This window comes from Alligator mississippiensis, chromosome 5, assembly GCF_030867095.1.
Source record: "Alligator mississippiensis isolate rAllMis1 chromosome 5, rAllMis1, whole genome shotgun sequence".
In the NCBI taxonomy this organism is placed as follows: Eukaryota; Metazoa; Chordata; order Crocodylia; family Alligatoridae; genus Alligator; species Alligator mississippiensis.
Genome location: NC_081828.1, coordinates 130,626,350 through 131,151,258, shown reverse-complemented (window position 1 = coordinate 131,151,258; position 524,909 = coordinate 130,626,350). Strand labels below are relative to the sequence as shown.

The 524,909-nt window shown below is 42.2% G+C and overlaps 2 protein-coding genes and 1 long non-coding RNA gene across 9 annotated transcripts; 2 read left to right on the top strand and 1 right to left on the bottom strand.

Annotated features, from left to right (window-relative positions):
- Positions 1-18,744: 18,744 nt before the first annotated feature.
- Positions 18,745-26,548, bottom strand: LOC109282207 (uncharacterized). 3 transcript variants are annotated; one of them, XR_009462543.1, is made up of 4 exons: positions 26,436-26,548; positions 25,096-25,224; positions 19,745-19,936; positions 18,745-19,208 (listed from the first exon to the last, which is right to left on the bottom strand). It is a non-coding gene; the product is annotated as an uncharacterized LOC109282207 (long non-coding RNA). The 3 variants fall into 3 exon arrangements; XR_002089124.2 differs by having other exon boundaries at positions 26,301-26,547; XR_009462544.1 differs by lacking the exon at positions 26,436-26,548 and adding an exon at positions 25,795-26,283.
- Positions 26,549-26,675: 127 nt separating this feature from the next.
- Positions 26,676-120,978, top strand: GOLGA4 (golgin A4). 5 transcript variants are annotated; one of them, XM_019483450.2, is made up of 26 exons: positions 26,676-26,864; positions 31,944-32,036; positions 44,783-44,881; positions 54,765-54,830; positions 56,110-56,424; positions 58,075-58,122; positions 60,164-60,220; positions 61,839-61,937; positions 62,501-62,633; positions 68,611-68,798; positions 72,642-72,725; positions 73,710-73,857; positions 81,118-81,296; positions 82,050-82,181; positions 82,966-83,121; positions 84,032-88,326; positions 89,726-89,847; positions 93,436-93,566; positions 97,714-97,827; positions 100,709-100,729; positions 100,903-100,971; positions 104,319-104,394; positions 109,635-109,738; positions 115,649-115,735; positions 118,688-118,751; positions 120,235-120,978. In XM_019483450.2, exons 1-25 carry the CDS (start codon positions 26,784-26,786, stop codon positions 118,715-118,717), a joined length of 6,927 nt encoding a protein of 2,308 aa, XP_019338995.1. In that variant the 5' UTR covers positions 26,676-26,783; the 3' UTR covers positions 118,718-118,751; positions 120,235-120,978. The 5 variants fall into 5 exon arrangements, with proteins under 5 accessions (XP_019338995.1, XP_019338993.1, XP_019338996.1 ...); XM_019483448.2 differs by having other exon boundaries at positions 62,501-62,639; XM_019483451.2 differs by lacking the exon at positions 118,688-118,751 and having other exon boundaries at positions 62,501-62,639.
- Positions 120,979-138,686: 17,708 nt separating this feature from the next.
- Positions 138,687-520,067, top strand: ITGA9 (integrin subunit alpha 9). The gene is made up of 28 exons (XM_019483333.2): positions 138,687-138,938; positions 150,434-150,561; positions 151,614-151,720; positions 162,132-162,255; positions 181,073-181,140; positions 186,916-187,045; positions 189,475-189,560; positions 198,527-198,595; positions 203,308-203,445; positions 205,976-206,081; positions 207,314-207,408; positions 211,324-211,414; positions 211,964-212,009; positions 218,346-218,500; positions 233,743-233,903; positions 334,225-334,374; positions 344,984-345,060; positions 375,288-375,438; positions 419,993-420,079; positions 421,774-421,853; positions 432,616-432,705; positions 437,075-437,183; positions 439,976-440,083; positions 461,693-461,818; positions 463,379-463,498; positions 467,633-467,734; positions 481,747-481,866; positions 513,485-520,067. The coding sequence occupies exons 1-28, from the start codon at positions 138,760-138,762 to the stop codon at positions 513,581-513,583; spliced, it is 3,102 nt and encodes a 1,033-aa protein (XP_019338878.1). The 5' UTR covers positions 138,687-138,759; the 3' UTR covers positions 513,584-520,067.
- The last annotated feature ends 4,842 nt before the right edge of the window (positions 520,068-524,909 follow it).

Here is a 524,909-nt window from a genome sequence, read left to right as displayed (position 1 = left end):
TTCCCCCCTGCTTCTTTCCTCCTCCCTTCCCTGCTTTACCTTTTGTCATTCTAATTTCTATCTAGTTACATTCTCACTGATACCCTGACACACTTTTAGCTTCTCTCATTCCTTTGAGTCTCATAACAGCAGAGACTCCCTATGCCTGAAGAAAGGTGATTGTGCCTGAAAGCTTGCTAAGAACTTTTTTCCAACTACTCAGTTGGTCTAATAAAAGATATCACATCTGTTCAAAGAACCTTGCCTGCCTGTGTCCTTAGACCATGGGCGGGCAAAATGCGGCCCCCTGGCCAGATGCGGCCTGCTAGGCCATTCTATCCAGCCCGCGGGGCCCCTAAAAATTTAGAAAATTAATGTTTATCTGCCCCTGGCTGCCTGTCATGTGGCCCTGGATGGCTTGCCAAAACTCAGTAAGCAGCCCTCCGCCCGAAATAATTGCCTGCCCCTGCCTTAGACCAACATGGCTATGACCAAAAACCTTTTCATTTTGACACAATTACACTGAAAATCAGTCAATGCATCTCGTTTTCAAGTCACTGTGTAGACAGAGCCTAGTCATTAACACCTGTGCACTGTGAATGTAAAGTACTATTGTCTTTGTCCTGCTATAGTGAAACTGCAAATGACCATATAAGGAAGACTGGCGAACCAGACCCAACATTAATTTGTTGGATCCCCTGTATTGCACACAATACTTTAAGGGCTATTTTTTTCTTCTTACATTCACACTTATGATTTCCATTGAGTTTAATAGAAACTGAATGCATCTGGGGTCACTACTTGGCACTCTTTGTGTTATCTCAAGCACTTCGTATAAAGCAATTCCCCTTGATTTTTCAAATATATTCTTTTCTTCTGTCCTAAGGATAGTTGCCCATTTTACTGATGCTGAACACATTCTAAGCAGACTATATAGTTATCTACAAAACTATTTAAAATTAATGAATGTGTAAAGGACCACATTTTGCTTAGTGAGATAATGAAACACTTTCAATACAGACAGCTAAGCAGCTTTTTAAATCAAGAATGAGTTCTTGAGTAGCAGAATGACAGTAGACAGTTTGCCTATTTATCTAACATTTAGCAAAACATTATTTCTGTATTATGGTCTGTGAGCTGAGACAAAAGGAAGCTGTATGTTCCTTGTAAGGGATAAAGGGCATATTTATAGTCCCATGATTATGAAATTTGACTGGTTGCATCATTTTTATCTGGACTTGGTTTTTTCCCCCTTCTTCCCTCAGTGTGATAATAACTAAGGAAGTTAAAACTGCACTACGGAGAGAAGTGGAAGACTAACTTGGTCCTTTTTATTGTTCCCATTTATAATAAAGGATTATTTGAACTGATGCACCATAAATTCCCACTGTGTACTAGGTAAAGCATTTACATCAGTTCTAATGGTTATAGGGGTTTACTGAAAAAAAAACCCTAAGTCATGTTTTTGTCCTACATGGCAACTTGCATTTTGAGGCTGAAGATAAAAAGAGTATGTCCCTGTTATAGCAGCTAACTCAGACTAGCAGGATGCCTTCTGTAGTTCTCAGATGTCCAATATGAATTCTAGTTGATGCAATGTGCTCCATTTTACACTCTCTCATGGGATGCAGCTTGCTGTCTCTGACACAAAGCTAGCTAACTCAGGTGGGCAGTGTCTAAAGCAGTAATTCACAACCAGGGTGCACACAGAGCTCTGGAGTGCTGCAAGATTCTTTGAAGGCTGCTGCAGGATTAGCACTGTTAAATGTAAAAAGTCCTTCATGATTCATAAAATAAATCCAGAGATTTCAAATAAGAATCTAGAGTGTCACAAACATCCTGGGTGCATCCCCACGAGCAGGAACATGTGTTTCCCTGGGGACAAACAGTAGCAGCACATGTGCTGCTGCTGCTTGTCCCCAGGAAACACCCATGCACACATGCTCTGGCACAAGGCACATTGCCCCAGGTAGGATAGGGGAGGCTGGGGCCAGCACCTGGGCTAACCCCTGCAGCCTTACCTGGAGTCCTGAGGGCCCAAGGGCTGCAGCCACAGCAATCTGGCAGCATGGAGCCTGACTAGCAGCTAGAGTGTGACACTGGCCAGCTAGGCTCTTGTTTCCAGCTGCTCACTCTGACAACTTGTGCCACCCCACTTTCTTCAGGCACAGGTTTTTTGACACCAGGATTTTCTGGTGTCAAAACCCTGTCCTGCCACAGTGGTATATGGAATGTACCTTTAAGAGGCCAGGAGTGAGATGACCCAGTCTCTCCCCCTGATGCCCTGTAGGTATGCTTTGTGGTCAGGGGTAGCTGTAGTTGTCCCTGCAAGCGCTGAGCATGTGAGTTGGTGAATCCTGTTCCTAATAAACATAAAGCTGTTTACCACCCCACCGGTCACTGCTGAATGGTGACTTGAGGACAGAACCCCAGGGGCATGGAGGTCGGAGTGAGTACCCCATCCCAGGAACCCAAAGGCATGGAGTAAACAATATAGCTACACTGCAAATTAAAAGTGACAAGAATGTCTGCATATGCAATGTGTGCAGTGTGTGGCACCACATACTGCACATCTGTGCTTGTCTGAATGCACCCTCTGAGTTTTTTGCAACGAAAGACTTGCTCTAGTTAATAGCTGGAATTTTCTGAGGGGTGCCTTGAATCTAAAAAAAGGTTGAGAACCATTGGTCTAAAGCAGTGTTTGTCAACTTTTTAAGTAGCAAGGACCCCCTAACTTCTGAAAATTCTAATAAGTACCCCAACACTCAATTTTCCAGGGGATTTTATATTTACAGACTAATGTGTGCCATATGTTGGAAGAAGGCCAGGTATATAAGGCCATGATATGACAGATGTCTGATCTGGTGTGGGTAGGGTTGCCACCTTTTACACCAGGGGTGCACAACTCAATTATGTACTTGGGTTAGAGGTGATGTTGCCCAAAGGTAGGAGGGCTGAACGCCAAATTATTACTGGGGAATTTAAAGTGCCGTGCAATGCGTGGCACACCAAATCTTTTGCCATAGTTTTGAGAGGAGGAAGGGGTGAGAGAGAGAAAAAGAGGGTGAGAGAGAGAGTATTAGGGTACCTGTGTACCCCCTGCCTGTGTCTCCATACCACAGGTTGAGAAACTATGGTCTAGAGGAGCAGAGACTCATTGCTCTGCTTCCTCCCTGCTCCTTTTGTGGGAGTAATAGGGATACAGGTTTTACCCTTAAAAATTACCCTAAACATCTCTTAAAAGCACACAAAAAAACCCAAAGGTTTTCTCCTGAGTTTGTTGAAGGAAGATAGGGAAAATCTAGCCCTCCAAAATGAGGATAAAGTTGAGAAGTTAAAGATAAAACCCCAGCTACTTAAAAGGGCAACTCACCACTAACAAAACCAGTTTCTGAGTCTGTCCATGGGTATGTATGGTACTCTTTCCCTACTCATCACCAATGAGCAACTGGAATAAACAAAGATTAACTATGCAAACCATCCATAGTAAGTTAAAAGATACAGAAATAGTAGTCTGAGAGGGTTTAGATATGATCTCCCTGTTTACTTGACACTCTTGAACCCATATCATCTCCCTTCCTCTAAGTCCATCCAAAAATAGCTGCCAAGGTCATATGGAAAACTGAGCATCCATGAATATAACGCTTGTTTATGCTTTTTTTACTTCAGTAGTACAACAACGGGTGGACAAGGAAGGCACGGGCTCTGGGCTCTGCTGGGGTGTGTGTGCTGGAATAGAGCAAGAGGGACATGTGACCCTCCTATCCCCTGCCCTTCCCCTACACCTTTCTAATGGCAGCTTCAGCATCAGCTCTGACTCCAGCCATGTGAAGGGCAGAGAAGTGGTGGTGGTAAGCCAGTGGTTTGCTGCTGCTGTGGGGAGATGTCACCTCCTTTTCTTGGCTGCTGAAAACTGGTGTTCTTGACAATTATATTGGCAGCAAAAAAAAAGGTAACATCTCCCGCAGCAGCAATGAATCTCCCCTAATAGCCATCTACACCTCTGTGTTACTACCTGTCTAATACACTCTAAAGCACACTAAGGGCCTGTGTGAGTGCAGTAATTCTCTTGTTTACAGTTCAATGTAGGATTGAAATTTTAATCCTTGTAATACCCTTGTGAATTAAAAATTCTACAGGGGTAAACTGAGAGATGCACAGAGTTAATACTGTAAATCCTCTAGTGAGCAATGTCCTGCATCATTATTTCCATTTCAAGGATGCTATTTCCATGAATAAGTTTCATAGGAAGATCATGGTAATATTTGGAATAAAGAAATAAAAACATCAGCCCTGCATTTGAAATGCAGTTAGTAGAAATAAGATGGCATTTGCTTTTTTACTAAGTTTACTTATAATAAAATAAAAGGGCAGCTGCCCCTGCTGCACTCTGCATGGGACTTAGTCCTGCCCACCCCTGAGTGGGGCCCACGTTAGGCTCCCAGCCTACCCTACCAAAGGGCCCTGGCCTCAGCCCCAGCCAGTGGGCACAGCTTCCCAGCAGGGCCACTGCTGCAGCTGCCCAGGGAACTGCTGGGCTCCCCCAGCCTCCAGTGATGACTCCTCCTGTCCCTGCTACAGTGCTCTAAAAATTAGTCTAGTTTTTCTTGATGATAACAGCCTGATTCCATGCTGTATTCCATCTTGTGCAATCTTGCACATCTCTCTAAAGTGCAATCTTGTGCCATCTTGTACACCTCTCTAAAGTGGCTGTGAAATGTTGCAAAATCAAAGATGGCAGGCAATGGAGAACTGAGTGGAGGTGTTTTTACTCATGTTGTTAGTACAATGGATTTGTGAAATATACTAGTGCTAATTAAAGAGAGTTAAATTATGATGTTTTAGGCCTCTTTTTCCCTACAATTTTTTTTCTATCTAATATCAGAGCCTGAACATATAAAGGTTATTCAAGCTACTTAGAATGTGAATTGTAGTCTATTCATCCATAAACTTTAGCAGATTGCAATTTTATTTGGGCCCATAGGTGTCATTGCCTGCTTCATTCAAGTGTTTAAGACGAGAAGAAAATCTGATGCAACAAGCTTTTCTTATTATAATTTATATGCAATCATACAAGTTGACCTGATAATATCTTTGGTGAACTGTTACATATTCAGGAAGGTATGGGCCAACTACTTCTGACATTAGTGAGGCAGTATATCTTGTATTGCTGAAATTAGACAATAGCAGTGTCTAGGAACTGCCATTTCTTACCATCATTAGTTTTGATAAAGCATTTATATGCAAGTAGAAGCTCGCAGATATAGATATTCCAAACCTGAGAAAGCCAGATCTTTGCTTATGGAACTTAGCTCACAAATACATTGAAACAAAACCTCAGGTGCAAACATCACCAAGCTATGAGTGGGAGCCATCTTTAGTATTCATAACTGTGCAAAAACTTTCCTCAGATGGGGGAGGAGTGGAGCCGGCGGGACGCCACGCCAGAAGTGGAGCACAGCAAAAATGAAACTATGGCGGGTGGAGACACCGCGGCAGAAAAAGAAGAAAGAGAAAAAAAATGGACAGGCTAGAAGAGCTGGGACTAGCTCCTACATGGGCATGGGCAAGCTTTGTGGCAGCATGCTGGGGCTGATTGGGTGCCCGGACCCCTGAGACTGGGATAAAAAGCCCGGCAGAAGACCCATCGGGGGAACTGGAAGTGAGGTCCGCATCTGGCCTGGAGAGGCCAGATCTGGAACCTAGTCCCCGTGCAGGGACCTGGTGGCTGCCTCAGGAAGCGGTTCTTGGTAAGACCCAGGGCCAGTAAAGGTCCAGGGACTTACCGGCAGAAGCTTCGTGGACATCAGACATCTATGGCATGGATTGGTATCCAGCAAGACCAAGCGAAGGAAGGATTAATGACCGGCCGGCCCACAGCAAGTGTAGAGCCCATGTAGGGAGCCAAACGCCTGGGCACAGGACAGCACCACATCAGGAAGACACATCAGTAAGGCAAGATGGTGGTAGGGAACGCTCGGGCCAAAACAACGTCCTGATCCCCTCTGTCACACATTTAATGGGCCCAAGCAGCAAAGTGCTCAGTACATCAATTCTGACGGCTCAAACGACAACATCTTTGGTTGGCGTTAGGCAGGGTGTGGGGGAGGAGGAGCCCCAAGAAGGAAGGACAGTTGGGATGCTCAAAGGAAGGCACCAGGGGGAATGGGACCAACCATCTTCCTCTCAATAACAAATCATTTAACAGCAAAGGCATGGCAGGTGAGACCCACTGGTAGTCTGACTAGAGTCTACCCACTAACAAGCCTGTTTCTTCCTTAAAGCAACAGCGAAGTCAGAGAAAGCCACATGTACCTGATGCATGGGGGCCTACAATAACCTAGACTAGTTTAATTGCAAGATAAGGAAAAAAATTTGCAGCTTTCTAGAGACTTTACCTGCTAAAAGTTCAAGAATTTTTGCTTCCTCCCTTTCACTGGGACTCTGACTTCGGACCTTGCACCCATGAAGTGTCCTAGCTGAATATGCTTTCACAAAGGCTCTCTCTGAATGTGCAAGATTAATTATTGAGAACTTTAATAAATTTTTACAAATAGTCTATTCATGTAAATACTACTAAATGCTTAACAAATGTTAATAATTTGGCAGAAAAATTTGTTTGGGAGCCACTCACCCACAACTGCTTGACATACAGCATAAAGACTATGTGATCTGTTGATAAAGGAACAGTAATTACATGGAACAGAGAGTCTGGGGTTTAGGAGGAAGCAGTTCTATGTTGCTCCTGGTATGTTTACTGCTGTCATAATCTAAATGTACAATTGCAGTTGATAAGAAAGAGAAACCAGCTGGCTGCAGGTATGTGATATAAAATGAGCTTTACGGCTTATTTTAGAGCACGTTGTCATTAACCTTTTCCCACAGAAATGTGTGCATGATTTGAAGTGAGCCTCCAGATGAGATGCTTATGATCATTTTCTGATGACAGTTCTTTTCAAATAGAGTTTCTTTGCATCAGTTTAACATTGCAGTGTTGTAGTCATATACTGCATTTATTTTGGAAATGGGATTGTTTGAAAGCCTTTGTGTTACGTTTCAGATTCAGCATTAATACAGTGACCTATTTTAGTATTTGCATCCATTCATAAATAACATTTTGTATTAGTGCTGCAGTGTAACTGTGCTTCTAGCCATGCCTAATATTTAGTGAATCAAATCTGATATTTGTGGCCCCTCCTGGAGGTAGTCAGCAGATGCTGCAGGTATCAAATAAGAACCTAAGCTTGACTTGGTATTGTGTAAACAAGGTTATGGTAGGAGGGGCCTGGCCCTGACTAGTGTTTGCATTTCATTTCAAATTACTGAGATAAATGGAACTATAAAGTTCCACTTAGGATGCACTCTGAAGAGTTTAGCTGCCTGAGGTGGCTGTATGCAAGGTATACTGCTAACTCATATCACAAAATGCTGCTCTGCCACATTTCTTTGCTAATAGGGAGAGCAATAGAAAGGTTACGTGCCAATGCTTGGCTTCTTTGTTTCTGAATTGCAGGAGACTATGGAATAATAGGAGAGAAAGAAACTTCTGAGGCAAGAAGTTTTCTGCTTCAAGTTGCTGAGTGGGAATAATCTTTGGAATAGGAGGCAGGGAGCATGGCGACTTATAAAATCAGGAAAAAGTTCAAGGCTCGCACATTCTACTCTCAAATATGCCACTGGATTAGCGGTGTAATCCTGAGTAAATCACTTAGATTTCTGTGACTCAGTTTATCCATCTATAAAATGGTTTCATGGTTTACTCATAGGAATGTTGAGCCCTAATTAGCTTTTTATTATAAATCACTTCAAGATTATGTGATAATAGGCATAATATTTATTTAAATTATTGTTATTAGTAACTGCACTGCTTCTATACTACAGCATAACAGAAGTTGTATGACATAAACTATCTTTAGTTACACCAGACATGAGCCTGCTGTCTACAGAAATGTCCTATGGACATGTCAACCAGAGGCAGGTCAAACATGGAAGGAATTTCAACCTTAAAGCTCTAGTCATTCCAACAAGATATTTAACCCTACTCATGGAGATGGGAATGATAGTGGATGAGCTTGTAGTAAATCCCCAAAGCCAACAACAGGAATTAAAAAGGATAAAATGGTAGTAAGAGCATCAACTCAAAAACACATTTTTTAAATTAGAAGAGTAGCAGGGACTTTGCACTAGGGTAATTCAGACAGCAGTATTAACAGTCAGGATATCAAATTGAATACCAACAATTTCCTAATGTGAAACTCTCCACAGAATGAGCCTGGCATCTTTGGTGCTTAGCTACAGCTGCAGGAATAAACCATGGTGCTGCATTCTTGCCTGCAATGTTGCTGGGGCTCCAGCGCTGCTGTTTTGCTCAGGTGCTTGTCAGCCAAGTGGGTGAATGCTGCAGCACTGGAGCCCAAGCAGCACCATGGCTTGTCCCAGGGGACAAGCTCTGGTGCTGGAGTTTCAGAAGCTGTGGGGAGGAAACCCAGCACTGGGATTTATTCTTGCAGTAGCAGACAATCACCTGGACAAGAGCAGACACAATGGAGCCCTGGCAGTACTGCAGGAAGAAGTCCAGCATCATAGGCACTTGGCAGTGTTGGGCTTGCTCCAGCAGGGCTCCAGCGCTACAGCTCTTGCCCAAGTGCTTGGCTGCCACTACAGGAAGACCCCCTGTTACAACCAGGCTTGTGGCAAAGTCTGTGGACCAGATGACCCAGCTCTGTAAGTCAGATCTGGCCCGTGGGCTGTATGTGTGACACCCCTGCCTTAAGTGCTCTAAACTTTCCTTCACACTAACTTAACATTAATTAAGACCCGTAACATATTCTTTTCTCCTGTTAGATTTGACTACAATACATACCTCTTCAGTCACCAACATCCAAAAGTTGTGTAGGTCTGCAGTTGCACAGTGAGTCTCTGCTCCTAGTTAAGGTGCTCACTAACTGATCGTCAACTCAACAGCTGATCGTCAACTCAACAGCTGAGATAAAGCAGCAGAAATAAACAACATGGGTATTATGGCATCATGCACACTGTTCCTTATGGTGGTGAACAGACGTTAAAGAAAGTGCAGTGGATAAAGTAGATTAGCAATAGGAGAGTGAGTCTTCACTGCACAAGTTGAGGAGGCGGAGTGAGGGGGTAGATTGTGGCTTATCCAAGCCAGAGACATGTGGGGAGCTATTTTATTTTTAGCTCTAGAAACTAGAAGCGTCCTCAAGGCCTGTCCTGTGCTATCGCATAAAACCACATCATACTAAACTCCAACCTAAAACCAGGTAAGGTTTTCTGCCTACAGTTGATGGATGTTCCCAAACTTCATCTCTCTGATGGTTAGAAACTTTCTCCTAATTTTCAGACTAATTTTCTTCATGGACAAATTATATTCCTATTTGGTCTTGTTCTAGTATTGTCTTTTAGCTTGAGTAGCTCATCTCCCTCCTTGGTGTTTCTTTCTCCCTTCCTCTGTTGTCTTTATAGACAGCAATTATGTCCCCTCTCAGTTTTTGTTTGGCTGTGCTAAACAAACCAAACTCTTTTAGTCTCCCCACATAAAGTTGAATTGATCATCCTCATAGCCAGCATTGTAGGGGTGCAGCCAGGCATCCAGGGCAAAATGGAAGCAGTGCCTTCTGGTTCTCAATCATGAACACAAATACAACAGCTGCCAAGTGAGTGTAGCTGCTTTTTTTCTGTCTCCTGGCCCCCAAGTCAGGACCTGGAGTGGTTGCCCCTGAAGCCCCCCTCTTCTGCCCCAGTTATGCCACTGCTTATAGCTCTTCTGCTCCAGAATATTATAGTATTCCAGATGAGGTCTTACCAGTGCTTTGTACAATAGCACTAATATTTCACCCAGTAAGATTCCATTTACTTTTCTCACAGCCACATTGCAATGATGGCTCCTAAGACCTATGTCTCTACCGGTCCTGTGGCACTTCTGAGAGGCACCAAGAAACACAGCCCTCCCACCCTCTCCCACTCTGTTCTCATCACACCCAGAAATGAAACAGTGAAGCTGCCCTGAGGGTACATCCCATCACCACTCCTGAGATCTACTGGTTTCCAGTATGATAGAGAATAGCAGTGGGAAGGGCCCTTCAGGTAGTTTTACTGCCCCACCATCAGTTTTGGTGCATGCAGAGGGAGCTGGGTGAGGGAGTGGGACTGCACTTCTCAGCAGCTTTCTTAGCAGTGCTGCAACTGAAGTACAGACGTGCCCATAGTCATCCTATCTAATACGCTCAAATACTCCTCCTCATCCTACTTAACTGAGTCTCCAGTTTACAGAAGTACTAAGTACATGACCTTGAACTTTGAATGATTAAATTTTACCCTCTAATCTTTAAACAGCCACCCTTCCAGAGCTAGAAGGCAGAGAGGAATGCCAAGTCCTCTCCCCCAGTTTAAGGGAGCAATGCTTCCGGACAGCTTTCCCACCTTGAGTGTTGTAATTTTTTCTCCTTCCATCTCAATGCGCTTCTCTCAGTGACAGGACTTCTGGCTCACCTCCATTTCAATTAGACACTTGCACTATTCTTCTTAGGTCTTACACTTTGAACATCTTCACAGTTTCAGTCTCTTCTTTTTTTCTTCCAAGTTCCTTGCTATACTTGATAATAAATAGCCATTAATTAAGCCTTTTTGTATTTTCTTTCTTTTTTTAGAGACAAGGAAAGTATCTGCAAACAAAACCAAAGCTATAGTAATGCAGCACTACAAGTGAGACTTTAAATACACATAAGAGTAGAAAAGATGTGGTTTCCACAACAACCATTATCAGCAACATTATACAGGCATGGAGGCTTTCATATCCAACAACCTACACATAGCAGTGCACACTATCTGTGCAGAAGGATACCAAATTATAGCTGGTGAAGGAACTGTATTTTTACAGTTTCAAGACATCAGCATATTTACATTCCCACTTCATAATGGTGTAATTGGCATAGATTGTATTTACAATGTTAACTAGTTGCTTGATAAAATGTGATTATAATCTTCTAAAACACTGTCCTCTGGTGGTAGTTTATAGTTACAGCACCTTGATGCAATGCTAAAAAATGGAAACTAAACCAAACAAAGCAGAAATGCCGTCATCCTTAAAAGACCCCTGAAAGTAAAAGTAGTGTTTTGTTTTGTTTTTTTAACCTCAGTATCACCATTAAAGGGGAAACAGCCATCAAAACCCCAGCTCTCCTGCCACACTGTTATTCTTTTGGTGGGCTTTATATATAAGAGTTACCGTAACTGTTTTTATTTCACTGTCAGATTGCATCTTGCCATTCATAGCTCTTGTGCCTATGTTAAAATCAAAGTCCTTTCCAGCTGATTGGAACTCACAGTCTTAATTCCATTGCTTCATATTTCTTGCTTCCATAAACTTGTCTGCATAACAAGCATAAAATGCTACCAAATCCGAACTGGTGTCTTTAAGTTCACTACTTACACATTTTACAAAGTTGTAAATGAGCATATGGATTGCAAGGGGAAGAATCAGGGTTCACATATCAACAATACACCCAGCAAGAAAGCTTCTATTTTTTCCCTTAAATACCAGTGGTTCAAAAGCTTAAGTCATCCTCATTGTCAAATGAATCAGTTTTCACTTACATTTGTTATCGAAGTCACTATTGTAAATAGAGCCTTACCATTACATACACCAATAATGTCTAATAAAAAGATGCATTTTACAGGTTTACCTTGATGTTGTGTAGAAATTCAGTAGTATAGTGGCATTAAGACACTCTAGGCAGTTGCTTCTCACATCTACCACCATATCTAGGTCTAATATTATTATGCAGGAAGTGCCCCTTAAATATAGCAGAAGGCAGCTGTCTGGCTGTACATGTAGTATTGTAAGCCAATTTGAATAGATATATTAATCCTCTTACTTGATACAGCAAGAGTTAAAACTGTAAATCATTATGTAGACTAAATAAATATGACTTTCCATAAGCAGCAATGGTCAAACTGCAAAACTACACAATATGTGATATGATTTGTAAATTAGTGAGAAGAACTCCTCTTATCTGGTCAATGTTCCTTTTCACTTAGATTACTGAACTATGATGTCCAAGATTACTTGGCTCTCCAACTGCATCACTTATCCACAGGAAGAACAGAGATATTTTATAATATGCCAAATTATTTTGACAATTCTCATAAGAAGATACATAGGAAAATTCAAATACTGTTGACTGCAAACTTTCTCTGGAAACAAAATATGGACCTTTCAAAACATTAAAAAATCGTCAAAAATGCTGGTTATGCTGTGTTGCCATCTCATATTGTCATCTCATACTGTGTTGCCATGTCATATTTTCATATTTGCAAAAGACGATTGGTTCAAAAGAATGAGCCTTTAGCAAAGTCATACATTTTTCATAAAGGAATAGGAGTTGTGTGGGTTTAGAAAGCAGTGCTGAAAGCCATATTAACAATCCATGTGACTTTCTCAATGAGTGGCTTCCTTGTAACTTGCAGAAAGCTGTTATAGTTCAGGGTTGGTACTAATTAAAATCCGATTACACTATCTAGAGGCCACCTGTGTGAATGTTTCATCTACATTGGTGGCTAGGATAGTATTGAAGTAGTCATTCTTTAAGTGTTCAGCTAAAGAATGTCTCAAGGTATAAGCTCTGATTCAGCAAAGTACTTAAACGTATGCCCAATTTTAAGTGGAGGACCATTCCATTATAGGATTCTGTTTAAAATTAAGCACCTGTTTATGTTGCTGAACCAACATCATACTTTCCAGTACAGTTGAAAGAAAGTCACTCTTACATTAGTGTTCCAGTCCTGCACCTATGCAAAATGATTGATTTATGTGGATCAAGGTTTTTTGCTTAAATCAGCTAAGATGAACAGTACTGTTGCAGAGGATTTTTATCCTTTACAGAACAAACAAGAATGTAAAATAATCATTTGGCTTTATTACAGCCATGTCAAAGTTAATATAAATGCTGCAGCAGTTGCCTGTATTAACAACTGGGGATGAGGGAGATACAAAACAAGGACCAAACCCTGGCTCACACTATAGAATATTGCTGTATAAGTAGCTTGTTGAAATCAATTGGACTCTTTGTGAAGTAAAGTATCATGCATTTAGGTAGGCAACTCACAAACTGACCCCTACCAAAAGCCAGAAATCACTGATTTTAGCCTAGACCAACTCATCCATGACTTCAGTAGGAACAGGTCCTATGTGAGTACATAGTGCAGTATCCTTTAATTGTTTTGCCTAGGCCAGGGTTGTTTAACTAGCAGTCTGTGGGCTTCATACAGCCTGCAAAGAGGTTAGTGTGCAGCCCCTAGGCTCCTATCCAGCTGCCATTCCTTGTACTGCTCCAGCTCCAGCTGCAACTGCAGCTGCAAGTGGGGTTTCTAGGTTCCCCCTCCTTGCTTCAGCTTTCACTTCCTGCTCTTCTTGCAGAGGACAGGGCAGCACAGCCTGAGACCAAGGGAGTATATGGTGGAGTACAGTGAGGTAACTGAGTGGGGGATGGTGGTGGAGGGGGATGCCGCACATGCAGTGAGCAGTGTTGGTGGTGGGGAGGGAGTGCCTGTGGGGACTGGGGGGGTGGCCCTTGTGGTGTGCCTCTAGCAATACATTAGATAGGTACTATGCGCAAACTGTAAAACATTGTTATCTTGTATTACCCTTAATGTACAATAATAAATATTAATGGTATTTACTAACAGTGCACCAATATATTGGTCCATATCATATCAGCTCCAATAAAAGGGAAATTGACATGATGTGCAATCATCTTTTTTGGCCGATGCTGCCAATAATGTTACTGATAAATGCTGTGTGCATAGATGCAGCTGCAGCATGCATGTGGTGAGGAATGCAGCACGCAGCTTGGAGAGCAGCCTCCAGCAGGGAAGCCTGTGGGGCAGAAACGAGTGTGTGTGTGTGTGGGGGGGGGGGGGAAATCGAGGCCCCTATGGTGAGGGAGGGAGTCGGGGCTGGGGCAGGGTGCGAGACGGAGCTGCGAGCAGCTTGTCCAGGTCAGCGTGGGGGCAGCTCCCACTGCTGTGTGCACCCTCTCCCGGATTTGTCTGGGGTGAGGGTGGGCTGCCTGCTGTCAGCTCAGGGGCTGTGTCAGCCTCTTCCTGGCAGGAGTGGGGGTGGGCCAGGGCTGTGCTCAGGGCGGGCAGGCAGCGGCGCTGGGAGGGGGGAAACTATGGCGGGGCTATAGCAAATTTTGGGGTGGTTGCAGCCCCCCCTTGTAGTCCCCCCTCCCAGCATTGTTGCTGCCTGCTTTGCCCCACCTGCCCCAAACGCAGCCCTGTCCCAGCCCCTCCGCTGAGCAGAAGCCAGCGCAGCCTCCAGCCCAAAGCCTGCAGTGGGCAGCCTACCCTCGCTCCATGCACAGATCTCAAGGGGCACATACACCCCATGCTTCCCCCGGGGGTGTGCGCAGTGGCCGGAAACCGCCCCTCCCCCACACCCTTGGATGAGCAGCCCACAGCTTTGCCCCACACCCTGCCCTGTCCTGGCTGGGCAGTGCCTGCACCTATTCCAGCCCCACTCCCTCCTTCTCCACGGGGGAACCTTGATCTGCCCCTTCCCCCCCACACAGACTTACCAGCTGGATGCTGCTCTCCAAGCAGGGAGAGAGACCTCAGACCCCCATCTCCCATGGCCTCCGTGTCTGGGCAGCGCTCCCGGCCAGTCTGTGGGGGATTGAGCTGCGAGGGAAAAGGGTCTGGGCTCTGTGTTCCCGAAGCGCCCCCAGTCAGGCAGTGGTGTGCCACAGGGCCAAGGCTGCTGTGGGGAGAGAGACCCTAGACCCCTTCCCTATGAGCCCCTTGGCAAGGCTGCAGCACACTGTGTGGCTGGGGTAGCTTCAGGGAGAGTGATCCCAGACTCCTTCCCCCACAGCTCCGCTGGTTGGGTTGTGGTGCACCACGGGGTTGGGATGGCTGCAGGGAGAGAGATTCCCATTTCTTCCCAACCCCAGCCAGGCTGTGGCTCTCAACTGGCCAGAGGGAGGAGGCAAAGCTGGAATCAGAGGCTGTCACTGACTCAGGTCAGTGACAGTTGAGGGGATGGGGATGGTTCAGTGCTTGGGCAAAGGAAACAAGCTCTGCCTGAGGCTAGAGTGCAGCCCTGCACAGTGCTGCTTGGGGTGATGGTGATCATACTGTAAGTTAACCCTCAATGGGATCTGACACAAACTTTCAATAAAGCGCTATAACAGAAGCAGCTCTAGTCTAATACCTCATTCATCGAGGGTTAACTTCGAGTGCAATCTGCCATTGTGAAAGTGCTCTAGGAGTCGTGACTGTCTGTTCAGTTACAGCTTTAGAGCACTTTCTGTGATAGGTGTAACATCTGTACTTAGCCAATATGTACAGGGGTACTTTTGATCAAATACAACCAGTCCTGTAATGGAACATGGCAATTCTTCATCAATGTTTAAGAAAACCAAAATCAAGGAGAGAAATCTATGGTTGCCCTAGCCCAGTGATTCTCAGCCAGGATGTCATGGCACCATGGGGTACCTTGAGATCCTTTCAAGAGTGCCACAGTGTGCCACACAATGTTAGAGCTGTTAGGTGTCCAAATGTACTTACAAGGGCACAAACCCAGGGCACAAACAGAAGTGCAGCTCCCCACTGTAACAGAGAACACTTTGCTGGAAGCACCCTGAGTTGCAATGATCCCCCACAGCAAGCAGAAATTCATTGCTGGTTCCAGCCTGCAGCCAGTTTCCCCTACCAATGGCCCCTCATCCTTCCCAGACTGTCCCTGTTTTCAGAATGGGAGTGGGGGAATGGAACAGAGGGATCTCATTGTAGGGGTTCCTCAGAAAACACTGGAGGGTGGGGTGGGTGAATTGGAGCCCCTCCACCTAGGGGGTTGGTCCCTATATATCCATCCCACCCTCCAGCGGAGGCTGAAAAAACACCAGGCTGAACTCCCTCCGCTACCTTCCCCCCCTCCCATTCTGAAAACAGCTCGGAGACTGAGAGGCAGCACAGACACAAGTTACAGAAGACGCTATGTTTTGAAACATCTTCATCGGAACCCTCATGCAAGGTGGGTTGAGATTTTCACCCTGTTGACCATTTTTTGAAGCTGTCTGCAGCCATGCACTTGTGTTTGGTCATGGTTATAGACCAGTTTCTGTAGGCAGATTGGGCAAAACTGTCACTTCTGTCAACACCCCCAAAGATTTCAAATAAAAATCCATAGCATTAAAAACGTTCTGACTTGATGTGGTCTTTCTGAGTTCTTTGCAACAGACAAATTACTCTATTATTATTTTCCTGCAGTCAAAAAAATGAGGGAGAACTAAAAGCTGGCATTTTCTGAGGGGTACCTTGAGTCTAAAAACACTGAGAATCACTGTAGACAATTGCAAAAACAGGAAGTAGTTATCCAAATTGAGAACTAGCTATGACTCTGTTCTGCTGTTATGAAAAGGGGCTGCCACCTACCACCCCACACTGCCACCACCTCCCAGAGCAAGAAGTAGAGGGGAAGTTTGCATGCAGTGGTGATTGCCACCACCACCCACCTCCTGACGCTGCCGCCGCTCAACATCTGGCCATGTGCAAGCTGCCCCTACCCCACCTGCTCCTGAGAGACAGTGGCAGTGCGGAGTGGGGTTGGGTGGGGTGTGGCATGCAGCCAGGCACGGAACAGCGGCAGTGCTGTGTGGTGGGTGGTGGTGCTCCATCCCCAGCCATCCCCCCTCCATCATTCTTGACAGGCATTCGCTTGTGTGTGTGTGTATACACACACACTATATATACTTCTTATAACTGATACTCTGTTCCCTGCTTTCCCATTCTATATGCCACTCTGGAAAGAAAATGCCAATCAAAGGGAGCCAACCCAATGGCAGTGAAGGAGAATATATATATATAGTTGCTTTGTCAGCATGCAAACTACTGGTACAACACTGACTCAGAGGGAAAAGTTCCACTTAAATGAATCACCATTCCACTTCTTTCAGCAACTAGATTCTGAAAAGCAGGAAGAAGTAACTTCTTGTTCCCTGTTAAATGCTCATTCGTGTTTCATTCTTTTAGTTCTCTGCTGCATATTCAATCCTCCACCTTTTCCTTTGCACTCTTAGAACAATTCAATACCTTAAACATTTAGGGGATCATTTATGGCAGACCACAAGTAACTCATGATCCTGACAACAGTGCTAGGAATATGCATCATGCTTCTCTAAAGGCACTTGATCAGCTTTTAATCTACTTCTTGTAACTGATACTCTGTTTCCTGCTTTCCCATTCTATATGGCACTCTGGAAAGAAAAATGCCAATCAAAGGGACCCAGCCCAATGGCAGTGAAGAAGAATGAAGAACACTTCCTCCACAGAGGAATCCCTGAAGTACTATTTTCCATGGACCTGGTAACGCAAAACACAAATGTATATATCACACCCTTACTCTCGGTTGCTCCTGACAGACTCCTGTTAAAACATAAGTTGTAACATAAGCTCCACTAGACATAGGCTATACTTAAAATAGACTTCATGTAGACTAGCAGTGTAATTTACATCTAAAATATATAAGCTGCAGTGTTTACATTGAATAGAACAAATTAATAGCAGTGTGTTAACTTTAATTTTGCATTTCTTTAATTTATCATATATAAATATAAATTATATCTTAATGTTACTTAAATAGCATTTTTATACTAAAGGTAAATTGCAAAGCCTTGTCAAGCAAAGAAGAAAAACTGTCTAACTTCCCTGATCTCTCCTTTTCAAACCCCTAAGTACCCACAAGCCCTCTATTCACTTCACACAGCTACAGCCCCACCTGCATGCTCTGTAGCAGGGGACTATGGTCCTAGTTACATAGGTGTTTATACACTTCCTTAATTGTACTCACTGAGAAGCTGCACTGAGATCAATGGGAGGCCTCACATAATTTAAAATGAATTCTGGGAAAAAGTGTTAGCCATATTTGCCATAAAACATGTTAGCCATGTTTTATGAATTAAGTGGTGTGGGAGAAACCACCTTATATTACTGACATTTTCACTTTAGTTGTTTAGTGTCATTTCTGTCTAGGTGTACAGAAACCACATGTGGTGGAGATATTGACTGTCAATTAAAACAAATATCCTTGGGAAAAATATAGATGGATTTGACTTATTTGCTTAATATTTTGTAGTACATACTTGAAACAGGCAGCTTTAAATACTCTATGTGCAATTAGCAAACAATGGAAATAATTAAAAAGTGTTGTACAAAGAGGAAACTGAGACCTTGTCTGGAGTAGAACATAGAATATGATGTAATCGCTAGAGAAAGAGAAAAAAAGTACTTTTCCTTATTTTAGCTAGATTCAACACTTCCTTTTTTGTGCTAATAGAAGAAATGTAATGCTGATTAGAACTGAAATTATATTCTGTTGATTCTGTTCAGGGGGTCATAGGGAAGCTACTAGTATAAAAAGGTGGTAATGCAATATGTATCATTGGGCTATGTAGCATTACTATACAAAAACTTGAGAGGTAATTTATCAAGGGAAATATTTAAGTGGAGAACTATGCTCAAAGGACTTAAAAGAACTGGCTATGGAAACTACATAGTTATTAAGGGTAGTGTGTGGGTTAAACACTCTTTTCCATCGAGCTTCATTGCAAATTGAATAATTGAGGAATGTTTGAGGAGTTTCTATATGTTGCAAAGCATCTAACAAAAACAGGACTAACACCTGGGTCCATCTGAAATAGCCCATGTGCAATAATGATAGCAATGACCATATACAATAATCAAGTATAGTGTTTTAACAATGCAATTTAATGTATTTATAAACAACATCAAAGAGAACACACACACACGCATATTAGAATTACAATTTTCCACAAAATTGTTTATAAATTGAAAGCTGGGTTTTTTGTGAAAAATATCTGCTTTACTAAGAATTTTTTATTTTATTTTGTCAAATAATGAACAAACAGTGGGGACTGTTAGCTGGATAGGCATCTGGCAGGGGTCATCTAACCCCAGCACTCTTTTCTGCCTAGGCAGGGAGTTGGAGTTGATGATCTGTTGAGGTCTCTTCCAACCCTAGCATCTATGAATCTATATGACTTTGGACCCAGTACTTCCCCAAGTGAGAGCTGGCAGCAGGTTTGATAGAAGAGAATGTGCTGAAAGCAAGAGCCAGGGAGGGACATCATTGCTTTAAATACAGTTTCTCCTCCGGGTTTTCTGCAGGTGGAATCCAGTGTACAGTTTTGCTGTTGATATGACAAATTCTGTTCAAGTAACAAATTGTGTTGCGTCCAATCTCTCTCCTCTCTGTGGGAGACAGACTGGGAGAAAATACCTTGAATCTGTTACCAGTTTCAGTTGCAGTGAGTTATCTGATCTACTTAAACCTCCAAAATCAGCTATCACTCCATGAAAGGGTGCAGTCTTTCCACCCTGTTTAGTTTTCACAAGGTTTGACAAATACCATTTCTGACCTGGCCAAAGACCTAGGTAGGCTGGTAGGTACCCATTTTCTGTAGAGGAAAAATTCCTAGCTACAACCTTTTAGGTTTTATGAGAGGCTGATATGGAAACATTGTCTTTTGTCAGGACCAGTCTGAACATAGATTACTTAATGCTGAACATTTTTCTAAGAAATAAATGATTTCTCTCTTTTGTTGGACATATACAATAATGAGCAAAATTCTAAACTTGAGATAAGAGGAAAAAGGAAAAAAATAGACCATTGAGGAGGAGGCAGGAGACAGAAAAACAAATATAGTAAAGAAAAGGCTTTACTCACCCCTTGGGCCACATGAGCCACCAGTGCAATGCTATAGCTGGCAAAGTGAACAATCCTTTGACGTGCATGAACTGATGCATCACAAGCAAGACTAAGGATGTCATCGTCCTACTCTACTCAGCATTGGTGAGGCCACAGCTGGACTACTGCATCCAGTCCTTGGTGCCACACTTCAAGAGGGATGTAGAGAAGCTGAAAAGAGTCCAAAAGAGGGCCACACGAATGATTAGAGGTCTGGAGAACAGATCATAGGAGGAGAGGCTGAAGGACATGGGACTGTTCAGCCTGGAAAAGAGAAGACTCAGTGGGGACTGAGTGGCAATCTTTAAGTATATAGAGGGTGAAGATCAGGGTTAGGAGAACATCTGTTCACCAAGGCACCCCAGGGGAAGACTAGGAATAATGGTCATAAACTGATAGATCGCTTCAGATTAGACATAAGGAAAAACTTCTTTATGGTTTGTGTGTCCAGAGTCTGGAACAGACTCCCCAACAAGAAGTGGTACAGTCACCCTCCCTGAAGGTCTTCAAAGGATAACTGGACGCACACCTCACTGGGGTCATCTGACCTTAGCAGTTTTTCCTGCCTTAGAGCAGGGGGGCTGGACCTGATGATCTTGTGGGGTCCCTTCCAGCCCCTAACTTCTATGAATCTATGGATATCTTGACAGAAAATCCACCAGGACAATGCTCTTCAGGTGAAGAGCTGCAAACTCAACTCTCATTGGATACCTTTGGAATCTATGTTCCTTTCAGTTTACATCTAAGCAACCGCCCATATTGTTTTAATACTTAGATTTTAAATTAAAATGTATGCAGATACAGAAAGCAACAGGGTAATTTGAGCTTGTTGTAGATGTTGTGCACATATGAGAGAGAGCTACCAAGTCTTGGTGAGTCAGGGGTATGGTTAATTGACCTGAACATTCTTTGGGCAATCAGAAGACTAATCTGGTTCATCAATGTTGCATTGAATTCAACTTAATCTTGTGTATAATGTTTTTAGGGAGAAGATGCCAACTGAGGTAATTATGGTATGCTTGCTATTGACTGCTGTAGGCAACACTGGGCATTGTAAATCAGCTTCCCCACCTTCTCTCGTTTCCTTGTATATTTACTTTCCCCAGTTCCAGAGACTCCTTCTGCTCTCTTCCTCCTGTTCCCCTCCAGCTAATTCCTTACATTCACCCTTCCCAACCCCATCTCCTTTACCATGCACATCCATAAACAAGAGCATGGGTATCTTAATTTTAACATCTTACCTGTTCTTACTGCTCGTGGGCTGAAGATAACTTGTCTAAGAATGCTTAAAAGTAAACATGATAAAATTTTCCTTAGAAGTTATTGAGAGACCATGCATCAGAGACTGAGCAACCCAGTGTCTTCACCGTTGCACTCATGGGAATATAAAGAATACAACAAAAATGCAGTGATAGCAGTGAAAAAAGCCTTGCTTATGCCTAAAGTGCCCATGTAGGACCCTTGTTTTTATAGATATAGCAAGAAATTAAAGAAAAGACTCTTGTTTGGTACAGACTTCTCTTGTTTAGCTTGTCATGAATGCACAGACAACAATATTAGTTTTCCATCTGTTTTTTCCTAGGATTATTTACACATGATATCAGCATATTTCAGTGAAGACATTTTTGGAAGTCTGTGGTTAAGGCACAAGATGTGTCACACGTTCTCCATATTTTCCTTATGCAGGAAAACTTATGGTTCGTTATTTCTGGCAATGTATCCATAGGCTTCACGTGATAGCACTGGCAGCACAAACAAGTTACAAAATAATCCCACTGTGGAAGCACGAGTGCCAAACACTTTTAATAGTACTCAGTATCTATACTGAGAAAACAACACTAATGCAAAGAAGACAAAACCCCTCTAACAAGAAACCTAAAATGTCCTGGATGAAGCAGTCTATCTTAGACTGTAAAAGGAGAGAAAGGTGTCTCCAGGGGTACACTAGAGAGCATAGTGATAAACAAGGTCTTTCCACCTTTATGTGGACAAATAGAATGGCCAACAAGGCTAGAAATAGAATCGTAATCACTGTTTTCATGTTGGGGAAATGTTCATAATAGACCTACCATTTGAGTCTTAAAAGTATACCTTGTCATAACACCCTCCAACAACAACATATCTGACCCACAAACTTTCACAAGCCAGAATTGGGCACCTTGTGATAGGGTATAAAACTGCCATTAAGCCACCACAGTTTAACTACATTTATAACTCACAATTACAAAAGTTCTGGTGAGTCAGGCTTTCACATCTGCTTTACCATATGTGGTCCATACTGCTTAAAAAGATTTCCTTTGAACCTGGATTATCCATCCAACTACAGCTGAATCATTATTTCCCACCCTCTCAGGAAGCATGCAAATCTTAGTATAGGTAGGTCTACAGCCTACACAGAAAGTTTCTCATAGTAGAGAGAAGGGAAGTGGTTTATAATATAAGCAAATAGATCTTTATAAAAAAAGTTGTTGAACAAATACCTGTTCTTTCTGTTCATTACCAACTGTAGTCTAATACTACTACTAGTAAACTGTCATTGGCCCTCTCAGCTAAAGAACTATTTTGGAAATTCCTACTATTCTTAATACTAATTCACCTTCAGTGTTGTTAATAATATTGAGGAACCTACTAGAGATGTCTCTAGTTCAGGGGTGGGCAATAGTGTGAGCTGGAGGATCACTTAGGGAGTTTTGGTGAGTTGTCGCAGGCCAGATCAGCACCCGCCCCCAACCACAGCAAGCCAGGTAAGCACCCCCACACCCTCCCTGGCCAGCAACAGCTCACCAAAACTCCCTGTGATTGGCTGGGTGGATGGGATAGGGCTACGGGAGGGCAGGATGAGTGGGCGGGGCTGAGATAGCTGCAGTGACAGCATGGGGCTGGGGCCCAGGGCTGAGCTGTGATCTACTCCTTGCATGCCTCTGCAATGGGTGCTGGTTCCATGGGCAGCAGTATGTGGGGAATGGATCACGGCTCTGCCCTGGGCCCTGGCCCCACTCTGTGACCACTCAGCAATCCCAGAGTCTCCATGAAGACCAGCCCTGTGCAGGCAGGACACACTCAGCTGGGCAATGGGATGGGGCTGCAAGTGGGTGGAGAGCGACATCTGGGAGGTTAGTAGGGCCAGGATCGGGATCATGGGGCTGTGACAGCATGGGGTGGGGCCCAGGGCAGAGCAGTGATTTGCAGTCTGTTCCCTGTATATGTGGCAGTGGATCGTAGCTCTTTCCCTGCGCACACTGGCACTGCCCTATGATCCCAATCCCAGCCCTGGCCCCAGCCCTGCCTGCCCATCCCACCCCCAGATGCTGCTCGCCACCCAGTCAGTCACATCATATTTGCTCAGCCAAATGCACCCTGCCTGTGCGGGTCCTGGGCTAGTTTCCATGGATATCCCACTCACCTGCTTTATCCAGCACCCCCGGTGATGGGTGCAGGACAGATAGGCCAGGGTGCTCTGACAGTGGAGCTGGCAGCAATGCTGGAAATTGGCAGCAGCAGCTGGAAGGAGCTGCTGCTTTGGGGGCTACCAGGAAGTGAATCTGGCTGCCTTACCACCCCAGCCCTACTGCATGCCTGGGGTCAGCAGGACTGGACACACATGCCATGGCCTCGGCTGCCCTGCAGCTGGGCTGAGCAAAGCCAAAGGACCCACTGTAGGCCTTATAAAATCTCTTGGCGAGCTGGATCCTGCCCATGAGCTGTATTATGCTCACCCCTGCTCTAGCTGCTGCCTCTGCTTTAAGTACTGTGTTGATTAAGTCTGTTCTGAACAGACTAAGATTACATGTTACCTAAAATGGCTGCAGCAAGCAAAGCTGTCTGTGCTGTAGCTCACAAGGGTGCTAACAGTGACTGAACTGGGAACATTTTGAATAGCATATTAGAGACAGGGTTATTTATATGGGTGCTAATTTTGCTTTCTAAAGGAAAGAAGTAGGTAGCTCTGCTAATGAGAGAAAAGGAGGAAAAAATCAAGTCTAACAATCAGATAACAAGTGAGAATAAACGGAAAACCGTAAAGATTCACTATAATCCAGTGCCTACAAAAAGGTATTTATTCAGTCAAATGAAAACTCACAGAAAGCAAAAGAGAAGATACTCAGAAATTCTAATCCTAGGTCCCTGTACTTGAGAAAAGAACCAAATAGAACTTTTCTTCTTCTTGCTGCATCAAGCACCGCCCTATATTCATACTTGTCAACTGCTTCTGTTCTGTTAATACAAACTTTGTAAGGAAAAGGAAAATATTACTGAGAACTAGGGGTGCGCTGATAGAGATTTTTGGGGCAGATACTGATGGCCAATTTATAACGAGTCATATCAGCCAATACCGATCTGATTGTCGATATGCAGGTCCAGCTGGTAAGTCTGTTGTGGGGGAAGGGGCGAGGGGGGAGGAAAGGGGTGAGGAGGGGGGCAGATCGAGGCCCCAGTGGGGAAGGAGGGAGTGGGGCTGCGGTTGGGGCAGGGGCAGGCACTGCACACCCAGGGCGGGGTGAAGGATGGAGCTGTGAACAGCTCGTTCGAGGGGCACAGGGAGGGGGGGTGGGTGGCTCCCACTGCTGCATGTGCTCCAGGAGGGTATGGAGGCATATGCCTCTGGATCTGCACGTGGGGCAAGGTTGGGCAGCTGCTGTAGGCTGGGGCCGAGGCTGTGCCGGGCTCTAACTGGTGGGGGACTGGGCTGGGCTGCACTTGGGTGGGCAGCGGCGGTACAGGGAAAGGCGCTATGGAGGGGGCTCCAGCCCCCACAACATTCACTGTAGCCCCTCTAACCTCCCCTCTCAGCACTGCTGTCGCCTGCCCCAAGTGCAGCCCAGCCCAGCCCCACATTAGCCAAAAGAACCTGATGGCCGATACTGTCAGTTTTCCTTATATCGGTGCCAATCTGATATGGGACCAATATATCAGTGCATCTCTACTGAGAACTAATCATAGAAAATTAGGGTTGGAGGTCATCTAGTCCAAGCCACTGCTCAGAGCAGGACCATCCCCAACTAGATCATCCCAGCCAAAGCTTAGTCTAGTCTAGTCCAGTCTTAAAAACCTCCAAGGAAGGAGCTTCTACCACCTCTCTGGGTAACCTGTTCCAGTGTTCCAGGATATTAGGAAGAATTTTCCTGGTGAGAAAATTCTTCCTAATATCTAACCTAAACTTCCCTTGCAGCAACTTGAGACCATTGCTCCTTGTTCTGTCATCTGCCACCACTGAGAACAGTTTAGCTCCATCCTCTTTCGAACTCCCCTTCAGGTAGTTGAAGGCTGCTATTAAATCCCCTCAGTCTTCTCTTCTTTAGACCAAATAAGCCCAGTTCCCTCAGTCTTACCTTGTAAATCATGTCCCTCAGCCCCCTCGCCATTTCTGTTGCCCTCTGCTGGACTCTCTCCAATTTGTCCACATCCTTTCTGTACTGGGGGCCCCAAACCTGAACACAGTACTCCAGATGTGACCTCACCTGTGCAGAATAGAGAGGAATAATCACTTCCCTTAACCTGCTTGTAACACACCTACCAATGCAGCCCAGTATGCCATTAGCCTTCTTGGCAACAAGGGCACACTGCTGGTTCATCTTCAGCTTATTGTCCACTGTAACCCCCAGGTCCTTTTCTGCAGAGCTGTTGCCCAGCCAGTCAGCCCCAGCCTGTACTGGTGCATGGGTTTGTTCTGTCCTATGTGCAGGACTTTGTACTCATCTTTGTTGACCCTCATGAGATTTCTTTTGGCCCAATCCTCCAAGTTGTCTAGGTCACACTGAATCCTAGTCCTACTCTCCAGGGTATTTACTATTCCCCCCAGCTTGGTGTCATCTGCAAACTTCTGAGGGTGTACTCTATGCCATTTTCCAGGTCATTGATAAAGATATTGAATAAAACCAGTCCCTGAACTGACCCCTGGGACACTCCACTTGGTACTAGCTGCCAGCTAGACATCAAGCCATTGATTACTACTTTCTGAGCCTGATGCTCCAGCCAGTTTTCCATCCACGGTACAGTCCATTCATCCAGCCCATACTTCCGTAGCTTACCTGTGAGAGTTGTGGGAGACTGTATCAAAAGCCTTGATAAAATCAAGGTACACCACATCCACTAGTCTCCCCACGTCCACAGAGCCAGTCACCTTATCACCCCTCTGCTTTGTATGAGAATGGAAGAGGAAGGTTTTTCGCCCCCTTGCTGGTTTGGGATGGGTAGTGGGGGAGAATATCATGAGTAAACCTGGTGTTTGTGTGTATACATACAGATATATATAGCTATATAGATCTATAGTTAAACACGTGTATATCTAATGCTATATATGTATTCATAAAGCGCTGTGTATATACACGGGTATATGTAGGGCTACATGCCACTACACATACAGCATTTTCAGTTTATAGAGCGCACGGGCGCGAGCGCCGACGCACTAAGCCACAGCGCAGGCTCAGCCCCCGGGAGCCCCTGTCAGTCTCTTCCCTCGAGGCCGGCCATTGGCTGCTGGCAGCGAGGGGCGGGGCTGTTCCGGCTCACTGAGGAGTGAGGGAGGCAATGTTACCTGATAACCCCTCAGTGCCGGGAACCGGGGCTCTGACGAAAGACTTGGCCGTCGCGGCACAGTGACCCCCCCCACGGCTGCTGTTGCCTGATGTGACGTGCCCCTACGCGCGTGTCCTGTCTACCAGGAACGTACCGGGCCGTCTCGGCCCCGGGAGGGGGTAGAGCGCAGGCTAGAACGTTGCTTCCCCCTCGTCCCCCCAGCCTGGAGAGCAGAGGGCGGGGCACGGCCACTAGTATGTCCCTCGCCGCTCGCCGTAGCGGGCCACGCGCGCTGCTCCACGCTGGCCGCGCAGGCGCACTAGCGGCGCCGCTCACCTGCTCGGAGAGGAGGGGGCGCAGGAAGCGGCGGCCGCGGAGGATTGGGGGGCGGGGGAGGAGCCCGTGCGCCGGCAGCGCCTGACGCCCGCCCGTAGCGGGGCAGCGCCAGCGGCCGGGGCCGGGGCGGCGGCCGGGAGCGCCCCCGAGCCCCCGTCCCGCCGCCATGTTCAAGAAGCTGAAGCAGAAGATCAGTGAGGAGCAGACGCCACCGCGGAGTCCCGGGGACCGCTCGGCCCAGCCCCAGGTACCGGTCCGCGGCGGCCACAGGCCCGAGCTGAGGGCGGGGGCGCGAGCGGCGCAGGGCCCGGCTGCGGGGCGGGGGCGCCTCGGCCAGCGTCAGCTTCCCGGCCGGGGCCACTTCTGTGTGTGAGGGTCAGAGCTGTGTTCCGCGGGCGGGTTTCCCCGCCTTCCTCCCCGTTAGAAATAAATGCATTTATAACACATCTATATCAGCTATCTCTATACGTGCGCTTGTTTTGGTCACTGAACCTAAGACGTTTTTACCACTTAAATGCTCCTTCTCTTTTTTTTTTTTTTTTTCTTTTGAAGCTTATTCTTATGTTTCTAAGCATCTAAATTCAGGATCTTATGGACGTTTTTCACCTCTTTGGTTTTTTTTTCTTTACTTTGCACCTCGGCTTTTACAGTTTTGCATCCCAGGCTTAACTCCCTAAAGCAGAGGCAGCGGAGCAGCCTGTGGCTGCAGTTGTTAATTCAGTTGTTAGTTGTTGGGACTGGCTGATTGATGGAGAAATGTGAAGAGTGAAACAATGAGGTGGGGGAATCTGCAGAGTGAGCACCTTGTCCTAAACTTTTTGTTAAGCATGCACACTGCTGTTTAGTCAGTAAATATTTTTTAAGTTGCTTTATTGAGCATTTTAAAAGCAGTCTCTTTAAACTTGTACTTGTTACACTTTAATGTTAAAATTCACTCATGCTAGTACAACTAGGGTGACTTGATAACTCATTTCTATCAGCGGTAAAACTGAGACACTTTATCATGTGCGTGTTTGCAGAAAACTCGCACTATGATGTTGAAAGATTTAGCTACAGGCCTTCAACTTAGTGTTAATGAGATGTTGCAGCTCCCTACTGTACATCCCACTGGTAATTTTACTCTGTTTAGTTCAGGACAGTTGGTATGTATGTTGAGAGGATCAGTACTTATTGTGAATCGGCCATGTGGATAAATTTGTCTGAGTACTGTGCTTTGGTGGGGGGAAGAAACAGTATGGCTTTACTTGTCTGCTAAAATTGCCATTGATAAAACTTGTGAAGTACAGAGAAACCATTTAAATTAAATAATACTGTAATTTGTGTCACTATATAAGTCTGTCAACAGAGAGGTAATAGATTGAATTAACTCAAGAACTTGTGAATTAACCTCCCCCCAACGCCACAATGAAAGCAGGTTTTTGTTTAGGTTTAACTTTTGTGCTACCTGCTTTATTAAAATCACAACTTGATGTTAGTACATGAACATCAGAGTGAAGTTTGATCCCAAACAGAAGAGAGTGACTGATTTCCTGTCTCTTAAATTTCACTCATATTGGACAAGAAGAGCACAAGCGATGCTTCCAAGACAGGGTGATAAATGCTGTTTTCCTTCATGGTCTTTTCAGTTTAAACAAAATAGTTTCATGCAGTATCTTAGGTACTCTGTTTCATATGTTCAGAGAGAAATCGTTAGCCGTATTAGTTTGATTAAGTGATCTTTGGCCTACGGAAGCTTGTGCTATATGTGTATATCTACTTTGGTCAGCCTAAAAGGTACAGATCTACCCTGCTGTCATAATGTGTTGTCAATCAAGTTTCTGTTCAAGCTGTTTAAAACAAATCTGAAACATATGTCCTTTGCTTTATTAGACTTTCTCTCCCTCCATAGCTTCCCTGAATGTCATTCTTTTCTTCCTGCATCCTGTCCTGGCACAACTTTTCCTTGGGCTGTTTTCACTGTCTGTTCTTTTAGATCTATTTGTCTGTATCCATTCTCTTATGTTTTCTCTCACAGCCTCAGTTTACTCTTGCCCCTCACTTTGCACACAAGGCTTGATAATTGTACTAGATGCTAGGAGCCAGAGACCAAAATCTGCTTGCCTAAGTGTGATAGATGGAGCAGTGCCCATTACAGGTAAGAGCCCGTTGCAGTTCCTGGGACTTGCTTCAGTGCTTCATGTTCTGTATGAACTGCTAAGAAGCAAGTGCCACGCCTCTGAATTTAGAGACCTCAGCTCTTCCATAATATGTGTTATCCAGAGTTCAATGACTCCTGTCCCCTGACCTACCTATCCACAGTCTCTGAATCCTTCTATCCAGTGCTTTCCTCTGCTGCCCCTCCTCTAGCATCCTTAAATAGAAGTAAAGTGAAACTGAATGTTATTCAGAATGAATCAAGAAAAACTGACCAGTTTCTGGTTAGTCTTGTTTAGCTGAAACTTTGGAAAGCTATTGGAAACAGAAGGAACCCACAATTATTTTGTGCAGAGAGTAGGAAAATGGACTGTGCCCTTGCACTTACTATACTTAAAGTTTGAAAGTTTTTCTTTTGTTTTGTTTTAATTGTAAGTCTAGAAATTGTTTTTAAGTTCACCTCAGCTTAGGGGAAAAATAACTTTTCAATAGGTGAATAGATTTTTTGTGCTGTATAAAAAATGGAGGTGTTCATGCATGTGCTTGGGGAGGGGGCGGCTTTAATTAGAGTGGCTCCAAGAGCATCTCATGTATCAACATCCCTGTGCTTAAAAATGACAGCAGGGCTACTTTAACTAAAGCTCAATGAATGCTTGGGGACGCTGATACATGAGATGCTGGGTAATTATCATGTTCCAGCAGACATGGTTAATCAAGTCTGCTCTGATGCGCTGTGATTACAGCACATTGGAGCAGCCTTGCTGCTCATGTATAGGTGTCCAAATCTAACATTTTTTATCTCAATTTCTCTGCAGTATATTCTACCTTCATGGTGAATGGTCATTTGGTACTAAGTGAAGTAAGTGTTTGACTTTCTAAGAGTCTTATCCTGAGAAAGGAACATTCTGTCCATTTGGTCAGATGTTGTAATTCCAATATCATTCTGAGTTACCCAGTGAGTTCTGTATATTTCAGGTATCCACCCTGTCTAGGTAAGTTCTTCCTAGCCAATGCTAGGTATTGCTTTCTTTCTGCTCATGTTAAAGGTATATGTATTCACTGTAAGGTGAATACATATACCTGTAAGAACATAAATGGCTGAATCATTTTCCTGCCTGAGTAATTAATGGCTCTGTCCAGTTGAGATGAGGTATTGAGTGGGGTTCCCCAGGGGTCTGTCCTGGGTCTGGTACTGTTTAACATTTTCATTAATGATTTGATTGATGGGATTGAATACAAGTTTAGCAAATTTGCAGATGACACAAGTTGGATGTAGTTGCAGGCATTCTGGCGGGAAGGGCTAGGGTCCCAAAATGACCTGGATAGATTGGATAAATGGTGTGCAGTCAATCAGATGAAATGCATAAAGGATGAGTGCAAAGGTCTGCATTTAAGACAGGATAATTGCATGCATAAGGACAAACTGGGGAATGACAGGCTGGTCTGCAATATTGCAGAACAGGATCTGCGAGTTGCAAGAGATCATAAGCTGAATATGAGCCAACATCTTGTTGCCAAAAAAAAAAATACAACCCAGTATGCTGCTTGCTTCTTAACAGGAGCGTTGCTTGCAAATCAAGGGAAGTGATCCTTCCATTTTTTATCGTTGGTGAGGCCTGACCTTGAGTGCAGGCAGTCCTCGCACTTACTACACAATTGGTTCCTGAAAACCGCATCTTAAGTTGAAACGTTGTAATTTGGAACTGATTTTCCTATAGGAAATAATGTTATAAATGGTACCAAGGCCCAATACCCTATATTCACCAAAAATACCCCAGAATTTTGTATTTGATCAATTATAGATGAGTAATATAGCTACATTAATGTATTTATATTGTAAATAGTAATCATACTGATTTGGAAGGATTTGTTTGAGGTGACTTTGCTGGACTTTTTGAGGGGCTCTTGGTTGTACTTTTTGAAGGGCTCTTGGCTGGAGTTTTCTCAGGAGTCTTGGCTGCGGGTTTTTCTGGAGTCTTGTCACTATCTTAAAGTGTCAAAGGAAGTTTGGACAAATGTTCTCCAGGGAGATGGACAATGCAGCGAACTTGCTCGCTGGCATGGCGTGGTGTTGGATCAAGCGTTGTAAAGTCGAAAATGACATCAGAAAGTTGAAACACGTTGTCAGTTAGAAACCTTGTAATTGCAAAACATTGTAACTTGAAACGTTGTAAGTTGAGGGCTGCCTGTACTGTATAGTTTTGTGCTCATGCTTCAAGAAAGATGAGGACAGATTGGAAAGAGTGGGCAGTGATCAACATTATTAGAGGCCCAGGAAGCATGATGTAGTAAGAAAATCTAAAAGAAGTAGGGTAAGTTAGTCTGAAGAAGAGAGTACTGAAGGGAGATATGAGAATAGTCTTCAAATGAAGGGTGATTATAGAGAGGAAGGTGATGACCTTTTCTCTGTGGCTATATGGGACAGGAGTAGGAGCAGTGGCCTCAAAACTGTTGCAGAGGAAATTGAGGTTGGAGATTAAGATGACTATGAGGATGGTTAGGCATTGGAACAGGCTCCCTAGATAGGGTGAAATGTCTGCATCTCTGGAAATTTTCAAAAGCAGTCTGGGATAATTCTGATCTGAGCCAAGGGGCTGTATTAGATGACTTCATGAAGTCAATACCAGCTGTACTTCCCTTTGATCTTGTGAACTCTGACAGATTTTAGAATATGCATGTGAGATATCTTCTGGCTCTTAAAAGACTTTTATAGAACTATAACTTCTTAATAGGTATATCATCTCTTATCCACATTCTAGAACACCTAACTCTGTGTCTTATTCTTCTGATCTAAGCATTTGGGAAGCATATAGAGAAACTAAAACCAAGAGGATGATGTAGAAATACTGTCTGAATTCTGGATATACAACTGTTGTTGTATATTGCCAACAGTATTAAGAGAATGCACACAAGAGATTTTGATCTTATGTTTTATCTGTAGTAACAAGCTGCTGCTTTTTAATTTTTTTCTTTGTTCACATTGCTTTTTGGCCATCATTAATGACTCTAGTAAGTTATATGTGGGTTGTGTTAGTTGTTTCAACCTAACATTCAGCAAACATTGTGGAATTCCTTTTTAATAGATGTTCAGTGCCAAGAGGATCAACAAGTTTGCTTTGACATTGTAAAAGCGCATCATGGTACTGGAGAATTAGTTGTGGCTACTTGCTGACTTGTGCTTTTTTCTGTGCAGGCCCCCTCCAAATCTTCACCAACAGGGGACAGGAGCAGAACATCTTCATTTACAGAGCAGCATGATGAAGGCACTTTAACACCAGACAGAGAGGTTAGTTTGGATCCCTGCTTTTCTTATCCTACAGTTTTCATATGTAAATATCAAAATGCAGTAATACATTTTCCTCTCAGAACTTATGGCCTGTTTTCTCAACACTTTTTCTGCACATACATGGTTTGAATAGTCTAATAGTTAGATTCAATCTTAGCGTTTTTAATGTTGGCAAAGCAGGGCTTCCAGCTCTTTGGAACTTAGAAATATTTTGTTTAACTTCATTGATTTTTAATCTTAACCATAAGCAGGTGAGGTTTTGTAACAGCAACCATATTAGTCGTAACTAATTTCAGAAAGTGAACTCGAGCTATTAAGAGGATACAAAATTCTAAATACTTAAGTCTGTTGGATGAACTTGCCTTACTGATGAGGTTGAACTGGAGAAATAGGTTTGCAGATCAGCAGTGCTTGATTTCACCAAATCTCTTGACAAGAAAACTGATCTACAGTGACACATATCTGAAGCAGGATGAAGAATATAGCATCATACTTCAGAAGAAAAAACATAGCCTTTTAAGTTCTTGGTTGGAGAAATCTGGTTAATTGATTTAGTCACATAAGAGGCCTATCAGTTGGTCTTGAAGTGACCCAGCACTGTCAAAGGATCTTAGTTTGGTGGGGCTGCTGCTTTCTTAATTTTTTCAATAGGTCGTCAGGATAATAGTTGCATAGCCACTCTCAGATGCTGACGTGCATGCTCTTGATGATTTTTGTCTGACTCTAGTTGCCTTGCTGGAGTACTGGAAGAAACTGCTGCAAATTTCCTCATTTTGCTTTCCAGTGAATGCTTCTATCTTATTGCATTTAGACAGAAATCCCCCACCTGCACTTCTCTTAATGCAAAGTATTTAGGTTGTACATATTACCATTTGAGATTTTCTTCAGTTTGTGAAAGAAGAGTTAGCTTGTTGCTGAAATCCATATTGTCCATGAGCAGCATAAAAAATAGAGATTCCATTGACTGACTTTTGAATGAATGTTATTACTTTAACAACTTTAAATGATTTAGCTTAGGTTTTTGAGAGTTTTCCTAGCAGAAGAAGCCTGGCAGCTATGAATCAGCAAAGCTTAGAGGTGTCAGGCTTGGTGTTTATCTGTGTGATCAGTTCATTGTTTTTATGTGGCACTGCCTGTCCAAAGGCCAATATGCTTTCCACTGAATGTGGAAACCTTTTCTTCCTGAAATGTTTCTTGTTTTAGTCCTGGCACAACATTTGTAAAAGACTAAGTTATCTTCACTAGAACCATCAAACACTTATCACTGATAAGATTTACTAAAGTAGATCTGTTAAGGATAATTTCTTAACTGCATCACAGAGGCTATCAAAAACTTAAAGCTAAAAGTGCCTAGTGGCAGCTTGTGACCAATAATATTCCTATATCTGATGTTATTTTCCTTGTCTTCTCCTGTAGCACTGCTTCATCACTTAGGCTCTCTCCAATTGTCCTTGAATAATAGAAAGAGAAAAGTTGAATGCAAGTTGAATAGCTTTCCAAAGAAATAACGTCTTTCTGGCTTTATTGAAATTAAATATTTTAAATCCAAAAGAACTCGGCAAAAATGGGTCTCAACAAACTATTCAAATGAATCCCTCACTGGCTTCTGCTCTTGCTGTCTCAAGTCTGAGATTTTCATTTATTACTCCTTAGGTCTCCTCAGCTTTTTTTTGTCTGCTTAAATCTCTTTCTCACTATCTTTCTTCTCCAGCATTCCACCTATGCTTCTTAGTTGACTGCTTTCTTGTCTGTCTTGTCTGCTTCTGATTTTGTGTTTTCTCTTGTGTTGTCCCTTATATTTAGAGCTGCCTCCAGCTAGCATTTGCCAGTCCTCCTTACTTTACTTAAAAAATACTCCAGTTATCAAGCTTCATTTTTTCCTTGAAACATGCTAGCATACAAAGACCTATATTCCACAATGGATCTAATCTATTCAGTGTCCTGTGGTGTTACAGACCTGTACCTTTTATCAGAGTTAATGTTCAGATACCTTAACTTTGTATCTTGATCCCATCTCCTAACAAGAATGAAAGAGCCACTCCTCCACCACAGCTGCGATTATTTAAAGAAGTATACACTTGCTGTCTGTCTGATTAGGTGCCTGATTAGATTTCAGTACTACATTCACCATTCTTCATTGTCATAGATTTGATATTGTGGTGCTTCCTTCAATCTGTGTTACTTTTGATCTGACTTTCTTCCATCTGCCTATTAAGTTGGACAATCAGCAGAGAAGAATCAAAGACCAACACCACAGGACGTGCCAAGTTGCTTTGGAAAAGCATTATCCATGCCCTAAATACAGTGGTTAGCACTGGAAAAGGCAGAGAATCATGCTGTCAGACAAATTGTGCTTTATTATCATGTTAATGAAGGTAGGAGTGGAGAGAAGGGAAAATGAGACGGGGACTGCAAACAAAAAGGACCATAAAGGAGCTTAGGTTTACAATGGTCTGTGGGCTTAGAAATATTCACAACAATTCTGATGAGAAACATACTCTGTTATTAAAAATGCAGAACAAGTACAGCTGCACAGGGATACAGCATCTCCCAGATTTATTAAGAATTATTGTGTTTAACATTAAATGAAAAACGTAACAGAAATAAGAAAGAAACATTAGTGAAATTCTTGATCAAAGCATTAAAATTACTGTCTCAAAATATTCTTTGTAAGTATTGACATTAGTGATTAACAGCAAAGCGAGCTTTTTAAATTAGTTTTGATTTCAAGGCTTAATTGGACCATATTTCACAAGAGGCATTTTAATTGCAGTAGTTATCTATCTTAATCACACTGCTTAACAAACAAGCAGTTTTACAGTTCATATTTGAAAATACGTACCTTACTTGCCATGTTTTTTATTATTTTTTTTAGTCAGTGTTTTTGTTTAGTCAAATTAGGTTTTATTTTCACAGAAGAATTGTAACTGGAAATTATACAGTACCTAAGTAAAATCGGTCAGTATCATTTTGCGTGGTGGGACTAATTTTAAGGTATGGTGGGCATGTCTACACATTTATTAATGCGCTTTAGGTAATTTGCTTTAAATTTAGTACCTCTAGGCATTTTTAGATGCATGTACGACGCAGTGCCAGGCACTTTTGAAAGCACCTGGCTCTTGTGTTGCTTGCAGCTTTATAAACAATGAAATGCACATCAGTGCTGAGACAGTGGTGGCGACATGCTTTTGAACTAAAATGCATTGAAGATGTTTTAGTTCAAAAGTGCATTGCCACCATTTTCTGTGCGCTGACATACATTTTGCCATTTATACAAATGAAAGTGCTGGGCATGTCAGTTTGCGTTCGGAGCAAACTCGATTAATTGAGTCTGCTCCAACGTGTTGGATCTCCAGCGTCACAGCACGAAAAGGCATGTGAACAAATGCCCTCCGTTGTCAGGTACTAGAAAAAGGCACATTAGTCTGTTTTAATGCACATTAGCTAAAGAGCATGATTTTCTGTGTCACTTCAGTGCTCATTAAAATAGGCTAATGTGTATTAAAGTGTACGTGTAGATGCTCACCATTATCTAAAATTGTCTTCACGATAACAAATACTAAACATATTATTACTACTTTATATATTGAAGTTTGGACCATTCCAAATATACTTTTTACTATCCTTGCTGTCGTTCTCTTTTTCTTTCAGGTTAAAAAATGGAAATCAGTTAAGTTTATATCTAGCCAGTTCTATTTTTAGGTTTTTAGTGCAGTAATGTAGTTGCAAGTACCACAGACAGAGCTTTTGTTTAAAAACACACAAACACCCACCCACACACACGGTTATATTTATATATGGATATTCCTGGAAATATTTCTGCTGTTCACAGATTTTTGTCACAATTAGTGTAAGAGAATCTGAAGGTTGGGGCCAAACTTGCTTTTTCTATCCTTTTATTTACAATTAATTTACAATCAGTTATGGAGCAGATCATGATGCTTCCTTTTCCTCTGAGAATAGAGTTTTCTGTCTTTTTATTACCCCTGCTCTTTGGAAATTAAGATTATGCCTAGATCTCAAACCCTCATCAAAACTAAATACTGTTGTCATACATCATGATTCTAAAGAGAGAAATTAAGCTGTTTTTAAAAGTTCAGATACTTACTTTTAAATAGAAAAACAATTTCGCTTGCTTAAACCTTGTTCCACTGCAGAAGGCAAGGAGTATAGCTCTTGTTTACCATCTGAAAGAGGATGGTTGATTTGGGATCAGCTTTACAAATGGTCTGAAGGTCTCAAATAAACCATCAGGCCACTTTAGCCCTTCTCTATGTAGAATTCAGGTAATAAATTTCAATTTCTTAATAGTAGAGAGCAAAAAAAGATAGTTGCTCTCTAAGACTCTTAAAGTTCCAGCAAGATCTAGAGAGAAAAATCAAACCACCGTTCCTGTTCTTTTGAATTTTATTTTAGTGGTACATGATGCTTTTTGGTATATACAGTTTATTATAATAGCTCCTTATTTTTTTTTCATAGTGATCTAATAAGAAAACAAGGCAAATTAAACTAGATTTCCTAAACTAAGAAAGAAGCTTCATTCCCAGTCTCTGTGCTACTGTAGCTAATTTAATTCCTTCATGCTCTGCTTCCCTGTAATAGGCATTATCATGCATGGATGCCAGTTGCTCATATATAACTGCATTTTTCTCTTCTAATGGGCATTATAACTGAATGTTGAAGGCTATATAATTTAGTAGTTGTCTGAGCTGTTGATCTTGTACATCTTAGCAAACATGTCTGCGTACAGAGGCATGTTTAAGTTGTACATCGCGGCAGAAAAACAAACCAGAAAAAGTTGTTATTGACACCAGTATTTCCCATATTTGAAATAGAATGCATATTGTGTGTATATATAATTTCACATTTTATTTCAAATGGGAAATATTGATATCATGAACAGCCTTTTTCTGGTTTTGGATATATAAAATATCCCACCATTTATTGTAGGAGAAACCTCTGCTCTTCAGCCCATTTATTCTGAGTACCAACTATGGTAAGAATCTAGTAGAAATAAAAGTACATAACCATGTAATTAAAGTCTTTGCACAACATGAACAAATTGTTGTTTGCCTTTTAACCTTTTCAATTTGACATTCTGTAGCTTTTGAATGCTAACTGGAAGGGCAAACCCTCCTTCCCCCTTCACCCCCCCCAAAACAAACCACATTATCATGTGGAATCAATTGACCTTCTTTGCAGATTGGAGCCCAAAACTTTTAGATCCAGAGCTGATAGCAAATGTTAGCTGTAGACCAGCTATTGGAGGGAAATGTCGTAGATTAAGGTTGTTTGTCATTTTCCTATTTTTGTCCAATACGATGCGAACCTGATCAATGTTCGGGGCCCCACATTACCACCACTGTGGTCTACACGTTCATTAATGCTCTGTAGTTACTGTGCATTAAATCTAGTACTTGGTGAACCAAGTACTAATTAAATGCGTAGTAGCACTGGCACACTTTTTTTTAGTGATGCTTACTGTGCAGTAGCCTAATAACACTGCGCAATAGCATATTAGCGTGGGTTTTGGCACACCACTGCACGTTATTGGGCTACTGTGCAGTAAGCATCTCCTGTAGACCTCCCCAGCACAAATAATAACGTGACACACTGTTTGCTGGTGGCTTATGCAATACTGTTATAATTTGCAAGGCAGCAAAAGGAATACTAGGAATCGGAGTCTAACTTCTGCCATGTTCTATTTATGTTGCTGATGCAGTATATGAAGGCATAGCGCCTCAGGGAATTTCTTAAGTGTAGTGATAGCATACTTTTTGTGAATGTGAAAAGAGCATCCCTTGCTCATTGCCCTGCCATAGGGAATGTTTCAGGAATAGCAAGTAAGAGGTAGGATGGAGCATAGGCAGAACATTGCACTCGAGCAGTTCTGGCTGTCCAGAAACCCAGAGAGAACAGGTGAGGTGCTAGAACAAAGTCCAGTGGATTGCAGTTGCCCAAGGAGCAATCTAGAATCTGGGATTTGCAAAGATGGCTTAAAAGTACCATTGCATAGCACCCTTTGACAACACTGTATTTGGTGCCTTTTTTTGGTGTATTTGGTGTATTTTTGCTTGGTCAAAGTGGAACAAAGTCACCTTTAAACTACCTTCTCTGTAACTAACCCTTCTGGCTCTTGTTTGCAGGGTAGAGAGGCATGCACAAAGTTATTAGGAATAGAAGAACAGAGACTGTAATTTCCTGGTTTTCAACACTTCCTTGTCCTTGACTAAGGGGCAGTGCACCTTGATTCTAGGGACCTACCTAATTCACAGGGGCTACTCCCTCATTTCATGGGCAGAATACAGGCCCAGGCAGCCATTTCACAGGCAGAGCACAGCGACTCCCCCCCAACACCTCTGAATGCCTGAGGGTCTGTGGTGGCCCCGCCTGTTACTGCTAATTGGCTTTGAGGGCTGCCTGTCATGCAGGAGGGTGGGGCCACATGACAGACAGCTCTGGCAGCCAATTGGTGGTGAGGGGCAGGAGCCATCTTGCTGGCAGCCCCCCTTGCCACTGTTGTGGTGAGCTGCCGCAGTGCTTGGTAAAAAAAATGTTCCTGCGGATTTCATGGGCACTGCCTAGATTTCACGGAGTGAGTGAAATTGCAAATTAAGTAGGTCCCTAGTCATAGCTTTTGCTTTGTGCCTGGGAGCATGCTTAGCACGAGTGGCCATTTAGGGTGTTCAGCTGGACTGGCACTTGCTTTCTGTAGAAGAAATGTTCAAAGATTTGCTAGGAAACCACTGACTAGCTCCAAGCCTGTAATTGGCGGTAGCCATTTGTATCTGAATGGATTTTTATTGAAATAGATGAATTTTCTTTATGCTCTCAGAGAATTCCCTTTGCCAAATCTCAGGTTTTGGTGCTGGAACCTTAGCAAAGTGTTCTGTTTCTTCAACCTTTTCTCAGAAATGGGTGAATCATTTTTGCTGACATTTACACAAAAAACATCTTGAAATGGATCATTCCAGCCTCAGTGATGAATCTGGAAAAATTTATAAGCGATTGAAAACTGGCTCTTATCATGGAAAGACTTAGGCAACTCTAAATATGTGTTATTACTAGTTCTACTTATAATATGGGCATGAACATTTTACTAGAAAATGACGTGCCAGAGGACTGAATCTAATATGCAGAGGAGGCTTAACTTTTTTATAGGCTGCCTACTAGTGATATTCATAGTAAACTGGCTGCTAATATCATCAGCTGTCATGGTGCAGTTTCTGGACCTTTCGTGTGTGTCTTTTGTTTTGCCCCATGTTTATTAGGTGTCTGAAAAGCCAAACTCCTGACTGACAGGGTAGAAGAATTTTTCTCTTAGCCTAGATACAAAGGCTCTAGATCTCCTACAGATCTCCCCCGGTTAAAGCTGTTGATTTCATTAGGATTAGTAGGAGATAAATAAAGCACATTTACCTTTTGTATATTAAAGAAATATATTTGTCAAAAAACACTTCATAATGTTTATCAAATTTAAAACTTTTACTGAAATAAAACAAAACACTGTCAATAACTTTCAATGAGAAGGAGGAGTTTGCTTGGTAGTGCTTAGTTTTTCAAATCTGGGCTTTATTTTCAACACTGCCAGTCTCATTTCACACTCCACTTTTATTTTTGATCAGTATTTGCTCTTTGTAGCGGCAACTGCTGAAAAAACTCATGTTCAGTCACACACAGTCAATTGAACTGTTGACAGATGTACTGAGTTTTGCTAACCCTTACATGCTGAGATTAGAAAACAAAAGAGACGCTTCCAATGTGGGCGAGTCCAAGAACATGTGCGTTGCCACTGAGGGAGGGAAGAAGGCTAAATGTTTGTGTGTTGGGAAGGGAAGCATGTGACCCCCTTTTAAGTTGCTTGTGGTCCCCATTTGAGAACCCCTGCTCTACTGGTTTATAAAGAATATTAGCAGTGAAAGGGGCCTGTGAGTTATTTATCTGCAGATTTGAACAACACTGTATCGACTGATATTGACAAATTGCTTTTTAAGACCACATTGGTGAGACATGTTTACACCTATTATTTTATTCAATTTAACTTTAGATCCTGCAGAAATGTATAGCTTGTTGCATTCCATTTATCAGGAAAACTTACTTTTTGGTAGGCAGTACATAAGATATAGCCTTTGTATGGATTTTGGGAATTAACTTTTCTATTTGTTTTAATCTCTGTCTTGGCCTTCACTAAAGTATTACTTATATGCCTTTCATTTAAAGCTTTTACTGTGAAACACAGGCCCTTGCTCATCATTGCTGAATAGCAGCCAGAACCTGGTTGTTCTTTACAGAGTCCAGAGGTACATGGGTCAGAGCATGTTTAGCATTTGAGTGACTTTGCAAAGTTTTTTGTAGTACTGAATGGTTGATGATAGCCAGGGCATAAATTCATATTCTTTAGCGCAGTTTGTTTTGTTTGGTGATTTTAATAGCGGTTTTAGTGGTTTAAAGGAGGAGTGTTTTGTGTAACATTTGGTTATACAAACAGCATTTTATTTGAATGCTAATGTGTTTTTATGAGAAACAGCATATTACTACTATGAAGCGATTCTGTAGAGCAGTGGCTGTCAACCTTTTTCATTTGTGAACCCTTAAAAAATTCCTAATGGAGGTGGAGGACCCCTTTGAATTGTAAGTGTGGGTATTCACATACTTCTGATTCATGGTAGTCGTCTTTCTCAGACCTCATAGAACATTGTCTGCTGACCCTTGGGGGGTTTGCAGACCACAGGTTTAAAATCACTGATGTAGAGCTATCTGTGATTCTTGACAAGACAAAGTTAAACTAGTTACAGCTTAAAATGTACTGAATCAACCAAACTGCGGGTAATAATCCTATTTTAAAAGTTTTTATAACACTGTAGTTAGTGGTAGTTATTGCATTCCACTTACAACTTTACTGATCTTGTATAAATACAAAATATAACCAATATAAAAGTGATTTTTCTCTTGTAGTTTTAACTCAGATTTATTTATGCACACAATTAAATAGAAAAAAATGTTGATGAAATATTTATGGTTATGACTTTATATGCCTGAAAATCATGAAACTTTTTATGGTTCCCACAGCCATTGTAAGTTGGCTGATTGATCATATGCAGTGTTTGCAATTTGTTCTCTCTGCCTATTTAGATTATTCCAGAAGAATTATTACCACTGTGGCCAAGTTATGGTTCCCATAACCACCCTAACTTAGTACTTTATGATTTTTATGTGTTTAAAACTTTTTGCATTAGCAACCTTTTCATTTAATTTTATTTTTTCCTCTTTAAATTGGAAACTACAAGAAAAGAGAAGCTACCTTGGCTCTTGTTCACTTGGATAATATTAATTTAAAGGTGTGCTCTAGAAACACTTAAAAATGTAAAAATGTATTTTCCTCAGTCTCATACCTGTACATGCAAGTCTTTGTGTACTCTTTACCTTGCCACTCCGAACATTGGTTATTCTGAAGCTTTTTATTCCATAATGAGCTCTCTTTTTTTTGAACATGTCAATTGTGCATTGAGGGGTGTCCTAGGCCCAGGACAGCCTCTGACAAATCAACGTTTAGATTAATGAACCACATTCTGTGCAGCATTGGTGACTGATTGATTGATTTACGTGTCAGCCTTGGGAAGACCAAGGCAGGTGAAAATTTTGGACTTCCCTAGTAGTATTTCTAAGAAGTAAAACTAAATAGAAGGTAGGATAGACTTGCACTTTGTAGACTAGCCAAAATTTGTGTGTGTGTAATATCACAAGCTTTCATGAGTTGAGCAGATCCTGTGAAAGGACATACACAAAGGTATGTTTAAGAAGGAGAGAGACATTTTGAATACATAAGCAGAAGAAAGGAGCAGATCGGGGGAAGGAGGGAGAGAGTAGTGTTGGGAGAGGTAAAATATACCCATAGGAACAAAGAAATCACAAAAGCTAATCCAGGTAATAGGATAAGAATCCATAGTCCCTGTATAAACCATATTTAACACTATCCAGTTTGCATGATTTCTTGTTCTGCACTTCCTTTTCAGATCTTTTTTTTTTTTTTTCTTCCAAAGATTTGTGGCCTGAGAGCAGTCTCCCTTGGCCAGCAAAATTTTAACCTATGCTTGCACCCTCCAGATAAGCTGCGGCTCTATCCTGTGCCCTGCTCCCCGGCTGTGCAGCCTTTGCCCCTAGCCCCACTTCCTCCCTCCCTCCCTCCCTACAGGGGCTTCAGTCTGTCCCCCCTCACACCCCTTTCCCCCCTCCCCTCCCCTTCCTGCCCAGTGGACTTACCAGCTGGATGCTGCTGTTCTAGCTGCTGAGCTGCATATCGGCAATTGGATCGGTATTGGCTGATATGGTTGGTTAATCATCAGCCATCGTATCGGCCCAGAAAATCTTTATCGGTGCACCCCTGATGTCGTTAGCTGGAAGCTTGTTAATGGAGCCCAGTTTCTTTAAGAAATCTGTGGTGACTATCAAATAGCTGGCAGCTCTAGTGGTGTATGGGAGTAGGATAGAGTCAATATGACCAGAAAGTTCCTCTGATGATGCCAATGCCAATGGGGCATCCTAGGTAATGAGTAAAAATTGCCCAGCTTGGGCTCTTGGGAGGTAGAAGTATCCTTTCTGGTGTTTTCTGAGGTAGAGCCTGTATGAGGTTTTTTTCTAGTTCCTTCTGATAGTGTGCTACGGGGGTCTTTGGTCAGGAGTTTGTCAAACTAAGACACAGATGAGTTTTGGAATAACACCCTTATAAGGCAGTTCAGAAAAATAGTTCTCAGTTATTTTAACAATAAAAATTATTCCCTCTTTCCTGGCTGTGGAAGGCCATTTTTGAGGTAGAACCAATGCAGGTCTTCTCACTCCTGCTTTTCTCCTCCTTGTGTCACCCACCCCTTCCACCTTTCTTCTTATTGGCTGAAATAGAGATGGTAAGGGATGTACTATTACCAAAAGGCAGGAATCTTTTTTCTTTAATGGTGGAGACACAGGTGGAGAAGGGGAAAAGAAAAGAGGAGGCAGGTATGTGTGGCTTTTTTGAGGACCAGTATTCCAGCTTCATTTATTTCAGGGGTTGTGGTGGGGTGTCAGATACTATAGGAGGAAGTGTTTGGTGGTTAGGCACCTCCCTCAGAGTCATCTTCTCCAGGGTTCTCCAAGAGCTGCAGTGCAGTAGACATTTAGTAGTGGGCCTAATGGATTTGCTGTTACACAGATTTTTTGACTGCTTTCTTTTGATGTATGGGGGCCACAAGCATCATGGATAGTACTTCAGCCAGGAGATTGATATAGCAGCTGTACAGATGAAGAATGGCTTCAAGGGAGGGATAAGGATTCTTCTTTCCTGTCCTATACTGTCCCAGTTTCTGAGGAGCATCCTAACACAGTTGTTATTACGTTGTAATTGATGTGAGCTCTGCTTAGACATGCACTAAAGCTATTTATTTCTGTTGCAATGGTATTTTCTAAAAAGGAGCCACAGGTTGATAGGAAACAAGAACTAAGTAAGGGTAGATGAGCAGATTTTCATTCATGTGTTCTGGAAATCATTCTTTTATCTGGTTTTGACTTATAATATCTTTTGCTATTCTCCATGTGTTCCTTCTTAATTTTAAGGGGTATTAGCAACCAGTCAATATTTGGGAAGTTATGAATGTAATTTATAAAACAGTCAGTTTGTAAATATCTAAAGGATTGGCAGGCCATCAATAGCATCAATCATGCCTGAAGAACAGATCATGTCCAACCAACTTAATTTCCTTTTTTGACAGGATACCCAATTTGGTAGATAAACGGAATAAGGTAGATGCAATATACCTAGGCTTTACTAAGGTTTTTGGGTGCCTACACATGTGCAGTGAGGCTGCTCTGACATGCTGTAATGATCGGGCCCGAGGGTAGGGAGAGGCTGAGCCGCTGCAGCCGCGCTGTGTGGGGGAGCAGTGGACCTGGGCAGTGTGGGGGAATGGGAGGAGGGGGCTTGGCGCCAACGGGGGGGGAGTGGGACCAGGGCTGAGGGGGAAGAATTAATATCCCACTTAAATTCTAGTTCTTGTCCACTGATTCCTTTAAATTTTTTTGTGTTTAAAACTCATGTTCTGAGCTGATACAAGATATTTATTAATTCATCTATCATTGTTTTATATTTGAAATGTTTGTTTTAGTCAATAATATCTAGTAATTCGAGTCACTTTATATGGATTGAATAGATAAACTTCATTTCCATGCTCAACCTTCCATGCTCAACCTATTGGAATTCCAATGTTTGAGCTTTTTGCAATATGATAACTGCTTAAAGGAAAATCTGAGCAGAACCATGTACTTGTATTACATTAGACATCAAAGCACTGATGTTACTTTGCACCTAGTTTGTCATATGCAAATGATAAGACATAAGGAAACATTGATATCTCAGCATGAGAACTGTTCAGAAATGCTTATGAATAATACTATGACTATACAAAGCAGTATTTTGTTAGTCAAAGATAAATTATGGTGCCTGTGTGCAACCTGTTTACTTCACCTCCAGTAATCAGTTTTTTTGTGGGTATTCTGAAAATGAATGATCTGGTGATATATTTTAATGTTTTCTATTCTTGCTTTGTCTTCATCAGTGTCAATGACTACATAAACCATATTATATCTTTATAGACCTTTTTAACTTTGTGCAGAAATTGAGATGCTGAGATAATGTGCAACATGCTTTAATTTCTTTCTTCCCATACCTTTATTACTTGTGTTTATTTTCACTTCCCTTTTTGTGTTGAATGACACAGCTGCTAGCTGGGATGATAGCAGAGCCTGCTTTTCTCTCTGAGTATACTATCTTTGCTTTGGATCCCACCAAACAACCTAAATCACAGAGTGACAATGTGGTGAGTCCTCTCAGTCCATACAGTGCTGCCTTTAACAGGGGGAGGAGAATCCCTGTAATTCTAGAAGGCAAAACTAGTGCTGCTTGTGGCTTATATTCTTATGAAGACCTCTTAACTATCCTCTTGCTAACCCTGCACTAAAATTCATGGGGGTAATACTTGGTAGCTCCTGGCTGGTGTGCTGTGTGGTGAACTTTAGTTTAACATTTAAAAAAAAATTAACGTTGTTTATGTTAATAGAAGAAGCAGCACTCTTCCACAAGAAAGCAATTGCCACATAGGTTGATATAGATTCCTTATCTGGAATTGGTTAACATTTATCAGCTTTGTTTTTTTGATGTTTGCCCTTTCAAGAAATGTAATAGTTTCCAACCTGAACCAAGATTTTTTTTTTCCTTTGAGTAAATATCACTCGTCGTCTTTCCAAGTATTTTACTTGCGTTCTATTCTTTATAGTCACAAGAATAGATGCCTCCTGTGCTCCGATAGGAGAACATTTCTGGAGGTACAGCCTCTCTGCCTGGCTCTGAGGGGCTGTAGTTTGCTGGTCTGCAGCCACTTCTGGTCCAGCGGCCGACATGCTGCGGCCCGGGGATTGAGAACCCCTGGTTTTAGGGTATAAGGGCCTGTATATGGTTTAATTTGACTCTTGATCTTTATAGGGTGAGACACCCCTAATTTACAGTAATGAAGAGTACTGGTATTTCACCAGTGGCATGGGGACCTCCTACTTATTTTATTCTTCACTTCTCATGTCTCTTCACAGTTCCAGACTAGAGTCAAGCTCAGCAGGGTCGTTTTCCCCCTGCTTATTCTCACAGCCGTTGTGCTGACTGCCTGGTTATTTTAATCCTTGCAAGATTGTCCAACTGTAGAGAAAAGTAGTGCCACAGGAGGAGGCAGGTTGGATACAAAATGGCAAGATAGAGGAGAAACAGCACAGCAGGGGATAGTAGAACTCGGATGTGAAATCCTGGCACCAAGTAAATTAGGCAGGGTGCTTAACATTTTGTGGTCCATCATGCTAGTCAGCACCACTTCTAGCTTGGTTCCAGGTAGGTAGAGGAGAAGAGAGTCCTCTGTGTGCAGATCCAAGCCCCGCACCTGTGAGCCCAGAGTTAAAACCTGCAGGACCAGAATCAGAGAGGTGGGAAGTGTTGGCAAAGACCTGACAATCATCACACATGCCGGAGATGTTGCTAAGGGAAGTTGCAGGCAGCTTCACCAAAGAATGCAGGTAGTTACATTTACATTATAAAGCAGAATGTGTAAAAGGTGGCAATACCTAAACAAAGCCTTTCTGAATGCCTGGCTGTAAGGAGACACTCTGCCCTCAGGATTAGTAAGGATTGTCTTCCTAGTTTATGTTTTAAGTTAAACTAATTTGTGTATGGTGTGTTTTACTGGGCTGTATCTTAGCTTAGGCAAAGATTTTTGGTAGTTTCCTGTCGTATGCTTTGCAAATTACTGTGTTCAATACATGGTTGCTTCTGATAGAGGATGTTTTCCCCATCCCCATTCCTCAGTCTGGCAGCAGCTGCCCCCTCCACCCCCAGGCTGGTGGCTGGCATCCCATGTGTTGTGTTAGCCCTGACTGGTACCTGGTCATGCTCCCTCTGCTCTAGCAGGGAAGAGTGAAAACCTTGGAGGGAGTCTCTCTTCCTTCCCTTTTGGCAGTGGCTGGCAGGCATGCTCTAGTGCCCCCCTGGCTTCTGGCTTGAGCCAGTGCAGGCATGTGGCTGCATTTCTTGGTTTAACAGAGAGTGTCTATCAATTTAATCAGTTTAAGCTGCAAAGCTTAGACTAACCTGCAAAGAGTGAATCAGTTTGTTGAGCCCCAGCTCAAGTCTGGGATCGTGCCCGGTATGCAAAGACCAATAAAGATACCAGGGGTGAAAGTATAAATAAGGTGTTGCTATTGCTAGCAATAAAAGGTGCGAGCGGAATAATTTCACGTAACAAGCACACAGATCGCTATTTCTAAGCATCTTTTATACAGGAGTCTTGAACCTTCATAAGCATCCTTGTTTGCTAATTGGTTATAAAGGAGTGACGCAAGGAGTTCTTTACTGAGCATGTCTCTATACCTGTGTTTTAGCCATGTATCTCATTTACATACATGTATGTTTCATTAGCATACTTTTTCCCCACCTAGAGGCGTGATTTTTAGTATTTTAATGAGCTCTTTGACCCAGTACTCTGATTCTACTTTTGTTTTCAAGCCTCCTTTATCTAAGACTGTCTCCTCCTTATCATTGCAGATGGACATTCGTCACATAACATTCCCTTTTGCTTGGTCTTTGCATAGTAGTTTCTAGGTCACTCCTTACAAGTTCAGGCTTGCGCTTTTTGTTCGTTTGTCCCTAGCCTAGGAAAGAGACCTGGACCCCCTCAAATGAACGTTGTGCTGATGCCCAAAATGAGCCAGATAACACCATCTTTGGCTCAGGCACCCATCAGATCCATTTCAGATTGAAGGCTTAAGGGAGAGTGGCGAAGACCATTTACCACCCTAAATGACCATCAATATTTAACTCCATGAAGAACTAGACAATACCATCCTCCAGGTCAGGCTTCCCAGTGGACTTAAGGAAAAACCACAGAGGCTCAGTGACCTCAATGCACAGCCATCAGTGCTTGACACGCTGCTGGGCCAGGCAACACCACTTCCAATCAAGGTGGAATTTAACAGACAGTTCCTGCCAGCCAGTCCCAGCTCTGGCTAGGGTTTCCTATGTGGCCGATGGTCATTACATTACTCACCCAGGGCAGAAGAGGGTACACAGTGGCACCCTTATTCAGAACCAAAAGACCCATACCATTTGCCCTGATCATATGCCATTTTAATACTATGTGGTGTTGCTTGTGACTGGCAACCAAGGCTGGTCCAAAAACAGGGTCTGTGCTGTATTTTTAGATGTTAGTGAAGTGTTGAGGGGCTGGGGAACCACTCCCCAGCTGGCCTTGTTGAGCACCAGATTTGGAGGCAGTTCCTTGTGTTGGGCTTCAACAGGAACCACGGGAATATACTGTGCTCAGTCCTGCTGCAACCTGTAACTAGATCATCACCTCTTCAGAAGCTGCCTCTGTCATGAAAGTTATAGTTACTTCTGCCATTTATCCATGCTTCATTAAATTTCTTCACTTAACCATTCAGAGCACTGGGCAGAAATCACATTGCTTCAACATCCATTGTGGGCCTTCATAATGCTTTACTGTAATTAAACATAAGTCTGCTCACTTGGCTACGGACTAACTGCCCACCTATCTCGCCTGCCATGCCTTGATGTAATGATTGCTAGATGCTAATCAGGCAGGAGGCTGCCCATTTATCTGTGCTAGTGACAAGGGTCCAGGTACATGACTCTGACCTTCCCTTATTGTGTCCCACGCCTTGCAAATGTCCTTTGGCCTAATACCTGGCCTTATCACATCCTAATACATACTCAGGGCCCCAGGCCCCACATAGGGCTCTACGTCCCATCCTCAGGCTCTGAGCCCCATGCTTGGGCTCCAAGCCTCTCTCATTGGCTCCAAGCCCTGTCCCCGGGCCCCTCACGTTGGACTCCAAGCTCTGTCCCACTACACTCATCAAATTAACTGGTATCCCCTCACCCGGGAGCTTCCCTGACTGTGCGCCAAGGCTCAGGCCCCCCGGAGCCTTACACCTGACTCCCTTGTGACCTCAGGCTGATCTGTGAGCCTGGGCGCTACAATAGGTTCCTCCACCTGGCCTGGGCCCTGTATCAGTGCTCGCAGTGAGCTTGGGCTTCCCCTGTCCAGATCTTACCCACCAGGGTGTGGGGGCTGGGGTTAGAAGGCGCCCCATACTTGCCTTTCACTGCGGTGGTAACTGGCCTGGCACTTCTGGGGGACTGTCCTGCCCCAAACAGTCCTACCAGGCCACTTGTCCCTGGCAGAGTGCAGCTTCCAGTCATGCCCAGGGCCAAGGGGAGGCCTGCTTCTTTCCCATAGCCCCAGCCCTTACCTCTAAGATGTTCAGCTTGGTGGTGTTCGCTGGCTGGCTGGCAGCAGACTGCTGCCCTGTTGGTTAAGGGCCCAGTCCTTGTATATAACAGCTGCGCCCTGTTCACCAATTAGGCAGTATTGCCTGATTGGGATAACAGCCAGCTGCAAGCTGCCTGATTGCTGCCCATGTTTGCTTGGTGGGCAGGCCAGGCCCTACGGGGATAGACTAAAGGGCCTGGATTTATTTAGCCTCCACAAGAGAAGACTGAGAGGGGATCTGATAGCCATCTATAAACTCACCGGGGGGACCGGCGAAAAATAGGTGAGGCTCTGTTCCCCCGGGTGCCACCTGGGATAACAAGGAGTAATGGCTGCAAATTGATTGAGAGCAGGTTCAGGCTTGATATCAGGGGGCATTACTTTATGGTTAGGGCTGCCAGGCTATGGAATGGGCTCCCAAGGGAGGTGGTGCTCTCTTCTACCTTGGGGGTCTTCAAGAGAAGGTTGGATAGATAGATATCTGTCTGGAGTATTATGATCTCAGCACTTGTTCCTGCCCAAATCAGGGGGTCGGACTTGATGCTCTATTCAGGTCCCTTCCGATCCTAGAAACTGAAACTATAAGGTCGGATTCCCTGGGATTCACAGGAAGGACCTGGCTTGTGTTCAGTCACCTTCATTAAACTCTTAGGGTTTTTTTGAAGGGATTTTTGTGGGTTAATGAGATATGCAGTTGTGGCTGGGTTTGGCAGTGTCATGTTTGCTCTGGGTAAGAGGGTGGAGAGTCCTGGTGTTGAGCAGCAGGAAAAGCCTGCTTCACCTGAGTTGGGTTCAATGCTTGCAAAATGCTAGTTTCAGTAAACACAAAACATTGACATTTGCCTTGGCACCCTCCATCTGTGGATCCCAGATTACTTTGCTGCTAGGAATGAGCTTGACCTTGGAATATATTAAAATTGCTGTAAACTGGAACTGTGTAATGGTCCAGTTTTTAATACCCAAGTAGTATGTAAAATTAGACATTAATCCTTTCTGCACCTGTCACTAATGCAAAACAACACTTCAGTTCAAAACAACATTATTGAGATGAACTTTTAGTTGATAACTGCAGTAAAGAGCTGCAAGTTGTAGTAGATATCTTGGGTTGCAAATAGACATTGTGTTTATATATGTGCTTTTGCTGACTGCCTAGTGGCAAAGGAGCAGCAATGCAGCTTGGGAGGTGTGTAAATGATTGTGCTGCCTTGTTCTGATCCAGGTCAAACTCCAAGACAACCAGGGTGGCCTCAGTGAGTAGTCTATTTACAGTCTTGGTTTGAACTTTGAAGCAACATTTCATAGCCATCTGTATGGAGACTATTCTTTTGTCAGATCTTTTTTATAAATATAGAGATATTAATTTGAATTGATAGAATCAATTTAAGCTTCCTTGCTAAAAAAGTGTGCTTAAATTTTTCTTTTTCCAGAACATCTACTGAACCTGTAGGGCTTTGTGTTGCATCCATTGGATGGTCACTGGGCATGTCTTATGTTGGATTTCTGTTGCCTTAAGGTGGTCTTCCAGTGTGGCACTGAATATAGCATTTGTGCAGTAAGAATAATATAATATAGGGTTTATTTTTATTGAGATCTACTTAGCTACCAGCTTTATGGATAGAAAATGAAGATTAATAGCCAAGGCAGTTATGGCTGCTTTGTAGTTTTAAAAAGGCAGAGTGAAGCATGCTGGAAATTTGAAGTTAGGAGGGTAAGTGTTGTAGGGATAGTTCAGTAATGGTTCAAGAGAATTTTTAAATGCCTATTTAAAGTACAGTCCTGTCAAAGAGAACACAATATTTTGGGATAGTTTGGATAAGCCACAGAAGGGCTGTTCAGCTGCATTGCAGGCTGTACCTTTGGGGTAATGCCGCAAGGACAACGTGTGCCCCCTCCACCCCCACCAACACCACTGCAAAGACCATATATGGATTCTCTTCCTACCACTTCTGCAGATGGTGGGAGTCTCTGGCTGCTATTGCAGCCAGAGTGATAGGAGAAGTTATGGCTGGGTGGGACCCTGGGACCAACCAATTGGACAGTCCTGACCTACAGGGGCCAAAAATAAGTGAATCGTCTATATGGTTCATGAATGTTTTTTTTCTATTCCATCTTGGTTGGATGGGTAACGTTCTGTCTGGGTTCTTTGAGTGTTCTGGATTCCCTCCAGGACTGCCTGTATTTTATTCAGACAAGGTACTTTGGTTAAATATGATACCTTTTATTAGAGCAATTAAATAGTTGGAAAAATTGTTCTTTGCCAGCTTTCAGGCACAAACACCCTTCTTCAGGCACAGGGAGAGTCTGATGGTGTTTTGTGTTCTCCTGGATGAAATAGAAGCCATTATGCAAAATATTTCATTTTTTGAAATATCCCATTCATGCACTCCTGCAGAAGCCTCTTCTACTTGATGGATCTCTTGCTTTTCTCATGTACTCCTCCTTTACCCAGTAGAATTAAGTTTTATGTAAAATTCATGAGCCAGTAAGCTATTGTGATGATATCTGAATACCTTTATTTTGCATTTTGTGTCAAATTCAGCATGAAGATGTATGGGAAGGACTTCTTACTAAGAACAAAACCAAACAAAAAAACCCTCCTCTTTAAATTTTAATGTTCTATTTTAAACAAATGTTTCATTTTTGATCCTTTTGGATACATTGTAATTTCTTTCCCTGAACATCCCTCACATCCTTAAGTTTTTAGTATTTTTACTACTTCAGTCTGAATAGCATAAAATGTTTTGATTTATACAGCTGATCTTGCAGAGAAAGGAGGGGAAGGGACATTTAAACTATTAAAATTAAGATAAAACTTTTTTTATTGCTTTCTGTTGCTTTCTCATCTGGAGTTAAGGAAGATTTTTATATTTTGCATGCCGTATGTTTTCTGAAAGCATCACTTCTTCTGTGAACTTTGAGTCTACAAACACTTGGGTTGCAATGTCAAACCAAGGTTCATTTTTATATAGTTTTTCTCCCCTCTGAATGTGTGGATATTAAAGAAAATAATTTCTTAGCTGAAGTGTTTTGTAAGGGAAATACTGGTCACTGATGAGCAGGGATCCTGGTTTTCTCTGATTAAAAATTGCAGATTCTCTGGTTAAAAACCCAAAATCCGTGATAAAAATTAAAGGCCCCCCCAAAGCCCCTCCCAGTGCTGCTGGTGCCCTCCACCCCCCCCCCCCCCGTCTCAACAGCCCTCCTGATGTCCCTCTCAATAGCCCCCCAGACCAGACCCACTGACACCCACCCCAGCAGGTGAAGTGTGTGTGGGGGGGGTAGGGATGGGGCAGGGCGGGGGAAAGGAAAGGTGCTGGGAGGGTAGATCAAGAAGTGGGGGAGTGTGCCCCTATGCCCACTCCTAGGAGCAGGGCCAGGGGGTGAGGGCAGGGGTGCCACTCTGTGGGCCACACGCATGCCGGCCAGCCTGACAGGAGGTTCACACATGGAAGCCGCCACCACAACTCTGCCACTGCGTCCTGTGCTACCATCCCATGGCCACCTGAATGGCTTTGTGGGCAAGTGTCGCAGGGCGCGGCAGCAGCAGTGTGGTGGCAACCACAGTGTGCGGGCCACATGTGCTGCCTGGCCAGGGGGTGAAACGGGGGGCTTACATGCAGCAGCATGCCCCACAACCGGCTGCACAGCTCTGCGGCGGTGTGGGGTAGTGGCAGCTGCATGCAGGGTGGGGGGGTTTTGTGGGCAGGCACTGCCGCTGCGGAGCCATGCCTTTGCCCCTGCATCCTAGAGGTAAGTAGGCCTTGGGGGCTGTGGGGCAGGGCTGGGGAAGTTGGTTGGGGCAGAGGGAGCAGGGGGTGCTGCCGGCCCCAGGCAGCACATCGCAGCTGGGAGCAGGGCCAGGGGGTGAAGGCAGGGGTGCCCCTATGCAGGGGGCTTTGTGGGCAAGTTATGGGGGGGGGGGAGGAGGGCAGTGTGGTGGTGCCCACCGTGTCCAGGCCACATACATGCTGTCTGGCCGGCTGCCCGAGGGAGGGGGAGAGGGAGGCTGGCATATGGCCAGAGCATAGCTCTGTGGCCGACACTGCAGCCACGGCGAGGGATGGGGGCGCGGGGGGGTGCTGGGGCTGGGGCTTGGGCTTGATGCAGCGGTTGTTGCCACTTACTTGGAGGGCTGTGATGGTGGTGACGGCTACTGCCTCCAAAACCTCCTGCTGCTGCTGTGGAGCCATGGAGCCGTGCCTGGAGCTGTGTGGCTGGTGGCAGCAGCGTGGGGTGGTGGTGGCCAGGTGGCACGCAGCCATTCTCAGTCCCAACACTGTGCCGCTGCTGCCGGCCGCACAGCTCCGAACATGGCTCCATGGCAGCAGCAGGAGGTTGCGGAGGCAGCGGCTGTCACAGCTGACACTAGAAGCTGCCGTTGCTGCTGCTGCTGCTTGCCTGCGGGGCTGTCAGCTCCAGTGGTGATGGCTGCTGCATACAAAACCTCCTGCTGCCACCGCGGAGCTGTGCAGCCGGCTGCCAGGCAGCAGCGGCAGCATGGTGGTGGCTGGGCGGTACGCAGCCATTCCCAGCCCCACCACTGTGCTGCGCCACTGCCTCTGACTGCACAGCTCCAAGCACATCCCTGCAGCAGCAGCAGCAGGTGGTTTTGTACATAGTGGCCATCACTGCTGGCACGGGCAACCCCACAGGCAAGTGGCAGTGGCCGCCCGTGCCAGCAGTGACTGCTGCCGCCTCCACAACCTCCTGCTGCCGCCGCGGAGCTGTGCTCAGAGCTGTGTGGCCGGCGACAGCAGTGTAGTGTGGGGTGGGGGTGGCTGCATGCCACCTGGTCACCACCATGCTGCCTCTGCCGCCCAGTGGCCGGTTGCACAGCTCCGCAGTGGCAGTGGGAGGTTTTGGAGGCAGCAGCCGTCACCGCCATCATGGCCCTCAACTAAGTGGCAGCAGCCTCTGCATGTAAGCCCAAGCCCCCCACCCCATGCCTCCATTCCTTGCTGTGGCTGCAGCGTCAGCCACAGAGCTGTGCTCCGGCTGCATGCCAGCCTCCCTCTCCCCTCCCCCAGGCAGCTGGCTGGGTGGCATGTATGTGGCCCACACATGGTGGGCACTACCACACTGCACCCCACATTGCTTTCCCACAAAGCCCCCCTGCAGAGGGGCACCCCTGCCCTCACCCTATGGCCCTGCTCCCAGCTGTTGTGTGCCACCTGGGGCTGGCAGCACCCCCCCAACCATCTTCCCCACCCCTGCCCCACAGCCCCACTTACTTCCATGCTCCAGGGGTGAAGGGCGAGCCTGAGCCTGAGCCCGGCCTTGGCTGCCTCAGAGGCTCAGGCTCTGCCCTCCCCACTCTCCCTCCACCTCCGGCCAGGGCTGGGGGTTTCCTGCCCTTTCTGCAGTTGGCTCTTGCAGGCTGGAGTTGTGCTAGCCTGCAAGAATTCTTTGCAAAAGCGGAGAATCTGTGGATTTCTCTGCTAAAAAGAGAAATCTGCATTTTCTCCGATTAAAAACGGAGAACCCATGATTTTCTCCATTTTTTCCCATGGGAAATGGAAAACCCGGATCCCTGCTGATGAGACTTCCTGCTATCGGTTCCAGTTGTGTTTTGGTAATTTTTTTCATGAAGAGTTATAAGTTCTGATAAGAATTTAGGAAGAGATGTCGCTGTCTCACTAATCTGTGCACACAAAGCTGCTTTGTAGTTTTGTATATTTCAGTAATTTTTTTTTTTTTTTTTTTTGAAACTTAACATACTAGCTACAGTCTGCATGATGGCACCTTAATAAAGAATAAAAAAAAAAGTACTAATTTTGTTTACTAAAACATTTATAAGGACATAACTTGACTGCTGTCTGTAATAAATGCAGAAGGCATTGTTCCTTTTCTTAATATATATTTTTTTTCACCATAGAATGTATCTAAGCAAACAGCCCCCAGGTCTGCAGACAACAGTGACAGTGAACCATCTTCCCCCCAGGTATGTTTTTCTGTACCAATTCCGTTGTGTTAAAGTTACAGACTGACATAACTTATGTTTGCATGTTACATCTTTATACCAAATGTAAACATTTTAAGCTGCACAATTCAGTGATGATGGGTGGCAAGATTTTTTTAAGGCACCTGTGGAAGGGCTATGAAAGATAATTTTGGAAAAAAGGAGATGAGTTGAACTACTTAAGTTTGCTTCTCTTCCACTAACACATTTTAATAAAATTAGGTACCTCTGGAGACAAGCCAGTGGCCTTACCCCAGATAACTAGGCTATTATTTGTGGATTTGGCTAGCATGAGAATTCATATGTGCTGTCTTCCATCTTCTTTTCAAAAGCCTGAAAGCACATTGAATGAATTCAGAGGGATTTTTGTATCAGAAGAAAGTTTGGTTATTTAAAGAAGAAAATGGGTGCTGAATGAAAGTGCAAGACTGGTTTGTTTTATATAAGTTTAGAAGATATTGAACACTGCTAAATAACTCCGCTCAGGTGATGAAAAATTCTGTATTAGAAGTATTTGAAATTATTGTAGAGAAGTCAGTTTCACAAAGACTGAACCAGCAATTTTCATTTGGTGTGCCATGGTACCCTGGGGTGCCTTGCGATCCTTTTAAGCATGCTGTAGGATGCAAGGAGATAAGCATTCACTGGTCTCTGCCCCTGTGCAAGGGGATAAGCATGTGCTCCTCCCCACACCAGTTCCTGGCCCTTCTCTGAGGAGATGGTCACTGTAGTAAATACATTTAGTTTCTGAAGTGGGGTGCCACTAAATTCCGATAAGTTAGAGGGGTGCCTTGCATTTGAAAAGATTGAAAACCACTGGATTGAACATTAGTTTACAAATACTTCTAAAAATAAACTTGCTATCTGGGTTGCTTGAAACATAAATGTATAATGCCTTGTAACGCTGGAATAAACTATTGTTTTAATACTTCCTCTTTTTGGCTTTATTTTATTCTACTTTTTACATCAAATACTACATGCAAATATTAGAGGCTTTTGTTTATAAACAAAGTCGTTGGCTTCCTTGTAATGAGGAATGAAGTATTAAAAATTATTGCATAATCACAGTTTTTTTTATAAATATTTAAGTGTTTGGTTTGGAAGTTTAATTCAGAGTAATAGGGCAATGCTCAGTTTAGATTCTTTCTGTGAAATCATTCGTGAAGATGTTATGTTTTCGGTGTTTTTATACTTTGTTTTTATTTCATCCACTTTCTTGAAAAGTAGTGCCAAAGTAATCCATTTCTTTTTATTTTTTCAGTTGTGTGATACTCAGTCTTTTGCACAGAAGCTTCAACTCCGGGTTCCTTCAATGGAATCTTTGTTTCGAAGTCCAGTAAAAGAGTCCATATTTCGCTCTTCTTCTAAAGAGTCCCTGGTACGAACTTCTTCAAGAGATTCACTGAATCGACTTGACATTGACACCACTAGTCCCACATTTGATCCACCCTCTGATGTTGAAAGTGAGGCAGAAGAGTTGCTGGGAAACATGGACAGCCTCAGCAAGGAACAGTTATTACAACGGTTGCGAAGGATGGAACGTAGCTTAGGCAACTACAGAGGAAAATACACAGAGGTCAGAAAATGTTTCTTGACTTCCCTGAAGAGGGGAATGAAGAGGGTGATGGCAATGAAGGCTGAAAGGGTGGAAAAAATCTTATGAGTTTAGTTTCAGTAATTGGGTTTTAGAAAGAAGTGTACTGAATATTGATTGGTTACTACTGAAAAGAGTAAGATGCATGTATATACAATTTATTTAAAAAAAAAAATAGGCATCAGTAACAATGATGACTTTCCGTTCAGGAATATGATGAAGCAATGGAAATTTTTTTCACCTGTTTCCTACAAAGTAGCTATAATCCAATAAGCTAAGACTTTAACGGGAACACATAATGAGCTTTTAACTGTAGCAGCAATTTTTTTTTAAAGTTAGGGTTTATTTGATGCATGCAGCTTTGAATATGGTCTGTTCATTAGCACCTAAATTCTCTCTGTAAAAAAAAAAAAAAAAAATGAATCTTAGTTTTCTTTTCAACTGGTTTTCATTATTTATTTATTTATTTATTTAAGCTGGTCTGTTTTGTGGTACAGAATAGCATGGGACGTATGTTTGCATTTCTAGACAGTCATAGTCTCTATTTTGTGCTTCTATTAAGATATAATTTTAAAGGACAGGAAAGCCTTAAAGGGAATGGTGGTAGTATTAAAATTTGTGAACCAGTGGGAAGCTTGCAAGGCCATATGACACAGCTCTTTCAGCTGGATCTGGCCTGTGGCCCAGAGGTTGAGTACCACTGTTTTAGAACCATGCATATAATGTTTTTCCCCCCTGTTCCCAAGGTCATGGGGATGCTTAAATTCTGTCTTAATGTTTCTCTGATGCGGTGTATATGGATTAAGTAGAATACTTGCTTAGGATACCATTCTCAGGCAGGTTGAAAAGTCTATCTCAGACTTTTTACTTTGAGCTGACGGTCAAGGAAGATTTGTTCTTTTTTAGATCACGTTAGATAACATTAAAAGATTAAAATTTTGAAATGGGAAGGTAGTTCTGAAACAAAAGCTATTTCAAGAGATTCATTGAATCAACTTGACATTGCAATTATCTTGAACTTTTTTTTGGTCAAACCTTTTGAATTTGTTGAAATGGAACCAAATTACTCCCACCCCTCCTTGGGAAAATTCTCAGCCAGTCAATTTGAAAAGTTCACAATCTATTACTGAGTCCCATTACTACATTGTTGGCCAGCTAACTTTGAAATCCTTGGGTGAACATCACCAAATTTTAATTAAACTGAATCATGCAATTATTCATGAAGTCTTTGTGGACTTACAATGGGAAACTTGATCCGTTTACAGTCTCTCTTTGTCTAGCACTTTTGCTGGGTATATGTGAGGTGGATGGCAAGTTGTTCAGTGCTGTAGGAGCTCCTTTTTGCAGTGTGTATAAACTTTGTGTGCATATATATAGTTTTGTACAGTAAAATGTTTATTGTATCGTAAAATTTTAATTAATCTGTTAGGGATTTATCCAGATACTTTTCCTGATACGCAACTTTCCAGGCATACTCTTTCTTTTTCTCTAAAGAATTTTAAAGTCTAGTCAAAATTCTATGAACAAGTTCACTTGAAGTTAATATAGGTTCATAAAGTGATTTAAATTTACTTTAAGTTGATAAGAAGAGCTGTTTTTAGTCATCACTATGCTTGCTTTCTGTATTTTCAGCTAGTAACTGCCTATCAGGCTATCCAGAGAGAAAGAAAGAAACTTCAGGTAAGAGTTATTGTTCATCCTCTTGCCTGAATATTGTTCTGAATTTTTTTAATGTTCCTTGTGTAGTAAAATATATGTGCGTTATACTGGCAGTCTTAAAAATGTGAGGTAGAATAATCCAGTTTTAAAGGCAATATTTAATTTAATTTATTGTGGCTACATCGTGAAGAAAAAAAAGACGTGTGTTAAATTAACTGAATGGTCTTTAATAAATGCCTTCCTCAGAGGTGGTAAGTAAAGTGCGTGTATTATATTCAGTATGGATTACAAGACCACCTAGTCTTCTGATTTTTTTTTTTCCATACTACTTTACAAGAATATCCTGATTCTTACCATTTTTTATTGTGTGTACTAGTGTGTCTGGTCTGCTGTATTGTGCTCTCCTTGCCATTTTTTTAATAATAGAAATCTTTCCTAGTGTTTATACATCACAACATGTAGAAGGATTTTAATTATCATATTTATCTGAATCCAAGATGACTTCAAGTTTAAGATTTCCCCCCCCCCCCATTAGATTCTATACATGGAAAAAGGTATAAATGTGTTATAAATGTCCATGTATAGAATCAAATAATTGTCTCAAATCCATGCCCCCCCCCCATACTGCTACTGCAGGAAAAGCTGCTGGAGGAGGTGCAGACAGCCTGATCCCTGCCCGTTGTCCCCCCAGCCTCTGCCTCCCCTTTCCTTCTACTTTTATTCAAGACGGGGGACTTTTTTCCACATGTTGAATGGTGGGAGGGAACCCATTTTGGATTCAGGCAAATATGGTAAATAAATCTAAAACATGTACCTACCGGTCTAGTAGGCAAGTTTTGCACTCTCTCAAATTTGCTGTGGGAAGGGACATCGCAGTTATTTCATATACTGCACCAGTAGGGGCCAACCTTTTTGGTAAGCATACCACAGATTGGCTCTGTGCACTCCAAGTGCCACTCCAGTTCCTTTCTTCTGCCTGATCTGCTGCTCTGTTTTCTGCTCCCTGTCTGCTGCCTATGCCCTCTTTGATCTACTGTGTCCCACACACGGAGGTAGCCTGTGCCACTTGTGGGATTCATGCTGCACTTGTTGTCCACCCTTGCACTGCACTACTTGTACTTAATGCTTCAGAGGAGTCTTAGGGGGTTGGTTTGGGTTCCAGAGGGTGCTTTTGTTTCTGTTTGAACAGCAATGACCGCTTTTTGAAGGCTGCCTAGCAGGCGCATAGCAAAAGTAGGAAAAAAATAGAAAACCATTGCGTATCCCAGGGATGGCTAACCTGCAGGAAGCACGTCTCATTTAGAGTATCACGGGCAGCCGGTGTGTGGCACATAACAGACTGGGGAGGGGAAAAGTAACACAGCAGAGGTATTGTAGGAAGCAGAACAGCAGATTGGGCAAAGGAAAGGGATCAGTGGCACTGAGGGAGGAAACAGGGAAAAATTGGCACACCTGCCAAAAAGGGTTGGCCCCCACTTTTTATCCTACAGAGGAAAAAAATAGTAGTAGTTGGTGGGGGGGCAGGGGTGCTAAGCATATAGAACTGTAATTAAAAATAAAACAAAAACATCCTCCTTGTGAAATTGAAATAAACTTAGAGGAACCCTTAGGCTGAAAGGGAAAATGAAACATACATTAAAAAAAATCTCCAGTGCCTCAAGGAGAAAAAAAAAATCATTAAGAGAGCATCTAGAAAAGCCAGGCAATCTAGTGGAAAAGAATACATGGTATAAAATCAAAAGTTCAAGTAAAAATGTACCACAGGAAACCCATTTTGTACAATAAATCTAAATAATTAAGCACAAAAGAGACAACTGTTTATTTTAGGCTGGTGGCTCTTTGGAATGCTGGCTGCTTTCCTGCTTTCTTTTGTTGATGCAGGAATTAGTGACTTTATAAGAATGCTTAGAGTTTCAAAGTAACCACTTCTGTACTAATACTTGGGCAAACTAAAGTAGGCAGGTGATTCAGTTTGCAAGATAGAGAGAGAATATAAATCCTTAGGCTATGCTTAAGTATTTTCAAAATTACTTAAAAAAAAATTCTACTTTTCCTTTTTAAGGGTATACTGAGCCAGAGTCAGGATAAAGCACTTCGACGAATTGGAGAACTACGAGAGGTAACTTCTGTCATTGGCTAAATATTTGATGTGTACAATATGCACAGAGGAGTTTTCTTTAAATATGCATCTTGTTTTTCCATTTGCGGTATTTAATTATTAAAATATCACTGATGTAAGTTTTTCTTTACTACACTGGATTTTTCTTTATTATTTCTGTCTACTTTTGCCCTTACCTTTCATTTATTTTCAGCGCAGCCATTGCTGTATTGCTCTAAAACAAAGTATTGTTCAGCAGTGATTAACTCTGTTTTCCTGTTAAGTGTCAAAGGAAAAAAGGGCATAGATAAACCTCAATTTAGAAGAGAACTGTTGCTAGCATGTGGTAGGTTGTGGGGGTTTTTTTTGCAGTATTGATGTGGCATAACAGCAGTTGAAAACAAAAACTTTTGTCTTACACATAGAAAATGGGATTGAGTATTATCTTAATGGGCATTTCCCAGAGGTAACTTGAAAATCTGTTTTGAATAGCTGAGGCATAGCGAGCAAATTGAGCACCTGGGATGGGGTGGTGGCACAGGGGTATGCCTCTGACCACTGTATCATATGGATGGATGTGGCTGACAGGAAGGGATGATTTAACTTTCTGAGAACCCCTGAATTAGAGCAACTCTTAGAGCCACTCTAATTCACGTCCCCCCTCCCCTCCCCTCCCCCACTCCCAGAGCATGTATATAAACACCCCAAGACTACAGATTCTTATCCCATTACTTGAATTAGCTTTTATAACCCCTGTGTCTGTCTCTGAGTTAACAGCTTTGTTTTCTCTCTCCTACCCACCCCTCCCAGTACTTCCTCCTCTTTATTTCCTCCTTCTTCCCTATCCTTTATATTCTGATCAGTGCTTTCTGTTTAAAAGCTCTGCTTCCTGTGGTCCCTTCATAGTATCTGAAGAAGATGCTGGTTATGAAAGCTTAAACTATGCTTCTCTTGATTAAGTTAGGGTATAGAGTGGAAATCCACTCTGCTTTCTGGTTGACCTCAGTAATTATTTTACATAAAATTATGAGTGCTCTGTTGACCTTTTCATTTGAGAGACTTGGGAATGAATGGAAGTTGAGATTGGCCACTATTGTTGTTAAAGGGATATCAGGTTAGAATATAAGTATTGTGGTTGTTCTAAGGCAGTACTTGCAGCCTGCTGCAACTGCTTGTGTTGACCTAATCTGTTAATAAATTTGAGTTTGGTCTCTTGTCCACTCCTCAATTCCCAAGGATGGCTGAATTTGGAGGAACAGCTTTCAGTAGTAGGCCTGAAAGAATCCCATTGCAAGTTTGATCAAATTTGATCAATTCATAAAGGAAGGAAAAGGCCTGATTTCTTTTTTCTTTTTTTTTTTTTTGTCTTAAAAAAATAAAATAAAAATTGATTGTTATTTTTGACCGGAGATATAATTGTAAAAAATGGCACGTTTTATGTGTATGCTGTGTTACAAAATCAACATTCACTTTTGAATAATATTCTAGATGCACTGAAATTGTAACCACATTTAAATAATATTTCAATCAACCTTTTAAATACTTGCTTTAAGATTTTCATATTTTTAATTTATGATATTGTTGTTCTATTTCTAACCAACCTTTTCATTTTATATTTGAAATGCATCTTTGTCCTTAGGAACTCCAAATGGATCAACAAGCCAAAAAACATCTCCAGGAGGAATTTGATGCTTCATTAGAAGAAAAGGATCAGGTTATTAGTGTCCTGCAGACTCAGGTAACATCCAAGAAATGCTCTTGAATTATTTGCTGTGATTAAAAGCTGTGATTATCATGAGAAATGTTTGCTTCTTTACTTGTTGTAAGACGGACATTTTCAGCTAGGTATTACAACTCTTTGGTCTATAAAGCTGCTTGAACTTTGTGTAGTGATCCAGAAGTAGTAAAAAGGTATAGTACTAGCAATTGTAGTTTTACGAAGTCATATTCATTCAAGTAATACACTTGTCTTGTGATGAGCAAATCAGATACCCCTTTTCATTATGGCCATGAGGTGAGCAGATGTTCAGTTATGTAAGCTTTCATGAGGCTTCTGCAAAACTGATATAGTGGAAGTGTCCCATTTCTTTCCACATATAAGAATGATGGTGTTTTTAGGATAATTGGAACAGTAACAATGTTTAAAAATGTGTTGTGAACATTGCATCAAAAAGAATTTGCCTTTGTGTCTGATGAGCTACCAGTTTTACTAAAACATCTTGCTATTTTGAAAGGAAAACAATAAAGAAGTATTTGTATTTAGTATTGCTTCATTTTTCACCAAAAGGATATTTTGTTTAGGTATCCTTGCTGAAACAGCGGTTACAAAATGGCCAAATAAGCACGGAGCTACCTGAGCCAACTGTTCAGTCAGAACCAAATGCTCAAAGTCCAACAACAGAAATCAATGCACAAAATGTTTGGGAATCGGGAGGTACTGGTAGGCATTTTATTTTTTATTTTTTTGAAGAGGCTTTGGAATTGATGTGGGTAGAAAAGATCTGGGCAGCTTGGAACCCAGGCTTCTGCATTAAAGAGTTTTCCCAGAAGGAGATGGTCTGTTCCAAGATAATATAGCATCTCTGAAGTTACATGGGAGTATGAGGGAGAGGTTCAGAGATGTTCTTTGACTTGATTACGTGATCATTTCTTGATTTCTAGAGAGGTCAGTTACCATCTCATTTTAATCCTTGCCTTGTGGAAGATGAAAAAGCAGTGCTCACTTATCATGGTGTCTGGACTATTAAATAGTCTCCTGATTTGCAGGACTTATAGAATCACAGAAGATTAGGGTTGGAAGAGACCTCATTAGGTCAGCTAGTTCAACCTTGTATTCAGAGCAGGACCTTTCTCAACTAGATCATCCCAGCCAAGGCTTTGTCTAGCTGGGTCTTAAAAACCTGCAAGGATGGAGATTCCACCACCTCTCTGGGTAACCTGTTGCCTTGCTTTACTACCCTCCTGGCTAAAAAGTTTTCCTGTTAACTAACCTAAACTTCCCTTGCTGCAACTTGAGACCGTTGCTCCTTGTCCTGTCATCCGCCACCACTGAGAACAGTCTAACTTCATCCTTTTTGGAACCACCCTTCACGTGTAGTTGGAGGCTGCTGTTAAATGCCCCCTCAGTCTTTTCTTCTCTAGACTAAATAAACCCTCAGTTCCCTCAGCCTCTCTTTAGAAGTTATATGCCCCAGCCCCCCAACCATTTTTGTTGTCCTCTGCTCTCTCCACATCCTTTCTGTAGTGGTGGTCCTAAAACTGGACACAGTATTCCAGATGTGGCCTCACCTGTGCCGAAAAGAGGTGAATAATCACTTCCCTTGAATGCTGGCAATGTTCCCACTAATGCAGCCCAGTATGCTGTTAGCTTTCTTGGCAACAATGGCACACTGTTGGCTTATATTCATCTTATTGTTCACTGTAATCCCCAGCTCCTTTTCTTCAGAGCTGCTAGTTAGGCACTCTGTTCCCAGCTTGTACTGGTGCATGGGATTGTTCTATCCTATAAACCTCATGAAGTTTCTTTTAATCCGATCTTCCAAGTTGTATAGGTCTCTCTGAATCCTAGCCCTACCCTGTAGTGTATCTATTGCTCCCCTCAACTTGATGTCATCTGTAAACTTGGTGAGGGTGCCCCCATCCCATTTTCCAGATCATTGATGAAAGTATTGGACAAAACCAGCCCCAGAACTGACTCCTAGGGAACTCCACTTGATACCAGCTGTCAACTAGACATTGAGCCATTGATTTCCTTTGAGCCCAATGATCTAACCAGTTTTGTATTCACCTTATTGTCCTTTCGTTCAGCCTGTACTTCCTTAGCTTTTTTGCAAGAATGTTGTGGGAGTCCATATCAAAAGCTTTGCTAAAGTCCAGGCATATTACATCCACTTCTCTCCCTACATCCACAAAGCCAGTTATCTCATCATCATAGAAAGCAAATAGGTTGGTCAGGTATGACCTTGCCCTTGGTGATTCCATGTCACCAGGTGCTTAGAAATGGATTCCTTGAGGACCTGCTCCATGATTTTTCTAGGGACTGAGGTGAGCTTTATCTGTCTGTAGGTCTGCAGATCCTCCTTCCCTTTCCATAAGATAAGCTCTTTATTTGCCCTTTTCCAGTTGTCTGGGACCTTTTCTGACCACCACAATTTTTCAAAAATAATGGCCAGTGGCTCTGGAATCACACTGCCAACTACCTCAGCACTCCATGTTGTTTAGCTTTTCTAAATAGTCTTAAACCTGTTCTTTTGCCACTGTCGGCTGCTCACCTTTTCCTCAAATTGTGCTGTCAGGTGCAGTAGTCTGGGAGTTGACCTTGCCTGTGAAGACTGAAAAACATTCTCAAGCCCATCAGGACTGTGCTTTCAGGCTGAAACTCAGAGGCCTATAGCCAGTGTTGAAGTCTCAGTCTACTCATTACTAACTTAGCAAGCAAGCTGCTGAGCAACAGAAATGCTTTTAATACGATTTTGCTTGGGCTGTAACTTTTGTAACCAAGAGATGTTATTGATATACTAGTGAATTGCCCGTAAAGAATGACCGAGGGTGGTGGGGACGGAGCGCTGACACCCACCACCCTGTGCTGCCGCTGCCACTGCCTCCCAGGAGTGGGGGGGCAGAAGGGAAGCTTGCACACGGCTGCTGCAACCCACTGCCCCATGCTGCTGCCGCTCCGCATCCGACTGCACCCACCCTACCCTGCGTCTGGCCCTTGCCACCCCCCCCTTTCCCTGCTCCACTGGAGCCCCGCCCCGCCCCACCCATCATTCTTGACACTGGCTGGATCCATGCCCTGCCAGGAGCCACGCCCCCCAAGAGTGTTATAGGCAGATGCACACACAGACAAATGGACTCTAAGCACTTATATATAGAGAGAGAGAATATGAAAGCATCACCTACCAATTTATAAATTGTAACATGAGATTCTTTTCTTCAGATGGTACAATCTTCTCCTTGTGGCTCAACTTGTAATATTACTCTTACATATGCTTCTTAGTAATATCTGGACTCGGGATATCCATCTCTTTGTCATATGCAAACAGAAATAGTTCTGTGCAATAATAAACTTGGCCTCTGCCCTGCAGTGAATGATATTGCTGACTGTATACTTTTAAACTCCATCACACACAGCCCTGGAAAAACAGGAATCTCATGCTTTGAATTTGTTAGACACACTTGCAATCACATGGGTTTTTTGACCCCGGTTTTCAAGGGTATTATATGAGAGAAGGCAGGCCAAATTAAAAATTGCGGTGTCTTTCAGTCACATCTTTGGAATGGAAGTTCTTGTGGGATGTGATGTTTATGGCTTTTTAAGTAGTGAAACTTGAGCGAGTTCTGTACTCTTATACCATGACTTTTGTTGTCTTAGACATTGTTCCGTTCCCTCCATTTTTGGTTAATCAGATCCCTCAAATTAGTTGCAGATTTTTAAAATAGGTTGTTAAACTTGATTATGTTTCAGTTTAGGTTAATGTTATTTGAGGCTTTATATTCTACAAGGTCCCAAAGATCTTTTTGAAGGGTTGCTCTTGAAGAGATGATTTGTAATAAATCTGGTGCGCTTTTATTTTTCTTACCAAGTATGCATTCAGCTTGACAACATGCATTATTTTACTGTAATGATTGAACATTTCATACATTTTTTGATGTTCCTAAATGGTTGTCAGGAATCAGAGAAGTAGGGCTAGAAGGGACCTCTGGAGGTCATTTAGTGCAACCCCTGCCTGAGGCAGGCTCATTCCTGTCCAAACCATCCTATACAAATCCATAATATAACCTCTTAGTAAAACTACAGTTGACCCTGGCACAACATAAGACGCAACACCGAAACCTTCCATAAGTGAAGCAGTGAGACCACAGCATCCAATGTCCTGCTTCTGTAAAATGTTGTTAATGTTGTAAAATCCCTTTATGGCCCAAATATGGCAGTCGGTCTGACCCTAAGCAGAGGGGCAGGACCTTTGACTTTAAGTCCTAGCAGGAGCATTGGCACATCTCATTCAAACTCCTCAATGCCTCTGAGGAAGGCTTAAAAACAAAACAACAAAAAAACCTAACATGCTTGCATAAACCACCACCACCACATGGAGCAGGGAAAGGTGGGGGGGTGAAGTTCCCTCTGAGCCCTGTGTGACAACCAACAAAACCCAGAAGCATAGGAAATATCCATAGTAGAACCTAGGCATTGTATCATCACTGACCAGTGGTTGCCCAGTCTCTTTTTGGACATTTTCAATAATGGAGAGTCCACCGCTTCCCTTGGCAGTCTATACCACTGGCTCTCTGTTCTAACAATGAGTTCTTCCTGATATGTAGTTTAAATCTTCTTTGCTGCAATTTCAGGTCATTGTTCTGTCCTCCACTCTGCAGCAGGAGAAGAAAGGTGTTTTCCCTCTTCCTGATGGCAGTCCTTCAAGTATTTGAAAATTGTTTTCACGTCCCTTCGTAAGCACTTCTTCCTTCCACAAGCTAAACATGCCTAGCTCCTTCAGCCTCTTCTTGTCTGACTTGCCTTTCAAGCCCTTTATCATCTTTGTTGCCTGCCTCTGGATACTTTCTGACTTCTCCATGTCCTTTAAAAAATGCAGAGCCTGAAACTGCACACAGTACTGTAGATGAGGCCTAACCAGTGCTTAGTAGAGAGGCACTATCACCTCCCGTGTCTTTCACCTAGTGTTTCAATTGATGCATCCCAAAACTTCATTCTCCTTTTGTGCAGCTGCATCACACTGCAGACTCATACTGAGCCTGTAATCTACCAAGTGTCCCAGGTCCTTATCCACAGTGCTGCTATCCATGCAAGTATCACCCATTTTATATTTGCATTTTTGATTATTCTTCCTGACAGGTAGCACCTTGCATTTGTCAACTTTGAACTTCATCTTGTTAGCTTCAGTCCAGCTTTCCAGTCTGTTGATATCTTTCCAAATTGTGCTCCCATCCTCCACTGTGTTTACAATCCTTCCCAGTTTTGTGTCATCTGCAGACTTGCTCAAGACTTTTTCTATGCCAATATCCAAACCATCAGTAAACACGTTGAACAGCACTGGGGCCCAGGACAGACCCCGGTGGAACTCTGTTTGAAGCCTTCTGCCAGTCTGATATGGATCCTTTTTATAATTACCTTTTTGTTTGCAGCTATTAAACTAGTTGTTTATCCTCTGTATGGTAGTTTTGTGCAGCCTAAATTTGTCCAATTTTTTTATGAGAAGGTCATGTGGGACCTTATTGGGAGCCCTGCTGAAGCCCAGATACACTAACTACATCCACAGCATTCCCTTCATCCACCCAAGTAGTTATTTTGTCAAAGAAGGTGGTCAGGTTTGTTTGATGCAATTTGTTTTTCATAAATCTATGCTGACTGCTTGTAATCGGCCTTCCCTCCTCCTGATGCTTGCAAATGGTCTTCCTTAGGATATGCTCCGGTAACTTCCTGGGTATCTAGGTGAGGCTAAGTGGTCTGTAGTTCCCAATGTCCTCCTCTTGCCTTTTATAATAGGTGTGGATGAGCACCACGTTGGCCTGCTTCCAGTCCTCTGGTATCTTGTCCATCTCCCATGACTTTTTATGAAGGTCATTGCTAAGGGCTACAAGATCTCCTCTGCCAGTTCCTTCAGTGTCTTGGGACAAGTTCATCAGGCCCTGCTGACTTGAATTCATATAGACCTATCAAAAGCTCTCTGACTCTCTATTGTTATTTCATCCCTCAACTTGTCCTTTTCCTTATCTGGATAATTCTTATTAGGTGCCTGACTGCAGCTTACTTTATCTGTGAAGACAGGTAAAGTAGCTGTTAAGTAGCTCTGCTTTCTTTGCATCTTTTGTTAAGAGTTCCCCCTGGCTATTTAATAATGGACCCACAGCTTTGGTCTTTCCTTTCTGGCTGACATACTTATATAACCTGTCTGTGGTGTCTTTTAACCTTCCTCTCTAGGTGCAACTCATTCTTTATCTTTGCCTTTCTGATTTTGTCCTTGTAGGTTCTAGCTATTTCCTGGTAAGCTTCCTTGATGATCTGCCTCTTTTGCTGTGGCCTATATGTTTTACTTTAGCAATTGAGGAATTCTAGAAGCTCTGTGTGCAGCTACATTGGTCTCTTGCTGTTCTTCTTGTGCTTTCATCATGTCAGAACAGTGTCTTGTTGGGTTTTCAATACTGTACCCTTTTTGAAGCTCCCAGTCCTTTATGGAAGAAAACTAAAATTGAATTTGGAGGGAAATGACTGTTTTGTCAATTTATGATTGGATCTTGAAAGCCTTTGTAATAGGTACTGTTAATTTGGAAAATTGCTGTTTAGAGTAGTTAATCATTTTTGTAATACTAAAATGACTGGATTGAAATGTCTAATAAAGTTTTCATGTTTTGAAAAAGAAGAGCTTGTAGTAATGGTGCTATGTTGTCTGTAGGTGGCAATGAAGATTCTGCAAAAACACTAGAAGCTCTTAATCTGAGAGTAAAACGTCAAGAAAACCTGCTACAGCGATGTAAAGAGATGATTCGATCACATAGGGATCGCTCTGCACAGCTATCTAATGAGAAAGAGGCTCTGCAGGAGCAACTAGAAGAGAGACTTCAGGAACTAGAGAAGATGAAGGTACGGAGAAGATTCTAACTTTTGATAGATGTTACCTAATGTAGTGCAAAAGTCCTGGTGTCATTTACGTGAGTTTACACAGCTGAATTGATGACATTGGTCATTACAGTGAGTTGGACAAAATATGTAGGCAGCTGTGCCAAAATGTCATAGGAAACAGTGACATAATTTTTAAATCAGATGCACAGAAACTAATAGGAATATTCAGCCTGAGCAAGGAGAAAACCTTAAGGGGAAGGTCTTCAGATCTAGCCTGATGATAAACTAATTCCTAACTAGATATGATTTCTATGATTAGGAGTAAACAAAGAGCTGACAGAAAATGCAAAAAAGGGGTTGATCAGTGCAGAAAGCTGCATTTTAGAAGTAGACATAAAAATGTGAGAAATGCTAAAAGTCATGCTGTGTTAAATCTTGTAAATGCTATTAATAAATTGCAGTCAGCCATATGAATAAACAGAGAACAAGGAAAGTAGTAGGGTGCTTATTCAGTAAAGATTAAGGATAATCTAAGTATAGCCCAAAACATAAATAAACCCAATAGGTTAATCTCACAACAAATTTAGACTGGCCACATGTGCAAAGTAATTGTCATACCATAAAAATGACTCTCTAGCTATAAGAAGAACCAGCTAGCCCCAAAGTTAGTGTGCTTAAAGACGTATAACAACTATAGCTTGTTTCTGTCCAGCTTTAAATTGAACATGTAGCAGGGCCTTTAGAGCATGGAAATGGAAGTTAGCACATTAGGTTAGAATCTGGACTCGGAGCTCATTATGCTCAAATTGAGGATGCTAGATAATCTCCATGGCAAAAACTGGCACACACAATTGCAGGTCTGGTAATAACTGCTTTTCACATATGATTAGAGAATGTAGTACTTACAGTTTAAAGTGTTGGGAAGCAATGTAGGCAACTGCTGATCTGATAGTCTCACCTCAGGAGTATGCAAAAGCTTCAGAACAGATTTTGAAAGAAATAGACAGGGAGGTAAATAGAAAATTGGTAAGACGTCACACGAGACATCTGGAGACTAATCTTATTTAACATTTTCATTATTGTTGTTCCTCAAAAAATAGCAATAGACTAATGACACTTGCTGGTGGCCTGAAGTTGGGAGACATTGTCAATACATAAAAAGATTGGAGTATTATCATGGTGTTATCAAGAATTGGATAATCTTGAATGATAGGAATAAGATGCAGTTTAAAAGTATAGAGTGCAAGATAATATATACAAGAATGTGCTTAAGATAGGAGGATATCCATTAGAAACAGCAGGTGCAGAAAGACCTGGCTGTTTTAAGTAATTGCAGAATAAGTATAAGCCCCCAAGGTCACATGGCTGTGACAAGCAAATGTCACTTAAGTATATAGTTCTTTCAATAGACAGGGTAACGTAGTAATGCCATTGTACAAGGTAGAAGTGTGAGACCTCATCTGCTATGTTTTATACAATTCTGGTCAGTCATGTTCAAGGGGGGTGCATTTAAACTAGAGCAAGGGTAGAGGGAAGCTGCTAGGCCCTGTATTCCACTGATCATTCTGTCCTGAGAGGAGACTAAAAGGACTTGGCTACTTTAGTCTAACAAAATGAAAGCTGAGAAAAATATTACTGCTTTTTCTAAATACACCAGGGAGGGTAAAAAACTATTGAAGCTAAAAGGACAGTGTTGGCGCAGAAAAAAAGTGAGTATAAGATGGCCATGAATAAATTTGGATGTAAATTAGAGGCAGTTAGAAAAGTGAGTTTTCTGGAACAGTTTTCCAATAGGCTTAGTTTTTCTGTGAAACTTAATCACTTTGAGGGAGATTATAAAACATGGTGCTTGTGTTAGCAGGGGATTGGACTTGATGGTCGAAGAAGTGCCTTCCCATCATACGCAACTGCACATTATTGCTTGCAACTCTACAATTGTTTTGCATCAGTGACACTTCTACATTGTTCATCTAAGCTACTCAAGCACTTCAGATAATTAACCTGCAACTTCCCTTCTAATGCTTGCAGGTTCACAGCCAGGATTTAAAGGACTCTTCAGCTGTAGCCCAATCTCCTATAGAGAGTTCCCTATTCCTTTCTTTGTGGCTGCTTCTCGCATCATCCACTGCATTTATTTCCCTAGCCCCTAGCTCAGGGGCGGGCAATTACTTTGAGCAGAGGGCTGCTTACTGAGTTTTGGCAAGCCATCGAGGGCCGTATGATAGGCAGCCCAGGGCAGTTTAATATTAATTTTATACATTTTTAGGAGCCCCGTGGGCCAGATAGAGTGGCCTGGCCGCATTTTGCCCACCCCTGCCCTAGCTGGTGGGCCAGATCTGGCCTGCAGGATTCTTCACAGGACCGAAAATTTGGCGGTGGGGGATTGACACTACTCCCCTTCTGCCAAATTTTCAGACCCATGGGGAGCCCTGGGCCCTACATGCTGCAATGGGGGTACAGGGCTGGGCAGGGTCAGCTCAGTCTGTGTAGGATGACAGGAGGGAGTGGCGCTGGGCTCCCAGGGCCCAATCCTGGGGGGGGCAGTGCCAAAAAGCTGAGCACCGCTGCTTTAGAGGGTTTGTGTTCTTTTAAACATCATTCCTTTTATAATAGGTGTGGATGAGGTGGCAGGGCGCCATATTGGGCTTGAGCGATGGTGTTAGACTACTTCTGCTATAAAAATAAGCTATTGTGCAAAACTCAAATATCCAGCTTTTTTCAAAACTTACCTTTCATTTCTGAGGAAGACTTCATTGTATATAAAGCAAAGTTTATAGTAGTAGTTGACTGAGAGCAAGAGGGCAGGCAGTGAAATACCAAGCAATATTTTGAGGTGTCAGAACAATGAAGTGAAATCCTAATAGTCTGAGAGAAAAGGATATATGTACAATTAAATATATTAAGATAAATGCAGGGTGTTTTTAGGTTAGCAGGCTGTCTTCATTTGGTTTGGCGTATTTTATTTCTGAATTGTGAGCGATTTTAATTTTGTCTCCATTTCTTGGGTTAGAATCTCCCTATTCCTTGTCTCCTTTATACCAGATTAAAGGACTCTAAGGCTGCTTGCAGATGTGGACCCGCCCTCCATCCCCAAATCATATTTTGCCTGAAGAAGCAGTGTATTACTTTGACCTAGCTCTGCAGCCATCTATAAATTAGGGCTTCAGCAGGGCTTTGTGGCGCTTTTATCTAACAGCTGATTCAAGCCAAAAAAGTCCCACTAAAGTACCCAATCTGTACAGATGTTGCAGAACTAGGTTGCAGTAACATGCTGCCTCTTCTGGGCGTGTACTGGGGTTGCCACGGGAGTGCGCCAAATTTAACATTAAGCGCATTTTATTACCCCCCCCCCCCCCCATGTATTCAAGCAGCCTGAAAGCCCCTAGGTAGGCCTGGAAGAGATTTTTTTGTTTGTTTGTTTGTTTTTTTAATGGAAGAACTGTAGAAGACTTGTAAAGGCCTGAGGAAAGCAGCATTACAAGCCTTGGGATAGGGCACAGGGGTTGTGTTGTTGTGTCTGCAGAGATATTGAGCATCACTTACACGCACAGCTTTGGGAGATGACTATATTTTAAACTGCCCCTCATGGACATCTGAGTTATGATGGGGACAGGGAAGGAGACTTTGATTGGGGAATGCACAGATGTCCTAAAACTGCCACAGTCCTTCATATTCCTGGTCCCTGAATTCTGTGTTGCACCTTTGAGAAGCTCAGTGCAGAATCTCATCCTGGTCAGTCCCACATTTGAAATACACTGATCAGAACAATGTTCAGAGTCTGTTGTTTATATTCTCCATCCTGGGAATCTGTCAGAAGACTAAAATGACAGTGCTTTTAATTCCTCCTGTTGGCTTGCATTTCAGGAGCTTCAAATGAGTGAGAAGACTAAACTGATTACTCAGTTGCGTGATGCAAAGAACTTGATTGAACAGCTAGAACAAGATAAGGTAAACTTGGCACCAGTTGTTTTGTTTTGTTTCCGTTTAAACTATGTGGCTAGCAAATAATTTCTCTGCATTTAAATCGGTAAAGCTAGATGTATTTGCCCTCTGATACTTAGAGCTATTCTTAACGGTCGTTTGGTTTTGTGTTCCACTCCAAATTGTCTCTTGCTTGTTAAAACATAAATTTGTTGTGTAGCTATATTGTGTAGATGGCTTGGGAGTATTGACTAATAGTTCAGTATGAAGGTTGTAAGAATATTTAATATTGTTTATAACACGATTTTAGAAGGGCATACTAATTTAGTAGTTGGGTTAATTGCCAATCTTGTAATAATCGTAACATCAGGTTTTTAGAAAACGAAACAGTGTTGAAGATTTAATGTTAAAATGTGATTAGTGATGTAAAAATACCCACTGCATGCCTGGGATATGAAGTGTTTCAGTAGTTTTATTTGCCATTCAGTAGTGTATTAAGCAACATGACTAACATCTGTTGTGTGTTTTTATTCTTCCATCCTCTTCCCAGGGGTAGATGTGTGCATAATGGAATGTGGGTGTTTGGGGATTTTTTCTTTTTTTAAAATTTATACACATGTTGCTGTGTATTTAACTTAAGGATAACAAGGTCAAAGATAAGCAACCTTGTCCTTAGAGGAAAAGTTTGTGAGTTTTGTGATGGTCCTTATTACTCGGAGGAGTTCATCGTACCTGGAGAATAAACCAGATAAGTCTGGGTTATTCTCCTTGTTCTTGCTGCATCCCACAGGTAGAACGCATGTTATACTTTCAGAAGTGGTGTACATTTTTGTCTTGTAGGTGATGCTTTTTTCTTTTTTTCCTCCTTTGTAGGAGAAGTACATTTTCCATTATCCTAGTAATGTGAAGTGATTTCAATTAATCCTGATTATATCCTGGCTTGGGGTTGTTCATGACACACGTACTTGTGTTTCTGGAGTCATCTTTTTACCATTAAAATCTCTTCTATAGGGGATGGTAATTGCAGAGACAAAAAGACAGATGCATGAAACATTGGAAATGAAGGAGGAGGAGATAGCTCAGTTGCGTGCTCGGATCAAGCAGATAACTACGCATGGTGAAGAATTGCGAGAGCAGAAAGAAAAGTCCGAAAAAGCTGGTAAGAAATTCTGTAGATTACTGGCTTTCACATTTGAATAGAAAAAGCTTCAGCATGGTGTGTCTGCACTCTCATCAGTCATCTCATTTGGGCAGTAAAACAATTCCCTTTTTCCTACTCCCCTTCTATCCAGTCCTACTAACATGGCTCCTAACATCCTGTCCAGGTCAACATAGGCTGGGAACATTTCTTACTGCTTTCTTATAACTGCTACAGTCACTAATCCAAATGTTTGGAAGGCAGCTATACCTCTATCTTCATAGGAGGACAGATTGACATGTTTTGGTCTGTTTTTATAGTTTTCAGAGGAGCAACCTTTTTTTGTGTAAAGGGTAAAACCCTTGCTTTCTGCAGCCTCAGTTGAGAGCGAGAGCAAGAGTGAGTGAGTGTATGTGTGTGCTTGTAGAAATGGGATTGTAGTGGGAGAGCTCTTGAAAAAGTCAATCTGTAATAAACATTTTCTTTCTACACTTGTGCACCTCAAAGTTTTAGTATCAAAGACATCTGCTAATTTATTTTTAGCGTAACATAAGCAAACAAACCATGAATTATTTGTTTCAAGCTTGACCAAAGTTATATAAAATCAAATTTTTTTTAAAACAAAGGTAGATGACATACTAAGTGTACATGCTAAAGTTCTCTTGCTGTATGAAACTAACAGGCCAAATAGTCTTTTAAAACAGAATGAAAACCACTGAACAGCACAGCCATGGACATCCTAAGAGAAACTGCATTTCTAGCTGCATTCAGTTTACATTCATAATCTTTTTGAGACACCTTACCTGAAAGTTGCATTTTTAATGCAGCTGCTAAGAAAATAATAGCTTAGTTGGCATAAAATACACATTACAAATGTATTATATTTCTAAACTAACAAGAAGTTCAGATTCAGACATTTTATTGCAGTTCACTTCATATCTAGGTAAAATTATTCATCTAGAAAGATGGATTTACATGAGTAAATCATGTATGTGCTAAGTGATGCAAAGAAACTGAGCATCCACAGCCAGCAAAGGATAAACAGATAGGATTCCACAAATGATCTGCTACAAACATTTGGAAAACTTGTGGAAATATCAGACATCTGGCTTAGAGACCCCATTTTTAGGTTTTATTTTAGCTTGAGGAACCCAAATTTTAGGACTAAGTTTTTATTCATGTTTTTTTGAAAGTTAGCTCTTTGGATTTTTCAGAGATTGATTAATTCATTGGATTTTTTAAAAAGTTTATTTTTCCTCAAAAATAAGTGTGTGAAGATTAGGTGTTAGAAAAAAATATATTTTTTTTTCCCTAAAAGAAGAAATTATTTAAATATAGATGTCTGAAATATAGCATTGTTGAAGCAGTTGAAACTTACTGTGTTTTGTAGCATAGTAGCGCATAGATATTTCTCTCTTTTGGCTTTGTTTTAAAAAGTTTTCCAACAGGCTCAAGATGATACAGCTGTTGCCTTGGAATTTATGATTGTGTATACAGTTTGATTTCCAGGGTGATGAGCAGCAAACTGGGTGAAAATAAAATTTCTACCCCAATATGTTTTTACAAAAAGCACTTCTAGTATATCAGCCCTGTCAGCATTTAGCATAAGCATCCTAATCATGCTGACTTCTTGTGGTTTTTGAAGGCATATGCAGTGTTATGCTTAGTCAACTATACCATTAAAAATAGTACTGACTTCAAGACAGTTTGTTGTTACATTGGAACATTTATGGTACCATTGTCCTATGAAATGTCACCCTGCCTTTTTTCTTCTATTCTGTTTTCGTGACTACTGACTTGCCTTATGCATTCTAGAAAATCAGGATTAAAAAGTGAAATCATGTCTTGGTCCAGCTTCAGCTTAAGATGGAAAGTATAGTTTACTATTTAAAACACTTGTTACAATTGGCTTCAATTTACTGTACTTGGCAGTTGCAAAAAGTGCCATCTTAATACAACAGTTGACATAGCTTTTATGTCACAGTGTTGTGCTGTGCACCAGTACTAGGAATTTGACTAGTACATGCATTTATTAGTGGTCTTTATATTTGTGCAAGTTGATATATTTTTATTAGTCTTTGTGCCACTCTTTGCCATCGTGTTACTAGTTTTAAATGTCAGTAATCCCTGACTGGTTTGTTTGTTTTTTTGCATATTAAGTATCATTATTCAGCCAAAAGAAGTTCAGATTATTTTCCTTGTGGAAATATTGAAGTAAATTGTGGATAAGATAGGCAAGCTGAATTTCTTTACACTTTAGCATTCATAGTGCCATTTTTATAAGTTAAAATACAGCATGTCAGGTGCTGTTTTTCATCTTTCCTAGAGTCATAAACTTGTTGGCTTTCTTTCCTTTTGTAGCTTGTATAGTTAACAGCTACAATTGTAATCATACAGTTAAACAATCATTTTAATTAATTGACCATGATGAAGTGGGCCAATATTTGACTTGACATCAATTATTTGTGATAATTAAACAATAAACGTGAATGTATTATTGTATAGCAGTATATAGTGAAATGATATAAAGCTTGTTATGTGTATAGCATAAACTTATAACTAAGTGTCCCAATTTAATAATATTACAATTCAAGTGTTTGTAGTTAAGGGTGCATTATACTGAAATCTCACAAAGCATCTTGTTTTTGTGCATCCACACATGCCAATAAGTGAATCATGGTGCCTTTCCCAAGCCTTGTATGAACAGGACTGGGGTAAGGGCTCTCTTTTTCTTACATCACACATTGGGTGCTTGGGCCAGGCTCTACAAAGTAAATTCTATGCTTCTCAGGCAATGTCAAACTTCAGTCCTTTTACCTGGAGTTACAACACTTTAATTCTTTGTGATATATCTATTGGCTTATAATTTATCTGCTCAAAAGTCAGACTTGCACTTAAAATTTAGTATCTTATTCTTTACTGAATAGTTAGTATAAATCCTTACTGTTTGAGATTTTAAACAATACCAATATTATTTTGGCAATCTGTTCTACTGTGTAGAAAAGAAAACTTTTTAACTGCATTTTTTTTTCTTGGTAGATCATGTTGGATTTCTTTTTCCACCTTAAATAATTCTCCTTTAACCTATATTTATATAAATTTCTCCAGTCAACAAGGCAATGTTTATTACGAAGTCTTGAATGTGCATTTATTAATACTTGCCTAGATGTGCAAAAATATTAGCACTGAATCCAAACTGAATGCGTCATAATGCTATTACTTTAAGTAAGAAGCCATTTTTGGTGGTGTTGTTGTTGATTTGGACTTGCATTTAATTGGAAAGAAATTCTCTTTTTTTTTTAATTGTTTTCCTATTTTGTCTGCTTAGTCAGTACTGTATTCTGTAGTTTATACCCACTGGATGGCATTGTAGCTTGAAGCTACCAGTTTTTTAATTGTTTAGATAGGGGCGAATCAGAAAGCCTTTACAATGCAGACAGATATTAACTGTAAAAATTTTGGCTTGCGTATGCCTGTAGCCAGACCCCAAAATGTATTTTGGTGTTTAACTAGGAGTTAGGCTCCTAACTGCTTGTTTAGATCTGGCTTAAAGTTCTTGAACGGTGTCTAAAATAGTCAAAAGAGCTTCCTAACCTAGTTAAAAAAATCAGCTTGTCTACTTTATGCTTTCCCTTCTGTTTACATTTTTAGAGCAAAAGCTAAGATGCTGTAGAGTTGATGGTGTTGTTCATGACACAGAAAAATTCCTTCTTGCCCAGGGTGATCAGATGAATGGGTTAGTTATTCTGAGGTCAGAAATAGATGTTGCCAAATGAAGCAATTGTGTCAGGATGTGTCCCAGCACAGCTGATCTGCTTCATTGGGTGAGCCAAGGGCCTCATATTGATGCTGTGGGACACCAGGTGTAGCGTTCTCTCAGGTCTCGAGGGGTCTGGTCCTGCACACCCTGGAAATTTCTCTTAGAGACACACCTCCTAGGATATCCTGGGAGCATGTCCCTCTTAAGTAGGAAAACCCCCGTCTTTCCCACTTGAAGAGGTGCACCTACAGATTCCTTGGGGTGCATGTTTGTAAGAGGCCAAAGCCAGCTACGCACTCCCAAGACTTGGGCTGACCCTGTTCAGGAATTCCCAGGGTATGCAGAATTTAGCCCCTCAAGCCCTCTGAACACCTGCTCAGGGCGGCTGGAGAATGTGGGTGGCTTCAGGCTGCCCAGGTTCTCTTGCCACAAAGCAAATGGACATCTGCTGCTAAATAGCAGCATAAATGAATACAACCTTCATTGTGGCCACAGATTTTGGGCATTTGTGGTGTGACAAGAGGCTTGGGCATTGTGCGGGCCGCGCCCCGATCCCACCTTTGTCACCATGTGTGGCGGCGATTCCGATCTCATTCCCGTCGCCATGTGCGAGCCGGGCCCGTCTTCGTTGCACACAGGCTGTGGCCAGCAGCCGGGGCACACGGGGCTGGAGAGAACCGCTGGGCGGTTTAGCGCACGCGAGTTAGAATTAGTTACGGAGGCGTAAAGGTTGATTGAAAAGATTGTTTACTTACACCCAAAGATGGTATTGGTGTAGGCTGGACAGGTTTCCAGGCACAGCTCCCGCTTGGATCCTCACTAGAGGAACATGACAAATCGATTGCTCCCATGGAGTTGTTCGGGCTCCGCGAGTCCGGTTCGGTTAGACTCGAAAAGTTTCCCCGGAGTTACTTAGGCTCCGCGGGCCCAAAGTTACAGGAAAGGGATACATTTAGGATTGCGCTCGGCGACGGGGAGAGGCTAGAAGCGAAAGCTCCATAGGCTCGGTTCTATTGCCTCTATTGCCTGCTTAGGGGAGGCGCGTTGGGTCCGCAAGGGTCCGCAGCGCTTGGAGATTTTCACACAGAATCTCTCTTGTCCTCCCTCCTCTGACTTGGGCGGAAACTACCCAAGCCTTTTGTACAGCTAGCAAGCCAATCGCAAGCCGCCACGTGTGCCTACATTAGGAATGGGCCAATAATGTGGCGCAAATCCTAATACAAATGGCGGGAACTTCTTTACAGCGTGTATCACTACGATGCAAAAGAGATGCACCCTGCAAAGAAGCTGTAATCTGGCGGGAAATCCCCCTTTGCACCAGAGTTCTCTCTTGCAGCAGAGAACTCTACCGTGCAAAGAAAGCGACAAATTGGCGGGAAATAATTTAGCGGTGCTGAAGCGCGCGCACAAACAAAAAATCACACCTTTGGGTTGTGACAGGCATCTGGGTTTTTTTGGCCGTTGTGTTACCATAAAAATCTTTATGGTAGGCACAGATGAGATGAAAGTGATGTCTGTTTCCACCCTTAGAGTATTGGTTGATGTGCTCATTGGAGCTTCATTTTGCCAAGGTGCCTTAGAAAGGCATTTACTTCGCTGGTGTTTTTAAATAATGTATTTCTTTCAACATGTCTGTTTTAGGAGAGAGAGAGCAGTCAGCAGCAACTTTTGAATTCTTGCTCAGTATAGATATGTTTGAATAATAATAATAAAAAAAGACTTTTATTTCAGTTTTATAGCTGCAGTATAATCAAGAGCCCTGATGGGTGCAAAATTAGCCAGTGTTCTGTTTAATTGGAAGGATGTTAGTTTAACCACCTGCTGATTTGATTTGAAGCCACTGCTTATGTCACATTACACTAGAATTAATTACTTTGAGTAAAATGCTATGTGTTCTTGCTTAAATGCTGAAAGTGCCTGAGATGCATATGATGTTACTTTGAGAGAACAGAGTGTGTTTTTGTGAAGTGTTGCTTCTTTGTGCTACCATACCCTCTCAACCTTTTATCTACCAGCTTGTCTATTTTGTCCTTCAGCATTCTGCTTGCAATTTATGGTGGTGCAGCTGTCCTTCTGCATGTTGCTAAACTGTTATGTATGAGTAGTTGAATCCTAATGTGGACTTGAAATCTTTTATTTGGTGGATCTGCAGGCCAGGGCAAATGCACTTTTTCTCCTTTCTCCTTCCCTGAAATTCACAAATTGCTTTAAATGAAATCCCCATGCATACAACTCAGTCCAAGGATTAATAAGTTCAAAACATAGTTACTGAGAACTAGAAGCGAAATACAACAAATTTTAGCCAGCATATGCAGGGGAATGTATAGGAAGTTCACCTCCATTCTCCCAATGCACCTGTGTAAGCTTTATCCATAGCTGAGTATCCATAGGAGGGAATGTGAAGAAGATATATGAAATATTACTAACCAAGATGGCACACCCATAAATGGAATATTGGGTCTGTGGAGATTTGTCCTGGGTAGGACGTGAGTCCTAGTATTACTTTTAAAAACTTCACTTCTTCTGATGGAGGTTTTTAAAGGGGAAAAAAAAAAGATTCTGGGCTTCACTACTCTTAGTACCAATAAAAAGTAGCTCAAGCTAGAGGAGCCTGGGAGCCAAGCTTCTACAGAATGTAGACAGCCTATGTGCTTACCCCAATATAATGAGACTTTCACCCTCGTATCTGGTGTAACATTATTCCATTATTATTACACCTATATTTGAGATACGGTGCTCCCTATTCAGACGCAGAGGTAACTGTAGCACTTCTGATGCCCAATGTATCTCCTATTAGGTGGCAAATATGTGGTTTTATGTTTTGTTTTGTCTCTTTTTAAATGACCAATTATACATTCGTTGGACCTTATAACTAATTCATAAATTGCCTCTGAGACGTTTTAAAGCGCATGTACAGATCTTAAATTAAATAACTGTTATATTTTAATATGTTTTACTTCGTATCCTTTTTAGTATATCCTTAACATTGAGTTTTTGAAGTAGAACAGTAACCAGAAGTAATGGTTTGGTTTTTTTTAATTTGCAAAGTGTAGAAATACTAAAATAACAGGTCTGGTAAATTGAAGATTCCAGCATTGTATTGCCTTAGTCTAATGCAGCAGAGCTCTTTCATGGTTCAATAAAAGTTGACTTACATTCCAGTCATTCCTGACTTTCTGCTTATGCCTGATAATTTTAGTAGAGGATTTCTTTTAAGCATTTGCTGGAGAATTACCTTTTCATGCAGCTTATCTCCATCCTTTAAGATTAGTCAGGATAGGAAGCTAGAAGAATAGTTACGATTTTGGTTATGGTTTGTACATCTTGTTCAGATTATATACTAACCTTTGTCTGAGAAGTAGAAACTAGTTGTCAGTTCATGAGCTCCTGTGAACTTGCAACAGATTCCTAGGGCCGTTCTGCCCTTTGTGTTGTCGATAGTTACTGGCAGCCCTCTCTTACATATCAGGAAAAATAATTATTTCTTGACTTATCAAATGGCTGTCTGTTTTTCCTTGCAGCATTTGAAGAGCTTGAGAAGGCTCTGAGTGTAGCCCAGAAGGCAGAGGAAGCTCGGAAAAAATTGCAAGCAGAGATGGATGAAAAAATCAAAATGATAGAAAAAACAAGTGAGGAAGAGCGGGTAAACCTTCAACAGGAGTTGACCAGGGTGAAACAGGAGGTGGTTGAGATTATGAAGGTAACTTGACAGTGTTTTACTTGTTTGAAGATAAAGCTTATATTTAACATGTTCCATTATTATGTTTGGGCTGTATTTTAATATTCTTACTATCTACTGTTAAAAAAAAAAAAAAAAAAAAAAAGAAATCATTAACTTCAAACAGTCTATAGATTAGTTTTTGTTGCATGTTGTTGTTCAATAGTCGTTCTCTATTTCTCAAGCGTGAATGAGCTTTCTAGTTTGGGGGAAGATTTATAAACTTGCATACATCACTTATATAGAAGTGATTTTCCTAGAGATCAGTAATGTAGGTCTATAAATTTGGTTAACTACAGTATTGTTCAACATGAATTCACCAGTGGAGCTTTGTCCTAAATATTGAATCCAAAAATTGATTTGTTTTGAGTATAGAGGGAGTTGCAAACAGAAGCTCCTGTCCTAAACATAAAAATTACTTCTGACATGGATTTGGGAGCATTACCTTCAGAACTGTTGGAGACATTGCACAATGCCCAGATTTTTCAACTATGACAACCAAAAAAAAATTTAAAAGACGGGGAAACGTTTAGCAAGATTTTAAATAGCTTCTTAATTGAGTTTATCCTTACGTGTCTGATCGTTATGCCCATCAAGTAACATTTTCCTTGTTAAAAGGAAGCAGTTAATTGGTTCCTTTTGTTGCATTTATTTGTCTTGTTTTTCATCTCTCTGAGTTGTAATACAAGGCATGTTTCAGTTTTTTAGAATTTTTTTTATGACTTTGATTTATAGAAGTCTTCAGAAGAACGTGTTGCTGAGCTAGAGAAATTGCATGAAAGAGAACTGGCTATCAAAGAGCAGGAGCTGAATGAGAAGTTACAGACCCAAGAAAAGGAGTTCCAGGGACGGATGAAGGCAGCTCTTGTAAGCATCCCTGAAACACCCAAGGGACACTTCTGGCAGAGCCGGGTGGGAGTGGATGTCTGTCTAATGTAGCAAATCCAGGTTTCATTCATTTGGCTCTTCTGCCTTTCAACAAGAAAGGGTCTATGGGCCTAGGAAGAGGTATCCTAGACAAGCCAAGAGTCTTTAGCAGTTGCTTTTTCATAACTTTGCTATTGAAGAGAGGTTGAGAGAATCATTTATACTGTCCAGCAACTGCAATAGTCAGTTCACATTTTTAAAATTCTTTCCTTTATCATAACGACTAGAAAGATTTATTCTGAAGCATGTATTCTGCTGAAGCTGGTGGCAATGTAGATATACAAATTGATGACACTAGCTGGAAAGCTTGCTGTTCAATCCTTGAATGTAGCGGTTTGTAAAAAGGTGGGGGTAGTAAAGGACATACAAGTTGACACTAGTGTCTTTGACAACATTAGTAATACATGTATAGTTGAGGAACTAAATCAAAATGTAGTGGAGCTCATTGTCTTCCTCTTTATATGAAGGGGAAAACAAGTCTATAGTTGCCAAAGAGAGAGACAATACAGATTTTTCAGTACTGTTATTATGAATAACAAATTGTAGTGTATGCAAGAAGAAAATGTATTTATTGTGCTTACACATGTACCATACTGCTGGTGTCTTTCACTTTTCTCTTGCTAGTTGCTTTGTCTTAATGTCTTGATTTTTGTGATGCTGTAGATAATGTATCTTGGAGGTGATCTTTTATACTGTACTGTTTTGTTTATGATTGTTGGCACAGGAGAATAATCAAAGTGAGTGCTTAAAGACAATACAAGAAAAAGAGCAGCAGGAATCCTTAGCCTTAGAAGAATTAGAGCTGCAGAAAAAAGCAATACAGTTAGAGTGTGAAAAGAAACTTCAGGACATGCAGCAAGAAGTAGAGACATTTAGAACTGTGAGTAAAATATCTAAGTCTGACTAAACACTTAAAAAATTTTAATGGTGGTGAGCCTCCAGATTTGGTGTTGATTTATACTGGTATGGAAAATTCACTTATAACACTGAGATGTAGTGGCAGTAAATTATTTTGTTACCATAATGCACTGCAGTTCATAATCCTGTGGAGTATTAGATGGCAGAACATGGTTTCATACTCAGGTTTAGAGTGTAGAACTTATATTTCCATGCATAGTTCTTGAGATGTTGCCTAGCATAATGATGCTCCAGTCTGCTTGATTTCTACATGTCAATGGTAATATAAATACTAATACATAAATAAGTGAATAAAAATGTGTTTGATAGAGCTTATTAGTATTAATTCTTTTTTAGGCCACAGGCTGAAATATATTCTTTGTCTTATTTCTTAATAAAAATGTGCATTACTAGCCCACTACATAATTTTGTTAAATTGGAAACTTTGCTTAAGAAGGGGTTAAGATTGTAGTCGTAGCATTATAAGCCAGAATTCTGATATGAGAGCCAATACATGGAAATCCACTACCTGTGGTAGCCAGTGCAGATTCTTTCTCATAACAAACACATGCACTTTTCAAATTACTGTGCATTCAGAGTAGTTATTATGAATTGTTTTGAGAATTTGTTGAATTAGATGTTACTGCATCTACATCTTGCAATCTACAAAATAGAAGGAATCTAATTAATTATTAGTTTAATTTCTACTATTAAACTGCAGATACTAAAAGTTAATTTTGTTTTATGTGTTACAAATAATACAGTATTTTATTTAAATGGTCTAAAGAATTGCATAATTTGTCCCTGGTAAATCTTAAAGTAGACACTGACAGTTCCTTTATGTTTAAAATTTGCTTGTTCATTCTATTCTATTAAAAATCCTCTTTTTATAGAGAATTCTTGAGTTGGAAAGTTCCCCCGCGAAGCATTCGCAAGATGACAAAAGACAAATGGAGGAATTAACCACTCTTATAGAGTCTGAAAGAAACAAGCACAATAAAGAAATCACTGGTATGGTAGAAAAACACAGGGAAGAGCTAGAAAACATGAAACAGCAGCAGGAAAAACTTTGGACAGAAAAACTTCAACTCTTAGAGCAACAGCAGCAGTCCCAGATAGAGAAACTGAGAGAGAGACATGAACAAGAAATAGATGCAATGTTAAAAGAAAAAGAGGCAGTTTTCCATGCACACATAGAAGAGATGAATGAAAAAACATTAGAAAAGCTTGATGTGAAACAAACAGAGCTAGAAACGTTGTCTTCTGAGTTATCAGAAGCACTAAAAATACGTTGTGAGCTAGAACAAGAGCTCTCTCTATTAAAAAGTGATTCCACCAGAGAGAACTTGGAGCTTGAGGCAAAGCTGGAAGAACAGAAAAGCTTGCACAAGGAAACAGTTGACACAATGCTAAAAAAGGATGAAGTGTCTATTCAAGGTATTGAGAAGGTACTCAAAGAGGAAATGAATCAACTTAAACTATTATTGGAGGAAAAAGAAAAACATGTGGAGGAATTAAGACTACAAGAACAGAAGTTAAAGGAAGTAGCAGAAAGAGCTGAAGCTGAAGTTGGACAAGTGTCTGCTAAACTAGAAGATCTCAGTCAGTCGCACCAAAATAACTTCAGGGAGCAGGCAAAAATGTACGAAGGGCAGTTAATGGACCTGCAACAAAAACTGGCCAGTATGGAAGATGAAAGATCACATCTTAAAGAACAGATTGTAAGAACTGAATCCCAGCTGAATGAAGTTAAGAGTGAATTAAACTCTTACATCTCCCAGGTACATGACCTGAGGCAACAACTGCAAGAGCAAAGCAATGAAAACTTGCAGAAAATAACCTCTCTAACACAACATTATGAATCTCAAATGAAAGATCTGAGTAGAGAGATTGATCGAGCAAAAACAAATTTGGTTGAAAAGGAAAATGAAATTGAACAAATGAAAAAACTACAGAATGAGCAAATGGAAGAGCTCAAACAGAAAATAGTAGTCAAAGAGGAGAGAATTAGTGCTATACAAGGTGAATATGAAAATAAATTAAAACAGCAGGAGAGTAAGATGGACAAAATGAAACAAAAAGCAAAGGAGATGCAAGAAACATTAAAAAAGCAGCTCTCTGAGCAGGAAGCTAAACTGAAAAAAGAACTTGAAAACAAGCAGTTGGAATTCAGTCACAAAGAGAGCGAGTTCAATGCAAAAATTTTGGAAATGGCACATGCCAGCTCAGCTGGAATCAGCGATGCTGTGTCAAAACTGGAAATGAATCAGAAAGAGCAACTAGAAAATCTTGCAGTGGCTCATCGGCAGGAACTGGAAAAAGTCGCACAAACTTGGGAAAAGAAACTGAGTCAGCAGGCTGAGGAGCTCCAGGAAAAGCATGAGATAGAACTACAGGAAAAAGAACGGGAAATTGGAGACCTGAAGCAGAATCTTGCCATATTCAGTGCTGAGAAGGAAAGGACTAGCACAGAGATGGTTCAGCTGCAGGAAAAACAGGTGGAGAAAGAGAAAACTTTGAATGAACTGCGGGAGCAACTGAAGTTGTCACTGGCTCAGGTTAGCACTTTGTCACACAGTGAAACTGACCTGAAGGCACAGCTTGAAAAACTAAAAGATGACCTTAATTGCTCCCTGAAGGAAAGGGCTGAACTTCAGGAACAGCTCAGTGAGCTGAAAAAAGTGGAAGAAGAAAGCCGGGCTAAGATTACAGAACTTACAGATACGCTACAAACAGTTGATGAAAAACTCCAAACTCTGCAATCCTTACACTGTAAAGAACGTGAAGATTGCGAGAGAGAACTAGAGGGGAAACATATGGAGATTCAGCAAAAAGAAGTGGAATTCCAGAAGTTGTCCAAAGAGCTTACAGATACTTACTGGAAGACAACTGAAGCCTTATTGCAAACTAAAACTGATGAGCTAATTGAAAAATGTAATGATAAAATAAAGGTAGTAATTTCCAAAATTGCAGATTGTCAGCATCAAATTACAAAAATCAAAAAAGCAATATTAATTAAAAAGTGTAAACTTCCTGAATTAGAAGCACAACTTAGACAAACAACAGAAAACCATACTGCTTTAAGCAGCTCTTTGCAGGAGTCAAGACAACAGTTACAAGAGAAGGATAATTTAATTATGTCCTTGAAAGCCGACATCGAGGGCCTTATAACTGAAAAAGAGAGACTGCAGAAAGAAGGAGGGCATCAACAGCAGGCAGCAACTGAGAAGGAAACTTGCATCACACAGTTAAGAAAAGAATTATCTGAAAATATTAATGTTGTCACCTCAGTGAGAGAGGAGCTTCAGACTAAGGAATCTGAAATCTTGGCTCTGAACAAGATGGTGTGTGAACTAAATGCCAAACTTGAGAACAGCATAAGCTTAACAGAAAAAGAAGAAGCCATATCTTTATTAAGTAAGCATCACCAAGAAGATAAGCTACAGTTTTTAAATCAAATTCAGGAATTATCTTCCAGAGTTGTGACACTGAATCAAGAAAAAGCATCAGCTCTTGAGCAAGTAGACCATTGGATGAACAAGCTGTCAGAATGGAAAAAGAAGGCACAGGTAAGGCTTACACAAAATAATAATATTATTAAAGAGTTACAAAGCAAACTTGAGCTAAATGATACCCAAGCTAGCGAAAAGAAAGAAGAGTTAAATCGTCTGAAGGATGAGCTAGATAAGCAAAGCAAAGATCTAGATAGTTTGAAAAGCATAATGGAAGAAAAGCAGAGCAGCAGGGAGAAGCGAGAGTCTGAATTGACTGCAGAATTAAAAATCAAAACTTCGAGAATTGCTGAGCTAGAGGAACACATTGCTCAAAAAATGACAGAAAATGATTTGTTAATGGAAGAACTAAAGAGGCATAATGAGCAAAAAGACACTGAGCGAGAAGCGCTGGTTCAACAACTTCAGCAGACTGAGGCAGCAATTGTTGAAAAGGACAACAGGCTTAAGGATGCTGAAGAAAAAGTGCTGAGTCTTGAAAAGAAAATGCAATCAATGAAAGCTGAACTTGAGGCAAAACAGAGGGAATTTGATCAAATGAAAACTGAAATGATGAAAAGCAAGGAGGAGGAGTTGAAGGTGTTAGAAGATAGGTTGAATATGGAAAACAGCGCCAAATTAACAGAATTGAAAAAAAAGGCAGAACAAAAAATTGCTTCTATTAAAAAGCAGTTAACCTCTCAAATGGAAGAAAAAGACCAGCAGCTTAAGCAAGATATGGAAAGTCAGTTAAAGGATTTAGAACAAAAAATGCAGGAAAGAGAAGCCAAAATTATGGCCTTAAAAGAAAAAATTAGATCAACCAAAGATTCAACAGACTTGGAGAGAGAGATGCTGCAAAAAGTAGAAAATGTCAAAATTTCTATAGAGCAAGAAAAAAACAACATACTGGAGACACTGCGACAGACATACGAAGAGAAAATATGTGCATTACAAAAAGACTTGTCAGCAAAGGATAAATTGTTGGAGAAATATGAAAAACAGCAACAAGAAAGTAATAATTCAAAAGTAGAAATGCAAAACCAAGAAGAACTCTTAAAAAAAGTAGAAAGTTCTGAGAGAAAACTAAAAGAGGAAGAAGCTGTGATCAAAAGGCTCCAGCAGGAACTTGAGGAACAAAATAAGAAATGTTCTTTGCTATTAGACCATTGCATACAACATGAGAGTGATTTAGCAAGATTTAGAGAAGAATTAAAGACTAGTGAACAAAATTGTCTTGATACTGAGAATGTGATTGGAGACTTCCAGAAAAAACTGGAAGAAAAAGAGAGAGTCTGTCAGTCTTTGGAAAATAAGCTGAGAGAGTTGGAGGATAATTTAACAAAGGAGAAGGAAGCGCACAAAGTTGAGATAAAAGATGTGTCATTAAAATATGAAGAAAAAATACAAAGTCTTCAGCAACAGTTGGATGAAAGAAATGGTCTCGTAAAAGTGTTTGAAGAAAATGCAGAAGAGAAGACTAAATCTGATTTGGAACTGCAAAAATTACTGGGAGATATGCAGACCCAGCAGAAGGACTTGCAGGTTAAACTGGAGGAGGCTGAAAGGGAGAAGCAGAAACTGCGCAAAGATGTAAATAAGCTGCAGAAAGATTTGCGTACCTTACGAAAGGAGCATCAACAGGAACTTGATATAACGAAGAAGGAATCTTTACAAGAGATGGAACAGAAAATCAGGTAGATTTCTATGTTCCTTTGTGTTTTAAATTCTTTTTCCAATGCTAATATTACTGCTTAAAGGTAATATTTATATTTTAAGGCTTTTTTTAAATACCCATTAAATACTGACTAACCTTTGTCTGTATTTGTGAATGGGTTTGTGGGTTTTTTTGTTTTTGTTTTTTTTAAAGTCCCTGACAGTAATATTTCATAAAAAAATTGTGCATCAATATTTAATAGGATCATAGGAAAATAGGGCTGGAAGAGACCTCATGAGGTCATCTAATCTGGCCACCTGCTCAAGGCAGGATCATACCTGACTAAATCATCCCAGCCAAGTGTCCATCTAACCTGCTCTTGAAAGTTTTTAAGGATAGAGATTTCTTCTTTAGGAATCCAAGCCTGTTCCCCAATGCCTGACAACTGTTATAGTCAGAAAGTTAATTTTAAAAAGTATGGAAAAGTGTGCTATTTTGACAAAATACAGATTGGTTTTTCTTTTGGTTCAGCGGTAGTTGTTTTTATAGCCTTACTATGCAAGCTTTCTATAATATTTAGCTTAATACATAAATATAATTTTATATTCCTCAAAACAGTGAATGAGAAAAGAATCTTAAGATTTAGCTGGAGTAGAAATAGGGTCTTGCATGTCTAAAAGTGGTGAATTTTTGCATGCTTTACTTGCCCGCCGTTAACGTATTAGGCCTGCAATGTTCAGCTGAAACATCAGACCATAGGCTTCCAAGAGAAGAGGTATGGGATGATCAGAGAGAACCCTTCTCTGTATATCATAAAAGCCTGGTATACTTTTAAGGTCTGTTTGAGTTTTTCATCTAAGGAGGTTTTTTTGATGACTCTGTGCTATTCTTTGTTCCAGGAAGATCAAGTACTCAAAAGTCCTGTGACTTAGTTTAACCAGGTCAGTTTCTATTGTGGGAAGATGTGGGGGCTTTCAGGAGTAGGGAGGAACAAACAGACCCTAGAACAGTGATTCTCAACCAGGATGCCACAAGATCCTTTGAAGGGTTCTGCAGGAAGTGCAAGGAGGTGAGCAGAGGCTCAGGTCATCCCTGCCTAGCTGCTCCTCTGCCTTACTATCTGCCTCTGCAAGGAGGTAAGCTCTGTAATAAATAAATTAGTTTTTGAAATCAGGTGTCACTCAGTTCATAAAGTTGAGGAACGGCGCCTCAAGTCTGAGGGGTACCTTGAGTCTAAAAGGTTCCAAATCACCTTGAGTCTAAAAAAGGTTCTAAATACTTTGAGTCTAAATCACTGCCCTAGAGAATCAATCAGTGCAGCTCCATCTTCAGAGCAACTGGACTTTGAGAAACGACCTAATCTCCTGGACTGGTAGGCAACTTTCAGACTTTCTTTCATATCTACAGTGAATTTCTCAACTTTTTACTCTCTTGTACAGATATGAACGGGAAGACGTTGAACTAAAGCATAACTCCACTTTAAAGCAGTTAATGAGGGAGTTTAATACTCAGCTGGCTCAAAAGGAGAAAGAACTGGAAACAGCTGTACAAGAAACTATCAGTAAGTGAAATTTTTTCATATATTCATAATTATATAGCTTTATGCTATTTATATTCCCATTTATAAACAGGTGGCAAAAACATAAGGTCTTCATAAGGGAATTGCATTAGGTATGGAGGAACTGAGTGTGGTTGTGTGAAATTAGCCCTTCCCTAAAGAGCGCAGGTAAAGAGAATTGCTGCTGTATTGTGGAGAACCAATCCTGCCTAGGGAGGAGCAAAAAACCCTACGGCGTGCCATACTTATGTCCAAAAGACCAACAGTTATCCCAAGCACACCAAAAAAAAGCAGTAAATTTACAGTCAGGCTCTTGGATCCCACTGCATTGGCTTAGAGGAGAGCACCTGTTATGTCCACTTGGCCAGTCTAAAATCTGCTTTCAGATTTCCAGTAGAGAAATAGACCATATCTTTGAAAGAGCCTCCCAAATACTCTGCAGTAACTTGCTACAATATGAAAAGAAACTCCTCTTTGACTGTACACCTTTGGTCACCTATTCCTTCTTGGCTTCTTGAAGGCACAGGACAAGCATAGTGGCTTCTAATCTGGCAGGGGAAATACCATGTAGCTGTGTCCAAGAAGGCAGTTTTCCTGAACCTCATCACAGGAAACTGCTCTTCTGGCATGGTTCAGTACCCACTGAGGTGCAGCGGCTTTAAGCCCAGTTAATGGTAATGGGATTCTCCTCCCTTGCATTGTCTGAGGGCCTTATGGCTAAGGGCAAGCAAAATTCAGGGGCATCTGAACCCCAAGACTCCGGGCTTGGGCCTGCAAGTAGGATGCTTGTCAAAGGTTTTGGAAACATCTGAAGCCCAGGTGTGGGTGGAGGATGTGTCCTGGTAGTTGGGCCACTTATGGCTCTGGACTCTTGGATTTGGAATTAGTTTGGCTAATTTGGCATTGGATACGAATTAAAAAAAAAAGATTACCCCATGCTGAAACCAATCCAAACAATAATCAATTACAGCCTATACTTAACAGAGATCAGACCTTGAGAGCAATATTCGCAGCTCCTTCGCTCTGGCTGTGGAAGAACACCCTAATCTTGCCCAGCTCATCAGAAGCAAGCTCCCTACTGCTTAACAGACATCAAATGGGACATGTACATTAACAATAGGTGCTTAGTCTGTCAACACGTCTCCATTGCTACTACAGTCAAAACTCCTTCGATGGACCCATCAGAATCCAGGGAATCCTACATATATATGCCTTTCCCAAAATGAAATTTATCTGATCCAGTGGACCAAATGCCCTCATGGTAACTATGAGGGTAAAATAAACCGTAACTATGCACCAGAATAAACTCGTGCAGAAAAAATGTAAAGGACAGAGACATGCATGTCAGTAAAAGCACATTTTTTCTCAGAACAGCCACTCTCTTTCTGATCTCACTGTCCTCATGCTTCAGGGAAATCTACCAAGCACCTTTTAAAAGGCACGTAAAAGGGAACAAAAAGTCATAAGCTGGCTGGACACGAGGAACCAAGGACTGAACATAAATACTGACATAACGCATGATCTGATTCCTGAAATTCTTTTTGCACAGTACAGGTCATAATGACTCTCCTCCCTTTAGATACATCTTCAGTAATCAACTTTTTTTCCTGTTAATTGTTTGTCTGCTACCTGTAGGCGTTTCTCTTCCCCCCCCCCCAGTGCTGCAGCTCTATTCATTGTTCTTAATAACTAGTATGCTTCCTTCCCTTCCTAGACCAGATGAAGAATGCATTGTATTTGAAAGTTTGTATAAATTTATCTCAACTGTGCAGTTTGTCCAATAAAAGATATTAGTCTTAAGATATTAGTCTTACCTCGGTCCTGGGGAAGATCTTCGAGAAAATTATCCAGGAGCACATCTGCAAGGGATCAGCAGGGGAGTGTATACTTAGGGTCAGCCAACATGGGTTCATCAGTGGCAGGTCCTGTCAGACCAACCTGGTGGCCTTCTATGATCAGGTCACTAAATCCTTACATGCAGGCATTGCGGTGGATGTAGTCTTTCTGGACTTTAGAAAAGCCATTGACACTGTCTCTCACCCCATTCTCATTAAAAAATTAGGCCACTGTGGTGTCGATCCCTACACGGTCAGATGGGTCGCCAATTGGCTGGAGGGCTGCACCCAGAGAGTGGTGGTGGACGGGTCTTTTTCGACCTGGAAAGATGTGGGCAGTGGGGTTCCCCAGGGCTCGGTCCTTGGGCCTGCGCCATTCAACATCTTCATCAGCGACTTGGACGAGGGGGTGAATAGCACCTTGTTCAGATTCGCAGATGGCACTAAGATGTGTGGGGAGGTGGGCACGCTAGAGGGGAGGGACAAGCTGCAATCAGATCTGGACAAGTTGCAGAGGTGGGTGGATGAGAATAGGATGGGTTTCAACACTGACAAGTGCAAGGTACTGCTCCTGGGGAGGAAGAACCAGCAGCAGACCTACAGGCTGGGGAACTCCCTTCTCGCCAGTGCAGAGGCAGAAAAGGATCTTGGAGTCATTATAGACTCCAAGATGAACATGGGCTGCCAGTGTGGTGATGCAGTCAGAAAGGCTAACCGCACCTTGTCACGCATCCATAGATGCATCACAAGCAGATCCAAGGAGGTGATCCTCCCCTTCTACGCAACACTGGTCAGGCCCCAGTTGGAGTACTGCATCCAGTTCTGGGAGCTGCACTTCAGGAGGGATGTGGACAACATTGAGAAGGTCCAGAGGAGGGCCACACTCGCATGATCAGGGGGCAGCAGAGCAGGTCCTATGAGGAGAGGCTAAGGGACCTGAACCTATTCAGCCTCCACAATAGGAGTCTGCGAGGGGATCTGGTGGCTGTCTATAAACTGGCCAAGGGAAACTAGCAGGCAATGGGAGAGTCCCTGTTCCTCTGAACAGTACTGGGAGTAACAAGGAACAAAGGCCATAAGCTGACAAAGAGCCAGATTCAGGCTGGATATCAGGAGGCACTATTTCACAGTCAGGGCGGCTAGGATCTGGAACCAACTTCCAAGGGAAGTGGTCCTCGCTCCTACCCTGGGGGTCTTTAAGAGGAGGCTAGATAGACACCTTGCCCGGGTCGTCTGACCCCAGCATTGTTTCCTGCCCATGGCAGGTGGTCGGACTTGATCTGCTCAAGTCCCTTCCGACCCTGCTAACTATGAAACTTATTATGCAAAAAATCCTTGTCTGGACTATCGTGGCTACAGTATCACTGTAACACTGCCAGATAATTGCAAGTAGTTTCTGTCTATTATGGGCATAGAATTTGCCAAGTATCAACTGTGACCTTCTGTCTTCCAGAAATATTTTCAGGCCTCAGGCTGGAAAAGGTTGATGCCAATATCACACTACATACAAAAGATTCCTCATGTGTCTGTGTCAGGATCAAGAAGTTACTTAAAAATAACGTACTTCTAAGGTGTCTGTGAAGAGGACAGTAAAATACTGGATTGTTTGACTTTCCATAATTTTGCCTCATCCAAGATTCTTCTTTCAGTTTAATAATAATCTTTAAATCCTTTAAATTATGTTTGTTATGTGATGTTATCTTTTATTTCTATCTTCTCATTTATGATGGCACTTGTCATTTTATTTTTTTAACAGGTAAAGCCCAAGAGGTGGAAGCAGAGTTGATGGAATCTTATCATACAGAGACAACACAGTTGCATAAAAAAATTGCAGAAAAAGATGATGATTTAAAAAGAACAGTTAAAAAGTATGAAGAAATCCTTGAGGTAACCACTTCTGGAAAGTGATCTGATTCAGTCTATTTAAATAAAGTATTTTCTTTTTTAGGACTCTTGGGCGGGGGGGGGGGGAGGGGGGAGGAATTCAGGCAAAATGTTATGTTTATAAGAGGTTTTTGAAAATATAGTAGTCTGTAGTTGCACTAGTTATGTATTGATTTATAACATTGCTTGTTTATATCTAAGCGATCTTTGTAATTAAAATGTTCCTGCATCTTACTACTGCATAAGACCACACAAATGGCGCTCTGATCCTGCATTTGGATATATTGGATGGAGCTGTGCATCTGAACTAAGCACTTCTTAATTTCATTAGAATGCTACATGTTTATATAAACCCGCCCACACAGGCCTGGATGGAAAAACAGGTTTCAAACTGAAATGTAGAAAATAAGCAACATGAATGATTAAGTTGCATTGCATCTTTAAAAGGTTTCAAGTGCAATGATCAAAGGTGGTGTTAGCTGTACAACAACAAATAAATTGAATGGTTTTATTTTCTCAGTATTCTTCCTATGAATAATCTGAAGAACTGCATGCCAAACAGACTGAAGACTTTTCTGTTTTAAAAACTGAGTGTAGTAAAGGTAGAATATAGCCCTCTTCCCTACTTTTGCACATTAGCAGCTTGAGTGGAGATGTCAGATATGTAAAACAAGGTACAATTTGCAACCATTTCCTTCCCTACATTTTACTTCTTGATTAATAACACAGCAAAGTCCTTTTGTGATGATTCTAACCTGACTTTCTGGATTATTTCTGATTTTGTTTTTTTCTCTTCCTCCATATTGTCTGAGCACGTAGGGGTTTTTTTTTGGCAATTGGGCACATAGCCCTTATTCAGACCTTGAAAGACAATGTCACACGTTACACTAAGCATGTGTTAAATGTACTTAAAACATGAGCAACCACATGTTCAAGCAGTAAAGCGCATAAGTGCTCTTATATTGTGGCAAAGTTAGGACCTTTCATGCAAGGAATATCTCCAGATTTGCATTAAGTAGCTGTTTGCTGGACAGCTCCACAAAGATAATACAAGCAGTTAGCAGTCCCAACCCAGCCATGATGTCAACCAGGGACCCCTCTGGGCAGGATGAGAGCTTCACATCAGGAAGAAGGATTCTGCATTTTTTTACTTGTCAGGTTCCTCCTGGATCAAGTTGAAAGCTGGGTGCCTGCAGCCCCAAAGGGTCCCAGCACTGGCACTGTACTGGAACCTTAGTGTTGGGGCTGGGATGGACAGTCAGCTATCTGTGCATGTTAGAGATCATAATAAACATTACTATGCATCTGCTCAGAACTTGCAACTTTTACTACCTCACAGATTTAACACTTTCATGTAAACTATACATTTCAAATCAAAGGGCTTATAAAAATAGTTTTCAGTATTCTTTAACTGCTGTGTATGTTATAAAAAATTTAAATGCATTATTTACTGCTTATGATCCATTTGCCATGAAGTATGCTTCTGCTTATGTAGAGTTGATAATTGCATTTCAAAAAGAAGAACAGGATTATATCAGTAAAGATGACTGTCTTAACATCTCAGCATTATATGATACCGTCAAAGTCCCACTAATTAGAGATCTTCCAAGTTAATGCAACCTATCATTTATGTGGCCTGTGATCTTCTCTATTCAAACTAAAATATACCATTAAAGGAAAATTAAATGTTGCACCTAGGTTAGCTTAATTTGGGTTTGTGTGCAAGCTGAAAATGAAGGCTCTCATTTCAAGTGTGTAACCTTGCATTTGTCATATTGTCTTCCATATGCATATGGTACAGGCTTTGTGGCTAAAATCTGGGAAATTGCAATTTTTATTGATGTTTGAATCGATCCTTGCAATGAAGTCAGAATAGAATTTGGTTTATATGTTGTCAGAGTATACCAGATGCTTTTAAGAGCAATAAGTTTTCGGGTAGCATAGGGTGTATAGCATGCTGACTAGTAAGTGCTGTGTAATAACCTAAAACTTTAAATTACAGTCTTTAGTAATGATCTTATATTAAGGATTTTTCAAGCCAGGGGTAACATTTTGGTTAAAGTATAGTAACCGACTTGAATTATGGCTTCTATAGCCACCTTCTGTGACTGAGAATGATGTACTTGCAAATTTACTAGACTTGTTAGATTTTATCGGAGATGGTGTGCGAGTGAAAATGGATCAAAAAATCACTAATGCCAGTAATAAGAAAACACAAAGAAGCAGATTCATCAAATGAGTTTTAATTTAGTTTAGTACTCTAGTGCTTAAGTAGTCTATAAAAATGTTATACTACATGCATATTTATGAAATGTTCATGATGCCTAGAACTTCTGTAGAAGAGCAAAGCAATAAAATAATCTAATCTTGGGGGAGCAGAAACATATCAGAATAAGCAGAATTTGGCCTAGAAGATTTTTTTTTTTTTTAAACTTGCTATGCCAAAACAGAGCTTTAGGAAAAGCTTACAGAATATTAAAATAGTTATTGCAAACAAATGATGAATCCCCAGTCATTGATAGTAATGAATGAAATGCCTGTTCAGTGCAGAAAGTTAGGCTGAATCAGTGGCACCTTGCAGACATTACACTTAAGACATACTTAACTAGTTAATTGCATCTTAAAGTGTAACCTGGCCCCACATACAGGCAGTTGGTGGTGCAGTAAAACAGGAAATAAACCATAAAATTATTACACAAAAATTATGTACTAATTTTGTATCTAGTATTCAATGTGATATAATTTAAATGTGTGGCAGGGTGGACCGCATAGGGGTCTCCAACTGACCATGGTCCCCACCAGTCAACATAATCCTCTGGCTTTGGGGACTTGCCAAGGCCAGTTTGAACTCTTGTGCTATTGTGATCTAGCTAAGAATCAGCCAAATGTCAGCTCTGGGGATTTTAGTAGGGTTCAAACCTGGGTTTCAACTTGCTGGGAAGCCCAGAATCATAATCCCAGGTTCCCCCTGCAAGTGAGGCACAATTGGGATCAGATGCCCCATCCCAAAATTGTGCATCTCATCATGTGATTTGTGTACTGTTTACCTACCAAAATACTGAACAACAAGGCTGTGTGAAATTTCACCGAGTTCAATGAAACTGCAGCCCCATGGAGCTCAGCCTGGTGGCGGGAGGAGCTGCACAGCCTTGGCTCTCCCTGATCCTGCCACTGGGCTGTGCTCCATGGAGCTCCACAGCCCCATGGAGTGCAGCCCGGTGGCGGGAGGTGGACAGAGCCAGGGCTGCGTTCTGCCGCCAGGCTGAGCTCCATAGGGCTGCAGAGCCACTTGGAGTGCAGCCCTGACTCTCCCCTGTCTCCTACCACCAGGCTAGATGACAGGAGGCTGCTGCTGGTGCCTGGGGCCAGCGGCAGCATCAGTCTTCCGTGGCAGCAGCAGCCGCCTCCAGTCATCTGGTACAGCCCTCCAGGGGGTGTGGGCCCCTGGATCTGTGCTGCTGGACAGGAGGCTGTCGACAAGTGTTGCAAGTCTTTCGCTTTTTGAAGTTTTGAGATATAGTGTCCGAGAAACCTCTGCACCTATCTCCTTGAAACTTGGCAGGCGTCATGCCCTCAAAAGGGGCTACCATCCCTGCAATTGTCATCCAAATCGGGCAAGAAATGACATGGGTATTTTCATGATTCCCCATTATAGCCTATGGGCGATGCGTTGAAGCAGCGAAACAGTTTTGACGAAATGAAACGGAACAGTGCTTCAAAATAAAACTATGAAACGAAACACTGTCCCTTCGAAATGGCGAAACGGATGTCAAAACGAAACAGCAGTGTTTCACATAGCCCTACTAAACAACACTCAAATGCTATTTTCAAAGCCAGTTAAAAATTTATAGTAAGAACTAAATCTTGCATGGTCTCTGGTTTTCCCAGATTGATAAATGAAGCTTTGCTAATATTATCTGATAAGCCCTCTTGAATATTTGTTCCTCCTTTCATGTTCATATTTTCATGGTCATATAGCATAAGTAGTCCTACACTTTTAGTACATGCTTCATATATAGACTTGAATAACTTTCTTTGAAGTACCACTATATTTTGCCAGATGCTTCTTGTCTAGTATAGTTAAAGTTTTATGGATTTAGAAATGTAACTGTGTATCAAATAAATTAATACTTTTTTTTTAATTCTGAAGGCTCGAGAAGAAGAAATGACAGCAAAAGTAAATGATTTGCAAACACAGCTGGAAGAATTGCAGATGGAATACAAACAAAGATTAGCAGATGAAGAGCATCGGAACAGTGAAGAAGTGAGCTGATGCAATTGTTGTTTAATTGACGTGGGGTTTAGTTATAAGCCACGCCCTAGTGTTCAGGTGCAATTCTGAATTCTTTGGAAGATGGGAGCTGTTTTGTTGTAGGATCTGCAAGATTTACTTTGATCCTTTTTTATTAGTTTGCCAACTAATTGTTTTTCTTTCTTTCTGTCTTTCTTTTTTCATCAATGTTGACTTCCTTCTGGAGACATTGCAGAGATGCTAAATAACTCATTTTGGAATTCCAGTAGTCAAGGGGCGTTAAAATATCTTTGTATTTTGCACAAAAAGGGATTCATATTATCTAAGGAAGGGTGTCTACATGCTGTAGTAGACCCATGAATACATTTTGGTGCTGTTAAAAATACTAAAATAAGTAGTACACTTAATAGGAAAACATAGGAAAGCCATAGATAGGGCAATTTTAATTTTTCATCTTGCAAAACTGTTTATATTCCCTATGAACTAATGGAAGGCGTTACAAGTATTTGATATTTCAGACAGACAGTATGAGTTACATCAGGCTTTCTGAACTTGACTGGAAGATACTAGATATCATGAGATATTAAAGATTTGTTTTGAATATAAGGAATGCATAAGGAAAGTCTTGACTTGGACAGCCCTAAATTAGGCCTCAACATAAAGTACTGTAATACTTTTCTCGTATGCTCTTCAGGGCTCCCCAAAACAGAGGTGTGCAACAAAAGAATTCAAAGACAGCTACACTTTTCTCTAGCTCATGTAAACCAGTAGTTTTAGGGTAGGGACATGAAAGTCATTTACTGTGGATTAAACTTGTGCTGGGGCTTTACTGTACATCATCTGCTCCGTGGTAACTGTCTGTCTGCAAACACGCTATCATAATAAGCTATAGTAATGTACCATTTTTTCCTGGAGGACTAAGCTTCCATGGTTTAGCTCCCACTTACCACAGGGTAAGAGCACATATGCATGGACAGTGACCATTTGTAGGTACTCGCTTTCTCCTGGGAGAATTGCTGCTCTTCCAGGAGAAAGCACAAGTGTAGCAATGTTTAGATTTTTCTCCCAAAACAAAAGTAGCTGCTGTAGTAGAAGAATAACCCAGGAGCAGCCAGGGCTAAATTGCTCCCTAGAGAGTTTCTCCTGAGAGAGTGAATGTCTCTACATCTCTTCTGAGAGAAGCCGCACCATAGTCCTCCAGCATCTGGGGGTGCTTTGCTCCTACTTACATCTCCACCTGCAGAAGACAGTGTGTTGCTTGCAGGGCATGCCCCCTTCACAATCTCACATTGTGCTCCAGGTGGACGGAGGCTGACTCTTAACAGTCTGGGTTAGCCAGTCAGACTTGTCCTATGTCCTGCTGCCATTTTGTTTCATGGCATATTGAGGGAGTGTGCAGATCATGGTGAGATGTTTGCACAGGGGTGCCCTCTCTGCGCTGCCTCAGCACTGCAAGCTTTCTGCTCTTGAGAGGCACAGTGTTCAAATGTCTATGCAGGTGTGTCTCAAGTTTTTTTTTTTTTCTACCAAGAAAATAAACCTGGGAAAATTCTCTGGGATGACTTGGATGTGTATGCAGCCAGTAACTGCAAAACAACTGATGACCCACACAGTTTTACATCCTTTTTTATCCCACATTGTTCATGTGCTTTTAAGGTTAGGTGAACTTTCTACAAATAGATATGGTGATTTAAATCTTGCTCAGTGGGTGGTGTTTGTGTTTACTGGGAGAACATAAATCTAATACCTGGTAAAATTGGGGGATTTTTTTTTTTTGTTCCAAGGCCTGGCAGATCATCTTTATCAAATATCAATGTGTCAAGCTTAAGGCTGTGGTATTAGCAAAATTTAGAAATGATAGTTTCAGTGGGTGAAAGAGGGGAGAAGGTGCCTGATGAAATGAGCTCTTCCGAAGTAGAGCTCCTGTTCAAAAGTTTAGGAGCCTCACAAGGGAGTGTACTATCTACCTGAAGATTTTAAAAGGTTGAGGCCCACAGTAGAGGGCAGCAGTTTCCCTCTTTGGCATAAACTTATAGAGCAGTGCAAAAATGTTAATATATTTCAGCATAAGGCTTGCAATGCTGTTCTGCTTTCAGCTTCTGGAACCTATTGCACTTTTCAAAATAAGTCTACTTAAATTAATAAAACCCGTATCCAAAGTTTTTAAGTTCCATGGCATTATTTTTTTAAAGTTTGCACAAAGAGGTTCTGTAATGACCAACGGAATATTGTTATCTTCACAATCCACACAGTTGGTTAATAAAATTATTGCCATGCTGGGGGGAAATGTTGATGTTTCCAACATGTCTCCATTGATACATGAGACATCATTTAATTTGCATAGTTCAGGATCTGTGCAATCAAGTGTGTGTTTGTGTGTATGTGTGTGTGTATATGTAAAGAAATGAATGATGTTCCCAGGAAAGACAGCAGCAGTTAAATTTTTTGGTGTGTCTGTGTGCTCTTAATTACTGTTATAACACAGTTGTAGTTTTTTTTGTAGAGATTGAGCATAATAGCCTCTTCACTGTACTTTAAAATTGAGTTAAATATTTGCCAAAGCCATATGATAGCTTACTTGAATCCTTGCATATTGTACTCTTTCTTATGTATTGCGCACACATTAACTATGTTAAAGGAATGTGGGAGTTAATTTATGCAATCTTAATCCTTATTTTCATCTACTGCAAAAAAACTATTTCCCTTGTAGATAGCTGATATCTTCTACTACTCTCTTGAAATGCCTTTGTATTCCTGTCCTTTGCATGACCACTAATTCCTCACATTTCCTGTCAGGAAATCTCCTAAATATTTTTATGCCTTACCTTATTTCCTGTTGCTATAAATATGCAGATACCAAGCATTTCATATGTCCTTTTTTCCCCCTTCCTAGGTAACAGTAATAGAGCTTCAGGTAAGACTTGAATTTTACTGGGTTTATTTGGACTGTGCCAGTGGTTTGTGATTAGAAGTATTTATAAGATTATATTTAAAGAGACAATTTAGCAAAAAATACTTGAAATGCAAAAAAACATGGTGAATACACAACTGTTCATCAGATAATTCTGTATGTGATCTCCCTTTCAGGCACAACTAGCACAGAAGACGACTCTAGTCAATGATTCAAAGTTGAAAGAGCAGGAGTTCAAAGAACAAGTAAGATCTTTTAAATAGGAAGATACAGAAGAATCAAGAAGCAATAATTGAGTTTTCATTGTAGGCTTTGCCTGTGTTAAAGGAATTTTGGTCTGCTTAACATGATTAGAACCTCTTGCATCCCTACAAGTCCTACAGATTGAATTTCATTAGTAGATGTTTAGGATTGTGAATCCAAAAAGATGACAAAGCCGATAGGGAAATACAAATCGCCTGAGCAAAGGACTAACGTTAGAGGGATGGGGGTGAGTAGGGGAACAAAACTAGGTTACAGAGAATACAATGTTAGCCAACTAAGCCTGTGGGTGGGAGGAGGTCTGGTGGGGGAAAGGGAGGGAAGGGGTTTGCAATGCTGAGAGAGAAAGAAGATAGATACTATCAAATCCCATTTGGGTTATATTTACTTTCAGCACATCTAAACATGTTTTCAATAAATCCATTGTTCTCCCTAAAAGTTTACAGGTAAACAAACAGTTGTGATGCACAGTTGGAAAAACTTGTTTGAAAGGAAATGTCAAGGATAAGTCATTTAATGAATTCATAGGGTTTTTTCTCCCACAGTCAAACCAAATACTGAATTTATTCAAATAAAAGACAACCCTCCAATAGTTAGATTATATATATATATATATATATATATATATATATATATATATATATATATATATATATATATATATATGGAAAAATATATAAATTTGTTATGATTTTTAAGGTATAGAATCTAACTATTGGAGGTTTGCCTCAAAATTGTTCCCTTCCCACTGCTACAGCAGGGAAAATAAATTGTGGGGGGAGGTGGCCCCTTTGTCCTCTGTCCCCCTAACTTCATCTCCCTGCAGCCCCTCTTACTTTCCCCCAGTTCCTACTGTCAGATCCTGTTCTCACTGAGCACATGGAAGTGAGGGGCAAATGAGAAAACACTGACTTTGAAATAAACATATCTGTAGTAATTTGCATATAAACAAATTACTGTGAGTACCCATAGACTTGGACTTCGTTCATTCAGGATTGATACATTTTACTTTTTTTGAAATTATTGCAAGTTTTGGCACAGATATTCTCCATGAGCACACTTTTAAGCAGCACTTTTGTACCTGCTTAGATATAGTACAAACTACAGGCAAGCCCCGCTTAACGCTGTTTCACTTAGCCCTATTTCGCTATTAAGCTCATTTGAAATTGATACCTGATTTCACTTAGCGCTCAGCGAGTTTTGTTATAACACTCATGGTCGCCATCTTGGGTTGTCAAATACTTTCTGTTTCACTTAATGCTTGTTTCACTTAATACTCAGTTTTTCAGGAACAAATTAAGAACGCTAAGTGGGGGTTGCCTGTATGCATGGTACTAGTTCAGAGCTAAAAGGCTCATGATCTTAGCATATAGTTCAGGGGTTTTCAACCTTTTTGAATAAATGTACCCCTGTGGGGCGCGGGGAAAGTGTCAAGCAGCTGGACGTGGAGGGGGTGGGGGTGGCGGAGTGGCGGCAGCGCAGTGTCTATGCAGCCCTGCTCTCACCCCGCACTGGCCCTGCTCCAGTGAGGCAGAGGTGCGGGGTGGTGGCTTTCCATCCCCACCCATCCCTGCATACCCCCTGGGACCTTTCAGAGTGTGCCTGGTTAACAACCCCTGATATAATTCATTGGTGGGCCCCAGCAGTCAACAGTGTTTCAAATTATGAAGGTGCCTGATGAAGTGTGCTCTACCGAAGTAGAGCTTCTGTTCTAAAGTTTAGGAGCCTCAGGGGAATGTACTGTCTACCTGGAGTTCTGCTCAACCAGTATGATTTGGAACTGATTTGGCTAATTTGATCTGGAACACAAAATATATTATAAAAAAAAAATTAAAAAAAATTAGTAATGTAGCATTCTTGGCCACCTTGGTGTAGGGTCAGCCTCTTATTACAGTACCTCTAGGCCTGGTGCCTATTCCTTGCTGGGGAAATACTTGTCCCTTCTTTTCTTTTCTTTTCTTTTCTTTTCTTTTCTTTTCTTTTCTTTTCTTTTCTTTTAAATGGCCACCAAGGTGGATTTGATTTAAATCATGATTTAAATCATTGGTCAGAAAGCCTCGGTTTAATCGCTATTTTCTACAAAAAGTGCATTCTTGTTGTTTGATATCCGCTATTCATTTAACTTCTTGAAGGGTTGCACTTTTAGAGAGAGTTAAGGGCTTGACTCTGTACACAAATTTGCAGAGAGACAAGAGGGCTGATGGGTAGGTAATCAGCTCTGTTATCTCTCCTCTCCATATGCTGCTGTTAACAAGGATGTTACCTTCTGAGGACACAAATCCACAGTTTGAGAACTAAAAATAAGCATCACAGATACTTAATACAATATTTTAGACCGAGCACTACCATTGGGTAGAGTGGTTTTCTTTAATTTTTACTAATTGATAGAGGAGCCTCTGGGAGCCTTGTAAGATTGGGCCCCTAATATAGTCCATGACCTGTTGTGACCTATATATAAAACTTTTCTAAAAAGGTTAGTATATAATTAGAAGTTATAATCCCTATTCTATGATGATATCTTTGAGCTTTAACATATCTTCAGTTAAAACTATCTTTATATAGGCTTATTTTTTAAAAAAAAGCTTATTAACAATTAAATAAAAAAAATCTAATTTAAATTTAAAAAATGCAATTTTTTTTAATGTTTAAAAAAAAGTTGTTTTTTTTAGCTCCCCCCCCCCCCCAAAAAAAAAAAAAAAAGTTCCCATCAACATTTTTGGCACCAGGAGAGGGTATTAGATCTTGCTCTGGCCTTTCCACATCCTGGCCTGGTATTACAGTACCATTACTTGTCTTATATTAGAGTAAATACAATATTGTTTAACAGCTAATCTAAAAAGTGCATGTTTTGCACACTTGTACTTGCCTTAAGAGCTTAGTACCAGACACAACGGTTAGCATTCCTTTACAGACAGTAAGTGCATCCTGCTTACATATAAGAAAGGAATATTTTCCATAGGTCAAATTGGCAAGGACTGTGGGAATTTTGGCCTTTGTCCACAGTGTGTAGTGCAGTCCACTGCATTAGCAGTGCCCTTGTCTCCCTTGCTCTTCTCTGTGACATGTTGTAAGGTTTTCCTGGCATTTGTAGTTTTGTGCCTTGTAGTTATATGAGAGAGATGAAGTGGCAGTTTCAGGGAATCCTTCAGTAAATGACTGCCTGTGAATGCAGGTGATGGAATTCCATGATTCAGGATCCCCCTTCCAGTCCTTTTGTTCTTATGCAAAGTTGAAATGTTTGTGTTGGTAATAAAACCTATTCTGTTAAACTTTTAAGCTTAAATTTGTTGTTTATAAGCACTGTTTTTTTTTTTGACTGTTGGCTGTTTAGATTCATATCCTGGAAGATCGATTGAAAAACTATGAGAAGAATACGTATGTTACAACAGTTGGAACACCTTACAGAGGTAAGGAGAAGTTGTTTCAGATTAAAGAAAGGAAAATAGTTCTCTTAAACAAAAAAAACCCCCAAAAAACCCATATTAGATTGCTTGAAAGCTTTTATGCCCGTTATCCGATAGAACATGCAGGATTGTGTGAGTTTTATCATTGAACGTTGTCCATATTTTTTCCAATTTAGTACAACAGAGTTCTCAAGTAGGGCTGTGCGAAGCTTCGGTCATTGATTCAATTCGGAGGAGATTCAGCCTGATTCGGCAGCCAGTTTCATGGATTTCATAGACATTAGGGCTGGAAGGGACCTTGGAAGATCATCGAGTCCAGCCCCCTGCCTGAAGGGCAGGAAGTCAGCTGGGGTCATAGGATCCCAGCAAGATAAGCATCCAATTTACTCTTGAAGGCGTTCAGTGTAGGTGCTTGAACCACCTCCAATGGCAGGCTATTCGAGACCTTGGAGGCCTGGACAGTAAAGAAATTCTTCCTTATGTCCAGCCTGAAACAGTCTTGCAGTAGTTTATAACTGTTTGACCTCATCATCCCTGGGGGCGCTCTGGTGAACAATTGTTCCCCCAGATACTGATGGTCACCCCTTATAAACTTATAGGTGGCCATCAGATCACCCCTGAGCCTGCGCTTTTCCAGGCTGAAGAGTCCCATAGCTCTCAGCCTGTTGTCGTAAGGTCTGTTTTCCTGACCTCTGATGATGCGCGTGGCTCTTTGCTGGACTTTCTCAAGCTTCTCCACATCCTTTTTGAATTGTGGGGCCCAAAACTGGACGCCATACTTCAGCTGCGGCCTCACCAAGGCCGAGTACAACGGGAGAGTGACGGCCTGGGATCTGCTTGAGAAGCATCTATGGATGCAAGCCAGCGTTTTGGTCGCTTTACTAGCCGCAGCATCGCATTGCAGGCTCATGTTCATCTTGTGGTCAATGATGACCCCCAAGTCTCTTTGGATGCTGCTGGTTTTTCCTCCCAAGGTGGAGAACCTTGCATTTTTCGGTGTTAAACACTAATTCTCTGAATCCAAATTGAATCAGGAAACCCATTAATTTCTCTGAACTGAATCAGAACCCTCCGATGAGATTTGGAGAGATTTGATGATTCAGCCATAGACACAGCTGTATTTTTTTTTTTACATACCTTAAGGGACCAGGCATGGGTGGTGCAGATGGAGCATCTCATGGGAGCACAGGGGGGGGAGGGGTCCCCCACACTTTCGGTGGCAGACCCGTAAGTGGACCAGAAGTATTTCCGGTTCACTTCTGGGTCCACTGCCGAGCATGCTGGGACCCATCCCCTACTCTCCCTCCCCCCCCCCCCCCCCGGTCGGTGCCTCCTGGGTCTAGGGGGGGAACCCAGGTTCCCCTCCACAGCTGATTGCCGAGCCAGTGGGTGCGGTAGGAGGTCCTTCACGCTCTCAGTGGTGGACCTGGAAGTGGACCAGAAATATTTCTGGTCCACTTCCTGGTCTGCTGCCAAGCACACAGGGAGTCCACCCTACACCCCCCCCCTCCCTCCCCACTCCTGTGGGATGCTCCATCCACCCGATCATCACGAGCCGCACCTGGTACCTTGAGGTATGTAGAAAAAACATATACAGCTGAGTTTAGCTGTGGCCAAATTGCCGATTCTCCAAATTGAAACTGAATCTTCAGATTCAAATTCGGCCGAATTGAAGTGGGACAGTGATCCAAATCAGCGAATCGAATCATTGCCCCCCAAATCAGGCCAAATCCAAATCAAATACTGCCTGCTTCACGCACCTCTACTGTCAAGCAGTTCCTGAATGAATCAGAATTTTACAATACAGGTTTATTATTAACTTTACAATGTTATTACGTCAGTACTTCGGGAGCCTTGTGACCTTTTTGCTAGGGCTCCCAGAACGTTTGTATCTTATCTGCAGTTGGATATTGAAAACAAAAAAAAGTGCAGCAATTGCCTAAACACAATGTGAAAAATATTGATTGTGAAACTGTGATCTTATGAGGCTGTTTTATGGCAATCCTGTGTGCCCTTGTGTGGTGTGGAACAATTGGGATACAATGGTCCCTGTCTCAAGAATTTAAGTTTACCTGGGACAGGTATAATATTTATTTCTCAATTTGCCACAGTATAATTCTTTTTTAAGAAAGTGGTACATTCCTCTGTGTGCATGTGTTGGTTTAACTACTTCCAAGGTGAATTAAAATGAGTTAATGCAGCAAGCAGAAAAGGCAAAACAATGGCCAATTTAAATAGCATCCTAACAGGTACTCAGATGTAGTAGCCAGATTTATAGCTTTGATGAGTTGACTTCTGGGACCAAATCTTGACACAGCTGTTTTGCCAAAGCTAAGAAGCGCAAGATCAAAGGGAACACTAAAGCATGGACCATGAGCCAAGAAATACTAGGGCTTGAGTGAGTGGCCAGAAACTGGTCAGGAAGTCTTAGAGAGAGCTGGCAGGTGCACACAGACGAAGGAGATTCACCAAGTCAGCTAGCCTCTCAAGTCAAAGGTTTGATAAATTGGGGCCGCCTTCAGTGTGCACAGAAAAGTTAAGTTCAGGAAACAAGATATAGGCATGTTGCATTAGCCTATTTTCCTAAATGTGTTGTTGCCTTTGGTAATTGAACACGACTTAGTTTTGAAGAGGTTGCTTTAGAAGCCCTTTAATCAGTTGTTTTCAGAGGTCCCTAAAGCAAAAAGTATTTCATGTGTTAAACACCTTGGGGCCAGTTTGTTTAACACAGCAGATAAACAAGGGGAGGGAGAGGGTGAGGCTGTACATAAGAATGCAGTCTAAGAGCAGTTGATTTGTATGGTTGCATCCAGCACAGCTGCAGGAAGCCAGGCCTGTCATCTAAGGGATGCACTTGAGGGACTAAGGCACAGTTTTGCTTGGTGTCTGAGTCAAATACAAACAAAGGAAAGGTCACAGGAACAGAGGCAGCCAAACGAGACAACAGCAACTGAAGGCTAGGCAAAACTAGGCAGGATTGGACTTTTTTCAAAAGAAGTTTCTGGAAGCTTCTAGAATAAAAGCTAATGAACAGTAACTCTAATAGTCTAGAAAATGGTATAGTTAAAATGTTCCAAGGTCCTGAGGTGGACCAATAATTTATTCTTGTGGTTTTTATTGGTATATTTCAGCTGTAGACTAGTGTCTCTCTCTCTCTCTCTAGGTAGGTAGGTAGATAGATAGATCTCTATATCTCTATATATAGATAGCTATATCTAGATATCTGTATATATCTGTGTGTGTGTGTGTGTATATAAATAAAATAAGAAAAAGATAAAACCAACATCATATGTATGCTGGGTGCATATATATATATATATATATATATATATATATATATATATATATATAAACATTGATTTTCTTTTTCTTATTTTTCATCTGTCACTAATTTTTTGATTAAAATGATTCAAGGGAGCAGAATACTCCTAGAGATTGATTTAATGATTTGTTCATTAATAAGTGGCATTTATAATGCAGAATATGCACCTAAATGCAAGATGTTAAAAAATTAGTAGTTTTGGTACTATCTTTGTTCCTGTAATTGAATGGGTTCTGCTGTTTGTAAATTTGGATTCGCTCCCTTGTGAAGTAATACTTTAAAAAAGCTGGCTAACATTAATCCAGAGAATGATACTTGGAATGGATTAGAGGCACTATCTAGACAATCTGGTGCACATCCTTTTTCTAATGATGAGCAATTACAGAGTAAGCTCTATAAAGCCAGGAAGCATTTATTTTGGAAAAGAAAGGTCTCTAAATAGTAAATTTCAGGCAGAGGAGGAAGATGGAAATATTTCCAGCACATTTAACACTGAGATTGTGATTTTTCTACCGTTTATCCATACACTTGAAGCTGATAGGTGACATTTGAAAGCCCATGCTCAGATACAGACATTTAATAGCAAGACCGAGTTGTTGCCTACGTGCGAATTCAGCAGTTATTGGTTGATACAGATCATTAGGATGCAAGTAAAAGGATCTCATAGATGTTATAAAAACTAAGTATACACTCTTAAATAAGATCTGAACAACTGTTCAAAAACTTCCTAACCAGAAAATTTTGACTTTCTCCAGGGAAGGGAGCTCCTCATAGCCTATCCAACATTTGTCATTCTTCATTTAATACTTAAATGTTGACTTCTGCCTCTGGCCAATGATCTTGCCTCTTATCAAAGCAGACACTTTTGTGGGGTTTTTTCCACGCTGTCCTGCATAGGGTTGGGAGGCTTCCGGTAAACATCTGCAAAGCTATCTTATCTTAAGCACCGTAAAGCCCTCCACTGCTGCAAATACAAAGCCCAGAACCCAACAACTTGTGAAGTTAGGTGTGCTGAAATAATTCATCGTCTCATGTCTTCTTGTGCTCCTCTCCATATCCATTTTTTTTCTCTTCTCTTGTGCTGGGTTTGTAAACTAGTTGGGGGTAGAGTACATCTGTTTACTCCATGTTTGTGCAGCGCCTAGTGCAAAAAGGCTCTGAAGTATGTGTGCCTGGGGCTTCTAGGTTCTAGTGTAGTGCAGATACTATTATGAGCACTTTACTGGAAACAATATGAAGTTGCTGGAGGTATGTTTTATATGCCTCATTTCCCCCTCCCCACTGCCAGTCCCGATCCTGTCTTTTGCTTGTCATTTTTTCTCCCCAGTCCTTTAAAATAGTTGATTTAACTTTATCATCTGTTTGAAATGAAACCTTTTCACTGGAAAGTCTGATCCTCTGAGGAATTTACTGACATTAAGATCAGTAGAAAACACTTTAGTAGCATTTGCAGACAGTCAGTATTACACAGACTTGTTTGAGACCCTTTATATTTGGAATTCCTTTAGGCCAATGTCTTGTATATTTACTCTTAAGTGTAAACAAATGGTTAGTGAAATGTCTTGATTCAGGTTGTACTAGCACAAGCTTTGGAAGTAAAGTAGCAGCAGCATCTAAATTGACTTGCTTGTGTTATAAGATGATCAAAAATAAAAGGGGAAAATTAAGAAAGTATCTAATACTTGTACGTAGACGTGCTGACAATTACTTGCGTTTTCAGATGCATTGAATTGACTGCTACATTTTAGATGTGTATTGTATTTGTGGTGTTCACTAAATTTTAGACATGACATGTTTGTGCTGTTCATTACAGTGGATCCTTTCTAGATAACGTTTCATTCCAGTTACTTGCTAGATGAGAGTAATTATCTAAGAAGATGAGTTACTTTCACTATACTTCTTTTTTTTTATGTTTACACAGATGGGAATCTTTGCCATGCTGATGTCTCTCTCTTTGGAGAGCCTACTGAGTTTGAATACTTACGAAAGGTCCTGTTTGAATATATGATGGGCCGTGAGACAAAGGTATGGAATCTTATATGTTTGGAGTTAGACTAGAATGTTTCCCTCTTGCTGTATAAGTTTTAAGCACTATTGTAGATGGTCTATAAGTGGCTTTCAATGCTTGTTCTGAGGTCTAGCGTGCAAGTAAAAGTTTTGCTAGCATAATTATGTAGGTTTATGAATATGGAAAAAATTACAAACCTAAGCAAATAGCCATGCAGACAAAAGCCTTAGTGTAGGTACTTTTAAACCAGCAAAGAATACATTCTTGCCTGTATAGCTTACTCTGGAGTAGTTTACGCCATACCACAAATGTTTTGCTAGCGTAATGTGTCTTGACTAGTGGAGTGGGGGTTGCTGGTTCTCATTTTACCAGTAGGGCCAGAAATTGAACAATAGGGGGTTTTGTCTTTGTGTTTTGGCCATTAATATTGCGATGTTGTTTTGATACCATAGCCAGCAATAATAAATGTATTGGATTATGTCTCGTGTCATTCTGAATTTACAGCATATCTTCTCTAAAACCTATGCACATCACATCTCATAGGCGTGTAACTTTTCTGAGAGGTTACAGTTTGAGTAGTCCTTGCTGTTTGCAGAAGTAAAAGATTGAATACTAAATTTGCCAGCCAGTGAATTCCTTATGAAGTTGGGCTTCTAGTATCTAGTAACAACCCCTATGCTTAGAAATTGGCTAGGTTTGAAAAAAGATGTTTAAATGTTGATCGTCCAAGCAAAATGTTTCTGTTATGTAGATAGATATCTTCCTTTTTTAAGACAAAATACCTTTCCTCTCTGTAGTTCTTCCGGTTTTTGTTATGTTTCTAGCTGGGACTAATGTTTAAGCTTTACAGTAGTAAGAATTTATTAGAATACTAAAGTAATCAACTTTGTTCCTTTTAAGTGCCCCATATAAAATATCGTACTTTTCTAAACAAAATGATATTCAAATTATAATTTTTAAATTCTTCTGTGCCTTTTACTTTTATTCCTTTCTTTTTTGTTTCTTACTATCAACTACTTTTAATAAAAACAAACGAACAAAACAACACCACCAAAAAATAAATCTCTTGTCGGAATAAAAACTTCCCTACCCGATTCTTTCAGAAGTTAGATTTACCGCTAAACCATTGTACTATTCTCCTACTTGAATGTTTGAAATTATTAAATGCTAGAGGTGTATGCAACTTACTGCCTGCACATATTATTTTAAAGTCTGTTGTTAGGGGGTTTAGGGGTTTATTGTTGCAAACAAGAAGGTATGCCTTTTAGAAAACAGTCTAGCATCTAGTGACTAGTAAGCAGTTTAGTTTACTCCAAACCAGTTTTATACCAGTTGTTCTCAACCTTTTTTCTACCAGGACCAATTTGTAAAGATCAGTGGCCAGTCCTGACCCAGTGCCCCTCACTCCCAACCCACTGCTCCCCAGCCCCCTCCTGTGTGTGGGGTAGGATGTGGGTGTGTCTCGTGGGGGGCCCCTAAGCAGCCCCAGCTTAGGCTGGAACTCTGCCAGCCTGTAAAGGAAAATCCATGGTTTCCCTGTTCTTTTCCTTTAAAGGAGAATCCATTTTTAAAGTTTGTTCACAACCTTTTCATATATTCTTGCAATTCACTTTTGGGTTGCAGCCCACAGTTTGGGAAACACTGTATTAGATAGCAGCAGACAACTCCTATAGTATGATTAACAAATCTGCTTTTAAAGTTTAATATGAAATGTCTTTAGATTAATTTTAACTCTTGAACTGTATTTAGCATGGCTCCAGTAATGTGTGTTACTGATTAAAATAGTTTCTTGTTGGTGCCCAAGATACTACAATGCTTATTTTGGGACTTTTAAATTGAAAATGTGAGCTAGCTTTGTGGTAGTAGCACACTAAAACTAGGCTTAATTTTATGGTTTTTCTGGCAAGGAGTGAAGCTGCAGAATTTGTCAGTAAAAACTAATAGCTATATATTTTATCTGTGATTTGAGATAAGCACAAAATTCCTATCTGGCATACAATATACAATACTGTGTAACATGGTAGATTGATTTGAGGGATCTGGCTTCTGTCCTCAGTTCAAACAGATTAATTCTGGGGTGGGGGAGTGGGGGGAGAACCTCTCTTAACCAAAGGAGGCCTGCCTTCAAGAATGGATCCTAAGATCATATGCATATCCAAAATGAAAATAAATTATACTCAAGTGGAGACAGATGTATAATTCTTACAACTGCTGAGGAAGGTATTATTTTAAAATTAATATAATTGAGAAAGGGAATTCATTCAATTCAAATAAATGGCTAGAGAGAGAATTTTTAAAGCAACAAATTTCTTAGCTTTGGGGGCTACATTTACATTCAGTAGTAGGTTGCCCAACAAGAAATCAAGAGTTTCATTGCTAAGTTGTACGAGAATGTAGATGATGTGTCTAGAGCTCTAGTCAGTTACATCTTAGGATAGCATGTTATTCCGTGCGAACATTCTCTTACTGGTTAATTTGCTACCTGGTGGTAAGTTGCAATAGCAGCATTTTTTTTTTTTGCAGGAAACTACTGCTTGAAATCTAGTTGTTGGATTGTATGTAACTTTCATTTGTATGGAAACCAATGTAAGTGAGACTAGTGTTGTATGTCCATACCCTAGCTTTTATCACATTTCAACTTCGTTACTTCTAAGCCTAAGTCTCAGTTTGCCTAAAATAATTAGTGTACCTTTTTGACACTGTTAGGCTATGTACACACACTCAAATAATCTGGGAGAATGACCTCAGGTTTATTCTCTTGGTAAAGAAACTTCACCCAGAGTTGTGGGGTACAGATAGTCAAATGCTGAGGCCCTGAAAAGTGAAGAGCTTGCAGTGCTGATGGTGGGATCTGTGCACACATCTCAGCATGCTCTGCAGGCTCTCTTAGTCTACTTGGCAACAGGTGGCAGCAGTGCATACCCTGATGGGCTGCCCCAAACTGCCCATCATCACCCTGTGCTTCCTTGCAACAATGTGAGGATTGTGAAGGGAGCATATTCTGCTTCCTGCTGCAGCACCAGAGTCCGATGAATGAATACTGTCCTCCAGAATCCCCCGTCCTGCCACAGGGATATGGTGTTCTATTCTGAGAGAAGCCACAGCATATATAGATGCTTGATCTCTCAGGAGAAACTCTCCTGGGAGTGATTTAACCATGGTTGTTTTCAGGTTAGTTTTTTTGTGGAGTGGCCATTTTTACTGTTGGGGGGAAAAAAAGCCAGAACATCCGTGCAGTCATAGTTTCTCCTGGGAGAACAGCTCTCCCATGAGAAACTGACCGTACAAGCTTAGTCAAGCCAATAGCCAAATCTGTCTTTAACATCTGTTTCCACATACACTATATACTATATATGTGCACATTTTATCCTAAACTGAAAATGTTCCGTCATACTTAGCATACACCTTTGCTGGGGAGTCATGTAATTTTACTCTTTCCTTTCTCACACCTAACCTTGTTTTATTCTGATGCCTTTTTATTACATGTGCGAAAAATACCTTCTAAGCTTTTCCAGACATGAACCTCGTTCAGTTTATCTGGACTGTAAGATTCGTAAGAAACACTCTTGGGGGTATTAAAATAACATTCTCTACATTTATATAGACACCTGAGCTAACCAAATATACTGAATTGCTTTACATTTTTGTTTATTAGGTATGCTAAGAGCTTGGTTCTCATAGAAATCTACAGGATTGCCCTTGCAGATGCTCCGCCTTGCAATTCTGTTATGTAGTTTGCAGTCTGTTCCTTGGGGTGTGAGTCGCTTTGACCTCATGTGTTTTCTGTGTCTTATGTGGACATCTATGGTGTGAGACACAAGCAGCTTTGCAGGTGCTACCATTGAAGGTGTTATGTCACAGTTATCCCAAGTTTTTCTTGTTTTCCAGCTTGCACTTCTGAAATAGCTAAATACATGCAGATGTTCCTTTGAGAATCTGGATATGCTTTTTCTGCTGTTACTGGCTTCTACATTTAAACGTTGTCTGGGACTTTGAAATCCTATTGGAATTGTTGCTAATGGAAGTGAATCATTTAAAAGCTTCAGAGAACTTCATCAGTGATCAGCAGTTCTGTTCCAGTCGTAGCAGGCTGGAAATATGGAAACTAATGGCACACTGATATTTTTAGGAAACTTAGAAAATTGTTGAGGACATCTGTAAATATTCTCTGCTTCTTAAAAGAGTTGATAGTCAGTTGGAATGTAAAATATATGCTGTTTCAGTAAGACTGCCATTACTATGGGTATGTGAAAGCAAGGGATTATTGTCTGCTTTACCTGTTTTTTCTAGTAAAGTACACTCAGGATGCTAAATAAGGTAAACATTTTGCTGTTTTAAAGAATGCAGTCTTAAATTCTGAAATCCCTGCAAGCTTGTATTCTACATGCGTAACTTCATGGTTTTGAAACTCTTTTATTTCTAAATCTCCCTTGTGACCACAAGAACTTGGAGAATTTCAAGGCCTTGCTAGTGATAGATTACAAAATGGACATTTTCAGGAAAGAGTGTCTTAAGAATGTCTGTTTGAGTTGGCGCACATGTATATGTTCTTTCCTGTATTATTTGCAATGGATGTATATTTTCTTTAACTTTTGCATACCATTGTGTCCTGTTGTAAGCTTGAAAGTGAGGGGTTCAGAGGTAGTTGTCCTATGAGAGTGTGGGCAGATCCTGAGTTCATTCTGTGAGAGATTTCAGATATAAGTAGTTGTGATGAGGAGTTTGGCAAGAAAAGTTAGAGGAGAGTGATGCTGTTTTATGGCATTGGAGACATTCCCCCAGTATATCTGCAAACTCCATTAGATGAACTCAAAAAACATCATTAGGGCTGAAAAAAGTTTAAACAAAATTTTAAGCTGATTAAATAGAAATGTTAACAAGGGGAATTCTTTTACTTCGTCACCAGATAAAAGTTACCTGTGATGTGCACTTCCTACATGTGTGGCCTACTCTTTCACCTGTTCTCTAGCTATCTCTTCTGTTTCTGTAGTTCCTTCATCACTTCACTTGTTGGACTGATGGGGAAACCACAGAAGTTGATGGACAGCAATCTTATCTCCTTTGCAAGCTTGTTCAATTAGAGCTACACCATGGGTCAAGTGGAAAAGTCCTTGACCTTTTCTGTAAAATCGCCTGCCCATCCACATTCATTACTATTGTTCAGAATAAAAGGAAAAAGCAAGTGCTTCTCCCTTCTTGCCTTGGGAATATGTCAATTATTTAAATTCTCAAATGAGAGTTGTCATCCTGGCTCTGTCATGTACTGTGTAACTACTGACAAGGCCTTTTGTGTTTCCTCTATCAAATGGAAGGAATTATTTGTCCACCCTGTACAGAGGGTATATACATATTTATGTTTTCTATTTACATAACATCTTTTCTGAGAAGATAAAGTACTTGCTATTTAAATGCAGCATGCTGCACCTGCGGAGTATATTTCCACTGAGCTGAAGCTCTGTACCTAACATGTTAGTACAGTAGCATAGATTTCTGAGTTTCTTTTACAGTATATAGGTATGATAAAATGTAGTTAGCTCCTAAAAGCAATATTTTTGGTGATGAGTTATTTTTAGAGTTGGCATACAGATGAGAGGTTTCTTAGGGAAAAACCTGTGTTAAGAGTTGAGTATTTAGTGACATAGTTGTGTTTTATTAAAGGGGTTAATGTGTCTTCTAGAGTTATATGGGTAGCAGCAGTTGGTTCTTGGATCCCATAGAATTAACATAATATGCTATCTGTCATGTAAATGAAATGTGAAACTAATATTTTTAGTAAAGCCAGTGCAAGGCATAGCAAAAATATTAAGACATGTATGTTATTCCGTACTTTTATTAATGCTTTTTAAACTGTTATATAGAAGTTTAATGTCCTCTTTTAATGCTTGTGAAGTTAGTTAGTTATAAATCATAATTTTTTTTTTCTTTAGACAATGGCAAAGGTTATAACTACAGTGTTGAAGTTCCCAGCTGACCAAACCCAGAAGATCTTGGAACGAGAAGATGCTCGACCATTGGTATGTCTTACAAGCAGGATGAATATATGAGCAAAGATTAGATTGCTAGAACGTATTGCTTTATAAGACTTTCATATGGTAGCAATCAGTTTAAGATTATGACGAGAAGAATTATAGAGATATTGATATACATAACTATTATGTATATTAATATACATAACACTTCTCACTATTAGATTGAAGCATCTCCATTGTTGGTGATGGTCATCTTAACACACTTATTTAGATTGGGTCAGAGATTGTCTGATGAAATGGCATTTCGTCATAAAATGCTAATTTGTCAGAACAAAATGTTTTGGCTGGAACTTATAGGAAATGAAAGTTTTGTCGGGGTCTTTCAGCTTTGCAGTAGAATTTTTAGTCAAAGCACCCTGACTAGTCGAAACAAGTGGCTGTGGCACTGACCTGGCATGTGGGGGGAGGCCTAGGTTGAAGTCCTTGCTCTGATTTGGGTCCTCCATAAGTCAGTGCCATAAACACTTAGCTGTTTTTGAGGTATCCCTCCTCCCTCCCCCCAGGAAAAAAAAATTAAAAATCTTAGCTATCAATCCTCACCACCCTTATCCTCTTCCCCTTCCCCCTCCCCTCTCTCTCCCCCCCCCCAAAAAAAAAAAAAAAAAAAAAGGGAATGTGAGAACTGTACTAGAGCTGAAATGTCAGTGAGGAATACTGCTGAAACTAGCCTATACAAATGTATCCCTTTTCATGAAATCCCTGGCTTGATGCATAAACAGCAAGTCTGGTGTTTTTAAAAACTGACACTGAAAGTCCATCCCACTCTCTCAGTATGGACTATATCACCTAAACATAGGGAGGTTTAGGTTTTGGGAGGGTGTAATAAAAGCCATATTGTATTAGCATCTTTAATAGTGTTTTGGGGCCAGTTTTTCAGCTTATTAAGGAATTATATGACAAGTGTTTCGATTTGCAATAACATTTCTGGTAGTTGAATTATAAAATGCTTGCAAAGAAGCAAGATGGTATTGCATAAGAGCACAAGCACTCCTTGTATTATCATTACTATTTTACAAGTAGTGTAATGGCTTTTATTAAGGCTGTGAAAATAGTTTCATTACACCTTGTCTGAACTCTTATTTTCATTCCTGTTTTAGTAGGCCAGATTAATAAAATATTTGAGAGTTTAAATGCAACTCCTGTTTTTGTCTGGTCTGAGCTCTTCCCCTCCCCCCCCTTTGGCTTTGAATGTAGCTGATACTTTCACAGAGACTAGAAGAAGGTTTAAAAGTTTTGTTTCAGTGCAAGTAATTAGTTAAATTACATTGATAAACTACATTGTTCCATGAGAAACATACTTTAAAAAAAACCCTACTATTTTTCCTGCTTGGATGCTCAACTATTGTTGAAACAAGCTGAACACAAGCAGCTAGATTTTTTTTGTTTTGTTTTGTTTTTTGGAGTAGTGCCTTGTAATCTTGAATACTTTAGCATACTTTAAAACCAGCTTTGACATTGACTGTTCTGCTCCAGTAAATTTCTTGGGCAATACATTTCAAATTCCAAATGTGTGCTTAAACTAGTAAAACAAAAAAGAATGACACAACCCAGCTAACCTTTCCTTGCAGTGAAAGTGCTTCCATTACACCACCTGAAATAATTACCATTGCACTTGTTTTCATTTTTTTAAAAGGAAAGGATTAACTAAAGCCTCCTCTCATGCTCTTAGTTAGAAAAACTGCATTTTTGCCAATAAGGAGTCCCTCTATGGATAGGGTCACATTTTGAATTCTGCCTATGCAAGTAGAGACCGACTTACTTTCACTGAAAATTTAAATCCCCCCAGGTGTTTGATCTCTCATACTGCACATTCTGTACTGTTGATGCTAAAGACATTTGTTACCTTCTGTAAGGTGACCATAATCAACCAAAATTTGCTCTTGGGCATTATCTCCTTGTGGCATCTGGCAAAATGTTTCACATGCTGAGGCCTTTTCATTTATTTTCTGAAATGACAAAAAAGCCTAACCATTTGGGATCAGCAATGCCTTTTCCAGTTCACTTCAGGTTTTGTGCAACAAAGCTGTTTTGATTTCAGATCTAGTACATAATTTTTTGAGGTAAATATAACCACATTTGTGCATTTTAGGGAGGCAAAATTGGGTTTATAGTGGAAGCCTGTGCGCAACATTAACTGTGGATTTCTATACACAAACTTCTTTGACCATCTTCAGAATTCTTCAGTCTGTTTTACTGAAGCAAAAAGGTGGATCTGTATCGTGAACCGTTTCAGATTTATTTTAGGACAGTGACTTGTACAGTCAAATACCAAGCAGTTCATTATCCTTAACTGCTCATTACTGTACTATGCCTGGTGTACTACTTATTTGATGTTTACTAACCTAGCTGATGTACTTGTATGTAAGAGAGGAATATTTTTAGGCTAATTGGATTGCACAAAATACTCACACATGTTACTTTCCTCATCTGAAATACAGGGCTTTTAACTGATAGAATCATGTACGTATTTGAAAAGATCAAATACTTAACATTTTCTCTAAAAGGGGAATAAAGTTGTTAGAGCGTGAATGTACATTTTTAACATAAATCTCAACTACTTTGAATATGTGTGTCTCTCCTTCTATTTCAGACAAAATGTGATGGAAGTGTTTACACATTTTAAAAGTATAATTTGTCGTTGTATTTTGCTACTAAAAGAATTTAGATTTAACAGCATTAAATTGAGGATACTTGGGTGTAATTATTTGCCAGTTTAGTGTCTCTCCTTTCCTTACCAATATTATAGGCATCAGCAGTGGGTCAGGCAAGTTTTATAAAGAGTCCAAGTTTGTTTAATCTCCTTCAGTGTGCTTAAAGTATTTACTGCGGTGTTTTGTCTAATCCTGTCAGCCTCATATGCAAGTAGTAGATGACCACTGAGCTCATCTTTGCAGTGTTAAAGTAGTCCAACAAGCTGTTTTCTTCCTGGCTTTGTAGTTTACTTCACCTCGCAGTGGTATCTTCTGAATATTTCATCAGTCTGTCCTTAGTTAGCATGTGGGTGAGTGAAGTCTAATACTTTGGTGTTTCAGTTGAAGGTCACATCTGTGGCATAATATTAATTGTTCTTCTGTTATTTTTCCCCTTTTTTTGCCTGCTTTTTGTTCATAAAGAATTGCTAAATGTTCTTTGCACTAAAAGCATGTAATGTATCTTAAACAAAACCTGTTACTTATTTTCCTTACAAAGCTAAGTTTGTCAGATGGAAGCCTTAAATGATTAAATTGTGTAATCTGTACACAATTTGAGTCTTGAGAGAGTGATTCAGATCCACACCCTCTCAGAGGCATGAAAAGATTAACCAGAAATTTTGAATCAAATCCTCTGTAGTAATAAAATATATTGAACTTAGCTTTGTTTTGCTGGTGCTTTTGCTTTTTTCGTTTTCTGGGTTCTTTGAATAAATGGGTAAGTTGGATTCCTGTAGTATGTTCAAAACTGTGATGCTCCAAATGGAATTTTATACCATATAAATATGAAGTAGTTCTCATTTTAAATAATGAAATTCTAAGTGTGGGTCTTGATCCAGCAAAGCCCTTAAACATGCTGAATTTCAAATTGAACTTCTTGCATACTTTCTAGACAGTGTGTGGTTTGTGCTTAACCAGTTCAGGACTATGGATCTGGTGGCATTAAAGTATGAGAAGGTTTGGAAGAAAGTCAGTATTGGGAACTTCATATTATTTGTTTTGTACAGTTTTTAGGAATCATGTAGCATTCAAAGCAGTCATTTTTAAATTAGAGAAAAAAATGTGTTCAAATCTAAAAAACAAAAACAAAAAACTTCCTTACTGTAAAAATATTAGGACAGTAGGAACATACTGTCCAGCAAAATGGAGAAATGTATTTCATTGGAGGTCTTCAAGAAGAGGCTAGATAAGCACGAGTCTGAGATGGTTTAGGAGTAACAAATCTGCAAAGGATTGGACCAAATCTTGAGGTTCCTTCAGATTCTAAGTACTCCAAAACTGAGTTGATTTCAGCATGTAGCTGGACTTGCGTTCCTTGGGGTGTGTACATGCTTCAGTGCTTTGCTGGTTCGTGACTGTGGGTTGGTGATAACAAAAGATGGCAGTGCAAAAGAGCAAGATTGTGATTTAGGAAGGAGGTTTTTAGGTCCATGATTGGGTAAGGAAAGAATTGTTTTGAATTTGGCCTAAGTGAGAGAGAAGGGGAATACAGTTTAGTTGCTTTCTAAATATTTTAATTTCTATTTAACCAGGCATCATACTCAAGTGTATTTTCTGGTTTCAAGTGGGTAAGCTAATTTTTTATCTGAGTTGATTGACCTACACTGAAAAGGTCTTACTTGCTTATAAATCACAGAGGTTATTTGGCCTGATGTCAAACCTAAGATCCTTCCATCTCCTGTTCCATTTCTGTAGCCAGTAGACAAATTGATCCCCTGATTTATTTTAATATTAAATATTTGCAGTTTCCTCTCATTGAAATTCATTTACTCGTTTTTATTTTTTCTTTTCCAGTCATGGCTACGACCATCTTGAAGAAATTGTCATAGTAAAATCTTTCATGACGACGCTGCTTAGAAATACGGTCATATCTCTGTTCTCCTTTGAGAATGAACAAAAGGAAAAACTATTATTCAGGGTCCCAAATGGAGCAGCAAGACAACTTTGGACCATGGATATAGTTTAAAACTGCCTTGGGAAGAGATGCTAATCAGGGGTTATCTGGTGATGAGTCTTTTCTCTCCTACTGAATACTGTCTTCTATTTTGTGTTTAAAAGTTATTTTTTTAAAGGGGGGAAAAAGACTTTTGTCTAGAAAGGTTTTGCCTACTGCTATATTTGAATGCAGGTTTCACTGGGTGTTTTTTAAGAGTTGAACTTCATGGTTTGTCTCTTCTATTTATTTATTTTTTTTTATTTCTGTCTGAATGAACTGTGCAATACATTTTTGGGTGGGTAGCAGTTAGTGGGCGACTTCCAGATGAATTAGGCCATTTGACTAGTCCCTCCCTAATATGATCTTTTGATTGTTTGCTAAGGACTATTTCTTTAAGCTTTTGCTTACAATAAATCCAAATTGCAGTACCTCATTTGTTTACTCTTAGCTTTTGTACTTATATTTTCTGGAGAAGAAATACACTACTGTAAATTGTAAATAATACATAACTGTATCATATGCTCAACTGTGACTGTTGGCAATGCTAATCTGGCAGGAGCTGAGATTAAATAAAATTCTATTTACTGTATAATTTTTTTTAACTTTTATCTGTTCTGAAAGATTTTTTTCTCTGAGCACTAATTTTGTACTTATTCACATAGAAGATGGCATCTTATCTGAAACACTTGCAGTCTTAAAAAATTACATGCATCCTTTAGACATCCTTTTTTGAAGGTTTGAGGTCTAAATAACAGGCGTAGAGATCTCGGTAAACTGGAAAATTGGAATACTGTAATTTTATTACCCATAATGGCTGTTGGAACACAGACATGGAGTTTGATTCTTTGTGCCCTTATTTTTACTTTATCTGAATAAATTATTCCCCACTGCACAGGCTTATAGTGATATAAGACATGGTGCTATACATTCTGGTAATGGTAAAGCTTGGATAATAAATTTTTCACATGATGTTTATGGTCATTTGGATAATATTCATTTGCATTCTACCTATTAGTTTTACTGCCAGGCTTAGTTGTTGCATCTAAGCAATTTCACACACTGAAACTGTTTTCCCCCACTACTGACAATTGTTTTAAGAGGTGATATTGCATGACGCACCAAGGCTACCGAGCCATAAAGGATGACCATCCATGTAGAAAGCCGGCAGTACAGGATGCTCATTTCTAGCCATGTATGATTTTTATACTATTAGACCTTAAAACTGTGCTGCTAAACATGAAAAAGTTATTTAAGGTCACTTTTTATTTTCTAAAATGTTATTTACATTCCCTGTGAGACTTATTTGGCTGGACACATGGTAACTAAAGAAGTCTGGTTTTACGTGTAAAAGGATATGAAGAGTGGAATCAATAATCTTTTAATACTACCATATGTTTCTAAAATATTTCTGTAAGCCATGTCATACAGTACATAGTGCAGTAGGTTCCTGACTAGGACTCCTAATCTCTGGTAATACAAATAATGTACAGAACGCTTAATGGCAAGAGAGGAAGAATTAACAGCATCCAATTGGTTGCTCTCATTGCTGATGAGCATTGTAAAATGTGTGCTCCTCACACTTTCTGGGATGTGACAGAATACATTGTTCCCAATGTGAGCAACAACTGTATGTAACAGCAGTATACAGCAGAGCATTAAGGTTACTTTTTCCCCCTTTGAAGCTATAAGGGGAAGTTTTGGTGGGGGAGAATGTAATTAGAATTTAAGCCACAATCCATTGACTATTTTGTGGCATATACAAACCTCTGTCTAAAATACCAAACCAAAAATCATGCTGATGCCTTAACTAAACAGAGCCCTCTATGGCTTAAGTTAACAGTCTTACTGAGATGGTGTACTGTCCCCTTAAGATGAGCCACCTGCTGGGGGAAGGCCAACTCCTCCCCTTTGAGTAATTGATTTTTCTGCTGGGTTGCTCATCGCCTGGCTCTCTCGCACTGCACCACTCTAGGGGGAGCACTGCACCACTCCAGGGGGAGACGGCTCTTGCCTGGGATCCCTGAGATTCAGCCTCTCCTTCCTGGAGAGGCTATTTTTTCTCCCGGGGTCCCTTCAGTGACTGTCAGATGCTGTTTTTTCCTCCCCCTCTTCCCCACCCTGGAGTGTGCCTTCGTCTGGCTGTTTTGCTATCACCTGCACCTAGTGAGTATATCACCGCCCACAGGTGCCAGCCTTTTGGCTTGTAAGTCCTTTGCTGCCCTTGAGTTCCCAGTCCTGATTTGGGCTGCTAGTTTCCTCATGCACGTGCCCTTCTGCTCAGCCTGCTTCTGCAGCGTGGCAGGAGCCCCCAGCTCCCTGCTATTGTGTGATGCTTTCTGGAGCTTGGAACAGAGCAATCCCTGAAAGTTATTAATGAAGATTTTGGGGCAATTGAAGACATTTAAGGTTAAAAAACAAACAAACCTGTCTGTGTGTGACTTTGTTGTGACCTTAACTTCAAAAGCGCTTCATTCAATCAACAAAATATGTATCCTGGGGAAATCAGGTAAAATAGCAGGGATCATTTATTAAAGCATGTTCTCTTGACAAATGCTTCAGGATAAATGAGACCTTGAATCACCAAATATGAGATACGAATGAAAGTGTTTTCGAACTGCTTGCTGGACACCTGAAATGGTCTCTATTTTCAGCTTTTCTGGCTGATGCAGCCTCTGACGCATCATATTGCTCTGTTTTGTAGCATGAACTGTGTGAACTTTCTCCCTGCTGTCCCCTTGTTACTTAAGACTCACTGTCTTACACAAAGCACAATATTTCTGTAATAGTTTCCATTTTAGAATAATTTTTGGCTTTGTTCATCTAATATTTGTTCTGTCTAGGAAGCTCAGTCTGCAGAATATTGGCCCATGTACATCTGCAGCCTTGAATAGACTTCTCATCTCAATTGTACATGTGGATTTGTAGAATTAACATTTGTGTTTTGGGGTCTATCTGCACCCCCCACAGCCCCGCTGCTGGCCTTTAAGGGTTTGTACAGTTTTCTTATCAGCATCATTGCAAAAAGCTAAAATACACATTTCAAGTTTTAAGTTTCCATATAAGGTATGTACCATCTTATTCCACGGGAAATTAAATGTGCCAGCAATCTGTTACCCTGACATTGAAGTTTATAAGCACTTGTATTTTCCAGTGTCTTGTCTCATGCTTCACAAACTGGACCTTTTTTTTCATTAGACTCGATAGTTTTTGTTACTCTTTCCCCCACAAGATACACTAGTTATGGTCTGTGTTTTGTCAAGCATGACTTGAGTGCAGTGAACTGAGCCGAAATTTAGTCAATCTGCTATTTAGACAGTATTGCTTCAGTGTGAATTGAGTTAAATTATTCCTTTTTTTTTCTCAGCCCTCTTATCATTGCATTCAAGCGACCTTCTTTAAAATAAATAAATAAAAGGTCATAGAGTTATATTTTTTGCAACTGAAAGCATGACAAAATTCACTGTTTTGGGGGAAAAAATTGTATTCCATCAGCAAGTCCATACTAATGATACCCATTTTTGTAACATGCCTTTATGTTAAGCTTCAGTCACAAAAAGTAATGTTGTTATGTCAGTGTTTTAGTAGGAACTTAGTTGGGATGGAATAGGATTTTTTCTGCTGTAGGCACTTTCTAGGCAGAATGCAGTCTTACACAGGAGTGTAATTTATTTCTGTTCTTACACAGGAGTAAATCAGGTTTAATTCCTTTGAAGTTCTACTAGTGTCAAATGATTTAGGATAGTATCTGGTCTCTTCTTCACATACTTGGTATCGCTCTCAATTTATTAGAAGCTAAGGGCTGTTCTCAAATAGTGATCTTCAAGCAGCCATTATTACTGCCTCGTTAAAATTGAGAGGGGAAAATTATTTGAATAGAAAAGAGATAGCAGTAGATACCTATATTAATGGTTCCTGAAAGCAGATTTATAAAGGTACTATGCCTTAAAACATCCTCCTGTGTAGAAACACTGAAATTGGATTAGACAAGAGGTCTATCCATTCTGGTGGCATGGTGCTGTTAATGGCCATTGCCAGTTGTATTTGCAGAAGGTACCAGATATCTCATAGTGGTCCTTTATAAAATAAGCTGTCCAAGGGAAACCATCCTCTTTTTAACACCCGCCATTCTGGTTTATGTCCTGAAGTTATAAGAGCTTTTAAACACTTTGTCCTGTTTAATGGGACAATCTTGATCCTCGTTTTTGGAATTCTACTAAATTTTGGCCCCAGACATGTCTCATAGTAAATTATCCACCATTTAATTAAATATACAGTCTCTCCCTCAGTCCTGGCTGTAAATTCTTTTCCCCTCAAATGGAACTGTACCTATGTTTGCATAATTTTGTTAAATTAGACCCATTAATTAGGTGCAGATTTTGTTTGTAATAGGTTACTCATAGGAAGAGATAGTACTCCTAGCAGCTCTGTATTAGTATATGCCAGGAGTGGCCAAACTAAGCTTTTGAGCTGTATGCAGCCCCTGAGCAGTTTTAGTGTGAATTTTGAAAAAAAGAGTAGCAGTGGATGCTGTATACAGGTCCTCAACTCTGGAGCTTACTTATTGGAAAGTTTGTTTTGTAACCCTTAGCTATGTCAAGATTTTGGATTTTGTCTAGAAGGGTTAGGAAGTTTGGTCTTTCCTGGTATATACTTAGTATGTATGGTACTATGCCTTTCAAAGTGTAATGGAACGTACCTTTTCTTTTGTATAGCATAAAATGGGATTAGAGAGTGACTGGCTCTATAAAAAGAGGGAAGAGAAGGAGGGCATTTAAGTTGAGGTGTAGAAGAAGGCCTCTTTTCATGCTGTAGAGCAATAGACTCTTTCAAGGAGTAAACTTGTTCCTTTTCCTTGGGCAAGATCCCAGCATGGATCCCTGGAGAAAACCTGCCTTTCTACAAGGAGTTCAACTGGACCTAAAAGCAATTCAAGAAAAAAAAAAAGAGTTTTGTCTGTTGGAAGGGAGGGGAATCAATTGTGTAGAGACAGTATTTAAAGGTTGCACCTTCAAAGACCATTTTAGTATGAAGGTTTCTAAAGCTCTTAGCAAGTTATACATTGAACTCCTATGAAATGACATGCAGCGCTGAGGTAGCCAGTATTGCTGCACCACTGTGTATTAGGAAAGTGTGTGGCCAAAGACAGTAGCATAAATAGGAATGGGTGGTGAGCAGGGCACAAATCCCGGGTGCCAACTTAGAGAGGAATCAAGATTGATGGGAGCTGCTGCCACCCAGTCTGCAAAAACTGTTTTTTCTACCTGTGGCCAAAGAAATAAAGTTCTTATGGACTGGGGCCTTTGCTCCTCCAACCATTGTCCTTAAGCATTCCTCTGTTGCACTATCACCTGTGCAAGCAACAAAGGAATTTCTAGTGTACAGCAGGAGCCAGTGGTCTTTAATGATATACCACTGTATTGTTTAGGCTTTTTAGTCAGAGTTGGAGAGCAGGGTGATAAAAATGCTAGCATCCTGTTTGTCATTGTTTTCCCTGCCATTCCTACTGCTGAATGAGCTGCAATAGTGGTGAAACTCACTGGTGGAAACAGTCTTCCTTCTTGAAGAACTGGAACTGAACTTACACCGCCTGTGTGATAGTACATATTTTCATAGATTTCATAGACATTAGGGCTGGAAGGGACCTCGGAAGATCATTGAGTCCAGCCCCCTGCCCAAAGGGCAGGAAGTCAGCTGGGATCGTAGGATCCGAGCAAGGTAAACATCCAAATTTCTTGAAGGCATTCAATGTAGGTGCATGAACCACCTCCGATGGCAGGCTATTCCAGACCTTGGGGGCTTGGACAGTGAAGAAATTCTTCCCTATGTCCAGCCCGAAACAGTTTTGCTGGAGTTTATAACTTTGATCTTGTCATCCCTTGGGGCGCTCTGGTGAACAATTGTTCCCCCAGATCCTGGTGAACACCCCTGACAAACTTACAGGTGGCCATCAGATCACCCTTGAGCCTGCGCTTTTCCAGGCTGAAGAGTCCTATAGCTCTCAGCCTGTTGTCGTAAGGTCTGTTTTTCTGACCTCTGACCATGCGCGTGGCTCCTCTCTGGACTCTCTCAAGCTTCTCCACATCCTTTTTGAATTGTGGAGCCCAAAACTGGACGCAGTATTCCAGCTGCGGCCTCACCAAGGCTGAGTACAAGGGGAGAATGATGTCCTGGGATTTGCTCGAGAAGCATCTATGGATGCAAGCCAGCGTTTTGCTTGCTTTACTGGCCGAAGCATCACATTGAAGGCTCATGTTCATCTTGTGATCAATCCTGACCCCCAAGTCCCTTTCATCCATAGTGCTACAGATAGCCAGCAGATCAGCCTAGGCTTCTCCTCTAGGAAAATCCTCACATCTAATTGTAGATCCCATGTGTCTGGGACAGCAGGTGTAACGATGGGTTTTTGTCTTCTGTATGCATTTATGGATAACTTGGTCTCTTTGCTATTTTAAACAACATTTGAAATTATATAGCTATCTTGCTATATTAAATTGCTATACATAATATTTTGTGCTATTTCTCCCTTTTGACCCCTTTCAGGGTTTATCACAGAACAAACAGCTGCCTCTAGGAGACAATGACAACCAAACAAACCACTGGGTACTTTTATGTAGTTTGGAGAGAGGGGAGAAAAAACAAAAACCCAGGAGAAATGCATTAAGAAGTTATTGACTTATTTTTAGGTTTAGCTTAAAGGTTTGAGAAAGATGCTGACTAGAGGGAAGCTGGTACTTACTTTCAATAAATTTTAATATCGACTAAAAATAGAAGTTAATCTATGTATTGTTATATACATCCTTCTGCAGGAACCTGATGGTTTTCAGAAAGCCCTTTGTGGCTGCACTAATGGAATACTCTACTTAAGGAATTGAATAAACTTGGTGGACAAAGGGATGTAAGAATAATTCCAGTTCATGCCCTTCTGACAAGGTGAAAATTAAAACTTATTCACTTATAATTAACTGATAACAGCAGTAACATGACTAGTGCAACAAAGCTTGTTTAATGTACCACATTGGGATGCCTACATCAATTTTTCATTTCTCTAGTAAAATAATTAAACACTTGAAAATAAATCGCAGGAGTGACTTTCACCAAGACCACTGATCCTACAAGCTGTTATGCAGACATGGCCCCTCCCAGTGAAGTCACAGGAGGTGAAATATGGGTACTTCAGTCCAGGGCATGCAACTTGCTTAACCAAGCACAAAGGTGAAGAAGGGCCACAGAAACTTTAGACAAATGACCTGCTTGGATTCCTATAGTCAGAGATTGGGCTGGAATTTAAGCCATTTCCTGTCCAGAAATTCCCAATCACTTTGCTTTGGGGTTGCTTTGGGCAGTAGCCAGTGACTCCGTTTTTGAAGAGATCCTTGTGCCTTTGCTTTAACAATTCTGGTAGCATAACTCCAGTGACTTTAATGAAATTATGCTAGTAGGTAATTTTCCCCTGGATGTTTAATTTTGCTGCTAACATCAGCACTGGTTTCACTGAGACTCTCAAATTCAGCGTCCTTAACATTTCTTTAATAATTCAGGACTGAAGAAATGTCCTCTTCTGGCAACACCTCTCCCACTTGCTGGTAATAAATTCAGTAGCCTTAGAGTTTACCTTGCTGAGAACTACAGTGTATGTGTAGCACATACGAAATTAAGGTGTCATATAATAGGCAATGTAAGAATAACAGAGACCCAGCAGGATTCTGTATGTCTCCAATTTTTTCGTTTAAGGAGTCAAGCTATAGCATACGCATACAGACAACTGCAAAGAAGTGTCAGTTTGGTGGAGAACAGGTTTGGATCTTTCAAACATGATAAATAGGTTATTGTTCATCTGAACTTTTCACACAAGTATTGTATGATAGTTAACATGTGGAATAATAAACATTGAATGGCTAGCTAATGAAAAGCAGATGTGTTACAAATTCCCTGCTAAATGTTTGAAAGCTGTGTTGTAAATTGGACATTTCGACAAGTGGCCCATATTTGTTGTGTGACCACCAGGGTCTCTGGGTAATCAAGTTAGACTTGGAGGTTAGCTGGGAAAATAAAGGCTACCGTGGAATTTAAAGATCAGTGCAGTTAATACCCTCGGGAAATTGCAAAATGGTAGGATCACAGGATCCACCATATGATCAGTATTTCACAGTGTTTCTGTGTTCTGTCTGTGCATCTCTGTGGTGAATGACCTTTGCTTGTTATCCTTTTGCTCTGATATACTGGACTAACATAAGCAAATTAGAATCAAGCAGTGACAGTTCCTGAGCAATTCAGCTTTCATTGAAACCCCTGGAAAACTCTCTATGAGCTTTAGTGAAGTTAGTTCAGGCCTTTAGACAGAAGGAATGCTGTTCAGCTTTCATGATTTAAAACTGGAATGAAGTATTTTTAAATGCTAAAATCATGTAGTTCTGTCTTAAACTGTATCCCTTGCCCACCACCATAGAAAGCTCTGATGTATAAACTTAAAGGTGGTGTCAGAAGACATTTTAAATGTCCACCTACTTCCAGAATACAGCTCCTAACTTCATTGTCCAAACAGGATAGGATTTTTTAAATGATATTAGACAGCATTTTTCACTGTCACATGCTGCACTTTAGATGAAATAATGAATTTAGATGAAATAATAATTTGCTCTGATAGCAAAAAGAATTACCTTTATGTAATGTAGTGGTTTTTTACTCTTATGATAGCGTGTCGGATACTGACAGGGATATGGCTTACTCTATCTTCGTGGTACAGGATAGAAGTTTTTAACAAATAGTGGGTGAAATCAGTGACTTCAATGGCAAAGCTTCCATTGAGCAAAAAGCAGTAGTTAGCTGTCTTAGTCTGAAGTCAGGCAAAAGGCAGGGTAGATTTGTACCTTTAACTAAATTAGAGATGTATAGCATAAGCTTTCATAAGCAGCGAGCTTACTTCATCAGATGCTATCACTGCGCGTAGGGTTTTATCTGTCTCTCCTTACTGTGAGGTGTTATATCATGTTTCTTTTTCCTTTCAGAGTTGCCTGTCATTTCAAGGATTGAGTGGGGAGGGAGGAGCTGACTTCAGAGAGCGAAGCAGGCACTAGCTAGGGACATGGAAATACTATTTGGGTTAATCTTTAAAGAAGTTTTGAGAACTTCTGGTATCTAGATGTCTCAGATAATCTCATCCTTATCAGGTTGGGGGTAGCATGGAAACTGTACTTCTAGTGGGGCTGGCTGATCTCTTCATGGCAAGGGATAAAGAGCAGCCACCCAGAGATTTATTAGATTTATTATGCTTCTTAATCCTCTTGATCATGCGTGTTCAATTGTGATATATGTTCATGTCTTTGCTTTCAGGGTTTTTTTTCTTTTTATTTCTTTAAGACAGGAGTGGGCAATTATTTGGGCTGGAGGCTCACTTAATGAGTTTTGGTGATCTGTTGAGGGCCAGGGAGACAGGGGTTTGGGGTGGCTGCCCCAGGCTGAGCTCATCACCTGTGATCAGCACAGACTCAACTTCTAGTGGTGCTGCGGTGGCAGTGGCTGATCACAACAGGTGGGTGGGTAGGATAGCTACTCAGCATGCTGCATCATGCCCCCTCCTTCACGGGCCCAGCTGTTGGTGGCTGCAGTGCAGGACTGCGCGGCCACAGCACCAACAGGAAGCCAGGCAGGCAGGAGAGGGTTGTGGGGTGGGAGGCTGAAGGAGTCTGAATGCTGCCCAGCCCGGCTGCAGCAAGAGTGGAGTGGTGTGAGGTGCGGCCCTTCCTTCTCAGTTCCCGATGGGCCAGATAGGATTAATTAGCAGGCCAGATACAGCCTGCAGACTTTATTTGCCCACCCCTGCTCTAAGAGGTCCCAGACGGTAGCATTGGACAGTAATTCCTTGATCCAGGGCTGTCTTGGAGAGGGCTACAAGGCTTTCCCGTGTCACCCCTTAATTCAGAAGGTACATAACATTGTTGAGGGGTAGGGAGGACATGAGTTACAAAAGTGAGCACTTTCATAAACTTGTAACAGCTAATTCTGTCTCCATCTCAACTAAACTGGGTGATATATTCATTCAAGTATCTTGTCCAGTGTCTATTTAAAGCAGGAAGGTGGATGAGAGTTAGCACTATTCCAGATCACCTAGCTAGACTCAGGTAATGATGGCAAGTGAAACTAGTTAAGATTTATATTAGCATTTTTGATTGAGGGGACATGTCTGATTATGTGAGTTCACATCTTGAGGATGTGGTCAATTATTCCTAGTTGCTTTTACCTGATCATAGAGTGGCTATGATTGGGATGACCATTTTTTTTCCCCCTGACACATCTAATAAGATCTAGATTTTCTTTTTGGATGCAGATTTTGCTATTGTGAGCTATACTTTAGTCACTTCAAGACTGCTACAAGATCCTCTCCCTTAAGTCATTTTGGATGCAGAAGTTGTGACAATTTGCTTATTGAGCAATGTGCTCCTCCTAGTCCACATGACAGCATTGTATTTTAAATCTGTCCTGGATATGTGTTGATTTCCAGGCAGAGTTTTAAAGTCTTGGTTTTGATTTATGAAGCCCAGAATAGTTTCACACCTACCTATTTTGAATTGACGCTGGAACATGATCACACGAGGTATTTAAAACAACAGTCCTCCCCCCCTTCTTCCTTTTTAAAACAGAAAGGTCTGTTGGAAAGCAGTGATTTGTGAATTGATTCCCTTTCCCTTTGGTTTAAAATGACCCAGAGCTGTTGACCTTCAGGGTATGCTGTGAAACATCTTCTTTTACATGCTTTTGGAAAGGGCTGAATTTTATTGGAGACTGGGGTCATTGAGGATGTAATTCTGTGAAGGCTAGCTAACTTCTGTTGCATGTGCTTTCTGGAATCCATTGCTAGGTGGTTTATCTTTTTATGGATTTTATTTATCAGGCTTGTAATAACCACTTTAAAGTACTTAAATCAAAAGAAATAAAAAATTAAGTAAAGGATTTGATTACACTATATTACCAAATAAAAGTATGTCTACTCAGATTATCATGATAAAAGCTTTTTGATCCATTGATCCATATGCTGTGGTAATAAGCTTCAGTCAACTTTGAGTGACTGAGTATCTGATACTACTGATGTCAATATGAAATCAAAATGTGCTGTGACTGCAAATTTTCCCAGTGAAACCACTGCAAGCAACTGTGAAAGCAATTCAGGATTCACTCATGTATGTGTGCCTGTAGGATAACATATATGGAAATATATATAGGGGTTTGCTTAACTTGTGGCGAGACAAAGCGATTTTCTTGGCTTGGTCACGGCAAGAAGAGCTGATTTTGCGGGCATTTCTTGGCAGCCCCGCCCCTCACCGCTGATTGGCAGCGAGGCATATATTGTCTAAATCTAATAGCAAATTCCATGGAAAATAAAGTATATTATAAATCTATTAAATTTAAATCTAAATTTAGATATAATTACACATTTATATTCATATGAATTGTAACTTGTATTATCATAACTTACCATACATAGCCTTCTAAAAACTGTTTAGAAATACTAATTAGTGCTAACCATAATAGAAACATTTTCACTTCACTGACTGGCACCTTCACTTAATCTACATCACTAGCATACAGTAACTCTCAGTCATGTGATCTGTGGCTACAACGATTGTCGTGTTGTCTTTGTATTGCAGTAAGTATTGGGAGATTCGAAAACAGCATTTTATATGAATTATTATTTTAGGGGGGTTTTAGGTTGATTTTGTGGGAAATCATGGCCAATGAAATATTTCCTGGCAATTGCAGACACTACCCTGTTTCGTTGTTTCTATGAAAACTGCAAATTAAGTAGACCACTAATTATATGGGCATAATATTTATAACCATAAACTTGCATAACTACAATATGTATACTGTAAAAGAATAACCTGTAAGTGTGCAACATGTTGGTGATAGGGAGTATAGCAGTGAGTTTTAGGAGCTATTTACCAACTCAAGAGCAGAATGCACATAGATTAGTATGGTTCCCAGTTTCGGCAAAGCATTTTAAGCACAAGTACATTCTTTGGGCATGTCCTTAAGTTTCACCAGCTTCAGTGGAATTTAATGATGAGTTAAGCATATGTTTAATTGCTGAATAAGGGTGGGAAATGGCTGTCATAGTCTACTAACTTAGTGAGTGCTGATGTAAAGAGAACTGAAGAAAAGAAAAAGCTGTGTTGAAAGTGGGCGGGAAGTCCTTTTCTCCTTTTGTTCAATTGGATTGTCTGCTTTATGTGCATGATGAACATTTTAGAAATGTAATACTGGACATTATAAGGTTAGGCTTAGGTACAAAGGGGCCATACATTTGTATTTGAAATGCACCCCTAGATACTGAAGGCCAGTGCAAACTTGGTGGAGTACTTTAGTACTTAAATGGAGAATTTTCAAGAGGCATTGAAGAATATTGCATCTGGCTTATCAAACAGAGCAGGGCTACCAAAACAGCACAGTTTAGGGGTAAAAATGTTTGGATGCATAAAATGAACGATATATGAAAATGCTCCCAAAATACCAGGCATTTTTTATTGAAGGACTTGGAGGAGAAGCAGTTTACTTAAGTCACTGGCTCCTTTGCTTGCAAAAGATTTGTCTTGACCCTCTACTGACCCCAGAAAAAAACTTTTTGGATTCCAGATCCATGTGGGAATGTCTGTAGTAGAGCTACAGAAGAAAGATAAGGACAAGCAGTTGAAGAACTGACAACAGAAAGTAACAATACTAATAATGTTATCAGTTCTTTCTATCCTGGTTACTCCAGGGAGCTAGCAACAGTGAAATGGAGGAATGGAAACTTTAATAATAATAATAATGATAATAGATAATATAGCCTATATAGCAAAATTAAGCTTTACTTTGCTGAAACCTGAATCCCTTAGTGATCAAAAAAAAATTGGTCTTACCCCTAGAATAAAAACATAAGAGAATCAAAGTGGCGATAATTTGCAAAGGTATTCTGTGTTTGTCCCTTGACTATTGTGGCGCAGATGTTTCAGTAACTGAGTAATTCAGTAAAGAACCAAACAAAGTGCTGATAATGATCCTGTGTTTGGCTGTTTCAGTATGAAGGGGACAAAATGTTACCAGAGTTGGATGCGAAAGACTCCTGAGCTCTATAATGGCATATAGGAAGGAGCCTGTAAACACAGTAGCCACCCCCAATTTAATTCTTTAGTATCAAACATAAAATATTGGTATGGAAATGAATGTGAGTACTCTGTTTATTCACATACTGCATACCCCTGAATGAGAGAGAGAGAGAGACCTGGATTTGGGAAAGCAAAATGGAGGTGGGGGGAAGGGTTTCCCATTTAAACAGACCATTTAGAATCCGTTTCCTCATGTAAGACTCGCGCTTCAATTGTCAGTGGCTAATTTTGGGGGAAAAGTTGAGTATGGTATGTGAAGAAATAAGGTAACTACTTTAATCAAAATTTCTTTCTGATGCTTATCTCCCTTCTCTACCCCTGCCTTTCATGTCATGCAAGATTCTATCATTCTTAGAAGAGCAGTGGGGTTTTTGTTGGTAGATTATTTTTCCTTGTCTTTATTTCCTTTCCATTTTGTTACTATTCTGTCACCCACAAAGAAGGATTTGTGGGGGATTGAGTTGTTTTTTTTTTGCTCTGGCTTAAATGGTGTGACAACAGGGATGAATTTAGCTCTGGAAATATAGAAAAAAGTTAACTTGTAGGAAGAAATTATGGTAGCCTCATTATCTAGTTTTGTAACAAATGTCAGGCAGTTGCTACAGGAGTGATCATGATCTGGAAAATGTGCTGTACTGAAATAGTTAAGGAACTTAGTCTATTTGGGTTGTTAAGGAACGGTTTAAAGTATTACCTGGTCATAATCTCTAGTCATCTGGGCAGCAAAAAAATCAGTGAGCTCCATTGGTTGGAAATTGAAATAAGCAAATGGATGTAATAAGAGAACTGCTGCTGAAAACTGCGGTGGAAAGGTGAGGTAAAAATGGAAAGTTAGTTTGAGTATCTTGGTTTTCCTGAACACCATGATCATTGGGAAAAGGTGGCTGGAAGAATACAAATGGGAGCTAATCTCTGTTGCGGAGAGACATACCTTCAAATCGCAGCATTTTTAGATTTTATGCTGTCTTGTGGGCATTCCACAAAGTGACAGGCCATGGTTTTGTACCCTACATCTAGGCACTTAGCTTTCATCTTCCCCATGGAGATGGATGTTTTCAACATCCTCTCCACAATATTAGCGTGTCAGCTCACATGTCCTTTAATTTGATTGGAGAGCTGTTCAGCATCATTCAGTACTTGGATAATTAATTGAAAGGCCCCATTGCCTTCTTGTTGTTTCAAAATGAAAAGAATTTGGCTCGCGGTTATTAATGGGATTGCATATCATCTGTGGAATTTGCTTAATCACTATATATTGACTTTCTGCCTCAAGATTAGTTTTAGCTATATTGACTACACAGTTATACAAGTAATGTGAAAACCTTTTCATTAAGTATTTTGAATCCAGCTGCAAGCCTAGTATAAATCATCAGGTTGTTTTTTTCCTGAAAAATAAACATGTTGGTGCTCTAGCACTTTAAATAGGTTTGTTTAAAGTTAGGCTTTTATCATGTGTTGAATACTCAAGTTGCAGACAAACGAGTGCTCTTTTATTTGTTTATGTATTTATATCCTACCCTTTCCTCACTGCATTTGCTATTAACCATTATATTATTCACAAACAACAGTGTGTGTCATGTCTCTCTATACATTTGTCTATGTGTTTATACATGAAATACAAAAATGTGTGTAGGTGTAAACAAAACATAAACTGATTGTATATTTTAATAAATTAATAGAAAACAAAACAGTGCAACTCAGATGCCTGCTCTAGCTGCCATTGATGTGAATGACAAGACTCCCATTCAAATCAGTGGGGACTGAATCCTCCTATCTTCTTCCCCCTCACTCCTACACACTTGGTCAAGGGCCCTACAAAATGAAGGAAGCATTTTAACTTGCCAAATTCAAAATGTAGCTAATGACTCTAAATGAATGCTGCAAGGAGCACACTATAGGATGGAAAGCTTGAAATGAAGCAGGGCTAATTTCTTTAATTCTTTTTAGGCTCTCAGCTTTATGACTCATTCTTTTTCTGATGTCAATTCTCTCCAGTTAGACATGGGATCGTTCCAGCTGTGTGGGTGAGGGTAGGGCTTGAGAGTAAAATGAGCAGTGAGGAAAGGTAGCAGTGAAGACCGAGGCCCTGGTGCAGTGATGAACTTCTGAAAGAGGGAAGCCACATGAAGACTTGTTGTTTAACATTAAGTTAATGAGCTCATCAGATTTAGTATATGAATTTGAGTAGAGCTGAGGTAAACTCAAAGTTGTTGTATACCAAAGATATCAGTTCAAAACAACCTAAATGTCTAGAGTGGAGAAATGCATTTTTGACCTAGAAGTTAGGGAATGGGATATATCTAGAACACAGATGTTTTGAGGGGGAGAGGGAACTTTCCTTCCTCCAGCGTGGTCATAAAATGCTGCCGAATGAGTGCAGAATTAGCATGATCTTGTGGACCAGGATGTTGAATAGAAGCTGGAAAGTCCTAAGTCTGAATCATATTTTGCTACTTGGTGATTTTGCTCCCTGTGGCATCAGAACATAAGAAGTACCATACTGAGTCAGATCAGTGCTCCAGACAGCCCAGTGTCCCATCTCTGATAGTACCAAGGGGGCTATAGCTATAGAGCAGTACCTTTCAACCTCTGGTCTGCGGACCCCTGGGGAACTGCAAACTATGCCTAAAGGGTCTGCAGAAGATGGCTACGATCAATCAAAAATAGGTGAATCCCCACACTTACAATTCAAAGGGGTCCGCACCTCCATTTGAAAAATTGTAGGTGTCCACAGATGAAACAAGTTTGAAAACCAGTGCTATAGAGGAAGAGTACCAAACTGGATATCTCTAGGATGATCTATTCCCTAATCAATATCCTCTCTGGTATCCATCACTTATTGCTTTAGAGATGCCAGGGGAAACATCTCCAACCATTCTGTTCAACAGCCATCAAAAGACCTATTATCCCTTAATTTATCCAGTCCCCTTTTTTTTTGAACCGGGCTATATCTGCCTCTGCCTCCTCTCATGGCAAAGAATTCCACAAGCTAACTTAGCATTGTATAAAAAAAAGGACTTTATTTTGTTAGTTTTAAACCTGTTGCTTACTGGCTGCTTGCAGACACAAAAAAAATAAAACCCAACCCCTCTCCCAAACCCCGCCCCTCTCTCCCCCCCCCCCCAAAAAACTAAAGCAAAACAAAACCAAACCACACGCTTCAAACTCGGCACATTCCTGCACCGAGTGCATGTCCAGAAGAAGCAGCGGGTTAGTTTGACTCAGCCCTACAGTGTCTGTATAGATTGGGCATTTTAGTGGGAAATTTTTCTGGCATTTTTATCTAATAGCTGATTGAATCAGCTTTAAAATAAAAGTGCCAAAAAATGCTCTTGAAGCACCCAATCTATACAGAAGCTGCAGAGCCAAGTTGAACTAACAGGCTGCTGCTTCTGGCAAAGCGACCTGTCCCCCTCCCCTTCCCCTTCCCCCCCCCCTCACATCTGGAAGCAGCCACAGTGGGTGCCCCTTAGTTCTAGCATTCTGGGACTTAGTGAGCAACAGTTCCCTGTTCACTTGGTCCAGACCCTTCATGATCTTATAGACCTTTATCATATTCCCCCATCCCTCAGCTGCCTTCTTTCCAGGTGGGAAAGTACTAGCCTTTTTTTTTGGTTTGTCCTGATATGGCAACTACTCCAGGCCCCATATCATTTTGGTTGCCTTTTTTTAAAGTTCTGCTACATCCTTTCTGAGCTATGGGGACCACAACTGCACCCAGCATTGAAGAGGTGGCCTTGGGCAAGTAACTCAACTACTTGTTGCCTCAAGTCTTGCAGCTTGTGAAACGGGGTGACTGCAATGCACGCCTGTCTCAGAAGAAGGCTAGGAGCTGCAAGGATTTCTTTGGGCCATCATGTCTTTTTTTTTAAGTGGACCAACTGCAGAGCTGGGCATGAGAGACGGCAATGATTATGGTTCAGGGGCTGGGCACAGGGTTTATGTGGAGAGGCTGAGGGAACAGGGTTTATTTAGTTTGGAGAAGAGAAGACTGAAGGCAGTGGGATTTGATAGCAGCTTTCAAATACCTGAAGGGTGGTTCCAAAGAGGATGGAGCTAGACCAGGGGTAGGCAACTATTTTGGGCAGAGGGTCACTTACTGAGTTTTGGCAAGCCATCGAGGGCTGCATGACAGGCAGCCCAGGGCAGGTTAATATTAATTTTCTAATTTTTTTTAGGGTCCCGCGGGCCAGATAGAATGGCTTGGCGGTCTGCATCCAGCCCCCAGGCTGCATTTTGCCCACCCCTGAGCTAGGCTCTTCTTGATGGTGGCAGATGACAGGATGAGGAGCAATGGTCTCAAGTTGCAGCAAGGGAAGTTTAGGCTGGACATTAGGAAAAACTTTCTCATGCGGGTGGTAAAGCACTGGAAAAAGTTGAAAAGGTGGGGAGCTCTCCATCCTTAGAGGCTTTTAAGGCCTAGCTTGACAAAGCCCTGGCTGGGATGATCTAGTTGGGGATGGGCCTGCTTTGAGCAGGGGTTTGGACTAGATGTGTGCAAAGAAGTCTGCAAAGAAGAAGCCATCTTCTTCTGTATTTTGTATTGCTCGCTGTAACCTGGGTCCTCAGAGTTGGAGCACGTCTTGATGTGGAGGCAAGCACTCCCAAGGCAGTGCTGAGGGCAAAGCCAGAAGTCAAGTCAAGAAGTCATACAAAAAACTGGAGCTTTCGGTTCCAAAAGGATACCTTTTTATTAGACCAGCTGGCAAATCGCAAGAAAACGGTCCTTCTGCGGAAAAAGACCATTTTCTTTCGCTTTTCCCGCTGGTCTAATAAAAGGTATCCTTTTGGACTCGAGAGGGCTCGTGTTTTGCATGTCGTCTAGTCTTGGAGCCAGGGCCCCCCACCAGTCAGTCCGGACTCCTCGGCAGCGCCTCGGGTTTGCTTGCAGGTCGCTGCCTCGAGCACGACGGTGCCGCTTGGAGCCCGGGCTTGTACGGCCTGGAGGGTGGGAGACGGCGGTCGGGACGGGCTCCTGATCCGGCGGCGGAGCTGAGGGGAGCCGGGGGAGGAGGGAGCCCCAGAGCCGGCGGCAGGCTACAAAAGGGGGCGGCGGCGCGGCGCGGCTGGGGCTGGGGCGGGCGCCGGGCTGCCGCTAGGGGCCGCCGCTGCTGCGGCTGTGGGGCCGAGCGCTGTCCCGGCCAGGGCTGGGGGGAGCCGCCGCCGCCTCCTCTCCCTGCCGGCGGCGCGGAGCGGAGCGGAGCTGTGCGGCGCGGCACAGCGCGGGGCCGGGGGACGCGCGGCATGGCTGGCTGGCTGCGGCCGGGAGAGCGGGGCGGCTGGCGGGCGCTGGCGGCGGTGCTGTGCCTGGCGCTGGCGCGCTCCTACAACGTGGACTTGGACCACGCCGTCCTCTACCAGGGACCCAACGGCTCCTTCTTCGGGTACTCCGTGCTGGAGCACTCCCACGACAGCACCCGCTGGTGAGTGCTGCCTGCGCCCTTGTCCTCCTCCTCCTGCCGGCGAAGCCCGGCCGCGGCCCCGGGCGCTGCTGCGGCTGGAGCAGGGCATGGTCCCGAGCTGCCTCCGCGCTGCGGGGTGGGCAGGGAAGGTCGGGTCCCAGGAAATGGGGGCTGGGAGGACCCGCTGTGCTGCCCAGAGCCGGACCATCCCCAGCTGGGTCACCCCGGACCGCCGGGCTTCGTCCACGCGTCCCGTCTTAGACACCTCCAAGGATGGAGAGCCCACAGCCCCTCTGCGGAGCCCCTTTCAGTGCTTGACTGCCCTCCCAGTGAGAGAGTGGGTTCCCCCCCTCATATCTAGCCCAAAGTAGATGCGTAGAGGGTAGGATCGGTAGAGTTTAGGTCATGGTTGTTCTTGGGTAGGGATGGTCCTGCCTTGGGCAGGGTGCTGGAGTAGGCTATGTGCCCTCTGGAGGTCCCTTCCAGCCCTGCTTCTCCATGGCGGTGACTCTTGTAGCCACCCAGTCTGTCAGCATCTCCTCAGTGGGACGTTGGACCCATCTTCCAGACCTAACCCTCCAAGAGGTGCCTTAAGTGCTAGGGGCTGGAGAGGAGAGGCTGAGGAATGTAGCCGGGAGACAAGAAAACCAAGGGGGGATTTAATCACAGCCTGCAACTACCAGCAGGGCGGTTCCAGCGGGGATGGAGCCAGACTATTTTCCGTGGTGGCAGATGACAGAACAAGTAGCAGCAAGAGAAGCTTGGGTTAGATTTTGGGAAACGACTTTCTCACTAGGAGGGCAGGAAAGCACTGGAACAGGCTGCCCAGAGAGGCTGTGGGCTCTCCATCCTTGGAGGTTTTTAAGAACTGGGTAGGCAAAGCCTGGTCTGGGATGATCTAGTTGCAGGGTGGTCTTGCTCCGAGCAGGAGGATGGTTTGTGAGGTCCCTTCCAACCCTAATTTTCTATGATTCTACCTTAATTCCCCTCATTGGTTAAAGTCTGAAACCAGCTAGGGACTTTCAATGAACTTTGGGGCTTTCCAATATCTCTTGAAGCCAACAGCTGCTTAGGAAAGTGTCTGCTAGCCCAATTAGTCCTCAGGGTGCAAATCTACTCTGCCTGCTGCCTTTGTAACACAAAACATAGTCCCTAGGAACTGTCACACCAGAGCTGCAGCACTAGATTTTTTTTTTCTTAGTCCAAAGTTCGGTACAGGTGGGGAAGCAGAGTCTCCTTCTGGAGACCATCTAAAGGAACTAGAGAAGCACTGAAGACTGATATGTTTTTCCCTGGACTGTTTTATTGGTGTGGTAGAAATTCAGGGTGAACTCATGAAGGTCAGTGATGCCAGGGTTTCTTCCTAGTTTTTCACACTGGTTTCAGGCAGAACAAGGCTCAGTTTCTAAATAGTATGCTGTTCCATGCATAATGCAAGATTAAAATCCCATGCTTAATGTGTAGGAAAGCACCCTTCTGTTAAAATGGAGCTCTGCTTCAGTCTTGTATGTAATGGAACTAGCCCAGAACAAATGGAGCTAAACTGTGATTTCTGCTGTCAAGGGCGTGTTTATTATTTACAGTAGCTTTTCCACTGCCTGTTGCTGGAAACAGCAGATTAGATTTTCTGAGTCCACCACACCCGTTGATTTAAAGCTCTGGTGCCAACTAACATGTCTTCAGAAGTTTGAAAGAATAGCCTGTTATCTTCCTAGACATACTGCACACAGGAGGAGTTGAAAATGAAAGCTTTTCTGTTTAAAAAACATCTTGTAATTGGGCAATGTACCTGTGCATTTCAGTGCTGGCTGTGTAATCTCCCCAAAGAGCAGCATACTGCATCTCTGTCAGTGCCCTTCAGTACCTTTCAGCTGGTAACTAAATAAGAAGGCAATGATTTTTCACAGCAAGAAGGATGTACATTCAGTCTTGTTTTTAACCACTTATTTTTTTCTTTTATTGCAAAAAATGTTGTGTCTCCTCTTGTGGCTTGGAAACAGCATTGGATCTGACATTTTTGTTAAACCTCCAATGTAAGTGAGGTCAGCTGATGTGTACTTCGAATGCATTATGGTAATAAAGTAATTATGCTCTGACTTGGACACACGCTGTTGAAAGCTGCTGGAAAAGTTTTGCGAGGGACTGAAATGTTCATGTATTTCTACAAAAGCAACAGGAGGCACAAATTACCAGACACCATTTAGAATGCATGCATCTTTTTATTTCAGAAAGGTGTCTCAGTGTAACCAAATCTTTTAATCATGTTTTAATTTCTAATTTAGACAAAGGTGATGTGTTTTGTGGCCAAGGGAAGACAGATATTCTCCCCAAGTGTCCATTTGTTGTGAACAGTTTTTTTCCAAACTGCAATGGGATAAGCTAAAAGCAATGTTGGTGTCTCTGTCTGGAGTTAATTAAATACTCTGAATTCAAATGTTACAGTAAAAGGAGGCGGTCAAGGAAATCCAGCCCTGGGATTTTTTCCTTCTGCAAGCTTGTAGTTGGGGTTTCACCTTATTGCAGTCTACAAGGGAAGAGCTTGAAACTGGTAGTTATTCTAATAAGTAGTTCAGCAGCAGCTGCTGTGACTGGAACATGCACCTGTGGAAGTGAATGCAGCATGTGTGCATGATTGGATTGATACTTCATCCTGCAGGTGCAATTTTAAGCAATTCAGGAGTCTGTGGAAATTAGAGTTTTAGCACATGTGGTTAATGCCATATTTAAAAATACTGATGTCAACAATAGCAGTGACATTCTGGGCCCTGTAGCTAAATGGGGACGGACATCCTCTATCCTTCTTCCACATTGTCAACTGTCTTTTTTTTTTCATAAAGTCTTTTATGTAATCTGACAGCAAACTCATGTGATATGAAATATGATAGGTCATGCTGCATGAAATGGGAAGTTTTAGGAGCAGTAACTTCCAGTGGGAATAGTATATTTAGCATTGACAGTTTTGATCTCTTTGTGAAGAGGAGTTCTCTGCATTCCATGTTGCAGTGAGGGAGAAATTCTTAAAGACAAGAGAACTACTTGCAGATTGGGAGTCATCTCCTGTATCTGTACACAGTTTTAGCACGAGGAACTGCGTAAATCTCACACAATTATGTAAACTGGCAAGTTTACTGTTTTCTATTGATTCAAAGAGTCTTGGAACATGTTCCGTCCGTCTCTGTCTGGGCCAGGAGCTTCTTTGTTAGATTTAAAACTGGTTTCCCTTACTTGAACCTAGATGATGTAAGATGGTGCACTTTAAGTGCAAGTAGGAACCATTAATGCCAGTAAATGTCCACAAAGCTTGTCTTTATCTTTTAGATATGGATTGATTACTCAGCTGTTGATGTTGGAACTGTAATACACTGTGATATAAATAAATGTATTCAGGCTGGCTTCCAGCTCTCTAAAATGAATTTCTTTCACACTCTTTGATTCACAAGTACTTGTATGCTTTGCCTGTCTGCATGGTGACTTCCATGCACTATTTATTCGTAAGGAGTTATCTGTAAATATCAAGAAACAAGCTCTTTCACAGTAACATAAAAGCCCTCATTTTGAAATGGCACTAAACTTGTCCCCCAAATCAGCAAAAAATAGGAAAAGCAAAACGACAAATACCCCATTGTGCATAACATGCTTTGGCACAGGATCCTGAGTGATAATAATGTAGTGTCAGCTGAAGGAAATACAGTAGAGATGAAAATCATGTCATTTATTGCATACGCGGATCATGGTGGCTCTGCTTACAAGAATGGAAAGCCTTTTGATCATTTCTTCTTGTTTACTTTTTTTTCTTTGCATCTTGCTCATTTTAGGAAATGAAGCAAAACTAGTCAGTTTCATTTCCTGCTTCTCCTGCATTAACATAACTCCTGCCAGGTTTTGATTAATAACATTGCAGAATGTCAGCTAAAAAAAGCTTTTCATTTACATTTAGGCAAAAGTTTCTTGAAAGCTGCATTATTTTTGTAGGATTTTGTAGATCTACATTTTTCTTTTACGAAACATGTTTCGGTTCTGAATTTAACAGCTAGTATCGTCTACAGTGCAAACTACATTTTTTATAAAAACTGAGGGGAGGGAGCGAATGGCTCATAGGAGGTAATTTATATATAGATATAAGACCAAGATTTTCAAAAGTCCAGCCCATCATAGAGGACTTGATTTTCAGAAACTGTCTCACTCCAACCTATTGAAAATTGGGCTCTTTTAAAGGTGTCTGATAATCGGCACCCAAAAATGAATGCATCCAAAAATCATTAGGTTTTTTTTTTTTTTTTTTTTAAATCTTGGTTCTAAAATACAAAAAAAAAAATCTATTTGGTCAGATTCATTAGTGAGCAGCCAAAAATCTTGGCAGAGAGGGAGGGAATTGCTGTTGGTGCAGTGTTTGTTTCTTCTCTTTAGTTGTGTACCATAGGTCCCACAGTATTACTGCTCCATTTTAACTGAATTCAGGCTATTATTTACAGTGATGCTCTTACTATATATTGATTATACAAGGTCTAAGAACAAGAGCAAATTTCTTTTTGGCTCAAATTAGAGCATAGTCAATCTTTTTCATATTTTCCACAGAACCTCTCTCTATGCAGGAGTCAGGCATACTCTGAGCATGGGAAATTTTCCATTTTCTCCAAATACTGCTAAACCATACCACACAAAGCATGTTTAGAAAAATAAACATAATTGCTCTCAAACAGCACTGGGCAAACCTTTTATATTTAAAACCCTTTGCTCCTCAAACAAGATCTTTGTATGGTCGTGCCTTTTATACCTTCATATGGAGCTAACTTTACTTCACTTGACTCAGGCATAAGAAAGGGAGGTTTACAGAGTCCCATCCCTTGCCAGGCTCATGATCATGTGGATCATTTGCTTAATTACTATCCTGTTCCTTGTATAGAATCTCATTTCTCCTTACCAATGTCTTTTTTTCCTCTTAGCCTAAATAATAGAAATCATGACTTGAAAATCTCATGCCTGTTTAGATATGCAAAGTTACTGGATAATATTTTTATTGGTTTGTACACTGGTGTTGTGAAGACGTGTATCTTGCCTAACATATGAAGAACATATTGAGCCATGGAAAGTTTTCCTTGCTCATGTATCCTGATGATATAAATGCTGCATAATCTTGCAGAGATGTGATGGACTATAAACTGGGTTGATGGGGCTATCATCTTTCATAATTATTGTTGCTAATGTGCTATTGTATTTGGGTATTGTTGTAATGGCATTTCTGAGTTCTTACTTTCCATGGCCCCAGGGTCCCATATTCACTTAATTTGATCCTTATACACTCACAATAAAGTGCATTGTGTCCGCGAGTTTTTCCTCATATGCTAATAATATCTTTATTTTTAACCGAAAAATTACATGTAATAATCAATTCATAAACTTTGGTGTTTTGATCATTCATTTTCACATAGTACAAAGCACCAGTTTGTATTAGATGTCATAAGAGCTAAGGAAATGCAGGTTTTGATTCATGAACATAAAACAGTGATTTAATGAAAGGAGTTATTTTTTTTTTTCAAAAAAGTGTTTATAGTAAAAATGATCAGCCTTTCTTAAGAAAAAGTGCTTAGTTCAAATAATAAGCCACAAATGTAGATAGTCAAATTTATATTTATGTTTATCATAGTCACCCATGCAATGACACACGCAATTGTTAATTGATAATATCTTTGAGAATGCGGCCTTCATTACACTGGCATGAATAATGCCTCTACTGTAAAATGATAGCAATTGTTGATTGTATTGATATTTCCTCTTAGGAGTTATTTTTACATGATTTCAGAATTGCGAAGAATTTGTCATCAGCAGAAGTGTTCAGTTTATTGTAATCTCCTCATGGCATTTCTTGTTTTCCTTCCTCAAGAGGATTTTTGAGTGTAAATCTTGAAACATTTTACACAGCTCTTCCTCATTGCTATTTTCAACAGAGCAAGGAACCAGGTGGCTACTTTCAGTTGGAACCTAGACAAGCCTAAGTGCTCTTAGCCTCTGGATAGAGTTTTGAAGCTTGGAATAAAACTCAACAAATAGCATGAGGGAATTGTTTTCCCAGAGAGAGAGGAGAAACAAAGAATAACAATTTGGCCCTAATGAAAACTTTAATTTCCTAACATGAATCACTAACCAAATCTTTCTTTAAAATCACTTTATTAATTCATTCCTCTTCTCTCTCCTCCCCCCAGCAGTGTAACAGGCATAGTGCAATAGCCTCATCTTTTCTGGCAGCATGATCTGGCACATGGAGGTAATGTAGTCTGTCAGGTTCCACGGTTACCCACTGTGAGCCATAGTCATTGGAATGAACCTCCTTTTTTGTGCTGTTACTTCATGTGTTTCTTCCTACTCATAACCTCCATATATTGTGCCTGAAACATGCAGGTTAGTGTGACATCAAACGGTTGATTAATATGCATAATAGGCCAGGACGTAGAAACTTGGATGCTCTCTGTTGTTGTGACCCAGAGAGGAGGAGAGGAGAGGACCCACATGAAGGAAGGGGAGTGTTACATTTCTGTTGGCATGTTGCCTAGAGAGACCACAGGCATTTCACTGTGCAATTCTATTGGTGCTCTGGAAGCGCAATATAAATTAACTTAGTGTTACTATCATCTTACATTGTCTGTCAGTGACTTCAGAGTAGCTATCTTCTCACTTCTGCATGCAGTGCTCAAACCAATGGCATTATGGGCACAGACACCAGTTACATTTTTTTGTGCAATTGGCCCCCTGACAGCGCTGTATAGCTGTGCTGTAACACGTGCACGGCTGCAGAGCAATTTTAAAGTGGCTGATCATGCAAAAAATTAATCCTCGTCAAATGAGGTATCGATAAAGGTGCTCTACTTCAGAGCACCTTAGAGATCTTGTGTTCCCTAGGGTTAATTTATTGCTTGTTCAAGGCTGAGCTGGGCTGTCAGAAGGACATCCCTTCTTCAGCCTTCTTGAAGAGTATTTCTGGGATGTAGCTTGTGTTGGCATCCTTGGAACCTGCAGAGGTACCTGCTTTCAGCCCAGATCCATGTGCTTTGGTCTTGTCAAGAGCCAAGGGCTCGTGGCTGCTTCTCACTATGAGCATGTCACACTTTGGGACTGCCCAGGCTGCAAGAATGTCACCTAGTCCCAAAGGCGAATGTCTGTTGGATTGACAGGGCAGGGGAGGGGGTAATGCTTTAACTCATGGTGCTTTATGTAAAGCGCCATGAGTTAAAGAAGAGCCTGAACATCTGTCAGTGCCCTATTTTTATTTTTTTTTTAAGGAATTGGAGAGGTCAGGTAATCTTGGTCAGAAGGAGTCAAGCTGGAGTCCTTGGAGGTACTGGAGAAGTGTGCTCCATGTTGCTGCTCCTTTTATAACTCTTCCATAGTCTATGAGGCTATTTAAAGATGTTTCATCTCTTCTACTTAACATTGCACTGAGGTGAGGTGTACAGTGTTTGAGTTATGACTGTCTAATCAGTCTTGGCGCGCTGTAGAAAGATGCTGATATTCTTGGCATCTCTCCATGCCACTGAAACCACTCAACACTTTTTGTGCACTGTATTTCTAGCCAAGTACACCATTCTGATTTCTAAAGCTGTTTGTCCTTAGGGCTAGTCAGCAGCAAGGTGGCAGTTAATCCCTTTGGAAGGTAAATACAATGCAGGCACAAAACAGAGCAAAATGTAGAAGGAAGCATAAATGATCTCATGGCCTACTAGCTAGTACTTTCTTTTGTCAGTCTGGAAATTGGCATTTTGTCCCCAGAGAAAAAGAAGCATCTTGCATCTGATGCCTCCAGACAGTCAAGAAGAGGTCTATAGATTCTGAGGTATTTTGCTGGTGTGCTTGGCTGTGATAGAGGGTTATGAAGACTGTTTGGAAGGTGCAGTGGGGATTATTCTTTGGGTTCCAACATAAAATCCAAGTAGCAATTATATGATGGCCAAGACCCCACAGGCTCCTGTAAACCCATTGCATGTAGCTCATGATTTTTGTAGTTAAATGTAAATAGCACTCACAGCAGCCATCACAAAGACCACAAACCTTCTTCCCTTCCAAATGAAATAGAAAACATACCACTTCCACCTTGCTTTCCCACAATAACAAAAATAAAACAAAATCCTTTCTTGGGTTGCTGAATCTTAAGAATATGCATTTCTGGAAGTTATACAGCATGGCATTGAGTGTAGTCTTAATGCTCAAATGTGGAGACTCTAAAATATAAGGATTTTAATCCTTTATTTTCCCTTCCCCTTTTCCAAAATCTGCTTTGTTGAATTTTTGCTCTAAAATTAGAGGCAATGGTGTTTTAAAATAGTCAGACCCTATGCTGTTTGCTAGTGAAAGGCAATTTCTTTCTTCTACTGGTATTTACTTTCCAATTAATTTTTATATTATTAGCCAGAGATTTCAGAAACCTCCTGTAGAATTTTATGGCTGTGCCAAGAGCTTGTGCAAGGGGATAGCTCTTGCAAAAATAAAGTTGCCCATATGACTGGTTTGGCTAAAGGCTGGAAAACTGATTGAATAGCACCGCTTAAAAACTGAACAGTTCTAGGGTTGTGCTTCAAAATCACGTTGTACCACAGAATTAGACTATTTAAACCAAAGTCGGTTAAACTGGTTGGGAGAGGTTGGCAGGTTGCCTGACTATAGTAAAAGAATGAATAAGGTTTTTCTTTTATGGGTTATTTACATATTTATTATGACTAGGCCAGGCGGGAATCCATGACACTTTAAGGCAAGGTTAGCATATATTAAACTTGCCTGTGTTTGAAAATACATTATATTTTGGTATTGTACCTAAGAAAAATATCTTCTATTGTAACATTTTTCTCAAGAAAAATACCAGTAAAGATTTTAAGAGTGTTTTAACTTGAGGTTTTTTTTTTTCTTTTATTTCCATCCCCATGAAGGTTAAAATCAAAGGAGGCACTGCTTTTATTGAATAGGATCTTCAAAGCTTTACGACAGGAGTAATGGTCTTCTCACTAGGTCTGCTGGTTGGAAAGAGTCAAGTTGATTTAGTTAAATGGAAGAGTTATGTTTCACAGACTTATATACATCTTACTAGGCATGCCATTTTTACAGAGCGATGTAGAATAATGCTTTAATTGTTTAATTGGTGAGAAATCATAAGTATTGTCTTGTGGTGTCCACCATTTTGCCTGATGCATTGGGTATTGAGCTAAGGATGTGCAGAACAAAAATCATCAGTTGAGCTTCAGGTAAAGCTCCATAGCTTGCCAGCCTGTGTGCATTGTCACAGATGAGGTCTCGTTAACACCATCCTCAGTCAGACTTCTCCTAGGCAGTAAGTTACAATAAACAAGCCAACTCCAGAAAGAGTTCAGATATGTACAATGTGTGCTGAAAGAGAAAATGTTCATGTGTTTTAGGTGAGTTCCGGGAACTCTTTCAAGTCCTAGTAACAAATGTTGACACGTCACATTTGCATCCTATTTCATTTTGACCCATTGGATGGACTTACTATTGAGGTTGTGCTTGGAAATATGGTCAAATTGATTTTGAGAATATAATTCCTCCCTACATCCTGCTCAAATACTTTCTCATCAATTTATCATCTCCCCACTTCCTACAAGCTTTTTCAAGAGGGTCGTGATTGTAAGTTAGGTTCCTTATTCCCCTTCTCATTTGAGAACTGTGAAGCTAAATTCACCTGGATTGTAAGGAGGGCATCGTTCCAATGGAATTGCACTCATAAACCAGAGCTGAGTGGTAGCCTCTCTGTTATCTTATTGTTATGGCTGGTTACAGAAATATTTTCTTGCCACTTGCAATATAAACCGATACCTCTAAGCTAGTAATATCCCCCTTTATTTATTTTTTTAGACCTCATGAATGTCAATAAATGAATGACATTCATTCATTGCCTATGCAGTTGAAATGATTGGCATTCTGATTTCAGTCTGCCTCCTGCCTTATGGGATTTCTATCTAGAGCTATTATTTCAGGCTCCCCAGTGTGTATAAGCTTTGTAGATTTCAGCTATTAAAGTATTTCAGGCTTTAATTTTTCTCACTTGTGAAAACATGACTTGCATTATTGAGTGCAGACGCTGTCAAATGCCTGCGCTACAACACTTAGCCTGTTAAATACGGAGAAAACAATCCTCTAATGTGGATTTTCTCTTCCCCTGCATTTCTTTTAAATGCCAAGACATATTTTAGTCTCATCAACCAAGGAAGCACATGTCAAAGTAGTGGTGAAAACTTATTGCTCAAATAATTTCTTAGAATAGTATAGAATCCTAATGATACCTTCCTTGTATAACACAGTAATGCTCTATGCTTGTCATCTGCATGTAGGCTTAATTGTGATTTAGATGTTTCCCTCAGCATATTTAAAGTGATAATAGTGGAAGACAGTTGAGGATTGAACTTAATTAGAGCTTGGTAAGTAGGATGACCAAAAATCTTCGAAAAATAGAATATTTCTGGTCTCAAAGCCTGTGTTTGGATGTCACTCTCTGCCTAAATCTGCCCTGCTTTCCCACACACGGATTCAAATTTACAAAATAATAGGAAGGAAGAGGAAGGGGTTGGTGGCATGGGGATTGGCTTCCTCTATATGGAGAGAGATAGTTAGCCACTTAGATTGAAGTGAGGGAGAAGGCAGGGTAGATTTGCATCGGATATAGTAAACCTTTTGCTTAAGAAAGTGTATGCTATATGTATCTGATTTAGTCTATAAAGGTGCAAATCTGCCATTTTCTGCCTTGCTTTATAAACTCATATACATTCTTACCTCCTCAAACCCAAAACCATCCCTTTCTCCCACTTGTGAGTGATATCCCATTTTGTTTTTGTCATCTCACAGTAATTCATTATAAAATGAATGCAGATAAATGATGGTCATCACAAGCCAGAGCTGTGATTCTGAAATCTTTACTATTTAAAACTTTCCTTTGATGTTGTTTTTTCACTTATGGTATAAATAATTTAGGTACAGTCTTTGCAGCTTTGACACTGTATCAGTGATGGCAAAGCATCATTGAAGAAATGGAATCCTGGCTTTCTGAAGCAGCATTTACATAAGAGGCCTTAAGTTTCAGGGTATAGGATACCTTAAAGTTAAACAGCTCTACTGATCTTTCTCTTGAGTGAAAGAATGTAGATTAACTTTCCTTCCTTTCACGGATGTCTGTATTGGTTACTTTGGATTGTGGGTTGATGAAACTGGTTAGAATGAGTTAAAATGGATGCAGCTGCTGTTGTCTGACCTAATACTTTCCTAACTGCTTATTTCTGGGGGGGAGGGAAATTGTCTTAAATGTGTTATGCTTTGAATGGAAATTTTAGCTTGTTCAAAGAATTTATGAGTTAACTGAAGAAAAATGCCTTCGCTGCGTGTGTTGTTTTCAGTCTCTGATTCATTGTCATCATGTTGCAAGATCATTAGAAAAGTTCTCTTGTCGAGAAAGCACTGGTAACATGAACCTTAGTGTTCCCCCCCCTTCATGCAGCTAATTACTTGTTACTCTGCTTTTTGGTTTCCAGGGTCTTGGTTGGTGCCCCAAAGGCAGATTCTAAATACAGCACCTCTGTTAAGTCTCCAGGAGCGGTGTTTAAATGTCGAGTCCACACCAATCCTGACAGGAGGTGCACAGAGCTGGATATGGGTCGAGGTAAGTACTTATACCACTTTTTATTTTCCAGTGATTTGAAATCCTCAGAAAAATCTTAGGGATTGATTCATGCCCTTGGACTACCAAAACCATTGAACAGATTCCCATCAAGCTCAGTTTAAGTCAGAGTGATAATACACAAAGCTTTTGCTCATGGTCTTTATACTTTCAACAGGCTAGATTTTGCTGACGGTTTTTATATATTGGGAGCTTGGTGCTATTAAAGTCAATAGCACATCTTCCATTTATTTCAGTGATACAGAATCATGACCTATTTGATAAATGGGGGGAAAATGTGCTCCCTGTAGGGAATATTTGATTGCTCTGTGGGTTCTCTCTGTTCATCCATAGGCCTGAAGCCCAAAGGAAAGGTAACAGCTTTGCTTAGACTCATTTAAGAAAACCTTATTTTTTGGGATAAGCCTTTATTAAATGAATCTGAATGAAGCTGTTGTCTCTTCTTTACCTGCTTTATTTGGGGTTTTTTGAGGTGCAAATGGTTAATAGCATGAAGGGTCAGAATCAGTGCCTCAATAATCAGCTGTCAACTGATTTTGGTGTGGTGACCCCAGGTTCTGTAGTACATTATTAACACACTATTCTGTCTCATGTTAATGCAATAAAATCAGTTGGCTTACTCTGTTTTCTTTTTAAAGCAAAGAAAATAATGAAACAACAAGGATAGTGGGGTTAGGATGTTGTTTATAGGACTGAGTCCCCATTCTGCAAGGTGCTGGCCTTGCAAGAGTGGTCCCTGTTCCCAGGAGTTTGCATGCTAAAGTAGGCTTGCTAATTGCTTTAGTAAAATTATGCATGTGCTGAAGTGTTCTTTGGCTGGAGCACTTTGATTGTGAGCTTTTCAGGAGAGGGACTGTCTGGTGCTATCCATTTGTACAGCATCCATCGTGATTAATATGGCTGAAAATTAATAACTTGAGTGAAAGAAAATATCTGTTTAATCATTTAAGCTATTTCCTTATCAGGGTGTGGTATAGATGAAAAAAATCTAAAAGCATCCTTTTCCTTACCATTTTTCCCCCTTTCTTTCTAAGGCAATACTCGGGGCATGAACTGTGGAAAGACCTGTAAGGAGGATAGGGATGATGAATGGATGGGAGTAAGCCTGGCCAGGCAACCTACAGCTAGTGGGAGCGTGCTGGTAAGTTCCTTTCCCTTGATCTCATTAGAGCAATCTCTGTCGTATGACTCTAATGCCAAACACGTCAAGATTAATGTCCTTACTAGTGACTGACAGAGACCAGCTTTCTGGGCAGCTAACTTGATAGTCCCTTCCTTCAAACGGAAGGGAAAAGGAGCCCCAGCTAAGAAAGCTTATTTATAGAAAGAAGACTTCAAAGCAGTCACACCTGACTTGTCACCTAAGGGCTTCCTCCAAATTTCCGAGCGCTTAAGCCTTTGAACAGGATGAATGGAACTTTGTTTCCCTCTTAATGTGTCTGATAGTTTATTTGCTTTGCAGGTTGTGCACAAGGGGAGGTAAGTTTAATACATATACACTGTTGTAGCATGTGTTGTGTGTCAGAACTTGTCAGAAAGGCATCACATTAAGGGTTACAGTTACATGCTTTTGTAAGTGTGCTGGTATCTTCTGTTGATGAAGTGGCAGAGATAGCAATCAGTGTCACTTGGAAGGGCAGTTTATTAGTTTATTATAGTTTTTTTGACACTCTTCATAAGCAAATATTCAAATCAATGTGAGCTGATGCTCAGAGGCAAAATTTGACCCACTTTGTATCTTCATGAAATTGTGTTCTCAATGCTCAAAACTCTAAAACACACAAGTACTCAAATGAATCATAAATATAGCTGGCCAAATACAGTAGTTTTTTTTTCCCTGTGAATATTGTTTACCTTTTAAAATGACTTTGTTGCCTGTGTTTTTCAGCAGTGTTAATGGTTCTTGCTTTCTATGGTATTTTAGCATCTGAGTACAGTAGATGTGTAGGAATGTTCACTGAAACAGCAAACGTTAAGAAAATATTGCATATTATTTCTGAAAAGTGAATTTCAATTTCATACTTGAGTATCCTGAGCAGTGTTCAGATTCTAAACTACTCCATTCAGGTATCAGAAATCTACTATATGTACTATGTTTCAAATGACAGTGCACTACTAGTTTATGTGAATAATTACTGTTCATAAATTTCCTACAGAACAACTTGTTGATTTATCAGTTTCTTAAGGGATAGATGGTACAGAGCCCCTGGGACTAGGGACAGAAATTACACATAAACCAGTATAAGTGATCAGAACACAACAGAAGTTCAGTGCACATAAACCACTTTCAAAATGGCTGGAACCAGTTTAACATAAACCTGGATGAATGTAAGGGGTTTTGAACCCGAAAGCTTGCTTAAAAATTGTTTTCCAACTATTTAAGTTGGTCTAATAAAAGATATCAGAATCACCCAAAGAACCGTTTCAGACTTAACTGATTTAGGTTAAATCAGTTTATTGAACTTCTGTCCCAAATCCCCTCCAGATTCAAGCTAACACCCAGCATCCAAGGATGCTTTGCACCTCCCTCACAAATACCTCCCCTCCACCCCGACCCCAACTCAGGCTTCTGGCCTGGGCCACTGCAGGCATGTGGCTACATTTCCAGAATCAAAAGTGAATGTCTGTTCGCTTGCTTATCCATTCAATCTACGCATTTTAGACTAACCTAAGAAGATTGAATCAATTCAGCCGTGGGCTTTTTAACTGTCTGTACTTAGCCTGGGTATAAAACAACCTGTAAAGTTGAAAAGCGGTTTCATAAAGCCCATGGTATAAACTTGCAGTTATTACATAGGTTTTTCATACTAGAACATCAATTCCTGAGGTTCATGTTTCCAAGGTTAGGAACAGATATTGTGTTTGTCCTGGAATAGGAAAGTTCCAGGATTGGGATTACACACATTACTCTTCCAATCAGGGTTTAGTGAGTGACTGAATACACTGGTGCTTTTCTGTCATTGATTCAGTGATGCAACCCTGGGACAACTGTTTAGACGCACTCTACAATGTCCTGGGACAAACTGTTAGTAGTTTTTAATCTATGAATCTTTTTTAAGGTTTGTCCTGGGACAATGGACTTGGATGTCTAAACTATCATGCTTTGTCCTGGGAGAAAATGGTTTCTTCCAGGATAAATGTAACATCTGTTTGTAGCCCAAGTGGACTTTCCTATCCAGGTTGGTACACAGTTGATCCTTCACATGAACTTGAGCCAGCCTAGGAATAGTCTGCCATTTACAAAAAGGACACCGTACATAATAGAATCCCTTTGATCTTCTTATTAATTGTCTGAGTCAGAAGAATGCCTGTTTTCATTTGAGAAGCCAAGAGACCTGTTCAGACTAGGGTATCCATAGCATTATGGTCATATAGCCAGATGTACACATGTTGCCAGACAATAGTTATTTCTAAGGTGGATGTGTATGCATGAATAAAGTGCGCGTGGGGGGACAGTGGTGGTAAGCAGGAGCTCCCGTAGATGCCACTGGTGCTATCGATGGTGGGGTGGGGGGGGTGGCAAGCGCCGACCAGGGGTCGGTGACCACGTGCAGATGCCACCAGCAACGGCCAGTGGGTATCGCTGACCACCCACAGATGGCAGTGGGGGGGGGGGGGTGGTGGTGGCGGGCAGCAACCACCTGCTTGTAGGGGGTGCACCACCACGCTCAGGGGGTGTATGGCACCCGTGTGCACCCCCTACGCATTGCCCGTGTGTGTGTATGTGTACGTTCTAGTTCAAAGGATGATAGATGCTGTCAGTCTCTGTAGTTATACTCAAGTTCAGGTAGATAACACCAAAGCAATGTCAACAATAGAAAAGAGGGCAAGTGGAATGGGTAAGGAATCAGCATAAGTGTGGTTCCTTTAAGCTGTTAATTGCCTGGGTAGGTACCAAGGTAGGGTGCTTGTAGGAGGAAGGTTTGGGAGGGAATTTTCATAGACAGGTTTAGCATCTGGGAAGATCCTTACAGGGCTGTTCAACAGTCTGGAAAGACTTCTAGAAATCTTGAGTAGAAAGGACTTGTGTGGCTTCTACAATGGAATGAGGTTATTGCAGGCATAGTCAATAGTTAGAAGAGGGGCCAGGTTATTTGGCAGAGTGGATGAATCTGAGCTCTGTTACATGGTAGCTTACTGTCTTTGAACATATTTTCAATCTTGGATGACAGCTGTTTAGTGTTTCATGTGTGAGTATCTGTTTTTCTGAATCCCTTTCAGCATGGGTGTGTTTTCCCATTGCTGCTACTCTTCCGTGACACATTTTAGCATATCCTGAAGCAGTGGAAGCACTGATGAATTCACAAGGGGGATTTCCTGCAGGGGTCTCTTCTCTTGTCTCCCTCTGTAAGGCCCTAGTCCAGCATAGTGCAAGTCTTTCTCTAACTTCATTTAGTTATGGGCACTTCAGAAGTATGTGAAAAAGTTTATTGTATTGATTTAACTTAAATCTGCTTTGCTAACACATAAGAATGCCTGTGCAGGCACTGTATTATCAGTTTAAAAGGGGCTAGTTTTGGTTGAGTTTAATCCAGTAGGGAGCTGATTTAAGACTGGCTTCTGTTACTATAGTTTCCACCAGAAATGTGAGTTATGCACAAACTTTCACTGACATAACTAAGTAGTTTTAAACACCACTAGTTAAATGAGTTTGTGTTAGTGCATAGACAGGTCATAAGACAGAGATGCTAGTAACTTATGTGATTGTCAGCTTCAAGAGTAGAGAATGTCCTGCATCTTAATAATTTGGAATAAACCCCCTTCCTGCCCCCTTTGCCTCAGGGGGCCATGCTGGCAGGCATCTCGCTACACGCCTGCCCCGATGCTGCAACAGTGATGGGGAGGACGCTGACAGGGACAGCAGCCCGTGTCACAGTGTCCTGGGGATTGCAAGCCTCTTCCCAGTGTGCGGCTCTGCACTGTGGGTGGAAGCGGGGCAGGCAGAGCTGCCACAGCTTGCATGTGGGTCAAGCGGTGGTGGTGGGGCTCAGAGGGATGACTATAGGGGCTAAGCTTAATTTTGGGGTCACCATAGCCCCCCAAACTGCCCCTGATGCCACCACCACCACTGCTCACCCAGCACAGGCTGTAGCAGCTCTGCCTGCCCCTCTCCCACCTGTACCACAGCCTCCCAACTGGAAAGAGGCTTTTGCTCTATAGGACACCATGACAGGGGTTGCTGCCCCTGTCAGGGTCCTTTCCTTCTCACTGCTCCAGGGGCAGGTGCATGGCCAGATACTGGCTGGCATGGCCCTCTGAGGTGAAGTGAGCAGGGAGAGGGTTTATTCTGCCCTCTATCCCCTCTACCCCCAGGGGACCCCAGCCAGGGTCTGCCTAGCCGGGGGTGAGCAATGGAGGCAGCAGCCGAGGCTGACAGACCCTGGATGTGGTCCCCTGGTGGGAGAGGGGATGGAGTGGGGAATAAACCTCCTCCCTGCCCCCTTTGCCATAGGGGGCCATGCTGGCTGGCATCTGGCTATGCCCCCACTTCTGGAGTGGTGAGAGGAAGGGACTCTGACAGGGACTTCTCTGCCCTGGCCCCACCCTGCTCCCTCCTCCCCCGGGCAAGAGGTGGGAGAAGGAAGGGAGAGAAAAATAAACCCCCTCCCTGCCCCCTTTGCCTCAGGGGGCCATGCTAGGTCAGTGCCTGGCCATATGCCTACCCCTGGAGTGGCGAGGTGGGAGGGACCCTGACAGGGGCTGCTACACCCCAGCCAGCCAGACCCTGGCTGGAGTTGTGGGGGGAAGGGAGGGGAATAAATTCCCTTCCTGCTCCTGTCGCCTTAAGGGGCTATGCCGGCTGGCATCTGGCCATGCCTCCGTGCCTGCTCTGGCTGGAGAGGAGGGGGGCGCCACACTCTCTGGAGCAGACAGCCCAGCCCAGCCCAGCCCAGAGCTGAAAAGCATGCTGGGATGCTGGGGGACTCTGATTTAACTTAAACCAGGAAAGGGTCTGGGACAGAATGTTTTGACTTCAGTCAGTTCAGTCTGATACTACGTTTACAGGTTTATCTTAAACTAGTTTTGGCCATTTTGAAACTGGTTTATATGCACTGCGCTTTTGTTCTGTAACAGGTTTAAACCAGTTTCTGATCACTTAAACTGGTTTATGTGTAACTTATGCCCCTAGCCATAAGGATTTATTATGTTGCTAATATGTATTTAACATTGAAAATTATTTCTTGCACACACACTTGCAGGTTCTACTTAAATTCCCAAGTCAGGTTTTAAAACAGAAAAGTTAATATTGAAAGTGTATATCTTACTACTTGAAGGTGCTAAGCCTAATCAGTCCTGCAAAGAACAGTAGGAACTGAGGGTAAGTGACCTTTGCAGGAAGCACATCAGCACTTTGTTACACTAGGACCTGAATTCTTTATGGTCTGATTTAAAAAAAACATTTTTTTTTACCAGTCATCAAAGAAACTGGTTATTTTAGTATTGATTTAAGTGTTTTTAAGATCAGCCCTTCAGTGTACCATTGTATTACTGTACCAGTTTTGTTATGTTTCAGTTTAAGACTTGAAGACTTTAAAAAAGTGTGTGTGTGTGTATTTTTTTTATATATTTTATCTGCCACATGTGGATGTTACATTTCTGTCAGGAGAACTGATGCTCTCCTAGTAGAAACTACAAAGTGTACAAGTGTTTATTGAGTTTCTTTTAGCAGAAACATACCCCTTTTGGGTGAGAGATTTTTCCAGGTCTCAGCCTGGAAGATCTCCCATGTGAGAGAAACTCTCTGGAAAAAGTGAGTGCTTGTAGGTTTCCCTAATTTTGTGTGTGTGTGTGTGACATGCTTTATTTTAGATGCATTCTTTATTGTATCATGTATATATGGTACAATAAAAAGTATGCCTAGAATAAAATGCAAACTTGCTTAACCTGCATTCTTCTGACATTGGATATTATCACGAATCAACATTGGCATTAGTCTGAGTGTGAAAGTAACACAGCTTAAGTTGCCAATTCTTTCCATAATGAAACTGCAAAATTTATTGCCTTACTGTCACTGGGAAAGGAACCAGGGGCAGGGCATTATAACTTGGAGATAAACCACATACTTGAATCTCACTTTTCCAAAATACCTGCCCAGTTATAATGCAATTGTTTTCTTGTTTTCTCAAAAATACCACCATTTTTCATTTTCAGTTACTAACTCAACAGTACTTTATACTCATGCACTATGTAAAATAAAATAGCTGCACTAAAGTGAAAGTCCACATAGTGAATTGCAAGAGGGATTTCATCTGAGGTCACTTATTTGAACTCCCTGGAGTCCTATTGACTTTATGCCCTTATGGAGCTCTTTGCAGGAACAATGACTCAGTTTGAAAGCCGTTTAGGTGAGCCTCAGAGCTCTCTCTCTGATTTTAACAGCCCAGAGCTAGCACTTAGCAAAGAGAAAAGGCAAAGCTGTCCATTTATTTTACATCTCTAGTTCAGTACTGCGACACTTTCTTTCAGGTTTCACAGCAGAATGGGACCAAATTGTGTGCCAGTAGCCTCTGAATTAAAAAACATGTTAACTTATACCTTTGTGATTCCCACAATCCCTTGCATTTGCACTTCACTTGTATTTGAAAACACTCCTAAAATGTGTTGATTATTTTGGAGAATCTTTTTCACCATGCCTTCCAAATCTCTGCTTTCCTGTGATTTTTCTCATAGCCTTGCTCAGAACTTCCTTCCACATAGAGGTAATAGTGAAGTAGGGAGCTAGTAGCCAGCTTCAGTGGTTCATCTCTGTAACTTCCCAGGCCTCAGCTGCATTAAACTGTGCAGGGACCTTGCACTGTAATCCAATTAACAACTCCTTGTGGGGAAAACAGGAGAAAAAAAGCCAGCTGCAGGCAAGCCCTGATATGTCAGGGAGACAGAAAATGAAATGCTAGCCTCCTGGCTGCAGCAAAGTGACAGTGTACATGAAAAAATATTGAATTCCATAATAACTTGGAAAAATACAAAGTTCTGCAGCCATCAAGCTGAGAAGTCTGAAAGAATGAAAAAAATGAATATATTTAAAGAATGGCTCACTACTTTGCTACGCTTATTGCAGTGAGCTTTTTGGCTAGGGACAGACATTCAAAAAGCCTGAGCCTGAATTGATTCAGTCTTTGCAGGTTAGTCTAACCCGGCTAGGCTGAATCATTTTGTAACTGCAAAGACACCCCAGAAATGCAGGCACATGCCTGCAGTGGCTCAGGCTAGAAGGGGGGGGGGCGGGGGGCTAGAGCAGTCCTCCCTTCCCTTGCATAGGGCTGAGTTTAGGGGGGTGTGGCCAGGCCCCAGCAGGATTAGGGTGGGGTTCCCCCACTTCTTGAATGATAACAGCATTTATTAGATGTTATCATCATTTATCACCCCATCAGAAAACAAAGTCTCTCTCATTAGTTTAAACTCTTCTTAAACAAAGAAGGAAGAGAGGGACATTACCAGCTGAGCTTTGATTAGCCCCAAAAAGCCCTAAGCCGACACTGCTGTCTGTCACAGCACAGACCGTAGCCAGCATGTGGTCTGCTAGCTAATGCTGAGGTATCTGTGTAAGGCAGAGGGGACAGGGGATTCCTTCTTAGCAGGGAGTGGGAAGGGGAGGGGGAGAGCAGGAGGAAACCAGGCAGGAGGTGCTGTGCCTATAAGTCTCTGTTGGAGCTGCAGCCAGGGAGCAGAGGGGAGGGGCCAGCCCTGCTGTGAAGCAGAGAGCCTTGCCCAACCTAGAGAGCATACTGGGGTGCTAGGGGACTCTGATTTAGCTTAAACCAGAAAGGGGTCTGGGACAGACATTGCATAAACTGGTTTGACCCAAATCAATTAAGTCTGATACACTACATTCAACCAGGTTCATCTCAAAGTGGTTTCAGCCATTTTTAAATTGGTTTATGTGCACTAAACATCTGTTCTGTTACAGGTTTAAACCCGTTTCTCATCACTTAAATTGGTTTATGTTTAATGTCTGTCCATAGCCTTTATGTTAAGTGTCCACATTACACAGCAGTGCCCTTTTTTATTCCTCCTCCTTTCCTGGCCTTGGCATTTCAGTTCAGCTCATTCCTGAACAACCCTTGCTATTCCAAGTGAGATGTTACTGCTCTCCCCATTCTTCAATCATTTGGGCTCCCTTGGGGGAGATAAGGAGGAGAATTTATGTAAGCCAGTGATAGCTTCCGGGAGGTAAAAAATAAGCAAGTTTATAATATTGCAATCCTTTATTTATCTTTCCATAGTTCAAAAAACAGTGTCTCCCCTCCCCTCCCCCCCATTTATATCGAAAATAACTTTTCTTTGTTTAAGTCCATTTCTTTTTGCTGTCTAGTTTCATGTATCGACTTGAATGTTGGACTCAGGCTAGTATGTCCTTATGGCATTCTCCAGCAAATTGTATATCTCTGTGTTTGTGCTCACAGTGCAAATGCTTCATGAGAAAAACTATTTCCTGATTGCGTTGGTAATAAATATTGCATGCATTTTTTTGAATTTTGGAAGAAGAGTGCATGGGGATTCAAATCAGAACCCAGTTTGCCTATATGAACAAGTAATTAGGTTCAGTAAGCTCTTCCTTATGAACATACATCTGGCTGTCAAACAGAGTGCCATTATAAACATCCTTTGTATAATGCATAGTTCTGTATAACATAAAATATAGGACAGAGCTTTCCAAAGCCCTCAGAGTCCCTGATAGCGCCTGTGTGATAACTATCTCTTCCAGTAAATAAATATATCTTGTTGAATTCTGTAAGTTAGAAAAGCAGTAAATATCAAACTGCAAGTTTCCAGTTGCTAATGGGGACAGCTGATTTAGATTTAATCGATTTTGTTCCATTCTATTAAAAAGAAAAGAAAGTAACAACATTTTTTATGCCTTTCTGGGATTATGACTAGAGGAATGAGTCTTTGCACTAGGCTGGACTGAGTTTTAAGTTTACCAGTAGTTGGGATGTTTCCTAGATCCTTATTTGGATAGGATGATACAACTGTGCCTGTTTTATATTGTTCTAAAGAATGTCAAGATGCTCCCAGAGGCACTGGGGTACTATGGTGGAGGATGGGCTGCATCATTTAACATTATGCTTTCCAGGCAAGTGATAGGTTATTTAAAGGAGGTGCTGTCCTGTCCTTGATTTGAAGGATTGTGGTTGCCAGAGGTAGCCTCCAGGTAGAGGCAAAAAAAAAAAAAAAAAAAAAAATGGGGAGGGGATTCAGTTGGCTGTAGTAGAAACTGTGAAAAAGAGGTTTTATTTGCAAGTGAGCCAGATCCTTAGATGATGTAAATAAGATGCATTAACTGCACTGATTTACATCAGCTGGATTCATGTAGATTTGCTTTCATTCTAAGTAATCATCTAGTTGGAAGATTCTTTATTGTCTGCCTACCCATAGTGCAGTATTAGTTCTGAGAACAGAGAGGTTTTGGGAGAGTGAGTGTCAAACCTGATGATGATTGAATACATACTTTTGTGTTGAGATGGCACTAAGGGCAGCATCCCAGACAGATTGTCTTTGCTCTTATTTTTTAGGTGAAATATTTTTAGTATTATTACTATCATAAGGCAGAAAACATTTTTCAGGAGAAGGTGGCAAGAGGTTGGGGGGATGGGAAATGAAATATTAAGTTTGTGCCTTTTATCAATTTTTTGGCCTTTTTTGCAGCACAAAGTTTTGTCAGGAGAAATTGCCTTTTCTACCACTGGTTTACATGTATTCATGTACACATTTGGCAAAACACATCCTGTGACTCAAATAAATCTCTCTAATTGACACGAGCTTTTAGCCAACATACATCTGTCAGTTCCATGCCGGGGTGGATATGTTCCAGTAACATAGCACGGTTCGCAGCTATAACCCTTGGGCTGCTACTCGTGGTGGACCAGGCCTTCTGCCAGATTAAACTCTCTCTCTGAGGATAGGCAACTGACAACAGCAGCCAAGTGTGTGTATGTGTGTGTGCGTGTGCGCTCCAATGTCGTAACAATATTGGCTGCTCTAAGCCAACAACAGTTTTGGCAATGAAATTTTCAAGTGTGATCAGGCCTTTGGGGACTTTTTGAATCTGTACATTCCCATCACTGCCTTTCCCCCTTTCCTTATATTGTCATTTTCTTTCCTACCGTGTGTTTCCCCTTTCCTCCACTTGATTCTACCTAATTTATCTTTTCCTTAGAAAAGATTTCCCTGGTGCCACCTCCCATTGCCATTACAACTTCTTGGTCTGCTTGATAGGCTAGCTGGCCCCAAAGGATAAGGATATTTAGATTTGCAGCCAGGGTTCCCCCTATTCTGAGGCTGATTGGTATGATGTCAGTGGCTGGGAAAAGACTTGGGAGGTGCTAATGCTGCAGTCAGTCAGGTGGTATCAAGCCTGAATAGTGGACGGAGATGGCAATCAGTGGATTCTTTCTGGAGAAAGGAGGGACTAAGGAAGGTGGGTAAAAAGGTGAAGGATTGAGCAGGTATTTTTGATAGATGTGTTCCTTGAAACAGTACTTGGTCATATTTTACCCTCTTGTTGCTTCAGGTGTGAACTTTCAGTAACCCGTGTGGTATGATCTGTTTAGGCCTGTGCACATCGTTGGAAAAACATCTATTATGAGACAGAATACATTCTCCCCCATGGTTTCTGTAATATCATCCCACCCACCTTACAGTCCAATGGCCGAAAATTATGGCCCTGCTATGAAGGTAAGGTGTAGTTTCTTTCTTCTCTTTTGCGTGTATGCTGTTTGTCATTATGAATGATTAAGATTACCCCTTGTCCCCAGAATCATGTATGGCAACTGTCATATGTATATATACATGTGTGCATGTGTATGTATGGAATGTTGGGCCAAGTAATGTTGACCTAGGCACAGCTTAGTGGAAGAATTGTATTGGATGAAAAGGAATGGGCAGTGAGATGATAATTGGATCCCGTGAATTATTCTGCATGGCCATGTTGAACTCAGAATAAAAATCAAAATTTCTTGGAACAGTATATTGAGAAAACCTTCCTTTCTTTTATATGAATGTTACAAGGCAGCTGGCATGAGCACACTCAGCTGTAGCATTGGATAGACATTCAGAGTGATTGGATAATTGGAGACAATTGCATCCATCTTTCAGAAACATTTTTAGTTTTATACTGTTGTTTATAAAAGGAGGCTGGTGAGACGAATCATTGCTTTAAAGCCTTTATTTTTAGAATACCTGTATAATGCATTCAGCATAAAGCTGCCTCTTTCAGTTGTTTCTGTATATTTTATTTTTATAAGGTGTCTGAGGCCAGCATCTGACATTTTTTCAGTTTCTCTCAAAGTAGTGAGCAATTGAAAATGCATTTAGAATAACAGTGAGATTAAGAAAGTATATTCCAGAGTTCTGAACAATGGATAGCTCTATCCATTGTTTGCATTGTATACCCTGGGTGTTTTAATGTATTTTTTTTCAGTTTATGAGAAGAATAATCTTTCCTTTTGTGTGTATGTGAACTGATACCATGTTTCCTTTTTTAAAGACTTCAAAAGAGTGTCTTTACTCAGCCAAAAGCAATTAACCAATCCAGATACATAAGTACATAATTAAGAAGAAGATAGAATATCTTCAAGATTTGCCAATAGCCCCCTAGAAAAACACTCAGGAAAACACTTTCTAGAGTTTCCTGTGTTTTTCTTTAGCATCATCCTTTTCCTCACTCCCTTAGTGGACTGGAGAAGTGCTGGGGGTTAGAGGCCAAGAATGGAATACAGTTTGATGTGGGCAAGACTTCTCTGCCTTTGATTTCCAGTGTCAGCAACAGCAAGTGACAGGCATGCTGATGACATGAGTAAGTGGGGGAGAGATAACACAGTAGATGTCCTTTTCAGTTCCTCCATTGCTAATGGATACATCTCAGTCTAGAGTTTAGAAAAATGTAATGTGTGACAGAACTAGATGAATTGTGCCAGAGGATTAGGCTATTTTTCCTTTGTTTTCTTGATGTGGTTTTACATTGCTTTGGATTTTGGTGGGAGACTAGAGATTGTTCAGATGAAGTAGAGTAGGGGTCTCAAAGATACTGCTCACAGAGTTGCATCATCTGGCCCCCGGTGCTGGCCTCACTGGGACCCTCCATCTCAGCATGCTGGATCCAGTGCCCGCAACACTGGCTTATCTGGTCCAGGATTGCACCACATACATCTGAGTGGTCCGGGACACAAACTGCATGGGGCACCCACTCCATCTGGTCTGGGATGGGTATGTGTGCAACAAAGGTCACAGAGTAGGTACTGTGTATGTCGCAGCCCTGTACTAGCTAGAGCCAACACTAGATGCCTCATGGGGTGTAGGGTACTATGCATGGGTCTCCTGCATGCCAGATTCAGCACCTGCTCTGGCCAGTCCACAGCTGCATTGCGTGGGGTGCATGGAGCCTGCTCCAATAGGTCCAGGACCTGCACTGTGCAAGGCACCCACTCCAGTCTAGCTGGATTAGGATTAGGGTGCGGGATGGGGAGTGTGAGGCAGGGAGGGCATGGGATTGATAAGGCCTGTGGACCAGTCCTGGTCTACTCATCTGGCCTGCAGGGACAGATGAGTTTAATACCCCTTCAGTAAAGACAAAGTGTTAAAGCTGGGACGTTTTTAAAGTCACTTACTGCTGTGAGCCTTTTGCAAGTTTGTTTAACTTGTTGTCCTAGGTTTCATTGCAAGTTTATGGAACATACTCTTGAAAAGATTAGGCCTATCTGAAGAACAGCCATTGGTCCATAGAAGATTTTCAGTCCCTAAAATTATGAATATGAAGCTTGGATGGTTTTGGCTTCATGTTTGAACCAGCCATTCCAGGTGATCTGAATGCAATGTGAGGAAGCCATAAAAATCTTCTTAATCTGAATTCATCCTTTTTATTTGTTTGGGGTGTTTTTTTTCTTCCTCTTGACAGGAGCAGGCTAAGACCTTATTTGTAAGCACTACATTGTAAGTCATGCAATATTAACTTTTATTACCAATCTACATATATAGCGTCACTTCCAGTGTTTCCTCTGAGCCCTTGTCATCACCCTGACGTTGTTTTAAGACCTGTTAGTCTGAAAAAAATCAGACAAGTAGCTTCTGGACAAGAAGGTAACTTGCATTTTTCTGTGCATTATATCTTCAAAGCAAGACTGCTGTTAATCTGATTGGATTTTTGCCAGGAATTGCTAGAAAATACTAATATGTGGGTCCAGTATATGTGAGGCAGCCAGTGGAAAATTGGCAGTTCTTCATGCAGTAGGATACTGGCTTAATTTCATTGCATGCTAGAATTAAAAGGTAGGTTTGGGGATTGATTTTCTTTTTTCCCCCCATTCCATGGTCCAGACACCAAATAACAAAAATGTCATGTGGGGTGACAGTGGTTTTTGTTTTATTCTGTAACTTTCAGATATCAATACAGTAATCTTAATCATCAAACAGAAGGGACAGCTATGATCTGATATTGAGGGGAGGATTCATTGTTTAACTAGAATCTTTTCATTCCACAATAATCTTAGTAGGTTTTGTTAATATTATGTTTTTTTAAAAAAACTCCTCTTTTCAGGAAATAGTGTGTGGTGGGGGGAATCTTTAGTGAAAATATAGGTTAGGAACAGCCAAACAAAGGGAAGAAGTTAAGAATTTTCTGGAGTAAATAATTGCAGTGTAGCTTAAGCAGTTATGGAGTGGGGACCCATTTGACAAATGCTTGCTTCCAGGTATAATGGGTGAATTCAGTGAGACTACAAGCAAACAGTGTTCCTCATAGTATATGTTTGCAGAATCAGGCAATAGGTCTTTTACCTTTATATATAAGCTATATGGCAAATACCACATGCTTATAATGAGAGGAATCTAACCACTCTACTGTGGAGCAGACTTATTTTCCGTATGCTACATTATTTTATGATGATTCTCCATATAATACAGATTTAAAAATTAAAAACGAAGTAGGAAGTGGAAGCTTCCTGGCTAAATGGTATCAGTGAAACAAGATAGTAGTTTCCCTCTATTTTACTCTTGTCCAGCCTCCCTGACGCAGATGACAGAAATCTGGAAGCTATTGAGACCTTAATGAAAGCAGTAGCAGACCTGATAGTTAAGTGGAATCTTTCTGGCTGAGAGCTAATCTGGTTTGCATGGACTGAAGTGCTTTGTGGTATGGGGTTAGGGTCTTCCAAGTTGTGTTTTCTTTTGATTGCTCTTGGTTTTAGTGGCTGCCAGATATTGCCTGCAAAGAAATAATGCAACTGCCTATTATGTGCACTGACTTAATGATCTGGCAGAGAGGAAAGGTGGTGATTGCTGCCACTGCAAGGGACAATTTGGCAGATTGTGGGGACAGACAGGATGTGTTTCCTGGTTCCCTGGGGGCAATGATGTGAGAGAGCTGCAGGGAACACTAACAGTGTTATTTTTTATTGGTCACTTAATAGCATAACAAGTACCCACCCCCACTCATTCAAGTCCAAGCGAACAGAGAGATCCTCCCGAGGGAGGCAGAGAATTGTCCAGTAGATAATCAGTTTTCTGGGAGGCATTAAAACAGCCATACATGCCCCCAGCTTTGTGGTATAAACCTAAAACCACAGTGTTAGGCCATAAAGATGACTACCATTTCCTCCCAATTTTGATGAAATGCAACAGGAAAGGAAAGATTGAGGTTAAATATGACGGCTTTGGCTTCTGGTACAAACGACTGAGAGCTATCTGTGTTGCTTTAGTCTGTGTATGGAACAGCCTGTTTTGTTGCTGTTTGGAACCAGCACTTCTTAAGTATCACCTTGTTTTTGGGGGTTTTGGGTCTCAGTGGAGTCTCTATTTACCTGTGATTGAATGGAGAGAACAGAGCTCATGGTTTCTGAAGCATTGTACACTTTCCTTTTGTTTGTTATCCTTTTCTTGTGTGTTCATTCGGGGAGGTGATTTTTCAGATACCTGACTCCTATTTTAAATTAGTCCAGCTCTTTTTTTCTGCCTTTGAATATGTCCCAGTAGTGCATTTATAACAGTACAGTGTGCACAGAGCTCAGTAAAAGAATGAGAGAGGCCTATCGGTATTAACACCCCAACAGCTTTGATTTTTGCCAAAAGTGACCACTATGTGGGAGTAGGCAGACTTACCAAAATCATTTTATGGATACTCCAAATTGAATATAAATGTTGATTTCTAGATATAAAAAGCTGGCAAATTTGAACTAGGTGATCATGTATACCTATGCTGTGGTAGCTACTAGCATGCATTGAGGTGGAGGAAAGCAGTCCCATCAACTTTAAATTTCTCATGAAATGTCACTGTCATTTGGAATTTTGCTCTGATAGTGGCAAGGTAGTGGGGAGGGAGTAGAGTGAGGCCAATAGTAGACACGCAGAGGGAGCAGGGAAATGAAGAGTTGAGATCTGAGAGGTTGGAACATATCTATCAAGTTTTGACTATGAGGAAGACAATTTTGACCTAGTTTCTGGCCTGAATGGGTAGGCATTGGAGCTTTTGGCGGATAAAGCACGGTAGTCTGGAAATATTGGGTGCTGGCAGTTTTAGTAGCAAGACAACAGGAGATAAGGAAATTCTGAGGCTTGCAGCTCTATGATAGCAAAACAGTATTTCACAGCCTGAGACCACCACCAACAATAGATAAGATGTGTGGTGGGGGACAAGTGGCCTGAAAAAGGTTTTTATTTTAAGGCATAGACTATCAGAAGATCAGAATCTGGATATCACCTATTTTACTGACACACTGTGTGCGTGCGTGCGTGTGTGTGTGTGCATATGTGCGCGCGTGAGCACACAATTCTGATAAGGTATTCTGGTGCCTCACTTCCACTAATTTCAGTGAGAATTAGATGTTTAAATACCTTTGTGTATTTGAGCTTTAGTACATCTATGCTGTAGTTAGTTACCACACTGTAAAAGTGGCTAATGTGACCATATTCCACAAGGGTATCATGCAAATAAATTGTTCAGTATGTGTGAAGTGCTTAGATAATGCAATGATATCCTTCTCTAAGTAGGCTGCCCACTATAAAGATATTTTTATGCAATTGTTCAAGTCAATCTGCATTTTAATGCTATCCAGAAAAATAAGTGTATTAAGAGATATTTATTCTAGTTAAACTGGTTCAAGTCTCCCTTTCATTCACAAAAGGCAGTAGAAGCATATTAGTTGCATAAAAACTTGGAAATTGCGTGAAACAGTGAGATCCCTAGCATCCACTGTTATAAGGAAAAGTATAAGCAGTTACTTGTGTGAAATATAAGTCTGTTAGTTTAACGAGATAGTGTTGGCAACGTAATTGACTTGGAAACACATCTCACAAAAGCTGTACAGTATGTCCCATTAAAATGTGAGCCTCAGTAGGCATGAAAATCAGCTTATTGCAAAGTCACTTAAATCTTGAACAATCCTCCACCGTTCCTAACCATTTACAATTCATTTTATTTGTTTAGGTCATTGAAAGAAGAATAAAGGCTGCATCTACACAAGACATTTACCGTGCAGTTGACTAATTCACTGTGCAGTAAACATCTCAGTGTCTACACGTGCACCCTTATTAGGGCATCCAAAACTAATAAGCTAATAAAATACAAGTCCTACTGTGCTGCAGAGGGGTTTTTTGTGCATAGTAGTGCATATATAGATGCTGAGCCAGCTGGTTGGGGCATGAGGGTGCTTCAGTGCTGGGGCTGCCTGCCAGCTAGGTCTGCACTGAAGCACACTTGTGCCCCAGCCAGCCCCTCTGCAGCACACTGAACCCAGTTGGAGCAGCCCAGGCTGGCAGGCTGACCCCTTGTGCTCCCTGCCAGCGGAGGCTGTTGCAACCTGGCTCAGTGTACTGCAGTCTGGGCACATGGGTAAACCACACACCTGGGAGTTTCCATGGAAGAATAAACTGTAGAGCAATAAGCTCCACAGTTTATTGCTGCCCCCCTAACGGCACGTGTAGACACCCCCAGATTTTAGATTTCCCCTCTAATATTGCATATTCAAGGTTTTTAAAATGTAAAACCCAGGCCAAAACCAGTCCTAGCACAGGTCTACTAACATCACAGGATTTGTAGTTGGCTGTCTAAATGCTAAATGCCTAAGAGCTCTTTGAATGTCTCTGATGTTGATGCAGTTCTGTCTGGTTAAATTCATAGCTCTGTATTTGCCACATTGGCAACTGGTCACATGATCTTAAATTTATAATGGGAAAATCCCAGTTGGATTACTTGTGTGGGGAAAAATCAGTTGTAATCTGCACCTCACAGGATTGCACCTCAGATTCCCAAATCTGCCTTACGTGCCTTCTCTTGTTGGTTTTCAATATGCCCTGCCTATTTCATTTTTATCTTGCTCAAGACATCAGGTATGTTCTGGTGAGGTTCACAAATTCTTATGTTTTCTCCTACATATTCTGTTTTCTTGCAGTGCACCAAATATTTTTCTTAGTGCTTTGTTTTCAAACACTTGAGCCTTTTTTTGTTTGCCTTTGTCAGTGTCCATGATTCACATCCATATAAAAGGACAGGTTGAACAATTGTACCATAAAGCTGGATTTTAACTTTGAGATCTTCCTTGATGCTTTTATTTTATGCAGGTTCAACAGGTATATATCAGCACTGTAAATTCTTGCCTTGATTTTCATCAGTTATTTGCTTGTCCTCAGTCATTACTGTTCCAAAATATTTAAATCTCTCTAACTTTTCCACATTGTTATTCCGTATTCTTATCTTTCTGTGATCTTGAGGTCTATTTCTGGATGTGATCATGTATGTAGTATTGCTGACTTTGACAGCAACCCCAACTTCTTGATCTCTGTATTCTTTTGTACTGTTTCCATTACCTCTCTTACTAGATAGATATTATCTGTCTATGTAAATACCTGGTTCAGTCTGTTCAGCTGCAGACCTTTTTCTCCTTCTTCAGCAGCTCTTATAACCTTCTTAAGATTCATGTTGGAAAGCATCAATGATAGTGCATCCCATTGTTTGAGCTCACTACTGATTTCTGTCTGGTCTGATAGTATTCCCTTGATTCTCAGGTGACATCTTGATCCTTCAATGCACATCTTAATAAGGTGCACCATTTTTGGGGGGCGTTCCAAACCCAACATGACTGACCATAGTGACTCTCTTCTAATATACTCAGAAGCTTTGACAAAGTTTATGTAAACCTGATGTACATCTTTCACAATTTCCCATTTTTTTCCAGCAACAATCTTATTGACAATATCTGATCACTGGTTCATCTCTCTTTGTTGAATTCATGCTGGTAATCTTGCACAACTTCTTGTGCAAATGGGAGCAATTGGTTTAGCAGCAGTGGAGAAAACTTTGTATGTTGTGCACAGTAAGGAGATACCCCAATAGTTATTACCCTCTCTTTGATCACCCTTCTTGTAAATTGGGCATATTATTGCCTGTTTCCATTGTTCAGGTGTTCTTTCCTCTCTTCAGGTCTTTTTAATCATCTTGTGAAGGTGGTACTTTAATGCTTCAAATCTGATTTTTAGGCTGGAATATTGTCAATCCCTGGTGGCTTATTGTTTCTGTTTTTTTTAATGTGAATCTGTATGTCCTCTAATGAAGGCTCTACTACTTTGACTTCATCAGTTTGGTATTCAGCAACACTTCCTTCATTTTCATACTCTGTTTAGAAGTTCTTTGAAATAGTCTTTCCAAACCTTCAGGATTTCTTGTCATGCTATCATCAGGTTCCCATTTTTGTCATAGATCACTGTCAACCTTGGCTGGTAGCCTCAAGTTCATTCATCAGCTCCTTTAATTAAGTCTTGATTAATATTTTCTCTTCCATTGTAGCAACTTTTTGTTTTAAATATTTATGTTTCTTTTTCTTTATTCATTTCTCAGTTTCTCTGCAATAATCTTGATATCAATTTTTCTTTTTGTTTTTCAGTCTTACTCCCATCTTATTTACTGCTGCTTCCTTCACTGTTCTGCTGAATGTTTCCTGTCTCTCTTTGGTATCTGTATCTTCCATATCTCCTAGTGCTCAAAATTTGGTGTAGAGTTCTATCTGGTATTCTTCTTTCACTTGCAAATTTTAGGAGCAACTGTGTTGATCCTTTCTACTTGAGGCCATTGCTTAAACATGTACCTTTAGATTGCCTTAAGTTCACTGGTACAGTGACTTTGGTTGACATCCTGGTAGCAGATGGCAAAAATCCTGCTTATTTCAGTGGGTCTAGGTTGATAACAAAGTTATACAGAGCCTGATTCAAAAAGCATTGAAGTCCATGAGACTACACTTTTGAGTGCTACAACATCAGTCAAAGACAACAAAATTCTTAAATGCATGTTAGATTGTGCTGCTTGATAGATTGTGCCAATACATGATAGTGAGGAGGTAGAACAAAGGAGAAGTTCTGGAAAATGTAAATATTAGGATATATTTTAGTTTCCTTGCATCTTCTCGTGTCATGTTAGAATTAATTAATTAAAGTATTTGCCTGGTTCAATTTGTTGCATAATGTAAACCTGGTGACAGGCTATTTTGACGTTGAATTGTACTTTATCTGTCTTGGAGAACATGTGTAAAGAGCCCATGAGCCACATCTGTTTGAATCTCAGAGTGGGTTCCTAACAAGCTATAGGTGATTACCTTTACATCACTAGCTTGTGTCTTGATAATGCTGGAAGTGACTGAAAGCTGTTACTTGTAAGTGAGATCAGTGGTCTTTGTAAACTGAATTGGCTCTAGTTTTCAGGTCATATCTTCAGCTGTTCTAAATCAGTGTAGTTTCATTGTGGAGCTATGCTGATTTCTATCAGCTAAGAGCAAATCCATTTTTCAGTCACAGCAAGCCCCAAGGAGTCAGTGAGCTTAGACACTGATATACTTTTCCTTTCACTGAGGTGATCTCCCTAGGACAGTGGTTTTCAGCCTGTGGTCTGAAGACTCTTGGAGGTCTGCAAACTGTCTAAGTGGTCTGTGGAAGATTACTATGATCAATCAGAAGCAGTAGCAATGATTAGGGGGTGCATGTGCACCCCCTGAAAGGCTACACTCCCTGCTTAGGTGATGGGCAGGGGGAGCTGGTAGGAGTACCAGTGCCCCTCTGCGAGTGCTGGCCGTGGAGTGGGAACGCTGCGGCCACTCCCAAGAGCGCTGTGGCCACAGTGAGTGAGATCAGCTGCGGGGGACCCCTGCCCCTGAGTAAGGTGGCACCAGTTGCCCATGATCAGAAGTACGTGAATACTCACACTTACAATTCAGAGGGGTTGCACCTCCATTTGAAATTTCCAAAGGGGTCTGCACCTCCATTCAAAATTATTTAGGCATCCGCAAATGAAAAAAGTAAAAAACCGCTGTTTTAGGATAAAGTCAAAGCATGATTCACCTGTGTGAGGAAGCTTGTGTTACTGCTTACAGGGGCTACACCTTTCATAGATTTCATAGATTTCATAGACATTAGGGCTGGAAGGGACCTCGGAAGATCATCGAGTCCAGCCCCCCGGCCAAAGGGCAGGACGTCAGCTGGGGTCATAGGATCCCAGCAAGATAAGCATCCAGTTTCATCTTGAAGGTGTTCAATGAAGGCGCTTGAACCACCTCCGGTGGCAGGCTGTTCCAGACCTTGGGGGCTCGGACAGTAAAGAAATTCTTCCTTATGTCCAGCCTGAAACGATCTTGTAGTAGTTTGTGACCATTCGTCCTCGTCATCCCTTGGGGCGCTCTGGTGAACAAACATTCCCCTAGATACTGGTGGTCACCCCTGATAAACTTGTAGGTGGCCATCAGATCACCCCTGAGCCTGCGCTTTTCCAGGCTAAAGAGCCCCAGGGCTCTCAGCCTGTCATCATAGGGTCTGCTTCCCTGACCTCTGATCATGCGCGTGGCTCTTCTCTGGACTCTCTCAAGCTTCTCCACATCCTTTTTGAATTGTGGAGCCCAAAACTGGACTCAGTACTCCAGCTGCGGCCTCACTAAGGCCGAGTACAGGGGGAGAATGACGTCCCGGGATTTGCTTGAGAAGCATCTATGGATGCAAGCCAGCGTTTTGGTCGCATTACTAGCCGCAGCATCGCATTGCAGGCTCATGTTCATCTTGTGGTCAATGATGACCCCCAAGTCTCTTTCTTCCATAGTGCTAACCAACATAGCACTGCCGAGCCTATAAGGATGCTGCGGGTTTTTTTTCCCAAGGTGGAGAACCTTGCATTTATCGGCGTTGAACACCATCAGATTCTCATCCGCCCACTTGCTGAGCCTGTCCAGGTCAGCCTGGATCATCCGCCTGTCTTCTGGTGTGGATGCTTTGCCCCAAAGTTTGGTGTCATCGGCGAACTTGGCCAGTCCGCTTCTGACTCCAGTGTCCACATCATTAATGAAGATGTTGAACAGTATGGGTCCAAGGACAGAGCCCTGGGGGACCCCACTGGTCACAGGACACCACGATGAGTGACTTCCATCAATTACTACCCTCTGGGTCCGACCCCGGAGCCAATTTTCCAGCCAGTGGATCGTGGGGGACCCAAGGCGACAATTGGCCAGTTTCTCCAAGAGACGATCATGGGACACCAGATCGAAGGCTTTTTTGAAGTCAAGATATATGACATCAATCTCATCTCCCTTGTCCAAGTGATAGGTCACCTGGTCGTAGAAGGAAATGAGATTGGTCAAGCAAGACCTACCCGCAACAAACCCGTGCTGGCTATCCCTTAAGATGTTGACGTCGGCCAGTCCATTAAGGATGGCCTCCTTAATAAACTTTTCTAAGATCTTCCCCGGGATAGAAGTCAGGCTGATGGGCCTATAGTTAGCCAGATCCACTTTCCTCCCTTTCTTGAAGATAGGCACCACGTTGGCCTTCTTCCAGTCTTCGGGCACTACACCAGAGCGCCAAGAGTTTTCAAAGATCCGCGCTAGAGGCTGGGCTATGATGCTCGCCAGCTCCTTGAGTACCCTGGGGTGAAGATTGTCAGGGCCAGCTGACTTGAAGGTATCCAGCTTCTCAGGATGTTCCTTCACGAAGTCAGCATTAATGGAGGGCAGGGGATCACCCTCACCCGGACTTCCCGGCCCTGTAGCGGGCACGGGCGTCCCATAGGGCTGATGAAAGACTGACGCAAAGTACCTATTTAATAGGTTGGCTTTTTCCTGGGCGTCAGTTGTCAGTTGCCCCATCTGGTTCAGCAGGGGTCCAACATTGCCCCTGCTTTTCCTCCGGCTCCCCACATATCTGAAAAAGGACTTTTTATTGTCCTTGATGCTCAAAGCTAGCTGGAGTTCAGTTGCAGCCTTGGCTTTCCTGGTCTGCTCCCTACAGGACCGGACCAGTGCAGAATAATCCTCCTTGGAGGTGACTCCCATCCTCCATCCTTTGTAGGCCTTTCTTTTTAGCCTCAGGAGGTCTGCTAGGTCCCTGGAGAGCCAGGGGGGCTGCTGTGCCCTCTTGCTGCCTTTCCTCCGAGATGGAATAGACTTAGTTTGTGCATTGAGGATCGCTCCCTTGAGGAGCAACCACTCTTCTTGAACTCCCCTCTCCCTGTGGTCACAGTCCCTTAGGGCCTCACTGACAAGCCTCCTGAGCTTGTCAAAGTCGGCTTTCCTGAAGTCAAGGCCTTGCGTGTTGCTGACCGACTTGCCAGCTTTTTAGCGGATGGTGAAGGTGATCAGCTCGTGGTCGCTGTCACCCAGCTTCCCATCGATCACTAGGTCGCCGACTAGGTCCTCCCCAGTAGCCAGCACCAGGTCGAGCAGCGGTTTGCCTCTTGTTGGACCATAGACTTCTTGAGTCAGGTAGAGGTCATCCACGCACGAGAGGAAGCTCTGCGACTGCTCAGATTTTGCTGAGCGATCCTCCCACGAGGGAGGATGGTTATCTGTGGATAAACAGAAGAGAACATTTTCTAGAGCTAGTTGTCTCCTACTTTATTTCTTTGTGGAGAGTGGGGGGGAAGGAGAGACAGACGGGGAGACACGGAGCAGAGAGTGTGACTGTATTTAAAAAAATGAAAAGGGACAGTCGTGACTTCTCCAAAGATTTGAAGCCTGTACAAAGTTGTTAAGGATTTGGAAAACTGTCCACAGAAACCAGACATATCTGATACTGAATGAAACCCTAAGTGAATGCTGAGCTAATTACTTACAGGGCACGTTTTCAAATCTAGAATCAGGAAGAGAGGATCATTCCCTAGATTGCATCCTTTTAAAATAAAAACAGATTCCTTTGATGGAACCTAGGGTTGCCTATGCATGTGCTCCAGTGTGTTCTAATTAGTTGAAGCAGACTTGATTAATTGAGCCTGCTTCACTTTCTAATGAGAATGCTCTAGCATTGCTGCAGTGTCACATGTATAAACCCCTGTGGATTTAAAAATGACGCTGGGGCACTTCAGCTAAAGCTTATCAAATGAGCTTTAGTTAAAACTATCCTGTGGCCATTTTCAAACACATAGAGGCTTAATATACATGAAGCTGTGGCATTTTAATGATAGCGTCTCTCTGGGAACCACTCTAATTAAAATGCTCTCCCCCACCCCTGATTACATGTATAGGCAGCCAAAGTGTCAGTGTGGACAGACTAGAAATGCATCCAATTTAGGCCTATTTAAGGATGAAGAGCTAAGCTGAGCAAAAATTTGGACTCTGACAGGCTTGCCTGATTGGTATTTTTCCAGACAAATAATACTAGGAAGAGAAGGCTGTGCCTTCTGGTCCCTTCCCCTCAGATTAAAGATGTTCAGTTTTAAGTGCACAAACAAATAAATCTGCTCTTGCTAGGAATGTCAAACTCTGTGAATGAGGGTATATGAAGTTACTAATAGAGTGACAGGGAGGCCTTTAATTGCTTGATGTAACTTAGTAACTTTAAGGTGAATTTTTTTGTTGCTAGTGGAGTTGCTGACTAACTCTGATTCTGAAAACTGTATCCTGCTGAATCTGCATGGAACCCCATTGATTTCAACAGGCCTCTGATGGATCAAAATGTCCTCTACACGTGTTTTGCCTTCGAGTTCAGGTTCTTATTTTACAGTGACTATCACTCTCTGGACTTTCTCTAATTTAAAAAAAAATCTGGACAGCCCTAATTGTTACAGAAATAATAATTTTGGTAGTATTGAAGTGATGACCCAAAGAGGGGTACTGTGGTACCTTCATGCTTGTCTATCTATGTCCATATTAACCATGAGCCATCAGTCAAGTAAAAGATATCACCCACAAGAATTCTTGCTTTTTCTATTCACTTTGCTAATTGTTTACTAGTGAAATTGTTAGACCAGAAGCATTCTTGCTACTGTGAAATGCTAAATTATTATTTTTTTAGTTCTGTCATCATTTCCCTGTACATTTATAAAAATGCTTCCATGGGGTGGGTCATGGTTTATTATGAAGTCCCTTTTGTTTTTACTATAGTAATGTAGCCCATGAGGAACTGATTTGGTTCTAAAGACGCAATTTACTCAGTAATTCCATGCAAATTCCTTTGTAATTTAGCAATGAGTTAATGGTTACATATAATATAGTGTTACCAAGGTATATGGTGAATGTTTTCACAGAATAAATGACTCTTTTTCCCTGTAGCCCCCTTATCCTTGAGAACATGTTGTAATATGCAGGAAGTAGCAATGCATTGCAATCGCACATTTATTGGTTTGGTAAAGCTTTGGAAAAAAAATGTGCAGAAAACAGTGATGGGCTCAAGCTGCAAAATTCAGAGCTAGATTTGTGTTGGGAATATTTCCAGGGTGGAGGGAATGGTTTTCCTGTTTCTTGAAAACTTTAATGATTTTGAAAAAAAATCTGTTTCGCATTAGGATAAAATGAAGATCTTTCCAAGTTGAAAGAGAAAGACATGTATACCCAAGAATAGCTGACAGCTCATTGCATTCACTTGGGGCACACGTGAAATAAGGTCTTATGCCTACTCTGCCTTGTTCAAACTGAGGGGTTGAAGTTAGATTTCCAACAACCTGAGTGCCCTAAGCACCCGGTTGTTAGGTAGTCTGAGATTAGATGCAGTTTCCAATTGGAGCTGTTGCCCTTTATATAATTAAATACATACACACTGGGTTCTAGAGTTGGTTTCTTTTTGGCCCCACAATTATTTAATATTTTATACAAAGTAGAACAGATCCAGCAGAGCAGATTGTGAGATTTCTACAACAAAATAGTCATGTCATTCAGTGGGGAGATGGATGAAGTGTTGTAGGTCTAAGCCAGGCAGAACAAAGCCTTCTGTTTGTGACTCCTGCATCTGCAGTGAGTGTCACATGCATGTTGGGTTCTGGGTTTTTTTCAAGGACTGTTTATATATTTTATAAGAAATAAAATAATCATTGACTAAAATGACTACAGGAAACATCCGTATTGCAGGAAATGGTCATTGGCTAAAATACAGAAACAATCTTCGGAGCAGTGACTGAAACTCTGGTGCCCTCAATCCCAGAAGGGTTCCTTAAACATCAGGCTGAAAATGGCATTGAACATGGGTTTTTCATGTCTATGGTGGGTGCTTTAGCCACTAGGCTGTCAAATGTAGTGGTCATGCCCAGGACTTGGGACCTCCTCCTTCCCCATAGCCCCAGCTCATACCTCCAAGTTCATCCTGGCACGGAAGGTCAGCAGGGACATGTTCTTCCCCAGCCATGCCGTTGGCCCACATTGGCAGTGCCTGTGGTGGAGGAGGAGACTGGCTGGTGGGTGACGTGCTAGTATAGGACAGTGGATTACCCTCTTTCACTTCTCCCCACCTCTGCCATTCTGCCTCCCTGACTGTCTTCATCAGCACCTCCGTCCACTGATCCAGAGTTTGGCTGCTGCATATGCTGCCCTTCACCCTCAGGTCACACATGATGGCCAGCATGTAGACTGTACTGGACCACAAGGGATCAAGCCATTTCCTGATGCCCAACTTCAGCTGCATTACCAGTGCCTGCACATCTGGTGACAGTGGCTTGCCTCAGCCAGGAACACTGATCCCCTGTAAGCTCTCCATTTGGCTCTGAAGTTCCCTCACTATAGGGATCACCTGGCTAAGGAGGGCATCGCCAGTGCTGAGGGTCTCAGTGGCCTTGAGGAAGGGCATGAGGACCACCAAGATCTGGGAGATGGTATCCCACTCATCTCTGTTAAGGGGGCTGCTGATCCAAATCTCCCCAAGCAAGGCCATTTCACAGATGGCCTTCTGCTGCTCAACCAATCTTCTAGCATCTGGTATGCTGCAGGATATTCAGCTCTGCTTGTTTGTCCCACAGCATCTTGCCACTCCTGATGCTCCGGTGGAAGTAGCCTGCCACCTTCCTGCATTTGGAAATGAGCTTGCTGGTGGCACTGGCGCTGTCACTGGCAGCCCTATCTCCCTCCAAGGCATCCCTGACAATGTGGTGGAACTAGTGTACCACACAGCGGATGCCAACAATGATGGCATCACGGACCACCTTGACCATATTGGCCCCATTGTCGGTGACCATGAACTCACAGGTGAGCTCGCCCTGCTCAGTGAGCCACCACTGCACCAAGCGGTTCATGGCCTCCATGATCTTGGTTGCTGTGTGGGGCTCATTCATCACCTTGGCTTGAAGGAGAGCCCACTGATGGCCTGACTGGTTGCACCAGTGCCCTGTGAGGGAGAAGTAGGTATGATCTTCACCCCGGCTGCTCCAGATGTCCAAGGTGAAGTGTAAGGCCACCTGCGGACCTGCCTTGCTCAGCGCCTCCCTCAAGTACTCCCTGCATGCTTCATACAGGGAGGGTACTGGTGTGTGCAGGCACTTGGTATGAAGGGGCCATGAGCGCTGTGAGCCGCCTGAACCCTGGCTGCTCAGCTAAGGAGAAGGGCTGGCCATCAACAGCAAGCATCTCCACAATGCTTTGGATAATCTTGCTTACCCTTGCAACACGCCCCCCCTTTCTGTCCGCCTTTCTTCCACTGTTCCAGTGTGGGCTGCCTCTGCTTTGGGGGAACATGGGCTTTGGAGTGAGAAGGGGACTTCCCTTTGGGCATGCTCCCACTGGTGCCAGGCTGAGGAGGAGCAAGGGCAAGGGGGTGATGCTTGCAGAGATGCATCAACATGCCTACACTGTCAGATGGATCACAAATTGGCTGAGGGGCCACACCCAGAGAGTGGTGGTGGTGGATGGGTGATATTTGACCTGGAGGGATGTGAGCAGTGTAGTCTCCCAGGGTTCGGTCCTTGGCCTGTACTGTTCAATTTCTTTATTAACGGTTTGGACGAGGGGGTGAAAAGCACCCTGTTCAAATTCGCTGACAACACCAAGATTTGGGGCAAGGTAGGCACGCTAGAAGGGAGGGACAGGATACAACTGGACCTTTACAGGTTACAGGGGTGGGCGAATGCAAATAGGATGGGATTCAGCACTGACAAGTACCCTGCACAGTACCCTGCACTTGGGCAGTAAGAACCAGCAGCATACCTACAGGCTGGGGAACTCCCTTCTCATCAGCACAGTGACAAAGGGATCTTGGAGTCATTATTGATTCCAAAATGAACATGGGCCAGCAATGTGAGGACGTGGTCAGTAAGGCTAACCGCACCTTGTCATGCGTCCATAGATGCATCACGAGCAGGGCCAAGGAGGTGATCCTCCCCTTCTATGCGACACTGGTCAGGCCACAGTTGGAGTACTGCGTCCAGTTCTGGGCGCTGCACTTTAGGAGAGATGTGGCCAACATCAAGAGGGTCCAGAGGAGGGCCACTCGCAGGATCTAGGGACAGCAGGGCAGACTCTATGAGGAGCGGCTACGGGACCCAAACCTGTTCAGCGTTCACAAGAGAAGGCTGAGGGGGGACCTGGTGACCATCTATAAACTTACCGGGGGGACCAGTGGGGAATGGGAGAGACCCTGTTCCCCTGAGCACCTCCCAGAGTAACAAGGAATAACGGCCATAAGTTGATTGAGAGTAGGTTCAGGCTGGACATTAGAAGGCAATACTTCAGAGTCAGTGCGGCTAGGATCTGGAACCAACTTCCAAGGGAAGTGGTGCTGGCTCCTATCTGGGGGGTCTTTTAAGAGGAGGCTTGATAATTACCTAGCTGGGGTCATTTGAGCCCAGTATTCACTCCTGCCCAGGGCAGGGGGTCAGACTTGATGATTTACTCAGGTCCCTTCCAACCCTGAATCTATGAAAATAAAATAGGGACAGCAGCCCCATCTCTTCCTCCTCTGACTGTTTTTAAAGAAAGGTATGCCTCCCCCCTGGTGTTGGAAAGGATTGTTTGAGGTGCCTAGCTTGAGGAAAGCGTTCTAGAGTGAGAACCTGAGTGGATGAAGGGGCCTCTCATGGCTCAGAATTATGTGCTTAAGTCCTTCAGAGGGGGATGACTTAAGTTATAGCCCGGTCATCAGGATTTTTCACTGAGTACTTAAGTCATTCCTTATTCAGTGCTGGCTGTTGTGAATCTCATTTTGTGCTGCCTCACTTTCCTCACTCGTGTAGTAATCTAAGTAGCTAACACACATCTCTGGATTCCATTCCTGGAAGGAACCAGGCACCTTAAAAGTTAGGTGTTGAGACATTAAGGATAAATTTGCATGTTACACTTAATCCGGACTAAAGCTGTGGAATGTTAAGCAGTGTTCAAGTTAGAATATGCTGTGAGAAGTCACATGTTAAGGGTTAATACTGTTTTGTGCCTGCACAGCTCTGACTTGCCATTGCAGGGCTGGTAAACTGGGTTGTGGCTAGGAGCCAGGATATCTGGGTTCTCTCCCTGATTGGGGGAGAGATGGTTTGGGAGAGGTGCATCCTGGGATGCTGCAGAACTGCAAACCTTTAGTTTGATCTTTGTGGAGTAGATTGAAGTTACCCTAATAAGCGCTGGGTAGCACAGCCCAGAGATAGCTTGCACTTGAAGTGGTGTAACTTTGAAATGTTCAGAGGTCACTTATCATGAGTTAACTGAACTTTAATGTGTGGATGCTCACATTTTAAGTGCCCATACTGTGGTCTAAATGTAATGTGTAACTTTATCCTTTGTGAATTCGGTGCTAAGTAACTTGTCTAGGGCCAAAAAAAGGACAATGCCAGGTCTAGAAATACATGCCAGGAATAATGATCCTACACTTTTGTGGCAATTACTAAGCAACATTTATAATAATGTGTCTGGATGGCTTAAATGGAACCAAGGGGACTGTGTTGCTTTAAACTGCATGGTGTTAATTTAAGAGGTAATGCTGTTGCTGCTATGTCACCAAGACTTAGTGTTCAATTTCTGGGTTGGATTTCTAACCCAATCTCCATTGTTCTGCCACGTTGAATTGTCAGCGGAAAGTTGTAGTCAAATCACAGGTAGGATTTTTGGTTGCTGCTGTCCCTCTTTAGTCAAGACAGGTCAAATGAAATTTTTGGCAGTATCTGTGGACAACATTTCTGAGGTTCACTGAGTTCCTGAGTTTTTTTTCCTTCTTTCACTCCAGCTTATGAGTTTTGTGTCCCTTTGCTTAGCAGTATGTATGGAATGAAGCAAGGGAGCTCAGCAAACTGTGAGCCCCACACAGCTGGAACAAACTGAAATGACTGTGATTTGTTTTCCTCCTCCCTTCTCCAATCTAGAGTATAAGAAGAAATACGGGGAGGAACATGGCTCATGTCAGGCTGGGATTGCAGGCTTCTTCACTGAGGTGGGTAATGGTACTTTTGATGAAAAGTTCAGTTTTGCGGATGGGCTTTCCTCTTGTTTTGCTATGTATACAAGAAAGGAGCTTGATACATATAACATGCCTTTTGCAGCTATCAATGTAGTTAACATATTTCATTTCATAATGTTCTGACTTCAGTAGTACAACAAACACCCACCTTGCTTACACCATCTCTTCTCCTACAGGCAAGGAAACATTTTGGGTGTGGAGTTTTGTACATTGTGTGAGCCTATGAAATAATCCCCAGATGAATGGCCTTATGTGTTAATGCTCTCAGGAAAGAATAAATGAAGTTTGAAAACACATTGAAAGAGTATTTTATTGTACAGGTCCTGTAACATTTTTTTCAGGGTTCTCCATGGTTAGATTAGCTGCTTATTGTCTCCTTTACATATTATTTTAAAGTGCTCTTCCATTAATGAAATTTTTTTTTTAATATTCCTTAAATTCAGAAAACACATTGTTCCTTGATGTGTCCTAGCCATTCTTTCTGTCTCAGAAATGCAGATGGTGAAACTGGTATTGTGGATTATTTCTTAGACTGTTTCTTAATTACATTAAAACTTGATTTAATTCATCCTTGATAAAAACTCATTTCAGTTCCATCTGGGATGAATTTGGTCCATTCTCTTCTCTATTGGCATTTGCTGTTAATCATGCAGGAAACCACATTCCAGGTTTTACTCTAAATTTCCTAGTAACATGTATATCAAACGTATGCTACCTTCTCTTCATTGTATATCTCTCTCTCTCTTTTTCTCCTTTTCAAAATTAAAAAAAAAAAAATCCTACTTTTTTTTAAAGTCAAGATAGCAAAAAACAAAGAGTTTTCCATTTACATATGATTTTGCACAGGCCAAGTCCCACAGTCGTTATCTATTCAGTGGTACCCACCTCTTGTCAGTGGGATTACTTGTATCTGTAGTTTCTGCTGATGCACAAAAAGGTGCAGAACAGAAAGTATTAACCATTTGTTTAGTGAAATCGGGCAGTAAGAGAATAAAAGAAAGAGAGGGAAATCTGGAGAAGGAATTTTTGCTTTTCTCTTCCATCACCCCTATTTTCTTTCTCCTTGTATCTGGCTCCTTTATCTTTCAAAGTTGTCATTGGTTTTCCATCATAATTACATCATTATCTGCTGTTGCCATTACCCCACTGGGGCCAAGGCTGCCCAGTTCAGCTGCTGTGGTAGAATAGTTTCAAGTTAGCTATACCACCTGGCAGTCATTTTGACTTGGCAGTTTAGAGTGCTTTGGAAAGAACTAATGGATGCTTAGCAAGAAGAACAATAGCAGCTTCAGTAGGACAATTTTAGAAGTATGATCATCAAAAAATGCTGTGTGCAGTGGGAAAGGAGAAGAAGAAGAAAACAACAACTAAAACTGAGAGAACTAAATTCAGAGAAGAGTCTGAGCAAGTCCAAGAAATAGTAGAAGAGAGTCAATGTGTGAGTTGGAGCCTTTTACAGGATCGCAGATTTTCTTACCTTCTATTCTATTGCTTATATTGTATTCAAGGTCTCATATTACAGCTGTGGCTGTGGGGTATTATCCTGATGTCAGAGGGTGTCTGAGTTGGCATAGCTTACAAGCTGAGGCCCCTATCTCTTCTTTTGCTTCAGTTAGCATGATAGGTAGAGTTCTGTTAGTGTTGGTAGAATTAATGTCACTACCCAGAAAGGAAACTGAGGCAGTGCAAATTGTTTCATTTGTCTAATTTGTCCACCACTTTTGAATTGGCTAATAAGATTTATTGGCCTGGTTGGTATAACTAAAACTATGGAATGCCACATGGAAAAAAAAAGGAATAAGATGTTTCCAGAAAATTTGGATGGGTGGCAACTCGTAACTAACCAATGGTACTATCTGATAACAGGAGACATGTCAGCAGCAGCTGTTTCCTGGCTTCTCAGCTCTATCAAGCTTGTTTCTTTAAACCTCTGTCACCTAGTTCAAAAGATGTGTCCCTGCCTTATGGGGCTTCAGCTATTTCCATCTGAGCAGGAAATGTAGATAAATAGCTCCCGGGTCAAATAGGCAAGCCCTTACAGTACACTCAGTCCTGCTGATGCTTGTTGTTTCTGCTGAGAGTCAGTCCATTGTCCCCAAGGGCACAGCCACTCCCAAGAACAAAACCTTTTGCTAAGCATCTCTATTTAGCTGGCTGCTTTGTTTCTTTTCCTTGGTCTGACTGTAGTCCTGTCCTTAGGTTGAATTATGAAATGTCCCTATTCACTATCCATTTAACTGTAACATGCAGGCCCATAAGAATATCTCCAGTATTCTGGTAGTGGGTGCTGTGTGCTCTGCATGATTACTGGCTTAAAATTCCCTGTGACCTTCTATAGACAAACAGGTGAGAAAAGCCAGCTGTTTGCTAGAGCAAAGAAAAGACACAAAGCAACTTTGTACTAAAGGCTTCCTGAATTTCACAGTTTGTCTACATGGGGGACAGATTTACATATACAGTTACATGGCTTTAAAGCAATAATCCATAGTTAGGGCAGTGAGCTACCTTATCCTGAGAAATAATGGCTTTATGTTCAGCAGTGATGGAGTAGAGAATAATCTGCAGCATTCTCTACAGAGCATTCTAGGAGCAAAGTCCCTCTGAATTTAGAGAATTTAGAACAGGATTTCCCTTCACAAGATCTAGGCTTATTTCATGTTCTACTTAAGTAGGGCTGTGTGAATAATGGCTTTTTCAGCTTGGTTGTCAAACTAAAAAAAATAGGGAAAAAAAGGTTTTATTTGGACCAAATATATGATTTTTTTCCCAGTTTTCTTGTCAAACAAAAAATAAAAAGAATTTCTGGCTTGTCCAACAAAGCAGTCTGAATGATCTAAGATACAATGTTTCAAATTGGCTCACTGTCAGAAGAGCAAACTAGAGGTTGGGGTGGTGTTGGTTCCATTTTACACAACAGCTCATGTATTAGAAGACTTATCTGGGATGAAAAAGACAGGTTCATTTTCCTCCTGTGCCTGAGAGGAGTTTAATCCACGTCTCACCTTCCAAGAGAAGTACTTTGACCACCACGCTGTTTTGTGTACTGAGTAGAGTACTCTAAGTCTGTTCGGTGGAGCAGGAACTGGAGCTCAGGGCTGTGTCCAGATGTGCGTAGACGTTTAGTTCCCCAGGGACAACTAGCAGCAGTGTACCTTGTGTCGCTGCTAGTTGTCCCCAGGGAATGCCCGTGCCATACACATGCTGGTGCGCAGCAAGTTACCCCAGGTCAGGTAGTGGAGGCTGAGGCCAACACTGGGCTGGCCCCAGGAGCCTTACCTGAGGTCTTGGGGGCCTCCTGAGGCTGCAGCAGTGGTGATACTGCTGCGTGGAGCCTGGCTGGCAGCAGAGTACGGCTCCAGTTGGCCAGGTTCGAGCTTTCGGCGGTGCATGCTGCCAGCACGTGCTCAGCTCTGCTTTTTTCTTTTTTTGGTTACGGGTCTTTCTGACCCTTGGATATCCAGGGGTCAAAAAAACCTTTCATTCTGCTCTCTTGCAGCATGGAGAACAAGGGAATGTGCCACCACAGATATGTCTGTGGTGCATATAACACAGTTGTGCTCATCTGGATGTGGCCCGGGGGTCCAACTGGCTACAGGGATTCTCACCCTCTCGTTCTGTCTTAGTATTGTAGTATAACGTACTTTGTATTTTATACAAAGTAGAACAGCTTCAGTAGGAAAAAACCTCATCCCTGAAAGTTTTATAGCCAAATGGTTAGGATCCTCTCCTGAATGGAGAGCCACGTTAGAAATGGAAGTAGATACCATTAGAGGGGGTCTTCCAGAATACAAAGAGAACAAACACCACAGCTTAGGTTAAATTTAGAATATATCTCAAATGCTGCAGAAGAGTGCATCAGTTTTCGGGGGGGGGGGGGGGGGGTTGGTCAGGAAATCTCTCTTACATCCTAAGAACATCCCAGCATGGGATTTGCACATTCATCTAGGACCCCCCATTTAAGAAACTAGGCCTAACCTCTGGAGCTCTGCGTCCTTTTCCCTATCACACTTGAAACAGCTCTAAGTTTCATCTTTTTTCACTCAAGTCTGCCTTCTGCATCAGTTTTTCTATAGAGGTACATTACTTAAAGTATTCGAACACATTTAGACAATCTTCTCCTTTTAGAAACAGTAATCATACTTCTGTAAGGGTGAGGCTTTTACATGGTGCTCTAACTTTGGTAAGCTCAATATAGAGCATGATGTGCTTCCAATAGTTCTTACATGGGGGTGGGGGGTTAGTGGGGCAGGAGGGGAGTGATTATTAGTTCCTTTCTCCTCCCCATTTTGCTTTCTTTGCAAACCAACAGAGATATCCTTTTGCATCCTGACAGTTGATTAAGTGAATTCCAAGATTTGTACAGTTTTGCCTAATAATGATAATTCGTTTATGGGAAGAGAGGAAAGAGTTCACTCTGGAAATGAGCTACATGAGTCAAGCACTGGACTTTATTTCCTGTGGAATTAGGAATGGAGAGGAGGAGGGTACATGGGGCAGACCAGTTTGTTCAGGAGTGGCTGAAAATTACCTCAGAGAACAGGAGCAAATTTAATTTTCAGTTCCTTCACATCAGATATTGTCCGGTTTTTATTTTGGGCTTTTATTAACTCCTTTTTGGCCCTTTTTTAGGTCACTTAAATCAAATTGTTCAAATATTATTTTTAGGTTTGTTTGTTTTTTTCAGCTGTGCATGGCATTCAGCCAGAAATCACTATGTGTTTGATTTTATTTGGAGATCAATGCCTCTCATCCTCCCCTTTTCTACTGCTACTACTATATAAAGTTTGTGGTTCCCATCATTTAGAATGATGGGAAAACTCGGTGGTTTGCCTTGCAGGGATCAGTTTGAACTTTCTTTGATTTTTAGCTCAGAAGGCTTCAGTTAGCCTGTTTTTTTTCTTTGAATGCTAGGTCCATGTAAAACCAGCAACTCAAAGCAAAACTCTTCTGAAATGTTAAAGTCATCACATTTTGGCTGATTTCTGGTCAAAAAATCTATAAGCATGAGTTTTCCTCTACCTGGTACCCTAAATCAGTTTACCGAGGCATAAGTAGCCAGTTCTGCAGCCTGGAAAGTGGTGGTACAAAGTGCAGGAGTTGCAGCTGGATGTTCACTGCTGCAGGGGAGATGTCATCCCTTTTTTTTTTTTTTACTGTTGATGTGTGTTGAGAGCCATTTAAACAACTCTGGCGACTGCTTCTGGGCACCATACACTGCCATTGCTAAACTGTCTTTGTTGCTGCAAGGAATATTCAGTATGTAGCAAAGATGGGAATGGGAGGGTGAGGCATCTCCCCCAATTCTTTTCTGGTGCCCCCTCCCCGCAAGTAGTCAGCAAGAGAAGTAGATCCAGTTGGCTGGTTGGGAGTTTGTAGTTCATCATGGATTTTTTGGTTATTTGGGACCCTAGGAGCTTGCAACAACTATGGGAGGAGCACTTATTGGAAGGATGACTCTGCGGGCATGTTGGTAGCTTGAAAAGTTGATTTTAGATACTTCTTGTGGAGGTAACAGAAGGGGCCAGCAGAATTCAAAGCATTCAGATATTCCTGTGAAATAATTCCTGTACCTGAAAAAGAAACCCTTGGAGGATGTTTGGGATGGAATATACTACCTTCTTAGAGGCAGATGCTTTGTTGGTGTCTTGATATAAACTTGGCCCTGTACAAAACTCTACAAAACTTTGATTCTTTCATAATTCATGCTGGCTCCCTCCCCTCTCCCCTTTTTTCTTTTCTCTCTTGTAGGAGCTGGTCATCATGGGAGCACCAGGATCTTATTACTGGACAGGAACTGTCAAAGTGTTGAACCTCACTGACAACACATATTTCAAACTAAATGATGATGCTGTGATAGCTAGACGATACACATACCTAGGCAAGTACCATTTTTTTCAGTAGTTCAAGAAAAGACCAAAGAATAACTGACTGGATTAAATGGTTTAATAATGATGATTGATTACCTAACAAAATATATAGGAAAAGAATGAGCAGGGCTTTTTCCTTGTTTAAACATTTCTACTCTACTCAGGAGGAGAATAGAAAATATGCTTGTGTGTTGGGAAGTAGCCTAGCATATAGAAAACTAAGAATTGGACTGTTAGTCAGGAGCTTCTCTGGAGTTCTAGTGGTTGACCTGGTATAAACCAGCTATGTGGTATTGAATCAGCTGACCTGTCTCTATATCTGTTTACATTTTTACCTGTAAAATGGGCATAATGTTTAAGTATTTAATGGCAGACTGTGAGGATACATAGCACTACATAAGTCATGCATTAGTGACAGAAAGAGATCATGGAACTAGAGGGTAGGGGTTTGAGTAGATTTTGTAGATTAACATGTCCTTGGTTTTGATTTCTAGAGACCGTGCTTAAAAATTGACTAATGTCATAAATGTAATTAAAGGCTTCCCTCTTTTCCCCAGTGCCTGGGAGTGGTATCAGGACCTAGGGAACTCTTGGAACAGGCAACAGTCTAGAGACTCAAACTGATCTCTTTTCTTCCTTAACTTATATTTTTCTTTTTTTAAAGAATCACTTAGCACAGTGGTTTTCAACCAGGGGTATGTGTACCCCTATGGGTACTGAAAAAGGTTGTATCAGGGTATGCAGAACTGATGTGGCCAATAATATGGCCGATAAATGCTATGCGCATGTATGAAGCCTCAGTGCAGTGTGCAGGTTGCCAGGAGCGCAACCCAGTAGTGTGGACAGCAGCTGGGTCTGGCTGGTAAGTCTATTCTGAGGGAAAGGCACAGATTGAGGCCCCAGCAGTGGGGGAGGGAGTGGGGCTGGGGCAGGGGCTGCCCAGCTGGGGTGGGGTGTGGGACTGAGCCACTTGGAGGGGCAGCTCCTGCCACTGCGCACACCCCCAGGAGGGCATGGGGGGTGTGCCCTTGGATCTGCACGTGGGGTGGGGTGGGCTGCCACTGCGGGCTGGGGCTAGGGCAGTGCCAAGCTGTTTCCGGTGGGGGTGTTGGGCTGGGCTGGGCTTGGGGCAGGTGGCAGTGGTACCGGGAGGGGCGGGGGGTTGAGGGAGCTGCAGCCCCTCCCATAATCCCCGTCTCAGAGCTGCTGCCACCCACCCTGAGCGCAGCCTGGCCCAGCCCCAGCCGGAAAGAACCTGGTGCTGCCCCGGCCTCAGCCCGCAGTGGCAGCCCTCCCTGTCCCACATACAAATCTGGGAGTACCTGCCCCCCACGCTCTCCCAGGGTGTGTGGAGCGGTGGGAGCCGCCCCCCCCCCCGCACCCTCTGGCTGAGCTGCTCACAGCTCCGTTTTGTGCTCTGCCCCAGTTGTGCAGCGTCTGCCCCTACCCCAGCCCCACTCCTTTCCTCACTGCAGGAGCCATGGTCCCCCCCTCCCCCTGCTTAAAAACAAGAAAAAATGTAAATGGGTTCATGAGCTGAAACTTTGAGACAGAAGGGGTACACTTGTTAAAAAAGGTTGAAAACCCCTGACTTGGTACTCCAGGATAAGTAAATGAAGAGAGTGTGTATGTATTTAAAGACATAGTTTTTGCCACTGATAGACCTGAGTTATAGTGTTTATCATGTGGACAAGAGACATATAATTCACAATGGAGGAGTTGAAAAGAAGACAGCCTTAGGAAGGGAAGCTCTCTCCTTAGACATGTTACTTATATATCATTTCTCATGCATACACACTTTTTTTTCTTTCTTTTGATGTATGTTCATGTTTTTCTTGTTATCCAAGCAGAAATCTTTTTAAAGCATTAACTTTACTGACCTCTTCATCTACTGTTGTTTTATTTTTTTTTTTCCGTGAACTGAAAAAACATTTAATTTTCCAAGCCATGATGGGCAGCGATTTTAACTGAGACAGCACTGTTCTCTCCAGCTACATGAGACTCACTTACAGGCATGAAAGCAATTTCTTCCTGATGATGCGGTCACTCTGCTCAGTGTGCATGGTTCTGTTTTATTGTTTCTCATTTCTTTTCCATCTGGATTCTTTGTTAACTAGTTGTTTTCTGTGCCCCTCTTGCCTCTGCCTATACTCTGCTAGGTTTCCACCCACACCTTTGCCCTTTTAGCTTGCTTAAAAACAATTGACCATTCATTGTAATTTCCTGCTGTGATGTGCTCTTGAACTGAATGTTGGCATGTTCCTGTACAAAAATGAGTGCCTGTTGCTTTTTGCATGATGCTGGTTATCTACACTCTAAAGCAACCATAGAACCCGATCAGCTCGATCCAGATGGCTGACCTGTTTCTCAGATTTCTTCCTTTTTGTAATTTTTTTTTTCTCTTTCTCTCCCCCCTTCCCTTGCCCTACCTCCTGCTCAGGATATGCTGTGACAGCAGGTCATTTCTCTCAGCCGACTACCACAGACATTGTAGGAGGAGCTCCTCAGGATGGAGGCATCGGAAAGGTGCGGCTTTTACTCAGACAATAAAACAGTTAGATGTGACCAGGTTAAATATGATGACTCAATTCCCATAAATGAGGAGTCACGAGATTTTGTCTGAAGATTAATTTTTGAGTAGTTTGTCTGGAAGAAGTAAGGGAATTGGTGAAGTCCTCAAATTCACTCCACCTGCCCCTACAGGCACCTTTACTGTCTTCACCCCAAACCACCAAAAATAATTCTTTATTTTGAAGGGATACAGTTATTGGGAAAAATTATAACCTTATATGACTTTAAAAAATATTCTTGTTGCACATAACACTGAAAATCTTCAGCTTGTTTAAATTCACATATTTGACAGCATTTTGTGCATAAAATATTTTAACATTTCCCAATTTATTTGAATGGGTTTTCACATTGCAAAAGTGAAAACAATAAGAACATGTGGTTACAAAATTAGTACAATTGAAAGGCTTACTCTGAGACAGGTGTAGTACATGAAATTACTTTTAAATCCATTTTTAAAGATTTTTTTCCAGTTGGTATCTCCTTTAGAATTTTAAATATATGGACATGTCTCTATTATCTTTGCAGTATTAGCATCTGGATTTGCACTGGGTGAATTTAGAACCCACAGTAATAAAGTGGACAAACACACACAATGGTTTGATATATACACAATTTTCATGTATGAGGACAGTATTTAAGATCAAATCCTGTAAACACCTAAGCATATATATGCCTTTATGAGCTTGAGTAGCTTCACTGAATTCTGTGGGTTACAGATATGCCTAAGGGCTTGCCCTGAGGCACTGTATGTTTAAGTGATTTGGCCAAAATCTTAGGATGACTCAGCAGCTAAACTATAGATAAAATCCTGCCTCATGGTCATATATGTTAAACTCTATACCATGCTCTTATGTATACCGCTATAAAACTAGGGATAATCTGTATTATGTCAATGTATTTAGATGAATTTTCGTCTCTTTTCCAAACAGTTTCCAAAGGAAGCATCTGAAATAGTTCTTGCTGTATAATTCTCTTCAGTGAATTTCCTTGAAGCTGTCTGTATACCCATCTGTTAAGGGCCTATTAAAACCCAATACATAAGTTAATACATCAAGTTCTTGGATCAAATCCATGATCAACTTTGCAAATAAAGTGGCTCTTTTCTCTTATTACCTGAAACGACACCTGCTGGTCAGAAATAGATGGATTGGCTTCAAATTCTATCTTGCTATGCTGTGAGCCAAAGAATGACTCAGGAGTTCTGTAGAGACCTGTTCCACTTTTACAATTAAGTGGGATTTTAATTAAATCATTTTAGGTTCTTCCTTTTTCTGTTAATAAATACCATGTACAAGTAAACTGCAGAACTGTTTTATATATATATATATCTATATATCTATATAGATATATAGATATATAGATATATATATATATAAAAAAGAGAATGATGATAGCTCAATTAATGCTAGGGATATATGGGGCTCCTTTGGAGCAGATGATAAATAGGTTAATAGAGACAATCTCCTTTATGATCTTAATCTAATGTGTTTTACTACCTGACTGATTAGGCAGTCAAAAATAATTGACACCTGGATTATGGTTAAACAATTTGCTATGTTATAATTTGTTTCACCAGTACTCGGGTCTAATTTTTCTACAGAAATGAATGTATAAGCTTTTTATGATACAGATCTCTCTCTGGCTGCTGACAGATGTGGAAAAAAAACGTGCTTTACTGGAAGCAGCAGCACATTAGTTCGACCTGGCTCCACAGCATCTGTATAGATTGGGCACTTCAGCGGGGCTTTTTGGCACTTTTATCTTAAGCCAGTTGAATCAGCTATTAGATAACAGTGCCAAAAAAGTCCCGCTAAAGCGCCTAATCTATACAGATGTTAGGTGTGCTAGGTCCAACTAACACAATGCTTCTGGACATGAGCTGGGCTCAGTGTGCAAGCACACCAAGTTTAAAGTAAAGCGCTGTTTTATTATTTTTTTTAAATGTCTGTAAGCAGCCTATGTGTTTGCATGCATTAAGCTTATGCATTTGAGTTTCATCCAGCCTCCAAACTTTCCACCAATTTGTCTAAGCTAGCTTTCCACAGATTTGCTCATTGTGGCTTGTTCATCATCTTGTATGAATCAGTCATAACCATAGATCCTGGTTTTCTCTGTTTAAAAAAATGCAAATTCTCTGATAAAAATTCTTGAATTCTCTGATTAACTGCCCCCCATCCATATTTTTCCGTGATTAAAATGAAACACTACTAGATACATAGGTATCAGTTGAACAGTTTTATTTATATATTTACAATTTTAAAGCAGTATAGAAGCCTACCAGTGCCTCAATCACTGTAATAAAAGAAACTCTAAATACCTCTAAATGTTGGCATTTGATTTTGGGTTTTTTATCATGTAAATCAGATCTCCTCCTGCCCCCTTTGCTCACCAGGATGCGAGTCCAGCTGCAGCTGTCCCCCCCATCCCCCACTACTTTGTGGTGCTGAGCAGCCCTGATATGCTGGTGCCCTAACCATGCCATTGCCCCTCACTCCCCACCCACAGCCCCTGCTCTCCCTCCCTCCCTCCCCTGCCAGAGGGGACCCCCAGCTGCCAGGGCTACGGGGCCAGGGACCCGGGTCTGCAGCCCCCTGCAGCAGTGCCTGAACCCCAGCTGCCACCTATGAGAGGTGACAGGTGCTGCAGCAGAGTGGGGTGCAAAGCTTGGCTCCCCTTCCCCCATGGGTGGCATGGCTGGAGCAGAGCCTGTGGGAGGGGCAGGGTGTGGGCTGCCCACTGCAGGCTTGGGTGGGGGGGGGATTGGCTCCCTACCACTGTGCACACTCCTGCAGGTAGGGGGCACATGCCCCCCCAGATTTGTGTGCGGGTGGGTGTAAGTGAGGTGCCTTCTGTGCCGCCATCTCTGCTTTTGCTGGGCAGTAGAGGGTTCCTCATCATGGCAGTGCAGGGCTCCTACTGGTGGTGGCATTGAGCTTCCCTACCCTGCCACACTGGGTCTTGCTTGCTGGGCTGTGGAGGCCCAGGGGGGAGGGCAGCAGGGTGATGAGCCCAAGGTATGCTGTGCAAGCCTCCAATATTTAAAAAGAATGTTTGGCTTTGAAGATGTACATACTTAAGGTGTGTACAGACATCTGGGGAGGTCAGGGGAATGTTAGATGATGTTAAAAATGGCCACCTGATCTAACTTAGTTCGCCCATGTGAAACCTTACACTTAGATCCCTAGTTAGGTTGATCTAAAGGTGAACTGTTAGGGCTACCATATTTCCAGGTCCAAAAAAAGCGGGCACCTGTCAGGGAGGGGAGGCGGGGGAGGGGCAGGGGGAATATGATGGTTGTGGGGGGTGTCACAACCAAATTAAGTAGTGCCCATGTCACAAACAAGTAATAACCATTTAAAACAGTTTTTTCTGCACTAGGTTAACTAAGGGTTAACAATAATGATAACCGCTTTTTTCTGCGCATGTCAAAAAAAAACTTATTGCTGCGCCACTAACAGAGATAAAAACTTTTGCCTTCTTTGCTTTTATATAAATCATTATAATTGGTCAAAGAAAACAAGGAATAACCCTGTGAAAATAACACCCTAGCAAAGACCGCTAGATAATTGGCGATTCTAATTAGATTTATGACGTGACAAAAAACAATTGGCTATCATACAAACAAAACCCGCTTACATTTTTCACAAAGTCAAAGACAACTCTGCCCACACCTTAAAATAAATCTAACAATTTGATCAGTTGTCAGCGTCTTCCCGCTGCGACCTCCCTGGCGTACCCTTGCCCCGCATGCCCGATAAGCCGACCGCCGGCCCGTATATATATATCTACAAAATGACTAAACGACGATCTCTAAGCTATAACTAACTAAATATCTCTGACCTCCATCTTACACCACCTTGACGTGAATAAACAATCTTGCTTTGCAACCGATAAGCGTCCGCCTAATTAATTCCACTCCAAGCGTCACAAATACCCGCCTGAAGGCCTTTCTAAGGCCCCGGACCCTTATCTGCCCGGGTAAAAGTCAGAGAGAGCTGCTGGCCGACTGCCCTGGGTCCCGACATGGCGTCACAAACAGGATCAAGGGAAAATGTGATGAAGGTGAAATTAATTAAGAACTGCCCCTGGTGTAGTGGGGGGCACCGCATAAATAACGCGGATGAATTATGGGCCCACATCGCTTATCACCAAGCGAGCGGAGCGGAGACAGGGTGCGTCAGCAGCTACTTCTTGCTGAGAGGAGAGGAAGGAGTCGGAAAGGAGTGGGCAAGCTCCGAGGGGGACAAAAAAAAGATGATTAACGTAGTGTCACTCCTACTGTGTAAAAATACAAACTTAAAAACCCAATTAGCTACAGTCAGCAAAGCTGCTGCGGAGATAACAGCGTGCCAAAACCCTCCGTTGCCACCAAAAAATGACACCAAAAAAAATATGAGCTGCCCAGAGGACCTAAAAAAGAAAGGCGGAGCCACAAAAGAACAGGCGGGACTCCACCCAACTACCCTGCCCCAGGAGATGACGTCGCTCCCAACGGCCCCACCTCCGTCCCACAGGGAGGGGGCAATAAACAAAAATCCGATCCTCCCATCAGACACAATAACAACTACAGCTACCGCTCATCCTATAACAATAACCAAACAAATAACCAACCCAGAGGGTGCAACCACCTCCACCACCCTTGACGTCATCGAAACATACATGGAGATTTATGCAGAAGAGGATACCATCACCCTTTGCCTTCTCCTCAACCTGCTTGTTACTCAGCCAACAACAAATCTTTTAAGTCAACTTCCACGACTACAAGCTCTTATAAAATCAACAACCACAAACTCAGCCGTTGCCCTAAGCTATCTTACTACATATCCAGTCGAATACCAAGGGCCAAAACATTCCCAATTCAACTTACAAAAAAAATCAAGACTGCCACCCCAGAGGACACCAAAAAAAAGAGCCATGTTTGGGTTCCTCCTAAACCACTTCACGCTTACCAAACAACGACTACACGTCCTAAGAGATGCGGTACAACGACAACTGACACATAAACTAGGCTACCAATCTCGACCGATCCCGCCAACCGGTCCGGGCCCTGGAGGCACCCACGCCTAACAACACACTCCGGATAACACCACAACCTGCCCCAACAAACAACTACTTGAAGGGGGCATCTATAAACTAGCGCTTCAAAAGCCCCAACCATGAAAGCCGAAGCTCACCCCTAGACACCACACCATCATCAACCACATCCGCGAGTGCACAAAAAAGTCATCTACAAACCCGAGCAATATCTTGGCTCCTACTCTGTGCTCCTAAAAGGCGATCAAATCTGGTCGCTCATCATAGCTCATCACAACTAGCTAACTCGCCGCCATGCTGTTCACCAAATATGGCCACCCTTTTCTTTGTTTGTTTGTCTGTTCGTCTGTTTTGTCCCCTTACAGGCCCAGCAAAGACAAAACAGCAATCTATAACTGCCCGATCGCAAAAATCACCAAGCACCAACCTACAACACACCTGGGTCGACACCACAATGGCTGCCTGCTCATATGTCGCAAGCAGGGTCGTCGCTCTATTCCTACAATTACCAACAGATTTCTCGACAAACAAAGCTGACTTCAAAACCTCCAACTCGGTCCTAAACCTTCTGTCATTATAGGCCAAAGACACAACTAACGATTCATTTTATGGTTTTTCTTTTCCTGTTAATGATCTTATACATATTTGTTTTGTTTTGTTTTGTTTTAAAGCCTGTTCGAGACTTTACACAGTAAAGCCAAGTCATAATGTTTTAAATAAAAAGCTCTAAATTATTAAAAAAAAACAACATTGATAATCTAAAGGTTTGAGAGATGTCACAAAAAGGTCGAGTATAGATAAAAACATTAAATAAAAAAAAAATTTTGCCTTTTTAGTTTGGTTTCTTAACTAAAACACAAAAAAACACGAGAGACAAATATAAAGGCTTATTATATGTCGTAGGTGGATAGAGGACAAAAAGTGTCAAATCGTTAAAAAAAAACCCAAATAGCGATACATGACAAGGTTAATGCGTTTCAACAATCTTAAACAAAAAAATAAAAAAAATTACAAAAAACGCCAAACCGACTCTCGGGTATAGGCCAAGGTTAGCTATCAGACCTTTTCCGTTGGTTTGGGTGGGACACGTGATCATGATTCCTCAACTTGTTAATACCCTTCATTATGCTTTTATTATCAATTGCTATATTTGTGTGTTTTAGCTGTTAGATTTTTCAATATCTCAAAACAAAGTTAACCATGCTTTTTGCTTTTATATATACCCGCTTACCAAACACTAACAATAATAAACAAAATGGTCTATATATAAACATAATGTTACTTGCTGTTCCATAGACAAAAGGACATGTCACAACCAAATTAAGTAGTGCCCATGTCACAAACAAATAATAACCATTTAAAACAGTTTTTTCTACACTAGGTTAACTAAGGGTTAACAATAATGATAATAACTGCTTTTTTCTGCGCATGTCAAAAAAAAATTTATTGCTGCGCCACTAACAGAGATAAAAACTTTTGCCTTCTTTGCTTTATATAAATCATTATAATTGGTCAAAAAACCCAAAAAATAACCCTATAAAAATAACACCCTAACAAAGACCGCTAAATAATTGGCGATTCTAATTAGATTTATGACGTGACAAAAAACAATTGGCTAACATACAAACAAAACCCGCTTACATTTTTCACAAAGTCAAAGACAACTCTGCCCACACCTTAAAATAAATCTAACAATTTGATCAGTTGTCAGCGTCTTCCCGCTGCGACCTCCCTGGCGTACCCTTGCCCCACATGCCTGATAAGCCGACTGCCGGCCCATATATATATATATATATCTACAAAACGACTAAACAATGATCTCTAAGCTATAACTAACTAAATATCTCTGACCTCCATCTTACACCACCTTGACGTGAATAAACAATCTTGCTTTACAACTGATAAGTGTCCGCCTAATTAATTCCACTCCAAGCGTCACAAATACCCGCCTGACGGCCTTCTAAGGCCCCGGACCCTTATCTGCCCGGGTAAAAGTCAGAGAGAGCTGCTGGCCGACTGCCCTGGGTCCCAACAGGGGGCAGTGACTTGCCGGTGCCCTGCCCCTGCCTATTCTGTTTCTCTTCACTGATGAGCCACAGCCTCCCCCCTGCCCTGCTGCTGCCCCTCACTCTGGACACACTGACCCCAGTCCTACCAGTGCCCCTCACTCTCAAACAGCCTGCCCCCCACCCTTTGCTGGTGCCCTTTACTATTGACCCTCAGGCCCCTGGTACTGCCAGTTCCCTGTACACCCAACCCACGGTCACCTGTCCCATCCCCTGTGCCCCTCTCTCGTGACCCACAGACCCCTGCCTCCCCCCCCCCAGCCCTGCTGCCAAAGCAGCTCCCACATCTCTCTCTCTCACTGGAGCCCATGTGGGGAGCATGTGACCCCGAAATCCAGTCACTTTGCCCACTGCTCCCAGCCCCAAGCAGCCAGCCTGGGAGAGCAGAAAACCCAAACAATTGCTCTTATTTTAAAAACAGCACAGGAGTCCAAGGAAGAGGATGTGTCTGGGGAAACCCAGACATATGGTAGCCCTAAACTAGTTCCAGGAGGGTTAGATTGGTCCAAAAATGGCTGACCTGATTTAATTTAACCTGATCTTGGAGGTGGACTAAGTTAGATTATAGGTAGATTGATCTAACTGAACTTCTGTACAGGTTCTCAGTGCAGTTGCTGGCCCCAGGGCTGCACTTTTTCTAACTCCCCCCTTGCACTGGGTTATTTTTAGCCCCCTGGTCCCCAGATGGACAACCCCATCCCATGAACCAGCTAGCGCACCCCACCATCCCCTCCCCCCCCGCCAACCTGCCAGATAACCCAATTCTGCAAGCCACTCCCAGTTTTGGTTTTACCATTGTTCACTGGTGCTGGGAGCCGATGGAAGTAAGTTCAGGTGTAGGGAAGGGTTGTTCATCGAGGCATGGGAGGTGGGGGATAAAAATAGTCTTGTGGGGGGAAGAGAGCCCCCTGATCCCACCAACCCTCAACATGGAATCACCATCCCGTACCCCACTCAATCTGCCTACCCCTCCCCTCACCCTAGCTTACTTCAGTCAGGCTCCTGGGACCTGTGAGAGCCATTAAAACTGGCCCTGGAAGCAGTTTACAGGATCGGGCTGGAGGCTGGGAGGGTGGGAGGAGGTGCTGAGGGGGGGTTGGCAGATCAGAGAGCCTCTCCAATCCTGCCACCCCCCACCCCCTCCCAAGCCTGCCTATGAACCCTGATCCACTTGATTCCTCCCCGCAGACTCCACTAGCCCCCCGATCACCCTGAAGCCTCTCCGCGAGCCTCCCATCCTGCCCAACCCCTCCTCCCTGAACTTTCCTTAGATCAGGGACCTTTTTAACTGTATCCTCTCCCTAACCACTACAAATGTCTGTACCTACTCTTACTAGTGTAATTTCAGTTTTTACTGAAGTCTTTGCCAAAACATCCTGACTTTTGTCCTATTCTGTAGACTCATCCAACTGCATGCTTTCTTGTGGAGGAAACTGGGGGTCAGGAGGTTCTTTCAGTTCTCTGACCTCCTCATTTCTGGACACTGTTACTCCCTTCCAAAAGCCATTTCCTTGAGGTTGTGGCTGTTGTGCAGTGGGCTGTTTGCACATTTAAGCTTTTATTAGGATCCAGTTAAAGTCGTTGTAATGACATGGGGCTCTCTGTTTGATTCTAAAATGAAGACATTTTATTTTGAAAAAGTATTAGGATTGTCTTGAATTTGAACTTTGACAGATATGAATCACTTTTTTTACAATGATTACACATGAATGTTTCACTCTGTTCTTTGTAAATAATGTCACAAACTACCCACTTGCAAGCTGACCTCATGTCTAGTATTTGTAACCATTGTTTAATTTTTTTTCCTCTTTCACTTGATAGGTTTATATTTTCAGAACTGACAGGAGATCAGGCTCCCTAATAAAGATTTTTCAAGCTTCAGGTAAAAAGGTGAGAGATTTTCACTAACAAGTGGTTTAATTCTGTTAATTAGAATGGTGAATTTAGTTGATCACTTCTCAAGCATCCAATCTAAGTGTAAATGCCCTCACCAAGAGGTCCTCAGTCAATTATTTAAACCAGTCACATGTCTTTCAGTCTCATTGGCAATGTCAACTCAGTGCCAGCATTGCTGAAATTTAAAAATCTAGTAATATTTGCAATAAAAAGTGCTGTTAGAGCTTATGGGGATTGAAAGAGAAATCCTATTTCTGCCTCTATGGCTGCAGAAGTTTGGTAGAGTGTGGACTGTGTGGCAGCATGTAGAGCTCTGCCACGAAGGGGAAGAGATATTGGGACAGACGTGCACAGCTTGAGAATCAGTTGCTGTTGGAGATCATCCATTCTTATTTGTCAGTGAAAAGTGAATGCAGTGACTTCCAGTTGTGATCACAAAAACTTGGCTGCTGGCATCATTTGCTTTATTTTGCCCCTTCCAATTCCGTTGTCTCTATTGTCTCCCCCTATAGATTCATAGATGTTAGGGTCGGAAGGGACCTCAATAGATCATTAATCCGACCCCCTGCATAAGCAGGAAAGAGTGCTGGGTCTAGATGACCCCAGCTAGATACTCGTCTAACCTCCTCTTGAAGACCCCCAGGGTAGGGGAGAGCACCACCTCCCTTGGGAGCCCGTTCCAGACCTTGGCCACTCGAACTGTGAAGAAGTTCTTCCTAATGTCCAGTCTAAATCTGCTCTCTGCTAGCTTCTGGCCATTGTTTCTTGTAACCCCCGGGGGCGCCTTGGTGAATAAATCCTCACCAATTCCCTTCTGTGCCCCCGTGATGAACTTATAGGCAGCCACAAGGTCGCCTCTCAACCTTCTCTTGCGGAGGCTGAAAAGGTCCAGTTTCTCTAGTCTCTCCTCCTAGGGCTTGGTCTGCAGGCCCTTGACCATACGAGTTGCCCTTCTCTGTACCCTCTCCAGGTTATCCGCATCCTTCCTGAAGTGTGGCGCCCAGAATTGCACGCAGTACTCCAACTGCGGTCTGACCAGCGCCCTATAGAGGGGAAGTATCACCTCCCTGGACCTATTCGTCATGCATCTGCTGATGCACGATAAAGTGCCATTGGCTTTTCTGATGGCTTCGTCACACTGCCGGCTCATGTTCATCTTGGAGTCCACTAGGACTCCAAGATCCCTTTCCACCTCTGTGCCACCCAGCAGGTCATTCCCTAGGCTGTAGGTGTGCAGGACATTTTTCCTCCCTAGGTGCAGCACTTTGCATTTCTCCTTGTTGAACTTCATCCTGTTGTTTTCTGCCCACTTGTCCAACCTATCCAGGTCTGCTTGCAGCTGTTCCCTGCCCTCCGGCGTGTCCACATCTTCCCATAGCTTTGTGTCATCTGCAAACTTGGACAGAGTACATTTGACTCCCTTGTCCAAGTCACTGATGAAGACATTAAAGAGTATCGGTCCAAGGACCGAACCCTGCGGGACCCCACTGCCCACACCCTTCCAGGTCGAGACCGACCCATCTACCACGACTCTTTGGGTGCAACCCTCTAGCCAATTCGCCACCCACCGGACTGTGCAGTCATCCACATCACAGCCTCTTAGCTTGTTCACCAGTATGGGGTGGGATACCATATCGAAGGCCTTCCTGAAGTCTAAGTATACGACATCCACCCCTCCTCCTATGTCCAGGCGTTTCGTAACCTGGTCATAGAAAGAGACTAGGTTGGTCAGGCACGATCTGCCCGCCACAAACCCGTGCTGGTTTCCCCTCAGCATAATTTGTCCTGCCGGGCTCTCACAAATGTGAGCCTTGATAATTTTTTCAAAAATTATTAAGTTATGCTACTGATTCTTATCTCCCTATTTCTCTCTAGAGATGGGCTTTTTAGGGTTGTAGTACTGGGCTATGGAGGCTCCATTGCCCTGCAGGTAGACTCCTTCAGGAATCCTCTACTCTGAATGCTGATCTAAGTGTTTATTCCCAAGAGCTTAAATCCAGCATTTACCCTTTGATGTTCTTGCACAATCTAATGTAACCATGCTTCCATGTGTGATGTCCTGTTTGGCTAGAAAAAAAATGTACATTATTCTTGACCAGGAAGCATGATATGTCTTCAGGAAAACAAAACGCACATCAAAACTAGCCATAGATAATGGCAAAAATAGTGGTACCCAGCCTAATTCAGGGCTGCACAGAAGGAATTTCTTGTCCTCTCACAGAGCCAGAGGGAGGCTTACAGGGCTGGGTCATAAGAGTAGGGCCAGGGTCCAAGAGATGGACCTTTGTACTAATAGAATCTGGCTATACTAGGTGCTGCTGCTCTCCTTAGGACACCTGCATTGTTAGTAGCTCAATTAAACACATGCAGACAAATTCTGTCACAATTTCCTTAAACATTGGGGATGGTAGAGGATCACAGGGATAGAAAGATACTGGGATCTGTGTTTTTTTCTTATTTCTTCCAGATCATATTGACATCCTTAGTTACAGTGCTTCTTCCTTGAAAAACTATTCCTGGGTGTAAGATCCACAGCAATCAGGAAGCATAAGGGATTTAGCCAAGAAACGTTGCATTCTTAACTTAATCACATTATCCCTGTTGTTATTTCTTAATTTTCTTTTGTGTTTACGTCCTTCAAATACTTGTAGACTATTATTGTGCTCCTACAATTTTTTTCTAGGCTCTCTAAAACCCAAACTTTTATTTATTGATTTTTCTTTTTTTTTAAACCCATACACAAACCCTACATTTTTCCAAATGTCCTCTGAGAAGTTTCTGCTCTGAGTATTGCAGGAAACTGACTCCAGCCAAATGCCATCTTAACAGCAAAGGTTCAAACTCACTCCTCCATATCCCATTTACATTGACATTGATGCACAGGCTGTTTTCCTTGCTTTCTTTTTTTTTTAGTGGGGGACGGAAATTAGAAAACCAAATGCAGGCACTGAAGTTGATGTATTTATTTTATAACAACTGCAAAAAATTAAGGTTCTGCAAAAAGTAACATGGACTTGCCCACACTGAACACACCTAATGTAAATAAGAGCCTGTTTTTTAAGGCTTCTTGAATATGCAGCGTCATGTTTTTCATAACTTTCATTACAATGAGAATTTTGTTTTAAAACATAACTGGATAAATATAAGCCAACAAAAATTCTTGAGGGGAATTAAGCTGCCTAGTTCCTTCAGCCTCTCCTTGCATGACTTGCTTTCCAAGCACTTTTATCATCTTTGTCACCCACATTGGGACCCTGTCTAAATTCTCCACATCCTTTTTAAAATATGGAGCCCAGAACTGCACACAGTATTCCAGATGAGACCTAACTAGTCCTGAGTGGAGAGGCACTATCACCTTCTGTGTCTTTCACCTAGTACTTCTATCAACACCGCATTCACCTATTGTGCAGCTGCATCACACTGCAGACTCGTATTGAGTCTATGATCCACCAAGACTCCCAAAACCTTTTCTATAGTGCTACCATCCAGCCATATACCACCCATTTTATATTAATTAACTCTTTCTGTAATCTCAGCTTCAAGCTTTTCCCTAAATGAATTTCAACAATAAAAGTGAGGGCACACCAGTTTTATATGGCTTGCTTTTAACTCTGGGACTTAAAAGGATTGATGCCTTTCAAAAGGAGTCTTTTGAGAGATGCACAATATATTTTAACCGTATGCCTATGGAATATGCGCTGCAGTGCTTTGGCATAGCTGGATAAACTCAGGACAGCATGTCATTCTTCCCTTCAGTTTCATTACTTGTGTTTAAATCAAGCCCTTGTATGTGGTTTGACTGTCATTTGAGGAATGCTTCATATAGCATGTTAGTAATCTGCAGTAGGTCTGATAAGTCATCTCTTTCTGATATATTTTGTCACTGATGGAAAATTTCTACATGTTCAAGGCTTCACCTTGTAAGTTCTCTGTGCATGAAAATTCTCTTGAAATCAGTAGGAATTTTGTGGAATAGGAACTTGCAGGCTCAGATCCTTAGACAGACTACCTTGGAGTAGGAGGACAATATGCGAAAGAAGAATCAGTAAGCACATTACTTTTCTTTCTGGTTGAGGGTAGAGCTTTCAGAGAGGTGGTCTATCTAATATAAGCCCACTCAGAATGCATTGCCTGAATCCTCACAGAGTTGGGGGATGCTTAGTGAAATTTAAGAAGGTAAGTTTAAGGTGACCAGGGAAGAGATTTTCAAACCTGCTTAGTGATTTTGGTTGCCTTTCTTTCTTTTTTTACCATTTTTTTTTTGGGAGGGGCGGTACAAACTGAGGGACCACTGAAGCTGCTAGATTTTCAGAAATTGCTAAGCACCCAGCTTCTGAAAATCAGGCACTTTCAGATGTCTGAAATGGATCATGAAAACTCACTAACCAATGGAAATCTTGGCCCAGGCAAGTGTTTCCCTCCTTTTGTTTTACTTTTTTGAGAAAAAGCTGTTCTAAAGTAAGGCCATTCATTGCCTTTTGCCTTAGGGATAAGGATTAGTTGGTCTGTATAATGTCCATGCGGCTGCACAGTTACAGTAAACAGTCTAATTCTTGCCAAAAAATCCCCTAAGGTTTGTCCTTAGGGCTGCTAGGATGAGATAAAGCATCATTTGATGTAAAAAAAAAAAAAAAAAGAGCATAATTGATTTCCTCCTGTGTGTGGGCAGATACTGAATGCTTTGTTGTGACTCGGCTTGGTTACAGATGGGCTCTTACTTTGGCTCCTCCTTATGTGCAGTTGATCTGAACTCTGATGGACTTTCAGACCTGCTGGTTGGAGCACCCATGTTTTCGGAGATCAGAGATGAGGGTCAAGTCACAGTCTATACCAACAGAGGAAATGTGAGTATATGAAGAAGCTTAAAGGGGAGGAAGGTAATTTAACTTGAGCATTAGTCCAAACGCTCTCAAATGAAACCTAGTGTCTTGAGTAGAAGTATATGATTGTTTTCAACAAAGCATGAAGCCAGGCAAAATTCTCCCGGTACTGTGATTCCTTAAATTCAAAAGTTAATCCATTTTTATCAAAATGATGCAAATCTTCCAAGGAATCATGGGAAAGTTCATGGTTTTGTGTTGAAATATGGTGGGATTTGTGGCTTTTAATTATATTAATACCAAAACCAAGAAAACTCAGCAGCTTTTACCAATGCTTGTTTTTTGTTTTGGATGGTCATTTGACCCATAACTGAGAACAAAACTCCAAGGATTTAGAAACCCATGAAAAGAGAAACCAAACATTAGATTTGCATTATTGTTGCTTTTATGCAATGTTTTGAAAGTCTACAGCCGCAGTCAACCCTAAACTGCTAAATTTCACATTGCATAACTATATGTTGGGAAAGCTTGAACTTTGACTTCCTGGACAAGCAAAGGATGACAATTAGTATGGAACACTGAAAGGAAAAAGATGTAGGGTCTCCCTCTCCCCTGCCTTGGAAAACTTGTGTCTGAAAAAGCCTTATTAAAAAGGAGTCATTGTAAGTGTTGAATTGTAAGCTGTGTTTTCTTACAAATATGTCCTAGTCCTACTCCCTTTAAGCCAACTGGATTTATCACTGGCTTCAGCAGTAGCACAACTGGATTCATATTCGCCTTTTTTTGATAATTGGAATATTGTGGGGGTTTTCTTTTTTTCTTGGATATTAAGCTTATACACAGATCCTATCTGAAGTGTATGAAATAAATCAAAATTGTATTTGTTTGATTGAATTCCAATGAACAGCCCTCATTTGTTTGTTTATTTATTTATTTATTTAAATTTGCCTTTGAAATAGTGCATGTGGGTCGGCCAGATCAAGGGCTAGTGTGTTAGGCTCTTCTCAAATGTATCAGAAATGGTGGTCCCCTTGGGTACCAAATAGAATTATTCTGTTTCCTTCACTGATCTCACTAAGACCATCCGAAGACAAATTATACTATAGGAGGCAACCATGAAGGCCCATAAATTTCTATGTACTAAGATTCACATGCTGCATCAGACTAGGTCTGATGAACTTAGCTCTACCTACTAGCAAGGCATGCTGTAAAGAAATGAGTAATGTACAGGACTGCCTGCTTTCCACCACTCTTGTCTTCCAACTTCATTATGTGGGATTTTTTCAATGTCAGCAAGTCCCCACAGCCAAGAAAAAGATTTTTATTACACGTTCCAGTGATCAGTCTACCCATATTCACTAAGGAAAAATACAAAACAAACCAATCTGTGAGATGGGCATAAAGCTGGCTTGAATAATCAAGTTTTATTTTCTTGTGGAAATGTTCTTTTCCCTTTGAGGGTGGATTGCAAGAAGTTAAGGCTCAATTTGGCTAGAAAGTGGGTGAGCATGAATCACCAGATTCATGAGACGTCTACTGGGATTTGAATGCAAAGCTGATTTTGTTCTGAGCTTTCTCAGTCTCTCCCCGTTTCATTAAACCTATCAGGGCATTATATTCTGATCTCTCACCTTGGTATTTTTGATTCAGAGTCTAGGATTTTTTAGATCCTTTGATACAAGTTCTGCAGTTCACTGCGCATGGAAAACACTTGTAAACTGTTTGGGAGTTTTGGCTGAGTAAATCTTGACTAAAGACTGAAGAGCTTTATTCTTTTGATGTAATCTGCTTACAGGACAAGAACTGAAGGGCATTTAATGCATGATAAAACTAAGTGAACTGATCTAAGCCTCCATGTGTTAACATTTCAGTTACGTCATTCATGTTGATCCTTTTTTTGCCTAATTTAGAAAGACTGGAAGTAAGGATTTAAAAATACTCAGTCTGAGCTTAGCACTGCTCCATTGGTAAAACTCCTTTGGATCTACAGGGGTAAAAAGGAATTTGGAGACTCTTGAAAGTACCACCCAGAATTCCTAAATCCTGTGTTTTATAACAGTGGTGAGGAAGCATTGTTACTAGCAGATTTTGGAACACAAAGAACTGTGCTTTTTGCATCTTACCACGTTAGTTCTAAATTTGGAGATGGGGTTATAAGCTAGAATTTTTTCTCACAAGCCATTTAATTAGTTAGCTGTTCAGGCACTGTCAGGAGCCTGAGGCCCAGGGCTCTTCATTCATATGTGGCTCTTCCTGTTCAACCTGGCTTCTTGGCTGATTACTATTTATGGCTAATGAATGTAGCTTGTGTCATTATCCAGCCTGGCTAATTCAAGCCATTGTGAATGGGTGAATTAGATTGATTTTATTTAACCACTTTGTTTTATAATACCCAAGCTGTAAGCCTTCATAGACCTTCAATTGCAGGGCAGAAGTCATACTGCAGCCCTGCCCCAGGTGTTTCCTGAAATGTTTGTGTGTTCCAGCAGAGAGGCCCTATATCTTTCAGTGTTCACTCTGTTTTTCTGAGCCTGTCCTGTTTCCTGTTTCCCAGGGGGTCCTGGAAGAGAAGCTTGTTCTGAGTGGTGACAATGCCTACAATGCACACTTTGGAGAAAGCATGGCCTCCCTAGGGGATATTGATGATGATGGATTCCCGGGTCAGTCCATTTTTGTTCTTACAAGTATTTTATTGTTTATAGTGAAGGTGGAGAGTGTTGGGTTACCTGATTATTTATTACTTTACTTACATGATTTTGATAAAGCATTCTTATTCATTACTGCCAGACAAGACAGCACAATGCCTACCAATGTCATTTCTCCTTAGTACAAGGGGTAATGCCATGAGGAATTAGTTTCTGGGTGTTATTTCCACGTAAACACATTTTGAGGCTAATTACACACAATATGGGTGAACTCTCATTGATTTCAATAGGATGTATTCCAGGATAGTGCAGGGTAAAACTGGTCAGGGCGCCATTTTTTGTTTGTTTTGTTTCCTGTTTTATTTATTTATTTGCTGCATTTTTTTAACTCTACTGTATGTCTTCTCAAGGACTTTTAGGTATTCCAACCCCCCTCCCCCCCCCCCCCCAAAAAAAAACAAACCAAAAAACAAAACCCTGCCAAAAAACCCCAAAACCTTGTCACCTTTTTTCCTATTATTTTTGCCATCTCACTAATATCATTACCATTTTATTGGCAGCTAGTTGCTGCCTCCAGTTGTACATTCTGTTTTTGTTTCATTTGCTATTTTACCTCTCAGTTCTTTCATGCTTTAGTATAAGCACCCACAGTATGATAACAACAGCTGAGAAGGGAGTGTTAACATCAGCAATTTTTCTTTCATTATTTCTAACCGTGCTAAGAACTTCAAAACATTGGTTGGCATCATGTGCATGTGCGTGTGTGCGTGTGCGCACGCGCGCACCTGGATTTGCCTTCTTTCAGACATTCAGCAGAAGTTTTCTGTCCTTATAGGCTTGACACATACCCTTTTTGACCTAACTTGACTTCTTTGGAAACTTGGCATTTCTAACACAGTGAAGAATGCTCATACTCCATATGTCAGTGGTGTCTTGCTTTGGAATATTGATTGTTCTAGGGCCTGTCATATATAAAGACTTTAAATGGTTTTTTTAGCATCCTTATAACTAAAATGCATGCTTATTAGACACTACTTTTATACACTATAAATAAATAAATAAGTAAATAAATGAGAAGGATATTCTTTACATGAACTCTTCATTGCACTGGATAACTTTTTTCTAGACAAGCTGGCACCAGAAGTGTGATGTTTTATTGTCATTATGATGAGCTATTTCAACATGGAGCCACAGGCTCCTTATAAAGGGAGGAAATGTTTCCAATTTGTGTTGTTTTACATATGCAGATGTCGCCATTGGGGCACCTAAAGAGGATGACTATATTGGAGCAGTGTACATCTACCATGGAGGTGCAGATGGGATTGTACCACTGTATTCTATGGTAATTGTTTCTTTCATTATTCTATCATGTGTTGCAGAAGTGTACCAAGCACATGGGTAAAGTATAGTTACAGAAATCAATAATCTCTCTCCTACCTAATCTTCTATCATAGGTGAAATATTACTTGGTGCATCTCTAGGAATGACAAAATGTACTTTTTAGCCACTTTATAAAGGGAGGCAGAACTACTGCCTGGGAGTGTACATCCGTTGTTATGCTGTAACCATTACATTTTCTTGATCCTGTAGACCGGGGGTTACAACCTTTTTGGCAGGTGTGCCACAAATTAAACCCTGCACCCTCCCCACAGTGCCACTCCCCTGCCCCAATATGCTGCACTGTTTTATGTTCTCCATCCCATCTGTTCTGCTTTCTGCTCCTTGCCCTATCTGCCACTGTCACCCTCCCCACACATGCAGTCTGTCCATGGTGGTTTGGCCACCCTTGCTGTAGAGATACTAGTCCACTAAATCACCCCAACTTTGACTTGAATAAAGAAGGGTTAAAGTTAGAATGGTTTTGCTTCACTTGTATCACTACAGACTTTGCACAGGTAAGAGTTGCATTGTAATAGACTATATCTGTATCCTTTGATATAGATGGAATTGATATTGATATAACGTTATGTCTGCCTTTACCCTCTCTATATGAAAAGGTTATATCCAAGGTAATGTGGCAGTTATGAAGTTATGAAATTGCATGGGAGTATGGGGGAGAGGTTCAGAAATGTCCTTTGACTTGACTATTGCTTGATTTCTAGTAGAGGTGCATCAATACATCAGTCCATATCACACTGGCACCAGTAAAAGGAAAATTGATGTTATTGGCTATCAGCTTTTTTTGGCTAATGTGGCTGATAATGTTGCAGATAAATACCACGTGTATGTGTGCAGCCTTAGTATGCATGTGGCCAGGATCTCAGCCTGGTAGCATGGTATGTCTTTTGGTGGGGGAAGAGGCATGGGGGAGGGAAGGGGTATAGGGTGGGGGAAGATCAAAGCCCCCGTGTTGAGGGAGGGAGTGGGGCTGGGGCAGGGGTAGGTGGTGTCCAGCTGGGTTGGGGCAGGGTGCAGGACAGAACTGGTGGCTAATCTGGAGGGCGCAGTGGGGGTGGCTCCTGCTCTGTACGTGCCCTTGGGGGAGGTATGGAGGGCATGTGCTCCCCAGGTCTTTGCCCAGGGCAAGGGTGGGATGCTGCTGTGTGCTTGGGGCCGGGGCTGCTTCTGCTGTCATCTGTCTGTTTGAAGTTCTGATCTAAACATTTTATTTTGTTGCTGGGTGGGATCCTACACAGTACATCAATTTAAGCAGAGTACAGGGTTTAGTGGTTATACTGGAGACTCTTTTAGCAGACTAGATTAATCTTTCGGTCTTTTACCAAGTATCACTCTACGTCGGTTGTACAAAGAAATCTAAATCCCCTTTTATGATCCTTTTAAAATGTGATAATTTGTGGCATATGTAGGACTCAGCTCTGCTCTCTTTTCTCAATGATAGCTGCTGGGAGGGAGGTTCGTCTAATTTATTATGAGAGTTTAGACTTTTGAGCTTCTGCATTTCCAGATACGGAGGTTGGTTGTTTGTTTTAATTCCCGAGGGAATATGTTGCTTTAGTGAGATGGCAGATTGAAACCAGCATAAAATGAAGCTCTTGCTTTTTTCCCCTGTTTCAAAGTAAGAAAAAGCAATCATATCTTTTTTCATCCTCACATGGAAAAGACCATGTGAAGAGTTTAGGGGATACCAGTGGATTCATTCCTGCCATCCATCCTCCTTTTTTGAGGCAAACAAATATACCAGTTGTGATAGAGGTATGGGTTGTAGCCATGTTGGTCTCAAGACGAAGGGTATTTGTACCCAAAATCTTGCAAAGATTTTTTCCAACTATTTTGAATTGGTCTAATAAAAGATATCAGATTTACCCAAAGAACCTTGTCTGCCAGTTGTGATAGTACTTTTATAACCCATCCTAGTATTTTTCATAGAAGAACTAGACAGGACAATAGGACATTTCACACATGCAACCAAACAGCCCTCAGATGTTAAAAAACTTTAGCTTCCCCCTACCTGCTCTGAATTTGAACCAGTGACCTCAAGGTGAGAGGCTTTGTGTATCTGATCACTATACCCCTGAGCCATCCAGATGCCCTGGATTTCCTTTATTAAATAAGCTGTGAGAAGGAAGCCTTGGGTGTATAAATTTTTTACCCTTCCCATTCCCTTTTTCCCTTTTTTTTGTGCAAGTCATTGATCTGTATCTGTCTTACTTGCCTGTAGCAACTTTTAGCAGTGGCTTTGAGGAAAAGCAGCTTAATTGGCTTGTAGCATAATGTATGTGCTCAGTAAGTACTGACCAACTAAGCTTCATGGCCTGCTGTTTTCATTCATGGCACTTAAAGCACAACAGAATTATACCTCTGCATTTATACCATAATAGCATGCAGATGTCTGTGGGATATCTGTAGGCAGGATTTACCACCCTAATAGGGACCCCCCAAAAACTTTGTTGCATTCTGTGATGTAAGTGAAACTATGAGGAAGAAGTTGTTTTCAATTACCTCAATCTTATTCACTCTTAAGACAGAAAATTTAGTTGCATTTGTTTTAAAGCATTCTTTCTTCGTTAAAGCTGGCCATTAGGATTGCAGGTTTATCTTAAAGGAACTTGTTCTACTTTTAGGGCATTGGTTTTGAGGAGGTTTTATTTCCCTCCAATGAAGTTCCTGTCTCACCTTTTTTTGGTTGATGCTAATGTCCTTTTATGGGTTGAATGAGGAAGTATTGTAGCCTGTAAAAGGCTATGAAGTCCCAGCAGCAGCAGCCTGGGAATTATACACTATAATAGGTCTTTTCTGTCTGTAACTTCTGTGATCAGATTCTATTTTGAACTTAAATTTCCTTTTTGTTTGCAACATACTGTTAATATACAGGATCCCAGGAGCTGTCAGACTGACTTGGAAGATGAGATTTTAATACTTCGATTTGCTCCAGGCAAAAACATTTACTATTGAAACAGTATGGGGGGAAGGTCTTATGTGTTAGTGATTTTTGAGGAGGATTTTTCAAAGTCAGTTAATGTTCTGGGCTGGGAAGACAAAAAAGAAATACAGCTTTAGCAATGACACAAAATAATATATAATAACTGATGAAAAACAGAATTTTCAACTCGATATGGAAATTAATCTCTCATTTTTTTCCCTTGAACATATTCGTAGACTTTGTTGAAGTGGTTACATTTGATTTTATGTTTCATTGAATCATTATTTTTTTTAAGTGGTATAAAATTATTATTCATACAGATGCAGATAATGAAAAACATTATGTGGAATACAAACCTGTATACCTTTTTATAGAAAATATGTTTGCTATATTGTTAATTGGTGTATGTGTATTTATGATTTAAGTATATTTTTAATCAAAGGCAACAACTGCATTAGTTGAAGTCAGGAATAGAAAACAGTCCCTAAGGACTGTATATATGAGGTGGAGTTACTTCAGAGTGGTGCATAAGGGAGAGAGAGAAATTAGAATACAAAAGAGCAGGGAGAGGATGAAGGGTGGACAGGACAGGCAGTTCTGGGAGGAAGAAATTAAAATACTCTCTTCTTATACACTGCTTGTTGCATGTCCTTTCACAGCATCTGATGGAGTGAGTTTCAGCTCTTAAAGGCTTGTGCCAGATAGATTTGTCTGTCTGTCTGTATAGGTGTAGGTGTGTATATCTAGTTTGGTTAGTTTATAAGGTGCAACTGTACCCTGCCTTTTACTTGACTTCAGATTAACACAGCTAACTACATCAATCTAATGATACCACAGTGTGCATGAGAATGAATCCCTGGGAGAATAGTCCTCGTGCTCTTTTTATTTTAATTTTGTTTCCTTCCTGTGAGTTTACTTCCATATTATCTGTTGCAGAAGCTGTCTGGGCAAAAGATAAATCCAGCACTGAGGATGTTTGGCCAGTCCATATCAGGAGGAGTTGATATGGATGGAAATGGTTATCCAGGTATATTTTGCACCAACAATAAAAGCAGACAAAAAGCAAATAAATGAAGCATATCCACTAGTTTTCATATTGCTTATTAAAGCTAGTTCATCTCAGTAATTGGAAAGTTAGCAACATTGCTTTTATTGCTTTTCTTTTCCATCAGCTACTGAAAGCTCATTATATGATTAGTTTGTCCCAGAGAATGTGGACTGCTAGCTAGGTTCATTGGTGTAGGTTTGAAATCTGTAACAAAAGATTGATAAACAAGATGAAGAAGAAGATAATGACTTCCTTGAAGAGCAGTTGCTTTTAATGGAAAACATTTTAACTAAAATAATGACTGTGGGCTATTAATATTTAGAACTGGAATGAGTTCAGGAATCCTGTCTTGCAGACTTACTGTAGGCAAAACATTTAGATGTAATGATTGGCAGATTTAAAATGGGAATAGAGAATTTTTCATCTATTGCACACATCTTAAAATTGTCAAATTGGCTTGAGTAAAATGACTATAAAGAGCTGCCCTTCAATGTCTTTTACAATTGTTTATATGTTTGAAACTTTCAGATATGACCATTGGAGCCTTCATGTCAGACAATGTGATACTTTTAAGGTGAGATCAATTTCTTTCTTCTCCATTATGTTTGCTTTTTATGGATCCTGTATGTTGGTGATGTGGTTTCTCAATCTTTCTCTTTTCTTTTCTTTTCTTTTCTTTTCTTTTCTTTTCTTTTCTTTTCTATGGTTAGAAAAAACATATTTCTATGCACCTGTCTGGCTGCATGGCATTTTGCAGAGTAATTATAAGCCTGATCCCAAGAAGTGTGTATTTTATATAAACAATACAGTAAGGGGATAGGTGTGTAGTGGGGCCATGTGAAGAGTAAAGGTTACAGATTCAGATATGCTTTGGTTATGTACATTCATTGTTATCTTCAGAAAAAATAATGTTTAGAAAGTTAATTGCATTTTATTATATAAAATGAACCAATTACAATTTAAGAGAACAAAACTAGGCAGGAGGGGAGCAGTAGATCACGTAGAAATGTAGCTCAGCATTGGAAGGTAGAATAGAAGAAGGGAGTCTTGAAGGTTTTGAGGTGGGTTGAGACTGCAGTGCATAAGCATCTGAGCAACTGTATTGTGCAGATGGCATTGAGTTGTTTTGAGCTGAAAACCAGAAATGCTACCAGGTGGGGCAGAATGACTGAGTATATTGCAAGACAGGGGAATGGGCAGAAATAGCAATGAGAGAGAGATGTGAAGGCAAAGATTAAGAGTCAGAGGTGCTTGTACACATGACAAAAATTGCCCATTTTTGTGGTTTAATTGCATTACACTTTACACGTACAAGGCTTTTTTTGTGAGTTAAATGAGTTTGTTACTTTGCAAACTAAACCATGTCCCCCATTTAATTTAGTTTACAATGTAGCTACTTGTAACATTGCAGCCTTTAATCTGGCAGTTTGCCCCCTGGCCACGGGAGAGGTGAGCTGAAGGCAGAAGCGGGTTTCTGGTTGAGCAGAAGGAGTCCAGTCCTCCTGCTTCATCCCCCACAGAACCTGTCCAGCTCTCCTGCAGCTGAAGAGGTGAGCTGCTGGAGCCAAGTGGTTCCTGAGCTGTGAGGGGCCCCATCCTTCCTTCCATGTTGCTAGGGTCCCCTGGGACTGCATGGGTGGGCAGCTAGTGGGCCAGATGCTGCCCCAGCTCAGAGGCAGCGCCTGCCAGATCCAACTCTTTCCCAAGTCTGCCAGTGCTTCCAACATGCCATGCATTGTCCCTGCTGCCATCCCGCCCCCTGGGCTTGTTCAGGAATGGGCTGGCTTGCCCCTGGGGCAGCACAGGAAAGCAGCAGGAGGATGGCTGGGTGTGCTGGCAGTTGGAGAAGGCAGCGGGGACAGTTCATGGTTCGTGCTGCAAGCATGGGTGGGCTTAGGGAAGCTCAGGTTCAGTGGGCTTCCAGCGCAACATGAACCATCCCTGCCACCTTCTCCAACCACCAGCGCACTCATCTGACCTTCTGCTGCTTATCCACACTGCAAGTCAGCCCATTCCCAGGTGGCATTAGGTGGCGGGAGGGATGCTGCACGGTACTCTGGAAGCCCTGGTGGGCTTGGGGAAGAGCTGGATCTGGCAGGTGCTGTCTCCAGGCCCAGGGGCACCGCCACCATGGAAGGAAGGACTGGGTCCTCCTGTAGCTCAGGGTCCGCTCAGCCTACTGGAAGCTCATGTGGGCAGGCTTTGCTCGGGGAAAAAAAGGAACGAGGGGCCTGATCCTTTTTTTTTTTTTTTTTTTGTGGAGCCTGCCTGCCACTGTGGGGCATGTTGCTGGGGGCCCTGAGCTGTGGGGGTGGGGAGGGTGGTCCTACTTTCCATGGCGGCAGTGCCCCGTGGGGCCACCCGGGTGGACTACTAGTAGGCTGGGGGCTGCCTCAGCTTGGAGACAGCACTCCGCCCAATCCAACTGTTCCCCAAGCCCAAGCTGGGGCAGCCCCCACTAGTAGCCCACTAGTAGCCCACCTGAGCACCCCTGGGAGGTGCCACTGCTGTGGAGGGAAGGACCGGGGCCCTGCAGCTCTGGGGCTGCTCAGCCCGCTGGAAGCTCACCCCCTAGCTGTGGGATATGCGGGTAGGTTTGCAGGACAAATAAAAGGATTGGGTCCCTTGCTGTAATAGTGATGGAAGCCCTTAAATTGAAATAGTGGGTTTTTTATCATTACAGTTAAACACCCAGTGTTTCAATTTAGGGTAGTTAAGCCCCCATCATGTGTACAAGCGCCCCAGGAGACTGAAGGGACTCAAAAAGAGCTCAAAGCAAAGCACAAAACAGCAGCTGAAGAAGATGGTTGTTGATGTAACTTAGAGGGTTACTATAGAGATATAAACAAGGAAGATGAGGAAGTTGAAGTCAAGGTAACAATTGACAAGGCCCTAGATAAAACTGATGTTTGCTGCTATTGGGGTTAGAACCTTGAATGCTGTTAGTATAAGCCCCTGCCAGATCTCCAACTACATTTTCCAAATTACAGAACTCAACACTTCAAACCTAGCATTAAAGACTATTTTAATTTAAAGAGATGGGATTGAAAGAAACTCTTCTGCTTGGGGTCACCTTTGAGAACTCTGCATTCTGGAGTCAATTCTGACTGTGATTTACTATTTTACCTTGAGCATGGTCATTTCACCTTTGTGTCCCAGTTTTCTTATTTGTGAAATAATACTTGTATCCCTCATAGGGGCATTGTCCCTCTCCATTAATTGTGTGCAGAGAAATTTTACTTCCTCATATCGTAGAATCATAGGACTGGAGGGACCTACCAGATCATCAAGTCTGGTCCCCTGCCATGAGCAGGTTATTGGGCTCAGACGAGCTCAGCAAGGTGCTTGTCCAGTCTCATCTTGGACACCTCCAAGGATGGTGACTGCACCACCTCTGCTGGGAGTGTGTTCCAGATTCTGGTGAACCCTTCAGAGAAAGTTTTTTCTTATGTCCAGCCTGAATTTACCTTCTATTAGTTTATGCCTATTTGTCCTCGTCCTCCCCTGAGGTGCCTTCCTGAAGAGCCGCTCTCCCAGACCTTGATGCTCACCCCTGGTGTACTTGTAGGCGGCTATCATGTCACCTCACAGCCTTCTCTTATTTGGACTGAACAAGCCCAGTTCCCGGAGTCTTTTCTCATAGGCCCTATTCTCCAGGCCTCTAATCATATGGGTGGCCCTTCTTTGTACCCTCTCCAGCTTACCCACATCCTTCTTGAAGTGCAGTGCCTAGAACTGGACACAGTACTTCAGCTGAAAGGCATCTATTGAAAAGCCAAGTATTTTTTTAAATGCTGATTTATATTTCTGGTATAAAATTTTCAAAATAATAATAATGGTTATTAATTATTTTTATTCCTAATAATAGCATTATTATTTTAGGCTATTGTTGCCAGTAGTTACTGAAAAACACTCTAATGTAGGGGTGTCAAACTCATCTTGAGCCCCAGGCTGGATCTGGACTGCAGGGGCCAGCAGTGACTGTAGCAGGGCCACATTTGGGCAGCGACATGAACCTGGCGCTGGTGGCAATGTGGGACCATATTTGAGTGCCAGTGTGGAGTTTGGGCCAGGCATCAACATGGAGCCAGGGACATGCAGAACCACAGGGCTCTGGCTAGGCAGCAACATGGAGCCAAGGCATGTGGCAGCACAGGGCCCTGGTTGGGCAGCAGTGTGGAGCTGGGAGCATACTGCAGTGCAGCAGGCACAGCTGGTGAACTCATACTGGTGGGGCAGGTGGAGTGGCATGCGGAGGGGCTGGAGTGCTTGCAGCCAGCCAGGAGCAGGGGAGAGGGTTTGCAGATGGCTGGGATCTGGGGGGTTTGCAGCCTCACCGCTCTTGGCTGGAGTGCCCAGCTAGATGCAAGCTCTCCCCCCCCCCCCATTCCCGTGTGCCACTCCTACCACTCTGAGTTCACCAGCTGTGCCTGCAGTGCAGGATGTAGGCTGGGTGGCAGTGCACAGCAGGGGGTGTGCGGTAGTGTGGGGCTGCACTGTGGATGAGGAGGCATGTGGTAGTGGGCTGTGTTCAGGTGGCAGTGCAAAGAAGGGGTAACTACTGCTGATGGCCCTAATTTGTGGTAATCCACTGGACTACCAGCAGGGCAGATGAAATGGTTCTGTGGGCCAGGTCTGACCTGTATGTTTGACACCCCTGCTTTAGAGATGAATAGAAAACCAGTATCAAGAACTAGACTGGTCACTTGTGAGCATCTCCAGAATGTTCATTTTAATAGAAGGTATAAGGGAGGAGGGAAATGCTCTGAGTTGTAGAATGAATCTACTAATAAGTGTTTTGTTAGACACAGGAAATACCTGCTTCCGTTCCCTTTGGAGTTGACAGAAAACCTTGTATTGACTTCAGCTGTGTAGGTGTTAAATTTTTATTATCAGGATCTCAGTAGAAGCAAGACAAAGAGAGGAAGCCAAGAGCTTTTCTATCAAATGGTATGAACCTCAACAGCTGGCTTTTTAGACCAGTGTCCTTAGAAATAGCTTGAAAAGAAGATTGAAGATATCTCTTCTGCTTTGTTATGTGAAAGAGGAACTGGAAGTTTTTGTGTGGCGTCACTAAGAATATCCACAACAATGTAGCAACCTCATTCCAAACACTTCATCAATGCCTGTTTATTTCTTAAGCAATTTGTGCATTATGAACTAACCCAGTTGGTGGGCAGATTAGTTGCAACTACTGCCAGTCAGGGAGCATGCTGCACTTGCCATTTGGATTAAGATTAGGGAACAAGAATAGACATTATTTTTCCCAGAAGTTTTTTCTGAAGTCTTCTGGCCAAAAACAACAAACCTCTTGCCAAATGACATTAAGAGATTTGGCAAGAGTTGAAACTGCCTTGACTTGGGGCTGATGGCAGTTACTCTTCGAGTGCTTGCATGTGTGTGGATGTGGCTGGGTGTGTATGTGCATGCACGTACACATATGCATCACTGCAACTTGTTATATGTATAGCTTTATAAGGGTGTCACAAAATGGATGAACTTTAAGGAGACATCATGCAGTGCATATCTTGAGAAGTATTTTGTCTTTGGAAATTACAGTTAATCTATTTTATCTGTTCTCAAGCAAATGACTGTAGCTCATATCCTTGTGTAAAATGATCAGGGGAATCATGCTTTTCCCTCCTTTTTTTTTTTTTTTCCCAGGGATACCATTTATCAGACAAACTTCCATTGTTGTTTTAGGCTTTATTCAGAAAGTCTCTCTGAAAGTCATGTGATCTTGCTCCAGTTGATAAGAAGTCTTCGTAACAACATCCCCTCATCATTTAAGTATCTTGTGGAGTGAGAGTCCTGAATTGGTTAGCTATGTGGTCTGGCCCTGTGTGGCAGCTTAAGCCCACCTTAGATCAGCATCTTCTGTTTGCTGCACATTTTTAGGAGGATAGAGTGAGATGAGGTTTGTTACTTGAGCTGGTTTTGGATAATATTTGCTTTTAATATCTGCAAGATTGAAAGCAGTAAGAATAAAGGCTTGTGAGTTCTGGGCTCCAGTCCCATATGGAGGACAGTTCTTAGTTTTCAGTGGGGCTTTGATTTGTGTACTGTTTTTCCCAGCCTTTCTGTACCTATTGTGTCATGTGGCAGAACAAAACAATACCTCACTCTCATGGCCCTAGACTTGTGATGCGACTCTAGCTGAACTCTTCTTCAACCTGAAATAACCGTAGCAACAGCCAGGTCAGGGGTTGCAAAAGTGGAAAGCTTTCCTTCCTAACACACAAGGAACTTCCAGAATTTAATTTTAGGCAGTCAAAGTAATACTGTAAATTTTCAGCACATGGCATGGGGAAATTAGCCAATCACTTCCCCATCCAAAACAATGGGGATGTCATTCACTTAATCTGTCTCTCCCCACAGTGAAAAATTACCCCCAAATCTATTTTTTCTTCATGTTTACATTAACAAAGTTTGTTGCTAGAGTATAATATGGAACATTAGAGTCTTTTACATACCCTTTCCTTACTACCCCAGGTCTTTTTCCTTTTTTGAAGTCCTTACCCAGTGAAGAAGCAGAAGTGAGGTCATTGACTAATGTGCTAATTTAATTATACCTTCTCGGCCAGCAGGGAGTCTCTATTCTATATATCTTTCACTAGAGATGATTTTATATATTACAAATCACAACTGGTCATCCACACTGGACTCTGAATATCTTAAATCAGTGGTTAACGTAAAGCCAATACTATAAATTTAATTCAGCCATTGATCAGCCTTGCTGAGTGAGTGAAGTGCTAAAAAAATGCTTTGTCTGTCCCAAAGTTCAGAATGTTTTCCTAAAATTTTAATGTCTACTTGAAATAGTGCATTTACCCCATTTTCTTTGTTTTCATGTGATTGTGAAATGTCCCTCTGAGGCAGAACTAAATTATACTTCTCCATTGATCTCCAGATCCAGACCCGTCATTACAATGGACATCTATGTTTTCCTGCCAGCCTCCATCAACATCACAGCTCCCCAGTGCTATGATGGCTCTCAGCAAGTGAATTGTCTCAACGTTACAGTCTGCTTTCGTTTCAATGGCAAGCACGTTCCAGGAGAGATAGGTAAGGTTGAATCCATAATATTTGACTACATTGTTAGAAAGCTGCCACATTTCACTGCATTGGTGACTGGGTTTTAGAGATGTACAAAGAGTGCCTAAAATAAGAAACTACAAACCTGAAGGCCTGAGTTTCATTTCTGACAGGCTTGGGCAAATCGGTTTCTTTACCTCATTTCATGCATAAAAGGGGCCAGTGCCTATGTTACTGGCAAAGATGCCTTCAAGTATCCTTAATGTTTATAAATCAGCTTTGAGATTCTAGGATTCTTTTGACCAGGAGGAAGTCTTGTATGTATCTGTTATGTTCTTTATACCTATTGTGCTTATATAATTATATATGGGTGTACTGTGTGTGAAATACTGCTCATTCATCATCCACAATGTGTTCATATGGACAAGTTTTATATAATATCCATAAATTTGTAATGGTGGGATGTAAAGATTTTTGAATTGCATTATGCCATTTTGGTTCAGCCTAGCATATTAGTACTGGGGCGGAGGTGTACTTCTCCAAGGGGACCACCATGCTAGGAGTGTAGTAGATTTTTGTCCTTTGTGGTTGGCCAGCATGAGCATATGGGAAGTAATCTGTTTCCTTATTCTTTGCCTCTCCCACCCCAACCCCCTGAATGGATTGCAGTATTTATTAGGTCACATTTAGAACAAGCAAATGTTCCCTATTCTCTTCCTCTCTTACACCTAAGAAACCTGCAGCTAACCACTAATCACTAATTAGGAGCTGGTCCTTTATTACTTGAACTTGGGATAGCTGAACTTCAAAAAGGCTGCTCAACACTGAATACCCTTTTGGGTTCTAAGATCTGTATCTGTACATTTTAGACTTGGAGTACTGGTTTGTTTTTTTACCGTTCCTTTCTTGTGAATTCTACTAGATTCCCAGTGATGAATGTTTTAGTTCAAGTGAATTATTTTTATCTGGGTAAGGAGTTTTTTTACCACCCCCATAGATAGATAGATAGAAAAAACATTAAGTCTTCTGCACATGCAGGTAAAGGCATGATAGGATCTAATGAGCAATCTAGAAATTGTGTTCCCTGCCATGTTACAAGTGCAGGGCAGGAGGCATGATTGTGGGATCGTGCATTAGATCCCATCACACTTTATTGCCAAAGCAGAGGGAGCCTGATCCTGGACTCCCCCTGCACTGGCAGAAAGCAGGCTTCCATGGCTGGGAGCCCCTCTGCTGATGGGTTAACAATTTTCCATAAATGTTTAACAAGTATTGAATTTACAGATACTAAAATAAATAAATAAAATAACCCATTCTTACTGTTATAAATGTATGCCTAAACTGCTTATTTTAATATGTTCGTAGCTCATAAAAAATGTCTCCAGATAGATAATGGACTTTTTTTCTCCCCGTTTTTTCCCAGCGCTGCAGAAGTTCCAACAGCTATTTGTAGATCCGTGTTTGTTTCCACAGTGTAGTTTGTCAGTAATGATACAAATCCTGTCCATTTTATGGGCACTTTATGCAGACTAGAATCCTCAGCAGTCTTTTTATAGCTGAAATGGTATGTCTAAGTAGAGGCATACAATAGTGGCTTAGTACTGCGTGCCAGTCATTGTCTGACCTTTCTGGGCTGGGCAGCTAGATGTTTGGTTGTATTTCAGTGGTATCTTGCAAAATATTTGGATCAGTCAGAAATAGAAAATGCATTTCTTTTTAAGATATTTATTTCCACAGATCTCAGAAATTGGCTTGCCCTTTTGGCTGTGACCTCACAGGTGGTTTATAACACTGGAGGCTAACCTTTTTGACAGGCATGCCACAAATTAGCTCTGCATCTTCCCCAAGTGCCACTCTGATCCCCTTTCTGTGCCTGCTCTGCTTTCTGCTCTTCGTTTTATGCTCCCTGTTTAATCTGATGCTCTTCTTTCTGCTCCCTACCCTATCTGCCACTGTGCTGCCTGTCCCCTCTCCAGTCTGCTGCATGGCACACACAGAGGCTGCCTATGCCACTTGTGAAACACATGCCATAGGTTGGCCACCCCTGGTTAATAACATGGCTTTGCTGTTACACCATCCTACACACTGGATGGGCCTCCATTTTTACTAAATAGTCTGGGTTTGATTTCATCCTTAATCTAGACTAGGGGTGTCAAAACTCAAATTGATTGGAGGACCACAGGTGTGGATCCAGAGGGGATGCAGCAGCATGGCCATTTCCCCCTTTCTGACCACATGGCAGGAGCAGCAGCCTGGGACTTTAAGTCCCACAAGAAGGTAGGAATTACCCCATCCCTTCTGCTGTGTTTAGAGGCACATCTCCTCCCATTCCCTATCCCCTTCTGCCTACCACTGCTGCTGTCCCGCAGGTGAGGGGAGCTCCTGTCCCTCTCCAGTGGAGCTGCGCTCAGCCTGGGCAGCACCAGCAGCACTGGGCAAGAAGGTTTCCCATTCCTGCTGGTCCCCCTGAGTGTTCCCTGCCATCCCACAAGCAGGTGTAAGGAGGAGGAATCTGCCTGCCCTCTGCTGCTGTCCCAGGCTGAGCCCAGCTCCTGCGCAGCCCAGCTAGAGTGGCTCTATAGCTCCCAGAATGTGCCTCTAAGCAGGGGGGGGTGGGAAGAAATTCTTATCCGCTTTGGGGACTTAAAAAAGTCCCCAACTTCTGCTCCTATGGCACAGTCTGGCTACCCTGGTGGGAAGGGGAGGAGGCTGGGAGAGGCATTGTAGCCACTTCTGCAGCGCCAGTCACTGCTTCTACACCCCACTTGGTAAAATCCTGGATCTGCTTCTGGAGGGCCACATTCTCTTCTGCGGCCAGAAACCTGGCTCTTCCTGTGGTGGCAGGGCTTCTGGCAGTGACAGCTGGTGCCCTGCAAAGGGCCAATAATTGAGTAGTCCCAGCAGCACTGCAGGCAGAAGCCCTGGCAGTGGGTGTCTGTCCCTGCCACTGTAGCAAGAGCCAATGCAGAAGTCCAAGAGTTGGATGACCTGGCCCTGTGGGTAGGATCTAGCCTGCAGGCAGTGTCTCTGAAAACTTTTGTCTATAATAAGTCATATCACATTGATGTTACATGATGTTTCTTATGTGTTGAGATATAACCAAGTGGGCCAGGAATATCTAATACTTGTTATGTGACACATGAAAGTTAAAAACATGTTTGTGCTTGCTATTGCTTACTGGGCAAATATCTTACTATCACAGCTAGACACTGATTGAAACTACTAGCCTGTTTTACTGGCAAATAGCCCTGTTTGAAAATGATCAAATTATACTTTGGAATACAATTACATCAAATCTCAGTACAGAATTGGTTTGAATTCTGGAGCAATAGACTGGTCATTATTAATGCAATCTAAATGTAAATGATTAATGCATACTATATTTTTATGGTAGTATAGGAATGATGTTGTAGACATGATGGTCCAGAAATTATGTAAGAGGCAAGGATTTCTTAGGGTGATAGCTTTTATTGGACCAACAGTGTAGATGGGACAAAGTTAGACAATCTTTCGAATGTAAGACATTCTTCCTCACATCTCTGAATATAGCAAGCTAGGCACAGCATAGGAGAGGGGCTGAGAGAAATTCTCAGGTGGACACACAATTAACAAAAGAACAGAAAGAAAGTGCTCAGACATCAAGGCCTATCAAAGGGGGAGGGAGGGTTGTCAGGCTCACTTTCTTGTTTGGAAAGTATTTAGGAGTTGGATAAATTTGGCCATAAATCCAATATCAGTGTTTAGTCCTTGGTTCTAGTGTTATCCAGTTCTTATAAAATGGAAGGCCAAATATAAAAGAAAAATATTTCGTAACATGCCATAGATTTAAGTACCTCTGCAGACTGTGACAGATTATCAGCAAGAGGTAATTTACCAGCAAAAACCTACTGCCTAATATTCAGTCAGAAGAAAACGAGAATGAATCAAACTACTGAGCATGCTAATTTTAATTAGCCAGATACTACCCACCCTCCCCCCGATTTGCTTTTTGGCAGCAATGAAGCTAAAAAATATTCATGTGTAATTCACTGGTGTGACATCATTGTCTATGGCATAGAAACAGGTTGTCAAAATAAAGGGGGGAAAATAAGACAACTCTTCTATTCCAAACTTACTGATTGAAAACATCTACTACTGCTGTAGATGGGTAGTAGCTGAAATTATTTTTTTAGGCTCTTCGTGGAGTTCAGATTAGAATTTGGGTTACTTACTGTTGTGTTCAACTAGACAGACTTCATTAATAAACATCATTAATAATGTCATTATTGTGAAGAAAATATTGTCTTTGTCTTTCACCAGTTCTGTGTGTGTGTGTGTGTGTGTGTGTGTGTGTGTCTGTGTGTGCACGCGCGTGCGCTCACATGTGTGTTTGTGTCAAGTAGCTGTTCTTATCCAGTGTTGAGTCTCTTTGGGTCATGGGGTAGGTGCAGGTTCTTCAGAGCTTTGTTCTTTGTCACTGTAGATTTTGGATTTTCCGGTAGATTGTCATATTGTTGGCTGTAAGTGTTGTTACTACTGTTGTCATAGCATTGCTGTAGCTGTGATGGTTTAGGGAACATGTGAGAAGCAAGATTTGTTTGGTAATATCTTTTATATATTACTGAGAGAGATGTTAGATGAGCAATTGGGCACAAAACACACTTCTTCAAGTCTGAGAAAAAGCAGAGCAGCCTATGCTAAATATCAGGTAAAACAATGAACCTACAGGTTACTTCAGAAAACAAGTCTAGGAATGAAAATTCAAAATCCCACTGGACACCAAAACACAGACAAAACATGTAAAACTATTGTTAAAAAATGATTTAAGTTAAGGCAACTTTTGTGTACAGACAAGGCTTAAGTAAGGCTAATGACAGGATATGTTTCAAAGAATTTATTTAATAGATTTCATAGACATTAGGGCTGGAAGGGACCTCGGAAGATCATCAAGTCCAGCCCCCTGCCTGAAGGGCAGGAAGACAGCTGGTGTCATAGCATCCCAGCAAGATAAGCATCCAATTTACTCTTGAAGGTGTTCAATGTAGGTGCTTGAAGCACCTCCGATGGCAGGCTATTCCAGACCTTGGGGGCTTGGATAGTAAAGAAATTCTTCCTTATGTCCAGCCTGAAACAGTCTTGCTAGAGTTTATAACCATTCGACCTCATCATCTCTTAGGGCACTCTGGTGAACAAACGTTCCCCCAGATACTGGTGGTCACCCCCTGAGAAACTTATAGGTGGCCATCAGATCACCCCTGAGCCTGCGCTTTTCCAGGCTAAAGAGCTCTCAGCCTGTCATCGTAAGGCCTGTTTTCCTGACCTCTGATCATATGCGTAGCTCTTCTCTGGACTCTCTCAAGCTTCTCCACATACTTTTTGAATTGTGGGGCCCAAAACTGGACGCAGTACTCCAGCTGCAGCCTCACCAAGACCGAGTACAATGGGAGAATGATGTCCCGGGATCTGCTTGAGAAGCATCTATGGATGCAGGCCAGCATTTTGGTCACTTTACTAGCTGCAGCATCGCATTGCACACTCATGTTCATCTTATGGTCAAAGATGACCCCCAAGTCTCTTTCTTCTGTAGTACTAGCCAGCGTAGCACTGCCGAGCCAATAAGGATGCTGCAGGTTTTTCCTCCCAAGGTGGAGAACCTTGCATTTTTCGGTGTTAAACATCATCAGGTTCTCATCTGCCCATTTGCTGAGCCTGTCCAGTTCAGCCTGGATCACCCTCCTGTCTTCAGGTGTGGATGCTTTGCACCAAAGTTTGGTGTCATCGGTGAACTTGGCCAGTCCGCTTCTGACTCCTATGTCCACGTCATTAATGAAGATGTTGAACAATATGCATCCAAGGACAGAGCCTTGGGGGACCCCACTGGTCACAGGGCACCATGACGATTGACTTCCATCAGCCACCACCCTCTGAGTCCGACCATAGAGCCAATTTCCCAGCCAGTGGATTGTGGTGGACCCAAGGCCACAATTGGCCAGTTTCTCCAAGAGGTGATCATGGAATACCAGATCGAAGGCTTTTTTGAAGTCAAGATATATGACATCAATCTCTTCTCCCTTGTCCAGGTGATAGGTCACCTGGTCATGGAAGGAAATGAGATTGGTCAAGCAAGATCTACCTGCAACAAACCCATACTGGTTATCCCTCAGGATGTTGGGGTTGGCCAGTCCATTAAGGATGGCCTCTTTAATAAGTTTTTCTAAGGTCTTCCCCAGGATAGAAGTCAGGCTGATGGGCCTATAGTTTGCCAGATCCACTTTCCTCCCTTTCTTGAAGACAGGCACCACATTGGCCTTCTTCTAGTCTTTGGGTACTACACCATAGCGCCAGGAGTTCTCAAAGATCTGTGCTGGAGGCGGGGCTATGATGCTCGCCAGCTCCTTGAGTACCCTGGGGTGTAGATTGTCAGGACCAGCTGACTTGAAGGTATCCAGCCTCTCAAGGTGTTCCTTTAGGAGGTCAGCATTGATGGCATTGATTTAGAATTCTCATAGTTAAGAAAAAAAATTCCAGTTCAAAACTTAGTATAAAAGATCTCGGTCCAACAACAAATTAGCTCTACAATTATTTTTTGAACATTAGTTATTAACATTTCTTTCATCTGGCTTCCGTTATTTCTGGGTTTAAATGAAAGTTGATTTAAAAGACAGAACAACTATCAGATAATCTGTACGTACCCTAATTATGTAATAATAAACAGAAACACATGTATAAGCCAGTGCAGACTGTCACATACATAATATGCAGATTGATTGACTACTTTATTTCTGGACGGCTGTTGGTGTTCCCTTATTCTGTTAATACTCATCTGAAATCTCTCAAGGCCATATGGGGAAATGAGCATAGAAACAGATGTCACCTGTGTGCTGCCCTTGTGCTATGATAAAATTACTTATTGCGGTACAGAGCCCTAGGAAACAGACATCTTTGCCCCCTGTCACACTATAAAGGTTGAACAATGATAGGCGATCATAAATTTTTGTTCCTTGTCTCCAAGGACATCTGTTTCCTTATACTATGAGAAAATTGCAGGGTTGGGAGACCAAATCATCCTCCAGGAAACCCAGTGTGCACTTCTGTCCCCTCTGACACTCTTGCTGGCTGCTTTGGGCCTGGCTAACAAACTTCCCTGGTTCCAGGTGGCTACCCCTACCTTAAGTGCCCTATATTGCAACTAGTCAGGCATTTCATTTGCTTACCACCTCTGAGACCAATATTGGAGCACGTATCTTCCATTCTTTGCTAGTCTTCTTGACATCTGTGCCCCACATAACCAGCCTGCCTTCCTCCATGGCCTCCCAGTCTGAGGAGACCAAACATGGGAGCAACTGGAAGGAGGACAAGGTAAAAGATCTTACTGACATCTAGGGTGAAGTCAAAATTCACCAGGTGCTGAAGTCAAGCTAATGAAATAAGAATGTGTCTCAGAGAATCACAAAGGAAATGGCAACCTGAAGACATGACCCTGAGTAGACCCAGTGCTGGTCGAAGTGCAGAGTTCTCATGCAATAGTTTTGGAAGACACAATAGAGAAACCAACAGTTGGGTGCATGAAGGATCTTATGTGCCCACTATGAGGCACTGTCCCATATCTTTGATGGCAATGAAACAGTGAGGTCTGAAAACTCAGTGGACACCACAGTTGTTTACACTGACATCCAGGTCATCCAGGAATATTCCAAAGATTCATCAGAGACCATCATGGCTGAACAAATGTAGCCCTCCCAGGTCAGCACATCAACCCTGACAATGAGCCAGATCAGTGAGTCCGAGTCCCTCTTACCACTGCTGTTAGCCCTCCTGGTTCAAATAATGTTGGCCTGCAGCTTCCTGCTGCCACCCTATGTTCAGCATCCATCACCCAAGACAGACATGATACTCAAGAAGAACCAGACCATGCAGCACAGATCTCAGGAATGGTAAGTCATGGGCCCCTGTTCCTAATGGCTTTTGCCTACTTGGTTTAGTGTATGTGGGAATGGGTGCTTTCTCTCATGTATCCCTCCATAGTCTCCCATGTTCCTATTCTGAGTGGGTGTTGAAGGCTGTACCGAGGGGACCCTCTGGCTCTCCCCACCCCAGGCGGCTCCACTGTCCTCCACTGACTCATTCTGACCTGATCCCAGCCTCCCCAAGCCAGGGACTGAGCAGCTAGCATTTCCTAGAGAGGGCTGCAGCTTTTGTTTGCAGCTGGGCAGAGCCAGAGCCCCACTTCCTGGAGTCACGCCATGTGCATGTGCTGCAGTCATGAAGGGCCTGCAGCATACTGTCATTCATGAGGGAAGTGTTGAGGTTCATGGAAAGATTCACAGTGGTTGGTTGGCAGCTTTTTTCATGCTTTGTCTAATACGTTATATTTGTTTCCTTGTTTCAATAAAATTTCTACCTGTTGTCAAATTTATGGCCTTGGTGTTTAGAAGGCCTGGGTAGTGAGGTCTGTGGTGGGAGGTGATGAGAGATGATGATGAAAGCTTGGATTGGTGGGGGATGGGCATTCATGGGAGCCTACTGGGGGGGTCTGTGGTAAGAGGGTCCTCCCCAGTCTCTGCTATTTTCCCCTGTTTCAGCTACATGTCTAAGCTGTGCCACAGCCATGGCTGAGATCCTGCTAGATAATATAACTCCCCAGGTAAAATGTGCTTTTTCTGAGCAGAAGAGATGTACTTCATAGATAAAGACAACTTCCTCTAACTGCAGATTAGATCAAAAGGCTCATATAGCTAGGGATGCACCGATAAACATTTTTTTGGCCGATGTGGTTGACTGATTATTAACCAGATGCATCAGCTGATACTGATCAGATAGCTGATATGTAGCTCAGCAGCTTGGAGAGCAGCGTCCAGCCAGTAAGTCTGTGATGGGGAAGGAGAAGGGAGGAGAGAAGGGGCATAGGGGGAAGATTGATGCCCCCCCGGTGAAGGAGGGAGTGGGGCAGGGGCAAGGGCAGGCACTGCCCAGCCAGGGCAGTGAATGTGACTCCATTGTGAGCAGGATGGAGTGCAGGCAGCTTGTCTAGGGGTCATGGGGGAGGTGAGGCGGGGTGGTTCCCCACCACTGTGCGCACCCCCAAGGGAGGCATGTGAGGTATGTGACCCCCAGATTTGTGCAGGGGATGAGGGCGGGCTGCCTGCTTTGGGCTTGGAACCAGCACCAGCCTCTTCCCGGCAAAGGTGCTGGGCTGGGGCTGCGCTCAGGATGGGTGGGGTGGGTGGGCTGCAATGGTGCTGCGAGGGATGGCTACAGGGGGGGCTACGGGGAATTTTGGGGTGTCTTTACCCCACCGTGTAGCCCCGCCTCCCAGTGCCACTGCCACCTGCCCCGCCCACCCTGAGCACAGCCCTGATCCAGTCCCTCTGCTGGGAAGAGGCCAGTGCAACCCTTGGCCCTGAGACTGCAGTGGGCAGCCCACACTTGCCCCATGCCTAAATCTATGGGGTGCATGCCCCCCTTGCCTCCTCTGGGGGTGCGTGCAGCAGCGGGGAACCCCCCCCTCCCCACACACCCACATCTCCTGAGCGAGCCACCCACCACTCTGCCCCACTCCTAGTGGGGATGCATTCACTGCTCTGGCTGGGCAGAGCCTGCCCCTACCCCAGTCACAGCCCCACTCCCTCCCTCACTGTGGGGGCCTCGATCTGTCCTCCCATTCCCCTTCCCTTCCCCCTGCCCCCCCAGACTTACCACCTGGATGCTGTTCTCTAAGCTGTTCTGCCATGCTGTGTACCTGGCTGTGTGCATGCTATGTCTGTGCACGTGCATGTGGCATTTATTGGTGACATTATTGGCTACACTGGCCAAAAGAAGCCCATTGCTGATGCTATTAATTTTCCTTTTATTGGTTCCGATCCGATATGGACCTATATATTTGTGCACCTCTACATATAGCTAAACATGAAAAGCCACACAGCTAATGCTTCTTGTTGACAGTTAGGCAAAGCTCTCTACTCACTCTACTCTCTGCTCACTTTCTACTATGAAATGAGACTATAGTAGTTTGTATTTCTTCTCTTGTCTGAGTGATATTTATCAGTGGGCAATGGCGCTTTCCTCTGCAGTGCTCTGGCACCTGGCATGTACTCCTTCAAATGGCTTGAATTTCATAGGTTGGGGGAATAAAAGCAAATAGCTTCCCAACCCAATCCCATTGCTTGTTGTCACCTTTGGAGGGAAAGAGACCCTGGGTGCTTATAAACATGCTCAGGGGTAGGAGGGGCACTGTTTTAATTAGAGCCTCTCTAATTAAAATGGCTCATTGTCACATGTATTAAGCCCCTTGCATTTTAAAATGGCTTCAGGGGTGCTTTAACTAAAGCTTTTTTGAGGTTTAGTTAAAGTACCTCCACAGCCATTTTAAAGTGTGGGAGGATTAAATATACATGACAGTGAGGTGATGCTGGAGCGCACTAATTAGAATGTGGGGTAGACTTGATTAATCGAGTCTGCTCCTATGCATTTTAATTAGAATGCAAACCAGCACATGTATGGGCATCCCCTTTTTGTGCATAAAACTCATTACTGCAAACCTATCAGATTTAAGATAAATGATGTTGTCAAGGAAGTCCTTGATGTCAAAAGGACTGTAGTTATATCAGAGAGCAGAATTTGACACAGCTGTTTTTGCAGTTTGGTCTGGGCTTGCTTTGCATTGTGCCCCATGTTAATAAAGTATGTTGCTGTAGCAAGAGGGCAGCGACCTCTTTGTTCAGACCACCTCACATTTTCCATTAGAAATGATAAGGGGGTGAGGTTCATTGATATTTCAGTGGTTACGATCAAAATCCAATGACTTTGCTTTTGGGAGGGCTACCTTTAGGGGCCATTGTTGGCTCAATAGTTATGTCGCACTGCAGCCAGGTAGCCATTACTGCCCTTAAAGTCAATTGCTCTTGTAACGACCCATCCCATCCCCATCCTATGCCATCTCTCTACTGAAAGCTAATAGCACTCTGGGCCCAGCTGAGAATTTCCTTCTCAGGCCCAAGCTCTCATCTACTTCCTGTCATTTTCCCAGCATAGCCTTCTAACATGCCCCTCTTGTACAACTCTAACCCATCCACCACCCCTTCCCCATGCTGGAAAAGAGAATGCCAGAGCACAAGCTTATTTTAATTGGAAACTTTACATCATACTCTGATTCTCCACCCTTACTACAAAGTCTGTAAGAGTAGTCTGCAAGTATGTCTCAAAAGCACTGTGCCATGCGAGCTGCCATCATTTGTGAATTGTGGGCATGGCACTTGTCAGAGGTGGGAGCCACTCCATCTCAAGTGACAGGGGCAGGAACTCAGTCAGAGGCTGTCCCATGGCCTCACAGATGTTGTGTAGCTCATATGCATTGGTCACCAGTCAGGGTACCTTGAGCTTGCTGGCATTTACATGTGTCCTTTGTGAGCCTGGAGCCACCTGAAAGCAACCATCTCGCAGCTCCTGAGCTTGTAGCTGAAAAGTTCCTTTTGGCCATCCAGGATTCCAGTGAATGGTTTCATAAACCAGCTGTGCAATGGGTAGGCAGGATCCCTGATTAGTAGCAGGGATACGGTCACTCTCTTGACCTGAATGTCAGGCAGGCCAGGGGCAAACTCTTTTTGCTCCATCATCCCTGATCGGAGGGAGGTCTTGAAGATCCTGCACTTGGCCTGACCTGCTGGCATTTACATGAGTGAAGCAGCCATGGTAGTCCACAGCTGCATGAAGCACAATGGAGATGTAGCCCTTCTGACTGATAAATTCATGAGGATGATGCTTTGGAGCAAGCCAGGAATAGCAATGTATGAGTCATCGATGCTGTAAAGCAGTTGGGGAAGTCCAGGCTGGCAAACCTATCTACATCTTCCTGTGGATTGGTGATGCATTGGAGGCATGAGGCCATTGCCTTTTGGATTGCAAGGCATACCTCCCACACTGCTACTCCAGTTGTGGACTGGCCTATATTGAAACAGCAATGTGCTTCTCCATGGTTAAGGGCACCCACATCACTGTTGTCTGCTGCTGTGTGTGGGGGGCAAACTCAGGACAGGTCTCCATGAAGGTGTCCCTGGACATGTGGAAGTTCTTTAACCACTAATCATCATCTCAGGTGCCCATGATTATCTGCTCCCACTAGTCATTTCTTATCTTCCTGGCCATTCCATGGTTTGTAGTCACTCTCATGTCAGCCTGGCCACAATGTGGTGACCTGTGGCCCACAGTTCTTTGTGCCAGTGGCTGCTGTCATGAACCAGCATCTGGATGTAGCTATTGTCCCCTTCTTCTTTGGCAGCATGGAGCACATATGGTTTCCCCTTGCAGGTACTGCCCCACCCTCATAAGTGACAGTAAAGGCTGTCAGGACAGCCATCAGAGAATGAATACTGATCATTGTCCCTCATAACTGGGTTGTAAAGGTCTGCAAGGCAAAGAACATGTATGGATCCACAGACATTGCAGTGGAAGATCCTGGTCGCAGTTGCTGCTGGCAGGCATGCAATGTATGAAGCACACCTTGCTCCCTCCCACCGAAGTCTAAGCACCTACCAATACTTCAAGCAGCTAGTGTGCACTGTAGACCTGGTTTGCCTAGACTCGCACCAGGAGCTTGAGATGAGCATTCATCAGATCTTCATCAACCTTCCCATTATTCACCCTGCTTCTATATGCGTCTCTCCTCCCCACCTCTGTCACCACCCAGCCAAGCTTTCCCCCTACTACCAAGCTGCACTTCTCTCTCTCCTGTCTCAAAATTCCTCCTGAGGCAGCTTGTGCAATGAATTGAATTTTTCCTATGGATTTGAAAGTCATTGGGACTGAGGGGAAAGCCCAGTGAAGATTGTGGGTAACTTGTGGTTAATTGAAAATTTCCTATGGCTCTCATTCAGCTCTGAATGAAAGCCACAGCCCTCTCTGAGGGATGTGGGTACCCGGTCGCCAGCTTCATGGGGCTAGGATTGTGTCGGCAGGGGTCAGTATGGGGTAGTGGGACTGCCTAGTACAAGGAGAGCTGGCTCAGGAGTGGTCTGTGCAGCTCCCCGCCCCAGGGCAGGAATGCACGGGGCCAGAGAGGTAAGCCACAGACCTGATCCAGGTGCCTTGAGTGGGAACAATTCCCCTAAAGCACTCCTGCATCTTCCCCAGCCCAAGACTTCCAAACACTGTCCTCACTCCCAACTGCCTCCCAGCACTAGCAGAGCAGCCCCCAGCCAGAGGAATTACCTCCCACCCCCAAGCTCTCATCAGCTCCCTCCCCCACACCCAACATATCCCTCCAGCACTCCCCTCTTTCCTTCCATCCATGCTGCCCCCCTACCACTGTTCCCTGTATGAGCTGGAAAAGACTACACAAGATATAGAATTCTGATTACACAGTTTAATGGGACACAGTACTTTATTACAAACATAGAAAGTGTCTTTTGCAACAAATGGAGAACTGAAAGATCTGCAGAACGGCAGAGTCTCGGGGTCCTTGAGTTCTGTGCTACAGAGCCGCTCCCTGTACCATGTGCTGCGATGAGCTGAATATGGAACAGGGGGAGTGAGAGAGGCAGGACAACTATAAAGGACATTGAGGCACAATTACTCTCTCAGCAGTGTCACCACCTGCAACCAATTACAATTTTGCTACCTACCCACTTAAATTTTGCCACCTGCCACTTTGAATAACCAGTTGGCACAAGAGAGAGAATCAGAGATGGACCAGTGGCCAATTGACCACCTCTGGCTGTGCTATGTCTGTTCTTCCAGGCCCCCTGCTGATAGAAGGGTGGCAGTAGGGGTGTGCGAAGCAGACAATATTCTATTCGGATTCAGCCCGATTCGGGGGACAGTGATTTGATTTGCTGATTCAGATCACTGTCCCGATTCGATTCAGCCAGATCCGAAGATTTGATTCTGATTTGGAGAATCAGCAATTAGGCCATGGACACAGTTTTATGTTTTTTCTACATATCTTGAGGTACCAGGCGCAGCTCATGAATGCTGAGATGGTGGGGTGGATGGAGCGTCCCATGGGAGTGCAGGGGGGGCCTCACTCCATGGGTCAGTGATTGGCCATGGGGGCACCCCAGGTGTCCCCCCAGTCCTAGGAGGCACCAGTCACCACAGCAGGGGGATGGGGGGCGTCCCCTATGCACTCCACAGTGTACGCGGAAGTACTTTTACTCCACTTCCAGGTCTGCTGCAGAGTGTGTGGGGGACCTCCCCTGTGCTCCCATGGGACACTCTGTCCACCCAACCATCTCAGTGTTCACGAGCCATGCCTACCTCAAGGTACGTAGAAAAAACATATAAAGCTGTGTCTATGGCCGAATCGTTGAATCTCTCCAAATCTCTTCAGTTTGATTCAGAGAGATTAATGGGTCTCTTGATTCAGTTCAGATTTGGAGATTCAGCTGCTGAATCGAGCTGAATCTTCTCCAAATTGAATCAGCGAGCAAAGTTTCTCATAGCCCTAAGTGGCAATATACCCAGACACTTTGTGAATTGCTTTAAAAATGAGACGTTTGCTACAGTTGCATGATTCTTTTATTGTGGGACAGGCCATGGCACAACCTGAGCTGTAACAACAGTGACATCTGTTTCTGCCCTGTAATTCACCAGTATGAGTCTTTCTCTGACTTCAGACTTAACCACTTCTGACTTGCCAATTCTGCATTGGACTCAGGCTCCAAATATTATCATTACGTTTGCCAGTATAGTACACAACCAATCTGGATTATTCAATCAGCAAACAGAGTTGAGTAGATTGATAAGAACCTTTCTGTTTGGGCACAGTAGTATTTAATCACAAAATTGGCAGCCCTGATTAAACTTAACTACCTGATAGGAAAGAAGGATATAGGATCTATTGTGATAGCTTATTGGTCTACCAGGCATTCATTCTACAGATTTCAAGAAAATAATGTTTAGGAGTAGAAACCTTAATTGCAATCATCTTCCTGCAGTTAAAGTCTTAATGCAGTAAGGTTGGAAACCAACCAAGAAATTGCTAGGAATTCTGTCTGGCATTTGATTTTTAATTTTTGCAATGTAAATGAAGGCATCAAGGAAAATGAGAAAAAGTAAGGCTATACATATTTCTAACAGAACAACTAAAACATTTTTAGATCTGTTTTTATTACTTTTGAACATAATTTTTTCATGCACTCCTGCAACCTCTATTAAGGACCTTGTCCTGCATGGTGCTGATCTTCCTATAAATGCATGGGCTTGAAGATACAACAGGATAAAATGCAGGATTGCTAGAAAATAAACTACTGTTTACTGACATACGTGGAATCTCTTTGCCACTTTTTTTTTTGGATCAGGCTTGAATTACCACTTGACTGCAGATGTGGCAAAGAAGGAGAAAGGCCAACAGCCCAGGGTTTACTTTGTGTCTTCTGGAGAAATGATGGGGCAGGTCATGGAGAAGTTACAACTGTCATATATGCAGGAGACGTGTGAGCACTACCTCGCCTATGTGAAGGTCAGTCAATTTAATCTCTTCCTTGGCTGTAATCTCTTAGAATTTTTTTTAAATATTTGGATTCTAAACAATAAAATCAGTTATATTTGGCTTGGGATGCTTCTTGTTATAGTTTTCCAGACTGGTAAAAGGAAACTTTTGAGTGGATGGTTTGGAATTCCCTCCCCTTGGGTAATCAACCAGAGTTTATATTTGCTGACATTCAGGACAGTGTTTAAGGATTATTTATTTGGTTGTACTATTTTGATTTGACCTCTTATTGGATATTGCTGAAATACGTATGCTAAGTTATTTTGGCAGGCGGAACTTTTAATGAATTGTGTACCGTCATGTAATTAACACAAGAAAAGTGGATGCCATGATGACTAGGGCTGTTTTAAGAGGTAAACAGCTAAATTCTATCCTGTGGAAAACTTTTATCAGTTTGTTTTGGGTTGAGAGTGGAGGTGAACTAATTGAACATCTAATTGAACTAATTGAACATTTTCATCCATATCATGGATTGAAAATGATCATTACTTTCTATGGTTCAAGACTAATAATTTAACATAGCTCAAGATATGTTTGGATGTGTTTCTGGAGGAGAACTCTTCAGTGATCAAGGGTTCATGACTATCACTCAACTACATGCTTATCTGAGAAGTGAAATAGGAAGTAATAGAGATTTATGTCTCCGCTATAGAAATCTATTATAAATAATATAAATAATAAGCCAGATGTATTGCAACATACTGCAGCATGGCAAATTGATGTGATCGTGCTGGTGGTACATACACAAATTTTCCACTATCAATAGACTTCCTATTCAAGGACATATCTCCATAGTTAGGTTTGCATAAATTCATTGGGGTTCCCTTGGCACAGTATTAGTTTTTAAATTTAATGTCATTTTTGGATTCCCATTAAGCAGTTGAGGAGCAATAATCCCTGTATGAATAAATTCTTTCAGGAAGCTGCTTTGTACCTAAAGACCCTGAGCTGGGCAGATGAAATCCATCCTATGACATTATCAGCATTTTTGTGCAAGGATGTTGAGATATTTGAAAATAAACTAGGGGACCACCAAGAAGGCAACTAAGTGCAATTAAGTTACTTGTGTCCCTGGGAATAGACTAGATATCTCCCAAGGTCCTTTTCTTCCTGTTTCTGCTGTGAAACAGCTCATTACCAGAAATGTAGACAGATTTGTTTATGAGATATTTGCTAGAAGGTAAAAAGAGAAGAGAAATCAGCTGACAAGGAGTATGAACCCTTTGGCAGTTACTTAGAGCTGAATCTGAAATGGGACTTAGGCAGGGTGATTATGAGCTTTCTTCTGATTGCCTTTTAGGTGCCTAGATCTGAGGGTGAAAGGCCTAAACCAGCCAATAGACACTGTGACCAAAATCGTATCTCTCTCCCAGATTTGGTATTTCCCTACAGCCCTCAGTCAGGCTGAGTTAGGCTCTGTGAGACTAGGATTCACAGCCTAAAACCCATGCTGAAACTAAGACGCCTGTGTTGTCCCTTCATGTAGAAATGACTGGTTCACTGTTTTCAGCGGTTCAAGTGTCTGCTTCCAAAGCCAATTGTATATTATATTCAAAGTCTACTACAGCAGCATGCATAGGCAGTTTCAGGAGTTCACCCTCCTAAGGGAGTGTTCTCTCTGGCCAGTAGAGTCAGGTTCCCTCTTGCTTGTGGAAGTGGTCCAAGCTATGGTATTCCTATCTGTGCACTGTGCCAGCTTCAACTAGAAGAAAGGGGGCAAGGTGCCTTCAGCTGAACTAGGGCCACAGACTGGTGATTAAGGCACTGTCCTGGGAGTTGTGAAGTATGAGTGGGAGATATGTGTTTGAAACCCCTCTGGCTGAGGAGGGAATTCAACAAAAGCCGCCTACTTCCTGGTCAAGTGCTCTAACAACCACTAGGCTATTATGCAAAATCCCCACTTGTCGTGTTCAGTGAACATGATCGTGGGTGCTGAGCTCAATGTTGTAAGCATGTTTGGCATTGCCATGATCGGGTAATGGGCAGTTAGGCCTAGTGGTTTGGCTGGGATTTGGAATTTGTGTCCAGACTCAGATGTTAGAACAAGGTCATAGCCAGATCTGGATGCCAAAGATGTGCTTAGGAACAATCCAAGGTCAAGAAGCTAGAGTCAGGAGTCACAGGTTGATCCAGATAAAGGGAAGCAGAGTGGTAGTCAGGAGCAAAATGACAGTCAGGCACTGGACATGGATACCAGGAGCTTAGGAACAAAAACAGGGACTAGAGTCAAAGCAGTGCTGAGATCAGGGCAGTCTGCCAGCTCACAAGGAAGACCTGTCATGCAGATAGTTCATCACTCTCTCCCCTGCTCATTTTACATCTGTTTGGGGTGGGATCAGTTTCATGCCAGCAAAGTAGTCGGTGATTGACTGCCAGAATAATGTCTCATTTCCCAGCTGGAGTGCGCCACAGGCCTGGTCAGAGTGTTCTGACCAGATTGGGCCCTCATGGGATTTAGCTGTAACAATGTATAGGTTGCAAATCCTAAAGTTTTTGGCAGGATCTAGGGACCTAAGCAGTCACCTCAGCCAAAATGGCAGCAGTTCCACCAATGGCCTGACAGGTGCTGAAGTCAGGTATCTGTCTTGAGGACCACACGCTTTCCTTAGGTATGTAAATTTTGCTTAAAGTGCAACTTGAACACCTTCTTTGGATGTGTCACTTTAGTAATACTTTCTTAATGCTAGCCCTACTGGAGTTTTTGCATGCTGTGTAAGATTCATTCAATATGTGTGCCTGTACAATTTTTATTTGTCATAGTGTTTGTTAGCTAATGGTTTGAGTGCAAAATAAGAAGCTGTGCGTCTGCAAACAGTTCTGGGGATTGTAGTTACATAAGTAAAGGAAACATACGTTTGAATTTACCGGCAACTCTTTATTGATCAAGGGAATCCATTGGAATGATTAACTGTTTGTGTGGCATATACAGGGCTAAAAGTTTTTTTCCCAGTTGAGAGAATAGCTGAAAAGTCCATAGTTTGTATAAAGATGGAGTAATTCATTTTAATAATGAATAAACTAATAGAATATGGTGATCTCTGTATTTTCCAGGGGAGGAGGTGATAAAATGCACAGTCATTTGACATTGGAAATGTCAGTGAGCCCTGCAGACTCTGGCGGAGTAGAAATGGGGGTCATGATCCTCTACTGTTATCAATGCTTGGCTAAGAGCTAGTAAAATGTGCAGGTTCCTAGACTGCATGGTTTTGTCATAATAGTGACAATAAAAGATCTGGGCTTGAATTTAGCACTGGAATGCTTTATCAAATGTTTTACTTTGCTTTTCCCCCTCTAACCCTTTGTACAACGAGTGGTATGATGTTGCCCATGTTTGTGTTCTGTCATTTCAGAGGCTGTCCTCTACCCTGATTACTTTATTATAATTTATTTCAGTGGTCAGTAACAAATACGTTAATATAGCACAACTTATTTTTTGACATGGCAGGTTTGGAGTTTGTTGTCAAGATGTAGAGAGAGTAGTTCTTAGGAAGACCAAATTGTCTGTTGCATTAACACATAGGGTGTCTTTAATCTTGATACAGAAATAAGATATCCAATCCTGCTGGTAATCAGCATAACCATGGGTTATGATGTTTGAGTAAATAGAATGATGTTTGAATATATAAAAGTACTAGCGAATTGCCCATCAAGAATTTAAGAATGATGGGGGAGGAAGGATGGGGACGGAGGGTGGGGAAGCTTGCTAAGCCTAACTCCTCCCCCCTGCACCACCATCACCTCCTGGGGGTGCGGGAAGCATGCCCTGCTGCCTCCTCTGTCCTCCTCCACCAGCATCCCATGCTGCCGCTGCCTCCAAGGAGCAGGGTAGGGGAGTGGTGGGGGGCAAGTCCAGCTCTGTCCCTCTGTCCTGTCCATCCCTGCTGTCATGGTGGCACTCTGCCACCTCCTGTCCATAACACTTTTGGAGCACTCTGATTGGTTGTTTCAGTAACCAGTCAGAGTGCTCCAAAAGTGTTACAAACAGACAGACTAAGCCCTTTATTATATTAGAATTTAAAGTGCCTGGAGTATTTAAGCATCGTAATATGCCTGGATGGCGTTGCCTCCAGTTATAGCGCGAGGAAAAAATTTTAAAAAGGAACAAAAGGAAATAAAAGGAAAAAGTGTTTTTATAATGTGGTCATGGACTTTTCTGATGGAATTTTTCTCAAGGCACTCTTGAAAATAGAAGTCAAGTACTGTGATTTCAAGCCATGCAATGTGGGTATTTTGTATTAGATAAACTAGAGTTCTTAGCAAAGCAGCTGTTGGCAAATCTTGCTGAAGAAGAATGTTCATTGGCATGAATTCTTCTCCATTTGTGCATCCTAATCAAAGCAGAAGTTACCACTCTGATTTCTATTGTTGACTTTGAGACTATTAAATTCTCTGGCTTTTTGGGTAAGAGAAAATGAGTAAGTCTCAGAAGGTTTGATTTTTGTGCTTAGTTCAGAAGATAGCAGTCTTGTATGAATATTATTTAGACTGTTGTGAACATTTCAAATCTACATATTTTCTACAAAGCTTCTACAAGGTTTCTTCTTTTGGTTTGAGATGGCAAGTGAAAGAAAAACATCTCAGAAAACAAAATGCCTCAAGTTAAGTAGAGGGAGAATTGAGATGAAAAATAGTATGAACTTTACTTCTTTCCTTGGAACCGACTCTCTCATTTCTATTTAAGTTCTGTTAGACTCAGATGGGCCCCAAGCAATACATTGTTCTTCATAATACGTTGTGTTATCTACTGCTTTTATTGAAAACCCTTTCGGTTTTAATATTGTTCTGTTCAGTAGAGAATTGAGGGGCAGCAGCTAGAGCTGAACTCTGATTGCAATGTTTAAGAGTATCGCTGGTCTTCCCAGTTTAGTGTTTAGCATTGATGCTCTTCTGGTTTTTGTGTTAGGTGCTCTACTGCTGGACAGTTCCTCACATGACTGTATATAGCGACAGTAATATACAGCTCTTTTAGCTGAATTGTGCTGGGTTTCACATCACTAATCCACAGATCCCACAGTGAAGCCCAGCAATGTCACCCTAATACTGAGAAAAGATTTCATACCAGATTCTGTTGTAAAGACTTGTATTACTAAGACAGAAAAAGACATTACAATGCATTTACTAATACACAAGGAAGCAGCGCCACTGGCAAGTGTATAACCAAATTACATAATTTTACTATAAATAAACTGAATTTTAGACTGGAACTGGCTTGCTTTTTGGTAGTGTTGGCTCTCCCACTCAGTAGTTCATAGACTATACACAGTGGAAATTAGATTTGCTGTTACAGAATCTTTAGATTTATGGTAGCAACATTCGGAAGTAATATCTGTGATGATTCATTTTCCATCTTTTAATCTTTTCTTTTTTCTGTATGATGAGGATGTTGGTAAAAAGATACTGGATCACTTATTGATAAAGAATAAGCTCTCTAATGGATTTTATCTTTATCACCTATCTCAGACACTGTGGAGAGACTGCTAAACGCACCACAATTCAGAGTTGATTGCTTAATGAGGCATTTAGTGGTGCCATTTCTTGTACTAACCTAATATCAGACTGGCACACTAAGCATAGGAAGTAGTTGATTGATCAAAAGAATCTCAATCATAGGCAATGACTTTTGTTGGTAGGGAAGGAGGGGTCAGGTAAGATGATGGACACGTGGAAAGTTTTACGTATTTCAGGTGACAGCCCTCTTCCTGAGGGGGCCTGGTCCCTTGGGCCCCCACATACTTGCCATTCATGATCTCAGTCATTTTATTTTTATTTGTTGGGGGAGACTAAACTGAATGACATATTTTTAATCGCTTCGCTATAGTTATTAAAAATCTTGGGATATTTTTTAATCAAAAGGAGGAAATTCCATCTTGGTCCTGAAAGAGGAAGACATTCAGCTACTTACACCTTTCTTTTTTAGTGCCTGGTCTTCCAGATGTTCAGTCATTCATTTTTAGGATGCTTTGCTATAGGGTGTGGTCCTGAAGGGTACTTAGCACCTCTTTCAAAATGCTGAGCATGTACCAACTGCATTAATATGAAGGAAAATTAAAGGCAATTAGCCTTTGTTGAATTGTTCCTTTGACTGTTAAAATCTATAGAAAATTTGCAGGAATATATCAATAATTATACAGTGCTGATCATTTAGAGAGAAACAGAAAAAAATAATTTACTGGTACACACTAGCACAGCATGTCTCCCACAGGCTCCCACAAAAGCTTTTCTTTAAAGCTCTGAGTGACTTTCTCATCAGGCTTCAACTGTCAAGAGACTCCTTCCCAATTTCTGTCATGCTACAGGTTACCTGTATTATGCTGATATATTTAAAATCCTTCATAAAGTATTTTTCTCATTTATTAAATTGTTTTCATGAAACTTCTTTTTCCTTCCTGCAACTTAAGGCAGGTAACAAAATATAATATGGGTTTAACCATCCATTGGTATTCTCAGATTATTGAGAAAATTAAAGCAATTTTTTAAACAAGTTTAACTTTTGTGATAAGTATAATTTTTTCAGTAAAATGAGACGCAAGTGAACACAGAAAAAGCAGGAGCTTGGGAGGAGATAAATGAGAGCGAGAAAGAGGCTGAGGGTTTGTCTATATTACATTCTTGGTGTGTCCTGGAAGGGTTACTCCCAAGCACACCTGTTCTTCCAGTCCTGCTTGCACAAACCTGAAAATGCAGCGATGGAGCCTCTTTGGAAGTGGACACTGGAGCAACTTCTCTGCCACACTTTCAGGGAAGTGGCAACCTTCCTCTAGGGGCACATCAAGGACACAATAAACCAGAGGCTGTAGAAACTGAAAAGAGGGGAGGGGAAAGCTTTTGAGGGTTTACTCATAACTGTCAAATCTTTACTGTGACTTGCAGTGTTATGATGTGCAGCTCCCACTCAGTTTTTAGAGACAGTCTGAGTTTGAGTGTGCTGAGCACTACTCACAGCATTTACCATGAAGTCTGATCAGGGCAGAATGACACTATGAAATCCCTGAGAGGTTTCCGTTCCTAGTTCACTGCTTTTCCTACCCTCTTTGCTGGGTTTCCCCAATATTAAAAAAACATGTTTGTGGAGAGGATCGGAAAATCTAGCAACGTGAATTTACAACTGGGAGCAAAATGCATAGCACCATGTATTTATGTAGAAGAAGAAAAGATCTGACTTAACTATCACAAGGCCATCATGATGAGGTTGAAAAACCCTCATATGATCCCTGTGTTTATTATGAAAGAACCATGTGAGTTTGTATCCAGCTGAAAGCTGGCCAGATTGGGCTAACTATTGATATCAATCATCACTGTCTGTGTTCAAAGTCAGGGCCTTAATAAGCCTCCAACAGTATCAACAAATGTAATGCACAATTAAATCAGACATAGCATTTATATTTTCCAGATACTTTTATCTTGATGGCTGGACTGTTTTTTTAAACAGTCCCATGATGCCTATAATATTAACTCTTAGGAACTCCAGTCACAGCTGTGGGGGAGAGAAGAGCTGATTGGCAAAGGCTGCTGCTCTTACTTCCATTTATAATGGCTGTCTCCATTAGTAGTTTGTGCTGTGGCTGCATAGGTAAATAAAAAGGGGTTTTTTTTAGCTGTTTTTTTTGCAGAATACACATTGACTCTCTGTCTTGTTTGTACCTGGACATACTGTTCTTAAATTGTATTTATGGTGTGCGGGCTTCTTAAGGGCCTGATATGGGAATTGCTGCTTTCACACAACTAAGTCCCTCATGCTAAATTCAGCCTTTTGCTTTTCTGACTATACCGCTCTTTGGAGCCTTTTGATCTCATCTAATATCAATATCTGCATATAGTCTCTTACTCTTAACGCCATAGTTATTCTTTGTAATGTTCTTTGTAGTACACAAATGGCCTCAGCCTCAGTAATGATGTTGTAAAGATGTTGTAGGAATTGAGTGTACATACAGACTTTCTCTTCTGAGGCTTGCAGATCTTTGAAATAATCCTCACCCTTTTCTGTTTATTAAAGATATTATGATGGAAACAAGTTGAGGGATGTTTAATATTACAGTAGCATATCAGAACCTTAATCGAGGACCCAGGAGTGGGATGGACCAGGAGGATGAGGTAACAATAAAATGAATTGAGCTTGGCAGAAATAGAAGCCCCAGTTTATTTTGTCTGCTTCTAAAATCCAGCTGTTGGCTGTATTTCACTTGTTTTCTCCTCCGAAACAAGGAATGACTTCATTAAAGTTTAGAGATACTGATCCCCATTAATGATCGAATTCCATTACGTACTGTTATAGATCTTTTCTTCATCTTGACACCTCTCAAAGTGTTGAGTATTGCATTCATACTTATATTCATCTTTTGCTAAGGAGGTGTGAGGATTTCTATATTTATCAAGGATTTACAGAGACTTATAATTCTGGCAAGGAAAAGAAATCCCTCTGGGACTGGACTTATTATACATTTCTGAACTACAGAGCAAATTTCTGCAGTGAACTTTGTTAAAAATGAACAGTGTCCTGCCCTTCTTTTTCTATGGGGCACAATTTGCTTTGTACTTCAAAATCAATAGAAAGCAGAATCCCTTTGACAGGCTGCTGTTGTCTGGTTTTGGTAAATACCTTATATCTGATTTTTATTTTATTTTTTTATTTCAAGTGCCAATTCAGTTCCAGATTCAATTGAGCAAGGCTCAATAACTATATCTACAAAACTCCATATGCCATAAAACTACAACTGGGCCAGTACCCCACTCCTAGACTCATAGGTCTTGGGGGTTCAGATACTCCCCATATCCAGATGGGCATCTTACATGCAAGTCCCATGCCTGGAGGCCGAAGAGTTCAGATACCCTCCCCCCACACCCTCAGTCATGCTTCATCTTGGCCAAAAGGCTAAGGCCCAGGATTGAGCCTGCTTACTCACACTGATGAATGGTTGGCCAGTTCTGGGAACTTATCACTTTAGGTGAAGAAACATATATCATTCATCTCTGCCGCTCAAGGAAAGGAAGTGGGAACTGCTCCTTTGAACTCTTCCCTCCATTATTGGAGACTCCCAGTGGCTTTAAACAACTCTTCTCCAATTTTAACCAGATTGGAGTGGGTGCATGATAGAAACGAATGTGCACAGAGGGAGGAGAGACAAATTAGAGCATTTTTAGTGTGTTCTGTGTCCTACTGCAGGGTTATAGCAGCTGTGGTGACCAGTCACAAATGAAGCATTTCACAGGATTTGGACCACAGTGTAACCGAAGAGAGCATTGACCTATTGCATTGTTCAGCAGGAAGTTTATGAACACTGTATGAAAGACCAAAGGCTGTGTGCAGCTTTGCCAAGAATGACGACTGCAGTGAGAATCATAGCTACAGGCTCATGGCAGGGTTTACATATTTGGGTTTGTTTCTTTCATAGTTCTTGCTGAGCCAACAAGAGAGAATATGGAGTGAGCCAGGATCACGTCACAAGTTCTGCCTTAGAGGCTGGTTGGTGGGTGGCTGATCTATAAAAGCTCTTTTTACATAAGTATACCACATTGGACAACCTTGTATATCACTGCTAGCCAGAACAGTGTGCAAAACGTGCTAAGAGTCTATTGTACCTTTTCCCCTGGAGGGCCGCACAGAGACTGAGGGCTGTAAAATTGTTAGCAAAACAAACCCAACATTTTCCATCACTTCATGCTGATGTAAAGAGTTCAGCCCTCTCCCTTTGGATACATACTAGCCAGGAATGACTGTCTCATGTGGAGCTTGGATGTCTTTCCTTTGAAAAATAACTCTGGGAAAGGATAAGTTGCATTTTGCTTTGGAACGTTCCTCTTAACAGATCAAGAGAAGCACAACTCTTAGCTGTACAGTACTTCATTATGAAGAGCAGCCACAGCATAGCAAAGGGTTCTCGCTGTGTCTCTTAAATGTGGAGAATAAGCTATGATAGAGAGAGAATGTTAGGAATATAGTGGGAAGAGGAAAAAATCTGAGCTAAGCATGTAGTTATTAGGGTTTTGAGTGCCATTAATTATCTTTTACTTGTCTTTTGCTCCTTTTGCTCTTGGCTGTGCTATTTGCTTAGGGTGATATCCAAAGACCATCAGCATCAATGGGTATCTCTATTTGTGTCTGGAACTGGACCCAAGTCTGGCTTAGGAATTATCTGCTACCCAAGATCTACCCAAGCAGAACAAATCTGTTCTTCCTTTCCTTCTTCCAAGTGCCACTGAAGACTTCCTTTAGAAACCCTCACAAGGCTGAGACTTGTCTGTGTTCTGATGAAGCAAGTCCTCCATTTGCAAAGCTTTTGCTAGACATCTCTGATTTAGTCAGTCTATAACATGCAAATCTACCCTGTCTTTATTAAGCTGAGCATACACCTTTGTGTGCACACAAATGTTAAGGCAGAGAGAAGTTTTATAGAGTCTGATCTCTGCTGGTGTCTCTAACTCTCAAGGAAGTTGTTATAGTGTTCCTTGTGTTGATTTATGGCTTGGCTGTAGAAATTTAAATGCTGTATGTTGCTGCGGTTGGGGAGGGGAGCTCCTTTTGATTACATCATGGCACAGATGTGTAGTAAATCTCCACTTCCTGGTTGCAGAGGGTCTAACACTTACCAGGAAAATGGGATGCTTTCTAGTTCTCCAGCTTTTCCATTCCCCATGAAGCCTTTTAATCAACATGTGCAAGTTATCATTAAACCTTGTATATAGTAAAATATACAGGAAAATATAGTAAAATTGTGCTGGAATTCAAATGTTTTTGTTTGAATACATTTCATAACTATAATAAGTAGTATTGCTTAATCCTCTGAGATCATTGATCTGTATAACATATGTTCTATGGAGAGGTCTATGAATGAACATGCATTGAGGGTTTTACAATTCTGTTGAAAGTAAACTCTTGTCTTTGGAAATAAAATAATTAATTTGCCTTATTAGCTTAGAGTCAACTTGGTGTGCTTGGACAAACCAGTATGTGCTATTTATGGTACAGCAGGAAATATGGTTGCTCCAGAAAGGTGGATATATGGTAGCATAGCCTGGATTTAGTTAATCCCATTTGTAGAGCCAGCCCTGAGAGATCTTACGTCCTCAATGTAAAACAAATATTAGCTTGAAGAAGTCTTATTCTGCAGAGTACCCAGCTGCTGATGTTGTTTCTGCAGAGCCTTGCTGTCTGCTTGTTTTCTTTGTCAGTTTTCAACCACAGCGATCCCCAGTAAATTGTAAAATGGATCTCTTATTGCGCCAAAATTGCACCTTTTGATTTACTTATCTCCCCTCCTTGTCCAGCCCCTCAGTTTAGTTTATCATGGAAGAGAAACACTACCTTTCTAAACAGACTTTTAAAATGCAGATTTTAGCTATTTTTAACTTATTTAAAATATATGCAATGTGTGACAGGGGGCAAGCTCAGGGCCAGGTCTTGTGCCAGCCTGCCCACCTGTCTCTATGGGGGCAGTCCACGCTATCTCATCTGCCACGACTTTGCTGTTCCCTTTTGTGGTGGTATAATGCGGGAGGCTGCCCATTACATGCCCCGATGCCAGGGGACACTATTTGGAGCTCCGAACCTTCCCTACACTGTGACCCATGACTGACAGATGGCATTCAGCTGATACTCTTCAACCCTACCTCAGCCTCATGACATTGTTACTCCAAGCCATATACGCAGCCTCCCCATGCCTGCGAGTTTACTGGGGTCAGGACTCGCCTCCAACTTCTTGGCTGAGCCCCCCACAGCCTAGCACCCGGCCTCCCCCCTGGAGGCCTCCTACTTGACCTAGTGCCCAGCCTCAGTCAGGGTGCACACCGGGCCTCAGCATCCATCACTGGGGTCAGCATGCCAGCCGGCCCACCCTCCAATCAGCTGCCACTTGTGCCCCTCTCGCTTGGGCCGTTACCATTCTTGCCCCTCTCCAGGTGACTACCACTCTTACCTCTCTCTGGGCAATGCCCCTTTCTGGGGCCTCACAATGGGGCCCCTCTCTGGGGCCACTCAACTATCCCCCCACTGGGACCTCTGGGGTCTTCTTCCCCTGTGGGGGCTCAGGTGGCCGCAGCAGTGCCTGGCCCCTTGCCTCTGCTGGGGTCTTACACCCCCTAGGGCTCAGGTGGCCATAGCCAAGCCTGGCCCTTATACCCATGGTATAGTAGGGGCTAGGAGTTATTGAGGCGCTATGACCCACTTTTCACCAGGGAGGTGAATGGTCCTGGCATTTGAGTGGGGCTGCTGCACCACTGGCAGTCCCACCAGGCCTCCCTTCCCTGGCAGGATGCAGTTTTAGGTCATGCCCAGGACCAGGAGCCTCCAAGCCTTCCACATAGCTCCTGCCCTTACCTCCAGGATGTTGTGAGCCTTAGCTCAGCCAGGTGATGTTGCTTCCTCAGCTGCAAGCAACACACTGTTGGCTCTGCCTGGCTGGCCTTGGTTTTACGATGGCCACTGTGATCAAGCACCTGGCTGCTGCCTGCTCCAGCTCTTAAAGTGAAAAGCACCCAAAGGTGTGCTGCCACACAATGCTACATATAAACCCTACACCAGACATGGAATATATAATACTTGTCCATGTGATAAATGGAAAAGATGCACCAAGTTGCTTTAGTATATCCTACTACCATATTACCAGCCCACTAATGTACCTTGCTTAAAAAGATGCTAGCATACCATGGTCTTCAAAAATAGGATATTATCCTTATCCTTAGCCAGCCAGGCTTAGCAGATTCAATCAAGGCTAGTGACTGCTTTTCCAGAGATAAAAATAACACAATTCTGTTATCTCTTGTTTCTGAGGGGCCAAAATTGGAACCTTTATCCCAAACATATACATTACATTTCCCAAAAACACTTCCACATCTCCTAACAAGGAAGAGATTTGTAAGATTTAACATGTTTGTTACAAAATGTGCAAGGGGATAATAAAGTCAAAGAAGGTGTTTTACGTTTATTAATTTTAATTTTTCTTCTTATTCTGGGACTCAAGAAAATTAAGGTAAGTGGTTTTCAGGCAGAAGGATAGAAGAAATACATCTAATACAATTTTAGAAAATCATCAAACTATTTTTTGGCCATGTGACATTAAACTAAACCCAGACTGTGTACTGGGCTCTAAAGTTTTATAAGTTTTATAAACACTTCTTTGGAATAGACAGACTCTGGGATAATGGCCCCATCCCCAAGTGTTAAAGTTTTGTTATAAAAGCTGTACAATACAGAACTGGTGTGTGTGTGTGTGTGTGTGTGTGTGTGTGTGTGTGGTGGAGGGGGCAGGGAGTCATGTATAAATGACTGCAGTCTTGGTGCAGGTTTTCTCCTTACAGTTCGTTTGACTGGTTTTCCTGTTTATAACTGAAGAGGTAGTATCAGTCAGTGTGGTGATCATAAACACACATACACACACACACAATAGTTTGCTTATCCTGACTAAACTGGGGAGTACCTAAAAGTAACACCCTTTCTTTTGGTTGCTCTTTGGAAGGAATAAGCAAAGCACTTTATTAGGAAACATTAGAGGCAACTTCCAACTCCTGTTTACCCTAAAAGAAAACAATTAGTTTGTGAAGGATGTGGCCACTGGGTGAATTCCAAAATTATAACCTCTTGATAAGTCAGCAGACCCTGAGGTCTCCTGGGAGAACTGTGCACAGATTGTACTCCGTTTGTTTTGGATGGTTGATGAGTAATTCTAAGCTATTGCTTTAGTTCAGATTTTATGTACCCAATAATGCGTTTGAAGATGTATTTGTAATTCATTTTAACTGAGGAATAGATGAACTGATATGATAAAAAGTGCTGTCCACACAACTTGAATTATCACTGGTGAAATTAAAGCAGAATTTTTTAGACTTAGAAATATTTGTCTGTCTCCCTTCCTCACACCACACACATCATCCCTCATTTTGGAGAGCAATAGCATCATTGCAGCTAGTAATTAACATATTGTTCCACTTCTATGTCACCCCCATATTTTCTGGTTCAAAATTAAGAAAAACTGCTTTTTACCTGAATAAAACTTCATAACTACAAATAAGAGGTGAAACTGCTATTGCCCTTGCAACATCTCAGAGAAGAATCAACCAAGGAAAAGACCCAAGCAGTTTAATGCTAAAAATACTAAGTTAAATCTGCACTGAAAAATGTATGACTTGATATGTTTTTGGCATGTACAAAAATACTTCAAGGGCAAAAGTTAAGACTGTTAGGGATCCAGTTATCACATGACCTACCTATATTAAAAATCACATTATCTGGCATAAATGTTTGTGATGCTCTAAAAACAAGCACCTGTTCTACAAGCACTCCTCACATCCATTTGCTTTACAGAATGTTTAGTACTCTGCATCTGAATCCTATAAATTGTGCTAAATTGTGCATAAGATCGAACCTTTGTGTCCACTGAACACCCGCAGAAGTCACTGAGGCTCTGTGCTGGCTCAGGGCTCTACCCATTGGAAAGGTTGTAGAATTGGTACCATAATGTATCATAAGTTCAAACCTGCAAGTGCTTTTATTTTAATGCACATGGGGGAAGAAAGGGGCAAACCATGGGGAATATAGGCAGAATGGGGACATTATTGGTGAGTTAGGAAGGATTCCTGGATGCAATCGATTTTAAGAAGTTTGAAGAGGTTGTTTTAGGTTCTAGAATAGGGGAGCATATTTAATCACAGTGGGTGCACTGATGTGAGACATTTACTGTGGAGTTGATTAGTTAGCTCTGCAGTAAACATCTCACATCTACATGTGCAGTGCTATTATGCAGGAATAAGTTAATTAACTGTATTTACAAGTACTATCCTGCTGCAGAGTTGTTTTGCTCTGCAGCAGTGCACGTGTAGACAAGGAGTGACTGGCTGGGGCAGGAGGGTGCTTCAGTGTGGGGCTGCCAGCTATCCCCACACTGGCGCATCCTTGTGCCCCAGCTAGCTCCTCTGCAGCACACTGAATGGTGTCAGAGTAGCCCTGAGCTGATAGGCTGACCCCCTGGGCCCTCTGCCAGCTTGAGTTGCTCCAACCTGGCTCAATGTGCTGCAGTCTCAGAAATATGTGTAAACGTGGTGCCTGGGAAGCAATAAACTCCGGCCTGATAAGTGCCAGATTTTATTGCTTTGACTTAATTGCACATGTAGATGTGCCCAGTGATAATTATGGTTTAAGCTGGAAAGCTAGACAAAGGAAATGGTAGAACAAAAAGACTGGGGACAGGAAGAGAGATAATAGGGAAATGTTGAGGATAAAAGAGCTTTAACTTGAGATGTTAAGAGGACAGAAGTCTCTTTGAAGATATCCAAAGAAAAGCTAATGTGGTTTGAGTAGATAGTTTAAAAAAGGAAGGAGGAATTTAACTTTACACATGGGATAATTTTATATAGAAGTCTACATTTTAAGTTGTTTCTCTGAACACAGAATTGAGTTCCAGGTTTTAATGCTGTCGTGAATAATGGATCAAACCACAGGGCAAGAATTAAGTTTTTCTATGTAAACCCGTGTTCTTGTAGGCTATGATGTAAGTAAGATTTTGTACTTGGCTTTCAGAAACGCTATTTTTATCTGAGTCTGTCCAGTCATTGGTATCTGCTTATCCTATAGTGTGTGAGACATTTTTTCATTCTTTTTTTTCTCTAGCATTATAATCTTATAAAAAAAACCCTCGTTCTTTATACTGACAAGCATTGAGAGTTATTGTCATATGCAAACCCAGATAGCAAGATAAGGTATTTTACATACAGAGATTAAACAGGAGAGGACTGATAGAATGTTTTGCCTGACTGTTTGGAAATGGGATCCAAAAAAGCAAGAGAATGGTTTCATATTACTTCATAGGTTGACTCTAGTCTAGTTTAGCACTATCTTTGATTGTTTCCTGTGGGACCAGCATATCTTTTTGACTGAATGTCTTTTGCTTCAGTTTGCTTCTTGAAATCTATAGGAGGCTTTGTTAAAAAGCAGTCCTTACTGGGGAGAAATATGGCTGTACTTTTTCAGCACTTCATATATGTAAAATGACCTTTTATTCTATGTCTGTGAACACTATGCTTCCATTTCCCAAATACCATATTTTCTTATATGCAACATGCCCCAGAATAAAATATACACCTTGTTTTTGAAAGGGACAATAAAGAAAAAAAGACCTTTCCTTGTAGTAACTGAATAACAGTAACTAGGGAGCTGACTCAGTGCCATACTGCATGTGGATTGCTGCTCAGTGCCATACTGCATGTGGATTGCTGCAGATTTTACTTTTGGTTTCTGACAACCTACTTTTACCATATTTTTTCACACATAATGACCACCCCAATTAGCAGCTGGTGGCTTTAGGGGGAAAAGGTATATATTGTATGTGTGAGAACAGTATTTTAAATTATAGACTTCATTAAATACTTTGTTGTTATTTTGCTTTTAAAAGATTCTGTTCTCTAGGCATGAGTAGAACACACACATTTTTTATAACACACATTTAAATAAAAAACGTACAGTTAAATTTGGAACATTCATAATTTCTCCTGAAACCATGAAATAGGCTTACAATGTTAAATTCTGTTTATATTCTACTACTTTCTAGACTTGTAGTTTTATTACTGCAAAAATAAGAAAAATGTCCAGAATGGGACATTATAAATTTAAAAAAATTGCAAACTCAGTCAGAACCAAATACTTATTTTATCTTGAGATCTCAGTGCTTTTTGTTTCAGTAGTAAGATTTTTCTGTTCAGGATGCACCAAGACAATAATATAGGAACTTACCATCAAGGCAACCAGAATACTATCCTTGAGCTCTCTGCCATTTATTTCGTTAACGCTTAGTGAAGTTTACATTTATGCACCTTCGTGATTTCTTTCCTGACTGGGTTTTTTCCATGGGAAGAACTTCCTATAAAGAAGTTTAGAGTCCCTGTGTTGTCTTCTTTTAAAACATATGTTAAGGTTCATGTCTCCCCTGACATCCTGAAAATGACTGAGCAGTAGGCATGTTATGACTGTTGATTACCTTTCCATTACTGGTCCTTTTTTACTGTTGTTTTTTTCCTTTCTATGTTTCCTGTTTATCTTTACCTATCTCATAATGTTTCTAATGCTGTCTCATAATGTTTCTGGATTTTAAGATCTTTGGTGACCAGCCTAGTACAATGGAGCCCTGAATGTGACCTCTAGCCATGACTGTAACGTGAAGAAGAATAAGTGACTTGGTAAATAGGTGTGTACTTGGTGGCCGTGTTAGTCTGAGACAAGAAGACATACAAAAATCTAGAACTCTTGGTTCCAACATGATACCTTTTATTGCTTTCTTTGACATATGGGAGACTCATCCAATACTCAGTCTTGAGGCCAAATTTAGAATTATGTATTAAGCCTAAGGGAATCTAGGAAGAGTCTACATTGAAGTAATTCATACTCTTCCTTCAGCATGTTTGTTGCATCATTTCAGATTCTTGCAGACCTAGAAAAATGCATTTGCTTAGAGTTATTCCTGACTTTAAATAGGTTAGACCACCTGTGCTTATCCTACATTTTTCTGATGTTGGTAAAATAAATCTAAGAGAGTCAAAGTTGATGTAAGTCTTGTACCACAGGGGCCAGAAGAGAGGAGTTTAACATGATAAGGGGCTAACCGAATAATGTATAAAAGCTTAAGTCAAAGCAGACCACTTCTTACTTCAATTTACAACTTCGATCTGTTTTTCTGGCCCCATTCACATGCATATTATGGCAGCCTTGTTTTTCAGTTACCCATTGATTAAACAGATAGCCATGGTGTTAGATCTAAAGGGATCTTAAGTGTTTGGGAAGTAAGCAGCTGATCAAACTCCCATTAAAATTCAAAAAGTGTGAGGGAGTCTAGGCTCTACCATTTTGCTTTGTCTTTTTCTCTGAACTGGGAGAAGTGGCAGAAACTATGATGGGAATGCCTTCAGCTTGTGGGTAAGGATAAGGAGGAGGGCTTCACATTGGTCAACAACTCCTCCAATAATGTGTTAACAGTGCCTAAAAGAGTCCATTTCCCAGGTCCTTTCAGCTAGACCTGGATAGCAGCTGGAGTCCTAAAGTATAGCTTGGGACAGTTTTAGAGATCACCAAATCTCCAAAAGGTTTGGAGAAAATGACAAGTAAAAAGGTTAAAGAAAATAATTAAGTATTTTAAATAGATGCCTCTCTCTGGCTTTCCAGTAGTAAAGACTCGTTATGAAACTGCTCTGAATGGCAGAGATGCTCTGCGCTGCGGAAAGCAGAACCTGCTCTTCATGCACTTGAAGTATTTGAAAGCATGGCCATTAATATTTATATGCTGAGTTCTACTCTGTCATGTATTACTTTAACTGCAGGTGTCCCTTAGAATATTGATACTTCATTGAGACCGTCTAATATATGTGTACGAGTCAAGCTTTAAAGAGCTTTTAATGTTCAGGCAGCATTGAAGTTGCTGATAGTGGGCAGCAGAAAATTCTCATCCAGCTGTTCTCTGCAAATGCACCAGCAGCAGCATTTAACTAAAACAGAAAATGTTACAACTTTCCCTTTCAAATTTATAGCCTTCATGTGCAAAATCTCTGAGACCAGAATTAAGAACAGAGAAGGTCATCAGGCAGTTTTTAAAATTATCTTAGGAAACAATTTAATGAACTGGTAAAAAAACCAAATTACAACAAATTAGGATAGTTACAAGGCCTGTGTCACATGTAAAATGTCCCCATGGAAGTGGGGAGATGAGTGCCATTTGTGAAAGGATTTTTGGTGAGTCCAGACATTCTTGGTAAGTAGGAAAATTAACTGGTAGGGCTTGCAGACCTTTGTTCCTGCATGGTGCTTTTGTGATGTCTGTCAGGTGCTATCCCCTGCTATCAGTTGCAGGACTCTGCATCCTTTGGAAGAAGTCTCCCTGTTATCACCCTATTCAAAGTCTCTACTTTCCTTCTTTCAGCAGCCTGCAGCAGTCACAAACCTCCTTTGGAATATTGATTTCTGGGATATAGCCAGTTATAATGACCCTGTTTGTATCATGTGTTAGAAGGCATGGGCAAAGGTTACATTTACTTTCAATGGGACAGGGGTTTCACCTTGAGAATGAAATGAACCCTGCCTCACTACAAAAAGGGAAAGTAGTAGAATTTTATTGAATCTGACAGATAGTTCTTTTTTGATGGATAGGTGAAGGGTTGAATTGGTTTTGACAAGGCTCACACCCCTAATTCTCTCTGCTATCTATCTGGTGATGGTTGCCAGTCTTTGTTTCTCTGATGCATGCTCATGCAACTCTGACAAAATTAACTACAGCATAGTTGAAATGGGGGCAATACTTAAAAAACAGGCTGCTTTAACACTTGAACCATCACAAGCAATAAATATTATATAACGGGCTGTTTTTTATTTGTTTCTTTCAAGCACCTGGAGGAATGCCAACATTTATTTTAAACTTTATGCAACCAATTTAAATATTTGTGATGGCTCATATTACTTTCCCTGTTATTTTGGGAACACTCTTCATTTATCCTACATTGTTTCTAATGTTTTTATTCAGTGTTGGTTTCTTTCTTTTTGTGGCAAAATGGTATGGCACATGGCATCATTTGAAGGCTAGTAAATTCCCAGCAAGAATTGACACATGCTTCAGTGAATGTAGAGATAACACATACATAACAAAAGGGAGCATGTTGATCTAGCGATCTAATGATCAAACTTTTTTTTTGACTATGTAATTGTGCGGGCCGGGCGCGAGGCGCGGCCCGTCTTTGCGCACGCGGGCTGTGGCCAGCAGCCCGGGCACGCGGGGTCGGAGAGGACCGGGGGCAAGCTAGAATTAGTCACGGACGCGTAATGGTTGATTTAAAGATTGTTTACTTACACCAAAGATGGTCGTGGTGTAGGCTGGACAGTTTCCAGGTACAGCTCCGCTTAAATCCTCGTTAGAGGACTACGACAAATTCGTTCTTTTCCCTGGAGTTGTTGAAGCTCCGTGGGTTTGGTAGTTATTTGTACAGGAAGGGATATGTCTAGGAATTTATCGGCGATGGGGAGAGGCTAGAGGCTGTTCAGGCCTCTATTGCCTTTTAAGAAATGCGTTGGGTCCGTAAGGATCCGCAGCACTTAGAGATCTTCGCGCAAGGTGAAGGTTTTCTCTCTCTCTCTCCTGGTGTTCATGGAGTCCTCCAACTTGGGCGGAAACCACTCAAGCTCTTTATACGGCTAGCAAGCCAATCGCTAGCCGCCATGTGTGCATATGTTAGAACCGGCCAATAATGTGGCATGAATTCTCATACAAATGGTGGGAACTCCTTGCACTGTGCATTTCTTAGATGCAAAAGAAATGCACCATGCAAAGAAAGCTTCAAATTGGCGGGAAATTCTCTGTTGCACCGAGGTTCTCTTCTGCAGCAGAAAACTCCACCGTGCAAAGAAGCTGCAATTTAGCGGGAAAAATAATTTAGCAGCGCCGAAGCACACACAAACAAAAGATCACAACTTTGGGTTGTGACAGTAATCAGGACATGTTTTATATTTAATACTAGCACAGACTGTCACAATCCTCTGGGATCCTGTATTTGAGCATGCCTTTGGAAAGGAAAAGCTGTGAATATTGTTAGGCAGAAATGGCACAGTACTTGCCTGTGTGTTATTACTGTCAGCTTCCCACACTCGTGGGGTGTGCCTCCATGTGCAAGGGCATGCGTTTGCTATGGCACAAATAGCAGTGGCACATATTTGTGCTGCTGTTTTGTGCCTCAGGGCATGCCTCTGCACCAAATTTTCCTGGGTAGGGTAGGGGGTGCTGGTCTCAGCAGCCTTACCTAAGTTTCTGGGGGTCTCCTGGGGCAGCAGCAGCACTGATCTGGCTGCACAGAGCCTGGCCAGCAGCCAGAGCATGGCTCAGGATGGGCAGGCTCCTTTTCTGGCAGCGCATGCTGCTGCCGTGTGTGCTATACAACCTTTTTGTGGTGTTTTTTTTTTTTGACACCCAGATCTTCCAGTGTCAAATTTTGGTGCTGTACTGCAAATTTGCAGTCTGGCAAATGGTTGCACATGCGCTGCATGTGGTTTGCAGTACCTCAGACAGCTTTGAGAAAACAGCTTCCTCATTTGAAAGACATACTCCAATTTTGGGGAGCTGACTTTGGGGGAAAAGGTATGTGTTGTATGTGAAAAAATATGGTAGGGGAGTATGCAAACGTATTTGCCTTTTATTGTGGTATCTTTTCCACCTCAGCATGTGTGTCACTGTATCCACTAGTAGCATCTTGTCAGAATCATAGACTGGGGCAGAGGCTATCTTCTGTTGCTGGCATTGCTGTACCCAATCATGGTGTTAGACTTGGATGTCTGACCTGTTATGTCTGAGCACAACAACTTGGTGAAGAACAGTAATAGGTCTGGGAGCCTAAGCATATCCAAGGAGATACCTTGTAATTACTAAGGAAGAACCTGCAACTGCATTGAAGTACAAGATTATATTTCTTGATCTAATCTAATTCAGGGGTAGGCAACTTTTTCTGATTGTGAGCTGGAACAACCAATGCCAGATTGGAGGTAGGCAACCAGGTGCATACTAAGACCTGGCCGCTGCTTGTCCCTGACGCTTCCCCTCCTCCCCCACTGGTGAATGCTGCCAGAACCCCATGTTTGAGGAATGGGTCTGGCCCACAGGCCAAAGGTTGCTGACCTCTGATCTAACCTAATAATGATGGAAAGTGTATCCAAGCTGTCTAAGACTCTCAAGAGAATGCAAAACTAAGGACTTTTGAACTTTTTGCTTTTTGTTTTCCTGTAAACAAAGTGTAAATAATCTTTCTTGGATTACTTGTGCAATTCCTTCTACTACCAGCTGGAATCAGGGCAGGGAGTCAAATAGAAGAATAAGTAAAAAGTTGTTTAAAACTTTGAAAATCACAACAGGGTCAGTCTGAGTTTTGAGTAGAGCTTGGCCTGTCTTCTTTATTTAGGATTTAACTGTTCCCCTCCTGTTTTTCTCATCCAAACAGTGCAGAATTCTGCTGGGCTTCTGGACCATGAAAAGAGACTGCTTCATGGTACTAATTTGGTGCTAAAAAGAAATAGAGTATCAATGTAAGAGTAAATTAAGTTAGATGGTTAAGTAGGCAAGAAATGTTTTAAATCCATTTTAGATCTGATATTATCTCTTAAATGGATACAAAAGATTATAGTCTCCCCCACCCTTTTTTTTTTAAATTCTTGATCTCTCTAGATTTCATAGATTTCATAGACATTAGGGCTAGAAGGGACCTCGGAAGATCGAGTTCAGCCCCCTGCCCAAAGGGCAGAAAGTCAGTTGGGGTCATAGGATCCCAGCAAGATAAGCATCCAGTTTGCTGTTGAAGGTGTTCAATGAAGGCGCTTGAACCACCTCCGGCGGCAGGCTGTTCCAGACCTTGGGGGCTCGGACAGTAAAGAAATTCTTCCTTATGTCCAGCCTGAAACGGTCTTGTAGTAGTTTATGACCGTTCGACCTAGTCGTCATCCCTTGGGGCACTCTGGTGAACAAATGTTCCCCCAGATACTGGTGGTCACCCCTGATAAAATTATAGGTGGCCATCAGATCACCCCTGAGCCTGCGCTTTTCCAGGCTAAAGAGCCCCAGGGCTCTCAGCCTGTCATCGTAGGGTCTGCTTCCCTGACCTCTGATCATGCGCGTGGCTCTTCTCTGGACTCTCTCAAGCTTCTCCACATCCTTTTTGAATTGTGGAGCCCAAAACTGGACGCAGTACTCCAGCTGCGGCCTCACTAAGGCTGAGTACAAGGGGAGAATGACGTCCCGGGATTTGCTTGAGATCAGTAGGGGCAACCTTTTTTTTGGCAGGTATGCCACAAATTAGCTCCACACTTTCCCCAAGTACCATTCCAAGCCCCTTCCCCTGCCACTGTCAGCCTCGTTAGGTGTGGGGCTTGCAGCAGGGGCAGTATCAGGAATGGCGCTGCTGCAAGCCCTGCAGCTGATGAGTGTACGCCACTGTGGGTCCCTCTAAACTTGCAGTTAAAGGCGCGATGGGATCTAATGTGCAATCCCACAGTTGCGCCTCCTGCCATACATGTGTCTCCTGTTTCCTCAGGCATCTGAAGGCTGCACTTTCACTTTTAGGGTGATGTTGGATTTTTTCGTTGATGTCAGCCTTCTGCGAGGGATGTCTTCCAAAGTACAGGAAATGTTTAACATTCTTCAGAGTCTCACCATAAATCTGAATTATTGGACCTGGGGACTGCTCATTAAGAGCTTGTTGATGGGGAGGACCTTAGTCTTCTGAATGTTAAATATCAGTCCTAGTTTCTTGTATTCCTCGATGAAGACATGGGTGATTGCCTGAAGGTCTGCTTTTGTGTGAAAATACACCACAGCATTATCAGCATACTAGAGCTCAATAATTGAGGTCAAAGCACAAACGGTCTTGGTTTTGGCTTGGAGTCATATGAGATTAAACAGTTAACCATCCATTTGGTAGTTTAGCTCCACTCAGACTGGAAACGTGTTGTTAGTCAGATGTAACATCACAGTAAGGAATATCGAGAAGAGTGTTGTAGCAATGATGCAGCCTTGATTAACTCCCATCTTATCCTCCAAGAGATCTGTGATAGATTGATTAGTGAGAACCACTGCTTGCATGCCATCATGGAGCAGGCAAAGAATGGTGATGAATTTCAGTAGGTATCCATACTTCAGAAGGATCTTCCACAGTGCTTCTCGGTTGATAGAATCAAAGGCTTTTATGAGGTCAAAGAAGGTAATATAAAGAGGTTTTCTGTTCCTGGCACTTTTCCTGTATCTGGCAAGCTGTGAAGATAATGTCAATTGTGCTCTAAAACCACACTGAGATTCTGGAAGGAGCTATTCAGCAAGTTGAAGGAAATACTTCAGGCGGGTTTTTGCACTGATCTTTCCTGAGGTGGGCAGCAAGGTGATTCCTTCATAATTTCTATAGTCGGACCTGTTTCCCTTCCATAGATTTCATAGACATTAGAGCTGGAAGGGACCTTGTAAGATCATCCGGTCCAGCCCCCTGCCCAAAGGGCAAGAAAGTCAGCTGGGGTCAGACATTTTCCCGGTTCCTGATGTATACCCCTTATATACTTATAGGTTGCCACCAAGTCCCCCCTGAGCCTTCTGTTCTCCAGGCTGAAGAGTCCCATGCCTCCCAGCCTCTCCTTATAAGGCCTGCTCTCTTGACCTCTAATTGTGTGCGTGGCCCTCCTCGCTTCTTGAAGAGTCTCATGATCGTGGTGTCCCTGAGGTCATCTGGGATTTCCTTATCATTCCAGATCCTTAAGATGGGGGCATCGAGTTGTGATGCGAGCTCATTTCCACCCTGCTTGAAGATTTCAGTGGTGATTCCATCAGTTTTAGGTGCCTTGTCATTCTTCATCTTGATGGCCTTCCTTACCTAATCAAGGGTTAGAGGGATTCCAAGATCATCTCTGACTGGGTGTTGTGGGATGGAGTTGAGATCACTCTCATCATCAGAGTCTAGATTGAGAAGGTCTTCAAAATGGTCCTTCAATGGGCATTGATGTCTCCCCTTTCCTTAATCAGGTCTCCTCCATCCTTGGGTCTCAAGGGGATTGGTCCCTGAGTGCTCAGACCGTAGATAGCTTTGGTGACACTGAATAAACCACATACATTGTGGATGTTAGTGAGACGTTGAATCTACTTCACTTTGTCTTCTTACCATCTGTTCTTCATTTTACAGGTCCTCCTTTGGACCACGGCTTGGCTTGTTGGTGGCTTGGAGTTGATGGCATTCTGCCAAGTTGCAGTTGCAGTTGGTCAGCTCTTGAATCTCCTGGTTATTCTCATCAAACCAGTCTTGATGTTTCCTGGTAGAGAATCTGAATGTCTCTGGTGATGGTGGACTTGAAGGCGCCTAGCATAACTAGGGTGATGCAGATATCTTTGTGATCACAGGCATGAACAATGGCATAGTCAATCAAGTGTCAGTGCTTAGATCACGGGTGTTGCCATGATATCTTGTGCCTGTTTTTCTGGTGGAACAGGATGTTGGTGATGGTGAATTCATATTCTGCGCATTTGATCAAGAGGAGGATGCTGTTAGAGTTGAACTTCCCCACTTCTTCGTTGCAAAACCTTTCTGGTTTTGTTCCAGAGATTGGAGTCCCTTATGAGACTGGCATTGAAATCACTGAACAGAATGTCTGTCTCCCTCCTGTGCATCAGAAAGGACTTGGTAAAAGTTTGCATAGAATTCCTCCTTGTTTTTATCAGTGGCATCAAGAGTGGAGGCATACACACTGATGATAGTGGTGTATTGGCTCCCCAATTTAAGATTGAGCATCATGAGGTGCTTGTTAATTCTGATAGGGAACTCATTGAGTTGGTTTATGAGTTCATTCTTAGTGGCACTGACTACATGAAGTTGGTGTTTCCCTTCCTATTTACCCTTCCAAATGAGGATATAATAACCTCCTTCTTTTTTGAACTGCCCATCTCCCACTTGCTGGATCTTGCTCCATGCAGCAACATCAATATTGTGTCATCTGAGTTCTTGAGCTACGATTGCAGTGCAGTACTCTGGGCATTCACTATTAGGATTATCCATGAGGGTCCTGATGTTTCAGGTCCCAAAATTGATTGTGTCTTTGTTGATTTCGACAGCAGTAAAGGTGATCCCACCGGATGTGGCTATCCAGTAAAAAAAAAAAAAAAGGTAGGCAGATTATGTTTAGGGCACCTTTTCTAGTCCCCTCCCCATGTGGGGGTGAGCAGAGCGGATCCTGAAGAGTGCTGCTCAGTCACATTTATCATTGTCTAATCACACTCCTGCCTTGTCCAAGGGCTAGATGACTGTTTTGTAACTGCTGCCTTCATACCAGTTCATGATTGGGAGCTTCCAGATGATCACAATCCTGCCCCCTTCATCTCTAGTTGGTCACCAAAGGGCTTGAAAAATGTGCTGGAAAAACCGTTTTAATGGAAGATGCCTGTGTGTGAATGTTTGCTGCTGCGCATCAGCTTCTACATGGTTTTTGATAGAATGGGACCTCAATCCAATGGCAAGGAGGCCAAGACAGTTAGAGATCTCTTCCAATGAAAAATCAACATTTTTATGGAAAAAAGACATTCCTTGTGTGACAGGGGGCAAACTCGAGGCCAGATCTCAAGTTGGCCTGCCCACCTGCCTAGGGCAGTCTGCCCTAACTTTCCTGCCACGACTTGAATGTTTTAAAATATAATATGCGGGAGGCTGCCCTTACACAACCCTGATGCCAGGGGGTGCTATCCACAGCTAACCTCCCCTGCACCTTGACTCATGCCTCTCAGATGGCATCCAGACCAATATTGCTCCCCAGTCTGAGGTTGGGGCAAACTCAGACTATTGTTAGGCTCTTTTACACACACTCACAAACTGCCCCCATCTCATAGGGGCATCTTGCACTCCTCCCCCCTCTCATAGGGGCCTTTAAGATACATTACTGAGCCACACTCTACCACTCTTGCTCCTCCTGAGCGACACCTCTTGGGCCTTTGGACTTTGCTACTCATTTCCCAGCACCACTACACAGCAATTTTGGATCCCGCGAATTCACCTTCTCTACTTGGTGGGACCTTGTGTGAACGCTGGGCTGCTTTTGCCCCTAGCACCTCACCAAGCAACTGCTCTCATGTTCTCACACTTGGGGCTGGCCCCTATACCACTTTTCAAGCTGCCCTTGCAACCCTACTCGGTATGCCCCTGGTGCAGTCCTTCAAACTCCTTTCTGCAGTCCTGCTCTGCACCCCAACTCGTGTAGTTCTTCAGGTACCCTGCTGCATCCTACTCTACGCAGGTCCACACAGTCACTAATCACACTAACACTACCCCACTCTAGGGTCTCCAGGACCCTTTGTCCCTGCTGGGCTCAGGTGCCTACTAACAGACACCCCTGGCCTCACAGCTCTCACTTTTACCCACCAGATGGGGGCTGGGGTTAAGGTGCCCCTACCCACCTTTCACCGGGAGGGGTAACCTGGTCTGGTATTTCTTGGGGGCTGAAGAAAGCCCTGCCGGACCCCCCTTACCTGGCAGGGTGCAGTTTTAGGTCATGCCCAGGACCAGGAGCCTCCATACCATTCCCATAGCTCCTGCCCTTACCCCTAGGATGTTCCAGGAGCAGCAGCTCAGCCTGATGTTACCTCCTTGGCTGTGAGCAGCAGACTGCTGATCCAGCCTGTGTATCTTGGCCCTAAAATAACCTCCCTAATCAGGCACCTGTCAGCTGCCTGCTTCTAGCCCTTTAAGTGGCAGGAACCCAAAGGTGCACTGCCACACCATGAAAGCCCAGTTTTCCACTGAAAAACAAGTTTAAGTGACTTTTTTTAACTTTAATCTACTTCTGAGCCACTGTCATTTCTTTAGATAAATAAATCAAAATGAGTAACTACGGAAACATTTACATGAGCACTGTGGCATGTTGATAATGCAAATAAAGGCCGCAACCTGGATAGACTTTAGCTGGGAGAAATTTCTTGCACTACAGCCCTTGTCTCCATACAAGCTGCTGTGTTCACAGCATAGTGAAGCCATTGGCAAGATGCACTGATTTCAATGAGCTCCTACTGAGTGTCTTTATACTGCCACAAAGAACTGTTGCTCATAAAGGAGTTATCAGTCACTAAGAAGATATCACTGACACAAAAAAATATATATATTGATTAAATCAATGACATTAGTTTACTTACGTTGTTGTTTTACTGTTCAAGTCATGCGCTATGTTAACAATTCCCTGCCTTTTTCTTCAGGCCTTCAACACTCCTTCTTTATCTGTCATTGACAGAGATTATCTTGGCTTAGAAGTTAGCTTCAGCATGTTACATTTTTTTTTCTAGCATTGATGAATGAACTATAGCAGTGGATCTGACAAGTTTCCTTTATTTCTCCAGACAAAGCACATCCATCTGTCATATGCTTGTTTTTAAACTTCCTAATTCTGTGGTAAGGAAGTTGTTAAAACATACAGTCTTTCTTTTTTTTTCCTTTCCCAGTCAATGCTGATCTTAACAGCTTTGAAAGTACAGAAAGAGAGGGAGAAAGAAACTGTCCAGATATATAGTGAACTCTCTAGTTCTGTGCCAGTTTCTCACAAGCCAAGTTGTCATGATAAAAATACATCTCTGACTAACTCAGCATTTCAATGGAACAGGATGGCACTTCAGTTTTTATTAGTGTAACACTGGTTTCTATGACGAAATGTAAAACTTTTCTCTTCATCTTTGGCTGCAGCTTTTATTGAGTTCATATCACACTTCCTGCTTCAAAAGAACAGCAAAGAAAAGATCAAAGGAAATAATCTGAGAGGCTAAGATTGTGGTAATTATCAAGAAAATTTGTAGTTTGCCTTTCATTGCAAGGAAAATTTCATCTGAGGTGCCTTCACTAAATGGATTAAGCATGGATAACGTAGATTGAAACAACAATTCTAAAAAACACTCCTATTTCATCTGTAGCAGTTGGTGTTTGAGAAGACTTTTCTGAACCATAATATATACTTATATGTTAAGCAATGTATGTTTGAAAGATCTACCTTGCCATCTTGTGAATGGAAAAATTAATTCCAGTTAAGGAGAAAGAAAAGTTCTCCATAAGATCATGTTTAGAAATTCTCATTTTATCATTACAAATACTTTGAAATTTTACTTTTATTCACTGTTATCTTTTTACATTTAACTGCTTAACTCCTTTTTCTAAATTGTTAACTTGGTTTCCTTCCCTTTTCTAATATCAAAACACTTGCCAGAACTTTTCATTTTAGAAGTGTTTTTACAACATTTTCACTTTTAAGTGCAAGCACAACTTGGAAGATATCCTGGTTAAATAAAGAATATCAGTTATTTCTCTGAAGCTAACAGCATTGCTTTTTTCCTAGGACTTTGTTATATTCCCAGCTCTGCAACTCATGTAGAAGAGGCAGATTAGTTCTTTTTCTAACACTTCTGTCAGATTTAGAAAAAAACATTTGTTGCAGTTAGTGACAGATGAATTTTCAAAAATGTGAAATTTGGTTGAACTCATATGCTGATCTGAACTATCAAAAGTTTGTTGAATCGCAAATCTGAACTAACAAATTCCAATATGTTGGTAGTACTTATGATATCCCTTTTGCCAGATGGCTTTTATGATAATGAATTCAACTTTAGCACCCCCTGCAAGTTAGGCAAGCAATAATACCCTAAGTTTGCAAAAGGAAGGAACTGCAGCTAGAGAAATTTACATAGGATCACATAGGAAGACTCTCTGGCAAACCAGGCATAGAACTTGGATCTGCCAAGTTCCTATACCTCTTCCAAAAGACTTATTATGAGGACAACTTTCTTTCATGATTTTCAGTACCCAGAAATACTGTAGAAATGAGCATTTCAGGCAATAATCATAGTAGAGGCCAAGAAATAGCAAGGAATCAAAAAAAGAAAAGAAAAAATAGAGAAAGAGACAGGGAGAAAAAATTGCAGAACTTCACACATGATATTTCTGTTTGGGTCCAGTTCTAAGAAAGACCAGGCAGAGCTCTAGTTTGTAGGTTTGGTGTTTTAACTCAGCCCATGGTTTTAAGACTGCATGAGCCAGAATGAATTGTGCATTTTAGCTAGTTAATTATGCTGGGATCAAGCTCCAGGGCCCTGCACTGTCTCTGTGTGGCCTCAGATACCAAAATCTTGCCCCATGCCACCTTGTGTGCTCAATCTAGCATGCAGGGCCCAGGCCTGCGGGACTCCCCACAGAACCATGGAGAGCCCTGTGGGCCAGATGACATGGCTACAGATGGCCAGATCTGGCCCATGGGCCAGGGGCTTGGTGCCCCTGGTGTAAAGTGTTCACATGCTGTCATGAGTATTCTTTCTGGTAAGGAAACAAGGGCTGGTAGAAGAAGCTTCACCAGGACTCAGTTTCCAGCATCATAGAAGCTTCCATATCAGTAGAAGATTTGGCAGAAATGAACATGGTCGTTCATCCTGAGGCAGTATGATGAGGAATGTACATTCCTGACTTCCAGAATGTGCAATTTTAAATATCAGTGTATTGTAGTGTAATTGGAATAACATCTTGACAGGGAATTTATTATTCCAGATAGTACAGTTATAGTCACCGTAGGTGCTATACCTGCCTCTGAATGCTATTGCTATAACACAATTGCCAATAAAGTAGTGAACCCAGGCCAGGTTATTCACAGGAGTAATTCCCCTGGAATGAGTGGTGTTATTTGTGTGAAGGAGGAGCAGAACATTTGACCCAATAACTTTACCAAAGAGATCAAATTGTCATGTGAAGATTGTGTTATTGCTGCACAAAAAAAGTTGCTGCAAATGGACATGGATGCTATTACAGGTGTCAGAGTCGCATCAGTCAAAATGCAAGGGAAAAAACCCATAACAGTGCAGGAAGTTAAGATAAAAACTCTCCTGTCAATAAAAATAGCACTCACAAGTGTGTAACTTTAACTTCAATGCTGATTTTCAACAGAAGAGGGCCAGATTATGCAGGGTAGACTCTGGTCTGCATTGAGGGTGGTTTGGGCAAAGTTTCATAGTTGGTAGGGTCGGAAGGGACCTAAGCAGATCAACAAGTCCGACCCCCTGCCATGGGCAGGAAAGGATGCTGGGGTCAAACGACCCTGGCTAGATGGTTGTCTAGCATCCTTTTGAAGATCCCCAGGGTAGGGGTGAGCACCACTTCCCTTGGAAGTTGGTTCTAGATCCTAGCCACCCTGGCTGTGAAGTAGTGCCTCCTGATATCTAACCTGAATCTACTCGCAGTCAACTTATGGCCGTTGTTCCTTGTTACTCCCGGTGGTGCTTTGGGGAACAGGGACTCTTCCATTGCCTGCTGGTCCCCCTTGGCAAGTTTATAGGCAGCCACCAGATTCTCAGCCTTCTTTTATGGAGGCTGAACAGGTTCAGGTCCTGTAGCCTCTCCTTATAGGGCCTATCCTGCTGCCCCCCGATCATGTGGGTGGCCCTCCTCTGGACCCTCTCGATGCTGGTCACATCTCTCCTGGACCTGCTTGTGATGCATCTATGGATGCGTGACAAGGTGCCCACATTGGTGGCCCATGTTCATCTTGGAATCAATAGTGACACCAAGATTCTTTGCCTCTGTGCTGACAAGGAGGGAGTTCCCAAGCCTGTAGGTATGCTGCTTGTTCTTCCTCCCCAGGTGCAACCCCTTGCACTTGTCTGTATTGAAACCCATCCTATTCACATCCGCCCACCTCTGTAACCTGTCCAGATCTACTTGTAGCCTGTCCCACTCTCCCTTCTACCATGCTCACTTCTCCCCACATCTTAGTGTCATCTGCGAATTTGAACAAGGAGCTTTTCACCCCCTCGTCCAAGTCGCCGATGAAGATATTGAACAGTGGGGGCCTGAGGACTGAGCCCTGGGGAACCCCACTGCCCACGTCCCTCCAGGTCGAAAATGACCCGTCCACCACCACTCTCTGGATGTGGCCCTCCAGCCAATTTGTGACCCATCTGACTGTGTAGGCATCGACACCACAATCTCCTAATTTTTTAACGAGAATGGGGTGAGAGACAGTGTTGAAGGACTTCCTAAAGTCCAGAAAGACTACGTCGACTGCGACACCTGTGTCCAAGGATTTTGTGACCTGGTCATACAAGGGCATCAGGTTGATCTGACAGGACCTGCCTCTAATGAACCCATGTTGGTTTGCCCCTAAACATACACTCCCCTGCTTGCCCCTCACAGATGTGCACCTGGATAAGTTTCTCAGAGAGCTTCCCCAGGACTGAGGTAAGACTAACAGGCCTATATTTTCTGGGTCCTCCTTCCTCCCCTTTTTTGAAAATGGGGACCGCATTGGCCCTTTTCCAGTCCTCTGGCACCTCGCCAGAGCACCATGAGTGCTCATAAAGCTGTGCCAGGGGTCCCGCAATGATCTCTGCTAATTCCCTCAGCACTCTGGGGGGGTGATCATCAGGACCTGCTGATTTGAACACATCCAGTCCCACCAGAAGTTCCCTGACTAGGTCCTCTCTGACCCTGGGCCTGGCTGCGCCTCCCCTGGGACCATCAGGGATCCCGGTGGGGGGGGATGACCTGGTCCCTGCTCAGAAAAATGGAGGCAAAGAAATTGTTAAATAGGTTAGCTTTGTCATCTGGTGAGATCACCAGATTCCCAAGCGTGTCCTGCAGAGGCCTCACATTACCCGGAACCTTCTTTTTACCCCCTATGTATTAAAAAAGGATTTCTTGTTTTCCTTGATCCGGGTCACTAGTCCCAGTTCCATCTCCGCCTTGGCCTTCCTAACAGCCCCACTACAATCCTGAGCAATGGAGGTATAGTCCTCCCTGGTGATGGCCCCTCCCTTCCATTGGGTGTATGCTTCCTTAGCTTTGAGACGTTCCTGGATGTTTTTGGTGAGCCATGGGGGCTTTTGGGCCCTCTTGCCCCCTTTGATCCGTGTTGGGATTGCCACCCTTTGGGCTTGGAGGATTGTCTCCTTCAAGAACGACCACTATTCTTGGACTCCCAACTCCCCACCCCTCAGGGACCTCGGTGCCTCCTTGGCTAGTCTCCTTAGTTCAGTGAAATCCGGCCTTCTGAAGTCCAGGTCTGCTGCCTTGCTGCAGGCCTTTGACACCCTGCGCTGGATGGTAAATTCCAATAGGCAATGATTGCTATCTCCCAGGTGATCAAGCACCTGCAGTCCCCTCACCAGGTCGTCAGTTGTGGCCAGGACCAGGTCTAACAAGGCATTTCCCCTGGTGGGACTATGCACCTCCTGGGCTAGATGGAGGTCCTCTAACTTGACTAGGAGCCTACATGAGCGGTCAGACCTGGATAACTGCTGTTCCCAGCGGATGTTTAGATCACCCATGATAACCATGTCTCTTGACTTAACTGCCTCCACAAGCTGACCTGAGAATTCCCAGTCCAGCTCTTCCCCCCTGGTTAGGTGGTCTGTAGTAGATCCCCACCGTTAGATCCCTTTCCCACCGACCCCCTTGTATTCTGACCCAGAGCACCTCAGTCTGCCCTACCTCAGACCTAATGCTCTTTGCTGAGGATGTGTATTTCTCTTTGATGTAGAGCACCACACCCCCACCTTTCCTTGCTGTTCTATCCCGCCTATACACCCACTGCAAGTATCTGGAGAGCAAACAGGCTGTGTTCATTAGAATGACAAAGCAGGTTTTTCTCTCTGAGCACAGCTAGATGTCTTCCCACTTTCATCTCTGCATATACTGTGTTTCATTTTACTTTGATCCCTGTGTAGTGGGAGGGAATCCCCAGCCCAGAATCCCTTAATAAGTGTGGGTTGTGCACAGCTCACTGCAACCCCAATCTGCTGTTCTTATTCTAGACTGTGTCCTTTTACCTGCTTCTGCTGAAGATCTACATCTTCACAATTCCTTCTCTGTGATTTTTTACAGACCTCCTCCTAGGCCAGGGGTGGGCAATTATTTTGGGTGGAGGGCTGCTTAACAAGGTTTGGTGAGCTTTCGAGGGCCACATGGGTAGCCCTGCCCCTTGACAGTTGCTCTGCCCCCTGGTCACCATTTTGGGACTGGAAGTCCCACCCCTAATCCCTGACCTTTGTCACCGGATGTCCCTCCCCTTGCCCCCTGGAAATACTCCTTTTGGGAGTGGGAGGTTGCCATCTTAGAACCAGAAAAAAGCCAAATCATACACTAAAAGTCAAACACCTACTATGACATATTTTCATTTTATTACAAAAAATATTTTTGTCATGATTTGTATTTGCGTACTGTATATAGAGGGGATTGCATAATCACACTACATTCTTAATCTTGTATATTGTGTGGTGGTGTGTGTGTGTGCAGTGAGGTGTGGGGGGTTGTGAGGGGTGTGGCTGTGTGTAGGGGGCATAGGGTATCTTGGGGGGATGTGTATATTTGGAGGGTTGTGGGAGCGGGGTGTGGGTGTGTGGCATTTGTGGGGTATAAGGGAGGGTGGAGGGATATGGGCACCCCCCCACAGTCCTCCCCATGGTGTAGAGCAGGCAGGGGCACTCGGGATACTGGTGCCTGGTGGCATGCAGCTCTAGCCAGCGCTGCACATTGAGGAGTGCAGCTCCCACTGGGCCATCTCAATCACCAGCGCTCCCTGCTGCGCATGTGCAGCCCCTCTACTGCTGGCTTCAATATGTGGGGCTTCCCTCCCGTGCCATGTGAGTGTGGGAGCTGCACCTGCACAGTGGGAAGCGCTGGCGATAGAGATGGCCTGCAGTGCTGGCCGGAGCCATGTGCCTCTGTGTCTGTGTCTTTTTACAAATAATTGAATAAGATATTAGCCCATGTTCTGAAGAGAAGATGAGAATACTTTTGTCTTATTTCCTTGTATTTGCTCCATCTGTCTGCATCCATCTGTTGTCTCTTGAATTTTATTTAGTTTCTTAGCTTTTGGGAGCAGGGACTGTATTGTTCTGTTCCTAGATAAATGGGGTTTGGTCCAAAATTGGTGCTCCCAGGTGCTAGGTAATACTTATTACCCAGGTAATAATAACTACTTAGGTAATAATAATTCTGGTGAAGATGAGTAGAAATCATGTTTTGGAAGATTTGCAAAAAAACTAAATGTTTGGTACGTGCCGGTTAATTTTTCTGGATTTCCTTAGGAAAATTACCTTTTCTGTGAGGGAAATAACAGGAAGGAAAAAAATTAAGATGAAGTGAACCAGTATCCTTTTCACTTCAAGTACCCATCCATCAACACCCACTTAAGACTGAAGGAATTTTAGTGTGTGCTACATTGGTATCTAATGCTAGTTGGATGAGGCCTGCTCAATGCTCCAGAAGAAAATGAAAAATTCTTGAGGTTCCTTGTCACTGCTGATGCACTATAGAGGGAAATGTCTTTACCATCCCACATTTGATGGAAAGAAATAAACTATTCATTTGAACAGTAATCATTGTACTTCATCTAATCTTATATATAGCCTAGACATCACTAGCAAAACAGGCAATTGTCTTTTGATTCTTGATCTGAACAAAGTGCATTATGATGGGACCTCCAGTGCCAGAGGATTTCAAATGGTAACTACACAACTCATTTTCCTGAGGATCCCTTTGGCACAGTGGACATACAATTATATTCAGGCATATTTCAACACAACATAACTCAAATACTATGACTTAGGGCATGCGATTTGAAAGTAATAGTTAAAATTGACCAGATTAAGTTTCGTTAATGCTTGATTTTTTTTCCATAAAAGTTTATTATTTTTTTTCTTAAGACAATTCAGACACCCCTTTTTATGGGGCAGGGATCTTATTTTAACAGTTTGGGCCCGTAGTCAGAAAGTCTAGCTCACACAGTCAGTTTTTGCTGTTATATTTAAATGCTGCCCATGTAGGTGTTTTAGGAATCATTTTTACCTCAAAGTAAAAGTTAATACATTTTGACTCACAAATATGATACTTTTCTATATAACAGTATAATGCATTTAGGCTGCTTACAGACATAAAAAAAACCAAAACAAACCACGCTTTACTTTAAACTTGGCATGCCCCTGTGCCCAGCCCAGTGCATGCCCAGAAGAGGCAATGCATTAGTTTGACTCGGCTCACCCAATGTCTGTATAGATTGGGTGCTGCAGTGGGGTGTGTTAGCTGATTCAATCAGCTATCAAATAAAAGTGCCAAAAAGCTCGTCTGAACCCTGTGATTTATACAGATACTGTGGAGCCAGGTTGAACTAACACGCTACCTCTTCCAGTAAAACACTTTTTTTTTTCTTTTTTCCTGTCTGTCAGCAGCCCTAATTCCTACACATTCTGCTTCTGAAATACTGTATTTACACAAATACAAGACAACCCTGAATATAAGATGACCTCCCTCAATTATTAGATTCTATATATATACAATTTATAAATTTGTTATAATTTTCCATTTATAGAATCTAAATATTGAAGGTTTGCCTTGAATATGACCCCTTCCGACTGCTACAGTAGGGAAAATAAATCTGGAGGATCAGATAGCCCCTTTGCCCTCTATTCTCCCTTAATTTCTTCCCTATGCAGCTCCTTTTCCCTGTTCTTACTATCAGACCCTGCTCTCCCTGACCACATGGAAGTGAGGAGGAAATTTGAAAATGGTGACTTTCAAATAAACATACCTGTAGTAATTTGCCTATACAAATTACTGCAGGTACTCATAGATTTAGTTAATCCAAAAAGAAGCATTTTACCTTTTATGAAACTGCTTAAAGTTTTAGCACAGGTACTCTATGAACACACTTTTAAGCAACACTTTTGTAACTACTGATATACAATAGAAACTATGCAAGGTATTAGTCCATAGCCAAAAAGCTCATGATTTATGATATAGTTCATTGGGATGAGCCCCACCAGTGTCTACAGCATTTCAAGTCATGGTAACCCCACAGGTCAGCAATCCTCAGTATGTATGTGTGCTCCAGATTACCCACCCACTCCCCCAAAAGGATCCATGTGTTAATTACCACCCCTCCTCCCCCCACAATGGATTGACTGGAATTGGGCATTTTTGTCATGAGTCCTGGGATCCTCCAGAAATTTATATGCAGATGAGGTGTAGGGCAACCTGATCCAGTTCCATGTCATGGAGTTTGGACATGCTAATCACGTGACAGGCTGAGAGAGGGGCAACAGAGGGATTCTGGGTAAAATGTTTTGGGCCCCGTTTGATGATGTTTGCCAGACATTTAAGGCTGGTGAAGAATCAGAAATAACTGTACATGGGAGGGTGTCAGGGCTGGCGTTTGCCCTCCTGGTGCTGGCTTGGTATAACAGTATCTCCAGGCCTGGTGCCAGTTTCCTGTGGAGGGAACACCTGCCTGTTTTTTGTTTTTTTTAAGGACAAAAAAAAAAGTTTCCTATAATTATGTTTGCCCAATATGGGCCATGTGTTTTATCGTCATGCTCAGGGTTGGCTGTTTTTAATCAACTTCATAGTTGGTTTCCATTACTAAGCACATGCTTCTTTTGGCAGCAGCTTAATGACAGACACTATATTTAATAAGGTTCCCTTGTATGGGAATGTAAGATGAGGGGCTTTTCTCCCCAAGCTTATTGGAGAAAAAAACCTTGTCTTGTATTCAAGTAAATATGGTATAACCACTAAAAGAAGAACCCCATTTAAAGGAAATTAAATTAGACATCCTATTCAGTTATTAAAGATTTCAGTCATATTGAAGTGTCCGAGGGTCAAGAAAAGTTTACCTTGGAAACATTTTTTAAGAGGAAAAAATATACAGGAAAATGGAAGGCTACAAGAAGTAAAAGATATAGAAATCACCGGGCATAGAAATTTTAAACAGAAAGGCACTGCTGATGCGAAAATAAGAGAGACCTCACTTAAATGTTGTTCAGGATTTGAGGGTGATATTCAGACATACAACTTGAGTTAACTGTTGCAGAATGAGTCAATGAATCTCTTGTTAGTAAAATATGGTTTCTAAAGTGAAAATTGTGTTTGAACTTTTCCCCTGCACTTAAGAGCCTTTGCATGTAATTGCAAATTGACTATGTAGGGAAAATTTACAATAGGATCCAGAGTGCAATATCCTTTTACAGGGTTGCTTTATAAGAGAGAGGTTCATACTATGTTATATCCTGCTGTCAATCTGCGTGTAATTTCCATTGAATTCATTCAGGAGTTTGGAATGAAAACCCTTGGGCTTGATGGTGTTGTAGTTAAGAACCTGTTCGTCAATTGGTTCTTTTATAGATATTCTGTTGGATTTAAGTTAAACCAGTAATGTTCAGTAACAGGCTAAATATGTGTTGCGTTGTATATGCACCAGTAGAGCGTGTGTTGATATGGATGTGTGTGTGTGTGTGTATTTATATATTATATATAGCACAGTGGTGCTACTATGATGAATACCTAATTTTTCATGCATTCATAGTACTTCTGTGGAAAACTTAAATGTGGATAATTTGTGAGAGGTCATTTTTTAAAGTCATCCTCTTTTCCTTTCATAAAACATTTGTTACCCCATCCAGAATTGTTTTCTTCTCTTTTTATTTGAACCAGTTTGAGAAGATGCAGAACTGTTTTACTCTGCCCTCTCCCTTTGCCCTTTTTGTATCAGGTAATTTCTTTGAGCAAGAATACCATATGCATAGCATTTAATTTCCTACTTCCCCCAAATGCTGAGAAATCACGTCTAGGAATTTTAACGTCTAGGAATTCACATCCTACACCAGGGGTTGTTAACTGGGGGTGCATGTATCCCTAGGGGTACTTTGAAAGGTCCCAGGGGCGGGCATGGAGGAAGCGCTGCCACCCTGTGCTGCTGCCTCACAGGAGCAGGGCTGGGGCAGGGTGAGAGCAGGGCTGCACAGATGTTGCGTTGCTGCTGCTCTGCCGCTTTCCATGCCCCTGCTCTGCGTCTGGCTGCTCGCCACTCCCCCTCCTCCTCTCAGTGTCCAGCCACTCACCACCCCCCTGCCCCCAAGGGGGGTACACTTATTAAAAAAGGTTGAAACCCCCTGTCCTACATCATAGTACAGAGTGCTTCTGTGAGACTTCCAGGGCTGAAGTTTAACTTCAGAATAATTCACTTCACAAGTGATTACAAAATGGAGGGATTTCCTTCTATCAACTAAACCTTTAAATATTATTGCTGTTAGATAGTCAGTGACCTTCACCTAGAAGTATTACACAAATCCACAAGATCATTAATTGAATAACAACCAGTTCTTTTTTTTTTTTTTTTTTTAGGAGCTTTTGCTTTAATTTTGGAGACAAATGACTGTAAGGACTTATTTGTCATGGGCTCCTACAGACATGTGGGGAGTCGGCTCCGGTGCATGGAAATCCAATGTGTTGGTGCAGACTCGATTAATTGAGTCTGCTAGAGCATGGAAATTGATGTGCTCTGGTAGCCTTCCATGTCACGTGTATCTGTGTCCCCATGCTGAAAAATGGTGGTGGGGCACTTTGAAATAAAACATGTTTGATGAGATTTGTATGGGTGCTTTTAATTAGTGTGGCTTGCAAATTAAAGTGTCCAGTTCCATGTCCCAAAGCACATATAAAAATGTCCATTCTTATCCTAATGTACTTTCTTTTTGTTTCATTGCATTTGTTATTGCACAAAATAATGACACAGGCCTTCTGAAGTAAAATGCTAGTACCTGGAACCATTGACCATCTTGTCTAAAAATACATCTTAATGTGTTGAAAATGTTCTAAGTAGTCCCATAAAACAAATGTCTGTTATAGCTTTTTTTTTTAACAGTTTGACTCTATTAGTTTCTATCTGGGAATGAAGCATATTTCATTGCTGGATATAATTTCCTGCAGAGGTCTTGTATCTCCTGTCGTATCCTCTAGTTAAGGAATCCATTGTTGCACAGTGTTAATGGGTCTGTGGCAGTGCTAGTGAAACAAAGAGTGAACTACTGTAAGGACATTAAAATCTTAACTATATAAATGTGAGTCATGTGTTAATATAAAAAATAAGTTTGAACCAAAACCCCTGACCTCTGAACTTTGGGAAATGCAGATGAAGATGTGTTCTGATAGCAAATTCTTAGCCAGGTAAATTTAGCCAGGTTCACAGAATCAGATAGGCACAGTGAGAATTCTGTTACCAACATAAGGTAAGCCAGTTCATTTTAGATAGAAAGTCCTGTGTGTTCACATGTGACAAGTTCCAATGGAGAAAAAATATATACATCACAAATCCTGCTGTGAAGTAGGATTTTCTGGTAGACTATGAATGTGGAGCATGCAGTTGGTATTGGCTTAGTAGTGCAAATGAAAGAGGACTTCCTTTTACTGCAGATCTCAATTACCAGTTTATTCATGTAGTAGCATTTTAAATATTTGTAAATAAAAACCAAGTTTCTACATGAATAGAGGACAAATGTCACTCTGAACCCTCGTTTCTACCTTATCAGCAAATGTTAGAGCAGCTGAAATGTTGCTGTCATTAATACAAATGAAACTGCAGTTTAAGTTTTAGAATGATCTCTGATTTAGTGAAACAAATAACAAATATTGATGCAACTTTCCTTATAAGAGTTATAATTATTTTCTGTCCCATTCTTTATTCATTCCAAAAGTCCATTTGCTTTCTTTGATCACTGCCTCACAGTAAGCTAAGAGCTTCCCCTTATCTGTCAACAATGCCACCCAAGTGTTTTTCCTGACAAGTTACAGAATTTGAAAACCAGCAATGTGTATCAAGTTTTATTCCTCCCTAATGTGCATTGCGATGGATTTATCACCACTAAATTCAATGAGCCACTGCACTCGGCATTCACGTTATAGAGTTCTGAAACTCCTCATAATGTCCCTAAATAATTTTTGTTGTTTGCACATTTACCTCCTTATCATTCATTCCCTTTTCCAGATCATTCTTATATATATACATAAGAGGATAGAGGAAGTCCCTCCCTTCATTTTGTAATCACTTGTGAAGTGAAATATATATTCACTTCACAAGTGATTTATATATATATATATATATATATATATATATATATATATATATATATATATATATATATAAATTAAAAAAAAAGCCTAAGTCTGTCTGTCTGTAATGCTTTATTCGCACTCTGATTGGCTGTCTTGGCAGCCAGTTAGTCTGCTCTACACAGACAGGGACAGACAGCGGAGCGCCGCCATGACGGTGGGGACTGAGGGACCGGGGGCGGGGGGCAAGGCCAGCAGAGTTGGCCTCTCCCTCCTCCCCTGCTCCTTGAAGGCAGAGGGGGATTATGGGGACTGTAGCACCGCCAAAACGGAGGTGATGGAGTGGGGGGGGGGTGAGGCCAGAAGTGCTGGCCTCGCTCCGCCCCAGGTCTGCTTCTTGGAGCCAGGGGCCAACGCCTCCCTGCAACAACAGCTGGCAGGAAGGGGAGGTGGTGGGGAACAGGGGAGGGAGGGGAGCAGGAAGGGTCAGGGGGGTTACAGCCTAAAACAGGGGGTAGGGGGGGAGAGGGGGAACAGCCCCAGCCCGAGGCGGGGGCGGGAGGGAGAAGGGATGCAGGCCTCTGCCCCCTCCCCCCCCATCTTCATTCTTGATGGGTAATTGGCATGTGTGTGTGTGTGTATGTATATGTGTATAATGTGTGTGTATATTAAGTGTATATACATGTATATACCTGTGTATATCTATGTGTGTGCATATATGTGTATATATATGTGTGTATGTATGTGTACACACACACACATACACACAAACAGTGTTGAGAACTGACGTCCAATTTAACCATTATTGGTTAAACACCACATGAGAGAACTTATGAACCACATTTGGAAACTAACTGAAAAACAGAGCCTGAAAGGTGGGTGTGCTGACAATGAAAATATAATAATTCATAAACAATGGACCATTGGTCTTCAGATAAAATAAAAAAGCAGTAGGTTATTCACAAGGTAATGGAAAACTTTTAAAAAGTCATTAACTTGTTGGGCCTTAAGTTTATATTTCTTGCTTAAAGGAAAGTGGGTTGCTTAAAGGAAATTTGTTTGGACTTCAAAGCTTTTCTCTTCCTCCCTCAGCAATACACGATGCTTTTTAAGCTGCTTTGGAAGTGTTGAAAAATTTTGCTTAAAAATGTAAAGGTGGACCAAAGTTAAGACATAGCACCTGAACCCTTTCAAACTTCAGGTGACCTCAGATCTGAATTGAATTCTGTCTTGTCTCTGTCTCACCGTAAGAGTAGACCAAAAGAAGATGAGTGTTCCTCAGTGAGTTCTCACAAGAATGGCAATCATTTTCAAATGATCTCCCACTTGACTTGCATAGTTTTAAAAAGGCCTGTCGGCAATGGTTGAGCCCTAAAGCTTCATTTCCAAAACACCTGCAAATGGCCTCTCCCATTTCAACTAAAGGGACAATGTTATTAGCTGGTAGCATTACAAGCCCCCATCTCCTTTGTTGCCAGCACATGACACAAACTCCAACACTGACCACCCGTTTGTTCTTTAAATAATCCATAGGGTTTAAAAAAAAATTAAAAGCTAAAAAACTTAGCATGTTGTAATGACCTTAATTTAATTTGTTATTGTCTTTCTAAGAAGAAATAAGGCACTAAGGTAATAATAATGATGGTCATGATGTAAGATGCTTTAATCATAAGGGGCGCCTATACATGTGCCTGATGCATGCTCCGATGCATGCTAATTAGCACACTCCAGCAGCCTTGTATCACATGTATTCAGCCTCCCCATGCTTCAGAATAGAACAAGCCTTAGTTAAAGCACACCCACCGCCATTTTGAAGTGCAAGACGCTGAATATATGAGATGCTGTGGACACTTTAATTAGAGCGGCTCCTGAGAGTCACTAATTAAAGTGCTCTCCCCCAACCCTGGACCATGTGTAAAGATGCCCAAAGAAATTTGGGTTCAATTTCCAGCTTAAAAAAGATTTCCAGGGTGAACTGGAAAGTCACCTAAATGCTATATTTCAGTTCCCCATATTTATTATGGGCAAAATAATGCTGCCTCTCTCCTTTTTCTATTTATACTGTAAGCTTTTTATTCTGCATTTGTAGCCTAATCCGTGTCTTACCTGGAGTCTCCATGGCAGCCATAATGCACATAATAGATAATACACGTAGTCATTTTTTTTCCTAAATCTGTCTGTGTTCTGTATAGTTCTGCCTAACAGGTTAATTTTCACTTTTTCTTCATATTACAGTTCTCCCCCATCCCTTCTCTTTAAGCCTTTTGGCACACTTAGATATTAGCAATCTCAGTCTGCCACATTTCAGCATGCAGACAATTTGGCGAAAGTATGCAAATTGTTTAGTTGCGATGGCCAATGGTGCTGTAAGAGGCTGAGCACTCCAGGGTTAGGGGCCAAGGCAATAGATCACAGAGATGCTTTAAATGTGGAGGAATCAATTGTTTGTTTTAAAAGTTCCTTAGTCTTCCATGCAGAGTGTGTGTGTGGGTGCATGTCTGCATGCCTGCATGCCTATCTGCCAGCTGGACCACGTCAGATTAATTTTGTAAACGCTTTTCCAACAAGACATTTAACAACATTCTGTATTCAGGACATTGTGTGTTGGGCTGTTTCACCCATGTCAGTTGTAGTGACATGCCCAGCTAGGGCCAAAACCTCTTGCCTTCCATTATGAATGTCTGTCAATATTGTGCAGTGACAATAGAACAAACATTTATTTGGCCTGTTGATACCAACAAATGCATGAAGTGTCTGAAATCTGTGTCTCACAAATCTTGTCAGAGTCCATAGGAGAAGCAGAGCCAGGCAGGCTGGATGAAAACTTGTATGGGAAACTTGCATGGAAAATCAGAGAGATGCAAAAAAGTGGTATTGGTGTTTTAGTTTTTGCCATTCTTTCTTCTGGATAAGCAAGAAGCCAGTAGCTCACCATGATGGGGTACTGTGCAACTGAAGATGTTTTGTAACAAAGTGAGATGTAAAGCTAAGTTCTTAACCTTGTGTATTTATAAATCCCCTGGCAATGGTTGTATTATGTATCAGTGTCCACACCCTGGCCACATTCTAGTTTGGGTTACTTCATTCTGCCTATTGATATTCCTCTTGCAGGTTTTTTTTTCGATGAGGCATTCTCTCCCCTCTGTCCTAAAACAGCAGTGTTCATTATATGTGCTGTTAAATTACTGTCATATTTTTCCCTAAAAAAGGCTTAACTTAAATGCTGATTTAGGTGATTTAATCTAGTCATATAATGGTTTAAAAAATGGATCTGGAACCTTCTGGATGCACAATGATGAATCTTCTTTTATTTATATAATGTAGTAGCACATAGGAGCTATAGTCATAGACCAGGTCATAAGAACATAAGAACTGGCTTTTAGTGGGTCAGACCCATAAGTCCATCTAGCCCAAATGTGGATGTTGAAGGAGAGGGTGAATAATGTCCAGGGGTTTCCATCCCCTACACCTCTCCTACTGCAACTTCCAGCATTCACATTGTGCCAGCTGCTGTACAAACACAGGACAAGAAAGGCTGACAGTCTAAGCAGAGCCAAGATTTTCCAAAGTTACTAGGGATTCTGGGTGGCTCAATTTAAGAGCCTAATTTTCAGAGCACTGAACACCCTTCTTATGCATATTGGGCCCTTTCAAGGGTTCTTGGGTTGGGCCCATAAAACTACTGAACACTTTTGCCCTAAGACCATACTTAGGCATCAGTGTGAAGGTTTTAGGATATAGTGTGCGTTAGATACAGGAATATCTATGAAGCTTGCCCAGTTTCAGAAACTCTTAATTATTTATGATGCTAAGCTTTCCTGTTTCTAAAATCTTTGCTTAAATTTCCTACTCATTCATTAGACAGCAGCAGTAGCATAACTCAAGAGGTTGCCCCTTACTCAGAGAGGGAAGGAGGTTCTGAAACTTCTTAATTTTGCTTATTTGAGGAAAACTTTTTTTTTTTTTTTTACAGTATTCTTCTTTCTTTTAAGCTGAACGTTTGATTCACTTGCTTGGCTTGTCTTATGAGAGGGGACATGACAGTTCTGCTGCTACTGGAGAAGAGTTACTACTTCTGCAGAACATAGAGTTCAGAAACATAACTCAAACATATATCAAAGCACTTGAATGTTATTCCGTCTTGCAGATTTATATGAATGCTTTGAAGTATTAAGGTGCAGATGTTGACCCATGGAAGGTGAAATCCTGGTAAAACTCCTATGGACTTCATTGGAGCCAAGATTTCACTCTTTCTCTCCCCCAACTTCTGGCTCCAGCTTAGTCCCTGACAGCTGTAAGAGAGGAAGGACTAGTTTTTTGGTTGAAATACTAGGGTGGGAGTCAGTATATTTGGGTGCTCTTCCTTTGGCAGACTTTCACTGAAGAAAGAGCTTTTAGGATCCATTTTACTACAGTCTGAGCTTGTTAACCAAGTGGAGACGAGTATATCTGTTAAAATTATATGTTTGAGGAGATATTTATGACCCAAACATCTAGTCAGAAGACAACTTGCAGCTGGTTTGAATGACTTCAATATATACCTGCCTGTATTTCAGCCTGGACATAGGCACTGGAGTTCCAGATAAGTGACTGGTCCTCTTCCAGAGGTCCCTTTGAGATAGTATACTTTTTTTTTTTTTGTACATATTGCCTTTTCATACAAACTCAAACTCAGTGTTTTACCATTTTAGGTGAAAAGCTGATTCAGGCAACTCCAGAGGAAAAAAGCTCTTCTTAAAAAAAAAAAAAAAAAAAAAAGTGAGGTTGTGTTAGAGAAGGAGAAAAACTAATCATACTAATTAGAGGAGAAGGGTCAAGAGAGGAAGGGAAAGGGATGGAGAGATATACTAATTGAAGCAAGAATTAGAAGGCTTTAAAACCCAGGAAAATGATTATGGAGTAGATGTGGAAATTAATCAAAATTTGGTGAATATGGGCAAACTGAGTTATTTTCAAGAACAGATTTTTTCCCCAGCCAGGCTTGCTGTCAGGGAAAAGCTTTTATTTGTGTTTGTATGTGACCACACAGAGACCAAATAAAACGAGAAAAAAGCTTCATAGTTGGTGCATTGTTACCATATAATCCTGCATTTTCTCTCTGTTTTCTTTTAAGAAATCAGCTTTTTGAAGCATTTCTCATTTTTCTATACATCTGGGAGAAACCAGAGGAATTTTCTCTCTCTTGTGCAACATAAGAATGAAAAGCTTCATAAAGTTTCAAGCCTTATAGCCCACATGAGAGAGAGGTTGATTTTAAAATTTCTGCTCCCTATGTATTTAAAATTTTCCTCCTTCCTTTTGAGTTATTCTGAACGGTGGACAAATAGCCTGGCAATTAACAAAAGAATGTTTAAAAATGTAAGCTGTTCTATGATTTTTTTCCCCCTCAAGTTTTAAATATAGCAGAAACCCAGCTGTGCATGTGTCTGGTCAACAGGTTCCCTGGCAATCTAAACAAATTATTTTATTTTATTGGCTCTAAAAGCACTTGTCTGCTTTAATAAAAGGAAGAAAACTCTTCCAAATAGGGAGTGAACCAGATCTGGAAACATGACTATGTTTGACTATTTTGTGCTTTAAAATGAGGGAAAAGTTTGAACTGAAGATTGAGCATGATTTCAGACATAGCTGTTAAGATGTAGGCAGACAAGGTTCTTCGGGTAAATCTGATATCTTTTATTAGACCAGCTCAAATAGTTGGAAAAATACTTCTTAGCGAGCTTTTGGGTAACAATACCCTTCATCAAGCTGAGGAAGCATCTGCAGTTGGTGTGCGCTCTTCCTGGATGGAATGAATATGGTTAAGATGTGACACTTATTGCAGCATTGTTTCAGGCAACTGAAAAGTATGATAGAAAAGAATTTTTATTTTACACGGCTGACACTGAGGAAGTCCAGGTGATGGCTGTGTGCATCCTCTGAAGGGAAAGGACAGTGACAATTGGCAACTCTTAAGTGTTTCAATGTGTTTGGCTCTCTTGTAGTATGCAATAAACTGAAGGGGTTTTTTTGCCAAAGTACAGAGAAACAATAAAGACAAAATTGCAGAGAGTCTTGGGAATTCTGAATGCTTTATGGGGATTTTCATCTATTGAATGTTAACAACTCCTGCCTAGAACATACATTTTTCTTCATGTAACATGACGTTTAATAGACTCAAAACTCTGCAGACGCCTTTGCAATAAAGGCGGTAGAAGCATTTCCCTCTCTATAGGAACATATGGAGTCAAAAGTAAAGAAAACTATTTTGATTTTGTTCAATCAGTTTGTAGTGATTTCCTATGGTATGACATGTGAATGTGTGAGGTGTGATGAATCTTTGTGAGGACATGTACAACAAAGAATCCATCAAAGTGAGAGGGGAAGCAGTGGAGGAATATGATGTCACATGCATAGTAAATATTGTGCCATAACATTTTAATGACCCCTCCCTCCCCTATGGCCAAGGTCTTGCTTTTCTGACTCATCTTTAAACCATTGCTTCCAAATTCATGGTATCCTTCTAATATTATGAATATTAGGTAATTAGTGACCAGGACTGGGTAAATAATAGAAATAAAATGTAATTCCCCCCCTCCCCCCCATTCCTCTGTCCATCCCCCAATGTTGCACCTTTTTAACAAAATCTCAGTAGTGGATACAAAAGGGCTAGACTTAGATACCATTCAACAAGATGACAGAGAACAAGAAGAAAGATCTGTGGCCCCATTTTTACCTAGGTTGCCCACCCAGGATGTAGAGATTTAGGGTCAGCTCCCTTCTTTGCCCAAGGGGATTTGAAGCTGCATTTTCGAACTCTGAGGGTTGTGCCTTTAATTCTTGGCTACTGGCTATTCTGAGGTCTCTCCTGCTCATTCTTTTCCAGATAAAATATTTAAATAATCCATGGGCCATAGACTATGAATGCGACTATCTCTAAAGCCCAGTGTTAGAACAGTTGTTTGACAGTGTCTACCTATGTGTCTACACCATGTCTCTAGCACTCTTGGGAAGGGCTCTCTTGAGCCCTCTCTACTGCTTGCCCCCACTTGCACATGCGAGATCTGGAAATCTGGACCCCACATGAAACAAGCAGCTTTCAGGTATATCAACGATAGCAGAAGTGTTGAGAATAGCCTCAGTGCTGCATTTCTGGCTTTGGCACTTGTGAGTTGGGAGCATGTAGGTTTGGGAACATCCTTCTCTGAGAATGCTAAGAAATTGGTGTAGATGTATTATAAATGAGGCAGAGAAGAGTTAAATCAGAGTCTCTCCTATATGAGCAGCAGGTGGTGGTTCTCTTGCAATCTTTCCTATCGAAAATGTTCTATTTCTTATGAAATGTTAAAATAAGTAATTGAGCCAGAAAGCATGACTGGAATAAGAATGTCTGTAGCCCAGTAACTCGGTGTTGGAACAGCTAAGTTCTAGCTCAAGCGAGTTCCTTAACTACTAGGCTGTTGGGTAAAAAAGGTGGGTCAGCAATGCCACCACCTCTCCGCTTCTGGTTCTGTGATTAGTCTGGCAAATGTTTTCAAGCACATCCATTTGTGAAATCTACCTTGAACTTCATTAAAAACATAAAGAAGTGAATTCTCTAGCCTGAATCGAGTGCCTATGTGTAATACAAGTACCTTGCAGAGAAACCCAGAAATTATAGAAGAATTATGGCTGTTTCTCAGCAAAGCACCAAGCGAATATGGCTATTCTGCTCTTAGTACCCGAGCCAATCCATTCAGAGCTAGTTTGGATGTATCTGCCTGGCACTGCATTGTGCTATAGATACATAGTTTTAGTAATTTAAGCAAGAGTGCCACCTTTTTTATCACCAGTATCCAATTGTTTCTAGAAGGTTCTTTGACATTTCCTTGTGAAGTTTGATAGGATGACATCACAAAGTGGAATGTGGAACATGGGACATGGGTTGTTCTGTAAAGCGTAAGTTTGCATTCCTAAAACTTCTAATTAAGCTTTTAAAAGGAAAAGGTTAACTAAAGTAAACTAACACATTAGTCCACATTTTATTTTACATGCCAAAAAATACTTGTGCATGAATAGGGGGAAAGGAAAAGTGTGCGCGTGTGTGTGCATGCGCATGTCCATGTCTGCATGCCTACGTGTGTGTCTAAGCAGAGAGTAAAGTCATATTTCAATGTTCTGTTGATATTACAGGCATGAAATATGGTTGTTTATAGTATTTGGCAATGGATTTTAGAGTAGATTCTCTGCCTGCATCCACAGGGGTAGGAAGTGTTCAGGCCTTCTCTAGAAAAGTTATGATTATTAACCTTGTTAAACCAGCACTGACATAATTGTTTTTAGGCATTACAAAAATAGTAACTCATTGTAACCAAAATAAGAAAAAAAAGGAATACTGGACATGGCAGTATTTTACTGATTCATATATAAGTTCAGTGTTACAAAGTTAATGGTACTTCTCCCTGGGTATGGAGATCCAGGGTTTTGCTTCAAGCTCATTTTTCGTTTCTGTTTTAAATTTAGGTTTCCATCTAATCATAGGGGAAATTTTAAGCTTGATAATTAAGCAAACATATTTTATTTTGTTGTTATTCAGGCTACACTAAAATATTTGCTTTTTGCATTTGCCAGTCACTAAAATTACCAGGCTCAGAAAAATATCAAGAGAGAGAGCAAGAAAGCAGTGTGGAGGCTGCTAGTCTCTAAACAGACTTACTCTTTTATACCTAGACACTGGCCACAACTACCATAGATGTGGGTGAAAGGGTACCAGATATTTGTATCATTACACAGTAATCTAAAAGGCCCATATTTCATTTATCTTTTGCAAATGGATAGGCTGTGCTGAAAGCGACAGTTTTAGTGGCTCTGTATGTTTTCTGCCTTCATTTTATTTTTCCATGCAAATGCTTTTTTTCTATTCCAAACTGTGAGGTGATCATGCACCATGGCTTGTAAAAGGCAGCAGTGTGGAGCTGACATGTTTAGAAGATGGAAAGTCATAGTTACTTTTGGAGAGAACTACAGATGTTCCTTCCTAAAAAGGACAGACTGTATTCTTTCTCCAGTCTTCTGGTGTCTCCAGAATACTGTATATCAAATATTGTAGCTCTTGAGCAGAAGGCTTGGGATTAGATATTTATAGTTACTCCTACACTAGATGACTCAATGACTTCTACACAAAAGGACATGATTGATTAAGCTGTTCCAAAAATTCCAGTGGGAAAACTTCACAACTGAAGTGGATCATCATCCTCTGGGGATTTCACAGCTGTTCAGATTTAGGTTTGCTGAAAAGTCTTTTGGTACTTTTGGTTGCTACTTTTTTTTCTTTTTTTTTTTTGCAAGGAAAATGGTTGAACAGCAAGATGACCCCCCTCCTTCCAAACTACTTAAATGAAAACCCTGACACAAGTTATGGAAAAAGACCTTTCATATCTGGGGAATTCCTAGGCTGCTGCTAAGTTAGCATTCTGTGCCCCTTGCCAGCTGCAGTGGGTCCAGTTGTAAAACAGACTATGTAAACTGACTAGAAAAAGAATCATCATGCAGTATATACAGCAAGCTCAAAAATTAAACATGTCTTTGTACTATATTGACATAAGAGGATATTGGTCCTTTTGCTACCATTCCAGTATTGCACCTGCTCTGCTAGCTGATGTATTGTTCTCTACTGTCAGTTTGATAAATGAAGTAATGGAATGGTTTTAGACAAGTCTATTAGTCTGGAACGTAATGCTGCTTTGGTTAACTAACAGGGCAGATGCTGAGAAATTGCAAAGCTAAGGATCAAAAGGAGTGGCTCTTTCCTTTCTGCTGATTCCATACCTGTTTTGACATTTGGGACAGGGTTTGATTGTCTACGGTAAAAAGCAAGCCTCTTTTAACTAATAACACCTCAGTTTGTTGTACACTAGAGCACTTTGTGCCAGGAGTGCATAGGGACCCACATCAAATCAACATACTCTGCCGAAAGAGACAGGTTCAAGTTTAGAGAGAAATGCGCTCTGAATGTGTTAAAAAAATGTGAAAACAGTACATGCAAATCTGGAAGCAATCTATTGCATCCTGTTGCTTTATAAAAAGCTAAAACTGCTACTCAGTACAGTAGGTGATCCTACAACAACATATCCTGCAGTAAATCAAAAAATGTGGGTCCAGATCATTACTTTCCTGATATTAGAGCTGTTTTCCACCTTTTTTACAAGACCCAACTGGAACATTAAGCCCTGGTTTCTTGGATTCAGTTCAGGTACAGAAGTGGGTGGCAAGTTAGAACTCAAAGGGATTCTGAAAATTAACAAACTAAAGCTGCTGTACAAAGTTGACAGATCGAAACAATGTTTATCTCTGATTCTCTGTCAGAAGATAGCAGCCAGTGTTTACCATGCACTGCTGTGTGTGTTGAACTTTTCTAAGTTTTATAAGATAAAGTTCAACATCTACAGCCTGCTGCCTAATGTGCATGCAACTTCAACATACATGCCAACATTGGGACTTTTATTTCATTCACTCTCTTCTTGAGGAATAAACTAGAAGAATCGTAGGGAACAAAATTATTTGAAAACTTTTTCATTTTATTTTTTTCTGTTAGTTTTGGAGAAGAAAATTATTATTCAGAAGCTCCCTTTTACATTCATTAAACCTTGATTTTTCCAAAGGTTTTGTGGCATTTCCCTAGGACAGAATCGGTAGCGAAGACTGGAATGTTCACAGAGATTTCTGATGAGACCAGTAATCTTCCCTGACTCTTCTTTTTTTGTCTGGAAAGTTTTTCATTGTTCTGTTATATAAAATGCTTTGCAAAATAGCAATGTCCTTATTTCCAACAAGGCTGATGAACTGATGAGTATCCTATATTTCTATTTTTGACTTGACAGCCCGTTGTAAACTTAAATTATGACAGACTGTAGCTCAGTTGCCACTTTTTGTCCTACTGCTGTGTCAGTGTCATTAATTCTCAAGAACTCTAAAGCAGCACCTGGGACTTGTGCCATATGTACATCTTCTCTAGCCTAGCTGAATTCAGAAGTAGAATTATCACTTCCCCACTTTTGATTTATTTTGTATATGGATATAATGCTTCTGAAAAGTTTTGGAGTGGCAGCCCTGGAAACTGAAATCCACTGTTTATTAACAGGACATAACATTGGCAGTCTAAGCTTCTCCACTGTAACCTGCCAATGTCCCACTGTTTATGGGGATGAAATGTTCCTCCATGCTCACTCAGGCTCTGCCAAATAAGTGTAGGCTTAATGTGGACGAAGAATAATTCCATTGGATGTCTTTCACATTGGACATGTTTATAGATTCCAAAAAAATCTGTTCTGATAGCAGAATCTTCATTCTTTAATTAATCTGAAATATTATTTAGTGTTTTAGTATCATTCTACTGCAAAATATATCAAACATTGGATCTGATGTGATCTCAGCTATAGACCGTCTTCTGTAGAGTAAATATATTGGTGTGGGCATTGCTTTGATAGCTGTCAAGTAGGAGCAAAATGGGATAATATATCACGAGGGGAAATGCTCTATATGCTATTAACAGCTTCATGAACCAGGCAGTGTTAAAATTAGTCATTATAGCTGTGTTTCCACCAGTTATAAGTACTCATAAATTTTGTCTTTCCTTTAGTAGGCCTCTGTCTATGCAAAAAGTAAGCCAATTTATCTATTAGTCATTAGTTTAGTTGGTTTCCCTCAGTTGAGATATTGATATATACATCTTGTTCTAATGAAGCAGTTCAGAAGCTATCACTGTTTCCAAGCTGGGTGTTTTTCCAGTGAGGTGTTTATTATCCACTGCTAGGAGATGGATTTCCACTGTTATTCCTTCTTAAGCTTGTAGTCAATGGATACATGGTATTATTATTTTGATTAATAGTAATGCTTTGGAGATCCCACTATAGACTGAGACCCCATTGTAATGTGCAGAATACAGAAAATGGTCCTTGACCCACATACATCTTATCCTCAGGACAGCACATAGAAATAGACAAGTGGCAGAATACAAGGAAACAATGAGGCTGGTTTAGTTAGTATGACAGGCTGTAATCTCAGCACATCAGTGGCTTAATTGCTGCCAGATTTTTTATAGGTGGCATGGAGAATTTTAAGGAGGAGTTTGGAGGAGGAGGCAGAAGATTTGTGGATGTTTATGGGGAGTTCCTCCCCAGCATGAGGGATGGAAATAAATCCTGTCCCATACCATCCTTCCTTTGCTTGGATCTGAAAGTCTTTCCAAATAGGAAACAACCATAGCTTCATGTTTTCTCTTCAGATTGACCCCAGACTGCATACATTCTAGTGCTTTGAATATGTATGCTGAGTTTCCCAAGAAGAGAACCTTTGGTGTTTGATAAAGGGCTGAACAAAGCTTTATTTCACCTAGTATCACCTTCTCCTACCCCATCTTATCATCTGCTTCTAGTCAGGACTGGCCTTAGCTAGAAACCTAGAATGAACAACTTGAATCCTGAGCTCTATGCACACTTTAAAAATATATATGTAACCCTGGTGTCATCACTGGGCAATGGAGCCAGCAGGAGAATTTTAAAAATGGAAATTTGAGGCAGCAGAACTAAGTGACTTACCCAAAGCCACAAAGTAAAACAGTGCCAGACTACTGTCAAATGGTAGTTTCTGGCTCATAGTTCTGTCTTCAGACAGCTAAGCCCTCTATCAGTGGAGACAGCCTCACCTTTATGATGGGCATATAGTGAAATGCAACTTTATTGAAATGCAAGAATAAGGAGAACCAGAGCACTTAATCTGTGGCTCTTTGTGATTGAGAATTCAGCCGCTGCCCAGCTGGTAGCGCTCTCATTGGATTGTTGGTCACTGTGGTCAAGGAATTCCCTGAAGGACAATCATTTGGACCTACCAGTAAAAACAAGACTAGCTAGAGAAGGACAGTAGTCCTTCATGGCAGGAAGCCCCATTTCACTTGCCCTTCATGCAGTAACTGTAAATCTATTCACTTCTTGCACAAACTGATCACAAGTGGTACGTAGATTTTTCAGGTCATTTCTGTGTGAATGAGCATGATATTTGTCTATCTAAAATATTTGCTAATGTGAGTGGTCTTTGTTTCTTGGACAGGTTTTTTTTTTTTCATTTATTTGTTCAGCTTAATTTCAAATATTCAGTTTTAGCCAGGAGGTTAGGTAATCTTGAGGGTTACCTGGAATTGCCTTTTTAAAAAAAACGCTACAGTGAGATGATAATCTTTCAGTGCTCTCATTCTTCTTATGGACTGCTAGAGAAGCCAAAGTTTGGGAAAAAGAACAAGTCCAGTAAAACCGTGCTAAGATAGACTATGAGATACTTATATTGTGTGTGAAAGTGAACTGTGACTTGGTTTTTCTTCAGCGTAAATTGCTTCAATTCCATATTTCCTTTAGAGCTGGACAGGGAGGGAGAATTCCATTTCATGGAGGATTTTGCTATTTTGAAATGTTACTTTGGTTCCAGTTAGGAATGAAAGCCAGTCATGTCAAAATTTTCTGTGAAAGGGAGTAGAGTCCTAGCCCCACAACAATTCACCTGGCAGGGCAGATCCTGGCCTGCTGGCCTAGGAAGCTGTTGGATCGTTGACTTTGAGACATTCTGCATGAGATCTTGAGACAGTCTGAGCCATGAACACACAAAGCTGTGGAGTCCCTTATCCTGGAATGGGCCATTTATTGATGGGCTTAAATACAGGTTTACAGGTCTAAATTTAGGCTTCTATTTTCCAAAATTTGGCTTTTGTATTTAAGTCGGCAGAAAGACCAATATATGGACTGATGCAGGGTGGCTTTACTCAGCCATGAAGTAAAAACCAACTAATTCAACCATTTCTACTATACTGTTCCAGCGTTGGAATAGTAATCATGATGACTTACTGAGTAGATCACATAGATATAGTGCCATATTGTGTTCCTTTCCATCTCCTTAACAGTATAACACTCTTCCTCTATATCAGCTCAAGTGGCTGCAGTAGCAATGAAAGTGAAAGTGATTTCAACAACTATTGGAGAAGACTCGACCAAAACAACTCCTTCACTCTCAGTGGCCAACATTTGGCATTGCCCAGGCATTGCAGCTCCCACAGACTAGCCCCAAGCCACACACACAGGCCGCAGACTAGAGATTCTGGTCTGATTTAGGCATGGTTAATCTACAAAAGATGCATTTGATGGGTAGCCAGGAGCAAACTTAGAGAACACAGCACTGCCACAATCCCTGCCCTGCACATCCTGCAGGAAAGTCATTTGATACTGCATCAACAAGAAAAGTTAATTACTTGAACGTATGGTCACATATCCCATGGCTTAATGAATGATTGTTTCTTAGAACAAACTTGCATGTGTGAAAGTGAGTAAGTGGGGCTGATATTACTGCAGCAGCAGGTCATGCTGGAGTTCTCTAGAGTGAAGACAAATGGAACATTTCATAGTGTGGCACTTAATTTTAGGGAATGCTTTTGCTTCTAAACAAAGTGGAAAGCAAAGTGTTTGCATTAGCTTCTAAACCAAAAATGCCGTGACATCACACCTGGGTTCCCCTTCACCCTCCTTCTTACACAATAAAACCCTCCATTCCTTTTTGGGTAATTGGTTTTGCACATAATTCTTTAGAAAGATTTGAAAGTGTGTGACAATGAATGTATCCAACTAGATTTGGGTTCTTTATTTTTAATGCTATTGGGTGAGGTCTGTCATTACTGCAGCAATGTTTTATGGAGAGCCTTGGTCTCAAATTATGCTTCTATTCTGGACAAAGGATGTCTGGAGTGCCTCCAGATCACATTTAAATACATTTTTTCCAGTTTAGCAAACCCAGTTTTCCACAAATAATTCCACCCACCCAGGTCGGAGTGCAGAGCTTCACCTGTGACAGTAGGAGCCATATCATTCATGGTGTAATTCTAGTGAGATGACCAGCCCCAGAACTTATTATACAGCATCCAGGGACTTATACCAGATTTTGGTATAATGTTTCATAAAACTATTGAATCAGTGGAGTTCAACCTGGAATTAATTCAGTCTTCTGGCCTTAGCTGCATTAATAATACTCAGGTGGTGTTGGGTAATGTCCAGTCCTTAGGACTTGGTGGGGTGCCATTGTTGAAGTACAGATGCTATCAGCTGTGTTGGGGAAAAAAATTGATCCTCTGAGGGTAGCAGTTCTGTGTATTGCAAATTTTTCACCTGAGTGCTTGGCTGTCAGTGTGGAGAGTTGGCAGTATTTCTAGTCTGCAGTGAGAGTTGTCTATTTCTAGTCTGCAGTGAAAGTATGTGACTATTATTTTAGCTGTCAAGAGAGTTCTGTGATATGGGTATATCCACACAGTATAATGAGATCCCAGGTAGCTGCTGAGAAGCAACCTATAGTAGCCAAGGTGGAGCCCCATGCTGAAGTGTATATATTTCTTCCAGTACTGGTGCTAACTTATACAGAGCTAGCTTGGGTTTTTACATGGCACTGCCTTGCACTATTGGTAGAGATTTTAATATTAAGTTTTTAATAGTGGATATCTAAAGTTAGTGTCCTAAATCCATATATGTACCTCAACATATAAATTACCTGGTCTTGGGAGATGAGAGAACTGAGGGCAGGAGGAGCATTCTCACTTCTGAAAATCATGCCATGTATTTGGATACCCAACCATGGATTTAAGTTTAGCATCTACTTTTAATCTTGGCCTTTGTTTTATTTTTTCCAGATTAAAGTAATTTGACTAGTTCAGGCCCAAAATAATGGTGTTGAATATTGGTTTTGGTTTCAGTTTTATAAAATCTAGTATGAATAGTTTAGATTCCAGGAAATTAAAAAAGTACCAATGACAATGGTTTTAGTTTTCTTTTCGTTTGAAAATTCTCCTGCTAGAGCTTTGCTTTATATTTAAACCTAAACACTAGTATTGCTGGGGGTATGTATAAGAGTCAGCAGGTGAAAATAGCTATAAACAAAAAATGAAGTACACCCCAGCCTCTGCTCCAGATCCTGGCCCCGAAGGCTGCAGGTATTGTTGTACCTCTTCCCATGCCTACTGGGGGGCCTGAGGCAGGCCCACAGGTGGCTGTGAGGGGCCAGCTGGGCCTGGGGCTGGGGCCTGGATGCCAGGCAGGACAAAAAACACTGCCAGGGCCAGCATCATATCAAGGACACGCCAGTCATCCTCAGTTGCATCTAATGCCCATTGTACCATGGCATACTGCTCTTTCTGGGCCTCCACCTACCTCTGTTGAAAGGCAAGGTACACCTTGCAGTCCTCGGGATCTGCCTGGTCCATGGCCTGCCATATCTGGCAGAACTTGTGGCGTCAGGTCTGACTCTCCTTGAGCCAGGCCTCAGAGATGGTGACCAGCTGCTTGAGGAGAGCCATCCCATTCTGGCTCTGGCTTTGGCCCTGATGGTGCCAGCCAATGCAGACCACACCTGCAGAAGGTGCTGGTGTCCTTGGGGCCCCATCTCTGTTATCAGCAGGTGGATCTCCCCCATGTCCAGCAGCTGTTTGAGTACTCTGAGGGATGCCCTGATCCACTACACCCTTTTGCTGCTGATCTGATCACAATGGTTCCCCAGGCACAGCTGTGAATTTGGTGTGGAGCCCTGAGCTTTGAGAGTGCCCCAAGCAAACCTGCACTTCCTTGCAATGTGCGATGCTGCCTGGAGGGGTATTTCTGCCTATGCTACAAGTGCCTGACCCCTGTGGCCAAGGAAGAGCTCGCTGCTGCTATTGACTAGTTTCTCTGCACGTGATGGGCCCCTGGCTGCCTAGCTGGGAGCCTGCCGGGTGCTCAGTGCAGTACTGAACTTCCTGTATGTTGGGGGTGGGGGAAACTCTGGCAGATGGAGGGGGGTGGGGGGGAGGCTTGAGCAAGTAGGGCAGGGTGGGGAAGGGAAAGGTGGGGAGGAGAGATCGCTTTCCCCCCACCATGTAGGGCCCTTGGATCTATGCATGCAGCCCAGGGGTGGATGGGTAAGCTGGCAGAGGCATGATTGACCACAGTGCCCTCTCTCACCCAGTCCTCCTCCCTGTTTAGGGCTTACTGGGTGGGTGTGGCAGCCACTCCCAGTGGTCAGATGCTGTCCCTGGCTGTGGAGAGGAGGTCTGGCTGGCTAAAATGTCCTGGGGTGGGAAAGTGTAGGATGTGGCTGCCTGGGTAGTGGTCCTGTCTGGTGATGATCTGGAGCTGGCATGTGCAGGGACCATCCTGGCCCTGTCCTTGGTAGTGAGTCACTGCTGAAGTAGCTGAAAAAGGTGGTGGCCTGGGCTGCCCAAGCTGCTGGGTGAGGCCAAGGGCGAGGAGTGTGGTGGGGATTGGCACAGGACCTTGAGATACCCTCCCCCAGAAGGTCCTTCTGGTCCATGGCCCCTGGCTTGGACTCCTGCAGCCTGCCTATGCTGCAAAACACATGGGGGCCTCGCCAGGATCTGTGTGGGCCAGGATGCTGTCTAGCTCCTGCAGGAAGGGTGTGGATCTGTGGGCAGCCCAGTCCACCTGTTGTGGTCCCAGACATGGACCCACTGCACCCTTAGAGCCTTGGCCTTGACCTGACACTGCTGACCACACCTCTAGTGTTCATACTCCTGAATCTGTGAGGCCATGTCCTTGTAGACATGGGTGTTGGCTGTTGTCACCTGGCCAAACTGCCACTGGACCTCAACTTTTCCCCAAATGGCAGTGAGGTCTGCTGTTTCCTCATGGCTCGTGTTGGGCTCCCATCCCTGTGTGTCAACAGGTGCAGGGTTTAATATGGTGGTGGCTGGCAGGGGCCTTGGCAGGTCAGCCCCAGCAGTGGGTGATGGTGTCAGGTGCTAGCAGTGGTGGGGCCTGATGCCTGGGGGGCATGCCTAGACTGGCAATGGCTTTGGCAGGCCAGGCCTGGGCTCTGGGTGACAGCATTAGGTAGCAGGTGCCAGCAGCGGTGGGGCCTGGGGCCTTGGAAGGTCAAGCCTGCACCCTGGGTGGTGGTATTAAGTGGCCAGTGCCAGCAGCAGTGGGGCTCAATTCCCAGGGGGTAGGGCAGGGCAGCAGGGGCCTCAGTGGGTCAGTCCTGGGCTCTGAGTGGCAGTGTTGGGCAGTGGAGGAGCTGTCTTAGCCACGAGGTTCCTGAAGCTGCCAAGCCATGTGGCTCAGGAGCAGGTAGGAGTTTAGCTGCCTGCTGGCTCAGCTGACTGGGCTCAATTTGTGTCCATGTCACCATCTACACATGCATTTAATCTCAGTATTTTACTGTACTGTTAGCTAACACTTGTGTCTGATGGGACTAACCTATGGTGGAGTAAGTTATTCTACTCTGGCTTAATAGAAGCGCACTTGTAGACTGTGACATTTTTTTCTGCGAAGCAAATTAATTTACTTCACAGTAAAGTATACATGTAGACGTGTGCCCACTGTGTATGATGTGTGTGCAGTGATAGTCACTTTTTGGACAAACATATTCAACTGCTTTCAGAAGGTAGAAATTAATGGGGTTACAATTAGTATGTTTAAGCTAGATAGATGGATAGATATTTCTAATGTTTCTGTATCTACATGAAGAAAGTTTTCTCTGCCAGAAGCTGGTGTGGATAAAAACTGGCTTTATTAGATATGGCCAATTTAATGTCATTAAAGTAAAAAATGCCCCCTCCCTCCCCAAGTGAGCCTTTTTTATATTCAATCTACAAAATGTGGAAGGAGGAATTTTGCAATATCATATATTCTTGGATGTAAGCTTCAGATATAGTATCTGCACCATGATCTTCCATATGATGTCCTGATAGTCCAGAAACTATTTTCAGGACTTTTAAAATACCCTGCTTGTTTCATTTCATCAGTCAAAACATTTAAGTACATAGTAAAATTTGTTCTGTGTTCATCAAGAACTGAAAGTTCAGTGGAAGGACCATTTTGCATGATAATGGTGTCTAGAGTAAAGAGAATTGTTGAAAGATAGAGTAGACATTGTCAAAGCAGGGTGTATTTTGCTCAAAGTGAAGATTAAGGAACATTTACTCAGTTTTTTTTTTCTATAAATATGCTTATATATACAAAGTGAGTGGAAAAAACCCTCCAATCTAAGAAACAGGCATGTTGCTCTTGAATTGGCTCATTTGCCACTAGTATAATTTTCAAAGAAAGTCCTTTTTATTTTGTGTGATTAGTTTGTGATCAAGAACTATAACCAGGAAAGTGTCATCTTTTATGAAAATATGGTTCCTTTAGCTTCCGTGTACCTTTTAATCAGAGCATTAGATAAACAAGCAGCAGTCTTAATTTGGCAAGGTTCTTTGAGTAGACGTGATATCTTTTATTAGACCAACTGAGTAGTTGGAAAAAAGTTCTTGGCAAGCTTTCAGGTTCAGTCACCCTTCTTCAGGCATAGGGAGTCTCTGCTGGTCTGAGACTCCAAGGAAAGAGAGAAGCTAAGTGTGGCAGGATGTCAGTGAGAATGTAAATAGGTAGAAATTAAAAAGACGAAAGGTGAAGCAGGTAAGGGAGGTGGAAGATAGCAGGGGGAAAACGGCTTGAGGGAGACATAGCAGTGACAGAATACAAGGTAAAAAAAGAGTCTGTCTGTGAAAAAAAGAAAATAAGAGATCAGGAAAACAGGAGTTAGAGAAGCTATAAGTGTGGCAGGATGTCAGTGAAAATAGAAATAGGTAGAAATAAGAAAATTTTATTTTCACTGACATCCTGTCACACTTCCAGCTTCTCACTCCTGTTTTCTTGATCTCCTACTATTTTCTTTTTTTCACAGTTTCTTTTTTACCTTGTATTATATCACTGCTGTCTCCCTCAAGCTTTCACCCCCACCCCCTGCTATCTTCCCTCTGCCTTACCTGCTTCACCCTTTCTCTTTCTAATTTCTACCTTTTTACATTTTTACTGACATCCTACCACATTTTTAGCTTCTCTCTTTCATTGGAGTCTCAGAACAGCAGAGATTCCCTGTGCCTGAAGAAGGGCGACTGCACCTGAAAGCTCAGTTGGTCTAATAAAAGATATCACACCTACTCAAAGAGCCTTGCCTGCCTATGTTCTTAGACCAACTGGCTACAACCAAAAACCCAGTGTTAATCTGTAATTCACTATGCCCCACTGCACCAAAAAAGGGAAAAGGGATTAGTCATTGGATTGTGTACATCAGGTGGGAGGGCTGCTAGTCAGTCTCCTTAATAGACATATTATGGAGAAGTGGAGTAGTACAGAAATCGTGCTAGTAGGCAGGGCCAGACACAGGCATGGGTTAACTGGGTGGCTGCCTGAGGCCCGGACAGAAAGGGGGCTCAAAAATGGTAATTTTAAAATTATTATTATCGTTACCTCTGGTGAAGGGGGGCCCTTTACTAAAAGTTTGCCTGGGACTGGCAGGAGTCTAGGTATGGTGCTACTAGTAGGCATCTGAACATTGCCCTTAACAGTAAGGTTTTATATCAGAGATGATAAAGGCAACACTGCAGATACAAGTAAAGCTGGAGCTTATTGGAAGGAAGAGGTTATAAATGGAGAGCCATAAGGTCTTTGGAAAAGAAATTTAAAAAGCGACGAAGGAGATTTGTAAGATATCAAATGTTCAGCTAATTTAGACCTTTACACTGACATCTAAACTTTTATGTGTGTATCTAAACCACAGCCAAACTTAGAACATTTTAAGATATGGACATGTTGCGACAGCTTAAATTTTCATGATTTCATAGTTGTTAGGGGCTTCTTTAATAAATTCTATTTATCTATATATGTGGGATGAATTTATCTAGCAAAACAGTATTAAACCCAAATGCAGACTCTAATATGAACAAATCTGGATGTAATAGCAAACAGCTATGCTGGCTGGCCAAGGGAGATGACAAGAAGAAATATAAACTGCAACAAGCAATCAGGTTAAGAAACATGATAGCTGTAAGTTGGCATAACTCTTTTAATAATAAGTTAAAAAAACTATCCAAGGAACAGAATATAATCATATAAATATCTACCATATGTACATTCTTGTATGCATATGTTCATTCTGCCCCATACTGCATACTCCCTCCATCTTCCTTAAGGCAAATGCTTTATGCATTTTTGAATAGGCACTCTACTTTAGGAGGTGTTTGGGCATACCTGCACTGACTCCGTGCTGCTCTTGAGATGGCCCACCCAGTCCCCTTCAGCACACCCAGAATGGAGCAGTGAGTATATTCCAGAGATGCTCCTGAGTGCAGCTCTTGAGACCTCTGTCTCTGGTGGTGAAGGTCATTCCAGGAGTATCCTCTGGGTTTACAGCACACACATGTAGACAGGATTTGTTACTCAGGGGCAATCTCAAGCATAGCACAGAGCCAGCGTAGATATACCCTGACTTGCTCACTGGATGGGTAAAGCCAATTGTTCTGTTTTTCCATAACAAAGTGTCAATTTATTTTCACCTTTAATTTTTTTGGTTTTTGAAAAATATGTTCTTTTGCTTTCTTGCTTTCCTTTTTTCCCCCAGCGTAAATAGGGGAGGAGACTCCTAAAAATAAAACAGTTCCAAAAAAAGGTTTCATTTTGAAAGCACTGATTTATAAACTTGTATCCAAACGGAAATGAATAATGAAAAATGAACAATGCAGAAACTTATTTTTCACAAAAGAGATATCTACTTCATAGATTTCATAGACATTAGGGCTGGAAGGGACCTCGGAAGATCATCGAGTCCAGCCCCCCACCCAAAGGGCAGGAAGTCAGCTGGGGTCATAGGATCCCAGCAAGATAAGCATCCAGTTTCATCTTGAAGGTGTTCAATGTAGGCGCTTGAACAACCTCTGGTGGCAGGCTGTTCCAGACCTTGGGGGCTCGGACAGTAAAGAAATTCTTCCTTATGTCCGGCCTGAAACGGTCTTGTAGTAGTTTGTGACCATTCGACCTTGTCATCCCTTGGGGCGCTCTGGTGAACAAACGTTCCCCCAGATACTGGTGGTCACCCCTGATAAACTTGTAGGTGGCCATCAGATCAGCCCTGAGCCTGCGCTTTTCCAGGCTAAAGAGCCCCAGGGCTCTCAGCCTGTCATCGTAGGGTCTGCTACCCTGACCTCTGATCACACGCGTGGCTCTTCTCTGGACTTTCTCAAGCTTCTCCACATCCTTTTTGAATTGTGGAGCCCAAAACTGGACGCAGTACTCCAGCTGCGGCCTCACTAAGGCTGAGTACAGGGGGAGAATGACGTCCCGGGATTTGCTTGAGAAGCATCTATGGATGCAAGCCAGCGTTTTGGTCGCTTTACTAGCCGCAGCATCGCACTGCAGGCTCATGTTCATCTTGTGGTCAATGATGACCCCCAAGTCTCTTTCTTCCATAGTGCTGGCCAACATAGCACTGCCGAGCCTATAAGGATTCTGTGGGTTTCTCTTCCCAAGGTGGAGAACCTTGCATTTATCGGCGTTGGACACCATCAGATTCTCATCCGCCCACTTGCTGAGCCTGTCTAGGTCAGCCTGGATCATCCGCCTGTCTTCTGGTGTGGATGCTTTGCCCCAAAGTTTGGTGTCATCTGCGAGCTTGGCCAGTCCGCTTCTGACTCCAGTGTCCACATCATTAATGAAGATGTTGAACAGTATGGGTCCAAGGACAGAGCCCTGGGGGACCCCACCGGTCACAGGACACCACGATGAGTGACTTCCACCAATTACTACCCTCTGGGTCCGACCCCAGAGCCAATTTTCCAGCCAGTGGATCGTGGAGGACCCAAGGCGACAATTGGCCAGTTTCTCCAAGAGACGATCATGGGACACCAGATCGAAGGCTTTTTTGAAGTCAAGATGTATGACATCAATCTCATCTCCCTTGTCCAGGTGATAGGTCACCTGGTCGTAGAAGGAAATGAGATTGGTCAAGCAAGACCTACCCGCAACAAACCCGTGCTGGCTATCCCTTAAGATGTTGACGTCGGCCAGTCCATTAAGGATGGCCTCTTTAATAAACTTTTCTAAGATCTTCCCTGAGATAGAAGTCAGGCTGATGGGCCTATAGTTAGCCGGATCCACTTTCCTCCCTTTCTTGAAGATAGGCACCACATTGGCCTTCTTCCAGTCTTCGGGCACTACACCAGAGCGCCAAGAGTTTTCAAAGATCCGCGCTAGAGGCTGGGCTATGATGCTCGCCAGCTCCTTGAGTACCCTGGGGTGAAGATTGTCAGGGCCAGCTGACTTGAAGGTATCCAGCTTCTCAGGATGTTCCTTCACGAAGTCAGCATTAATGGAGGGCAGGGGATCACCCTCACCCGGACTTCCCGGCCCTGTAGCGGGCATGGGCGTCCCATGGGGCTGATGAAAGACTGACGCAAAGTACCTATATAATAGGTTGGCTTTTTCCTGGGCGTCAGTTGTCAGTTGCCCCATCTGGTTCAGCAGGGGTCCAACATTGCCCCTGCTTTTCCTCCGGCTCCCCACATATCTGAAAAAGGACTTTTTATTGTCCTTGATGCTCAAAGCTAGCTGGAGTTCAGTTGCAGCCTTGGCTTTCCTGGTCTGCTCCCTACAGGACCGGACCAGTGCAGAATAATCCTCCTTGGAGGTGACTCCCATCCTCCATCCTTTGTAGGCCTTTCTTTTTAGCCTCAGGAGGTCTGCTAGGTCCCTGGAGAGCCAGGGGGGCTGCTGTGCCCTCTTGCTGCCTTTCCTCCGAGATGGAATAGACTTAGTTTGTGCATTGAGGATTGCTCCCTTAAGGAGCAACCACTCTTCTTGAACTCCCCTCTCCCTGTGGTCACAGTCCCTTAGGGCCTCACTGACAAGCCTCCTGAGCTTGTCAAAGTCGGCTTTCCTGAAGTCAAGGACTTGCGTGTTGCTGACTGACTTGCCAGCTTTTCGGCGGATGGTGAAGGTGATCAGCTCGTGGTCGCTGTCACCCAGCTTCCCATCGATCACTAGGTCGCCGACTAGGTCATCCCCAGTAGCCAGTACCAGGTCGAGCAGCGCTTTGCCTCTCGTTGGACCATAGACTTCTTGAGTCAGGTAGAGGTCATCCACGCACGAGAGGAAGCTCTGTGACCGCTCAGATTTTGCTGAGCGATCCTCCCACGAGATGTCTGGGTAATTTAAGTCACCCATGACAACCATGGTTAGCCAAATTGTGTCCATCTCTAATGTCAACAAAAGCCTTCTGGGACCTTGAATGTGTTGATTTCCTTCCTTTGATTAGGGGAGAGAGAGAGAAACAGACTACATAGTGCAGTCTATCTAAAATCACAAAGCCATGGCAGATTTCAACAACCACGTAAGTTTAAGTTAAGGAGTCCTCCTTTGACTTAGGAATTGGCAACATTAGATGCAAGTAGGAAAATCACATAGGCTGAAAACAATCAGATAGATGTCAATAATAAAGGAACATACTTAAGAAAATTAAAACCAACTCAGTTCCCTTGTACCTCAAGGAAATAGTTCTTAAAAAAGGAAATAAAAAAGTTCTGAAAGCAGAGCAAAGGCTTTAAAGAGCTGGGTTATATTAAGTGGTTTCTGAAAGGTTAACCAGAAAACAGATATCTAGGCAATACTGAGCTATTGCAACAACATTTTAAGTTTAAATGGCCCAAAATAGCACTGTTTATTCTCTTTAAATATGGACAAAATGATGACTCATATTTTGCCTGCTTTTTTTTAAGAAGCTAGGTCATGCTGCAGGCTGACACATGATTTTAGCCAGATTTATTTGTTGGCTAAAATTGGAGTTTATCTTAAATATAGCAAAAATAAAAATGAGCTGTCTTATTTGGAATGGTTTCTCTGTTGCTTTCTATTAACCCTCAGTGGTTTAAAAAAATCCTCAAGCCAGCCAAAGTGGTAATATGTGATAAGTGGCTAAGGTAACACACTTCAAAAAGATGAGCAAATGACGATGATACTTAATGTTTTGTTATTGGTTTGGTGATTTGTAATAGCAATGTCTGAACCTATATAAACATGTATCTGTACTGTCCAAATTAAAAATTATCTCTGAGCCTGTAACACTTTGGCCCACCAACCTGTTTTCAGTAGCACTGCTCTTAGTGGTAAGGTTCTCCCTTGATAGTGCTGGATTGGAACTATAACTAGACAAAGAGTGAGATCAGGCCTTGGATTAAATGTCTGCCTCTACTTGGGCTGGTCATAACCTGAGGGCAACCTCTCTCACTGTTTTTCTGCCTTTTTATTTGCAGTTCTGGCTGGGGCTTGAAAATAAGGATGTGCGCAAAAAATGAAAAACAAGTTTTTTGTGGACTGCTAGGCTATCCCAGATGTAGAATTAATCCCAATCCCAGATGCTTTCCATGCTTTTACATAGGTTATCTTTTATTGGTTGAACTGACAGTTTTTAGCAAAGCCTTGGCAATAAACAATTCAGTGCAAATTCCACAGCTGAATTGTTTCCCTGACCCATGATGTCCTTGCCACAATCTCCTTGCTTCTGAAAGCTCTTCCTTAATCATCCTATTTACCTGGGAGTCCAGCCCTGTAAGGCGCTGACCTGTTTCCTGTACTCCTTCATTAAGCTCTATTAGACTTTGTAGGAATCACCTGACCGTTTCCCTGGGTCTGATACTCCTTTCTACCATGCCCAAACATTTCTTCTTAAAGAGGTTCTCCCTCAAAACAGAGTTAATCAGCTCCCTTTCCCTTCAAGGGACAGACCATCTTGTTACAATTTTATCTATCAGTTTGTTTTTAAAAGTTACCAGACCTTTTTTTGAACTTCCAAAATCGAACCAACCTTAAACTAACTCCCCACCAAAGATTTTGGTCTTTTTAAGTTTACATTCTAGTCCAGGGGTTGGCAAAATAAGGCCCGTAGGCTGAATCAGACCTGCCAACAGATTTGATTCAGCCTGCATGTGAACTGCTGCTGGGTGGGTAGGTGGGACTGCTTCCACCCAGCAGCATCAGTTGTAGACCCAGGTGGGGCTTCCATCTCAGTGGGCAGGCAGCAGCAGCAGCTGTGGATGCTGTGGGCAGGTTCAGGAGCCCGGACACAGAATCTGCCAAAGGCATCCACAGCTGACCTGCTGGCTTCCCAGTGTGGTGAAAGATCCCACCTGGAGCTCTGACCCAGACCCTGCCAGTGGCATCAGCCATGAACTCAGGGAGGAGCTGCTGCCGCACCAGGCAGGTGGCAGTGTCTTTTCCTTTCCCTTTCCTTCTCCCTCTCCCTTTGCCTCTCTTTTTCTTTCTCTCTGCGTCTTCTTCCCTCCCTTCATCCCCCCCATCCAGAACCTGGCCAAAGCTGTAGTATACCAGGAGACCTGACGCTCAGCTGTGGACCCAGGTAGGAGCTACTGCCATGCCGAGCAGGTGTCAACGTCAGCTGTGACAATCCCAGCAGGTTCTGATGTTGCTGCCTACTTGGCAGCAGCTCTTGTCTGGGTCCACAGCTGAGCACTGGCAGTTCTTGTGAACTACAGCATCAGTCAACTTTTGGACAGAGTGAGAGAGATGGAGATGGATGTGGCCCTCAACAGGTCCCCAGAACTCATTAAGTGTCCCTCCAGCCAAAATAATTGCCCACCCCATTCTAATCTGAAGCTTTAGCTAGTTATTTTCTTATATTCAGTCAATTCTCCATCATTAGGGCTTTCTTTCCCAATTAGTTCAAACTGAGCAGCTCAACAGTCTTCACTGGGGTTCTGTGTTGGTAGGTCATTCATGCCTCTGTGTCCCTCCGAATCACACACATTGTCTTAGTGGTTTGATTTGTCAGAACACTGAGGAGCCAGAATCCCAACATTAGTAGATGAATGTAGTTTTTGTAACTTCTCCTGATCCCACCCTAGACTTCCTTCATTAGACAGAGAAAAAGAATTCCTGTTTCCAAAACAATTGTAGTACTTTTGTTTCTTTGATTTTCATTTGGCTTGTGTAAATTATAGGCATTGCCTGGTAGCAGCTGCTAAAATTAGAGTTGCGAAAGAATTTCTATTATAGCACCCTGCTTTTCACACAATCATAACTTTTCAGAACATTGACCTTTACAGATGAAATTTTCCATGTGTGCAGTATCCATGGGAAGTATGAACAAATCCCTTCAATTGCATTTGAGTTCTGTCAGGTTGCAAAAATATGCACTCTGCCCATTCTTTTCTCTCTTTTTCTGTTTTATTTCCACTTAGATAATCCACAGCTGGTTGAATATGTGCACAGAAAAAACTAGGAAACAGACTTTTTAAAAAAGTACACCAGTAACCAAGCAGAAGTCATGCCCTGGGGACAGTTTTTAATGGGGACAGTCACAATCTGCCACTTGTAAGAGAGGCAGAAAATGTCCTTTATATTACAAGTTAAAGAGCATCAATGAGTGAAAAAGCTGAAGCCACAATATTTTAAAGGCTTTTCAAAATATTTATTGTATTTCGCAATATTTCTACAGTACCATTCAATTGGTCCTTCATATTTTACCCATTTGTGATAACAGTGAAGGGAAGCATAATTTTTAAATGAAAATTTACAGTTTATACACGCAGAATTCTTGAATAACTGTGAAAACCTTAAATTTTGTGCCAGTAGTTCTCTCCTGTCCCTTGTGTTTAAGGAATATGTTTGGATTTGGATGTTTGTCACAGTGGTAAAGAAACAAATCCATGATTTGCCCAGATTTAGCATATGAATATATGAAATCAGTAGATGATGGAAGTCAATCTTTCTCAGAACAATGTCATTAAAAAGATGTATGGTAAAAGGAGGAAGAAGTCTTTGAAGGACAGTTTTAACTGTGTGGCATAAGGTAACAGTAGATTCAGGTATGTACAGATGTTTTGTAAAATTAGGTTTGAGTACATTGAAACCCTAAACAGGTTATCAGTCAATCAAATTTCAATCTTCCTTTAGACTACAGATTTTCAGCCCTATAGTTCATGCTGCTGTTAAACTGAAGGACCTATTGGAAGATTTTGGTTCTTGGGGATAAAAGGCCTGTTGTGTCGGACATGCAAGGAACATGCTCCATGGAAATCCCACACCTCACTCGAATAAGGGCCTAAAGCTATTATTATCCTAATTTGTGTGAGGCTGAAAGCCAAATGCCCAGCACTTCTTCAGTGGGTCTCATCAGGAAATAGAGAAAGCATATGGTAATTTGCATGGATTTTTATCAGCCCTCTGGCAGCTTTTTAAGAGATTTGTTTTAAAAAAATTCCTACTGCTAAAGTGATTGAGTATGGCTAGGACTTCCTCTAATTGATTTTTGAAGGGACTCAGTTCTTTAAACTCCTCCTTAAGTTGAGGGAGCAGCTTTGAAACTAATGAAACAGGAATAAAAATCAGTCTTCCCATAGAAATGTAAGTTTGGATGTACTTGTGACTGATATCTGGGAATATACACAAAAGGTTTAGACCCAGACTTTGTAATCTGCATCTGTCCTTTGTCATACTTGCTTGACAATTTTATGGCAGACAGCGTGTACTTAATTGTTTGCAGCATGAAGACTTAATGTGAAGATGTTGGAATCCTCAAATATATGAGGCTGTTAACTGATGAGGATACCCTTTCAGATTGTTTACAGCTTGGAAAATCTACTTGGTGCTTTTTTCCCTCCCCAGATGTCTTGGCCTGAATTAAATCACTAAGCTATTACTGGTGTAGGATAGGGGGTGGGAATATGGGAACCAGACTGTCTTTGTGACCAGGACCAATTGGAAAAGCAGAGCAATGTAAAGCAGTTAGTGTGTATTAAGAGGTGTGTGATTGTGTAAAGTAGGATTCCATTTGTGTATCTGATTTTTGCACATGGTGGAATACAGTTGGGTAGGAAGAATATTTGGAGTGCTTGTGGATAGAATGGCCACCTCTATTAGTCAAATGTATACCTGAAGTCCCAGGTATGGTACAACAAGTAAGCATGCATATGAGTATCACCTTGTGAAATAAACCCCTGAGGTATCCAAAAAAGTGTATGAAAATAACCTGTGAATTGAAATAAATCAACAACCTTTTCAAGACCGGGGCTGGAACATCCTGGCTCTGGTCCAACACAGGGCAGGTGGCTTCCACTGGAGGCTTTCCCAATGCCCACACTGTGCTGTTGCTGCTGCTTCTTTTTCTGCTTCTAGGCTGCAGCTGAGAGGTTGGAAGGGGGAGTCAGGATTGGCAGGAGCTTGATCCAGCTTGACCCCACAGGCTGGAAGCTGCAACCGTGCCACAGCTGGGGAAGGCTTGAGGACAGAGGGTGGGCAGGGAAGAAGCAATAAGGGTGTAGCTGGAAGTTGCCTAGCCCCACCACAGCTCCTTGTTCTTTAATCCCAGTGTCAGTGTGGGCATGGGCAAAACCCTTGAGCTCTCCAGACCGAATCCTGCCTGCCAGTCATATGTTGCTGACCCGAGTTGATTGGACATGGGGTAGCATACCTAGTGCTGATAGAATAGAATAGATTATAGCACGTCAAAGTAAACTCCTTAGGAAAACTTGATTTGTAGCAGCACTTCAGAACCGGTTAGTGGTAGAACTCTGACCTGAGGAGGTTTGTGTTTCTTTTTAGAATGCTGCATAAGCTATTTTCTCTTTTCATCCTGTATTTGTTTTACAAACACATACATGTCCCTAGATACACACATGCTTTGTCCCTTGGAAAATTACCTTGCTTGTTGCCACTCAGAAATCATAAGGGATGCATTTCTTTGGCACATGGACAGTCAGATATTTGCACTACATAAATGGAAATAAATGATTTTAGAAAATAGAGGTGTACTTGCATACACTTTGGTCTGAGAGCTGGGGACATGATTCCGGAGCATTTTATTCTCTCCTATGCGTGAAAAATAAAACATGAATATCCTTTGACACTGAAGATTTGTAGAGATTAAGGACAGTTTATAACAGCATTAGGAGTATTTAAGAATAACATTTAAAGCTAAAAAGTGTACTTTTTTTATTGCACTCGATGCACGGTGTACATGTGAGTGTTTTAAATATAAACGATGCCTGACAGTTCTGTTTTAAATTACTGTAAAGGTGCTCTTTAGACTGACCAAAGGCCAAGTGCTTTCATTACACAAGAAGTGCCATGGAAGATTTATCAAGTAAAATGTCATTTATCTGCTTCCTCTACAACTGTGTCTCTGTGGTTTCTTTCCTGTGCAAGGCCTTTTGACATTCACTTCCTTCCTGAAATCCAACTGCACAATGATGTTCATGAGAAATTAGCTGGCCTAAGGAAGAGAGCTGAAACAATGTGTTAGCAGTTCTGTGTTAGGCTGAGTGCAGACAATCAAAAAGCCTGAGGGTGAATCAATTCAATATTTGCAGGTTAATTTAAGCTGCACAGACTGAACTGATAAGCAAGTGAACAGACATTAACTTTTGATTCTGGAAATGCAGGCCACGCCTGCAGTGATCCAGCCCAGGAGCTGGTGGGGCGAGAGGGGTGGGGGGCGGGGGAAGAGCACTAGATTACATCTCCCTTCTTTGTTGGAGCAGACAGCTTGGGCCAGGGCTAGTGTGCCCACCCTGCAAGGAGGGAGTTGCAGAGGAGGTGCAAAGCATCCTAGGATGCTGGGGGACTGTGAGTTAACTTGAATCTGGAAGGGATCTGGGACAGAAGTTCAATAAACCCATTGAATCTAAATCAGTTAAGTCTGATACTACATTCATCCAGGTTTATCTTAAACTGATTTTGGCCACTTTGAAAATGGTGTATATGTACTGAACTTTTGTTGTGTTACAAATTTGAATTGGTTTCCAATCACGTAGGGTGCAGACAGAAGTACAGCTCTCAGCTGTATCTCGGAATGTTTTCTGCAAGGTGTTCTGAGTTACAACGTTACCCTGGACCAAACAGAAGTTCACTGTTGGTTCTAGTGGGGAGGGGAATCTAGCTGCGGGCTGGGATCCTGCAGCCAGGTTCTCATAGTAATGGCCACAGCTTTCTACCAGTGCCTGCTGCTTTCAGAATGGGAGGGGGGAAAGGCAGTGGAGGAAGCCCATTCTTGGGGCTCCCCAGCTGGTGCTGAAGGGTCAGGTGGGTGAATTGGAGTCTTCCCCCATCTTGCGGGCTGAAACCCTCTGGGGAGGCTGAACACCCTCTAGACTGAACTCCCTCTGCTCCCTTTCCCCCCTCCCATTCTGAAAACAGAGATGGGCTAGGAACTCCCAGGCACAAGTTACAAAAGATGCTACGTCTTGAAACATCTCTATCTGATATCTCATGCAATGAGGGGTCAGATTTTCACCCAATCAGCCATTTTTTTAAGCTGTCTGCAGCAGTGCACTTGTGTTTGGTCATATCTATAGGCTGCTTTCTGTGGCCAGATCAGGTGAACAGTGTCACTTCTGCCCCTAGTCTTAGTGTCTGGGCAAGGCAGTTCAAAGGGTTTGTTGGGGGCCTGATACCAAATGCAGGGGCAGGTATCAATTGGAATGCAGCTGTACATTTGTGTTCGTGTAAAAAGAGAGAGAAGTATCTAGAAGCACTATAGAAGCACACTTGGAGGATAGATCCTGTTCCTAGTCTTAAAGGCTTTAAAAGGAGAAAAGCCCAGTGAGGAATTTAGATATCTGCTCATCAGCCCACTTGGAGGCATCAAGGAAGCCTCAGAGACAGAGATACAGTGTGAACCTGAGAGAAGCTGAAAAAAAGATTTTTTGGGCAGAGTGCTGCTTGGGAAAGAGTCTGTGAGCAATGAAACTTTCTTACTGCTCTGTGCTTTCTACTGGCTTCTTGGAAGCAGGGCTTTTTGCACAATCTTTATAAATAAACAGGATTGCATTTCTAAATAAGACCTTTGACACAGTGTAGGTACTATCAGAAGCAAATAAACAATTCTTTCCAAGGAAGAAAATACTTGCATTGCAGTAAGAAGCTGGTTAAATTAGTTTCCCTTTGTTAAGACATCAGTACGTAATTTAATGTTTTTAAAGCAGTGAGCTCTTCTGTACAAATTGCTTTTTCTCCAGTCAGCATCACCCTTGGAAACACATTTTAGGCAATGGCAGATGAATAGAAAATCACAGTTTCTGGATGTGAGAGTTCTTACAGGGCCCTTCACTCTCAGTGTTTTTTAATCGCATATAATATACACTGTGGTATCTCTTATGATAGCTGCGGACAGAAGCAAAATATTTCATGTTACATTGTCATCCTATTAATTAGAAAGGAAAAAATTACAGCATGTTGAAAAAATAGGCATCCACAATACATATATACACATAGGTACAAGATATTGATATCATGTACAGTCAATTGCATATGTTAGTATGTACTGTTCATGTGAAATGGCCCATTTTGCATGTACAGTTTTGCGCTCTCCTTTTTGTGCACTCTGGGCACGTTTACACGTGCCCCTATGGTGCCATTGTTACTGCACCCTCATTTAGTACTTGCTTTAGTACCTCCAAGTGGGGTACAGTAACAGCCATTACTGCACTATGCTGGCAGCGCACGGTTACTTTTAGCCACTACTTCACCGTAAGTATGCACTATATTGAGGGAGTATGTTGCTACAGTGACATAGCTGTGCCGTCGCAGTTTTTGTCCACTGATGCTACATTGCCATAGTGTCTCGTGTAGATATGCCCACTCTGAAGGTGCACCCTGGACAGAGATTTTCAGAGAAGCTCAATTTTGCTACCTCAGTTTCATGCAATTCCTTAAGACTCCTTGAGAATGCCAACGATAGGTAGCTAGTTTTGAAAATTTCCCAAAAGTCAACATTCAGACATTTCAGTAAATGTGTACCCCGTAACATTGAAAACATTAGAAAAGCTAATAAAATAAAACTAGTTGATGGGAATGAGCGTGATGAAATATGTATAAGGCACCACCTAAAGTTCCTACAAGCCTTCTGTTTTACCACAAGTAGATGATGGTGTCAAAGGAATGGGAAAGTCTGTATCAGTTTACAAGTTGGGTTGTTAAGTAGTGTGCAATTATAGCAAGGCCTGGATATGATTGGTACATTGGTATGTGAGAATTTTTGGCTTTTGAGTCCAACTTTTACTTAGTAAATGGCAATGGTCCAGTCAGATTAATGCATAACACAGTAGGCTTCATTTCTTTCTTTGCTTTTTTCCGTTAGGACTGGTATCCAACTTTCTGGATTATCTGGCTCAGGGATGATTAAGATACGGCCCAGGGAGCTGTGGCTTCTGACTCATGGGGGCTCCCATGGGTCCCAAAATTTGGCAGTTGTGGAGCAGTGGCAGAGTTAATTGCTGCAGCTCCCAGAACTTATACTGCTGCTGTATTGTGCCACCCAGTTTCCAGACCTGTGGGGAGTCCTGCAGGTTGGATGACTTGGCTCTGCATACCAGCCCACAAACCTGTCCGCCGTACTGGATGAGTTGGGCACCACTAATTTAGCTCTCTCAGCAGATTGTTGCTTGAAAGTACTATTCTGTTTTATATGCCCAGCCTATAGCCAGCCTATGGAGAGGTCAGATCTGACTCATGGAGGTCCAATCCAACACTGTAGATCAGATTCACAGAGGTGCGCCATGCTGCCCCTCCATTATTCCACAGCATCTGATTACCTTTGCTCCAGAGGGACTGGAAATCTGTCTGTCAGCTGCTCCAAGCAAATTCTGGCTTGCAGCAACAGCTGGGTTGTAAGCTGTGGCCTGCAGCAGCAAAAGGCTTCTGACCCCTTGTATGGAGCTACACTACTAGCTTCCTCTGAATTGCAGATCTTCATTTTAAATCCTGGCTAGATTAGCCAGAAAAATATATCTCATGAAAAATCTTTGTAACCTTACCTTTGGAAGTAGATATCGTTACTGTGTTGTGTACAGTATATAATATGGAGAATACCACATGTGCCTCAATTAATTGCTTACAAGGATTTAGCAACCAATATTCATATGTATGTGTATATATACACGTCTAAATACATATGAAGATATATGTGTATGTATGTGTGTGTATGTATTGTCTTCCTTTGTTACTTGAAGTTTTAATACAGTATATAATTTAGATAGAACAAGCAGAAAACTGACTTGCAGTAAAAATTGTTAATTTAAGATTTTGGGACAATTCATAGTTTGTTTTTATGTAGCTGTTTTTTTTAAAATGCCCTTTCTGAAAAAAAGATGCAGTTGTTAATTTGGTCCATAGGTAAACCATGGAGATTATGTATTCTGCAGACTGGCAGCCAAAGAAATGGAAAAGTCAATAAGGCTATTTCTACACAATGGAAAGGGTTTTCCTTACCAAGGCTTTGGAAAAACTCACTGGAGGTGAACATCTTCCACTGTAATCCGATCTTTATTTTTCCCTTTTATTTTATTTTCAAATGTCATTTGCTGGGAGAAGCATCTTCTTTATTGAGGAGCAGCGGTAAAACCTGGCTTCCTTGTAGAAAAGAGAATTCCACCCACTTAAAAAATGTTCTATATTTTTAACTTAATAGGCAGGGTTAAATAAGATGTTCTTTTTCATCCTGTAACTTATGATGTCTGATTTCATCATTCATTGTATGGCTGAGGCCTTTTCAGAAGGAGTTAGCTTGCCGGTAGGTGGTGTAAATCACTTCTCCAGTCTAGGTTTAAACACCAACCAGTGTTGAATGTGTTTTTTAAAAGGCAATTTTCCATTGCAGTAAAAGGCATCATTTTTATTGAACCTTACCACAGCCTTAAGTCCAAGACATAACTATGGCTTTATATAGTTACTGTTATTGTGAGTCTTTTACAGTGTGTTATATGAGACCAGGACATCTTTTAGTTGTGGTTATTTTATGATCTGAGATTGGGAGAGAATGCTTGAAATGTAAGTTAAAAACCACATGTGAAATCAACCTTGAGTGGGAGGGGGCTGAAAGATTGTTCTTACATGTACAGTTCCCTTTACAGACAAAAGTTTTGGTCCAGTGTATTCCCAAAGGAGGCTTTTCTCAGCCTTCAGTACAGTTTCCCCCTGAATTTGGACAGATGTTCCTGAAATGGCAGCTGTTAGTTGGTCTGGCGTCTTCAAATCTCTTCAACTGAAGTATCATTATTCCTGGTATAGCACTCTTTTTTTTGGAGTCCCCTTTGGTGCAGTGGTAGACTCTTTGTTGGCCACATAAAAGACCTGGGTTTAATTCCCCAATGCTTATACAACTACAGCTATGGAGGCACTAAATGTCTCAATTCAGTCTGGTCTTTGAATTCTGTCTCGCTGGCCTAAAGGAGGGATGAAAGGTCTGAGCAATATCCAGTCCTCCAAATTCCTGCCTAGGCATATGTGTCGAAAGTCTGGATGACCTTTCACGCATACACCATGATCTGGAAGGATTGACGGTTGCCAAAATCAACCCTGTTTCTATGGTTGAAATGTTATGTGGGAACCATTTAGGTACAAAATAAATCCTAGCAATGGTAGTGGCATACTACTAGATGAAGATGGTAAAATTGTCAATAATGATGATGTAACCTGGGAACACCCAAGGGTGTGCCCGTCCTCAATTGGAAGGGATAGATGAGGCAGGCGACAGTGCTGAGAGAGGGACACGGGTGATTTTGAGCGCAGGTCCCTCTTTCCTCTATAGAGTCAACCCCATGTCAATGCTCTTAAGTATTTACAGTTTATTGAATTATAATATACATAAACAGAAAACTAAATATCATATACATATATTTACACAGTGAATATTAACCAGTAACCAAGGTCAAACCCTAAATAACACTCTGGGAAAATCACTCCCAACCACAACCCCCAAGGAAAACAATATATCCACAATAAACCCACAGCTTCCCCACCCTACAGTGGGGAACCTGTACTCAATTAAAGGGTCATGCAAAGTATAAGAGAGGAAATGTGTTTTTACCCCTACAGAGGAATAGTTCCCTCTTCCTTTAATGCAAAAAGATGGGCATCAAATGGACCCCTATCTAATTAGGGGACTTATCATTCCAAGAAACCAACAGGGTGCTTTTCAAAAATTACTCTGTCCTATGATAACACTGTTTACCCATCACAATAAAACAATTCCAGCAGCATCAACACAATACAACATCACAATACAACATTTCAATTACAAAATATAAGGCACAAACATAAACAACCCTAATAACATCTATTCCTTAATATAGTCCCTGACCCATGGCAAGAGAGAGTCCTCCTTCCAAGGGGGCCCCTAAGGGGGGGAGGGGTGTCCAGGAAGCACCAGAGGCCCCTCCCCTTAGGGCCTTGATTAGGCAGGGGGGCTGTTCACCCAGCCCCTTCTCTGGGTTTGCCCACCCCAAGTGTCTTTCCCCTGTGAGATCCAAGGGCCCAATGACTCACGCTCCCTCAGGTGGCAGTGGTCAGGGTGTAGCTTGATGGGGTTTCCTCTGCTGGAGCATCTCTCCAGACCTCTCCCACGCCTCTGGGCTCCTCTCCACCCTGTGCCCTGCTCTGGGCACCGAGGGCTCAGCTCCTCTCTGCTGCTACACCACTGCTGTTGGCTTCTGGGTGCTGGGCCTCACGCTGCAGCACTACAATTTCCTCGTGCCTTAGATTAGCACTGAGGGCTCTTCTAACATGGGCCAGGCCCTTCAGGCTCTGGCTGTCCATCCTTACACTGGGTGGCTAACCCAAGCAGCCTCCGCTGCTCCCTGGCTCTGCTCCCTCATGCTGCTTGCTCACTTCCCTGCCCAGCCACCTGCCGGGGTTACTCACAATGATGCCTGAGCTGCTCTGCAATGGCTCCCAAGGGTCGGGCCCATGCACCACCCTGTGTACCATGGGACCTGGCTGCTTGCCAGGAGATGGGGCCTGAGCCCCTAAGGCCTTTGCCCCGTGTGCTGTGTGGCCCACTGGCCCTCCAGGGTTGCCAGCTTGAGCTGCCATTTGTGGCTCCCAGAGCCCAAACTCCATGCGCTGAAATGCGCACTGATGTCAAACTACCTGTTGGGGTTGCAGGCGCGGACCGCCACTTGTGGCTCCCAAAGCCTGGGCTCCGTGCATTGAATCACGCACCGTGATGGGCCTGAGTGGTCTCGCACCACTCCCAGGGCTGGGTCTCTACACACCATCCCTGTGCGCCGTCAACAGCCCAAGCGGTCTTGCACTGCTCCCAAGGTTGCTCCTCCAATGGTGGTTTCAGGAGCCTTGAGCCTATTGCCCACTTGGGGAGAGCTCCCCAGCTTTTCTTGGCTCCGCTCTTCTTGAGTCCCTCACCACATCTGCCAAGCATGCTGAGCATGCTGGGCTTTTATCTACACCGGAGGCCCCACCCCTGAAGTCTGCAAACCTGCAAAGCACAGTCTTCAATCAGGTCCAGGGGCTCCTCACCCCAACCCCACTCTGAACAGGGGCAGGGCAAGACCCTCCCAGCTGTTACTTGATTGGTAGAAATGTTCCACCAATCCAAAGTGTCCTTCTCCAAGTCAGGCTTGCTGGGCAAAAGCAGTGAGCCCACCAAAATGAGAAAAGGCAGAAATAGTTAATAAATATATCTATTAGAAAAGAAGGAAGATGCATTCTTATTATAATATGATTCTGAAGCAGAGATTGAAGGGTAGATTTGCATTTTATAGACTAACTAAATAAGAGATACATAGCAGGAAAGGTTCTTTGGGTAGATGTGATATCTTTTATTAGACCAAAGATATCGCATCTACCCAAAGAACCTTGCTTGCCTATATCCTTAGACCAACATGGCCAGAACCAAAAACCTGCAGATATGTAACATGAATTTTCACGAGCTGGACCTCACTTCATCAGATGGTATAAAAGGACATACACAGAACAGGGAATGGAAAGAGTGATTTGAATACAAAAGCAGAAAGCGGGATGGAGGGAGGAAGAAGGAGGGCAGTGCTCGGAGCGGCAAAAAAAACCAATAAACCTATAGGAACAAAAGGGTCACAAAAACTAATCCAGGTAATGGGATTAGAAACTGTAGTTCCTTTTTAACACAATCCAGTTGGTGGATGATTTCTTGTTCTGTAGTTTCTCATTCAAGTTGGTGTTTCAAGGTTTGCTGCCTAAGAACAGCTACCCTGAGGTCAGCATCCTAAAAGTTGGCTGAGGAGATCTCTGGCTTGGTGATGTTACTTTTTAGTACATTTTGGAATATAAAAGAGATTCCATAAACCTGCAAGAATGGCAATAGGTGCCAATATCCATAAAAGAGGAAGCAGGACAATCTGGGTAAATATAAGCTAGTTAGCCTGACATCAGTCCCAGGCAAAATAAATGAGAGCGCCAATATGTGATGCAATTGGTGAAGTATTAAAGGATAGGAATACATTTAATGCCAGTCAACAGGATTTAATGGAAGATCAATTTTGTCCAACCAACTTGATTCATTTTTGATGAGTCCCTAGATAAAAGACTTATATTTTATCACTTTGAGGTAGGTACACATATTTGTAAGATGTTTGTTTAGTATCATCAGACCAAATATCAGCAGCAGACAATAAAACCTTTAACATTGATTAATAACAAACAGAACTCAAAAAGAAGTTGCCAATCAGGAATCATCACTGAAGAGGATTCCTCGGGAGTTCTGCAAGGATCAATATAAGGCATGTACACTATGCTTACAGAGAGCAGAAGTGTCTCCATGAAGGCAGTGAACCTAGAAAGGATTTGGGAGTCACTGTGCAACTCAGTGGACATGTCTATATGTTCATTAATGCGCCATAGTTACTGCGCCTTTAGCTGAGTACTTCATTAATGAAGTAATAGCTGAACATGTGGTAACTACATATACTGTACAGTAGCGCTAGCGCATGGTTTTCTTGTGACAGTCACTGTACAGTAGCCTAATAACCAGGGATCCTGGTTCTCTCTGATTTTAAAAAATTCCCAAGTTTTAGATTAAAAAAAGTAACTCAAATCCCCATTTTCCCATGATTAAAATGAAAAACCACTACTATATAGATTTAGATATATAATAGTAGATATTAGTAGTGTATGTGTGTATACACACACACACACACACACACACTACTAATACACCACTAATATATATATAATAGTAAATATTAGTGTGTGTGTATACACTACTAATATCTACTATTATATATCTATATCTCTATGTTAGTGGTGTTTCATTTTAATCACGGAAAAATGGGGATTTGGGTTACTTTTTTTAATCCAATGATTTAAAAAAAAAATCTGTAATTAAAATGAAACACCACTATATCTATCTATATATTTGTAGTGTTTCAGTTTAGTCATTGAAAACTGTAGATTTTGGATTACTTTTTTTAATCCAAAAATTGGAGATTTTTTTTATTGGAGAAAACCTGGATCCCTGTTAATAAGATTCCACCGTAGCTTATTAGCACAGTTTTTGACCGGGATGCTATTGTGCAGTGTTATTAGACTACTGTGCAGAGTCTCATGTAAACTTGCCCAATATGAGTTCCCCATATGATTCTTGGCAAAAATGTTTGTTGTAATTATTGGATATATAAACAAGGGAATAACAAATTAGGGAGGTAATTTTATTTCTGTGCAGCATTGGCAAGACTGATTCTGGAATAATCTGTAAACTGCTGGCACTCCTCTTAAACATAGGAATTGAAAAACTAGGGAGGATGTAGAAGAGGCTCACAAAATTAGCCAAGGGATCCAGAAAATGCCTTATAGTGACAAACTTAAAGATTCCTATGTGTTTAGTTTATTAAAAAGAAGGTTAAAAGGACACAATGTATGAATGGAACAAATAAGAAAAAAGTATTAGACAGTAAAGAGCTCTGTAGTGGAGCAAGGCATAATGAGAACCAGTGCCTGGAAACTGAAACCAGATAAATTCCAATTAGAAATTATACTCAAATTTTAAGTAAAGTTGATTAACCATACGAACATACTACCAAATTAAGATTGTCAAACATTCAGTATTGAGTTTAGCATGGAGTCACCCTAGTGAAACTAAAAAAATTGTGATATGTGGCTCTTCAGACCATATCATCTATCAGACCCCTCTTGCTTTAACCTCTACAAGAGGTCCGTTGTTCCCTAATTTCTCTTAATATTCTCTGTCTTTTGATTTTGAATGGACTAAAAAGAGCCAAATCCTAAAACGGCAATGCTAATTTTTGCCAGCTGAGAACCAGGCCTATAGTTATATGCTTGTGTATGGAAAAATAGTTACTAATTTTATTTTAAACATATAGGACAAAATTCTGATTTCTATTAATGAGATTGCACGTGACAGGAATCAGCCAATCTATGATGTTATTTATTCAAAAGTGTCGGTTATGACTTTAAAATGAACATGGATTTTAAAAACTTAGTTCTAGTTGCACTGGTTTATGTGTAATAGTGTTTAGAAAGGTCTTAGTTTGACAGGCAATATTACAGAGAAATGTTAGACTCAATCATTGAAAACTTACCTTAAGTTTTACTTTGCATTTTATTCACATTTGTGTTACATCACTGGTTCATTAAGACTCTTTTACTTTTTTGTATTTACAGGTTGTCCATCAAAAATTTCTGAAAAGTTTTTTTGCCCCCCACCGCTGGCTTTCTCTAAACATTTTGTTGCTGTGGTTTGTTGGCGAGTTTCAGGCTTCAGCTATGAGCTCAGTATAGGCTTGCACTACTCTCTTACAAATACTGTGAAAACTGCAGCTATCCATCAGTGTTGAAAAGCCCACTTACTAAAATTGCTAAAATGGGGTGGAATTATATTAACCACTACCTGTTAAATGTCTCTGTTTTTTTCATAGATAAATGGCTGCACATAGTTAGGCTGCACTGGCTAGTGGCCTAGTACTGTGCCCATTGATTTTTCTGAAGTACTTTCAGCTTTTGATCTAAATAATAATAGAGAGGAAGGGTCTTATGGCATGGGATATTTAGTATGTGTTCAGTCTGTACGGTATTCAAGTTAGAACGTGTTTTCAGAAAGTCGCCTGGTAATGTTTACTATGATCTCTAACATGCACAGCTCACTGATTGTGGGTCCTCACTCCGGCATTGCCCCAGTCCTAAACTGCCTCCAGTGTGGTACCCCGTGGGGCTGGAACCAACAGTCAGCTGATTGTTGGTCCCAGCTCTGGGATCCTCCAGGACTGTGGACGCCTGGCTTCCTATTTGATTCTAATGGAACCTGGTAAGTGAAAGCTCTGGGATCCTTCCTCCTGACACACACGACTTTCTTCATCTCACCTGCAGGCTTGGTACAGCAGGGGGTTCCCTGGCTTATGTCACAGCTGGGTGAGGATTGCAAATTGCTCATATTATCTCTGTGGAATAGTCCAATGATAGCTGAACACATGTTAACTTAACATGATCTGGAGATATTCCTCTTGCAAAAAAGTCATAACTTTGCTATGATATGACTGCACTTCGCTCTTGTTTTACTGCTTGAACAGACTGTTGCTAATATTTTAAGTGCATTTGATGCAAGTGGAATGTAATGTGTGACATGACCCAACCCATAATGTTCTCCTGACCCACTGATTTCTTGTCTTGGCCCTCTTCAGTGCTATTTGGGTCCTCTAAACTCTTACATTTCCACCCCAGTAATTCCTCCTCTGCTCCTGCTGTCTGCTTTGTCTCAGCCTTTTGATTCTTTGGTGGGGGGCACTTTTGTTTCAAAGTCACTGATTTTCTTCACCTCCATGATTCAGTTGCTCTCTCCACACTTCCTAGACTCTCTGATTCCCTCCCTGAGGCCTTCCTCCCTCCTTCCATGAATTCAGATCTTCCTAACTTCTGAATTCCAAATTTCTGATGCATTGCAGCACTTTCCAAGTACTCTGTAGCCTGTTTACTTGCTCCTTGTACTTTCTGGTTTTTCCCTCAGTTGCCCTTACTGTTCTCTGATCTCCTGTTACTTTAGGGCTGTGTCCTGGCCAATTTGGAAATGAACAAGCTCTGGAAAAATATGTTCCAGACTGTATGCAATAAGAAAATTTAAAAAAGATTTCACCCCTTAAACCAAATAATCTCAGCAATGACCTATTTTTAGAGCTACAGCAGTTACTGTATTTATTACTGATGGTTCTGCTCTCTGTGATACAAACAGTATTCTTCTTTAAATCCAGAGCTGCAAACAGAGCAGCCAGGAATTCAAGTTATATAAGCATGACAGTAAATTGCCTCCTAGTCCCAAACTGGAATACAGTCAGCTATTCTCATCCTTCTTATAGTCTTAAAACAAAAGAAACACCCTTTTAAAACCATACAGCAAGGAAGATAAAAGTATCTGTATTGTTCAAGAGTCACTTAAAACTAATGAGTCTGAGTGAGGTCTGCTTCGTTCAGTATTTTAGTTGCAACTGATTCGTGCTGTGTAACAAGAACCTCTGCATAACATAACCAGTTCCAACTGACTTATGGTATAGCATATTGAAGGTACAATCCCCACAGTAGCGTCTATATTATTTTCATAGTTTACTCTTTGAAGGAGAGATCTCATCTAGATAAGTTTTAATAAAGCACTCAACACACTGTTATGAATGTACCAGTAAAAACTAATAATTTTATAAAGTGAGTCATGATTTTTTGGCTGACATTAACTATGACATTGAAGAAGAATAAATAACACAGTTTTGGAATAACAGATGGGTTATGGTGATTAAAGAGCAATAGAAAGTGTGGCAGATCTCTCTAAACCACTAGTTCTCAACCTTTTTAGACTCGAGGTACCCTTTGGAAAATATCACCTCTTAGTTTTCACTTGTTTTTTGACTATTTCTAAAAACAATGCAACAATTCTTCTGTTTCAAAGAGCTCAGAAAGACCTCAACAGGTCAGAATGCTTTTAACATTATGGGTTCCTATTTGAAATCTCTGGGTTAACAGTGTTAACACTGCATGGCACTCTGTGGCACCACTGAAAGGCTCTCGTGGCACCCGAGGGTGCCAGAGCACCCCAGCGGAGAATCACTGCCTTAAACAGCAGTATTGCACTAACTTTGCTGCAAATTCCTATCCAGGTTAATCTAAAACTGCACTTGCTAAGTGTGTGTGGAAGGCAGCAGAACCCTGAAATCCTCTTTAGCAGCTTTGGAGGAAGAGTTACAATGGAACGTTTCCATCTTCTTATATACAGTTAAGTTCATGTTTCTAGAATTAAGCACTAAATAAAAATACTTATATACAATTAAGCTTATGTTCTTAGAATTAACAGCTAAATAAAAATACTTAAATACAATTAAGTTCACATTCCTAGAATGAACAGCTAAATAAAAATACTGAAAGGTAAACAGCTTGTAATCTCATTTGATTATCTGCTTTGGGTTAATGAAAATACTTCTCCATTTCCTGATAGATAAAATATCTATTTGCCCAGTTACTCCTGCTCTGCGCCTGTATGTTCCAAATGTTGCAAAAACGCCAAGTAACCACGATTAGAATGGTGCTGGCTATGCACACCTGGAGGGGGAGCTTGAGAGCAGTGTTGGGCATGGCTTTGGCATATACCAGACAATGGCTACATGACATTTTTCAGCATTTGGCCCACATGAAGTAGCAGTGAGTGGGTCAAGCCATATTTTTACAAGGGTGCTATCTACAAGAATTGGAGGCTGTATAGATCTTCCCTCTAGCTAGTGAGGGTTAGTTTCATGATTCAGTTTGATGTGCTAAGCACAAGGCAGGTCAAGGGAAGCAGAGCTTATGTAGATCTTCTATTAGAAGGATAGGTATAAGTCTGGACTCAGTTAAGCTGATCCAAGTATTTACTTCTTATTTTATAGCAGTATGCTGTCATAGCACAGCAGAGGACACCAGCCTTGGGACTTCAAGGTTTGATTTTTCAGCAGAAAGTTAATGTTTCCTTGACTGAAAAAATGAGCTCCCAATATGGCTTAATCAGTTTATTCAGACACTTCCATTCCCTTTGGTCAAACCAGCCTGAAACCCTGCCTGAACGATTCTTTTTGTGTCCTTCACCCATTCACTACTTTGTGTCTCCTTTTCTGCACAGCGTGGTCCTGGAACAGCCTATGGCTTTAACATTCTCTCCTAAATTTTCTGAAAACTCACTAGCTCTGTGAAACATTCCAGCTAGCAGATCACATTAACATCAAACGCTTTTCTGTTGGAACATTTCTGGGTAAATAGTTGTTCTTGCCATTAGGAAGTTGTTACATGCTCGTGAGTGGGATAGGATGCCTTCATGAAAAATTGCTTCTAGTGAGATAGGAATCTTTGTTTTACTGGATTATCTACGAGTGCTCAAAAACTACAAAAAAATCTCAGATTTAGTAGTCCAAATGTACCTATTAAATGTTTAATATTTTATTGTAATAGTAATAGAATTATCATTTTAAAGTTTCATTTTACTTAACAGAAATACAACTCCAGCATCAGGATAAACCTTTCAGTGTCTAGCCTTACACAGCAGCATGGTTATTGTTAGCACTTATTTCCAGAGATTTTGTCTTGTTTATTTTTAAAGTCAATGGAACTTTGAAGGAAAGTTTTATTTTCCTTCTATTCCCCTGAGAAACGCTTGTTCTTCCTGTTCCCTTCAACAGTTTGAAACAACTGCCCTTTGTCATATCATACAATATCTTCCTACCCCAAATATCTCAAAAACCCAGTCTGACATTTCCGGTTACATGGCAGTGGATCAGGAGAACGTTAAAAGGAATGTCTTTTTATGGGTGACTTATGAACTAGAAGTGAAATATTAACTCCACTTAAAGTCAGTGGCAAAATTCTCATTGACTTTGATGTGGCAAATGCTTCATTCTTAAGAATTACCAAGACTAAAATGGATTGAAATAACAATGAAGATTCTGAATTGTATTTTGATTCCTTTTCAAGAATGCTCTACTTTGAGTTAGATTCTGAGTTGCTTTTCAGCTTATGGTAGTGTTAAGAGGCTGCAGTGGGGAAAGTGTTGATATGTCAGTTATCATAGGACAGAGAGAAACCAGAAGCAGAAGGCAGGCAATGAGTAGTAGAAAGAGGAGTGTGCTAATGAGGTTGTTATCTTCATGCTAGGACTAAGCAATGGACAGCAATAATGCTTTGCATGTTAATTAACAGTTGTTAGACTAATTTGCGTAGAATGTGGGATGTGTGATACATGAGAGAGAAATTGCTTTTTGTTTTCCTTCCTATTCTTCCTCCCAGCATTATCATCTTGTTGATTAGATTACAATATAAAAAATAGGGACCATCACCTTACATACAAATCATTCCAATGGCTTGATGGCTCGCCTTCCTTTCCATTACCGCAGGTCACATACTTGCACTAAAAGATCACAAAATATGGAATAATGAACTCATGCTGTAGATCGTTCAGTATATCACACTAAGGAGAATAAGTTTCTTTATACTGTGCTTTTGTCATAACCTTTCATTTAGTTTGGAAGTGTGCATTTAATTAGGTATGACACTATTAACTCTGCCATCATTACTCTGGATATGTAATAAGTTTAAATATTCATGCCTTTAAAATATTCCATCCAAATAATCAGACTCATTTTCCAATCCAATTTAACAGCATGAACTGGTCACTTGAATCGAGATGTGTCCCAAATCCCAACATATCACTCCTAGCACATGCATAGAGGCACTTTTTCATCATTTGTAAACTGAAGTATATGCATGTTATGCTGCATTTCAAAGAATGTCTTAATTTATTAAGGCTGAAAAATAGTTTAAACTTTCAACCATTTTCCTTTCTCACATAACTGAACATGCTATTTATAGTAAGCAAATTACTGATAAATGTTGCCTTTCTTTTAGTATACAAATTATCTGCTGACTGATTTTGATTATTATGAGCTGGTTTGTTGTTCTAAATGTATTGGAAGTATTTGACACACACACATTTCAGCCTGTTGATTGCTTGTAAAATCCAGTTACTGCTTGTAACTGCTGTTTGCAAGTACTTTTCCCTTTTTAATTGGATGTTCACAGGCAAAAAGAAGAGGATATGATCATTAGAGATTACATTAGACATATGTTGGCATTTTCCCTCTGAAATATGCTCATATTGGAAAAATTAATTATTTTGAAGATGTAGCTTTTGGTGTAAAATTGGGAGGGAAGAAGTTTCTAAATGAAGAAATTTTAGTTCAGAATTTTTTTTTCAAAATTTGGGAAATTCATTTTGTATATCCAAAATAGCATTTTGTGTTTTATAGTATCATACTCTGTTCTTTTTATGTTTATGTTTATGTTGTTTTTATCATTTTGTATTAATTCTTAATACTTGTTGTTTTGTCTTTTGTGTTAAAATATCAAACTGTTCAATTACAACCCAAATAGTAAACACCTTGATTTGGAAAAGAAGATAAACTGGGCGCAGCTACATGAGACATTTACTCCAGTTGCCATTTACTCCAGTTGCCTAAAGTCTCAATGGGCATTTTTACACATGCTCTGTGGGTGGAGGTGTTAATTAGAGCTCCCGGAGCATTTCGTGTATCAGTGTCTCTGTGCTTCAAAATGGTGGTAGGGGTGCTTCATCTAAAGCTCAGTGAATGAGCTTTAGTTAAAGCGTCCCCACTGGCATTTTGAAGTGTGGGGATGCTGATACGCAAGATGCGGAGGTTAGTTGTAGCATGGCAGTTACCATGCACCAGCAGACTAGATTAATCGAATCTGCTCTGATGCGCTGTAATTACAGTGCGGAACAGCTTCCCGGCTCATGTAGGTGTTGGGCACCTGTACATGTGTGGCCCTATTAGGCCGCAGGAAACAATTAACTCTGCCATAGGTTAGTACTAGTAAATACAAGCACTATCCTGCTGTGGAGTTCTTTACTGTGCAGCAGCACATGTGTAGATGCTGATGGGGCTGGCTGGGGCTCAAGGGTGCTTCAGTATGGGCCTGCCTGTCAGCTAGCCCTGCACTGGAGCACCCTTGTGCCCCAGCTAGCCTCTCTGCAGCACGTTGAGCCAGGTCAGAGCAGCCCCAGGCTAGCAGGCTGACCCCCTGGCCCCCATGCCAAATGGGGCTGTTCCAACCTGGCTGTATGTGCTATGGTTCTGGGCACACATGAAGATGTGGTGTCGAGGAACAATAAACTCTGGTGCAACATGCATTGGAGTTTATTCTTGCACACTAACTTCACATGTAGATATACCCACTGAGTGCTGATAATTAAAATCATACTGGAATAGCATAATAGAATTATGCTATTATATTATTCCAGATATCATGACAGCTATGCATTGCTCATGATACATTGTGAAGTACTGTAAAAATACTAAATAAATGTGGAGCAAAATTTTGGCACATCAAAAGACCGTTTCAGAATTCCAAAAGAGAATTTTCTCATAAACATTTTTGGATCTTCATGCTATAGTTAATTAAAAAAATATTTGATTTAATTCCAAATTAGAATGGAAACAAAATTAAGTATCAATTTTCCATGAGCCAAAAATTCTGAGTTTCAACGAGTTCTGTGTTTTTATTATTATGATCATATCATTGTACATTTTAGGGTATTAAGAGCAAAGACAGTTTTTCAAATTTAGGAGAAACTAAATTGGCTGGCTTGTGAAAGTTTGAAGACATTTAAAACACTTTCATTTCCAGTCTATTCAAAATAGGCCTTGCTTGGATATCTCCCTACTGTATAAACCAGTCTGTCATAATGATACATGCTGAAGCCAGTTTTAATTAATACTTTGAGTCCATGATCGCAACATTATTACATGTCGTGTATCAGAAATTCTAGCCAGAAAGTGCAACAAGATTCTTGAGTAGCTTATTTTATACTTGTGTGCTAAGAAGCTCCAGTCAAAGATTCTGAATGTTCCCATCTGTCAAAGGTTCACCTTCTTTAAGTGTATTAGCAATAAGTCATTGATTTAGAACTCCACCAGCACTGTTTTCCTCTTTATGCTACATTATTCTTAAATCCTGTGCAGCAGTTTCTTTACATTTATTTATTTTGCCTCTGTGTGTATATGTGTGTGTGTGTGTATAATTATCACTGTTCATTGCAATCATTTTCACAAATTATTAATTTTGGCATCGGGGTAAATATATGATCTTCTAACCTTTGTTTTTGTGGGTGTGCCCAGCTCTGTTGATTCAGCATTGGCCTGAAATTTCTTGTATAGGAAAAACTGTTAAGATATATCAAAGGCATTTTTTCATTTGACTTACCTGGATTTCTATGGATGATGACTGTATTCACCAACTCATATGAACGGTGGCATGACTGTATGGACCCAGTCCCAGGTCAGAAAGTACAGCTTGTTCCCTTTTAAGAGTTAGTATTTTATGAGTCTGATGCAGGAGTCTGGAAAACAGTGTCCTTTGTTGTATTCATTAGCATTGTTCTGTTTTTACTGGTCTATATCATGATATCGTGTAGAACAGCAATATTAGAAATTGTCCTCTGCAAAATCCCTGAGACAGTTCTAACATGAGACTCTTCAGCCTGGAAATGCGCAGGCTCAGGGATGATCTGGTGGCAGCCTATAAGTACATCAGGGTTGTGCATCAGGATCTGAGGGAACATCTGTTCACCACAGCGCCCCAAGAGATGACAAGGTCAAATGGTCACAAATTCCTCCAAGACTGTTTTAGGCTGGACATAAGGAAAAACTTCTTTACTGTCCAAGCCCATACGGCCTGGAATAGACTGCCTCCAGAGGTGGTGCAAGCACCTACTCTGGACTCTTTTAAGAAACATTTGGATGTCTATCTTGCTGGGACATTTGACCCTCACAAACTTCCTGCCCCTGGGGCAGGGGGCTGGACTCGATGATCTTCTGAGATCCCTTCCAGCCCTAACGTCTATGAAATCTATGAAACATGCGGGTCCCAGACAAACTGCTTTATTATTGCACTATGACACTTTTGCTGGCAGCTCCTGGTCATCTATGGTAAAGACACAGTCCTTCTTGGAAAATCCCACTTGTGTATTAGGAAGTCACTTGAGTAGATTTTGGTACTTAGCTTTTTCAGATCATAGAATTATAGAAAATTTGGGTTGGAAGGGACCTCAGGAGGTCATCTAGTCCAAACCCCTGCTCAAAGCAGGATCATCCCCAACTGTATCATCCCAGCTAAGGCTTTGTTTTCCCAGATTTTAAAAATCTCTGAAGATGGAGATTCTACCACCTCTCTGGGTAACCTGTTCCACTGTTTTACTATCCTGCTTGTGAGGGAGTTTTTCCTAATATCTAACATAAACTTTCCTTGCTGCAACTTGAGACCATTGCTCCTTGTCCTGTCATCTGCCACCACTGAGAACAGTCTAGCTCCATCCTCTTTGTAACCACCCTTCAGGTAGTTGAAGGCTGCTATTCAATCTCCCCTCACTGTTCTCTTCTCTAGACTATACATTTTGCATGAATAACCTTTTTTTCTGTTGTGAATATGGTAAATTGGTTCTAAATTGCTAAAACATTCAGCATGCTGAAAAACTGGTGAAGAATTTCCCTTACTGTTACTTTAGTTCTAGTAATTCAAAGCTTTCAAATCCCATTTTGGGGCTTGTCTTCTAACCAAAGCTGATTTTTAGCCTAAGAGTTTTAGATTAGCCATGTTTTAGGAAAGGAGAATGAATGATCAATTATAACCACTGGAAAAATAAGAAGAATCTTGTGATCTTTTTCTGAACAACTGTCCCAGAAAGGAGGAATACGAAAGCTGATATTTGGCATGTAAGTTTAATTAATAGAGGAACACTGTTTTTAACACATTTGACAGAAGAGGTTGTTGCACTCTACATTTATAATTAAAAAAAAATCATTGTCAAAGGAAATTACACTATTAAATACTTCCCACCTCCATTTGATAGTGGGAGAAAAGATACAAAACATCTCTTTCTAGCATACTCTCCCCTATTCTGGAGTTAGGTAAGGCATCTGTCCTCTCTTTGTTGAACAAGTAATTGTTTTGCATTTAAATCACTTTAATAGTGGTAATTTCAAAAAGTAAAGCCTCTTTCTCTCAATTGTGTAGAAAGGTATTTAGCTGTATTAGAAGTTGGGCATAAAGCAAGGTGGCACCTTACCAACTAATTGGCTCAAGGAGGCATGAGCTTTCATAAGCTACAGCCTACTTTATCAGATGCTATCAGTGGACTTGCAGAGCCATCGACTATCTCAAGGCAGCCTTGGGGAACAAGCCTGTGCTGGTTTATAGGCAATCCCCCAATCTTTAAATATTTCCCTCCAGCAATAAGACTACCTAACTCCTAGTCTGTTCCAGCAGAGCCAGCTTTTGGAAAAATGGGTCCATGGGTGAACTTGTATTTTGGTGCCCTCCAATGCTTTCCCCTGGTTACTCCTCGGCTCCCCTCCAGCTCACCAGCACTGTGTGCACATGGGATGGAGTGTGTGTGTGTGGGGGGGGGGCAGGGGGGGTCAGAAGGTGGAGGAATAGGGGGTCAGGGGTGTGTGTGTGGTGGGTGTAGGGTTTGTGTGTGTGGGGGGGGGGGCATGTGTATGTGTGGGCACATGTTTTCCAGCAGCTGTGGGTGGCAAGAGACCCTGTGAGCTATTGCAGGGCAGCATGTGTCCACTCACTAAGATACTGGCCTGGTACTGGGCAGCAGGGCTGGGGGTTGATGGGGGCTCAGCACTGGGTGCCAGGAAAGGCAGGTGGGTAGACAGCAGACAAGGCTGTCTACATAGGAAGCCCAGCCCCAGCAGCAGGGCGTCACTGCCCAGCACTGCTTGGCTGCTTGTACCCTCACTCTTGGCAGTGGTGGCAGTGGCCTGGGGTGTGGAGCACTGCAGCTCAGCCTCCAGCCCTAACAGGTTGGTAATGAACCCTTTTTATTGGGCACTGTTGCTTTTCCCTTGGTCTGGCCCTTGGTGCCCTCCTCCACGCCTGTCATGCTGCCTGGCAGTACCTGCCACTGCCACTGCCTGGGGCTTTTTGTCCCACTGCCCTAGCTGGCCAGCCCTAATCAGCTCCGGGGGGGAGGGTGGGCCCTGCTGCCCATTCCCTTGGATTAGTTGCCACCTAAGTCCCTGCAATGACTCCCACCTGGCATGAACGGTAGGGCAGGGCAGGGTGTGTGTGTGTGTGTGGTGCTCCCCTTAACTGTGGCACTTTGGGCAGTTGCTCATGCCACCCAGCCCTAAGGGTGGGTTGCTTTGTGTCCAACCCAATGGGTCTTGCAACAGACCTAGATGCCAGTTGTGCCCACTTATCAGCTCACAACCTATCATCTCTGGACTAAACAACATGGAATATAATATCCAGGGTTCATTTGCCTGCTCCTCTACTAGCCTCATATATGCCATCACCTGCTTATACTGAGTTCCAAAGTCTGCATCAAGGATAGTTTATGCATTTTTATATTAAACAGTCAGTGGATAAAATGCATAAAACGTGTGTGTGTGTGTAAACTTGTAGTATGTAACTTGTAGTATATATACTTGTAGTATGTAACTATTTACCTACTTATGTAACTATTTAGCTACTTACCTATTGATATATGGAGGGGATGAGAGAGAGCAAGCCATACAATATATGAAAGCTAAAGATTGCTATATCGTACTATAATGACAAGCAGAGCTCTCTTCATTATATATCCTGGACTTGTAACAAACATATTATCAAAGCACTTGTAACACATGTATTATTATGTATGACCTAAGAGCCAAGAATGAAATGTCTTTATACAATTAGGATTGTGTAAGTTGATTGTGTATTTCATCAATTTGGAGGGAGAGGTAATTATACACATAATTACTATGTAATTCTGCATTTTTAAATAGCAAAGAAATGCCATAGAGAGAATCTTTATCAGCAGCATATAAAATGTGGTAATGCCAGTTGAAATGAACGTATACTACACAATTAAATTTACAAAGGAAAATTTTTATTTAATTGTCTCATCTCAAGAGACTTCTGAACCTATATTAAATACACGAATTCTTAAGAAAGGTTTTAAATAAATATTTATATTATCATTGATGTTCCTTCCCAGAGCCTCTTCCTTTATAATTTACCTAAATTTAGAACTATCTTTTCCTCTGAGGATCAGAACCTTTGCCTGGCCAGTGCTGTAGGTACCTGAGTGGTGATTTCTGGTGTAGGCGTATTGCAATAAGTAAAATCAACAAGAGCGTGTCTGAAAAGCATGTTCCTCAGAAAAGAAAAAGAAGTTTTAAAGCCTATGAAAAGGGAAAGCTCTCTTTTCTTATTACATTCTTCTTTCTTTTTTTTTTTTTTTTTAAAGAGCAGCTCGGTCTCTGCAAGTGGGATACAATGGAGAAAATGAATGAATAATTTGAACAGGTTAAAAAAAAGGTTGGAGCACTGGAGAGACCCACTATTCACAGAAATGACAGATGGAACACTGAAAACACCTGCAGTCATAGTTTAGTCATGACCTTTTCAGTAATAGACTGTAAAATAAAGTCAGAATATGCTGACTAACCAATCATTTTCATGATAATGCCACTGATGTCAGTGAAGGTGGATGAGGAAGTTGTATTTGACCCAATGAGTTTTTTTCTTTATCGATCATTCTTCAAGAATAGATCATTGCTAACGCTTCATAAATTATAACAATAACGATTCATTACGTTTTTGGTAAGAGTCAGGATTGTAACTATTATTATTATCCTCAATTTTCTGATGGAAAATATGCTGCAGAATGCTGAAATGATATACCTAGAGTCACACAGGGTGTCTATAACACAACTGGGATTTGAGCATAGAATTTCCTAATTCTCTTAACTCTGTATTTTTTCTTCCAAAGCAGTAAACATCTTGTTGTATATTCTGTGATACACATGCCCTTTAGTTTTACTTGCTAGTATATCCTTTTCTGTTCCTCCAATGCTTTTCTCTCAATTCCTGCTTCTGAGATTAGGAATGCTTGGCGTGATGGGAACAGCTGTAAAACAGAATAATTCTGGGAAAAAGAACAAAAAAATCTTGCTTTTTCAAACAGCAACTCTAAGCAGCTTTTGAAGATGTGATTCTCTATGAGTTCATTACTCTTTTCCTATTTTAAATGTTAGGATTCTTCATAATAGCTGTAATGTTTGAAGTATAGCAACAAAGAAATATTTATGTACTAATTGAATAATTAGCTCATAAGACCTTAGAAGAAAACAGAAGCAAGTATTATTGTAGCACTAGACCTCATGATTGCCTTCAGATGCTATTAATTACACACAAATTAAATGAGAACATTGAAAATGTGCTTAAGCCAATTTGATTAAGCTTTTAATTCTGCCTCACCCTTGGAACAGAAAGCTAGTTTTTCCCCTTAATTTGCCAGTGGGTTTGTCTACATGAGATGCTATGTCACCATAGTGATAAGCTACATTGCCATAGCTCATTGCTATGAGTACAGAGACGAACTGTGATGCTGACACTACTATTTGGGAAAAGACCCACGTGTCATCCAGACTGAGCAGTAACTTCGGTTACTGCATAGTCAAAATGACTGTGCAGTAATGCCTGCGCAGTCTGGTGCATGCGTAGTTGTGCCCAGTAATAACTTTCAGGGATTGCTCTGTTCCAAGATCCAGAAATCATTATGGGCACATTCACACAGTAGCAGGGAGCTGGGGACTCCTATCACACTGCAGAAGCAGGCTGAGCAGAAGGGCAGGTGCATGATGAAAGTAGCCCTGGGTCATCTCTCAACAACTAATTATTCCCAAGAATCTATTTCTTTTTTGGCGGAGCATGAAGGTGGGGGGGGAGGGGGGGGTGTTACCAGCTCTGTGTTTCTGTGGGAGAGACCCAATTTCAGGTGTCCTCTGATGGATACAGAAATGTATTCCCGAGTCTAGAGCATCAGCCAGAGCACTGTAGATATCGCATAGTTAAAGCTTGCAGCTGAGGATTCCACTAGGCAGGAAATACTAGAGAGAGAGACCTGGGGGCTTTGAGTGCCTTTACACAGACTGCCATGGGGTAAATCAGGTGGAGATGACAGGAAGACTTCACTTGGTAGAAGAGGTAGTTTAGTTCACTGGGAATCATGGATTTTTTTCTCAGGATCAAAGTAGATGTTCCTGGGAATGAGTGTCATGGTTGGGATGTGACGGGGCTTGGCACTGTGAGGGCTGCACATGAACAAGCCAACAAGGAGAATTGCATCATGCAGGGAGTTATTTATCCATTTCATCCTTTCATTTAACCAAGGGCAAGAAAGAGAAGTAACTTTTGCTGTGAACTTTAACCTGTCCTCTATTCTAAACCCTGTCTGTTGTACTGGCACTTTCCCCCTACCAAACTATTCCCTTTGTTTCACTGAATTTTGCAAGGGGAAGAGACCAAGGTCCAAAATGTTCTTTCTGTATGCTGGGGGAGTCAGGGGCTTGACTGAGGTAATAGGAAAAAGTAATTTGAGGATGGGGCAGTAGAGTTCAGGAGAATACTTCTATTTCTCATTTATACAGAGCAGTCTCATTTATGTGTGTGTGAGATATTGCATATTCCTAAAAATATGCAAACAGTAGTGTTTTGTTTGCATAAACCCTCCAAAGTGGTGGACCTTTGGCCTAAAGAGGTTTGTATATGGGTAGAGAAAGAGTTTAAGACTAAGTGGTTACATGTGGGTTAGTCATGGTTTATTACTATGGTGGGTGCACATTAACAAGATAGCTTTGTGTATTCTCCCATTATGTCACTACATTATTTATTATATTTGGATGGAAAGTTTTATTTTGCAAATGTTAAGCTCAGGGATAGGTACTTGCTTAAAATATTTAAAATAAATAAATTTAGGCTGAAATTTCATAACTGAGTGTTGTGAAGTTAAACTCCTGTGTCCATATTTATAAAGGTAAATAAAAAGGCTCAATTCTTAGAAGTACAGAGCACCTAAAAATTCCACTTGAAGTCAGTGGCATCTACTGGTTTGGGAGGGACTGGAGCTAACTGAGGGAGTGTTGCTGTAAGAAAAGAGTTCACAAGTATGAGAGGAAATCACAAGGCCAGGAAAGGGAAGAAAAATTGAGAAAAGATAGAAGGAAGGAAGAGAAACAATAGGCAGAAATAGCAGTGCTTCTAACAATGAATATATTTTACCAGAGTAATAATGAAAATGAAGGCAGCATTAAACCAAAATTTTGTTACTCTTCATTTTTCCAGGAGTCCCAGTTTAGATCGATCAAGATTATGTAACTCGAAATATAGACCTCAACCCAGAGGCCATAATTAAAAGTGGAATTTGGCGCTCTCTGGAGCTGCTACTGAAAACTTTCACCTTGTGGATTTAGAAAAGTGTGGATTAGATATGATGCCTGATTGGTTATATATACAATCCCCTGATTGTACTCTGGAAATGAGCAAAAAGAAATTGGAATTAAGTGCAGTCCTCCTTGACAACTACTCACACTCTGAATTATCTGATTGTGAGCATATAAATCCTGTTCTCTAAAATAAATCTTTGACCTGTTTCATGCAGATTTGTCTGGGGTCTTGATATATGTATATTTTTCTGTGCCAATGATTTCAGTTTGAAGAAGGATGTGAACACAAGAAAAGGCTGTGTTTCAGTGGGAAATGGAGTCCTGTACCTTCATACCGTCATGATGTCTCATGTGTGTGAAAGTCTCAGAAAAATATAGTCTCTTATATCTCTATCTGGCACCTAGGAGAGTAAGCTTCTATATATTTATTAATTACATACAGCTACTGGAGAGAGTGCTGAAATCAAAAGTCATGTGTTCACAGTGGCAAAATGTGAGTACCAAGCTGTGATTAACTTTCAGTCTGTTAGGGGCTCCCCCCTGCCCTGCCTTTCAAATGCTATACTGAAGCCAACTTTTCATTCCATCCAGGAAGAGCACACAGCAACTGGTGCAGCTTCCTTAGCCTGACGAAGGGTTTTTGAACCTGAAAGCTTGCTTAATAACTATTCTCCAACCATTTGGGTTGGTCTAATAAAAGATATCAAATTCACTCAAGGAACCTTGTCTGCCTATATCCTTAGACCAACACGGCTACAACCTAAACCCCTGGATACTGAAGCCAAAGAACTTTTCATTAATAAAGTTGGGTTGGTAGAGAGGAGTTACAGTAGAGTTTTGTCAAATTTTTCTGTTAAACTTGAAAATATAAGTATATGCTGCTGCCCATTTCAAAGGTCTTTATTATCTCATCATTTTTATATTTCCCTGTGGTAAATATTTTGGGTGTAAAACAAGCAGCCTGCTCTTTGTTAGGATGAATTTTGGAAAGGTGTTGGTTTTGTCAAACTACTTAGGTGTCCCTGTTACATTCCTAGAATGTCTGAAATGCTTCAAAAAACCTGATCAGCTGATCGCCAAAACCCCCATGGCTGGTAGCCATAGCTGGGCTGCTGGGCATTGGGAAGCAGAGGCTCCTGGCAGAGGCTGGGCATTGGGAAGTAGAGGCTCCTGGCAGAAGCAGAGGCTCCTGGCATTGGGAAGCTGAGGGTCCTGGCCTGTATTCCCCCTGTACTCCAGCAACCCAACCAGAGCTGCTGGTCTGGAGTTTAAAGCTAATTCTTTAAAGTTCCCTAGGCACTGGGAGCCAGAGACCAGGAAGCCTCTCCCTACTGTCTGGGTCTGAGCACCTGGGGAGTCCTAAAAAGCATGGCTGTAACCCAGCTGCAAACATATTATTTAAAGCTCCACATGCACCAGGACCCATGATGTGGGGCATGGGCAGCTGAGAGCTCCTGGCTCCCCTGCTGCTCATGCCCCACACCATGAAGCAGTGCCCATAGCTGGGGTTTAGGCAGCTTCCAGCCTCCAGATGCCACTTCCACAGTTGCCCCAGGAGCTTAAAAAAGCAGACGTGCAGCTGCAGCCCCAGCTGCACACATGCTTTTTAGAGGTCTGAGGCACAATGAGTCCAAGATTTGGGAGGTGCTCCCTGATGTCAGACTCACAGCACTGATGCTCATCTCCCTCTGGTGCTGCCCCCAGGCCAATCCCACTGATCAGGTAGAGGATGGCTGTGTCATGGATCCCGGAGCTGCCCCACACCAGATCCCTATGCTCAGCTGAGTGACAGATCCCTATGCTCTGTCATCGGTGACATGCCACACATTCAATGAGCTACACAGGTGTTACACATCACATGTAGAATAGCTTTGTTGTTTGTTTGCTAAATTGGCTTTAATGTGTGGCTGGGTTACTGTTATGGCACAATTAACACCTTAATCATGTCCTAAATATAATGTGTGTCTGGGCCCTAATCCAGATCATCATTATGTCCACCTATGAAACAGCACGGCTTACAGGAAAGTAAAACTTGGTATGTAGAAATACAGCTGTTCAAGACTGTTTTGAAGGAAGTGTATTTTGTTGGAAAACGCTGATTTATGGCAATCAAAACTTTTTTATTGAACAGTTGCTGCTTCAGTGAATACGTCATCAGATTAGTTTCTCAGGTCCAGAATAAAGTTTATGGTCAAAGTGTTGAACCAGGGCCTCCCACAACCCTAACGAATGCCCTGATCACTAGGTTGTTGATATCTTAGGATTGATGAATCTCCCCCCTGTTTTTTCTAGACAAATGTTGAAACATCTTGGCTTTGTCCTGTTGTAGTTGAGGGCAAATCAGTTTGCTTGTCTTAGATGCTCCCAGCTTGCAGCATGGCTAATGATGTACTTGAGATTTTTTAAAGTACTTTTTGTATAGAACATTAAATATTAGTTTACTTCTATCTAAATAAGTAGAGAAATATAGCAGCAGTAATAGTTAACCAGAGACCAGGGCCATGTCAAACTAAATACTGCATAAATGTGTAAGGAAGATTTGATCCTTGAACCATTATAATTTACAATCTAACACTACACTTCTGCATATTATATTGTGTATATTTGTGTGCGCGCGCGCGTGCTATTTGTGCAAGTGGCATTGCTGTTTGTTAGAATTGCCCCCCAGATCATGGTTGCCCAATTACTTTCCTTGATTTTTGAACCCTTCTATATTAAAGTGGTTTGGACGTCCACTAAAACTTTTAGGAGTAGTTTAGTTGTAATGTATGCTATTAGTTGTCAGACATACGTTTCAAGTTGTCAAAATCTCTCTTGCCTTTGATACTTCCTTAACCTGGATGTGTTATGATAAAGAGCAATAAAGCCATGAAACTGCTTATGATACTGTTTGCTATTATAAATCATTGTGTGTGATTTAAAAAGTAACAAAAATAAAGTTGTTTGACGTAAAAGGTTTTTAAATACTTTCCTTTAATCTGTCTTCTCATGTAATTTCTCAATCGGAAGTGCTTTGTGTTTAATGACAGTGCAGCATATATGCTATCATCATTTGATTGAATTGTTCTCTAAAGGGAACTGGAAGGTCTGGGTGAATTTGAACCCAAGAACAGTGCATCTCCTGTTGTGCTTAAGTAAAATTTAAATTTCATTACCGTGTGGTAATGTTCTGGAAAAGCACATGTAGTATCTGAAGACAGAATTGTCTGCTCATTTTGTTGTTAAATATAAATGTCCTGTAGAACAACTGTTTGGTGTTCATAGTCTATAAGCCTGTTAAGTAGAAAGGACAAAGCATATGGTATAATTAATAGGTGGGTAGGATCCACACTTTCATCTTTAATTAAAGACAAGTGGGCATATGAAATATATTCCCTCAGAACTAACGTGAGAAAATATGCACACACGTAATTAATCTGGCTGCTGGAAGTCACAGTTTCATCCCTGAAATAAAGCAGAAAGAAATGTCAGTGACCAGGAAGGCGCACTCAGAACCCAATGAAACTTTTCTATGGACTTCAAAGGAAGTTGGTTTGGGTGCGAAAAGATCATGTTAGTGTTTAGAAATGATTAACCATTAACTATTAATTTACTATGCAAAATCATGCTGGACAAGCTGTATATTTGTATTTCTCTCTCTGCCTGTATTATTAATTCGTGTGAGTTTACATTATGCATAAATTTGATTTAAGGCTGCTCATTTGGCTAAAAATCTATTGTATTGGAGATATAATATTATAGGGTTCCTGATAATCTTATTTGGTTTTCTTATCTGTATATATACAGTCTTCCTGAACACTCTTGCAATCTTTATTTAAAGAAATATTACATAATGTGTATCTCTTGAGCTGCATTATCCGGTAGAAGTTTTGGCACTGCTATTATTTAATGCTTATGTGCAGTGTGGGACTAGAAGTGTTCAATATGCTTTGCTAAAATGTGAATAAATACTGTCCACCCCAAGTAGCTGACAGTTTAAGCTTGGGTTGCAGTAGCCTGACTGTATTAGGGGGTGTGGTGTTTGCAGATAGACTGACCAGTGTAGATACTGACCATTGGAAGCCTAAGTATAAAATGGAGCAGGCTATGTGACTGGCATCTGCCCAGGTTCCCAATGTCTGTATACGTGAGCTGATAATTTGCAAGTTGGCTTAAACCTTAACTCAATATAATTTTTGGACGTGTCTGAATTCTAGTTAGATATTTGCACAGTGTAGGTATGTGCCTTAAAATAGATATCAAATAGGCTATTCAGAATACTTGGTTTAGCTCACTGGACCTTCAGCCCGAGAGTGCTGAATTCAAATTACATTATATGCCTGTATGGTTTGTTATGACTGATGGGCTACATTCAGAAAAGACTTCATACTAATGCACTCAGGATTGGTGGCTTGGCCTTTTCTAAACCTTTCTAAGCAATTTCATATACATCACATTCATATAAAATATTTTAAATAAATACACACTGAAAAGAAATATTTGTCTATGAAAATCTGGGGTGTTTAAAGTTTCTCTGCTTATATAACTCTAGACTGAGTTGTATTGTAACAAGATTTATCTCTTGAATGTCATGATCGGGGTGGGCAAAATGTGACCCAGGGGCTGGATGCAGTTCACCAGGCCATCCTATCCAGCCCATGGGGGCCCCTAAAAATTTTTAAAAATTAACATTTATCTGCCCTGGGCTGCCTGTCATGCGGCCCTTGATGACTTGCCAAAACTCAGTAAGCAGCCCTCTGCCCAAAATAATTGCCCGCCCCTGATCTAGATGCTTGTACTGACCTCTTTCTTACTAGTTTTGAGGTGATGTTGCATCTGTAACAGTCCAGGAAGGAGGCAAGAGGCAAGAATTTTTATGGGTCTTGGAGACCTGAGGAGAGGTACCATGGTATCTGAAAGTTTGTCTGTGGCCCTCCCAACTATACAGTTAGTCCACTAAAATATACCACCCCCCCAAAAAAATCCTTGCCTGTCACATTCTTTCTTACTATACATAGATGTTTCTGCTTAATTGAGATTCTCACAGATAAATCTTTTGTTCATTTTCTTTTTCAGAGAAGAGTCAAAGATGTGATATCTCCAATTGTGTTTGAAGCAGCCTACAGCCTTGGGGAACATGTGGTGGGAAAGGAGGAGAAAGAGCTTCCTGCTCTCAAGCCCGTCCTTCGCTGGAAAAAGGGGCAAAAGATAGCCCAAAGGAATCAGGTTGGACTTGGTTTTAATCCTTATTAGAATGGTAGAGAAATGTGGTGTCTGACTAACTTGACAATGAAATGAAACATAAGAGGTGACTGCAGACCTAAAAGCATTATTGTCTTCAAGGGGGGGGGGGGGGGGGTTAATGCCTAAATCACTTTATCACTTCAAGTCATATTTGAGGTTTCACATAACTGGAGAGAAGTTCTTTCACACTAAGGTTTCTTTCCTAAAAATCCCCATCAGTGCAGATCTATCGTGTCATGCAGAACAACTTTGAGCAAGTTTAGACAGCATGGTGTGAGATCCTCACCTTTGTTTTGGTGCTGGATCAAGTGATGTGAAGAGACCCAAAAAAGCCTGGTACTGTCTGGGAAGGAGTCATCTCTGCAGAGGCAATGCAGAAGACATCTTAAGTCCATCCTCTCAGACATCTCTGAATCCCTGTCCCATGAGCCTTAGAGGGGTCAAGACTTTGACAGTAGGTAGGGCATGTTTAGGATGCTGCTGCAGGAGGGAATACTGCAGTCTGTTGGAAGACCCACTAAGACTGTTGTGACTTTGATCCCTAGAAGTGTCTAAATTATGCTGGGGATTTGTGTAAATCTACAAAGCAGACCAGAATGGGAAAGGCAACAAAGTGATGTTAGTTAGCTTTAATCCCATTCCTTGGACTGGTCTGTACTTCACCTGTGAGGGAAGTGGCACCATCCATCTCCTTCATGGTACCCAAAACACCGGCCACCTCTAATAATAGCTGGTCCTCACTGTTGGTTGCTTTGGCCTGGCTACCTTGGTATTGGCAATAATGGGGCCTTTTTTCAAAAAGGGTCAAGTGTAAGCACAACCATAAAATGCTCTTTATTTAAAAATTTAAATAGTCCAATTTAAAAGAGCATTTTTGCCATTTTCTAGATGGGAGCAAGGGAAGACCAAGTTTCAGGGTTTTTACTGCTAATAAATCTATGTTTTGACCTGGTTCTTGCATGTATCTATACCCTCTTGTATTTAAAGATATGCAGTATATATAAAGGCATATTGTATTTTGAAAAGTTATTTAAAAAAAGAGCTGAATTAAAGCCAGGGCTTTTTTGAGGGAGGTGGAAACGTAAAATGCATTGAAGAACCATCCCATATGCAGCTAAATATCATACCCTTGCAAATATATTGTAAGAATTATCTGTATAGCTGTAAACCTTCATGCCTACAGTGTGGCTGAAAATCAAATCTATTATTTAGGTGAACCTATTATCTATGTGAACCTATTATCTATGTGAACCTTTTACAACTAATATAAAAGAGAAGGTCAGATCCTACCTTAGGGGCACAATGTCAGATCAATATTAAAATACCTAGATGTAGAGATTACAAAACACAGAAAGACAAATATTTTGAGAATTTTTGAGCTGTTTTCTTCTGTAATTTGTATTTGAGGAGGGAAACTAGTTCAATGGTCTCTTCCCATGTGCCTTCCAGATGTTGGTCTCTTAGTCAAAGAAGTAAATGATTTGGGTCGGGGGTATGATAGCTAGTGTATTTTTAGCGAGTAAGATGAACTGAGTTTTACATCTAGCATGGCATTTCTGTAAGGAAAAACCTGACTGAAGAGCCTCTTGGAATAGCAATATTATATCTTAAAAAAATTATATGTTTTCATAAGAATATCATTATTTGCTAGTTTTCATTCAGAATTTTTTTGTAAGTTCTCAAATAAAAATCACTTTTGAAAACTAAGCAGGATAGTAGAAAGGTGAATATCAAGCTGAATCTAATGAAGAGGCTTTTTTTTCCAAAGGAACCAGTGATTTTGGGTGTCAGCTTTTGGTGATCCAACCCAAGGTACATGAAATGATACAGATTCTCAGAGGGCATGTGTTCAGTACTTTAAAAAATTCAGGCCCCTTTCACACATTTGAATTTGATTACTCAAAAGCCATTGCATACCCAGTCACTAATCACTTTTGAAACTGAGATCAATAAAGCATATGTGAATAATATTTGTGCTCGTTTTCTGTAGTATTCAGATAGACAGGGCATGTCTACATGGGCAATTAATGTGAAACAATAAACTTTGGGGTTTATTGCTCCAGAGTTTATTGCTTATGGGCATGCCATTTGAACGTGCACCTGGGACCATAGCACGCTGAGCTGGGTTGGAGCAGCCCTGGCTGGCAGGGTGCCATGGGGGGTCAGCCTACCAGACCAGGGCTGTTCCTTCTGACTCAGTGTGCTGCGGAGGGGCTGGCTGGGGTGCAAGGGTGCTCCAGTTCAGGGCTAGCTGCCAGTTAGCCCCTGCACTGAAGCACTCTTCTGCTCCAGCCAGCCATATAAGCATCTACATGTACGTTGCTACAGAGTAAAAAACTGCAGCAGGATAGTACCTGTATTTATTAGTTTACTCCCATTAATTAGTTTACTCCAGCCTAATTGCCTTGCATGCATTGATGCCAAAATGTTTACTACAGAGCTAGTCAATTCTGCAGTCAACATCTCGTGTAGACAGACGTGCCTACTGTGACTTGGGATCTTCATAAATCCTGAGTATAAACATTGTGATTCTGTGATTAGATCCTAACCTGCAGTTTTACAATGGTCATTTTAAAATGGTATCAAAAATTGTCATTTTGCTATACAGTACATCTGGCTAATTTTGTGAATAAGCATGTAAGGAAATCAGGAATTTGGAAGTGTAGTTGGGGTTGTGGGCAGGAGTCGTGCCTGGAAGCAGAGTGAGAGGCAGAGGTTCAAACTTCCATCTCTGAGCAATCCACTTGAGTTCTGCCAGAACAGGGCTGGGCAAAATGCGGCCCAGGGGCCAGATGCGGCCTGCCAGTCCATTCTATCTGACCCATGGGGCCCCTAAAAATGTAGAAAATTAATAATAATCTGCCTTGGGCTGCCTGTCATGTGGCCCTCAATGGCTTTCCGAAACTCAGTAAGCCCAAAATAAGTAAGCCTCTGCCCAAAATAATTGCCCTCCCCTGTGCTAGAACTGTTTGAGGCATCACAAGTCATGACAAGTGTCTGTAGAATTTAGACTATATGTATATACTAACCCATATGTAAGTATCAGATCACATCAGTAAGCTTGAGTGGTTACCTCTACTGGGAGTTAGGTTTATTTTTCATGGCCTTGATATCCCTGCACATAAAAGACTTTTCAGTACATGGCTCTCTCTCAGTGGCCAAGTAGAAATGGAGCCCCATAACCCCTCTGTCCCTATATCCCACCGCTATAGTCTGAGAAAACCATTGGTCTCTGAACCATATATTTTAAGAAAACTTCAAACTCTATAAACTTTTGTTTGGCATCCCCACTGCTCTGTGGAGCTACCTTGAAAAGAGGTTTCACGAGCAGCTACCGGCACAGAAAATCTGTGTCATCCTGATGGCATAGATCTGTGAGAAACCTTGTAGAATTTTATGTCTTAGAAATCATTTTTTCCATATGAGAGAACAGCCTGGCCCCTTGTTATGTTTGTGCTTAGATGGCATTGCAAGAATGCATAGATGGCTATCTCGTATAAAATGTATTTATTCATTCATTCATTCACCTTTATCTTAAAAAAAGTTAACCTTAGCTCTAGGCACTACAAAATATTTGTTCAAAAAACAAAACAGAACAAAGCAATTGAGCTGCACTTATATAGCACTGACTGTTGAATTCAATTGTATCCCTAATTGCCCTGGAGCAAAATCATAATGTAGTTAAAAATTGTAATTTCAAATGGGTCTCAGCAAATGTACTTTAATTGGAAATTGCCCTTGAAAAAGGATGCAAGCATGAGACTTTTCATATAATTTGTATTGGACATTTTTCAAAAGCAAAGAGACTATAGTTTAGCAAATTGAAATAAAAATTAATTAAGTTGGCCTGAGGGACTGATTGATTCAAGGGACGCTAACATTGGACTACGTAATGACTTGTACATTCTCTCTGTATCAGTGGTCCTCAACCTTCTCAGATGCAGGGTACCCCTCTTTTGACTGAAGGCACCCCTAAAAAATGCCAGCTCTTAATTTTCACGCGTTTTTGACTACAGAAAAATAATAGAACAATTCTTCTGTTGCAAAGAACTCACAAAGATCACAACAGATCTACATGTTCTTAACACTATAGATTCCTGTTTGAAATCATATTTGGACAGCTAATAGTGCCAGCATTACATGGCACGCCACAATACCCTTGACAGGATCTCAAGGTGTCCCAGAATGCCATAGCATCCTGGTTAAGAATAACTGGTCTATATGAAGCTATGTTTCCTCTTGTGTGTTATATAATTAATGATAACAAAAGCAGTAATGTTGGGTTTATGTGTGCATCTTGTTGATGTAAATCTAGGTAATTTGTAGAATCATCAGTTGGTAGCTGTCTTAGTGGGGAAGATCCCAGCTGCATAGGCTGGAGATGGTCAGTTATTTTGTTCTCTCAGACATAAAACTTACGTATCAACGTAGAAAGGGGAAGCAAGTTGTATTTTTCATTATAAACATTAGGAGCCTTCCATCCAAAGGTTGACTTTCCTTTAGTTTCCTTGCTGCTGCTTGCCTTTTCTTTGTCAGTGCCTTGAGTCCAGTCTTACTTCTACCCCTATCTCTACATGGGAAAAAAGGCTTGCTACTTAGAATAAGCTAAGCCCATGTAGAATTTTCATTTAGTCCAGGGGTTTTCAACCTTTTTTGGTTGGTGTACCCCCAGTGGCTGGTCGAGAAACGGAGAGTCCCCTGGTGGCCAGTTGTTGAGTGGGGGTGTCCCCTGGCAGCTGGTCCACAAGCAGGGTGGGGGGTGGGGTCAGAAGTGAGGCCAGCGAAACTCGAAGTGCCGGCAGCTTCTGTGCACCACTGCCGCATACCCCTTGGGGCCTTCCAAAGTACCCCCAATTGAAAGCCCCTGATTTAGCTTATCTAAAGTGGTTTGCAATGTAACATTTATCATTATATGTGTTGTATAAATATATGTTGACAGAGTGAGAGATTATGACTAGCAGCATATTTGTTGTATTAATATCCTTTAAACGATATTTGAAATTAATTTGTGATATATTAGTTCCCTGTCTGTTTTAAATGGTGTAATAAAATCCCCTGCTATTAGATGTACCACCTTAGGCTACGAACTTACTCATGCCAAAACTGTGTGTTCCCACAATGTCTCCATTTTATACATTGGTCTATGTGCATTCTTTCACAGCATCTGATGAAGTAATTTCCAGCTCGCAAAAACTCATGATACATATACAAACATACATATATATCTCTAATCAGTTAGTATGTGAGTTGCAAATCTACCCTGCTTTCTTCTTGATAATAATAAGTCCCTCTTTTATAAAGTTTGGGAACTTTGTAATCCCACCCCCAGTATTTATATTTAGAAAACCAGTAACATAATTAAACATAAATAAATCTAGGTAGACAGTGGGTCTAATGAAAGCCAGTAGAGGTTTTTCTTGAGCTGGATTGGAGGGCATTTGCTTCTTCTTTTCTTACATTATATTTTTTTCTTATCAGACAGGAATAATTCTGTAGTGCTGAGAAAATAATGGCAATATTGTATATAGCATTATAATACTATTATAATATAATACTATAATATAATAGTACAGTATTATATTATACCATATTCTAAAAGTGATTTATTAATTAGTTGTCCTCCTTCATCTCTGCTGCTCTTGAGCTCCTTAGTAAGGAGAGTTGGATCTGAGTATTTTTTGTCAATTATTTGGCAACTCTTTCACCAAGGAAGAAAATTGTTTAAGGGCTGAAGACTGGATTATGTCTCGCACCTGTCTATCTTGTGTGTTCTTATGGCCAGTATTACTGTGATGTGCGGGGTGTGCGAAATGGGCTGTATTCAATTCGGATTTGGCCCAAATCGGGGACAGTGATTTGATTTGTTGATTTGGATCACTGTTCCTGATTTAATTCAGCTGAATCCAAATCTGAAGATTTGATGCCATAGACACAGCTTTAAATGTTATTTCTACATACGTCAAGGTACCAGCCATGGCTCATGAACACTGTGATCCTGAGGTGGATGGAGTGTCCCTCAGGAGTGCAGGGGGGTGCTTCCGCATGCTTGGTGGTGAACCTGGAAGTGGACTGGAAGTATTTCCAGTCCACTTCCAGGTCCACTAGGGAGTGCACATGCTCCCCCGGCTCAGCGATTGGCCGTGGGGGGGACCCCAGGTGCCCCCCCGCAACTCAGGAGGCACCATTTGCCAAGCTGTGGGGGTGGGGTGGCCCCCCGCATGCTCCCCGGTGGACCGGAAGTACTTCTGGTCCACTTCTGGGTTCACTGCTGAGCACATAGAGGGCTCCCCCACGCTCCTGTGGGACACTCCATCTGCCCCAGCATTGCAGCATTCACGAGCCACACCTGGTACCTCAAGCTATGTAGAAAAAACATTTAAAGCTGTGTCTATGTCTGAATCATCAAATCTTTCTGAATCTCTCTGAATCAATTCAGAGGGTTCCGATTTGATTCAGAGGGATTTAAGGGTCTCCTGATTCAATTTGAATTCAGAGATTTGGCCACCAAATTGGGCTGAATCTCTGCCAAATTGAATCAGGGACCAAAGCTTCGCACAGCCCAATTGCCATGATCTCTATTTGTGTATTTCTTCTCACAAATGGTCTTGTAACATACGGGGAAGTGCTCTTTTCCCCATTTTACACAGTAGAAATTGAGACACAAACAGACTGTGTGACTTGTATAGGCTTGGTATAGTAGGGGTTTCCTGAGTTCCAGACTAATGTCCTAACTGCTTGACTATTTTTCCTCTCTGGGATAGGCTCCAAAACATTGTCCCCCTTTTGTTTTTGCAGAGATCTGCATCAGTGTTTCATTTCATTCCAGGAGGTGTCCTTCTCTCATTGTTTAATTAAAAATATTTTCCCTAAAGCAGTTAATACCACCCACCTCTCAGTTGTCTTTCTTTGTACTATAGTTGTGATTCTGGGGTCAGCTGTTAGAACCAATCCTGAACTGACCATGAGTGGGTACTGTTCATGCCAGAGAAGCAGAAACAGACCCTACCCTGAGTCCATACCGGATCAGGCCAAGAGTGAATTTACTTTTCTTTTTCTTAATAAAGGAAAGTGTTACACTTCCAGAAACAGGTCAGATCTGAATTTGAACAGTTGGTGTGAGGCTGTATTGTAACTCTGAAATGTTTATAATGAGCTGTCTTGAATAATATTAGAGACACCATTGACTCTAATTCATGGCATTTTAATTTTGCTCAGCTTATTTTCATGCAATGGTAGATAAGCTCTGCAATTCTCAATTTGTTAATAGTGCAAAAGGTAGGATACTCAAGACCCTGTTATACATCTTCATTCCCCTTAGGTTGAGAACTCATGGACTTAGACCCATGATTCTCAACAAGGGTGTCTGGTTCAGAGGTGAATACGTTTCCTTTGGAGATGTGATGATGTAGACTATATCCTAAAGCTTATGCCTTTCTGAACTAGTTAGTCTCTAAGGTGCCACCTTACCCTGCATTCTGCCAACTTTATATCTATGCCATTTCACATCTTTAGGGATGGGCAGTGGATACATTTATGCTTGTTAATTTGTACTTGGAGTTTCCAATAGCTAGATAAAAGGGGTCTTTTTTTTACTGATCATTCCCCTGACACCCTGCTTCCCTAAAGTTTTTTCTTTTCTCTTTCTCCTATTTGCCCAGTGTTCTACCTTTGTTTTGGTGACCATAACCATATTTAGCCTGCTATAACCTGGTAAAAAGGACAGGTAGGAGGACCGAACTGACGTTCAAAACCAGATTTTATAGGAAGGAGAAAAACATATTAAATTGGATCCTACCCGACACTATAAATATCAGTATATAAGTACTGAGCCTGTATTACAGAACATCTCACTTAGTAAAGCAGATTTATTCCTCTCTGTTTCACCTGGTTAGAGTAGTTTAATTCCTCAGATAATTTTATTCAGGTTTAATAAAATAATAATTGCTGGCCAGCTTCTGTTTCCATTTGCTTTACTAATGCATTGTAAATGTACAGTTGTTTTCTTTGTGTGCAAATGTAGTACTTCCTGGGAACGCAGGCAGAAGAGCCTCCTAGCTGATTTCCAGACCCTCCTGTTCTGTACTGTATTGATACAGCTGTTTTGTTTTAGTATCTTTCAATGGTCAGTTTCCTTCTGAACCTTTGCAGCCCATATGGACTTCACTCCCCTGTGTTGCCTTTGCTCCCATATTCACTACAGAGATTCTGTAAATAATAAATAATTTGCTCTTATTTTAGCCAGTGCATGTAATTCAATCTAGGAAAGGATTTTCAGAACATTAAGTGCTTTCCTGGATGGAGCTGAATTCAGGCTTTTGTGTACTTGGCTTTGGGCTATGTAGTTTAATAGGCAAGTCCTGTGAATAGTGCAGTGAACTGGAGGGTGTCAGGGTGGGTTCCAGAACAGTTTCTTCACTTAATAATCAGCAGGCATGTCTATCTCACAGCTTCATTTTCAGCACAATTTGAACATTTCATCCAAGGTTTAAAAAAATTGAGGCTTAGCCTCCTGAATCCACAGTTAGGTATTTGAACTTGTGGCCTGATTTTCAGAACTGCCGAACACACAATAGGCAGCTTCTTTGGGTAGATGTGGTATCTTTTATTAGACCAAGTGAGTAGTTGGAAAAAAAGTTCTTTGCAAGCTTTTGGGTGCAGTCACCCTTCTTCAGGCATAGGGAGTCTCTGCTGGTCTGAGACTCCAAGGAATGCAGGAACATTCCTGGGAGATCTTGGAACAGTGGAGACTCCCTATGCCTGAAGAAGGGTGACTGCACCCAAAAGCTTGCAAAGAACTTTTTTCCAACTAGTCACTTAGTCTAATAAAAAATATCACATCTACCCAAAGAAGCCTACCTGCCTATGTCCTTAGACCAACACAGGTACAACCAAAAACCCTGAACACACAACAGCTCTCAGTGAAGTAGATGAGAGCTGTTAGGTGCTCAGTGCCTTTGAAAATCAGGTCCCTTATTCAGGTGACTAAATGTGGACCTGGAAACCTAACTGTACCAGATAACATAATGACGTGCCTGGGATAAAAACTCAGTAAGAGCAAAAGGGGTTTGAAGACTTTTACCTGTGTAAAGAAAGAAGCAAAAAAAAGAAGCTTACCTCTTGAAGCTGAGTTCTTTATGAGTTTTCCCACGTGTAAAGTTTTGAGAAAACAAAAAAATAGGAAAGGGAAAAGGAAAATGAATACAACAGATGGTCCCTTGAACTGCCCACCTCTTTTTTCTTTCTAGGACTGGGCCAGTCTGTCCATGGAGCCATGCCATCTGGTTTGTGGGTCTCCCCACAGGTCCAGAAATTTGTCAGATGGGGAGCAGTGATGGCATTAATTCCCTAACCCCTGCTACTAACTTTTTGGATCTGTAGGGAACCTCATTGACTAGATGACATAATCCTGTGCACTGGACCATGCTGGTGCCTGGTTGGGCGAGTGTGTGGCTGGATCTGGATGTGCAGTTGGGCCAGTGAGCATTTAGATCCATTCATACAGAGCCAGGCTAGTGTGCCGGAGTGCACACCCAGACTAACCTTGAGTTGTTTCCAGCCTGCCATCATGCAGACAAGCCCTGCACCACTGATCCAGCCCATAGGACTGAATAGGCTGAACACCACTGCCTTAGAGCAACAGTTAGTAATTTGGCCTCACTCCCTAAATGGCCTGATAGTCTCTGCAATTGGGAAATGGTCTCTATTCTTTCCACCTGTTTAAGACAGTGACCACATTCCTCTGGGAGTCTCTTAACAGGATTCAGGCTTGATAGACCCAGGTACCATGAGCAGGCTCCTGTCTTATTTACCATTGCTCCTCACATCTGAATTGCTACAGAGATCAGCATGGCCATATGTAAGGGAATGTGGAATTCAAAACTATGTACCCTCTTCTACCTGCCTCCTTTGCCTTTATCTTGTGGAAGGATATCACTTCCACCACTAGTAAAACTTGTCATGCCTAGGCACAGTGAGCAGTCAATGATTGTGGTCTTTTTTTCTGTTGTTGATTTCACTGATAAATTTTATTTTACCGCATGCATTGTCAACTACCACTGGATTGTATACTAGTTTATTAGGTTGGACAGTAGCTGCATTATTCTGGAAGTCTTAGTTGTAGAATGTTTTGTCAGTAATTTGACAGTTCCAATAGCTTGCAGTGTGTATAGGAATGATATGCGTTCTTAATATAAATAATATAATAAGGAAAAGCAAAAAGCTTACTTCAGTTACAGATGCGTGAAGAGTTTTGATTAATATTTCCTTGTTGTTTCAAATCTCTCTGCTGCTTTAAACTCTACGCAAGCCCAAATCTTCTCCAGAGCCTGCATTTTCCACATTTATCTTTCATTTTTTATATGCACATGTTGGAACCAGAAACAGGACTGTCAAAAATATTGTACAAGAGGTAATTCTGACCTGGCCAAAAGGGAAAGCCTTGAGGGTGTCTGTTTCTGGGGAGCTTTCCACTCTGTTTTGTCAGCATGCGAAAAGTTCAGGTAAAAATGAGATTTGACTGTCTCTGAATCTCTTGAAGTTTACCCTTGTCTATGTTTGGTACTGTGATATCTCTCTTCTCTGTTTTTTACAGACTGTTTTTGAGAGGAATTGTCAATCAGATGATTGTGCTGCTGATTTGAAACTTCAGGGTAAATTACTGCTGTCAAGGTAAGTAAATGAAACCTATATTCTTCCTTTTACAGAAACTTATATTATGTTCTTACTTTGACATCCAATATGTTATTGATTTTATGAAAATGCAAAATACAAATCCATGCCCTGCCTATGTACATCTAGGATGATAATCATGATGATTAATACATATTATAATAGTGCTTGAGGCCATTCCTGAGGTCAGGGCCTATTGTGCTTTTAAGGGTCCTTCTACACCAGCAGTTCTGAACTGGGGGTACATGAAGCCTCATCAGAGGGTATGTGAGATATATTTCATACATTGTCTAACACAGGTCGAAGGGTCTAAAAAAATTAATTTCCCACTGAAAGGGGGTACGCAAAGTTTCACTCTGAGACCAAGGGGTATGGCGACTGAAAAAGGTTCAGAACCGCTGTACAAGACATTCAGGTAAAGGTGTGATAGAATCAGATGCATGATCCTATACACACGGCAGGAGGCTTGATTGTGAGATCCAGCATCAGATCCTTATTACTGGTATAGGGGGAGCCCAGGAGTGTCATGCCAGGCCCTCCCTGCACTGGCAAGTAGTAAGCTCCTGCAGCTGTGAGTCCCTTGGTTGATGGGACTCAGTTCCAGCAGTCATGGGGCACTGCCATGACAAAGAGTCCTGCACTTGCAGACTCTTAGTCCCAGCAGCGACCCATGGGTGCTGCTGGGATGGAGAATCCTGTCAGCTGTGTGCCTTTCTGTCCTGGCAGTCATGGGGTGTTGCTGGGGCTCAGCGTCCCCTCAACTGCAGGACTTCCAGCCCTGGCTGCACATGATGCACCCCTGCAGCTGGGTATCCTGTCAGTTGATAGGGGGACCCTGCTACAACCAGCTATACAGTTATTGCACATTTTCCTGCTCTAACTTTATAGCTGGATGGGCCCTTTTATGGTGTGATAGTTACTTTGCACATGTGGCCAGTCTAAATTAATTGTGTTAATTGCGTAATACATGCAACGTGTAGAAGGGGGCCAAAGATGCAGGCACTACCCCAGAAAGTTTACAGTCTGAATAGACAAGACTGACAAAGAATGGGTGGGAAAGGAAGTAGAAGTACAAGTAAAAAAAGGTGGAGTAACACCCAAGGTCACATAGCTTCCTGGTTCTGAACTTTATCTGCTAGTCCAGTTTCCAGGGTACAAGACCACATTACTTCTCACTGGTTTTGCTAATTAATTAAATAAATATCATAACTTAAGGCATGGTCACTAAGACCTGATTAAACTTCTCCACTTTCCTGTATAAAAGTACCATCTGCAAAATTAAAAAATATCTCAAGAAATAGGAACTTTATTCCATTGCTTTATAGCTTTACATTTTCCTCCAGTTTCCCAACTTGCTTCTAATTGTATGAATTCGCTGACTCAAATTATTTGTCTTCATTTGTAGGTTTCACAATAATTTTAATACTGATTTAGGACTTTATTTTCACTTTTCTTTGTACATAGTAAAACTTGCCTAGTATCCCTGATGAAAAGTTCCTTGTTTTGTTCCTGTTGACTTATGATCCTAAAAAAGAGTTGTATTGTTTGGTCAGGATGTACAGATGGACTTATGCAGTTTCTAGATTTACTTGGGTCAAAGGTGAACTGTACACATCTCTTCTGTTTCCTTTTTTTCAAGCATTTTTAGTGCACTTTAAGGGTCTGAAATGCTGATCTGAAATATTTAATCTTGTGTCAGGGATTTTGCTGTTTGATTCAGATACTCTCTGTGAAATTAGTTTTCAGGCCAAGAAGGAGAAGGGAATGGGTCCTTTACAAATACGGAAGCAGTACTATCAATAGATATATGTGCACTTTGCATGACTAAATGTGCCATAGCTGTGACTAGAGAAAGGCCTGAACCAAAAGCCAAACTATGGGCAGTGAGTGCTTCATTCACCTACTATGGTAGTCAACAGAGCCTTTCTGCAGCAGGGAGCTGCAGCCACCTCCAAGCTGGTAAGTAGCGGCAGAGGAGGGGGGGGGGTTGAGGAAGGAGTAGTTGGGAAGGGAGGAGGGGACCATGGGGGGACCCTTGCCAGCCCCCATCCCCTGCCTGCTCCCCCAGCCCCCCCATGGCTGCCCTGCCCGTCCCAGCTCCTGTCCCTTTAAAGAAAAGCCCTGGTGCTCACCGGGTGCTGCAGGGTTGGGGGTGATCCCCAGTGCTCCACGACGAGCCTCTGACCCTCCCTTACTCCTCCAGCCCCCCCACGGGTGCCCCGCCTGCCCCAGCTCCAGCCTGTTAAGAAAAAAAACAAACCAAGAAAAGCCCCAGGACTCACTGCTCCTGCAGCGGCCTTGGGGCTTTGAGGCACTCATGCAGAGCCCCCCATATGGCATGGGACAGTGGGGGGCAGCAGGGATCACCCCCTGCTGGCAGGAACAGTGAGTGCGGGGCTTTTCTCTGTTTTTTTTTCTAAAAGGGCCTGGGCGGGGCACCCATGGGAGGGCTGGGGGAGCAAGGGGAGTTTGGGGGGCTCATGGCAGAGCCCCCCATGCAGCAGGGATTTCCCCCCTTCCTGACAGCACCCGCTGAGCTGGAGCTTCTTTTTCCCAAAAGAGCTGGGAGCTGGGGCGGGCAGAGCAGCCATTGCCGGGCTGTGGGGAATGGGCATGGCTTGGCTGATTCAGGAGCCGAATCTCCGAATCAGATTCAGCCGAATTGATTTGGGAAAGTGATTCGAATCACCAAATTGAATCACTGTCCCCTGTATTGGCCAAATCCGAATCTGAAGCGAATACTAGCCGCTTTGCACAGGCCTAACACCCAGCCTGCAGGCCAGATCTGGTCCCCTGGCACTATGCCATCTGGTAGCCTCATGGGCCATGTCCCTACACAGATCAAAATACAAGGGCAAAATGCATCCCATGGGCCAGATCTGGCCTGGCAGCAATTTCACCTGGCCTGCTGGTGCCCACCAACTACTTGTAACCTACCCAGCCCTTTTGCCCATGAAGGTGGGAGCGAGGTGCCTGCATAAACACCCCTGCCTCCCACCAAAACATACCCTATTGCACCTCGCTCTCACCCTTGCGTGCAGAAGGGTTCGGCCTAGCCAGCACACAGCTTCCGGGTGGGGATGCTGCTGGTGAAGCTGCCAGGGGACCTGCTCAGCTTCCCTGGCATCCTGTTCACTCTGGGCACCAGATAGGGAAGTGGTGGAGGTGGGGGTGTGGGGAGGTACAGCTTTGCGAAGTGTGGAGCATGGGGCTGGCAGCAGTGTGGAGGCCATGGCCAGGGGGATGGAAGGAGCGCAGATCTCAGGTGGGCAGGGTTGGGAGTGTGGGGTCCCACACTCACACGCCACTGGAGGAAGCCCCATGTGGTGGAGCCATCTCCTCTCCACTTCCAGCAGAGTCCTGGGACCTGCACAGCAGGGGGCAGCAAAAGCAGCCAGCTCCATTGCTTCCCCCAGTGGTGCACAAGTATGGAGGTTGCATGTGCATCACACAGAGCCCCCCATGATAGAAGTGGGCTGGCCTGGCTGCACTTCTTTCCCCCCATGTGCTGTCCGGAGCCTTGTGCCCGGGCACCAGTGCCAACACTGAGCATGAGCATCCCAAGTGCCCCCACCTGCTGCTGCCACTGGTGGGGGCTGTGTGCCATGGGGGGAAGTGTGAGGGGGGCCCACACCCTTTTTCCCACCCCACAAATACCACACACCCACACTGCCCTCACAGCCGCCCCATATAAGGATACATGCCCCCAAAACACCTTATTGCCCCCCGACACACAGCCACACTCCCTCACAAACTCATCCCACACACACACCTCCCCACATCCCACCATATACACCCCCCAACCACACCCCACACACACAATATACGAGAGTAAGACTTTATTTTTGAGTTATTTTGAAATCAGCTCTCTATATACTACACAAACACAAATCATGACAAAAATATCTTTTGTAATAACATTAAAATATGATATAGTAGGTATTTGACTTTTAGTGTATGATTTGTTTTTTTCTGGTTGCAAAATGGCAACCGTCCCCTCCCAAAAACAGTATTTCTGGGGATACGGGGATGGACTTCTGGTGGCAAAGGTCAGAAGCTAGGGGCAGGATTTACAGTCCCAAGATGGTGACCAGGAGGGGTCCTGCTTCTGGAGGGGCTGGACGTGTTCAGATCAGCAGGTCCAGATGCTCTCCATCCCAGGGTGTTAAGGGAGCTAGCAGGGATTATTGCAGGGCCCTTGGCACGGCTTTATGAGCGCTCGTGGTGCTTGGGCCAGGTGCCAGATGATTGGAAGATAGCCAATGTGGTCCCCATCTTTGAAAAAGGGAGGAGCGAGGACCTGGGCAACTATACAGTCTTACCTCAATCCTGGGGAAACTCTTTGAGAAGATCATCAAGGAGCACATCTGTGATGGGCCGGCATCGGGGATGATGCTCAAGGGCAACCAGCACGGTTTCATTAGGGGCAGGTCATGTCAGACCAACCTGATTGCCTTTTACGATCAGGTCACAAAAGCATTGGATACAGGTGTCACCGTGGATGTAGTCTTTCTGGACTTCAGCAAGGCCTTTGACACTGTTGACCACCCCATCCTCATTAAAAAACTAGGGGACTGTGGCATCGATGCCTACACGGTCAGATGGATTGCGAATTGGCTGAAGGGTTGTACTCAGAGGGTGGTGGTGGATGGGTCATATTTGACCTGGGGGGAAGTGGGCAGCGGAGTCCCCCAGGGCTCGGTCCTTGGGCCCGAACTGTTCAATTTCTTTATCAGCGATTTGGACGATGGGGTGAAAAGCAACCTGTTCAAATTTGCTGATGATATCAAAATTTGGGGTGAGGTGGGCACGCTAGTAGGGAGGGAAAGACTGCAGAAAGACCTGGATAGGTTGCAAGGGTGGGCTAACAAACACAGGATGCGTTTCAATAATGACAAGTGCAGGGTGCTGCACTAGGGCAGTAGTAACTGGCAGCACACTTATAAGACGGGAAACTCCCTTCTTGAGAGCATGGAGGCAGAAAGGGATCTTGGAGTCATCATTGACTCCAAGATGAACATGGGCCGACAACACGAGGTCACAGTCAGCAGGTCTAACCGGACCTTATCGTGCGTCCACAGGTGCATCTCAAGTAGGGCCAAGGAGGTGATCCTCCCTCTCTACGTGACACTGGTCAGGCCACAGCTGGAGTACTGTGGCACCCCACTTCAAGAGGGATGTGGACAACATTGAGAGGGTCCAGAGAAGGGCCACCCACATGATCCGGGGACAGCAGGGCAGACCCTACAACGAGAGGCTACGGGACCTGAACCTGTTCAGCCTTCACAAGAGAAGGCTGAGGGGGGACCTGGTGACCGTCTATAAACTCACTAGGGAGGACCAGAAGGGTTTGGGGGAGACCTTGTTTCCCCTAGCGCCCCCTGGGATAACAAGGAATAACGGCCACAAGTTGTTGGAGAGTAGGTTTAGATTAGACATCTGTAAGAACTACTTCACAGTTAGGGTGGCTAGGATCTGGAACCAACTTTCAAGGGAAGTGGTGCTGGCTCCTACCCTGGGGGTCTTTAAGAAGCGGCTTGATGCCTACCTGGCTGGGGTCATTTGAGCCCAGTTTTCCTCCTGCCCAGGCAGGGGGTCAGACTTGAAGATCTACAAGGTCCCTTCCCACCCTACTTCTATGATTCTGTGACCAGGGCACCTGTCAAGGGATGGGGCTACCTTGGCAGTCCTCAACATGTCACCAAAACTCATTTAGTGGCCCTCCAGCTGAAATAATTGCCCTGCTCTGCACTAGATTATGCACACAGGGTGGCACAGGGCCTGATCCTGGTGCAGGGGGCCAGGCAGAGGTGGTGTGAGGCCCCAGGGCCTGATCCTGGCACTTTGGGCTAGACATAGGTGGTGTGGGGTCCTAGAGCTCCAGCATGTGGAGCCAAATGGAGGAGGCATGAGGCCCTGATCCCAACATGTGGGACCAGTCAGAGGTGGTGCAGGGTGGATGGAGGCAGCGCAGGGCCTGATCCCAGTATTCAGGGGCCATCCAAAGCTGTGTAGGGCCCAATTTAGGTGCGCAGGCCTGATCCTGTTGCATGGGGTCTGACCCGGTTCACAAACAGGTCCCCCACTACACATCTAGCTTGCTGGGCCAAACTGTAATACTAATGTAAGTCTAATGCAATATAAGATTATTACAGCAAAATATCGAACACATCCTCTCAACTTTTTATTTTCAGTGCAGCCCTGAGTTGTTGTTTGAAATAAATGGAATGATTTCTAGTGCACCCATTGTCATATGATAAAAGATCATCTAGACACATCTCTAGTTTTTCTTATATATGTAAAATCCATACTTGTTTTGTACAAGGCAACTTAATAGATGAATCATTTTTATATGCATCTGGGAGTTAATCAGGGCTTGGATAATATGACATAATGTAAGGTAGGGAAGAGGCATGATTTAGTTTTACTGAATAGAAAAAAATTCTTGGAGGCTATTGATTGCAGGCTAGTCCCTGTGTAATTCTGTATAAGGCATGGTCTACAGAACAAAGACTTGGCAACAGAGGTTTTCTTTTCTTACTTCATTTTTTTGTGGATCCACTTACATATTTGATGTAAGCTAGAAAACCCCAGGTGGAATAAAGCCACTTCTGTGAATGACACAAGCCTTCTTTCAACAGATAGCTGCTGTCTCGATGACAGTGTGAACATGCTTGAGTGATATAGCAATGTTGGCAGGTTGAATCCCTGGGCACAGCATATTTTGTCATGATGCACAGTGTATTGTGCCAACGCAGCTTGTTGCAGTGAGATGCATGGCACCACTGGAAGCAGCCAAATGTTCATGTGCTCCAGTGATATAATTATGTTGGCAGATGTAAGCTAGCAATAGGTCTGGTGGCAAAATTTTCTACTGCATGCATGGCCTAACTCTTTAGCTCACAGAACAGAGCACAGCCTCTACTGGCTCTTGTCTGCAGAAAGGGCCTTTACAAGAGCTGGCATGGATTACTCAGTCATGCAAAGATCTGCAGACTATGCCACAGGTAGGTAAGAAAGTGGCAGTTTAGAGCTGTGAATTGTAAAGTTATGTCTTGGGGGAAAAAAGAAGCATGGAATATTGATATCAGGGATTGATGAAAGGGTAGCAGTAGTGACAGGGATCGAACAGGGCCAGAGAAGAGAAACCTTTTCATGTATGTGACTTTTAGCTATTTCTATTTTCCTTAAATTATAAAATCCCCCAAAAAACCAGCATGATTTTTCCATGTCTTGAAGACTTGCTCCATCCTCATCATTTTGGAATCACTCTTAGTGATACCTTGGGTAGAATCTGTTACCTTTTGTGAACTTAAATGGCATTTATCCACATAGGTAAGAAGGCCTCTGCGGCACTTAAGCACAGTTTGCTCTTGCCTATAGAGTTTGAACGTGTAAGCATGTGCATGTGTACTGAACATGTACAACAGGCTATGCACTGGCTGGGAAGGTACATGGCAATGTAGCCTAAGTGCAGGGGAAGGGAATCTCCAGACTGGTTCTTGAGTTTAAGCTCCAGTAGCTGAGCAGTTTGGGTGCTTGCCCAGTAAGTATAAGACCTGGGTGCTAGGCCCGTCATACCTGGAGGGGTTTGAAGCTGTCTCTCTGACATCCTAGGCATAGTATTCAAACCACCAGGCCACTGGTACACATTATCCAGTCCCATCTCCAGTGTTCATTTTGAAGCTTAACCATTGCACCTTGCATTTAATAGACATTGGATAAAATGGATGGAGCGCTGTGGGGAAGTTTCTAGACCACTATGCCCAGGACCAAACCCAGGGCCACCTCCTATCCAAGGCAGCATCCATCACAGAGCCACATATCCTGTCTAGCTTTTTTACTTCCTCCTGGCCCCATGTATCTTCCTCTGCTGGCTGCCCACTGGGCCAGCTTCTAAAGGAGCTATTGAAAAAGAAGGCCCCCTTTCCTCCCCTGTCATGAGTTTTTGTCTGGCTATAATTTCATGAGTGATGTGTATCCTGGCTGTATGTACACAGCTGTGTCTATGCCCAGCCAGTGCACAGCCTACTGCCATTTAGGCCAATGGTTCTCAACCTTTTCAGGCTCAAGGCACTTCAAAAATGCCAGCTCATTTTTTTTTACTCTTACTCTTTTATTTTTTTTTAAACTACGGAAAAATAATAGTAAAATTCTGTTGCAAAGAACTCAGAAGACCAGAACAGGCCAGAATTTTTGTGACACTTTGGATTTCAATTTGAAATCTCTGAATTTATGTTGTGAATTTTGTAGGTAATTGCACACCAAATATTGCATGACATCCCACAGCACCCTTAGAAGGATCCCACAGCACCCTAAGGTTCTGTATAAGTCAGGCTGAGAACCTCTGATTTAGGCACACAAAGGACATGTCTACATGTTGCCATACAGCAGCATTGTAGCACAGTGCAGCACAGCTGGTTACTATTCTGTGCACATGGCACACAGGTAGATTTCACCGCTATGTTGCTGTAATGGCACACTATACCCAGGGAGCTCACCACTACAGAGACATAGCTGTCGATCACATCGCTACAGCGATGTAGTGCACTGTACAGCAATATAATGCATCACTATATTGCCTTAGGGCGATGTGTAGATATGCCCTTTGTGGCTATTATAGCAGGCTGCAAAATTTGGCACTAACCCTTGCAGTGATATCTCATTCTAAAACTGATACAAAGATTACATTTACAGATAGTTAGCAGTGCTAACGATACAGTGCATCTCTCTTAGAAGAATAAATAAAATATTTTACAGTAGAATTTAGTTTTATGGCCACAGCCTAGTGACTGAGAATAAGAACCAGTACTGCCTGCCAGCCATTTTTCTGTGAAAATGTAGTCCAGGTTTCCCTCGCCAACTGCTGGGTTTAGGTTCCTGAAAGTTCCCATAGTTGGCAAAACTGTGGTTGGCAAGACAAAAGGCTCATGGGAAAAATGGCCGGTGGCAGGTTGATGCGCTGCCACGGAAAACCATGGTTACTCAAACATGTATACCATGGTAGCCAAAATGGTATATAGAATATTAAGCATGGATACTCAAAACCGTGGTTGGTGAGGGAAACCTGTAATTTAGAATGCAGATTAAATAAATGCTCTAATCGTTAAACTGAAGTGGAAATCCTGTTACTTAAGTTTAAAATGGACTATTTTTGAATGAGAAATAAAAATATCCTAGTATATTTTGAAAAGTACATTATTTAATATTAGGATATGTATTATAAGTCATGCCTAATTTTTCAATTTTCAAAGAATACAGTAAAATCTATTTTCTCAACAGAGCAAATGTCTTTTCCATCAAGTTTATGCAGTATATAGCACACTTTTCTTAGGCCACTGAATAGGTACTTATTTACAACTTGAAACACATCTGTTTCCTTAGTTTTGGAAAGTGAAATGTTAAGGCCTGTGTTATACTGATGATTCTTCTTCATAATGGTCCCTTCTGGCCCTAAAATCTATGATTATATATCCACACTGCTATACATGGGGAAAAGAGTACTTTTGCCCTTTAAGATAAAACAATGCAAGTAAAAGTAACAGGGTGAATGGGAAGGAACAAATCTCATTTAAAGTACTGAGTTCTCGAAATGGCATCTGGTTCTGGTGAGATATCTGCCTAGTCTGGTCTTAAATCAAAGCACTAAGCCCTAAGTATCTTGGGAGAGGTCCTGTCTCTGTGGGGCCAGCACAGAGACAACCTAAGAACCTCATTAAAAAAGAATGCATGAATCCATGTGAAAATGCCATCTGACATGTGCTGTAGTAGCTCTGCAGCCATGTGGAATATTTGCTGTGTTGGACATTTCATGCACCTGTCCCACTATGCAAACCGTGATCAGCGGGTGTTGAATCAGCAAATCCTCCTGACCATGTAGGACAGATTTAGTATCAAGATTGCCTTCATTTTCAGGCTCTTGGGCAGGTAATTATATGCCTGAGCATTAAATTATTGTAAGGTGCTCTTCAGTATTTGATGGAACCTGATCTAAAGCCATGTTTGCTTTTGCTTCAATATCAGTGAAGTGGTAAGTTGATGACTTCCTTAAAAGACACAGCAAATAGTAATGCCTACATGGCATTACAGGGGGGAAATGTAATCACAATCCCTGTACAAGTAAAGAGTATCATTATTATTATTACTTCTGCTGTTACTACTACTATTATTATTATCATCGTTATTATCATCGTTATTATTGTTGTTACCATCATCATCATCATCTTTGTTTCATTATTAATTTCTCTCAAAAACATTATTATTTTCTTTTCTGTGATCTATTATATCACAGTAATATTCCATACTGGTGAACACTGATATAATTTATGTGCATAAATTGTAAATCAGTTTGTAAAGATAAGACTCTGAGGATCCCTGGCTAACTAAAGCTCTGTAAATAATTACTATTCATGAGAACATTTCAAAAGAAGCCTGTGTTTGTATATTATATGGATCTCATGTATGTACAAATATGTCCTATATAAGGTTACCCTTCATATGTCATTAGAAGTAGAATCACTCACCAGCTGCAATATTTCTGCTTATATACTTGGCTTAGAGGTCAAACAGGTTGGAGATTGTAACAGTTATTTTCATATTGGCTTTGACATGATCTGCAGCTGTCCCTCATTACAGACCCAAATTTACCTCCCTCCCACACAAACCTGTTGTTGGTGTTTGCATTATTTAGTACCGTAAATTATTTAGGTTGAAAATAGTGAATTGTGAAATGCAGATCGTAGAAAATTGGAACTGCCTGGGGAATTACAATTATACTTGGTTAAGGGCTCTCGAAGGTTTGCAATGAGTGAATATTGCATTGGATATTTCATTTTGCACTGGAGCAAAACCAAAACCTTTGGAAAGTTTTTGCCAAAATAAATTTGTCAAAATGTTTTCTTGTTGTTGTAGATGGTGCTCTGTGTGTGTGTGTGGGGGGGGGGGGGGCTGGATGGGGGTTACTTGGGTCTTTTTCTCTCTTTCTTAATTTCTGTCAGTTTGGAATAAACCAAAGGGTCTACTCTAGAAACATTTCTGTAAAAAAGGTCGAATTAATACATTTTTGGAAAAAGTTTTCATTTGGATATGACAGCACTTTCTGGTGAGAAAATACCAAGTTGAAAATGTTCAGCTCTATAGATAGTATTTTTTTCTACAGAAATTTATTTCTAGATTTTAAGCCTCCTAACCTATTATTTTTGCCACTTCTCATTTGGGTTCTTCCTCCTCTTCTTGTCTTATCCTTGGGTCTTTTATATGACACAAAAGCAGGGTGACTGTTCAAATATACTCTTTTAGGTTTGATCTTAAAGAGTCTGATCAATTGACCACAGAAAAAAAAAGAAAGATTCCCTTAGTCTTTCAGTGGGATATGGGACATTCTTCAAATTTCTACCCATGTTATTGGTATCTATAAAAAAAAAAAGAGTAGTTTAGAAATAGTGTTTAATCAAGCAGTAACTTTATTAATGTATGCTTTATGGGTGCAAATTGGGGATATGCTCCTGCTTCCATTAAAATTGATGCAAAAAAGCCCTTTGGCTTCATTTAGCATTGGCTTGGCTGTGATGTTTGAGAATTTAGCCCTAACTCTCTTTGACCTGTCATAGCATTATAGAACCTGAGCAGAAAGAATCCAAAAGTCAAACTTGTGTTATGACAGTTTGGACCAATTTGCATTTTGTCAATGACAAGGAACAGTACAGAAAATATTTTAACATGTTAACATGTTAGCAACTCAGATTCTCCATTACTTCTAAAAAAAAAAAAAAAAAGCGCAAACAGCACTTTAACAATTAAACACTTCATTGGTCATAGTCAGTGGATCTAGGAAGGGGGCAGAGGGGTGAAGCTACATCCACTTTGACTGCATGTGCAGTGAGCTTACCAGCTGATTAGAAAGAGCCCTGTCCAGAACCACTGCTTTTGCACAGTTACAGAGCCTGGGGGAAGTTAGGGGGGGAAAGCAATGTCTTTGCTCATCCCTTCCTTTCCACTGCTGCTGAATTCAGCATGGTATGGGGAGGGGGAAGATAAGGAGAGGACGAACAGCAGTGGCATTTACCTCCTGGGCTCTGGCACTATGCCAAATCTCACTCCAATCTGCTAGTGAGCTCAGACCTCATTGTGCATGTAAAGCTTGACCAAAAGCTCATGCTGACCGCCCATGCTGACCAGACCATGATCTCAATGCATGTGCATGGAATGGGCAAAGTGGTGGGGTATGACCATGCTGCCTCACCACCCTGGCTCCATTACTAGTAACCATGCTTTTCTTTAGAAACAGAGGGCCTGATCCTATCCACCTATTATTTATTAGATTTATATCCTGCCCAATCCAAGAGGCTTAGAGTAGCTTACAGTAAACAAGCAACCCACAGAGAAGATTCCCCAAACCGGAGACCTCCAACTCATCACACAAGCAAGCCCTCCTTCCAGGCTCAATTATGCCTCCCTGCTTCCACTCAACTCCAGATAGAAGAAATCCTTCTTCACCCCCTCACTCCTAGACCACCAACTCCCAACACCCTGCCTCAATCCCAGAGAAGATTCTACCCCCATCCTCCCCGCCCCCACCAAGCTCACATTTAAGTGGATCCTAAGTCTTGTGACTTAGTTCTAAGACTAAGATGTTGGCTTGTTGCAAAATTAACTGCACTAAAGCCTTTGCAGGGACTTGAGAAGGCTGGAATAGGATTGTAGTTAGACACCTATATGTTACTTACATGCCTAATAGATAAAATAGGATGTAGCATAGTGCTTTTTAACTGGTCAGATGTTTTGTAAATCAATAACAAAAACTTAGAGGACTTCTGGTTTTATGTGGGAAGCAGTGTTGTTTCAGAAGTTTTACTGTGCTAATGCCACAGAACTTATCTTGCTTTGATCAGCTGATGGGTATTGGTTCCCACTGAGGCCTCACATTTCATTTCATGTGTATTGTGGCTTTCTGCCCCTAAAGAGTATCTTAGAAAAACAACGGTGATGAGGAAAAACAATGTCCTTTCATGTGTGGCTTAATTACTTGCTCTGATAGCATCTAATGTTTCCTTTCTCTTCATTCAGAGTAGATGAAGCATTTTTTCCACTTCTGTCATCATTCATTAAACAAACATGTCTTTAAACAATATTTTTTACACTCTTGTCACCCTAGTCAATATACTCAGAGCAGCCAAATTAGCTAGGTTATCTGCATTACAGAAGAGAACAAAAGTAATTACCATGTTCTATGGTTTTAGTAGAGCTTTTGTTTAAAAGGATATACTAGTGCTCTTGGGACTATCAAAAGTCTCTTGAAGCTGATGGATTTGGGATCAGGTCCTTTCTGCCACATAATTACATATTCTAATAGAGGTACTTGGAGCTATATCCTGTTTTGCTTTAGGCATCTAAATAGCACATACGTAACCATGTAGCTGCAGTTTTTGTGAACCAAGTTTGTCTGTGTAGAGAAGACTGCACCATGAGTGGGGTGATGGAGGAGGAGGGCCTTCTCAGCTTTTAGTCCAGTAGCTTAGTGGTTAGGACACAGTCCACAGAATGGGAGATCTGGATTCTAACCCTGTCTCTCATGGGGTTTGAATCTGCATCTTCTCTTTCAGAGCAAAGTGCTCTAGCCATTAAACAATCAAATGAGCATTGCACAGACTATTTTTGAAGCTGGCTTACTGGACAGTCAAGAGAGGAAGATAAATGGAGGATTTATCACCCAATGGGTGGATCTACACATGCCATTAAGGTGATGTGATAAACTCTGGTGCAGTTTGCATGGATTCAAACTGCTCCAGAGTTTATCACATTCAGCTGCTCCTGGCCACAGCACCAGCATATGTGCCTGGGTCTGCAGTAGTTTGAGCCGGGTCAGCCCTGGAATCTGGGTGGCGGTGTTGGGTGATAGAGGGGTTGGCTGGGACATGAGAGTGCTGAAATTGTAAAGTCATGTGACTGACCCCCTGAGCCTGCTGCCAGCCCGAGGCTACTCCGCTCCGGCTCAAACTGTTGTGGTCCTGGTCACCGGCCACACGTGCATTACTGTGCAGTAAATGATTCCACCATAAGATAGTACTGTCCCTGATGCATGTGTAGATGGTGATTAGTCATCTCTGCAGTGAAGTAAGTGCATGTTTAGATACACCTAGTGGGGGTGTAGCTCAGTGGGATGGAGTGGACCCTGGGTTCTAGCCTGTGTCACAACCCAAAGTTGTGGTTTTTGTTTGTGTGTGTGCTTCGGCACCGCTAAATTATTTTCCTGCCGATTGTAGCTTTCTTTGCACGGTAGAGTTCTCTGATGCGAGAGAGAACTCTGGTGCAACGGGGGATTTCCCGCCAAATTACAGCTTCTTTGCAGGGTGCATTTCTTTTGCATACTAGTGATGCACGTTGCAAAGGAGTTCCCGCCATTTGTATTTGGATTTGCGCCACATTATTGGCCAATTCCAAATGTAGGCACACGTGGTGGCTAGCTATTGGCTTGCTAGCCGTACAAAAGGCTTGGGTAGTTTTCGCCCAAGTCGGAGAGGGAGAGGAAGAGAAAGGAGGAGGGAGAGAGAGACTGTGTGAAGATCTCCAAGCGCTGCGCACCCCAACGCACCTCCCCTAAGTAGGCAATAGAACCGATCCTATGGAGCTGTCGCTTCTAGCCTCTCCCTGTCGCCGATCGCAATCCCAGACATATCCCTTTCCTGTAAACTTTGAACCCGCGGAGTCTCAACTCTGGGGAACCTTTCGAGCCCAACTGAACCGGACCCGCGGAGCCGAAACAACTCCGTGGGAACAATCGAATTTGTCGTGGTCCTCTAGCGAGGATCTAAGCGGGAGCTGTGCCTGGAAACCTGTCCAGCCTACACCACTACCATCTTTGGGTGTAAGTAAACAATCTTTTCAATCAACCACTATGCGTTTGTGACTAACTGTAGCTCGTTGCCGGCTCTCTCCAACCCTGCGTGCCCGGGCTGCTGGCCACAGGCCGCCGTGCACGAAAGATGGGCCGCGGATCACCCCTCCTGACCCGCACGTGGCGGCGGGAGCGGGGCCCGGCCCGCACAGCCTGAACCCCTTAGCATGTTGTGGTCATTTCCTAGTGATATCTTCAGATACAATCTTTTTACAAGAATGAAGAGGCTATTTCATGTTAGAAGAATGGCCACCAAAATATCTAAAACTTGGAGATATGGGGATTTGAAACATACTATGTGAGGTCTCAGAATTATGCTGAGGCCTCACACTATCATATGAACAACTTCTGAACTAAATTTCATGGAATGTAGGTGTATAGGAATTAATTGATAATGCTTACTATAATATTTATTGTTTTTGTGAGTGCATTGCCTCTAAAAATCATGCAGTATACTGTATACGGAATTAAATATCCTTGAGTTCAGTGCCTTATCTCTATTCTTAGCCCTAGCATGTTGATAATGAAGTCCATGCTGCATTTCTGAGGCATGCAGAAATTTTTGTTGTTTGTATCTGATTTTCAGTTTCCTGAATGTGCTACTAGCAGAGCTGGCAATTAATCGGAACATAATGTAAGTTGCAGGGAGAGCACAGTCCCATGGAATTAGTGAATGTTTTCCATTATTGATGTGCATTGGGATGGGGGAATAACTCCTTGATTTTCATCTGGTCGGCTACACTCAGGGTTCCAATAAATCTCTTCCCCGCCAACCCCACCAAAAAAGTGCAAACCCCAAACTATTGATGATAAGGGTCCTGTCCTGTCTGACCATAGAGTGATTGAAGTGTTCCAGATGGAAATGAAGACAACAGACAATGAGTTGTTGCAGTATTCAAGAGTCCATATATCCAGTGGTACCAAAAGAATGAGGATTCCTATTCTTTACGAGACAGGGCACTATACAAATACAACTTACTTTTCCGTGAGCTTACCTTTTTTCTGCAATAATCAACTAGCTGTTTCCATTGGAACAGAGTCTTACTATAGGTTTTACAAGAAATGGCTTTTAAGGAGCTGTGGCTTAGTGACCCTTCAAACTGATTATTAAACTAATATAAATCTCTTCATTCTTCCTGGACATATCAGCATTCACCCTAAGAGCTTATAGGACAAAGTACTGTTTCTTGGTCTACCAACCAAATGAATAAGGTTAAAAATAGGTTTGAACTACTGCAGCATTGTCATGTGTCTGAGAAACCATCAAGATATCTAAGTTCAGCTGATATTGCACAGACTGCAAATGTGTGATGCAGTCCAGAACACAATTATTGTTATGCTCTTACGCAATAAAACTTACTGAGCAGATTTTTGTTAAGCACCTAGACATACATTTTTTTTTAAAATATGCTCTGCAATTTGCAAAATCCAATAAAGCTGATTTCTTCACAGGTCAGCTGGTGAGTTGCTTTGTTGATCTGGAGCAAGTACAAGATTTGAGAGAGATATATTGCTACTAATAATTTTTATGCCTTGTGTTCCCTATTTATTCATTTATTGGATTATGACTCTGAATTAGGCATAACAACTAACACTTGCCATAAATCACCTGGTCATTTGAAACATTTTTTGCTGCAATTATAACCTGTAGATTTCAGGAGTTTTTATCCATGGGTTAATACTTATTGGTTTCAATCTATACATGAGCGACATACTGGAATGAGTTCCCCTCCCCTTGATTCTGTGCTCACACTAGTATGCTAATAGATTCTAGGTTTTGTTCCTGCCTTCCAGGACGAGTATACAAAAAGCAACCTGCTTAATCAGATTTCAGTATATCAGTTGCTGAATACTTAATTTCTCATGTAGACTTTTGGATTCCTTGCTGTCATTGCTGCAAGTCTAATTCAGTATTTTTTTAACACCTTTAAGACTCCAGGCACCCCTCATTTTAACACCTTTAAGACTCCGGGCACCCAGGTACCCCTTATCTTAGCCTTTACTTGTTTTCTTGACTAAGGAAAAGTAATAGAGCAATTCTTCTGTTGCAAAGAACTCAGAAAGACCAGAATGTTTTTGACACCTTGGATTCCTATTTGAATTCTCTTCATTTATTTTGTGAATCATATAAAGATACTTGTACATCTACAGTGCAAATATTGTGTGGCACCACATGGCACCATTAAAGGGTCTGTCAGCCCCCTAGTGTGTTAAGGCACCTTGGCTGAGGACCACTGCTCTAATTCATAGAAACTGTATACTCTGTAGTACTAAAGCCCTCCTCAAAATTTACTACTTCTACCAGGCCTACCACTACTAAGCTTCCTTGAAACGTAACTCATTCCTTTGAACATTTTAGATTAAAAACATATGTGGTTTCTTACTGTTAAGTAGCACCTATGTTGTATCTGTTTTCCACTGATTGATAAGTGGGACTAATTATACCCTCCTCTTGTTCTCTATGACCAGTTTGTGCTCTCTTTGTTTTAATTTTAGGACCCCATCCTTCCCATATACATCCACGAGTGTAAAGTTACTCTTGTACATGTGTGTTGAGGATTCGGGTCTTAGATTATAGGATCTTCAGGGACAGGGGTGCTGTGCCTAATTTTTCTTTCACTTCTGCTGCTGCGAACCAGGAACAAGTGCACTGTAATCAAGTTAATACTGTGGAAAAGCCTGTTTAAGTGAGATCAGAATCAGGCTTTTCTTTTCCTCCTTATTTCTGGTGGCAAATGGTAGTGCACATTTGCATCTCTGTATGAAATACTAACGTGTGAAAAATGCTTTTTTGCAGAGTGTTGGTAAACATACTGTGACTATAATATAAAATGTAAAAATTAAGGATCTGTGACTGGAAAACTGACCCTTCAGTTGGGGTTACCTGAGAGTTATACGAGGGAATTAAGTTTGGGAAAAAAAAATTAGGTATTCCAAGAGAAGGACTGAGAATACTAATTGTATCTGATTTACTTAATCTTTCAACAGTAAGCTCCCTTTTATTGCAATATCACAACAAAGACCAAGCCTAGCTCTCTGTGTTGTCTTTACTGACATCTTTTTCCTGAGCATTAAAATGAGTTTATTATACAACTAAAGGAAGAAAAGAAAGAAAATGTGTGTCAACCATTTAAGTCTGTGACTTAATCCTGGATTTCAGTATGTGTGTATTGACTGATTGCTTTTGATTATAGGATTCTCTCTCCTTCACCAATTAGGCTAAAAACAGACAGTCAAAAAGCCCAAGGCTGAACCAATTTAGTCTTTGCAGGTTAGTTTAAAATGAAGAGATTAAACTGAAAAACAACTGGACATACATTTACCTTTGATTCAGGAAATACAGCCACATGCCTGCAGTGGCTCAAGGCCAGAAGCTTTGCGGGGGGGCGCACTAGAACACAGCTCTCTGGCAAGGTTAGCCAGCATGGGCTATGTGTTCTTCCAGCTGCCCCAGGGGTCTCTGGGAATTGCAGTCCAGAATTATAGCAGGAGGCTCTTCAGGGTTGCTTATCACTTCCTCTTCCTGCTTCTAGGTGCCTCTGGGATTTGTAGTCCACAGCTGTAGCCAGCAGTAAGTTTGACTGGGAGAAGGGGTGTTTAACCCTGCTCCCTGACCCGATATCTCAGCCTGGGTTTGCCAGGGGGGTTGGGGGGAGGAGTGAGCTAACCAGTGAGGCCAATGAGTCAGTCAGGGAGCAGAGGGGCAGGGCCAGCCCTGCTCTCTGGAGCAGACAGCACAGCCCATCCTGGGGCTACAAAGCATGCTGGGATGCGGGGGGACTGTGATTTAACTTGAATCAGGAATGGGTCTGAGACACCAGGTTATGAAATTTCTTTGACCTCAATCAGTCAAGTCTGATACTACATTCGCCCAGGTTTCTCTTAAACCGGTTTCAGCCATTTCAACCAACTTCTGTTCTGTTACAGATTTAAACCAGTTTCTGATTACTTAAACCAGTTTATGTGTAACTTCTATCCCTAGCCTCTTAGCCTGTGGTACCACTGAAGTAATATAGCCTTCATGCAAAATTTGTTGCCCCTTCATATGGAAGGTTGTATAATCAGTGATATTCCAAGCCTCTCACAGCATAGCCCATACACTAGAGTACAAGGATCTCTTCTAAGCAGGAGGCATTGACTAATGTATCCAGATTCAGCCTTTTCCCTTTCTGCTGCAGCACCCACACCAGTGATGGCTGCTGGGAGGAGTTGGTATGTTTCTAAGTCACAGGAAATGTTGGGTTATTTTGAAATATGGGAACTCTGCCTTGGTTTCTTCAGAAGTTCATTAAACCTAAGATGAAACATCTTTAGCTCAAATCATAAGCATTATCTGATGAAATGTTCTGTTAAAAAATATCCAACCAGCTCACTTCCTGCTTAAAGGAGAGTGCAGGATTTTGACTTGGAGGTCTGCTAATAAAGAACCTTCCTGTATCAGTCAGTAACATATCCATCCAGGTAGTCTGTTGACTTTTGGACTCTGGGGAGATGCAACATTGTCTGCTTATGGGCTAGGGGAGGCAGGAACCTCAGAGCTGTACCACAGCACACCAAATGGTTTTGCTTCACATGGGGTTGTGTGAACTTTTGTTCAGTCTGCAACTGTTGAGTGTTGCACCAAGACTCTTAACATATTCCTGCAAAAAGCAAATACGATCAAAACAACTGATTTTCATATGTTTTCATGTCAAAAGCAGGTGAAATGGAGAGTTTCACTCAGCTTTCACTGCTAACCTATAAATTGGCTGTGGTTCACTCAAAAGGTTTGCAAATCTTTCCCACAAGTCTGGTCTGCGTTTAGCGTCTGTAACAAAATCCTAAATGGGGCAAGTTTAGCATAGTTTGGGGGCTTGTTCCAACCATTTCATACAGCTGTATTTAATATTCCATACCCTATTATGTTTGAGGACAAATGGTGGCATCGCATATTGAAGGTGGTGATCTGTTATGTATCGACTACAAGAAGAATGCTGTTTTAATAACCTAGGCTGCCTCTGCACTAGCAAAAAATGTGATTCTAAATTCTTCACTGGTACATCTCTGTCTCCTGGAGCTTATAGTATAGGTAGACTATAGGCAGGCATAGGCTTTTTTACTTTTGTGTTTTATCTTGCTGACTTGAACTTTCCTAATGGGCAGCAGAGCTGAAGTACTTGTATCATTCTTACTAAGGTTGATTCATATCAACTCTAAGGATATGACATAGAACATGAAAGGAAAAATTGTGAGTCAGTTGAATAGAGTAGGTGAAACGCCTTCCCTGCCTGGTGTGTAGCTTGCAGGGATGAAGGAGGTTAAATACAACACACATTTTTTCTACTTGCTAGTACAGGAAATAGGGGATGTGTCCCTGCATACTTTTTGGAATGTAGATTATGTTTCCCCAGACCCACATTAACAAAAGCACCATCGTCTTGGCGGGTGGGGAAATGAAAGTTGCAGATCTTTTCTGATAGCCTTTTTATTTCAGTTGTTCTTTCCTATGATGTCCGAAGGTATTGGTAGAGAATATTGAGAATATTGATAGAGAAAGTATTGATATAATATTAGATTAGGTTAAAATGCTGCCACCTCTGCGAGCCCCTCTGAACATGCCCTGTCAAATGCGGGGCTCACAACCATGGGAGCTGGTGTATTGGGAGTCCAGGATAATGATCCCATGCTCCCTCTGCACTGGTGATAAGGTGTGATGGAATCTAATGCATGATCCCACAGTCGTGCTTCCTGCCATACATGTGTGGCATGGAGGAGGATACGATTGTGTGGGTAATGCTTTACATCCCATTGTGCCTTTACCTGCCTGTGTAGAGGGGCCCTTAGAGTCGGCAAAGGCTTTAATGAAGGGTAAAATTTTATGTTACACTTAGATTTAGGAATATTAAGTGGTGCTAAAGTTAGAACATGCAGTGAGCAACTACATGTTTCTTTCCTGCACAGCCCTGACTTGCCACTATAAAGCTGGTGATCAGGTTCATGGCTTGAACACTTGGGCTTTATCACTGCTTAGGTTAGGAAGAGCTTGCGGGGCTGGGAACAGTGCATCCTGGGATTCTGGAGAACTGCAAATTACTCATTTTATCTCCATGGAGCAGACTGACATTACCCTAATATGAGCTAGGTAGCATAGCCCATGGTTAACCCTTGCCTGTAGTGACATAACTTTGAGACACTCACAGGGGACTTTGCATGAGTTATCGAGTTGTAACATGCAGATGCTCAAGTTTTAAATGCCCTAATTATGGACTGAGTATAATGAGTAACTTCACTCTTTAATTAATCTAAACCTGAGATATTGCATATTTGGCAACTCTGAATATCAGGTGTGTTTTATGCAAAAACTGATAATATATAGTTATAGAATGTTTTTGTGCACACACAATTTTAAGACAAGTTTCTTTGGATAAATCCAATATCTTTTAGTAGACCAAATAAAATAGTTGGAAAAACTCTTCTTTGCAAGCTTTTGGATACAAACACCCTTCTTCGGGCTGAGGAAGCATCTGCAGTTGTTCTGAGCTTTTCCTGGATGGGATAGAATAGAAGCCAGAGGTCAGTTAGCAACAATGCCAGTCAGCGAAATGCAAATTGAGGCAGTCAGTGGGTGAGAAACAGGTGGGGGGAAGGGGAGATGTAGACCTGGTGATAATATGTAGCTTGTAAATAGTAGAGAGGTTATCTGGGGTATCAGATGTTAGGTAGGTTATAATGTGCCATAAAGCCAATGTCTATATTTAGTCCATGATTTTTTGTATCCAGTAGGTTGATGAAGTGAAGTTCGTAGGTTCTTCTATAAAAGGTGTTTTGTAAATTCCCTTTGAGGATTAGAACTGAGAGGTTGGGGAGACAGTGGTTGTCTTGTGAGAAATGTGCCCCCACAGGCAGTTGGGTAGTCTTGTCTTTGATAAATTTTCGGTGTGTGTTCATTCTGGTATGCAGTTGTTGTTTGGTTTTTCCTACATATTTTCCATCAGGGCATTTGGTGCACTGAATGACATATATTACATTTCTGGAGGTGAAGGTAAAAGATCCAGGAATGGTGATGGTTCTGTTGTGGGGTGTAGTTATTGTGTGTGTTGTGCGGGGGGAAGGTGGATATGTGTTGGCAGGTTTTACATTTATTGTCATGGCATGGTCTGGATCCATTCGGTGTGTTTTGGGCCATAGGAAGTTTGTTTCTGGTGATGAGGTTGGTGAGGTTCACTGCTTGTTTAAAGGCTAGGATAGGTGGTTCTGGGAAGATCTCTTTAAGAACTGGGTCTCCTCCTAGTATGGGTTGCAGTTGTTTGAGGATTTTCCATATAGTTTCCAGGGAGGCATGCTATGTCATGACTAGTGGTGTGCAATTCATGGGGATTTTCTTTCTGTACTGCAGCAGTTCTTCACTGCTGGGTATCTGGGTGGCTATTTCAAAAGTGCAACCTATCTCTTTGGAGGAATGTTTTTGCTGAGTGAACGCCCTTTTGAGCTTTGTGAGGTAATGATCACAGGTGTTCTGCTCAGTGTAAATTTGGTGGTACTGGGGGGCTTGACTGTATATTACAGCTTTCTTGGTGCGTTTAGGGTGATTGTGGGTTCTGTCCAGATATGTATGTTGGTCCATGGGTTTCTTGTACATGGCAGTTTGTACTTTACCATTCTGGATAGTGATCATAGTATCTAAAAAGGAAATGTTGGTGCTGGAGTATTCAAAAGATAGTCTGATGGAGGGGTGATGATTATTGAGTTTCTGATGGAAATCAGAGATTGCAGGTTTTCAGTCCAAATGATGAAGGTGTCATCGATATATCTTAAGTATAGCAAGGGTTTGATGGTATAGCCCTTGAGGAATTCTTCTTCCAGGTGGCTCATAAAAAGGTTGGCAAATTGTGGGGCCATTTTGGTGCCCATAGCTGTGCCCATGGTCTGGAGGAAGTGTTGGTTATTGAAAGTGAAGTTGTGGTGTGTGAGGATGAAGTGTATAAATTCAGTAATCTCTTTAGGTCAGTACTCTGAGTTATAATCTTGCTCTTGTATATATGTAAGGGAGGCTTAGATGCTATCCTGGTGTGGGATGTTGGTATATAAGCTGGTAATGTCCATGGTGCCTAGGTGGGTGTTGCTGGTAAGGTGGTCTATGTTTTTAAGTTTTTGTAGAAAGTCTATTTATTGTGTCTTGGACAAAACTTGCTGTTTGGGTGACAGGAGGTTTTAGGATTGATTTGATGAAACCTGATATTTCCTCAGTTAGAGTTCCCTGGTTGGATCTGAGGTCTGCCAGGATTCCATTGTTTGTGGATTTTAGGGAGTATGTAAAAAGTGCCGGGGTTGGGATCAAGTCCTGCAGTTTTTCTTGTAGTTCAGATGGAAATGATTTGATGGTAGTTTTGAGTTTTAAGGTGAAAAGGGGAGTAGGATCTTCCTCTAATTTTTTGTAGCAGGTGGTGTCAGAGAGTTGTCTGTTGGCTTCTTTTATGTAGTCTTCATGGCTAAGAATAACTACAGCTACTCCTCTACCTGCTGGTTTTATTACTATGGTGGTTGGATCTTAGAGATTCTATGGCCCTTCTCTCTGAGAGGGAGAGGTTATTACGGTGGCCTGTGCTATTAGTTTTAAAGTCTGCCATCCAATTTGTCACACATGCATGCTGTGCAGCATAATTTAATACAGTAAAAGCTCTGTTATCCAGCATCCCCTGGGAATGGGGGATGCCAGATAACAAAATATGCCGGTTAATTGAGCGGCCCTGGCCGTTGCTTCTCCCTCTGCGTCTGGGGCATCCCTCTGCCCCTCCTGTGGCATTGCCGCCTCTCCCGCCACATTGCCACCCATCCTGCAGGCTCTGAGGGCACTTCCAGTTTCACTTTATCTTACAAGCGGGCATGCCAGTTAGTGTAGCATGCTGGCTTGTAAGATGCCAGATAGTGCAGCTTTTACTGTAATATTCTTGTTTTTAAATTTGTTATGTGATTAGTGATTGCATGGTGATTTTTAGATTATGTATTCTGCTTTCTTTTAGAGTATCTTCCTTGACTTGACTCATATATGTTGAGGGAAGAAAGAGTGGCCATTTAAAAATTTTTCATTTAGTGAAAATGAAAACAAAAGCCATTGTTTGCTTTTTATTCCCTAAATTGTTTGACATCACTTGTCATAATGAAGCATGCTTTAGTTTGTTTTCTTGTTTCCAAAAGGTGACAACACATCCTTACTGACATATTTTGACTCAGCAACTAGGCTGTTTAATGTATAGCAGATGCTAGAGAAGGATGGTATCACAGTGGTAGTACACTTCATACATCACAGCAGGCAATCCATACTCAATGACATCATGCCCTAGAGCAGCAAATATGGCTTGGAAACTCCCTTGCCAATAGACAGATTCTTTTTCTTAATCCATTTCTTTCTGAATGTGTACCTGATTCATTCCAGATGTTCTCAGATTTAATGATTCAGGAAACTACTCTCTTAAAATGAGGCTTAAATACAATCTTCCATTGGCTTTCTGACAGAGATCTGTGTTCCTCTGTCAGCCTCAAACCAATGATGTTTTTCACAGAATTCCATCAGCTGTGGAGTTAATGTGGGAGCTCTACTCAATGAGCAATTAATGGTCTTTTAAAAATAATGTTTTCTTCCTCTATGGAGTAATATTTTGTGAAAAATGGATGGCTAGCTTAACATTGCCATAATTCTATCAGTTTGATATGACTCACTATGTCAGATAAATAGTCACTGTAGGAAGCCATAATGTTATAATGGCCTGCAATGCTATATTCACTGTTATTGTTTGCCTTTTTGAAAAGCTTCATTCTTCACACACATTCTACTATTCAGAATTAATTGACAGTGTTCTTTGGTCACATTTCTGTGCTACTTCTAAACATGCTAACACTGCAAAATCATGAAAGATTATTTCTCCAGTCATTTGCATTCAGTGTACTAGAGTAGAGGTAAAAATAAGGTTTTATTGGGAGGTTGATGCATTTTTAACCATGTCCCTTAACAGCAATTTCTAGACATTCCTGGACCTTCCACATGGTGAATATTTTGTTAGATTTCTTCATTTGTTAAAATTACCCATGCATCCAAATTAATCTTAGCAGTTTTTCATTTGTTTATAATTTCTGGAATTTTGATTTTCATATTAAATAATAGTAATGGTATTATTCCCCCCCCCTCCCCCGCATATTTGTATCATTAGAAGACCCTAGTAGTTAGTCTTCTATGCCTTGGTAGAAGGATTTTCATGCTTTTCAAAAGACAAGCGAATAGAGTATTTAATACAGAATTCTCAGGGCCAAATGCTGCAACACATGCTTGGGCTGGAGCTCCATTGATTTCATTGAGAGGTTGGCACACATCAGAATTGCAAGATGGGGCCTAAATGGGCATGCTGCACTTCCTCCTTACTGCATCTGGGACCTCTGCCGAGAAGCCACCCACACAGACCAGCTCAGCATGCACCACTTCCCACATATTAGACTGCCTAAGAACAGCCCTGAGCATCCACCAGGAACTAGACCACAGAGACACTGCTTGAAAGTGTCTCAGAAGTGTGCAGCAGGGCCCTGCTAAGGTGCCCGTACAACCTCATTTCTAGGATTTGGTGAGTGCTGAATAGGAGCAAGAAGATGAACCATGCATCTCAGTAGTGGTCCTGGGCATGGCACCAGGGTCCTATAAACACATCTTAATTTGTTGCATCTTTGGACTCAGATTGTAAGGGGGATTCCAGGTGCAGCTTTCCTCTTGCAAATTTTGCAATGGTATGGTTTAACACCCTCAATAAATTGCTGGTGCAGATCTTACCTTTTAGAAGCTGAATTCCCAATTGTAGGTACAAATCCAATTATTTAGACGTCGGTATATTAGGATTTGTGACTAAGGTTAATTGCTGCCAGAAATTTTTAGGAACAGTTTTTGCAGATTTCATTTCTCATGCAATGTGAAACCAAGCTTTAATTTTGGGCCTTAATTTTAGACTGCAAGAAGTGGACAAAGGTTATTATAAGTGAAAATGGGTTAATGAAATGACTGTTATGAAAAGTGCTGTGTTATGTGGAGAAGCAGTTGAAGGAGTTGCACTGATGAACATAAGGGCCAGAATTCTGTTACTCTCTTGAGCCTACATGGCAGTTTTTCAGCCTCATAAGTGGATTTTTGGGACTTCTTCATATATTGGAGTTCTGTTGCTCCTGTTACCTGTGCAAGGTAGACATGTAGACTCTGTGTATACTGAGTGCACAGTAGGCTGCACTTCATCTGTGAGTTACACAACTATGTACAGGTTTCCCTCACTTTATGCGGGTTCTGTATGTGTGAATTCGCTCTTATGTGATGACCCTTTTTAAACCAAAAATTTGTTATATGCAAGGTAAATTCACTCTTATGCGAATGGTGTGGTGGAAGCCTGCAGCCAGCTGCTTTGTGCGGTGCATGGTGGGAGTGATGCACACCAAAATATAGTCTCCTACATGCATCTGTGCTCTTTGCTCATTGCCTATGACACGTTTCTGTAGTTGCCATCCTCATTATGGTAACATTCACCACCACCCTGTGCTTGTGGGTCCTGTCTGCTGTTGGTGAGTACCAAAATTGTCATGTGAAAGTGGTCAAAATGGGTCTGGGTGTCAGTACAGTCAAAGTCTTGGAACGTATCCCTATTCATTACATTGTAAAGTGGGTTCGCTTTATGCGAATTTGAGTTATGCTCCGTTTTCCAGGAACGCATGTACAGCGTAAAGCAAAGGAAACCTGTACACATGCCCAGCGTACATGCATAAGTTGCAAAATCTTAGGTGGACAAAAACCTATGGCTAATAGGTGTTAGGTGCCAGGGAGTGGAGAGGCCTCCCTATTTTTAGCACCAATATCTGAGTGGTTAGTGCTGTCACCCAGGAATTAGGAAGTCTGAGATTTAGGCCCTTTCACCCAATGGAGGTTTGAACTGATTATCTCTTTGATCTTCCAGCACAGTGCTCAAATTCCACACTCACAACAAAGTAGGCATTATTCAGGCCTCTCTCTAGCTCTCCTTTGGAAGCAGGACCCCAGGAGAGCCAAGAGAGGGAGATATGTAGAGTCAGAAGAAAGAGAATATGCTAGAAAACATGGGTGACTGGTGCCTTCCAAGTCTGGGGGGGCACCAGCGCCAACGGGGGGGTCCCCCAGTGGCCAATCACCAAACCAGCTGCAAAACCAGAAGTGCACGTCCAGTTTCACAGCTGGCACTTCTAGGGTGTGCAGGTGCACCCATGTGCACCTTTGTTCGTCACCAGTGCTGGAAAACATGTTGGCTTAGTGAAATGGCTGCTGCTCTGAAAGGTATGCCTCTAGAGGAGCAGAAACTTCCCCACAGCTCTCCATCCATTGTATCCAATCACTATTAAATGCATGGTGAAATGATTCTGCTTCAAATCAACTGCTGGAAAACAGACTGAGGAATGCCTAACCTGTGGCCTGCTGTTTAGAGCACTGTGCTGGGAAGTTGCAGAGATGCCGGTTCAAAACACTGTCTGTAACCTAGGTATCCTATTTCCTGTGTGAATGTCCTGATCACTTAGCTACTGAGGCTAAACTATGGGAGGGTAGTTGATGTCCTCTTCCAGAACTTATGCTCATGTAAGTGTGTACGTGGCCGTGTTACTTTCTGGCCAATGCATAGCTTACCCTATATGCTTGGAATGCATGCATACATTTACTTACAGGTGCACTCTGCATGGGGCATACAACTGCAAGTTGTATGTAGGGGTCAAAAAACATTACTTAATCAGCTGGGTAAATGCCATTAAGGCACACAAATGGTAATAACTTTCCATCCCTAAGGATTAACTCTGAAGATTTCCAGAATATTTTTACTCAAATACTCCTCCCTCCCAAAGTCTCCAAACCTTTTGGGGCTAAGTTGTGATATAGATATGGATGCTAAATTCTTGAGCATTCTTGATGAGGGTAAGTGTTAGCTTACCTTGCATCTTCAGGATAGTGTACCAGAATAGCCTGTTCTTAAGGCTACTTCATTCGTGGAAATCGCCTTATCAGCATCTGTTCTGTGTGTGGTATTCATACAACAGAGTTTAAATGCTCAAGTCAGAGTGGGAGGTGCAAAAGAATATTAGGTACTTTACACATACAAACAAGTCATTTTGAAGAATTTCATTCTGAGCTGGTGTTCAGTGAATAAGACTGTGGAAAAATAAGATCCGTGTAAATCCCAGATGCAATGGATCCTTTGCCGGACTTCTGATAAACTCTATTAGAATTTTTATCATTAAAACTGTTTGCCGTGCTGAAATGCTCTTGATCAGACAGCTGATTTCCCCACAGTACAGTGTGAGTGCTAAGAAATCAGGATAGTGTGGGTGTATTTTACATTAATAATGGGAGGACCCTCTTAGTCACTTTTTGGCTAAATATCCTATTGGCACTTTTCCCTTATGTGCTTCAGGAAGGCTCTGCCCCTTTCTGACCAGCAGCAATCATACCCGAATCATTTTCCAGGAAAAGTAAGTCTCAGATCCTTTTACACTGATGATTAAATCCAGACTGGTGATGTTTAAGGTGTTTTGGTACTTCTGCCTGTTTTATAATTTACACCCAATATCTTTCACACCTTTTACTTTACCAATCCATCTAACTGCAGGAATAGTAGATTTGTTTTTTTAAGATTTTATTCTGTGTTTTCTTTTTATTAACTTTTCTTGCTCTAGTTTGGTCAGAATGCCTAAATGCGCAGTAAATGCTAATGATAGGCGGGTGCGTGTATATATATGTACATATGTGTGTTGGTATATATATGTGTGCATGGGTGGATCTAGATTTATGAAAAGGGGGATGTATAGGGGGGCACGCCACCACCTATATCACAGTGCATATTTTCTCCAGTGAAAGACAAACTAGATGCTTTATGATTATGCAAGGGGACCAGAGTTCTATTATTTAGTTTAAGGTCAAAGCAAAAACAAATATAACTTTAGAAATGTGCACTAATTTGCTAGATTATATATAAAGTTGGGCCTGGTTCTGGCTGGTTCTGGCTCATGACAAACTGGGCAGAAAATAGTCAAAATAATCAAAAGATTGTGTCATTATTCTAGTAGCCATAACGGTTAAATCTGTGTTTTTTTTCCAGATTCGTAAAAAAATCTAGCCTACTTGAGTGCCTTGACCATGCCTCCCATACTTCACTGTCAGTCATTTCTGCACCCAAGTTAATATTACTATACCTGAGTTAGCTAAAGCAAAAAACAGTCTGCAGGGCTGTGAAATAGAGAGACACTACCAGGAATGGCTAAGAAACAGCAACATTGCAAAGAAAAGATAGTTTGAATAGTGGAACATCAAGACTGTTACAAAGAATAGTGGGTCATTAACACCTGTGGAGTGGAAGAAGATTTAACAGGAATTGGGGAGATGATAATGAGAATATGAAGCCAGTTGACTACCTCAGTTAAGATAGAGCTGTTTAGAAATGCTACTCTCTCTTCCAAGAGGTTGGTTTTAAAGTTTTGGTTGGGCAATTAAAGGCTGTGAATTTGGATCCACCCCACCATGTCTGTATACAAATTGAGAGTGCACGTCTGTATGAATAATCTAGGATGGTTATATTATGAAGGTGTGTTGGGAAATATTCAGAATGTATCCCTATAGTTGTTATTTATGCACACTGAGGTTTTACCTTGGAAGCCTAGTCATTATAATAGGTAATAGGAATCTGTTGTTCTAGATCCAAAAAAAAGCACAGAATAAAAGGTACTGTTGGCCCCAAAGGATTTATACTATCTTTATAAAATTCTACAATTCAGGGAATTTCTAAATTCATTTTCAGTATAGTAGCCTTCTTGATACCAAGTGGCCCGTCTTTGCATTTTTTTCCTTTCAGCAGAGTAGCACATGGCAAGGAGCTTTTCAAAAAGTTACTAAAATGTTTTAATAACCCTGAGGAGGTATAACGTATTGTTAATATAAGTATTGTATTAATATAACAATTCTTTATAGCTCCACAACACATTTTTCATTGTTAAAGTACTTTATGAACCATAACTATTTAATTCCCAGAATACCTCTGTGAAGGAATGGTAAGTAAAATAAATAAAACTGTCTCCATTTTCCAAATGAGTTAAATGAATGCTGTAGGTGCAAGGAGAGTCAGCATTAGAGCTAGGATTAGAATTCAGGAATTGCTGGCTTTCCTGTACTGTGCTGATGCTGTTAAGCCAAGCATCTCATATATAATGTCCATTTAATACTAGCTCTTTAATCTGGCATCATTTGAGCTGTGCCAGTTCTATAGTTGGAATGAAGAATAAATGAAGAAGTGGTGAGGCATTTAATGTATACTTCTGTTTACAGTGTTGATGAAAGAACCTCCTATCTGGCACTGGGAGCGGTCAAGAACATTTCACTGAATATTTCCATCTCTAACATTGGGGACGATGCCTATGATACCAATGTGTTCTTCAACTTTTCCAGGGAGCTCTTCTTTATCAAAATGTGGCAAAAGGTAAGAAAGGCTAATCTCCCTGAGAACAGACTTTTAGTAGTATTGCCAATTTATTACAAATATGTTGAGAGCAAATTGAGACTTGGTATAAACAGTCATAACTCAAATGAACACCACAGATTTATGCCCCTTTGTTTCAGGCCTGACCTTGTCCAAGGGTCTTTACATAAGCCGTCTCTTTTGTGGATTTAATTTGTGTAGGTGATGCACATCACATTTCTGTAAATGACACAGGACTGCTGTTTTGTTGATGTTCAAATGGTTATGGGAGATATGTTAGCAGGGAGATATGCTAGAACACAGATATGGCAAAAATAGAGGGTGATATCTTGTCCCCATTGAAACCAGTTGAGTTGTAAAATCAGCAACAAATTTTGTTAGAAGAAATCTCATAACCTTTTTAGGGCCTGTCCCACTGCCATCAAAATCAATTAGATGTTTACCAGGAAGAAGAGCAGGCCTTTATGTGGTTTGAATGGTTTTATATTTTTATTCTGTCATTTATGCATGGATTAATTGGAACATCAGTTGCCTCCTTGGTTCCTATTAGACAATCCTGCCTGGAAAAAAATTCAAAATTATATGATTTTTCTACTACTCTTCTGGCTCCAATGTACAATGGAGAAAGCTGGGATGATAAACTGCTAGAAAGAATAATTTCTAGAAGTAGATAATATTGCTGCGTGTTGTATCTCACTCCTTAGTGAATTTTCTAGTAAATCAAGCCAGCATGTGATAAGCAACATGGATCTAATCAAGATATAATCTTGGATTTTCAAAATCCTTTAGCTATACCAATGGTAATACACTCTGCTTTCATTCCTTATGCTTCTCCAATTCTACCTCTCTCTTTTTTTTTTTGGTAATAAAGTACTTTGCAAATGTTGAGCTGTTATACTCTACAGCATGCATGCACGATCCACAACCCATGGGCCAGATCCAGGCCACAGAGCCTCTGACTTCCTCTGGGTCCAGAGATTCATTGACATGGAGAGTGGTGGCTGCTTTCCTGCTGCCAAATTTCCGAACTCCTGGGGGGGAGACTTGTGGGCCAGATAGGGCATGCAGGGCTGGGGTGCCAGTGCAGGGCCTGATCCCAGTGTGTGGGGTCTGATGCAGGTGTGCAGAGGCAGGTGGAGGCAGCATGGGGCCTGATCTGGACTTCTGGGGCTGAGGAAGGCAGCACAGGACCCACACAGTGCTGTGCCTGCTTCTGGCTTATAAAGCCTGACCCAACCTGTGAACTGGCCCTGTGCCACTCATCCAGCCACAGGGCCAAAAGGTTGAGTCCACCAATCTATATCAATCTCTGTCAAAAAGCTCTCCCATCAATATAAACTACTTTGCTGTTGGCTTCCTAGTTTATCCAGTTGGAATTATAGCCTTGTAGATGCTGCCTCAGTACAGGTATTGCCTACTCCCTAAGATCTGTGGACAGGATGTGTCTGAAATATTAATTGCAACTTCCACAGGCCATTTCCATCCCCTGACATATATACACACATACACGCACACACACACATACATCTCTGTGTGTGTGTGTGTAGGGATATTGTTTGTAGTTGATCATTGCCTAGGCAAAAACTCAAACATAAAATCCTGAATAGAAGCAATGACTCGCAAGAATTTCTGAGTGAAAGAGTCTATTGTTGCAGAGAAGCTTGTAGCAACAACTGTCTTTTAATGAATATCACCCAAGTGGAAGGGGACTCCTTTTTCCATGTACATACTTGATACTCTTCTCAGTAGAGGTGAACCTTAGAATAAGAGACCACCAGGTTAGATTGATTGGCTTTTATAATCTGCCTCTGATATTCCTCTTGGTGTACTGTAACTGAGTCCCCTGTTTGTTTTCCAAATGTCTCCAGAGTAATTTCCTATAGGTTAAATGCAATGAGTTTTCATATGGTGGTTATACTTACTTGTAAGTGGGTGGATAATAGACTCTTTTTAGAAAGCCAAGCTTCCTCGACACATAATATAGTCATATAAGGGACATTGAGATGCAGAGCTAAATATGATGATTTAAAAGAGAACAACAGCCCAACTCAGTGGCTGGAAGCTCAGTGTGTTACTGTTGTTGGCCTTCTTTAATTTGTGGACTTTGATTTTTCATGAGCTATCACAGTGCCATTACTTGGCAGAGCTGTTGCTGCTGCTCCTCCTCCTTTACAGGAGCAAATAAGGGTACATTGACTGATATTTAAAAGGCTTCATTTATTCCCATGTCTTATTTTCCTTTTGCTCTGCAGCCAGTGCTCATTGCCATGGAAAGAAGCCCAACATTTCCTTTCCATAGCTTCTTACAGTCAGTCCTTCAACTGGGGGAGACAGGCTGCAGTTATGCTTTAACACACACACGCGCACACACACACACACATGCGCGCGCGCACCCCTCCCCCAATAAATATTCAAATATTCAAAAAATCTAAATCTGTATTTCAAAATGCCAATGACTTGAAGGTTATGGGTGAACTAATAATGTTTATTAATGATAGCAGTTAATAGAAAGTTTCATTAACATTGAATTTTGTAGATTTAGAAAATTTATACATATACATGCATATAAATATATACCGCTAGTAGCACTGCTTATCATGATAAAACTTTGGCTAGTTGCTTCTAACTTTGCCAGAATTTAATTGCTCCCAGTCAACTGTCTGTCTTGAGCTAGATACTTTAGAAAAATTTCATCCAAAGTAGTTAAGCACTTTCCAGGTCTGAGACTAAATTTGGGTGGCTTTTCACAGGAATAACAGGTTTGCCCATGACTTAAAGTCCACAGCTTTGGCAAATTTTAATTTTATGTTCCAAAGAATGGTGTTGCAAGAGCATTTCAAAGAAAGCATAACCAGACCTTTCCTAGCATGGACTACAAAATTATTTTTTCCTAGCCCTAGGCCTGAGCAAGTACTATTCTGAGCCTTTCTCTAGTGTTTTTTTCTCCTTAAATTGTCTTAAGAGACTCTTACCTACATACACTTTTATATATAAGATTATCAAATATGCCCCCATGTGTAAAGATGATGATTATTATTGTCATCATTTTACAGTTGAAAGAACTGAAGCCCAAGCTGGTTTAACTACTTGCTCAGAGCTAGCCAAATGAGTAAGAGGCATTGTCAGGAATATAACTTGAGAGTCTTAACTGTTTGAAATAATTTTACAGGTATAGTAAGGCATAAGATAGTATGTTTTCTCACTTGTCAGTAAAACCTCTAATTCAGAATGTATCCACTGAGGAGACAATTCAGTGTGTAATGCAAAAGGATTTTAAATGAAAAATGCAAAAGAATAAGTCTGACCTGTTCTTTAGGAACAAGACTTTTTACTATTCTAAGAATATTTTACCCTGTTTGTGTTATGATTTTGAAAGCACTTCCCATTTCTGTAAAGCTAAGAGTAGAGATGTAACAACTACAGATTTTTATGATCCAATAATCTGAACTATGTTTCAGATTAAACATTGTAAGGGCTTGAAAAATTCACTTAATGGTGATCAGACAGATCCCTTGGTGTGTGTGCGTTGCTGGCAAGCACAAGGAGGGGTGGGGTGGTAAGCTGTCAGTTCCTGAATAATGTAACTTTTATACGAATTGATGTTGTGATTTCTGAGTGTCTGCAGGAGGACAATGACTTACTGCTGGCAGTGGTTGTTAGTAGTAGGTACTTTCCTACCTACTCATCAACTGGTGTAGGTGGGATGAAAGCATTTTCAACTGTGACAGATAGAGTGAGACAGGCCTGGTGGAATGTGCCTGTGGTGTTTTCTTTAATAGTCCTGGAAACAGCCCCTTAAATAAAACTCTGCTCTTATGCAGCACTTTTCATCCAGAGTTCAAAGCATTTTACAATGGAAAATTGGATTCCAGGAGCTAGTCCATTTTCAACACTACTGAAGGGCGAATAGGTTGGGGAAGCCCATAACTGACAGTCATTTCCAGCCAGGGGTGATTTCTTTATTTTTAGTCAGACTCCTAGATGCTGCAGTCAGTCAACTTGAAGGCTTCTGTGTTTCTCTAGCTTCTCGCAAGCAACAGATGAGTGAAATTATCAAGAGTCAGGCTTAGAGCAGAGTGAACAGTATTTGAGAAGTTCAGCCTGTTTCTGACAAGGTCGTTTCCTTTGATTTAGTCATTATTCATATTTATTTAGTGAGCTTGTTCCTAAGACTTTTATACTAATACATTCAGTTAGTGTTGCTAAATTCTGTTTAATCAGATAAATTACGTGGCTCCCCACATCCAAGTCTGGCATGTAGCTTTAGTTGTGTGGCTAGTATTAGTTATCCAGTGAATTTTTCCTATCATATTCTAATTAGAATTTAGCCAGTGTTTAGAAAAGAAACCTTAGTTGCTTTCTCAGTCACTTATCTTATTCAGTTAATACAATGCAAAATCCCAAGGGTCTTTAAGAGTCAAAATTCCCATTGAAATCAATAGTTTAAGCCCAGACTTTTAAAATGATTGAGGTGTTGCTGTCCTCAAGACTGCAAAATCTAAGAGAGCCAAGTCTCATTTTACCTTAGACTTTTAGATGGCGATTAGTCATTTAGGGGGTGACCTGACGAAGGGCTTTTAGGCTACAGACAGAAATTACATGTAAACTGGTATAAGTAATCGGAAACTGGTTCAAATCTGTAACATAACAGAAGTTCAGTGCACATAAGCTGTTTTCAAAATGGCCTAAGCCGGTTTAAGATAAACCTGGATAGATGTAGTATCAGACTTAACTGATTTAGGTTAAATCAATGTATTGAACTTCTGTCCCAGATCCCCTAAGATTCAATTTAACTCACAGTCCCCCAGCCTGCCAGGATGCTTTGCATCTCCTCCACGAACCACTCTTTCTCAGGGTGGCTGGGCTACCCTTGGCCCAAGCTGTCTGCTCCAGCTAAGTTGGAAAGTGTGCTGTAGTACCCCTCTGGCTTCTGGCCTGGGCCACTGCAGACGTGTGGCTGCATTTCCAGAATCAAAAGTGAATGTCTGTTCACTTGCTTATCTGTTCAGTCTATGCAGCTAAGACTAACCTTCAGCCTCAGGCTTTTTGACTGTCTGTACTTAACCTTAATGTCCAAAAGCTTGCCTCCCAGCTATACAATTAGACCCATAAAAGATATAATTAAAAATCCTTGTGTCTCATACATTTCCAGGAGCATTGTGCCTACAACAGCACTCAAACCCAGCTAAGGCATTTAGATATCTTACTGAAATTCAATGAGATTTAGGTACTTAAGTCTCATTCAGAGGCAATGGGACTAAGGTTTTTAAGTAATTTGGCCATTACAACACTGAGTAAAACAGTGCCTTAAATGCCTTTGAAATGTGGGCCATTTTATAAATATTGGCTGAATCCCTTGTTAAAAATAGATATTGGCTGAATCCCTTGTTTTCCATCATTCCTTGGCTTTATATCAGCTAGTGTGCAGAGAAAACATAATATAAGGCATAGCAGAAAAATAACAACGCGATTTTTTAAAAATTTAATTAGCTATTAACATTAAAAGTAGGTAAACTTTACATGGTGAATTTATTTCAGGAGAATACAGAGAATCATTGCTACAGAAATACTGCCAGGCAACTTTTCATGGCAGAGATCTGAAAAGATGACTTTTTGGGTGAAGTTAACTGAATATAAAGTGTAAATAAAAGTAGCAATTTACAAATTGTAATAATTTGCAGAATAAAACTCTGCTTTAAAATTTTATAACAGTTGGAGATCTGCAGATTATAAGTGACAGCTGTGTCTTTAATCATTCAATGTTCTTGGAAGAACAAATATATGTGCAAAGGAAGGAGCCATTCATTCCTTTTTGTATCACTATTTACTATGTATGTTCAGAATGTTTCTGGTAAAGATGCTTTGTGATTGATATTCAGGTAGCTTTTGTAAGTCCCTATGCCTTATGTTTCCCTTGAGAAAGGGAGGAAAATATGAGTAAAATTCAACCTGTACAAAGGGCAATACTTAGCCTACTATATATTTAGATATTGCATAAGTGCTCATAGACCAGGGGTAGGCAATGTCTTTTGGCTGGAGTGCCGAAAAAACCACAGCGTCTACCTTGTAAGCTGCCGTAGTGCCAGCACACCACAAAAACAAAACTGGGGCGGAGGGGGTACATGGCAGGATGCACTGCATGTTTAATACTATTAATAATCATGAATGTTGCTTTTTTTTAAACAGTAAATAGAGAGCTGGTGTCAGGCGGGGAGCGGGAGCTGCCCCAGGGCTCCCATACTCAGGCCACAGCGGGGGACCCAGCAGCACCAGAGGTGGGGCCTAGCCAGCCTGTACAGCTCTGTGGGGATCGGGCGCAGCTACCCTGCCCACGAAGGGACACTGCCTGGCTGGGGCAGGACACCAGGCCCAGGGAGCTCCCTGCTTTGTCTCTGTGTGTGCTGGGTACAGCGGAAGTGGGAGCTGCAGCCACAGGCTGTTCCCTGGGCTCAAAGCTGCAGCCACAGCTGGTGCTCAGGTCTGAGCCAGCCAGAAGCCCGCAGTGCAGTGGCTCTCTGCAGTGCCTGCCCTAGCCCTGGCCCCTTGAGGGGAGCTGCAGGTGGGCAAAGCCAGGACCTGGGCAGGCTGAGGCAGCCACAGTAGCTGTTCCCAGGGTCCAGGGGGCTCCCGCAGCCAGGCCCCTTCAGTGGGGACGGCTCTGCCCTGCCTGCACTGTGCTCAGCATGCAGGGAGGCCGATCCCGGAGAAGGAAGCCCCCCGAGCCCCACGTCCTGCCCTATGCATTTTGCACAGGGTGGCTGTGGCCCATCCCTGTGGAGCTGCGTGGGCTGCCCAGGCCCTACCATGGGTGCCGCTGGACACCCCCACCTGCCCACCTACCACAGCTCAAGCCTGCAGAGCCCTGGGGAAGCCCCCACCTTCCTAAGGGCCCCCCACACTGCCCAACCCCTGCCCTGACCACCCAGCCCCAGCACTCGGCACCTTGGTGCAGCCCCGGGTGGGACAGGTCATCTGCCTGCCTGGGCAGCTCCCTCCAGGGCCAGCTGGGCTGGAGGAGCAGCCTGGGAGCAGGGGTGGGGGCAGTAAAGCACAGACACCTGTGCTCCTCTGGCTCTGCCTGGTGCCTGCCGCGGCACTGCAACTTCTGGCTGCGCAGAAGAGCCCAGAGCAGCAACTTTAAAAAAACAAACAAAAACCCCAACTTCTTTGCGTGCCTCCTGGCGTGCCAGGAAAATGTTTCTGCATGCCACTAATGGCACACATGCCAGGGTTTGCCGACCCCTGTCATAGACCATGTTGTTCCTCCGTGCAAGGTAGAATTTCCCCTCAAAAGAGGAAAAGGAAGAAACACAGATTGCAGTATATTACACTGAAAGACACAAAAATTCCAATATATTATAAGCTGTATTTACTTAAAACTCTAGTCTTCCAGGGGAAAGATCACCTTGCTGTGTCAGGAAAAGCAGTAAATGCTCCTTTCTTTTATTTCTTATCCCTTGCATTAACAGTGGTTTCTCTAGATTTCTATTCCCAATGTCCTTGTGTATCAAACACCTTAAGGATAAAGAACATAAGTTCAATACTGGCAGCTTTTATGGTTTTGTAACATAAACTGTATTTTGTATTTTTCTAAATTTAACAGGCCTTTAACATAGGACACAAAAGGAAGGGGATGAATTAAGATCAATGCAGATCTTTTTTTTCAAGAATTAGCATCACGTGAATGTAATGTGTTACAGCAGGAGGAATCAGGCAGGAGTCTGCCGAGTTGTGCTGACTGTTAATTTGGACTACAACTCTCAGAAACCTTCCAGAGTCTGGGGGCAAGGGAAAAAGGAAGAGGAAGCTTGAGGCTGGAGTAAAGGGGGAAGAGTGTGCAGTGGAGCCAGGACAGTGGGCTGAAGGAGCTGGCTTCAGACTTGAGGGCATCTGGAGGCTATGCTTTGACTGCTTTAGAGACTGAAGGCTTGTTTGGGAACACCCCCAGAAGTGTGTGTGTGTGTGTGGGGGGGGGGGAAATTGAGGTACTAATGCTGATGTTTTTTTACCTTTTACCTGTTCCCTCCCTTGGGCCCGTTAGCTTGTGACCGTAACCCCTATGATTTTCTGTATAAAAGTGGGAATTCCCCCTTGCTTCTTGTGTCAGTATGTGGGGCTGCAGAGTTGGCACAAATTGGTGGAAGCAGTGGGATTGTGAAGGGTGGCTGTTATACAAATGAGGCAAACGGAGATTGGTGGTCACAGGCCACAAGGCACAGGGCAAACTGCTGCAGAAGTGTATAGATTTTGTATGTTTTGTGGGCATTTGATCAGGGAAGATAAGTACCACAGAGGAGGGGGTACCTCATGAACGCTGCATGCACCCAGAGGCTGGGGGGGGCATGGCGACCACCCACAGGCAGTGTGTCAGCGGTGAGGGGGGAGCTCCTGCAGGCAGCCGTGGTGGCCAGTGGCAATTGGGGACTGCCTGCAGATGCCACCAGCGGTTTCAGCGATGAGGGGGGTGGGGTTGTGAGTGTCAACTGCCCTCAGGCGATGCTTTTTGCAGGGGGTGCACCCCCTACACGTTGCCACTGAGGTACCCCTACTGGGAGGGGAAAACGCATACAATCCATCTAGTGTCTCAAGGCCTATATTTAATCCAGCATCCTACAGAGGGGAGCAACCAGGATAGGGGGACTGGCATGAACAATTTGAAATGGCATTAATGGAGTTAAATGCGTGGAATGACGCCACTAAGCTAAAATTCCTGAGTGTCTTGCTTATAGGGAAGGCCAGGGAGGTCTACCATGGGCTCAGCAGGGAAGCTAAACAGGATAACAAGCACGTGACAGGCAGCCTCAGGAATACTTTGGAACCAGATGCAGGTCCTGACTGTGATTGTACAGCTTACTTTAGTTGTAGAGTCTTCAGTAGAGTCAGTGCAAGAGTTTGATGTTGCTCTAAGATGATTAGTTGTAAAGGCCTTCCCACAAGTCAGCCACGGGATACAGGACCAGCTGGCCTATAACGAGTTCAACAGCAATGCCTTCACTTGGGAGAAGCAGGTTCAGCTTCAGTTGGGGAGACCCCATAGCCTGGATGCCATAAAGCTACCCACTGAGATGGAAATTGTGAAAAAAACTGGAGGCTTTAGACATCCAAGCTGCCGAGGCAAGGGTGCAGAAGTTAGGAGCACAAACCCCCAACCTCAGAGTCATCAGCCTTATGACCAGTGATGGAGACATTAAGAGAAATCTGAGGTAAACTTGACCAGCTCAAGAAGAGTATGGACACCCAGTTCCAGAGTAGACCTGCAAGGGGTGATTCTCCTGAACCACAGTGGTTTGGGTGTCATCAGGGGAATGCTGATGGATTCTGGCACTGTGACAGCCGTGATCACTTCTGAAGGAAATTCCCAGAAAGAAGGTGGTGTTCAGGGCAGGGCAACTGAAGTTGGCAGTGGACAGGGGCCTGTCCACTATTAGCAGACAAAATGACCCACAGAATGAGGTGCTAATTGCTGGCGTGACAGGTATAAGATACTACCTAGAGTGAAAGCTAAGAGAAGTGCCTTTCCTGTTCCTCCTAGATTCAGGTGCCCAGGTATCTATTGTACATAGCTGGATATGGGAGCAAGCTACAAGAGAGAAAGAAAAAAGCCTTCAACTCTGTAGGTTAGTGGTCAAGGCAGCCAGTGGAGAAGCGCTTCCAATTCTGGAATAGTGGAGTACAACCATCAACTTTCAAGGCCTGCAGTTGCCATGTAGAATCCCCGTAGCAAAGGCTGCCAATCAAGATACCTTGTTAGGCACTAACTTCCTAAAAAAATGATTAAGTCACTATGAATTTTGCAGATTATTCATGTTCCTTTATGGGGAGGCATTTCCCCTTGTATACCACAGATAGCCAAGTGACTGGAATGGTAGTGATAGTGGTAGTAGTGAAGAATCTAACAGTACCTCCTAGAAGTGAAATGATGATCACTGGCGAACTAAAGAGATGGTGCTGTGAAGAAGAGAGCTTATTTGAACCTAAGTTCACTGATACATTGGGATTCCTAATGGGAACTTCAAGGGGTAGGAGTCACGGGGGTGAAATTCCAGTGTGTGTTGCTAACATATTAACAGAACCACAGGTCACATATCAAGACATCATGCTTGGGACATTTAAGACAGGTGTGACTGTCCTGCAGGAGAACCTTAGGTTGATTGCTGCAAGAGTACTGGGTTCAAATAAGAGCCAAAGCTTTAGAGAGCCAGGCGATAACCTTTTGTCGAATGAAAAAAGTTGGAACACAACTTCAATTTAAGTCATCACAGCCTGGAGCCTGAACACATGGGGGCAGTACAAGAAGTCCTGTTGGAGTATGTAGATGTACTCAGCCTTGGCAACCATGACCTAGGGCATACAGGATTAACAGAGCTCTAGATTAATACTGGCAATGCCAAATCTGTCCAACGGGCCTCAAAGAGTACCCATCTATTTCCAGAACGAGTTTGATCATCAGCTGCAAAAGATGGTAGAAAGAGGTATCAGGCTTTCCTTCAGCTCATGGGCTGCCCTAGTGGTGTTGGTGCAGAAGAAAGGGGGAGGTGTGCAGATCTGTCTAGATTATCATAGACAAAATGATGTTACTGTTAAGGTTGCCTATCCCATACCTTCAATTGATGATGTACTAAGTCTCTTGGCCAAAGCTCAATGGTTCTCCTCCCTTGATCTGGCTAGAGGGTACTGGCAAGTGGAAGTGCACCCAGAGGATAGAGCTAAGAAGCTTTCTACACTAAGAAGGGACTTTTTAAGTTGAATGTGATGCCTGTTTATTTATGTAATGCTCTTAGTACATTTATATGTATTATATAGGCTGGCAAGCAGATCAGGTGGACAAACACCTGTAATTTACACTGTAGTAAACATCTGTGTTCACAGAACAGAAACCTTGGCCTGACAAAGGAGGTAGGGAGGCCTGCTCATCAGCAGCCAAGATGTTGGTAAAGGCCTCACAGTGGAACCTTCACCAGTACAGACCCCAATAGGTCCAATAGGGTGCTGCCAGAGGATGCTTCTGGATCAAAAAATGTAGGGTGGGATCCATGGCCTGATGGAAATGAAGATGAGCGAGTGAGTGAGGATGAATAAGTACTTGGTGGAGGATCAAGGTGTAATGTGAATGAAGAGTGTAGCAGCATAAGGAACAAGGGGGCAGCCTGCAGCGCTGTGATGACTGTTAATTTGAACTACAACTCCCAGAAACCCAGGAAAAGGAAGAGGAAGCTTGAGGCTGAAGTAGGGAGAAGCGAAAGCAGTGTGCTTGTGGAACCTGCTCAGCCCTACATAGAGGAGTGCACAGTGGAGCTGGAGATCTCACTGGCTCAGGCAGCTTGAACTGTGGACTGAAGGAGCTGGACCCAGACTTCAGGGCAACTGCAGGCTCTAGGGTGCTCTAGGGACTGATGGTTTGTTTGATGCACCTCTGAAGGTGTGGGTGTAGAAATTGAAGTGTTATCACAGTGTTGATGTTTTTGTTTCTTTTACCTATTCCCTCCCTTTGGCCCATTAGCTCATGACCCTATCCCCTATGATTTTCTAGATAGAAGTGGGGATTCTCCCTTGCTGCTTGTGCCAGTATCTAAGGCTGCAGGGTTAGCACATTAGGGCTAATTACAGACAGTCAAAAAGCCTAAGGCTGAATCGACTCAGTTTTTTTAGTCTAAACTGCAGAGATTAAACTGAGAAACCACTGGACAGACATTCACTTTTGATTCAGGAAATGCAGCCACATACCTGCAGTGGCTCAGGCCAGAAGCTCAGGGGCATTACAGCATGGCTCTCTGGCATGGAGCCAGCATGGGCCATGTGTTTGCGTCCTCTTCCTGCTGTCCCCAAGGTCTCTGGAATTTGCACTCCACAATCGCAGCAGCAGGGCTCTGCAAGGACAGCTTTGTACTCTGGGAAAGGGAAGTTTAAGCTGCCTCCATGGACCCAGATCCCAGCCGAGGTTTGTGTGTGTGGGGGGGTTAGTCCCTGCCTCCTCCTGCTTAACCGGTCTTTGCTGGAGCAGGCAGCCCAGCCCAGCCCAGGGCTGGAAAGCATGCTAGGATGCTGGGGATCGTGATTTAATTTAAACCAGGAAGGGGTCTGGGACAAAAGTTTCATAAACCAGTTTGATGTAAGTCAGTTAAGTCTGATACTACATTCAACCAGGTTTATCTTAAACGAGTTTCATCCATTCTGAAGCTGGTTTATGTGCACTGGACTTCTGTTCTGTTACAGGTTTAAATCAGTTTCTGATCACTTCAACCAGTTTATGTGTTACTTCTGTCCCTGGCCGAGGAATTTATTCTGTTAAAAAATGCCTTCCCATCCCCACGTGAACTAAAATTCATGATTGTACTCTAAGAATGCTGTGCATAAGCTGGCACTGCTTTTAACACAGAGCTATAGTAATATTATAATAGTCTTTGTAGTAATAAAATTGTTGGGGAAAAACCTGTCTAATGCCTTTTTCAGAACTAGGGCTTAAAATTCAAATTAAACTCAGTTTAAGCATCCTCTACTGAGACCATTAAGAAATACTCAGTTTTCATAACTTTCAATGGCTTATTCTTTGTGGCTTTAGGCGGTTGGTCCTTGGTTTGTTTGGGGTTTTTTTGTAACTTGAATCTAGAAATTTATTGCCATTTGCTGCAAAAGGTCAAATTCATTCTCCAAGGAGTTTCTTTTGCTCACTTTTAAGATAGGCAACTCAAGATGGTGCGATGAGATAAATGAGTGAAACTGCAATACAACTATAACTGTATATTCCTTTTCAGTTGTGCTTATCCCATGGCACATTGTATATCACTGTGCTGTATGGCAGGAAATTGTTCTCCTTCATTTACTAGTCAGACATCTCTTGTGGTGATACTAGGCTCTATAAATATAACTGAACCCCTCTCTTAATTTTTTTTAACAGTAAGTAGTATGAACCTATGTCCTTTATGCAGAAAACTCTCTGAAATCTGTGAGTCCTGTTTTTAAAAGGGCTGCACAAATAGGCTCCCAGTACATCCACCTCAGTCAGTTCAGCTAAAGGTATTCTGAATGTGCACCAACTGTATGTAAAGAGCTCTCTGCTGTCAGTTCAAAAAGAAGTATCAAGTGTTACACAGAAGGCTATGGGCCTTCTTTTTATGCCAGTGCCCCATGGCATTGGTGACGCTGCCATGAACGTTTGGAATAAGGCTGGTATGAGAGCAATTTCTATTGGCTCTACTCCTATGTGCTTTCTTTCTCCTTCCCTATCTTTCTCTTCCTTCTTTCCTTCTTTTGTGGATAAAATGAAAGACCTCAAGGGAGCCTTCACTTTTTCTTGAAAAGTAAGTGAAGTGAAATCTTTTCTCTCTCTGCCCTCCCCCTGACAGCAACTGTTCACCTTCTATGGTGGTTGAAGCAGAATCAGGTTAAAATCATACAAGACAGAAGAAAGAGGGAGGGGGGAAAAATGCTTTCTGCAAAAATTCATAATAAAGCAGTGAAAGAAGAAAGAACATGGGCTCCACTGTGGGCCACTGGCTTTTTGTAGTGCTTGATTCTGAAAGTCAGGAAGTCGTGTGAGAAGGGACAGTTCTCGCATAGTAATATCAACAGAGCCACAGCAACCACGCCATGTGAGATGGTTAGCTAGGCTGATTCCCAGACCCACAGGGATTTTTCAGTCTTACTTTGAGAGGAATCCAGAAAACCTGTGTTGGACTCTTGACTATAACCATCTGCAGAACAGTAATTCAATAATTTCCACTTAGCAAGGGGAAAGGAAAGTGCGTATTAAAAGCTCTTTCATAAAACTGCAGCACCTCTTAAAAATAAAACCTTACAAGTGAACCGCTAAGCTTTTTCTTTTTAAAAAAATTAAAACTGTTTTCAAAATCCCAGTACAATGGATTATAGGTAAATCCCAGGTAATGGAGTATAGTGCTGGACTTCAGCATTTCTGTTGGAGTATGCAGTTTTATTGTACACCCCACACTTCCCCTGCATTGTTTATCTGTTGTTGCTATGCAAAATTAACTCTGTATCTTGTGTTCAGGTATCTGTAAATGGGGGAATTGACATAAAAAATTAATATGACTTTAAAAGGCAATCGGGACTCGTAGTAGAGATGATATCTTTTATTAGACCAACAAGATTTTTGCAAAAAAAAAATTCTTTAATTGCAAGCCTTTGGGCACAAACACCCTTCATCAGGCATTTGAGAAAAGATTGTAAAAGTTCTTCTGGGTAGAAATGAAAGTTCGTATTTCATAGGATTTCACAGAGGAGTCAATAGATGGCAAACTCCTCTGGGTAGTCAGTTCATAGCTGGTATGGAGACTCTCACCTCCTGTGAGGATCTGTGATGATGCAAATTACCTTGAAACAGAGGCAGGAGCAGGATCTCAGGTTTCAGGGGGTCACAGTTGCTTCCTGCTTGGGAAAATATGGAGATTTTTTTACTGCTTTTCTATCCAGTTTTCTTTTTTTGGCTTTTCTACACAATTTTATGCAATTCCTTGTTTATTGTGTTCCCAATTAATCTTTTAAAAAGTTTTTAGTTGTAGGGATATTAAATGCAGTGCATATAAGAACTGATGTCAGCAACATTTGCTTACTGTACAGAAGATCTTCATTCTAACCCAAGTAGCAGCAAATTAATAAATTTATAAATGCAATTTTAATTCTATATAATGGGTAGCATCACAAATCATATTTATATTTAGTGTTTTTTCAGTATTAAAGAATGAAAAGTTGACACATCATCTATACTTTTTTTAATACTGTTCTCATATGAATACGGATTGTTTCATTTAATTTTTTTTAGGCTTTATGTTCTGTTTTTAAATTAAAAATATATACAATCTGTTCTATGGATTTATGAGCATTATTTATTACTAAATATACTTGAAGGCATCCACCCAAAAAGTATAAAGGCATAATACAACCTATAAAGTAGGCTTACCATACATCAGGGTTTTCCCAGACTTGTCCTCTTTTTGGTCCTCTGATCTCTGCCTGGGCAGTTTTTTTAAATATGAACAAATGTCCAGGATTTTTCTGGTAGAACTGCTTTTCCCAGCTTGCCCTAGTGGCGTGTATGCTTACCAGGGATCTGGGTTTTCCATTTGCTGTGGAAAATTGCAGAATTTCCCCTTAAAAGGAGGAAACTGTGGGTGTCCCCTTACAGGCTGGTAGCCTTCCAGCCTGCAAGATGCTGCTTGGGGCAGTTGGAAGCAGGTGCCATGTGCATCTGTGCATGCACATGCCTGTGCCCAGCATACAGCCAGGCAGGGTGGTAGAAGCAGCTCTAGCAACTGGATGCAGGTAAGTCTATGGGGAGTGGGGGTTGGAGGGCCAGGGCTTGGGGACTGTCTTGGGGGAAGGTGTGTGTGTATGTGTCAGGGGAGAGAATGGGTGTGTGAGGAAGGGGTGGGTGCCTGCTGGTGCTGGGGACAGCTGTCCGGGTGCTGGGGCTGCAGCATGTCAGGGAGTGAGGGGCACCAGGAGGGATAGGGGACTGTGGGTCTGGAATATGGTAGCCCTATGTAAGGTAAAAATTATAGTAATCTGTGACTTTTCTACCTGAACCTGTTCATCTAATGTAATGCATTTTTAATAAGCCAGGACAGGGCATTTTTATATTTTGATATTAGTTATACTAGTATGAAAGCTGGAATCCTTTCCAAGTGGGACAAGCCAACATAAAATTCTGGGCATGTCTTTCTGGATTCACCAGGCTTGATTTCCTGTCCAGATACTCTTATTTCTTCAGGTCAGGCTTTTAGTCCTGTGAAGTCTGCAGTTTCACAGATCTAAAAGTGTTATTATGAACATCAGCGGCCTGAGTCATACAATGCTGCATGGTTAATGCTGTGTGTGTGTTGGAGCCGAGAAAATCACTTTCAGCTCTTTTTATTTTCTTCATGGTTTTACCACATTTTTGGTATGTGGAATCATAAGGGATGTCACCGAAGGCACATACATATGTGCCATGGATTTGTGCTCTCTGTGGATATGCTAAGCACAGAGTTTAACACACAACATGGACCATTCAAGAGCTACAGCTCCACATTTCTGCAGGAAAAAAAAGTCTTCTTTCTGTCCACATTTTCAGACCAGGCCTCGCTTATAGCATTTTACTAATTAAGTACCTCTCCATAATGGTTGAGTATATTTGGAAAATATGTTTAGGTTGGTATTTTTTTCTTAAGTTTTAATTTTTCCTAGGAAATCTATTTAAACAACTTTAAAACTATTAAAGTAATTTATGATTTTCCAGGTTTAGATTGTAAAGTAGTATATTCTGTGTGTACTGTAACTAGTTGCAGATTTCCTGGTTTAAAGGATAAGGCTCAGATTAAAGGAATGCAGGAAGGAAAAATTATTTATTTAAAATCTCACTGTTTTTAAACGCCACTGAATTTAGTCTATCTTGCATTTGCCCTATAACAATTTCAGTGCTGTTAGATTATTTATGAATCGGTCACCTTCTGTTCAGCAAAGTTTCTTTATTTCTTTTCAAAATATAGAGTGTTACTATGAGATACATATCTAGATTAAGGCTTTTGTTTGCATTCAGTTGTACTAAAAACCCATTAGATGCTTTTTGGAGAGCAGCAGAATTCTCACAAGTACAACTACTTCTGTGAAGTTCCCAGCTACATTCCAGTTACAGATGAATAATAACATGGTTTTGTACAGCGTACATTGATTTAGCAAGACCCCACAGAAGCTTACCAAATTTGATTATGTTGACCATTAAGTGCATTTTTTGTATCTCAAAGAATGTGTTGGTGGAAATGGCACTGTGACTGGAGTTTGTATTATAAAACACTGTACAGGAACTTCTAATTCTTAGAGGGAAAAATTGCACAAAAAGGGATTATAGTTAGTCTACAGAAAAAAAGGCTCAGCAAATGTAGTTGTACCTCTGTGAGAAGGGAAATGTGCACATGGTTGGCTTTTGTCCTGAACTATAATATTTGGTAGTGGTTATAATCTGTAGTGTACCAAGTACCTGCTGTAAAGTGGTTTCATTGAAGTCATTTCCAGCATGTACGAGAGATTAGTTTTGGCCTTAGGAAATGAGGTTTCTTTTGCTTGGCCATAAATACAGAGTGGCCTTTTCATTTTGTCTTGTGCCTCACTAATAAAAGAGGCAATGTGTGTGTGAGGGAGATGGAAAAAGAGAAAGAGGGTGTGTGTCTGTGCATTTGAAACAAGGGGTTTGAATGGTTTAAAGAAGCCACAATATAAATAGACCTACATTAAATATAACTATAAAGACTCCTTGCCTGATTGACAACAAGGAAGCCAGAAGTGCCTTGTCCAATATTAACTTTTCTACCAAGAAAGATTATCCTAACTGCTCTTTTCTAATGTGAAAGCAAAAGGAAATGAATTTATTGTGCATCTATTTTGATGCGTCTATTAATACTTCGACATGCCTTTCAGTTAAAAGTGAAAGGCTGAGGATAGTAACGTGGATTTCTTTGTGGACCTGTTGCTTGGAAGTGATGCATCTATGGGTGTGAACAAGTGTTTGCAGGACATGGCTCAGGTTTACTCAACTTAAAGTTGCCTAACCCTGAGTTGGGATCACTGCATGCAAACGTGGGCAACTAGGGGCAAGTAAATTGGGGTAGGGGGCTAGTGGGTCTTTTGGGTCAGGGTTGTTGGGGCCAAGGGGGGCTGGCAGATCTATGGGGAAGTTGGTGGAAGCAGGGGGCTGCCTGGTTCAGGAGGAGGTGGGGTAAAAATACCCTAGTCGGGGTCATGGCAGGTAAAAACAGCACAGCTACAGGGCTGTGGAGAGTGGCTGGGCTTTCCTAGCCTCTGAGATGTATTGGGAATCTGTGCAAGCGTTGATTAGGCTGAGTTAACCCTCTCTAGGTTGGGTTAATCCTATACAGATCTAAAGTTAGTTCTCATCTGATGAGAACTAACTAGATTTGGTGTGCCATTTTTAGCAACCTAAGCCCTGCGATCGCTTGCACAGCTGGGCATTTAGATCACCCTAGCTTGCTCGTACATACTCTCTGTCAGCTGACTATCAGTGGCTACAGTGCACATTCATCAAATGACAAACCAAGGCGGTTGCATTAACAACCTTCTAATATAGCTCAGATAATGAAATCATATGTAGAAAGCAGCTAGTACAAAGCTACAAGGTAACAGAAAGCAAGGAATGCTTGAAAGGAGAGAGAGAGAATAAAGTTAGATTAAAACAAAGTGTTGTGAACACATACTCTCATAAGTGTCAGCAGGGTCCTTTGGGGTCATGAGAAATTCTGAAAATTCAACCAGTACTGTCCTGAGTCACCTTAAATTTATGATGCAAAGACCACAGTCTTAGAGACAGATTCCCAAAGTGTTTAGGTGCCTAACTTACCATTAAAATCAGTAGCATATTATGAGAATATATATATCTAAGATAGATGCATCCCTGCCTGTATTTATTATTTATTAGCCTGAGGTGTTTTGGTATCAGAGCAGCAGGTGTTTTGGAGATATTTAAGATCGTCAAGGTGGTTTAAACATGGAAATTTGCAAAGAACACACAAAGTGTACATGTGATATTTAAATTCCTTCACTTGTGACATTGCAGCCTCTCAGTTTCGATCAGGATATGCTTTTCACCTGTTTCTCATCTGGACTGGCAGAGGTATAAGGGAATTTTATATTCAAAGGAATGCTTATAAGCATTATTCCTTGAATGGTTGAGTATTGTGTCCCAGTTTGGCCATACCAGCAGCAGTGGCCACACCAGCCTGATTAACTCTCAGCTGAATGAAACTCATAAGAGGTACTTGCAGTTCTTCATCCACCCCTTGTCCTTGGCTGTCTGCTCTCTCTCATACCTCTCCTCCTGCTTTTTGACGTAAACAGGTTACTTTAAGAATTTACAAAAAACTGTTTACATTCAATTTACTACCAATTTTTAAGGAACTTAATGACCCTCCCTAGGCCAAGGCTTATGTTGAGAAGGCCATTTTTGAGTGCGGGGTAAGAGCTGAATAATGAAAACTTTGACATTAAGGAAAAATGGATCTAGCGATGGAACACAATTGACATTATAAAGAAATTTCTTATCATGGACCTCACATCTAAACCTCTTGGCTTTGCTTTATCATGGTGGAGTTGGACAACAGTGAAAAGACTTCACACTAGACCAGGTAGAAGCAACTACCTATTACATAAATAGAATTTTATTAAAGACCCGCAAGTGTGTGTGTGTGGCAATTTCCAAACTATAGTGCACATCACAGAGGAATGTCCTATTTATCATTTTAATGGTTGCATTGAAGACCTGCAACAGGCTACTGATGATGCCTTGCAGTGGATATCAAATCTAAAACATTCACTCTAGATTTATCCCTCAGTGCCATTGTTTGTACTGTCATTCACTTGCTGTATTCCATACAGAGAAATAGACAAGGGAATAAAAGTGATTTGGTCAAAGTCATGAAGTACACCAGTTAGTCTGAGTTCAGGCCCAAGCTACTAGTGGCTCCTTAAATTGGAATACATTGCATGCAAGGGGATTAATAACAGATCTCAATGAAACCTGATTTTAACATATTTTTCCAGTGGTTGCATGTATGTTTTGCATACCCAGAATTTTGAGATGTATGCAAAACCAACTGTCACAATGGGGCTTGTTTATTGTTTCAGCTTGAAAATTCTTAACAGTCTTCCTCTTTGCGTGGCTCATTGCTGGGGAATAATCACTTTTCTGTCATAAAGAAACATTTTTAGTAAGCTAAATATTTGAAAAGTGCATGAATGAAGATATGAGGTGTTTTATGTAATGAGTTAGTTCTATAAAGGGCAACTTAAAACTATGGGCAAGTTAATAGTCAAATTTGTACAGGCTTAGCAGGATGATTTTCTCTGGGTCTGTGATGCACAATGGGTGATATGTAACCACTTGCCAGGTAAGTAAAGTTTGTGAAACTGCTGTATCTTTGTATATTAGCTTTCCTATTGGTAATCAGGGTAACTCACCTATAAAATTTTCAGCAGGTTCCTTTGAGGCTTTGACTGAACAACAAAAAGCATCCATTACTGCTTTATTGCAAACAAGCAGCTATATGGTTGGTAGTTCCATCTGGTCCCTTAAGATGGTCTAATAACACACTGAACAATAAGCACAACCTTTTATAAGGAAGTTGAACATCGTATTATTTTAATGATCCTATTAAAATATAGATTGGAATTTTATATATGTAAAATAAAGCTAAAATGGATTTAGAGAGAGAGAAGTGCAGGCACTGCTTCCTATCACGACTTGCTTAAGACGGTTTCTTTTAAAATACCGTAAGAACTAGAGGTTTCTATATGAACCTTTTCTGTGAAAGGAACAGTTTTTCCTTTTTTGGTAGAAGATAATGAGGCTGATATCAGTCTTACTACGACATTTCCCAGAGCTTTCTTCTCCTAGAGGCAAGCCAATGGAACTCCAGGAATAACTCCCAAACCTGTGTTACAGATACTTGAACAGAAGAGTCTAGCAGTGAGTGAACCCCAGAAGGCTTTTCAACTTTAGCTCAGATAAGCGCTCCTATTACCCAAAGCCTTAAATTTTGCAAAACTGGCCAGGATATTGCATGCAAACAGGCTTCCTTTTGAAATGTCCAGTGCTTCTTTCTTCCACACAGGCTAGATATATTTCACAGTCACATGTCTCTCATAGCATTTCATCTCATTTGCTTCTGTTCCCTGTTGGAATTAGGAAGTGTTAGATGTACATGGAAATGTATGAGAAAGTTTTTTCAACTTTTTGACCCTCAAGGGGGGAAAAAAAGACAGTTTGGATTGGGCTGCTTTCAGGATTTGGATGAAAATTCAAGAATTTGACATTATCCTGACTGGGCCTGTTTCCCCCTTGCACTCAGAGAAAGTACTTGTGCCAAGTCTGATGTAGTGCACATTCCCTGGTCACTGAGGCAGTTATATAGGCCAGGATGCTGATGGAGAAGAGCCAAGACTCCACCTATTTCCACCTGTTCCTATCCACTCTTGTCCATATGTAAGGAGTGAAGAGCAGGCTGTAGCACTAAGGAGGCTATGGTTCCCCTTGTATCGCTTCCTTGGCACAATTATGCCTCCCTTTGTTCTCTGCATAGCAGCACAAGTGGGGCTATGATTTGACTTACCGATGTTTTAAAAAATCATTTGCCTTGCAACACTTCAACCAGTTTAACCACAGGCTTGAATCTTTGGAACTGGCTCACAAACCCCTCTCCCCTCAAAGCTCGGCTTCCACACTTATGGTGTCACAAGTGATAGCACCTCTCAGACGCTTATCACTCTCAGGACGTGATTCAGAAAAGGCACCTGGAAAGCTTTAGTTCAATCTGTCTGCTCATAGTGAGGAGGACTGTTTCTTTGAAACCATTGTCCTAGAAAAAAACCCAACTTCTCCCTAATTTTTATGGGACATATCAGAAAGTGTAGACAAACATGCATTTGGAGACATTTCAAAACAGGAGATTTTCAAAAGGGCAACAGCTGTTAGGTTCCAGTTGTTACCTGTGGGCAAGCTGGACTGCTCCAGCCATAACACTGCTACATCCAGTTTTAAAGTTGAGGCATTTTTTGCTCCATTTCTATGGTTCCCAGCTTGTCAACATGTAACAATTAAAACCTAACAGCCTCTACCCTTATGAAACATTGCCCTTCGGAAACAGCTCCAAATGTACTTGTGTCCACACCCAGAAATGGAACAAGTAACTTTAGAATGCAAACATGCCAACTTTTATTCACACAAGCAGTTGTACTTAGGGACCATACTTTGAGCTGGTGTCGATTAGCATTCCTTCACAGATTTCAGTAGAGTGATTTGAGCAGGATATCAGTCTGGATCACTGGGAAAGGTAAAAAGATTATTTGCATTTTAGGAGGTATTTGCTAATCAGACAGATGAATTAGTTTTATACATGTAGTGCCTGTCATTCCAAACAACATTGACACTGCATAGTATGATCTTGCAAATGCTTATACTTGGGACTCTTATTCTCACAAGTTTAAAGCAGCATATGTGAGAAGGTGTTATGAGTTCAAGCGTGGGTAAATGGAATCCTTAAAAAGTAGCCAAATTTGAGATGCAGGACACAGGCAGATGGATAATAGACAGTCAACATTGCCCAACAGTGTGCAGGAAGGCAGATCCTGATGAAATTTAGTGGACTACCTCCCTCACTTTAAAGAAATGACCATGGGAACCTTTCAGATTTACTATGTTTTAAATCTCCCTTGCACAGAATTTTTAGGCCAGCAGTTAAATAAGGGTTGACATCCCCCTCCCCCCAATTAAAAATCAGATTAAAAATCTGTTCTTTCTAAATTGGCTACTTTTCACTACCTCCACTCTTGGGATGTCACAGTTTCACTAGTTTCTAGGTTCTGTAAAATTTTTCAGAGTAGAGAAGGTCTTTATTTCCAATGTATAAAAATAAACAGAGATTATCTATTATACACGCATCTTAAGGCTCCTTAATGTTTCACCAAATAGACATCAAGAAGTGCATGCCTTCTTTCCCAGTTTGTATTTTTTTTTTAATTGACATTTTAAAAAATTGGATTTTTTGCCCTCTCCTGTGTAAAATAATCGCTGCTTTCTTTTTTCCTCACATTAGATAGATAAACTTAGTCTTTCCTGTGGTTTTTTTTGGAGGACCATTTGTAAATTTGAAACCAAGTGAGAATTTCTCATCACAGGAGAATGAACCCTGAGCAACTGAGGGAGAGAGAGGTTTTTTTTTTATCAGATTAAAAAATTAGTATCCAGAGGTATAGCTAGGCAGCTTTGTGCCCTGTAGCAATGTGACACCTGGTGCAGCACTGGCTTCCACGGCACTGATCACAGTGACATGATCAGCTGCCACTTCAGTCACAGCTATATTTGCACCCTCCTGCACAAGTGGCACCTGGGGCTGCTGCCTTGGTTGACTCCCCCCAGCCCCCCGGCCTCCAGTTACACTGCTATTGGCACCTATCTAACTCAAATCCCTGACAAAACCCTTTTTTTCTCTTGGCTGGAGAAAAGCTGCATTTATAAATGGGCAATACCTTTTTCTTTTTAGTTTGACCCCTGCCACCCACACATCTCCACTTCTTCAGTCTTTCAACAAATATGGAAAATGGGATATCTAATATTTTAGAGTCAAACTCAAGCAGAAGAAAATCTTATTGATATGTTCAACTAAAAAGGGAGCATGTCAGGACCTTAGGACATCTGGGCTAGGGACAGACATTATACATAAACTGGTTTAAGGAAACAGAAACTGGTTTAAATCTGTAACAGAACAGAAATTCAGTGCACACAAACCAGTTTCAAAATGGCTAAAACTGGTTTAAGATAAACCCGGTTGAATGTAGTATCAGACTGAACTGATTTGGGTCAAGCTGGTTTATGCAATGCCTGTCCCAGACCCCTTGCTGGTTTAAGATAAACCAGACACCCCCAGCATCCCCACATGCTCTCTGGACTGGGTGGGGCTTTTTGCTCCACAGCAGGGCTGGCCCCTCTTATCTGCTCCCTGGCTGCAGCTCCAGCAGAGACTTGCAGGCACAGAGCACCTGCCTGGCTTCCCCCTGCTAAGGAGAGATTATTCCCCCCTCCCCTCTGCCTTACACAGACACCTCAGTATTAGCTAGCAGACCACATGCTGGCTACGGTCTGTGCTGTGGGAGATGACAGGCAGACAGGCTTTTTGAGCTAATCAACAGGTATCTTAATGTCCTTCCTTGAAAGAGCTGTTTAAGAAGAGCTCCATTAGTTAATAGAGAGAGGCTTTGTTTTCTAAATGGGTTGATAAACACTGAGTTAGGGGTGATAAACATTCCCTGGTGGGCTGTTGGGGGAGGGAGGGGGGGGGGATAATCAGATCATCCTGCTGGGATCCTAGCCAAGCATGTGCCTGCATTTCTGGGATGTCTTTCTGGTTACAAAACTGATTTAGCCTAGCCAGGTTAGACTAACCTGCAAAGATTGAATCAAATCAGGCTGAGGCTTTTTGAATGTCTGTCCCTAGCTCTGGTAGCAAATGAGTTAAACTTCCTCAGCATTAATGTGCTGTGATGTAAATAAAAGATCTGCTTCCTTGCATCATACCAATTTTCAGACAAATGCCAGGAAAGATAAGAGTTACAGAAAAGGGGTTGTGGTTTTTAAGCCTGTTCTGGACACTCTGGGTTTGAGCCAAATGCTAAATAACTATTTTTAGCCTGATCTAACATTCTCCATCACTTTTTAGGCTTCTGAAATTAATTCCACATTAAAAGACAGCATTTCTTATGTGTTAGCTTTTTTGCAGCTAAAATATATTTATTTACAGAAGTGAGAGAGAACATCATGAAAGCTGAAAATGTCCAATAAATAGAGAGGTTTTTATTTTTCTCTCCCCCTTCACTCAGAGACTTCCTGTGTGGGTCAGGATCAGTGATCTCATGATCCATAAATAGCCTCAGTTGAGAAGGGGCGAGGGGCGGCTCTAATTAATGATATAGAAATAGTCATTCTCCCAAAATAAGCAGAGAATCCAAGATGTAAAGCCAGGGTGCCTGGGACTGGGGGCGAGGGGGAGGAGATGGGGAGCGCCTATAACATTTACCAGTGAGATCATGGCATAGAATAGGAAATCTGTATTGCATGCCAAAATAAACCTTTTTCCCCTCTAAAACAACTGCTGAGATTTTTTTCCCTCTGACATGCTTCGAAATAGTGAACTAAAAGATGGAAGCATTCAGGCCCTGATCCTCCTGGTATTTACATATGCAAATAATTTTGTGCGTGTGATCACACTCAAGTATGTAAAGTTACTCCCTGGTTTAAGTATTTACGTAATCAGAAGCTCAGATGTTAGATGAAACAACAGATTTTAGAGCCACAGGATTTATCATTTGCAATGCATGTTTTTCCTCTTTCAGTTTGTGGGAAAATGTTTGTTTTTTTTAGAGTAGAAGGATAATTCTGGTTCCTTCAATACACTTTAAAAACCTTCTAAACTAGAGATTTATTTATTCCATTACCTTGTTCCTTAAATATGCTATTTGACTGTGTTTCCAAGCAGTAAATATTGTTCAGTCTTACCGTAACCGAAAGCATAAATAGATGTTAAAAGTTTCATGATGAAAATATTTAACTTTCTGTTTATTTACATGTATCTTCTTTTGTGCATTTCTCTAATCTTGCGCAGTTTAAGTAACTGATCCTTACAACAGTAAATATTCACATTACACCATTCAAATGTCCCACAACACACACATACCTATATGCCACACAAATTTGGGATGCCCCAAATTTTTATTAATGGAAATTATTTAGATCAGAAATATGAATCAGAAAGCTGAGGTTATTGAGTTTCTTTTTTACCCCAGTGTCCCCCCCCCCCCCCACTTTTTTTTTTTTTTAAACACTAAAGGAATCGACCCATATCATGTTAAGTTTCCTGCATGAATAATTTTTGTCTTGAACTTGTGGGTTTTGGTCATACATTCTGACTGTGACACGTTGAGGGGGAGGCATATTATTTCCAAATTGTGAAACAAAAACAATTTGCTGGATACCACTGGTTTGAGTAGACATGGTCTCAGAGAATGGATAACAATTGAGAAGATTTTTGCTGTACATCCTGTGCTCAAGCCAGAAACCACTGAATTATATGTGAGGATTTTTCTTGGACCTTGCATTGCTTTCAAAGTTGTGACAAGCTTAAATGGACCACCCTAATCCACTTGCAAAACTACTGTTAGCCTAGATCTATAGGTAACACAATTCTTTGTTTTTCCCATTCCATTATATATATATTGGTAGCAATAGAGTCATACTGTGGCCTTCTCATGTTGTCTGTATGTTCTGCATGCCTGCTATAATGTCAGCAGCTGTGGCTCCATGAAAGAATCCCATGTGTAGAAAGGGAGTGTTTCTAAATTGGTTATCCTGTACAGTACAACATAATTCCTTCAGTTAGCCTCAGTGGAGTTTCCCCCCCACCCCCCAAATGTTTTTCTGGGCTTCTTTTTTTCCTCCACTTTCCTCATATGTATTGAACATGAGCCTCAGCAATGGAAGTTTTGCTGAGTTTGCAGGTGATCTTGCTAGTGTAGCCCGGGTACACCCAGGGGTGTGTCCTGCCTGCAAGTGGAAGGGATGTGGTGGTCAGGCAAGAATACTGCGAGAGGGGCCTGCCACCGGGCCCCTCTTTTCTCTACAGAGCCAGGCTGGGACAAAGCACTTAACTATATACAAATGTATTGCTATGTAAAAATAAATATAGACAAGAGACATTAAATATTTACAGCAGAATTGGTATGTGACACCATATACAATAACCTGCAGTCAACACATTGTACCACTTCGAGGGACTACAAAACAAACAACAGGTAACTGGGAACTTAGTACAGGTGATCCACAGTGCAGGCAATAATTAATTTTCCTGCACAGATGAACATTAATACCCTGGAACTGGTAAGTCAAGGCATCAACACAATAAACACACATAAGCATCAACTCAGATAAACCCAGGTAAGTTGAGGTAGCAATGCAATAGACATACACAGGCAACAATACAGGTATGTTCTGATAATAGGCAGTAAACATATATAGGTAATAAAAACAGGTAAACCTATATAAACCCCTGTAAGGAGTACCCATAACTGTATTAACATCAACAATATGAAGCAAACTTCAATTACAAAATATGAGGGTGCACTCAGCACCCCACGGGGTGTTCCCTGGAGCCCCTCTCCTTTAGGGACCTGGGATGTGGACACCCCCCCCCCCCACAATGGAGGAGGGTGGAGGCTGCAGACCCTCCTTTCCCAAGCCCGCCTCCCCTGTGGGACCCGCTTCCCCAGCAATTCCCACTCCTGCTCTGAAGCGGCCAAGGCTCGTCCCCTGGTGGCCAGTCCCACAAGGGTCTCACGGTGGCAGCTCCTCTGGCTCCTCTCCATGGCCTGGTGCCCTACTCTGGGCCCACCTAGCCTCCTGCCAGGGGTCTTTCCGCTTCCTGGGCTCTTCTCTGGGCACCGGGACTCTTTTAGTTTAATGCTGAGCCGCACTGCGGGGCTCCGGTTACCCGGTAAAGAGCCGGAGCTAACTTGAGGAGCCTCAAGTTGCTCTCAAAGTTGACTCTGTGTGCACTGACCTGCGCACCACGTGGGGCCCAAGCAGCCTCAAGCCACTCCCAGGGCCGGCTCTCCATGCACTGATCCATGCACCACCCCACACAGGCTCAAGCTGCCTCAAGCGGCTCTCAGAGCCCAAGTGCCATGCGCTGATCCACACACCATCAAGTCTCAGGAGGGGTCCTGATGATGGTCTTCTCTGGAGCTCCTCTTTCCTCACTGTCCCTCACTGCGTCTCTCCCAGTGTGCCAAGCATGCACTCTTTTTATACACTTCAGGGGCTCAGCCCCTAAAGTCTGGTTGACCTGCCATGCTGTAGTCCACAATCTGCTTGGGGAGCTCCTCTTCCCCTCCCCTCAGGAAAGGGGCAGTGCCCAGCTTGTTTCCAATTGGTGGATTGGCTCCACCAATTGGAATTGAGGATTCTCGAGCCCCTGGACGCATTGGACCTTGATCGAGTAAGTCTGTCACACTGGTAATGAGATACCCTTCCTGGCTAGAGGTTCTTACTCACGTACTCAGAATCAATCTGATTGCCAGCTCTGAGGTCAATAAGAAACTTCAGGCCAGGACTGTGGATTTTTTTGTCTTTCTTTCTACAGGGCCAAGTTTCTTTTTCTAGGATTTTTTGAGCATATGTTAATATAACAAATACCTGCTGTTGCAGTGGACAGTTATCGATGGTGCCCTTATCTGTCTTGTCCTTTATCTATGTGGCAGATAGATAGATATTTCTTTTTATCTATCTCCTCATAAGGTGCTTATAGCAGTGATGTGTAAGAGGAGCTAAAGGAGATGTCTTGAGGACCCTGTAGGACATATGGTTTTCTGAGAAAGCAGGGAACTGAACTTAACAGCCTTTTCAATCCTGTGTTCCTACATTCCTAGCATTAAGGTATAGGTAAGGAGAACTGAATTAGAAGATGTTTGGGTTTAAATGATTTTTGCATTCATAAAACAGTTGAGAGAGAACCCCGTTTTCTGGGCTCCCAGATAAATCCCATGAACATGCAAGAAATATTAGCCGTCTGTCCAGAAACTGAACAACACTGTTATGAATGAAGAACACTGCCCTGCAGCATATGCATATGTACTCATGCGCACGTGTGCACACACACACATACACATCCAGCGTACAAACTATAGAAGAGAATGGAGAAAGAGAAAGCACCTGATAATTGTATGATGCCATGTTTAAAATGTAGTTTAAGTTGCTCAGAATCAATACTTGCATTATTTCAGAAAGTGAATTTCCTTTAGTTGCACCATTATACACAATCCATGTGAGAATTCACACTTATTAGTGCTGCTGATTATCTTTGAATTCTTACAAGTTAAAGATACCCAACCAAATCCCCTCCTCTAAAAAAACCATAACACCCAGGACATTCTGAAAAATTAGTGCCATTTGATGCATAAGAGGGGGCCTCACAGATTAAATTACTTTGTGCTGAGCTACTTGCTCAGACTCCTAGAAACACTCAGCCCAGTCGGCCCATTACTAAAAATGTCTGAAGAACAACAGGCTACTTTACTCTGTATAAAGTTTATGCAACAATGACTGAAATTTTTCAGTGATTTTTTTTTTTTTTTTTTTACCCCTGACGAAAGACTGATAACAGTGGCAGCTGTAGCCACACCACATGACTTGAAAAAGTCTAACATCCATGAAATTTCAATGAAAACATTATGAAGAATGTGGGTCAGTGAGACTTCCAAATAGAATGAACAGAAAAATTATACTCTTAAAAGCCTGGGAAAACCACAGTTAGGGAGACTATTGATCCCTGTGATTTGAAGGTCACTGCAGCATTTCAGAGCCCTGTGGGCTGGATGAGTGGCATGAGGCTGGTCAACAGGCCTGATCCAAGGTGGGATCAACAAGCAGGTTCTGTGCACAGGTGTGAAGTGACAGACTGGCCTAGCACTGTGCATTGGATCAAACCATGGAGCAACCCTGTGCATTGGCTCAGCCTTGCATGCTAGCACCGGTGTGCAGGGTCAGGGGTGGATCTAGAGGAGCTGCAGTAGTTTGACCACACTCCCCTTTTCTGACCATCCCACCAGAGCACTAGTCCCAGATTAAAGTCTCAAAGAAGGTAAGCATTTCCCTCTTCCCTTATCCTCCATGCTCAAAGGCACATCCTTCTCCCTCCCCTGCTACAGCTGGGCTGCCTGGGGACTGTGGCAGCAGTGGCAGTGGGTGGGTGTATTCCCCCTCCCAGCCTGCTTCCAGACCAGGAACAGGTGTGGGGAACAGACTGCTGCCACAATCCCTGGTGGATACAGCCCCACTACGGCTTAGCTGGAGAGGGCAGGAAGCTCATCATACTCCCAGGACAGCAACTGGCAATGGCAAGCAGAAGGTGGGGAATGGGAGGAAAAGGGACAGAGATGGGGAAAACAGTGGGAGGCTGTTAGTGGGGTGTGTAACCACCCCTGTAGCACCTGTCCCTGCAACTGCATCGCACTTTGCAAAATCCTGGATCCATTTCTGTGCAGCGTCATGTCATCTGGCCCACAGGGCTGCTCACATCTGGAAATTTGGCAGCAGGGGAGTGGTGACAGCATTAATTACCTCCCCATTATCAAGTTTTCCAGTCTGTGGGGAGTCTCACAGGCTGATGTCACAGTCCTTTGGCTGGTTTTGCCTCATAGGCTGGAGGCTGAGCACCACTGTTCTAGAGAATAATTTTTAGAAGCCACCTCAAGAATCACCAAAGAGGTGAAAATTAAGCTTAAATGTAATCCAGATCCATAGTGGCAAAAATCATAACAAGCACATTAACTAGCTATGAAGGGATATGTTTTAAGTGATATGGCACAGAAGTCAGAAGTTTTTAATATTTAGTGAAGATAAAATAATTGAATTAACTTCAGGAGAAATAGATATAGTGTTCACATAGGCCCATATTCAATAAGTATTCCCATCCAGCACAGCACAATTTGAAATCAATGCAGCATAAACACCTGCTGAAAGGTGATTTTGAAGCAGGTGTTTAAACTTTAAAGCTAAGCCTCCATCAGTGTGGTTTCTGGAATCAGGGTGAAAACATACAAACACAGCAAACTGTCATCTTAATATTCATACTTTATGTTATTCACTTTAGTATATTCTGTCCAGGGTTCCTCTCATGATGAGTGCCAATTTTGGTGTGTGTTTCCTTGTAATGTATTCAAACACACAAATGCTATATAACTTTGAAAAACCTCATACTCATTGCCAGTTTTACAGCTTTCCACATTCACTCCAGACTTTATCCTTTTGTACACTTTAGAAGGATGAGAAAAATATCATAAAGCTTAAGAAAGATTGCCACAAACTTTTTCTGTCTCAGCCAGGGTGTATGCACTGATAGAGGAGAATGTGGTTTGGAGAGATGCTTTACTTTTCTACCTAAACAAAAATACTCATTGAACCAAGGAAGGAGACACTACCACTGGGAAAACTTCTGTTAAATGTGCTTTCTAGAGATGCTGCGGAAAAATAGATAAAGCGTGCTAACAGTGCAGCAGCAGTCTTCAACTTATGTATGTAATCTGTGGATGACTAATTGAGATGGAGATGTTTTCAAGAGTCTCCTTCTCATAGAATTTTTTTTCAGTACCTTCTACTCGATGGAAGGTGATCCATTCAAAAGTGCTGGTAATTTCTTATCAAAAGACATTTTAAGTGGGTTAGATTAGCTCTGGCAGGAATGATTTATCAGCTTCCAAAGAGGCTGGGAATTCAGTCCAATTTTTCCTTTAGTACAGTATTTTAATTTTAACAAGAAATCCTTAAGCAATATATTTAGCACATTACTTCCTATAGCAGGATGGTGTCCTAGGGGTCGCCGTGCTCTCCCCTAGTGCCCCCTTACCATGCCAAGCTGCCTAAAGGGCACCCTCTATTCTCACCTGCCATGTCTTTGATGTTGTATATATATAATAAGGAGGCTGCTTTTTCGTCCTCTTGGACATGGTTCTCCTGCTATACACTGGCCCCATTTCTGTAATGGGTGTTCCAGTACACCCCAGCCTTATGGGCTATGCGTGGCTCCAACCATCCCTTTACCATGCCCCAAGCCTTGCTGATGGTATGGATGTTCTTCAGTCTCACTCTGCACCTCTCTGTGCACTTGGGCTCTCTACGACCTTGTCTCGCTCTGCCTTACTGGGCGTTCGGGGTCAGCCGACTCCCAAATCGCTGCCCCCCTTCTCTGCGGCAGGGGTCCCCACACTACCGTGAGTCCTCTATGAGGCCTCCTCTCCTAGGAGGCCATCTTTCCCCAATCTTTGGCTGTACCTGTAGTCTGGCTTGTTCTGGGTGAGCTCCTTCCCCCTTGGCTGCCAGCAGAAAACTACCAGCCTAATCCCAGCCCTGGGGTTTAAATGGGAGCCAGGCCCTGTCCCTTCCGGTCAGCTGACCGCTAGCAGGTGTGGATCACTGGCTCCCTCTGGTTGCCCTAGCAACTGGCACCTGAGTAGTTATCTTGGCTCTACAAGTAGCAGGCACCTTAGTGCCCTGCTACACTTCCCCACCACCTAAAAACCAGGTTTTGTCCAGGTGTAACTTTCTGCCAAAGTTTTACAGTCAGTCTGTTAGCAGCTGCTTTCTTTAAAAAGGCAGAGCGCTAGCATTGCACCTATAGGAGTTAGGACAGCATGGTTGTATTTGAAATGGCTGGGGCCTCATACAAGCATTCAGTATTTCACGGGAGAGTTGCTACTCTCCCAGTAGAAACCATGAGTTTACAGATGTTCAGGCTTTTTCTTCCAGGCTAAAAGTGGCTGCTCCAGGGAAAAAAAACAACCAGGGTTAACTCACTTCTAAGAGAGTTTATTCTAGGACAGCAAGTGTATGTACATGCTGTGGCTTCTCTCAGAAGAGAACATAGTCCTCTAGTGTACGCTCTCCCCCATAGGAAGACAGTGTTTTGCTGATTTGACTCTGCTGCTCCAGAAGGGAACAAAATACACACAAACCTCACATTGTCTCCTTCAGAAACCTCACATTGTGCTTCAGGGAAACACAAGCTTGATGGGTAGTCTGGGCCAGCCAATCAAGGTTGCCCTATGCACTGCTCCCATCTGTCACCAGGGTTAAGTATAGACGGTCATAAAGGCTGACGCTGAATTGATTCAATCTTTGCAGGTTAGTGTAAAATGCAGAAATTAAACTGAGAAATAATCAGACAGACATTTACTTTTGATTCAGGAAATGAAGCCACATGCCTGTAGTGACTCAGGCCAGAAGCTGGGGGGCACTAGAACATGGCTCTCTGTCACATAACCAGCATGGGCTGTGTGTTTCCTTCCTCTTCCTGCTGGCCCCAAGGTCTCTGGAATTTGCAGTCCACAACCAGAACAGCAGGACTCTGCAGGGTTGCTCTTCACCTCTTCTTCCTGCTTCTAGGTGCTTCTGGGATTTGTAGTCCATAATCACAGCTAGCAGTAAGTTTTTATCAGGGCAGGGCAGTTTAACCCCCACCTCCCTGGCCCCAGACTGCAGCTGAGGTTTGCCTGGGGTGGGGGGGAGGGGTCCTGCCTCTCTTTCTCTCCCCCCCCCACCCCCCAACCGTTTCTGCTGGAACAGACAACACAGCCCAACTTGGGGCTGGAAAGCATGCTGGGATGCTGGCGGACTTTGATTTAACTTGAACCAGGAAGGGGTCTGGGACAAGTTTCATAAACTGATTTGACCCAAATCAGCTAAGTCTGATACTAAATTCAACCAGGATTATCTTAAACCCATTTTGATCATTTTTGAACTAGTATATATGCACTGAACTTCTGTTCTGTTACAGGTTTAAAGCAGTTTCTCATCACTTAAACCGATTTATGTGTAACTCCTGTCCTAGACTAAGGAGCCTGCAGAGTACACTGAGATGTGTGCACAGGGCACCCCCGGCACCCCCCTAGCTGCACAGTGTCAGTACTGGAAGCGCTCTACTCTTTAGTGCCTCAGCATTCAAATATCTATTCATGCAGCTCTGGATATGTTTCTCTACCAGAAGAATAAACATGGGACAATTCTCCTAAATTATTTGAATGCCTGGGTTGATCAGAAAATGGAAATCCTACCATAGGAGAGGAGGATAAAGGAGCCTGGCTTGTTTAGACTGGCAAAACAAAGCCCAAGAGAAGTTATGATTGATATTTATAAATACTTTGTCAGGAAAACAGGGAGGACACTGTTCACACAAGAAAAAATGGGTACAAAGTGGCCATGAATATATTTAAGTTGGAAATTAGAAGTTCTCTGAGCATCGAGCAATAAGCTTCTCACACAGCCTTCCAACTGGATCATGATGAGGCAAAAAACTTAACTAGTTTGGAGAGAGAACGTTAGAACATAAGTGCCATACTTGATCAGACCAATGGTTCCAACAACCCACAGTAGCAGTAGTAGAGCAGTGAGCTGCAACCTTTCTGGCAGCTGTGTCCCAAATTAAGCCAGATATCCTACCTGACTGTCACTCTGATCCTCTTTCCCTGCCTGATCTGCTGCTCAGCTTTGTGCTCTCTGCCCTGCATAGTGTAGGTTGGTCACCCCTACTTTGAAGGGAAAGTAAATGTACAGGACATGTCTTGTGTAATCCATCCCCTGGCATCAGCTATCAGTGGTTTAGAAATGTCAGACTGTTCTGTTTCATAACTATCAAGGATAAGTCCTCTATGAATTAATTAAATCTCTTTTTGAACCTGACTATAATATCTAGCTCCTGTGGCAAGAGGTTCCACAAGTTAACTACATTCATGTAAGAAGGTAGTGTACTTCCTTTTGTTTGTTTTAAACCGGTCTCCTGTTTATTTCTTTGGGTGTCCTCTAGTTCTTGTATTTTGGGATTTGGTGAATAGCAGTTCCCTATTGACTTTTCCCACACCCTTCATGATGTTGCAGACCTCTATCATATTCCCTCTCAGCCTTCTCCTTTCCAAAATGAAGAGTCCTAGCCTTTTTAGTCTCTGCTGTATGATAGGTGCTCTGTACCTCTAAACATCTTCATTACTCTTCTCTGTACCTTGTCCAATGCTGTTGCTTCTGTTTTGAGATGTGGAGACTAAAACTGCACACAGTAGTCAAGTTGTGAGTGCACCATGGATTTATATAGTGGGATGGTGATGATGATCCCTATTTTGTTTTCAATTCCCTTCTTAGTGATGCCCAGCATTTTATTGGCTTTTGTGGGTGCCACTGCACCTTGAGATGATGTTTTTAGAGAACTATCTACAATGATTCCAGGGTCTCTTTTCTGAGTCATAATGTTTAGTTCAGAGCCCAGCATTGTGTACATATAGTTGAAGCTGTTTTCTCCCACGTGCATTACCTTGCACTTGTTGACACTGGGGTTCCTCTGCCAATCTTTTGCCCACTCATTCAGTTTTGTGAGATCTTTCTGCAGCTCCATACTATCAGCTTAGTATTTGACTACCTAGACTCATTTAGTATTATCTATAGACTTTGGAGATTTCAACATGCATTCCCTTTTCTAGGTCACTCATGAAAATGTTGAATGAAACCAGGCCCAGCACAGATCCCTGTGGGACCCCACTATTGACCTCTCCCATCCTGAAAAGTGACCATTTAGCCCTACCCTTTGTTTCCTGTCATTTATTAGCTAAGTTTATGAAAGAGATTATATGATGTGGTGGTCTGTGATAGCAGAAACTAACTCAGTAACCCAGCATGCCCCTTTGAGTCCTTGGTACTCACCCTGTATGCCTGAGTCAGTTGAATATCAAGCAGAGAGTATCCTGATTCCGCCTTCTGGCAAGTGTATTTCAATGGACACTGTCAAACATGGACCAGTGTACTGGTCTGTACATTGTCACATTCCCTTGACAATAAGAAAGATCTTGGAGGAAATGCCAGAGCCCAGTTATGTCTTTAGGAGTGAATGATCCAGACCTTAGTGTACAACCTGTAGTAGGCAGTCATTACCATTGATTTTCTTTCAACAATCAGACAAATCTTTGGTGCAGGCAGAGAGCCTGACCAGGGAAGAAATACATATTTGATTTCCCCTTATGTCTTTTTCACATAGCTTGACTTGGCACTTCACTTCATGTGTATCCAGTAGGGCTGTGCAACACTTCAGTTGCTGGTTCGATTCGGTAGAGATTCAGCCTGATTTGGTAGCTGAATCTTCTAATCGAATCAGGAGACCCTTTAATCTCTCCGAATCAGATCAGAACCCTCCAAATTGAATCAGAGAGATTCAGAGAGATTTGATGATTCAGACATAGACACAGCTTTAAATGTTTTTTCTACATACCTCAAGGTACCAGGTGGTTCATGAATGCTGAGATGCTGGGACGGATGGAGTGTCCCACAGGAGCATGGGGGGAGGGGGGTGTCCTCAGAGTGCTCGGCAGTGGATCCGCAAGTGGACCAGAAGAACTTCCAGTCCGCTTCTGGGTACGCTGGGGAGCGCACAGGCCCCCCCCCCCGTACCCCCTACTCAGTGACTGGTGCCTCCTGGTTCTGGGAGGCACTTAGGGTCCCCTGTGGCTGATGGCTGAGCCGAGGGGTGCAGGGGCACCCCCCTGCATGCTCGGCGGCGGACCTGGAAGTGGCCTGGGATTACTTCTGATCCACTTCCAGGTTTGCCGCCAAGCATGTGGGGGGCCCCCCAGCGCTCCTGTGGGACATTCCATCCACCCCATTATCGCAGCATTCACGAGCTGCACGTGGTACCTCGAGGTATATAGAAAAAACATTTAAAGCTGTGTCTATGGCCGAATCACCGATTCACCAAATCATCATTGAATCTTCACATTCAGATTCAGCCAAATTGAATCAGGGACAGTGATCCGAATCAACAAATCCAATCGCTGTCCCTGATTTGGGCCAAATCCAAATCATACAGCCTGTTTTGCACACCCCTAGTATCCAGGCTCTTGCTCTTTCAACTGCTGTTGATTCTAAAGTCTAAGTTTTGGGTCTAAACCAATTTGAAAATTATCCCTTTCAGTAGATTAAAAAAATTTAAGATATCTGTATAAATAATGTATATTTCAGACAAACTGAATTTAGATGAATTGTTAGTCCATGTTAGAGGAGTTTATTTCAGCCACCTTTTGCATTCTTAGAGATCTGAGTCTAGCCCATGTCAACATAGAAAAACTGATCTGGCCTGGAAACAGTGCCCTCAAGTATGCCAAACCGTTCTGCATGGGCTGCCTGGAACTGGAGACTATGTAGCTGCATCTTTCAGGGAAACTAATTAGGTTTGCTGAGTGCCAGGACTAGCCCATGTGGTAATCAACTAGTGGAACGTATTGGTCAGAAGGACCAATGGGGACAAGGTAAATTACTTCCTACTCCACATAGCAGCAGACTATAAGTAGGAGAAAGCTAGTACAGACTAAAACATGAGACTGTAAACATTACCATAACTTGGGCCATTTGCCTTTCCTCTCAGGCCTTCACCTGGAAAATACCAACATGCTCGAGTCACTTAATCAAATTATTTATAGTAACATCCTCTTGAATGACAAAGCCAGCTAAAACCACTCACGATTACCGCATTTCCAATGCAAATGATTGCTCAGGCGAGGTAAAGTAGATACAGCATAGATCTATTTTTATATTATTATTATTATTACTATTATTATTGTTATTATTATTATTCCTATAGCAGCTGTCAGCAGGATTTTGTTGCCAAGATAAAATGCTGATTTAACCTGATGTTAAAGTAATGTTCAAATTCTAGAAAAAAGTCTCTGTGGCCAGGTACAGACATTACACTTTTACTTGTATAAGTGATTGGAAACCAGCCTATACCCGTAACAGAACAGAAGTTCAACACAGAAAGTGCAGATCTATGCCTGTAACAGAACAGAGGTTTGGCACACACACACTAGTTTAAAAATGGCAGAACCCAGTCTAAGGTTTGCAACCCCCCAGCAGTGGGTGAATATGTGTTCTGTTCTCTACCAATCTAAACTATGCTGCTTAGAGAAGACTGCTTAACTTAGATCAATTCTACCTCAGGCTTTTTCAATGTTTGTACCTAGTCTACATTTGTAAGCTAGCCCAAAAAGAAGGTTTCTCACACCAGGTATTATGTATTACATAATAATAGTTATTTGTCTGATTGGCTTTCCCAGCAATATTACACACCATGGAAGATTTAAGAAAGCAAGCAAAGCTTTTGACTCTAAGGACCTTCATTGTCCAGCTCGATTAGAAATTCCAGTCTTATGTGGCAGTACATTTTCAACAACCCTGACAACTCTGCTATATAGCCTCTTATAATAATCCAGATTCTCTGCTGATATAAATTGGCATTACTTTGTAGAAGTCAGTAGAGCTACACCAACATAATTGTGAGCACCTGGTCCAATGCTAAATGTCTTTCTGGTTTTTCTTTCTCTTTCCTATTGCATTTCTCTTCCCAGATTTGTGTTTGAGATTTTTAAACCCATTAATATTAGGAAAATTAAATTTGTGGTGTCTACAACATTTTTAAGTAAACAGCACTATTCACAAGAGCATTGAACCATTTCATTTACTGCGGTTTTAACCACCAGTTTAAACCATCCTGGTTTTAATTGAGTTTTGACTGCTGGCTTTTTAAAAAAAAGTTTTGCCAAAGGTTGGCCTACTTTGGAGAATGTATTTCATTACCTATTAAGATTATAGGAATGATATGAAATGTCTAGCAGTTAGACCTATGTAGAAATTTTTTAAAGCAAAAATGTTATTCTTGAAAGAAAAAATCCTGTTTCTGATCACCTTAAATAATATTTAACCTATTAAAAGTAGGAAAATAGGAAAAAATACTGCACTTCATACTTCACTTTGTTCTTCAATATTCTGATTCAGAATATGATTCTTTTTCATTTCCTTTGGTCTGCTGTAGTGCCCCTAGACTTCTGGCCTGGCCACTGCAGGCATGTGACTGCCTTTCTGGAATCAAAAGTGAATGTCTGTTCACTTGCTTATCATCAGTTCAGTCTTTGCAGCTTAAACTAACCTGGAAAGAATGAATTCAGCCTTCGCTTTTTTTACTCTCTATACTTAGCCTACGTATTGCAGATGAAATGTGTAAGCTGACAAATCAGCTGGCCTCACACTATCTAATCTTGATCAATTTTGCATATGATTTCAGGTTTTTCTTATGTATTATAAGTAGGGGTCTACCTAACTTGAAGAGGCAGGCTGGCAATTTTGTGGGCAGATACCAGGGATAATCACCATTTTTGTGGGCTGTGTGTGGTGGGGCTCCCAGTGCCTCTTATTAACCAAGGGGCCCCTGGTAGCCCTGCCCCTCACCTCTGATTGGTTGTGAGGGCTGTCCATCATGCGCCCCCCCCCCGCAGATTGGTGGAAGGGGAGGGTACACAACTGGCAGCCCTCTCAGCCAGTCAGTGGTGAAGGGTGGGGCTGGAAGCCATCTTGTCGGCAGCCCTTCTTGCTGGCAGCTCCCCTCTGCCTTCCCCTATGGCAGGATACATAGATGGGCTATAGCACCATGAAGATTGTTGGCTCATGAAGACCTACTGACTTTATTTGCAGTAAGTTATGTGGGGTTTTTTTGCAGTGAGCCGTCTAAATTTCACAACATTCACTATTTTTCATGAAAAAAAATTTTTTCTATGAAAAAAAATAAATTTCACAACATTCACTATTTTTCATGGAGCCTTTCCCTTTTTTCATTTTCCACAAAAATTGTGCAATTGCAAATTTGATAGGTCCTTAATTATAAGCATCCACTCATCTCGCATCTGGAATTGTGGCATGCTTGCTCTGAAGTTGGTCAAGACCAATTGCTTTTGGCTTTAGTTGCTGACAAGGGGGTTTTCCTTTTTGTACAGCAGTATGTAGTTGCTGATTTTGACTGTGTTATCCTAAATTTCAGTCTGATGTACATGTACAATTTTCATGTACAAAACTCCTTTTTTCCAGCAAAGATTGAAGGCGTGTCATTCAGCTGCCCTACTTTGTTTTTTCTTGAAGTTGGGGCATAACAGATCTTTTACAGTTGTCAAGGTGGCCTTTGCAGCATAGTAGTTTTGAAAGTATTTCTGAACCTCAATCACTTGACTATACCAGTAGGCTTCACAAGAGTTAGATATGTCACTCTTAGGAAAAGTGACAAAATGAAAGGCACAAATATAGCCTATAAAGAAGTCATGGTCTTCTGCTACTTTTTTGGTTCCTGTGGATTTCTTCATGCCTTTTTGTTTTCATTTTTTTTTAATTCAGACACATTTCTTCTTATTACAGTTATAGTTTACTTTTACTTTTGTGGTGGCAAGAGTTGAACAGTATTCCAATTTCTTATGATTACTGCTAGAGAATTTTCTGGAATGTTTGAGAAATGTTTGCTTGATGAAAGGCTATTTAAACTAGTTTTAACCACTATTCTAGTCAAAACTAAAAAAAGTGAATTATTTCATAAGTCATTAGCAGTTAATTCTGCCATACAACTCCAATAAGTAGACACAGAAATACAAATAACTTGGTTTTCAGAAATGCTGAGCTGCTCTATTTCATGGGTTTGCTCTGGGAATGAATCAGGCCTGTATAGTTAGAGGCAGTTGTCTGTAGGGTTCCCAAAGCACTTGCTGCAAAAACCAGAAGCTGTATATTGAATGAGGCAAGGGACTGCAGGAACAGAAGGGTTGGTCTCATGGTTATGGTGGTTGAATGCTACCCTGAAGAACTAGGTTTTATCCTTGCCTCTGCTATAGATTTCTTATATACTGTTGAACAAGTAACTCAAATCAGACTTTTCAGAGGTGGTCATTAAGTGTGTGTCTTAAGGCCCCCATAGACATTACAGTTAGCATATGATTAAGCTGTTAATTGTACCATAACTAGTAATCCTGCCACCCGTTCAAGGAATTAATGGCACTAAAAAATGGGAAACTAGGCATAAAAATATTTCACAAATGATGTGTAATATCTTTGTGGCTGATTTACATTGCACCTTAAATTGAACTTGTGGCAGGGTAACCAGAGCGAGCTGTTTGTGGGTTCCAGCCCCAGGGCCACATGAGTCTTGGATTGACTCGTGTTGTCCCTGGACTGGTAGCAACAATCAGCCAATTGTCTGCACCAGCAAGCAGTAATCACACCATTGGGACCTGGTCCCTGGTCCCAAATCATGCCTTCTGTGGCCTGGCAGGACGCACAAATTTTTGGGATCATGGAATCAGATCCCATCATGCTCTTAAATGAATGTGGGACCTGATTTGAGGAAGTGCTATGCAAAAACCACAAGAACAGAAGCCATCAGAAATTATGCTATGAACATATAAAATGCTGCATATTGCTATGTAGTATTTCAAATTGGGCACCCAAAACTGTAAAGCATTCAGACATTATAGTTAGACATGCCATCAGAGCAATATTTGAATAGTTAGCAGTAATCAAGGCACAGGGGTCACGCACAACCAAAATATTGATCATTTGCTCCTTACCATTGTCTGTCCTGTACACAGAGCGAGGCAAAGGTTTTATGAAAAACAAGTGTGTCATCATGTAGTTAAAAACTGTCATGAAGGCAATGCACAACAACAACCTAATTAACACTGCACAAACAACCTTAATTCTGGTATTAAGACTTTTTAATAATGAATATTTTTTAATGTTGCACTTTACAGCCTATAAGATATTCTTTTAATGTAACTTTATTTTGGGTATAATTTAAATACCATATTGTCATGATTAAGTAGGGGTGTCCTTCAAATCCAGTATGCTACTTATACAAAATAGTTTTAAACAGAAGCAAAGATGGCTAGTGCAACATTTTCATTACTTTCTTAACAGACCATTATAAACATCTGGGATCTGGATGTGCCTGGTGTCAATAAACAAAGTGACTGGAAGGAATAGGCAACAGCTAGCTGTCAGGACAAAGAGGAACTGGATTTCTAGTATTATCAGATCATAGAGTCCTCTCTGCTATCTTGTTTGTTTCTACGGTCCCTAAAATGATAAGGCCTCTGAAGTAATTTTTGAGGAAAGGAGTCTCTGAGGTCTGTCTGTACATTGTCACCAGCAGACAAGCTATGTAAATAAAAATCTTCCTTTTTTGAGTAGGGGCTGGCAGATTAAGGGAATTCTCAGGTAAGCATTGTTGAACAGACAGGGAAGTTTGCTCGACAAAGTACTCAGAACTTTCCTAGCTTGAAACATCTGTGAAACTTTCCTTTCATTATACATCTGTTTTCTGCCTGCATTCACTTGATCACTAAAAAAATCACAGACCGAACACATAACCTCTCAGCTCTCAAATCTTTGGGAGGATGAAATGAATAAAGAGGATGCTTTACCAAAAGGAGCTGTATTTGTGTTGGTGGTATTATTAAATATAATAGATGAAATTGGGACAATATTTAAGCATGCTGCTTTTGTGCAACATAAGGTTAGTGCATTATCCATTATGCTACAAAACCTTTTGTCGTGGTCATAAAACTAGGAAGGGCAACTAAAGTGTCAGTCCAAAATTGAACGTAGTGAATGAGGTTCGGATGTAAGGCTTAGTGATGTAATACTAGAGAAACTCCACTGACAAAAAGACATCTCAAAAGATAAAAAGGAGAAATTCTGGCAATTTCTCCTTACAACATTTCTTTATCTTATCAAATCAGTAGAATTGATTGGCATTCCTGAGTTGAGATGGTTTCCTAAATTGAGATCCAAGTTTCTGATCCAGGAACCCCTTTAAAAAGATGCTTAATCTTTGATAATTAAACTCAATGAGACTTTCCACATGCTTAAAACTACTCACTTTTTAAATGATGTGGGAGAACAGGTGTAAGTAGACAGATAATGACTAAACACAAAACTAGTCCAAAATCAGCTAACTTAAGGTCAGATCCTTATCCTGTTGAAGTCAGCAGCAAATTTCAATTGACTTAACTGAGATCAGTATTTGGCCAGTGTAAGGCTCCCTGCAGATTTATGTTTATACGACTATGTAGAGTTTCATGGTATATCATGTTTTCATTAGCTGTGAATTTACCCAGGATTGTGTCTCATAACTAAAGAGATTTGTTATCTGTGGGCAGGTGTATACTGTTGCCCTGTGGGGTCAGGCCAACTCTCAGGATCTCAATATTGCACTGTTAGACAGGAGGGTGTGACACAATTGCACATATACAAACACACAAATCAATTGGACACACACACACACGCGCGTGCGTGCGCGCGCGCACACACACACACACACACACACACACACACACACACACACACTACCAACTTAGGCACGTACACATCCAAACTAGCCTAGGCACATGCATACCTATCACCAATTCAAGCACATACACTATACACCCCAAAAGTTAGACAAAAATCAATTGTCCATACCCACACACTCAGTACACATACACAGATCACTAATTCATAATATCATACATACAATGACATATATATATACACACACACACACACACATATATATACACAAAGATACACATGCACTCACCAGTTCACACACATACAACCCACCTACACATAGGTAAGTTCCTAACTTCAATGGCACGGTATGTATGTGTGTGCTTGGGGTACCTGGGATACTTGGGGGAAGGTTAAGGTGAGAGAGAGAGTTAAAGCGTAGGGAGTGAAAGTTGCCAGAACTAAGATTAGAACCGGTGGACTAGAGAGAGAAGCTGGCTGAGGAGCTGAGGCTTGGGGTTACTTAGGGTAGATTGGGGCTGGAAACTGATGCAGACAGCTAAGATATTGGGAGGGGCAGATAAGTGGTGGCAAGGAGGAAACAGACAAAAACTGAACTTGGGGTTTCAAAATAACAGGTTTATTAAATAGACAACACACTGCACAACCCCATGAAGTTATTGGCACGCACGAGCGCGCACATACCCACACACATGCACGCACACCCACACCCACACACACAGAGACAGAGGCAACAGGACAAAGAGACTCAATGGCAGGGTTGGAGTCCAGGTAGGGAAGAGAAGCAGTGTCCAAGTCCTTGGTTGAAGAGGGGGTGGGGGGTGATAGCTACCTATCCAGGCTGGAAAGGGGTCCTTGTCCAGTAGGTGTTGTCCAGAGGGGGGTCGCCAGCAGGGCCTCTGGGTGGATAGGTGGTGTGGCATGGTGCTGGGTCAGATGGAGAGGGCGTCCCAAGGAGTCAGTCTTTACTCCCCCTTTTATGGGGCAGAGTACCTCTGATCTCCTATGGGGAGGGCCTGTCCAGGCAAGGTCAGTCCTGTCCCAGAGGGCTCCAGGTGTTCTTACTGAGCATGTGCAGCCTGGCACAATGGTGGGTTGCCTCATCTTTTGTTTCTTGAAAGCTGATGGGTGGTTCCAAGGGCTGGGTCGTTGGTCCATGTATTGGTGTTGATGGTTTGGTCATTCAGAGGGAGCTATTTTTAGACCTACTACCATTGTCTCTCAAGCATCCTCATTTATCCCCGTTCATTTAGGAACCAAGTTACATAGGAGGGGTAGGTGTGAGTCATGGGTTACACAATCGGGCCTGGGGACAGGATGGAGACTTGACAGACAAAATGGAAACGACATGACTTATGCTAACTTACATATGTAGGCCTAAATCATATAGTACCAGTAAAACAGTAATATAGAACAGTAAAAATCAATATAAACATAATAATTATACAATATAAAGAAGGAGAAGAAATTAAACAAATAGAACTTGCTACCCAAATAAAATGCTGATGCTTATCCTATGTCTTAGCTCACATATACTTATTTATAGGGAATAGAGACAGAAAGAAAAATTCAGAAATGGTTGGGGAAGGGGAGGGGGAATGCATTTTAAAAGGAAAAAATAGAAAAACTGGGGGTTTTGCTACAATACCACCTGTACATTTATTACAAGACCATTTCCATGAAACAAGCTACTTATTCCCACACTGCATGAGTTACATGTTAAAAAAATGGCTTCTGTGTTCTGTTAGAAAGAAGCTGGGTGTGCTTAATGTTGCTTTCAGTAGCATACCCAAAACAGATCTTGAGAGTGTAGCTGGGAATACAACAAAAGGCTACCAAACAACTTTTTGGCAAGCAGTGTGTATGGAGCATGAATGAATGAGCAGAGCTCGTTTGGTCCTGAGATCCTCAGGAAGGCAATAAAAATATACCCAATAAATAACTCAAGAGAATGGCTGAGGAGGGGCGGAGGACTTAAATATCTGGCTGACTGTAATGTATTTTTGTGTGTGGAGTTTCCCTCTTGTCATTCCTCGTAAGATATTTAGTATTTATTGCTCTTATGTATCTGTATCCACTGTTCACAGATGAAGTTATGGAGTGTAGTGCTGTATCTTTCCAGTTGTTTTGACTTTAAATGTTGTAGGGACAGTGTTGCTAATAGTGGGGGAAGGTTTCCCTGTCTCCCCATGATTCATATCTTTTCGCTAGTCTCCTTCCTGGTTGCACGTGCGTGCTCTCTCGCTCGCTCTCTCTCCACCACCACTATTGTGTCTCACTTTACAATGCCATACATTCACCCTTTTTTCTCCTCTTTTCCTTCAGGAAGAGATGGGTATTGCCTGTGAGTTGCTGGAGTCAGACTTCCTCAAATGCAGCGTGGGATTTCCTTTCATGAGATCGAAGTCCAGGGTAAAGTGCTGACACTTGGTTTCATGACAATAGCTTATGAACCTCTCTGCATCAAGGGAAGGGGTAGAGGAGAACTGCAGTGTAAATGCACTTTGGCACTGCTGATTTCACAGCTGTCCCCCAGGGCTGCTGTTGTTGCCTTTCCCATTTGTGGTGAGGTGATGCTGCTCTTTCCCACCAAACAGCAGTGCTGTGCCCATTGCAACGTACGTGCAGTGCTAATGAAAGTCGACTAGAATTTGTTATGTAATACTTCCCCAACAGAAAGCTAAAAAAGAGCCCTCTATCTATCCTGGCTATTTTTACTGCCCAACTTTTTTTTTTTTTAATTTTGTCTTATGTTCTGAGAAGTACATTCAAATATAGCCATAATCAGATCAGTGCCTACAAAAATGACATTGAGCCTTTTTAAAGGACTGTCTCCCAATGACATCTAATTTTGTTTATTTAAGTCCGAAGATGAAATTTCCGACAGTGATATCTGGCAATCCAGCTGCTCTTTATGTCTCTATATAAATAAATGATTTGTTAGCTCATTTGCTGAACTGAAAAAGCAAAATGTAATATATGTATGAATTGAATGTATATTATATTTCATGATATTATATAAATGTATTGTAATTTTTTTGACGAACTAAACTGGTGAAGAACAGTTATCTTGGGCTGAATTAAAAATACTTAATTTTGGAGTTTTTAATAACATTTTAGAGCATTTTTAATAATACCAAAGGGTGAAAGAAATCAAAATCTTGATGTCATTTTGAATTGAACACGTGAAATATTTTGTTTAAAAACTTGTCAAAATGAAAGCCTTTAAAAAAAAAATTTCCTCATTTTTTTCTGATTAAATGGTTTGTCAAATTCAACAGAAATTGGGAAAATATTTTGTTTGACTCCAACCTGCATTTTTTGGTGGAAAAAAGGGTTCTGTCCTAAGAATTTCACCCAGTGGTACCTCCTTCATCACTAAGAAAAAGCACTCCAGGCAAAGCTCAGTGTCCAGTTTTATTGCTGATGCAGGTGACAGAAGAATATGTGGATTGCTCCTCTGCAGCTTTATTTAATCTATACAGCAAATGACAGAAAAGTATCATTTGTCAGGAAAACTGAGCAGGCACAATTTGAATACAGGAAGCAGATTCAAGGAATTAAAGGCAGCCATTTTTACAAAGGCTATGTACTGAAGTTAATTTTCTCCAGGGAGAGTTCCTGCTCTATGGGGAGAAACCATGAGTGTGCAGATGTTCATAATTTTTCTCCCAGACTAAAAGTAGCCACTTGGGGTGGGGTGAAGGGACACGGGATGGGATGGGATGGGATGGGATGGGATGGGATGGGGACTTGGGAACAACCACAGTCTAGTGGCTCTTGGTAGACCAAATGGCTGTACAGGCAGAAAGTCAGCTTTCCAACCACTACAGCCCTGACCCTCACTTGTGGCTAAGGAGCATTCAGCACAGCTGAAGAGGGGAGTCATACAGGAGGCTTTAAGCCACAGGACCCCATGGCTGCTGCACAGTGCTATTTCCTCTGCAAAAATTAGAGCAGCCTTTTAGCTTCAAGAATATTATTTTGCAGGTAGATGCAGTGGAAAGGAATATGAGTCCATAACTGAAGTGGGTTGGCAGACATGTCATTCTAAAATAGGAAAAGGGAAGTATATCTTTGCTCAATGCCACCTTCTCTTTCCATAGTATGAGTTCAGCGTGATCTTTGATACAAGCCATTTGTCTGGGGAAGAGGAGATTCTTACCTTCCTTATCACTGCCCAAAGGTAAGGAGACTCTGGCAAACTATGACTCTTGAGCATATGAAGTTAAGTACTGTTGGTTCTCCATTGTAGAAAAGCTTGTTGACATATATGGTAGATAAATAAATAAATAGAGCTAAATTCATATGTCCTCATGGCACAACAGGACTGAAAAGCTGTCTGAACCACATCCTGAAGACTTCTTTCAGTGGCGTGGACTCCAGAAAGCTGTTGCCTTTGCATTTGGGCTGTTGAATCAATAACATTTAGAGCCAGTACTTTGTGTCCTCCTGACTGCATTGGGCTCCAAAACAGCCCTCAGGTAGCTTTAGGGTGAGGGGATCTCAAGTAACAATCCACTTTTTACCACTCATCTCTGAACTCAGCTGTACCTGAAAGTCACAGCCAGTTGGGCCCATTTGCTCCAGCGCTTAAGTGAAACAAATAGTTAAGTTCAAGTAAAAAGTAAAAAAAAAAAAAAGAAAGAAAAAGGCACCCTGTAACAGGTTAGGCACCTGAGGACCCATTGTGATGCCCCTACAGGCTGCCTCATCCCTGCTAAGCTGTGTCTCAGCTTTGTTTCTTAAGGACTCACCTTGTTTTTCTGCCCACCATGTCTTGTTGGAAGCTTTATGAAAGGGAGACGGCCTTCAAAGACTGACGAATGCGGTGCTTGCTCTCTTCTCCCATGGTTGACTCACCTGATATGGGTTGCCTTAAGGAAGGGGTGGGCAGTAATTTGGGCCCAACGGCTACAAAAGCTGTTTGTGTGACCTGTTGTGGGTCAGGTCAGCACCACCCCTGCAACAACTCACCAAAACTCCCTATGTCGGATGGGGCCCCGGGCAGCGGTGTTCAGGAGTGGGATGGGCGGACAAGGCTGGGATCATAGGGCAGGGGTCATGGGGCAGTGACAGTGGTTGGGTCAGAGCCACTATCTGCTGCCTGCATGCCCCTGCAACGGGTGTGGATTCTGTGGGCAGGGGCGTGCAAGGAGCAGATCACAGCTCTACCCTGCCCGGGCTCCACGCTGTCACTGCCCTACGATCCTGGCCCTGGGCCTGGACCAGCTCCTAACCTGCCCATGCACCCTACCCACAAGGCTCCCCAGAGCTGTGTCCAGGGCCAGGATCTTGGGGTGGTGAGAGCGCAGGGCCGGGGCAGAGTTGCAAGCTGCCACCAGGCCTCACTGGGGGGGCTGCAGCACCCAGGAAGGGGAGAGGAAATCTGTGAGCCCTGCAGAGGAGGCTTGGGAGGAACTTAACCTCTCTCCCTCTTCCCCTCTCCTGTCCCCTTCCCTGGCCCACGGTGGACAGCCTGCAGGTGGGAGAGGAAGCAGGGTTGACCTAGCAGTGACTCCATGCCCCACCACTTGCAGCAGCCAGGACTGAGCCAGGGCCAGGGCTAGGGGAGGTGAGGTGAGCTGGGGCATTCCTGTCCTGTGACAGCCTGCAGCTCACCCTAGGATGCCCACGTGGTGGCAGCAGCAGCCCCCAGACCTGCCAGCTCGGCAAAGGGTAAGCGATGTGGGGGCAGTGGCAGCAGTGGGAGTCCTGGTGAGGGCATGGCATCTGGGGCTGGCACCAGGGCAATGGCCAGGAGCTGGTCTTCATGGAGACTGACCCTCAACCTAGCATGTAGCTCCCTGATGGGCAGTCTCCATTGAGACCAGCCCATGCCCTCAGATGCAGTGCCCCCACTGGGGCTCCCACCACTGCCACTGTGCCCACACCTTTGTGCTCCACACCACTACACCCCACGCCATGCAGGGAGGTCTGGGGGCTGCTGCTGTTGTGTGGCCATGCCAGAGCAAGCAGGATGACACAGGATGGAGGTGCTCTAGCACCACCTGACGGGGCTGAGACACACGCGGCGGGTCAGGCAAAATTGCTCTGTGGGTTATATCCAGCCAATGGGCTGTATTTTGCCCACCATGGCCTCAATGGCTTAACTCATGACCTCTACCCACCCCCATAGTCACAAACATGCCTCCCTGATAATACACAGCATTACATCCAATGGGACACTTGTCCCCAAACCACCAGGCCACTTCAGACCATTACTCCCTTGTTGAGGCTTTGGCTTTCCCAGCTTCTGCCCCTGTGCTGTAGCTGGTCCCTTGCTGGTTAGGCCCACTCTACTGGGCCAGGCTTCTGGGTCATAGCCCTACCAGCCCAGGCTCTTCGGGGTCTCCACTCCTGCTCTGGCACTGAGCCTGCCCAGTCTCTCTGTGTCTGGGCCCCCGGCCCTGTAGCACTGAGCGCTGCTCTGAGCACTGGGCCTCCTGCCTCAAGGCATGCCAGCCTCTGGGTTCTGGCCTTGTGCCTGGTCCTCTAATCGTGCCCTGAGCCTGACCCAGGGAAGAGCTCAAGGCAGTCACAGGCCCCTTAGGCACTAACTAATGGGACCTCCAATAAACCACCAGTTAGCCAACTGGCTAACACAAGTCCTTATTCCTTTGGGCTGTGTAATTAACCTTAGTTAGTTACACAACCAATCACTATGCTCTGCTATTTTAAGTACAGGGCTGCATCCCTGGTAGCTTAGAGCCTTTGAGGCAAACAGCCCTAAACCAGTGTGTCTGACAAAGTCCTTCTCGGGGCATAACTTCTTCTCCAGCAGCCTGCAAAGGCAGACTGCTCCCTCCCTCTCTAGCTCTGGGCTCTTATACTGCCTAAACCCTGCCCTGCAAGTCAGGTGACTCCCCTGTCAGCTGACTTGCACCCTGGGTCCTGCTTTGCTGGTTACTACAAAGGCCTTGTTTTTAAAGAGGCCATACCACTTTCTAGTAACAGGGGAAGGGTTCCCCGTTTCATGCCTATATTCATTAGACTATCAGGGTTTTTCTCTGACCTTTTCTTGAACATACATTTTTTTCTCCTGCTGATCTTCTGTGATCAAGCTGCACGAGACAGCTGAAGAGCATTTTGCCCAAAGGACATTCAGAAACTTGCTGTGTGTGTGGGATTAGGCCAACTGCCTGTTTGAATACACAGCACTTATAATGTGTGCATAGGGATTTGATCCCGGGGCCAGTGAAAGCTGTAACACACGCTCTGTGCTTTCTAGGATGATCTGCCAGAATGAAGCAAGCTCCAACTGTGATTAGGTCACGTGAACTGTGTGGACTCCTGTGGGGATTGATGATAGCACAGCTTTATTAACCCATGATCGTAACGCTGACACTTCTCATAAAACATTAACCATAGCTTTCACTTTCTGTGCTCTTGGATGTAACTGCAGATGCCTGGAGGGGCCCCATTTTGACTTGTCCCGTGTCATGTTGAACATGATCATTCTTAATTCCTTCTTCCTGATTAAAAACACTTGCATAGGACTGCTATAGATGAGAGACAAGCACTAGCAGTTGCTCATTGACTCTGATATTGTAAAGAGTTCTTCCCACCCACCAAATAACAGGTGTGTGGAACAAGATCCTATAGCATATGTTGCTGCCATGAAATACAGTAAGAGAGACCTCCACATCAGAAGGATCAAGACTGTTTGTGTCTAATACATTAGAGAGATTTTATTATCCATGCAGAGCAGTTCATCCATGTGAAAGGATGACCCTGTAATGCTTTCAAGGTCAGCAAGAACTCTAGTCATTGACCATGTAAATCCTAAATGTTGCACAAGCTAAGTCTCTCAGGGCTCTATTAATTTTACCCAATCCACTGTTTCTCAGAACATATAGAAATAGTGAAGAGAAAAATGGGCCAGTTTTCTATATCACTCTGGATCTTGAGCATCCTTCTCTGTCAATGTAGCGGGTAATGTTTTCAAGAGGTTTACCCTAAGTCTATAAAGCAACTAACAATAATGTATTAAAAACCTAACAGTCCATTTTAACATTCCCATGCCTGTCTTAACACATAAGGACCCTAATGTCAACTCTCTGTGTTAGTTTTCACTTTGTCAAAATGAGGGGAATGCTGGGACTCAAGGAAACTCTTGTTTGCCCTATAAATCACTGGTTTTGCTTTCTCCCATAATGCTTTGTCTCAGATTTCTAAGTCATGACAGCTAAGAGAAGTCAGTCCCATTGGGGTGGGAGAAGGAGGTATTATCAAGAGTCAGTTTGTGTGTTAGTTTGTGCAGAGTACAGGGAGTCAAGGGGATTAAGAGACAATGGTTTCTTATGTCAAAAGGAGTAGAGGAAAGATAGTCTTGTGGTTAAGGATCTAGACTGAGCTATTAGAAAGAGGGATTCAGTTTCTGGCTCTGACCCACTTTTATATGCGATTTTGGGAAAGTTGCTTAACTTCATGCTTTGGTTACCCATCTATCAAATAACAATACTTTCCTACTGGTAATAGAAAGGTAGTTGTAAGGCACTTGGTTACTACACCAGGAACAACTATGAAAGGCCCATGAATAAATGGGAAAAGGGAAATCTATACTGTGCTTCAGTCAGGCTGTGATGAATGGAAACATCCTGTTTCCATAAGGTACTTAAGCACAGAGTAGCTCTTATTCTGTGGTCATACCACACAGTGCTGGATATGTACACATCAAGTTAGCTGTTAAACCCGGCTCTGCTAAAATGGGGCCTCCCTTTAACAAAGGGGTCACTTGCAGCTACATGTTTGGCAGCATATTCTGAATCAGCCTAAGAGTCATTACTATTTTTTCTATGGATTGCAAAATGTTCAGTTTTTTATGTGGAACAGAATTATTCACTAGAGCTAAATTCACCAAATTACTAGACCTTTTGTGAAAGTAATTCCATTTTAGATGTACAGACATTTATTGAAATCACACTACCCATATTTGATTGGTTCTCCCTGCAACTTGGAGACTATCCTGTGCCAAAAAAAAGGAGTGGGTGGGGAGGGGCTCTTGCAAAATGTTTGTTGCTGTAGGGAAAAGTGCTTGGGTTTCTTTTCTTCTAGCACCTGGTTTTGTTTATTGGTGAGCATATCAAAGAGGCCAGTCACAGAAGTCTGTGCCATATGCAATCAGCAGGCTCCATAGTCCCTTTTGAAATATATTTTAGCCTGCAAGGACAGTGCAGCACTTTATGGCAAGAATTTCAAGTTGGTGTATCATGTCTTTGGTATCACCCACTCAAAGTAAATGGGTTTTTGATCTTGTTTTACTAGGGAACAGATAAGAAAGGCTAAAGCAGCAACTGAATTTAGATTAGCAACAGGAATCAAGGACAACAGGCAATCCTTCTTTAGGTACATAGGGAACAGGAGGAAAATGAATGGGAGTGTGGAGTCATTGCTCAACAATTCAGGAGAGCTGGTTACCAGCACCTAGGAGAAAGCTTGAACTCCTGAATGACTACTTTGCCTCAGTCTTTCACTGGACCAAGGGGAAAACAATGCTAGGTAGAGTACAAGATGAGCACAGTAGGAATAATTGCCTCCTTACCATTGCCATAGAATTGGGGTATGACTAATTAAAAAAATTAGACATATACAAGTCAGCGGGACTGGATGATCTTCATCCAAGAGTGCTGAAGGAGCTAGCCAAAGTCATTGCAGAACCCATGGTGAAACTCTTCCACAACTTGTGGTGCTCTGGAGAAGTCCCTGAGGACTGGATGTTGTGCCCATCCACAAGAAGGGCAGGAGGGAGGACCCAGGTAACTGTAGGCCAGTCAGCTTAACTTCCATCCTAGGGAAAATTCTAGAAAAGTTAATCAAGGAGTCTATCTGTGATAAGCTTGCAGAAGGTAAGATTCAGTTGATACTGTATACTTTGACTTCCAAAACGGCCTTTGATCTAGTATCCCACAATGTCTTTGCAAGAAAATTGGAGAATTGTGACCTTAACTCCAAGACAGTCAGGTGGGCGAGAAACTGGCTGCAGGATGGGACCCAGAGAGTCGTAGTGAATGGATCTATGTCATCCTGGCAAGAAGTAGGTAGTGGTGTTCTGCAGGGGTCGGTGCTTGGTCCAGTACTTTTCAACATCTTTATTAACGATTTGGATGTGGAGGTGAAGAGCTCACTGGCCAAGTTTACGGACAACACCCAGTTATGGGGAAGCGTGGTCACGCCTGAAGATAGGCTACAGATACAGGCAGACCTACTCAGGCTAGCAAGTTGGGTGGATGGGAATCTGATGACGGTTAACATAGAGAAATGTAAAGTGCTCCACCTCAGGACAAGCAACCCTCAACACACCTACAGGCTTGGTGGCACCAAACTGACTGGCACCATGAATGAAAGGGACCTGGGGGTAATAATAGACCACAGTATGAATATGAGCTGGCACTGCAATGCTGTAGCCAGTAGGGCAAATAATACTCTGGCATGCATCAATCAGTGCATCTCCAGCAAAAAACAAGGAGGTGATTCTTCTGCTCTACTCAGCACTGGTGAGACCGCAGCTGGAGTACTGCGTCCAGTTCTCAGCACCACACTTTAACAAAGACATGGACAAGATTGAGAGAGTCCAAAGAAGAACAACCCGTATGATCAGAGTCTTACACAGCAAGCCATACGAGGAAATGCTGAGGGATCTGAGACTCTTCAGCCTGAAGAAAAGAACGTTGAGAGGGGACCTAGTAGCAGCTTATCGCTATGCGAGGGGAGTACATCAAGGGCTCAGTGAGCAACTGTTCACCAGGGCACCCAAGGAGAAAACTAGGAGTAATGGCCAGAAACTCCTGAAAGACCAATTCAAGCTCAACATTAGGAAAAACTTCACAGTCAAGGTATCCAGACTGTGGAATAAGCTCCCTCCAGCGGTGGTGTAATCACCTCCCCTGCAAGTCTTCAAGAGGAGACTAGACCATCACGTTGCTGGGGTCACCTGACCCCCAGGTATCTTTCCTGCTTGGTGCAGAGGGACAGGACCCGATGATCTTCCGAGGTCCCTTCCGGCAAGAATCTATGAATCTTGTGGCTAAGGAATAGATCTACTACCCTGACTAACAGTAAGCCAAACTTAGTCTCAGGTTTTATGAAATCTGTTTTGCTGAAGTCTGAAATGATACTTCAGAAATGTAATCCAAGATTATTTTTCTCTTTGATATCAAGATGCTCATCATCAAAAACAGTATTTTTAAAAGTTTGTCCTCCATGGCTAGGGACAGACAATCAAAAAACCTAAGCCTGAATTGATTCAATCTTTGCAGGTTAGTCTAACCTGGCTAGGCTGAATCAGTTTGTAACTCCACAGACATCCCAGAAATGCAGGCACATGCCTGCAGCGGCTCAGGCTAGAAGCTGGGGGGGTGTTAGAGAAGCCCACTCTTCCCTTCCAGAGTGCTGAGCTGAGGAGGGCATGGCCAGGCCCTGACAGGATGCTCTGATTAGGGAGGGGTTCCCCCACTTTCTGACCAGCCCAGCAAGGAATTGATAGCATAGTGTTTATCACCCCTAACTCAGTGTGTATCACCCCATTAATAAAACAACAGAAGGACATTACCAGCTACCTGTTGATATTGCCTTTGTCCTGTCTGCCACAGCACAGACCGTAGCCAGCATGTGGTGTGCTAGCTAATACGGAAAGGTGTCTGTGTAAAGAACAAAGGAAATTCCTGCTTAGCAGGGAGTGGGGAGGGGATGGGGAGGAGCAGGGGGAAGCCAGGCAGATGCCTGCAGTCTCTGCTGAGCTCCAGCAAGGCAGCAGAGGGGAGGGGCCAGCCCTGCTGTTGAGCAGAGAGCCCTGCCCAGCCCAGAGAGCATGCCAGGATGCTGGGGGAGTCTGGTTTAATTTAAACCAGCCAGTGGTCTGGGGCAGACATTGCATAAACCAGTTTGAGCCAAATCAGTTAAGTCTGATACTACATTCAACCAGGTTTATCTCAAACTGGTTTCAGCCATTTTCAAACTAATTTATGTGCACTGAACATCTGTTCTGTTACAGGTTTAAACCAGCTTCTGATCACTTAAAGCAACTTGTGTGTAATGTCTGTCCCTAGCCCATTTGTTTAGAAACAGAACATTCTTCACATTATTCACAATGCACTATATAATACTTAATATATGAGTGTGTTATTTGTAAGAAGGTTATTTTGTATATTAGTACTGATTTTACATCATAGTACAAAATCACAAACTAGATTCATGTTATAAACATACTTTTAGCCATTGTTTGGTGCCATGTCACAGGCATTTTTAATGCTGTCAGCAAACCAACGATACAAACAACTAAGGAATAGGAATTCAAGAATATTGTATTCATTTAAAACAACAGGGGAAATTTAAAAAAGCAGAAATCAATTATTCAAGTTGGAGATTGGCCAGACTTGAGGCCCCTGCTCTTGGGAAAAATACCATAAGACCTCCAATGACCTGAAGTAGTGAGAAAGGCCTCAGTGTTGCGGCTCATTTAAAAGATGGCAAAGCAGGAGCACTGGTTTAGTTGCTACTCAAAGGGGAAAAAATATTTACAAACTAGGGAAATTGTCCAGAGCCACAGAATTTGGATCTGGATCTAAACTGTTCCCAAAGCCTTTTGTACAATAAGGTTGGCAACTTTATTCATTTTCAGGCATATGTATGCATAATTGAAATTCCCTTTAGATAACCCTAGTCTGTTTGCAGACACAGCAGTAAATTAAAGTTCTGAATAAAATGTTTCTACTTGAAAAACCAAAGTATTCCATTTTGAAAATGTCACAATGAAATGTAATACTTTTTTGGGCTTCACCATTTTTGCTGATATAAACCATTTGCTTGAAATCAGCATGACTTTGAAAAATATTCTGATCAGTCTATATCAGCATTTTTTGTAAAAAAAAGAAACAAAACATGGATGAAAAGATTTCCCAGCCCTATTCTTCAGACCTCTGTTAGAGAGAAGATGTTTTTTAAGGGGACCACTGTGGTTACAACTTTGGTTAAATCAGTTTTTAGAGTTAATGATATTGCTACAAAATTTGGCTCTAGATCTGAACTCTTTTAATGTTCAAGGATGCTCAGATCCAAGGCTTTGTGTGACTGTTTAGATCATGAGTGTCGATAGATTCTCAGCTCATGGTAGTATAATCCATTGTTCACTTATTGGTAAAACTTGGAGTAATGATGAGGTCTATCTGTTTAATTTCACAATCAGAATTACCCTTACACTTTCCCAATCCAAAAATAATTTCACCGAGAGAGATCCACATTACCATCTAAAATGAAATGCTTCTGTGACATGCTACCTTTGTCATCTTCCAGTGGTTGGTAATCATAAAATGGTTTCAAGTGGTGAAGCTTCTTGACTTACATTTTCTTAATGTGAAGGCAAGGACACCTGAATGAAGTCTAGATGTTGAATCACCATATTATATTAGACTAACTCAGAAAATAGTGCCATGTTTCTCTCCCTGGTGATTTCTATCACCTACTGGACTGGTACAGGCTGAGGTATGACTGGATAAGCAGAAGAACTGCAAAAAAGGACCTGTGGGTTACAGCGAACAATAAGATGAATTTGAGTCAGCAGTGTGCCCTCGTTGCAAAGAAGGCTGACAGCATACTGGGTTGTATTAGTAGAAGTGTTGCCAGCAGATCAAGCAAAGCGATTCTTTCCCTTTATTCAGCATTGGGGAGGCCACATCTGGAGTGCTGTGTCTTTTTTTCGACCCCCTACTACAGAAAGGGTGTAGAAAATTGGAGAGTGTCTAGCGGAGGGCAACAAAAATGGTTGAGGAGCCAGGGGAAGAGATGCTGAGGGAACTGGGTTTATTTAGTCTGGAAAAGAGAAGACTGAGGGGAGGTTTAATAACAGCCTTCAACTACTCAAAGAGTGGTTACAAAGAGGATGGAGCTAGACTGTTCTCAGTGTCGGCAGAAGACAGAACAAGGAGCAATGGTCTCAAGTTGCAGCAAGGGAAGTTTGGCTTAGTTTGAGATAAACCTGGTTGAATGTAGTATCAGACTTAACTGATTTGGCTCAAACTGGTTTATGCAATGTCTGTCCCAGACCTGTTGCTCGTTTAGATTAAACCAGACTCCCCCAGCATCCCGGCATGCTCTCTGGGCTTGGCAGGGCTCTCTGCTCCATAGCAGAGCTGGCCCCTCCCCTCTGCTCCCCTGCTGCAGCTTCAGCAGAGACTGGCAGGCACAGACAGTCTGCCTGCTCTCCCTCCCCCCTCCCCTCCCCACTATGACACTAGTGGCATGCTTTGGAGTTCTGAAGCTTTTCAAGACTTAATATCCGAAAAATTCCTATTCAAAGAAATTGCCTTAATTATATGCATGATGATATATGTACTCCTTTTACTTCCTTTTGCCTGTTCACTGGTGGCAGTAGCCACCAATTAAAAACAAAATATGCATTTTGATAAGTGACTAAATATGGCTTTTAAGGTTATGTGCCTAGATCAGTATGCAGGGGATCCAAGCCGTGTACTTGTTATTAAGGCTAATGAAAGTTGCCCAACTGTAGCCTCATTTGTTAAATTGAAAAGAGTAGGCCTTCAAAACTATTCTGAGAACTCTTCAAAATTGATACACAAGCAGGTAAGTAAAAATGAGATACTAAGCTTTATTTTAAATTCCTTTTCTTGTGTCCACTCTGTCAGATGGAGACTTATTTTAGTATTTCACATTAAATGAATTTAGATGCTTCTTGTATTAAGGGTACATTCTCAGTGTGTGTCTGATAGGTACATTCACAACAGTCTGCAAATAAGTTTTATATGTGTATGTGTATCCCTCCCAGGATATCTTTTACAAATGTAACCCTTAACCTTTAAGAGGCTCAGTAAGGAGAAACATCACTGAGACGCAGAGTAAAAGACAGACATGAGAAAGTAGCCTCTTAGCTATTCTTGTGATTTACTGCCCAGGCTGTGGATTTACAGCTTGTTTATTTTTCCTTTTCAACACAGTGGAAACCTAGAGCATACTGAATCTCTACATGACAATACTCTCATCCTGGCTGTACCTCTGATGCATGAAGTAGACTCTTCTATCACTGGGTAAGTGAGCAATTATCAAATAAATAATAATAATAAAAAATAATCCTAACAATAACATGTGAATCCCATCCAGTGGAAAATTGCATTCTTCTCTTTGTTTATATGTGACCAGAATGTTGCTTGTTTCTGGTTCCCAGACTCTGCAACCAGCACATCCTCATTCATTATCTAGGATTTATTTATCAGTTCCCCACTTCTTCCTTCAGTAACCTTCTCAGCTTGTTTCCTCTCCCCCAAAACTTTAGATAGTTTAGTGACTGATATAAATTGCTGCAGTTTCATGAACATGGTGAATCTTTAAATTAAAAAAAGAGAAGAAAATGCCAAATGAATCAAATCTCATTCCTGAGCTTTGCCTAAAGATATGTCTGAGTTTTATCAGGCCAAAGGGTTCTGGGATTCTGCAAGTCATGTGAGGTCTAGCTGTTTAATTTCACAATCAGAATTACTCTGCACTCTTTCCCAGTCCAAAGGAATTTGACCAACAAGAGAGATCCAAATTACCATCTGAACTGAAATACGTTTTCACTGACTGGCTTTCTCACATGCATACTGGCTTCTGGCTTCTTTACTGTTTCATCCAGGAAGAGCACAGACCAACTGCAGAAGTTTTCTCAGCCTGACAAAGGGTATTTGTACCCGAAAGCTTGCAAAGAAGAGTTTTTCTAACTAATTGAGTTGGTCTAATAAAAGATATTGGATTCACCCAAAGAAGCCTTGTCTGCCCATATCTTTAGACCAACACAGCTACAACCTATACCTCTATGTAACACTCTACCTTTATTATCCTCCAGTGCTTGGATCTCATACAATGATCAAGTTGACTATTACTTGTATTATTTTCACTGACATGGTTCACAGCCTACTTAATTCATAGTGGGGTTGCCAAATTAAGGACAAGCCACACAGTTGCTTGCTGAAGTTGTGTACAGCACCAGCTAGTTAGCAAACCTCATTGTTATAGGGAGATAAGGAACCTAACCTTGCAAAGAATCCAGGTTATACATTTGATGAATCTACTCCTGCCTCTAAAATAATGGACCTGAAATTTTACCAGACTTAGTCCTCTAGATTCATGATTTAATTCCAGCAAGCAATCTATCTCTTGACACAGAATAAAGTTGTTTAGTCACTAATGCAGAAAAATGGTCTACATTGGGCCAATGTAGTTTACAATTTCTTTCCAGTTGGGGTGTGTATCTATAGAACAGCTGCTTTTACTGCATCCCCTGAGTGGGTCATTTGAACCCAGGAAGTAAATATTGACAGTCACTTAACTCCCCTTAGTTGCTCACTGTAGTCAGATGAGTGGAAATTTGGAATATCTCAATACATAGAAATAAAGTTGTATAACTGATAATGCTCACAGTATTCAGATGTGTGAAAGGTGTTGGGTGAGTTTACTTGGAAACACCCCCCCACCCCAATCAAATCTCCACATGAAACCTTTTTGAGGTGGGAAAAGTGTAGGGTTTTAATTTTTTTTTTCATTTTTGGGATATGTTTGTAATTCCAGGCCCCAAGAAGGCTTATGTTGCAATACCACAAGAAAGGCTGCCTTTGTGGTTATTTCTGTGTGTATGGGAAGTAGGACATGCAAAAGATCTTATGAGAAAGCCTGTTCTCACAAGATATTTGGCGTTGGCTTGCACATCCCCAGTAGTTTGATTTTGTATTTATATGACCTGATTCTCTGAACTTGTTAGACTTTGTGTATGACTGACAAGTACAAAAATTCCCACATAAAGAGAAAACAATCCATAGATGTAATGGGGTATAAAGGTCATTATCTTAAAAGAATGGAGTTGAATATATAGTCATGGAAACAATTATACACTCAGAATTTAATTTAGCAAGTCCCTTGCTTCTCAACAGAGTTGGTAATTTTACATGAGCAAAAGGATTTTTTTCTGTCCTGGGTCTCTGCCCATCAGTTAGTGAAAAGATGTGAAACCCAAATGTTGTAAAAATCTAAGTGTTGTGAAAAAAAATGAGTTATTGTGAAGAGAAAAAAAAGAAGTCCAAGAAATGTCAAACATTTTGGAATATTTTCTAAGTTTCAGGAGATATAAACGCTATTTAATTAGCATTAATTACTTGATTAAAATATGTTAGATGTAGCTACATGAAAATATCTTGGATGATTGGTAAGGAGTTAATGATCAGGTCCAGAAAAACACCTAAGTATAGAAATTTAGGATTCTAAATCCAAGTAAATAATCCACAGAAATCAAGCCTAGCCACATTAGGTCACTGATAGTCTATGTGCATTTACATTTTTGCTACTAAAGTTTCTTAGGTACCTAAAGTCCTGCTACTACTTATGCCTGAAACTGAATTTGACTGGGCTGTGAGCATCATGCACAAACCTGTTTGATATTTATAACTAAGGCCCACCGTGTGCCTATGGATAAGGAAATGCCACACTGAAGCCACCAGTAGACTGTCCCAAGCATGCCAGAGAGAATGATCTTGATACTGGCCATAGGGGGCCACACCAGAGGCAGGTATGCAACTCAGTTTGCAGGTTTGGTTCATCTAAGGAAGAGCAGGCAGGAAGGGCACACACAGGAGCATCCTTCCATCAGAATGCTGCAGGTATGACAGGGGTGTTGATTGTAGCTGTGTTGGTCTAAAGACATAGGCAGACAAGGTTCTTTGGGTAAATCCAATATCTTGTATTAGACCAACTAAAATAGTTGGAAAAATTCTTCTTTGCAAGAGGTACAAACACCCTTCTTCAGACAACAACTTCAAATACTTCCTCTGCCTGAAGTCCAGGAAGAGCACAAAACAGCTGCAGACACTTCTTCTGCCTGAAGAAGGGTGTTTGTACCTGAAACCTTGCAAAAAAGCATTTTTCCAACTATTTTAGTTGGTCTAATAAAAGATATCAGATTTATCCAAAGAACCTTATCTACAAGTATGACATACGCTAAAACCCCTGAGGGACCTACATGTGCTATGAACTTAACACACATGCCTAACATTCACCAGAAGCACTGAGTTCAGCACAGATCACAACAGTGACAGCCACTTGTTCAGGAAGTGAGAAACCCAGGTTCAGTGCTTTCCTTGGGCCAAGATGGTTCAAACCTCATTCCTACCTCCTAGGAGAGTGCCCTAAGCACTCAGGCTATAGGCTGGGTGCAACTAAGAAGTCCAAAGTTGTTGGTCAGACAGAGTAAATGAGGGGAAGGGTGTCTCTCTGCAGTCCACCTCCTTGGATTGAGGAGACCTGGGTTGTAGTCCGCTTCCAACACTGTTTATGCATTTTATTCCTTGACTCTTCATTGCAAAAGGCAAAAACTGTCCCTTTCATTTTTGCTTAATTTAAGTCAACTGGCTAGGTCCTCTGTTGGTGTGAAGTGAGATAGTTCTGTTACCAGCTGATGATCTGACTGTTGTATTAAAACATTGCATTAAAAATATTTTAAAAAAACCTCTGAGGACCAACAGCAAAATACCTTTAATAACTAAATATTTCAGCTCTGTGGGTGGGTTATAATTTATTGGACAAATCAGATGGTGCTACTTTTAATAGCCTCATCAGATAAACATTTTTGCTATAGTTCAAACAAAGATTAATTCCTGGAAGTCCTCCAGCCTGTGATATTCAGGAGGTCAAAGCAGATCATCACTAGGGTCCCTTGAGGTCTTAGGATCTATGGGTGTGTCTGCATGGCACAAATTGTGTTAGTGTGTGGACCTTCCTGGTCTCATTTACCTTGTTTCTCAACATGTCCTGAACACATACTCAGAAACAGGGTAAATTAACTTTGGCACAGCTCTGCAACAAAGCAACTGTACTGCTTTTGGCACTCTCTAACTTTGGCATCCCTACACAACACTACGCTGTACTTTGTAGAAATTCCCTATGAGTCAGTGACATGAAAACTTGCGGGAACACATCTGTATTTTGGCTGTCACAAAAACCCATGTGAAATTATAATTATTGAGATTATTTTTCTGCAGGCATTTATTCCTGTCAATTTGATTACATAATTCTTCACAGAAAGCAAGCACTGAAGAGGCATGTTCATGTAAGGCCCAAACCAACTCTTACTGGTCAATAGACATCCTTCTAATAGAGCATTTTCAAGAGCAAGCGATGTGCTTAGGTTGTAGATGGGTGACAACAGCAGCAGGATTAAATTCAGAGACTGTTACTATTGTCTGTATTTAATGTATTACTGCTGAGAGGGGAACAAATCATAGATGATAGGGTAAGAGTGGAAGGTCTCCCTTATGTGATGTCTCCTTACCACTGAGCTAAACTGGATGAACTCTGTAGTAGGCTTTCCGTCTACAAATGTATCTAATCTTGAAAACATCCAGAAGTAACTGAATTCATGTTTTAATCTTTCAGAGCTGTCTCGCCAACATCCTTTGTCTATGGTGATTCTGTGGAAACATCAAACTTTGTTCAGTTGGAGAATTATGAATGTATTTTTCAGCCCCTCAACTTCACTCTTCAGGTAAAATCAATCATTCCACTTTTACAGTTTTCCCTCTTCATAGCATACTTTATTTTTTGTGGCCTTCTTAATTTTAAGGAATTGGGGACCATTGTGTGGGGACCATTTGTTATTATAACACAGTATGATGCCCACCTTGGAGGATGTTATGTTCACAGTGAACTAATATAGTGTTTGTTTCTTTATCGTAACGTATTCTTAAAGAATCAAAAAGACATCCCAGTTTCATGAGCAGGAAACTGCAAATTTTTTGTTAGCCTTGTTTTCCCTTTCTTCACACCCCTACCAAGTTTAAAACTTTGTTCATTGCATCTTGCGTTCAATCCAAGATTTAAAAGTGAAGACTCAATTGGAGCCATGTTCAGTAGCATAGTGCTTGAACTAAGGAATGGGAAGCATTCATTTATGAGAACAAGGAAGTGCCCACTCAAAAGACATGCTTTTTTCAGTCCTCTGATATGAAAATGTGTACAAAGTGCTTACTTCTAGAGTAGTGTAAATAATGGGGCTGAACTATATGCAGCCCATATGTGTCTGTGTGAGAATTTGATAGCAGAGGGCAGAGGTGAGAAGGGCTCCTTTTAAGCATGCCGCGCTGTATCTTAAACTTACTTACAAATCACCCTTTTCACATGGAAAAAGGGCTTCCTGGTGAAGCTAATATGAGCTGCATGTTAGAACCAGATCTTGTGATGAAATGAAAATTAACTGATTCTATTGCTGCATTTCCATTTTATACTTTTCTTTTCAAATGCTTTTTTACCACTAGGTGGAAGTAGGGATTGAAAGAATCATACAGATGTGGGCCAGTTATTTGCTGAATATCATAAACAAGTTTTTCCTCTCTCCTTCTTTTCCTCCTAGGCATGATGCCCCTTTAACTACTAATGGGTAACACATGTCTTCATTCATGGGCAGAGCATAGTCTGGAACAATTAAGCCCCTACTGTCATGCATTGCCCTTAACTATGTTCAGACTGGGATTTCAAGCTATTAAAGGTCTTGTGAACCAAGCAATTACTTCCTGTGATTCTGAAGTCATTCTTTAGGATTTACAGTTTTTCCATAGTCAGTTATTGGTTAGAAACAGATACAGACCAGATGTACCAATGCTTTGACTAGATGATTACTTTCAATAAAAGCAAATGATATCAGGTATACAGATAACATCTATACATTTGTAATACATCCTGATCTTCTCTCTCTCACGCAAATACATACAAGTTTCAATACAAGAAGGGTTTGCCATATGGCAAATGAAAGTTATTCTATAACAAGTCACAGGCCTGCTGTCCAGTAAAGTGATAGACCTCAAGCCTGTGTGGGTGTATATGTGTGAGAGAGAGAGAAGCGTTTCATAATGGCCAAAGCATGGTTTTTATCACAATTTGCTTAATTGTTTTAATAATTTGCTGCCATGTATTCAACTTTCCAGATGGAGAAAAGTGAGAGTTTCTCAACAGAAAAGAGATTTATTGCTATAGTTTATGGGGGATGGGTATATCAAAATGTGTGTTGCGTTCAATGTCAAGATGTTTGTATAGAAAAAGACCTGATATTCTGCTTTATTGTGAGTCATGTGATGTGTCATCACACTTACATCCTTAACTCTTATTCCTGATCATGGTGATATTATTCCTTTTTAAAATATATAATTTGTTACATTATGTTCCCTCTGTATTTGTTACACTTCATTATAATTGGGATCTCTTTCCCTTCCTTGTGCCTCAGGGTTTTTGTAAGGTCTTGGCATTATGCACCAGTCTTCTTTATCATTCATGCATTCCTTGAAATATAAACAGTGCTTGAAGTCAATGGTTTGATGTTTTAATGTTGATAATCTACCAGGTTCACAACAATACTGGTGTAGATCTCTACATGTTTGGGCAACAAATTATTACTCTAATATTGTTTTTTTTTTAAGTTTTTCTTATATAAACATATATTTGTGTGTGCATGTATGGGTTCATGGAGATTGGTAAAAAAAATGTTTTTCCCCCACAAAAAACCATAGAGAAATGAAAATGCATGTAATTTCAATTTCATTTTCCTCAGGGAAGTTTGACACAAAAACATGAGGAATCTTCAGCTAGTAATGTTTTATTTTAACCCATACAAATCACTTTTCACTAGAAATGTTTGTCTTCTTAACAAATGATCCAACATTTGTTGCAGAAAGCTGATACCACGGCCTAATTTTTACTTTCAATTAAAAATTCCAAATCATAAATGAAGTAGCGGTTGTTTAAATGCTTTTCTTATTAACTTGGTCAATGAACCAACTATTTGCACTATCCATATTCATCACTGATCTGGCTTTTGCTCCTTAAGACAAACATGGACAAAATAGAGCACAGTGTTTACCAAATAAAAAGGCAGTGTTGAACAGGGACAGCAGTATTCTCTTCATTGTTTGGACAGCATTATTAAAACACTAAAAAAGAACTCATTAACAGAGTCCTCATATTAAGGACAAAAGCCACATGTTATTTATATCAGTAACTGGCACTCTGATGGCTTGTAATTATCTCCCAGTGCTATATATGTTGGTGCAGTAGAGAAGAATATTATCAGAGGAACAGCATCTGGTTCTGTAGCCCCTGGTTTGTGCAAGAGAACCTTTATTGAAGAGGACTTGAAAAGCTGGCAAAATGATCACATTGTTTAGAAATTCATCTGTAATCCTTACCTAACTTGAGTGACTGTGTAATGTTAATGAAGAGAATTTTAGTTCTGCCTTTCATTACTTTTCATACGGGTTCATATATTTACATATATTTTAACACTTAAAGGTTTACAACACTGGACCGAGCACTCTCCCTGAAGCTTTTGTTGACATTTCATTCCCAAACCGTCTCTCTGCCACCGGGGCTGACACATTTCATATCCAGCAAATGATGGTGAGTAGTTTGCAGCGCTACACCACAGAGGTGTTGAGAAGTCAGCTACACATTACTCACAGAATTTGAATCATCTGGTTTTTAGGTAAAAGAAGGAATCGCCACAATGATCCTGAAGAGTCTGTGACAATTTAATCCTGTAGAAATATTGAAAATAATTCACAGCTTCTCATATATAATTTGGATTTCTATTATGAACTCTATCGTATTTAAATAACTTGTTGTGATACAAAGCTGACTCACATTAATTGGCTTTCTCTATAATCACTTGTAAAGGTCAAACTCAGTTCTGAATATAGCACATCTATAAGTGCCAGTACCTTATTTTTTTAACTGACTATTTATAGTTATTAGTAGTCCAATTATTTATTGTCTAGTTAAATATTTTTTTTTAAAGATATTTTAATTTCAACCACAAAGAAAATCATCCTCCACAGATGTTGTGGTAAAGGATACATTCTTAGCTTTTGCTTGTTTGTTTATTTTAAGCTTTTGTTGAGCTATTAAAACATATTAGTGAGGTGATAAAAGGAAGACACCCTGAGGATGTAATTCACTTCTCCTCTGTAGAAATCTAGAGTAATTAGATGTGTGTGGGAAACTATGCAAGGAAGGAATAACCTCTGACCGCACGGGTAGTTTGGGAGACTATACTGTATCCTCTTTGAGGATGACTGGCCTTTTGGCTGAAATAACTGTGGCCCAGTTGTTTGTATATTGTGTATAATTCAATATATAATTAACATCCACATCCATGCTAGTCTGTGTATCGTTGATGAAGAGCATTAGCAGGTGAAAGAATCACTCCTAAACTCTTTACAGTGAGGAGTTTTGAGATCTGCAGAAACATCTGCAAACAGAGAAGTAAGACCCAGGATCATTTGACCTGCCAGTATTGCACAGATTGGGTTCTTTTTCTTACCCAACCACAATTTTTTCCCTACATAGCATTTTAGTATTTTATTCAACCTAGTTGTCTCCTTCTAATGTCTCTATACCACATTTGACCATTTTGTTACACATGCTTATGCTCGTTTATTGTACTTTGTGGGATCTTTCATGGTACATGTGCCTTCAAGCAGCAGCCACTGCAGCAGGTATTTCATAGTCTGAGGCTCTGTGCTGCAGTCACAGGTGGTTGAGCCAATGGTATAGCCCAGGGGTGGGCAAAATGCGGCCCATGGACCGGATGCGGCCTGCCAGGCCATTCTATCTGGCCCACGGGGCCTCTAAAAAAATTTATAAAATTAATATTTATCTGCCCCTGGCTGCCTGTCATGTGGCCCTCAATGACCTGACAAAACTCAGTAAGCTGCCCTCCACCCGAAATAATTGCCCACCCCTGGTATAGCCCCACTTCTCCATTAGTTCCTTGGAGGATCCAACTCCGGTACATAAGTGGTTGAGACATCACCACCTTTGCCATGGTTCATCAGCCCCTGGTGATAAGGACTCAGTCACTGGAATGTCCATTTTTTCCACTGTCAGGTATTTTATTCAGCCTGTAATTCTGCAGCTGTAGTCATGTCTCCTTGGGTATGTCATTGAGAGATTGGGTGCTGGTGAGAAAGCTCCTACATAACCTCAGACATTTGTGTGCTGCGGGATGGACGTACAGCGGGCGTCTTGCAACTTCAGTTTGTCTTGATCATTCTGTCCTGCTGGCCACTGCTCTTCTGATGTCAGGCAAAGCAGGGCCAGCCAGCAGGTACACACTGTTTAAGCTGCTAGGCTTCAGACATAGTTTTAAATGTGAAGAAAATCCATACTCATTGCCACATTGCCCACTACATCCCATGTGACATTTCTAACCATACAATGTGCGTAAAATCAGCTCCCACTGATTTATTGAATTTTCAAGATCAGGATCCAGTATGTGGTGCAAATTTAGGTTCCTGGTCAAAACTTATGAGAGTGTTAGTGCTACCTTCCCCAGACATCTAGTTGCTCTTCCTTCTAGAAGTGTGTGGCATCTTTTTTTTTGTCTTTTGTCTGCTATTGCAGTTCTCTGTGCACATGCTGGATGTCTGCTCCAATGTGTTCTAATTCACATGCATTGGAGCAGACTTGATTAAGTGAGTCTGCTGGTGTAAGCTCCAGTTGCCCTGCTCCAGCAGCATCCACGTCACATGTATTCAGTTCCTTATACTTCAAAATGGTGGTGGGGGCTCTTTAACTAAAGCTTGTTTGAGGAGCTTAGTTAAAGCACCTCCACTGCCATTTTGAAGTGCAGGATGCTGAATACATGTGATGCTATGTACACTTTAATTAGAGCAGCTTTTGGAGCTGCTCTAATTAAAGTCTCTCTCCCTTCACCCTGGAGCACATGTATAGATGCCTTATATGTCTCTAGGCACATACAGTATAAAGCTCTATCATGGTATCCGAGCACATTATCAACACTGATCAGTTGAATCCTCAATAAAACCCTTATGGAGAAAAGAAGTATTATCTAATATTCATGAGTGAGGAACTACAACACAGAGAAACTAAGTGATTTGTCAGAGGCCACATGCAGAACTTGTGTCAGAGCCAGAAATTGAATCTAGGTCTCTAAATCTTAGTGCTTTATTCACAAGACCATCCCATCTTCCCTGCCAAAGCTTTATTGACTGAAAACAGAAAATAAAACCACAGACAACCTTTAAAAATGATGCCCAAGAAGAGCAGGCTGGAGTTATCTTTGGAAAATGGGTCATAAGTAGTTGTTTTGCAAAAGGGCTTTTGCAATCATATTTGCTAAAGGTTCCCATGCTTTTGATTACACTGTACTTCCCATGGCACATGCATCAAAGTATGCAGTTATGCAGAAGAATAATATCTGTTTCTGAGAGTTCAGAGTGGTGGTGGCTGAAAATTACTTCTTTAATACCCACAGAAGTCAGCTTTACTAGCTCTTTCAGAACAGATATTATGGTTAATATGTTAATATGTATTTATTGATTGCTTATTTAATTAATACTTAATATAAAATAGCAGATGCCTAAGATTTGATGACATGAGGTCTTTTTCTGAATGCCCTACAATATTTATACGTGCCTCACAAAATTGCCTTCAAGATACAATACCTCACTTCATGTTATGGGTGCAAACCTTTATGTTAATAACACTACACAAAATGCACATAGAATAAAACATGCTATACATCAGGGTTGCTTACTGAGTTTTGCCAAGCCATTGAGGGCCGCATGACAGGCAGCCAAGGGCAGATAAATTGTAATTTTCTAAATTTTTGAGGGGCCCTGCAGGGCAAATAGAATGGCCTGGCGGGCTGTATCCGGCCTGCAGGCTGCATTTTGCCTACCCCTGCTATATATTGTCACATGAATTAATAATTGTCTGTTGTGTGGATTATGTTCTTTAATTTAATCACAGTAATAATAAATAAGAAGAAGGTTTCACACAGTCCATTAGAACTGTCCGTATCTAAATGAGACATGAATAGACAAAATTATCTTTTTGCCTTTAAAGGAGATAAGAGGCTTTCCAGCTTCCCTTTTTTTCCTGCTGATCTGAGCTTTATGCTTTATTAGGGAAACAGTTGTAAGAGTTTCTTCTGTAGCTATGCAAAAATGATCTCAGACACTAAGGACCTTGTGTAGCTTCCTGCCTTTCACCTCTTGAATCACAAAACAGCGCCACATTTTTATCTCTGACCCCCTATATTGTCCTTCACACCCCCACAGTAAGGAAGTGCTGATAAATGCTTCCTTCCCTACCAGCAGGCCAACAGCTTCCCAATCCCTCTTCATACCCACCAGGTCCCCTTGTCTCCTTTCTGTTGATTCTCAACTTGAATGAACAATCAGTTACGGAGATGGATCGTCTCTGAAACATACGCTGGGAGGGAAGGAGGTATCTTAAGAGCAAACTTAAGAATCTTGACACAGTCTCATGGCAGCTAAAAACTTATTTCCCCCTTAAAACATTCCCAGGCCTTAGAGATTATTTCCCAAATGTTTACATGCAATAAGCTAATGTGCAGTAGTCCAGCCCCATTATTGGCCAACTGCTAGAGAACTGTGGTATAGACCAGGGCTGTCCAAATGGCAGCCTGTGGGCTGTCTGTGATCTGCAAGGTGTTAAGTTGCAGCCCCTGTGTTTCTGCCTGGCTTCTGTTCCCCCCTTGTCAGAGCCTCCAGGCTCCCCTTCCCTCCTCCAGCTTCCATTTCTTTACACTGCCCCAGGGGATGGGGCATTGCAGGATGGCATAGGAAGCTGTGGGAAGGCCTGGGGCTGCACTGGGGAGCAATGAGGAAGATACCCATGCAGTTGTGGTGCATTGGTGGTGGAGGGGTGCTCGCATGGTACATGGCCCAGGTCCCATGGCTCACCTTGGTGCAGCTTGCTGGCCTGTGGCCTCCATTGGTAAAACCTGTGGGGTGTTCAGCTACCAGATGCTTAGAAGTTGAATAGCTCAGGCAGGGCTGGATTAACCCTTTAGTTGGCCCTAGGCAAACAAACTCATGGACCCCTACTTTTTCCCCTCAATGATTATAATATGTGAAATAAACATAACTGGGCCCATTCTTCACTTAGGGTTCTAGGCATGTACCTCATTTTTGTATTCAGCCCTGAGCTCAGGTGTAGAGAGAGGAAACACTCATTTCATTGGAAATTCAAAGCAGCTGAACAAGCAAATGCAGCTGTAATCAGAGGAGAAAGAAAGGAGTATGCAGTGCAAACTGCCCTTGTTTTTCTTGAAGAGGCATGAACACTTTGTCATCATAATTAATCGGATCAACAAGGTTTTTTGTGTTCAGCATTTTAAAAATGTTAATTTCCCCATGGATCAGCCCTTGCTAAACAAATTTTTATTTGCAAGTCCCTTGCTAAACAAACCATTTTCCAGTTATCATGAACAAAAAGCTGCTGAGACATCAAAATCAAGTTTTCAGCATTGTAATGTTGAAGAGTAATCATTTATCTATGCAGAAGTCAAAATAGTTTTTAAGGGACTCTTTTACTATATGCAACCACCAAGAAAATATTATTTTTTCCATCAAGATATTTTAATGCTATTATATATCCCCTGATAATGATGCATTAAGGAACTGGTCACTGGAGAAGAAATGCAGTATAAAAACAGAGTAATACAGAAAGACAAGTTTAGAGTAATACAATAAGACAAGTTTAGAGTCTGACTATCTTTAGGAAATGGTGCACATTTTTACTCTTCAAAAGGGCTTTAAACAAGTGACCCTTCAACCAGCTGTTTAAGAGCCAGAGATACCATGGAGTCTACTAAGGACATTGAAATTGATATTCATTTTACATGAAAAACTCAGATGGTACAGATATGTATATAAAATCTTTTGGACTTCCATTGTACCTTTTATCCAAGGTCCTGACATCAAAGACAGAAACTAATCTGTTAAGCTCTTCAGCTTGTTGGTTGAAGTACAGGTGAATACAAAGAAACATGTATATCTTGCCCCAAATCATACAAAATAGGCTTAGAATGAACAGAATCCTGGATTCTTGACTTTTGCTCCAGAGGTAATCTCTAGATCACATACTCTTTCACAAAAGAGAACGCTGGTTAATAAATGTATATGAATGTTGATTTTAAGCTAAAACATTAAAGACCTCCATGAGTATCTGAGTAACTTGTGGAATAGGAGCAGTGCTACAAAGTCTTTCTGTAATATCCAAAATGGTGTTCATTCTTAAGCACCCAATTAACCATGGTATTTCTTGAAGTGGTTGGTAAATTAACAATGAATCCCAGATTACTCTGATGATGGTTTTATGGAGGTGTGAAGAGGCTGGCGATGCCTCTTCATAGGAGCCTGCCAATCCTGGCTGCAGGTTACCTGAAAGGGCCATGGTCACACTGCAGAGAGAACTCCTGGTATGCCTGAAGCCAACTTTACCAGCTCATAAGGTGAGCCAGATTGGATCTTCCAGAGTCCCGGGATTTATTTCTGGCCAGGTGACCCAGTGTGGGGAGGAGAGATGAGAGAGAGAGAACATGGGCTGGGTAGAACTGCTTACTGCCCAGCTTGAAAAGACACCCCGGGAATAGGGTGGTGGACCAGTTTGGTCTGAGAGCTCAGAGGAGCTCAGGAAATGCAACACAGCATTAATTGCTGCAGCGGGTCATCAATTACCTCCACGGTGCGTTAATTACCTAGATGGATCGGCAATAATGGTGGCAGCCGAGGTCACCATTTCAGGCGAGCAGAATGCGGAGAAGAGTCCGGGCATGCCAGGGTTTTTTGTTTTTTTTTCCCCTCGTTACTTGATGATCCGAGCTCACCGGTGGGATGTCCGGGTCAGGGTCGGATTCGGGTGGACAACACCCCCCTGAAAATAACCTTACATCAAGTCGTGGCAGGAAAGAATCAGGAGGAACCCAGAGTCTTACTATCTGGCCAAGACTTTCTCACTGCTGACAAGTAGGTGAATGTCATTGGGACTCTTGAGGACCACGTCCCTATGTGGTGATTAACCGGCAGGAGGTAGATCACATTTTTTCTGTCATATTTATTTTATTTTTAGGAAAGATAGATATGGTTATGAGAGACAAGCAACTAATGGTTGGAAACTGAATGTGTTTCTTTAAAGTGGAAGCCAAATATAGTCCAGGCAGATGATCCTCAGCTGCTTGAATCTCGAGGAATCATTCTCCTTATGGTTGCCAAGTTGTTCAGTCTGCAGTCAAACAATCCTAGTATCAAAGCAGAATTGTTTTATATGTATTTGTAGATTTCTGGACAGAGCCAACTTTTATGTGCAGGCCAACAATCATTTATATTAAGAACTTGTTTAGTTGAACTAGAATTGTGAATAAGAAAAGTCATATTGGTGTTATTACTGAGTTTCAGATTCTGTTAGATGGTGAACGTACACATAGTAATCTCTGCCCAAAAATCTGATAATGTAAACAGATGAGACAAAGAAAGAATGGAATACTAGTATTCTCAGTTGACAGATGAAGAACTGAGACACAGATAGACTGAGGGGCTTTTCTAAGTGACCTGACCTCAAACTAGGGCTGTGTGAAGCTTTGGTAGCCAATTCAATTCGGAGGAGATTCAGCCCGATTTGGCAGCTGAATCTCCAATTCTGAATCAAATTGGGAGACCCATTAAAAGGTTTGAATTGAATCTGAAGCCTAATCAATTTGGAAAATATTCGGAGAGATTAAAAGATTCAGATCAGCTGATGAGAGGCAGCCAGGTGGCTGCAGGTTCTCTCGCAGCTTCTCTGGCTGTGCCTGCCTCTCCCTGAGCAGGGGGGAGCCCCCATGGCCACAGGAGAAGCCCCCATGGCTGCCCTGCCTGGCCCCATCCCCCACCCAGCCCCATCCTCCTGGCACTTTAAAACAAAAAAAAAGACGCACACTCACCGGCTGCAGCAGCGGCTGTGGGGGCTCTGGGGTCATGTGGCACAGCACACTACACAGTCTCCACTCCCTGATCTCGCCCCTCCCCAGCCCAAACATCTGGACAATTAAAAAAAAAAAAAGCCTCACACACACTGGCTCTGGCAGGGGCAATCAGGGCCTCTGGTTGCTCATGGCAGAGTCCCCCTGCCTGTGCAGCGCAAGGCAGTGAGGATTGCCCACCTCTGCTTAGCACCCGTGCAGCAGTTGCCCCATGGCACAGGTGCAGCACGGCTTGGCAGGGTGCTGGGGCTGCGCACTGTCTGGGACCTGGGGCTGAGTGGTGCTGGACTCCAGCTGACTGCTGGAGCAGCCCCAGCACCCAGACAGTGCATGGCACCCTGCTGAGCCATGCTGCACCTGTGTAATGTGACAGCTGCTGTGCAGGTGCCAGGTGGGGGGGGTGGGGAGCAATCCCCACTGCCCCCCACTGCCCTGCACTATATGGGAGGGCTCTGCAATGAGCTCTGGCTTTGAATTCTGGCCATCTAAGCATGGAAATGTTCCATGTGACCTGTGTGTTACAGCATCAAATTCTCATGTATCTGTGCGCTCCTGTGGTCAGTTTCTAAACAGAAAAAATAAATGAAATTTGTCAAATAAATAATTCATACAGATTTCTCAACAGCTTCTCATAAACCATATATACATGTTGTGGGATGTCCTGATAAACATCTTGGGTCAGCTAAACCGTGCGGCTGCAGTGTAAACTGTGCATGGTTTCTACCTTCCACGCTGAAGTATCATGAAATTCCAGAGCCTTGCCAAGGTGGCTGACATGCCTTTCATACAGATGGATTTACATATGCAAGAAGTCCTGTCAAGTGAGCTGGATGCACCTGCTATCCCTTATCAGATACATTAAGGAAACAGAAGGTTTATTTAGAATGAAACGACAATCTGGAGTTTTACTGAGATAGGGAGAAAAGCATACAATAGGTTTCTATGCTTGCTGACCAGGATATTTTCCATGCCTCCCTGCTCCCCCCATTCCCTCCCTTTCTGTCTTCCCCCCCAGAAAAATTATTAAACAAGATGAGAAAGTCCACAATCTTTTTTTATTTGAGATAGTGGAGGAGTGGTAACCTTTCTCTATTCTACCATTGGTGCGGCTTTAACCTGCTAAAAATAGTTGGGGAGGAAACTGGTAATGAACAAATGATTAATTCTTTTAACATACATGTTTCCTGTAAGCTCTGAATCGGGAGTCAGGCTTTCCTTTATAAATATCATATTTTCTCACATTTTACACCTTAAAAAAAAGATGCTGGTAATTGGAGCACATAGGAGTAGTTTCTGCTGCGTACTGGGCAAAAGTGCTCCTAGTCAGTTAGTTACTTATTGCAAGGAAATAGCATTTTTATTTCTTCTGCCTTTCTAAACAAAGCCCATATCTTATTCCAGGGTGTGTTATATACAAGAAAATACAATAATTTGCTATGGCAGTAAGGGGAGTTTTACTAACTGTCTAGGGTGGGTGTTAGTCTTTTAAACTAAATTTAGAGAAACAAAGCATAAGAATATAGTGACTATGAATTAACCTTCAGCAGACAGATTATAGCAAACTGAACAAGAGTAACCTATCAGGTGGTGATCTGCAGAGATATCCAACATTGTGGGAGAGAGGGTGTGCCAGTAAAAAGGTACCGTTACTAAATAGAGTTGGTAGGATAAGAGCTCTGATTGCATCCTAGAAACAGACTAGTCAGACTCCTCAAGGAAAGTGTTTTTTCTGCTTTGTTTTCTAAGTCTTTTGCTGATCATCCTGGTAGCCTTAATGCTGTAGGGGAAAAGAAACCCTGACTTTTCATCCCACAGAGAGAAGGCTGTAGAAAGGGATTGATTGAGAATGTCTATTGGGGAACACTGAGCTGTTAGCTTGCGAGTGACAACAGAAATATGACAGCCACACCTTCAACTTTTAGCAATACCATATGATGACTGGACTTCTCACAACCCATAATAGGAAGAAAGAATATTAATGTCAGTGCCCTTTTCTTGGATTTCTGCTGCTAAAAGCTCATGTATACAGCATGCGTACATTAGGTGTAAACTGTCCTTTTGGTTGCCATGTATGGCATTGTTCAGTTCTGGGCCTCAACCTTGTGTGGATAGTAAAGATAAATCAAACTAATGCTCTCTGTTTCATCTCACTGTTTAAATGGTGTTGCCCTCTATAAGAAGGGGACTGTTCTCTTGCAAGAATCATTGCTTTTAAATCTGTATATCTTTGGTAGTCTTGCTCAACTAGGCGTGTAATGCCACTTCTTGGATTTAATATCTATTTGGATGGTTGCTTAGTATTTGCAAGCTAATGGAGAGATGGAAGGATGTGTGTTGCAGGTGTATGATGATCATTGTCATTCATTGCTGATAAGTCTCAAGGGCTCATCTCTTTGGCTGGTGGTCAGAAGGGTGATTAAACTACATTTAAATACTTAAGCCCAGCTGGTGCATAGTAGCACAGCTTCAGTAAATTCAGTGAAGATTTATGCAAAGTGTGTATCTGGCACTCATTTTTTTTTTAGCTGAACCTACAGTACCTGGGCCTACAACAGAATGTTACTATCATAATTAGCTGTGTGTATTTGTAGACTCTCCACAGAGTAGTTTAATCTTGCATCTATTAACAGCATTTAAGGTTTAGTACCCCGTTAGTACTGTTGCTGCAGTTGCTTTGGTTGAACTTCTTCCATGTGCTATTGAGAAAAGAGTTATTTTTTAAAATTATTTTCTGTTGTTTCAGAGTCCCTTATTTTATTGCCAGAATCAACAAACTGTTCTGACTCAAACAGATTTCATTATCTGTGAATATTAAACATTTTTGGCATGTACAGCAAGTACTCAGATATCTATTTACAGAGCTTATTTGGCTATTATATACAGTCTGACCTTGTCTGGAATGTCTTTTGTATACTCTTTGTATCTTAATATGTGTGACTTGTTGAATTAACCACAACTGTCCATTTACCTTTATAAAATCAATGCTGGTATTAGTACCAATCAGGATACTCTCTGAATTGGGACACTCCATAAAAACATATTCTCTGTTATTAACCTAAGCAAATTATGTTTTACCCAACAGATAAATGAAAGGTGATCTGTCATTTGGTCTGCAATTTGCAAACTTAAACTATTAAGTATGCCTTTGTAGAGTAAAGTATGTTTTCATAAAGCAAATAAACCTGTTTAAAAAACAAAAAAGTCTGTAAAAGCTGTCTGGCAAGAAGGTTTGGCAGAGGCAGTTGAGTCAGGACAACCTGGGGCTTGTGAGGAAAGCATCTATTTGAAGGGTGAACAGCATTAACAGTTTTGTGAAACAACTGACCTGTATGCAGACCTTGAGTATGTTTCCCAAACAGCTATAATTTGCCATTCAAAATGTTTTATCTTTCTTAACATTTCCCTGAGCTTTCCAAATATTTTCCCTCCTTCTGAAATGCTGATTTTTTTCCTTTATGGACAATCAAGGCCTGATTCTTCTCACTTTTTTTAACTGGTGTAACTCTATTGACTATAGAGAAGCTTCTCTTGATTAGCGTCATTGTAAGAGGAAGGGAATCAGGCCCTTGAAAGGATCTTCAGATATTTTGTTTTATTTTGATAGGCTTTACATGATAATGAATTCCTTTTCAGGAGCTGGAGGCTGTGTTTTGTGATCCAAAATGGGCTGGAAAGATATGTATGCTTGTCGGTTTACCTGGGTGAAATCTAGAGCACCAAATATGGTATTAGGACTGAGCTGCTTATTTTTCTACCAAGGAGGCCAGATTTAATGTTAGGCTGGACATGGTAGAAGTCTCCTTCCTCTCTGTTCTCGCACAGTCACATTACTCCATGAACCTCTTATCACATGTACATACCTGACAGCAAGCCAGAGTTGTCACTTTAAATTACCTGGCTGTGGTCTGACCCTTGTGGTCTTTAACCAAGGTCATCTAATCCAACCTCCTTCTTGAAGCAGGATCATCCCTATCAAAACCATCCTATACAATCTATAATCTCAACTCTATATAAGATTGCCATCAACCCTGACACAGCACAGACCTAGCACCCTAACCTGCCACAGGTAAAGCAGGGAAATGGTGGCAGCCAACATCCTTCTTCTATGAAATGTTGTCAATATACACTTAACAGATCCTGAGTAGAGGGACATGCCTCCCACTAATGGGGAAGGCAGAAACCTCTATGGTCCATACCAATCTGACCATGCAGTAAAATTCCTTCCTGACTTCAGATATGGTGAGCAGTCTAATCCTGAGCAGAAGAGCAAGATCCTCTAGCCAGGAACCACTGGCTTTTATCTCAGCAGCAGCATTGGCACACCCCAGTCATAGTCCCCAGCCTTAAATGTAGCTAATAACCAAAACCTTCGAGGAGATCTTAAAAGCACCCTGACACATGTAGCAGAAAGTGGGGTGGGGCAACCAGCAAGAAGTATGAGAATAGTAGAATATAGGTGTAGCTATGCCAGGATCATCCTTCACAAGTGGTTGTCCAATCTGTTCTTGAACACCACCATTGATGGAAATGCCACAACTCTCCTAGGTCATCTATTAGACTGCCTCACTGTTCTAACAGTGAATAAGCTTTTCTGGATGTCCAATCTAAATTTACTTTGCTGCAATTTCAAGTCATTGGTCCACATCCTTCTCTATGCAGCAAGAGAGAAAAGATGCTGTCCCCCTTTTTTATGGCAGTTGTTCAAACATTTGAAAACTGCTATCATGTTCCCTCTTAAGCACCTTTTAAGCAAGCTGAACATGCCTAGGTCCTTTAGCCTCTCCTCATACAACTTGCCTTTCTTTCTTCATACAACAGCCCTTTATCATGTGTGTTGCCCACTTCTGGACTGTAACTTCTCCATGTCCTTTTTAAAATATGGAGCCCTGAACTGCAGCTAGCATTCCAGTGAAGCCTAACCAGCACCAAATAGAGAGAGACTATCACCTCTTGTGTCTTGCACCTTAATGCTTCTATTGATGCACCCCCAAGAATGCATTCAGTTTGTGCGGCTGCACTGAGTGCAGTGCATGCCCAGAAGAGGCATCATGTTAGTTTGATCTTGCTCACCCAACATCTGTGTAGAGTGGGCACTTCAGTGGGGTGTTTTGATGGTTTTATCTGATAGCTTATTGAATCATAGTTCTTTTTGCGGACTGCAGCTTCCAGCTCACTTTATTTCCCATGCTTCTTGTATTTGTATACATGCATTGGACATATTTTACATTTGTACCTACTTGCTTCTCTTTTTCACCATTTGTTGCAGCCCTGCATCTCTCTGGCCCTTTCACAGAGTTAAGTTGCTTCTTTGAGTCCTTTCTCCTCTGGACTATGTGCTTTGTTGTTGGAGGGTTTTGATCACCATCACCCATGGAAACTATTTGAAAGCCCTCCTTACTAGCATGGGCAGATAATGCCCAAAGATGCCTTTTCCCATTCTCATCAGATGTATCCCATCTCTTGATAATAGTCCTCCTCCCAAGAACATGTACAGGTGCACCATGAGTTGTACCTTTACACCACTGGTGTATCTATACCCACCAAGAGCCTCCTTCAGTGGGATGTGATGTAGGGCAGATGTGGTCAGTTTTTAAAGCCCAGCCATGCAAAGTCTTGACAGTCACCCACACATTGTGCAGTTTTGGATTATCGTGCTGGAAAAGAACACTGTGCTTGAGCTTTGCATGCCATTTGGTCTGAAAAGCTGGCTTTTCCATGCTTTGTGAAGTGAATGAGGAATGATTCCATGCATTCCCCAAACAGACTGAGCAAGACCTTGCCAGAGGATATGTATGCAGAATTTTTTCAGTGGTAGCAACAATGTGCATTTCCATTGCATGGTCTGCATTTTCATCTCAGAGTCATAATAATGGAGCCAGGTCTCTTCCCTAGTTACAGTACATGGTAGGATTCTCTCACCTTTAGCCTGTACACATTGCAGAAGTCCACCAGTTATCATTTATGCATATCTGTCAGTTGCTTTGGCACCCAGTGGGCACATGCTTTCCAGTAGTACATTTCCATGGAAAATGGTATGGATACTGCCAGCACTTACGTTTATGTTTGCCAGTAGTTCAGGAATGCTCAGTCACTTATTTGCATACACTACACGGTTAACTTTGATAATGTTGTCCTTCATCATGACTGTTGGTGGGGTCTGCTCCAGGTTCATCTTCTATGAACATGTGGCCAGTTTTGAACTTCTCCACCCAGTCAGAGACTTTCATAGATTTCATAGACATTAGGGCTGGAAGGAACCTCAGAAGATCATCAAGTCCAGACCCCTGCCCCAGGGGCAGGAAGTCAGCTGGGGTCAAAGGTTCCCAGCAAGATAAACATCCAATTTCTCTTGAAGGAGTTCAAAGTAGGTGCTTGAATCACCTCCGGCTGCAGTCTATTCCAGACCTTGGAGCCTCGGACAGTAAAGAAGTTCTTCCTTATGGCCAGCCTGAAATGGTCGTGAAGGAGTTTGTGACCATTTGACCTTGTGATCCCCTGGGGCACTCTGGTGAACAGACATTCCCCCAGATCCTGGTGAGCACCCCTTATAAACTTACAGGAAGCCACCAGATCACCCCTGAGCCTGCGCTTTTCTAGACTGAAGAGTCCCATGACTCTTAGCCTCTCATAAGATCTGTTTTCCTGACCTCTAATCATGCGCGTTTATCTCCTCTGTGCTCTCTCAAGCTCCTCCACGTCCTTTTTGAATTGTGGAGCCCAAAATTGGACACAGTACTCCAGTTGCAGCCTCACCAAGCCCGAATACAACGGGAGAATGATGTTCTGGGATTTGCTTGAGAAGCATCTATGGATGCAAGCCAGCATTTTGCTTGCTTTACTTGCTGCAGCATCACACTGAAGGCTCATGTTCATCTTGTGGCCAATCATGACCCCCAAGTCCTTTTCGTCCATAGTGCTAGCCAGCATAGTACTGCCGAACCTATAAGCATGCTGCAGGTTTTTCTTCCCAAGGTGGAGAACCTTGCAATTTTTGGTGTTAAACACCATCAGGTTATCGTCCACCCATTTTCTGAGCCTGTCAAGGTCAGCCTGGATTGCTCTCCTGTTCTCAGGTGTGAACGCTTTACCCTAAAGTTTGGTGTTGTCAGCGAACTTGGCCAGTCCTCTTCTGACTCCAATGTCCACATCATTAACGAAAATGTTGAATAGTGTTGGCCCAAGGACAGAGCCTTGAGGAACCCCATTGGTCACAGGGCACCACAACAATTGACTTCTGTCAAACACCACCCTCTGGGTCCAACCACAGAGCCAATTCCCCAGTCAGTGGATCGTGGGGAAGTCGAGGTCGCATTTGGCCAGTTTTGCTAGGAGGTGATCATGGGGTACCAGATCAAAGGCTTTTTTAAAATCAAGATATACTACATCAATCTCTTCTCCCTTGTCCAGGTGATAAGGTCACCTGGTCATAAAAGGAAATAAGATTGGTCAAGCAAGACCTACCTGCAACAAACCCGTGCTGGCTATCCCTCAGGATGCTGCCATTGGCCAGTCTTAAGAATGGTCTCTTTGGTAATCTTTTCTTAGACCTTCCATGGGATAGAGGTCAGGCTGATGGGCCTGTAGTTTGCTGGATCCACTTTCCTCCCTTTCTTGAAGATAGGCACCACATTGGCCTTTTTCCAGTCTTTGGGCACTTCATTTTCTGTTGAGCCATACAGATCTCACCATATTGTGCCACATTCCTACAGTAAATTTCACTAGGCATCACACCTTCAGCCCACAAAAAATGAATGCCAGATGCTGAATGCTGTTTTTTGGTGCATGCTGACAGCTGCAGAGCCATGATTTATGTGCTCACTAGTGTCATATGTATGTGCAATGCAAAATGGATGGGTGTGTTCAAAAATGCCATTGTCAATGATCTCCACTGCTGGTTATTTTCGTACTGCATTACAGACATATAGCACAGGCAGTCATTTTTCCATTATTTTCTGAAACATCCTTGTAGAAACTATTTTATTTAATAAAAATAGTAGTAGTTCAGACTCTGACTCCTTATTTCAGTTCCCCGTCTAGTAAAACAAGAAAAACAGGCAATAATTATTAGGGGTGTGCAAAGCAGGCCCTATTTGATTTGGATTTGGCCCAAATTGGGGACAGTGGTTCAACTTGTTGATTCAGATCACTGTCCCTGATTCAATTCAGCCGAATCCAAATTTGAAAATTGGATGCTGAATCAGAGAATCAGTGATTCGGACATAGACACAGCTTTAAATGTTTTTTCTACATACCTCAAGGTACCAGTGCAGCTTGTGAACACTGTGATGCTGGGGTGGATGGAGCATCCCACACGAGTGCGGGGGGGGCTCTCCACGTGCTCGGTGGTGAACCCATAAGCGGACCAGAAGTACTTCCGGGTCCACTTCCAGGTCTGTTGGAGAGCATGGGGGGGGGAGGGGCTGTGCTGCCCTTGCTCAGCGATCAGCCACAGGGGGACCCTGGGATCCCCCCACCAGACCCAGGTGGCACCAGTCACTGAGCTGGAAGGGGGGGCCTGCACATTCTCCAGCAGACCTGGAAGTGCTTCTGGTCCACTTCTGGAACTGCTGCTGAGCACGCTGGGGAGCCGTCCACACTTCTGTGGGACACTCCAGCATTGCAGCACTCACAAGCTGCCTTATACCTAGAGATATGTAGAAAAAACATTAAAAGCTGTGTCTATGTCCGAATCGCTGAATCTTTCTGAATTGATTCAGAGGATTCCAATTCAATTCAGAAAGATTAAGGGGTCCTGTGATTTGATTTGATTTGGATTTGGAAATTCAGCCACCGAATTGGGCTGAATCTCTGCCCAATGGAATCAGGGACCAAAGCGTTGCACAGCCCTAATAATTATTCACATTTCACTAGTACCACCTTCTGAAATCCAGGGTCCATTCAGACCATGTTCATTATTGCCAACATGTGTCTGAAACTTGGAAAGGTATAGACCCTTTTTAAGAAATAAAATCAGCACACCATTATGACATAAATGTATCAAGTCTCCTAGCTATTTTTAGAATATGTGTTGTGTAGACACTGTATATCTGACCTAGTACACCCAGAACTCTTTAACTTCAAAAGTATCTTAATTTGGGGAGAGGTTGACAATGGGTTCAGTATGATATGTCTAAAATCTATTGCTACTTTATGCTTTTGCCCCTGTTCCTTAAGACTGTCAAAGTATGCAAAGTCTATTAAAGGAATCCTAGGGGAATTTCTTCCTCTGCTGCAAGTACAACATTCTTAAAGAATGAAGTAATCCACATTTTTTTCTTCAGAGATTACATCCTGTCTCTGAGAAGCTTTTTGGTTCATGCTGACGACAAAACATTGGCAGAATAACACGCTGTATCAGCTGTCATTTAAATGTTGTCTATAAAACCTGTTTACGGACTCTCTAATGGAGCAACAACTTGTAATACATTTACAAAGCCAGAAACTAACCTGTCTTTGACTGCATTTCCTCTATAAACAGAGCTGCCTGGATAAAGGACAGTTGCTTTTTATAGCTGCTTGCTTATTAGAAGTAGAGACAGTATCATGGCAACACACAGAGGCCCACGTGAAGGATCAGGACCCATTTGTACTAGACTGCATTTAAAAAGTGAGAGAGTTTGGAGTGATCACTATCTTTACATGTATATATTCATGTACTTACATACTTCTTTTTCTGTGCACGTACAAAGTTACACTATATACATGTGTGTGTATATGAACAAACTAATGACTTATGCTTTTGAAAGCTTTAATTTTTGGATGCCAAACTTTAAAACTCTTTAAAGAAAAGGTTGAATGTTTACCTTCTGAAAATCAGACCTCTCAAGTAAAGCAAAACAGCTTCATTCTTCGTAATTTTGGGGAGATGTTCAGGAAAGTTCACACAATGAAAAACACAAGCAAGTGCTTTAGAAAACTTTTACTGGTTTTTACCTCTCTGCTTGGACATATTTATGATGGTATAATCATCCTTTACCTAAATGTAAGCAAAGAGAGGACAAATTAGGGGAAAAAAAACTGGAAGTTGTACTAGTGTAGATGGTGTCTGTCTTCAAGACCTAATGCTAAGATGCTGTACTAGCACTTACTGCATGCTTTTGTACTGAATCGCCGCATTTCTGTCCACTTTGGATCATGATATATTTTTTGATGTTTAAAATTAAGGTAAGTTCTACCAGTTATGTCACTTATTCAGGCCTTCTGATGTCCTTGGGCATTCACCTTTTACTTGAGGCTGATTGGCTTTTCAAATCAGTTTGAAAATAAAAGTAGAAAATAATAAATATATTTCATTAGTCTTAGGGCCTTGTTACATGATAATTTTGAGTGGCTCCTTGAGTTCTTAACACCTGGATTTGTCTGCACGTTAACACTTGAAATTAACGTTAAGCACTTATTTGGGCAGCTCAAATTTACTCCACTCCAGGGCAGGATTATCTCTGATCCATGTTACGTAACTTGTGTTACACTAACGTGTAACCACTCTAGGCTACAATTTAGTGTAAATATCCCACCACATCCCTTCCCCCTGCTGGCCTGGATTGGGACCACTGCCCCCTACTTCCCTCCCAGCACCCCAACTCCCTACTCACTGCCCCTGCCCCTTCCCCCACCTTCTCCCCTGCTTACTTGTGACTGCCTGCACTGGCTGTCCCAAGACAGCAGGCTGTGAAGGGTTAACCCGCCTGACTAGCCACCATTGCTGGTGCTGTTTGAGCCCACTCAGCCCAGAGAAGAGCAGTAGTTTTGGTAGTGGCAGCAGCACTGGGCAGGCAGGTTAACTCTTCCCTACCTGCTTCCCTGGGACAGACAGAGTAGACGGCTACAAGTGGGGTGGGGGCAGCCTTGGGGGCAGGAGAAGGAACTGGGGGAGATCCAGGGGGCAGGAGAGGAAGCCCAGAATGCAGGGGAGGGGAGGACGGGGAGGGATTCTTACCATTCAGTCCTTTAGGCTTCTACTGGCCTGAACATGCAACTGCTCCAAATTAGCACTAAATCATATAATGATCCAAAGGCTAAGTATAGACAGCCAAAAAGTCTGAAGCTGAATTGATTCAATCTTTGCAAGTTAGTCTAAGCTGCAAAGAATGAACCAATAAGCAAATGAACAGACATTCACTTTTGATTTAGGAAATGCAGTCACATGCCTGCAGTGGCTCAAGCCAGAAGCTGGGAGCACTAGAGCATGGCTCTCTGGCACATACCCAGTGTGGGCTGTGTGTTCGCTCCGTGTTCCTGCTGCCCTCAAGGTCTCTGGGATTTTCAGTCCAGACTCACAGTAGTAGGACTCTGGAGGGTTGCTCATCATTTCCTCTTCCTGCTTCCAGGTGCCTCTGGGATTTGTAATCCACATTCGCAGGCAGCACTAAGTAAGCAGGGCAGAGCAGGACAGCTCTATACTCGGAGGCAGGGAAGTTTAACCCCCCTCCCTGGCCCCAGACCCTAGCCGGGGCTTGCCTAGGGGCGGGGGATTGGTTGCTTCTTAAGAGCTGTAAATGAGCACACATTTCATATCCCAGATATCCATGGTCAGAATCAAGCCCCATCAGTGCCCTATTTTTCCTTTTATCTACCTCTCAGGTGTGAGATTTCCCCCTGTGCACTCTGTGATCTGCTTATATGAAATTTAAATTGCGTAATCTTTCAGAGGACACTAAAGTGGAGACTGTGCAGAATCTCATCTTTCTTTTCTCATCTCCCTTGTAAGAATTTGACTCCATCTGTTCTACCTTGAGTAATTCAAACTAATAGGAGACAAGAGTAGTTGCCGAAAAGATCTTGGTGTATTGCTATTTTGGACTCGATTGCAAAATTCAGATTGGTATGAAACTAATCCAAGTATTAAAGTTCAAAGAAAACAGATGTCAGAATACTTTGTGAATCACTTGCATGCAATAAATAATGAAAACTAGTTCCAGGTGATTTGGACAAACAGAGAGCACCACAGCCTTGATTTTCAAGTAATCACTAAGAGAAATGTTAACTCTTTTGATATTTATTTTCCTTGCTGTATTTGATGGGATTCATCTGTTTATCTTCCCACCTATAACATCAAGAGAAGAATGGGGTTATTTGGTCAGGGTGGCAAAGAAGGCATATCAAAGAGAACTCCATATAAAGACAAATTTATAATAAAGTCTAATAAAATATATCAGGTTCACCCAAAGAACCTTGTCTGTCTATAAAGAAGAAAGGCATTCATCTGTTTGGAAGAAAAAGTGGCAGCAGAGATTATTCTAAATCTGGTTAAATATGTTTTAGGCATTTTTTTTGTATGACCAAGATTTCAGAAAGCGATTGGTCAAAGTGTTTGTATATGATGTGTTGTAGTTCTTGCTCATTGAAAATGGAGTAGCCACAAAATAATTGTGTAGTACTTTTGGCAAGGAAACTGTTTGCTAAATGGGCTTTCTAAGGAGGGACTTCTTCTTTATCATGCTTAGATTTTCTGAGACGTTTTGCTGATATTCTGTTGTACTATAAGTTTTATTTCATTCTAGTGGATTTTGTTTAGAACGTTTGCACGGGCTGCAACTACATAATATACACTGTGGACCTGAGAGTGTGACAGAATATGTAGTTATCCTGGATGAAAGTTTAGGTTGACATTTATCAAGTCTTTCATTTCTTCAGATGTCTTAATGTTTTGAATAAACAGGTGAAATTCTGTATTTACTTGAATCCAAGATGACTTTGAATTTAAGATGACCCCCAATAATTAAATTCCATACATTAAAAATTACAAACGTGTTATAGATTTCAATGTATAGAATCATATTAGTGGAAGATTATCTTATATTCATGCCTCCCTCTACTGTCCTTGTCCCTGTCCCTGTCTCTCCTCTTGCTTGTTCCCCCCTCATCTGTGCCCCCTGCTGCCTGACCCCCCACTCTCTGTCTACCCCACCTCGGCTCCCCCTGCAGCCTGTCCTTTTACTCCTTGGCCCTTTGTCTGCCTCCACACCCTGTTCTCCCTTGAAGTTTCCCCTCTGTTCCCTCATGCCTGTAAATATGGTATTGATGCTATAAGTTAGCATTATCTTCTTTATTTTTACTTATGTTAAAAGTAAAATATATTTTGTGACTGGCTAGGATACAATTACAATGATTTGCAAGGCCATACTGATTTTTCACTCCTACATATAAGTTGACTGAAGCACCAAAGAATAACTGCTGTAATAAGGTTGTGACACACAACAATGACACTATATATCAGTGGTTCTCAGTCTTTTTACACTCAGGGCACCCCTTGATAGGGGAAGCTCTTAGCTTCCAGTACATAAAACTAATAGGGCAATTCTTCTGTTGCAAAGAACTCAGAGTGCATTTATACACATACTTTTTCATGCTGTGAAGCACTGGAGATTAGGTGTGTCAGAGCAGACTTGATCAATCAAGTCTTCTCTGCATGCGAGCTGACGCATACTGCATTGTGTCGCTCGCAGTTGTATAAGTGGCGAAATGCGCGTTAGCATGGAGAAAATGGCAGCGGTGCACTTTTGAACTGCTGCTATTTTCTGCATGCTGATGCATATTTCACCGCTTATACAACTGTATGCGTTGCAGTGCCTTGTGCTTTTCAAAGCACTGCAGCACATGCATCTATAAAAATGCCCAGAAAGACCACAACAGGTAAGAGTGCTTTTGACACTATTGATACCTATTTGAAGTCCCTGGGTTATCTTGTGAATCATGTGTAGGTATTGTCATATATAACAGTGCTAATAATTTGTTACACCCCTCATTACCTGTGAAAGTATCTTCCAGTACTCTTGCAGTGTTTGTCAACCCGTGGGTCACAAGAATATATGAAAGGGTTGTGAACAAACTTTAAAAATGGATTCTCATTTAAAGGAGAAAAATGTGGGAAACAGTGGTTTTTCCCTTCCAGGCTGGCAGGGTTCCAGCCTGCAAGAGATTTCTTGGGGGCTCCCATGCCCTCCACACCCCCCCACCACCTCACATACCCACCCCTTGCCCCATACACTCGGGGGTCTGGGGCATTGGGTCAGAAATGAGGGGCACTGGCAGGGCCAGTGGGTTGTATTCTACTTAACCTATTTGCTGGATCAGGACTGGCCATCAATGTTTACAAATGGGTCCTGGTACAAAAAAAACTTGAGAACCACTGCTCTAGGGTGCTGCATCACTGTAGTTGAGAGCCACTGTTGTAAATAGTAACTGTACACTCCTCACAATCTTAATTGTGCTTTCAGGTTGCTCAGGACAAAGGAAACTGCTCTTTTCAGAAAAACCCTAATCCATGCATCATCCCTCAGGAGAATGACAACATTTTTCATACAATATTTGCTTTTTTTACAAAGTCTGGCAGAAAAGTTCTGGTAAGAACTTCTAACTGTCTAAATTTTTAAAATCAAAAGGTTTGTATATTATAAATGTTTTCTCAAGGGGAAATGTGAAAAACTCCACCAGGTTTTTCTTTACAGAGTAACTGAAGTAAATTTGGCATTTTATTGTGGCACTGCTAAAGCCTTAGAAACAGAATTGGAGGGGACCACCCAACTTATCAAACACAGTCCCTTGTTATCATAGGCAACCTTGTCCTATGATCCCTTTCATAAACTGATCAAAATCCATTTCAAAACCAGTTGCTTTTTTTTGCACCCACTGTTATGGAGGTCTGTTCCCAAACCTCATTTCTCTGACAGTTAGAAACTTTCTTCTAGTTTTTAGCCCAGATTTATTTATGGCCACTTAATATCTATTTTTATTTTTGTGTCGACATTGGCCTTTTGATTAAATGGTTCTTTTCCTTCCCTAGTAGGAGGGAGAAGAACTAGTTATAGAATCAAAGAAATGTGGGACTGGAAGGGACTTCAGGAGGTCATCTAGTCCAACCCCCTGTACAAGGCAGAATCATCCCTATCCAAACTATCCTATATGAGTGTTTTATAACCTAGTCTTAAAATTACGCAATCAGGCCTATTGCACAACTATCAGGCACATTGGCCAAAAATGCTGAGAACACCCTTCCCTGCCCCATGTAATATTGAAGCATGAGGGTACTGTCAGTGGCCTGCTACTGCAAGGGCAGGAAGTGGTTCTTAAAAAAATCACTTGAGAGATCCAATGAGGAGGACCTACTCTAAGTTATAGAGAAACATATCCTTTCTTAGCCTTCATATTGCTAGGCTGAAGAAACCACACACTTTTAAATTCTCATGTGTAGCCTACAGTTCATCTTTCTTGATCATGGGTGACCAGAATTGTACACTGTATCCCAGAGGAGCCCTTCCAGTGTCTTGTGCAGTGGCATTAATACTTCTATATCTCTGCAGGAAATACTTGCCTAGGACAGACCCTGTCTTTGTTTGGCTGTATTATGTAAATGGTTCATAGTCATTGTATGATTTTTGAACACATGCAGATGTTTCTTTTCTCTATTTTCCAACTGATGGTCTCCTAGTTTATAAGATACATTCTTAATTAGTCTTTTAATGCACAACCACTTTGTATTATTAAATATTCAGTTTCTAAATGCAGTTTGATGAAATCCAATAGGGAGTATTTTAACCAAAGTCTAAGAGAGAACAGGGTTTATACACTGGGGTTGAGACTCAACCCTGGGGAATTAACCAGTATCAGATGGTATGCAACCTTTAGGTCCAGATGAAGTGAGAAATAAACAGTGCATAAGCCTTGCACAGCCTGATTCTCTGTGCGGGGATGAATTTCACCTGACTTGTTTTGTTAAGTTCTGAAAGTTGTACAATTGTGCAAATTCTGAAAACAGCTTTTTTACACAAAGAAAGTATTAGATTGATTCTTTGCATGATTATTTTCATGTTCTCATTCAGAATGGATTGTATTGGGATGTAGTTTTAAATGGAAGATTTCTCCTTGCCTACTGTATCTTACAGTTTTTTACTTATTTCCTATAGGATTGTGAAAGACCAGGACGGTCCTGCTTAATTGTGCGCTGTAATTTAAGCTCACTAGCTAAAGCAGAATCTCGCAATATAGATATTTACATGCTGCTGAATACTGAGATATTAAAGAAGGTAAGGGCTTCCGCCTCACATCCTGGTACATATTCTACATACTGCCTTAAATATGCCAAAAAATTTGAATATGCAAGCAGGATTGGATTTTTCCCTAGTAGTTCACAGCGTATCCTGAATTGGTCTACTGGTGTTTACTGCTGGGTAAAATGTGCTCAGACAAAAGTTTATTGATGAAAAATTGCTTTTCTGTTGAAAGCTAGAAGTCATAATATGAATGCTATTTTAAAATATATATTATTATAATATTTATATTATTTTTCAGATTCTGGTTTTGAAATCTAAGAATTGTTATTGAACCCCCCCCCAAAATAATGAAAATGGCTTTTGTAAGCAGAAAAAAAGGTTTTGCTTTTCTTGTAGAAAATACTACGATGAGCTAGTAACAGGGCATTTAGAAAAGTGTTTTTTCCCCTAAATTTCCCAAGGGAAAAATATCAGCATTGGCTATTCAGTTCTCATCTTTATCTCTCTGAGAGATGGCTTTACTAGGCATACATTCCTATACTCAAAATCCTTATTCAATCACTACAGAAGCACATGAGGAGCCATTCAGTCTGAGCTGGGATAAATGAGAGGAGAAGAATGTTAAAGTTCTCCACTCTCATTTCAGAAGAATGGCTTATATGTCTGTCTCTGTGTGTATGCAGATTGGACAAAAGAGTGGTGAATGAGCAGGATTCAAGGAAACCACCCGCAGACACCACCCGTAGTGTCAGCATCAGCCAGCAGCATCAGCAACCACCGGCAGACGCTGTCAGTGGTGTCAGTGGCGAAGTGGGGTGGTGGTGAGCAGCGACCACCCACAGGTGCCTCTGGCAGCATCAGCAGTGTTTTTCTCAGGGGATGCACCGCCAATCTCAGTGGGTGCATGTGCACCCATGTGTACCCCGTATGCATCACCAATGCTGAGGTCCCTTCCAATCCCAGCACTGGAGTAGGGACAGCAGCCTGGTCTCATCCCGTTTGCAGATCTTGGTGTCTGTGCCCACCAGGAAGAATCCAGCACAGCCCTGCAGCCCTCCTTTTAAAGTGCTGGGAGGCTGGGGCTGGGTGAGGGATGGGGCCGGGCAGGGCAGCCATACAGGCTTCTCCCGTGGCTCCCCCAACCAGGGCAGAGGCAGGCATAGCTGGAGGAGCTGCAGGAGAAGCACCCATGGCTGCCCTGCCCAGCCTCATCCCCAGCCTGGTCCCAGCCTCCCGGTACTTAAAAAAAAAAGCCCCACACTCACCGGCTATAGCAGCAGCAATCAGGGCCTCTGAAGACTCATGGCAGACCCCTGCCATGCAGCGTGGGGCAATGGAGGACAGCAGGGATCACTCCCTCTGCCTGGCACCTGTGCGGCAGCTGCCTCATGACGCAGACACAGTGTGGCTTGGCAGGGGAATGTGCGCTATCTGGGAGCTGGGAGCTGGGGCTGCTGGGGCTGAGCAGTGCTGGGCTCTGGCTGACAGGTGGAGCCACCCTAGCTAGCTCCCAGCCATACCACACCCATGCGATGCGACAGTTGCTGTGCCAGTGCCAAGTGTGGGGGGAGGCGATCCCTGCTGCCCCCCCCCACTGCACAGGGGGGCTATGCCATGAGCTTTGAGGCCCTGATCGCCGCTGCTATAGCCAGTGAGTGCAGGGCTTTTTTGTGCCAGGTGACTGTGGCCAGCTGGGTGATAGGGACAGGCAGGGCAGCCATGGGGGCTTCTCCCCCGTCTCTCCCTGCTTGGGGAGAGGCAGGCAGAGCCGGAGGAGCTGCGGGAGGACCTGCAGCCTCCCGGCTGTGCCTGCCTCACCCCGGCTGATCCGAGGCTCAGAATCGGCTCCGAAACAGCATCAAAACTCTGAAATGGATTCAGCCAAATGTTGAAATGGAACAGTGTTCCAAAACACCAAAACAAATCACTGTCCCTCCGAAACGGCTGAATCCGAAATGGAAACGAAACATATCCCTTTCATACAGCCCTATCCAGAACCTCTTATTTAAGGCCTTCATCTTTTTTTGTTTTTCTTACCTGTGTCATTGCAGTAACATAACTGGAGGGGAAGAGGGTGAGCAGGACAGCAGTCCTGGGCAGCACCTTGGAGAGCATGGAGCTGGCCTGTTATGCCTTTGGTTATTTTTTATAAAATTGATCCCATCTTTCTCATGGCCAGCCATTGACCAGCCATTCTCTAGTTGATTTTGTGTACTGTAGTACACTTGAAAACTCTTGAGAATGATATGTTACTTCCTGTAATACTGTAATTAAGATGTAAAAGGGTGTAAAATTCCAGAAGTAGGGACTAAAGGATGTTATTCCTATGGGATGTTGAGAACCTGCAATTGCTCATTACATTTAGTAGGACATGAGGGTGCTCAGCCTTTCCTAGCAAACACTCCTCACCGTGTACTGTCCAATCTGAACGGAGCATATGTTATAAACAATTATTAAAAAGGACACATTTATGAGCAGTGTTAATGCTGGGCTTGCTGATTTTTCCCAAGTATCTTAAGAATAGAAATAAATTAAATTTAGAGACTGATGTAGTTGGAAATAACTAAGAAAACTCACCCTACATGCAGACAGCTTATTAGAAAGCATGAACAGACAGTGATCCCTGCATTTATCCTTATCTGCCTGTGACTGAGATACAGAGGAAGAGGCCTGAAAAGTATTCTTAATCTTTTATTTCAACTGTTTGTCATACAAAGAAGGAATAACATAACCATGATAAGAAAGTGCATGACATGTGTGGGAAGAAACAAATGATAGCAGCCTAAGTAGAGTGCTTTCTTATGCTGATGAATGAAACAAATTGTATACTTAGAAAGATTTATTTTATTTTCCCTTATTTTTCTTGATAAGCTTATTTTGGGTGGGTGGAACGCCAGCAGTATAGCTACAGCGAGATTCTGTAAGGTTGTGATCTTATAAGATAAATGGGAAGAATGATAATAAAATAAATCTTTTAAATCTGTCTGTAAAGCTTCTTAAGTAAGAAACGGAGAGATCTTTGCCTACAGACTCTGCAAACGTTGATTAAATCAGTTTGGCTCTTTTCAGCTGAAGGACCTTGCATGTTGTTTCTTGTCCATATTTGGAAATTGAGAATGTACACTAGGCCTATTTCAAATGTTTCAGTTATGCCCATATAAGAGACCTTCAAATAAGCAAGTTAAGTCAGCGGGTGCACTAACTCTGCAATTATGGAATTCAGCCCTGTGCACAGACCCTGTAGCAAGCTTGCATCCACTTTTCCCCTAATTATCATGTATGCAGAATTTTTAACTGTACCTGTAAGTGGGTACACCTGTGTCCTTAATTACCAGCTTATTCATGCAATGCAAGTGTCAGTTTTGTTCACCGCATTTCATAGTGATGTGCTAGGGTACCCTTTATTGCTTGTGTTAGGGAGAGTGCGGGATCTCAACTTTCCAGAAGAGGGGTGGGATGTGGGTAGGGTCTGCAGTGGGAATGCCATGTTGGGATGCATGCATCTCTTCTCTGAAAGGTATATGAGAACCACCCTATCTTATTCCATGGGGGAAAGGTGTTACACATACTAAATGCTAAGATCTGAATTCTAGCCCTAAATAATAAGAAACCTTCAAATCTACGGTGTAAAAGTGTAAAGAGTTAAAAGAGCAGCTGGTTGGAAAATATGTTTAAATCTATTGTATAAAATACAGGGCAACATATATGTTACTATGGGAAATATAAATCTAACATTTCAACCTTTTGCCGTGTGCTCTGGCTAGTTTTATTTTAAGTAATTAAACAATTTTTATCATATACCATGCTTGAGTCCATCCTAGCTTCCATACATCTTTCTAAGCATTTGGGAACCAAGTAGTGGTTTGAAGCAGTTAAGATTTAACTTGTTTGTGTGGATTGGCAGCACTCTCTGTATTTTTGTGCTTGCACTGTAAGTTTGAGGGACTTTTAAAACAGACCAAAACCAAGCGTGCTGTTTTTTTAAAGAGCCCACAACATATTTCATTTTGTGAAATGGGTTTAATTTAAATCTGAGATAATGGATTCTGTATAGCAGGTCACTAGTCCAAAGACGCATTCTGTTTCAGGTAATAATTACCAGTGTAATCCTTGCCCCCAGCTTGGAAAGGGCTATTTTAACTGCCTCTATTTTTTTTAAATCCTCAGGACAGTTCATCAGTCATCCAGTTTGTGACCAGGGCGAAGGTGAGGGTCGACACAACACTTAGGGTGGTGGAAGTGCCAAATGGGAATTCTGAAGATGCAACAGTAAGTAAATGAGTTTTGAAGAGAAAGGTCTCCAGATCCCACTGGTCTGGAATGCCTTCAAGGAGCAAGGCGGCTGGAATTTGTGGTCAGGCTGGGGGTTTGGCCAACTCCTAGTGAGCCTGACTTCCTTTGAGAACAGAGTGCTGCTGCCTAATGCTTCTGTGGTTTTGCTTGCCATGATAATATCATTCACTGTGATGGCCTGCTTATGTGTAGCAGTATATTTTGTGTTGCCCCTAGCCAGAGGTGTAATGACTTTCAGAATACCTTTGCCAATAATAGGTTCTGCCTCCTATTTTGAGGTTGATGTTTGCTTTAATCTAATTCAGATTCTCCCTGAAACTCCATTTTGCCAAACCAAAATCTTTTTGAGTATGACATTATTATTAATAGCTTATAAATGGCTATGCAGTTCCACAGTTTTAGCTAGGCTTTTGACCAGGTGTTTACAAGTGTGTCCCTATTCAGAAGAATTTATGCAAATATTATCCTAGTCTATCAGTAGTTGTTAGTCTTTTTTTCAACAGAAAGCTTCATCAATTTTGGTTGAGCAGCTTATCTGATAAATCAGTTTTTGGCACAGCTATAGCCACACTTCCCCACACCTTTCTGCCAGTGTACCTTGTAAGTGACTTGCAGTACTTTCTAGTACCCTACCTAGGGTGGATCTCTCTTTGTTGTTGGTTCTTGGTTTTCTGTGACTACATTTCATTAATAAGTGAAGCAGCAGTTGGGAGCTGGTAAATTCTAGCCCACGTGAACTCAGTCTAAATGGGGCCAGACTTTCACTGCTGTACATTACCATTTGCAGATAATTTTGGTGATCTTTCAGTGTGATGGACATTTCTTAAATGTAAGGGATAATTATTATTTGATGCTTTTATCCAGGAATGGGAGGTCTGCTATATTTCACTGTTATCATCAAGTGCTTGGAAAAAAAATACTGTCCCTTTCCTGTCCCTGGAAAGCCTTTCATCCAGCCTTGACTTACAGTGATTACAAAGTTCATCTTATAGGCTATGAAGATATATTAATCTTGAAGCAAAAGGTTGCTAGTTTCTGGGAAGCTTCTACTGAAAGGGTACATACTTGGCATATTTTAACAGTGTAACTTCATTTGCTGATTTCACCCTTTTCTAATATGAATGCTTTTTTCAATCTTCTTTATGTTGTTTTCATATGTCTGTTGGCTTTTCTACTCTGGCACATTCAAGGAAAAAATTAAGACATGTGGTTTGGCTAAACGTATTCAGTTTTTTCCCCCCTTTCTCCCTCTTCTGGTGGAATGCTGTAACAAACAATACTTGTTACAAGCCACAGTTATTCAGCTGTAACTAGAAACGGGAGAAATATTATTTCTTTGTCTACTCCTCTCTCATCTTTTTTAAATCCCCTTCTGTTTTCCTGCTGTTGATCACCAAATGCTGTATCATATCCATTTGGACAATGAGCTCCTCTGAGCAGTTGTTCATGTATGTGCTTTGAATCAGCTGATAAATTTGTTCTCTTTGCATGCCAAGCAAAATTGTCTGGGTCCACTCCACCACAGTAATTTCAGTCAGTGTCTTAGTTTGGAAACTCAAGGTAGACTTATTAATTAAGATTGGTTTAAATAGTCCTGCAGACTTGCTGTCTTTGATTTTATTGGAAGCTGTTGTAGTTTAGCACCAGTCACATACCTTAAGCAATTTTAAATGGGGACAGTGTAAAACAGAAGTGGGGAACATCCCAAATTAGTGTATTAACGCACCAGGACAAGTCTATTTACACCACTTTGAAAGGGGAAGGCCAAACCTTAAATAAAGGCCTATAAATTGTCAAGAATGTCTCTTTTGGAAAATATTATTTGAACTTCCTTTATTCAGAAAGGATGCATGAATTTAGAGCACACCACAGACAAGCATCAGCAGTTTCCCTGAATTTTTTGGCTGATGTATTGTTTTTCTAATGTCAGTAGCTCATTTGCCTTGTTCACATAATTAGTCTCATCTATCAGGACTGCAGTGTTAATATTTACATCATTGCACACTGGATGGAACTGATGTTTAACTAATAGTTTCACAGTGGTGAAATTCTTTATTTTTGAGTCCATGGGGTTGCAGGTAGATTTGTCTCTAATCCCCCCCCCCCAATATTTTTATCTTAGAAGACAGTAATGATTGACTTGTCAGATCCAGGGATAGTGCCATAAAATTGCTGTTGATGTACAGGAGGTGGAATACAGCTCTGAAGGGAAGATATGATAATGAAAACCCAGCATGGAGACAAGGAAATCCTGAATTTTGTTCCATTCAGATGAACCCAATAATTCTGGGTTCTTCTCTTGAGAAGCTGAGAGTTTATGTACTTTGGGCATATGAAGGAAAACGCAAGCTAAAATGTCTCCTGGTTCTGCAACAAAATTAAGTTAAGTCAAAGGATGTGATCAAAGGATGTGGTCATCATGCGTGACCTAAACTATCCAGACATTTGCTGGGAAGAGCAGTCAGCCAGGTCTGACCACTCATGTAGGTTCCTAGCCATGTTACAGGACCTCCGTCTAACCCAGGAGGTGTACCGTCCCACCAGGGGAAATGTCTTGTTAGACCTGGTCCCAGCTACAGCCGATGACCTGGTGAGGGGACTGCGGGTGCTTGATCACCTGGGTGATAGCAATCATTGCCTATTGGAATTCACCATCCAGTGCAGGGTGGCAAAGACCTGCAGCAAGATAGCAGTCCTGGAGGGGAGGGGAGTTGGGAGTCCAAGAAGAGTGGTCGTTCCTGAAGGAGAAAATCCTCCAAGCCCAAAGCGTGGCAATCCCAACACGGAACAAAGGGGGCAAGAGTGCTCAAAAGCCCCCGTGGCTCACCAAAAACATCCAGGAACGTCTCAAAGCTAAGAAGGAGGCATACACCCAATGGAAGAGAGGGGCCATCACCAGGGAGGACTATACCTCTGTTGCTTGGGATTGTAGGGGGGCTGTTAGGAAGGCCAAGGCAGAGATGGAACTGGGACTAGCGACCCAGATCAAGGAAAACAAGAAATCCTTTTTTAAATACATAGGGGGTAAAAAGAAGGTTCCGGGTAATGTGGGGCCTCTGCAGGATGCGCTTGGCAATATGGTGGTCTCACCAGACGACAAAGCTAACCTATTTAACAATTTCTTTGCCTCCGTTTTTCTGAGCAGAGACCAGGTCATCCCCCCCACCAGGATCCCCGATGGTCCCAGGGGAGGCGTAGCCAGGCCCAAGGTTAGAGAGGACCTAGTCAGGGAGCTTCTGGTGGGACTGGACGTGTTCAGATTAGCAGGTCCTGATGATCTCCACCCCAGAGTGCAGAGGGAATTAGCAGAGGTCATTGCAGGACCCCTGGCACAGCTTTATGAGACCTTGTGGTGCTCTGGTGAGATGCCAGAGGACTGGAAAAGGGCCAATGCGGTCCCCATTTTCAAAAAAGGGAGGAAGGATGACCCAGGAAACTATAGGCCTGTTAGCCTTACCTCGGTCCTGGGGAAGCTCTTTGAGAAAATTATCCAGGTGCACATCTGCGAGGGGCAAGCAGGGAAGCGTATGCTTAGGGGCATGGGTTCATTAGAGGCAGGTCATGTCAGACCAACCTGATGCCCTTCTATGACCAGGTCACAAAATCCTTGGACACAGGAGTTGCGGTCTTTCTGGACTTTAGGAAGGCCTTTGACACTGTCTCTCACCCCATTCTCATTAAAAAATTAGGAGATTGTGGTGTTGATGCCTACATAGTCAGATGGGTCGCCAATTGGCTGGAGGGCTGCACCCAGAGAGTGATGGTGGACGGATCATTTTCGACCTGGAGGGTTATAGGCAGTGGGGGCTCGGTCCTCGGGCCCGCACTATTCATCAGCGACTTAGACAAGAGGGTGAAAAGCACCTTGTTCAGATTCGTAGACGACACTAAGATGTGGGGAGAAGTGGGCATGCTAGAAGGGAGGGACAGGCTGCAAATGGATCTGGACAGGTTACAAGGGTGAGCAGATGAGAATAAGATGGGATTCAATACTGACAAGTGCAGGGTAATGCACCTAGGGAGAAGGAACCAGCAGCATACCTACAGGCTGGGGAACTCCCCTCTTATCAGAACAGAGGCAGAAAAGGATCTTGGAGTCATTATAGACTCTAAGATGAACATGGGCTGCCAATGTGAGGACACAGTCAGGAAGGCTAACCGCACCTTGTCATGCATCCCCGGATGCACAATGAGCAGGTCCAAGGAGGTGATCCTCCCCCTCTATGCGACATTGGTCAGGCTGCAGTTGGAGTACTGCATCCAGTTCTGGGTGCCGCACTTCAGGAGGGATGTGGACAACATGGAGAGGGTCCAGAGGAGGGCCACCCGCATGATCAGGGGGCAGCAGGGCAGGCACTACAAAGAGAGGCTACGGGACCTGAACCTGTTCAGCCTCCACAAGAGAAGGCTGAGAGGGGATCTGGTGGCCATCTGTAAACTGGCCAACGGAGACCAGCAGGCAATGGGAGAGTCCCTGTTCCCCCAAGCAATACTGGGAGTAACAAGAAACAATGGCCATAAACTGACAGAGAGCAGATTCAGGCTGGATATCAGAAGGCACTACTTCACAGTCAGGGCGGCTAGGATCTGGAACCAACTTCCAAGGGAATACCCCAGAAGCTAGAAGGTAGTTCTAGAGTGGTTTCCTCTTTTCTTAGGGTCTTACCATTATTTTCCCACAGGCATCAGCCTTGGGCCTTTATCTGTCCTGGAGGTACTTTTACATTTTGCTCCATTTCCAACCAGAACCAGAGTTACCATCCTCTGGGGACTACCCCTGACTACTTCACATACATCCACCTAAAGTTGGACCTGCAAGGGTTTTCTTCTAGGAGCATGCACATGTTTTAAGTTATTCAGGAATGGCTTCCTCAAAACAAAGCATGATTTATTTAGCTGAACGCTATACAATGCCTAGAGAAAGAATTAAAATAGCAAAGAGATATCTATGCATATTCCCTTACTTATGTTTTCCCTATGTACCTATAGCTCAGGAAGGTCTGGCTTATTCCCCATATCTGACTTGGCATAGGCAAGTTCTTCCAACTCATCAACTCCCTGTCCTTTCTGGAGGGTCTTTTAAGATTTGTAGGGCTCCTTTGATCTTTAACTTAGCTGTGGGAAGAGTGAAACATCTTATCCTGGATGGAGCCAGCAAAGTATCTTCTTCTTTAAGCTGATGGCCAGCCAGTTATTTATCTTAACTCCTTTGAAGCTGGGTACCTGCTGTCTTATCATTTTCATTGTTTTACTTTTCTTGGTGGTTTTGTAAGAAATACTTTACAGCTGCCATTCTGTATGTTGCAGAAAGCAATACACTATTAAGCAAGGAGACGCACACACACACATAATAGTCATAAAAGATAATGGATATATTTGCCCTCTGTCACAGTTTTTCTTGAGACAGAAATTGGCATAGAGGTGAAGAGGTGCTGGGATACATCACTGCAAGCAATGTCTAACATGCATTCTGGGCATGCAGACTTTCTATAGGTATAATAGTTTTGAACACCTAAAACCTCTTTTTTCAATAATGTATTTCCTAGGATCCCCAGGAAATGATATCCAAAGCAACAAATAGTCTAGTGTCATAATACTAGTATTTTAAATATGTGCTATAATATTGTGGTGCATCATCCAAAACATTACATCTCACAGAAGTTTTGAGTGGTAACTGGGAAATATAACAGCATTTTTAATAAGGGTGGGTCTCCTCATACGTAAAAATGGGTAAACTACCCAGAATTCATTGTGCTTCTGAACTATTAAGAATATGACAGTTCTTTGACATGGATGACTAAAGAGGCATGTAGAAGAGGAGAAACTACTAAAAAATATCTGACAGTAATGCATTGAAAATAGTTGTATTGGATTATTGTCTTCATTCAGCAGCTTCTTCCTGTTCAGCAAATGATTTAGGCACAAGCTTTATTTTAAACATATATATAACTCAAGCAAATGCGACATAAGAAGATACTCAAATCATCAGCTGAATTAAAATAATGAAGAATAAGTTTTTTAAGAACTTTTCTTTTCTCCTTTCACTTTGCTAGCAAAGACTGTCAGATACCTAACACACATGCAGCATAGCCAGACGTTGTGTTCAAAAGAAGCCTTTTGTCATAAAAGTTCAAAATTATAGAAGGCAATAGGATTGAGCAATTTCTCGTTGCTACGTGGGTTCTGGATGAAATTGCATTTTGTGGAACAAGGGGCACTTTTCTATAGTACTGACGAAAACAAGATTCAACATATACTATGTACAATGAAATGGGACTTTGGTCTCAGAAGGTTCCCCTGTCTTCAGTAGCTCATCATTCAGGGTACTACTTTAAATATCCATAAGTGCAGTGTGAAATTTAAAAGACACGCACACACCTCCTGATATATTGTGAAAAGAACCATTTTTACATCACTGCATTCCCTTGGCGTTTATTCAAAGCATGAAAGTAAACCTGTAATTCACTCTGTATTTTGTGACTGCATGGTGTCTAGACTCTGCACCCCCCCCCCCCGCCTCCAGCAACAATACCCATGCTCCCCTCTTTTCTTCTGTGTCATTAACTTACATTTCATGACTTTGGGAAACCCTAAAGGAGTTGCGCTGATGACGTGAACAGGAAGTTTCAGCTTTTGTCTTTGATAGCTTGTTCAGTGGCAAGCAATCCAAGAAGCTAGGGGATGAGTTGGCAGACTTCTCTTCAGGAGTATTGTTGCCTGCCTCCAGCCTTTTTCGAGTGATGCATTGCTTCCCTTGTTTCCCTGCTTCCCACTGCTCAGTTGAATGTCTTCTTGTCAGTGATGATTCTAACATGATCTTATAAGACTGTCTCACAACTATTCTTGTCAAGTTGAGGGGTGTCTTTTTAACTATTGTTTCTTTACTAGAACTCTCAGCATCATGACTATTTTAATTACACACCAGATCAATATTGTGCTTGTAGATTAATTGTGGCTGGTATTTGAGGGCTTGAGATGAATAAATAGATTCTGATATATGGCATCCCATTCCTTTACAACCCACAAAACTATAAAGAAGATAGTATTGTTTTTAAGTATTTATAATTGATTCACTGGCATTAGAATCATAGACAATTAGTGTAGGAAGGGATCTCAGGAGGTCATCTAGTTCAACCCCCTGCTCAAAGCATGACTATCAGAAGGTACCAGATATATTTTGTGAGAAACAGTTGATCTAACAGCCACAGAAGAGTAGAGTTTGGGCTGATTTGGAAAGCCAGGCTCAAACTGGCCAATATGCTTCAATCCTGTATCTAGTATCAGTAGTAAATTATGAATATCACCTGATTTTGCACACAGATGCTACTTAAAAGGTAGCATTTGTCAAAGTTGCCACACAGCAGTATCTGAGATAGTACAGTTTTTTTCTTATAGTTAGGATTGGAAATAACTGTGGTATCAGTCTTGTGAGAAGCAGTTTGCTTGGTATATGCTGCTACAAAATGGAAGAACTTTGTAGCTTCTGCTAGAGAGCAGCTGCCACACTGGTACAGTGACACAAGATAAAAGATTTCTCTATCTAACATTCTCTTGATACTAGTTTTCAAACTGTCCAAGCATCTCAGTACTTTACAAATGCTTTGTGCTGATGTTTGAAAGTTGATCCTCTTTCTGAGGTGAAAGGTAGCTTTTATCAAATGTAAACTGCTCAGAATACCTTTTAATTTTTTCAGTTGTTCTGTGTTTTGAAAAAGATTAATTTTGGAAAAAGGTTTGGGGAAAGCCGTTCCTTAGGAATTATTCTGAGAAATCAAACTCAAACACACAAGATCAGACCCAGGTTCCAGAGTTAAAACTTTAGATTTGGGACTTTTCCCAAAGAAGAGAGCCTGAAGATATGATACCTGCTGGTTCCTATTGATTTATTCTCCTGATAAGGAAACATTTTCTTGAATTTGGATTAGTTTTGTCTAAGTAAAGTGCCATGTTATGTTATCCATGACATCAAGTGTAAGGGTAAACCCCTCCATTCCATTAATGCAGGGGTTGTCAACCGGGAGTATGCATACCCCTGGGGGTACTTGAGAAGGCTGCAAGAGGTATGTGTGGGCAGGTAGGGATGGAGTGCTGCCATGCACTGTGCTGCGTTGCTGTGCAGGCACCGCCTGCCTGGCTGGACACGGGGGGCAGGGGAAGCTCACACGCGGCAGCTGCAGCCACTCGGTGTCCAGGGCTACGCTGCCCCATGTTCTGCCGCCGGGGGGTACAATGATCCAAAAAGGTTGCAAAACCCTGCATTAATATATACTATTGTTACTGCTTTAGAAATGAGAAACGTAAGCTAATACTGCACTAAATTTTTATTCAAGTATGTGAAAGCAACTAAAAGTTGATAGTAAGAATCATTGGTTTTCTCCAAGGTGACTAGATCAGAGGAACGTCTCATACAATATGGGTGCATCTACATGGGGTGATACTGCACCGTCATTACTGTGCATTTATTTAGTACTTGTATTAGCGAGTATTAAATAAATGTGCAGTAACTGCAGTTACTGTGCAGTAGCACAGGCAAACTTCTTTTAGGTGATGCAACTGCACAGTAGCCTAACGATACTGTGCTGTAGCATGTTAGCACTGTCCATACTGTGATACGCTACTTTACAGTATTTTTTGGCTACTGTACAGGCAGTATCTCATGTAGACACACCCTGTGATGTCAATAGGGTACTTGTGTTTTTTAATACAAATACATTATTGAATTTTTTGCTTTTTGTATGTTCAGCAAAATAAGGGATTGCAGATTTAGATGGAACTTGTTTGTGAAATCTACTTCCCTAACCCACGTGTATTGGGTTGTATTACCAGGAGTGTCTCGCAAATCAAGGGAAGTGATTCTTCTGCTCTATTGAGCACTAGTGAGGCCTTGCCTTAAGTACCATGTCTAGTTTTGAACCACACACTTCAGAAAAGATGTGGACAGATTGGAAAGAGTCCAGTGGAGAGTCATACAAAAGATTAAAAGCCTGGGAAGCATGATTTATGCACAAAAGCTGAAAGAGCTAGGGTTATTTAGTCTGGAGAAGAGATGACTGAGGTGGGATTTGATTACAGTCTTCAAATATCTGAAAGGTGATTGTAAAGAGGATGGAGATGGGCTTTTCTTTATTGCTGTAGAGGATAGGACTAGGAGCAATGGACTCAAACTGCATCAGATAAAATTTAGGTTGGAGATTAGGAGGCATTTCCTGAATGTGAGAGTGGTCAAGCATTGGAAAAGGCTACCTAGAAAAGTTGTGAAATATCCATCCTTGGAAATTTTCAGGAGCAGGTTAGACAGACACTTGGCTGAGATGTTTTATTCAGGGATGATCCTGCATTGATGACCTCAGACCTACCTTCCAGTCCTACGTTCTTACAGTCCTATGAACCCTGTCCTTCTTAAAAAAAAACCAACACATTGCTCTGTGGATAGTCTTGTGTAACTTTCTTGGAATAAACTTCTGTTACACGGCTGTCTGAAATTTCAGGGGGCTAGATTTAATGACTTAGACTTCTTCCAGTCCTTTGCTACTAAAAGTAACAGGTGTCTATTTTTCATGTCCAGCATATATAAAACAATATGTAGTATAATCTCATGGTTTTAAATTCCAGACTGTGTTTGAATTCTCTTTCTCACTGAAATTGCCTACTATAGAAAAGTCTATTCTTGACTTGCTTTTGAAACTGTTCATTTTGGAGGGAAAAAATTACCACCTCTTTAGTACCAGTTACAGATCAGTTTGTGCATTCTAAGGAAATGGGCTATAAGAAAGTATTTTGAAAATGGCAGCCACTGATTAATAGTAGTTCAGCGTTTCATTGAGAACAGATGTTTGTTGGAAAGATAGAATTGTCAATCACTGTGAAAACTGTTTGCATGGCAGGGAAAAAAGGATCTGTACAAATCACTCTTTCTCAAAATGTGCAGTCTTATCAGCTTAGTACAGACTTATTTGGGTGGACACCATTAATGGTGATAGAATACAAATTTGGCTTCCTTTCGCATATATATTAAATTTCTATGCAGAATGACTGTATGGTATGTATGTTTGTAGGGTATCACATCATCATTGCTCTCTTATGAACTGTGCTGTTAGCAGCAGTAGCAGCAGAGATCACAACAATGGAAGAAGGGAAGAGTGGGTGACCACCTTATGGATATTTCATATGTGGGAATCATGGAGTCATAGAGAAGTAGGGCTGGAAGGGACCTCCAGAGGTCATCTATTCCAACCCCCTGCCTGAGGCAGGATCATCCCTATCCAAACCATCGTATACAATCCATAATCTAAACTCTTCATAAGATTACTATCAACATACCATTTTTGCTGCCTTCCAGTTGAATTCAATCTCTCTATTGTTAGTCACTTACAGTTTCCCAGATTTTCCTTTATGGCTAAAATTTTGCTCTCAACAGTCCCAGCTCAGATTAAATTCTGAGAACTTTGAGCAAAGGTCACCCCATTTTTGAATGGGGTGGAGAGGGGAATGAGGGATAATATTTTTCCTTTCTTATTAAGAAAAAGAACAAACCAAACAACCTTGTGGTTTTTTTTAGGGGATAAAATGTATATCTGGTAGTAAATACCCTTTGTTGAACAGAAATATTTTTTTACAGTGAAAAATAGGTTTTGACTGAAGTATAAGACTTTGAAATTCACATATTGTGCATGACCAATACATTTGCTCACCTTTTTCCTATTATGGTGCAGAGCTGAGGAAAGATGTATTTAGGACTCTGTTTTGTTAAGCAGGCCACTGATCTCAATCTCCCCGAGCAAGACCATCTCATGAATGGCCTTCTGTTGCTCCACCAGCCTTTCTAGCATGAGGTATGTGGAGCTCCACTGAGTCTCCACATCCTGCATGATTTTGTGCTGCGGGATGCTCAGCTCTGCCTGTTTGTCCCACAGCATCTTGCCCCACTTGATGTTGCGGTGGGAGTAGCCTGCCACCTTCCTGCACTTCGAAATGAGCTGGCCGGTTGTGACAGCGCCATCACCAGCGGCCCTGTTCCCTTCCAAGGTGTCCCAGACTGTGAGGTGGTACTTGTGTGCCACACAGTGGATGCCAACAAAGTTGGCATCATAGACTGCCTTGACCATATTGACTCTGTTGTCAGTGACTGTGAACCCACGGGTGAGCTCGCCCTGCCCAACGAGCCACCCGTGCTCCATGAAGTTTATGGTTCCCATGATCTCCATTGCCATGTGGGACTCGTCCACCACCTTAGCTTGAAGGAGAGCCCACTGACAGCCTGACTGATGGCACTAGTGCCCTGTAAGGGAGAGGTAGGCATGTTCTCCACCCTGGCTGCTCCAGATGTTGGAGGTGAAGTGCAGGGCCACCTGTGGACCTGCCTTGCACAGCTCCTCCCTCAAGTACTGCCTGCATCCCTCATACAGGGAGGGAACCAGTCCTGCTCATGGTGGTGCATGCAGGCATTTGGTAGGATGGGGCATGAGCACCATGAGCTGCCTGAACCTGGCCACTCAACTAGGGAGAAGGGCTGGCCATCCAGAGCAAGCATCTCCCCAGTGCTCTCAGTGATCTCGCTTGCCTTCGCAACGTGCCCCCATGTGCCCGCCTTTCCCCCACTGTTTCAGGGTGGCCTGCCTCTGCTTCAGGGGGACGGGAGCTTTGGAGCAAGAGGGGGACTTCTTTTTGGGCACGCTCCCACTGGTGCCAGGCTGAGGAAGAGCAAGGGCAAGGGTGTGGCCTACAGAGATGAATCAGCATCCCCTTGGTGATGTAGTGTTCCTCCTCCTTGCCCGGCTGGTCTTACATCAGCAGTGCAGGCAGAAAGGATACCTGGGATCATCTGCCACCTCAAAATGATCCCACACCACACTACCCACTCACTTCTGCGGTGGGGGTATGGATCCTGTCTGATCCCCCTCCTCAGGAGGAAGAGGTATAACAATAGGAGGAGCAGCCTCAGCTGAGCCACTTGCCTCCACAACCTCTACCTCAGCCTCCTCTGAACTGTCATCCAGGGAAGGAAACCTGGCTCTAGGGGAACTAGGAGTAGAGCACAAACTCAGATTCCTCCTCAGTCCCCAGAATTTCTTTTGCTAGGGAGCTCAGCCCTCTTATTTCCAGATCCAGCTCCTCCTCTGGCACTGGAAGGCTCAGGCTGGGAACTGAGATGAGGGTAGAGGAGACTATCATGCTGATGCTGCTTGTCATGCTGGTGGCGCTGGGAGTTATTATTATGACTGGTGTTATTGGAGGGGGTCCAGATGCAGGCACTGGTCCCACCTCCTTGCTGCCACCAGCACCAGAAGTCTCATGCCTGCTAGTGCTAGGGAAGAGGCTGCGTCCAAGTTGGAGGGGTGGGGGGGGAGGGGACTTACAGCTCTCCCTCTGCCTCCTCTCCCTCCCCGGCCAGAAGACCTGGCACTTGCCTTTCCAGCATGCTTCATATTTTGTGTGCTGGAAAAAATGTGCGTCTGTGTAAGTGTGTGTTTAATAAATGTGTGTGTATTGAGTGCTTTCCAGCCAAAGCACTGCTTTCTCTTTGTTTGGGTGGGAAAAATAGGAAGAACAAATAACAGGATTTTTGGGGAAGGGTAGGCAAGGGTAAATAGGAAAGGATTAATGGCAATGGCTACAACTTGGTAGAAAGGCACTACCAAGCTACAAGCCAAGCTTACAGATGCTGCTCTCTGTTGCTGCTCCAAACACTCACAGATACAGCTGCAAAATGACATACAGCAGTTCACAAACAGCCTTTTTATGGTGCTTCTCTGTCCCTCCCCCAGAGCACTGGGATTGGAAGGGACCTCAGGGACAGATCGTTGTCACTGGCCAGCTACAGATGTCAGTATCAGAGCAGTCCTCCCCCCCACCCTCCCCCACCCTTAGATTCTCTTTCCTTGCAAGCCTGCCTCTGAAACATCTGAAACATTTAGGAAACATCCAAATCATTTTGGAAGATTTCTGAAACATTTTGGATGGCCCATTTTGTTTTGAAGCTATTTTGGAGCCTTGCATTTTGTTTCAGATTCAGTGTTTCAACCATCAAAAACGTCCAAATCTGAAACTAAATGAAATGACTGCTGAAATTTGCACAGCCCTAGCAGTAGCACTGAAGCACCTGCAGCACCATAGTATCACAGGACTTGGCTACTACTGTCAAAAGAAACAACGGTGCCAGGCTTGTTTCTGCAGTGTTGCTGGGGCTCTAGCACTGCTGCTGCCACCCTGCACTTGGCTGCCACCATGGGAAGTTTCCCATCCCAGCCTGGGTTGGAGAAAAGTTGGGCTGGGACAGATGATGTGGCTCTGTGGGCATCCCTGATTTAAGATATGTGTATGGTTTCCATATACATAAGGAGAGGTACACTGTGAATGAGGTCAGGAATCCTCACTATCCTCATAGTGAGTCCTTTCTTCACTCACAATGCACCTATTAACCTATGTAGGGATTGAATCAAGAGGGAGAAAGTCCTGATTGGAGCCCATGCCTCATTCATTCTGAATTTCTTATGAAGTAGAGAGTGAACATGGCTAGGAACATTGTCCCATCTTCATTGAAAATGGTTATGATGTCAGCATATACAGTTTTTCATGCAAAGCATCTACAATTTTGGAAGCCTTGAAGATTTGATGAGTAAGATAAAAAAATACAAAACAATCTTGGAGGTCATGGGATTTTGAATGCACAGAAGGATAAAGTTTTTCATGCAAGCCTCTATGCATTGTTGAAGACTGGTAAAGAAGCAAGATGTGAAAGAGTTTTGGAGTGGGAGCAGATATTTGTTCGGTGATATTTAGTAATACTCGAATCCCATTTTAAAATAAGTCTTAAATCACTTGTGGAAAATAGGCAGAACATAGGAAGTGAAGGCTGTGTTCCATGTTTATTTGTCATTAAACAAAAATATGATCAGCAAGCCAAAATGCTGTGAAGTTCATAAGATAAGTACAATAGAAAGCCATACTGCTTCTAATAATAAAATAATCTTTTTCTAATTGCTTTGTAGGTGGTCTTTGAGGCCTTGCACAATCTGGAGCCTCGTGGGTATGTAGTTGGATGGATAATTGCCATCAGTTTGCTGGTGGGAATTCTTATCTTCCTGTTGTTGGCTGTGCTGTTATGGAAGGTAAGATAATAGTCAGATGCAAAGCAAATACCAAAATTAGCCCTAACCTTGGAATAAAATGTAAATTTGTCTTTCTGTATCTCATGACCTGTACATTTAGTATCTGTTGCTTTAGTAGCTAAATACTCATCTAAATATCATTTATTATAGAAACCATTATAAATCAAAAGAGTTTTCATATCCTTTTCCTTACTAAGGTACAGGGAAACTTCTGCTGTAGAGATGAAATAATAAGCTGGCATTTGCATTGAAGAATGTTAAATATTGAACAATGTATGGCTTTTTCACAACAAAAGAGAATCATTTTTTAAAGTATTGTATCATGCTTAAGTTTTTTAGATATTTCTTCCTGACTTTTCAGAAGAACTGTGCTCTGATTGAAGTGAAAGGTATAAAGCAATCCTCTGAGAGTTGGCATACGTAGACTTGTCTGGATAAGAGAGACAGGAATCCCCTAAACCAGCCTGTGGTTACTCTTGTTGAGGAGAAGAGGGGAGGAAGGGAAGCCAAAGCTTGAATTCTTTAGAACCACTCTTTGAAGACATTTTTAGAGATGTTCCCAAACAAGATAAGTAACTTGTAGTCCTGATGTGAAAGTCAGTGGTCACTAAGTCAACCTTTACCCCACATAAAATAACTGTTGTAACTCAGGCACTATAATTTGATAAAGGGGGCAGATAGTAGTAGCACCCTGATGGCAGCCACTCTGTGGTCAACCTGGGAAGGCAGGGGCTTGGAACTTTTATGCTGATTCCACAGGAAGGGTGGCTGTGCCTTAAGGAAGCGAACCTTCGGGCACAGAGGGAGACAATCCCGATGCAGGGGAAAGGGGGAAAGAGGCTTCCTTGGCTGACCAGAGAAATCCAGAGCAGCCTAAGGGAAAAAGGGGGGCATATAAGCAGTGGAAACAGGGAGAGATTGCTAAAGAGGAGTATACCTCCTCAGCTTGCAGTTGTAGGGAGGCAGTTAGAAAGGCCATGAAGCTGAGGATGACATCCCAAGTTAAGGATAACAAAAAATTGTTTTTCAGATATATAGGGAGTAAAAGAAAGGCCCAGGGTGGTATAGGACCACTACTGAATGGGCAAAAGCAATTGGTGACAGACAGGGGGGACAAGGCGGAACTCCTCAATGAGTTCTTTGCCTTCTAAATGAGGGGCAAGACAAGTCTCACAATGGAATTGTAGAGAGGCAACAGCAGGATGCCAGACTACCAAGCATTGACTTTGAGATGTTGCGGAGTCACTTGGAAGGACTGGATGTGTTTAAGTCGGCAGGCCTGGATGAGCTCCATCCGAGGGTACTGAAGGCACTGGCTGATGTCATTGCACAGCCACTGGCAAGAATATTTGAGTACTCCTGGCGCACAGGTCAGGTCCCAGAGGACTGGAAAAGGGCCAATGTGGTCCCTATTTTCAAGAAGGGGAGGAAAGAGGATCCAGGCAACTGTGGGCCAGTCAGTCTCACCTCCATCCTTGGCAAAGTCTTTGAAAAGATTATTAAGGCTCATATATGTGACAGCCCAGCAGGAAAAATTATGCTGAGGGAAACCAGCATGGGTTCATAGCAGGTAGATCATGCCTGACTAATCTAGTATCTTTTTGTGACCAGGTTACAAAACACCTGGACGCAGGAGTAGGGGTAGACATAGTTTACTTAGACTTCAGGAAGGCCTTCGATATGGTATCCCACCCCATACTGGTGAACAAATTAAGAGGCTGTGACTTGGATGATTACACAGTCCGATGGGTAGCAAATTGGCTAGAGAGTCATACCCCGAGAGTGGTGGTGGATGGGTTGGTATCGACCTGGAAGGACGTGGGCAGTGAGGTCCCACAAGGGCCCGGTCTTTGGACCAATGCTCTTCAATGACTTCATCAGTGACTTGGACGAGGGAGTGAAGTGTATTCTGTCCAAGTTTGTGGATGATACAAACTGGGCAGAAGTGGACACACTGGAGGGCAGGGAACAACTACAAGCAGACCTGGACAGGTTGGACAAATGGGCAGAAAACAATACAATGCGATTTAACAGGAGAAATGCAAAGTGCTGCACCTAGGGAGGAAGAATGTCTAGCACACCTACTGCCTAGGAAATGACCTGCTCAACAGCACAGAAGTGGAAAGGGATCTTGGAGTCCTAGTGGACTCCAAGAAGAACGTGAGTCGTCAGTGTGACGAAGTCATCAGCAAAGCTAACTGCACTTTATCATGCATCAGCACATGAATGACAAACAGAACCAAGGAGGTGATACTTCCCCTCTATCAGGAGCTGGTCAGACTGCAGTTGGAATATGGTGTGCAGCTTTGGGCACCACACTTCAAGAGGGATGTGGATAACCTGGAGAGGGTCCAGAGAAGGGCCACTTGTATGGTTAAGGGCTTGCAGGCCAAGCCCTACGAGGAGAGACTAGGGCACCTGGACCTCTTCAGCCTCCGCAAGAGAAGTTTGAGAGGCGACCTTGTGGATGCCTGTAAATTCATCATGGGGGTGCAGAAGGGAATTGGTGAGGCTCTACTCACCAAGGTGCCCCTGGGGGTCTGTCACAGAGCACTGAGGTGCCCTGCTCCCAAAGAGGGGAAAACTGCTAGGGAGGCAGCCCTAGCAGGGAATAAAGAGCCCAGCTGTGGGTTGCCAGGGCAACCAGAGAAGGTCAGCTGACCACTAGGGGCAGGGCCTGGCTCCCTTTATAAACCCTAGGGGCTGGGGTCAGAGGTAGTTTCCTGCCAGCAGCCCAAGAGGAAAGAGCTCTGTCATGGAAGAGAGGGGAGGCCTGACGGCAGGAGCAGCATTGGGCACTGCTGAGGGATGGAGTAGTCCCCAGGTAGGCTTAAATGTTCTTACGGCCAAGCGGCTTCCATTTTAAGTTATAGCCAGAGGGCTTGTGTTTATGTTGCTGTCTGTTAATCTGGTGGTTTGGGTGAGACTATTAGGGGTTAGAGGAGGCTTCATAGGGGACTCACAGTGGAATGTGAGGACCCCAGTGCCAGTGAGGGCGCAGCATTTGCGGTGCATAGACCCCAGCCCCAGAGAGGGGGGGGGGCAGCTGAGAAGCCCCAGAGAAGGGGGCATTACTGAGGAGCCCCAGTGAGGGCATGGTGAGCCCGAGGGGGCCACGTGACAGAGAGGGCCCCAGAGTGAGGGCAGCAGTATTGAGGAGCGCCCAAGAGGGGGCAAAAGCCCCAGAGAGAGGGCGGCTTGACAGAGAAGGCCCCAAGAGAGGGCAGAGCGCCCTGAGGGGGGGCAAAAGCCCCAGAAGCCCCAGCGACAGGGTGGCTTGACAGAGAAGGCCCCGAGAGAGGGCAGAGTGCCCTGAGAGGGGGCGAAAGCCCCAGAAGCCCCAGCGAGAGGGTGGCTTGACAGAGAAGGCCCCGAGAGAGGGCAGAGCGCCCTGAGAGGAGGCGAAAGCCCCAGAGAAGAGGGCAATTACAGAGAAGCCCCAGAGCGGGAGCGGTGAGCCCCTGAAAGGGGGCAGCACTACTGGGGGAGCCCCAGAGAGGGGGGGCAGTTGCCGAGGAACCCCATAGGAGGGGGCATTATTGGGGATCCCAGAGAGGGGGCGGCGTGACGGGGGAGGCCCAGAGAGAACAAAAGGGGGCCTGTGCTTAATTAGACTGAAACATAACATCCATTCCATTGGTGAGGTGTGGACTGCGGTGTAGGGGAGGAAACGGAGCCGCAGATAGCGCCCCCTGGCAGCGGGGCAGTACAAGGGCAGCCTCCCGCTAATTCACACCAATTAACCAATTAATAACAAGGTATGGCAGGCGAGTAGGCAGGCGGTTGCCCCAGGAACAGGTGTGCGGGCCCCGTTTAGGTCAGCCCAGATCGTGTACCTATCACAGGGTCACAAGAAATAATGGCCATAAGCTAGGAGAGAGCAGATTTAGACTGGACATTAGGAGGAACTTCTTCACAGTTAGAGTGGCCAAGGTCTGGAATAGGCTCCAAAGGGAGGTGGTGCTCTCCCCTGCCCTGGGGGTCTTCAAGAGGAGGTTGGATAGGCATCTGGCTGGGGTCATCTGAACCCAGCACTCTTTTCTGCTTATGTAGGGGGTCGGACTCGATGATCTGTTGAGGTCCCTTCTGACCTTAATATCTATGAATCTATGATTCCCTCTTAAAAATTCAGAAATTTACAAGGTCATTGTAAAGGCTTCCACGAGTGTTGAGGGAAGCAAATCACACAAAGGAAGAAGTCCAGTGTTATTTTACATCTAGTTGTGGAGCTCCAACAATATGATTCATATTGTTTAAAAGAGTGTGTTTTACAGTGTGCCGCCCTTGTGCCAGGATTCTGAGGTTAGACTTTCAGTGGTTTTAAAGGACGCATCACCGTAGGTTGGTAGACCACAAAATACATGTTTGTTAGAATGATCACATGTGGATTAGCTTTTGTTTGGTGTCTTTTATTTTGAAAAACAGTGTTTTTCTATAGTGTGAAGTATTTCTGATTGTGTGATTTTGGCATATCTAAAATATTTTTGCCCTCCTTGGCAGAGACTGTGACAAATCTCAAGTACTGAGATGACAAAATAATTTCCAAAATGGTGAAGTATCTTATATGAAAGGCCTGGGGCTTGATTCTGGTGATACATAATTTTGAAATAAGTATGTATTGCTGTGATATATTGATACCCATATGATTGATATTTATAGCTGAGTTTCTGAAGTTGAGACCCTGTACTACAGGATACATTTGAAGATATTCTAGTTAATAGGAATAGGAAAGCTTATCGTGTTTCTTCAGCAGACCACAATACATGTGGTTCCATACCATAGAATAAACATCAATTAGACTGAGAATCAAGCCCTTTTGAGCATGTAAGAGCACTGGAGTTATTGGCTAGTCAGGTATATACACAGAAGCTGCTATTTTGAATAAATAATCTCTGAGAGGCAGGAGGTAATAAAAAACACTACTTAGTTTTTATCATCATAAACAATTCCTTGCAGCTGAGGGTGATTGTCTTCCATGATTGTTATTTTCACCCATAGATTTCAAAGGGCTCAAAGGAAGGAAAGTATCATTGTCTCTATTTTACAGGGAAGTTGAAACATAGCAAGGAGAGGTCATTTGCCGCAAAGTCAGTTACCAGACCAATATCAGAATTGTGAATAGAACGCAGGTCTCCAAAGTTAAAATCCAATGCTGTGTCTACTAGGCCACATGGATTAGGCAACTGTGGCCTCTACTACTGTACAGTCCAGTGGCTGGGGAACTGGCTCTCTGAGGTTGGACCCAGAGAGTGCTAGTTGATGGAACTGAATCCACATGACATTCAGTGGCTAGTGGTGTCCCCCAAGACTCCATTCTCGGACCTGTACTCTTTAATGTGTTCATAAACGATCTGGACACTGGTGTCAGAAGCGGACTGGCTAAGTTCACTGACAACACCAAACTTTGGGGAAGAGTATCCACGCTTGAGGATAGGCTGGTGATCCAGGCTGACCTTGATAGGCTTGCAAGGTGGGCGGATGAAAACCTGATGGCATTTAGTATAGAGAAATGCAAGGTGCTCCACCTCAAGGGGAAAAAAACCCGACATCACACTTATAGGCTCAGTAATGCTACACTCACTACCACCATGACCGAAAGCGACTTGAGGGTCATGACTGACCACAAGATAAACTTGAGCCACCAGTGCAATACTGCAGCTGGCAAAGTGAACAAAACCCTGGCTTGCATCTACTGATGCATATCGAGCAAGACCCAGGATGTCATCCTCCTGCTGTACTTGGCCTTGGCAAGGCTGCAGCTGGAGTACTGCATCCAATTCTGGGCTCCACAATTTAGGAAGGACATGGAGAAGCTTGAAAGAGTCCAGAGGAGAGTCACACATGACCAGAGAGCAAGAGAACAGGCCTTATGAAGAGAGGCTGTGAGCTATGGGACTCTTCAGCCTGGAGAAGTGCAGGCTCGGGGTGACTTGGTGGCAACCTATAAGTACATAAGGGTTATGCATCAGGATCTGGGGGAACACCTGTTCACCAGAGCACCCCAGGGGATGACAAGGTCCAGTAGTCATAAACTCCTGCAAGACCGTTTTAGGCTGGACGTAAGGAAAAACTTTTTCACTGTCCGAGCCCCCAAGGCCTGGAACAGACTCCCCCCAAAGGTGGTGCAAACACCACTCTGGATGCTTTTAAGAAACATTTGGATGCTTATTTTGCTGGGATCCTTTGACCCCAGCTGACTTCCTGCCCTTGGGGCAAGGGGCTGGACCTGATGATCTTATAAGGTCCCTTCCAGCCCTAATGTCTATGAAATCTATGAAATTATTAAAGTGACACAGTTAATTTTGGTTTTGTTACAGAGGAATATAATTAAAAGTAAGGCCTTACTAGTGTCAACCTGTAGTTTGCTTTTAATAGTCCTTTGAAACCATAAATTTAAATATATATATTTTTAATAACCATGGCAAGTAGAGAGTGAAATGTTCCTGGCAATATTAAAAGTGGTGTGTGATAAGACTGACATGGGAAAGTTACAGTTCTTAATTGGCTGACTATAAAGATGTATTAGCCAAAATTGGCTGAGCACATCCTGCAATAATTCACAGATTTTAAGTATTAAAAAGTCAAAATTTATATAAAATAAAACAAAGAGCTGGAAAGCTAGAACTGTAACAAGAACCTGTGTAACAATATGATTGGGCCTTACTAGAAACCAAAGTTTGGGGTCTTCCAAAGTCAGCATCAGTATGTGGTGACATTTGATGATTGCTTGCTTTGCTAGAATAAAAGTGGCTTCATCCTTATTCAATTACCATGGATTACCAAATATTTAGACACATTATTCTAGTGTTTGATTTACACATTGTGTGCCGTTCGCTTCCTGCTTAAGTGGGTATAAATCTATGGAACTGAGGTCATTTTATTCAAGATGTGACCAAATTCTTCTTCCCTGACTCATGAACAGGGATCCTGGTTTTCCCTGATATAAAATTGCAAAATCTCTGATAAAAAAAAATAAATTGCAAATTCTCTCATAAAAACCCCAAAATCCATTATTAAAATTAAAGGCTCCCCACAGTCCCCCTGACCCTGATGGTGCCCCTCCCCACAGCCTTCCTGGTGCCCATCACATCCCACCCACAGCCCCTGCTCCCCCAGCCTTACAGGAGAAGGCCCTCAGCTGCCAAGGCTACAGACCAGGGTCCACAGCCCCCTGCCCCCACTCCCCCTGCTACCTGCTGTTGGGGGGGAGGGGAGAGTTGACTCCCTGCCACTGCATGCATTCCTGAAGGGGGCAGGGGGACCTGCACCCCACAGATCTGTGTCCAGGGCAGGCACGGGCTGAGGGCTTGGACTCCAACCCTGCTGCCCTCCCTTGGAGCCTCCATAGCCTGGTGGGCACAACCTGTCACAGCAGGGAAGAGTGGAGCCACGCGGAGAAGCTGCTCGCCATTCTGAGGTCTGCACTGCCCTGGCAACACACCCCTTGTGTGTGCCATTGCCTTGAGGGGCGCAGCCCCGTGCTACTGCTCTCACTGCAGCCCCGCACGCAGGAGGTGTGTCACCAGGGCAGCGCAGAGCTCACAGCTTATCCGTGCTGCTCCGCTGCTCCCTGCTTTGCTGGGTCATGCCCACTGGGGTGTGGAGGGCCCAGGGGAGGGAAGCAGGGCAGAACTCACAGCAGCAAGCAGCTTCTCCATGTGGCTCTGCTCTTCCCTTCCTCCCTACTTCCCTCCCCACATGGAGTGCTCCACATGGAGTTCCCACCCAGCCAGTGGTGTGTGGACCTGGAGCGATGTGCTTTCAGCCCAAGCAGGCTCTGTACTTCCATGTGCAGCTTTCCTGTAGGGCTGATAGCATGCTGCTCCCAGTCCTCGCACTACTGGCTGCTCGGGCACTCCATGTGGGACTTTCCCCAACACCTTCCCGCTCCCTCATCCCCCAGCCAGCTTCTTGCAGAAGTGCCTGCCAGGCCAGCTTCCCACAGAAGTGCACGCTGTTGGCCCTTCAGGGAAGCCACACAGGGAAGCATGGAGCCCACTTGGGCCAATAACACACTGCTCCTGCTCCACACAGCATCGGCTGGGTGGGCACTGCTGTGAGAAGCTGGCTGGGGACTGAGGGATTGGGGCGGTGTTGGGGAAAGATCCACATGGAGTGCCTTCCCAGCTGGCGGCACATGGACCTGGAGTGGTGTGCTGTCAGCCTGAGCAGGCTATGCGCTTTCCTGTGTGGCTTCCCTGAAAGGTCAATAACACACCGCTCCCGGTCCACATGCCACTGGCAAACACTCCATGTGGGATTCCCCCAACACCTCCCTGCTTCCTCAGCCCCCACCTACACATGCCCTGCCCTGCCCCTATTTGCCCTGCTGGCTCTTCCCCCAGCCCTGGAAATCACCCACACCTGCCACTCCGGGCCTCCCCCCCAGCCCTTCTGTTGCCTCCCAGCCATGACTTGCAACCTGCAGCCCTGCCAGAGGGGGCCCCCAGCAAGCCCCACTTCAGTAGGCTCCAGGAACGAACAGTGAGCCTGAGCCAACCTGTGAGTGACTGAGGCCCAGTGCTTTCCCCTTCTCCCTCCCCCTCTGGACAGGGTTGGGGGTTTCCTGCTGTTCTTGCAATTAGCTCTTGCAGGCTGGAGCTCTGCCTGCCTGCAGATCTCTTTGCAAAAGTGGGAAATCCACAGGTATCTCTGCTAAAAGGGAAAATTCGTTTTTTCTCTAATAAAGTCAGGAAATTCATGGTTTTCTTTGTTTTTCTATGGGAAATGGAAAACCCGGATCCCTGCTCATGGGAGTGGTTGCTTGACTGACCCTGAGGGAGCTTGTAAAGCACATTAGTAAACTTGTCCTTTTGTCTGTAATGTTTTGTTTAAATATCCCGAAGTTCTGCCCTGATTCCTCCTTCCAAGTCTGCTGCATTCCACTTTGTGTTTATCCCAGGTCCCCATGCCCCATTCTACCTCCCTTCTCTGCTTCCCACTTCCATCTCTTCTTCCAGTGCCACCCTAATTATAGCCATTCCCACACATTCTTTCCTTGGTCACATCCAATCTGATAAATAGTTCTTATGCATCCACTGAAGGGTAGGGCTAGAATTCAGAGTGACCTAGACAAACTGGAGGATTGAGCCAAAAGAAATCTCATGAAGTTCAACAAGGACAAGTGCAAAGTCCTGCACTTAAGACAGAAGAATCCCATGCATCGGTAGCCATGACTGGCTGGGCAGCAGCTCTGCAGGAAAGAACCTGGGTTGTTCCTGTGGACAGTAAGATGGATATGAGTGAGCAGTGTACCCTTGTTTCCAAGAAAGCTAACAGCATACTGGGCTGTATTAGTAGGAGTGTTGCCAGCAGATTGAAGGAGGTGATTATTTCCCTCTATTCTGCACTAGTGATGCCACACCTGGAGTACTGTGTCCAGTTTTGGGCTCTCAACTTCAGAACCAATGTGGACAAATTGGAGAGAGTCCAGCAGAGGGCAACACAAATGGTTTGGGGGCTAGGGCACATGACTTCTGAGGAGAGGCTGAAGAAACTGGGCTTATTTAGTCTGGAGAAGAAAAGACTGAGGGGGCATTTAATCACAACCTTCAACTACCTGAAGGGTGGTTCCAAAGAGCATGGAGCTATACTGTTCTCAGTTGTGGCAGATGATAGAACAAGGAGCAACCGTCTCAAGTTGCAGCAAGGGATGTTTAACTTGGATATTACAAAAAGCTCTCTCATTAGGAGGATGGTGAAGCACTGAAACAGATTACCTAGAGCAGTGGTTCCCAAACTCTGATTGCGCACCACCAATTTAAGACAATACAACCTTAAATACCACCAGCAAATTTTTGTCATACAAAGTATTTATAATATATCTGTTAACATGTACCACTGACAGGTTGTCTGCATATCACTGGTGGTATGTGTACCACAGATTGGGAACCACTGATTTAGAGAGATGGTGGAATCTCCATCCTTGGAGGTTTTTAAGGCCCAGCTTGAAAAACCTTGGCTGGGATGTTATATTTGGGGATGGTCCTGCTTTGTGAAGGAGGTTGGACTAGATGACCTCCCTTTCAACCCTACTTTTCTATGATTCTATGACTTATTAGCATTTACTTTATTGATTTGTTCTAAAACTTCTTCTTTTGTCACTTCAATGCAGTCTAACTCTTTAGACCTATCTACTATAAAGGACTGATCTGGCAAGGAAGTTTCCCCAGTATCTTTTGCAGTAAAACAATGTAAAGAATTAATTTACTGTATTTCATGGTGTATAGGTTGATGTGGTGTGTAAGTCGACCCCACTTTTCTGATCCAAAAAGTTAGGAAAATCATAGATCCATTGTATAAATCCACCTAATTTTTTGGATTAGAAATATAGTGTTGACTTATACCAGCCCCTGCACATCCTCACTGTGGGCCAGGAACCCTGGGAATGGACGTGTGCTGCAGTGCTACTTGCAGGGAATGGGGCCAGGCTCAGTACTCAGTTGGCGTGGCCCCATTCCCTGAGAGTGGCACTGCCTGGTCTGTGCCAGCTGAGTACCGAGCCCTGTGCCACTCTCAGGGGGTAGGGGTGCACCCGCTAAGCCTGGCCCTATCTGATATGAACAATGCTGCTGAGCACTGAGCCTAGGCCTGTCCCCTGTGAGTAGTACTGGGTTCAGTGTTCAGCTGGCGTGGCCAGGCTTGGTGCTCAGCTGGCACAGTCTAGATAGTGCTGCTCACAGGGGATGTGGCCACGCCAGCTGAGCATCGAGTCTGGCCCCATCCTCATCCCCTGTGAGTGGTGTCGGGCTTGACACTTAGCTGGCATGCCTCCATCCCCTGCAAGCAGTGCTGCCTGGGCCATGCCAGCTGAGCTCTGAGCCCTTCCCTGTCCTCTGTGAGTGGCACTACCCTGTGCCGAGCCCAGCTGTACCAGCGGAGTGCTGAGCCTGGCACTGCTCACAGGGGCTGGGGCTGGGCTTGGCAGCACCGCTCCCAGCAGACGGGGCCAGGCTTGGTGATTGGCTGACACACCCCAGTCAGGTCGAGTGCTGGGCTCAGCACCGCTTGCAGGGGACGGTGATATGGTGTAAAAGTTGAGGCTGAATTTTTAGAGTTAAAAAGTGGCCTCAGAAACTTAAGTTATACACTGTGAAATATGGTATGCCTCTGCTATGGCCTTTTATCTTCTCTGAGTACACCTTTTAAACAGCTTCCAAGCTGCTCTGTAGGATTTTTATGTTTTTGATTACCACTTTAAACTTCTTTCTAACTTCCTCATTTTTGTAGAATTTCTCTTTCTAAAGTTATATATTGGTGTGGTGAACTTTTCTGGCTTATTCCCTCTTGCTAGAATGTGAAATATGATTATACTGTGGTCACTATTACAGAGTGGCTCACAGAGGAGGTTAGATAAGCATCTAGCTGGGGTCATCTAGACCCAGCACTCTTTCCTGCCTATGCAGGGGGTCGGACTCGATGATCTATTGAGGTCCCTTCCGACCCTAACATCTATGAATCTTGAACCAGGTCCTATGTGTTACTAAGGATTAAGTCCAGAATTGCTTTTCCCTTTGTCAGTTCCAAGATGAGTTGTTCTAGAAAGCAGTCACTTATCATATCCCGAAATGTTATCTTCACATCTCACCCTGATGAGGTGTTTACCCAGTCTGTGTGAGGATAGTTGAAGTCTCCCATTATTATTGCTTCATCATCATTGTCTGTCATTTTAGCAGCTTCTCTAATCTCCCTGAGCATTTCATAATCACCTTCCCCTTCATCACCTTTGTAATCACATTCCTGATCAGGTGGTTGGTAGTACAATCCTAGTACTGTATTCTTTTTATTCAAATAAATAATTTCTATCCACAGGGCTTCTGTGATAGCTTTCCTTTCAGATAAGATTTTTATGTTGGTACTGTCTATACTATCCTTAACACGCAGCACCACTCCTCCACCTGCACATCCTACTCTGTCATTCCTTTATTATTTATAACCTGTTATAACGGTATCCTGTTAATTATCATCCTTCCACCAAGTCTCTGAGATGCCTACTATGTCCAGGTCATCACCATTTGATACCACGCATTCTAGTTCACCATCTAATTTTAATTCTTTTTACCTCTGGCATTTGTGTAGAAGCATTTATAAATTTTGTCCTTGCTCAGCTGCCTGTTCCTGCTCATGTTTTTTGATTGGAAATCTACATGTCCTCACTATTATCTACAGATATACTTCTTACTCCCCTACTGTCCTCTTCAAGACAATATAGAATCAGTATGGTGTCCCCTTTGGGGTTGCATCAACCTAGCCTGTGTGCTCTTCTGTACCTATTGGTTTTTCTGCACTTTTTTAGTTTAAAACTGCTCTACAGCCGTTGTTATTTAATTTTTTTAAACAAATTAAATTTTAAACAATTCAAAGAGCACCTTGGCCACTTAGTGAAGTTTTATAGCACAGCGTGTAATGCATATTCCCACAGCCTGATGGGTCACTAGGACCCCCAGAATCCCATAGTCCCCTGCTCTCCCTCCCTTTGTACAAGGGGAGGAAGAATGGATGGCTCCCTGGGTGCCTGCCAAATGGCAAGCTGTCAGAATACACAGCTATGCCTCCAGGTCTCAGCTTAGAGGAAGCCTCTTGGGGGGCTGTGGCAGAGGGTGGCTGTGTCTAGGAGCTGGGACAGTTCTCCTTGCCTCTGCCACTCCAGCAGGGTGGAGGGATTATTTTTACCAGCGTTTCATTTTTAGCATTGACAGTCTGCCTCCTCCTCAAGCAGGGGAGAACAGAGGCTGTCAATCATTGGGCTCCCTGGGAGGGGGGACGACTGAAGGAGCAGCCCCCTAGTACCCTCTGGCTGGAGAGTTCACCTTTGATGTGGCTGTGTAGTTCTTTAGCCAGGGGACTGGAACTCCTGTATCTTCCCAGCCTTGACCTATGGAACTGAATACCCGTCTATACCCATAGTCTCTGTATTCTCTGTACAATGAAATGAGCTCTAAAATACTATGAAAATTCCTTTTACACTGATGTACTCCTTGTTCTAGAACAGGGTTGACAGGGTTGTTAAGAAAACTGATCAAAATAGCACTTCTGATCAGAATCCATTTTCCCTCTTGCTCATTAAATGTATGCCTGAAAATATTTTTTTGCTTCTAATAAAGAATTATGAGCACTCATCTTAGGCTGGCGAGCTGAGTATTGTCTCAGTGAATTTAGTCTTTGAACCTCTCCAAGAAGAGGCATATCAAAGTGCAGAATGAATCCTAATAATGATGTTATATACATGAAACAGTCACTGATGCAGTGAGCAATAATTTCAGTGCCATGTATAGAGACTATAGGAGTTTCCCAGTACTGCTCTAAGGGGGGAATTTTGAAATATTAAGCTGTTGTAAGAAAGCTAAAAAAAAATAGTTTTTAAAAATGTGTGTGTTGCTATGTTGTTTGGAAAAAACATGGGCCTTATGGCTTCTTTCTGTTACTGTATAGACCTGTGTAAGTGAAGACTGCTTAAATATTGCTGAATGCAATATCAATAAATACTTCGTATCTTGTCTGAGCATTCAGAAAATGCCTTAAACTGTGCAACGCTGTGGTAAACTTGAAATTCACCTATGTAGTCGAGATTCATTGAAACCATTGGCTTCCCCTTTGGAAAGAAACACTTCCCCTTATTTGGGCCTCATTCAGCATAAGTTGTCTTTATACAATGGGCCAAAACACACAGCTCAGTAGTTTCCAGCAGAGAAAAAAATGCATGTATTTTTTGCCAGTGGTTGTTCTATATCCTGTGTTACGAGTCCAGAAAACATTCTCTCTCTCTTTCTTTTATCTACAAGTGAGGTACCTTATTATACCAACATCCTAGCCTGCATGTCTGCTTTTAGACTATTAGTTCCTAGAAGAAGAATAAAAATTACTAGTGGTTTACAGAAGAATGAAGGCACATACAAATATGGCACAAAGCAAGGTCACAATAAGTAGCAGAGGCCATATTTCCCTATACTGGAAAATGTCTAACTTCTTATATTACCTTTCAAGCAAGAGATTTCTTGAACTAAATGGAAATATTCCAAGTAGGCATCACAAGAATCCTAGATTTACAATTCCTATAGCACAGGGGTAGGCAATTATAGATCCATAGTTTCATAATTGGTAGGGTCAGAAGGGACCTGAGCAGATCATCAAGTCCGACCCCCTGCCATGGGCAGGAAAGAAAGCTGGGGTCAAATGACCCCGGCAAGGTGTCTATCTAGCCTCCTTTTGAAGACCCCCAGGGTAGAAGCGAGCACCACTTCCCTTGGAAGTTAGTTCCAGATCCTAGCCTCCCTGACTGTGAAGTAGTGCCCCCTGATATCTATCCTGAATCTGCTGTCCATCAACTTATGCCTGTTATTCCTTGTTACTCCCAGTAGTGCGTGGGGGAACAGGGACTCTCCCATTGCCTGCTGGTCCCCCTTAGTCAGTTTGTAAACGGCCACCAGATCCCCTCTCAGCCTTCTCTTGTGGAGGCTGAACAGGTTCAGGTCCTGTAGCCTCCCCTCGTAGGGCCTGCCTTGCTGCCCCCTGATCATGCGGGTGGCCCTCCTCTGGACTCTCTTGATGCTGTCCACATCCCTCCTGAAGTGCGGCACCCAGAACTGGATTCAGTACTCCAACTGCGGCCTGACCAATGTTGCATAGAGGGGGAGGATCACCACCTTGGACCTGCTCGTGATGCATCTATGGACGCATGACAAGTGCGGTTAGTCTTCCTGACTGCGTCCCCACACTGTTGGCCCATATTCATCTTGGAGTCAATACTGACTCCAAGATCCTTTTCTGCCTCTGTGTTGATGAGAATGGAGTTCCCCAGCCTGTAGGTCTGCTGCTGGTTCTTCCTCCGCAGGTGCAGCACCTTGCACTTGTCAGTATTGAATTCCATCCTGTTCTCATCCACCCACCACTGTAACCTGTCCAGATCTGATTGCAGCCTATCCCTCTCCTCTAGTGGGCCCACTTCTCCCCACTTCTTATTGTTGTCTGTGAATTTGAACAAGGTGCTTTTTACCCCCTCATCCAAGTCGCTGATGAAGAGGTTGAACAGTGCGGGCCCAAGCACCAAGCCTTGGGGAACCCCACTACCCACATCCCTCCAGGTTGAAAATTATTTTGGGCAGAGGGCTGCTTACTGAGTTTTGGCAAGCTGTCAAGGGCCACATGGGTAGCCCTGCCCCTTGACAGGTGCCCTGCCCCCTGGTCGCCATCTTGGGACTGGAAGTCCCACCCCTAATCTCTGACCTTTGCCACCAAAAGTCCCTCGCTCCTTTTGGGAAGAGGGTTTGCCATCTTAGAACGGAAAAAAACCCCCAAATTATATATTAAAAATCAAACACCCATAATCCTATATTTTAATTTAACTTAAAATAATATTTTTGTCCTGATTTGTGTGTGTTTGTGTTGTATATGTAGAAGTGATTGCATAATAGGTCAAAATACAGTCTTATTCTTGTATATTGTGTGAGGATGTCGGGGGGTGGGCACAGTATTTGTGGGGTGTGTGATTGTGCGTGGGGTAGGGTATGGCTGTGGGGTTTGCAGGAAGGATTTGAGGGTATGTGGTGTGTGCATGGGAGCCCTCCTGCATGCACCACCCTGAGCTAGTCAGCACCCACCCCTTCCCCGAACCAGCCCAGAGTCTGACTGCCCTGCAGCGGCTTTCTGCTACTGCCACTAGCACGCAGCCCCATTGAGCCCCACTCTCTCTCTGCACCACCCGGCCGTGGCATGTCCTGTCACCCCTGGGCATGCAGTGGTAGCAGGACTACCACGACCAGTGGTAGTCTACCACATGATACCGGTGGTAGCATGCAACTGCGACCCTGCATGACCTGCATTGGCTCTGGGTTTGTCTGTCAGGGCTGAATAGCAGCAGCAGCTGGGCAGAAAATGCTGCTCAGCGCAAGAGAAAGCGGCCCCATTCTTCCCATGTGCTTCCTGGTACGGTTGCCTGGAGCCTGTGCGGGGCTGCTCTGCATCCTCCTGTGTCACTGCCACCTCTGGGCTGCCCTGTGGGGTAGTGATGGCAGTGCAGAGCAGATGCAGGGCAGCCCCATGTGGGCTCCAAATGGCTGCACCAGGAAACGCTGGTGGCGGGAGGTGGAGGAGCTGCTTTTGCCCCACGCTGAGCAGCAGTTTCTGTCCCATGACACTGCTGCTGAGCCTGGGCTCACTGCTTCTGAGCCTGAGAAACTGCTGCTCAGTGTGGGAGGAAAGTGCCTCCACTCCCTCGCCACTGCCGAGCAGTTTTTGGTGTGGCCACCTGGACCCTGTGCTGCAACGGGCTGCCCTGCAGTTCCATCACTGCCACCTGTGAGCTGCCCTGTGGCTCCACATTGTCACCAATGCCCTGTGGGGCAGCCCAGAGGTGGTGGTGATGTGGTGGAGATGCAGGGCAGCCCTGCACAGGCTACAGGTGGCTGTACCAGGAAGTGCCCGCGATGGGGAGGGGCCGCTTTCCCCCGGGCTGAGCAGCAGTTTGTCTCATGCTGCCTCTGCTCAGCCCAGACAGGCAAGCGTTGGGCATGTGGGGTCAGGGCTGCACACGCTGGTCCCTGCCTGTACTGCAGGGGGAAGTGGGGAAGCTGGGGTGAGCAGGCACCTGGGAATGTGACAGCTGGACATGAGCACAGGGCCCACATCAGTGTCCTGGGGCCAGTGCCAGTGGGGCCCAGAGCGGGGCAACTGGAGCTCTTTGCAGCCAAGCCAGCTCTCCTCTCTCCTTGCCAGCATAGCCCAGGCCAGTTCCATAGACCCCTTCCAGCCCATGCTGCACACTCTTGCTGCCCTGATCTGGACCCTGCCGGTGCTGGCCCCAGGACACCGGCATGGGCCCTGCACTCCCACACACCTGCTCGCTGCCACTCCCCCCACCCCCTGCCACTGCATTCCCCACTTTCCTGCCCGCCTGCCAACTGCTTCTGCACTATGTGGCTCCAGCTGCATGGCCACAACTGCAGGAGCCAGCCTGGCCCTGAGGACTGGGGGCAGTCACCCACAGTCCTCCACTGCCTCCCTCCCATCCCCATCCCCCACCTCCATTCTTACCTGAATTTCCCACTCCGGCTCAGGCAGGCAGTCATGAATGGCCCTACGGTCCCAGGCCAGAACCTCTGCTGGGCAGGGGCTTCCTGTTGCGGGGGGGCAGGTCCGGGCAGGCCTTGCCTTTGCTGGGTCCTGCCATGGCTTCCCCTGGCTCCTACTGCCCTGTGTCTTGTCATCTTTGACAGGCATCCAGGGGCAGATAAATATTAATTTTCTAATTTTTTTAGGGGCCGGCCTTTTGCCCATGCTTGCTATAGCAGGTTCTACAATTAGGGATAGGGAAGCCTATTTAGAAATTGGAATCACTGACCTTTCACATTTGATAGACCTTTTTGCCCCAACATGCTCATCCTTCTGTCACTTTTGCATCCTTTAAGAAGCAAATGAATACTTTTATGTACTTCATAATTAAGGACCATTTGAAAATCCAGGCTGACACTTGAAACCTTTGTACCATTAGGGTTAAATGGATAAACAGAGGAGTTAGTATAACCCATTTTGCAGTGTCTGATCCAGTTCACATGAAGGAATGCCCAAATTTCAAAGGTATAGTCATACCAACCAACATATGGAGAATTTTTCATTTTCCCTGTTGCTTCAGTAGAGTTATTCCTCATTTTTAGCCCTATATTTGTTTTGTTACATTGCCCTCCTACCTTCCCATTTGCCTAGACTGATCGCACGGTGCATCCTGTCAAAGGCAGACATCCAGGAGGAAAGACATGGCTGACTGTTTTTAGTTCGAGGCCTAGCACAAAAAGCCTTGATCCTTGAGCGGGCTTTCTGACAACTCCCACATGATAAATAATAGTAATAAAACACTGGAGACCAACTTGAATTTTTAAATGAAAAACAAACCCCTATCATTTGAATGTGAATTTAATCCAATATTGACTTAATTAAATATTGATGGAATAAAGGTAATATTTAATCAGTCCATTAGAGAACTTGGAATGTTTAGGAATAGAGAAGTTGGGGGCACTTGGGCCTAGCAATAAAGTGTGAAACTTGTCCAAGCACAGAGTCAGTGAACCACTTAAATTCTACATAAGATCTTAGAATTCCACATTGGATCTCATGTAGTTTACAGGCCTTGTGCTAACTTTCTGCTCAGAGGTAAGTTTCACCCAATGTTTGTACGATCTTGAGTCCCAAACCATATGCTGGGGAGAACTGACTCATTATTTGAGATGGATCACTTGAACATCATATACTTTACAATGCATACAAATTCTGACCATACTATAATGTAACATCAGGTGTGGATGCAACTGCATTTTTTCATACAAGTAAAACATGCATTCTTATGTGCTGGCCAAAATATCCCCTATCCCAGTTAATTTGTTTAGGGCTGTATATTATTTATACATGACTATATGCCCAAGAGGTGTCCACATTTCAATAGTAGTGAAATGCCTCTATAGTTTTTATAGATAAAATGAACGATATAAAATAGAATATAAATAGTTGGGGTAACTTCCGTGTTCTCCAAATAAGATCAGTGCTTGCCATATATATAATGCATGTGAGAGCCATTGGAATTGTGCATAGCTTCACATGAATAAATTTAATCCGCTGGCAAAAGGAAAGGCCTTTTTGTGGTTCATAAAGTCTCTGCAAAAATAAGGAAAATAACCAACATTCACAGGAGCCCAAACCAAAAAACAGACTATATGTGTAGACTTAAATTGCAAATAAGCATGTAGAATTCCAAGGTTCCCATATACCGGAATACTAATACGCCCATTTATTGGAAATCATGGCTAACCCTCAGAACCAAATACATGAATAGGAAAAAGTATAACTTGCATAGGTTATATCTCTCTCATAGCTTGGTATCATAATGGAAAGTAACTTATACCAACTATAACCCCTTTAATAATCCCACAAAAATAATTTATGTTGATAGTGATGTGCATAATACAACTTTCAGTCAAATATTTTTGGCAGGTCAAATAGATCAAAATACAACAGCGTAGCTAATTTACTGATTCCAGAAATAGTCTTTAAAGTTTAGTGTTTGGTTTTAAAAACAAAGCCAGAAATTTTTCAATAGCTTTTATTTTTCCTTTGGAGGGGAAACAAGAAATGGGACTTAGGATACATCTTAAATAAATCATGCTTTCAAGAATCATATGACATTCAAATACTATTGTGTTCCTGTTGTGCTTTAAGAAATCTGAATATAGTTGTAGGTTATCCAAACAGATTAGCCATAGACATTCTGTTCCTTTTATTTTCTGAGAATCGTAATCAGAGATGAACTTTTCATGTTTATCATGTTGAGTTTGGCTTTCTTTTAAATATAAACTGCTTTATAGAATTACACAATTGAAAAACATTCAGGATTGAGTAAAAAATTAAGCATTCAGGAAGGCTTACAACTTTGTATTGGTTTGTGAAGTTTTTAATTAATTATAGCAGTTAAGTATACATTCCTGTGACAAGGGCAGCTCTCAAACTCAGTGTTAGCACTGACACACCCCTGTCTCTGGGCAAACCGCCTGCCTTGCTCACCTGCCATGCCCTGTCGTTATCTAATTAAGATGTTAAGTAGGTGGGAGGCTGCCCTTCAAATACCCCAGTGGTAATGGGGCAGTGTTTATGTGCTCCAACCACGCCTTGCATGTCCCATGCCTCGCAGATGTTTCCTCCAGTGGTTTGCACTGGGTCTTCCTTTATACAAACACACAAACACATACTGGGTCCCTCGCTCCACAGATTGGGCTCCCAGCCCTCAGTTCCCATTAACCTTTGGTTCCCCTTCCTGGGGCTCCTCTGTGGTCTTCCACCCTGTGGGGCCAGGTGCCTGGCCCCCTCTCAGAGCCTCTGCAACCTCAGGTCTTACAGGGAGCCTGGGTGGTGCTCCAGGTCTCTCCACCAGCCTGGGGCCTTGCCTCAGGACTTCCGTGAGCCTGGGCTCCCTCTGTGTCAATCGAACCCACCAGGGATGTGGGGGCTGGGGTTTTGAGGCACTCCTCCTTGTCTTTCACCAGGGAGGTAGCTGGCCAGGCACTTCTGGGGAGCTGCCCTGTCACACGTAGTTTCACCAGGCCACCCTTCCCTGGCAGGGTGCAGTTTCAGGCCATGCCCAGGACCAATGAGGCCTCCCTCCCCATAGCCTCATCCTTACCTCCAGGATGATCCTGGAGCTCAGCAGGGACCTGCTGGCTCATCTCAAACTGTTCTCCCCACTCCAGGGAGCTGAGTATTAAATGGCTACCCTCATCAGGCACCTGCCATCAACCTGGTCCAGCCCTTAAAGTGACGGAACACTAAGGCTGCTCCATCACAATTCCCTATGTAAGTTATTAAATTCAGTTACCATCCAGCAAGGCATTTATGTAAGTTACTAGTGAGTTGCCCATCAAGAATGATGGCAGGGACAGGGGAGGGCGGGTCAAGGCCAGCGCCACGCCACCATGACCCCGTGCTGCTGCCACCTCCAAGGAGCAGGGCCAGGGGGGGAGAGGCGAGGCCAGCACCGCTGGCTTCGCCCCCCACCCATCCCCACCATCATGGAGGCACTTTGCCATCCCACTCCATCCCCACCATCTCCTCTGTCCCCCTCTGCCACCACCCTGCGCTGCCACCACCTCCTAGGAGCAGGGCCATCCTCTCCATGCATGCCGTCATGCACCATCATTCCCCTCGCCCCCCTCCCCCCCACTCCATCCCTGCCATCTTTCTTGACAGCTAATTTACATTATATTATTACACTCAAGTTAGCAGAATAACTTACAACTTGGTGGTTGGCATCAAACATTCTGCCAATGGATAGTCAATTATCCTTTCTTCTTAAACTTATGGATTGTAGGATGGGAATGTGTTGTTAAAGTCCAGGTAAAACTAAGTTCTAGTTATTACTTCTGTGAGATAATTTGGGATTTTAAATACAGGGGTCCAATCTTGCAAAAGTTACTCACATCACAGTTTTATTCAAGTAGGCCCATTGAAGTCAATTGAACTACTTGCATAAGAAACTCCTTAAAGATTACATAGATTTCATAGACATTAGGGCTGGAAGGGACCTTGGAAGATCATTGAGTCCAGCCCCCTGCCCAAAGGGCAGGAAGTCAGCTGGGGTCATAGGATCCCAACAAGATAAGCATCCAGTTTGCTCTTAAAGGTGTTCAATGTAGGCGCTTGAACCACCTCCGGTGGCAGGCTGTTCCAAACCTTGGGGGCTCGGACAGTAAAGAAATTCTTCCTTATGTCCAGCCTGAAACAGTCTTGTAGTAGTTTATGACCGTTCGACCCAGTCGTCATCCCTTGGGGCGCTCTGGTGAACAAACGTTCCCCCAGATACTGGTGGTCACCCCTGATAAACTTGTAGGTGGCCATCAGATCACCCCTGAGCCTGCGCTTTTCCAGGCTAAAGAGCCCCAGGGCTCTCAGCCTGTCATCGTAGGGTCTGCTTCCCTGACCTCTGATCATGCGTGTGGCTCTTCTCTGGACTCTCTCAAGCTTCTCCATGTCCTTTTTGAATTGTGGGGCCCAAAACTGCACGCAGTACTCCAGCTGCGGCCTCACTAAGGCCGAGTACAGGGGGAGAATGACGTCCCGGGATTTGCTTGATAAGCATCTATGGATGCAAGCCAGTGTTTTGGTCGCTTTACTAGCCGCAGCATCGCATTGCAGACTCATGTTCATCTTGTGGTCAATGATGACCCCCAAGTCTCTTTCTTCCATAGTGCTAGCCAACATAGCACTGCCGAGCCTATAAGGATGCTGCGGGTTTTTCTTCCCAAGGTGGAGAACCTTGCATTTATCAGCATTGAACACCATCAGATTTTCATCCGCCCACTTGCTGAGCCTGTCCAGGTCAGCCTGGATCATCCACCTGTCTTCTGGTGTGGATGCTTTGCCCCAAAGTTTGGTGTCATCGGCGAACTTGGCCAGTCCGCTTCTGACTCCAGTGTCCACATCATTAATGAAGATGTTGAACAGTATGGGTCCAAGGACAGAGCCTTGGGGGACCCCACTGGTCACAGGACACCACGATGAGTGACTTCCATCAATTACTACCCTCTGAGTCCGACCACGGAGCCAATTTTCCAGCCAGTGGATCGTGGAGGACCCAAGGCAACAATTGGCCAGTTTCACCAAGAGGTGATCATGGGATACCAGATCGAAGGCTTTTTTGAAGTCAAGATATATGACATCAATCTCTTCTCCTTTGTCCAGGTGATAGGTCACCTGGTCGTAGAAGAAAATGAGATTGATGCAGACTATTACAGACTAAATTGCAGGTTCAGCATGCAATTTTCATATTGAAGTGAATTCTATTCCATATAGAAGCACAAAAATAAATAGGGTAATATATGATATATATAATGGAAAGCCACCCATATTCATGTATAATTGCCCATTTCTTGCATATAAATGTGTATTTTGCAAGAACACTCCTAGTCTAAGCCTGTGTGTGTACATATTGTGACTCCGAGGCTGCAGTTTTTGCAAATTTGGCCTGAGTAATGTCTAAAAAGCATTAAACAAATATTTTTTAAATAATTATGTGAGACAAGTTTCTTAATTGACTGACTCTCTTTAACTTTACTATGAATTTGCAAAAAGGCACATTAAGTATTTTATTACTTTTCAGCATAAATAGGCAATAATGTAAAAAAAAACAAACAAAAAACCTGTGCAAATATGATGCTTGTTTTATCTAGAATATGTGCAATACATGTCATTATCTTGAAACTGAAAGTACACGTTTCATCCTTGGTTCCTACAGCAATATTTTCTTAAAGCCAGCTTGCTAATATAGAAATAATTGGAAGAGTTGGTGAACTGATCTGTTCTGGGTTTGTATACCTCTCACATTCTTTATTGCCACATCACTTTTGTCTTGTGCAATAAATTGGAATCAGCTACAAGCACACAGCATTTCAAATTCTCTTACAGAAACCTTGAGAGATGTTTATTAAGCAAAACAATCTCCAGGCAACTCATTTAACTTGCCTGTGCCTCAATTCCTCATCTGTGTCTGTATATATAATTTTTCAGGGGGTGAACTGGGGCACAGGTCAGTTAAATGACTTGTTCAAGGAAACCCAGGAAGTCTATGAAAGACTTAGTAATAGAAACCAGATCTTTGCAGTCCCAGTCTAGTTATCTTAACCACAATATCATCCTTCCTGTCCAATATAGAGTTTCTTTTTTTTATTATGGACAAGCAATATGTTACTTTCCAAACATGCCTCTTTTTTTAAAAGGAGGCCCAGGTATTGGCAGCACGCTAGACTTCCAAAGTAAAATTTGATATCTATGTCTTTACCTGATTTCTGTATACTGCAGTAGACTAAAGTGATGTGGCAATAAAGGATTCAGAGCGCACATGATCCCAGAATACAACAGCTCACCAACTCTGAGTAATGGTTATATGTTGGCTATAGTTAATAGAGAAATTGTAGTTTTGAGAATAGAAGACCTTGTGGTTAAGACACTGGACTCAGGAGGTCTGAGTTCAATTCCAAATTCTGGAAGAAACTTCCTATGTGACTCTGAGAGCTTAATTTTTCTCTCTCTCAGGTGCACTTATAAAAAATAGGATGATAATGATAATTTTTTGTCTTTTCTGTTTAGTTTGTAACTCATTCTAGAAAAAGTTTGTTAGTTTAGCTATCCCAGCAAGACATCCTAGTCTCGATGCAGCTTATGGTAGCAGGAAAGTACCTTTGCCAAGATATTTAATTTGCCAAAATGACATACTATAAGCTATATCAGCAAAAGCACCTCCATGCTGATATAACTGCATCTGCAATAGGCTTTTGCCAGTATAAAAATATATAAAAACACTCCTAACTGACATTACTTTATTGGCAAAATGTTTATGTGTAGTCCTGGCATTTTTGTTTGAACAGTGCCTGGCAAAATGTAATTCCAGTCTCAGCCGAGGTCTGTAGGCTCTGTTGTAATACAAGTCATAATGTATTTTATATCAATACTTAACTGTTTATGGCATTTTTTCTTGCCTTTTACCAATACATGATGCCAATGGGAGAAGCAGTTTTTCCCTGCTTAAGTCTGTTAAACTAACTATCTTCTCATTATACATGCTTCAAAATGAAGTTATTATGCAAGTACTAGAACTTCATTTTTTATTCAGTTAGGAATATAAGTGTAATTGGTGATCCTAGAAACTCTGAATAGAGGTATTTTGCAGTAAATAATGTAAAGTAGTCTAGTTTCCTGCTGTTTTTATTTGCTGTAGATTCTGGAGTCTGAGTGTGAGTTCCATTCACATTTTGAAATATACTCACCATTCAAACATATTCATCATTGGCTCCCTAGTAGAATAACCCTAAGATGAGGGTTGTCATTTGAGCAGTTAATAATTCACTAGGTCAATAGCCAACTTTTGAAAAGGTAGCAGGTGGCAGAATAGAATTGGTCAAGAGAATTAAGTAATGTATCAAGACACTGCCATATAGGGATCACTTTGATTAGTGCTTTCTGTTTGTCCGGGGTTGTTGGTTGAAGTCGTGTTGACCTAAGGACATAGGCAGACAAGGTTCTTTGGGTAGATGTGATTTGTTTTATTAGATCAATTAAATAGTTGGAAAAATTGTTATTTGTGAGCTTTTGGGCACTGTGCCTGAAGAAGGGTGTTTGTGCCTGAAAGCTTGCAAAGAACAATTTTTCCAACTCTTTAGTTGGTCTAATAAAAGATATCACACCTACCCAAGGAACCTTGTCTGCCTTCTGTTTGTCTGTATGCTCACATAAGAGAACATGTCAGAATGCACCTTTAGGCAGGTCCTGCAACATATCACTGGTCAATATTTTTCAATAGGATTTAAGCTTGACAGAACCACAAAGATTAGTGCTTATTTAAAAATGGTAGTTTATGTAGATGACTTGACAGCACAGGGAAATGTCTTGAATCAGCTTCAAAATTAATGCATGTAAACTGCACATGGTCTTAGTTTTCTGTTGCTTTAAATGGAAAATTAAAGAGGTGGTTTTTTTTTTAGTCTGTAGCCATGATGGTTCCTGTCTCAGGAAATATGTGAAGCAAGAATTTTTTGTGATATCTTGTTTGGGGCCAGCTTCATATTTGGGAGAGATGTTAGAAAAGCTTTCGGACACAATGTGACTTTCTTCAGGTCTGGGAAAGCAGCGAATGCAAAAAGACATCTTTTACACTTGGAGTTAACACAAACTATCACTTCATCTAGTATTTATCTTAGGGGCTTTTTTTGGCATGTATATAGTTTCAGTTTCTGCTCAAGGAATACTGGAGAGGACAGCAAGGCTATACTAAAAGACAACTAACATATTTCAGAGAATAAATTAATAATTCACAGAAAAAGCTGATAAAGTTCTCAGACTTTGAACCCAAACATCAAATTTATGTCAGTTCCAGTAAGGCTACAAGATTTAATCTACACTCAACAGTCTTTCTTTTCATTGGATTTATCTGAGGGCTGGGTGAGCATTGTTCTACACATAGTAGAAAAAATGCTGAAAGTGTCTCAAAACTTTTGAGAGGAGAGGATGCAGCAAGTGTCTGCTCTCTCTGCTGATAGGATCAGTCCCCTCACTCAAAACATTGTACTCAAAAGGACCTTAACAGCCTTCTTACATTGCACTCACTCAACTCCAGAACTCAGGCTCTGGATCCATTTTTGTATTTGCTGTGTTGTCATTCATCACTGGGCCCTCTTCATTTTGCTCCTTTCCTACCACTGCAATCCCTCAGTTGCCCCAACCTGCTTTTCCTGCATGCCATACTTCCCTTTTCTTTCCCATTTTCTTCTCCCTCCCTATGTTCTTCTCTTTTCTTTACCCATCCCCCATGCTATTGCTACAAACATGTCCTTTCCCTACCATTTTTCCTCTTCCATTTCACCCCTCCAAGTATGCATCCCCAAAAGATAATCTCTGCCAAACTATATTGTAGTACTCTACATAAAGTAGTACTTGTCCTCTTCCCTGTCCATCCTCCATGGATCCTAGGCACCGTCCCAGACTCTGGGTCCCAGCAGTTGTCTCCACCAGAATGTCTTTTGTATGTGGGGCTTTCTGGGTATGTCTGAAGGCCCTGCAGCAGCCACAGAAAACAAAACACTGGTAGCACCTTCACAGACAATCTCTTCTGGTCAAATGATTAAGAAAAGTGGTAAAACATTGGATCACGTGGAACTCCTGTGTCCAGTAGCAGAAGCCACTGACTTTGCCTGACGTTATTTGTCTGACCTGTTCCTCCATGATCCCCAGCTTGTTTTTCACTTTGTATTTCTTTCCCCCCATATGTTTACCCATCCCACCATTTACTGCACACCTAACCAACACATGAGTCAGCCCTGAATAGGGGTTAACATTGCTGAAGCTTCAATAAACAGTGTTCTGCAGCAAGGAGATGCGTGTCATGCGCACTAGGGCTGTGCAAAATTTCACCGGGTATTTCATTTTGAAGCTGTTTCAATGTGTTTTGAGCTCAAAACAGCAAAATCAAAATGAAACAAAAGCCTTTGAAACAGCTTTGAAATGAAACAAGGGCACTCAAAACATTTAGAAAGTTTTGAAACATTTCGAGTTTCAAAGCCAGGCTTACTTGGCTTCAGCACTGGTCCCAGCTGGCAGCAGCAGCCTCCTATCATCCAGGGCAGATCTGGGGTCCGTGCCTCCTGGGAGGATTCTGACATATCCCTCAGCCCTCCCGGGGCTGCGGGCCCCTGGATCTGCATGCCAGGTGACAGCATGCTGTTGCTGCTGGCTGGGGCCAGCAGCAGCACCAGTCTTCCTGGCGCTGGGTGCAGGCTGTGCCCAGTGCCAGTCCCAGCCAGCAGCAGCAGGTTCCTGTCATCCGGCAGGCAGATTGGGGTCTCACCTGCGCCCCCAGGAGGGCTGCAGGGGCTGTGCCAGACTCCTCCCGGGGGTGCAGGCCACCAATCTGCCTGCCAGATGACAGGAAGATGCTGCTGCCGCCTGGAACCAGTGCTGGGCGCAGCCCACACCCAGCTCTGAGATTGATTGGTTTATTGAAGATTGATTGTTTATTGAAGATTGGTGCTGCTGCTGGCCCCAGGTTGCAGAACCAGCCTCCTGTCATCTGGCAGGCAGATTGAGTCCTCCCAGGTGTGCAGGCCCCCAAACACAGCCCCCGGAGCCCTTCTGAGGGTGCAGGCGGGCCCCCAACCTGTCTGCCAGATGACAGGAGGCTGCTGCTGCTGGTTGGGGCCAGCGGCATCACCAACGTTCCTGGTGCTGGGTATGGGTATGCACCAAGCACCAGCCTCAGCTGGCAGCAGCAGCCTCCTGTGATCCAGCAGGCAGATTGGTGGCCTGCCCGCACCCTCGGGAGGGCTGTGGGGCTGTGCCAGATTCCTCATGGAGGTGCGGGCCCCCATCTGCCTGCCGGATGACAGGAGGCTGGTTCTGCCCGCTGCGGCCAGTGGCAGCACCAAACTTCCCAGCACTGGGTGTGGACTGTGCCCAGCACCGGTCCCAGGTGGCAGCAACAGCTTCCTGTCATCCGGCAGGCAGATTGGGGGCCCACACCCCCAGGAGGAGTCCGGTCCAGCCCCACAGCCCTCCCGGGGGTGCAGGTGGGCCCCCAATCTACCTGCCAGATGACAGGAGGCTGTTGCTGCCACCTACAGCCAACAGCAGCACTGATCTTCCCAGCGCTTGGCATGGGCTGTGCCCAGCAGTGGTCCCAGCTGGCAGCAGCAGCCTCCTGTCATTTGGCAGGCAGATTGGGGGCCCAAACACCTTGGGAGGAGTCTGGCACAGCCTTGGAGCCCTCCCATGGGTGCAGGCCCCTAGATCTGCTGGGCTGGATGACAGGAGGCTGCCGGCAAGTAAGAGAAGTTTTGCTTGTCAACAACTTGAGGTGCAGTTTCCCAGAAACTTCTGCACTTGTCCCCTTAAAACTTGGCAGCCTTCATGCCCTCAGAAGGGGCTACCATCCCTGAAAGTTTCATCCAAATCAGGCAGGAAATGACAATGTTTTAGGCATTTTCATGATTCCCTATTATAGCCTATGGGCAAAGCGTCGAAGCAGTGAAACAGTTTCGATAAAATGAAACGAAACAGTGCTTTTGAAACAAAACTAAACTCAAAACAAAACACTGTTCTGTCAAAAACGAAGTCGAAGTGGAATGGTGCTTTTTCACACAGCCCTAATGTATACTATATTTCCTCCTCAGCTGCAAGTTAAAGAAAGTTCCTTGTAATGAAGTTGAGTCTATCACTGTCAGTTGAAATATGATATGCAGGCATTTGGATACAGTGTTCCATAACTTGGTATTTCCTTGCCTTTTAGGGGATATCAAATGTAGTCAATCCCTAAGCCCTTTTAAACAAAATCTTTTTTAAAAATAAAAAAAAAATTAAGATCCAGTTTGCCTGTCCAAGCTTTCTGTGTTTCCATTTGATTTAAGTCATCTTCCTCCACTGGTTTTACATCATTCACATAGATTTACAGAAGATGACATATATGATTTCATAGTAAGATCACCTGTAGATGCTAGATTTCATGCTTCAGTAATATTTATTAAGGCTTTCAGTTCATTTTATTCCTGTTGGAAAGCCCTGTGAAAGCACTCCTTTTCTAGTAATGAAATAGTAAAATACCAGAACTATCATAACAAACTTTTAAAGATAATTCCTGAAGCAGATGTTCACAAACAGACAATTTTTATTAAAATAACAGTGGGAAAGAGTTTGCTTTTGTTTGTTTGGCCCTGGAGGAAATTAAAAAGCCTTTCTATAATTTTGATTATAACTTCAAGTGTGGATTTTATTGTTCCAAGGATATGGTGGTATGAAGGATGGAAACCTTTAGGGTTTAAAACCTGATTTTAAAAGCTATAAATTGAACTTTTCTTGTTAATCTTAGGAAAACAGGTCCTGTGGCAATTTTCTTTTCTAATGTGCTGAATGTGTAGGTCTGCTCTAAAAACTGACTATATAAAAATGACACCCGCTTAGTCAACACATCTGTTCCTTATGTGTATTGTAAGGTGTATCTGCTGACTTCTGTGACAAAAAGTGTTTACTGCTAACCCTGCAGAGCCAGAACAGTAAGGAGAGAAAGCTGGATTCTGTTCTTTTTTTCTGCGGTATCAACAGAATTGTTCACTAGGGCCCTGATCCAGCACAAAGAAAGTTAACTGAAGCTTTACCACTGACTTCAGTAACCCCTGTAGCCTTGACCCAAAGTTCACTGACATCAGTGAGATGTTTCCACTGGGATTGCCTGAGCTGTCACTGTCTTCAGACTATACCTCAGTGTGATTGCTGTACACTGTAGTGTGGCTAAAGGTATAATTGCAAAATCGTTATTTACTGGTAATGATGTGCAGCAAAGGAAGAACTCCTATTGCCCTGAAAGTAAGTATAAAGGGTAGGCAGTTAGAAAAGCAGCTGCCGCTGTTGCTTTTTAAACTGGAAACATGGAATCAACCATGTCATTTTTGGGGAGTCATTTTTCAGAGTAGAGCAATATTTGCAAAATGAATAGTCCTGCAGCTCCCCGAACCATATAAATGGGTATATGTTGTTTTGGTGCCTGTATAAAGCAGTACCATAGCAGAGGTAGAGAGTGTCCCACTGCATCTCGAGCAGCATGAGTTTCTTCTTTTCTCTGAAGTCCTACTGATGATCATGCTATGGTGATCCACCTGTAACTGGGTCCCTGTTCTTTTGTTCTGTGGAGTCGGATGTGTCCAGACGTGAATGCTAGCTCCATCTCTCCCTCGTGTGCTAGTGGCTACAGAAGCTAACTATTCTAATCCATGGCTGGCTGGCTGGCTGGCTATATTAGCCCTCCTGAGAACAACAGAGGGGAAAGTGAGGTCCAGTGGCCTGTGCACGAGATGAGGAGTTGGTCATGTTTAAGTTCTCATTCTAGCTCTAAAACTAAACCTTCTGGTCTTGGGATGTCACTTCAAAGTCACTTTAATAATCTGTTTATTTATCTGCGAAACTGAGACGATATTTATCCACCTATCATGAATCCAGCAGCCTAACTTGGGGTTGGTGAGTGAGGCACCAGTGTCAGACACCAACTTAATGGGTGTGTTGCCCCCTGGGGAGTTCAGGGGCAACAGCAGCAGCCCCACACCACTGCCAGTGCAGCAGCAGCTAGGTGCAGGAACACCTCTCTTTTCCTGTAGCAACCACCACAGTGGGCAGACTTTGCCTCCTTCAGACAAGTAAGACTCCTGCCCTTTATCCCAACACCATGCTAAGCATCCTCTCCTCTCCAGCATTCAGCAGCACATCCCTTTGCCCCCTCCCCTATCCTCTCTGGCAGCTAGGCACCATCATTCACTGTAGGCACAACCTGACTTGTGCTGGAAATACCAGCACTACCTGTAACAGAAACATAGCATAATGAACCAAGAAAATATTTTAAGTATAGTCAGTTTGAAAAGAGGGAAGGTTAATAACTGACTGACTGGAGGAGAACTAAGGCATTATGTTTTACCCAGCAGGAGCAAGAAAGCAGGTTTAGAGTAGTAGGAGTCATATAAATGTTTAATTATAATGAACAAAATATTGACTTAATCGTCTCAATGGTATGCTGCTAAGTTTGAGGAATTAGTTATGAATGCTTACCAAAACCTAGTGCTAAAATCATTTTTGTTTATGTAAAAAGCTTAATAGAACAGAAGAGAACGCTGAAATATTTGATCTAAGCTGGTATGAAAACCATTGCATTCTTTTTAGCAAGTGTTGGTACTTAGAAAACAGCAGTCACAATCAGAGGCAGGACATATCCTGCAAAGTGCTGAACATCTGCTGGGCAGTGTCCACACCCAGTTAAGTCAGTGTTGGTGCTCAGCACCTTATAAGATCAGGTATATTATTTTGCCTTCTGAATGGCAAACTACTTTGTGGTCATTGATAGATGAAAAGGAAAGTATTTGGCAAAAAAGGGGGTCTGAAAAAAAAAAATTCTACCAGATGATCTTAACTAACAGGTTCCTCTGCACAGGCATGAATAGGTTTATTACATGGTGACCTTACAAGAACTGAGTAGGGACTCATCCAAGAATTACTTGCATGCATGGCAGTGGGGGGCTTGGACTTTTGAGAGCAGCTAAGCAAAACTGACCAATTTATAGGAGTGACGATAAACTGAAATGGATGTGACTCTACAACCAGAATCTTTTTGAAAATGGTTGGAATTGTGAGATTTCTGCCCTGTAACTTAGCTGCACTAATGCAAGTTCATTTGATCTTAAATTGATGCCTTTCTTTATCAGAATTGCCTAAGGACAGTTCATGAGACTTTGGCAGTTTTGAATCGGAACCCAAATTCCTGCACTGCTTTCAGTTCTGTCCCAAAGCCAACTGGATCTGAACATTGCATCCTCAGCCCATCTAAAATACAGCATTTTTCACTGTATTTGATGTAAGAGGACTTTTGGTGTAGGAAAACAGAGTACTCCTGAAGATTTGAGACCCAATTCTGAACTCATTTACACTGATGTAAATCAAGAGCAACTACATTGACTTGGCCCTGGAGAATTAGTCATTAGAATCTGTACCATGCTGTTTATCAGTACCAGGGCTGGTTTTCATTCACTGAGATGCAAGATGTATTGATCATGTTTCTTTCAATTTGCAGATGGGCTTTTTCCGAAGGAGATACAAAGAAATCATTGAGGCTGAGAAGAACAGAAAGGAGAATGAAGATAGTTGGGACTGGGTCCAGAAAAACCAGTGACCTGCCACTAAAGCAAAGCAAAGCAAAGTGAAACAAAAACCCAGTCATGAGACACCTGCTTGCTAGCCTATTGGTCCTGCTCATGTATCTTCCATATGTGGAAGAAGGAATCTTCTCCAGATTTTTCGGAGACCCCGTTGATGCTGTGTTCTTGATCATTCTAACAAGCTAGGGAACATATTCCTGAGGCAACCCCTGCAGCCATGTCAGGTGACTGGAGTGATTTACATGTCCCGTAAGAGTTGAACTTTGAACTTTGGTAACTAAGCTGCAGTGCAGAGCAATATTTATGAATCCAACATATGTGGTATACCCTCAGGGGAAGACTGTTACCTAAAAGTATTTTTATAAATATAAGCTTTTTATACTGATTATGTCTTTATATTTGTATCAATGTTTTATTGTTTCTATTGAATAGCTATATAGTTCACTCAAGCACTGATATCTGGCTAAGATCTTGGAATTACATATATGTATATATAAATCTTATTGTTCTTTGAACTTCAATGCAAAAAAAAAAAACAGATAAAAGTAGCTGAAAAACCTCACATAGTAAATCCACAAGGCTTGGTAAAGTTGTATATAAATCATTTAAATGCAGTGTGCTTTTCACTTTTTTCAAGTTCAAGGTGATTTTTGAGTTATGAGCTAAAGAACCTGAAATATTATTGCCATGTGATTTTCTACAATTGAATCTATCCTTCGGTAATCTGAATTGAGGGAAACAATTCCTCCTACCCAGATTGCAAAAATATTGTTCACATTGGCTTTTTTACTCCATAAAAATAGCCTTTTGATCACAAGGCATATTGTACTGAAGAAAGTGGCAAAAAATATTTTCCTTTGGCAAACTCTGTTCCTTATAACATGTAGCCCTTTGACAATGAGCAAAATTGGACAGTCAAGACTCCACAGTAACAGAAGTGGTACAACCACTAAGGCATCAACAAATAGTTTGGAGTTGAGAACAGTATTAGAATCAATGGTATGAGAGAGAGTCTTTACGCTACTGTTAATGGTCATAATTTGTTTTACTTGCTGCTGTCGATGTTTCTAGTGGTAAGTATCCACAAGATATGACCATTATACTCGCCTTCTGAATGTATACATGCAAGTTACATGTTTGTTTATATGATAACCTTTTAAAGTTTGGAAGTTATTGGCTCGATGAGCAAATTAAATGTATTCTTAAATTTGGAGGTTCCAAACTTGGGTGCTTTTAATACTAGATACCATCCATCACCTGGTATTAGAGCCAAATTTAATTTAGGTACAAACTTTGCTAAAACGCATGTATTTACTGTAGTAGATCATTTACTGGATTGGAGGAAACACTGTTCAATTAATTCAGCTATGTTCTTAAAAAGAGCAATTAGGTATTTGAATAGAGATAGTGTTCCTGGTGCCATCCATGTTAATAGACTTTTCCTCTTACTTTGCTTCAGTGTAATTAATTTGAGATGCTAGTGTAAAATCAGTGCGAGGGAAAGAGAAATTAAGGCTTGCATGTTAGGGTGAAGTTACAGCTTACACATACTAAGAGCACTTAAAATACTAGTGTCTGCACAGTAAAGCTTGTTAACTCAAGCTAAGTGCCGTCTGAGTGCCTCAAAGTTATACCATTTTAGGTGAGGGTTAACTCTGGGCCATGCTGCATAGCATGTGTTAGGGTACCTTCAGTCTGCTCCATGGAGATAAAATGAGCCATCTGCAGTCTTCCAGCATCCCAGAATGAACTGTTCCCAGCCCCACTTCCACAGTAGACATAGAGCACAGGTGTCCTGGCTCCTAGCCACTCCCTTGCTTGCTAGCCTTCTAGTTGCAAGTCAAAGTTGCATGTGACTTCACCCTTAGGTAGGAGTTGAAAGAGGAACAAGAACATGATTCATTTTGTACCGCTACCAGGTGCCTCCCTGAGTAAGAATGGTAAAGAACCAATGAAGACTTGAATGCAAAGGATATACAAAAATCAGTACTTGCCTGATCCTTGCACTTCTTAAGAGGCATTTTCCTTGTAAATTTGTCGTAATTTCCAACTAAAAGAACAACAATATTATGCTCATGCTGTTTTTCCTGACAACATGCACTCATTATTTTAATGCAAATCTACCCCACCTTCTACTCACTGTTTTGATACAGGATATCAGATTGTATTGGGTAATGGACAGATAGAGTTTTAAAGATGAATAAGCTGCATTGATTCTAAATTTGAAACTGAAGGGCCTTCTTAACTATGTAGTTTGGGTAGTATATTTGACTGCCTTTTCTCAATTGATGATAAATGGATAAATTGGATAGATTTAAAAAAGCAAAAGGTCACTCCATGTTGATACAAAGGGATTCAGTAAGCAAGAATACCGTTATAGTACCTGAGTCAAGACTTTTTAAAAGGGGGACAAGGCAAAAAGTTGATGGTCTTCTATTGCACTATTTTGTACTATAGACTTAAGTTAAATTCATCCCTGGTGTAACTCCACCAACTTCAGAGTACTTATGCCAGGAGTATATTTGGCTCAACATGTGTGTTTGTTCTGATAAAATGTTGAAGAAGGTTACTGACCGACCAAGACATAAAAGCATGAGGAACTGAATAAAGGAGAAAAATAGATTAAATATAAAGATCTCTCTCTCTAAGATTATATAGACAAAGCAAGAGATCCAGTTTTTTAACAACGCATATTTTCAGATATTTACATCTTGACTATGGACAGAAGATTTTTTTTCCGTGAACAGTGGATTTGTTGAAAAGTACCATGACTGAAACTATTCATGAATATGGGTTGTATTCAATGAATAGTTTCAGCTGAAAAAATGAGGGGAAAGTCTGAAAATGTTGAAATGTTTAATTTTGTTCCAGAAATGCTGAAATGCTTTATTTCAACATATTTTAAATGCCAAGTTTTGGTATTTTTTTTAACAAGGTTCTTTTCTTCTGTAATTACCTTGTCTTTTTTTTTTTTTAAAGCTTAACTAAGATTCATCAATCATTAAAAAAGTACATTTGGTTTGAAAAAGTATATTTGGGGTTGATTTGACGTCATTTTTGCTATATTGTCACATAAAAAATAAAAATAAATTCCCATTTCAATTTAATTCAAATCAGTTATTTTTCAACATTTTTAGTTTGGCCCCTGAACTAAGATATCCAGCATCTGTCCAGCTGTCCTCTGGACTCGCAACAAATTAAGGTCATTTATATGCCAAAACACTACAAAAATAACAGGTGATCTCAAGTAACATGATACATGGGTTCAATAGTTTAAGAGCAGAAGACATAAAAAGTGCCATACTGGATCAGACCAATGGTCTCTCTAGCCCAGTATCCTTTTTCCAACAGTGGCAGGAGTGGATGCTTTGGAGGCAGAGAACATAAACGGGGTATATCTGGAGTGATCTATCTCCCTGGCATCCACAATCATTAGTTTTCAAATGCCAAAGGATACATGCCTAACTACTCTGTTTAATAGCTATTAATGAATTGTCTAGTCCCTTTCTGAAGCTGGCTAGCTTACCTGCCTCCACCACCTCCTGTGGCAATGAATTCTACAAGTTAAGTATGCACTGTATGAAAGTACTTTCTATTGTTAGTTTTAAACCTGCCTCTGGCTAATTTCAGTGGGTGCCTCCTAGTTCTAATATTCTGGGACCAGGTGAACAACAGTTTCCTTTTCACTTGGTCCACACCCTTTATGATTTTATAGACCTCTATCCCCTATAGCCTTCTCCTTTTCAAACTGAAGAGTCCTAATCTTATTAATCTCTCTTGGTATGGCAGCCGCTCCATAGCCCTTATCATCTTAGTTGCCCTCATCCATAGCGTTTCTAACTCTACTACATCCCATTTGAGATACAGAGACCAGGACTGCACATGGTATTCAAGATGTGGGTGTGCCATGGATTTATATAGTGGGATGATGAAGTTCTCTGTTTTGTTTTCTTAATGATGCCCAACATTTTATTGTCTTTTTTTGGTTGCTGCTGCACATTGGGTTGATATTTTTAGAGAACTATTTCCATTGGCTCAAAGGTCTCTTTCCTGAGTTATAGCAGCTAGTACAGAATGCTGGGTTCTGAGTTGGGGTTATTTTTCCCTAGGTACATTACCTTGTGCTTCTGGACATTTAATTCATCTACCATTTTTTGTTTTTTGGAGTTTTTTTGCCCACTCACTTAGCTTTGTGATTCAAATGTAACAAGTGGTTCACTTGTTCTATGTGAATTCTTCATTATTTCTTTTACTGGTTTCTTGACAAGTTTTACTTTGACTGCTTCTTACTCCAGTTAACAGAGTCAGATTTAATAATGAAATAAAGCAGCACAGGGTGGGTTGAAAACATGTATTAAGCCTCCAATTTTTTATCAGACACCAGTAGGTTTAAGACATCTTCTGAGAAGAAAGCAGAATTCTAATAAGAATGTAGTATATGTCAAATATGCATAGAAAGTAGATATCTGGTGAAGGTGTACTATTTTTTTCATGAAGAAGCAAAATGCCATATAGTGATTTGATGGTATTTCTGTAATGCATAGGGTGTCCACTTAGACTGAACACCTTTTGACTCCTTATTAGCGTCAGAAGGGGAAGTACCTGCCTTTTAAAGTCAGTTTGTGAAATTCCTAACAGTAAAAAGGGCATATATATCCCTTCAATACCAATTAATCACTATCTTGAGTGCTTAAGTAGGATATTAGTGTTGCATACATATTAAAGTGACCTTCTGAATGATGGGTGATGGGTACATTTCAATCAGTGGGAATTGAAAGTATTTCAGCATTTCTCTGCGTACTGAATACATTCCTTAGATAAATCTATCACTTATAAGGAACTGCTTTTGAAGCTGAATGCAAATCAACCTGTGCCCAACATCTACAGAATCTCTTGATCTAGTATGTCCATCAATCATTCTCAGAGGTTGTACTTTAGAAATAAATAATAAAAGTAATAAAAGTATTGTCAGTGTCTACAGTATCATGGAAAGCATAGGTAGTAAAATGCTAACCAGACTTTTCTGAGCAAGTTGGAACTAAATGAGTCTGCCAGATGACCAGGAGTAGATCTACATTACATGGAAGGTCCAATCTCAGAGTTAGTTGAAGTCACCAGAGTAGCATCAGGGTGAATTTGATGTCTGACTTCCATTTTCTGACAGTATAATTCTGTTCAATATGAAGGGGCCAGTCCTTAGTCTATTAGCTATTTAAACAAAATGTAAGCCCTAAGTGGGCTTTAAGTCATGTACAGGCCATGTGCTGCCCACTAAACAAGGAAGAATTTTATCCTGCGGAACTAATGAAAAGCAAAGGGTAGTATCTATGCTATGCTAGCAAGGTGAGACACTACAGGTTAGGGTTGGCAAGCTGGTCAATTAACTGGTCAAATATTATCAATTGACTGGTCAAAGATTATAGCAAATTTTTCAAAAAATTACCCTTTTCAGTTTTCTTGACAGAAATATGATTTTTAAATTTTTTTTTTGATGAAGTTAATGGAAAAAATGTGCTGTTTCTGTGTATTGTTTGGACCTATTGGCAATTTTTTTACAATTTTTACCTATATTTGACCAGAACCATTCAATTGACTACCTTTTATTTGATCAGTCAAATACCTAACCCTAGTGCAGGTGATAACCATTTGCTGCATATGTGAAAAGGAAATGTGAAGGTAAAAAAAATGGCTACAAGGCATCTTAACTTTTGATATGATTTAGAATTTCTGTTTTGTACATGATGGTGAATCCCTTAAGGAAATGCAAATATTTACATAGGCATGGCTTTGTACTATGAATACAGGGTTGTCAATCTGAAAATACTGAAAAATGCTGATATAGCAAAAACCGCAGAAACAACCCCTTTCTGCTTTGATACATAAATAACTAACAAAATATATTTTTCCTTGAAATCAAGAATGTCCAGGTAAGTTGAGTTGATGAAAACAGCAGTTACACAAAGACTAATGATAGATAGTATTTGATGATACTTAGTGCCAACATTCTTTGAACATCTTCTGTTTAAGGGCATATTTTGGAGTCTTACACAGAATTTTCATGCACAATATTATCCATGTGGTGTGGGAATAGGCAACATTACTTTCACTAAAGAATTTAAGGGAATCATAGATCTAATTTTTGCGTTCGTACTATCTATGAGGTTACTTTGGGTATACATGACAATAGGTTGTTGTCCACATATTGTACATTGATTAAACTGGCATGAAGAATATAACTGCTTGGAGCATGAGTTTGCAAATAGAGTAGGGTACCCGCACCATTTTCACTCATTTTTTCTTGAAATGTCACTCCTTGTGTATTGTAAAGTTGTAATTTTTTTTGTGAATTTGTGATGGAAGAATGTGTTCACTATTATCATTGTCACCCGTATTTAGAAGCTACATTTTCACCTATATTCTAATTCACTTGCACTGTTTTGGAAATGTCAGGTTTACAAAAATACAACTTTTTTGGAATAAAAAGTGGCTGCAAAATTATTATAACAACATGACTATTATTACTATCTTTGTCCAGCTCAAATGTTTTGCTTTGGATTGGTTAACTTGTTTGCTCATTTATAAACTGACACAATGAAACGTACTCACTTTTTTCATAATGGACAGGTTTTAATTGAAGCAAGATTCATATATCGTGTAGAAGTCAGGATTAGGTTACTTGAAGCAGTAAAGCTATGAATGTGCCTAAGTGTTTTCAGGGCCATAGTTTGAATGTTCTGTGTTACTATTCACACTTAAGACTATATCTTCTTTATTTAGAAATTTAACTAATTGTACTGCTTTATAACAAGTCCATAGAAATGGATTTGATGCAGTCTTAGCTATATCAAATACAAACCATATTCTTCTGTTCCTTTAGAGTTGCCAAAAGACATGATGGTTAAAACAACTTGTGTTGTTAAACAGTATTTAATTTGAATATGAATATGGATGAAAATTTAACATTATTATGCCTTTTGCATTCAAGAATAATAATTCTAAAAGCAATTTTAGCCTATTTTTCTACTCAGCCTTTCATATGGGAATGTGTAAGTAAAACAGTCATAGCTGACTTGCCAAGCTAGTTTATTTATTTGGTTGTAATCTCTCTCCTTTAACATCTAACATTATGCATTTTACTTTTCTTTCACTGGGCTTCCATTCAAAGGTTCCTCATAATTTTACAGATGAGTGAAAGTTCAGTCAATAAAATGAACCCTGGCCTGAACCTTCACTTAAAAAAAAAAAAAAAAAGTGGGGGGGAAACGACAACAAAATAAACCACAACCTGAACCTGAAGACTAGGGACAGAAATTACACATAAACAGGTGTAAGTGATCCAAACCTGGTTCAAATCTGTAATTCAGCAGAAGTTCAGTGCACATAAATTACTTTTAAAATGGCCAAAATCAGTTTAAGATAAACCTGGATGAAAGTAATATCAGACTTAACTGATTGAGGTTAAATCAGTTCATTGAGCTTCTGTCACAGATCCCCTCCAGTTTCAAGTTAACTCACAGTCTCTCAGAATCCCAGGATGCTTTGCATCTCCCCTGCAAAGCCCCCTCTCACAAGATGGGCAGGCTATCCTTGGCCCAAGCTATCTGCATCAGCCAAGCGCGGAGGCATGCTACATCACCTCCTACCCCCAGCTCCTCAGCTTCTGGCCTGGGCCACTGCAGGCATGTGTCTGCATTTCCAGAATCAAAAGTGAATGTTTGTTCACTTGCTTATAACTTCAATCTACACAGCTTGGACTAACCTGTGAAGACTGAATCGATTCAGCCTTGGGCTTTTTGACTGTCTATACTTAGCCCAAACGTTAAAGTTCAGAAATTTTTCACCTGCTTCTCCACTGCCTGTTTTAGGCTGTTTGTCTACTAGTTAGAGCAAGTTAAGACCCATTCCTGACTAGCGGTGACCCACACTGAGCAGGACACCCAGCCCCCAGTGTTTAAAAGTACCTTTTAATTTAGCAAAAAAACAGAAGCCACATTAGAAAACTGGAGTCTTAATCCACACTACTTGCACACAGGTATAATTAGGATAACAGCCATGGTTTGTAATATGGGTTGAACCACTTGGATGAAAGAAATTGTATAAAATGCAAATCATTATGGCTGCTTACTGATGTGAAAACCCCCCAAAACAGCACTTTAAGCCCGACACACCCTTGTACTGAGCACAGTGCATGCCCAGAGGAGACATCACATGATCTGGCTTGCCCAATGTCTGTATAGATTGCGTACTTCAGTGGTGCTTTTTGGTGCTTTAATCTAATAGCTGAGTGAATCAGCTTTAAATAAAAGTGCCAAAAGCCCCACTGAATCACATGATCTATTCAGATGCTGGGACACCAGGTCAAACTAACACGCTTCCTCTTCCAGTAAAGCACTGTTTTCTTGGTTTTTTGTGTGTGGGGGTTTTTTTTGGAGGAGGGGGGAGTAGAAAGGAGGTTTCACATCTGTCAGCAGCCTATATAACAAATTGTTCTATAACCAGGAGGGGATAGAGATGTATCAATTTTCTATGAGCAGCATTGTTCCTGAAGTTTTCCTGGACCAACTGCAACTAGAAAGTGCTGGAACTCCTATGAAAACTAAATTTTGCTGCAAAGTCCAAACCCATGCAATTATCACAAGGACTTTAGGCCCTAACACAAGCTGAAGAACAAACTTCTTTAGGTTTGCCCATCACTGCTAGTTTTAATGTAAACACTGAAAGAGATGGCACCAAAATAGTTCTGCTTTTTATGTAGAATCCAAGAACAAATAGTAATGAGCCAAAACAGTATTGTTATTGGACAGATGAGCAATACTACTGTTGAGAAAAGGGGTGTGTACTGTGATTTACAATCTCTTTCAAGTGTTGTTTATAATTATGGATATTATTTCATGTTGTTGGATAAGATAATGTTACTAGTTAAGAACATTTGCATTTCATTTCTCATTGTAAGAAAGATGTGCCATGAAAATATAAGCAAGCAATTAACTATAAAAAGATATAGTCAAGATAAAATCTGTATAACATTCCTTTGCTTGTTGGCAAATAAAATATTAAGGCCTTGATATTTCATTGAAATTTGTGGAGGAATAAGAGTCCAAAGATTAGTGCTCAAAATAGTAAAATTTTAGCAGTGTATTTAGTTTCTGTATTGATGCCATCTGTTGACTTTCACACTTTTATATTTTATTTACTCAACTAGAACAAAGAATATGAGTTGTATTTTCTCTTTATAGTTGCTTTCACTCTCCAATTATCATACATCAACTAATGCTATTATAGTTGAGCACCTAACATTTCAAGGCCATTAAGAATAAAAAAGTAAATAAAAAATAAAGTTTATTAATGAAAATGTTTTGCAATCTTCCTTTCTACTCTTATACCAACATTTTCTTTTCTTTTTCTTTTTTTGTCTCACTGTTCCCCTCTTTCATTCCTTTATTTTAAGAAAAAACAAAATCTAGGCCAGGTACAGACATTACATAAGTGATTGGAAACCAGTCTATACCTATAATAGATCAGAAATTCAGTACACTTAGACTGGATTAAATACGGTGCAACACAGTCTAAGATTTGCTCCCCCCGCACAACAAAGGGCAAATGTGTGTTCTGTTCGCTACTGATCTAAATGATGCTACTTACAGAAAACCACATAATTTAGATCGATTCTGCCTTGGGCTTTTTGCAGTTCTGTACCTAGAGTCTAATGTTCCTGACCATAGCCCTTTAAATATCTATTTATCTGTCTTAGATGTTCATACATTTCTGAATTTGGCACACGCAAGCAGAAGTGGGTGGGTAGGGCATAGCCAAGAGCAACCCTCCCTAAGAACACCATGGACATATTGTAGAAAGGGAAGATTATACCTGCAGATTATATTTTTGGATTTTTGACATTTTATGGCAACACTTTGAATGAAATCGACTGATACAGGAACCCATGATCCCTTGTTGCTTAAGGTATGGACAAACATACATCTACAGTGGCTTCGTGGCTTCACAATGGAAGGGGGAACTGCTGCTTGGGACCATGCAGTTGCTGTTAGGCTGTCACTGTTCTTTGTGCAGAAATCTGTAGCAATACAAATGAGTTAAATCACCCCAACTTTGCCCCTGGATCAAGTTACCCTTGTATCACTAAAGGCTCACTCACACATGAGGTCCCTAGTAGAAGTTCTCCCTCCTCATCTGAAACACCTACAAGTGTGTGTTTGTCTACACACTTATAGATAAATACCAAAGGATAGACTCAGTTTGGATAGTGACTAAGCTCTGTATTGAAGCACAGGCTTTTTGATTAAAGACCATGCTTTATCTATTGCAAGGTCAAAGGAGATATGAATTCTCCAAATGGGTCTGGGTCATGACACAGACCTATCACCCTTCCAAGTGAACACAAATGTTTTCAATCAGAAAACATTTCTTCAGGGGAAAGAAAACATTCTGTAAGGAAAAAGGAGTATGATGCTCCTAAAGGAGAGGGATTTTCCTCTGAAAGATGAGTAAAAGATTCAAGTGAAGCAACAACTAAACTAATATCCAGAAGCATTTGAACCTACTAATATCTTTTTGATATAATATGAATTATGTTTATTTGTAAGACCTAGCAATGGACATCCCTTCCAAAGAGAAGCAGAATGGATGATGTGATACTGCCCTCTGTGGGTCAGTCTATTTTTTAGACAAGCAAAGTACAGAGCAATAATGTGTGTTCGGTTTAAACAGAGCTGGATGAGAATTTTCTGGTGGAAAAAAAAATTCTTTGGAAAAGTGACAATCTGTCAGTTTTGGCAGGCACGCACATACAAGCTTGGATAAGGATGGAGTTCCTGGTCAAACCTAGAAAGAGGGAAACGTTCACTTCAGAATTTCTGAGACACCCACGCTCTCTACCCGACTCAAACCCAAGACTTGAACGTCATTGTCCCCTAGCACTGGCAAATAGCTTAACTCCTGGAGTGTTGGCTATTGTCAGGTGTAGTTTATTTCACAATTTCTCCTGTTGAGGCTGTTGCATCTTGTTTAAATATTTAAATATTCCCTGGGTCAGAGAGTAAGAAAGAGACTGGTTCTACATTTAGCCACATTTTCTGCATCTGGTCTTGTAAATATGTATTACTGTGCATGCTGCCTGGATAGTTTGAGGGGTGGGGTTGTTTTTTCCTGACCAGTTTCTGAGTACACAAAGCTCACTCCCTGGGCAATGTCTGTGTGTCTGTAGAGCCTGGGCAGTGCTGGGAGTCATCCCATGTGGCTTTGGGGCAGGCCAAAAAGTGGAATGAGGGGAGATCTGGGAGCAACTTACTTGCTCCTCTCTCCCTAAACCTATGTTGGTTTTGG

Excerpts from the sequence above, each read along its gene's own strand:
- ITGA9 (XM_019483333.2), top strand. The coding sequence starts at position 138,760 with ATGGCTGGCTGGCTGCGGCCGGGAGAGCGGGGCGGCTGGCGGGCGCTG. Across the intron at positions 198,596-203,307 it reads TTCAAGCTTCAGGTAAAAAG|ATGGGCTCTTACTTTGGCTC; the intron begins GTGAGAGATTTT and ends GCTTGGTTACAG. Across the intron at positions 211,415-211,963 it reads GGATGGAAATGGTTATCCAG|ATATGACCATTGGAGCCTTC; the intron begins GTATATTTTGCA and ends TGAAACTTTCAG.
- GOLGA4 (XM_019483448.2), top strand. The coding sequence starts at position 26,784 with ATGTTCAAGAAGCTGAAGCAGAAGATCAGTGAGGAGCAGACGCCACCG. Across the intron at positions 104,395-109,634 it reads AGTTGGAACACCTTACAGAG|ATGGGAATCTTTGCCATGCT; the intron begins GTAAGGAGAAGT and ends ATGTTTACACAG. Across the intron at positions 109,739-115,648 it reads TGATGGGCCGTGAGACAAAG|ACAATGGCAAAGGTTATAAC; the intron begins GTATGGAATCTT and ends TTTTTTCTTTAG.